The 420,000-nt window shown below is 41.5% G+C and overlaps 3 protein-coding genes, 1 long non-coding RNA gene and 2 other non-coding genes across 12 annotated transcripts in view; 1 reads left to right on the top strand and 5 right to left on the bottom strand.

Annotated features, from left to right (window-relative positions):
• Positions 1–96,728: 96,728 nt before the first annotated feature.
• LOC120795795 (protein kinase C-binding protein NELL1-like) lies at positions 96,729–337,540 on the top strand. The gene is made up of 20 exons (XM_040137971.1): positions 96,729–96,970; positions 97,526–97,654; positions 130,459–130,609; positions 142,076–142,246; positions 167,396–167,492; positions 174,966–175,038; positions 175,621–175,703; positions 180,629–180,763; positions 182,533–182,635; positions 184,721–184,794; positions 189,585–189,684; positions 192,942–193,070; positions 258,569–258,694; positions 278,800–278,922; positions 305,463–305,558; positions 318,416–318,556; positions 328,559–328,752; positions 334,337–334,513; positions 334,918–335,142; positions 337,205–337,540. The coding sequence occupies exons 1-20, from the start codon at positions 96,922–96,924 to the stop codon at positions 337,253–337,255; spliced, it is 2,427 nt and encodes an 808-aa protein (XP_039993905.1). The 5' UTR covers positions 96,729–96,921; the 3' UTR covers positions 337,256–337,540.
• LOC120795805 (piggyBac transposable element-derived protein 4-like) lies at positions 210,631–216,944 on the bottom strand. 2 transcript variants are annotated; one of them, XM_040137983.1, is made up of 2 exons: positions 216,651–216,944; positions 210,631–214,846 (listed from the first exon to the last, which is right to left on the bottom strand). In XM_040137983.1, exon 2 carries the CDS (start codon positions 214,148–214,150, stop codon positions 212,759–212,761), a length of 1,392 nt encoding a protein of 463 aa, XP_039993917.1. In that variant the 5' UTR covers positions 214,151–214,846; positions 216,651–216,944; the 3' UTR covers positions 210,631–212,758. Both variants share the same exon structure in this region, with proteins under 2 accessions (XP_039993917.1, XP_039993926.1).
• A 53,407-nt stretch (positions 337,541–390,947) lies between the features above and the next one.
• On the bottom strand, positions 390,948–396,544 carry LOC120790123. 5 transcript variants are annotated; one of them, XR_005707512.1, is made up of 6 exons: positions 395,936–396,544; positions 394,798–394,911; positions 393,875–394,017; positions 392,526–392,675; positions 391,785–391,901; positions 390,948–391,513 (listed from the first exon to the last, which is right to left on the bottom strand). It is a non-coding gene; the product is annotated as an uncharacterized LOC120790123 (long non-coding RNA). The 5 variants fall into 5 exon arrangements; XR_005707500.1 differs by having other exon boundaries at positions 391,785–391,897; positions 395,936–396,542; XR_005707513.1 differs by having other exon boundaries at positions 391,785–391,897; positions 394,798–394,906; positions 395,936–396,542.
• Positions 394,121–394,233, bottom strand: LOC120796648. The gene has a single exon (XR_005708409.1). It is a non-coding gene; the product is annotated as a small nucleolar RNA SNORD67 (small nucleolar RNA).
• Positions 395,762–395,866, bottom strand: LOC120796641. The gene has a single exon (XR_005708408.1). It is a non-coding gene; the product is annotated as a small nucleolar RNA SNORD67 (small nucleolar RNA).
• A 4,189-nt stretch (positions 396,545–400,733) lies between the features above and the next one.
• Positions 400,734–420,000, bottom strand: part of lrp4 (low density lipoprotein receptor-related protein 4) — a 115,704-nt gene continuing 96,437 nt past the window's right edge. The window contains exons 15-38 of one of the 2 annotated variants that reach the window (XM_040135019.1): positions 417,322–417,498; positions 415,569–415,694; positions 414,430–414,638; positions 413,271–413,352; positions 413,040–413,145; positions 412,744–412,945; positions 412,468–412,657; positions 411,281–411,412; positions 410,497–410,637; positions 410,314–410,400; positions 410,057–410,228; positions 409,551–409,713; positions 408,739–408,964; positions 408,262–408,565; positions 407,635–407,853; positions 407,240–407,374; positions 406,344–406,452; positions 405,854–406,046; positions 405,050–405,163; positions 404,624–404,735; positions 404,185–404,246; positions 403,100–403,187; positions 402,819–402,960; positions 400,734–401,150 (exon numbers count right to left, since the gene is read on the bottom strand). In XM_040135019.1, the coding sequence (XP_039990953.1) occupies positions 400,809–401,150; positions 402,819–402,960; positions 403,100–403,187; positions 404,185–404,246; positions 404,624–404,735; positions 405,050–405,163; positions 405,854–406,046; positions 406,344–406,452; positions 407,240–407,374; positions 407,635–407,853; positions 408,262–408,565; positions 408,739–408,964; positions 409,551–409,713; positions 410,057–410,228; positions 410,314–410,400; positions 410,497–410,637; positions 411,281–411,412; positions 412,468–412,657; positions 412,744–412,945; positions 413,040–413,145; positions 413,271–413,352; positions 414,430–414,638; positions 415,569–415,694; positions 417,322–417,498 (3,833 nt within the window). In that variant the 3' untranslated portion in view covers positions 400,734–400,808. The remainder of the gene's footprint in view (positions 401,151–402,818; positions 402,961–403,099; positions 403,188–404,184; positions 404,247–404,623; positions 404,736–405,049; positions 405,164–405,853; positions 406,047–406,343; positions 406,453–407,239; positions 407,375–407,634; positions 407,854–408,261; positions 408,566–408,738; positions 408,965–409,550; positions 409,714–410,056; positions 410,229–410,313; positions 410,401–410,496; positions 410,638–411,280; positions 411,413–412,467; positions 412,658–412,743; positions 412,946–413,039; positions 413,146–413,270; positions 413,353–414,429; positions 414,639–415,568; positions 415,695–417,321; positions 417,499–420,000) is intronic. The other variant, XM_040135027.1, reaches the window with a different exon arrangement.

Genomic DNA, 420,000 nt, shown 5'->3' with positions numbered 1-420,000 from the left:
ACCACACCCTCTCCTCTCTCGGGGAGGTGTGGCTGCCCAGGTGGAGTCTACTCCTCCACCGCTGCTTCGTACTTGATTAATGGGCTATCATCGCCTCCCAAACATGACCACTGATTACTCCAGAGCCCTTCCCAGGGATCTTTATTCCAAGAGAAAAATTGTGTCATAAAATGACACAGCTCAGACTGCACTTGCAATATTAGACTCAACATAGCTGCTCCTTATGGAGTCGTGTGTGTGTATATGTGTACGTGTGTTTGTGTGTGTGTGTGTGTGTTTGTGTGTGTGTGTGCGCCATCATATTTGTGTGTAGAGATAATGAATCATCCTGTTGAAAGCAGACACAGGAAAACAAAAAGAAAACGGAGTGACAGAGAAACAACAGTTGAACGAGCTCGGTGGGGATCTGTATTTTTTTCCATCTGTGTACAAAATTCCATTGGCAAAACAAATAATATCAACTGCCTTGGAAAACAAGAGAAAAAAAAAACAACCACGGTACGCAATGTGATCACATTTTGTTCCTATCCAGCAGTGTATATGCATATTCACACTGGCTACTGCTCAGTCGCTCTTGGTTTGTCAAAAATAGATTACAAGGTCTGTAATTTGTGCCTCCTACGTCCCAGTAGAGTAGTGAATGCATCCTGATTACCACTTTCAGTAGATACACTTTGGCCTTGGATGACTCTGCAGTACGATAGGGGGCCCGGGTCTATTTTTTTCCCTCTGAACCTGAGGGACCATTTGTGATACCGCCTCTCTCTATTTATTAAGTCGTGTTCCTGCCGTATTATCATAGAATATAAAGTAGCACATTCCTAATGTAGGAAACCGCTAGAGTAGCCTATCCTTTCTTTGCTAGATAACAACGTGGCCATTTAACCTTTTTATGTCTCGGAAACCTGTCCTGATATTCAGTCTGTGGATATATTTTAGATGGTGTATTTGTCACTGTGTGTGCTGTGAACTTGTCAAGCCATCTGTGGAGAGCAATTTTACGACGTACATCACACCATTAGAGTTTCAGTATATATGTATGTATATGTATACATACTGTATATACAATTATATATGTATTGCTTCCAGTAGAGGAGTGAGCTAGCAAGTCAGATACTGAGAGACAGATACTGAGAGAGCGTGTGTGTGTGTGTGTGTGTGTGTGTGTGTGTGTGTGTGTGTGTGTGTGTGTGTGTGTGTGTGTGTGTGTGTGTGTGTGTGTGTGCGTGCTCAATGTCTCTCTAAACCCCGTGTTTCTCTCGCTAGCTGTGTAATATCTTGTACAAAGTGTACACCTCTAGAAAAAAAGCTATCCTCAAGTAGTATGTGTGTGTGTTGTGGCGTTCTCACAATATTAGGAGCAGCTGCTGTTGTGTGAGTAGATGAAGATTAGAGTAGAAAATGGCCGCCTCCCTTCCTGGAAGTGTACTTTGTCTCTTGTTGTTTGTGGTAGAGCTCCGGAGACCTCTTTGCCATTTCGGACTTATGCCTCTTGCTTCTCTGGGTGTCCTCATGAAAACAGGGTCTCAGGTATACTTGATTCCGTCAGACTACTCTGGTAGTTTCAGGAGTAATAGCATTCAGTGCATAGGAAACGGAGAGTAGAGCCATCCTAATGCTAAATTATAATGTTTTTGACTGATGACCTCAATGCAGCTTATCCCTTATTGCTCACCGTTGCTTCAACGCGCCTTGCGTTTATAATACAGGACGTATGAGTGACTTATTTTGAACATCTACCTGCAGTGCTAAATCAAGTATCTTGCTTCTCAGTAGATTTATGACATAATTAGATGGAAAACAACAACTAGTTATGATTAATTTGAAAGAAATCTATTTAGAATCCATTCTAATCAGCTGGAAATTTAAATGGCTTTTTAGCCAGTGTCTTGACCGTCGATACCCTGATCAGTTTTATTTGCATATGCAAATAACCGAGGGCTTTCCGGAACCTTCTGTGCTTACACTGTGATCCTTCAGAATCAGGCAGATTACTGTGACGTAGAACACATTTCCCTTTAAGTTGTGCTGTTAAGACAAGACCAGCACAAATGAGCTACTGCAAGAGTGTTTCTCCAGGGGCATAAAAGTCATCTCCAGATGTAGCCCGAAGGAACACTCCGGTGCGGCTCAGCAGGCGGTCAGACTGGCTTTGCAACCTTTTTAAATTTGACATGACAGGCAGCCAGCCTTTTACTTCGTGGGATGCCAACCAGTCACCTTCAAAGTAACACCGTGTTTTCACTCAGAAGCAACTACTCCTATCCAAGCTTTGGCCAGTCGGATATTCATTTTCATGTTGACAAAAAGCCGTAATTGGCTTTCTTATGCTTTTAACACTGCAGGCGTTTAAATGTTGAATGGCTGAAGTGTTTTTAATGGAGGCTGCAGGTATGGATGCAATAACAAATGCTCAGAGTTTAAGGGGTCTCCCTAGCTATTTCTCTGAGCCTTGTCTTTTCATAATCTTGACATGAAAATAGCACAGAATATGATTTTAGAGGTTGTACGGTTAGAAAACAAAACATAATCAATTCATGAGCACAAATGCCCTGTTATTAAATAGCTCGCTTGCTCCAGAGTGTTGCTTTTGTTAAGACTTAGTGCATTTAGCCCTATTTGTTCAAATGTGATAATAATGTATGTCTGTGTGTGCTTGTGTGTGTGTGTTGTCTCTGTATTAGTTTTACTGAGCTCCACGTAACTGTCAATCAGATGTTTGCATGGCCAGTCTCAGAGTTGATTGCTGAAAGAAGCAGAGGAGATTTACAGGATTTTTTTTCCCCCAGGATTCCTCATCCTGATGCTCCTCTTTATCTTTTGTGATGGACACGAGGATCTTAGACAACCGTTTGTGAACTAGAGCTGGGTAAAACAAACTTTTAACACTGATAAGCTCCAAAAAATTCAATCCCAACGGCACCTGCTCTCAAGTGAGAGCAGGGTTGGCCAAAGGAGCAGGTTAGCATTTTAAAATGTGTTGGATGTTGTCGACCGTTTGCTCCTTGTAGTAAGATTTGAGTGATAGAACCCTTTTACGCACTGAGATTGATTTTAATGAGATTCCTTTAGGATTACAACTAAATAGCTATGAATTTTGTGTTTTGTGTACCTGTGTTTCCATTGCAACTTCTCTGCTTCTCTGCTTTTGTTTTGAGAAAAAAATGGAATTATGGTTCGGTTAAAACCACATTGCTTCATGATATGTAACACTGAAGAGCTTGCATGTGCAGTTTGTGTTGCTGTAACTCAATGTCCATGTATAGTAATCCTTGTCCTTCCTCTCTCAATAGTATAAGTCCATGCATGTTTACTTTAGGGAGCTTTTTGTTCTACATAATGTTAAGGAACAGAGGGTCGCTGTTGTCCTTCTTACAGAGGAGGAAGAAGAAAAAAAAAAAGTAACTGTCAATTCGCTTTGCCTGCAAGTCAAATTTGGGCAGTATAGGTAACCAAAGAAAGAACACTGTAACTAGGGTTGTAGTGAAAACAGAAAACAAACTTTAGAAGAAAAAGGGAACGTGTCATCTGCGTATAGGAGGTTGAGATACTGCCATTCACTTACCATGTAGTGTTCCTTGATGTTTGCCAATACGTTACAGAACATCTTCAGGTAACCATTGGCCTTATAGATGTCCTCTAATGGTAGAATATTGTATGTATTTCAAAAATAACACCACAGAATAGCTTATCGTCTGTCTCATGGTACCAGTATTCCTATTATTATGTCTGTTGTGTCTTTTTGGCACTTTATTGTGTGACCTATGAATGCATAGGTTAAATTTCTAATTACTTGAGTAATGTCATATATTTCTGGGTGTTCTATGTGAGGTACTGCTGCCTATGGATATAGATATGTGCCTCCAACAGCCCATGACATCCTTTGATTTGAAAATAGAGAGTAGTAGATATATAACAAATATGTTTTAAAATATGTGTGAGATGTAAAAAAAAAAAAAAATAAGAAGATATATATCATATATGTGAAATGCATTTATTTATTTTCAATTTCATCAATCTTTGAGGCCCTACCTCAGATTTTGTATTTATGTATAGAAATGCAATTGGATTATAGTATCTTTGCCAATAATAATATATCGCTATTATATCATGAAATGTATAACCTATGAATCAATAAATAAATGTTATTGTTTTCTTTGTTGTCACTGGCTTCTTTCAGACAGGCTTCCTAATGTGATAGCGGAGCCACAAACAATATCGACAAGGAAATTAGGTTAAGACAATAAGTCCCCTCTGTGATTCAACCTGTCAATCAACTTTTATATTCAGCTGCTAAATACTCATACATGTTGTTGGTTGTTTACTGGGAAATCATGATCAAAGAGGAGGAGATTAGATAGGGGGCTGATGAATTGAACTCTCCTCCAGGCATGTTGTTTGCTGGTAGGTACCATGTGCTGCAGAACAAAACTCAATGTGGCAGAGAAGCTTGCATATTTCATGTCAAACTAATTTGCAATTTAAATTCATTTGCATGCAGCACATCGGTTTGTACAGTATATCATATACACACCAGTAAGAAGTCCCTTAACAATGCGGGAAAGCAGAAAGACTGTGGAGGTTTATTGAATTAAATGCCTCAGTGGCATCAGACTTATTGATTTGCTATGAAAAGGCAGGAAAGTTGTAAGTGAGTGCAACTGATTTGAACTTTGTAACAATAATTTGCTAAATTAATTCTAAATATAATTCAATAATATAATTCAATATTGCCAGCACTGATGATAGCACAAACATTGGGAGTGTGGGAGCAAAAAAAAAAAAATGCATGTTTGTTTTTAATTTTAAACACATTTGATTGTTCATTACTTAAAACAAGACTAAGAGTCTACAGCCTTGCAGCTTTGTGAAGCTGTATTTAGGTACAGAGGTGGTTTTTTAGGTAAATGCTAACATGCGGGGATTTAGCAAGTACCTTCCAAGCATGCTAACATGAGCTAATTAGCACCAAACACAAAGCGCAGCTGAGGATCATGGCAACGTCATTACTTTTGGAGGTATCTGATAATGATGACGATGGAGGTAGATGATAAGTCAGAAGATCAACTAAAGTCAGTAGGTGTCATCCTCTGGAGACCACGAACGCCTGTAAGAACTCTCACGGCCGTCCATCCAATAGTTTTTGAGATACGCCAGTCTTGCCCAAAGTGGCGGACCAACTGATGGACAGACATGTTAGTGGCGTGGATCTGTGATTAAAAACAAAAACCTGCAGACTTTCATCACACTGTGGCACACCTGCCTGCATAAAGTAATAGCTGACAGCAAAAAGAGAACGATCACATCTCACAGCCATGTCAGTAAAAACTCAGACCACACTGAAAAATTTAAAATCTTATCTTTGATGCTGGACTCAAACCAACACCAAGCAGAAAATCTTCAACGTTTACCTCCAGAAACGACCAATTGCCACCCTAAAAGAGCAAAGAAACTCTTCCTCAACACACTGTAGGGTGATCAGAGCGTCCTCAGAGAAGAAAATCCCTCTCAATTAAAAAAGTAAATGTTGGACTTCCGAAGTCACGGTGCATTTGTTTTACTAATACTAAAAACTTTGATTTGGCTGCACGAGTACATAATCCATCTGATTAGAGCTATTGTACTCCAAAGGGGTACTCATTCTGGGCAGCTAGATGAACCTTCTGAATTTACACCCAACATGCATCAAGCTCCTGGCACTTCAGCTGCAATTACAACCAACTGTTTGACAGGGTGAACAGTCCAGAAAAAATTTAGCTAAAAGATAAAAAAAAAAAAGCTACAAATCCAAATTACAGAATTTGGACAAAATTTCTGTTGTTTACCTAAATTACACAATTTGCCCAGATTTAACATGGGACTAAAGTCGTCAGATGGTAACAATTTTTACTTTATTTTACAAGGAGACAAAAGATCTGTCTAATATTTCAAACCAGGGGGGAAGTTTCCTTTCTTTGTTTTAAGATAGCATCATAACTGTCTGCTGAAAGCAGTCAGACCTGAAAGTTCTATTGAGGACAAGTGCCGCCATCTTCTCAACCTGCCAATGTACGACCAAAAATGCAGGAGGGAAAAATAAAGTTCGAGTTGTCTCCTTTCTGCAGGTGGTGACCATGTCAGTCCTGCCTCCTCTCTCAGCCTGTTTCTTTACTTCACCATCAGTGAAAAGTTACCGGGCCCTCGGCTTGAAGAAGCAACCCCCAGTTTGCAGTTTCCTGCCCATATTCAACTGACCGGAAACTCCTTCATGACTTGTCTCATCAGCGGATGAGATATGATGGGAATTGAGCTGACACTGAAAAGCAAAAAACTTCACAACTACAGTATTAAAACATGATTATCCGTTTTTAACATACCCATTCAGTGTTACGATAACAAATAGGCATGCTGTCGACACGTACATCCTGATACGATTAAAAGGAACCTGCTTTTTTTCTGTCTCTCATTGTGAACTCTGCTAAAATGTTTTCACGACTGCTGAAATTTAAGTATTTAATTTGGGCTTATTGTCAAAACACAATATGGCAACAATAAAAAAGAGGAAATTCGGTCATTGAAGGCCTCTTATCCGTCCCCTACCACTGTTGTAGATAATGGAAAAGCATTCATCTATGTACTATCATGTTGTTATTTGACTCTCTGCTCCTAAAATATATGAGTTCAGTAATTAAATAGCAATGAGCTAGAAATGCTGCCCTGTCTAAACACTCTTTACAGCCAGTGTTGTGTTAATTGTTTCTCCTTGCGGGCATCATTCACAAAAGACACTCTGGAAACACTGCTTTAATTTGCACCACTGTCAGATTCAGCGACAGGCACATAAACACACCTCCTCTTTCCAGTGTTTCCTGGCTGATTGTATTGTGCAACATGTGAGCCACGAAGACACGGTGTCCAATAACAGACAAAAGGAAAACGAATCCATAATTTTCTTTTATGAGGACACCTTGGACTGTACTATCACACTTGTGGTCCAAATCACAATTCACATTTGACAGCATTCAATTATAGTATAGTATATCATAGTAGTATTATTATCCAGTAACAGAGCATCAAGCACAAGTACTGGGCGCCCTTCGTTTAATATACACTGCACACTGATAACAAACTGTTGAATGCATTTGTGTGTGTGAGGCGTCCTGTTATACAATGTTATGCGATACACAATTTGAATAGTCATCTACCAGTCAATCAAAAAAAGAGCATACAACAGCATAAATACAGTAGCTTTATATCTGCATCGATTTATTGTTTTTTGGCCACTTGGGAGCAGCGGAAACAAGCCGTAAACACAGCGTCGACATATTATCACCTTAAAAAGTTGATATGGGGAAAGTGTTAGCAAACAGTGGCTGTACACGTTGTACAGACACCCAGCAACAGGCATTTGAAGTTATGTTTGTGACTGATGAATGAACTGTTTTGCTGTCCGCTAACTCCCCGAGGGAAATATCTGGCTAATTAGCGGCTAAATGCCCTGCTATATGTTCACTAGCTAGTCGCTAGCTTTTGTCTGTCCCTTGTGTGGTGCTGGGCAGGTAGCGTGCAGTGTGTTTTCAGAGCTTTTAAGATGACCAACAGCTGCAGCTGGAAATGAAAATGATGAGCGCAGCGAGAGCGAACCAGAACAGCGAAGTTGCAGGCCAGGAGATCTAAAAAAAATTAGCCGAAAGATGATAAAATGCTCTGTTAAACTGAGTGGAGCTGCAGAGTTGGTGATAATGCTCCGTAGGTTCACCGTTACGTGAGACCATTTTCAGATTACGCATAGTTACACCTTGATAATGTGAAAATATTGATTATAGCCCTAGAGAGCCTAGTGTATTTTTGTTGTGAGATGACAGTGCTAACTACTGATCCACACTTGCACTCTGATCCTAAAAAGGTGAGTTAGAGTATGGCACTCATTGTTCTTTATGTTTTTGGATAACCAGGGAAGCGCACTGATTCGGTGATTTATGGGTTACAATATGCCCAGACGTCGAGGCATCTCTATTCATTTTCATCGAGAGCCTGGAATTAGATTCACTGCACCCTACAGTTATCCTTTGAGTATATAATTATCAAGGTCTGGAAGAAAATGATTTTACATTTTACTGCACAGATGCTGACTTGAGAAACAGAGGGAAAAATAATGCAACTTACTCATTTTAAAGGATAAAACAGTCTTCGATCCCTGCTATTCTTCCTATGAAAGAAATGTGCTCACATGCAGTTCTGGACTGGACCACCCAGGCATAATGAACTTGAAAGTCAGAGATTCCACTTTAGCATGTTACATCATCACAGCACTTATTCACTTCTTCTGCCAGGAGAGGCATTTTTCAAAAGGCTACCGACTTCTCATGGCATCCTCCAGCCGCCATCTAATCTACCGTACGATCACATTATCTAATGTGTAGCACTGCGGGCATGATAACCTATGCTGTGTTTATCCTGCTAAGGTGTAAAAAGCTTTCCCCGATATTTGCTGACAGTGAAAATGTTGCCGTTCTCACAAGCTAAAGGCAAAATTAAAGCAAAGAGCTGACCGTTATCGGTATCAAAGTAACGTATTTCAGGGAGTCCGCACTCTGCACTCTGCAATGGCAAAAGGTTGCTCTGTTTGCCTCCCAGATACCCACCTGTTTGAACCCCCACATAAATACCATATTTTACACTACAGGGCCAGAAGTATGTGGACAAAAAAACAAACAAAAAAGGATTGCACCCCAAAATCACAGGCTTTAACATGCTGCTATAACAGCCTCCGCTCTTCCAGGGAAAGCTTTTTACACGGGATTTTGGAATCTGGCTGCAGAGATTTTAGCAACAAGTCCCGAGGTCTCCCGCCGATGTCGGGTGATAAAGGCCTGGCTTGCACTCAGTGTTCTAACTCATCCTAAAGGTTTTTGACGGGGTTGAGGCTGGCGCTCTGTGCAGGCCAGTCAAATTCTTCTACACCAAACTGTGAAAACCATTTTTTCAGGAGAGGACCTACCCCAAACTGTAGCCACAAGGTTTGAAACACGCTTTTGTCTAAATTACAATTGTATGCTGTAGATTTTTTCATAGACTTTCCCTAATATTTTCCTTAATTTAACATAAGGAGTCTGGCCTAAACCAAGATAAAAATCACCCGAACAAAACTACACAAAAGGGGCATTTAAGTAAGGGAACACCTGAATGCAATATGCCCCTTTCTTAGGGTTTCTTGAGGCAACGTGTAAATCCACAACTGAAGTATAAGTAGACAGGGTAGATTGAGGGAAAGTGGGTGTAATAGTAAATAGGAACACTCACAAAATCACTCCTAGAATCCAGTAAAAATCACAAACTGAATATAGTAAGAGCATCTGACAGGGGAATTTTTCTTCTAATATCTGTCAATTGACAGAGGGGATGTTCGAGTTCAAATACAAGGGGGGTTATCATGTAGGAGCTGCAGCATAATACAAATTGAAAAAAGTGTAGGACATTTGTTCATCAACTATTCTTTGTAGGTTTCGACCATGAAAAGATCATACTAGTGTTCAAAGGATGACTCATTTAATTAGTGTATCCTCACATCGTTGGTATACAACTGTGAAATTGATGTGTTAAGACTAAATTGCATAAACAATCAAAAAAGATCATCAAAGAAGTTGGCTGTAAGTAAACAGCGTGTTTGGAAAAGTATTTTGTTGAACCAACTTCTCTGTCTCTGAGGGAGCTTATATTTGTTTCTACACAGCTACATAGTTTGCTTCTTTTTAATTATTTACTTATATTTTAAGTTTTTTCCTTCTTACTGTGCCAAAAGGCTGTGAGTATGTGGATGGATTGACTGGTAAAACTTTTTTGTTGTGAGCTTTTATTTTGAAATTTCTGTGGTGGAGGTAGGTCTGGTTGGATAATTGATCAGGCGTCGGCCATTTTGTTTTTGTATATATAGCCGGTGCTTTCAGCTGTTCTGAAAAACAGCCCTACAAAGGCCTTTGGCGGAAATGTGTTGCCTGGCCAAAGTACAGACTCCAGTAATTCAGCTAGTGTTGTGAATCTGTCTTTCATATATATATATATATATATATATATATATATATATATATATATATATTTTTTTTTTTTTTTTTTGTTGGTGTGTTTGTTACTTCACTGGTGAAGCTGTGAGAGTACACTCTTTCTATATGCTTATTCCGGGTAGCCTGAAGCCAAGTCTCAGAAATGTTTTCATCCTCTTGTGTCCGTCCTGGCATCAGCTCCATCATTCAGAGGTACTGTAAACTTTTAAACTGTTTTCTGTTTGAGTCTCTGTGAGGCTGAAGAAGCTAAGAACGGGTCGAGTCCGTCAGTAAATAAATCCGTCACGAGAAAGGAGAAGCTGCGGTGGTAGTAGCTGTCATGCTAGCGTCACCCAGTCCGAGGTTAAAGTGCTATGCACCACAGTTCACGGCAACTTCACATCAGACCCCTCCTAGCTCAGCTGTCTCTTCATCAAGATATAATGACCCCTGCCTACCATACTTTGAAACCGAAAATTGTTTACCTGAGATAATTCAAGCCTACAAGGGATCAAATACATTTGTTGTATCCCAGTATTAAATTTGAATGAGAGCATAAGGAGCCAAGGTTGTGATGCTACCTCCAGGTTAGCTTCTGTTGCACTAGCTTCTGTTGCACTAGCTTCTGTTGCACTAGCTTCTGCAGCTCAGCACAGTCTCTCAAAAGGTGAGTCTGTGGGGTTTGATATTCACCTACCAAGAAAATTGAGTCTTTATAGCATTTGATATCAAAATTTGAACTCTTCATGATTGTACACAATGATTTATATGTGAGCCTTCAAAAAATTGAAGGGGGTTAGAATGGTGTCTTCTTCCTTACTCCATAGCACATTACCATCTCTACTCATTTCACTGTAAGTCTGGCATTAGATTCACTGCGCCGTACGGTAGCACACTAGAGAGGATGCGGTTGCCTCCCCATGGGAAGAGAAGTGCAGGTTTTTCCCATTTTCTGCCGCTTAAGTTTAACTATGTGGAGCTCATGTGGAGCTTCTGAGCCTGCCACTGTGCAATCCTAGTAAGACCCGTGCAAGATTTGGATTTGCCAAGAACAGTGACTACATGGTCTGTTTTATTTTTGTTGCCATGATTTTTTTTATTTTTTTTTATTTTTTTGTCTTCCTTCTTCGATTGCCAGTTTCTATCTCTGACAGTTAAGAGTTTCTGCGAAGTCATCGTCTCTGTTTAGGCACAGATAACTTTCTAATCTACTTTGACTTTGAGTTTCTTCTTTCCAGTGTTCCAGGTTTCTTTTACACTGTCGGAAAAACAGCGTCGTTGTGAGACTGGTCAGAGTCTGTTTGAGAGGGGGCAGTTAGGCCTCAGCACCAACTGACATGGGGGACCCTTTTCTGGGCTCAGCTCTTGGGGTTGGAGGGCTTTGGGATGGAGGGCGTCTGGGGGGGGAGCTGGACTTGGAAAAATGTGAGTGCTCTCTTTTGAATGTTAATTATCAGTGGGTATCTGCTTAATTCTGCTTGGCAGACATTTGATGTTTGTTCTTTGTACGTGTGAAATGTGTCTGCAGGATTCTACATGTAGAGACTCTGTTGGGTGTTTATCCCAGTGGGTATAGCTTTGAGTGGATCCCACACTTTACTGCCATATTGTGCAATGGGCAGGATAACACTATTAAATATATTAAACCAGATTTTTAATTTGAATTTGTAAGTTCTTTAAAATTTTCTCTTGATTTGCATTTAGAGCTTAGAGCTTTTCTTTTTCGGTCTCTGTCTGCTGGGACGCTAATGTAACAAGTGCATTTTAAATGAGCGTGTTACTTGTTGTCTGGATCAGTAATTATCAGGCTGGCGGGACCCACTCTCAAATTACAGAGTTGGTTCAGACCTCATTCAATAGTTAATCAGCCTCACAAACTGGACATCCTGAAACATTTCAGTTTAGCTTAATGGTTCTATGAAGGGAAACATAATTCCCAGATGAGCCACTGCTGGTTGTTGGGGCGGTGTGTCTACAGCTGTGAAAGCAATGGTGTTGTCTGGATTTAGTGGGGCTCCTCCTCCACGCTTCGTTTGTCTTTGTTTAGTTCCTAAGATAACTTAAGATATTTTGACATATTTGAGTCTGATATTTATATCTTTATTCTGCATTTTAGTAATTCATCTAGATCGGAATGCAGCAGGGAAAGCCATAACACCTGGGGGAGAGATGAAAGTTAAATAATACGCCACAATTTAATTATGTGCCTTTTTTCTACTGAGAGATTGTACTGGATAGAGAGAGACTCATTAGAATGCTATTAAGAGATAAAGCAGATAAATTAGTTTTTTTATTATTGAATAATGGAATAAGTTACAGTGAGAGACTGTAACTAAAGTTATACTCTTACATATTTACAACATGGAAGTCCTATGCTGTTACTATGCTGCTGTGGAATATGTTTGTAGCTTGGTTGAACTAATAATTTAACTAAGTGTATGTAATGCATTTTCTGTAGTATATTTAGTTCAACCCCCCCTTTTTTTTTTTTTTTTTTTTCTGTTTTTAATATTTCAAGTTTTTTTTGCTGCGCCCTTAGCACACTCGATTACTCCGGAATTAACGTTCCTGTTTTCAGAGTCTGATGAAATTCACGAGATGACAATTCATTTCTGTGTTCATTATTGACGAGCCCTCTCTATGTGACAGTCGTGGAAGTGGAGAACTGTGCAGACGGTGAGCTGCAAAAACTACATTGAGTATTAAAGCTGCATAACATTGCGTTCTGTTCGATGGAAAATAGTGTGACGACTAGTGCGGGGAAACGGGTTCAACATTACAAAATACCCTTAGGGCTGACTTCCATCATCCATATTTTGTTACACCTGTGAGTTGCTTACAGGGACCTAAAGAAAGCACGGCGCCTCAGATATCTAAAAATATGTTTGCTACCGATTCTACTATACAGACAGTTGAGGTCTGCCTCTGTATGTAACACAGCCCTTCGACAGACTGCACCTGCTCTGCTGACAAGAGGATATTAAATCTCAAATAGATTCCTTTTTAGTAACAAGAACAGAGGGTGCAGATGTGCCCGTCTTGGCATATCGTGTTCGAGCCGCTATGGAGGTCAGTGTTGTCTTCAAGCTGTTGTTGCTTTCTGAACTGTGTGCAGAGATAAAGACGGTCTCTTGTGTCTTAATGCGAGGCAGCTCCAGAAATGTCAGAGCCGGCCACGCGGCTTCTTGCTAACTAATGTATTAGTAGTTTCCGACAATATCTTGAAAATTAAAGAAGGTGTCCTTAATACAAATGCAAATTAAAAGATTTTACGAGACCAAATTATATGATGGTCCTTCCAACCTGAAATTGACTGGCAGAGCTCCAATCATTGTCAATGACACTGAGCAATAGTTCTTGAAATTCACAGATCTAAAGCTTTATTTTTTATTTTTTTTAAATGTTCAGTGTCATCACAAAGGATTGCCATCCTCAGTCTCTGAAATATTAACACTCTTGTAGCCTCAGTCCATGGCATAATGTCTGAGATACTGCACAACTATGACAGCATGAGATGCCTAAAACGGGATGTGCTAATTGGATCAAAATGACACATGTCATTACGTCACCATGAAGTCGGACTAGAAGTTCAGGATCCCGGTGTGACATGATGGCAGCAGAGTCTAGCCTGATAATCACACTGAACTGTCATTTTGTTTCACCTCATTATTCAGTCCTACATCGCTTTTCATATAAAGCTTAATGTTTTTAGTAGAGGTTATTTTGTCCTAACCAGTTTTAAGTAGGTAAGGTTAATTTAATAGTTACATCACACTAGCATCATTGTCAGTCAGCACGGAGGCTGTGGTCATGGTCGTTGGGAACAGTTCATGTTTATTCATGTTGCTCCAGGAAAGGGTTGGTTTAAGAGTTGTCATTGTGCTACGGTGGTTTACTCCTTGTGTAGCTTATTTTTGTGGCATTTCTTTTGTCTGCACATCTCTGGCCCTGGCACAGGGAGACGGTGTCCTCCATTCTTTGTCATGCGTACAAAACTCTGACTGGCTTGGTTGTTTTGCCAACGGGGCAAAGAACCATCAGTGAGTGCAACACCGTACCCATGTGAATTGCTGAGAAAATCTGATGCGGGCAGCGAAACCAGACTAGAATGTCCAGAGAGACGCTGCAGTTACTAATAACAGTGACTTATACTGCACTTACTGTACGGTCAGCAAGCACTTTATTAGGCACACCTTTACACCTCCTTATTCATGCATATCCAATAATCTAATCATGCATGAAATCATGCAGATACAGGTCAGGAGCTTCACTTAATATTCACATCACGCATCAAAATGCCGGGGAAAATGTGATCTCAGTGACTTTGACTTTGGTGGGATTGTTGGTGCCAGACAGGCTGGTTTGAGTATTTCTGAAACTGCTGCTGATCTCCCGGGATATTCACACACAACAGTCCCTAGAGTTTAGTCAGAATGGTGTGGGGGGAAAAAACAAAAAACATCCAGTGAGCGGCAGTCCCGCGGACAGAAACGCCATGTAGATATGAGAGGTCAGAGGAGACTGGCCAGACTGGTGGGCGCTGACAGAGAGGCTGCGGTAACTCAGATAACCACTCTTTACAACTGTGGTGAGGAGGGAAGCATCTCAGGATGAACAACACATCGAACCTTTAGGTGGATGGGCTACAACAGCAGAGGGACTCCACTAGAATAGTAATCTACTTCAATATTTACAGTGTCATTTTGTCGGAGAGGACAAGCTTCTCCTGTGGCTCATGACAGCAGGGGACATTCAATCTCACCCGTATTAATCATAAAGTAATATCGTTAGTACAGGCTGCTGGAAATAATAATAAAGAAAAACCAAAATAAAAACAAACATTGTGCCACCTAAGGTTTTCTCCTTTTGCTGAAAACTCAAATAATTACTATAATAGTCTGTGTGCTTGACACAATGACTTGCAGCACACTATCATTAACAACGAGCATTGCTTATTCAGTATTATTAATTAAAAAAATTATTATTATTTTTTTAAAAACTACTTGAAATTTAGCTGGTCAGATAAATTACAGGCTTGTAAATTCATGTGCTCGTTCCAAGGGAATGATGATTTATAGTTTTACAGCTGAGCCAGGGGTGTTTGGTAAAAAAAAAAAAATATGCCAGTGAAAATAACAATGTTATCCTTTTAATTAGTCTTTCAAAATAAATTGCCTTGGCAAAACGAGAACGTTCCCTCTCTGGAACTGGCAATTGTGTCAGTACTTGAAAAGCCTTGGCAGTGTGCTAGTGCTTGTATTTAAAAGTAAACAACAGTTAATTAATACACAATGGTCTTAATCCTTGGTAGGAAATGACTCAATGACAGTGCCTTGACTATTTATAGCCTGTAGAAGGAGTTAAGAGCAAATAGTTTTAACTTTTAATACTGCAGATCAAAGATGAACTTATACAAGGGTGGAAAAAATGAAAACGTCTCATTTTCTTTATTGGTTAAGACAAATCACTTTTCCCATCCACAGATAAGCCTCGACAAGATGTTGCATTCAAAAGCAGCCGTAAGCATTGTGGTTCCCCTCGATGGAACAGAGACAGGTCTACAAGCAAGCAAACCAGTTTACATTCTTTCAAATGTTTGAAATGTTCACCACTTTTTTTTTTCTTTTTTTTAATGGAAAGCTGTATTGACTGAAGGTAAATCGGGGAAGTCCTTCCTGAAATCAGCAAAATGTCTGTGTTTTAAAAGAATAAATTCTTTGGTGCACAGAAGTAGGGCATAAGGGTTAATTTCTGGCCCACCACCGCAGAGACCCAGGGTTCGATTCCCAGTCGCAGCTCGGTCATGTGGCCCGGAGTTTCCCACTGGTAAAATCACATTCTGTAAAGATGGAGTAGTGTCAATAAATCCAGTTGCATATATCTCAAGATACTATGCTTGATTAAAATTACCAAAAAAATGTCCTTCCTTCGCCATTAATTGAAAAGATTAAATATCTGCTGTATGCTATATGGGTATATTATTAAAACAAAACAACCTAAACAATTAAGAAAAACAAACTTATTATAGTTTATTAGTATCCCCTTTACCACTAGCTCTTTCTGTCTAATATGCTTTTTAGTGTGCTTAATTTCACTTTCCATCTTCTACATCTGCAGTTGTCAAATGGGTTAATTGAACATCCATTAAGGCAAATGTTTGATTCCCGTTGGTAGCCTGGTTGTGCAAAAGGAGAACGATTGGCTGCTGGTCGGGGCAAGTAAAAAAAAAAGCAGCTGGAGACGCCGTGTATCATAAGGAGTTTGTCTGCAGTCCTCCACAGGACACCTACAGAGATATCAGTGACAAGGACTTCAGGGCAGAGGGAAGTGGACATTACAAATTAGGTAGGAGAAAACAATTGCACATACCTACAAAGCAAACACAAACAAAAAATCATATATTCCAAAAATATATATATATTTTTTAAATGCTTTTAATGCTTTACTCTTTACATTTTTTTTTAAAGATTTTTAAAAAATGTTTCTTTATCTACAGCTGATAGGGAAACATAAAGGCTAATAAATTAGTAAACTGTGTTTTATGTGAACTTTAATAATAACAGAAGGTGAGAAAAATGGTAACATCTACGTGTGTGTGTGTGTGTGTGTGTGTGTGTGTGTGTGTGTGTGTGTAAACACTGAGTTGCTCAGCAGCAGGCAATGAGAGGATTCACTGACAGATGAGCTGAGTAACTGTTAGGAAGGCATGCAGCAAACTAATTAGCCCAGCCGAGATCATTACCTCACTTTGTGCTATACGCCATTAACCTCATCGTAGAAAATCACTTGAAAACAAAGTTGTTTTCCTGTTCGAATCAGCTTTTCTTATTTTGATGTTGGACCTTTTCATTAATTTCCAAGCAACCTCACATGTCCCAGCAAGAAAAACACTGTCCCATAAAACTGATGCTCCGTTGGATTAAGAAATACCTAACAGCATACAGTACATTTGCCACAGTTAAAACAATTTTTACTCTTCTTCATTATCGGGGAAATAGTTAGTCACACATTAAAGAAGCATCATTAATGTGATGCTTCATTAATGTGTACATTACAATGTGTACATACAGCAGGCAATATGATGTACACATGTCTTGATTGGAGCTATGTAGCACTTTGCTCTATGGTTACAGCAAAGTGAAAGCTCTTCTGTCACAGTGGGGTCCAGGACTGAGGGAGATAACATCCAATATCCAATTCCCTAAGGCCCAGGGCTGTGTGTGTGTGTGTGTGTGTGTGTGTGTGTGTGTGTGTGTGCGTGTGTGTGTGTGTGTGTGTGTGTGTGTGTGTGCGCGCCTTTCCTTAGAATTAGCACCCGTATATTATGGTCTGGTACTCAGCAGCAGCAACAACAGAGCAGGAGAAATCAATGGCCCTGCCCTCGTGAGAGACGTGGGTGAGCGATGGCATTCATCAGATCAGAGGTGGATCAAATGGAATTACAGCTGTGGCTGCAAACCTGGTGCTTTTCTAGGAGATGCGGTTCGGGCGTAGCAGACTTTTGAACCCAGGGTCATATGTTATTTGTCATCATTTGGTCTCTCACTACTGCCTAATTCAGACAGCAAAGTTTGCTAATATATATTATATATATTTATTTTTTAAACCGTGTATTTTTTTTATACATATACTTCTTTGCCTGTCTTTCTGCCGCTGTTAACACCCAAATTTCCCTGCCTGGGGATCAACAATGTGTTATATTTTCTTTTCTTTGCTAGGCTAGCTGTTTCCCCAGGTTTCCAGTCTTTGTGCTAAGCTAAGTGCGCTGGGCTGCTGGCTGAAGCTTCATATTCGCCTTACAGTAGTGGGAGTGGTGCTGTATTGATCTTCTCATCTCGGTAAAGCGAATAAGGGAATTTCCCAAAATAACGACCCTTTCCTCTTAAGAACACATCCAGGGAGGAAAAGCTGCCGATTCTGTTCTAAAAAACATGGTTTAAAGAAAAATAATTAGAACAACCAACTCTTTCTCATACCAGTTAGAAGTCAGAAACATCATGTTCTGCTAAGAAATACCTTTTTTGACCAGACATGTTTTTTTTTGTTTGTTTTTTTTTTTCTGGTTTGAACACAACTGTGAATGTAAAGCAGAAAGCTGTGATAGCCGATGGTTTAAAAAAAACGAAAACAAAACAAAACTGATTTTTAAGAAAAGTGGCTTGTCTTCTTCCCCCTTGTATCTGCTCCAGCACACAGTTTGAGAAGCACAAGCTCTAAAAGCAGTTGTCAAAACCCAAATCCACCAGATTTGAAAAATGAACTCTCACTCAAAAAATATAGAGACGTTAACCATATTTTCCTAAGTTAAGAAGGCCAAGTTGTACTTTTAGATGTACATAGAATCAGCTGCTCACTTGCAATTCACCAAGAACAGAGGACCTCAGATACAACTGCCAGTTAGTTTTCACCCCAAAGCCCTCTATAGAATTTGGATTATGCATACATTTAATTTGATTGCCGTATCCCTGAAGGGACATTGTAGAAATCAACGTTATGGGTTCTGGGTGTAATGTGTGAAATGTGCTAATTATATTGTAATTTGTAACCTTGTCTGGGAACATTATTTCTTGCCATCACAGACTCAATGTGTGAACGGAATAAAATATTTGTCTGCATTATCACAGAAAGGAGTGTGGGCGAGCAGAGGACAACATCTGTCTGCTGTATTATGGGCTCTTTGATTTGTGCCCGGTCCAGATGGGCCGTCACGCTTCCTGGCTTCACACGGCAAATGCTACAGTAACAAATGACTCAGGCTGTGATCCAATGACAGGGACTTTCACTAGGACAAACAAAAGGCCAGATGAATGGGTGTCTGTGGCTGCAGCTTCCGTGCAGCAGCAGATTGGCCCTCCTGTCCTATGAAGCCTGGTGAAAGGGAAACTTTAAATGTCAGAACATGAAACGGGCAGGTGTATGCTGAGAAATGATGGAGTACTAAATTGCAAGCCCCTGAGTTGCTAGTTATTATTTATAAAGCAATTTTTATAGCTGAATTTTTAGTAAAATAATACAGACTGTACATATTCTGAACCTAAGTTTTCCAACATAATGCCGTAGCTGTTGAAGGAGCTATAAGGGAGCCTGTAAGCTTGTAATAACTGTGGCTCATACCCATTGTTGTTGTTGTTTTTAAAAAAAAAAAATAATTCCCAAGTATATTTGGAGTGTTGCTAAGAGTGTTATCGGTATCCAAAGCCATTTCCCCTGTGAGTTCACTTTGTCTCCTGTTAGTGTTAAAGCTTTGTGGTCCAGCAAACCAGTCTCAGGTCCACCACAAACCATGGTCTGGGAGTCACAGAGAGTGCGCCAAATGTTGAAACCACTTCCTCCATAAACAAATAGTGCTATAGGCGGTAGGAATCATGGCTGAGTGAGAGGTGTTGTCTTCAGATGAGAGACTGTACGGGAAATCTGGAGGGAAAAACATCAATATATACATCTCCAGTAACGATTCCTTTGTCACATGACTGAATAAACTAACCAGGGTACAAAGTCAAGCATCTAGACCTGCAACCTCGACCTGGAGTAAATGATACAAGACTAATAAATTAGGCACAGTATTGATGTACACAGAAGTGTCTACTGTAACAATACAGATAATGTTTGGGGGGGGGGGTCTACCCCATCCCATCGTATCTATCTAGATGTGTGCTCCATGTGATAAATTTAACGTCTGCACTTGTTCACGAATGCAAGTGTCAGTGGTGGAATATAACGAAGTACAGTTACTCAAGTACAATTTTTGTGGTAATTGTACTTGAGTATTTCCATTTTAAGTTACTTTATAGTTCTACCCCTATAGTGAAATATTGCTGCTTTTTGCCTTTTTTTTCAGAGGCAGTGTTTTACATTTATCTACTGCACTAAAGTCACAGCTAGTGGTTGAGACGAAATGTGGATTTGCATCCTGGGTCCTGCGTGTGGTTTTGGTTTAGGCAACCAAAGCATGTTGGTTAAGGTTTGTTAAGGTTAATATGCTGTGTCTTGTGCATCAAGTCACTATGGACTTTTTTCATGATTAAACTTTGACGGCAATCTTACCCCAAATTTAACCCAGTGCTGTGAGTAAGTGCTGAAACATAACCATAAATAAAAGTAAAATTAAAAAATGAAACTGAGTTTTAAGAACATTTAATGCTGTGCTTGATATGAGCAGATTTTTATTTTTTTTTAAATTGCAAAATTGGATATTAGGGAAGAAAACTAGTGAAATACATTGTCGGTGAACGTTTTACAGATGTTCAATATCAACATATCAACGTTTTTGAGACCAAAACATCTCATTATGTTGATTTTTAAGGAAAAAAAAAAAAAAGTCTGGACAGCATTAGTTTTACTGCGAGAATGAATTTGCTTTTACAAAATTAGATGTGTGCATATAAAAGTAATTTCTAGGATACAGGGTTGCACGAGCAATGGGAAATATTAGAGGCATTGGAGCAGGGAGAGTTAAGTGGAAAAAATTGTTTAAATAAAGCTGTATCAATTTTCACACAACTTGTTTTGGATTTGTGGTGTTATCCGTGTAGCCATATTTCTTGGATTGGTGTTCTGATAGGTTTTGGTTACTCTTCACAGCACAGGGGAAGAATAATGAACATCGCATTGCTTTTGGCCACATTTTCTGCTTACTGTGTAGGTGTGATATGTGGGTTCCGGTTTTCTTGTCCCATTGCTACAATAGCTCCTGCTGCGTGGAATTGTTATGGAGTGGGCTGTTTGCTGCAGCCCTCCAGGCCCAGCACCGTATTCAGCCGTGTTCAGCCCACCAGTAGCATTGCAGCCCCAGCTTGATGGTAGCAGGAGGAGGCCTGGAGGAGTTCCTCCGGACGGAGACTCTATGACTCCTCTGTCTGGGACTACTACACGTCCTCAGGCAGGAGAGAGCATCTGATACATTTGTATATTTATTCTAATTATACAAGCTGCAATGTTGTAAGATGGAAAGCAATTTCATCAGTGTCATATTCTGTACAAGATTAAATTCTGCAAAATATGGGGGGCGGGGTGGTCTGCCACTTTAGGAAGGGAGAACATGTTGTCGTCTAAAATTAATTTACTCATGAATGCAGGCAGCTCCGTCATCACACAAAAAAAAATCCCAATCTTTTCCCCATGTTCAGTAGATTATTCCGTCAGACGAAATAATTATCAGTATGAGCAACATCATCTGGTATTATGTTTATTTGAATTTACAGTGTGCAGGGCAGTGCTCTTTATTTTGATATCCTTGTGGATAATCCGCTGAATCCCATTCTAGGACTTTTATTTTATTTATGAGATTTGCTGAATCCATTTGGTGTCTTTCCCTCTGCTGGAGGTTGATCAGTGCCACTGCACATGTAGGCCATTGTCATGTTTCACTCTGCCTGTCATGGCTTTGCTGCAGTGGAGCTCTCTTGAATATTCATCACTTATTTTAACTTCTTCTCGCCTCCCTTTTGTTTCCCCTTCTGATTCTAGGACCTGACTGAGAAGCGTTTCCTGTGATGTTGCTGGATTTTGTAAATCAATTTTTCCTCCATGTATCTAAGAATAATTTTTCCCTTTTCTCTGATTGAGGCTTCTCATACTTCAGGAAATATATCAGCTAAATTAAAAATCCATATATACATAAGTATGGCACACAACACAAACCACATTTCATCAAAACAACTCTTCAAATATAATTTATAGAATGTATTAGATGCCCAGTCTTCTAGACACGTACGCTTTTTAATACATCTTCATTTCACAGTGTAGAAATGAGGGTGGTGTAATTGGAAATGCTCAACAGCTAGAAGAACTTTAAAATATGGAAACTGTGCATCGTCAAGACTGACAAACGCCAATTTAGGTCAAACTTTGATTCTACTTTCTACGTTGTGAGCTTGGGTGGGTTTACCTGCACTTACATTCTTTGTCAGCGCAACTGAAAGTAAAACTAAGAACACAAGGCAAATTATCAGTGTTCCTGGAATTGCTCTTTTTAATATAACGGCTTGAAATAAATCCATATGCATGCATTCCCCAAGATACTGCGCTTGCTGATTACATTTTTTTTTTGGAGAAATATTTCTCTCTTCTAACTAAAAACATTACATACTTGCCGTGTGCCATATGCATTTGTTATTTAGTAAATATTGTTTTATTAAGAACAAATGACTAAAGCACGGTTCATTTTTATTAAAAGAATGTAGCTCTATCCATCAGTTAAATTCATATTTGTTTCAAACAGCGACTGTAGTCAATGAACTCAATTTCAGTTTTTCCAACTTTGAATGCCAAGCTTAAATAGGTTTTGCCTCACTGAGAAAAGTTAACCTCGAAAACTGGTTCGTCTGCAGTTGTCATATGTTCAAAGCCCCCATTTGACCAGTAATTATTCAGCCAAATATTATGATGATGATGATATGATGAAAACGTCTCCTTATGCAACGTTTATCTTTAAGCAGTTCTTTATGCAAATATTTTTGGGGAAATTAGCTTGTGTGCTTTCTTACAGAGTTAGATCAGAAAATCAATCCATTGTATCTTTGTACATTCAGTGCAGAGAGAGGTCCAAGGTGTGTGTTTTTTTTTTTTTTTTTTTAACCTAGCTTAGCACAAACGCAGGAAGGAGGAAACTGCCAGGAGACTCTCAAAGGACAACAATGGTCTGCAGGGAGATGGTCATGTGACAGACAGAGGCAGCTGAGGGTATCGGGCAACATGCGCTGTAAACCTTGTACTGTTCTGACCGCAGTTAAAGGTTCTCTGGAGTTTTTTTTTTTTTTTTTTTTATACCTCTAGCACCTCCATGAAGCAGTTTTTGAGTTTCCACATTCCTGCCAATGGTTTCACACGATTCCGCTGATCAACAGGTGGCTTTGACGCACAAATATGCTGCAATGCGGCAGTAATGGCAGAGAAGACTACTACCCAGTTAACATGGGTGTAAACGTGCATCCAGCACAGTTGTTAGAGCTCAAGGATAAACTGTGTGTTTTGGTGACTAACACTGAATGTAAACATAACTTTTGTTTGTTTTACAAGAAAACTCCATAGGGAACCTTTTTTAAGCCTACTTAAGTTACATTATTTATTTTCTGTTCTATCCGAATTTTCCCCCAGATTCTTTAATATGTGAGGTGCCCAGCAAAAGAGCACAATGTTATCTTAGTAAAAAGGCAACAGATGTAATTTTTGATAATCATTTCACAGTAAACTGCAACCCATTTAACTTTTTTTTTTTTTTTTTAATGTAATAATTACGTCAAATACACAGCCAGTGATAACACTCTAATTAGTTCAGATTAAACGAGCAGATTAGCTTGCTAGCCCCAGTGCTAGCTGGATTTAAGACCTCGGGAATGGTGCCGAGCTGTGAGGTGGTTTTCGTTTTGGGGGCCACACTTCGTAATGCAACATCACATGAAAATAAGATATTTTCATGTTACATCGTATACATGTAGAAACAGAAAATAAACCATTAGCTTGAAAAACTCAGTGACTGCAAATCACATAAGTCCTGTCCTGTTAATGAAGAGGCCGTATTGCACACGTTGATGACTCTGAACAACATGGAGGATGTCTTTTGGGGGGGGACTAGGTGTTTCTCCCTGCTTCCAGTCTTTGTGCCAAGCAAAGCTTAACACATCCTTGACCTTCACCATACAGAACAGAGAGGATAATTCATTAAAATCCCAGTAAGACATGATTATTTCCCAAAATGTCAGAGTATTCATTTAAGGGTTTACTTCTCTCTCCCTTTTGTCTCTCATTACATAGAACCCCAATTTATCAAAATCACTTTCAGTGTGCAGTGTTTGAACAGAAAACAAGTAGGGAAAACAAGAAATCAGTTCTCTGTTGTGTAGCTGTTTCCTTCTTGAGTCCTCAACGCAAATCACACAGAGAGAGGATTATTGGCCAGCTACTTTCCTTAGCTCACAGTGGTGGTGTGAAAGTATTAATACCACGTCAAAACGTACAAAATTGAGCTCTTGATGCAGTGCGGGCCCCGGAGCAGTGAACACAAATGTCAGCTAGATTACCATCCTAATTGGCACGGCGTTAGCCCTGGTTTTTTAAAGCCGAGAGCCAGGCTGAGAGCTGAGGTGCAGCGGCGAGGACGGTAATTCAGAGGACCCGCGTCTAAAGTGAGCAGAGCACTGAGGAGGAGGAGGAGGAGGAATCTCAATTCCTCTTTCCAGGCTCATATTCTTCACATGCAGATGCACACCACTAGCATTCACATGCATGCATAAACAATGACGTACAAAAACACACACAGGATACAAAATTCACATTCAACTGGGCACACACCCTGATAGGTAAGGCCTGATCTGCATGCTCGGTCTCCTGAATTTCATTAAATAAGAAAAAATATTTTAATTGAAAATCTCTGGCGTGTGTGGAATGTAAAAGAGAGGAATGGAAAAAAAACCCACAAACACTTCTAAGGCATTTTGTTCCCAACCTGCTAATGTTCTTTTTTTTTTTTTAAATATATACAGTCCATTAACAATGTAAAGTGAAATGGGACACTTGCATTGATAAAGCCAGAGAATTATCACCAATTCTGCAGCTCTATGGAGATTTTTAGCCTCTTTTTTAGGGCTCTGTTGTGTTTTCACGCAACCTGCCCAGCAACAACTGTCTTGGCAAAGCTTGTGAAGAAAGTGGCGCATTTAGCAGTCAAAGAGCCAGATATTTTTCTCAGGGGTTTGTGGAGATCAAAGTAAAGCTAAAAAGAGAGTGAATATTGGTCTGGCATTCATCAGATGGCCAGAAGCAAGATTGTGAATAGCTGTCTTGCTCCATGTCTGCTGGAATTGTCACTAGGCAGCTCTTTGCTAGCACGTTAGGGCAGTGTGCCCTTTCAGCTTCTTGTGGAGTTCTTCTGAGTCAAGAAGCCAAAATATCAATTTACGGCATTTGCATTGATTTCCCCAAATTTGTTTACACATGTAGCCTTTAGTTTAAATCTTCATGTAATATACATGCAAATGGTGTGTCCAGGTTTTTTTTTTTTTTTTTTTTTTTTTTTTTCCCCCCACATTATATTCACTGAAAGATGCTTTTTGTCCAAAGCAACTTACATTTTACACCCACATACTGTACATACACATTGGGAACAGTTTTGGGTGTGTCTGTGTCTTGTTCAGAAACACGGTTAAACCAGCAAACTTACAATTAATAGACGTGTAGGGGAAATTAGCATCATATATCTACCCAAATTAAGCTAATCTGAACTATCACTTGGAACCACTGCATTTATTCGTCTGGTGGTAAAATCTCAAAGTCGGCATAATAACACTAATACCATTTCTCTTGGTGATCAGTCAAAAGTGTCTATAACATGCAAATTAACTTTGGGAAAGTATTAACTTGTTCTTCGTTAGAACAAGAAACAAATAATCGGGCACATAAAGTGACTAAGTCACGGAAAACAAAGGCAACGACTCTGTATATAAAACATTTATTCTCACTGACGAAGAATAAAACAACAAAATGTCAAGTACACATACAATGATGCTACAGTAAATTAATATATGAATGCAGAACTGGAGTTTGGCAGGGAAAGTATGCAACAGGTGAATAAAACAAATGATGTGACTCTCACTGGAAGCAGCTGGTAAAAGTGGTAAAAGTGGTAAATTTAAAATCACGTTTAGAGAGCCACCTGTAACCTCTGAATTCACCCGTTTAAAAGAAAAGAAGTGTGCTACTTGGGTGTTCGTGGAATGGTAGCAGCTGAGTTGGTGTGGCGGCGTCTGGAGTAGGGAAGATGGTGGTGTAGCCGCAGTGGTGTGGAGGTGACGATTCCTCAGCTTAAGTTGGCCGGGCAACGTAGAGACCAAATGGGGAAAACCTCGCATTGGTAACAAAGAAAATCCGGAGTTGCATTCCAGTGACAGTTTTTTTTTTTTTTTTTTTTTTTTCAAATATGGAAAGTTTGGGAGAGAAATTCAGAAAAGTATCTGACCAATCCACGGATGTGCTCGTCCCCCAGGATGGTGTCAATGTTTATACGCGGACTGAACATGCTGTCAATTGGTGGTCGGAGGCCGCGTGCCTAACTGTCTTGCTTTTAAGACAATTTCCCAAATAACTTTATTTTGTCACTAAATAACTACAATGAATAAAGATCTGATATCCTAATGCCCAGGTGATTACAACAAGACCAAACATCACATGTTTTTATCTCTATGGGTTATTGAGATATTAATACAATATATGATCATACATACAACTTGCAGAATTTAGTTATAAATGATAGCAGATCTGTAATAAAATTCAGAATACCAAGTAACAACTTCAAATAACAAGAAAAGTAAAAAGGTGATGCCATTGTAGAATTTTAGGATCAGAGATCTTTCTTTTGACAAGAGTTCCTTTTGTTTGGAGAGGAGAGAGGATCAGAGGGAAGCTTCCTGGGGTTGAGGGGTGAGTGCCTGTGAAGTTGGTCCTGTCGATCGAACAGTGATTTTTCTTCTTCGGCTTCCTTTTTATTCTTAATCCCATCTCTAGAAGAATACAGAACTCAACTCCTCTGTATAAAGTACCATGCAGATTGAAGGAATAGTTCTAGATGTTAAACATAGTAGGGTTGCAGCTCCCCTGCTGCTAGAGAGGCCTGTGTAATCTCAGACGTGGTCCTCGAGGGCCACCGGCAGACACTCGTTAATCAGGTCCCACGTTCTGCCTCCTCCAAGAGGGTTTGGATTGTCTTGAATGTAAAAAGAAGTCTTTGCTTGTATCTGGTCAGAGCAGCCAGATGGTCTCACAACTACTTTACAACTGTGGGTAAAATTATTATTATTATTTTTTAAAAAAAAGGGGGTTTAACCTTTTGGGCGTAGCATGGAAGGCATCACACTTCAAACGCTGTCTCAGGTGTTTTGGTCAGTTTCTTGTGTTCTGCTTAAAATTATCCTACAGATACCTTGTTCTGCCACACGAGTGATGGCTGCTACTCTGAATTTCAACTCGGCAGGAACAAAATCCTCCCTTTCTAGTGGGCTCATTTCACAAAGTGAGACACTATTGTATTCCTACAACAATCCACTTTGGCAGCCACTGACGGCTGTTGCGACTCAACAAACTGTAAATCCCATCGGTCTGTTTGTTAGCGTGTAATCAAAACAACAGAATTGTCAGGGAAATTTTATTAATGCCATTCAGTTTGCAAATAAACAAACTTGGCGGGGCTAATATGAGGCAGCACACTATAATCCAGAGATGGTCTCCTTGCAAGGCCATGACGCAGATAGAAGTACTGCAAGACTTAGGAAGAAATAGGAAGAATGGGAGCAGGCACATGTTTACACCATATTTTTTTTGGTGGGTGGTTTACTGTGGTGCTCAGCTGCAATGGATCCCCTAGAAGATATTTAAGATAGTCATTAACAGTGACTGGGACTAGTAAATAAAATACTAGTTTTAGCCTCAGTTAAGGTAAAAAAATTCACCTTCTGCATCAAAGCTACTGGGAAAAAAGGCCAAACATTATATTTTTTAAATTATTCTATTTAATGTGTCCTCACAAAGAACTCAAAAAATCCCTTCATTTTGAGATAGTTTAGATATAATTTGGAAAGAACAATAAAATCGGTGTAAGAGAACAAACTCTTCCAAACATGAACTCATGGCACTTACTGTACAGTCAACAAGCACTTTATTAGGCACACCTGTACCCTTCCTTATTCATGCATATCCAATAAGCTAATCATGCATGAAATCATGCAGATACAGGGCAGGAGCTTCAGTTAATCACATCATAGTTCACATCAAAGAGCAGACTGGGGGAAGAAAATGTGATTTCAGTGACTTTGGCTCTGGCGGGATTGTTGGTGCCAGGCAGGCTGGTTTGAGTATTTCTGAAACTGCTGCTAAACTAAAACTAAAAAAAGTGAGCTGCGGTTTTGCGGACAGAAACACCTTGTTGATGAGAGAATGGCCAGATTGGTGGGAGCTGACAGAGAGGCTGCAGTAACTCGGATAACCACTCTTTACAACTGTGGTGAGCAGAAAAACATCTCAGGATGCACAACACGTCCAACCTTGAGGTGGATGGAGCACCACAGCACGTCGGGTTCCACTCCTGTCAGACAAGAACAGAAATCTGAGGATGCAGTGGGTGCAGGTTTACCAAAACAGGAAAGTTGAAAACTGGAAAAAATGTAGCCTGGTCTGATGAATCTCAATTTCCCCCTGAGGCACAAGGATGAATCCATTGACCCAACCTGCCTTTTGTCAACAGTCCAGGCTGCTGGTGGTGGTGTAATGGTGTGGGGAATGTTTTCTTGGCACACTGTGGGCCCCTTACTACCAATAAATCATGGTGTCAATGCCACAGCCCATCTGAGTATTGTTGCTGACCATGTGCTTCCCTTTATGGCCCACGATTTACCATCTTCTCTAATGGCTACTTACAGCATGGTAATGTCACAAAGTAAAAGTCGTCTCAAATTGGTTTTCATGAACATGACAATGAGTTCAGTGGACTTCAGTGGCCTCCCCAATCAACCAGATCTGAATACTTAGTGTAACAATGGATTCTTCATCGCTGAATTTCAGCGCTAAATGGCTGCACTAGCAAAATCGCCCCTCCTACATGTTTACAGAGTCTGTTAAGTTTGCTGAAATATTTTCTGTTATCGACCTCTATGCTGGAAATTACTTATTGTGACAGGTAGACTTTCGCCTTTCAGGTGGTATGACTTACTAGTAGTGTTATCAATGTATCGACATTAGGTTTTGGCAGCACGTCTTCTAGTCAGATCTTGCCAATTTAGGTTTCCAAGTGAGTCAAAAGAAACAAGACAAGACAGACTTTGTACTTTCTAACAATATGGATACAATGAAATAACAACAAAAAAAAGAACTACAGCTCAGATACTCCCAAACAACAAACTTTCATTTGGATCTTGTTTCAAAGTTTATTAAAACAGACTTTTTCTCTACGCCTACTGTTGAAGGGACAGTGTACCATGATCACAAAGATCACAAATTAAATGGAAAATCTAACTGATCGGAGAAACATAACAAATATAGATGCTTTCATACAGGGCAAAATAGGTCACTGATATTGTTTTTGATATGAAAATGATATGAATCATATGCTATGACCATTTGTCACAATATAACACCAAATGTGGGAATATCTTTAGTATGGTCATCCCTCCAGTACAGTCTGTTTCAGAGACTTGGAGAATAAATATCAGGGAGCATTTAAGCTGCTCATGAGGCTCCTGGCGGCACATTATCTTGCTACTTTTTCATTTTAATGTATGTGTGTGTTTGACCGTTTTTATTTATTTATTTTTTTTCCTTACACTTTTTTGAGCAGTAGCGACCTCAAAAAAGCTTTCAGCTACTCTGTGAACATTATAATATTGAACTGTGACCCCCCCCCAGTACTGAACAAAATCATGTACAGATCATATTGTGTCCCTAATATTCGGTTTGTTACTATTCCTGCTCTTGTGTGTAGGTTGATGCCGTCACAATCTGGGAACAGATACAATGTACACTATATAAAACGAAGAATAGAATAGAATAAGAGACAGAAACAGTCTGCACTTTGACATGCTCATTGTTAAGTTACATCCAATATATTTTTGCTACTTGCATACTTTTTATCATCTGCATAACACCCTATTAGATCAGGTATTTTTATTCTCCACGTTTTGTCTTCTTTTGTTTCCTCTCTTTCTGTGTAACCTGTCAGTGGTTAAATAACTCTGTGTGCTCGAGATGATGTTGCAGTGATTATAGATCGCTGTAGGGAAAATTAGGTGATTCTAATGCACTTTGTACTCTCCATTATCTGCCACTTGTGTTGTGGGTCGGTTGGTGCCCTCCGTGTGGAGAAGAGGTCATAGACTCTGACCTCTGTATCAACAGAATCGCCAGGCTGTTCTCAGCACTGCAGAACCGCTCCCCCTCCCGTCCCTTACTCATCTGATTGGGGTTAATTATGAGTTTGGTGTAATCTTCAGAGGTATGAAATCCCAGCGCTTTATCCTCTATTTTTTTTTTTTTTTTTTTTTGTAAAGGTAGTTTTGGACTTACTAAAACCACAGAGCAGTGTTTTTTATCAATCACCATCTTATGGTCTGATTGGATATGTGATGCTGTCAGAGGTTAAACAAGCCTGACATTGTATCTAATATTCATTCTAAATACTAATTCTATACAGTATGTACTATATACTAATTGTCAGAGCGCACTGGTTTTAGCGCTTACTATACAAAATGATCTACATAACCGCTTTGTGGAAATTACGCAAGACGTAAAATGTTAGACTTTCATCAAACTGCGACTATGGACGGCCTCGCAAGTTAAGCTTCACAATTAGAATGCGAGAAGTCTTTTTCTTTTTTTTTTTTTTGAGTTTGATTACTTATTTTTGTTTTCCAAGATCTTCCTGGAGCTGTTTCACCACCATCTGCAATTTATTTAATTTTTTTTTCCCCAGCTGTGAGCATCCCCTCCAATTGCTTTGTGCATTGCCTTGAGTATCCCTAAACAGCATACTCAAAAAACACGGCATCTAGTTATGCATGGTGTCTGATTTGAGTATAATGTATTTTGTCACTTTCCCAGTGTGAACACTATATACTAGAAGCCTCTTATGCACTGTGTATGGATTGGGACACACCAAGCTAGTGGCTCTGTGAGGCTGTACTTAGGGACAGCAGTGCTTATAGCTAAACGCTAATTTTAGCATGCTAACATACTGAAAATGACAATGCTGATGTTTAGCAGGTATAAGGTTTACCATGTTAGTGTGGTAGGTCAATTTAATTTTATTCATAAAGTACCAAATCATAACAGAAGTCATCTCAGGGCCCTTTTTATATAGAGCAGGTCTACACCGTACTCTTCATGATATTTACAGAGACCCAACATTCCCCCATTAGCAAACACTTGGACAGTGGCGAGGGAAAACCCGAATAATTTCTGAGATCTGATTGAAGAGCTATTTTGGTGAGACGAAGACATTAGCAATGGTTTTCAAACAGCTGTCAAACTAGAATTTTTAGTGTGCGTAGCAAGCTCAAGCATAGAAACAGAAAGCTGTCCAGTCTGTACAATTTACTCTGTATTATGACCTGACTGATTATTCCTTCATGGAGCTGGGGAAAAGGAATTTTTGCTCTTGAAATGGCTGAGAGTTTGTAGATCTTTAAGGATCTTACACACCATCTGCGTTGCATATCCTAACGGTGCGCTCATTTGATAGCCATAGCACACGCCGAACGTGCCATAAAAAACAAAAGCAGTACTCAGTGTACAGAAGCCGGGATATGCTGATCCAGGAGAACTTTGATGTGTAAATCTTCTTTGGGTTTACAAATCTTGCAAACTGTGCCCACAGATTGGCAATCCGTGCCCACGGTCCCGTAAACTCTGAAAGCCAACTATGTTGTGGATGAATTGTCTGAACAACTCTGAATTTTCACTCATCAGAAACACATAAAAAAAATAAAAGGACACTGCATATTGAATCTGCTTTCAACCACAGCTGACACTAACTGAAGAAGTATTTGAATGTTTCAGGCTAAGTCATGGAGGTCAGTTTGATGTTTGGGAAACGACAGTACTGTGTTCTGACGCCACTGAAAGGACAGATTTATTGCTAAGATTTTTGAAAGAATGGCAGTGTGAGTCTCTGACAGGAGTGGGCATACGGTATATGATGTGGGTGTTATTTATATGCAGGTACTGCTGTTGGGGATTTGAAATGAAAAGATGATCAGGACAGCATCACTGACCAGACACAACACCTTCAACAGCAGCATACAAATTAATTTTATCATTAATTTTGATACAACCAGCTACTGCTTTCTTCACCATTCTCAGCAGGGACAAAGTCTTGCAGAGAATGCAGAGCAATGCTCAAAGCTAAAACAAACCCAAAAATCATTAGTTATTGATTTTGTTTGAACAAATATATCCTTTAATTGGGTCAATAAAATTTATTTTTATTTATTTAGTACAGATTCTTCATTAAAACGTGTTCTGCATTTGACCAAACATTGTACAAATAGATTAATTTTGCAACAAAAAACCTTCCGGTTGGGTGGAAATGACTTAACAGTCAGTGCACTGGATTTCTGCTTTGCTCTCAGCCTTTTTTTTTTTTTTTTTTAAACAGGTTTCTACTTCTTTTTCCCCACCCTTTTTTTTTTTTTTTTTTTTTTTCATAAAATGGAAAATCCCATAAGTTTTGTAAAATTGGAAAAAATTTAAAATCTTACACACAATTAAAATTCAGTTAGTGAAATTCAGACAGGAAGGAATTCCAAAATTAAGCTCCCTTTCCCCTTGTAATATTTTAAGCTAATGCATTACATTTCCCCTCATCCTTTGCCACAGTACAGTCTGAGACTATAGCATGTTCTTTTTGATATATTAGCTTTGACACCTGGGTCATATTTTCATTAATTAAACATGGCTTTGTAATAATTTCATACTGCTAGAGACCCATTTCACCACAGACTTTGGGCACGCAAGATATGCTTTTGCCACATAACTTAATTAGAAAATGATAAATGCCCTTAGAAGTGTTTCCATACATTTCTCAAAGGTCAGGGCCACCTCTGGCATTACTCCATTTTAATTCATCATGCAGTTGAAGACGAGTTGGTGTCGCCTCCAATCTTACCTGTGTGTGTGCCTTTTTTCAGTTCTGCTACATCTTAAAACATAATAGGAAGCCCTGAATCTGTGTGTGTGTGTGTGTGTGTGTGTGTGTGTGTGTGTGTGTGTGTGTGTGTGTGTGTGTGTGTGTGTGTGTGTGTGTGTGTGTGTTTAATTTAAACTTGAGAAAGTCCCACAGCATCTTGTGAAGCTAAGTATTGCTGCTGAGACTATCAATGTGAGAAAGTAACCTTGGGTCACCATTCATTCCAGACTACAAGAGCTATATGTGGCTGATACAAGACCATCCATTTTATGCAGTGACATGCTTGCAGACAGTGCTTGTTTTGTGCAAATGAGTTTTACAGACTTTCAAGGGCTTGTTTCTTTTTCTTTTTTTAAATTTCCTACAGAACAATGGGTGATGACCTGTTGCCCCACTACATGTCCTAATTTCCTGCTGATTTCCAAAAAAAAAAAAAAAAATCACTAGAGAATTTCAGATTTTAGTCTTGTCCACTCATCAGTTGACAATTTGCGGGTTAGGACCCAGGTAGTCAAACCAGCTTGTCCTAAAATTGGGCTTAAACTGGACTCATGCCACTCATGAGGGCTGCTCATGGAGCTGATACTTCAAAACTGAAATCAGGCACGGTGCACACCCTCAAAACATTGCAAATGCACACCCACCTGCTCACTTTGTCTTCAGGTACAAAAATCACAGTCAATTGTGTACACCACGCCCCCAGGAACAGCACTGGGTTGTGAGGTGGCTTTTGCATCATGGCCATAGTCAGTCATGTGATACAGAGTGGCCCCAGAAAGACTTTTTCCTCAAAGTCATTACAAAAATTGGCTGCAAAACAATGAAAACATTTTTATGAGCTTAACACGCGTACTCTGACATGACTATTTTGTTTATCAGAATGACCCATTAGGTCCCGTAACTTTTAAAGTCTTGAAGAGCCGTGCCAATTAATTATTTCAATGCCATTCAGGCTAGAGAGCCATAGTGCTCGTCAATAAGGTGCTGGTTTGGACCGCAGTATCTACTCAATGGCAATTGGCCCGCCTTGGACCGCTACCTTGGTTGAATGATAGCTTTGTCCACTTTGGGCAGTTTGTAACTGCCCCCCCTTTTTTTTTTTTTTTTTCCTAAACTTACCTTAAACCTTAATCATAGTCATGTCAGATGAGAAAACAGTCGTGTCAATCTTTCTGTAACGCTTTGTAGAAAAGAAGGTACTGATAACAATGTTGCCCATCTGACAGGGGCATCAGATCAGAAAACACTCATGCGTCATTTTCGGAAGGCCATGACAGGCCATGACTCCTTTTTGTCCTTTTAGTGTTGACGAATTGTTGCAGCGTAGAGCGACAGGAAGGAAGGGGGTAATGACATGGACCAAAGGACCTTGTTGGAAATTTGCCTAGAACATCACAGAATGAATAATAGACCATTTCATTTATTGGAGGTCACAGTACGGCTACTTGTAGCAGATTTACTTTGCTGCCATGAGCGAGTCCACTGATTGCAGAAGCAGAATTCTATCACATTACGCTTTCAACTGTTGTCCCCTACTCACTGGACATGCCTTGACAAAACAAAGACAGAATGCCATTAAAAAGCCATAAAAGCTCAGTTGTGAGCCTTATTAGTCCAATTACATCCTATGAAAACCAGAAAGGTCTTCTGGTATTCCCGCACTCACTGGACAAGCCTTGACAAAATAGGTGAACTTAAGCACCAAAATCAAGATAAAGCTGCAGATATACTCATTCATTACTTGTAGCTGATAGAAAAACCGGAGCCGATGCCCTCCAGGTCAGTGAAGCCTGCAGCTACACTGAGAAACCATGACCGCAGTGTTTGCCATTGAGCCAGAGGATTATCAGATTGTTTCTGTACTCAATTTATAATCTCAGAAGCCTGAAACAAACATTTCTCAAGGATTTTTATGTCCCTCTGCCCCTCATTCTTCCTCCTCCTCAGCGAGCATCACATCCTTAAAGCCGAGGAGATAGCAGCCTGCCGAATGCACGATTACAATCTCTACGTTCATGCACCTTGTATAGAAGAAAGCATGACTTATTCTTATAAATTCATGACACACTGTACTTCACACCACTTAAACAAATTCTTCAAAACTTTCATGCGGATTTCTTAAAGGGTACTAAAACTGAAGAATCCTGTCAATTGAGGAATCAAAGCCTGTTTTTAAAGCAATTAACAATTTCTGCGAGTCAGAGTATCATAAATTACATAAATCAGATGGATGTAGATTTTGAGTGTACAAACAGGTTTGCGTCTTGGTATTGTTGCTATTAAAGGTAAGGTAACATAACACTGTCAGAGGACTCTACTTTTCTAGTGGGGTTGCAGGGTCAGTTGGCATAGTGTAAAATAAAGCATGGAACTGCATGAAACAACACAGCACATATTGGACTTTGGGACTCATCTTGCAATAGTTTGCCTTCAAAGTGATTATGAGGAAACAAGGCGGAAAGGTGGAGCATGGTTGCGTTTTCCATAACTTATTGGCTGCCCACTCCATGCTTTTCCTTGGGTACTCAGCTCTAATATAGGGATTAAATGGACTTACTGCGAGTTGTAGTCATGTGTACCAAGAAAAGATTACATACAAGTTGTTGTTGTTGACTTGAATTTACTTCTCACTAAGTATTTGGGCCTGAAAGGCTTTTACCTATTTTTTATTTTATTTTATTTTTTTACCTCCACCAAGCAGGTCACCTTTTGTGTGTATTTATTTGTCAGGAGGATTACCCAAAGTACTGAACCCATTTGCACCAAACTTGGTGGAGGGTTGGGGCATGGGCTAGGGAAGAACCCATTAAATTTTGTGCTGATCTGGTTAAAGGAGCAGATCCAGGAATCACTTGTTTAGTGTTGCCTGCGGTATGAGCTCTACCGACTGCCATTCTAGTTCTTTTGTTGCTTTCCTTCCTTACCTCCTTTTTTTTTCTTTTATTCTTTTTCTTTTCTTTTCTTTTCTTTATTACCTAAAACTGATTTCCCAGAAGCAAAAATGCAGGAAATTTTTGGACAGCTGTCCGCTCTAGTCCTAAACATACAGTACAAACTGTACTTAAGAGTTAGTTCACCCAAGTCATAAAAACATCTTTTCTCATTCATCCCAAGCGATGTCTAGCCTTGCAGATAATTAAACTTTCTTTGTGCATCTCCAGCTCTGAAACGTCTTCCTACACTCAAACAGAATGGATGTTAATGGAATTTTGTTTGGATTTAGGTGAAATTACCATTCGAAAAGTGGGGCTACTCTCCTAAAGGTGTCTCTATAGCCACCAACTTCAAAACTTTGAAAATTAATTAAAAATCCTCTGCACATGCCTTGCGGCCAACATAAGCATGCTGAAATAAGTCGAAACAGTATAGCCTACAGTGCAGCTCTTTGTACGTTTTTATAGGATGGCCATTAAAATAATGAGCTTTGATAGTTTTACTTAGATCCTGACAAATCTGAGAGTCCCCCCCCCCCCCCAAACAAAACATTAGTTTTATTTTTCAGTCTAGTACGTTAATTCCAACTTAGCTTTTTCAAATTGTTCTGGGAAGCCATTACTAGTTTGGATTCGGAAGAGCATAATATTTAAAATAAAAATCCCACTAGGGACAGCAAGGAATTCTAACAGGTTTTTGATAACCACTAACTACAAAATGTCCCCCCTTTATAAAAACTATAAGGGGTACTAACACTTTGAAAAAGGGACAAACCATCCTCACATAGATCTGTAGATGTTTACACAGTAGTTAAAAGCTGTATCTGAGAAAAATGTATGTGTATAGAGGGGCTTTCTGTTTGGTTGTTGGCCGCAAAGCTACACTGAAGTTACCTTTTTAGCATGGGTCATCTCAACAGTGAAATGACATCTGTTTATGAAACCTGTTTGTGACATTTACAAAGAACTGCGAAATGTGTAGGGAGTGCGAGGTGGAGTTGAAGCTTTGTGTTCGGAACAGAGCGGCGACTCTAACCCATCCATCACTGTAAGGGATTGTTGTGTGCATTGACATTTTATATGCTGTGAAGGGAGCAAAGTGGGCTGCTGTTGCCTATGATTCATTTGTTGTTGTTTTTCATTGGGATCCTGCAGAGGAGTGGAGGAGCCAGTGCTTTGTTTGAATGTCAGCAGCTGAGATAGAAAGAGACTGCTGTGCCCACTGAGCTATGTACAGTATGCATCCATGATTATGATGGATTGTCCAGTGTGAGTGCACATTTATGAATGTTAAGAGCACCTTTTTATTCTAAGTGCATGTTCTGAAAGTTGGGCTGTCACGGAGACGGCTGAAATTCTGAAGTATTTCAGTCTTATTCATGAGGAGGAGATGGATGAGAAGACTGTATTTACTACTTCAAACTGTGCCCTCAGCTCAGTCGATCAATCCTACTGATTCAACTCTCACATGAAAGTTTATTTGAAACTTTGAGTCAGTCTCTTTCTAGTCATGCCTTCTTCAGCCCACACCTTGTACAGCTTGACCGTGGAGCCTTTTCGCAGATAACAGCCTTCAGTATATTACAAATTGTGGAACAATCAAAGACAGTTTTTTTTATGTATTTTTTAATGTATTTTTATAAATACAAATATGTATTTTTAATACTTAATAGGTGTTAACGGCACTTCAACTCATAGAAATGCAATCAGCATCTCAAGTGTTTGCTTAATATATTCAAACCTTAATTTCTGAAGTTAATAATTGTTTTGTCAGTGATCAACCAATTTCCAAATATGAACTACTGCTGCTCTTCTGCATTGCCTTTGATGTGTGACTGACAGATTCTTTTGTTTTGCTAGAAAATCTTTAGAGAATGGCAACTTGCTTACTTCCATAGTGTTAAGTAAAGCCTCTTATTTGGCCTAGTTTCTAACCATAAAAAGAATAGAACAAACCTATTCCAAAAGACCAACAGATTATTTATATACATCACGTATCTCAATTAGGACTCGATACCAAAGCTATTCTGCTTCCTGCCATGTCACCTACAGTCCTCACTGTAGGTGACATGGCAGATCCACTGTTGGCACTGTATGAAGCTCAGTGATGAAATGAGTTTCTCTAAATGAAATGTAAACTTGCAGGGCTAATACATGCAAACGCCACACAGAGGGGTCTGGAACCCAGAACCTTCTCGCTGTGAGGCAACAGTGCGAACCACTGTGCAGCCTCCCATTAAAATATCTAGTACCTGATTTATTAAAAAAAAAAACAAATAACAAACATGACCCAGCCCGCAATTACATTTCCTACAAAATGTATTTGTTTTTTGCAGCTTAGTTGTATAGAAACGTGATATGGAGGAGACAGGGTAGCAGCTTCACAGCTGTGTCACAAATCTCCTGGCAACCACAGTGGGAGATCCACCAAGGACTTACCTGTTAATTAACAATGTCTAAATGATCATAATTGAAGAATATAATACAATAATATAATAAAGAGCTAGAGTAGCTATGGAGCCTTGTTTCACTGTGGCTATAAATCCACTCAGGCATAGTAAACTATATTGTTTTCAGCTTTAGCGTTTACCCAGAGAACACTTTTTTTTTTTCTGGGTGAATGTGGCGATGCAAAAACCTGAAACAGTTGGATTTGGTTAAAAAGTTGAAGTTGAAATGTGAGTTTTTCAGAGCCTTGAGTGCAACAAGGTTACATAAATCGCTTCAATATTTCAGATTCATATTTTCACCCCATCAAACAAAGCGTTAGATCTTTTTGTAAAGGGAAAGGGGCCACAAGGTTAAAACTTGGTTGCTGATTAATTGAGTTAAATGAACATTAACAGGAGAACCTGAATCCACGTAAAACCGCATAAACCATGCTAATACACCCATTCAAATAAACGGATCGTGTTTGAGCATCACTCATCGTACTTTTCAGTGTTTGCAGGCGAATGGTGAAATGATTTAGGCTACTGATGCAGCAACTGGTTAGTAAATTAGGATATGATGTATCACAGTTGTAATTTTTAGTGTGAAAATAAGATGCGGTTTAAAAGGCCCCACACAGCTATGGTCCTCCCATACAAGTTCACTTCTTTTGCCTGGTTGGACCTCTTCACAGGACTATGTGGGTGTGAAACGACTGATCGACATCTCCCTCATTTTCTCGTTGGGTTTTTCTATATCTGCTCACAATTTGTATAAAATTTATTCAACTTATTATTTACTGGACTGGTTTGCCTGGTACAAACGACCAACAAACAAAACCTTAGACTTTGAAAAAAACTGACGGTTTTGTATACACCACCATTTTTGACTCCTGATTTGTGGTGGAAAAATGTTTTTATGTTTTGGAAGGAACCAGAGCAATTTAGTATTATTTTATTCTTCCTGTGCAGGAAATATTATATTTGTGGGCCAGAAAATGTTTTAGTGCTCACTTAAATACCACAAACACTGAACACAAAGATTGTTGTTGTTGTTGTTGTTGTTGTTGTTGTTGTTGTTGTTGTTGTTGTTGTTATTTGACTGTGTTGCACTGCCCTCAAATGGGGTTAAAAATATCGGACTCCTGTCCCTCAGTCACATATCTTCTGTCCATCTCTTTGCGTTTTGTTTGAATAAACTTCAACGCAGTTATTAGTATTCTGTTAATATCTTTGCTCTAAATATTGATCTCAGTTTGTACTGAAACACTGATTAAAATAGTGGAGACTACCTACATTGATCGGAAGTTACTAATACAAAACAAGAACCTCGTACTCATTTTTGATACTCTCAAACAGGTTTCCCATCTAATTTGTCCTCATCTCAAATATAAGAAGCCATTAGCCATTTATTAGCAAAATTTCTATCTACCATAATCAGAAAACGTAGTGATTATTTATTAGTCTAGCGGACTGGTTTCAGTCACAAATATCCCTGTGTACATGAATGGGTGAAACCTGGTTCACATTACCATGGAAACTGGCATTTTAAACACCGTACTAAACCTGAATTCCTGGGTAGAGTTGTGTTCATGGCTGAGTGTCCCTACAAATAATGATATAGCTTAGCTGTCTTCTTTAGGTAGCTCAAAATTAAGATAAGGGAGTTGTGAATGCTTTTGTGTGTTTTTTTTTTTTTGTGTGTGTGTTTTTTATCCTTGGGGGGGATGAAGAAGTGCCATCTTGCTGGCTGCCTCTGTCCGCTGCTACTACTGTTAGTGTGGCCGTTATGCTTTGTTTTGTGGAGCCAAAGTACATAAACATCATTATCAGAGGAGCAGTTGGAGGGAGTGTGCCGCTGTCAAACAAACAATGGTCCCGTGGAATTACCTGCTATGGCTCTTACATGTCGGGGAGCCACAATCATACTCATTCAACCGCATTCTGGGAGCCCTCAAGTTTTTTTTTTTTTGTTGTGTTCGTTTGGCTTCTAAGTGATTGAGGATCTCATCATTAAGAATGTTGATTGCAGTAATTTGTAATCATTCTTCCTATAATTTCTGCAGTGTGCATCGGGCACAAGAAGAGGGACATGAACAGTAATAATATGCCATTATTTTTTTGATTAGATATTTATTTACAGTGCAAAAGTACTCAGACCCCTTCACTTCCCTTGTTGCAGCCTTTTGTTAAAATTGTTTAATTCATGTTTTTCCCCTCATCAGTCTACACTCAATACTACATAATTATAAAGCAAAAACAGAATTTCTGAATTTATTAAAAAGGAAAAACAAATTGAAATATCACATTGACATAATTATTCAGACCCTTTGCTATGCCGCTTGAAATTTAGCTCAGGTGCCTCCCATTTCTGTTGATCATCTCTGAGATGTATCTACACCTTGATTGGAGTCCTCCTGTGGTAAATTCAATTGATTGGAATATGGTTCTGAAAGGCACACACCTTTTTCTATGTAAGGTCTCACAGCTTGACAATGCAGATTAGAGCAAAAACCAAAAGGCATTAGGTCAAAGCAACTGCCTGCAGAGCTCAGAGACAGGAATGTGAGGCACAGATCTGAGGAAGGTTACCAAAAAAAAAAATACTGCTGCATTAAAGGTTCCCAAGAGCACTCTGGCCTCCATAATTCCTCAATGGAAGAAGTGTGGAACAACCTGGACAATCAAGGGAGAAGGGCCTTAGTAAGAGAGGGGATCAAGAACCCGATGGTCACTATGGCTGAGCTTCAGAGATACTGTGTGGAGATGGGAGAAACTTCCAGAAGGGCAACCATCACTGCAACACTCCACTCATCTGGGCTTTTATGGGAGAGTGGCCAGAGGGAAGCCTCTCCTCAGTGAAAGACACATGGAAGTCCGCTTGGGCTTTGCAAAAATAGCACCCAAAGAACTCTCTGACTATGACAAAAAAGATTGTCCTGTTTGAAACCAAGATTGAAGTGTTTGGCCTCAACAGAGACTGTTGGAGAAGAGGGGATCTAAGCTGTATCTCCCTTCTATCATCATGGGCAACGTGAGATGACTGGAAAATAAGATGGACGAGCTGGCGGCCCTTGTGAGGAATCGAAGGGACTTCCGTCAGGTTAGTGTTGTGTTTGACAGAGACATAGCTACAGAAAGATACTCCGGATCTCATCGCCATCATCAGTGGCTTTCAGATAGGCCTCCAATCTCTCCAAGATCTTATTCCTGTCCCCCCCGACCTAATTTTATAGGTATTTCTAATAGAATAAGACAAACTGTTTTCTATCCTTTTAAGGTAACTTGAAAACCTGAGCAATGCACTTTTTTTTTTTTTTTTTTTTTAACTCGACGAGAGAGTTTACGAAGAATGGTATGACTTACAGTATCGAAAGAAGATTCCAATAGTGTTTTCCTTTCTATTTTGAGCTTTTATTAATTTAATTAACAAGATAACAGACAGTCATGGTGGTTCTCTCTGAACCCATATTGATGTGTAGATAAAATATTAAGCCTATCCAGACGATTCAACAATCTTTGGTAAACTTTTTTTTTTTTTTTTTTGGTAACGAAAAATTGAGTATGTGAGTTAGATACTTTATCTAAATCAGTTCAGGATCTAATAGACTACCAGGAATATTGTCAAAACCAGAAGATAAATCTTGTAGATTGCATAGGACCTTCAGACCTCAGCTTCTGTAACCAGAGAAAATTTAAATCATCTCATACAGGAGAATTTATAAACTTCAAAGGATCATTTTTACTAGGTGGAGTCTTAGAAGCCATGTTGTCTACTGTTTCAGAAAAGAAATGATTGAATTTATGGGCAATTTCTTGAGACTGCCGAAGTCGTGGTTATCCAGGCAGATCGACGACGAAGGATGAGACCCTGAAACCACCTTCTGATTCAGTGGTGGAGACTCGCTCATCTGTCTCTACTTTTTAATCTTCTGTGTGCATATTCCTGTCCGGATATTGAATACTTTGATTTAATAATACTGATTATTAATTATTGGTGTGCTGTGGGGTTTTATAAAACCCATTAAAGTAAATTTGAGATGGTTTCATCAAACGTTTGGCTGAAGGGTTGCACAGGTTGCATCACTATGCAATCTGTGATCTGAAATGCTGGTTACTCCTTGCATTCAGCCTTTAGGTTTTTTTTTTTTTGTGGTAACGAAAATTGAGTATGTGAGTTAGATACTTTATCTAAATCAGTTCAGGATCTAATAGACTACCAGGAATATTGTCAAAACCAGAAGATAAATCTTGTAGATTGCATAGGACCTTCAGACCTCAGCTTCTGTAACCAGAGAAAATTTAAATCATCTCATACAGGAGAATTTATAAACTTCAAAGGATCATTTTTACTAGGTGGAATCTTAGAAGCCATGTTGTCTACTGTTTCAGAAAAGAAATGATTGAATTTATGGGCAATTTCTTGAGACTGCCGAAGTCGTGGTTATCCAGGCAGATCGACGACGAAGGATGAGACCCTGAAACCACCTTCTGATTCTGTGGTGGAGACTCGCTCATCTGTCTCTACTTTTTAATCTTCTGTGTGCATTTTCCTGTCCGGATATTGAATACTTTGATTTAATAATACTGATTATTAATTATTGGTGTGCTGTGGGGTTTTATAAAACCCATTAAAGTAAATTTGAGATGGTTTCATCAAACGTTTGGCTGAAGGGTTGCACAGGTTGCATCACTATGCAATCTGTGATCTGAAATGCTGGTTACTCCTTGCATTCAGCCTTTAGGTTTTTTTTTTTTTTTTTTTCCATTCTGCAGCTTTTATGTTCAGCTTTTCACTGAAAAAAAAAATCAAAGAGGCAGACGTTCAGTCACATCACTGTCGTAAACTGTAGCAGATCATCTTTGGCTCTTGCTTTTAATCAGAAGCCCCAGCTGCCAGGTTGTGTGGGGCTATTACCTATTCAGCAGGCCGTGCTCAATGGCTTGTTTTATACTGCTATCACTCAAGGTTATGCTGAACCTGATTTGTACTGTCACTACACGGGTTCTGTTGACATTTCAAGTACTTTCAAGCTGAATCATGGGCTTTTCCGTGAAATTGCCCGCCAGTGGACAGAAACTGAAACAATAACTTGAGTGAAGATTACTCTGAGATATCCAGCTTTATGTTTGATAGGGAAAGCTTTAAGATCTATTCTTTAAAACTCTACAGAAAATGTCTCTTTGATCAGTTATTAGTCACAGCTTACAAAGAAATGTTCTCCGTTTTTCATCTGAAATTATGTATTATTTTAACAGCTGTTTCCTGTTCTTGGTAAGAGTTTCCATCTCGTATTTGGGTATGAATTGCCCCGAAGATAATCGACTTGCCCGTTAAGTATTTAAGAGCTCTCTTCCTGCAGCAACCCTCCAGACAGAAACTGTGGAAGTGAGGTTACTGCTGCCCTCAGTTAGCTGGTTTGTGATCTTTTCTTGAATGGAGATGAGGTGGGAACCAAGACTGTGAAATGCTCTCTTCATGTCTGCATACATGAAGCGAGCTAGATACTGGTCACCGAGATGGCATCTTCATTTCAATTAAAGTTGCTAATGCATACATAAAAAGTTAAAAAAATTAAATACACAAAATAAAATAACTGACATTTTTGCAGTTTTGCAACAGCACATGATGGGGACCTACAAAGAATTATTTTTCAGAAGTACTGCAGTTGGCCACAAGAACAAACTAGCAGCAAATCTGGCTCGCCGTGCCGTATCCAGTTCTCTTAATACTTCCATGGGAGACACCTGTCATTCAAGCAAACAAGCCCCAGAATGTATTTCTATTTAAGTACTTATATTTTCTTAATGAAACGATCATCTTTATAATCACTACCGAGACACACCTTTATAAGAAAGGAAATTAGCTGTTTACAGCTTCACTTATTGTGGTTAGATTCCTTTAGAATCAGCGTTTTCCATACAGACACAAAACATGCTGCCCAACATTCATTTTCTGTGTGGAGCGATTAGTATGATGGGATAAACCAATCATCCATGACACCCTCTGCATGTTCACTTTAAATAAATATAAACTGAATGTTTGAGGCCAAAGTATATAAGAATCAGTCATCACTGCATCGGGATTGCCATAATAATGGTCCACCCCCAAGTGACCAATTTTGAGAAGCATCAACAGAGTCTGGCAGTCTGGCTGTTCTGTCACCAATTATAAGAATTGTATCTTAAAGTAATTACATGTTGGTCTTAATATTCTCCTGTAGTGGTGGTTGCTGCTTGTTCTAAACCTACCGTTCACACACATGGACTCAAACACTGAAGACGAGACATAATGCAGTTCACGTTGAAATGAAGCTCAAAAGACCCCCCCCCCATCGCAACTAAAAGACTTAAAAGGCTCCCAGCCGTTTGATTATAGAGAAGCTAAGAGAGGTTCAGCTTTATGCAGATGTCGACTAATGTAAAACTAATGCAACCAATCCTTGTTTTGATTCCTTCGTGGATCAACCTTTAAGTTAGAGGAAAAGCTGAGTCAATGACTTCCCACAATATGACTTTAACCAGGGCGAAAAATGATGGATGGAAACTCATCGCTTGGAAAATTTGCAATCGGGGACGAGTATGTAAATTAGTAAATTCAAACAAGCCTGCGAGCTTCAGACTCATAAAAAGCGAGATAGAGCCTGCCACTTTGAATCCATGTGTGGACAAGGCACAACTCCTTAAAAATGAAATGACATTAACGGTTTTAATTTTCAAGTTTACATCAGCTATTTACATTGAATGAGTAAGAAAAAATGAATGTGCTTTACTTTTCTAAAATTTCAGACTTCAGCAACTACTAATGGTAATATCCAAAATGCAGATATGACCAGCAAACAGAGATGATTGCCTTTTAAAGCAACACATAGACAACACCAAATTTCCCTGGAATTGTCTAATTTTCTACAAACAAAAACGTATGCCATCAGAATATTGTAAAATACAAATATACTAAAAATATATATATAAATACAAATATACTAAACTACTTCTAATACAACAAATCATAATTAGAGGAGGAAAAAGAGGTGGTGCAGCGGTTAACTTTCCTGCCTCACAGCAGGAAAGTTCTGGGTTCAAACCCCAGTTCTGCCTGTCCGAAGACATGCAGGTTAGGTTAACTGGCGACTCTAAATTGCCCGTGCTAGCGCGGTTGTTTGTCACTATACGTCGGCGCTGCGATAGACTTTCCAGGGTGTACCCTGCCCCTTGCCCACTGTGAGCTTGGATTGGCTCCAGCACCCCTGCGACCCTCTAAAGGATAAGCAGTATAAATAATGGATGGATGGAGAAAAATAATACATGTTCTCCATAAGAATTTTACAGTGTTTTTATATACTAAAACTTTCAAACATAAGCAGATCCAGTCTAATAAACACACACAGAAAATAGAACTGAAGTCAAGGAGCAACCAAGCACTGTACAGGACTGTGTAGTGTTAGAGCTGATATTTCTCTTAGCCGGAGGGTGAAGAAATGTTCGCTCAGTGCTTGGGTTGACTAGCTTGGGGGAAATGTGTTTCTTTGTGTATTCCTGGCACCAGCTGAAGGTGAATCTGTGTGTTTGTTTGCGTGTGTGTGTGTGTGTGTGTGTGTGTGTGTCTGTGCGCTGAAATAGAAGTGGTGCGGATGCTGTTCTTCCTTTTTGCTCTGAGATTGGAGCTCCCAACCAGGCCAGTGTGAGCTCCCAGTGCTGCAGCCCTGAATGGGAAGCACCGGCAGCCACTCACTGCGAGGTGCAGACCTGACAAGCCTGCATTGACAGATAAGGCAGAGCAGCTCTGGGTAACACCAGAGCTGTACAATACAAATGCTAATATCCAACTGTAGGGTTGTACCGAGGTGTTTACTACTGAGATTTGATTGAATTCTGCCTCAAGATCTAACCTGGCAAAATCAGATCCCCACTGCTTGTCTGTAAGAGCCTTGCTGATGGTTAAAATAGAAAATGTTTATCACTGTGGCTTTTTTCAGCAGGGGTTTTTCAAGTGTAAAGATGTCCTTCTGGGTCCCTTTGGGGGAACTGGCTGGTCCTATGGGCCATTACTGGCTGTCCTCTCTCTGCTCCCAACATCTTTTTTTTTTTTTGCTGATGAGAAATGTCAATCTTTAAACTCAGTCCTTGATCTTTCTCTGTCTCTCTGTGTGTCTCTCTCTCTCGCTCTCTCTGCCCCCCCCCCCCCCACCTGCGCGCCGTTTAAAACACACTGAAGGTCACTTAAAGGGGTTACCTTAATCAGTCAACCGCAGGTACCTGTGGTTGAGGGTTTTCTATAAAGAGCTGGTGCTGAATGGACGGTCGTTGATCCCATTGGATTGACTGTTTTAACATTGCAGTTTGCCTGTAAAGCCAGAATGCCGCAATTTTCCTTTTCCACTTGAACAAGGAGAACGTGCCCTGTGCACAGCGGTGGACGTCTTCAGCCGTGTGGTGTGGGATTGGGAGTGCGTAACTCATGAAGACGTTCTTCTTTTTGATAAAAGGAAACTGTACAATTGCAAGAAGCAGAGTTTGGTGTGTAAAATGTCCCCCAGTTACTATTTGAGCGAGAGGTAATCTCTTTGAAACCTCCTGATGGGGATTTGCTGCTGTCATATTAACTCCTCAACACAGCTGCAGTTTGCATTTTCAAAGAAATGTCTAATACAATTTTATATTTGCATATTATCAAAAGTTAATATTTTTTTTCCTACCAGCAAGGGATTATGACACCAGCTGCACCAGCTACAAAAGTTTGTATTCATAAAATTTGATAACACATAATTAAAAGTTATTTAATCGATCTCAAATCATGTGTATTGAGTATTGATGTGGTGTAATCTAGTTACAAACATCATATCAGATATCGTAGAATGTTTTTTTGTTTTTCCCCTAACACACATTATAGTACCAGGTTATATACTGCTACAAATGAGAGAGCACATTAATTTTCACAGTTTGTTGGTGTTAAAATGCCAACTCACTGCATCAGTTCGAGCTCTCATTAGAGTAACGGTAATGACTTGTATTGATTCCTACATCATAGCACTGTCTCTGAGCGCTGCTCCAGGCTGTAAAATGTCAGTAACTCAAGAGTCTCAACAGTCCGACTTGGCTTTTGGCATCTGTAATAAACTCGTGCACTGATTTCTTTCAACACTTGCAAAAAGATTTAATTTTGTATTTGGCACAGTATAATATGGACATTAATATGTGGATTCTGTTTCAACAAACTTTGATTAAATCACACTAGTCAGTTTGCCAATAAGAATTTGGTTGCTTACTTAGAGCTATAATGCAAAAGGTTCTTTGCTGGAGTGAGGCCCTCTTTGCTGTGTTGTTTCTGCACAAAACTTGGGATGTCCTGTCAATCAATGTGGGCTGGACTTTTCCCTTGGATTTTCTTCTGAGGAAGTCTGAGTTTCCGTTTGATGTCTCTGGATCGGAGAGGAGTGATTGGGAGCATATGGAATTGCTATGTGCAATGTGAAAGTGGTTGCTTTACAGTGATGAAACGACAGAAACCTATCACTAGACTCTGTAGTTCCCTTCACCTATATGAAGCATTTTGCCAGCAGGGTAGAGACTATAGCACTCCATGCATGTTCTGACGGTGGAAAAGGTTTTATCCTTAATAGATATCAACAGAATAATTGTTTAAAATTTTTTCAAACACAATGTTTTTTTGTTTTTTTTTATGTGTTTTTATGTTTTCACCTGGCCAATAACTGGAATGTAATGGCTGAAAATGAAATCGTAGTGGGTTACAGTAAAAGTAATGTTTACAACCATTTAGTTTAGCAAAAATGTCACATGTTGTTACAGTGTAACACACACACTTTTTGCTTATAAGGTTCTTGCAGCTTGTTGTTGTTGTTTGGTTCATCATTAGAGCAGACGGCCTGTATTTTGGCTTCGTTCAGTGGGTACCCTTGGGGGTGATGGGTTTGAATCCCAATCTCGCCCTGTATATGGATAATTATCCACTCTGCTTGTTATGCTTCAAGCCTCAGTAACAGAGCCAGCTGAAATGGAACAGAGCACAAACATTTAGCTTCACAACATAAACATCAAGCCTCTTGTGTAATCGGGAGTGTCTTGATTCATCTCGAGCAGAGGTTTTACTGAGCTGGAACACAACAGAGTCTAGGCATTGTCACGTTCTGCCCTCCAACATCATGGTTCAGTACTTTATGCATACCTTACCTAACCATAGAACATGGCTAGTTCCTATTAAATGTGTTGTTTTTAGCTATAGTTTTCTTTTAAATCCTAAAATTCAAAATTTTTATAGTGTGATGGTTGCACACTTCTTGACTTCAAATAATTGTCAGGAGCCAGTTACTTGGCCTTAAAAACACTGAGCTCTTTCAGGATACAGGTACTTTATGCTGAAATAAACTGTGGCTTACCACGTATTGACATGAAATGGCTTTTCAGTTTCCAGCCGTACCACTGCGGGCTCTGCACACATGCATCTGCCCACCTGCCAGCCTCCGTGAATCAGGGCTCCCCCAAATCACTAATCCCAGTGTAACCCTTGGCAAAAAGGATGCTTTTATTGCCCTATACCACAAAATGACCACAATACATCAGCAGGAGTTGAAAGGATTTTTGATCAGTCCCAGTGAATCAAAGCTCGCTTCCTCTAGGGCTAAACTTTATTTGTTTTCCTTTACGAAAGAATTGCTTTGACTCAGAAAAACAGGAAAACAGTGCTAGGAGTTGGAGAGCACCGAAAAAAAAAATGTTCTCAAGCCTTAAAAGAACACCTGAGCATTATTATGACAATGAAAGCAGACCATGTCGACGTGCTAACATTTATAACCAGAGAGGCAGGACACGCACTAGGATGAAAAGTACAACCCTAAAATTAGTTCCATTTTGACTACATTTTTATCTTCTGCTATAAGTGAAGATGAAGCAGCAGGTGATTCAATGAATGGGTGAACAAAAGTGGGTATACACTGAAATTACAAATCACAGTGCTGAATCACAAAGTGAAGGCTTGATTGCATTCTGTTCTTACCAGAATAAATTTATCTATTAGGGCAAAGGTGTCCAAGGACACTTTTTTTTTTTTTTTTTAAAGGGTTGAGAGTAACAGTACAAAATCTAAGATTTTCTTTTACCATGTTTGATTAGTTGCACCCTGAATGTTGAACCTACCTGTACTGTGGCAGACACGTACAGAACACGCTTCAGTGAATTATATACCTCAATATGCTGTGAGAGAAAATCCCATCAAAGCGTGGTTGGTTGATTTATTATGGGAAGGTTCTCTATGTGCTGCTGTCTATGAAAAAAACTGACATAATGTTGTTGCACCTGAATATAAAAAACGGGAGAAATACATACTTCATTAGTATTGGATTTAGTTGTATGACGGACTGCATGAATTCAATTGACAGGTTGTTCACACTTCTAATTCAAAATACGTTATAAATACAATATCTATTTCACAATACAGTATATTAGAAAACAATTTTTGAAGCTGCATTAACAAACTTCTGGGTGCTGGGCAGGTAGTATATAAAATTGTTTTCCAAAAATAGCTACTTGCTCCTGGAAACAAGGTCAGAGAGAGCACTGAGACTGAGGCATACAGTCAATTTGCTGTAGAACCAAAACTATGATCCAAAAGAGGCTAAAAAGCTTCCTAAAACTGCAGAGATGGTCATTATTCTCAAACTGGTTCTTTGAGCTAAATGCTAATTTCAACATGCTCACAATGAAAATGGAACATTCTGATGTTTAGCAGGTATAATGTTTACCGCGTTCATGTACACTAGCTTAGTGTAGTGTATTAGCATTTTCACACTCTTTCAGATATTTGGTCACAAACAGTATTGGACAAAATAAAATTTTGATCGGATGATCACGATGGATGAAAAGTAAAGGATCACCAAATCTATTACAGTTCATCTGGAAGGGGATATGGATGTCTGCACCAAATGTCATGACAATCCATCCAGCAGATGTTGGGACATTTCCCACAAAATCACAAATGTGAAGCTTGTGATGGAAATAGAGGAAAAGTAACTAGTACACATTGTCTGGGGACTATAAAGTGAGAACTTTGACCCGAGAAGTCAGCGGGGTCACCAAAGTCACCAAGATTCATCCTCTGGTGAGCACGAATATCTGTACAAAGTTTCATGGAAATCCGTACAAAAGTCGTTGGAATATTTCAGTGTGGACCAAAGAGTTGGACCGTCAGACAGACCAACACTGCCATCCTTTGAGCCCTGCAGCCAGTTTAGCTAATAAAAATGACAGCAATTAAAATCATCTGTCTCGCCTTTGAGCTATAATCCACTTTTATCAGATTGTGAGGATGAGCTTTGATTTTCAACCCACACGTTTGTTTTGTTATGATTAAAAATTTGTTGATAATCAGTGTCCTCTGCATTCTAGCAAACAGCCTGAATCCCATGTAGCTACCTCCTGACGAAATGCTGACAAAACAAGAGAGGACTATGCTATCAATAATAGCAGTGATTCGATCTGTTTCCTTTTTATCTTCTTTTTTATTGTCCTCAGTAGGAACAATCTGATAAGATAAGTCCATCCCCTCAAAAACGTTGACACAAATGTTATTTCCTTAAGGTCATCCTGGGTGTATGGAAACAAACAGTCTTTGTTATTGTAATTTGTGTTTTGCTGACACTCATGTTTTAACTCAGGGAATTACACTGCAAAAAAAAAAAAGAAACGTGCGTTTGTGACAGAAACAGTTTGATTTAACTTCAATCCACAGGAGAGTGTTTTGTGTTTCATATGGAACAATAAGGAACAATGAAACAGGATTAAATGAGGCTGCAAGCTTGGGGGGAGGGGTTCCTGTGATCAATAATGTGTCTGGTTGGTCTGGGGAGAGATTTAAAGAGAAAGGAGTGCTGCGCCTATGCTGGGAGGTGTTTAATCCTCTGAGAAACTATCAAAGTCAAACGACCATTAAGTAATAGTGTAAGACCTTTGAGTTTGCATTGCAATGGAGGCAGTGCTCTCACTGTCAACCTGATGGTTAAAAGCTGGAAACCATTGTTCGGTCACTCACTCACTCACTCACTCACTCACTCACTCAAATATAATTTAATTGATTAAAAACAGTAAAATATAACATATCCTTAACAATTTGTATGCTGTGAACTTTAAAAAAACAACACCTTTATAACAGTATGTGTACAACCCTTGTTACTTTTGTTGACTTTTGGTCTGGGAATTTTGTCATTAAAGAAAATTTTAATAATTAAGGCCCTTAAGAGTTGTAGGTCTCACCGAGATGGAATCTAACTTAGATCATGTACGGGTATTGCATGTTGGAGTTTTGGATAGAAAAAATAATACATTGGTAAGTAATGAAACAAATGTGGAAGAGTAATAATCTTATTAAATTTTAGTGCTTTTGTATGATCCACTTTCCACAGCCGAAGCGGAAGAGTTTTGGTACCATCCAGCCGCCCGAGTGTTACTGGCAGCCCCCCTCTCGCTGCGCTCTCACAGGGCAACACCAAGCCAAACTGACTGAGGTTCTGGCCAGGACAGAGAAGGGATGCCAAACTGGGCACCTGCCATTACAACCCTTATCTCTCTCCGTTGTTCCCTTTTCTTTCAAAGGTCTCTGCCTCTCTTCTCTCACTTTTTTTTTTTTTTCCTAGCTAGGTGTTCTTCGAGATATGTCATTGGTGAAATTGATTCAGCTGTCCAACTGAAAAAGTTGGACAGCTGCAAAGTTTGATAGATTTTTGCCACCAGTCACGAAGGTGTTTTGTACATTTGAAGCATTAAATGTAGTATTTGCTGTTAAACAACTTATGGGAGAAAGCAGTAGATAGTCATTTCTTAAATAACGGATGCAGGCCGGGTATGAACAGTATAAAAGTGACTTTTTAGATGTCCCGACATGTTGTTTGCACAATATCTTTCAATGGCAGTCTGCCAGAAACTTCAAAGCTGCTGTTGTTTCATAGAGTCTGGCAATCAGAATGTGTCCAGTTTTTGTCCAACATGAGCTGACAGCAAGCCAGTAAAAGCAATCTTTGGTTCTTTTTTTTGTTTTGTTTTTTGTTTTGGTTTGGATGCCATTTTGGCTTTTAGGAGCCTTTTTATTTGACCAAATTTACATTTTACATCTGTCCCTGTATAGCCAGGTTATAGTATAGCAGGTTATAATAGCAGTGCTGTCTACTTTACCACCCTTCAGTAAGCATAAATCAACAGTCAAATTACCTGGTTGTTTGACATTTTCATGACAGACCAACAATGCAGCGCAACACGAGATCATCTGCTAAAAGGTATGGATTTCACCTTTTAAAGAGTAACTTGTGTATCTGTGCAAAGTTGGTCAAAATAGCTTCCACTAATATTTCTGACGTGTGAAGTTACTGGCAGAGTACATCTGTCCCCCTTTTCCAATGTCGATGCCCACAAAAGCAGTAATTGCTAAATACTAAATGCATCATGCTAAATATTACCATGTTGTGTTACTCACAAGTTGAATGTTAGTGTGGTACTATGCTAATAGTATGTATATTAACATACTAACCATTATGTGCTACAATAGAAGTTTCTTTGGATAATGTAAACTTGCTAATGCTAACATCCTATACATTACATACAAATGCTAGCTTGTTACACTGCTAATTGTGAGCAGGTAAGCCAAAGGTCATGAATGTTACTGTAAGCTTGCATGACAACATACTAACATTAGCAATTAAGTCACAGTTAAAATGTGTGTTTTTGTGAGTGGGGTAATGCACACACAGAGAGATGTGTGGCACTGGGTGAGGTGAAGCGCTCCGGAGGGGTACTACTGTTCTGAAGAAACTCTTGTTGGCAGGTAATTAAGAATGAGCTGAAATCAAAGCAAACAGGTGGTCAATTGGGGTTATGAGAATTGATGACGCTCATAAACCTGATTATCCTCACAGATTTTTGGACCTTAACGAAGTAGTTATTGTAACCCGAGCGATGGTCATTACTGACCACATGGCTCAATTAATCCAAAAGTGATGCAAACCCAATGGCAGCCTGCGGAGGAGCATGTGGCTCTGTAAATATTACAACGGGTTTCTGTACATGCTCCCCACTTGTGCAGTCAGCATGCTAGTAGATACACATAGTCCGTGTCCATAAAATTTGAGTAGTGACAGTACAACTGCATAAATGTCTCTGCATAATCCTGATAAACATGAGCAGATGATGACATTTACAACAAGTGCACAATTACAGCTAAGCAGATGCAGATGCCTTCATTTTGAGCCTAGAAAGTACTACTTGAGGAGCAGCAACGTTTCAAGGGTCAGGAACTCTGGCCCGGGAGCCAAAGCTCCAAAGCTGTTGAAAGGCAGGCATCAACTTCTGGACAGCTTTCACACGCAGTAAGGTGATAATGAGGTTGAATTTAAATTCCACCATAGGTCCTCTAAAGAGAGCCTCACACTAGCATCTCTGAAATATTCAGCAGCGGAAAATTAATCTAACAGATAATGAGTTGTTAATCACTGCAGCTCTTGGTGTTTAATCTCTCCACAGTAAAGAGACTGTTCACCTGGAGAACCCCAGAGTAAAGGGAGGCTTCTGACAACGGCTTTTTCAGCTGTGGGCGAGTAGCTTATTCTCTGTCCTTCCTCTGAGAAAGCCAGTAGTATACAGGACTCAAAGTATACCAGAATATAAATTTGACCTTTTCTCTTAACCGCTATCTTTGTACAATTCTCAAAAGAAATGCATCTCACCGGAAACCATGTTGCATAGGTACTTTGCTTACCCAAAAACCTCGGTCTTATTAAAGGATGCCTAATTATTTTAGATAACAAGGCAGAATATGCCTGCCATGAGTGACAGTTGATTTTCTGGTGCGATTTGGGGGATGGCAGGGTCTTATCAGGGGGCTACTATTCCCAGTGAGGAAGCAGCATCCATTTAATTACACTTAATTCGGGGGAAAATGTAGCCAGTCATATCACACATCGCATTAGGCAAATAAACATGGTCGTCCTCTCAACAGGAAACACATGGAGAAAGTTGTCAGAAAGGGCTCGTGTTGGAATCCGAGGGTGCGTTTCTTTTTAGACAACTCAGCTGTCAACCTGTTTACCAGAGTTTGATTCACTGTGGATGGAGAGAGACAAAACACATTTTCAGAGAACTGGGTAGAAAGATGGGAAGAGGGGAAATGTACCTGAGAGGAAAGGCAAATTTATCTTTTAATGGGGTGTAGACACATTGGCAGGAATGAGATGCACCATTGAGTGGTTAATGGTAGCGAGGTGACATAACTCAGTGCTTTGAAACTTTATAAAGGAAATTATGAAAAGGGAAAACAAAAAAATTGACAAAATGATGTTTGCATGCAAAACAATGACAGATAGGTAGATAAATATCCTGGCTTCATGCAGGATTAAAGTTTATTTCTGCTTTATGACATCTTGGGTTTTACTTTTGTAAAAAACATGAGCAGTCAGGTGATTAGAGGTTGTAAACAAGCCAACATTTTAGCCAGGATATCTAAACCCCTTTATTCATAAGTAAAGCCAAGTATACCGGAAATGTTGGTAGGAAGTCCTCATTTGCACAGGAAAACCTAGTACTTGCAAAACTACTTTAAGTATGTCAGGGTCAGTGTTTAACCAAGATGTCACCCTGTAAACTGTGATGGATGTTTACAACAGCATAGTTTTGTCACGGCTCAGAAACACACTGGGCCGAGTGCACGACTCTGAGTGTAAAAGTTCAAACACTTCACCTTTTATTCACAATTATGCAGATGAAAGCAGGTAAGATGGGAATGGCATGGGGCGAAGTCAGCAGGCCGGCGAAGGTTGGCAACAGGCAGGATGCAAAAATGGAAACCAGGGCTTGAACGCAATGGCTAGGATGGCACCCAGAAGACCGTCTGGGTGAGTATAAAATGAATCAGTTTATATACTAGTGAGCTAATGAGGGAATGGGGAACAGGTGTGCAGGTGTGCAGGTGGACCTGAGCTATCAGGTGACATTGAAAAGGTGGGAAGGGCTGGGGTTACTGCAGGTGAGGTGGTATTGGCAAGATCTGAAATGACAGAACCCCGTTTCATTTGGGGTTCATTCTTGACCATGGAAACAGTTGTTTGACAAACAAAATTGTAACTCTGTCACCACACAGGAGCTTTTAACCTCAGTGGATCCAATTGCTAAGGAAGACTGTAAGATGTGGTCGAAAGCTCCATAGAGAGTTGGTAAGTGGGCCTTGAATTAAGATTCTTTGTCGTTAATTTTTTTTTACCATTCTTTTTGTCTTTTAAATATGATTGGCTAACCTGGGGATTTGGGACTTCTGCCACATCTCCAGCAGTTAACTTGGTGAGTATGTTATCATCATACTGATCCACATATCATCATTACTGATTACCAGACATATAAATATAAAATCAACTTGTATTAAACCAGAGTTATCTTTTATGAGCTCTTTTTTATAAAAAACAAAAAAACAAACACAAAAAACAAGACAGGATTTGACAAATAATCACTCGTTCCTTGGCCCATGGCCTAACATTCACAATTAATCAAATTTGAATGTTAGGCCATGGGCCAAGGAACGAGTGATTACTTGTCAAATCCTGATTTTTAGATATTTAACTCATTTGCAAGAAAACAAGGTAACCTCCTTGGGAGACGTGTAAATAAAACATCTTAGCTATCAAACCATACATTTTCTGTAGTTAAACCTTCACATTATTCATCATCTTGACTTTATTCAAGGGTAGACAAGACCAGATCTTGTCAGCGTCAGCTTCACTTGACCTCTGGTGTCATTGTTGACTGTCATTGTCTGACTGCATAACTAAGGTGATTTTGTGGAGGTGATGGAAAAACACAGCATCTGTCTTTGTCACATTGCAGATGCATTGGTCTCTTCATTCAAAGACATTGTAGGGAGTAGGAATAATATTTTTGCGAAACGTTTTTAGTAGTGACTTGTAGCGATGTCACCATAGCTGCCTTTGTTAAATGCATAGAGGATAAACATTGACATACAAACACATCTATGTGAGCAAGGAATCAAACAAATAAACCAATCAACTGTGATGAAATCATTTCAGTGCTTTCATGTAGTGCAGGTTATATTTCATGCTGTCAGAAGTTTCCCAAGTCACAGTACTGCCATGTGAAACAGAGCTGTTTTTTATCCAGGAGTACGCGCTCAGTTACTTTAAGTTAGTTGCTTAAAGTTAGGCTTGACCTGTATTCGCCAACCCCTCGCCTCGTAGCAAAAAGATCGTGCCTAATGAATTATGCACAGTGCTTTGGAAGGCTCTACATCTCAGTTTCTACAGTCTTTAGCCAAGAAAATAAAGTTTTTCTTGGCTAAAGATTTAAACCTAGACGCTCATCATGGCACATTCATGGCAAATTAATTTCTCACTGTGACAAAAAATTCAGTTGTTCCACCCTATAGCAGAAATTACAGTCATGGTTGAAATGATTGGCAACCCTGAATTTTAAGTACACAATTTAGAATATCTTCTGAAATAAATGCAAACTAACCAGTTTTGTATAATCAAAATATTTTAATAAAATGTCCAAGGTTACCGAAAAAAAGAAAGTAAAAATTCAAAACTTGCATAATAGTGAAATAATACAAACACAAAATGTACCTACTCTTCCATTGCTAAGAATTCAAGCGCTTTTAAATTTGCGGGAGTCCTTTTGCAATGGCAGATTTCAGCTCTCTTCAAGGGTTTTCAATGGGATTTAGGTCAGGACTTGCTGGTCAGTTTAAAACAGTCCATCCTTTGCTTTTCAACCATTCTTGTGTGCTTTCGGGTCGTTGTCCTGCTGGAAAAACCCAAGACCTTCCTCTCAAACCTACTTTTCTGACACTGCGTGACACATTTCTCTCTGAAATGCCTCGGTAATCTTCTGATTTCATCATTCCTTTGATACATTCAAAGCCTCCAGTACCAGAGTCAGTAAAGCAGCTCCACAGCATGATAGACACTCCTCCATATTTCACTGTAGTAGTGTTCTTTTCCTTATGGGCTTCATTTCATCACATACCTACAAACCGAGGCACTGCATTTCCAAAGAGCTCTGCTTTGGTTTCTTGTGTCTAATAGAAAATCAGACTGTGGCTTACCTATGAAAGTTTTTCCAAACACGTGTGTTGCTTTTTTTGTGCCTTTCTTTCAATTGTGGTGTACTCATTGGCCTTGGCCCATGGAGCCCTATTTGCTTTAGTGTGCGGCATATGGTATGGGCTGAAACCACCACTCCAGATTGCTCCAGGTCAACCTGAAGCTTTTAGATGTCTTGCGTCGTGTTTTTTTTTTTTTTCAACAATCCATGCCAATCTCTGCAGACTTTTCTAATTGAGTTTCTTCTTAGCACCATGTCTTGGAAGCATCCTTGACAGTTTGGACTGTGAAACTTCTTTAACATTACAAACTGTTGAAACAGGGATTTCAAGATCTTTGCCAATTGCCTTGGAGTCTTTGAGGAATTGTTACGTTTTTTGATGATACCATCTCTGATGCTTTCAGGCAGCTCTCTTTTTTTCACCATTATATAAAGAAACTGTAAACAATTAATCCCTTTTTTATTCAGTAAAAACATCATTTATGGTTAATTCAGGTCATATGAACACTAAAAATTAAACACAGGTGAGTCTTGTTTTTTTTTATTTTTATTTTGTTCGAGGAACTAGTTTAATTGTGTTGCACGTATATTTTGTCTAATTTTTATTTCACTATATGAAAGCGTTTTTGTTCAGTAACTTTGGACATGTTAAATATTCTGATTATACAAATTGGTTAATTTGCATTTATTTCTGAAGATATTTTTAAATTCTGTAGATAAAATTCAGTGGTGCCAATAATTTCAACCAGGACTGTAGATACATTTTGTGCAAATTCTTTTTTTTTAGGATTGATTTTTAAAAATATCTTTTCCATCCTAAAAATGACAACGACAACAACAACAACGCCTCCTGATGTCTGCATTTGGGCGGTGGTTAATCAGTGCCTTGACAGATGTCACTGTAGAGATGAATGCCTCCATCAAAGAGAGAGACATGAGGGGCTTTGCTCCTCTCTCTCTCTCTGGATGTCATGGCAATGTAGACAGTGGTGTGTGTGACCTTCCCACCTTCCACACACTCACCAGTTTAACTTCCATGTTGTGTCGCTGCACATGCCTGCCAGTCTGGGCTCGGCTGATACGCCAAATCTGATCGTCTGCTCTGGTAGTGGAAGGACTTTGATCTGCTAGTAGTCAATGATCAGAATCATGTATGCAGTTTGATGCAGTTCAAGGAGGACTTTGAAATCACTAGACGTGTGTGTGTGTGTGTGTGTGTGTGTGTGTGTGTGTGTGTGGGTTCTTCTTTTGAGTTTTACGCATCCAGACTGAAGACAATTTTTGCAAATAATTCCCAGTCCTCACTTCTTCAGCAGTCTTATTTCAGAAATGATTCTCAAACACTGGCAAAACATTGAAACAGATCCCAAAGTAAAGCATATCTTTAAAGATTCCCTACGAGTGGTCTTTAAACAGTTCGCTAATCTCCACAAACTTCTGGTAAAGGCAGATATCTCCATCCCGTGTCTATCCTAATATATAGAAGAACTCCCCCAGCCAGAAATATGTGGTAGCTGTGCCCAGTGTGACTTCACCCATGACAACAAGTCTTTTAGATGGCGCACACACACACACAGTCTGCAATCGATCTACAAATGTCACGATCATCTTTAGTAACACTTTGTCTGGCTTATGTTGGCAAAACATACAGTAAAGGCCAATTTTGAGAGAGCTGTGATGATTGATGGAGAGAAATGTGAGTCATACGTAATAAATAAGGGGTAAGTGACCATTTACCAAACCGTTCCCCTGAACAGTGATCATCCAATTGTGGCTTAACAACCATAACCAGGCACGGCAGGCCTGCAGAGCAGCGATCTCTCTACACGTGTGCATGAGGCTGTAGTAAGAGCAACTCTTTGTTTGTTTAAAGATTTTGGAGGGTGGCATCTTTTGTAATACCAACAACATGAGCAGAAGTGTACGGCATGGCCGGAATAATCTCCTAGGGGGTCCCAGGGCAAACGTTTGTTGTTTGGGCCCCTATTGGCCCCCACTGATTTCCCCAGGCAATCAGAAACCAGCCAGTGCTTTAGAGCAGAAAACTATTAGTTGAATAATTGATTAGTTGTTGACACAGACAAAAACTGCAATTTGATGTTAGTTTATGCTTCAGGGATTAACAATGGGCATCGTTCCGCTGTTCTGGCTTTTTATAGACTAAACAATCAGTCTGAGGTTTTTGTTAAGTTAATTACTTGAAACAGAAAAAAATGGAAAGCAACTTGATAAAACACAACTTTACAACAAATGAGCACCATTTAAACTAAACCAGTTAGTCTTAAACAAGATTTTGATACAGAGTCCCTTTTTATAAGCATGCTACTAGATGGAGGACCTGTCTGAAATGAGTCATAGGTGCTTCTCCTGAAATACTGCCCCTACACCTGTCCTCCTGTTTATTTAAAAAAAAAAACAAAAAAAAAATCCCCCAGCTTATTACAACCAATACTTAAGTTTTATTGTTAGTTGACCTCAAATGCCTGTAGTTGTTATGATGAGAGCAAAGGAGGAAGTTAGTTGGCAGTCCACATTAGGAGGATGTCGGAATGAATGGATGGATGGGTCAACAAAACGCAGGACTTTGACATAGGAGCTGGCTGTTCGTCTCCTGTTTAAAACCAATAGTCATTATTTCTATTAACCATGACAGTTCCTCAACCATAATTATTACTGTAGCCGTGACTATGACGGTCGTCTGGTGCATACTTATTTTAGCCCAAACCACAATCTTTTCTAAATCTAACCAACTACTTTTTGTGCCAAAATGTCACCGAACCGTGACCGTTTCATAAGCTTTAACGGCCAAGCGTAACCATGACGCCACGTCTGAGGGTAGGGACAAATGAACTATATGGTTTTTCAGGTTGGAGGAATTGTTGCATGGTTTTTGCATACCATTCTACTTCAGTGGTAAAAATTTCCAACAAATTTGCCTTTTTTTTTTTTTTTTTTTTTTGGTGGGGACATGAGAGCCCCAGTCTTTAGCACAATATCACATGTAGCCATCATGTACATATATAAGACCCTTTACGGGGTTCTAGTTTTAAAATGAGTCAGTCAGTGTCATTGAAATGTCAGCCAGGCAGCGTTTTCAACCCAACTCATGGAGCTAATGTTAGCTTAATTAGCCATCTAGGTACAGCTGATAAAATCTGCTGCCGACAGCTGTCATTTCGGCCGGCACAATCAACAGCCGCCAGACAGAAATGACAAGCCTGCTTTTTTTTTTTTTTTTTCCTACCTCTGTCTGGAATCAAAGACCCATTGATCAAAAAATTACTATAAAATAACTACAACTGTAACTAAGGGGCGTAGGGCCCTGAGAGCAGGAGGAGAGAGAGAGAAAATGGAGCAGAGTAGGGAAAGAGAGACACAGGGAGAAAGGGAGAGGATGTGGACAGAGGGAGGACACAGTGAGAAATGAATTTGCCTGCTGTGAATTGACAGTTCCAGCTCCGTTCCAAGTCTGCCACAATAACTCTCTCTCTCTCTCTCTCTCACACACACACGGTATGAATAGAAGGCATAGCCAAAAGGAAAATAACATGGAAACTGTGGGTTTAAAAGAAGGAAATCGAAATGTCGTTCATTTTTGAAAGTCAACATTGTTTTCTAAAAATCACCAGACAGTACCCATCCTGTAAACATCTGAAGTCAGACAGTGATTCATCAGGTTTCCATTTATTGATAGTGTGTCATTATGTCATACTAAAAACTTCCATGTCGAACATATCCATACGTAGACACAAGCTATACAATTGCATCCATGTACTGTATTCATGTGACGGGAAATCTTATTTTCCCCCAGGGACGAGCATCTGCATTTTGTACGCTTCAGCACACAGAGGAAGGGTGAGCGTTTTCTCAGGTAGTAGTGGATAACGAAATGTGAATGAGGTCTTACATACTGTGCTTGCTACATAACATGGTCCAAGATAAATCCTGACGCAAACACAGCTTCCTCTTTGCCGTGTGTAGTTAACAGATATTTGTGAGAGTAAAGAAATAAATAGAAATATATCATCTGAGCATCTTGTTTGGAAATGGTACTTATTTTATAGGGTCACTGACAGACAATCATATGGAGCTTTCAAATAATAAAAAAAAAATATATATATTTTGATCAAATAGTGTCGATCCAGGCCTGTCATAATGTACTATGCTTACATTTATGCAATGGTGCTATTACGATTATACCACTCAGGAGTAAAACCTGTTAGAGGAGGAACGTTGAAAATACTGTATTTCACCAGATGGTAGATAATCTTCTTAAAATCTTGTAATGTGGGAAAAACGAGACAGAGGGAAGAAGACATTCATTAACGAACAATGTATAATAAAAGATGGCACAACATTTCTTTCTCAATTAGCGACGTGAACGCTACTGATCAGCAGTGCACTCAGTGCTGCCACTCGTGGCTGGAAGATATTTTGCAGCAAAAGTACTAATTTCTCTCCAGCAGCGATTACTGGTTGATTGCTGACAAAAGATGAACCAAACACATCTCTTCACTTTTTTCTTTATTGGGTTCAGTATCAAGTCTGTGCTCCTGCTTCTGAGAAACGGCATCGCACAAAAGCACTTGCCGACTCCTTCCTACTCAACTTTTGCGATGGAGGCATTACAACCTTAAACTCTGGTACAAAGTCACGTGAGTACTGTGGCAGAGCATAGCATACTTTAAGCAATGCAGGTGGTGACTGACATGTGTTTCCCTTCTCTACTTACAGAGCTGTATGAAATTTGTTGTGGTGTGTGGCACGCGGTCAAGATTGCAACACATTGAAATTGGTTGCTTTTGCAGCTCATTTCCTTCTTTCCATTTTCCTCCTTTCTTTTACAGTTTTGTCATTACACTTTTTTTTTTTTTTTTTAATATATGACAAATCTTCCCTTTTCCTTTTAATTTTCTTCACTTCCCTGGTTAGTTTCTTAAGAGGTATTAAAGCCTCTTCAGAAGTGTATTCCTTAATTAAATTGACAGCACAGCCTGGCTTAAAGGGTACAAAGCTACTTTTACCTTGTAATGAGCAGTTCACCTAAAGATCATGTGTCACCATTAATGCAATAACTGTTATGAAAACATTTTTCCTCTCATGCCCTCTGCTAATTTCATGCATCCATTCATATCAAATAGTCAGCCTAGTGCAGTAAAAACACTCTGAATGTATACATAAGTCATTTGCATTTTTATTACTCTCCTTTATTTCTTTCTTGTCCTTGTTTTATCCATCTCATAATCAAAAACAACTTAGAAGTGCTATATATAGAGATTTCTATGTCTTGAAACTGGAGATTTTTCTCTAATGATCTATTACTGAGGAATATCACTGTAACCATGTACATTAGGGGTATATATTTCCTGAAAAGGAGCAGTGTCAGCTTGAAATCGAGTTGAAATGCAGATATTCTCATTTTCTATTCTGAAGTGGTGCTGGTTTCTGTGGCTATAAAGACGGACTTGTTTTATCTAATGAGCATGGAGCAGTTAATTCTCATCTGCTCCGCGGCTCCTGGCAGGAGACGGTCTTGGAGGACAATTTGTTTACGAGGCAGGAGGTAATTGCTAGGTTCGACCTCTCAGCTCAGCCAAGGAAATATCAAAGCTGGTTTCTGGAATCATTGAGGGGAAGCAGACAATTAGCCACCACTGAAAACACCTCTGGTGATCACACCATGGTTTCTGTCTTCTGAGCTGCACCGCATATCCACAGCTACTTGGAGCCGAGCGGTGAGTAGGTTGGATTTGTCAGGTTTCTGTTGCTCTGGAGAAGAATTCTTAACTAGCTCAGAGCTGGTAGTTGAGCAGGGTTGCCTGTGGACAACTTATCCTTTTTTCCCAGTATAAAATGTCCGGGCTCTGTCGAAGCCGAAGTCACCAAGCAGCATTGTCTTGTCCAGTAACTTTTGCTGGGGCAGATAAGAGCTGTCCTGCCCCATCATCCCTTTCATTGTAGTACCTCAGACCACAATCAAAGACATGAGGCTTGTGGTCTCTAAGAACTGGATTCTTATCTCGTTGACTGTACCTTCTTTTATGGATTTCATCTTCTTTTCTGCTAAACTAATTCATGAATTTTTGTAAAAACAATACCCTTGGTGACCACTTTGTATTTACTTCATATTCCTTTGTGCAAGAATACAAAGGCTGCTCAGCTCTTTGATCAATGTACCATTCTATCGAAGATCGGCATCAGCTTGTGTTCAGTTTGGGAAACAGACTAAGCTGAGCACAAAACGACATTTAGTGGCTTCATGAATGGACATATTTGCTAAAGCTATTTTAAACTTTGGAACATGGTTAATTGTTTTAAACTTAAAATATAAAAAACATAAAGACATCCTTTTTAAAAAAAGTCCTAGGGCATAAAGGGTTTGAATATAAAGTAACCTTGTTCCACTTTTCATCTTTAGGGACATTCATTGATCAAGGATGGAAACGTCATTGCGTTTTCGAGATTGTTATGCATTTTGGAGACACATTTTAGGGAACTTTTTTAAAACCTGAAATTACTTTTTCAGAAAAACCTCTTTCACGCCTCCTCTATTCCAAAGAAAATGCCTGCTGCTAATCTCTACATTTTCAGTCCTGATGATATGCAGCTGTATAGCACACAGAACAGCATCGTCTTACACTAAAATGGGGAGAACTAAGCGAGGGGGTTGAAATAAGCCATTTTATGATGCTATGGAAAAATAAATGTTTTTTTTTTTTTTTCACATAATCAATAATGGGCTTGATTATGAAGCTTTTGAAGGGGACACTGGCGTCTTAACAGCCGCCTTCTTCTGATTGTCACATTATGACAACATAACTTATGACCACTTTTGACATATGGAAGTGATTGCTGCTCCACTTGCAGCAGAATCTGATCATGCTGGATCCAGCTATCTGTACAGATTCAGTATCGGGCCAAAACGCAAGTGAAACACATTGAAAACATGGAGGGTACTCTGCCTCTGCAATCTGCATATATCACTCCATCATTGTTGGTATTTTTGTCATTTATTTCCCCTGACCGTTGTGCATCCCTAGAGTTCCCTGGCACTCTCAGCTTTTACCTCTTTTTTACCTCTTTTCACTTCCTACGAGCAAATTGTTTAGTGCTTGTTTTGCCACTCTGCAATTTCACAACATAACACTTACATAACTCATGTGACTTAACCCTATTTAGAATAAAATGCAAATGTAATTACATTGGGATAAGATAATCGGAATAAGCATGTCAAAAGAGTAATTCCCTTTCTTACTCAACTGATATTTTTGAAAATCTCCGTAGAAAAGCAACTAAAGCCCAGTTATCTTAGGCTACCTTTTTAAAAAGAGAATTATAGCTTCATGCTGTATTCTTTAAAGCCTTAAATTTGCCTATAATGAAACAAACCATCAGAATCTATTTTCATTTAAAACCAACAATTACATAATGAAGTCACCTGACATCTTGTTCTGACCTGGCTTTGTATTTTCCTCCCTGCATGGAACTAAACTACTTTACCTACATTTGAATCACAAGATTAATTGTCAGTACATGCGTTAATACAACCAGTGTCTCATCTTATGCACATGCTCAACCTGACCCCCCCCCCCCCTTTTTTTTCTTAAACTTGCAGATACACACACATCCTAAGAAATCAATGGACCCGTGCACTACTGGGACGCTGCCTCTTGAACTTTTGATAGATTATTTTTGCAGCGATAAGAAATATTCCTCCACTGATCTGACGGCAATCTGTATTCTGAGAGCTGAGTGCAATGACATTCAGCCGACAGCATCCAGCAACAGTTTTTCTATACCACACGAGTGGATCCCTTCAGAGCTGGGATTGATCAGAGAGGCTGGATCTGCCTCAGAGTTGCAGAGTTGAGCCTGACATTGGGAAGTCTGCAGCAGTGACCAAGCAACACGAACTTACCAACCCTTTTAGATTGTCTAGTGTATGAATGCCTCTAGAAGAAGAAACATTTTTCTATGGTGAAAAACTTTTTTATTTGATAGCCGTTTCAATGACGATACCTTCAATATGAGCAGTAAAATAGAATCTTTTTCTGGAGCTGCTTTAAAAAACCAGAGTTAATTGATTTATCCTCCATTTATCTCCATTAATGCACACTTTCCCGTGCAGAAACATTACTCGGAATTTCAAATTGGAATTAAAAATGTCAATTTATCTTATAAAACCCTCTAACCTTACGCTCATTGATCTTGACTGGGTGAAATTATGGCAACAAATACGCCCTTGAAAAATCACCCAGTGAATCCAGTGATTATTCAAATGTTTGCAATCTGCATTGATTTGATAGTGTCGTTGCACATTGCCTATGCATGTCCTCTTCCTCCAGAACTGATTTGCTTGTAAACAGCTTATTAGTGCAAAGATTGCTTCAGGACTCAATAAACTCATCTCATTAGGAGCGAAATGCATAAGTGCTGATTAATATGAAGCTTGAATACTGATGATGCGTCATGCAGCAGCGTTAAGGAGTGTGAGGTTTTCTTCTTCTTCTTCAGAAAAAACCATAATCATCCTTTTTATTTGGTACAAACAAACAATGCATTTTCAGCCTGCGCCGAGCGCCCAAAAGCATGTTAGCATCCATCTCAGCTGTTCAGTCCATCTGTGCTCTCCCTTTGTCTCCGAGAGACACACACAAACACACTCTGCAGTATGCCATTGGGCAGTGCAGGGTTGAGAATGCCATCTGTACTCGCACCATCAGATCCACCCTGGCAGCTGTCCACACCATGCCCTGCTTATTTATCACTGCTTGGCACATGGCAATGAAGGTAATTGTTTTTACCGACGCCACCCCTACCCCAAACTCCTCTGCTTATCCCAACAGAAGCCTCCCGCCACCACATCACAGCACCTTTGGCAACTGTGAGATCTTTTATAGTTTCTCTTTGTGTCAAGGTGACGGGTGGGTGTTATTGTAAATGACGGGTTGTGGAGAAAATACGCTGATAGCAGCGTTGATTGTGTTACCTGTGCAGCGGGGTGTGAGCCATCGGTGCGAGCGGTGTGGTTGTGCATTCAGGCTTGAGGCTCTCTATATCAGAAGAAAAAGGAGGGGGGGGGCGATGGAGAGGAATGACAGCGCCGAGTGCGGCTGCAGTGGGACAGCCATCGCTGGTTCAAGACAAAGGACGGTCAGTGACACTCAATGACTGCCACAGAGGCCTCATGTTTGGGGCCTCATGGAACCTGAGGGGACTTATTAGGAGCCAGGTACACAGAGTGACCGTGTGGTTCCCCTGGCAATTGCCTCCACAAAGCCGACTCTGCTTTATTGGGACTTTGTAAAAAAAAGCGCAGTAAAACGCTCCCTGCTTGCCTGAGTTACAACCATGATTATGTGGTAGATAACAATAAAACAAGACAACATGCAGAATCTTGCTGAACACAAGGCGTGACAGGCAAAGAACCGACCCTCTGTCTTCTGCTGTGCTTGCCTGTGTATTGCAGGAAAATCAACAGCTTCATATCTCAGCTTTGAACAGCCTTAATTCGAAAAATTAAAATAGCCGTCAGGGTTGCAGGAACGTGAACGTCTTCCTCTTTATGTGTGCGTGCGTGCATGTCCACATGCCTGAGTCTGGAAGGCTAAAAACAGTTGCTAACTGCTATAGGAATCTCATTGCACTTACTAGCTCAAAGAACAGATTTACGTCAGATCAACAGGAGAATATTTATTCCTGGCGTCTTACTGCGATACCTTGATAAAGCTATGTGAAAGCCTGATAAAGGCAATCAGCAGACATTGGACTCTGCTGATATTGTCTCTGATTACATCTGACAGAAGGTAACGGTTTTTGTAGACTACTGGAGCTCTAACAGGATAAAAAAACTCTTGCAATGTTCCTTACATTTTCCTGTGTGGATTGATAATCTCTGTCATCAGCAATTAATACACAAAATTGTAAATTTAGATTATAGGTGATTACCGCATCGTCTTACACAATTTTATCTACTGATCTGAAGAAAGCAGTTTTAGCCATTTACCGATAACGAGAGAATCTGCTGTAGCTTATGTCAAGATTACAAAATTTAAAAAAGATAACGTGGCCCTGGTCATCACTATTTGTAGCTATATTTGTTAAGGCAGAAAACCTTAAGAACTTTATTTGTGCCAAAAAAAAAAAAGCCTCAGGTTTGATTTTTATTAAAAATAGGGTACTGAAAAGAATGGAAAACAATGGCTGTTTTTGAACAGCAGGAACAAAAATCATTCAACAATCACCAGACTGTTGCTTCATAAATGTTGGGCAGAAATATAGAATGTGTTTGTCGGACTAAAGATGCAAAACACCAGTTTCTTCTTTTGAGACAAGTAAATGATTTTCTGTGTACTATCATTATGACTTCGAAATGAATAGGTCTACTAAAATAAACAAAAAAAGCCAAAACAAAACAAAACAGAAAAACCCCACATTATTCATATTAGATGCAGGAATATCCCTAAACATGTGTGTGAGGTTCATGCACATGTTTTGTATGCATGTGCATGTCTGACCCCAGGGGTTGTGAGTGAGTGAGAGAGTGAGAGTGTGAGAGAGAGTGAGAAGTGCTGTCATTACCTATCTCAGGGCACACTGCTGGGGAATGAGCCAGGCATTACGATGGGCAGCAGGTGGGAGGCAGGTCCATGGAGAGATCAATGCAATTTGCAAAGTGCCTTCCACACAATTTCAGTGCTGGATTGTCTCCAGGAGTGGGAGCGGGAGGTACACAGCGAAGGATAAAAGTCATGACTCAACTTAACTCCAGCAAAACTCTTTGCCTTTCTACCCTGACTGCCAACCACGACCTGGGCTAACGGAGAGAGAGGCAGTGTAGCAATGCGATCTGCATCTACAGCCTGCCATGCAGGTACACACAGGCAAATGCATCTCCACACGTTGTAGGCAAGCAGGCAACTATCAGGACATTCTGGTACAGCAAGATTGATACTATCACACTTGCTCCACTTTACACCTAAACTGTAAATTATTGCTCTGCTCCTGCTTGGCCCCAAAGTCTTTTTAAAATCTAACTTTGTCCTCTCGTCAGCTGTCAGACGGAACAAGGAATGATCTACAACCATTTCTGGTGCAGCATCCCCATCCAATTCTACTCTGTGACTCTTGATAGAGGAAAGCCTGCAGATTTTATTGTAATGTAAAGGATGAGGTAGATTAAGCCTGTGGCTTATGTTGCATTAATGATCATTGTTTCCTTTTTGAAAATGTTTTTGTTTTTCCCCCTGGCGGTGAGTCTTTGCCTCAAATTCATGTCTGGGAAGAGACTAAATCATTTTGGCTACTGTGATATTGTTATCTCAAAGCACAAGCGTCTATTGATTTTACAATTTGTTTGGCTAGAAAATAAATCTAGTTATCACTCTTAGGTGTATTTCCCTCAGCCCTACTTTGCTTGCACAGGGGCAAAAAAATATCTCATACGACAGACACATACTACCAAGCCAAGTTTATTTATATTAAGCAAATCACACTTGACCCAGCGGAATTACAATCTGCTGCTAATGTACAATCTGTACATCTTGCAAAACCCACTATCATTAGGAAAAACTCCACAAAAAGACTCATTTTGTAGGGATTTTGTCACAACTCTTTTAATACGTTCTAAATATGACGAGACGGTAAAGCTGCAATTTATTTCTGAATTTACAAATTACAGTTCTCTGAATAAACTGAAGGTAATCCTGTATAATTTCAATAACAGTCACATACAGTCGTTCTTGAATTGTAAGCCAAGTTAATAGTAATGATTAAATAAATATACATATTTTCCTGTCATATTATGCTCCAAGAAAGCAAAAATACCACAGCTGACTTTCTTAACCTTGTTGTTGGGAACCATTGTGGATTCATTTGATTTGAAGATAGGGACTTTACTGAATTCTAAGATTAATATTGGTCTGAGCCTTAGTAAAACTAAATGAAATATGCCAGACATATTTGAACTAAGATATAGATTGTCCAAAAGTGCCTAAATGGGCAAGTGGAATCGATTTTGTTCCTTGTTTTTCATGAAAAACATTGTGTTTCAAGGACCTCGGGATGAAAAAATTCCTAAGGTCATTTTTTTTTTTTTACAAATGTAGCACCTAAGTCTCAAACCTGATACCCGAGGCACTGTGGCTTCAGATATTTCCAGGTCAAGAACAGAAACCGAGGCTCCCCTTGCCGGGCTGGATCTTTGCCTCACAGATCTCCAGGGACAGAGACTACAGAAGGATTCTAAAATATGTCTGATGTGCAGCACAATCAGGCCTAGTTTAGCTCTCACGCACCAAACCATGATCAGCAAACAGCATCTAAACACATACAGAAGCCTCCCACTAGTGACTGCTTTCACCAGATCTCATTTATTTTTCATTTTCTTTCCATCTTTCTCTCTTTCTTTTACTGTCACATGCACGGTTTGGGAATAGTTTACTTCATGCATTTAAATTGCATTCCTACCCCACACCTTTTCAGCGTCGGATTGAGAGGGTCTGTGTCCAAACACCAACTTTCCAAAACCGAAAATCTAGATTTTTTTTTTGACGCTGTAGCTAAACTTACTCAAAAGCAGCCACCTCTTAGCTGTTCGGCCTTTACTGCTGATGGATTTTCTCAAATGTTTCTGCAGTAAAATAGATTTGATTACATACAAAATCAGCTCTTCTTCTCCAGCTTCTACTTCAGAACCAGTTGAGCCTTATGTTGAGTCCCAGATAGTTTCTTCTTTGACAAATTTTGAGATTATATCTCTTGAATCGTTTTCTAAGATTCTGTGTTGGCTTCTAAACCCACTACCTGCCTCCTCAACCTTCCGCCAGCTTAACTCACCAAAGATCTCTGGCCAGTTTTGGGACTTACAATCCCGAATATTGTTTATTTATCATTGACTAATAGCAATGTCCCTGATAGCTTTAAAACTGCTGTGGTTAAATCTTTTTTTAAAAAACCACACCTTGATCCAGGGTCTCTAAATAACTATCTGGCAGTTTTGAACCTTATATTCTTTCAAAAGCACTGGAAAGAGTTCTCCCAGCAGCTTTTGGCTCACTTGTCTAACAATAATCTTTTTGAACCTTGAGTCTGCCTTCAGGCCCTGTCAATACACTGAAACAGCCCTTCCTAAAGTGATAAATGACCTTCTGCTTTCTATGGATTCAAATTCCACCTCTGTGCTTCTCTTACTGGATCTAATTGCAACTTTCGATACTATAAATCATTGTATACTCCTAGACCAATTGGAAAACAAATTTGGCGTCTCTGGCCTGGCTCTCACATGGTTAAAATTGTACTTAACTGAAAGAACAATGTGTCTCCTATAATAATACTATGTGAACATATTCTGGTATGAAATATGGAGTACCCCAGGGCTCTGTTGTTTGGCCCTCTGCTTTTGTCTCTTTATAGTGCACCTCTTGGCAAAATTATTCACAATCATGGAACTAAATTTTCACGGCTACGCTGATGATACCCGGCTGTATGTGCATGTGAAGGCTGATGACTATTCTCAATGTATGAAATTAGAGGTCTGTTTTTCTGCTGGGAAAAGCTGGATGTCTTGAAATTTCCTGCTCCTAAACTCAGATAAAACTGAAATGCTGGTTGTTGGCCTGGCCTGACACCGACGCCAGTTTGATCACGCAACAGTAACTCTTGACAGCTGTGTGATTCATCAAAGTATGACAGCCAAAGACCTTTGTGTTATGTTTGATCCTACCCTCTCTCTTGATCAGCACATTAAAGACATCACCTAGACCCCCTTTTTTCACCTACATAACTAGTATTCTGTCTTTTTTTTTTTTTTTTTTTTGTCCATGGCTGAAAATCCATGCTGAAATCCTAATTCACGCTTTTGTTTCATTGAGATTTGATTATTGTAACGTTTTGTTTTCCGGTCTGCAACGTGCTAGCACTAAAAGGCTTCAAATGGTTCAGAATGCTGCAGCAAGAATTTTAATTAAATCCAGAAAATTTGACCACATTTCACCAATTTCAGCTTCCCTTCATTGGCTCCCTATACAAGTCAGACTTTAAGGTGCTTACAGACTACATGACTTACAGAATTCTAAATGCCCCCTCATATCTGTCTGATATCCCTAAACCTTATATTCCATCCTTTGCTCTGCATATCTCAGAATGCACGGCTCCTGTCTGTTTCCAAAATTAAAGTCTGAAGTTTTCTGGCTGCAGGGACTTTTCCCATAGGGCTGCCATCCTCTGGAACACCCTCCCTTCTGACATCAGGCTGTCTGAATCTGTTGAGTCCCTCAAATCCAAATCCAAACTCATTTTTATGCCTTAGTATTCATTTAGCATCTCATTCTTTTATTATTTTCAGACTTTCTACCTGTTACCATTCTACCACCTGTTACCGTTGGTCTCAGTCCCAACTGAATCAGTTAATCCCAGTTTATACAGTTTAGTCCAAGTAGTCCTGCTGTTGTGATTACTGTAAACTTTCTGAACCACTGCATTACTCTAACTTTTTGTTTGCTCCCTCAAGCACATGAGTGTCCAGGCAGTCCCCCCCCAATGGTGTGCTTTGCAGGTATTGCCTCTGGAGCTGAAGAGTCTGGATCTGTGATTGGAAGTCACCTACTGCCCCCATGTTCCAACAGAACAACTGCTTCTAGACTTCTTATTATTATTATTTGTTTTATAATTATTGTTGTTATTTTTGTTACTATTATTGCTAATTTTCTTTTTTACGTACGCTGGTTTGAACCTCCCCATATAGCGCTCTTTTTGCTTTTGTTACTGAACTATTTGTGGCAGTTTCCATGTGAACCATCAAATTCAACACTATCAACGTCCTCCCGGAGAGACTGTCTGACAGCCTGAGCATATTTGAACATTTATAGTGTATTTATCCCAATATTTAAACAATATTTAAATCGCCCCCCCCCCCCTCTGTGACAATCAGCTTTTCACTCTGCCTTTGAGCGTGGCTGTTCGGGACAACTATAAACACTCTAGTATAACCTGGCCCTAAGCTCTGATAGCAGATGAATTGTTGGTTGAGGTGTATGCATTGTACAAAGTTGAATCAGTTTTTATGTAAGCAGAGAGGGCAGCTGAAAAATCAGTTGATCTGTAGGCTCAGAAAGCAGTTGACTTGTAAATGGAAGTCTACACACTGTAAGCAGTCGAACTGTTAGTTGTTGTGTAAAGGCTGAAAGCACTCAAATTATCATTTGAGGCTCTGGACACCGTTGAATGGTAATTTTTGTAAGTGCTGGAATTAGTTAAATTTTCTTTTACAGTGTAAACTCTGATAGTGAGGAATACAGCTGAAATGTCAGTTGAAGTGAAACACTGTAAGGAGCTGAAGTGTCAGTGTGCCTTTACTGTGAGCACAGAACGCCGCTGAAGTGTCATTTGATACGTAAACACTGTATGCAGTTGAATTATCAGTTCAACTTTAAGTGTACGGGGCGACAAGGAGCAGTTTTTACAAAGTTGAATATTTCAAAAATCATAAAAGATATGAGTGTTTTGAATAGAAGCATGTATCATCTCAAGAAGTCGAACATTTTGGAAGTAACATACAGTAGATGAACTGAGTGGCCAGAAAGTGGCCAGAATAATAGGATTGTGTTGAGTGTTAGTGAGCACACTCATAACAGACCAAGCTTATAAAAACATTCCAGGATATCACTGCCATATTCACTGTAATTAAAAAAAAATTAAACTATTAAAAAGTCATGCTGGACCTATACGAAAAGGAACATGTCCATTTCTACCAGAGTTGCGTGATTGGAGAGAGCATGAAGCCCACAAATAGTATCTAATGGATTAGAAACAATGAAAACGTTGGCAGTGAAAGCTCTTTCTCGGTGGTTTTACTTTGCAGAAGACCTGTTGGAGGCAGAGAGAGTTGAGCTGACTACACGTCCCACTGAATAGCCCGGTTCAGCTCAACTACATCAGGAAAAAAATGGCAAGAATGACTTCATATGGACTACTAGAACCAGAGAAGTCAAGAAATCCCCACCTCCACCTAATGTAACATGTAAATGGAACTCTGAGCCCTTTTCTTACCTTGACCCTCCGCAATAGCACAAGCTGTAAGTGATTGAGCTCGGTAAGATTGAGATTCTCTGGGTGAGAAACAGCAGAACGGGTTGTTTGCCTGAGAGGGGAAGAGTGCCGTGTCTTTTCACCTCGTGAAGAAATTGAAAGAGGAAAGACTGGTAGAACTGTTGATGGGAAAACTTCTTCGGTTTCCTTTGTGTTGTCTCTTGTGTTTAAACACATGCACAACATCTTATGTCTACAGCTAATAGAATGAGATACCGTTGTATATCTCAAAGGTTAGAATGTAAGGTAGTGGATGTCACAATGCAACAATAAATACTACTCTCAGGATTTTGAACGTGGGGCCACAAAAAATTATAATTAATCAATGTATCTTAGAATGTACTACAAACCGAAATGAACGGAGCATCATATTGTGCATATCTGATCCCAAAATCTATTGAGTATGAAACACTCAATCCCCGCGGACTCGAAAGGCGACTGTCAAAGGTTTTCACTTTGCTGATCAGTTTGAATTTGCAAAGACTGCAGTAGAATATATTACAATACTGACAAATGAGGCTGAGGTATCACAACATTCATGTGTATTTCTGAAACCGCTTCTGAAGCATGATTCGCTTACATGCCCGATATGTTCCAAAACAATTACTATATATTATCACCAAAATATGCCTATTGTTTCTGTCATAACGGCCGTCATAACTCACTCAGCGGCTAGCCTAATGCGGCGCGTCCTCTTGACAAACCGGAGCAGGGCCGAACAGGAGTCTGATTTACAGGCAGGGCATGAGTGAAGATAAAGAGAAGAGGAGCACTGAATCAGGTGGTAATAACTACCTGTCTTGACTCTGTTGTTCAGTTGAGAGAGGAAGCAAAGGTAACTTTCAACCTTAAATCGACAACAGGAATTCTGACAAATGAACCAGTCAGAAGCAGACAGGGGGCTAAAGCTAAGAAAAAAGGGGTTCTGGCCGAAGGAGGAGAGTAACGAGGCACGCTGACGTGTGCAAAGCTTGCGAGCTTGACAGGATGGTGAGAACTGAGATGGAAGCTGCGAGTCCACTGGAGACCATGGATGTCTGGACAAAATTTCTTGGAAGTCGGGGGAAATGCAGGGAATTTACTTTTGGAGTACTTGGGCTTAGTAACTGAGCAAAATTGTATTCCTACTGATGTGTTACTCTCACTTTATGGGCTGAGGGGCACTTTCAGTAAGAGAGAGGAGAGAGAGAGAGAGGGAGAGTGAGAGAGAGGTACATGACTGGCAGCCATGAGAATGTCATTAGGATTAGCTATAAAAATGTAGGCCATCCTCCATTTTCCTGGTACGGCAGAGCGAGCAGAGGAGAAACACCTTATATGTGCAGTAAAGCAAATATACAGCACAGAGAGGAGCACATATCAAGTAATGCAGTATTTTAAGAGGTTTTGGTGTGGTTTATTACTTCCGGTGTGTTTTTATAGATTTTAATCATCATATATCTTTGGGGGGCAGCTGAGAAAAAAAACATGGTTGGATCCCCTTTAGGATCTTTAGTTTTTTTCAATCACAGGTTAAGTGAATAAAAAAACATTAAAACATTTTGTTTGCGTTTTGTCAGCACTCAAATAAGTCATCAGTAATTTTTTTTCTGTTCCCTGCTGCATGATAGGTTCTTGTTTGGACAAAATCTCCTGTTTTTTTTTTTTTTTCTTGTAGTTATGACTTCCATATTTCATTTATTTCATATTTCAATTATAATTTAGCATATTTTAGTTATGAGAAGACTATTTCAAATAACTGTCTCCTTTTACTTTCTTTGTGAAATTGTGAAATATTTTATCTGACTCCTTGAGTCAGTATCCAGGATGTTAAGATGCTAACATTTAGAATGCAACGTACCATTTGGTGATAATATACTGTATACAAGTAATGTTAGCTTATTAGCTGGCTTGCATGGCTAACTAGCTTACATGTTGATGTTAGCATAAAATGCTATTATAAGCATGTTAAGATACTGTTCTTATTGCAACAGAAGCATGTAAGCCATCAGAGCTGCTGCTGCTGCTGTTGTTCATATAGCATTTCGAAAGCCCTACCTTCAACCACCCATCCACCCGTGGGCTCTCGGTCTATGTTTTCCTGGGGGGGTTATTTATTGTCACTCCCTACTCTCCTGCTGTGCTGAGTTTGGTGCTTCCTTTCGGGGAGTGACAAGGTCAGACCCTTGATGCCAAATAACAATGCTATACATATTCCACATTCACATAATAATCTATTCCACATGAGTTTGTTGAAGTGGTGAACAAGGGGAAATTTTGACCTGTTGGTGGTGCTAGATAAAAAAAAGTCAGACGACCAAGAAAATCATCTGGAGTGTCCCTCTGGGGACCACGAACGTCTGTAGAAAATTTCATGACGATCCATTCATCAGCTGTCAAAAATCTGAACCAACGCATCAGAGAGAAACACACCATTAGCATGGCTCAAATCACATTTTGGATCAGGCACGATGTATATGTGACTTGGCACTTGCATTGCAACACAAACATTAAACACAGTTGATAATGCAGGACACATCGAACTTCTTAAAGCAGGGTGCTGATGAGACCATGTCAGAAATTGACAACTCAAAAAGCCCCTATAGCTCGTGTCGTCCTTGCAAATTTTTTTCAAATCTCAATAGCATCGGGAACCTGTTTGGTATTAATTCCTGACTTTCAAACGTAGCGAATGTTAAGCAGTTGGCAGTTTGATAGTAGATAATGCTCTGCTCAGCCATGCAGAGGAGAGTTCACAGCGTTTTGCTTCACATCCCAATCAGCAGTAGGCCAACAGAGGCACGAAAGCGCATTTGAGTCAAAGAACGGAACGCCAGTGTGGAGGCTGAGAAAATATGCTGATCTCAGTTAGACCTCTGCAAGCCAAAGACATGTAAATTTAAAAACACCAGAATCAGACAGACACTGAGCTACAATATGTAGTGGTTCTGAGTGATACGGAGTTCTGAGAAGAACATTATGACAAGTGGAAAGGGCTCGGGGTTCGTACAGTCTGTTGTTCACTAAATCAGAAGGGAAAATATATATGGAGCTGGATGAGTCGTCTGCTGAGTTAAAAGGTGTTGTTTACTGGAAAATAATACTCTTGTTGTGTCAGTACGGTGCGTTTTTACACGAATAAAGTGTCAAACAAATGGCTGAAGACACTGCGAAACCTCTTCATGTCTAAGGCTTTCTGCAAAACCAAAAAAATACAAAACATGATGAATTTTTAATCCCTCCAGGCTCCTTGGTGATGTGAGGACGCTACCGCCCCTCTACCGCACATGACACCCGTGGTTGAGCTGCTCTTCAGATTTTAGGCTGAACTGGCATCGCTTGTGCTTGAACTGATGCAGTAGATTTGCTCATAACCTCTCCCGCGTTGTTACATTCAAATCCTAAGTTTTAAACCTGACATTAACCAGGTGTTGTCGTCGCTCAATCGCTCTTAGAAAATGTACAGTATTTACTTGAAAATGAATACCACAAGGGAATAAACAGTGGTTTAGAAAATGTAAAAGTACTCCAGTGGAATTAAAAGACCAGCAATCCAAAAAAGTTGATTTATCAACAAAATGTACGTAACTATTAAATCTGAAAGTACTTTCCAAAAATATCTTCTCATAGAATTATCTATGATATATTGACAATCATTATACAATGGCCACAGAGAATTTTTGGTTCTGACTGGCTGGCGGGCGTATGTTAATAGTAACTAGTAACTGAAAAGTATTACTGGAGACCTCTAATGCACTTGTTTATTTGCTAAATTGATGCTCCAGCAATAAACTACTGTTAATAAAGAACAGTAGCGCTTAGGTGTAGCGAAAGAACTTCATGCAAGTGTTATTTGTGTAACTAATTACAAAATGTGATAAATAGCTTCGCAGTGAGAAATATGCATTCAATGTTGGGTGATATTTGCATGAATCTGGAAGTCCGAATCTACAAACACTGGGAGAAGGAAAGAAAGGACTTTTCAAATCGCTCATTTGACAGACAGTTGCAGGGCAAAGGAGAAAAGACGTCGTGTTAGTTACTTTCCATCACTAGCAATAAACCGTTTCAAAGACGGGAAACTTGAATGTTTATACTGGAGAATCTTCTCTGTCAGGATCTGTCTTTGGGCTCCCTTGTTCCCTCCTCTGGGCCTACTATCCCGACTTTTATATCGAATACCAGTCCTGTTTATTTTTGGCCTCAGTCTCCTGCCACTCTCCATCCGCCCACCAGGTGTCCTCACTGTTTTCATCCCTATTGCAGTCACCTGATTGCGAATTCCACCTGCTCCCCGGTTTTCTATTTTCAATCACCTGAGCTCCCGTGCCCACTCACACACCTTTTCCCAGTTTCCTCATTCTGCCAGCCAGCACTTAAACCAGCCATTTCCGCCAGCTCCTTGTCGGATTGTCTGCTTAGATTCCCGTTGGTTTTCTCATGTGCCTGCTACCTGCATATAGTAACCTGTTTTCCGTGCCTGCCTATCTACCTGCTTATCCAACAATCTGTCTTTAAGCTCGGTTCTATTCATTTGATCTATTAAAGTTCCTTCACTGCGCCTGTCTGCCCCCTGTGTCTGTGCTTAGGTCCTCCCTGCCTGTGCCGCTACCACCAGCCTTTAATAGTCCAGAAAAAATAACGACAGCACTGGTCCTTTGTTCAAAACTTGAAGTGTTCTGCCACTTAAAACAGTCCTGACTAGTGACCTTCTGTGGACTTGTGAATAATAACTGCCAAAAATGTAAAAGCAAAGACGTAAGTATTGTGATCCATTATTTAAGACCTGTCTTAAAGTCCCATCTTCTACCACCAGCCAACATTGGTTTTTTGTAACCATGACCATGATCTTTCCCAAAACTTTAGTAAGTATTCGTAGTTGCCTAAATTTGGCAGATCCGGAAAAGCTCATATTACTGTAGTTGTTTTTGTAGTCACGTGTGCTTCGTTTTGCAAGGCCTAGACCTAGTTTGTCATTTACTACAGGTATGAGGAATTGTTGATTAAATTTTTTTTTTTTAGGCAAACCATCCTACTTGGATCTATTAAATTATATGATACATTAAAAAAAGTACAAATCTAACATTATTATTATTATTAGTGATAGTTAGCTCTCTCTACTTTTTGTTTTCAATATAAACCTTTTCTTTGTGTGACAGAGCTGACAGAGACATTCTTACTGCAATTATCCCTCCCCAATTAATTTAGCTGATTACAGCCAGCTGTATGTGTTAATAAGCAAACAGTATAATCCCTTAAGTAAACCTGGTAAAATAAATCTTGTAACAATACAGGTGTATAATCATCCACTATTCATGTTAAAATCACTTGTAGCAGTTTCTAACGGCGGTGTGAAATTTTTTTAACGATTTTTTCTGATAATGTTAACTAATGTAAATACAAATCTGTGCTGTGTCACCCAATGGCAGCACACAATATGTAAAGGATTTTGAGAAATGCATACCAGCAGGAACCCTTAAGTTAATTACTAATTTAACACTTGAAATAAAATCTGTGCATGGAGAGGATCGCTTGGAAGTTTACAATAAAATTTTGACACAGGTTTGGAAAATATAAAAGTTAGCATTAGCCTCTGGGACCCTGTAGCTTCTGTTTCTACAGTACTTCCTTGTCTCCAATACAGTAGGTGAATTGCAGTTTTATTGTAAACTCTGACCTCATTTAATTGACTGATAACTGTGTGACAGAGGTTTGGAATTGCGCATTTTTGATCAGAGAGAATGTGGGAAAAAAATTATGAATTCAAGGTGATTTTAAAAATAGATCCAGTCATCTCTGCCTTTAAATAATCTGCAAGCCTGGAAAAAACTACCACTATTCAGTCACAATGACTCTTTGAGCCTCTATTTACTCTGAACTGTGCTGTTTACTTCCCCTCTGGTATTTTCTTCCCAGGATTGAACCTCATTTCCATTATGAGGATGAATAAAAGCTCGTATTATCTTGGATGCTAATGGGACAATAAATTCACATATTTTATTAAAAATAAACTACTTTTGCCATTGTTTCCTGTCTTGAAACTGTCTCCAAAAAAAAATCCTCTTTAGTGAAGCATTTTTCCACTCCAGAGGACAAGGGTTGAATGAATGTGGATGCTGAAACACAGCGAAAGGATTATAATAGCTTTCTCAACTTTGGATCCCCCAGCACTCTGTTCTCTCAAAGGTCAGCAATGTCAAGATGGTTTGCTATTGGTTAACAGCAAATTTGTGTGTCAGTGTTCACCAGAGTTAAACTCAGTGTGAAAGTTTCACGTTCGTTTACTTTGCCCCCATGAACAAATCCGCCGATCGTGGTGATTACGTTGACATGAATTGATTTTTTTGTTTTTTTGCTGCAAAATTTGGCAGTTTTGAATACTAGTGTGATTTGTGAGTGTGAAGGTCCAATCACATTAATTCTGTCGACCAAACCTGCCCTGCACTCTGCCCAAGACAGGGTGTGTTGCCACGGCTCCAACGTGGGTAATAAATAACTACTGGGCTGAAAGATTACAGGCTGTGTGAGCGATGCTGCAGTTTGTAGTCCGGTAGTGTAATGTGACACTAAACGAAGTGATTGCACACACTAAAATAATGACTTGTCCATTCCCAAACACGGGGCGTCACTGTTTTTATTAGCCATCTGTACACATCTGCACTGTCAAAGTTTAACAAACCTGAACTCTAAAATGAGAGTCTACTGAAGCTAATAATATCATAATGATAAATTTTAATTGCAGAACAATTTCCATGCAAGAAATATAGCTTAGTGTTTTACAATGAAAAATTAAATAAAAATTAAATTGCAATTTAATATGCTCTCCCTTGATTCTTTTGGTTAAAAGTCTAGCAGCACTGTTCAGAATAAATTTAAATTATTCAATTGATTACTTTTATTCGTTTTTAAAAATAAAAAAAAGCATGAATAACTTTTTCAGCATCTTTATGGGATAGGAATGGCTATAATTTGGCAATGTTTCTTAAGTGATAAAAAGCTGTTTTGATCACCTTTTTCTACGTGTGAAGTACAATTTAACTCAGAGTCTAAAATAATGCCCAGGCAAGTTCTTTCAGATTGCGTCTCGGGAGCCAGATGCCCAAGTTTACACGAGAGTGGATTTCTTTTAGCTTGGGGGCCAGCTAGAGGCATTTCAGTTTTATCTTCATTTAGTTTCAATAAGTTATTGGTCATCCAGTTTTTCCAGTGGTCAGGAACATTGAACATTTTTATCATCAGGCACGAATGAAACATACAACTGCGTGTCATTAGGATAACTATGAAAATTAAGTTTATATTGCCCGATGATATCACCTAAAGTCAGCATATACGGTGAAAAAAGGAGCGGCCCAGACAGCTCCCCTGAGCGACACCGAAGGGTAAATCATATTTTCCTGACACATGATCCCCAATAGCAAGAAAGAGTTTCCTCCCGGCGATGTACGACTGGAACAAGTTTTAAACAGTCCCAGAAAGCCCGACCCTGTTCTGAAGGCGATCCATAAACGCTTCCATGGTGATTTGTGTCAAACGCAGCACTTCGGTCCGGAAGAGTCAGAACGGAGACCTTTTTGGCATCACTGTTTATTCTGAGACCCCTGAGAATTTTAACAAGGGCCGTCTCTGTACCGTGGTTAGCCCTGAAACCTGAACTGAAACATTTCTAAAACCTTGTTTTCATTCAGAAAACTTTAAATATGGTTAAAAAAAAACTTTTGAAATATTCGCTATGGGTCTGTAATTAGAACTTCAGTAGACGCCTTCACGGGTCCAAAAATTTGTGCCCGAACCAAAAAAGACTCCGGGGAACCGAACCAGACCATTCTATCACTTGAAACTCCGGACCTGGACCCATGCAGAACCGAGAAATGCCAGGCCCGAACCCAGTTGGGAGACACAGACCCGATTGGAACTGATTTCGAAGCTGATTGCTAGTAACAAGGTAACATTAATTTTACAAATTTTCATGAAACTTTTACTTTTTACTCTTCTCTCCTGCGCCTGGCCGTGATGCATATAGTCCATCGTCCATGCAGAGAAAGTTGTTATTCCTTCCTGCTGATTGAAACTGCATGGCTAATCCACTTGTTGTTTCAGCTGAAGAGGCCACTCGCTGTCTGGGTGACAAATGACAAATTTGACTCATTTAGAATCAGCTTTGTTGCATCTAGCATAATAAAGAAAACGTTGACTGTTTGATTGCTTGTTCGTTGCCATTCTACCATTCTGTGCTCTCTGAGACAAGTCTGACCTCTGCTCTCTGACCTTTCACCTCCTGAGGAGGGGCACTCGCTCAGGGGCACACGCTCAGGTGGTTTGGTACCACCTTGTGGCCACAGATACACTTCCATTATGATCAGCGCTGTCTGATCACGTCTTCTTGGATCCACTCAGGTATTACACATAATCTTAAACAAATGGACCCATTCGAATTTAGGAAACGTGGATCCGAACGCGTACAGGTCCCGGGGCGGGTCCCATTTGACCATTTTCCCACGGGTCCCGGGTCTGTTTAACATTATGTGTAATACCCGAGTGGATCCGAAACAGCATGGCGGCGTGCTGGAGTTGCCGCCACCCGCTGTTATCACCCGGGAGAAATGGCCCTTCAGAGGAGCGCACTGAAAGAAGAGTGGTGCAATCTCCAGATTTATGATTGAATGTATGATTGTGTGGCAGTCGAATGAAGAAGATATATTCAGCAGTGAAATGAAACACTACTCTTACAGCTAGGGAGCATTAGTATAGTACCAGGAGTCCTCAGTGTTTTCAAACAGCGAGAAAAACAATGATTGTGTGATGGTTGCTACACTAAATGGGGAAGGCTACATTACAAAGAGAGCTCATTATTTCCAGTTTTATTAAACAAGGAAAACAAAATGAACAACAGAATTATTAGAAACAGGTTTCGGGGAGTGAAACACTAAGCCCGTCCTCATTTAGTCAGAAATAAAACCAAGGCAATTACTAGAATAATAGCAAGTGCAGTCAGACCAGCAGTGAACACTTTCTTTTATAATTAGCATTGCCACCAAACAATAATTGACTTTAAAAATAATCAAGCCTTCCTTAGCTAAAAGCATTTTTAACTGACGGATGGGCAGCATTACTTTCCCCATGACATTAAATGAGGTTTTCCAAGCCGCCTTTTCTTTTCTGGAGGACATGTATGAGTCAATGTGAATTTGTGCCAATGTATTTTGTGGCGTATGAGAACTCCCTGTCAGTCTTGACTTCCTCTTACAGAGTAGCTGTCTTGTTTTCAAGACGACCCCCCCGACACGCCGTCTTTACAGCTGATGACACTACTGCTGCGTTTGTGATGTGACACTAGAAACACATTTCTTTGATTTCCCACAATAAAACCATTTGCCGATGTTAATGTTGTGGCTGAATGGTGTGTGTGTGTGTGTGTGTGCATGTGTGTATGTATGAATATATGTATATAATGCTGTGGCTGATTGGTGTATTGGAATCTGACAGAAAGCTGCCTGCCAATCGTTTGTGATTCATTTCGCTTCATCTGCTATCACAATACAGCTATTTAAGTATGAGTGTGCTGCGTTGAGGGAGTTGCAGAAACTGACGTCAGCTAAGAAAAAAACCCTTTTAAGAAAACAGATTAGTGGAAGTGTATCCCCCATTGCAAATTTAGAGGTTACGTCAAATCTGAAATAGTAATAGCTTTTCTGCAAAGTCGTAATCTTAGTTTGCTATTTTTTCTTTTCCTCGGATTATTTTTTAAACCCAGAACATGCACTAATTTCAAAGAAACTTATAATAAGATGCAGAAGGGAAAAGGCAATTTATCTCAGTATGGCTTGCTTATATGAAAGAGCGTCTGGCTTCATTGTGAGATCTGAGGTCATTTAGTTTCAGAGCGTCTCTCTGGCCCCTGGGGCTATCTACCTGAATCATCCATTAATCCTCTGCTCTAACAGAGGTTTCTACCGCTTGCTCGTTATGCAAGGGTCCTATTGTCACAATAATATAAAATCCTGTCATTCTACCGGAAAGATGCACTTACTGCTCGGCCTGTAATTGCTGTATCTCTGCGTTCTCTGTCACACACCATAAGCCCCTAATTTGCTTTTGTTGTTGAAAGGTTTGGGTAATGGTGATTTTAAAGAAGAGGTATAAAGTTTCCAGATGATTTATATCAAATAGGACCGGGCTCACAGCATATCCATTGCTCCACAGCTGAACTGAAAGTTTGCCTGAGACAGACGGATTCAGGAAATCCTGTCAGTGTCATTTATGTGCACATTAGTAGTCAAGCCCACTCACACTTCCAGAAGCTAGGCTAGGAGAAAAAAAAAGATGAATGTGTGGCACTCCTCAGGACATCTTAAAAGGATGTCTACCTGGCCATGTATTTTAAAGTAGGTGATGAACTCCTATGTAATTCTGTGAGTTATAGATAAGGGAATTGGAGCCTGAAAGCGAAGCTCTGTATTTACCAGTCACTTTATGTTTATGTTTATATATATATATTTTTTATGTTTATATAAATAATGTAAATATATATGTGTATATGTAAATGCATATGTATCTATATATATGTATGTATGTATATTTATATGTATGTATGTATATTTATATGTATGTATGTATATTTATGTGTATGTATGTATATTTATTTGTGTATATATACGTGTATGTGTATATGTATTTATGTGTATATACGTGTATATGTATGTATGTGTATATACGTGTATATGTATGTATGTATATACGTGTATATGTATGTATGTATATACGTGTATATGTATGTATGTATATACGTGTATATACATGTATGTGTATACGTGTATATACATGTATGTGTATATGTGTATAAATGTGTATATATATGTATATATGTATGTATATGTGTGTATATATATGTGTGGGTGTATGTGTGTGTATATATATGTGTGTATATGTGTGTGCATATATATGTGTGTATATATATATGTGTATATATGTGTATATATGTGTATATGTGTGTGTATGTTTATGTGGAGATATATATATGTATGTTTATGTGTATATATATGTATGTTTATGTATATGTATGTATGTTTATGTATATGTATGTATATGTATGTGTATGTGTATGTATATGTATGTGTATGTATATGTATGTGTATGTATATGTATGTGTATGTATATGAATGTGTATGTATGTGTATGTATGTATATGTATGTGTATGTGTATGTGTTATGTATATATACGTGTATGTATGTATATATGTGTATATATGTATGTGTATATACGTGTATGTATGTGTATATACGTGTATGTATGTGTATATACGTGTATGTATGTGTGTGTATATGTGTACATATATATGTGTATATATGTATGTATGTGTGTGTATATGTGTATATGTATATATGTATATATGTGTGTATACGTATATATGTATATATGTGTGTTTATGTATATATGTATATGTGTGTATGAGAGAGAGATAGATACCGACTGACTGACTGTATCTCTCTCTCTCTTTGTCTGCCACTGTCTTTCATTGTCCCACTACTGTCTGTTTGTAGTCATACATCTTCCACGTGATCTTTTCTTGTGGTGTAAAAACAAATATATTCAATCACCAGCACTGAATCTTTGTTTGAAATGTACAGCTTTACAAACACAACATTTAAGAAACTGAACTGGATGTAACTGGAGCTAGCCACAAATAAGTAAATGTGGGTAAACAGTATGTGCTAATGTGCAGCACTTGACGGATACCACACACTGATAGATTAAAATAGACTGAAAAAACATATTGATGGATGCAAATGGAGATATCTCCATTAGATGTGCTGCATGGCTGCATTTACACTGTAATGTGTTTGATATGTGGCTGCTGCTGTGTGGCCTGAGAGAGAGGACAGCCTCTAAAATGTACTTGTACTCCTGTCGATTGTTCGTATTGTGATTGACTTTGAAGTTTCAGGTGTTGAAAGAGTCATATTGCACTATTCTTATGTTGTAATGCCAATTATCTGTATTATTTTTTTTTAACTGCGCAACTGAGTTAGAAAAATACAAATAAAACCATAAAGAAATTAGGTGATGTAAAAAAAATATTGTACTCTTTGAAGCTTAAAGATACAACACGAGTGTTTTGCCTTCAGGCAGTTAAGTATGTTGTTATTCTTGCCCTCCCCCTGAGTTGGTCAAAATCCAGTTTCAGTACTTGCCACACATCCTGAGGAGCTTTTTACCATAAAATAGCATTCAGCCTTCGGCTGAAGTAAAGCAACTGTCATCCTTAAAGCCACCACTGGCATTGAGGGAGTGGAGGTTGTCCTGTGATGCTCAGCATTTTTTACAAGTCTTGTCTCATGTGTATTGTGCATTTAGTATTGCTGTTCTTTCATGTCTCACTGCTTCTTGTCATTGTTGCTGTGAATCCCATCTGCTGTGGGTGCTAGCTTCACCCCAGGCGCAAATCACAGAGGTGATACTTGCAAGGCATTGCTATGATGTGCAAGTCCAGTCCAGAGTCTCATGACTGACGGAGGCAGCTAAAGGTATCAGTTGGCTATGGTTTTTTTTAGCCTTGCCAGCTATGGTATATGTTATCAATGGACAGGTGGAAAACAAAACTTTGAAGTTAAAAATTAATCACAGCAAAGAGTTTCTTAAAAAACTTTTTCATTACTTCTTCATCTTTTTCCTCTGTTTGCATTCATGTGATTTGAATGTAGCCAATGTAAATTACCAGACATAATAAAAGGCTATGAATGAAACTTAAGAATTGCTCGCTAAGAACAATGTTGGCAAGGAAACAGAAAGACTTTTTGCAGTAGAGGACCATTAGAAAAGAAACAGCTGCGAAACTAAAGAAATTCTTTTTCTGTCCTATCAAGATATCATTTTGATTTCAAGTGTGTGAGCACTTGGCTAGGTAGAGCCACAATTAGAAGAAAGGGGTAGAAATGTCGATTGCTTATGCTCAGGGAGAAGATTTGACTAAAACCAATGATCGCCACCATGGATTCTTTATCCACTGCTTAAGGGTATTGTCCGCGTTTCTAACCATAAATACACTTTTTGTCAAATTCAGCGAATATCTCCTCAGGGTCCGCTACCTCTCCGCTCTGTGTGTGCACTGAAATAAACTCCGGTTTTCCTACACAGCCCTTGCCCTGTAAATGGGAAACTAACAAGGTGGCTCGGTCTGAGCGACTCAACACTATTCCAGCCAATCAGCAACGTGCCCGTGCACAGGACAAGGGTAAAAAGAAAAGGAGGGGATATGGGGGAAATGGGGCAATGCCAGCGAGAGACATTAAATCTGGCACATGCTAACGTGCTGAACTCCACAACATAATCGTATTGTTAAGAAGGAGAGATTGCTGAGAAACTGCCAAAGAGGAGAAGGTCAGAGGAACAAGATTTGAAAAAGTATTATGATCGGGCAAGGGTGAAGAGTCGCATTAACATTGGTGAGTCTTTCCAATGATGGAAAGACCTCCGAGAATTGAAAGGCATGAACATGGATGCGGAGGTTCCTCTGTTTCTGCCTGAGAGGTGTGTAGAACATCAGTTTTGTTATGTTTCATGGAACCAATAGGTCGGTATTGTCTTGTCTCGTTTGCTAATGATTGTGATACCTGATCCCAGCTGGTTCGTTAGCACGCAGGTACCTGTGTCACATATATGTATCCGGTAACGTCAAATTACTTGCCCATGGACATTCGGCTTACTTTCTAGTTTGCCGAGATATGGCGTTGGTGCGATGTAGCCGGTAGCCGGAGTTTTGGGTTTGTTGCCGCCTGCAGCTGGTGTGCTGGCTATGGGAAACCATCTCGTCCTCTCTGCATGTTAAATTTGCAGTAGCAACTGTAGAGACAGTTTGCTAACCCACAACCAAGTTAACATTAGTTAAATTACTTGCTGTCTTGTTGTTCGCTTTATATCATGGTATTTGTCCATACAACGTGTGAAGGGTTTGATGATGTTTTTATTATAGTTTGTTTTGCGTCAGCTATGAGAAAGAGGATCCACTTCCACACTGTATAAGACACTCTGGATTTTGGCACATTTCTCTTTTTTCAGCTAGCGCAGTTGTTTGTGTCATTGCCTCGGCAATGCACATCCATTAATTTGGGGTCGGAGCTTCTGAAGGAGCACTGAAGGGAGAGGTGTATTTGTTTTGCTGTTGAGTTCAAATATCAACAGTCTTTCTCCAGAATCGCTTAGTCCTCCTTCAATACATCCATGGCCGCTACAGCTACGCTACAGCTGGTCCTAGGACTCACCACCAACAAATGATATGCACAATGTAAAGACACAAATTTGACTCTTTACATTGACACAGGCTGATTTAGACAATGACAGAAATAAAAACAACCAAAACAAAACAAATAAATTTTGACACACACAGTCTTCTAAATACTGTGTGTCAAAATGTATGTATTAATGAATACAGTCACTTTATTTCTGTATTCTGAATGCATACTGTATTCATACCCTGTCAATTGAACTGGGGAGATTGTAAGATTAAAAGATCTCATACTGAGCACATTAAAATTAGATTTGTGCCCAACTGTGATTATTGACAGTGTCTGAATAATCAGGATAAAAAGCTAGATCCTTCCCCCGCCAGTGCTGGATATAGGGAGCAACATACACAATTGTTTTATTATCTGTATGTGTTTTACTTGGTTCCCACCTCAGCCACCTCTGCAGGGTGTGAACTTTCTTAATTGGGGGGGGGGTTGGGGAGCCCATATGGTCTGATGAGCGTTATTTTAGCATACGGCACCCTGCTGCCTCTAAGTAGCTAATTTGAAATGTCTGCACTCTGTATTTACTCGAAGCCACTCCTACATTTGTACTTTAATAATTCTGACCAGGAGAACACCATCAAGGCTCAATCAGCTTTAAGAGGACTGTTCTCAATGGCTAATAAAAATATAATGTGCGACAAGTATAATGTTGTGATTTAATGGGCCGTGATGCCAGAGAGGACACATACCACACACTGAACACTCTATATCCACTTCAAAACTGGTATTAGTTATAATGTGTGAAGATGAGTCTTCACATTGCGGATTTCATTATTAGCAGCTGATTAAGTACACAAATTTAGGAAGCAATGTAATGGATCAAAGCAGTGTTATGCAGTTAATGGTTTATTCATGCATTGTGCTCCGGTTTTATGAGTATTTAACATTTCAAAGGTTTTTATTCCTCGTAGTCTTTCAAACTGCAACTTTAATGCCTTGTTTTACATATTACAAAAATCAGTGTTCATAAACTGTCTTACTTTCTTTTCTTTTGTTTCAAGATGATGTGTTTTTGAACAGCCAATATCAGAAGACTGTCTATGAATGTGATAGATCGGAGCCTGGTGTGAATGCTAACAATACAGAAGTGTATGTAGCTGATGGCTAGCACAATGCTAAAGGTTAAACAAGACAACTAGGAGCAGCTTTAGCCTTGAAGCTTGCTTTAACTGTATAATCCATAATAATAATAATATGTATAATAATCCATGTATAATCCCTTAAATCTGCATTCATTTTTGTCAGTTACCTTATCATTGTATGGTAATGCACTTTCACTTTATTTGAAAGGTTTGCACTCTTTAAGAACACAACAGTATAATAATGAATGCGGGAAAAATACATCTAAAAATCTAAAATTGTTTAGCACACATTGAAAAGCATCAGCAAAAATCTCAGGTATCCAATATTTATAGATAAAGAATAAGGCTGGAGTTATGCTATGTCTTTCATACTTTCAGCAAATTCCATGAACACCAAAACCGATATTGCATTAGTGTGTCTTTCCCTACTGTGGCACTCAGCCCCAACTCCATTGTTCCTACTGCAGAAGCAAATCTTTAAAAACAGGTAACATATATAAGTTTCATTTTCAAAAAATGGCAAATTAATTTAAAACAAACTAAAACCACTGGGTAGAATGTTTCTCATACAAGGAGAAATTGTGAATTTGTCATGGACTTTTTTAATGGACATATTAATAAACATTTGGTGCGTTAATGAGTATTTACAGGTATATGACGATGTATGTGGGATTGACTCCAAATAAACTAGTGGCTGTGTTCACGGTAATGATGGAACAAGTCACCCAGGTCCACCACATAAGTCCAGACAGAAATATCTCAACAACTATTAGATGGACTGCTACGACATTCATGGTCCCCAGAGGAATCCTAATGACTTCTGTGGTCCCCTGTATTTTCCTGTACCACCACCATGAGGCTGACATTTTTGGTTTTCAGTGGCATGAATTCATCCCTTTTTTTTTTATTATCAATGTGTGAACAGATTGTAACCTAACTTAAAAGTTGAGACCTTGACCGACTCAGTTGCCTATAACAGCCTTTTGACTAATTTCTATATAAAGAACTTGGGACGAACATGACAATACCTTTAGTTACCTCATCGATCAACATGATGCCATTCAATCACATTCAGTCTCATTTATGTCACCGTTGTGGTCGATGCCAAGGATGCTCGCTCGTGCCTACCATCAGCCTGGTGCTGCAAATTGTGTTATGTGAATGCTGTGCTATTCAAATGTTAGAATGTTAACATGCTAAATTAAAATTGTGAACATGGTAAACGTTATGCCCGCTAAACATCAGCATGCTGGCATTGTCACTCTGAGCATATTCGCATGGGGATCTTAAGTCAGCATAAGTACAGCCTCTATGGCACAGAGGAATAAACTATAGAATAAGCATATGGCTTTGACTACAAAAGCAATGCCTGTTAGCAGTATCAATTCATTGTTGGATTTAATGCAAAGGTTTTCATGGGATTTGCTGACAAAAAGAAAAAAAAAAAGACTTACTCGTATTAGCAAGCTTTTGTCTGCAGCTTGAGAAGTCTGATCTCAGTGATACAGTGATACAGCAGTAAGTTGTCATTCCAATCACACCGCTGCTTTCTGCAGGAGAGATGCTGCTTCTTTCAGTCTAGCAAGTGTGTTTACCTCTGCCTGAAGAAAGTTGAGAGCAAAAGTGGGTCATGCTTGGGATAAGTACTGCTATATTTGTCAAAGGAATCAAACCACCAAACTTGCAGGGACAATTCATGCCCATCATGTCCAGAGCTAAGAGTTTTTCTCTGTGACCCCTGTAATTGCCACCTGGCCACAGTTTTTGAGAACAATGCACAGTGGTGGTGCCCATTTAATCCATCATTTATTCTGCTCTTAAAGCAGGTTAGAGTGAAAGAGAAAATATTCAATCTCACCATTTCCTTCCCTGTTATTAAATGAAGAGAGCCATTTTTAAAATTGTGGTGCAGCTTTTTTTTGTGTGTGTGTGTGCCCAAGTTCCTCCAAAAAACACATTAATCATGTTCCTAGATAAGTGACGGTCAATGAGACTCCGACTGTGGCTGACAAAATAAAGTTAAAACGTTAATTCCCCCGAGCGCCATTAAGGTGTCCCTCTGGAGCTGCCCCTGGCGTCATAAGTCTCTGCAGACTCATAACCCCCCTCCACTCGACCTATTAAAGCCGGGTTGGACCTCAAACTTAGCTGAATGGAACAACACACAGTTTACTGAAGCTTCACCTCCACCTCGCAGTTTTAACCACTTCAGTGGGAAACCAATTTCTTTGTTTCTTCTGAGGACAAAACTGTCTGTGCAGAAAGTCACACCTAAACCACGATACAGCGTAGGCCAGGCCCATACTAATGTGAATTATCTTTCCATTTTGCCTTCAATCCAGAATAAATTTAGACTCTTTGAAAAGCTCATCAGAAGCCGAGCTTTTCAAAAAAAACTCTTCAGTGGATCAAAGAGCAGTTAGCACTGATGCTCACAATGAGAAGGCCCACCAAGGTGGTGCTTTTGTTTATTGGGCTAGCTTGCTTTTTGTTCACCTAACTCCCCAAGCTTCTATTTTTTCACAATGATGCTACTTCTTCAAATGCAATGTTAAAAAGAAAATACATCTCCTTCTGTACCATGCCCCGAGTCTCTTTTAGCCATTTCCCAGTTACCTCCAGCCTTTTCTATTATCACTCATGTTATTTTTTTTGCTAACCCACAAGTATAAAGTATTTTAAAAAGGGGTCAAGATGACCATCAAGCGGTATACAGCCCCTGTCTGGCAGAACGGCCAATTCATTCAACCCCACTTCTCACCAGCTAAAGGCAGTGATGCACAACGGCAGAGATTAACAAAGAAGTGAGACCTCCAAGCCTGATGCATAGAGCAGTGGCACACATGACACCACATCCGCCAGCCTGCTGGAGAACTACAAATTTGGGCATCACGGTGGTGAGCGCACTAACAGTGTGATTAATGGGCAATGATTGGCTTTCAGCAGACACCGAGGGACTCTGTTGCACGGCTGTAATATTCAGGCCAACCACTGCTCATCGGAAGCTTAGTTCTCCAGTATAAAGAGTATACACCTCATTCATGTCTGCCCGGGTTATCGTACGCAAGAAGATTTCATCTCTTGACGGTGGACACAATCAGAACATGAGACACGGACGCTTTTTAATCAGTCTGAGCTGCAATAGCACAAACTCTGTAACTAGAGTCATTTAGCTTGAGCTTTCTGATGTCAGTTCCTCCATGACACAGCAGTATGTCATGATATACTCGCCTCATTGGAATAAATATAGATTTAGGTATCACCGGTTAATTAAACTTGATTAATAAACTCAAAGTAAAAGTTACTGTAAGAAAATGATTAGAAGATAATCACATTTGCCACCTAATAATGATATTTTCCTTATTTTGTGTTGACTTCCTCCACAAGTTTGTTGTTGGTTCTACTGGGACACATGAAAGTGTATCATTGGCCACTTAACCACATGCAAATAAGGCACATAAAACAAAGCAATTGTTGCTGCGGTCACGAGGAGTTTAATATATAGTACACTGCGTGATGATTTAGAATGATGGTTAAACTGTTGGCCTGGACTATGTTTAAAGGTTCCTCGCAGACATTTGCTTGCCAATCACATCAGCCAGCCATTTCGTGGCCACAGTCTAACATTTGTTTGGCAGACGTGGACCGATTCCCTGGTCTGCCCATTTTGAGTTTCTTTGCTAATTGTATTTTATTTAGATATTACTTATTCTGATTAATTTCAGTGCTGTATGGCGCAAATATATGTCTCAAATAGAAACTAATGTTTCATGAGGCTCAATTTACAAAAAACAAAAAATAAGAAAACAAAACAGGCAAAAACTTGGACATCTTAAGTACATCTGTAGTATCTATAGTGCCTCTTTAACACTGCCAGACCTAACATTGTGTCAATCATTACAAAATTTCTAAATAAATTCTAGTTAAAGAGTAACTTGACAACAGGCTTCTAAACAGGCTGTTTCACGGTCCTCCCTGGTGGAACGTTTAAAAGGTGTGTGCTTCACCTCTGACCACACCCAGCATCACTGCAGGTTGTGTGGGTGGGTGTACTCAGAGGTGTGCGCCTGTAACCACACCCAACAGTGATGTCACAGTGTACTGACACACCCTGGAGTCCGCCTCTACATCACTGCAGCAAGATGAGATGTTAAACCGCCGCAAAAACAAGACATTTAAGGGGGGGTTAAGTTACTTTTTAAGATTCAAATTTCCAACGAATACCAAATATATCAGGCTGAAATGGGGGGGAAATTTGAAAAAGAAGGACGCAAGCTACGTGTGAAATATTTTTCATTGGATCAAATTCTGCGGTAAAAAATTATTCGGGACGCTGGACAGCAGTAGTTCACATCCTTATTAGTTTACTTAGTATCGCATACACTATCTTCAATGTAGTGTTATAACAATCCGAGGATGTACCGTGTACGTGATAATGTCATGCAGTGGGGGAAAAAAAAAAAGTTCTTTTGTGTGTGTTCCTTTTTTTTAAATTTGAAAGCACTACATAAGTGCCCGAGTCAGGAAAGTTATACAAAAGAAGGAGATAATGGCTCTGGATTATACCTTGCAGACACAGGAGATGTGTAAAACAACTCCAGTCAGCAGTCTGTCTGGCAGATGTTACAGAATCACCTGCCTGTTTCTGCAGAGAACACTCTGTGCGATCACAGTAGTTTTATAAGATTTGCATTATTACATTTGATGGTTTCCGTTTATCTAATGTGTTCTCAGAGTACATTTGCTTCAGGCTACACCTAAGCACAGGCTGAACTGATACATGACTTTTTGGACATGGTTTAATTGGGAAAAAGCGATTGATTAAGATCAATATTTTACTTCAAAATAGTTGCCATCAGGAGGTAAGAAATGAAGCCATGGATCATCCAAGTTTGAAGGTAATGTATTTGCATCCCTTTGACGCTGCCCGCTGCTGGTTTTGATTCCTAGAAACATCAGGGCATATACTGTAAGCCCTTATTACTTGTCCTGTTTCTATAATAACAAAAATAATATTACCAGGCTGAAGTGTCAGGTGAATACAAAACAAGGTATGTTTGAATATGAGATCCATCATAAAGGCACTGCTAGGTGATATTTATCTCATCAGCGAATGAGCACCATCTCACCGCCTGTGGGTTTAATATTATTGCTGTTCTGCTCAGAGAAATGCTAAACTTTGGCTTCCCTCAGCAGCTAAGACCCACAGCAAGCCTAAAAGCTTTCCGAGTGCCGTTTTTGTGGTAATTTCTGTTTGTGCGCAACTGGGTGTCTGACTTGCCTGTTCCCTGATAAGAAAGGGTCCACTGGCTACACCTCTCCCGAACACCTCACTGCGTATGACCGCGGGACGCTGGCAGGCATTGTGTTGACAAGCGCAGGCTGAAAACATCTGGGCCACACTGCAATCACACAATCTGGAGAGTGGGACTAAATTATAGTGCTAATCCTGTTGACATTCATCTCTCTACCATTGCCAGTCATGCTTTCTCCGTCGCTCTCTGTCTCGCTCTGTCTCTTTCCTTCTCACCGCTTGTTCACTCTAGGTCTGGTTCATCACTGATGCAGAAAGCATGTGTCAACAAATGTGTAAATCAGTGCAGTAGCAGTCCAGCAGGCACTGATTTGCTGATTTTGTAGGTCAAAAGCCATCCTTGACTTGTGTGAAAAAAAAATATTTTCAGATGTCTAGGTTACATACAGATGGGTGACAAATTCTAGGGAAAAAACCCCCCCCCAAAAAAACCAAACATGTTTTAGGAAAGTTTTTTACATCACAAGCCTCCAGAAAAGCTTCAATGCTCCTTGTCATAGACTCTCACAAATCTCAAAAAACTCTCAATGAAGAGATGGTACATCATTTTTCCAAAAGATATTCCATCATTTGGAGATTTGTTGACGGTGGTGGAGAGCTCTGTGCGACATGTCGCTCCAAAAGCTCCCGTTGGCGTTCAACTTGGCTGAGATCTAGCAACTGTGAAGGCCATAGCATAGGATTCACATATACTCCAACCATGCAGCTGTACCTTGTGCCCAGTATGGAAGCATCTGCAACTGTCACATTTCCTCTCTCTTTTCCTCAGGTTTTTCCTTTAAGTTAAAGAGTCTTTGCTGAATAGAGGTCACTGTGAACTGATTGTTTTCTCATTGGGTTGTCCTGAGCCACGTAGGACACATCCCTTGATGGAGCCCAGACATTGGTGAAGCCGTCCGGTGAAGATCAGATGGATGGAGCAGGGCTCCTGAGCTTATTGGATTGACACAAAGCAGTGAAACACTCTGATGAAAACTCCACGAGATGTTATATATTAAAAAAAAAAAGAAAAAAAAGGAGTTATTGCTTTCCAAAAATTACCCATATGATAGGGTAAGCAGATCAGAAAACTATCAGCAGGACAACAACAAAGTCAGACATTTAATGGAACAGCATCAGACTGCTGCCGCCTTTACTTCGGCGAGAGGGATGTTATTTGCCTTGTCAGGAAAATGTACGTACACGCGGGTCTATAACATCCCTTTGCACAAACGACTAATGTTGTAGTTGTTCATCTGAGCATAATCTCAAACTGGAGGTGCAGGGGTGGCGGTGGGTCTCCGACAGAGGCACGGAAAGGGAACGTTTTTAGAATCTGACAGCGACAAGACGACTGCACGGGGGTTGTGGCAAAATCAGATGGGTTCAAGTGAACAGGGAGAACGCCCTCAGTTTCCTGATTGCGTGGGAAATGGGAAAGAAAATGCATAATAGAGAGTAAAGAGACTAGTGCTCCTGACCGAGCTTCTTTAGTAGACTAGATCCCTGTGTCTAGATCACAACTGGTAAATTTTATTGCAAAGTGAATGTTTCTAACATGTCCAGGTTAGAAAAACACACTGTTTCAGCATCCTTAAATAACTATATATAAATGCAAAGAAAGTCAGTCCCCCTGAAATATGTTTGGAAGCTGGACGTTTTAAATACTTTCACATTCCAACCAAAATCGACCCCAGTGTTAACATACACGTCCACATGTCTCGTGAACTACACATGACCCAATCAGCATTACTGCTACTGCCTGCACAGTGTTTGCACAGGTGAAGTGGAGAGAGAAGCTTAAATGCTTCTCTCTTACTTACTAAAAGAGTGAAAGGCAGGAATTATGTCGGCTTTAAATCTCACCTCTTTTCCACAAACAATTTAAATTCCTCTCCCCTCCCTTTCTCCTCACTGCTCTGCAACCTATAATTTCAAATGATCTGGGGTTTTGGTCCCCCCCCCCCCCTCAAGATTTTTCGGTTCCGGATCAGAAGATAGGCTTGCCGAATGCCGCTATTGTTTACAGCCTAATTTGCGAGGGCCGGAACAGTGACCTGCATCCCAAAGCAGACATTATTCCTTCCCTTCTGTAGAACACGCTTGCACGGCCGGAGCAGGTAGTGCACACTGTGCAACTGCCATAATCACCAAGCAGACGCCGCTGTTCTCTCCCTGACCGGCTTGTGTTGGTGCAGGTAACCCAGACAACCTGACGATGTACACAAATTAGAGGCATAGAGGAGAAGGGTATGATTAATGGTTCTCAATAAGGACAGGCCCCAGAGGAAAGGGGACTGTAGCAGCGGTGCTTATAAATCCCAGGGATTCTCTGAGGCAAGGAGCTGGTGGGAGGAAGAGAGTTTCTATCCATGAGCTACGGGAATTGATGGGGGGGGGGGTGCTTTGTGAGGCAGAGGAGATGCTGGACTCCTTTTTTTCTGTCTGTGATATTATACAGAATCCTCATACAGACCGAACCTGCATTCTGGAGGCTACAGTATCTTCATAAAGTTCATAAAATCCGTTTCGCTTGGTCAGCGGCGGCTCTGTTCATTTGCCCCGTGAGACTGGAAACCCTTTGAATAATCTCTGCCACGTCGAGTGACAGCAGCCCACCTTTCTATGACAGAGAATTCCCATATCCTTCGCTCACTGACTTTTCCTTCTGAAAGGCCCTTTTCTCACCTCCAAAATTGGAAGTTTCAGTGGTCTGAACGGGGGGGGGGGGGACATCACAGATTCACGCTTGAGCGTTTCCTCGAATTTTCCGGCTGCAGCCCAGTTTAATAGCTGTCCTGAAAAAACGTGGGCGTCTGCCACCGCGGATGCCGTGCGGCGACGGACTGGACGCATCCGGACGCTCGAAAGTGACCTGATTCTGCGGCGAGGGAACCCCCGCTCGTGTGCTGTGGATCGTTCCTCCGTTCCTCTACATCCAGGCGAGGTGGGAGCGGCGCACAGCGCCAGACGGACCAGAGCGGGTTAGTGTGGATACACAGCGGAGCGCGCAGCTGAGGACTCTGTACAGCGCAACTCCAACACAAATGGATATTTACGTGGCTTTGTTATCCCTCTTCTTTTTTACCAAACCAGGTAGGTACAGCCGCGTGGCACTCTGTGGTCGCAGTGAGGAATTTTGTTACGGGTGACACGAGCTTCTTAACGTTTTTACGCTCCTCAGTTTGCACCTTGCGCGCAAGCATGTCCGATTTTTTTGTTCTTTTCTTTTTTTTTTTGGCGGGGGGGGGGGGCAGTTTCTCTGGACTGCAGCGAATTGCTTTTCAATCACCTGCAGTTTGTAGAGTCAAGATTTTTTTTTTTTAAATGAGCAGGATGCAGTTAAGGTGAACGAGACGCCACCTTTTACCTTGACGTGTGCGCACAGTGCACCCACGGTCCGCGGAGAACACAGGTGACGGCTGCGGGCGCAGCCGGCGCATTCCGGCGGGCAGCGTTAGCGGAGCCCTGCGCGTAGATTAAAACTGCGTGACTTTTTCCACAACCAGCCATTTTTTTAAGCCGTGGAATGCACATAAGCAGTGACCATGTCTGTTTGCAAAAAATGAATTGGGTTTTTAGTTAAAACCCTGTCAGGTTTAGGCCTAATCCTGCGCTTCACACCCTCTAACCTTCATTTCTCTCCACCAGCTCTGGCTTTTGGATCAGATCAAGACTACCAGATCGATATCATCAGTGAACTTGACCTGGCAAACGCCACCTATGGAATTACCCAAGTGGCGGGGCTTCACAACAGCAGCAAAGCCTTCCTTTTCCGAGGTAACGCACGCACGCCGACAATTTCTTCCTCATTAGTCGCGCCACTCAAGTTCAGAAATGTCTTTGTCTTCAGTTTCATGGCTTCGCCCCCCCCCACCCGCGCACGCACGCACGCACACACACACACACACACACACACACACACGCACGCACGCTCTTTGTTTCATTAGTTAGCGTGAGCAAAGCCACACCTTTTGGTGTCCACGGTATCAGCGAGCGATCCGAGACACAACACTCCGGGGAGCGCCCAGCTCACAGTCACTCCACGTTCAGTTTGTCCCGGGCAGCAGGCACCCGGGCTCGAGCGCGCTGCCCGCGCAGGGCTTTCGCCAACACTCCGGCTGCTTCCGGTCACATCCGCCGACGCGTGATCCGAACGACCGGGGGGCTAGTGGATATCAGGTGTGTTACAGCCGTGAGGACCACGAAGGGGCACACGCGCAGCGTGTGACTGGGGACGATCGGGAGCCTCAAAGCGTATCCAGCATTTACACATAAATGCCAAAGCCGCGAGTCCTAATAGGAAGACGACTGATAAAACTACTGACCCGCTGAACCTGTTGAGGGTTGGTGTGACATGTGTTACCGGAGTCAGAAGATAACTTTGCTTTGCTCACTTGCCTCTCTGCTCTCTGGGGAGAAAAAGAAAAGAAAGAGAGGACCGAGAATATCGGGCGCAGCTTGTTCCCTTTTCATGTAGTGCCCCTCAGCTTAACGCAGAGGCTGAACTGCTGAAGTAGAATGAGGAAAGAGTGGGATGGAGAGAGAGAGGGGGGGGATGAGAGTAAGAGAGAGAGAGAGGGGGAAAGAAAGAGGGGGGGGGAGTGAGAGGAAAGAGAGAGAGAGGGAAAGAGAGAGAGGGGGGGTGAGAGTAAGAGAGAGAGAGAGAGAGAGTGAGAGAGGGAGGGGGGGGGTGAGAGAGAGAGGGGGGGTGAGAGGAAGAGAGAGGGAGAGAGAGAGGGGGAAAGAAAGAGGGGGGGGTGAGAGGAAAAGAGAGAGAGGGAGAGGGAGAGAGGGGGTGAGAGAGGGAGAGAGAGAGAGAGGGAAAGAGAGAGAGAGGGGGGGTGAGAGAGAGGGGAAAGAGAGAGAGGGGGGTGAGAGAGGGGGAGAGAGAGAGTGAGAGAGAGGGGGGGTGAGAGTAAGAGAGAGAGAGAGAGAGAGGGGAGAGAGAGAGAGGGGGGGGGGTCTGGGTGAATGCATGAGAGAGAGCTGGATTTGTTTTTGTTTTTTGGTGATTAGTTCGCATTTTCTCTCTGTGTGTGTTTTCCTTCTTGGCTTGGAAATTAAAAAGCCAGGAAAACCTTTATTAATTCAGATGTTTAATGGCATTTTTAAGAGAGCAATATTCAGAGGCAGTAGGTGAGAGTTTCACATTAATGGTCTAATGCTGTTCCAACCTAATGAAAATACAATGTTGGTTTTTTTTTTTTTTTTTTTAAACTCTCTGTTGTGAAAATATTCAAATTCGAAGATACTGGCACAAACACCAGCAGCTTGAATCCAAAAGAAGCAGCAGTGGGTGTTGAGACTCACATCAGCAGAGTGAAAGTGTATTTTGTGTGTGTGTGTGTGTGTGTGTGTGCGTGTGCGTGCGTGCATGCGTGCATGTGGTCTTATTTTCTAGAGTACTTGGCTTGGTGTACCATTGGCTCTGCATGAATGAAGGCAGGGCAGGTTGGCTAACTCTACCGAGGTGGAGTAGTCCAAGATTCAGGGCTGGGGGGCATACAGGATGCACAACTTCACTTTTTCTACTTGATAAACACACACACACACAAGCCACACACTCACACTCCTACACCAAGCTGCTCTCTACTATGGTTTTCAGGCTCCCAGGGGTCGAGGTTCAGCAGCCAGATAGTGTGGGAAAAGGAGGCTAATCCAGTGGGGAAAACTGGACCTGGGAGTGTTGAAGGGGATGCTTCTTCTGTGACCTATTTAACACTTTGCCTATCCTTGCATTGCTTTCATCGCTTTGTAACCCAGATGGCTCCACAAGGCAACTGCACCCAAAGTTGCAGCAACTACCGGGTTCTTTTTAAAAAGAGGAAAGGTTGATTTTTTTTTTAGTAGTTTACAGCAACTTTCAGACCATGATTAACTGCCTGGTAGAAGCTTTGCTGGGGCCACTGTGGCTGATTGGGTCAGTGATTGTTCAAGATGATTTATGTATGCTGTGTGCAATCATGTTGTGCACTGAGCTCCATATCATATTTTATGGGTTTGATTGCATAAATTGTCGAGGAACATATTGTAATACTGTTGAAATGGAAAATGTGGTGTTCCAATTAGCATTGATAGCACTGAGAAAGAAAGGGAGGAGAGAGAGAAGGCTCTGGCAGAGCCATTGGTTGGACACTGGGACCAGCCACGCCAATCTCCCGGTTAGCCACTGATTTACAAACAGCAGATGGCTTGCATTAGAAAATAAATCTCAGCATTTCCTCTCTTAAGTGTTTCGGCAGAATAATGCACCCAATGAAAACTTAATGAAAACCAGTTTAGGAAAGGCAGACGAGTGCAGCCTCCACTAAAAGATCCTTAGTTGGATGTGTAATCCGACCTTGCGATGAAGGGAGAGAAAAATGCTAATAATTCCCCCCTGTGCACTGATAGCAGGGAACAAAGCTCAGCTAATTGCTAAGATATTTCCATATTTGTTATAGTTTGTACTTTTTTTTATTAATGGGACTGCTTACATTGTGGGAACTGTGTTGTACAGTTAGTTTGTCCAGATGAGGGCTGACCTAGTTTCTCATCCTACATTGAAACCCAGATTGTCAACCTCATTACTAAACCCCCCCCCCCCGGTGATTATCAGTTTAGGTGCCCCCCTGTGGAAAAGTGTTGCGTCTGTTGGTCTGTCAGTTTGGTCCAGAAAGAAACATCTTAACTTCAAACAGCTGACACTTCAGTCATACAGAGCTTTCCTCCTCAGACTGTTAAAGGTCGCTCAGTTCTCGGAAATATGACTGTTTATAAACTAGCTGGACAACTATTGGATGTATTACCATGAAATTTGGCGCAAACAGTCTTTTTTCCCCAGAGAATGGACTCTCTGACTTTGCTTATGTTCAGCTCAAGGCATTGAGCCTAAAAGTATGTACAGTACTTCACAAAGTAAAACTTAAACTAGAGGCCTTCAGCGGTCCACTCAGTTCCTAGTATCGGTGACCTGACTCTGGATCTGAGTTGGGATGTATCCAAATTATATTTAGTCTGCTTGGGTCAGCTAGGTTCCTCATTGTATTGCAGCTGGTTTTTGGTCTGTTTGTCAAAATCGTATACAGTAATACCTGAGTGGACCCAAGCAGTACCTGTGAGTTGTGATCTGCTCGGATCATGAGGTACGTCATATTCATCGAAGGAGAAAAATGTGTTCTTTGACCCACGAGCAGAAGTGCGAGCTGTGAACTGAAGGGGGAATGACATGTATTTATACTCGTTTCAACTGTGATTGCTTGTTAACTGGTGCCACATCATTGCTGCTGCAGTGTTGGTGTTCATCTCTGTTTGGGTCGACCAAATTTTGGGGTCTGGGTCTATTTAACTTCTGGTCTCTTTGGACAGAGACCGACTGTCCTTGGGGCCATTTTGGATCAGGTCCCCCTTTATTTGCAGCATTTCAGACAGACCCCTCTAGATTGCACCGGTGAAAGCGGAACAAAACTCTTTGAGCAATCAAGTCTGACAATGTAGAGCTGAGCCAGACTAGCTGAGCCTGAGATGTCCTAAAATGGCCACTGTTCAGAGGATAAACTGTTTTTAATATAGATAACAACATGACTTTTCTACTGAAGGACCAAATTTACATTTTAAATCCCACTGCTGGTAAAGATCTAAGCAAAGCAAAGTTTTCACTTGATTTCTTATACATCCAGTGAATTTGTTTACTAGTATCTCATAATCTTTACAGCTTGGCAGGGCTGCAAACATGGCTATGGACCTTTTGGTCTCTCTATGACAGGGATGGAATACTTAAATATTAAGCTACTGTATTTGCACTGGATGGCATTTTATTGAAATGACTATGCACAATTTGAATAATGGCTGGATGTGCTTAGAAGATCTGGATGGCCTTTAACGTGTTTTAATGTCCTGACATGACATCATATTCTGTATGAAATTTGATTTGGCTATTTGTCACATGGTCAGAATCGACTAATGATAATCAGTTCTCAAGTAATACTCCCTCATTTTTTTCACATCTTATTTTAATGTGAAATTGCTCTTTTTCTTTGTGTCATTACAACATTGGGACAGTTTGAAATAGTTGTTTCATTGTGTAAGATTTCTCTAATTACAGCTAAAAAAAAAAGACCTTAGTGTTTTTTTTGTTTTTGTTTTGTTTTTAATTTACTGGTTATCGAAATTATATAGGCACTGTTAAATTGAACAGATTGCCAAATTCTCACAAAATGTAGGAAACCCAGCTAGCTCTGAATCTATCCAGTCAGTATGGATCCCTCTCTTCTTCATTGGCATTCTTGCTAAAAATCATTAATGTTAAACAGCTAAGTGGTAACAAGTAAGGCAGCCTTGATCCTGATCTCCCTGAGACCCATAAACAGGCCTATCAGCCTTTTCGACCAATTATCCCTAACATATGACAACTCTGCAGTCTAGTTTTAAGACTGAAATGGTCCTTAATTAACGTTTAATCGACCCTGCTGTCGATTCCAATCTTATTTTTTTCCCCCCAATTTAATTTAAAGCAGAAATACACACTGAACTACCTCACTTTTTTTTTTTTAAACAGTTCTGACACTGAACCGATGTTAAACAGGAAAAAAAGCAACAGCTTAATGCTGTCAAAGGCTGTTCTAGGAAATGCTGGAAATCATTCACTAATGTAGAGGTTGCCGACAGATACGAGATGCTTCTCATCTTACTCTTGAAAAGGGAATAAACATATCTCCCACAATGACAAACGAGTCCCTTAATCATACCATTCCTGGAATGCATACTTTGTTGTCGACAATCAAATCTCTAGCTGTTGAGTGAAATTGTTTCCATACACAGCCATTCGCGTTTAAATTATGAAGCGTTGCCATGTGGGTGGGATACCTGCAGTGTGTTCTGCTGTGAGCACAGCTTTCAGAGCCTGTGATGCTGCACTTCTGCGCTAGTGTTACCGCTGTAAAAAAAGTATTGCCTACTGTACCTTGATGGTGTGTCAGGACTTTGAGGTTTGTCCAAACTGCAATAAGCTCTTTTAGCATTCCTCCCACACAAAATGTAAAACTGGCTGAATTAAAAAAAAAAAAAAACCCCACTGAAAAAATGTCCAAATCTAGATGAAGAGCAGCAAATTGGCGCTTGTGCTGAAGCTTGCCCTACGGGGACAATCAAAATACAGTTTGTTAAATCTGGTTCTGGTTCCACTGACTGTCTCCCGTTCACGCATAATGTTGGTGATTATAATCCCAATTATAAAATGAGCGTTCCTGCTCTGGCATCAGTCTCAAAGTCTAAGACCTGGCTCCCGAATTGTGACACCTTTTAACTTTGCTTCTCCCCAGCTGACCCTGGTGGCTGTACAATTTAGTTCAGATTTTGGCGAAAAATTTAAGGCTGGAACTGCTGGAGCATTTCGGATTTTCCACTGCGCCACACAGAGCAGGGTGGTAATAACAGCAGTCATCACAGAGATCTCCTATCCTGCATCCTTTCTGGATCAGTTCACATGTGATCGCAGCTGCCTCTCCTGTTGGGCTGTTGTAGAAACGCTACGCTTGTTGTGAGGGGAAAATAGGTTTTGAGAAAGCTGAAATAAGTGTGTTGTGAACAGCAAAATTGGCGACTCTAAAATCACTCAATTTCTGCAGTTGCTCTTAAATGAAAGGAAAAATTGAATGTCTCTCAAAAAAGGGGCCCACAGTGCAGCCGGCACTTTATTAACAGCGGAAAAAAAAGACAGTAGCCGGCTGCTGTATTACCATTCTACCCACCAAAACCCTGACCCGAACTCCAGGAGGCAGACAATGATAATGTAGACACTCTAAATTTCAATTACCAACACCACCACAAAGCCCAAGCTGCAGGAGCGTCGATCAAACAAACTGAAGAAATTATTTTATATGTTAAAGGGAAAAATGTGACAGTTTGTGCTAAACAGGAAACTGCATCTTGCCTCATACTGAATGAGGGACTGGGCTCACATTTGAGTAGAGTTTATAATGCAGATTATTTTCTTTATTTTGTTATATACTTACAGGGTAAACGATAAAGCTTGTGTTGTTGTTGTTGTTTTTTTTTTCGTATCTTATTGCGAACAAACCCCATGAAAAGACCAAGACCAGCAATGTGTTTAGGATTTTAGTTTCTTAAGCTGGAGGACAATGTGTATTTCGGGGGACTATTTTCAGCCGCCAATTACTGCACATTTAGTGGTCCGGTGAGTACTTACGGCAGCAGCATGGTGTGTGTGGGACTGTGTCAAAATCAACTACAGTGCCCTTGTTTATGGTAATGAAGGAACATGTCCTCCAGTGCAATGGTGTGGTTCTTTATTGTGTTTTTTAGTAGTTTTTGGATAATAATGGTGCTCCATGGCACGGAGGACTACGTTATGGCATGCTCTGGTCTCACAGACAGTACTTTTGTAGTAGGAACAATTCATTGTTGGTTTGGGTCTTTTCATGGGATTTGTTGACAATAAGAAAAATACAGAATATTACCAGCATGTTTACTAGTACTTTGCACATCGCTTCCTTGGCTTATTGTTTAAAAAAAAAAAAAAGCCATCTCAAGCATTTTAACACTTGAATAATATAATTTATTATATTTGTAGCTACAATAGAACCTAATAGCAGAAAATGTTTCAGTCTTTAAGGGTTTATCTAAACCCGGATTTGTTCTCAGTCCTTCTTTTGCACCAATCCTACAGGACAGAAGAAATCAGAGAAGACAAAAACGCCTGAGATGAAATTCTTCTCTCGCAGTATCAGAAAATAGACCCGAAGCCGGGTTGAGTTTTAAGTAAGAGGCAATTTTGACTTTTTCTCAGGGCACTAACGGCGAGATTGCTATCTCTCTCTGCACTTGCACATAAAACCCAGAAGTGAATGCAACAGGTTTTTACCACTTCTCTTTCTCTGCAGTTGTCAAAAGGCAATGTGGGAATGGTGCAGTGGAAATCTCAACATGAAATATAAATAGACGAAGCAGGTTGAGCTAAAGTGTGTACGCTCTAAATTTTAAATCACATGACAGAAGAAGCGGAAAGTAGGACTTTATTGATGCATTTCCTCGTAAAAATAGATCTTTCTAGACTGAAGTAGTGTACAGAATTGTAATAATAATAATGGCATCTAATTGCAGATGGCAAAAATGATTCCCTGAAGTTTTTAAGCATGCACTGACGCAGGGCATGGCGATTACTGCTGATTACAATGATTACTGTCCCTGAATACACTGAATAGAAGGGCTGTTACTTGTCTGCAGTGGTGTACGTTTTCTTCTTTGTCATCTTGCAAACATCGGGGAGTGTGTAGTGACAACGCTGATCTGATACCTCACCAGATGCTGTGTGTGTGTGGAACAGCTCACTGTGCCCAGCTCTCGGGTGCTTTACGGATATTTCATCACAGTTTGAATCTATTAATCCAACACTAATTGGCTCGTAAATTCTATATGTAAACAATTAATCAGCAGGTTACCGATTTAATAGAAGGCAAAACAGTCGCTGCCTCCACTGTATGGCCGTGTATCTGTGAGCTAGATGTGTCAAGAACGGAGAGACTTGGGTGAAAAGTGACATCTCACTCTTGCCTCAAGGATCCATTTTGTTATACACTGTAGCTACGCTGAGGCAGGACTTAGGCTGTTGGTTAGGCATGTTTCCATACCCGGCCGGGGACCCTTGTTGCATGTCATACCACTCTTCCCACATCTCCTGCCTCTATCTACTGGCTGACAAAAAAAAAGAGGCGAAAATGCCAAGAAATCTTACAGGAAATGAGCAAATTGCAGATGCCTAGTTCTGTATAGTTTTTGTACATTTTCAAATTAAAGGTTAACTTCAAACCTTTTAAACAGGGTGCTTTTGGTTTTGTTGTTTTCTGGTGTGTTGTGTTACTTGTCAGTCCATCACATTTCAAATGCCTATCCCAATAAACGTCTTTGGAAACCTTACTATGATTTTTAAACCATAACTTCCTCCCAGCATCTTTTTTTTTTTTTTCCTTTTTGTGTAGAGTTTAATCAGCATAAGTCCAACTGCATTATTAAACATTATGTTTACAGACATTGTGCCTGTATCACCTTCCTTTCAATTCAGCACCAGTTAAACAGAGTATAAGTTCCATTTCACCACCAGTTTTCTCATAATAGATTAAGTAGCGCTTTAACCTCCATCAAATATTCTGCTGACAGGTCCCGTCAACCCAGAGCTACTGTATATAAATCGATATAGTGGCCCATTTCAGTACCAACGGGGGTTTAATCCATTTGCTCGGCAGTAGCGATGGAGTTCGTGATTGAATTGATGGCTAGTTAAACCTGTTTCTTCACAAATAGTTTCTTGACGCTTATTCAAAAGACAAATGCCTTGAACCACAATGTTTGGCCTTTTATGTCTTTTTAGTATTGCAGATTTACCCTTGAGATAACCGAGGAAGGTATAAGGTTAACAAGACAGGCCGATAAATCCACTTCTCGCAGCAGGTTTCCTTTCTTCTGAGCATATCAGTGCTGTGCATGTTACTCCTATTTTAGAAAGTCAAAATATGCCACTCTTTGATGTGCTCCAGTGAAATGTTATCATGTTTGTGTCAGGCAATTGGGCAGGCATAAGGTTTGGCTCCACTCGAGCTTTTCTGTCTGTTCGCTCATGGTGAAACTGAGACTAAACTGCATGTAAGAAAATGGAAAGGTAAAATGGCAAATTAAAGAGCTGGATTTAGCTCACAATTGCAGATGCTGCAGGAGAAATAGGTAATGACACATTTTAGAAATCTTGATACCCAAATAAAGCAGCAGCACAACGTGACCTAAACAAATTCAATATTCAAAGGAATTATTGTTGTTGCAGGTTGTTTCTGCACCATTCCTGCAGGTTCTGAGTGAACTGGCTCGAAACTGAAAAGGTTTCAGTGAGGTCTCATTCTCTCCTGCATCCTTTTGTTGCTATTTATACCCCCCCCAGCCCCCCCCCCCCCAGCCCCCCCGACTGCAGAGCAGAGCCGTGTTGCATGTGGCACAGATATTACAGAGAAAGCCCCATGCAGCCGGGCCCGAGAGGCTGTGGGTACTTCACAGGAGCAGCTAAGCCAGGCTACAACTCTAAAGTCTACGGCGCACAATCCCAGCCGCTGAATCCAATGGAGGCTATCAAACCTTTCATCTTTTATGTATGAGCTTCCTGGCTGTCCTACTGCTGGAGGAGGCGAGACACTGGTCCCACCTCAAAGGAACCTCGGTGGAATTATTCTGTCTGAATTATTCATCGTACATGAGGGCGATATCTTTTAAAGGGACAGACGTGTTTCTATTGCCCCCCTGCTCTCAAATTAAAGGCAGCGTAGAGGAACAAGGGCCAGACACAAGTGCCTTCAGGTACCTGGTACACCCAGACCCTAAAATCTATATAATTGGTACGGGGTATCACGGTCTATTGGGACCAGGATCAATAGCAAGGGTTTACTGCAAAGGATCAATTTCTGGCATTGAAGCCCTACAGCGAAGCTGCCTTCTGCCATTTTGGACCTAAACTGTGGTCTTCTTTCCCCCTGTCACCCTCTGTTGAGGTTTTTAAAGCCCCCAGGTGTTGAATTTCTGTGGCATTATTGTGGCGTCTTTAAGCTTCTTCTGATTGCGTAAGTTTTTGTTTGTAGAAAAATTAGGCAGTACCAGTGAAGTCTTGTGCTGTTTATTTTTTGCTCTGAGTCCACCCATCTCAGTGTTCCAAATATCTTTTTTTGATACCACCACTAGGAGTCAAAGTCAGGAATTTTCAGTTCCTACATACACAGATAGGGGCTTTATCATACTACTATAGATGCTGTTTTATAGTTTAAAAGTTTAATTTTGCCAAATTGTAAAATTTCACAATTTAAATGATTATTTTCAGCCATTTTGGTGGCACACATATATCTATCTATATATATATCTATCTAGATATATCTATATATATATATATATATCTATATATCTATAGCATATATATATGTAAGTAAATCGTTACAGTTTTAGTAAGAGTTCAATATTCTTTTTTTAAGAGCTAGAAAGCCGAGAAACTGTGCTATTTTGTTTGTATTTGCAGTGCCCTCAGATTGTTCTCTTATGAACAATACAAGTTTACAATTGACCATCTGGAAAATAGTTGCAATGCTGCCTTGTAATACACTCAAAGCTCTGCCTGTAAAGCCTGGCTTATTATCGCACATTTTTAAATCTCGTCTGCATAACAGGAAACTGGCACAGAAACCTCAATGCTGAGCAACAATTATTTATCACTGCCTCAAACTATTCGTGGAAGGTGCAAGCGTGAGCCTTCAGCACCTTCCTACCTCCATCAGAAGCCTGATATAATTAGCCCTGCTTTGTCCTGCCCGGAGCCATTGTCTTTGCTTTGATGGTATCTTTAATTGCATTATCTTTCACTCCGTTGGCATTATAACCTATCATAGATTGGACCTGGAATTTATTCTGTTATGACTAATTACAGCTAATGACCTTTTGGTACCACTTGGTCATTAGGTAGAAGATGCATTCTATATCAAGGGCCAAAACTTTATCATCAACAAAAAGAAGCACCATAGAAGGAAGGATGAATATTCATCATACATCATGTACTGTGAAGTATGAATTATTACCTGACCACACATAAAGCAAATATTTGTATTAAATTGGTAATTTTACACTAACAAGATATTTTATATATATATATATATATATATATATATATATATATATATATATATATATATATATATATATATATATATATATATATAATATTTATATAATATAGAATCAGGTCAGGTCTCTCCAGATATGTTCGACTGGGTTCAAGTCAGGGCTCTAGCTGGGAAACTCAAGGACACTCACAGAATTATCCCTAAGCAACTCCTGTGTTGTCTTGGCTGTGTACAGGGTCATTGTCCTGTTGGAAGGTGAACCTTTGTCCCAGTCTGAGGTCCTCAGCGCTTTGGACCAGGTTTTCTTTAAGGATATCCCTGTACTTTGCTCAGTTCAGCTTCCCCTCAACCCTGACCAGTCTCTCTGACCCTGCTGGTAAAAAACAAAAACAAAACACCACCACAGCATGATGCTGTCACCACTGTGCTTCACCGCTGGGATGGTATTAGGCAGGTGATGAGCAGTGCCTGGTTTCTCCCAGAAATTACGCTTAGAATTTAGGCCAAACAGTTCATTTTTGGTTTCATCAGACCAGAGAACCTTTTTTCTCACAGTCTGAGAGTCCTTTAGGTGCTTTTTTTGCAAACTCTAAGCGGCTTTCAAGTGTCTTTCACTAAAGTGAGGCTTCCATCTGGCTAAGCTGCCATAAAACCCAGATCAGTGGAGCGCTGCAGCGATGGTTGTCCTTTTGGAAGTTTCAGCCATCCTACATGGGATCTCTGGAGCTCAGCCACAGTGACCATCAGGCTAATGGCCACCTCCTCTTACCAAGGACCTTCTCCCAAGATTGCTCAGTTTGGCTGGGCGGCCAGCTCTAGGAAGTGTCCTGGTTGTTCCAAACTTCTTCCTTTGAAGAATTATGGAGGCCAATGTGCTCTTGGGAACCTTTTAATGCAGAACAATTTTTTTTTTTTGTAGCCTTCCCCCGATCTGTGCTTCGACACAATCTTGTCTCTGAGCTCTGCGGGCAGTTCCTTCGACCTCATGGCTTGGTTTTTGCTCCTACATGCATTGCCAGCTGTGAGACCTTTTATATAGACAGGTGTGTGCCCTTCCAAATCATGTCCAGTCAATTGAATTTACAACAGGTGGAATCCAATCAAGGTGTAGAAGCATCTTAAAGATGATCAAGAGAAATGGGAGGCACCTGAACTAAGTTTCCAGTGTCATGGCACAGGGTCTGATACTTATGTCAAAGGGATATTTCAATTTTTCCTTATTAATAAACTTGAAAAAAGTTCTAAAACTCTGCTTTCCCTTCTCCAAGCATCTTGGAGAACTTGCCACAGTTCCTCTGTGGATTTAGGCTGTCTCAGTGTCTCCTGTCTCTTCATGTAATCACAGACTTACTGGCCATCCTTTCTTCTAATTAATAACATCCTATCGTGAAAGTAACCACTGTGTTTTAGATAACATAAGACCTCCAGCCAATAGAAAGCAGTTTTTTGGCAACTGTGAGACCCTTAAGATATACTTTGGTTGAGACATCAATGATTTAAACAAATAATTATTATTTAGAAGTAGTTTAGTAGAAGTAATTTACCATACCATAATGGCTTCAAGGCAAAAATATCACTAACAACCTTTAAACTCAAGCTGAAGCCTGTAACCTGCTGGAGCAAACGCTGACGATATCAATTTTGCCATGCGAACACCTTGCCAGACCAATCTGGCTAATTTTCACGTTTAAACTCCAAATGAAACTTCACATGCCTTTGGGGGCTGAAAAAGTTTTACCACTGCTGGGTCTTATGAAACTGTTTCAGACAGGCGGAACATGCTCATTGCTTACACTTCACACTGTTTCTATTACGGTGAGGTTGACAAGTTTGGATTTGTGAGACGCTGGCAAACATTTACTGGCTGTATACTTATGCAGCATCTTTTTATGCATCTTAGTGCCCATGATATTTACGGTGTCACTCTTAGTTTAAAGGGGTGTGTGTGTGTGTGTGCATGCTTATCTATGTGTTTGGTGGTGTGTGCTGTTTAAAAATCATGGGGTGCCATTAAAAAGACTTGGGACACTATTGCCATTACCATAAACAAGAGTAAAAGTCAGTGGGTGCAGTTGTCATGATTTTGTCTTAGTTGGGGTGGGGGGGTGAACAGTGTTGAACTTTAAAAACCCCTGAGTTATAAGGTTTCTTCTATGCAAAGCTGGGATTTTGTCCTGACGGTGGTGCTAGAGAAAAGGGTTCAGCCTCGGGGAAGCACGAATGTGCCCAGTAAATTGACCAATACTGGGTTTCTGAGGCCAATATCAATGTTTGAGAGCAGTACATCAGCCAGTTTTAGTTTCTTTTTTCCAACATAACATAACATAGCATAACATAACAAACAAAACATTTTGTTTCAGATCCCTTGCATTTGCTAATCAATCTACTGTGACCAAGATATGTACTGAGTGGGGAATTTTATAGTGCCGTTGAAAAATAAAGTTGTCAGTGCTCTCTGGTGGTGGCTCTCTATGTAAGGCCATTACAGTTTCTAAATGATCTGAAACATATCTTTGGATTTTATGTACTGCATTTTTTGTGACTTTTTGGTTGATATACCAGCATATACAGTTACATCTATCTAAAATCTACAGATAGTACTGGCCATTACAATTTATCACTCAGTGTAGAAAATTTTATGGCAATCTACGTATTTGATTTTGATATTTTGTGTGTAGAATTTAAAATTTTGACCTGATGGAGGTGCTAAGGGAAAGGTCAGAGGGATTATCAAAAAGATTATGAGCCATCCCCTGGAGACACTGAATATTTTGATAATGTTTCATTGCTCATGCAAGTGTTGAATGTACTGGAGCACGTGCACTTGCCATTCTTCAGCTTTGCTGCTATGGGGGCAACAATGCTGATTTTCTTGTTAATATTATTAGCCCCATTAAACCAGTGGTAGTAAAACGATTTTGTCCTCAAATTAATGTGATAACTACACCAAAATTTAGTTAAAGGATAACCAATGGCTACACAGAAAAATGCTGGATTAACAATCTTACCCTGCATTTTGCTGGAGATGCTGGTTTACACAAAATGATAAGTATTATCTCTGTTTTTTCTATTTGTTTCCCCTCTTCTCTTTTTAACTCAATCATATCAGCAGCTCTCCATACACTGTGTTGTCGGAGACAACATAATCTGTTGTAACACATTGATAATACGACCCATGATAACATTCTGATAAAGGCAAGACTGATACTGTATTTTGGGGCAGCTTGTAGACTAAGCTGTTTGCGAGCAGTAATGCAACATTTGAAGCACACAGACAATGTCTTCATTTAATTTTAACTACACTTTTAGAAACAGTGCAATAGACCAGCAATGTTGATTCACATCCAGACATGTCTAGACCGAAGATGAACTAAGATGATGCCGGAAGTTTAGAAGAAGCATTATTAGAACTACTTTCGTTTCAAATTGAATTTTGAATGTTTTGCATTTTCATCTATCCTTCCATAACTGTGAAGTAATTGCATTTATGGAAGGTCTGCACTTAAAGTGATACTTAACCCAAAATCTAATTTTCTTTATCAAGCGCACACACCCCATTGGTTTGAGAAGTTGGCATTAAAGGTCCCATGGAATATAAGATAGGACCAAGCAGGGTCCTTTTGAAACAGGATGACAATTCCGAACATAACGCAGAGAGGAACAATCAAAAGTGTAAACCTGTGGGATATCAGTTATGGGGAAAAACATGGTCTTATATTTGTGTTGTGATGCTTCACTGATTTTAATTATGCCTGCCAGTGCAAGATTAGGTGTACTGTTTTCTAGGAAGCAGCACTTTCATATGAAGTTCAGGTCCCCATTTCATGAGTTCTTTAAAAACATCTAGTTTTCTCATCCACAGTTTAGAGGGTGTGGTCAGCTTGAATTCACGGCAGTTACAGTGGATTCCAGTGTTGACCAATTTCCACAGCAGATGAGCTGGAGAAGAAAAAATATCTATAGAAATTTCTCAAATTTCTGTAGCATAATCTACCTTTCTACTGTATGTTTCAAACTGCCATACGTTTGCTAAAATATAGATCAATACACTGCTTCTATTTCAAATCTCATACATAAAGCTTTCGAGCAAATACCTACATGTGCAAATACTTCTCTTCTATTAGTCCCAAACTCTTCAACTTTTCGGAGATCATGATCATTCACTAGGTTGTCTTAATCTTTTTTTTTTTTTGGTCATGATACAGATTAATATTGGTTATCTGCTAGTACCAAGTCTGATCCAACACTTACGTATTTTACCAATATTTAGGTAAATGTATCTGATGCATTGGAAAAACAGCTGTAGCCTATTAAATCTGACACACCTGATTTTGCACAAGCTACCTGATCCAAATATTGAAGATACTGCTTCAAAAAGATCAAGTGTTGAAAATTAAATTCAAATAAAAACAATCCGATATAAACCAAAGCTTAACTTGACGTGATGCTAAAGAGAGGACCTATCGCTCTGTTGTTGTTGGAACTGCAAAAACAGTCCGCATGATTATGCAGTGGTGTTATGGAGTGGAGCTTCTACACTCACAGTCTGTTGCGTACAGACACTGGCCGCAGAGAGCACTTTAACCAGACAACAGATAAGTTTAATTTTGGCTTGTCGTCGAGTTACTCTAAACAATAATCATGACAGCTGATATGACCGGCTGTTGGTGACATTTATAATTTTACCCGGTGAAAGCGGCAGTCGATGCCAAATGCTAAAAATGTGTTCCTCGGAAAGTCCTTTGCAAGACAAATGCTGAACAAACCTGAAAGTCCTGCAGGTCAAGCTGATTGGATGAACAGATGTTAGTTATGATGTTCTGTGTGGCTAAATATGAATATGGAAGTGCAGCTGTAAATCTTGGAAACATCAGTCTCTTCTGATGACAGTCAACTAAGACGCATTCTTAATTCCCAAGAAGGAAATCGGTTTACTCCGGAATCCATTCAGTTTTATTCATACGCATTCAACATACTCTCTTTGAACTCAACTCTGTTCATTTACAAAACATCGGTTAAAACGTTGCTTTCATTCTGGGACACAGCATATTTGAAATAATAAAAACTGTGAATTACTGTAATTTAGTTTTACCTGATATGAAGAAATACGCTTTCATGCATCTTGGACATACAGAAACAAGGAGGTTCCAAATTTGTAACTCAGAGAATCTCAGACACGATTGGTGTGACTTTAATAGAAGTTGGATAGATGAGACATTTTGGCACAATAACTGTAATTTCATGTCAAAATTTAGAGCTGAGAAGTGTTGTAGCCACCGGTTAAATTTAGAAGAAATCTCGAAACATGGTGCATTTTGTTGCCGAGTGCCTTTTAGGCCGTGTGCAGCATTTGTGGAGGACAGAGTCTTGTTACTTGTTTAGCGATACGTGAAAGAAGGTCTGAGACTTTATTGGCTGGCCAGAAACACCATAATTGGGTTGTTCATGACAGCATGGATGCTGAACTGTAACTTCCACCGTGTTTGAAGCTTCAGAAGGAGCCAACGCAAAACTCTCCAGTGAAGGATCAAAGGACGCTGGATTTAAAAATAAGAAATGGGAGTGCTGACTGCATCACAAGGCAAGCTGTCATTTTGTTTTAGTCCGGGTTAGAGGAGGAAGACGCATAGCAAAACACAGTTAGAGACGCTGCTGCTCTTCTTGACTGCAGGGTTTTCATGTCTTACGGTTTTGTCTCTGAGGCAAGACAAAGAGCCGAAAAGTGAGTGAGCAAAGGGGCTTTGATGGAAACAATGGAGGCTTATTCAGCCCTGCTGTTGAATGAAATTAGCTTGTCATTTGCTTCTCAAGCAGCATTCACACCAAGAAGAAATGAATATGTAACAGAAGTATATGCTTATTTTTGTTTGACTTGTAAGGTAAAAACACAAGCAGGAAAATGTCTGGTGCCTCATTTGACTGGATGTGATTATTGCGAGATTTACAAGAAGAGATTTTGTTTTTATACTATAGCATCTATAGCTTGGTTGGCATTTTGCAATGCAAATCCTCTCCAACAAAGAAGCAAAATAATATCTGCAGAATTTATAATCTTGGAAAAACGTCCTGGCTGGGTTCTTTCTGTGGAGTTAGGATATTCTTGTTTTACCAGGAGGTTCCTCCAAGAGCCCTGGTTTCTTCCTGCCCAGAAGGGCACCACTGGCCCTAATTATGTTAGCTTACGTTTCATCTCATTGAAAAATACCGTGGATGAGCCATTTGACTATTTCCCATCTGTCCAAATAATTTACGTTAAATAAATTAAACAAAACATATCACAAACGAGTGGTTTCTCCCGTCAAGATCTAGGCGTAGAAATGTATCGTCCCCATACTTGTGGACATCGAATACATGTTGATGCTCACTTGTAAATATAATTACACCCCCATGATAGTGACCCACCTACTCAGCTACAGTGGAGAAGAGTCGAGCTGCAAGGAACAATTATTACCAAATGTCAGAAAATAGTGAAAATGCCCATCACACTGCGACATTTTCCAGTTGATTCATCCAAACAACGGTCCAAAGCCCAGAGTTAGTTCATTTTCATTGATATAAGATGAGATTTTTTTTTTCTCCGGGGGAAAATTTACGTTACAAGTCGCAAGTTAAAAGAAACAAGATGAAGAGGTAGAAAACTTTGTAAAATGAAATCAAATAAAATAAAGAAGACTGAGCAACAGAATCGTGACATTTGAAAAGCTGAAACATATAAATGTTTGATTTCTGTGCTCAGTAAGTGACTTAAATCATTAAAAGTACAGCAATATAACTTTACCATGAACGGGATATGTAGTACCTGTCAGCCTCATACCATCAGTTTATTAACACTAAAGCTTTAACTTTACAGTGCCAAGTGACTGAGGGCTGCTCATGTATCACAGTGACAGTACCTCCAGAGAATGGAAACTGCACCCAACACCGCCTCACGCTCTCTCGCACGCAAGCGGGAGGAAGGCCACGGAGATTTTTCAAGCTCATGTTATGCTCAGCCCGCGTCTCCATGCCTGAGAGGATAGCGTTTGTCATGAAGACAGGGGAAACATCTGGAGCGCCATTTGTTTTAATAATTCATCGTTTCTGAATTCATAATCAACCCCAACACAGCCGAAGTCACTAAAACTCGGTAGCTTCCTCTCCAAACGGAGCCCCCTGTGAATAATCTGTCGCTGACACGTGTTGAGAGTACACACACACAGATATTGCTCCACACGCAGCACCTAGTTTGCATTTTCAGTTGTCTGTATTTGATGAGTTGCCTCCTTTCAGCGTTGCCTCCGTGTAAATGGATGCCCCATTTGCTCCGATAAGAGAGAGTTGGAACTGTTTGTGTTGTTTGTCTTGCCATGTCTTTACTTTTTTTTTTTTTTTTTTTAAGAGAAGTACTAGTGTGCTTGATCACCGGAAGGACTGTAATGGTTTCAGATACTGAGACAGATGCTGTTAGGGCTGCATGATATGGAGAAAATTAGTGACACATTTCCTGCTCGTACGGCCATATGAGATGAGTTTAAAAAAAATAAGAGCTTAGCGTTGAGTTTCTCTGTGTTGAACGCTTATGCATGTTGCAAATTGAACCCTGGAAAAATGTATTTTTAGCATGGCAAGTGCATCAAAATAGTGTAATGAAATAACACCAATAAACAAGGGAATAATTCTACATATCCGATATAACAGTGTTAATTGACTCTTAACTTGTCTCTTGACCTTTTCCTGTACCCAAATGTCATCCTATGTTTGCGTCTTCTCGCACGTCAAAATGTCTTGCTCGGCATTCGTAATACCATCAATAGAGGCAGTCATAGTGCATTTCACTCATCTGTAATTGTCAAACTAGCTCAACAGTTAAAGCTGAAACAATTAATTTATGAATCAGTTAGTTGATTGACAGAATTATTTAGCAACTATTTTGGTAATTTTTTTCTAAAAATGGTTCCAGCTTCACAGTTGTGAAGATTTTCTGCTTTTCTGCGTTTTAAATAACTGAAAACTTTGGGTTTAAGGCAGTTAGTTGGACAAAAGACATTTGAAGTGGTCATCCTTGAATTTAGAATTTGTGACGGGCTTTCTTTCCTCTAGTTTCACACATATTATAGACAAAATGATTCATCAATTTATCAAGGATTTAATAAAAACATATTAACCTAAATAACTGTTTGTTGCAGCCCAATCCACAGTAACACGAACCCCTTGAGTGTTTTTGGTTTTCCCTCCTTTTTATAGCTGTATGGCATAGTCGCTACATGTCTTTCTGTTGCTAGATATTCTATGATTTATGTGCAGTGTATGTTTTTCAGAATAAATGTGTGTGGGGATATTTGCTGAACAGTGTCCTATTCTGCTCTGGTAAGAAAAACTTAAGAATTCAAACTTTTTTTTGAATCAATTAACAGGGTAGCATTTAGCGCTACTCAAACGCTCCTGACTAAATCCTGTGACTGCACCTGCTCCACAGTGACAGCCTTCCAGCAGCACCCGCTGCTTCATATTATTCATATTCTTTCCACATCAGATTTGTTTTCTTTACTGTGAAGCAGCTGCCGGACGGAAATACCGTAAAGGAGGAATTTTCAGTATTTACAGCTCCCATAAAGTACAGAGGAGGGTTACGGATAATGAATCTCGTCGCAGCTCCCGAGCAATGGGTTTAATGGCAAACATGCAAACACGCGTATGGAGCATGTTGCCTATGATTGTTACAGGTATTTGCTGTGGTGCCACTGGGCTGTGACAGAGATGTTTTCTGGGAGAGAAGCGCGGTGCCCTTGGGTGACCTTTGGCTATGTAATCTCTCTGTCTCTCTCCTCCCCGTATGCCCTGTCTTGATCGTATCTCCCAGCCCTGCTCTGCATGCTGCCCACGTTGCACCACTTGTTTGCTCCAATGCCATCGTATTTTTTTTTTTTTTTGGTGTTTTTTTTTCCTCACTTCTCTCTCTCTCTTTCAAAGGATGAAGAAATGCAGCAGTGCTCATGCAGAGGTAAACAGTGTTGCTGCGACTGTCAGCTTGTGGCTGTGAGAAAATGATTAAGGACTCTGCCATAAATATGACTGCGTGATGATGAGGTTATTTACCGTTTTGTTGCTTTATTCGACATTTAACAAGATGGTAGTGGAGAGCTCTCAGGATGATTTATCACAAATACAGAGGGGACAGTACTAAGGGACGCTGTTATCCCATCCTTATCCCGACATCATATTTTTCAAGTATGCAGAGCATGGCTAATTGAGATAGATAGCTGTGTAAGCAGTACCGATGACAGTCTAGAGGCTGGCTGGTTAGTCTGCTGGCTGGTGCTGTCCCATTCTCGGATCCAGCCGATCGCCTGTTTGTCAGGTGGAGCGGTACGAGGAGAGTGAGGAGGTAATTAAGCTTGGCTGAGTTTCGATGGGGGGAGCTTTGTGTTCAAGTTCTCCTGGATCTCTACAGGGGCCCCGGCTGTGTAGTTGCGTGGTCCCTCAGAGTGAGCCCGACTCCCAGCAGTGGGCCTGCTGGAGGCCTGACAGTTACCGATACAGCACCTCCAAAGCACTCAGTGCTCCACTAAATTAGCTCACATCTCAATTCAACGTATTTCCCCTGTGCAGGTTTGTGTTCTTTATGTGTGTGTGTGTGTGTGTGTGGATTCTTGCTGTATGTGTGCAGCGTGTGAGTGGTTTGAAGCACAGAGTGCCAGCTGTGGTGTTAAAACCTGCCCACAGCCGAGGAGGATTGTGTCGAGCTGTGGGGGGTGGAGCAGATTATGGGTAGGATCTCAGCCTAGAGAGTTGTTAACAAAAACACACAAATCCTCACAATATGGAAAGAGATTAGTGCCCACGGAATAAAAGAATATGAATAAAAGAATATGACTGTAATTGCTAAACTCCATTAAGTGTTACTTTCGATAACGACACTGAATCAAGTGATTAAAATAGGATAAAATTGGTTATTATGCCTGGCAGTGTAACAAATGTTAAACCTCTATTGTTGAAGCTCTAATCCTAAATCATGGTCAGTTTCCTTTATAGATACCTCATACTTTATAAAGTTGTATTTGCATCTCTCCTACAAAGAGCACTATGCTTTGCAGTCTTGTCTTTGACTGACGTTCAGTTCTACTGTCTTTTTGGGAGAATATCCAAAAAAAAAAGTATGAACTGAGTTGGCTGTACCTTTTTTTTAATATTCAGCCCTGAGTAGTGTCTAGAGGTGTTCCTCTCAGGTGGTGACATACAGCCCCAGAAGCCTTCACCAACGAGTTAGGGCAGCCTGTATGTCGCCTGAGAGGGGAAAGTTGGCGCAGAAAATTTCTAAATCCTAAACTGTTCTTCAAAGGCGACTCAGGCACGTGCATGAAAGTTTTTATCATCTCAGATCTTCTCTCATCTCAGCTGCGGCGGCGGGAAAGTAAGAGGGCCTGGAACACTAAAAGTGAGGGGGGACAAAATTAGGATTTTGAACACTCAGGGGGGACGTGTCGCCCCTTCCTCAGCGGAAGTGATCCATTCGGGTTCAGTCTCTCAGCCCTCAACGACCCTGTCACATGGAACCATAAAAAGCCATTTCTAGTATACAAGTTGAGTGTACGCTACCTGCTCAGAGAGAGAGGGAAACATCTGGCAGCTGAAGAGCCAGAGTTTTCTCAGGAGTTGGTGGAAACCAAATCCTAGCTTAAAGGAGAGCGAATATTGGACTTACAGACATTAGGCTGACAAATAACGCTCCAAGGCACAAAGTAAACAGGCAGCTGTTTGCTCACATGCAAGCCAAAAAACAAAAAAAACAAAAAAGAAAAGAACCTTGTGTGGCCTGTGTCCCTGTGAGTCATTCTGCCCCTAGTAGGCAGATGAACCACAAAACAGGCTAGCGCTAAAATCTACTGTTTACTGTTCCTTGACAACATACATGACAAGCTGTATGTAACCAATGAACGTCTCGCTGAAGTCTACGTGTCCGGTAAAGCATCATCAAAGTCTGTATTTGCGCAGGAAATCTAAAAATGCACCTTGTTTAGTTTTTAGGGGGAATTACTGTGCATATTGGAGTTATTTCTTGACGGACAGCCTGGCACATCAATACAGCCTTTCTGGCTATAGCGTGGGTTGGCAGCTGTAGTCAGTGCTCAGGTTTCAGTCTCTGTACAGTACCACTCCTGGCAGCCTCTCTGTGATGTCAAGCCTCTGGGATGCTGCACACAGTGACTCAAAGAAATATTTCCAATATGTAACTCCCCCTAAAACCACGAATTGCCATTTTTACTTTTTCTTTTCATGTATAACTAAAGTGAAACAGAGTTCTTTGTAGGCTTATTCTTTCACTCCGGACAGATCCAGGAAAGCTGTTTTTCCCTGTTTCCAGGCTCATATACACAATAATTCCTCCCATGACCAATGGTCGAAAAGAAAGCAAATGCATGTATTTCTCAAAATGTTGAACCTCCCTTTTAAATACAATCATAATTTTGACTTTAAATGAATTGTATTTTTCCGTTGTCCATCTTAATTTTGTTTTTGTTCAATTCAGCCGCTCAATATTAACATGACAAATTCAAATTCATCATCTTTCATGGCGCTAATCTCATTTCATACCACACACACATACTGCGTGCGCACACACACAAAGTTTAACTCTGCAAACAGTTCAGCGCTGGGTTTCGGCGCCTCACCGCGCGTGTGTTTGGTCTGCGATAGGAGCACATGCTAATGCCGGCAGCCCTGGAGGAAATGAAGGGGGAAGTTCATTACCCCAACCGATATCTGGCTGGACTCCGCATCAGGGCTCTGCATTGTTGTTGTTTCGGTGACAGGCGATGACTCCCCCACAGATGGATGGCTTCGTCCTTATTTACTGTAATCAAACTGCGCTCCCTCTGGCGGCTCTCAGGTCTGGCGGAGGCCCCACGAGGTGAATTCGTCCTCTCAGGACGTTGTCTGTGGCCTGTGTCATTAGATACATCACACCACATAACTTACCAGATAGAATTTACAGGGCTTTTAATGTTTTCATTCAGATTATCCGCTCGCAAGGGGAAGGAGAACTTGAACTGAGTCATCAATGTTTTATCAATTCAGAGTTATGAATTTTTCAGCAGCTGAGGAGTTCTTCAAATACAAGCCAAGTCAACTTAAGAGAGGCTTGCTGAGAGCTTGGCTGTGTTTGTAGGCTGCTTGACATGCACTCACTGTCTCTTTCACGTGCATCAGACTCTCCTTTGTTTTTTCTACCAACACTTCTCACTTTCTGTGGCTTTTGCCAGGTTCTAAACCTTATTTGACATACCTTTTTGCTGTAACTGTATCACTTGCCACAACCTGCCCTGCTCAGTTATTTATTTGGTGACTTCTGTTAGCGTCTCTGCTCCCGGATTTCTTTGTTTGTTTGTTCTTTGCATTTTGCTTTTGATCGAAGACTGTACACTGAATTTGCAACATCTCTGCTTCAGCTGTAATCAGTGTGAAGTGCACCAGTGGTTGCTGATGAAATATAGTGTCTGTCCCAAACATTTGTGTTTGTGTTCCATTTCCAGTCATGCCCTAGTCCTTTATCTTCAGTTACAGCCCAGCCCTTGTTCTGCAGTCCAGTATCTCTGCTATTTACTCTCCACTGCAGACCCGCCTTGAGCAGCCGAAAGCAGGCTAGCTCCTCAGGGAAAGTCTGCTGTGTACTGGATGGATGACTGGCTGGCAAGCTTCATGTGTGGATGTACTAGATGACTGGAGGCCTGGAAGTGGGGAAATAAAAGATGACTGGCTTCATGCAGGATCAGAAAGAGAGAGAGAGAGAAAGAAAAATGACAATAAAAGGTTGTAACATGCTATGGAAATTAAGAAGCAACTGGCGTACAATTCAATATTGTTTGTTCATATTTTCTTACTGAGTTGCCAAGTAAGGGTGCATGAAAGCAACTGCTGCCCTGCATGAGCCACCAAAGCTGATCTGTGAGGATATAAGTTCTCATATTCTTCTCAGGATGCGTTGTTTTTCTATTCTTATAAAATCAAAGATCTCCTTCTTTTTTTTTTCTTTTCTTTTTTTTAAAAGATAAATCATAAATGCCGTGATTTCCTGGCACTGACCTTAGCCAGCTCAGGTCCCCGTAGGGGAGAACATGTGTATCTAACGCAGTAGAAAGAAAAATTCAAACCGATAACGAAAGACTTGGCATCGCTTTAGTTGCACCCTAAGTAACTGTCAAGTGTGGACTCGTGTAACCAAGAAGGAACCCCCTATGCCAACACAGAACACACATCCCGAGTGTGTGCCGACTTTCAACCTCAAATGACCCGTCTCAGCCACCTGTAATAGATAACAATAATCGTTACCTCTGCCAAGGAGGTTATGTTTTCCCCCATGTCGGTTTTCTTGGTTGTTTATATATATATTCAGCAGGACGACTTAAAAAGTACTGAACAGATTTGCACCAAACTTTCTTTTACGTTGGTTAGACAGGGCATTTTTTGACATTTTCGTCCATATTTGGCCTTGGTGGGACGTATGCGCTCTGCTGAGCCATTCTAGTTTAATTTTAGAATTAGATTCAGGATCTTTAGATCAAATGCTAAGGCAAAGTTCTTCTGACTGTATCTTTGCTCTGGTAGTGCGGCATGTCGATTTAGTAACAAATTTTAAATCACTACTTAAACATCTTTATTAAGCCTTTCATTAATGTATGAGCCCTAGTTTTTATTTCTTCATTTCTAATATACGTTATATGTATTATATGTTTATTTCCTTTCATATAATCTTTTATTGTATTACAGCTTGCTTCTTTTTTGTGCTTTGAATTCCCTGATTTTATGTGTTGTCATCATTTTTGACACGTACAGTGCCTTGTAACTCTGTTCTGACGTTACTGTATGTTTGAAGTTTTGCTACGATTGGTGATTCACAGATTCAAACTAGAGCGATTCAATCAGCATTCTGGAAGTCCATGTCTTAAAACTACTTCATTGTCTGTCTGCATTATTATTAAGATGAGCCAAAGAAAGAATCCCACCCGCTGGGTAGGTGGGTGGTCTGATGGATGGATGATGGAAAATCTGGGTTCTGTTAGCAGCATCTTCCCTGAGGAAGGAATCACAGAGCTCTGACGGTCAGTGGAAAGCAGTCTCTCCAGACTTTGTGGGTTTAGTTTAATTGGCCGCAACGGAAGCCGGGAAACTTTGATGTGTTATTCCTCTCTTCTCGTACCTTTTTTAATGTCGTTCCTCGTTGTAGCCGGAGCCCAGCCGCTTCTGAGCAGCTGCCAGTGGCGGCGAATGTGTTGCTGTTGGGACTGCAATCATATGACTACGGTCCAACAGAGATAGCCAGGCTAGCACTACGGTGCACCAGGATGCTCTTTGATCTTATGCCTGAGTACAGTGTGTGTTTGTACATCAGCGTACGTGCATGTATCATCTCCTTTTGTCCAGATTAATTTCAGTCTGTAAACTGAAGGTGTACTGATTCAGAGGTTATTGGTATTAATGGTTCAAACTTTGTCATGAGTTCTAGGCCTGCAAACTCAAGTGGTATGAAAAAGATGATGTGTTTTTATATAATTGTAAATTCAATGTTTTGGGGTTTTAAACTTTGGGTTGGACAAAACAAATTATGTGAAGGTGTAACCTTGGGCTCTGCGAAACTGAGGGATAAAGGATCAATTAAACGATGACTGTGAGTTGAAGCCCTAATCATTTTCTGTCTTTACACCTGTACCTGTAAGATTTCAAGTGCTTGTTGTACCTGCTTAAGGGTTGTATGCGACAAAAACTGAGCTTAGCTACTTAGCCGTGTGTGTGTGTGTGTGTGTGTGTGTGTGTGTGTAAACAGAAGCATTAGTTATGGTACAAGGGCTGAGATGTGTCAATCCAGACGACGTGAGGTAAATTTGATGAGTTTTTTTTTTTGGGTTTTGTTTATTTTTTGGGATTAACTTCACTCAAGATGCCGTGTGTGTTCGGGATTTAACATAGGCAACAATAGGCAAGTGTGTTTACACTCGCATCATGGGCTGTTGGTTGCAATGCCCTTTAGAAGTGATTTGTATGCACCACCTAGAAAGTGGTGCTTCACATTGCACCTCTTTCAGAGCTGAAGTTGTCTCTCCACCAACAAAAAAACCCTCTTCAAATCTACACCATCACAAGGGTGCCATTTTTTTTTTTTCATTTAAAACTGCAAATTTTCTCTGAAAGACGGCCAGTTTGCAGCCCTGTAAATCAAGATTTATTTATGTTTCTATGAAAACGTGTTTAATTTTCCTTTTTGACCATAGCACAATTCGGATTATTCTGATACCACTCAACCCTATTAACAGCCAGGTAATATAGCACTCAATATAAATTCAAGCACTGCCCACACAAACACACAAACCGGCAGGTGGCTGTGTACAGTAATGTTCCTGCTAGTGAGCTCACAGAAATGTTCCTACCAGCTGCTGGCCCGCTGGACGCTGGTCTCCTAGAAAACTCTGCTCTGATTTACGTTGTGCCCTTGGCAAAAACTTGAGCATAGTACAGTAATGTGCTTATTTGGCTGTGACACTGTGACATGGGTTTTCCATATCAGGCCAGACAGACGTCCACACAGACTGGACTGGCCGCGCCTTTGAGTGAAGTCTCTCCGGACCCGGGCTGAGCTCCTCTTCCTCACTGCCAGTTGAAGAAGCCATCTGTAAGACTTAGCCGAGCTGGGGGAGACCCGCCAGGCTCCTGATTAAAGTGATGAGCTGTGAAATTGAGAGTGTGTGTGTGTGTGTGGGGGGGTGCAGAGACGGCTGCTGCCCTGATGCACTAAGCTTCGTCTTGTCTGCTGGGAGACAAACCTTCTCGCTCTACCTGTTTCCTCCTGTCACTGTAAATGGGTTTGTTTATGTCTGAGAGCTTGAGATTGCCGTACAGTGGCAACTGTTAGGGTGCACTGCTTTAATTCTGCTCCCATCGTTCCTGCGATCCATCATCATTAGTGGACTGTCGGGGTGTGATCAGTTTGTTTTTACGCCCGCTTGCCAGCAGCAGCTGTGGCCGGAAGCATTATGTTTTCAAATTGTCTGTCTGTACATACATCCGTCCGTACGTCCCGAAGTCCTTGCGTCCTTCCCACTCTAATGATGTCTCAGGAACACCTCGAGGGAATTTCTTCAAATTTGGCACAAACGTTTGACTCAAGGATGAACTCATTAGACTTTGACGGTCAAGGGTCAAGGTCACTGTGACCTCACAAAACACGTTTTGGGCCATAACTCAAGAATTAATTTCCTAATTGTGATAAAATACACTTAATAACTTTTGTATCAAATTCCTTAAAAGTCTTCAGTACATATGAGTCTGGACAGACATGGATGTAAACTGCAACTTCACTGCTTGTCGGTGGCATACCACCACGGGGTGGTAATTATAGTCTTTTGTTTGACGAGTGTAAATTTTGTTTTCACTGGCCGATTACATTGTAAGTGCAGCAGAAATTGTAAGCAAACAGACAGACTTTTGATTAACTATCATCTTGGTATGGTGCATGCGTGCGTGCGTGTCAGCTTTGGCTCTGTAAAGTTTGTGTCTACAAGCCCCTTTGTCAAACAGCATCTGTTAACGTTTATTCTTGTTACAGGACATCTACATGTTAAGATGACTGCAGTTAATCCAAATTATGTTGACAAAGTACAACAGATTTTCAAAAGTAAAAGTATTTATTGGAAGATTATTTAAAAAAAAAAACTTGAATTCGATTCCAGAATGTAAACTATAATTTTCAACACTGTAATTTTCAGTGTCAAATTGAAAACCATCCAACAAATCAGATGTAATGACACTGGCCCACTCAGAAGAGCTGGCCCCTTACACTACAAAGATATAGAAGTCAAGGAAGTCATAATATCTGAAATCTTAACGTCTTTTCCAAGAAAATAATCTTATCAAACCCATTTTGTATGAGATTATTACACTTTTTTTTCCCAAGGCAACTGGTCTTGATTTTTCTTAGATATTCAATTAGGTTTTTTATTTTTCCCTCAGAGTTGAAAAGAAACATGTTGTTGCATGTATTTGCTTACTCAGCCTTGTCTCCAAGAAATTACATTTCTATAAACCTAAACTGCAACAGCAAATACATGTACGCCTCGTAAGAAACGTAATCACCGGCTGAATAATGTTCAGGGGCAACGTTTTTTTTGAATGAGTGAAGTGCTGCATTTATTAACACCAGCAGGGTCTCCATGGGGTTGGTTGGGGTGGATGCCGAGTGTACAGTGTGCACGACCGTTAAGCCAGAGATCGGGGGGTTGGCATCAGTAGTGGCGCCCGTGGTTAGGTTTAGGCAACAAAAGCGCTTTGGTTAAGGTTAGGGAAAGATCGTGGTTTTGGTTAAATGTGTATGAACATATTGTGTCCGAAGTCACTGTGAACTTTTTTCTGTATTACACCAGACCAGGATCTTTCCCTAACCATAACCAAGTGCTTTGAGAGTCTATATACATAACCATTAAAAAGCAGAAAACAAATAAATCGAACATTTTACTGATATGTTCTATACATATGTATTTGCGACACGGCCAATTCGTAACTTAACAACATATCCTAATTATAGTAATAGAAAACGTAATCCAATTGCAATTATGTTTTCGCACAAAACGCACGTTTGTATCGAAACGTAATTTTTAGGAGACAGGGTTGGCTTATTTGAAGAATTGGACCAATCTTCAGGTACAAAGTAGGCAAGATAAATACAACACTCAAGACTTATCGTCTGTATATTGTCTTTACATTTGGAACTGGTGTCCTTTTAAGGTCCTACATTGTTAGAAAAATATACAGCAGCGCAAATTCTTTCATGTACGCTATGAACAAGTAACAGGACATGCTGCCGTGTTTACAGTGCTGTCAGTACTTTTGTATTATTTGCTCTGTATATACATTTAACATATATATCAGCATCCAGCCATTGATCTTCATTTGCATTTAACCTTAGCTCGCTTGTTCAAAGTGACACCTTTTCTTTCTCGATTTAAACATGACTATGGGATTGCGTTGTATGTTTCAGCCCAAAAAAAAATAAATTCAATGAGACTGTTGTCAAAACAAAAAAAACACAGCACTGGTCGTTTGCTTAAAACAACCCAACCTCTGTTTTCCCCAAAAAGTGACGTCTAGTGGTCATGTGCCTCATGACTTTCCTCTCCCATAAGCAAAACCTGGAGCAGTGTGATGATTATAATGTCACGGAAATTTTCAGGAGGAGGAGGAGATCACAATGGATGGTTGGGTTCATAAAGTGTCCAACTTTGGCATAGGAGTCTGGTGGTGACCTGACCACTTTCCTTAACTTTCACCGAGTTCTTACAGTTCCCTGAAGTTGTTCAGGGGTTAACCATGGAGGTGGCAGATCAGAAAACACACACATAAACTGGTAATTTCTGGAACGCAGTGACAAACAACCTAAAGTATTTTTTTTTGTCATTTAGGTGCAAGGACTTATTGGGCATGCTGTCCTGCGAATAGGGACACCAGATCAGAAAATGCTCACATCAGTCATTGTGGAAGTCAACGAAAAACGACCTTTTTGGTTGTTAAGGCAGGAGGACTTGTTGCATTTTAATGTTGCTAGCATATGTACTTAAAATAAAAGAGAAATTCTGGTGTTTATTCTCAGCATCTCAGCCAGTTGAATCATGGATCCTCCAGCCTTGGCACTATAGCGTTTCCCATATTTTGGCTCAACGGGGGCGGCCCGCCCAGGTAGATAAAATCCCTCGGTTTCCACTTACATAAATCTTATATTGAAACCCCTTATTTCAATCTTTTCAAAATAATTAATTTTTGGCCACGCACCTGTCTGAGTTGCGTGCACTGATTGGGGACCAGAGGCTTCTTTGTGTGCAGCCGCCTAGCTAGCATCTACCGATAGCCTGCATGTGAGGGGTTCAGGGAACACCTGTAAATTGTAGCTACAGAAAATAACCTGGCTTACACACTCCGCCTCTAAATTGCATGAGTGAGTTGGGGGTCTGAGTTGTGCGGTTACTAACTGCAGATAAAATTCAACTCCCATTCTCATTTCCAGTCAGGCTCGTATGCTTGAACGAGTCTACTTTGCTTTTGTTTGCTCCATGTTCTGAGCGGGACTCATTGCTACAATTTGTTGGTATCGATCAAAGCTGCGAAGAGTGTGAACTTGACTGTAATAAGCACTTACACAAGGGCCGACAGCTGCAGTTTAAATGGGATTGAATTAATGATGTGGAAACAATTTTTTGACCTTGAGGCGAAACACAACTCCTTTTTTTTTTTTTTTTAAAAATTTTGATTTTTTTTTTTTTTTGCTTGTTGGTGAGGTTATGGTATATTTTAAAAAAACAAAAACAAAAAACCCCACTTGAAATCTCACGTTATCTTCACGTCATTAAAAAGAGGACCGTATCTCTGCAGATTTGAAGTAGTGATCTAATGACAGACTCTGGTCAGCTTCCCCCAGCAACCCCCCGGGAAGCTGGGGGAAGTGGCACTCCATTGACTGGGCTATGGCAGTGGGGAGGCTGAGTGTGAGGGCAGTCAGGCCGCTGTCACCCTGGGGAGATTTAAAAGCCCTGCGCTGAAACAGCCACAGGCTCCGCTTCTTTGGACTGTCTGCCATGTACCGCTCGGAGAGTGGAACCACAGGAGCGCCTTGTTCGGGTCTGTACTCAGCTCTGGTGGCTCAGACACATGCTGACTGTTGCTGTGAGTTTCTCCTACATGTGTGTTCACATAAACGCTTAATGCTTATTTTCCTAGACTTGTGAGTACTGCTGTATATTCATTAGCAAATCCTAGAGACAGCAAAGTTGTGTTGTCTGTCTGAGGGAGCAAAAAACATGCTTACTTTATACATACTTGCTCTTCAGCTTATGACTTTTGTTTGTGTGTGTTACGTTTTATGCGAAAATATACTCATTTTTATTATCCTCTACGTTCCCCATGTTTGCTGGGATTCAGGTTTGGTGGTGGACGTGGGCCTCAGGAAACATGACTAACAGTATAAAGCCAATGCTGTAAGGTTGTACTCACTGTAGAGACAGCGGTGCTTTGAGCTAAATGCTAACTTCACCATGTTTGCAAACTTATGTTTAGTGGGTATAATGTTTACTGTGGTCTCCGTCCCACTTTAGTGTGTTAGCATGCTATCATCTGCTTTTCAGAAATTAAAACAAAGTACATCAGAAGCTGATGGAAGTGTCATACTTTTGCAGGTATTTGGTCAAAAAGAACACTTAAAAAAAAAAAAAGTATATATTTTTTGACCTGATGGAGGTGATAGATGGATGAATGTCTGTACCAAATTTCATGGCAATACCTCCTATAATCCACTAGTTGTTGAGACATTTCAATCACAACACTCAAACTCATGGAGGCCCTAGAGGAGGGCACCAAAGGGGGATCACCAAAGTCAATGGGATTCATCTTCTGGAGACGACGAATGTCTGTATAAAATTTTATGGCAGTCTATCCAATAGTTGTTGAAAGATTTTAGTCTGGATTAAAGTGGTGGACCCACCGACCGGCCATAAAAACAGCTGAGTATACTTAATTGCTGCAGACAATTATCCATAGCGTACCGTGTTCTCTTACCTCCACGGCAGCCACTGGTTTCAATAATTTTCAAACACTCTGAAGTCAACTTCTACTGATTTGTAACTTGCTAGAAATATGAAAACATCTAATCACACCGAGCCTTAAGTTGCCTTTACTGTTTGTGAAAATCGATGGTATTTTATTTAAAAAAAAATGAAGGGGAAAAACTAACTGCACTGCATTTACAAGCAATGTTTTCTGAAGAAACAAACTCTGATTATCTGTTCTAAGTTGTCAGGTATTGGGGTGTCCTTGAAAACATTGATATTTTTTTCCACCGTCACTGGACAATAACTGTCTTTTAAGCCTGTAAGTTTCTTTTCATTGCATGTTGACCTGAATGAAAAACAGTCTCTGTGAAAAGGAAGAAATCAATATTAGAACTCGTCTTAGGCTAGCTGTAATACGAAACGTCTTAAAACAGACAAAGCCACACGTCTTTTTATACTAACACGTGGCTTTTTTTCTAAGACAAATGATCTAATATGTATTTTATTGTCTTGGCACTAGCTAAACTGTCGTCACATTTTCTGGCAGTTTTTTTTTTTTTTTTTTAATTATTTTCTTTCGGACATGTTTTGGCAATGTTGAAGTTGTCCATATCTTACTAATTACTTTGAGTACAAAGTTGTCATAGCGGATAGAAATATGGACCAAACCGACCAACACTGAAATTGTAATACACTGAAATTATCCTTTAAAGGCAAACAAAACAGTCTGCGAGAGCTTTGTCCGGTGAAATCAGTACTTCTGATGATTTTAACATATCTCTCTGTCCTAAAGAGGACACAAAGTCATTTTTAGCGTACACAAACACACAGTTACACAAAATCTACTGTCTAAGCATCAATTTACACGCACTAGATTGGTGCCTGGCGTATGAAGTTTGTTGGCATGGACAGATTTTTCTTTCGAGCACAAACCGCCAGCCAGAACTGGCAGAACCGTGCGATGAGACGTGTGAAGGTGTTCTGTGTTTCAACGTGTGATTAACTAATTTTACTAAAACGTTTGCTCGCACTTTTGGCAAGTGCACACAGAGGGAGCAGACCCGCCTGGTATGGCCAAATGGCGTATGAATAACACTCAGATTTTGTTGAGTCATTTCGCATGTTATCACCAACCATCTGTTGCTTTTTCGCGTGTCATTTCACGCCACGTCTTTCCTCTGCTGACTAACCCCTAGACCGAGCCCTAACCAAAACGGCTCTAAGTGACACACAGGAGCAAGCGCCGTTAAATGACACGTGAAAAGCTTAGTGCTGTTTATAGGCCATCCCACGATATCACATAGGGTTCGACAGCAAATCGCCTCCTGTAAAGAGTTTACACAGGCTCATGGTTTTTTTTCCCCATCTTATTTTGTTCCTTCAGATGTTGGGAGAGCAGTTCACGCCCCGGCACACATCACAGAGAAAGTGGTGCAGCTGTTCAGGAGTAAAAGTGAGTTTACCTTCTTGGCCTCCATCCAGCAGAAGTCCTCCACGTCAGGAGTCATATTCTCCATCCACGAGTCAGAACACAGGTAATCCATCTGAAATCCTCTTGATTTTGGCCTGCAGCTCCTTTTCAGCACAACTTTACCTCCACGGATTACTGAGCTCTCTCGTTTTTAAATTAAACCCGGAAATGAATTGTCATCTTGTTCATAGCTGTTTGCAGCCCTGCTGTCGATGTAGTGTAGTAAAATGAAGATCGGCGTGAGATTTACGCCGCTGCCGGTGCAAGTCAACGGGTGATGGGAGAGCAAGTCGGAGGGTGGAGTAATGCGGCGTTTCCTCCTGTATGCTCGGGGCAAAAAAGATAACCTTCCATGTACTGCATCTGCAAGATGAGTGCGAAGTGCTAAGCCATTGCAAGCATCCTGATAGTGATATGTCCTATCGTAGATTGCTGCATAAGCAGACACACAGCATCTCCGACTGTGGCTGTTGCACTGATAAGTAGAACATATGGCCTTGTATCTGTGCCGCCATTAAGCTGCCAGAGAACAAAAAAAGAGTAGACATCTTTTTCTTTCTCTGGGTAATAATTAGAACATTTTGTAATCTCTTCTTGGCTTTTTTTTAAGGAGCCTTGTTGTTGTTGAACATGTTGCAATTGACTTAACGTTGCTGCAGAATGAGATGGTTGTAGGACCTCAGCAAGTCACAGCAGCAAACTCACTCCCCGCCCCCCCAGAGGAAGCGTACGACTGAACTGTTTTTAAAGGGCAGGCAACATTGATTTTTTTTTTTTTTCCCTCCACTCCTCGGAAGGTAAAAGCTTTCAGTTCTGTAACACATGCAGTCAAAGTGAGCTTCTGAGGGAGTGTGTATGCCGCATGCGTTTGCTGGGAGTCAAGACAAAGGCGAAATCACACACAAGGAAGGAGAGCGAATTAGAGCTCCGCACAACCGAGAGAGCTGCGGAGAGAAAGCTGCTCCTCCAAAATGTAGTAAACAAAACAAGCAGTCACAAAGCCCTGAAAAATAGCTGCAGATTTGACAGAGGTACTAAACCCTGTCTCCTAGAAATTATGTTTTCCATTCAACTAAATGGGTAAAATAAATACGTTTTGTGTTGTGTTACGTTAGATTAGGGGTTTTGTTCAGAAGGCAACATATTTTTTCAATGAATGAAGGGCCGAATTTTTTTTTTTTTTTTTAGCTTTAGATTAACTACACATCCTCTTTGTGTTAATAGAAAATTTGATCCGGTTGCAAATACATCTCCTACGAAAATGTATTTGCTGTTGGAATTTAGTTGTATAGAAACGTCTTTTTTCGTAGACAGGACTGATATACTTTAGCTTCAACTTAGCATGACATACCTTTTGTCTCAGTGATTAAAAAGCTGAAGTACTTCATAAGAGTAGCTATAACAATGAAGCGACTTCGTGACAAAGTATAATTAAAACATTTCAGCTCAAACAGCCAGAAATACAACATTTTATTGCTAAAGACTTTATACTGTAAGCAATTAATAACATATAATACAGACCTTTCTGTACAAAAACTATGATGTGCTTATACTTTTTTAAACTACCCAAGAGTATAGAAGAGTTTGTTTCCACCCTTACCAGCTACCACATTAAAATTCTGCTTACATGTTAATGCATCAGCAATAATAAGCCAAGATTATAATTGTACAGTTGGACTGTTTTGCATCATGAGTACTTTAACTTTTCACACTTTTGAATACATTTTGCTGATGAAGTTTTGAATGCAGGACCGTTAACCTATTATTGAGTATTTCTTCTTTGTGGTATTGCTACTTTTACATACTGTAATTTAACAATCTGAACACCTCTTTCTTGACTGGTGTGTCTGTGCATACCTGTGCACTAATTTTTTTTTTTTTTTAATCCTCTCTTGAGGAGACGTGTTGGCCCATGCTGTGCTTTTTAAGGTGACCTCGAGAGTTTCCTTTTAGTTCCCTCTCTCTCGTTCCCCCTCTCTCTCTCTCTCTCTGTCAGTCTCGCTCTTTTCCTTCCTCACATTACCTGCGGGCATAATTGTCGCACGGCGGGCTGGCGAAACAACAGCGGGCCCGAATCCTTCAGGCACAATCGCATGCACCATGCGGCATATGTAGCGCGGAGGAGTCCTCGGACTAAGCAAATGTTGCATTAAAGGCACTCAGCCGTGCCCAAAACACACCCAGCTGTCAGATACACTGATTCTATGATTCTATTTATGTTGTTCAGAAATAAGTGGCTGGGTAGGGCTGTTGACTTTGAAAGGGTCCCCCAGATTAAAACAATACCCCCATTGGTGTGTAACCCATACACACACTGGTTTTATTTACCCAAATTTTGAGCAACAGGTCCTCCAACTGAAACACCAAAATCCCTGATTTGTCACCGGCTTCAAAAATGACCAAGATGCGCATATTCTGATCTAATGTCTCCTATCCGCAAGAAGACAGTGTTTGTCAGTGCGTTCCAAAACTGTGAAAAAAACGATTCAAGATTTCTGATCTTCCACCACTATGGTTAGCGTTTAGTTACATTTAGGCGCAAAATCGCTTGGTTAAGTTTAGAGAACAAGTGTGGTCGTGGTTAAAAGAAACCAATGTTTACTTTTGGTACAGACCGTGGGATTTGTGCAATTGTCTTCCAGGTCAAAAGTCAGATTTGTTGACCCATCCGTCCACCATAACCTCCTGCCCAGGAGGATTTGTGGCTTTCTGTCTGTTTACAGTGAGATTTGTGGATCATCCAGAGTAATGGGATACCGGTTCTGGAAAGAAACTTCTCTGTTGAGGTGGCAGATGTTACAAATGAGCGTCCCTCAAAATCTCAGCACATAAACACCTATATCGCCGCACACCCCTGGGGGTAAAAGATAAAAATAAACATTCTTTTTTGTAATTTGAGTGAACTGATGTAACATTTTCAGGTGGAATACAGACTGAATATTTTGACACGTACTGTATTTCCTTAAGTGTAACATAAGTCAGTTATTGGATTTTCGAGACCTTTCCCTTTTCTTTAAATATTGCGAATTGTCGAGAATGATAAAGGAGATATTCAGACGCGAAACTAGCTCGGTTTCACAGAAGGCTGCAGATATTTTGTGGCGAGGTGTTGTGTGAGCCTGACTGCCTCACTGTGAGCGTAATTAAAATCGGTGAGATGGACAGAGCCTTGACCGGCTCAGTGCAGACCTGTGCTCCATTGTTACTGAAGATTTGCTCTGAACCTCGGAATCCTCTCTGAAGGCCCTATTAGAGCCCTCGCCAGATGCCCATTCTTTCCCATTATAACACGGGCCTCCCATTCAGCCAGCTAACGGACAAGTAGCTCTACCACTTGACCAAATCCAATCCTACATTCCCTCTCTGTCCCTTCTTTACTTCCTTTTTCTCACAGCGCAATCAAACCATCCTCCCCCCCCTCCCACTCCCTACGCCAGCTCTGCTCTCCCATTATGATAATATCCTTCTCCTCCCTCCTCTCGTCCTCCGCTCTCCTCATCCTCAAAGCTAAAACGTCTCTTCAGTGCAAGCGTTTCTCTGTTCCTGCTGCAAAAGCAGAAGAAGCTTTTTTTTTTTCTCTCCTGCTCGTGCCCAGCACTGGGGAATAGGATGGAAGGTTTATTGCTGCTCCACTAGGCTGAATAGAACAAAAGGAGCCTACTTCTGCCTAGCCAGCAGTTTTCTCGGTCCCAGTAACGCTCATTGTCAGCAAGAGGCTCTGTGATGAACTAACTCAAAGCCCAGTCTCTCCACTGCTCTTCCCACCTGAGCCCTCAAAGACCAAAGATGCTCAACCAGCTCCTCCAGCTGCTCTGTTCATCTGCCTGCCCTTTGTCACTCTCCAGAACTGCCTCTTCCCTCCCTGCCTCAGTTTGTAAGCGCATACAGGTTTTTTCTCTTTTAAGGAAACATGCTGTACTGAAGGTGACATGTGGTGGGACTAACCTTTGTGGTAAAAGTTTGGGAATGTTGGGGAGTGAGCAGGGTTCGAAGTTCGATGCATTCAATATTTGCAGCCATGCGAAATTATTTTTTATACCAACAGTTAGTTGAATACGAGCACAAGAAGAACCCTAGTAGAAAATTGTCATCCAGGTGTAACTCTCACCAATCCAGGAGCCACATGTCAAGAAAAAACTGTCTTTTGCAGTTAAATCAGTAAGCTTAACAGTCAGAACCCACCTTTATGGAATATTTTAAAATTCCTATCTCACAGTGATATCTAGCCTGGCTTGCGCTGTACTTCTTTTGTGCATTGCTTTTGGACAAAAGCATCTGGCAAATGAATACATGTAAATGTAGCCCTGATCCAGGACCTTCACATGGTAACGTGTACAGTATGTCACAGTCCTGGATGGATATCAGAGGGAATTTAAAGATTTCACTCACTCTATAATCTCTACTGTCCTGCCGAGCAAAGTGTTCCTGTTATGGGCAGATCTCTGTTTTGTAGTTTTGGATTCCATCATTCTCCGTTAAAAGAAATCTTTTAATTTGATAAACTGACACACAACATCTGATTCTAACATTTTCTATATAATAGCCCTGAAAAACAGGTGGGGTGACATATTGCTAAAACGTAACGATCATTCTGTGCCAAAATTGTACTTGGCAGTTTTTTGGTTTGTTTATCAGCCTTTGGCAGATGATCTGAAAAATTCTTAAAATGAGAAAGAGAAACTGCGTGGTACTATGCCGGTCTGCCGTGGTGAATCGCTGCTCCCTCTGTTTGTGTCTGTTTATTTTATGGTTAAAATTGATCTGCAGAATTTTTGCAAAATTTGTTTTGCCATCAGATGGGATTTGTGTGTGAATGTTGGAGACAGGAAACCTGCTGGCTTCGACCACGAACTCCTGAACCGCCGCTGTGGACTAGGGGTGAGGGATGAGCCGTGCCCTCTCCCCTCAGAAAGAGAAGTATTTTCTCTACAAAAAAAACCGATGCAGTACAGTATAAATGCTGCCTAAGGATGATTCCTTCTATGAATTTCTGTGAATAATGACGGGCTGACCAAAATGCAGAAATCTGCACATCTTAGCCAGAATTACACTCTCTGTTCTGCAAGTTATTCTAGTTTTTCCTCAGTAACTCTTGCTGGTGTGGGACAACCCTTTTGGCAAAGCTGTATATAATTGCATCCTTGTTAATAGGACAGATAACAGTACTGGAAGCCAGTCTTTTAGTAGCATCTCTGCAGACTTGATTATGAATGTTTTTTTCACTGTATATTGAAGTTCTATTAGTTTACTTTTCATCTCAGTGGCGGGAGAACTCCACAAGAAGGTGAAAAACCCACAGCGGACATATTATGACCTTACAAAGTTTCTAGCAAAGCTGTCTATTTACGCATCCAAAGGTCCCAGAGCAACACATTTTTTAAGATTTAAAACATTTTTTTTTTGTTTTTGGCATATTGCCTTTATTTGGCAACCTAGGGAGAGACAGGGAACAGGGAGAGAGAGAGAGAGAGAGAGAAAGAAAGGGGTGTGATGGGAACTGTGGACATCACGTGGTATGGGCCATTAAACCACCAGTAACCCCAGACATGGAGCAAAACTAGGATTCATTCATTGGGAGTCGAATTTCTGTTCACCAGATAAATGTCTAATTTTCAGTCTCCTTTTTAGCTCTGGCTTGGTTTCTGCAAACTCCTGAGAAAAATGATCTGGCTCTTTAGCTGCTAGATGTTCCTCCTTCGTTGCCAGCTAGTTAGTGTCTGTCTTCTGAGTGTCTGTCTGCCGTTTTGTGCGGCGAAGGTAGCGTTAGACCTCCTTGCTGCTGCTGGAAACAGCGTTAATGAGCGCTGACATTGAAATATACAGTAGATGTGCTGTAAAACCAGAACTATCCTGCCAACTTGCTAATTTGAAAAACAAATTGATAACCAGAGCTTTAAGAAAGGCGTTAAATGTCAGTAACTGGTTAGCTGTGCCTCATAAGAAATAAACTTTGGGGAATAATTGGCGGATTAGGCTTGACAGGACAACCTCGCTGATTAAGAAAATGCAGTTTACAGAAGGATTGCGAAGGCATCCGAACTTGGCCGCATATCAGAGGCTCTTACGTGTTAAAGATAGTTTTGACACCAACATTTGCACAGTCGGTTACTGTCTACATTTCTGTGAGGTAGCCCTCGAAAAAACAAAACACATCATTGGGCCGTGCAGCTCGACATCTGCCGAAGAGGCCTACAGGGAAAGAACCCTGAGGGATATGAAGCCCGCAGGAAAAAAACAAAATGACTCTCGCAGCATGACGAAAGGCTCTGCTTGTTCCGTAGAAACCAAAGAGGCAATCTTAGACTCACCCTGGCCCACACTTCCCTGAAACCTTCACTGTGTATGTTTGAATGACAGGATCCCCCTGACACCACAGACAGATCTCCACCAGATCTCCACCTGTCCAGCAGTCTACAGACCCCAGAGACATTCACCAGCCTCTCAGCTGCCTTCCTCCTCCTCCTCCTCATAAAGGCAAAAGCACGAAACAGCTTTCTGGCAGAAAAAAACATCAGAAACCCCAAACATGTCTTTTAACACTGGGGTGGCTAATACCACTGACCATTTTTCAGTTTGATACTGAGTAATGGCAGCACTGTCCTGATATCAAAACTTCTACAGCCTTTAGTTGTACATTATACCCATATAATGACCTTTTTCAGGTGATTTCTTTCACATGATAGCAATGAGCTACATAAAAATAACCAAACTAAAAAAAACAACAAATTGTGTATCATGACCAACATTTTTTTCTGTCATTACATCAGTTTCTCTGTGTACCCGTGTGTGTGATTGAGGATAGAGGAAGGAAAGAGTCTCTGACAATTACAGTATTTGCTCTGGTTCAGTTTTTCAACATTCAGTTGATCACCTGTTAATCAGTACAATGCAGTAATATAAACGTGCAGGAGTGGTGTCTTATAATTTTTCAGCAGTATGGCAGCAACCGAGAGACTAGCTAGCTTTACTACGGTTTTGCGAGAAGGTTGGGGTTTTAACCCCGTCTCTCCTGGGAAGCAAAGTCTCAGGATCATTAAAAGGGGAAAATGCATCTCTGGGGCATGGTTTCCTAAGTAAGTTAGCTTGCCGTCCTTACAAAATCAGCAATTTTAGGGTAACAAATGCATGGAAAGCTATTCCTGAGCTGTGTCTTGGATTTTTTGGGAGAAGCACCCATGTGGATTTGCTTTATTTTACTCTTCTGCACCCTGTAAACCAGTGCTTCCGCCTCCCGTGGCCTGTCCATCACCTGTTGAAGCCGAACGGCATCACCCTCATCCTTGATGGACCTCATCACCAAGGACCCGAGGTGGTCTGCCTCACACCATGCTTTGCTGCTAATGTCACACCGAAAACACTCCAAACTGTGAAAATGAGAATCGATTTCCTCCTGCTCATCACATTCCGTTTATCCGTATACCGCAAGCTGGGTTAAGTTGTGAAAGTTACACCCATCTGCCATCACCCTCCGTGATGAAAACATCTGCTAAATCCAGAGACTCCCATCAAGGATGGTCTTCCTGTGACGACCGGAGCACAGTGCTTCTCAATCAATCCCGATCACATTTTCCAGGTCAGTAACTGAAGGCCTCGGTGCATTTTTCCTTCATAGTATCTGGTTTACCTCTTTCTCCTTCCATCCCACGGACAAGCTCCAGAAGGTTGACCTCCCTACTGAGCAGATAATTGGCTGTCAGCTGCCCTCCATAAAATAGCTGCATGACAGCGGGGGTGAAGAAAAAGGTCAGAATGATATACAGCCAACCCAGCGTTCTCGGGCAGCCCTTCGTTTCCAAAACTTGTCTCTTACAGAAGACGCTAATGCATTTTGATGAAGACCGCTCGTCAACAACTTCTCCCCAAAGCTCTCACCGCACTCTTGAGACCCCTCCACAGCCCGCAATCTCCATCGAAGGGGAAGCAGCCTGCAGCCCTGCCACTGTGGCTCTTTGTTTATTACTCAGCAGTTTCAATCACCATCTCTCCCGGTCTCAGCACATTTCTGTAATACTGTGGGGGGGGGGAAAAAACGGAAGGAGGCATTAGCATTGGCACTGTTCTGCCTATGTCCCACATTATGAAAATAGTTATGTCATCACTGCCGGTAGCTCATTTTGATCCAATGTATGGTCTGCAGCCGTGAGAAAAACGGCCGTTAGACCTTAAAATACGCCTGCTCGATTAGCTCTGCTTTGTCCAGTTTCACTGAAACTAATTTCTACGTGAAACTAATGTCTCTGTGAAAACTATGGACAGAGTGGGTAAGTTTTGTGAGAGCACCACACTGTCATGGGGGGCTTTCATTTCCTTTTCCCGTTTATTTTTGTTCAGAAAATACATACAAGGCATACACCGTAGTTTAGCTGTCTTACCAAATTTGAACACATTTTTATCATACACCAGTCTCCCTCTGCTAACGATAGCTAAGATTTTTTTTTTTTTTTTTAAATGGATGCTCAAATTTGGGGTCTATCAGAACCATGCAGTTGCCATTAGGAAAAAAAAAAAGTGGCTTTGTAAAATGCTGGTTTTGAAAGGATCAGCAAATGAAAAGACAGCCTTTAAATGGTGATGAGGCTCGTTGTTTATATTTTGTGTGGAGAAGCACCAAAACAGATATGTCATTGTTTGGTGGATGTCAGGCTACACTATTCGTTACAAACGGACTGCCTGCCAATAGATTATTCCCCCTCATTAAATATGCTGTAATGCAGGGATACAATAGCTACAACTAAATGCTTCATAAAATAAACGCTCGCCGTGAAGTGGAGTTAATGCCTTTGATGATTATTTCATGAGTCACATCAGGATAACGGTGTTTCTGCTCATTAAGTGATTCCAGGCCTCTCACAGCCCTGAGGAGGCTTCCATCAGTGGAAGAGGCAAAGCTGGAGAGCTCTCATTCTCCTTTTACTCCTTGCTCGACGCAAATGATTCTTCTCCAGCTGATGAGTATCAGCGGCTCTGCCTGCCGCAGCATGATTGAGACGAGCTGTCAGGTCGGTGCCCGGCGCAGCCCGCCGAGTGATGTATTCGTTTAATTTCAGATTGATGACATGCTGCACAAAGACAGCTGGACTGGCCCCAGCCATGGCCGCACTGGCTGGGCGACGCAGACATTGAAATCACCATAGACATATCGTCAACGTGTTACCTGCGGTTCTGGCCATTCAGTGAACATTTAAAATCTGCAGTGACGCGGAATGTACGATCACAGTGCAGTGTGACGTGACATCTCGTCCCAAGCCGCAGTGCTGTGGTCGGTGTGCCTGCGAAAAGCTGCGTGTGAGCTGATCGCCCCCCGCTGACGAATCATACCGTGACATGTGCTATGCCGCGAAAGTGTGGCGTAACCACGGCAATGGTGTGGCTTTCAGGCAGGTTAGGGTGGGACAATCGCCAAGTACACCGCCGTAGTTGCCATGGTACCATAATTGCGGAGATCTGGGAACGCTGCTGCGTTGGTAAAACGAAGTCTGACAGGTCAAGAAACAAACGTCCATATTAGCCAAACACATAATATACCGAAGAGTGAACCAAGGCGAAAAATAAAATGATCCTAAACCTCATGTTGTACACATCCATCAGTTTACAGACCAACTCCTCCATTCACCTTTGACCGACCGTACAGTGCTTACTAACGCTTTGCACACGGCTTCCCTGTGCAATGAGAGATCATGAACAACACTTTGGTTTTACCTTGAAATTAAGGGGTTTAGATAATCTGGCTAAACTGTTGTTTAGACAGGTTTTAAGCAAACCAAACATCCGACCACTGATGTTCTTTTTTTTGGCGATTGTCGCTGCATTCACAGATCTCAGCAATTACTTTGGTGAATACGATGTGTCCTTCTCTTATATCTCATATGCATATCGTGTCTTTGAGCTGCAGGTAAGGACATCAGTTCTAATGTTCACCTGGTCACTATGAAAATTTTGTCTCGATATTTAATCCTACGGTCTGATGTGTTTGGGGTTTTGAGTTCTTCTCAGTTTCATTCGTTTTCCAAACAGGAAAATGGATAAATCTGCTGCTCCACAGCCTTGATTGATATTCTGTGGAGTGGATCCGCTCTCCCTTTGCATAAATATGCATGAGAGCTGTTGAGCTTTAGTACTGAATGGGCTTGATCCCGGTGTGTGTTTTTGTGTGTGTGTGTGTGTGTGTGTGTGTGTGTGTGTGTGCACTTTTTGTGCCTGGATATATTGGGATAGGCGAAGTTCTAGCTAGGTTCAGGTTGCGTATTAGAGAGCCGTGTTTGCCACGTACGGTATATTTTGTGTGTGTGTGTGTGTGTGTGTGAGGGCCCAGGGGTTCCAGTATTGGGGTCATTTGCAGCTGCAGGGAAGCTGAAATGTCATGACTGGTCGCCTGCGGCTCTCGGGCCGCGGCTGCGGCCGGCTGGCCCTTGGTTCGATGAGGGTGGAGAGTGGAGCGCACATGGTGCCGAGACGAGCTGCGGGTCGAACGCCTTAAACGTGAGGATAGTGGGTGAAACTGAGACGGAAATATCTTCCTTTTTTCCGATTGCTTGGACAAACTCACAGGAATCTTATTACACAAAGCTTCCACTGAGCAATCCCCTCAGTAGTTGTTTGCCAAAGCATCAACTCACTGTCCTTCAGATGTACACATTAGGTTATTATGTTTATTAGCCCGGGTAATGAAATAGCAGTGTGTATATTCAGAGGTTAGGGTGATGGTGGCCTTTTTAATGAATATCTGATAAGCAAATTGTAGCAGTCTGCCAATTTGATTGTGGTTTTTACCAGACCACAGCTACCGAGAGATTGTCTGTGAGACTTAATGACATTTCATTTTCATGGTTTAATAACTAATTTTTTGTTAACACAAACAGCAGTGAAACCCCAGGATGATGATGGGTATTTGGATGGTGTCCAAAAACTTGGTCCAGCTTTACACAAAATTCTGTATCAATATTCATGATCCCCACAGGATAATTCTCCTGGATGATTCCACCTTGGATGCTCTATGAACTTTAATTTAGTGCTGCCTTCAGGTCATAGTGTCAGTTTCTTTTTTATACAAGACATCTTTTAATCCGTGAACGTTTAACATATTTGCTTCACAGATGGCTTAAACCATTGATCGATTATTCAGATAGGGGGATTACTTTTCGAGAAATCAATTAGTCGACTAATTGTTTCAGCACTAGATCAATGATGTTCTAAAAGACACTTCAGAAACTTTCCCATTCATTCTGGAATGAAAATATACTTTAAAATTTATATTCAGAAAGTATTCAGGCCCCTTTCACTTTTTGCACACTTTATTATGTTGCAGATTTAATTTAGATGGATACAATTGACCATCAATCTAGCCAATATATACATAATCTCTAAGGTCTAGAAAATATTTCACTAACCTGCTTTGTACAAGACCTTGTACCCGTAATGTTTTAGTCCCGAGTGTTTTCCATAAGTTTAGACATTTATTTACCCTGAACCGAGACCTTGTCCAGCAGACCGAGGGGTTTTCTTGCCCTTGACCTCCTCTCTTCCTCTGCAGTTACTTTGAGCTGGAGAGCAGCGGGGTGAGAGAGGAGATCCGCTACCACTACCGCTTCAAAGGCAAGCCGCGCTCCGAGTCCTTCCCTTACCGCCTCGCCGATGGACAGTGGCACAAGATCGCCCTCACCATCAGCGCCTCCCACCTACTGCTTCACGTCGACTGTAACAGGTAACACACACACACACACACGAAACACCTTGATAAATTCGTCACAAGTGGCTGTGCCGATCTATTTTTACCGTGCTCTTCTGAAGTGACAAATCTAGTGAGCTGTCTTTGTTTATCAAGGTAAATATTTGTTTGCTACCGTCTCAGTGTGGATGACAGCCTCTTAAATGACAATAAAACATCCACAGACAAATTAATACACACAGTGTCAGAGAGAGGCTGTATCTTTTATATAGCCTAGAGGACGTGCGTTCGGCTTACACCGTTCCATAATGAAGTGGAAGGTAACAATGATATAATTGCCTCATCGATTGGGCAATAAAAATCCTTCTCTAAAGGAGCACTCGGTCAGAGCTAATCCATAAACATGCGACTCAGCTGCGACAGTCCTTCTCAACCCTCACTCTGCCTTCTGAGCCAGGAAGGCATCTCTTGTCCTTTTCGTAATCTAGTTTTTTTGTGGGCAGACACACTGTGAACGAGCTGCGAAAATTTGCGTAGAGGCAGTGCTCTGTCACCTCTCGTGCATTAAAAATTTTACGGTACGGGGCGGCGTTGCGTTGCGTTGCCTTGTGCCGTTGTACTGATTCTGCCCAGACACCTGTTATTCCCGTCAGGCCGGTGGTTTGTCCATTAATTATCACTGCGGTGGCCGTCTGTCAGATGAGACTGTAGTGAAGATAAAAGAGGGCATCAGAGAGTTATTAGGGAGAAAAGATCAGAACATAATGGGATAAAACTGGAATGGTACATACATTTGCCTACATCCAGTTCTTCAGGGGAGCGCTGAGTTAATTGAGAGTGAGTTACATTGAAGGGGGTGGTTTAATGCATTTATCATCTGATGGTGACTGTGAGTGTAATGAAACTGAAGGCTGATACTATTTGAGGGGGAGTTTGCACTGACTCTGTTTTTAAATTCTGCCTTAAAACACATTTATTGAATCACTCCCATGTAGGACCGATACTGTATCTTGTTGCCTGCGTAATACCATCCTGCAATATTACCTCCAGACATATTGCTACTATTTTAGTTTTGTCTTTCATTTCTGCATGTATTATTTTCATTTTTTTTGTCGCTGAATTATTGTTGCTTTTTTTTCTTTGTTTTTCTTTGGTTTTGTGTTGTTTTACTCACTTCATGTTGTTGTCAGTACTGCACATAACGGGGACCGTATCAGACTGCTATATCAGCCACTCAGCCCTTATCCACGACAGTAGCACTGTGGATCAGGGTTCAGCAGCGAGCGTACGAAGCACAGCTTGCACCAAGACAGTAGTTAAACCAACATCACACATTCCCAGACTACATTTTTGAACTTGTGCCCTCTGATAAAACACAGCTGACCACAATCATAATGCTAAAATATCAGCACCTTTTTAATAAATACCAGTAAAACACTCCCCCAATTTGTCGGCTTGCCGTCTTTAAACTTCTCCTCGCTAATAAAGCACTGCCTTTAACATTCAGAATTATTAAAAAAAAACAAAACAAAAAAAACAGCAGCTGGTAAACAAATTAAAGCTTGACTTACCAGTTTGCTGTGATGTGAGAAGAACAGATGACAAAGAGCATAAACGATCCCCAAAACCTCAACAGCATTAAATCTGTACGTAGCAAAAACTCCAAAGCTTCACAAACAACATCCACAAAGAACAGTGAGTCTTAAAACTTTCCCCAGATGTGTTTCATCAGAATAAAAATCCACAGCCTGGGTGTCTTCTTTGCAGTTTTTGGTGCATGAGTGTGGGGGACAGTAAGGACGTACAGGCTTAATAGTGATAGGCCGAGGAAAATATGAATGTGAGACAAAATAACATTACCTGCGGGGATATACTTTATGGCCCAGCCTGATGTTCTTAAAGGACCCTATATGTCCTTATTGCGCTTTATCTTACCTTTCACTGTAAAAGACTTTGTACTCCTCACCGGTAAAGCGCTATGCATATAAAAAATGTTATTTTTTGATATAAGTGTGGGGAAATCTGTAAATAATACTAATAAAAACTATCCCTGCCCTGCTGTTCGGTCTTTTAATATTTAGTATCTGATACCCACGTGTGATGTACTTAGTTGGAGAACGTTTGACTTTTCAGATGCAGTTTTCAACCAACAGTAGCACTTCAGAGGTGTGTTACACCTGAGAAATGTTGCTCAAATTGACATAAAACAGCAGTTTTAGTTTTAACCAGGTCATTCACGAATGCATGCTATCAGTTTTGGGTATCGTTAAATGCTCGTTTTTAATGTGTTGCACAGCAGTTCATTTGCTTGTTTCCAATTGACAAGACATAGAGAGAGGACTTGAAGAGTTTTATGCTGAGCTGCTCTGTGAAGCTTTTCTTTGAGCATCAAAGTGAGACAGGTGAGGGTGTGAACTTCATCGGGATTTGCAGAGTTCCCTTCGCAAGAGATGTACTGTGTCGGATGGAAAGGTCAACCACTCCATCTGTAGCCGCTCTCTGCTCTGATCACGCGTTTACCCGTCTGCGTTTCACCATGAACTGCAGCAGCACCAGCTGACACCACCTGTTCGCAAATCAGCTTTCACATTGGCTTCAAAGTAGCAATCGCAGCTCACAATACCTGTCATCTGAGCAGCAACAAAGCGGCCAGACTGTTTATCTACAGTGTTTACGGTGTCTGGCACTGTCCACCCGGCTCTTCTGCTTTCGACAAGGGCAACGACCTCTGCATCATCGTCTCAGCGTGACCTGTGCTGGGTATTTACAGGAACCCGGGAAGCTTATGCGCAATTGATGCAAAAGGTCTCTCAAATATTCTAGGTTCGACCGCCTAAAGTGCTGAAATGAAAATCCATTGCTGTCATCTGATACCGACTTTTTCAGACTTGTGCATGTTTTTCATCGTTAATTCTACAGCGATGAAGCTTGTAATTAGATGCTTTTGTACAGCTGATAAACAGTGCGGTGAGCAGAATATGTCCGGAATTACCAGAGGTCACTAATGAGGACAGTTTATGAGAACTGGATTTAAGTAAGTTACAGAGATTGGTTTGCATATTGATTATGCAGATGGTTTCAGTGTGACTTGTCTGTATTTTAGTCAAAAAAATAAAAAAGGTTTTTTGTAGAGGACCATTGCTGATGAAGTCATCCGACACAAAAAATTTGAAATAGAAATCCAATGGTTTTCCCTTAGTTTTTCTTTCACACTACTTTGACAGGAACCAAGTAAATTTAGATTTTTGTCAACTTTGCTCAAGGAAAAAAAAAAAAGAAAAACAGAAAAGAAAAAAACAAAAACTCATATCCCTGCTAACATGATCATCTCAGTCCTCTTAAGTGTTGGGAATGATTTTTCCATTATAGAAAATTTGTGGACCCATTAGCCTTGAAATTTAGAATAATGATTGTGCACCAATTGATTTGTGCACCAAACAGCAATTTACTGATTTCAGGACCCATTAAATGGTTTTAAGCATCCGTAAATGGGAGCGAGTGCAGTTTATGTCCACGTCTCCAGGTGAACTTTTACCTCGTAATTTCTTTGGCCTTCACAGCTCTTGCTTTATTGATGCCTGTCTCACACCCAAACTCTGGAACACACAGAAAGATGTTGGGCCCTCTGGGCTCATTTTTAAATGCAAAGTAAACAAGGTGGTTACAATGTAAAGACTGACAGGCTGACAATACCCCACTAGTCAATATTATTATATTGAAGGAATAATTTGACTTTTTGGGAAATATGCTTATTCGCCCTCTTGCCACGCGAGAAGGTCGATACCGCTCCTACATCTGCCTGCTCGATACGAAGCTGGGGCCAGGCGTCTCTTAGCTTAGCATAACAACTCAAAACAAAGACAAAGAGCTAGCCTGTTTCAGCTGCCAGGCCGTCTTGACTTGCAGGCTCGTTCAAGCCAATTTTGTTTGGTATTTCCGGCAGCTTCAATGTGTAGAAGAAAATGTTTGAGCAATCGAAAACATCTTTCCAAAGAAACCTACAAAACCAAACGAGAACACAGACCAGGATTCGGTACAGCTATGATCGAGGTCTGTGAACTCACTTTTTCTCAACTGGAAAAACTTTTACCCACACACGTCAGTCCCCAAGCCACATGCATCTCTAGTTTGGAGGTTACCAAAGGGCATTCTGGGAAATGAATACATCACTCCCCAATGTCACAATTCATTCTCCTGCTTTTGCTGCTATTAACAGCTTTGAAAGAGTCATTCCAGACACAGTAATGAATGAAGTCACTAACGGTTTAAATGTCTTTGACCCATGTTGCTCATCACCATCATCATTATTGAATGAATCGAATGTTCCCTTTATCCCCCATCTATATTTTACAAGTTGCACCTGTCAGTAAAATAGAATTGCTAATCAGGACTTTATTCTTTAAAGACAGCCCTTCATTTATAAAGTCTGATAGGTCTTCAGAGTCTATAGTTTTTTGTCTTTGTATTTTCCATGAATACTTTTTAAAATTTACAGAAAAAAAAAAATAGGTCACATGAATTACTGTAAATGAACAGTTTTTTTTTTTTTTTTTTAACATTTCTACTGTGTTTTGGAGGCAAAGTAATCAATTATTCAACACATTCCATATAAAATACTAATTACTATTTTTAATCGGATAAACTATTGCTGTCACAGTAACAGGATTTCAGATTTGTTGCTGAATGCAAACAAGAAACAGCAACATTATCCTCAACTTGACTGACTTGGTCTGTTTTGCTATCCACGCCGCACCCGCCTGTATTGTCGACGCTGTTGGTTACAAGGAGTAAATCCCCGGCTTTCTGCAGGGCAACGGCTTAAATTCGTACCTGTCATTTTGTTTGACCGCAGCGCGCGAGTCAGTGTGTCTAAGTGAAGGACTTCTACCCTTGGGTTAGGATTTGGGATTAATCTGAAGGTGGATCAGAAACTGGAGAGAGTTCACAGAAATTTCCCCCGTGTCTGTTTCCACATCTGTCCCTGTCAGAGAGCGATGCAGGGAAAAAACAGCAGAGAGGTAAAGACGTGGGCGAGAGGGCTGAGGGAGCACAGAGAGGCAGTGTCGCCTTCAGATGGGATGCGGCTTGTCAATTAACATGGCAGCTTCGTAAAGAGGAAAAGTATTCCTCTCTGCACCAACATGTTATCTCCACATTATAATATGGTAATTCATTGATTACCAATACCATCAACATTGCTACTAATAAGAATGCCAATGCTAATAATAACCATAGAACAACGTAATGGCATTACAAAGTTAAAAATGCTAAATATAGTACATTAAAGTATCTATCCAGAAACAAACCATTTTAAAATGATTCACAAAATTTGTAAAAGAACCAAAAGCTCACAACAAAGATGATAATAGCAAAAAGGCAGAATCCCAGGCTATCTTCAACCCAGTCTCCTAGAAAATTACCTTTCTACAGAACTAAGCTGCAATAGCAAACACGTTTTTGATTATGTTCAGAGGCAGCGTACTGTAATTAATGAATTAATGAAGCCTTACATTTATTAACAGCAGCGGAGTTGCTAAGAGGTTGGATATTTTGGCAGAAAACGAATACGAAGTATGTGAACATTTTGCAGATACACTCAGTATCAACGTACTTTCGACTTGCCAAAAGCGAATTAACAACATATCCTCATAACGTTTATCGAAAATTTAATCCGGTCGGAATTACACGTTCTAAAAAATGTATTAGGTGTTGCAGTTTAGTTGTATAGAAACATAATATCTAGGAGACGAGGCTTCGGAATAACAATGTTCAGACAATAAATATTTAGGTGACAAAACAGTTTCAATTAAAGGTCAATTCAGTAGCTGTTAGGAACTTTCAACCACATAACATGTTCTCCATCAGCAAATAGTTTCCTCAGCTGTCACTGAATCGTAGCTGCTCAAATTTCCACTTTCTTTGATCACTTTATGGACAAAATGTAATTCAGAATGTACATCAGCAATTAGGTACAACACCTTGAGCTCTGGGAACTCACTTGCCTTTTTTTTTTTCTGGTATGTTTACAAACCAGACAATTAGGTAATCAGATTGGTAATGGTTAGATAAATTGATAATGAATAATAGTTGCAGCCTTACTTAGGAAATCAGTTTATACACTACTGCATCAGTTATCGTTCCGACGTTGGAGATGTACTGGGGCTGGAGTAAAAATCCAAAGATTTTTCATCCTGAGTCCTATTGTTGTAGATCAGACCGTTGTCCCATCAGTTCAGCTAGATGGATTCTCTGCTGTTCATCTTGCTGGTCCTGTGCATGACGACTCGCAACACAAGCCTCCACCATGTCCTCTTAACGACCAAATAAATCCTCTGGCACCTCCCTTCCATCATGTGCATAATTTTCCACTTTTGTGGGCTGCTGTCCCAAAGTAATGAGTAAAAAAAAAAAAAAAAAAAAAATCTAGACTCAAGCATGAAATGTTTGTCTCAGAGCTGTAGACTTAAAAAAACCAACAAAAGAGATATATTTGAGTTTGTTGAGACCTCACTCTCTAAAGACAGTAAAAACATTCAGATCTATGTATTGAAAAGACATGGTCTATGTACGAAGCACTAGTTAGTAGAGGCCTGAAAGACTTACAGGTGACTTGCAATTTGTTTATGAAGACTTGTGACTGAACTTGGACTCGCCCTCAAGGACTTTGAAACAGCTGCGGTTGAACCAAGGTTGAAGGATGACACTCAAGACGACAGGAAGTGAGTCCATGGATCACTGCCTCTGTTTTCCACTCTGATCACCGCCTCGTAGTTGCTCAGTAGTAACGTGAAAGTGATTGTTAAACTCGGGAATCCACATTGCTCAGGGAGGAGCCAGTGTTGATGCTGCTTAACCTCATCAATAGTTTCCTAATTTGACAGAGACGCGTCTGGTCTCCTGGACGGCTCCGGCTTCTCATCTTATCTGGCAGTATTCAGTCTGTGTTGGTAATTATGCTTCTTCTGCTCATTGATTAATGTGGTTTGCCTCAAAGCTCATCAGCTCAGCTTATTCATGGGCACAACATCTCTATTTGCTGTCACCCTAATAAATGATCGCGATCCGTTACATGGTTGTATCATGATGACAAATGTCCCCAAATTTATGTTATCATAAGTCTGGCAAAGCTGAGCTCACTTTATTTAAATCTTATAAAGTACAGCAGTCTCTTGGTTTCTTCACTCCAACTTTAAGCACTGGGATGGAAGATATAGAAACACCTTGTAAAGGTCACCAGTCAAAGGAGGATTCATGTATGAACATGCAAACCCGAAAAAAAAAAAAAAAAAGGTAATCTAGACTCAAGCATGAAATGTTTGTCTCAGAGCTGTAGACTTAAAAAAACCAACAAAAGAGATATATTTGAGTTTGTTGAGACCTCACTCTCTAAAGACAGTAAAAACATTCAGATCTATGTATTGAAAAGACATGGTCTATGTACGAAGCACTAGTTAGTAGAGGCCTGAAAGACTTGCAGGTGACTTGCAATTTGTTTATGAAGACTTGTGACTGAACATGGACTCGCCCTCAAGGACTTTGAAACAGCTGCGGTTGAACCAAGGTTGAAGGATGACACTCAAGACGACAGGAAGTGAGTCCATGGATCACTGCCTCTGTTTTCCACTCTGATCACCGCCTCGTAGTTGCTCAGTAGTAACGTGAAAGTGATTGTTAAACTCGGGAATCCACATTGCTCAGGGAGGAGCCAGTGTTGATGCTGCTTAACCTCATCAATAGTTTCCTAATTTGACAGAGACGCGTCTGGTCTCCTGGACGGCTCCGGCTTCTCATCTTATCTGGCAGTATTCAGTCTGTGTTGGTAATTATGCTTCTTCTGCTCATTGATTAATGTGGTTTGCCTCAAAGCTCATCAGCTCAGCTTATTCATGGGCACAACATCTCTATTTGCTGTCACCCTAATAAATGATCGCGATCCGTTACATGGTTGTATCATGATGACAAATGTCCCCAAATTTATGTTATCATAAGTCTGGCAAAGCTGAGCTCACTTTATTTAAATCTTATAAAGTACAGCAGTCTCTTGGTTTCTTCACTCCAACTGTAAGCACTGGGATGGAAGATATAGAAACACCTTGTAAAGGTCACCAGTCAAAGGAGGATTCATGTATGAACATGCAAACCCGAAAAAAAAAAAAAAGTATGAATCCATCTTGATGTGAGGCGACAGCGGTATTAATTAACAAGTCAGGTTCGGATGATACAGTAAACTTAAAAGCTCCACAGACCGTAACATCTAATTATTAAATTAGGTCTTGAATAACAGTTTTTAGAGGCAAACATAAAAAATATCTCCTGGCCAGTGGGAATGTTCATTGCACTGATAAAACTCCATGAAAAACAACAGTGAGCTCTCTAGTTCAAAACATCAGTAGAGTAGCTGAACTTGAGGTTCTTTCATTTATGCAAAAAGTATCTTAGTTGCTAGTGAGATTCTTGAATATTTAGAGATGATTTCTTGCAAAAGCTCGGCACGGAGCTACTTCATTACCCCAAGCAAATACGTCGATCACAGGGATTCGAGTTTCGCTTTTGCACATCCTGGTGTGACCGTGCTCTGGGGTCACAATACCTGGGCTTTGTTTTTTTTCCATTTGTCCACAAATAAATTCTGACCGACAGTCAAAGTCACTGACATCCAGACCAAAAACTGCGCTTCTCTCTGCCTGCGCCTCTGTGGGAGAAACGTTATGACTCACCTGTCTATATGCGATATGAATTTCCTGTTTTGCTTCAGCGGTATTTCAGGTGCATATCACTGACCTGCGGAGACACTGAGGAATAATGACACACATTGAAATACAAAATGTTGTTGCATTCAGATGAGTTCTCACTCCACACATCTGAATGCAACATTGGCTGCAATGTGTTCCCTGATGCAGAGTCAATGACTCCTTCAGCCTTCTGCCTCCTCCACCCGTCACTTTCAGATGCATTTCATGGGAGCACCTTCAGTTACTGCAGGTCATTTCTCTTCCACTCACACATTTTCACTGATATTACCTGTGGAAGTGCCACTGTGGAGCCTAGACAAGGTCAGATGCTTACATAACTGTAGTATGTAATTGCAATCTCCAAATTTTCCTAATTGAATTAGTGGCAGACACCCAGTTCATATGCCCTTGTCACACACTTAGAGCCAGATCTTTGTTTTGGACCTGAATGGCTAATCGCAGTAATGACATTGGCTGTGCTTGTCGCTTACAACCGCACGGTTGTCCCCTGCTCGCAGAAGGTCATTTCCTGTGCAGACTGGCTGGTGTCTCTCAGGGGGCCTCAGCTGCTCTCAGCACCGTTCAGTCCCTGCTGCCAGCTCCTCCGCCTCTCATGTGCGGCTTCTTATTCGGCGCCCGGTTTAGCCGGGGCCCTGCTACACGTGTATTCTTTAGATGTGATATGAAAGCCAACCTTCAAGCAGGCTTGAGTTGAAAGTAGCGGGTTTCTCCTCGTTGGCTCCCTCTTTGGGGATAAAGCACCGAAATGGGCTCCAAATAAAAGCAACCCCCTCTCAAGATCTACTTAACCCCCTCTTTACGTTTTTTGCTCTCTGCCTGCTACCTCTTTCTCCCTCAGTGGACTGCAAACAGGAATTAGTTTTTCACCAAGACTAAAAGCCTAAAGCCCCACCAGCACCCTCAGCACAGAAATACTCAGCAGATTGAACAGCATACTTAAGATTTTGCTCTACTCAGAGCCTTAATAGCAGTATAGCTCTAATATACATTTATAGTGCCAGCGGAAAGGTCGCAGGGTCATGTAAATCAAACCATTCACCACCTCAGGCACTTTTAATGTGCTCGGCAAACTTTGTAATCTGCTAATTGGACATCTAGTGTATAAAGCTGACATTTTGGCCTGACAGTGGCACTGGCCTGACAGAAAAGCTCATAAAACATTCAAAATGGAAAAGGTTCATCCTCTGCGGGGCGTGTAAATCTGTAAAACACAAATTTGTTAATCAATATCTTTCTATTTGCTGAATTTTTGGAAATTTGTAATTTTTTGAACAGGCTAACAGACTGACATCACCATGGATTAACCAGACAACATGTCAGACAAAAACAGTTGGGTAGGGGTGGTAGGGGGGAACCACTTAAACCAAGGTTACTAGTTTCCCCCGAGCTTTAACTTGCGTGTATGTGTTTCCCAGGGAATGGAGTTCCTCAGTTGTCATGGAGACCGCTCTGGACAAAATGGCATCCGGTTATTTAGCTCATCCATAGGTCATGCTTTTGCCCTGATTAGTGAACAGCCACATTCTCTCAGGCAGAAAACATCCAACAGAGATGATGCATTTCATAAACACACAACATAATGTATGTGTTTACAAGATCATTACCGAATCAGAAAAGGGATGCAGGGGTTATTATTATAGAGTTTCTCGTCTTTTGTCTTGGTGTCTCAGTCCCTCAGTATGTTGTCTGTCTCTAATCTGAAGTAGAATTATGCAATTATTTTTAGAGACAGTCCCCGACAAGGAGGAAGAAAAAGCAGGAGTATTAGAAAAAAAGGTCTGAGAAACCAGTGAGGGAAAATAAGGAAAGAGCTCAGTCTAGTTCCGTTAATTTGGCTGAGTATTTTCAGCAAAAATGACAAACACGAGATTGCTCTGCACGTGTGTTGTTGTGTGGATATGTGACAGAGAAGGGTCTTTTTTTTGTTTGTTTTAAAAATCGAATCGTTTCCTTTACTGCATTTTGCAGCAATATTTTACGCATACATATGTTTTTGCTAATTCTAGATTGTTTTTCTTAAATTGTACACGTACAATACACTTTGTCGGTATTGTACCTTGTCAGAATTGTTCGAAATTCAGAGCATATCAACAAAGCTAATTTGAAATTTAGAGAGGTAATTTTTCTGTTATACATCCCCAAGACATTTTGAAGAGATACGCATTAACAACAAACTGCTACGAAAAAATGAAACACGAAATTTGAAATTTTGGTTCATTAGAACCTGGATCTTGTTTTCATATCTTTGGCCATGCTTTTTATCAGATTTATCATGGTAACATTTTACTCACCGGAGTAATTGTTAAGATCAGGGAACACATGCATACCCCTACAAAAGGTCGAATGGGGCAAGACACTCGAGGAGTCAGGTGACGAGACAGGTTATAACGATCCAGATTATCAGAACCACTTCATAGCACTCGGAGGGTCTAATAATCCCTCACTGCACAGATAAACCGCGTGCTACAGATAAACAAGCGTAAGTGATTACATTACGGGCACATTATTTTGTGTGTTTACTACTGTATTCTCTCTGCTGGAGCTTTCTCTTTTGGGAGCGTGTGGGTGTCACCGCAACAGGCTTTGTGCGCTCGTTAGTGACAAGCTTTACTTATGGATAAACTGAATAACTGAATAAAAATTTCACCTCATTTAAAGTTTTTTTTTTTTTTACTGTTTGGTGTCTAGTCAGAGGCTCAGCGAGGCTTTGTGATTAGTTCACTTTAAAGAGGTGACTTCCGACAAGATTTTTTTTATTTCCTTATTATTCAAGGTCAAGGAATTGAAGACACAGATAATACTGATACAGCTCCATTAGCTACGCCGAGGTGTCTGAGTCACTGCATTGACGATTACAGAAAGTCTTCACTTGGCCCGACCTCTGGAGTGAAGCAAGAATAAGATACAAATATCTTGGGAGCTAATCTTAAATTTTTTTTAAAACCTGAGTATTTCCTCTGCTCTGGTTTCCCCCAGAGACATTACGTGGCGATGTGATGATGGTTAGAGTTGTGCTATATCGAAAAAACCCCAGAGAAAATGATGAGTGAGTGATGCAGAGGGCATATGGTACGCTGCAGTTCACTTTCAGTGTAGTCAGTTGGCAGGTCGGTCCGCCTCTTTTGTCCAGGCTGAAATATCTCAACAAGTATTTGATAGATTGCCATGAAAGTGTGTACACACATCCATGGCTTCCAGAGGACATAACCTACTGACTGTGGTGATCCTGGGACTTTTCATCTAGCGCCACCACCAGCTGACACTTGTGGTTTTGAGGGGAATGTCTTGAAAACTATCGAATGTGTTGGACTGAAATTTGGTACGGACATTCTTGCACATTCTTGTTTTTTTTTGGTTTGTTTTGTTTTTTCCCCCCTACTATATCTGGCCATTGCAGCTATAGCATTGGTTAAGGAATAGTTAAGGCTAAGTAACTAAAATTTGGTTAAGATGAAGAAGGATTCTAGTTAGGGTGGAAAAATGCTAACGTTAGCAAAGTGATGTCTCCGATGTGAAGGTTCCCATCCGCCCCCTGACCTCTGTGTCCTTATGTTTGGCTTCAGTACATAAAGGACAAACACCTGCACCTTCTTCGACGGTGAACTTTGGCAATGGACACAAATCTTGTGCTGAAGGCTTGTTCACTATGACATCGAACCAAAGAGTAACAAAAAATTTTGAAACAAATCGGAAGTGATATTTCCTTTGGCAATTTGAAATGGAATGTCTAATTAGACCAATTACCACCAGAAAATGGTGCCAGGTTGCATAATCCCTCCAAGGTCTCCGCTAAATAATTTGTTTAGAATTATTATTGCTGGTTAAGAGTGTCTGCAACCAATCAGACTGCCTGTTTGAAGCTACCTGTTGTATTATGACTGATGGAGGCCAGTGGATGCTTTGTTCAGCCACAGTTAGAGGAGCAGATGCTTGAACAGCATGAAGACATGATAATGAAGAGGCGTTTACGTGGCCTGAATTAACCAGATGCTTGGCTAACAATGTAGTCTGATCTACATTATTCATCTAATTTGGCCCATAAATCATCCGAGGGCATAAATGTTTAAGATGTAGTTAGGGCCTAAATGGTCTGCTGTTGTGGCCGAAAGAGTGGGTATTATTGGTTTCAATAGGAATAAACCGCCACTGGCCAGTGTTTTTAAATTTTTTAAATCTCCAACTCACCACTACTGAAAATGTTTTCACAAAAAACACTGCAGCTGTGTTTTTAGTTATAGTGTTTTAAAAATCTCTTTTAAATTTGGGGTCAATGGCTCAATTAAAGTTTAGCTCTCCCTGTTGCCGCTTTCATCCTCTTTCTCTCTTTTTGTCTCATGATGGTTGTTATTGAATGATATCCTGACTAAGTCTTCAAAACAGCTGACAGTCAGTGTTGATTTCTGTTGCAACACAGAATCTGATAAAATGTTGTGAAATGGGCACAAACTGTTTTACTAATACAAACTGTGTTCCAGATTATGTGGAAAATGTGTGAATTTTACCTGCTAAATGACTGATTTATTTACTGACTTATTTTATCCACCAAAAATAATTTACTACAATTTTAATAATCAATAAATAGTTTGTCTCTTTCAAAACAAAATACCAAACATCCTCTGGTTCTAGGTTCTCTATTGTCAAGGTTTTCCGCTTTTTCTCCATCTTGTATCTCAGTAAACTGAACATCTTTGGGTTTTAGGCTGTTGGTCACAGAAAACGAGCAACGTGGAAACGTCAAACTGGGCTCCGGAAATTTCTGATGGGCGGTTTTCACCATTTTCTCACATTTAAATGTTTGAGATATTAATTGATAATGAAAATAAGCCAAGAAAGCAGTTTGTTAATGATTAAGGTTGGGATTGGGTTTATGAAAATAAACATTTGTTTAAGGTTGCATGAAGGGTAAGTTTTTAGTTATGGTTAAATACTGTCGACCATAGCATTTCAATGCCAGACTCCCTGTTTTAGCCGTCTGCTCCATCTAGTCCATTCATTGCGAGGAACTGCGTTTGTTTTTTTTGCCCTTGCTGCACATTACTTTTTTTTTTTTCCTTTTGTCCATTGTGCTTACCACAGTGTTGTTAATGTGCAAATTCTATGTCAGGAAGTGGGCTGATGGCTTACACTCGGCTAATGAAGGAGGGGAGACATTGGGAGCTCTCCACCTTAAAGATCTCATAATGATATGGCTCATACAGCTTTTGTGACCAGCAGGCAGAAAATGACATTCTGCTTTGCTCATTAAGGAGACCAGTGAGCTGGAGGGTATGTTCTTCTTTTCTTTTTTTTTTTTTTCTTCTTTTTTTTTTCCTTACCTGCTAGGCGGCTCATCAGCCTGGCCAAAACTATCATTAGCACAAGAACAAGGCTGTTAGACATGAATGGAACATTAGATTAATGATAGAGTTGCGATAAAGCTAAACCTCATCTGATAATACTGTTTCTTTCCGTCAATTGTTCTCTCTCTCTCTCTCTCTTAGTCTTTTGTTATTATCCATGTCCCTTTTTTTTTTTTGATATGTAGAGCACAGTTCTTTACCAATGTATCTTAATATTTTAATGTAGAGTATATGTCATAAGATTAGTAGTGATATGCATGGGCAGTTTCAAGTCATAGTTAAGCCATGCATGAAGAACTAAAAATGTTACTCCAAATGAGCAATTCAGGTGTAGCGTTTTAATTTCCTCTGAAGGGCAGTGCCAGCGCTGCTCAGCAGAGCAGCAAGCGTTCATTACTTCATTACCTGATCATTGACGCCCCAGGAAGGAGGAGGGCGCTGCGCAAAGAATGATAATGAGTTAAAATCAGGTTAATACTGCCACATGATGCTGTCTGTAACCTTGAAACCTTTGCTCTGGTTCTTGGCAAGTGGGCTCGAGACACAATTGGTATCTCTGACCAGACAGCTCTTTTGTTTGACTGAGCGGTGGCATTGTCACAGCTGCACAGGGCGCCGAGCACAGTGAAAGCACCGAGGAAATTATATGTGGCCCTTGGGTCTCTAATCAATGGGGCAACTACAGCAGAATAACCAACATTTAGATCAATGGGTGGCTGTAGTTCCAGTGCAGTAGCTCATACAGGCCTCTCCGAGTAATTACTCCTCCAAGCCCTGGGCAGCCTAATGAAGGAATTTTTTAAATGTCAATGAATGGTGGTGGTAAAGTCTTTTTTTCCCAATTGATTTCCTGTAATCTGCTCCCCATGTGAGTTAGGCTGCAAAGACAAACCTCTACCGACTTGGATTTTCAATCAGTGTTTCAGGCCTGTCATTCCATTGATGCAACTGTTAACTCTCATTATATTCCATTTAAGTTGCACTTATCACCTGAAATTTACTTAAGGCGTGAGCTGGTAGACTGTTAATCAAGATGTGAATAAATCTGGTGCTAATCGGCTTGGATTTTTTTTTCTTTGCAATTTATATATCGGTAATATGTTCTTCTTTTTTTTAAATTATTTTTTTGGGGCTCTTTGCCTCTGATAGTATACACAAAAGACAGTCAGGAATCAGGGGGAGACAGATTGGGAGATGCAACTCTATCGCTAGACAGAGTATTAAAATTGGATCATTCAGTAAAACCCTGGATTACATTAAATGACAATGTTTTTTGAACGTTCGGTGGCGGTATGTGTTGGGTTATGAGATGAGACGACCTGGATAATGTTTACTGACTGCTACAAAGAGGGACATTAGCGAAATTTTAGACGGTTGTTTACTGCACAGTATATGTGAAGACGTGTCCAGAAGTTTCTATAGATTAAAAGTACCAATTAAACTTTAATATGACGTGCATGTGGAAATGTAATGATAACAACTAGCTGGCAGACATACAGCCAAACAATGGTAGCTGTAGCATTAATAATAAAAAGAGAGGAACTCAACATCAAAGAGCAACTTAACACCAGACTAAAAAAGTTTCACTGCCCTTATCCGGTTGAACTGAGCATAATTTTCTCCGACTTCTAACAGGAAACTGACATTGTGATGAATTAGTTAGGGGATTTTAAAAAATGCCAACATGGTGCTGGAAATACTTAAGTAACTGGCTTTGTTCTTTACTATATAAAGTCAAGTCTGCAATGACAGATAACATATTGTTACGGTATTCTTTAGGGTGAGCAGTTAGATGCAGTTGAGTCCCTACTGCCTGCTTTGGCACTAAACATTGCCAATGGCTGTGATCTCAGAGAACAGTATAGGGGTACTTGGCCGAGGGATGACATGCAACAAAGATCCCCATCCGGATTCAAACTGGGAACATGGTGGTGTGGTATGTTTCTCAAACCACTTGGACACCAGGATGCCCATTGTTCTGTTCAGTTTCCTTTTTGTTTCTTTAAATTCTTTCTCTACATTATCAAGTTATTACAGTGAGATCCGGTCATCGGAGGCAGTTGCCTAAAGAGCTTGTTGTATGATACATGTTATCTGCATGCCCTGGTCATGATCTGTGAGCCAAACACTGTGTCGTACCTCTGTCATCATTAGCCCTCCCCGAGCCTCCATCATCCTGCTGTTCAAGTACTTTGTTTTAAGGAGCAGGTTTAAAGAGGTTAGTCCTCCCCGGTAGCCTTCTTGGGTCTGGGGTTCACTCTTATCTTGGTGATGGAGTGTGTCATTACTGTAGTCTCCCTGCATCAAGCTCAGCAGGGTCCAACCCACCTCCTGCGGGTGGACGCCCCAGCTCCGGGGCCCTGGTGGCAGTGAGCAGGAAGAGGACAGGAGGACCCCCCTGTGCCAAGGAGACCCAGGGGACACACACACAAGCGTACTTACACTCCTCTGCAGCCTCTCCATCTCCTGTTTCTTTTTGGTTTTTTTAAAATAATAATTCCCCCCCCCGAATGTATCCGCAGCTACAGTAGTCGTGTCTTATCAGAAAAGGACAGAACCTTCTATCAACAGATAAGGTCATTGTTGAGGTGAAGTAATTACAGATACCCGAGACAGGGAGGAAGCAGGTGTACAGTCCCTTTGGGAATTGGGTGACAAAGCCAGATTAGGCTTTATCTTCATCTACATACTGTAGGTAAAACCAGTCTTATCCCCTACGCCACGCTGGGGGGTAAAGGAATTTGGGTCATTTTATCCATTAAACATGATACATCTGCCATCTTATTAGGATATGCTCTAGTTTCAGGCAATAGTTTCCTTGCCTTTTTCAATAGTAGGTTGCTCCAGTTCTTTCCAGTTAGTTTTTTTTTTACATTTTCTGCTTTTGGGATCTTTTGCCTCATGTAGTGTATTTCCAAAATGTTTAAAAAAACACACGTTGTTGACACGAAAATCCCATCTTGCCCATATTTCCTCCATCAGGGATGCTAGGGCCTCTCATTTTCTACTGGAAGACGACCCTGACTGGATTTAACATTAAATGGGAGTATTGACTCCAATTGCAGGCCTGCCACCTCCGGAGCATAATGCCGACATCTTTCAACCACTGTGGGTGGCAGAGCTCCAGTTTGAGTGGAGCTGGTACATTTTGATTCATCCGCAGCACTTAAGAAGTGTGAGAGAGACTGACAGATGCCCTTTTAGGAGTAGATGCCGCGGAGCTGCAGTGACAGCTGTCTGAATATACAGTAGTGCTTCCACTAAAGAGAAGAAAAAGAGTAAGAAAGAACACCAGCACATTATTCCACCTCCAAAACACAGTTCATCATCTTCGTACCACTGAGGAGTAGAGCTGCTAGTTACAATTATTTTTTATCGGTGATTAATCTAGCAATTATGTTCTTGATTAATTGACTTATTAATCAATGAATTAATCGTATATGGAAAAAGAAATCCTGAAAGAATCCTGCACACTGTCTATCTCACTTTATTGACAACATTTTAGTGCTGAGACCTTCATCAGGCAAAGACATTAAAAAATTAGGCTTTCTTTAAACTTAATGAACCATGGGCTTACTGGAAAAAAAAAAAAAGATCACTAGTAATTATGGCATGTACCGTCTGTGGTCATTGAGCTCTTAAAATAAAAAAAAACACGATACTCGGCGAATACTGAAAATCATTGATCACAATTACCTGAAGCCCAAGGTGACGGCGTTGCTTGTTGTTTTTTCGACGGTTTAAAACAGACGGATTCATTTTCTGTCATTTGACCAGCAGACTAATCAACTAACTGTTTCACTTCTATTGAGGAGATTTGCTTCAGCTCCAGCTTGGTTAAGTTAAATAATAATAATGTCTATTGTCAGCACAATGTCTAAGACCCAGTTTCCACAAAAATACCAACAATTCACTTTGCATTGCCCCATTTGAATAAAACTTCCTTTCACCTTTTCTTATGAATTTCAAGGTCAGGAAATAAAAAACTACCCCACAAACAGAGCGTTTAGTCTTTGCCACTTTAAAAGTACATTTTTGTTTGTTTTTCTTTCTTTTTTACAGTCACAAAAACAAAATTAAAAGAGGGTTATACATTGTGCATATAAAAGTCGAGCTTGGAGAATCGAAGTGAGAAAGCTTTTATTTGTGGTTTTTCAAACCTAGGATCACAGAGTGTTTCACAAAATAAATAAAATAGATAAAGGGAACGATTACATATAAAAGCAGAGAAAAATAAAACACAGAATGTACCTGGATTGCAGATGATATCTAATATTTGAAGCACTGTGCACAAAATGTACACTAGGTCCAATCGCTTTTATGTTCCTGCTTGGTGCCTTGACATTTTTATAGCAGTATCTGATATGTACATGTACTTGGGATCTGTGTGTGTATACGTTTGATACACTGAAAACCACCACAATGACATGACGATACACATTGTCTGATGCACTCTAATTCTTCTCAACACTTGAGTAACTATAATGCTTGTAAAGGGCTCCATAGTGCATGACATAACTCTACCGTCGTTGTTTTTGTTTTTCTGTTTTTCGCCACTGCTGTCAGAAGTGTAAGCGAGATGTGATTATACACAGATATTCCCATGTGATGCCGGGCTCACTTACTATCTCTGAGTTGGTTTTTTTTTTACTTGTAAATGGATGAAGCGTCTTCTGTTAAACTGATAAAGCTGCAGTCCCTTGCTTCGCCTTTCACCGAGCTAGGTCAATGCCCACTGTAGTGTAGATGATTCAGGTCTGTTGCAGTCACTTTAACGGTAGGTAGACAGCCCAATTAGAGGAATAACAACGGAATATACGGTGTGTTAACATAAGGAAAGTGCTGATCGGTAGCTTTCTCTGTACAGCAGAGTAGACATTCACATGTAAATGAGCCGGAATTCATATCCAATCTCAGCAAATGGACTGTAACTGAGAATCATCACAATTATTATGAGCACATTAGAATAAGTAGGGCATAATTTGTATTCACAAAGGAAAGGTTGTCTCATGGTAATTTGTGTACATTTTGTTCACAATACATCTTCACTTTATTTCAGTCCACATTTGTATCCAGTGTGGAGTTTTGCGTGCTTTTGGATTATTGAACGACCACATAATGCAGCCATTTACAGGTGATGTTTGTGTTTACAGCTTGATATCACACGGAGCGTCTCAACGGGCTTTGCAGTTCCTGACATAACCTGAACTCTTCAAGATGACTGGAAAAAAAAAAAAAAAAAACTTTCCTCAAAACATCAGGGCATAAGGGAGAATGAAGAAACTTTAAAAGGGCAAATTCAAGCAACGGTGTCTCCTAGAAACGATGTTGATACACTAAATGTTCTTTACTAGTACGTTTTGGAGGACACACAATTCTTGTGGCAATTATGTTCCCTCGCAATGTTTCTTCCACTTCAGAAAATGCCATGCTCTTGTCCGGTTGATGTGGATGCAGCTTTCGTACCGAACGCAGGACCTACGGGGAAAAGATCGAGTTTGGTTAAAGTCAGGAAAAGACTATGGTTGCAGTCATCTTAAAATGAAGACATCCTGTTGAATATTTGAATATTAACCAAGACACTGATCTTTCCGCAGCCTTAACCAGTTGCTTAGACTTGATTATGAAATAGATGTCGTCACATTTGCTGTTCCTAGTAGTATATAAACATAATTTCTAGGAGACAAAGTTGATGACTGATGCCAGCCCCTTGGAAAGACGGAGTACAGTAGGAGCTGACGGTGGGGGAATATTAATTTAATAAAAAGGTCAGTCAGATATTAGTCAGGTTAAATCAATTAATTTATAGAGCACATTAAAAATAGATATTTACATTTTTAAAAATATTGATTAAATGTTTTTTATTAAAATGCAAATAAATAAATACAGAATATAAGTAATGTCATGATAACATTTATGTTAAAAACTCAAAAGCAGTCCTAAAAATCCTGCAAAAATGCAAACTACAAAGGGGATCATAATCAAACATTAACATAATATGTCCAATAGTAATACAGTAAATCCCCTTATCCGAAGACCAAGAAAGGGGTCCACTGAAGACTTGTACGTGTGGTTATTTTCTCTGAGGAAAACCAGTATGCTTGTGGTGCCACCTATGCATGTGTATAGTGTTGGCTTTGAATAGCTGCAGCCCTTTGGATTCGGTTCAAAGTGGATAAAATACGAAGGACTGGTTTAGCCTTGAATCAAAAGAAACACGAAACTTTCAACTATCGAAATAAAACTCTCAAAACATTTTAACAACCTATTTTTAGCATGGAGTCTATTGAATCTTTTAGAAAATATTTGATCTTTCCTCTCCTCTTTTGCACCAAGCAGTAGAGTACAATGCTAAATACAAAACATTCAGGTTTAGTCACATAGCAACTATGTTTTCAATCTAGTCAGATTTGAGGTTTGTCCTTGAATGTCTGTATTTTGAGTCTTAGTTCTTAACTATAATATTTCAGTTCTTAAATATAATGCTACTTAAATCTAAATCAATTTGAGTATGAATTTGAAAGCTTTCAGATATTATAAGCAGATTCTTCACTGGATTCAGATTTGAACACCAACCCCAGTTACACTCCCCTTTTTGGATCATTTTCCGTCATGTGGGACACTCTTTTTAGCTTCCTGCCCAAAATACCACGGCAACCAGTAATCTCCCACCCGCCCTCCGTGACGTGACATCTCCCAGCTTGCTGTTGGCAGAGGATTAATGGCGAGCTTTGAGAATTTTGTCCCACAGTGTGAGGCAAGTGATTCAAAAGGGGCTCTGACTCCCATTTTCTTACTTCACATCTCTGGCAGAGGGAAAAGCACAAACATGACAGAAAATGTCTTAAGCTCAACTAGTGGAAAATTTTTAGTGGTGTGGAGTTTAGTGTGGCCGACAGATATTGGCAGAGCAAATAATGAAGGCTGGGATTGAGATTGTTCTTTTGAAGGGGAGCCATGAAGCTGCCAAAGACCTCAATATTGTGTCTCACTTTTGAAGATGAAAGCCGGTAGTTTTGGAATTTTCTGAACTTGTAATCTTCAAATTAGATGGACATGGCTTTCGATAGTGTTTGTGGCTTTGTTTAGTGTTTATTTAGTCTTTTTATTCGCTGTTATCGGTGGCTTAGGGACAGACTTGGGAAACAGCCGGCAAATGTAGCTGAAATCCTGACTGTCTGGGTAAATCGTCGGAAAGGAGCCGGCCTGGCAACTTATTGATGTGCTATGTGGTAAGACGTGGATTTAGTCTCCGCCGTACGATGTTTCCATATCTGTAACCGGCCATGATGCAGCACTTTCCACGTATCAGGGTTTTCTCTTCGCTTCAGCTCTACCATTCACATGAACGATGACCGGGTCGCTCCACACCTGCCTGACTTTTTCTTCTGAGTCGAGATGTGGCTCTCTCTCTTTCTCACTCACATCCACATGCACACAGACACCGATAAAGGTTAAGAGGAGAAGTGTAAAAGTTGGGCAGTGCTGCCCTATTTTACTGGTTATGGATGAAGTGATGGGTCTGCTTCATCTGGCTCTACGGTATCATGTATTCCCTGCAAGCCACTCCATGTCCAACAAGATTTTATTGATTAGCATTCCCGTTCTAATGTGTAGTAGATACTTACCAGGGAGAGTGACCGGGCTTGGCTCTGTACCACTGCAAGGCTTCAGTCCTGGTTGATTTTGGTGACTCCCGAGATTATCTGGTTGTGACATCAAGTGGGGTTCAATAGAAAAGGTCCCAGAATTCTAAGGACGGCAAACACTCCTTGAGCAGCTGCCTCGTCAGAAATACAACAGGAGAGTAACTGGTCTGCTTACAAAGCAGCCAAACTAATTCATGTTGTGTTAATAGAGAGAGTCAATAATTGGCCTTTTTCCCCTCATACCACGAGAAATCTGATTTCATGCCGCACACAGCACTAGGGCATGGTGGAGTTGGTTACCTCTCTGAGGAATTGCTTGCAGCAACTTTAGTCCCCACATTTTTGATAACGATCGCCGTCAGCGCTAACCTCGGGGACAAATACATTGCGTTTTTTAAGCCGCTGCTTCGCAATAACAGCTCCACCCCATGTTTCCTCAGTTGAATGCTTTTAATGCGAACTAGCCGCGGTAGGAAATATTCAGTTTGCGTTGGCAGAGTACGGCTCTGATATGGTTGTGGGAGGGTGAACCGTTAACAGCGGGGCTGATATCAGCGAGTTTAAATTACGGCCAGTAAGGACGGATTACATGCTGCACCAGTTCCCGTGAATCCCTCATGCATAGGTAGGCCATCTGAAAGCACCTGGGGAATAGCAGACTTAAAAGAGAGGTAATTACAGAATGTAAATATATTGAGTGGCTATTGGCAAAAAAGGGCCAACCATGAATATTATCTAAAATACGGGTAGAATTCTCGACTCATAAATAAAACTGGGCAGTTTACCCAACTTACAAAGAAGAAGAAAAAAAAAGAAACACTTCACTTATCTTTCTTACTTGCCTCTTCTGTGTAGTGCGGGGGAAGCAGAATTCAAAGAGACATATCGCAAAAGCTGGACAAAATAAACCAAAAGTATCTGCGTTTTATGAATTTAAAAAGTTCACTCAAAATTCATTGCATTTTTTCACATTCTCTGTTATTCTCTGGGTTGTAAATTGTAGCTATTGCTCATTGAATCCTGCACCAGGGTGATAGAGGCGCGCTGTTAATCATAGTTTACATTTTGTCGACTGGTATACGTCCTCTATAATTACATGTTGATGGCTGCAGCCTCTGGTGTCAGACTGTGCAAACACGCCCGTTAGCACATCACTGTTCTAATTGGCATCATCGTCAGAGGTTCCCTCTGTGCAACAATCGCTCTTCGCTTCTTATGAGCTGCCGACAAGAGGGGAAGGCAAGGGCAGAAAGGCTGGGGGAAACAAAAAAGAGTACAGTCACGTGACCTCCACGCTCTCTGCTGCAATGACAGCTCGCCCAGCAGGTGGGGAATCGGAGAGGTACAGCATTGAGGCGCTACGGCACTGAGACATCGGAATGAGCGGGCACTAAATCTGTGCACAGAATAACATACGCGCATATTTTTTAAATGGGGGAAAAAAATGTCATTTAAGATTGCAGATTGAAGAATTAAAAGAGCATTATTCAGAAGATGCATGCTAATGAATAAATGACTTATAATTAGTGAGTTGTGGCATCGTTTTTCTCCCTTGTAAGCGTTTACTGACAAATAAGAGACTGACTGTGACTCAGATATTTAGACGACAAAGTTTGCTGCTGTTTTGTAATTGATTAGTTCTCTTCTTGCTGGAGGAAAATTGTTTTTCTTTTTTTTTTTTTTAAGAGTTAAAAGGATCCACCTTGTGCATTTTCTGCACGTTTTTGGTTTGACGTTCACACACGTGTCAGTATACATGCACACAGTGTGTGTGTGCTTGTACTTGACATTTGTGTCGGTCTTCACTGTCTGACACAGCTTCAAAGGGCTGTTTGAGGGTTAAGACTTTGTTTTAGGGTTCGGGTTAGAATTAGGTTTAGGTTAGGGTGAGGGTTGGGGTTAGGCGTTATTTGTGATGGTTAGGGTAAGCTAGAGGAGGCATTATGTCAACCAGTGTCCTCACAAAGATAGAAGTACGTGTGTGTGTGTCTCTTCAAAGTGATGACTCAAAATCCATTTTTTTGTTTATTGATGTTAAATCAGTATACATAAAACATTTAAAGGTGAATTACATTTGCATTAAGTAATGCTTGACTACTTGAAATCAGAAAACACACCCCAGAACTTTAGTGTATATCGTTATCTTAAGACATTATGGCAAAAATGTTCGCAGACACTCACGTATCACACATGCAGCAGGAACGGAGTAAACTTGGCCTCCCAATGGAGCCCACTGACTTTCCGCTAGTGTGAAATGTTAATTGAATATTGACAGCCATTAATAGTCATGATGCGGTAGCCTCTGAGGAAAAACGCTGCTTGTGTTGTTTCCTTGCTATTTGTCTTACCTCCCCATTGCGCAGGCCAAGTAGCTTGTTTGAGCGGCCCGTGGTCTGATATGGGAGGGGGTGGGGGCTCACGGCCTTAGAACCCTATGTACAGGCAATTCAAAAACAAAAGCTGACAGAAACCCTTGAAAGCGTCAGAGCTGCAGGGATTAGCAGCCCTAGCCATCTTTTGACATTACAGCGAGTCGTTTCACTCAATGTTAATAACATTAATAGGCTTAATGGAGCTTTGAGTACAAGCCTAAAGCATAAAAATGACCATGATTTATGTACAGGGGACAGTGATATATCACGACCAATCGCCTGCCCAGCTGCTGACCTTTCTGGCTCACAAATCTCACTTTCTGTCTTGTACTGTTTTGGAAATAGCCCGTGCCACTAATAAAAGGAAGTTTTATTTTACATAATGACTTCTCCTCTTCACTTTGATGACTCCTCGACATAGTGACTCTTACTTTTTTGAAGTAAAGCCTACCATGTTGTTGAAGTCATAGTTGCAATTCCTAAGTCACGGGGCTCAAAACAAGCGCTAAATTACTGTGATGCCCTTTCAATGAAGGGAGACAAAGAGAGAAGTCAGCCTGCCACTATGAGTGCGTCTCTCTGTGTGGGCTCGTAGTTTGCAGAGGACGCCAAAACCTGAAGAATTGTTGTCTCTGGCATCCTCTCAGAGGCTCGTCGGAGCTCGCTGGCATCGTAAAGCCCACCTCAGTGCAGGGAGAAAAAAAAAAAAAGGTGCTGAATTACTCTGAGGATGTTTGCCTTGATAATGCCAAAGCCTGTTTGTGTCTGTGTCAGGAGTCGGACAGTTAATCCAGCCTACATCCCGGGTCCAGATATCAATACCGTGTTAGAGAGCCGTGGGGCGAAACTGGCTGTCATGCTTGAGGAGAGCAGCCTCTGCTCCATACTCTCTGCTCCCCATGAAGGGAGAGGGAGGGTGGGAGGGAGCGGACAGGCACACAGTCTGTTGGCTTTACGCTGGTATTCAGCTGTATTGGATCAGTGTTCCTGCCAGACAGGAGAAAAAGAGAAACGTGTTTGTGTGTGTGTAGTTATCATAACCAAACATTCTCCTCTGATTTGTTGTTGGCAGGATTTATGAGCGGGTGATAGACCCTCCTCAAATGGAGCTCACCCCAGGCAGCGGAGTGTGGCTGGGTCAACACAGCCACAAGCACGGCCTGTTCAAGGTAAGAATCCACAGATAATGCGCCCGCCCGCCCGTGCTCACAGACACACACACACACACACACACACACACTTCCTTCACGTACCTGAACGCGCCTCACATTCAAGATTGCCTGGGATAATTGGCCAGATTTGCAGTAGGCTGTGCGGGGAAGGGAACCGAGTGGAAGACACAACAAAGAAGTACTGAGGACTCACAGAGCAACCGCAAAAAGCTCAGTGTGTGCTTGGAAACATTTTTTCCCAAGCCCATTACGGTGTTGTCGATTTTTAATCACTGCTCATTTTCTCAGGCTCCTGCATGCACTCGCAGCAGGGAGGAGACATAGCGGTGTATCACCAAGACATGTACATGCTCTTGGTATTCCCACCTCTCCTGCCCACCCGCCATGCAATCAATGGGCCTTTTATTTTTTCTATGTAACATATTGATCAGCCACCAGACCCTACCGTGGCGTAAATTATTTCTCCTCCCCATGCTTTGACACTATCGCTGAAGCATATCAGCCCACCGTTCCTCCTCCCTCTGCTTCCTCATCCTTCATTCCCATCACATCAAGGCTTCAAGGAGCTCCTTCTTCTGAAAGAGAGCTCTGGTCTTAATAGACGAGGCTCCATCATCCAGTTCCCCACCCGTAGTCGGCTCAGTGCTCGGAGTCTTTCTACCCTTCATGTGCAGGGAGCGCTCAAGTGTTTGTCAGCAGCAGAGACAGATGGTATGGAAGCGCACGGGCTTGTGTGAAGTGACGGAAGGGAATGAAGAGATTTTCCCTTCAGGTTTGCGCTGGGATGAGTTTGCATGTTGGCTGACAGGTGCACTTGTAACAGCTGGTATCAAGGACCTGTTGCTTAGTGTATCAGAAGGGCCATTGCTACACCTTTTTTTTTTTTTTTTCCCCCAACAGTAACCTAATTATATCCTTCTACTCGTGCATATTTAAGAGCCAAAAATGTTATTTGTAAAAATTTTGTAGCTTTGATTTTTAGATAAGTCTCGCTACAGAGAGATAATAAAAGGCACAGCAGCCTACTAGCATCACACACTAATAGATACAACAAAGAGGTTGGGATAAACTTTGTGATTATAGCATGGCCACAGAAAATACCTCTTTGGTATATGTAAAAATGTAAATGGGATCCCTTCAAACTTCATCCTGGCTGCAGTTGGACCACTGTTCTGAATTAGAGCAAATACTGGTGCTTAACACTGTATTACCAGCTAAATCTGTTGATACTGTCCTCCAACCTAAAGGACCACATACAGAATGCACCAAAACTGAGTACAACCCCTGGCCAGTATCACTAAAATGTTCAGTAAGTCCTGTCCGTTTAATACAGTTTTATTTGTTTTTAGCCGCAGCCCAGGAAGAATGGAGCCAATTAATGTGAAAAACAGAAGTGTTTGAAATGAAACTACAAAGAAACTCCAAGAAAAGACAGTACAACCCTCATTAGTGAGATCCACTCTTTTATTTCTGTAATCCATCGAGAAGTACCTACCAATTTTTTTTTTTTTCAATGCAAGGTTGCGTAAATAGCAAATTGTGCGTGGTGTTTTTTTTTTTTTTTTTTTGGTAATTTTTCAAGATGTCCACTGCACACTCTGCTATTGATAGTATGGTTCTTCCTGTGCCTCCTAAACACCGCTGCAACTGTGTTTCGCTCATGATCAGTACCCCACTGATGCTCTTGTACCCTGTTACATCTTTATGTAACAGGGTACAAGTCTGGTACCCAGTACAAGTCTGGTACCCACAGTCTGGTTTCTTACTTGTTCAGGCAGTTCCTCACCATGTGCAGCCATGATCCATTAGACACAACCCAGGCCAAAACTGAGGAAGCTGTGGAGTGCCAAGGTTATATTATAACCTTGTTCATGCAACTAGCCTTAATTGGAAATCACACAGGACTTTTGTCGCACCGGTCGCACATGTACTCACTTTCATTGCATTGTTTGTTTTTAATTATACACAAGATCAAATACCCTACACTACAACATAAAAATGATAGTTATAGGAAGATTACAGTTTTGAATAATTTAACCTTTTAGTGATATTTGACAGGGGCGTACTCAGTTTTGTTGTATACTGTTGGCTGTTTGTCCCTACTGTCAGATATAACTCATAGGAGTGTATCAGCAGGAGGCGTATCAGATCTTCATCGTCATGGTAACAATAATACGACCCATGGCGGCATACCAACGGCAGGCTACCGGACCGAACATGTGGTTAAAATTATGGAACGGTCACAGTTTTGTTAGATTTAGGCACAAAAACTACCTGGTCAGGTTAAAGAAAAGATCATGGTCTCGGATACAATAAGTACTTTTTTAAGGTTAGAGGACACAGGAAATGAACATCGGCAATCCGTGTATTTGTTATTGATTTATGAATCCAACACAAAAAAACTAATAACAGCTTGTTTTTCGTACTTTTCATTTTATGCTTAAGTCAAAAATAGGAAATGAAAAAACGGACCACAGACCGAATTTGATTTTGATATTTCATCTGTCCGATTTGTGTGACCAGGAAGTTGCTGACTTCTTCTTGTGTTGCACTTCATAAACTTTCAGCAAATACTTGGGTGATGGCTTGAATGTCAAGATAAGTGTTTTTCTTTTCCTGTAACTATTTCTTGGCAAACCCGTAAACCCGTAGCCCAGCGTATTGTGCAGGGGCCTTAAGGGACACATACATAAACAGAGAGACAGAGACGGACTGAGACAGAGACAAAACATATTTTCTAACTTTACAGCAGTACTTCTTTGCAATTTCCATCACCTGCTCCCTTCTTTAACCTGCTCACGACGAGGGGATAAACAGAGCCTAATTACAGCTTCTCATGTCAAAAGCAGAGAAGGGTGAAGAGTTTGTTGGGAAACGGGGGAAAAGAATAAATAGGTAAAAGGCGAACGAAAGGGGAAAAAAAGCCAAAAGCTATAGAAGTTACACTGCAGATGGAGATAGGAGGTGAAATAAAGCAACAGCTGTAATCTATCCCATTCAGGACTCAGGAGTGGGATAATAAGATGAGCTAACTAGGCCTTTAAATAAAACATGTTGAGCCCTCACAGTGGCTCGAGACGCTCCACATCCTCACGCCGCCTCCTCTCGGGGGCCTCTCCATCTGAAGGAGCAACTGTAATAAATTATCTTTATCTAGAATTCATTGTGCCAAGGATGCTGTCTCCTCAGGGACACTGCGGGCTTGTTTGGAACCAGTACTTTTGTGAAACGCTCCATGTTTCAGGCACTATGGGAAAGTAATGAATCTAACATGGACAATGGTGGAAAGCTTGAACACAGTACACAAGGTAGAATGATGGAGGAAAAGCCAAACCTGGGCACCAGCAATTCCAAGCTTAGATCTCTCACTCGTCTGTCTTTTACTTTCCTTGTGTCTGCCTTACAGTCTCCTCTGTTTCCTGGTTGGTTTCCTACTTCTAAAAGTAGAATGGGCAAAAGGAAAATCATTGGACGAACTGGAAAAAAAAATCAACATTTTATGGAATAAATTTCAGCTTTGTCCATCCATCATTCGTCCCATTGTCATGAACGCGATATCTCAGGAACACCTGGAGGGAATTTCTTCAAATTTGGCCCAAACGTTTGCTTGCACTCGAGGATGAACTGATTTGAATTTTGTGATCACTGGTCAAAGGTCGAGGTCACTTTGATCTCACAAAAAACATTTTTTGCTATATCTCAAGAATTCATACGCTAATACAAATATCTAATAGGAAAACGTGAGTGAGAACATTTCATATCCCAAAGGTCAATGTCACTTTGATATCATTATATTCTGCATAAACACTTTCCTGACCATTATTAAATGTCATAACTAAGGAACAGAAGGGGGGAGGATTGTGGCCATATTTCCTGCAACTTGACTGGTTGCAGAGGCATACAACCGCGAGGCAGTAATGTTAGTTTTCCTATTGATGCCGTGAGGCTTCTTATTTTTAGCTGTACGTGAAGAATGGGTTCCATTAATCCCTGAATGCACTATAAGTCTATCAAACAGGGAGGGTTGAAGGACAATGAACAACATGCCCATTGGAGTTTTTGTGCATGGTTTGATAGCCGATACCCCCAAGACATTTGCAGCTAAAATACACTGCAAACCATAGGTTAAAAGCTGAGCAAAATCATAACTTTCCAACAGTGTTTTGATTTAAAACTGTATTGGATGGAATTAGTTGCTGTATGTCAGACTGGAGCAGGATGTAATTCTTTACGGAGATCACCTTCTATCTTTATCTGTTCTCTGTATCTCATTTGTGTCTTCCTACTCGCACTTGTTAATTAGTGTTGTCAATGTTGCTCTGGTCCTGGGAGATGAACTGCAGGTGGAAGTTAAGTCTTCACGCCTTGCTAGAAAAAGGAAAGGTCATGTTGTGCATTATCAAAGTGGGGAAAAAAAAAAAAAAACGGGATAAAGCTTCATCCAAGGACCTCTGCCAATGTTGCCCGAAGGCAAAGCTCTGGCCAATCATGCCTGGCCTATTAATACTATAATAAACAAGCTAACTGGGAATTATGACTGTAAAAGTGTGCAGACAAGTGGAGTGGGGATAATCTTATCAGCAAATTCGATAAGTGAACTCGGGAGTGTTTGGAGAGACAAAGAAAAAAATGATGCATAAACAGCGTGTAGGAACGCACCTCAAACATACACATACATAGATTTGAACTCCTTGTTAGGACCTTAGTTGGATATATACATTCCCTTCCAGCATGAATCATAACCAAACTTTAAACCAACCCAAATTTTAATCTAAACCCTAAACCCAAAGCCAAACCTTAAATTAGTTGTGAGAGCCAAAGACCCATCACTTTGAGGAACTTTTTTCATCTACGTATTTAACAGTATAAAGACGTCTGCTTCCCATTCAAATGCATGAAAACACATGCTCTCAAATTCTACAGTTCTGACTGACTGTAGCTCCGGCGTGTACTACTGGGAATTCGGAATCTGGCCCTGCGTACACTTTTTATACATAGTCCCCCAATTTTTAGGGAAAGATATGTGATTGTAAAGGAACAACATGATCTGTTGGATCTACCATACAATATAACTCACTGGTTGCCTTGTATATGCATGTTTAGGATCATCCTTATTTAGGAGGGACAACATATAAAAAGGCCCAGGATTAACACACACTATATGGATTCGAGCACCTTTGAACATCCTTAAAGACATACCACTTTACTTTTTAGGCCACTTAAAAGCAAAATAAGATGACAAACACACCCCACCCATACTGGCCAAATACAAAGTGACCCTGGTTAACATGTTAACAAAACAATTTCCTAATAACGCATCTAGGAGACAAAGACAAACATGAGCATCCACCTAATGAATGTAATTCCAATACTCACTCTCCTTTTAGCTCTGTTTCGGTCTCCTCCAACTCATGAGAAAAATGAAAAGTCTTTTTAAGCTGCTAGCTTAGCGATGCTAGTTGCTAACTTTTCTCTGCCTGCTGTTTGGTGCTGGGTGGGTAGCGTTACAGTTGGTCTGACAGAAGTTTGCTGAAAACAGCTCCCTTCTGATGCGAGACTGGAACATACAGCAAAATAAATAAATGAACAAAAGACATGAAGTAAAAGAAGCTTTGAAAAAAACCCACAATACAGCTGCAGAGTCCTTCACGTTCATCACTGTTCATCACTGTGTTGACTACTTTCATATCACATGTAGTCCTTAGATTCACTGTTAATATAAAACTATTGATTTTTCAGCTCTAAAGCTGAAAGTCAGCACTTTTACCACATTCATTTCAAATCCAATGCGCATCTGTACAGAGACAAAACAATGGAGAATGTGTCACTGTCATAACACTGAAATAGAGTACTGAAAATAACTCAAAATGCTGCTGTGCTAAGTGGACTCATCTTACCGTGGGGGAATAGATTTTGATTATTTGATTAGTCCTTAACAGTGCCATTCAAACATATCTTCCATAGGCTTCGGCAGAGAGAGAGAGAGTGATTTTATGACCTGTGTTCGAAGTACCTACTGATCATTGAGAGTGATGTGTGGTGAGGGCTCCTATGTAACACCACTGGGACGGACATCCATGATCTACACCTTCATTTTCACTTTGAGTGACACTGACAGCCTCTTCTTTGCCATGAGTGAGTGTGTTTGTTCTGCATGCCTGTTCGCCTCAAGGCACTCTCTCCGTGAAATAGAGGCCGGCGTTGCTTCCAGCCAAATGCGCTGGAAATGAATTTCACGTACACGTGAAGCAGGCATGACTTGATGCCAACTGTGCTTGACGTTGTGAATTCTAATGTCCTTCCAGCATGTTTTCAGTAGTCACTTTAAAAGAATGGTGAAACTACATTACCCCAATTTGTGTGTGTGTGTGTTTGTGGTCACCCTTAGTGTTTCACAAGTTCAGTTTCCCATTAGAGAGGTGCCTTTTTTCCCCCCAACGTTGTCCCCTGTGGTCATCATGAAGCCCTGTATTTACCAGCCCTGCACCTCTGGAGATAGCCCCGTCTTTCAGGGTGACTGACAGTCTGTTAAAGGGAGAGGACTCTATCAGTTATAGGCCATTTACTTCTGCTTATGTGTGAAGTACATTTGCTTCAGTTCAGTTAGGAATGGATGCTGTATGCATAGTGCTGCAATAGCTGCGGCGTTTATTCACCTTTTCCAAAATGCAAGCAATTCCAAACCTATCGTAAAAATCAGTTGCTGTTAGTCAGCTGACATTCCAGTTTTCTAAAATTTAAGATTTCCGAAATATTAGACCAAGTTTAGATTTTGGTGCAGAATCAAGTGTTACATAAATGATTTTAGATGATTGTGGGGCCTTGACATCAGTATACACTCTGAGTGCTTTTTAGCTCAGCTCTGGGGTTGTTCTACTGTTTGTGTTTAATATGCTAGTTTTTACTTTTGCAGTGGCGTGCTAGTGCTAGTGGCATGGTGGCATGGCTCTACCGATGCCGATGATAGCAGTCTGTCAAAGTTTTGACAGAGGGTTAAAGATACTGAAATATCTCTATCTACCGGAGGGATAGGCACATTTTCTACTGACGTTCAAGGTCCTGATGAGACTTTGGAGAGCTTTTGACTTTTCCTCCAGTGGATTGTCATTGAATTTGGTGCGCACAGTATTTTGTCCCCCTCACGATGAATTGTAATAATGTTCATCTAGCACCATCATCAGGTTAAAATTTCACCGGGTTACCGGGGTTAATGACCAAATGCCTACATTCCCATCAGTCTCAACTCATGCTAATATGCTAACTTAAGACATTGGACATGGGGAACATCGTGCCCGCTAAACATCTCTCCGTTAGCATTCTCTGGGCTCATGTTAGCATGCTGATGTTAGCATTTAGCTCAAAGCACTGCTGTACCTAAGTACAGCCTCACAGAGGTTTCTGATGCCACAACATGCAGTATCAATACAGATACATGTATCACTGTCTCTTTCTCTTTTCCCTACACCCCAGGGCATTATCCAGGACGTGAAGCTGATTTTCGCTCCCAACGGCTACATCACACAGTGTCCTAACCTTAACCGCAGTAAGTATTGCGATGACACAGTCGTACAGAGTGTTCAGAACACGCAGTGAGAGCAACGGTAGAAAGAAAAAAGAACCTTATCTATTGCCGTGTGCCATTATAAAATTGGATTGTAATGAGGTATGTGTTATCTGGTAGTGACCTCTCTCCGCTGATCAGAGACAAAGCCACTCTCCATTTTTTCTTCTCCCTCTACTCCAGTAATCTTCGTCTTGCGGTAATTCAGATTCAGTGCAGCCTCCCCTCTCCCCGCCATGTTTTTCCATCTGTTTACTGTCAAACAGATTAAGATACAGGGTCACCGCTGTGCCACTGGCTGTCACTGATCAATAAAGCATGTAATCACACCTTGTTGCTTTATTATTGATACTGTACTAACACCAGCCCACAAGCCTAAGACAAAGAGTAAACAGATGTTTGAGGCTTCCCTTTTGTTTGCGGTTGGCCACCATGAGCTTTGTCCAAATAAATACAGTCAGGTTAATGATTTTCTTTGCTGTATTTTTTCCAATCTAAACACTTCCCTCTTGCTCTTCGTCTCCTTTCCTTCTCTGTTTTGGTGCTTCCTTTTCCTCCGTTGAGCTTGTCCGACCTGCAGCGATTTCCTGAGCCTGGTGCAAGGCATCATGGACCTTCAGGAGCTCCTGGCCAAGATGACCCTCAAGGTAAAGGACAAGGAACAGCTTCCCACACAAAAAAACTACCATTACCAGCTCCTAGGCCTGTATAACAACTTAGGGAAATGTATAACATATACTGCGAAACTAGAATTTACATAGACTTTCCAGATACAAGAAAAACACTGAATATGCAAACCCTGTCAGCGAAAGAAATAAAAGTATCCAGTTAAAATATCCATTGATACCTTCCCCAATTGCACCATGACAAACAAATAAATACATGAATGAAAATGAAGAAATTGCATCCAGAGAAAGCCAAATCCGCTGATTTTGTTGCTGTCTTCATTGAAATGCATTGTTTTTTCTCCTCCAAAGTCAGTATCTCATTTTTTGTTTAATTTCAACAAGATGATGCCCAAAAAAAAAAGATTCATTAGGAAGCAAAAACAAAATGAACATGCACCTTTTATACTGGAGAAAATCAGATTATTCTGTCAGTTATTATAGTTAGCCAGGATTGAAGCAGTTTTATGACACACACACACACACACACACACACACACAAACAACAAAATATATTAATTTGCATGTAAGAGGGAACAGCAGACACACATTTACTTGGTCCCAGAAGGACGAATGAAACAATGGAACAGTTTTCACTCTGAATATACAGTTGCATCATAACAGTAAAGCTTAACATGAATGCAAGCACTATGACTTCTTGAAAGTTTGAGGTACTTGATTATTGAGTGGAAGCACTGACGGGAAAGAAAAAGTAAAGCTTTACCGTGTAAATAACCGTTGCTAAAACAACCTCAGCTCTAGGTCCTCTTAGGCGCCTGTGCCACAGCTTTCGACTGTATTACACGGAACTCATCGGCAGATTGAGTTGGCCTGGTTGCCATGGAATTGTAACCGAAAAGACCTTGAGTTGCAATTAGTTTGCCAAATGAAGAGTAGAGTTTTGTTGTCGGGTGACAACCTTAACCTCAAGTTCTGGTAAGTCTGTGCTTTCATGTCAAAAGGAAGGAAGGAAGAAAGCAGGGAAGGATCAAAGGTTGTACATTTTATCAGCGTTTGTCACATTATTTGAATCAGCAAAGTGACTAATGTGCAAACTCCGGGCGTCAAAATAAATTTAATATAGTAAAAAAAAAAGACAAATTTTCCTCCTGAAATGTGATAGAAGAAAAAAAATCAGTGCTAGATATTTCCTTTCTCGGCTGTCCTCACTTCTCATATGTTTTTCCTGATTATTCAAAGTCTGGTGTGTGGGTTTGGTTGGTTGAACTTCTGATTACATGTCATTTGCTGCTAATTTGAATGATTACAGTATATGGGATTAAGGAACTTTATTTCTAGACAACTGCTATAATTTAGGTCAGTGAGATATTCATAATTATCCTACCTACATACTGACCTTCACGTTTTGAATTCAGGGTAAATGTGACAATTTATCTCAGTATAAATGTTATTGACCAATCCTCCGCAGCAGCTACGTCTTTATATGCATATGCAGGGCTGGGACAATAAGGGATATGACTGCTGTATATATCTTAATAACAGTGTTTGTATTATAATGTTTATTTTCCTACCATGCTGCTACTGACATTTTAAATGATAGAGGTTATGTTTTATGGGTAACACAGACACACACACACACACACACAGGACGGGTACATACAGGGTTCAGAAAGGTGTCAGTGGACTGAATTGTCACAACGGGAGGCTAACAGGCAAAGCGCACTGTGGCCTGGAGTCATGGGGGAGAGCTTGAACCATTTATAAGACTAAATATCTGCATAACTATGTGTGCGAGTGCGTGAGATTGACTTTTTGTGTGTGTGTGTGCATACGCTTCTATGTGCATGAGTGAATGCTATCGGGGGGGAGTGAATGAAGCAAGGACACCTCAGCGGGCGAGTGAGCCATAGAATCGTTTTTGGTGTAAATAAGGGTAAAATGAGGAACATTACCCTACCGCTGTGCCAACGCTTCCCCCTTCCCATGAACACACCTCCACCTATTGCCACCTGACCTCATTGCTGATACCAGTTGCGGCAGGGAGGATGCAGTCATCTCCGGCTCGAAATGGTTCTCTGCCTTTATGCTGTAGAGAATGGAGGTATTCAGCATGCGGGGAATAATTGCTTGGACCTGAATGTGTGATGTGGAGTGTCAAGGCGAGGCGAAATGACAATAAGCCTTGTTGTGTGTGGATTAGCCTGGCAGCCTTTGCATGTTTTATACCTGCGTGTTTGGAAAGAAGAAGCACAAGCATTTTTATGCCAAAACACATTGTAGAAATAGCTCAGTACCACCTTTTATCTGATACCACAGCATGGAGTATCAATACAGATACCAAGCATTATTTTATTTGCTTGGTTTTCACATAGTTTTCAGACAGTTTTTTAAAACTACCCTCTGCCAAAGACTTAGTCCCAATAAAAAACAGTTGACAGCAAGGTCAGAGACAGATGCTTTATCTCAAACTGTCTGTATGGCTAGATACTGCTGGAGGTAAGTGGCTATTATGGGTGAACTGATCCATTAATCTGTGGTCACTGTCCAGCAGGGGCGTGACCCCCCCCCCCCTTTTAATATGATTCCTGTTTGCTGTATTGTCTGGAAGGAGTTATTCAGGATTTGTTGATGTTGATTTCTCACTTTCCTTCACTGCATTTGTATTACAGTATTTAGGCTGAGTTTGGAAAGCCGGGAGAAAGGGATTCCCCTACTTGCTGTAATCCAGAAGCATTAGCACTTGCATTTTAATATGCTGTGATCCGGTTTTGGAGTCTGTCTGTGTTTGTTTCATTGTTACCGCAAAAATGTGATAATTACTTGGTGGCAGACATCCCAGATCTACAAACAAAATCGAATTAATTGCCCGTTGGCCCAAGACTAATTAGTCCCCGGCATTTCATGGAAATTTTAATCATACATGTTTGACATATCCTTCAGACACACAGAGAAACAAGAAAGATTAAAGGTAATAAATGCATCTTTTCCCTTGCCCTCCTTTGTTTGGACATTGTCTTCAGCTATTGTCTTACTATTCACTCGTGTCAACCATAGGAGACAGGTTCCTGTTAGCTTCTGACTTCTTTGTGCAGTTTCACCGTGCCAATTGATGCTCACGATGTACAGGAAAGGTATTCCTCAGTGGTGCCTCTAGGCAGCCTACCAGCCTTTGAAATTGCATCTCAAACATTTTGTTTGGGGCCGAGAGAGGACACATATCTGCTGCTCACAGCTCACGCCGCTCTCCAGCAGCCAGCTGGGACTCCTCTAAATGAAGTAAAAAGCTTCAGTGACATCCAGTATTTATCTTTTTTTATGGAGAAGCCTCTATCATTTTGTGGCAAGTCCTCGCTTTTCTGACACTGTGGCCTGGGCAGGTCTCAGAGGAGCAGAGGGGGCGGAGGCGGAGCGGCAGAACAGTCTTGAGTGTCTGAGGTGGACCTACAATTTCCAAGTTGACCTCTGCTGCTCAGATCATTTGGACCTTTTTAGAACTCCTCCACCTTTGCACCTTTCAAACAGGACTCTGATTATGGGTCAGGCAGTACTTGCGTTTTAGACGGATGTATGAATACGTCAGTTGCTGTTTGTGTGTAACCAGCCGGCTCTTAATCAAAGCCTTAAGTGAGCTTTGATGGATGCAGCGGGCTTCTTGGAACAGAAGAGGAACCCCTTTGATCACAAGTTTGTAGATCGTACAGCAGATACATACAAACTGAACCTTGATATGGATGCTGATTTTCAACAGGGAAAAAAAAAAATGCTATTATTGATTTACATGAAACTGTATGTGGATACTGTGAGGATATCATGGGAACAAACTTTCCAATCACACTGCATTGGACGACTAACTACTACAGACACCACCACAATCCTATAATTGGTATCAAAGTATTACACAAGGATTAATTTAATCTCAGATCAGGCTGATCGTAGTTTATCTGAATTTATGTTAAAATTATTAAAACACCATTATTAAATTAATCCCACCTTTTAATTAAAACCCAGGTCAGTTCAATGATTTAAACCAAACCTGAATATTAGTTTAAATTCCCCATAAACTACAGTAGAGGCCAGGATGAACGGGCCCCAGAGAAGCCCATAAGTAGAACATCATTGATATGTCCACCTGCAGCTACATTTCATTTTATATATATATATATAAACACTAATCAGGAGTAGTGCTTCCTAATTTCGTTGTATCCTGTACAATGACAGTAAAGGTTTTTTATCTATCTGTCTCACTGTCTGAATTTATCAACATTTAACCAAAACCCAGATTTTTTCCTAAGCTTAAACCAACCCTGTTGTCCAGTGTTTTAAGTCCTGCACTTTGTATGCCCTCCCCCCACCCTGACCTCCCCCCCCTATGACTTCTGTGAAGTATACAAACGTAAAACTTCCTTTACTGGAAAAACGCATTGGCTGGGAAGATAATCCAGGTAGCGATAATGCTTCTTACGAAACATATCTGGCATAACAAATTAACAAATGAGCAGTATATACAAAACGGGTAAAGAGACAGGGTTGTTAAATCCTGTTACATAGTTCATCGCCCGCAGTGTCCCGCCCTGTGGCTCTGCCTCATTACATTTGTCAGTCACAGATGCATCACTTCTATCGACAGTTGAGCGCGATGATCCCGAAATAAGCTGAAGAAGAAGGATTTACCAGTGTGTAGGAATAAAAGAGGGGTGTGGCGGGATCTGGTCCGTCAGCCCTGCCTGGCATTTCTCAGTAGATTATAGTCTGAGGTCCGGAGCATGAGCTGAATGATGATCACATATTATTCTGTGTGCTCCTCTAATTAGTGGGCCCCCCAGTGGAGCAGCTATCTGTGAAAACTGACCGGGCCATGCCAGCGGGCGAGGGGTTGGGCTGAGGGTTTAACTTGCGTTCACACTCAGACTATTGATTTAGTCCGGTGATTCTGTGCTCGTCCTCAGCTGAACTACGCCGAGACCAGGCTGACCCAGCTGGAGGGCTGTCACTGCGAGAGGACCTGCAGTGCAAACGGCCTGGTGTACCGGGACAAGGAGCTGTGGGTGGAGCCCGAGAACTGCAGGAACTGTGCATGCAAGGTGAGTGTAACCTTCATCCACAAAAATCAAAGAATGAGGAACCGGCTTTCAACCATCACACCAAAAAAAACCAAACAAACAAACAAAAAATCCATTGTATTGAGTACTTGGATCTATGATTGAGCCCAGAAAATTTTGGTTTTCTTAAAACAAGTGGAAAAAAATAGCACTGCAAGAAGATTATTCAAACCTATTTCCTGAGCAAGTCAACTTCTTGTAAAGAATTCTGTAGAAATTAAGGCAATTTAAGGCTTTATTTATTTAAGCCCTTAACATCAAGTCCCCCTTTTATTTTACCTTAAGTAACTTTTTAAAATTGTTAAAAAACCCTTATTCCACACTATCCGAGAGCATCTTATTCTTTTTCTAAAGTATTTTTGGACGTATTTGCCTTTTCTACTAACAGTAGAGAAATGACAGGAAAATGAAAGATGGGGAATGGCCAGATGTGAACCAGATGTGAACCAAGGATGTTGCGAGTCAGGGTCTGAGGGTCTGAACCCTGAGGCCACTAAGGGTCCCCCAACAGTATCACATCAGCTTGTTTGAGCTCTTCGTTGAAGCTATACGCTGAGTGAACTATTCAAAACCATGACATCGTGTTTCTTAACGAAATCATTTTTCTTTGAAATGCGTTGAAATGATCTCACAGATTTTCAAATTTTTTAAAGGAAAAAAAAAAAGAATTGAGACTCAATAATAGACAAAAATGACCTGATAAGATGGAGATTTTGGAGTGTATCATATGACATTGAAGGAAAAATAGCAGGAATCGAGGGCAGCAACACCAAAAAGACAAATGACAAGATTTTTTAAGAAAATAACCACTTGAACAGCTTCAGCATCACAGTCTGACGATACCACGCTGCAAAATCCTCCACTCTCGGCACTTAGCTTCCTTAACTTGCTTTCCCGTCACATCTCCCTCTTTCCCAGCCCCTGCATCGTCTCTCCCTTCCTCCTGCCCGCCCCCTAATAAGTGCCCCCCTAATAAGCCTCCCAGCCTGTACTCATACATAGGAGCCAGACTTTGAAATGTGTTGAATCAGGCCATCCCGAGCCCTGGGGAATTAGACTTGCTGCATCATTGCACATCAAGCGCAGGGTGGAGTTTAGTCGATCTGATTTCCTCCTGTGGACATACCATTAACTGATAACCGCGGCATCCTGGGGGAACCATTTCTGATGACTCACGAAATGAAGAGGCACGCGCAGAGATATATCAGCCTCAAAAATGAAGGCAGTTCTTCAGGGCCTGAATAACTCCCTGCTATCAGCAGGCTGCTCAATTTCAGGATGGGCCATCCAGGGCTGGATGATGAATCTGTTATCTGACTGTATCACATCATAGTTTTTTTTTTTTTTTAATATGATAGCTTTCAGTTTCATATTGCAGTCCTGAAAGTAGGATTCAGAACAGTTTTTTTTTTTTGTTGGTTTGCATGCTGCGTGTTCATCATTTAGGGTTGGGCTGTACTGTAACCTGCTTTGGATGAAACATTGCACTGCATGTATTATATGTATTTACTGCTGGGTCGGGGAAAAGAGGGTTCTTGCTTCCAGATAATGATAATAAATTCAATGAATTCTTGTGCAAATGTAAACTGAGACATAGAGGGAGGCAGGAGACACATTCAGTGTGGATTTTAAGGCAGTGCCACAGGCAAAAGTTGTATTTGCACACTGAGTGTTGGATTTTAGCTTCTGATATTTGCATGTTTTTGGTGGGGAGAGAAAAAAAAGAAATAAAGAAAATCCTTTTATTGCAGAATGGTGTGGTGGAATGTCGCAGGATTTTCTGTCCTCCGGCAAACTGCTCAGAGGACTCGCTGCCTGTACACATTGATGGGACTTGCTGCAAGAAATGCAGACGTAAGTATCAGCGGCACATATTTAGAACAAGCCGGAAGCAGAGGAACATTTCGCAGCCAAACCTGTGAACATCCTCACTGCTCATGTACAAACATATTTCACACCACAGAGTTTTTATCTTTCCTTTTTTTTTTTCTGGAGAGGACAATCATTATTAGCCCAAATGCAAAAGGTACAGTCATGCAGAAATTCACCGAGGGAGCCGAGTGTTGAACCGATCAGCATGTTCTCCTGTTCTCCTCATGCAGACTCCAATCAGTGTGAACTTTGACCTAAAAAATACCAAGACGCTACAACGTCTAGACAGTTTAAGACGAGGTGGGATCGACCTTACAGATTGTTGATATCTATGTTGACTGGATGGTGGTGACGTGTAAGGAAGAGATTAAACATTGTTCTTACCGCCTCTAATGGAAGCCACAAACATTAGCATCCCGGCTAAGAAGCTTACTACCGTAGGTAGTAACCTCGTGTTACTCCCAGAATTTAGAGTAATGCCAGTGGAAAATGTGAAAAGGTCAGCTGGAGACTGAGTTTTCAATCAAATCATGGAGTTAAAGCGTTGGTATAGGCTTACACTAGCTAGCTACAACTGATAAAAATCTGCTAGCAGTGGCCATCGTTTCAGGCGAAGACTCTGCTTTTGATTACTTCTGTTGTGTGAAACCGAAGACCCGTTGCTTCAAAAATGAACTGCAAAATTTTGAGGGTCCCGTCTTGCCACAACTTTTCGCAGCAGTGTCAACGCATGGTCACATTACGTTTCTGGTATACAAATATTCCCTCCATCTCCCATTCCCAACGACGGACAAATTCCAGTGTGCGTTTCCTGTTTTGCTGCGAGCTCCGGCAGATTCGCAGGTCAGAGTTCACCTTTGTTCAGCTTTGAGAGACGAGACTTTGAGTGACGTTTGCAAATGGAGAAGTTGATATTTGAGCTTGTTTCTTTACCATTTTTTGGCATATTATCACACTACTGGAAACTCTGGCATCGCTCTCATACTCTGTTTATAATTTGTAATTGCTCTGATCAATATTTCCTTATTTCGTCACACCCTTTTTCGGGACCAAGTGCAGGTAAATTTCATAGAACAGAAATGTAATGTGACCAAGCCTTAACTTGTTTCATGCCACTTCTCGGCCTTTGCTGGTGAGAAGAGACACTCACTATTTACACGAACACAAAATTTTGCTTGTCAGGAAAACATAAACGTAGGTTGTGTTATGCATTTGAACAATTTACCAATGATGTCATTCCCAAATACAAGCTTAGCTTGTTGGCTTCACAGTAATTGATGATGTTGAGGGTGCTGGTACAGCCACAGCGACTGCAGCTTTTAACAGCATGCCTTTTGTCTGGGGGCTGATGTTCTGCCGGCACAATGAAACCAGAGTGAAGCACCGGCGAGAACAAAGATCACAGTCGCCTGATTTTCATGGAAGCTGAAATTGAAGCACCATTTCTAGTGTGAAACACACTGCTCACAGAGCCCACGGACACTGTGTCTCTCTTGCTATACTGCCAAAAAAAAAAATCCATAAATCCCTGATGTATAGTCCGTCTTTGAATAATTCCAGCCCTGCTCTGCCTCCCTCCATCCCCGTGCTTACTCCCTCTTCTCCTCTTCCTCCCCTGTGAACATCAGAGCTCTGGCACAGGCGAACGTGGGAGCAGCGCTCCAGAGCTGCGACTGAGCGCTCCGCGGTCTCGCACCCTGGAGAGGAGAAAAGCAGGACTTCATATCATATGCTTCATTTTCTATTTCTGCTTTATTGCCAGAGGAATATGCGGAAGGGTCCTCTCTGTTGTATTCTTAATGCGCAGTTAAATTTTCCTCTCCATCTATGCGCGCTAGCCAAGAACAAGTTTGTTTCCCACAGAATTCAGAACCTCATGCTGAAGTCTTTTTTTTTATAATTTTTTTTTTATTTCCACAGGCAATCTCAAAAGCGTTTTTCACAATTGTTGAAAGTACCCAAGGAGCTGATATTAGCTGAGGAAATATTTCATTTCTGGTATTTCATAGTTACTGTACTTACCTTAACAGTGTGATATTGAAGCAGTTATGTTCTCTCTTTCCATAGCAAAATGTACCTACTTGGGCCAGACCTTTTCCGAAGGCCAGCAGTTCTTATCCAGAAGCTGCAGGGAGTGCAAGGTAACCCTTTCTATGTTTGTACAGCTTTTAGCCTCTGCTCTGCACTCGGATCACCATGCAGCACGTCTTTCAGTGTAGATGTGTAATGATCGTGTGTGTGGTGGACTGCTCGGTGTGTTATTCAATTAGCCAGCAGGCCTTATTAGTTTTCCCTCCCTCTCCCAATCTGTTCAGTCTGCCTTTTTTCTCCTCTCTAATGGCACGATAGCCAGGTAATTAGAATAACTTATGAACACGGCAACACAAAGGCCTGATTTGAATTGGAGTTTGATCACTGCATGGATTATAATTAAAGGCATTATTTCAGTTCAGCATAGAACAGAGGTGAGCTATCTTTACTCAGAGGCCGTTTATCTTTAAAGAGAGAAACCATCTTTTAAGGGGAAAACTAGCATTTTATGCATGTAATTGCTTACAAAGAACCAAACAGTGAATTGCTGGCACATATTATTAGCCCCCAAGAGACCCCAAAACATCATTAAATTGTTTGCGAGCTTTGTTTCAAGCAATTACAGCCATCCTTTATGCTTAGATGTGAAGGCTGCTAAATAATTTGTCAACAAATTATTTTTAGAAGGGACCCAAAAATGTTTTATTTTGAGGCTTTCGGGGGATCTCTAGTGTCAGTGCTTTGGTCCTTGACAGCCCATAAATCTCAGCTCTATGTGTCAGCGTGTGTGTGTGTGTGTGTGTGTGTGTGTGTGTGTAAGTACGCGAACATGACCGTGTGTATTTTGGGGTGGGTTCTGCATGTCCATGGTTAGTCCTGATTTCGATGTCGTAACCTCTCATCTCCTGACCATCTGTCCTCTCACCTCTCGCAGCGGGAGAGGTCTGAAGTGAGAAAAGCAGCAATGAATATATGCATTGACATTCGGAGAGAATAAGCCAGAGAAATAGGAACAGAGAGGGCTACATTAAACTATTTTTAGATGGCATGGTGTGTGAACTGAATCACATCATTTCGGTCCACAGCTAAGCCGTTTGAGTTGATTTTAAAGGTTTGTAATAGTGCTTTTTGCATCTTGTAGGCCACTGACTACAAAACTCTGCGTACGCTGCATTTTTACTTACATTTTCCAGGGCATATTTTAGTTAGCTACCTTCTAGGCAACCATTTGTTTCAGCTCGGAGCCAGGTCCGCTCTGTGGACAAATAACACTCAGCAACTCAAAAATAATACCACCAAAAGCTGGAGAATGTTGTGCTTTTGTACTTACACATAAACTAGAGTTTTCTCCCTGTAAGGTACCGTAGGCTTTAACTCTGAGAACAGACATTCAATAAAAGGATTTTTTTATTTGCTTGTACAGCCTCTGTCTTATTTTACTTCAGAACATCCCAACTTCAGCCTCCAGCAGGAAAGTCAGCCTTCGTTGCACGACTAGCCACTACTCCAGCCTCCACACACTACTTCCCACGTTGGAACAGAACATTTGTGACTGCATGGGCACATTGTTTGCCGTTGAGTCACCTGATACCAACATAAATCCAAGTAACGCTTGAAGACACCGATTCAGATAAGATGGTAAAAATAGCACTTTGTTTAAAACCTGTCCGAACCCTGGTGCTGTTTGTACTAGTGGACACCGAGGTAGAGCTGTGTCTGGCAGAGTGGCTGTATCCCCACATGTCAAACATTAGTCTGAAATTAGAGCGGTGTTTTCATTTATGATTAGGCTGGCTTTTGAAGCTCTTTCAGTAACCTGAACGCCTTATTCTGCAGGCTGCGTTAATGGGCTAATTTCATCAAGTATCAGCAGTTAAGTGGCTGGCTGGCTGGCTGCTGGGCAAATTGCAGCTTGCCGGGGGAAGGTGGAACACTCAGTGGGTTTTTTTTTTTTTTGTCTTCTCAGAATGAAACCATCTCTTGCATACAGATGTGGAATAGCATCTCATCAAGATTACAGTGTTTCAGTGGGATAGTAGGTCCTTTTTAAAAAAAGAAAACATTGTCAAAAAATGAACATGCCCCAAACACAAACGCTAGGTGAAACAGATCTCTCTCCTTTATTCTAGCCAGTTGATTTTCCCCTCGACCTCTGCTGTTGTTGCCTCTCAGATACCCCCGACTGACTGAAACGCTGGAGGTGAATCTGTTGTCAGTCGTCTCTTTGAGAAAAAAAACCAGAGTGTTTCTTTTAACTTGGTGGCAATGATAAGAATTCAAAATGAGGATGGGAAAGAGGATGGCTGCCCACCAGAACTCAGCGAAACGAGTCAGTTCCTCTTCCAGGATTAATGAATGAAAGAATCCTGCAGAGTTATACTCTGCTGTGCAGTGGAGATCTACTTCGCTAATGGCAGCAATGGTCTCATCATGGCTGCCTGACATGACAGAGTAAAAATACTAGTCGGGAAGTGGATTAGTTGATCAAAAGAAAAATTGTTTGTTCGATAAAAGTAGTAGGCAAACATACCATGTATGTACTTCCCAGATGTGAGGACTGCCTGCTTCTTGCTTTTCCTACAATATCTTTAGGTTTTTCGGACAAAACAAGAAATTTGAATACATCACCTTGGGCGCTCGGAACTCGTGATGGGCATTTTAAAGTATTTTTTTTTAGCATTTTTAAAGCTGCCATCAGAAGTACTCTACCAGTGGGGGGCAGCAAAACAACATTCTGACACATCTTCTAATAGAGTTGTCGTGGATAACGTGAGCAAACATTTGTTTATTTACACTCTGAGCAGACGCAGAGCAACGTTAGCCTCCATTCTCCTTTTTAGTGATGATTCGGTCTCCAACAAATCCTGAGAAAAATATCTATACGGCTCTTTCAGACTAGGCAGCTAGGTGCTCTAACTTCGTCTGTCTGCTGTGTAGTGCTGGACAGGTAGCTTAGGTGGGTTTTATCAGAGCTCTTTCATCAGATACACCTGCCTTCTACTGACAGAAGCAGCATTGATGAGAGTGGACTTAGCGGGCCTCTGGGCCAGCCTCGCAAAGGGGGTTGGACCCCAAAGACAGAGGTCACTAAACTTAAACAAAAAACCGCGACAACTGGACTACCAGACCTTCATGCTCAAAAGAAACCAACACGAAAGAAAAGCAAGTAGCTGGAGAGCTGCTTCGTGTAGGAGGGAGCGAGCGCCTTCTCCTTTGACCTACTTTAAGTAGACTATAGTGGGCGGGGCCATACACTCATCACAAACCAGGAATACCTGAAGTAAGAGAAGAGCAAAGGGGAGAGCGTGTAACACACTGTTAGTGTAAAAAAAAAAATTCAGATTAGTGCAGCTTTAGTGAACTAACTGAAAGACTGATTAAATTAAGATGAAAACACTCATTAGTTAATGAGAAAGTGAACGTGACTGATAAAAGGCTCACAGTGCAAAGCATAGTATTAAAAAATGACACGAGGAAGCTGTTAATGTAGTTCCTCGAAAAAGCACAGCATTGAAGGAAGTCGCGAAGGAGGAACTTATCTTTGGGATTGGAGTCGACACTTCGGACTGTGAGAGGCACCGCGGAGACCACTGGAGCTCTGACATACCAGCCAGGCTGGGGGGGCTGCTGCTGCTGCTGCTGCTGCTGCTGCTGCTGCTGCTGCTGCTGTGTGTCTGCTGTTTGTTTCGAGGGCCCAGGGGAAGATGGCACTGAGTGTTATCTACCTTTGTTTCCCTTCTTTTGTGGCGTGTATGTGCACCTTACTTGCTATCTGTATTCATGCCCGCCTTTTGAATGTGAGAAGCACGAACAGCCTTTACATTCCACCTTCTCTGTTGTCATGGCAGCCTCTCTCAGTCTGTACGGAGTATTTTAAAATACCCTGTTTTTTTTTAATATTTGAAAACATTCTTTTAACTGTCAGTGTGATTTAATACATTTCAAAAGCGGTGTCGTTCTCACCTTTTGTGATGTTCAGACTGGCAAAATGTAGCTCTACACGCAGACCTTTATGTGAGGTAAGAGAGCTTTGAAAATATTTGTTAAACCCAAAACATTAAGCAGGGTTACATTTGTCTTGATTTGCGGCGTTGTCAAACACGGAAGTTTGATTATTTCAAACATTTTCCTGAATGCAATTAAAAGACCCTCAAATAACGACTGACTGATTCGTCTCAGCTTTCAGAGACGGGCCATTATGTGACTCGCAGGTGCCACAACGTTCGCTATGTCTAACGCTGAATTTAACCTTATTCTGTTAAAAAAGAGGTAATTTTTTTGCAGTAAAATAGTACTTTTACAGACCACGTCAGTTTATCTAGATAAAACCTTACTCCAACTCCCCGAGATTGAAACGAAGACGGAAAAATAACCCTGTCTCAGCCAGGACATGCCTTAGCGTGGCTAGTTTAGATTAGGTCACATTCAGTACATTAACACCAGTAAGACATTCGTAGAAAGAGAGGTGGATTTTTTTGCTCTCAGACTGATCAGATTTAGGACACGTCGGACCCAACCTGGGTTGGCCTTCAGGTTTTTTGTGCAAACTGCAGGGTCAGTCAAAGACCACTAATGTCAGGTGTGTTTAAACCCTGGGCCGCTCGTATTGCAATGTGTGTAGAAAATGCAAATTCTGCTGTTCTCCATATGTAATGTTTTTTTTTTAACTTTATTAAACATCACATACACATGTTTTCTAATATTTTTTTATAATTCAAAGGGTGAAATGTGCTCAGAATTGTACGGACGTGCATGTGTCCAACATAACATTCACAAATGAATGGTTTGAAAAGATACTATAATTAACCTGTATAGTTTTAAAAAAAACAAACAAATCAAACAAACGCAGAGTATCTCAGCACTGAAACTGTTATGGTTTGCTTCTGTCCTGTCCTTCCAGAATGGCCTGATGGTGAAAGTCACAGAAACTTGTCCAGAGATCAACTGCACCGTTAGTGAACATATCTTACCAGATGGCAGATGCTGCAATGTTTGCAGAGGTATGTCCTCCCCCTGCCATTCATTTTCTGAGCACTAGACACAGCCAGTCTGCCGGATGCTGATTCAGGCTCTGCCTCTGCAATAACTGTTTTTCTCCCTTTCAACCCAGTGTGAATGCTTCTTTGCTGGGATACCTATCAGAGCAGATTGGCCTGTCTGCTGTAAGGCACCTGCTATGCCAATTTGCCTGAACCCTGCTGCTTTGGCAGGGAGGTACTACAGGGTAAATAGCCACCGGTAATTCAGTAAATACGTTGAATAAACAAACCGTAGGAGGCTGACAGCTATAGAGACATAATGAAAGAAACTCGGGGCAGGATCTGAGTGAAGGAAATTGCACTCTCGTTTAGGTAAGATAAGCACCATGCCTTAGATTCACCATATTCAGAGGAGAGGAAGATGAAAAGGGATGGAAAAGACAAGTTTAGAGTAGGGGAAGGGGATGGCGAAAAGAAAAGGTTATGAGCGTAAAGGAGAAGACGGCAAGGAGAGGAGGAGGGAGTGAGAAGGCAAAGAAATAAAGTCTTAGACCTGCTATGTTGAAAAGAAAAGGATAAGGAAGGAGCGAAGGGAGAGGGAATGCAAAGAGTATAAAGCACATGAGAGGAGAGGAGGAGAGGATAAGACTTTTGTTGGGAGAACAGTAAAGGAAAGGAGAAGGATAAAGAGAGGGCAGGAGAGGAAAGGATCATTTTTAAGGAAGAATAAAGCTTAGACTCACTGTGTTGAAAAAAGAAGAGAGGAAAGGAGAAGACGAGATGAAGGTGAGAGAGGGGAGAGGAAGAAAGGTATGGAGTATAAAGGAAAGGACACCAGAAAGAGAAGAGAAGAGTGGGCAAGCAAAGAGTTTAGACTGTAAGAACTAACAAAGATTAGAGTCACAGCTCCTCTTCCCTACAACTCTCTCTCTCTCTCTCTCTCTCTCTCTCTCTCTCTCTCTCTCTCTCTCTCTCTCTCTCTCTCGCTCTCTCTCTCTCTCTCTCTCTCTCTCTCTCTCTCTCTCTCTCTCCTCTCTCTCTTCCCTACAACTCTCTCTCTCGCTCTCTCTCTCTCTCTCTCTCCCTCTCTCTCCTCTCTCTCTCTCTCTCTCTCTCTCTCTCTCTCTCTCTCCCTCTCTCTCTCTCTCTCTCTCTCTCTCTCCCTCTCTCAAAGCCGCTCATTATTTCCAAATCATCTCCAGACCTCTTCTCTACTGTGCGACTCGGTACTTTGCCATCACTCAGAAATTTACTTATGCCTCGCTGTTCAGTCTTCTGAGTCATGCTGGCTTTGTTAAATTGGTAATTACACAATTGTCACAGTGATCGACTCCTCTGTTTCACTGAAGTAGATTTTTTTTTTTGTTATTCTACAATGAGGGACTGATTTCTACGTATTGCCAATCAAAACTCTGACTATGACAAATCACAAACACAACTGGGAGAATATTTTTGCGGTGTCTGCGTTTGGAGCAGGACTGTACTTTACCATAAGCACACTCACATGTGTTTTAACCCTTGTGCAGTCAGACCTTAAACATGTACACACCATTCTGTGGGCTGAGAGGAAGAATAAAGCCGATACAGCTCCTCAGTAATGGCTCCCAGACTCCCCGTCTCTTACGGCTTTTATGTGCAGCCAGTCTGTCACTCATTACAGGACATGATGGGCTACATCAGCACATACGTACTGAGCAGGAGACAAATGTCTCTCCCTGTCTGTCTGTCTACCTTTTTATCTGTCACACTGATTCTCAGTTCACCTGTCTGTCTGTCTGTCTGTCTGTCATGACACATTTCTGTGCACACGCAGGATCTCGGTCTAGCTTAGTTCAAATTTGAGAAAGATTGATGCCGTGGCATCCGGCTGGTGCTGGGGCAAAGTCCCTGTCCAGGACCACGGAGTCTCATGCTTTGATTCCCCGGTAGCGGTACCTGCTGGGTAACAAAAAAAAGTGCGTGAGTTTGAGACCAGAGTCTGGGGACTGAATCTTGAGTCACGTGTGTGCTTACGTCAAGGCAACCAAAAACACTGGGGTCAAGGTTAGGAAAAGATTATGGTTTTGGGTTCAATGTCAGTACACGCATTGTGTCTGTGCGCCAAGTCACTGCGGCCATTTGTCTGCACCAAGACCGTGGTCTTCCCCCAACCAACAGTGTGTGCCTAAACATAACTGGATAAATATTTAATAATTCTCGAGTTGCTAAAGATGGACTTTAAATAACAAGATTGGATATTTCCACTGAAAACAGATGTAATACATTGTCAGTGAACATTTTACTGATATGCTCTGTATCAACATTTTTGCTCCTTGCCTGATTAATTCATTAAAAACATTTCCTCATTTTTTTAAAATAAAAAAATATTTCAGGCGGCATTATATTTATTCCAAAACACATTTTCATTTGGTTAATTTCATTTCATTTGGTTGGTTTATCCATATGTCCACTATGTTCCCCACAATCATGATGTCTCCACATCGGAGCTAGACACACCACTTCCCATACCTCCTCGTAGCTTCAAGGCTCATGCAGAAGTAGTCTTTTTTATATACATTTATACACAATCTTTTTTATTTTTATATACATTTTTTTTTTGTGCCTTTTATTTTGAAATTTCTGTGTTGGAGGTACAGCATCATGCACGGGGCTGGCCGCGTGTGTGTCTAGTCCTCATTGGCTAACTGATAAAGAGTCAGCCATCTTGTGGTCTAAATAAAGGCAGGGCTGTCACCTGTCCTGTAAAACCCCACGATGAAGGTCCGGTGTTGAAATTTGTTGGCTGGCTAAAGTGAGGACTCTTGTAGTGAGTCAGTTAGTGTTGCAGCACCTTGTTTCTACACCACACCTTTAAAATCAGCACCTCGACACACGTTTACTTGAAACGTCAACACCAAATACCAGAGGAACACAATGGGGAATCTTTCACTCTGTTTGGCTGGATGGATGACATCCGCTGAGATGTTGATACATGAGCAACATGTTTTGTGTGTGAATGTGTTTTTTTTCTGTGTGTAATGTTTGTGTGTGCGTATGATTTCATGGGACACACCTTTATAATTCCACCAAACCTACTGCAAACGTAAACTTTATACATCAGACCTCTTGTCATCCACAGTATTGTGGGGTGACAGGAACAAGGCTACGCATTTGTGCATTTGTCTGCTTTTATCTGTGTAAAGTTATGTGTGTGTCTGCTTTTCAGTTTTTCATTGTCTTGAGTGAGCAAATGTTAAGACAAAAGTAAATCAAGGTCTCCCTTTGGTCCTGTCTTTCAGGTTATGACTTCTGCGCAGAGGGACTCATTTGTGGAGAAAACTCTGAGTGTAAAAACCGGAATACTAAAGCAGAGTGTGAATGCAAGAGCGGCTATGCTTCCATCCACGGGGACTCTACCTACTGTGAAGGTAGGACTGTACCTTAACCAGCTCAGTCGGACTCGGGGCTCATGCCACTGACTCATTATATCTGTAAGCCCAGGATATTAAAAGCAGTATGGGTGGCAGTGTGTCAGCGTTAGTTCATTCTTCTTTTCTTAGGATTGCGTAAATGCAGGCTCTGGACCAGAGACTTCTAATGAGCTCATATTAACAAACCGAGTGTACGAGGCGATGATGACCGGCTTGTTCTGCCAAAGCACTGTAGTCAGCTGTGAACCGGGGCCTGAACCTTGTTCATGGCACGGGGGGTTGCACAAAGCATGGGGATTTGTGAATTCTGAGAAAAGAGCAAGATCTGTGAAAGACTTGTGCGAAAATGTTACCAATGGTTAAGGTTGGTAAGAGGTCAGAGTAAGGTTCAGTTAAGGCAACTTAAATAGTTTTGTTGAAGGACTTTAGGACCATTGGTTAAAGGACCTTTGCATATTTAGTCCATTAATGATAATTAACGTTACTGCTGGTTATTTTACAAACAATACCTCAGAGTTTAATATTGATTTTCTACCTCCTGTCAGCCATTTGTTTCATTTAATACCAGTGTGAATATAAAAATTTACACACTCGTCAAAGTTACAATATCAGCTAATGGTAATGCAGTGATGAGCTTTGCCGTAGTGTGATCAGTGAAGCTTGACATAAAGTTCTAGGTCTTGGTCCCTTGAAAGCTGAATGCACTTATTTTAAGCTGCTCCTAAAAAAAAAAAAAAAAAAAAAAAAAAAGGCTGCCAAATAAAAATAATGTGATATAATCGAGAGTTCAGAGGCAGATGCTGAAAAGAATCCCATTCAAGAGCTTTTTTGTTGGAAAGTAAAACATAGAAGAAAAATAATATGCAAATGTGGACCAGAAAAATGGTTTTTTTTTTGCATTAGAAAGAACCCAACTTGCAGCAGAAAAGCTTTTGTTGTATTTGGGAATTGAATCCTGGTCTGTAGAGTGGTCTTCACTTTTCCTGGAAAGCCTATAATCTGAACTTTGAGACATAAAATCTGATCAGGATCCCAGCCTCCTTGGAAAAACTCAGTCACTACTAACAGTCTCACTGAGCTTCTGGTGTGCTGATTGTTGGACTTGACAGAGTAAAAGCCCCAGTCAGTGTGTGCTTGAGAACCGGAGTAATTGTGATAGAGTTAATGGCCTTACTTGATTAAGAGGCTTGGGAGCGGCAGACGGCGGATTGAAGGATTTGCTTGATGCTCGGTGCAGTTGTCTTTGGGTCGCAGCCACAGCAGACTGAATACACCAAACACACTGAAGGCTTGGTTAGCCACAAGCCCTCTGGTCTGTTGCTTCTGTTTGATCTGCATGGTAAAGAGGTTTACCCAGAGCTCCACTCCAATCCACAACAGTCCCACACCATATGAGTTAGGGCTGGGAAACGCTGGTTGTTAGATCAACTTTTTAAATTGTGGAGCCACGGCTCTATTGGCTATAGTGGCATTATCCGTGTTTGGGGTTGCTCCCTTAAGGCAGCTCAAACTTCTTTTGTAAAAGGATTAGCTGGAACCCTGCTGTACAGTATGGTGATATTTGACATGGCTTCACTCTCACCTCCAACTTAAATTGGCTTAGGATAACATGTCTCCCACAGCAGACTGGGGTGATCACGTCTTTGTATGTTGTCATTTGAGTTATAAACAAAGCCCAGCAGTCTGACGGCTGTTGGTATCCCAACAGATGTTTTCCAGAGCAAATTCATTTCGTCCTGTTGTATTTTGTAAACAGGAGATTGAGTCTGGCCTTGTCTCTAAGATTTCATTAAACATGACCATTATATCCTCATAAATGTTTTAATGTGCAGCTGAATGATTGAATGTGAGATTATTTACTTTGAAATCAGAGGTCTGTTTGAGGAGCTACCTGAGGATTTGAAAGAGCCCAGCCTGGGCCTTCTGTCTTGAGTTCAGTCACCTCATGTTGCCATAATTATTCTCTCCCCCTCTTTCAGCTGTATACCTAATTGCAATGGGGTTTTTTTGTTGAGATATTTGCCTCCGTGTGTCCAAATTTTGGATAAGTAACGTAGGAAGTATCTCATCTGTTGTGAGATGTTACATCGATCTTTTTTTCTCCATGTAAGCATAAGTAAGACTTTTGTCCACCCTTGATAGTTTATTTCTGGAGTGTTTTTTTTTACTTGAAAAATCACAGATATCTTAACCTTGGATTAATATATGATTTTTCTAAACCCTAGGCTAATTTTGCTCGGTTTCTACTGTCTTTGTTTACAAATGTATTGCATAGTCACTACATTTGGCATCTTCTTGCATGGAGGATTTCTGAATGGATTTGAACATTTATCCACAACTGAAGGGAGAGAGAGAGAGAGAGAGTTCACTGAGAAGAGTAAGTTGAGTTGATTCCAGCAGTATGTGCACAATGTGTGTGTGTGCTCCTATTTGACTGATTTATGACACTGAGAAGAAGGGGTTCGATTTTTGATGAAAAACGCTTTTCTTGTGCGCTAGAAGTCAATGAATCTGCAGCATATTGTCTGTCTGCTGCAGCATGTATGACAGAGGAGTGATTTCAATACCCAGCAAGAGAATGTGGTGAATGTGTTAATATTCAAAGCCATCTGCCTAATCTCAGAGAAACCAGCAAGCGCATGCATATGCAGAATATGCACACGTGTGGAAACACAAACACGGGCAGACACTAATGATGTTTTTTGCCTCGCTAGCCTGCCCACCAACGCCTGTGTGTTTATTTTCTCCATTAAAGATGTATTACTGCATATAGGCTGACATCTTTCTAGATTTAAGAGATGAGTCCAGTTGGAGGCATCGCTCTGCATACTGGATGTTCAGACAGCTGCTCCTCCTCTCTCGTGCTTGGGAAACACTTTCTTATCCTGGAAGAAGCCTGGGAGAAAGCAGTGATTGAGGTTGTTTGGTCTTGTCAACACTCTACAACTCAAAGGCTCCAACAAAGATAACTGCTGGCTTGCTGGCTCTGCCTCAGCGACAGCATGGAAACATGAAGCACAGTAGGCAAGGCACCAGTCCTTCTGGACTCTGAAATGGCTGTTTGCACCAAAGGTCATGTTCTCCCCACAGTTACCTGAAAGACCTTTAGATTTGCGTCGCCTTCTTTCATATCCATTGGACTCTAGGAACATGATGAATACATTAGACAGAATATACACAGAATAAATATTATAAGAGGCATGTTACTGCAGTGTTGGTGACTGCCGTGTTTTATCTTCAGCTCAAGTATCCCACTTTCTAACCTCAGTTGCTCAAAGCTGTTTCTCTCACTTCCCTGAAAAGTTGTGACTTCATGGATACGACTTCACTGTACTGTAATATATCAGTTTATATATACTGTTTATATAGGAAACGATAAATGTACATTTTACCTTTTGTGAGAGATGTATCTTAATCCGCAGTTAATCGTGCACGATTCAGAGGGAACGCCATGCTGCGAAACGAGATGTCTCGTGTGAGTGATAATACACAACAAGATACCCTGCTGCGAAAATAAACAAATAAAATAATATAGAACAAGGTGGAGGTGAGATGGAGTGGCATTTCCTCAACGGAGTCTGTTATGTTTTATATCAGGACATCTCAGAGTTATCTTATACCTTGGCCCCTTAACACCTAAAATGAAAATAGACTGCATATACGTCTTCATCCATATTTAAAGGCTTTTTTTGTAAGCAGGTGAACTTGTTTAGGTTAGGCTTGTCTCACCAGTGATCTATAACTGGTAAAGTAGCTGGAAGCATCAGCACTGTTGGCATGGTTACCTGCAGTTCTGCTATACACTCAAATGCTGGTTGAGAACACTGGTTAAATGGCTATCCGCCACTACAGTAGGTTTAAGATATTCTGATATATGATTATATTTTAGCCAATAAGAAACAAGTAGTTGCCATGGTAAAAATGATCATATTGTTCACTAAGGTAAACAAATAAAAAACTGAAGGGACATCTGAACTGATTTCATTGTGGTGTAATGTTTTGTCATGGGCCAAGTGTTTTGTTACAGATCACTGAGACTTCCCACTACCTACTTATAGCATATATGTATCTGAGCCCATCTACAGTATTAGTATGTCATGAAACAGAACTATCAGTAGCTTGGGATAAAAGATGAGGCGGCACCACGGTGAACGCTGTGGCACCAGTGTAGCACCAAGTACTAATTACCATTGATTTTAAAAAAGCACTGACTACATCTCAGGGGTTGCGTTCTCCTTCCAGGTCAGTGTCACACCACCTGACCCGGAAAGAGGTCACAGCCCAAAAAAATGTCCTGAACTGTTGAAGCACCGTGGGTTTGAACCCACTCACAATGAAGCTCCAAATGAAGTGCTAGACTTGCTGATGTTGAAAATAGTTGCATCAGCCAAGGACAAACAACATAATTCCCTGTTTCCTAGCTGAGTGCTGCAGGGACCCTCCTCCCAATTGGCCGGTTGTTACAACAGAGGCTGCTCTGTTATCTTTTCCCGTGGTGGGTGAAATCCCAGCATGGGTGTAATGTTGAACCAAAGTGCAACCAAAATAGTGCATATCATTCTTTCATTGCATTTGTTCTCATCTTTATATTGACCTTTTTCTGCAATATAACCAAATGCCCTCCCGCTCTGCAGGAAGCTTTTTTTTTTTTTTTTTTGCCTCTTCTGTGCACCTCCGTCCTCCTCCATGTTTCATATTAAAGGCTCCATCACGGTGGCACGTCCTTGGAAATGTTTATGGGTGAGCACATTAGGGAAGAGTCAGAGCAGTTAGTAAGACCCTCGAGTGGATTCAAGTATTTTCATGTATGCAGAGTTGAAGCCCATTTCCAATGGAATAGCCTCAGGAGGTTGTTGTAGAGAATTCTCCTGCTGTTAAGAACCCTCACTGGTCACTCTACCAACATTAATGGCAGCATTAGATCCTGTTGTGCCCTGTAACTCTTCAGCAGCTGTTATGTGGAATTGATACACTCACTCACTCTTGTTTTAGTTATAAAGCTGGAATTTGTTTTACCACTACACCAGCTGTGTATTTTGTTTGGAGTACAATTGCTAAGTTTAATTTGGGCCCAATTAACATGCATTCAATCAAATTTACGTTATGGCTCCCCATTTACGTCACGTTTCTGTCAATCACCAGCTAGGGCTGCATTCTTCTGCACTTTTATTTGGCCCACCAACCGTTTTTTTTTTTTTTTTCTGCTACGGGTAATAAGATTAGAGCCCAGTGTGAGGCCGACACATCAAAACCTAACTGGGCTATTTCTGTTTGTTCAGCTCGCTTTCATTTAGCTCCGGAGCAGCTGAACTCCCTGGGTTCAGGGACTGACTCTGATGTGTCCCCTTAGCTAACAGGCTCTGGGGAGGCACTTTATGGAGTCCCTGATATCCAGTCAATCTCCGCTGACACCACAGCAGATTTCAGCTCTGCTCCTCTTCTTTGCTCCCTCTCTGTTTGGCTTCTACCACTCCCTGATAAAATTCCATGACTTCGGTGCTAATAGCATCACAGTTATTGCAACTGGAGCCTTTTGAACACACTTCAGACATTGTGGTTGACGCACTGGTAAATTCTGGGTGGTGCATGAGGCAATCAGTCAGTCAAAGTCTTAAAATAAAAATAAAAATAATTAAAAAAAATAAAAAAAATTCTCGATAAAATCACTTCAGAGCCAACTATCAGTGCTACCAATGGATGCAGCCACATCAATCCGCATCCATGCAGTGTTTTACATAAATTCGATAGAGTGGGTATTGGTTTTAATTGCTGCAATCAATGTTTTGTCCGTTGTGCACTTGCTGGTCACAAAAGGCAGACAAGAAAGTGCAAAAATCCCAAACTGAATGCATACAAGTTGTACTACCCTTCACAAAAAAGAAAAAAAAAATTGCAGAACAGTAGCAGATTTCTCTCAGAAATCAAACAAAAAAGTCACATGATAAGATTTCTTTGAACAAGTTCGTAAAATCAAGTGTCACTTTTCACAATACTAGTGCAGCAATATGTCTTAAGCCCAACTTGATTTACAATCTAAATGTAAGATTTTTGCAGTGTTGATTTTATCTTGCCCATATTAAGATTTGTCTGATCCTTAAATAAGCAGTTTACAGTATATAGTTTGCAAGGCAAACCCGATGCAGCCTGTGTCGAAACATCTTGTTGCACTTGTGATTTGAATAATAAGAACTTATGAAGACTTTTGGCACAGGCCTCTGTGTGCGATGATTCACTGATGTTTTTACTGCTGTATGAGTCTTGTTTTTGTTAACCCCTCGAAAGAAATCCCTTTGAATCTACAGTATTTGAAAAACAAAAAGATTGAACATCTTACTAAGAAAAACAAATACCAGTTACTTTGAAACCCTTTTAACATCCTAATTCGTATTGTGCTTGATAAGATTTCATATCTAGGATAAGAAAATATAAGATTTCACCGTCAACTTGTAGATCTTTTGCTCACAATTTGAACACCATGAGATTTGTGTACCTCCACCACAGTAAAATGAAGGTGAATGGACTTTTGTTTGGGATACTGAAAAGCATTGAAGGCTTGTATTTGAAAAGTTCAACAGAAAAATATTTCCAGACACGGTGTCGTGGTCTCTTGATCATACACAGACATCACCGTGGACCTTTTTGACAGGGTTCGTTTCCTCAGTAAAAAAAAAAAGTGAAAACAGTTCATAGCTGAGTCTAGTACTCATTTTTTCAAACCTGTGGGCCCCACAGCTTAAATTCATCTCACCTCCTTTGTATTAGGATGGTGGCAGGCTTCGGTAGCTGTTTCACCAGGTGCTACCGATGCGAGCGCGTCCTGATGTCGTGAGCCCTGTTTGCTGAGATGGCCACAGCCGATGGCATTGTGTCCGTATCCCATATCCCCTGGGACTGATGATTTAGGAAGTCATTTGTGCAGCGTTTTACCCGTCGTGCCTCTCCACGTTGCTGAGACCTATAGATTTGCTGTTATCGCATGTTTGCAAATGAACTAAGACGAGCGGGGCATTTGGCTTCTGGGTGTGAAAGACGGATACACTGAGTGACACACCTACATGGGCCGGGAGATTTATGGTGGTTGGAGGCTGCAGATAAAACGCAGAAAAACAGACGGATCCCTGGGAGTGCAAACCTGCAGGAATCATATCCACAGAGGTTGGAAATGAGCCAATCAAGGGCAGCACATGCCTGCAGAGCTTGCTCAGTAGGGATGAAGGTGTGTGTAATTGCAAGTGTGTTTGTGTGTGTGTTACCCGTCCTGGGTTTTTCTGATAAGCTCAAGAAAACATGATGTGTCTCCACCCGGAGTGCAGCACCTGCCCTTATGCTACAGCTAATCCGCTAAAACTGACAGCTCCTACCTACCTTAGGTACCTCCTACATTAACCACTGAGTCTGGTCACACATAACAACACCAAGAGCCAGAGAAACATGGAAATACACATGTATTTCAAGGTACATGGTACATGTACAAGGTTTTACTAATTCTATATCACTGACCACTTCAGTGTCAGGTCAGTGCTATTAATGGCCTAATGCTGAGAGGCCTAATGCAAAAGAAAGTGACTTATTGATTGGGAGCAGTTTAGATAATCCCCATTTGTCCTTATTCAGTCTGCAATGATGGGAGCACTGGTGTGAGTCTGTCTCTCGTGGCACTGGTTTGTGCTGCTGCCCGAATTGGCCCTCGCTCAGTGGCATTAGAGCAATTGGCCGTGTTTGTACTTCTGTGAATCAATCCAGGTACTCTGTGGGAACTCTGCCCCCGACGTGTTAGAAACAGAGATGTAATGACGGAGAACGCCTGAGCAACAGTGTCTGCTCCTCCTCAGTTCTGAACAGTGTAGAAAGAGGGGGGGTCGAGTCGGGGTTAGCAGCTGGGACCTAAGGCTACAGCTAGCAGCCGCTTGGCGTCAGTTAGCACGAAGACTGGACACGGGGGAAAAGTTCTACCCTGGCTGTGTCAAATGGCAACAAAATATGCAAATTTGATTTGATTTTTAACCTTTATTTGTAACTTTTATTCCGGTCAGTCGCCAGGCAACCAACGAATACTCCGGGAAGTTACTTCTAACCAAAAATTGTTTTTGTTTTTGTTTTTAAGACTTAATCTTTTTTTTTTTTTTTTTGTTTTTAAAACAAATTAGTTGCAGCATGTTCATTTGTGCTTTAGAGGTGCTGGCAGGCACATTTTACCATTTGACAGAGGTAGGCAAACAGTTTCCGCCTGTTTCCGGTTTTAAGCTCACTGGCTTCTGGCCATTTAAAGTACAGAAATGAGTGTGGCATCAATCTTCTTATTTAACTGTCTGCCAGGAAGTTAATAAGTGTATTTCCCAAAATTTTGCGCTGTTCCTTTAAACTTTCAACTTCAACTTTGACTTACTCCACTTAGCAACGTAGCGATGCCACTATTAAACGTTAACTTTTCGAGTATGTTACCAATGGCCAAAATTACAAAAATAAGATCCTAGTTAAAATAAAATGGAACATCATCACAGAAAACCATCTTGCCTACGAATAAAAAAAGTAAACAGACCGACGGGTAAAAAATAACAACAGAACCCTCTTTTCACTGTTCAGACAGAGATAATGAAAGGACAGCAGTGGAAAGAGAGGCAGTGCTGCTAGCCAAGCTCTGTCCATGGTGCTAAAAGTCTAGAGTGTGAGGATAGCTTCTCTGTGGGCAGCGGGTGGATTGACTCGGCCCGCTGTGTAACACTGGCAGAGGTCTGCTGGAGTCACAGTGGGTGAGCACTCTGGTAAAAGGTCAGTGAAAGACCTGTAATGAATTACAGTCATTTTGCTGAGCGACAGTGTACTTTGTGTGTGTGTGTGTGTGTGTGATTGTTTGTGTATACTGCTGCTCTGCTGCTCCTCTGAGTCCCCCCCCCCCTCCCTCCCTGTCCCACTTCTCAAACTCTCTTCTGGGTGGCATCCATCTCTGCCATCTGCACTACACTGACTGCATGTGTTCCAACGCTGCCAACGCTGTCCTTGGCATGGCTCTTTTCCCTTGCCTCAGTCCTCATACGGTTATTTATCCCTGCTTATTCCCGTTCAATTTCCTAACTATTTCTGAGCTGTAGGGGAATGGGGTGGTAATCCTCAAGCCAGAGGGCTTGTTGGCTTGCTGCTCTGCATGGTCTATGGGCTAAAGTGTTTAAATTTCCAGTGGAATTGAGCCTGAAAGCTCCCATGAAAGCCTGAAAAACTTACTTTCTCAAAGTACCCAGTGGGAGTGATTGCAGAAAACCTACAGGCCTCTTTTATTTCATTAACATGGTTCTGTGGTAGGACATTTTACTATTCCTTATTTTCATATTACCTAGATTGTGATAAATCATCAGATTGCCAAAGTGATTTTCAGTAACAGGTAATTACTCAGCTCTCAGACAAGGGAGGACAAAATAGTTTTTCTCTCTATCACATAATAAAGCAGGTTATCGTCCTAATCTGTTATTTATTCATTTATTTTTATCTTGCTGTTGAGAAAAAGTCTTTGTTAATTAAGGCAAAGATCATATCGCTGTAATCTTTTCTTAGAGGAGCTACGTTTCAATAAAACGCAAGATTGTCTGAGCCCTCATCTTTACAAAAACAAACTGTATAAACTCATCTCACAGTTACAGACGTGCTCGTATTTTAAAAAGGACTTAGGGCTTTGACTTTTCAATTGTGCTCTCAGATGCATGGACACACTCTAAACAAGACACTAACGCTCTAATTAGTTGTAAACTCTAGCTGCAGTTGCAGTTTGCGGCTGGATGAGAGAAATGGCTGGTTTCCAAGGACTTACATGACTGCGACCCGACTGACTGGTCCTCCAAATCCTTCCTCAGTGTGACAGTCTAGCCTCACCAAGACCTAAACTTGAGGGTCCCAACCCATAACGGTGTTTTGTGAGTTGGGATCCTCAACAACTCACAAAGATGAGAATTTCAGTTTACCGCCAGGAAGCTGTGCTTGAATTTAAAGAGTTCAAAGTATGAGTTATGATATCTCACTTGGGAGTGTACCAGCTTACTCGTAAAAATACAAATTTAAATAACCTAAGATTAATAGGTGGTTATAGTGAATAACAACATATCCGGAATGCTAACAAGAACAAAGTGTGTGCCTGATTTCCATTATGTAAACTTTGCAGTGGCTTTTATATTGATCCAGTTTATGTGATATATTAACCAGTGACATATTGCTACCTGAACGCAAACACGGGTTGAAATTACTTTGGTTGCCTGATATATTTCCTGACTTTCTGAGTTGACAAAGTGCTTGAAAAAAAAAAACCCATTGAGAAATGTGACTGGTGTGCAGTTGATGTTTGGGATACTGAAAGATCACTTGAGGTCATGTCGTGAGTCTTTTGGCTGAAAGGTGAAGCTATGGCTGCGGTCAAGTCTGCATGCAGGCAGACGCTCCTCCTCAGTCTTCCATTCAGTTAACCCCAATCCATTAATTACAGCAGAGACCGCGGGGACTAATGATCATGTTCCACAGGGTGGTAATGACACAATTATGACTGCGAGGACATCAGTCATCTCCACTTAGCTCAGACATTGTCCTTGGCCTTTTACACACACACACACACACACACACACACACACACACACACACACACACACACACACACACACACACAGACTAGTGAATAAGACAAACTCAGATGACTGACTGTCATTGGACGAAATTACTGTCTTGCACAAAGTTACTGACCTGGCAAGGCTTTTTGAAAGACAAGATTAGTTTCCAATCCAATTTAGAGTGAATGCAATGGCTGTGAGAGAAAGAAGGTATCACTACTGTAAACTACAAAATGTTTCTGTTCTGCCCAAGTATACAGTATATCAACCGATGAATGGATATTTTGGCTCAGTTGTCCCTTTTTTGATGAAATGAGATAGTTTGTATGCCAAGACTCTGAATTTATCCTGAAGTTTAGCTTTCTCCGGGGATTGATTTCGGCTGTCAGAGTTCATGTCAAGGATTTTTCCTTGGAGTGGTGATTTTCTGCTTGGCTCCACAAAGCACGACAGCTCAGAGTGGTTTATGACCAAAACGTTCTGCCAGGCCACCGTACATTCGCACCATATTTAACCACTGGCAATTAAACCCGCCAACAACCTTTTGTCGTATCTGTCACAGCAGTAATTTAATGCTCCAGTGCGACCAAGATGAGCTGTGACTTTATAAGGAAGTAGGGATGATGCCACACTCACATCATGCGTATAAATAAAATACATGCACAGGAGTGAAGGTCAGTTGATCTAACTGAATGTTATCGCAGTGAGTGTCGAGTGTTTTCCTTTGAAAAATGTTTCACTCTTGAAAAACACACTGCAGATTCTTTCCTCATATGTATCATTTAGAGAAGAAAAGAATTCGTCATGCCACCCCTCCATGCAAAAACATTCCCCCAATATAATGGTCTTTTAGCTTTAATATCTCAATAATGAAACGTTTATTCTAAAAATCACTATTAAAACACACATCACAAAAACTGAGGCTGTAATTTCTTGTGAAATTACTTTCTTCTTGCATTTTCAGGAAGAAGTCAGGGCCCTTTTAATGGCTCTTTTGGGATCTGAGATTTTTATGAAGCCAGGATCCTGCAGCTGTAAGAGAGAGTGCAGCTTTGACACATTTCTGCATTAAATTTCAATGGCATTTCGGGAATGTCGTCATGGAAATGCTGAAGAAACAATACTTTAATGTCACTGAGATGACAGAGAAATTTTCCAACCAAACCTAGGCCGGTTTTACTTTGATGTTTAGATGTCTTTTGGTATAAATCACCAAATCCTCAAGATAATGCTTCTTTGTGTACACTGAACTGTATAAGATGTAGATGAACGTTGCTAATTTGTAAGGCAAGCGGAAACCCTACTTTTGCAGAACTAAATGGTCAAAAGGCTGATATCCTTCAGTCTTTCTGTCCCCTGTCTGTCTCCATCTTCTGGATAATGTGTCCTCTTCTGTCAGCAGCTGAAGTGAATATGGGTCCAAGTGCGTTTGTGTGCTTTTGCTTGCCTGTTGTAAGTGCTTCATGTTCTTGTTCCCCTTGCAGCATTCTTGTATTATTCTCATCGTTGACATTGTATAGGTATACAGCTATATGTATCCAGCTTCAAAAGCCTGGCATGTTTTCGTGTCAACAGCACAGAGTGCAAGAAGTTACGAATACAACTTCCAACTCAACTGTGCCTGGCTTCAGAGGGGTTTTCAAAAGTCTCATAGCAACAGCAGGAGCCTCATCTAGTGCTTCCCCCAAAAATATCTGCCAAGCGCTCCCAGCTATAATACAGATGCTCAAAGTACAAAGGGCTTCAGCTTTCTGCACCTGTTGCCCAAAGCACATCAATTGTGGCTGTCTTTGAGGAGTGTATTTTAGCCCGGGTGCAGCAGTTCAGGCTGCCAGCGTGGTGAGGAAGAGCTCATCGATCTATTCAAGGTTTACATCGATCAAAGCTCTGCGAGATGCACTCTTATCATTTACTGTATAATTCAGGGAAATCTGGGTTTCCCTCATTGCATAGCATGAGTCTTGGCCTCTAATGGAGTCCAGAAGAAGCAGGTATATGCAAGTGGAGAACCATCTGCTATTTGGTAGTTCAAAGGAAAATTGGCCGTCTTTGTATTCACGTGTTACGCTTTAGGGGTAAAAGCATCTCTTGAATCAAGGGAGAGCTCTTTGTTTTTGTGATTGTGTGTGTGTATACGAGTGTATGAGAACTGCTGTCTGATAAGGCATGGCCTTAGTCGTATTAATGGCTTACTACTGCTCTAAATAGCATTATTGGAGGCCGGCCTCCTCCTCCTTTACAAATCATGTTAGAAATCCCATCATGCTTTAACGTTTAACATTTTGCAGGCGGTGATGATGTATTAGACTGTATTTAGCTGATAACCTTGGACTCTTAATATTGGAATGACTTTGTTTTCCACCTGTGTTCATGCATTTGTGCAATATCTGGTGGCCTAGTGAGAAATATCACTATCGTCATATACGCCCACTAGCCCTTCTTATATTTACCACCAGGGGGCTAATTAATGAATAGACTCATCATCTAGCCTTCAGCTTGTTTTTCCAATAAATCCAAAATGACAGAACATGGTGTAAATAGAGAGGTTAAGGATGTAATGGCAAGTGTTGAGCTTACTGTGTGAATGTTGTCAGTGGAAGGTTGTCCCAAGTGAAGAAGCACAAACCTGTGTCTTCTGTTTATCTACACAATTCCTCCCAAAAGGCTTTAAACATTCATTTCTTTAGCTGGCAGATGGCGGAACTGAAAGGTTGAGTGCTAATAAAGAGCAGCTGGTGGATTTTGGGTTGACCTTCATGTGATGAACGTCCTGCAGTGAGGGGAGAGGAACTCCCAATGACAAGTGTGTAACTCCTCTGATGGATGATGAGCACACCTAAGAACTGCACAGACCCGCACAACACGCGCACTGGCGTTGCTCATTTTCTGTATTATTTCAATGACATTGCAAAATACGTATACATATTTTTGTACTTATGCCAAATGTCTTCTTCAAGCAAAAGTTGGCTCCACACCCACACAGTTATGCACATTCACCAATGGAAGTTGCGCAGTACATTACATTAATTCTTTTGGCAGACACTTGCTGGATACACTTCCTGTGAACACTTTTGGGTTCAGTCCAGTTTTGCCATACTGTATTTCCAATAGTTTAGATTTAGTGACTCATGGACGCCCCCTCTCAGTAGGTAAATACCACCGGTAGCTGTGACTTTGCCAGTTAATGAGACACATTTCCCAGGTATGCTGTTTATCTTTGTGACCCACACAAATGTAGCAAATCCATATCGTTATGCCCCCCCGTACGACAATGCTGGTGTTATGACTTGCTGAAATGCTACGACGAAGCATAACCAGTGGATATAATGCATTTTACAGTGCTAAATTGGCCATATCCCATATTGCCTTTCTGTCTTCAAAAATCCCTACCTCTTAGTACTTACTCACTTGATATGTCCTTTCTGTCTCGTGGTCCTACTCAAGCTCTTTTTCAAACTTCCTTTACCTGCAAGCTTGGTGGAGCACGGAACTGAGTATCCAGGTGCTTTCTCTCGAAGACTTCGCCTTGATCTACTTTGGCTTGGTTTGTACCTCATTTGTGCTTCGCTTTGGACATAGGCGTCTACCAAATTGATAAATGTTAATGCAAACATAAGGTGAAATGCACTCAGAAAACAAGCTAGCTAGCCATTGTGCTATCATAACTTGTTGGTCTTTTTCAGTGTGCTAGGTCTGAGCTGACCGCGTCGAGCGAACTGCAAGACTGACCAGTGCATGTATTCTGTTCAGTGTTTTCGTAAGTAAAAGTTTTCATGCTAAAGCAAACCATGAGGTAATTAGGTTTTAACCCAAAGAACCTCAATTACATTGGCATTAGGCAGCACGACTAAATATCTGATAAAAAAAAAAAAAAAGCCAATATTGGCATGGAGCTAAATTGCTGTAACCTTAATCAGGACCTCTCCAACATGCGCAGTAACAAGCCGACGTTGCGACTGAGTGTCAGTGTGGCTGCGTGCGGCGGAGGTGAGCGGACGCGCGGACAGATGAGTGACTTGATAATTGAGCCACTGGTTATTCACATGTTAGATCATTTAATGAGTTGGACAGCAGAGAAGGTATCCTCTGCTTGGGAGCTGTTGAATTCATTAAGAGCTGTAATGGTGTGTAATGATGTGACAAAGCTTTAGCCTGTCAGAGTGCAGCAGCAGGGTGTTGACACGCAGCACGATTACCATAATGACAGGGCACATAGCATTGTTAGGGCATATGCTGTCCGTCTGATTGGCCGAGCTTTGGGGTCAGTGATCAGGTTGACACAATGAATAATGTGTTGAGAGGTTTGTGCCACTCGTTGCTCCTGATGAAAAATGTTGCCACACAAGTTTGATAATCTACTTCACTGCTTAACTTGAAATGTCGTAACTTATATGTTACGTTTTGCAGAAAGTACAACGCTGTAAATTGTTTAATTCTAAAATTATTCTATCCGTCCATAAATTTTCTGTACCTTTTTTTTCAGCATTTCAAGGTTATAGGGGGATTAAGCCAGCACCCACTGGGAAAAGTGCCAGCTGCACCTTGAAAAAGTCAATAATTTAGTACAGGGACCTGTTGACCCCAGGAACTTTTTCAGGAATGCAGGAACATTTAGGGACTCAGGAACTTTACCACAGTTTTGTCCAGAGTAAACAGGGAATAACTTGTCCGTGGGCCATAGCTCCTGCTCCACCAAAATGTCCCAAAAATGCTTTATTTGTAGCGTTAATATACTCCAGGAACTCTTGGGGCTGAATTTGCCGTAGGGAGTGTCACTAATTGGCGAAGCATAAACCTTATAACTGCTCCAACATATGAACAGCTTTCATTAAGACTGGTTGGACAGAGCACTGGTTAGTATCAATAGTAGGACTAGAGATTAAAATTTCGCGGGCAGGTTTCTGGCCTTTTTAAGTCTCCTTATCCACCTTTGCATGTCTCCTTTTTAATATCCATTTAAACCACAAATGCAGAACAGTAAATTTTAATAAAACAACAACATGATGGACCTGTGTTGTTGTTGTTGTTGCATAAACAAACCCACTGCTTTTTGATCTGTTATCAGTCCTAAGTCGTGTCAAGTCCTTCTTCCTGTGAGGTGTCAGTGCCACCCATTTATTTTAATGAGGCACAATGGTCACACCTACACCCGCGTGGGTAAAATGACCTTACATCACTTTGCCTGGCTTTCAGATGTAAGTCATTCTTATGCAGTCATTCATTGTCTTTGCCTGCCTACTGTTATTCAGTAGGGTTGAGAGTTTGGAGCCTACCCCAGCATGCGCTAGGCAAAAGGAAGAGATCGAACTTTATGAACCATTAGCCTCTGGGCTTTCAGTGCCACCGCTGAAAATGTTCCATGATATGGAAACGTAAGCAAATAAGTCAAAATGCAGTGAAAAGATTGAATGAGCAATGTGATATTAACACAAAAAACATGGTCTGTTTTGTCTGTGGTCATTAAATTTTCTCAGAGACAGAGCTCACTCTACCTTGCTGAAAATTATTAATCTCCTGTGAAATGGAAACAAAAGTTTGCCTTCCTGGAGCTCCTGCTTTATGGACTGAGATATGAGATTCAGTGCAGCCACCTGCAGAATTGCTCCCAATATATAACGTTCAGAGGAAAACCAAATAATGTCTGTGGTTGTGATTGGCAGAAGTTTAAACACTCTTATCTGCAGACACAGGATATACAGTATAATCACAGAGGGATGCTCAAATCAAATCGCCCCACCCGAGGGGCTGCTCTGCCTGCAAAGCCTCTGCGAAGGGAGTTATCAGGCTATTAATCATAGGAAGAACCTCACCGTAGCTCTACCCGGCTGCTAATGCTTGTGTTCACGTACGGCTTCAATCAGACCAGAGCTGGATCGGTTCAGGGTTCACTCAGCCTTTCGTTTATGCATGGTCCCTGCTTAGCGTTACTTATCCCTGTCCATTTTGCATTTTATTACTAAAGGGAACATGCACACTTTATCTCATTTATGGACAAAATGTCAGGGGCAACATTAATCTACTAAGGCCATTCTGTTTCTACAGTAATTTGGTCTTGAGTGTGTACAGTATACACCAAGACTGACCCTGGCCAATATCGCTACAATGCTAAATAGAGAGGTTGAGAGCAGCCCTCAGTTTCACACTTTTACATGAGAACTCGCGTAGATATCAACACTGACAGAGCAGCAGCAGAATGTATGACAGCCTTCCAGTCCTCTCGTCTTTAACCTCTTGCAAATCATTAAAACGTTTCGTGCAGGCCTGCAAATTTTCTACCGTTTAAACTGTTTATAAGACGGTAAAGAACTGATGATTGTGCATGACATTATAGTCAAGCAAATACTGAAATTTCAAAAAGCATGCTAGTGTGATGCAGTTGAATTGTTGAATAAATAAACAGAAAAGTAGATTTTTAATTTCTTTAGAGTAAATCAGTCATGAAATTGATTAAATTTCACAGGAACATTCCCTGAAAATGTTTAATATCTGTGTACATTTTAGGTTGACAGACAATAGTGGCAATAATTATTTCAGTGAGTTCTGCACCAAAAATCTGAAAAAAGTCTCGAAAATTACCAGATGATGATGAATGTTTTATGATGAAAAATGTCATGTTTTTTTTTTTAACAGTGCCAGTGTGCCACACGGTTATTTGAATCATGTCTACAGAGCACCTTCTCCGAAGTGATAACGAAGTGAAATGTTCAGTAATATGATTATCTTTGACTCTTTCTTCTTAGACAACTCTACGCTTTAAGTTTTTACAAATTTATCCAACACACCAAAACCTACACTATATGTAAATTTGATAAAATATTATTTCAAATAATGTCCTTTATTTAACCACAAATTAAACCAGCACCCCCCCCCCCCCCCCACACACACACACACACACAAACACCATCACCACGACAACATAAAAAACATTATTTTCAGAAGCCTTTTAAAAAAAATTTATTCTATTTTTACAGAACATACAAAAGAACAAGCCCCTCCCCCAACCCGCATACACATACATACAACAGTCAGTTAATCAGAGGTACTAAGACATAACACTACTTTCTTGCTTTCATAGTGTGTCCATACCGTCCAAAATTATGTCCTAAATCATTGTACTGCTTTCTGAGAATGTGGGGGGGGCACACATATGTTCACTTCCAAAACCCTATTGGCTATGAGTACAGGAGAGCGAGACTTTGAGGTCACCGCTACTCATTTTGCAATACATAAAGCTATAATACTGTATTTCTATAAACACAGAGAACGTCTTAAATATGCAGTTGGAATGTTTGTATCCAGTGGAGAAGTAGCTCCTTCTGTCACAGATGTTGTACCAAAAAAATACCGCATTGAAAAACATGTCGGCTGATTCAAGTTTGAATTGATGTAATTTCTCTGAAGTGAGGTAGAGCTGATCAGGTAAACTGCAATGAATTGTTGTAGTTATATGCACCATAGCCCTGGTTTTGAAGTTCGTGTGTGTTAATATATATGTATATATAATATATATGTTAATATTCTAATTTCAGAAATCCTCATTAAAGTCCATACGCTGGTATCACAGCCAGGAGTACCGGGGTAATGTGGAATAAAAGCACCTTATACAGGTTTGTAATTGTCTGCTATCTATGCTGGCGCATCCTCAACTCGAGTCACATTATTATGGTTTCTGGAAGTCACTCTGAAGAAGCCAAATCTGACTGAGCATGTTAAATGCGACCAGAAACCAATGTGGGTTCATCCTCAACTGCTGAGGTAACTGGAAATGTCAAAGATTAGCTGAGATGCAGAAAGCACATGCCTGCGCCCAACCACACAATCCAAAACCTGGATAACGACAGAAACAAAGACCTGAATAACCAGTTACAATATCAAAACCAGGAATATACTCATGATGGTGTACATGTAATAATACTCTGTGGTAGTTTAAAAAACCATTTTCTGCATCAGTTATTACATTCAAGTGCTTACAGCATATAACTTACAGTAATAATTCATGAGGACTACTTTCCTGACATAAATCTTAATGCACGAACGAAGCAACATCACCACATCAGTGAGCACCGTCGGAGTAATTTCAAGTTGCAGGAATGTTGTAAGAAAGGATCTTAGTTGCAGATAATAAAAGAGGATGAGGTATCTATTTTATTCAGCAGTCTTCCAGGCAGAGGTAGGTAGATATGTCTCCAATTTTGTTGCGGACTCTGAGTTACTGGGTATGAAATCACTTCTCATTGATGGTTTAGATGATAGTTTCGGTAGTTTCAGATCGTTTTCAGTCCAAGTTTTCAGTGGACCTTATACCTTATTCGATGAAATGTATTAAAGCATCGTAATCGGTCCCAGTAGAAATGGTTTTGGGGTACGATTTGAAAATAAAATCGCCCGGCACCTTCTCCTTAAGAGCATGTGATCCAGTTTTACTCACCGTCCCTCTCCCACATAATACATTTAAAGCTGGTTAGTCAAAGACCCCCTAACAAAAGCCCTCACAGACTGGGAAGGGACAACTGCAGCACTTGTCACTAAACATTGTTATCCCCGTGAATGGCAACTACAACCCCCCCTCCAGAGTCGCTAGAGCAAAGCTGCTGCAAGGCTCTCACTGAAATGAATCCACCCTGCACTGTAACATGCTGCCTCCTGATTTGTAAGACACTTTACAAGTCCCTATAAAATCTTTGTTTTTAATAGGGGCTTTTGGAGAAACTTTGAGGTTTGTGAATCGGTAATGACAAAAAAAGAGATATTCATAGATATTCATTTTCACAGGTTAATTCAGCCAAACCTCCTTGGATCTACATCCTCATCTTGTTAACTATCCACAGGTTTTTAAGGTTATTATCTATTCTATGTCGATTATCCCAAGACATCGCATACTACTTGGAGACCATTTGAAAAGGCTTCTTAGGTACCCGGAGTAATCATGGTACCTATATACCTGTAGGTGTCCAGGAGAGTTTGGCAAGGAAACCCAAAAGGCAGTAGACATTTGTTCACCATTGGTGATCAAAGGCACATGTTTGTAAAGACGCTAAACAAATTAGTTGACTCCGCCTATCAAAGGCCCTTTATACAGACTATATCAAGTAAGTCTAGCACTTACATACAGATACTGTTGCTTCTGTGCCACTCACTATAGCAGTTTCTTAAAGTAGTAAAACAAAGTGTTTTTTGGCAAGTGCTGCAATAGACTGGCGACTTTCTTTTGCAGACCACACATGCCCTTCTGCCGGCGGTGGCCCGATTTCTCGGGGCCACATTGCTCATTTGTTCTACAAAGTAAGCCGGCAGGTGACCTAAACCTGGAGCATCAGAAGCTGTCGCAGGTGGCACCTCAGCGGACGGCGGAGGAGGAGGTGGCACTGTGGACGGACAGCCGGGGGCTATTTCAGGCGGCGAGGCCGACGGCACGTTGGACAGGGAGGGAGGTGAGGTGGGCGGCACATTGGATGGAGAGGCAGGTGCCACTGTGGACACGGACGGAGTTCTCAGGGAGGCAGGTGGGACTTTGAAAGGAGAGGCAGGCGACATGAAGTTCTGTGGAGCTGACCGACGTGGAGTGGACCCAATCTCGGCCAGGGACAAAATCAGTTGTTCCCTGAAGTTTTTCTGTGTAACTGTTGGCCGATTCTGCAGTTTGCACATTTCTTTGTGAAGGATGAAGGCATTCACAGTGGCTATGTCCACAAAATGATAAAACAGAGTTTTGTACCATTTCTGGGTTTTATGGAGGACATTGTAGTACCCAATAAGCGCATCTGACAAGTCGACACCTCCCATGTGCCGGTTGTAATCTTTGATGCAGCCTGGAATAGGCACCTGCTTCACCACCCACTGTCCATCTGCGTTTTTCACTTTGCGCTTTGCCACGTCATTGCTGTATGCTTTGTGTATAGTGGAGCACATTGTTACTTCGCGGGTGTCCAGCCACTTAACAAACAACAGCTCCCCTTTTCTGATCCACCGGATAGTTCCCCTTGTTGTTTTCTTGGTCATGTCATTACTTTTCGTTCTGGGATAACCTGCTACATTGGAACGAACAGTGCCGCACGCCCAGATTTTTCTCTTAAGGAGGTCAAGGAATAGAGTTGGACTGGTGTAAAAGTTGTCCACATAGAGCTTATATCCTTTGCCTAGAAAGGGGATGTTCAGCAGTCTCATGACAGCATCATAGCTTAGCCCCTTCCCCGTTGGTTCACCTTCTCTTCCCCCATAGACAAAAAAGTTCAGGGTGTAGCCACATATTGAGTCTGCTAAAACAAAAAGCTTAAAGCCCCATTTGGTAGGCTTGTTTCTTATGTACTGCTTAAACCCGATCCTTGCTTTACTCGCCACCATCCGTTCATCTATGGAGATATGCTGGTGGGGATGAAAGAAAGTGTGGCAGGCCTCCAAAATCTGCACATATAGCGGTTTTATCTTGAAAAGTTTGTCATACCCTGATGTCCCTTTCTTCTGGTCATTTGCTGCTTCAACTGCAGGGTCATTCATGTGCAGACTCGGGAAATGGCTAGGAAGCGTCTGCAGGGCATGACAGAGGCAGGAAATGGCAGGCTGAATAGCTTAGATCCTCTCCAGAACTCTTTCAGAGTTTTTAGTGGCACAATACCCATGTAGAGGACAAGGCAGATGAAGGAATACATATCTGCTGCTGTGACAGGCACCCAGCTTTCCCGCTGGCCTTGGTATTTCTTCTTCCCGTAGGCGTTGGTGTTTCTTACCAATGTACTGATGACTGTCGTAGAGAAGAACAGCTGGAACAGTTCCAGTGGGGTGTAATGTGCGGTTCTATTCAGCTGCGGCCCTGTGTCCCTCTCAGGTCTGAACCGTGGTTGAGGAGGCTCGACGTCATCCTCATCAATGTCATACCAGCGGTCTCCAACATCTGCTTTGTCCTCCTCCTCTGTCACAGGCCGTCTTTCTGCTTGCCTCTTTCCACTTTCATTCTTCCCGCGTGGAGCGGAGAGTGACTTGCCAGTACCGGGGGAGGAGGATTCTTTTGTGGGTGTAGATGCATAGTGGATCTTCTTTCTGTGGGGACTCTTTTCCCACTTCTTAGGCGGGGACTTCAGGAACGATGACGCTGGAGAAGCAGAAGCAGCGCGGCAACGCTTCCTGGGAGCTCTTCTCTTTGTGGGCGTATTATCCCACTCTTCGTCTGAGCTGTCCTCATCAGTGAAGTCTTGTCTGTAAATAAAGTAGATAGGGAAGGATTAATGACATAGTGAGTAATGCCTTATATCTGGATATTGTTAACTGCGGATTTCGTGCTTTACTAGTAAGACTAAGGGTGTAAGAAACAATGAATAAAGCAATTCTAAGTTATCTCCAAAAAAGGGGAAAAAAAAACATGGATGCCAGAAGTAATATGAAATGGTTCTCATAGTATAAGTAATACTGAATTCCTACCACTTTAATACATAAGAATGGTAATGATGTAATATTATGAACAAAGAAACGTCAGTAAGTCAGTAGGGATGGCGAGTCCTTGTATTATTTTCACTAAGGTTGGTAGATATGTCAATATATACATTTAGAGACGATATTTTGCTATACGGTCCCTGGTTGTGTTAGGTCATCGTGGGCAAGGTTCCAAATCACTGAGCAGGAGTCATTTGTGGCAATATTGGGTGTTTTATATGAATTTTTGCATCAATGTGATGAAGTACTTTGATTTGTCAGGTGTTTAATTATCCGGATTAGACAAAAACAGACACCACCATCCTTTCCTTAATTGATTTTACAAAAAAAAAACAAACCCAAACAGACCTCGGTAAGACTAATGCAGCCTAATGCAACAGAGAGAGATCATCAAAGAGAGAGATTAAAGAAACAAAATGGTCAAAATCAAAGTAGCAGAGGCCGAGATATCCCGACTTTAACTTCCCAGTATGGCTCAGGCTTCAAAAACACTGGATCCCTCAATGCAGCTCAGTGACATCTGTCGTCAGACCCTCCCAGCCTGGCAAATGGCCAAATCTTTTTAATCTCCACACCTCCAGTTCCTAATGCAGGCTCTCTGTTATGAATATCTACTTGACATTCCTCGATGATTTTATTTTTTTATTTACACACTTGACAAAGCTCCTCCTGAGCCCCGTTAGACATTATTCAGCAGCTTTCACATGCTTAGTTGTACCAGGGAAGAAAAAATGGTGTCTAAAAGCAGCAGACTGCGCCTTTTTCTAAGGCCGGGCACGTCTTGATGATGACACACAGTGTTGGCTTTGTCCAATATCAGATTCTCATCTGTTCCATAGTCTCCTCAAACCGACCCGACGTCTTTCCCTTTTGAACTCGCTGCTTGCCGGTGCGCTAACAACCAGATGACCATGCAGCAATGGGATGTTTCATCCAGATTTGATATCGAGCTGATAGTCAACGGATGCAGTAAATAAAAGACTTGTGGTGCAACATTTGTGCACTACGCACAGGCACGGCAGAGTGGGTTGCCCCGCCACCCTGGCATGGGTCACCCCCTTTTTAAAAATAGATAAATCAATCTATAAAAACTAAAAGAAACAAAAGAAAAGGGCCGAAAAAGCAGAGGGTTGCGTGCGCAGAGTGAAGACACTTTGTAGCGGACTTTGTTAAACAGCACTAAACGGCCAGAAGGGACAAACCCGGCTGGCCTGCCCAACGTGGACTTCCGTGTGCTCGCTGCAGATTTGCACGCCGCCCGAACCTGCTACTTCTCGGTGTGCACCGGCAAAGTTCGGCGAGGGCGCGTGGGCCGCAGCCCGTGCGCACGAACCCTTGACGCCCGCAGTGTGCCGGCGCCACACGAGACCGGTCCGGTCGGCGAGTGTGCCTGTGTGTAGCGCCGTGTCGGTTGTGTCATTCCCGTGTTGTCCCCACCAGACGGGGAGACCACGGGTCTGGTGGCGCTGCTCATCATCTCATCTTAGGACTCCTATGACCTCTGTATGCGTCAGACCCGACACTGGTTTGGACTGAAGCGAACTCGAGAGAGCGTCTGCAGCCTACTCACTGATCCGATCCCGGGGTCAACCCGCCCGGAATGTAGTCCTCCTCCAAACTGCAGTCGCTGCTCGCCGAGTCCAAATCCGTGCGGAGCCGCTCTAATTCATCCTCAGACTCGGAGAGAAACATTTCAGAGAGAGTCCGGCGGGTTGCACGACTTTTCCTCTGTAGAAAGTTTCAGCGGTGCGTTCCCGTGGGTCCTCCCACACTTTCCAAACGCTCTCCTCCACACTATGGGGGGAAAAAAAGGATTCCTTTTACGCGGGTTTCTCTGCCCCGACAGGATGTCCCGTCTCCTACTTTATTGTATACGGCTAGAAAAGGCAGTGTTTTCACAATGCAGCCAATAAATGACACGCATGTAAAGATGCGCTCCTGGGATTGGCTTGGGAAATTAAAAGACCTCTGCCAGTTTAGGCCATTCGGATTGGTTTGTTTTTCTCCTGGGCTTCTGCAAATTTCAGCTGTGGTTAATACTACTGCTCACATCTCTTGCTGTTACCGAAGACTGACTGAATTTTCTCCATGGATGACATACTTTTGGTTATTGATTTATTGTTTGATAGAGGTATTTATGGGAGACTCATTAGATGAGACTCTGTGAAACCTTCAGCTGGCAAGGCAGGAATTGCAACTGTGAGTTGGCTGTTTAATTCAGTATTTATTAAAAAAAAAAAAAAAAAAACCCTGCTGCCTTGCTGTTATCTAAGGCAGTGTATTTGTCAGGTGCGTGGGCACGACATCGTGCACTAATATGCGTTTGAAAGTGCAGGGATCTCATAATTATCGGTGTTATCCGGTGCCAGTCTGACCAGGCGGCTGCCGCTGAACGACCTTGCTTCCCCTTCCCCATTAAAAAAAAAAAAAATCCGAGACAGTGGTGTTAGCCGCAGTTAAGAGGCTGACTATACTCCCACTCACTTTTTATAACCCTAGTTCCTCATAGAGTTCGGAGGAGATGAATGAAGGAGCCGGAGCTATGCTATTTATTCAAAGAGCTTTGGTTAAGGAAGTCAGAGACGCAGGGTTCGGGTCGCCTCCTTTTGCACTCCAAAAAAATAAAAATTAAAAAGCAGGTAAAGGGTCAGTTCACAATCCAGACCCCACTGTAAGCACTTGGGACTGCTTTCTACGGAAGGCGATGAAATCCATGCTGCAGACATGGACATTAAGCTCAGTTTATGTGAGATTTTATGGCCCAGCTTATTCTTTATTTATTTCAGTTAAGGATACAGTATATGACCAAAGCGTCCCCTCTCATTTCACAGCACAACAAAATGTGCAAGAACGACTCAGTCTTTCTGTTTACAGCCGGAGTCAAGAAGAGGTTATGAATTATTCAGTCTGTCATATTCTGTCAAATTCGGGAAAGTTTAAAGGTCCCATTTAACCCACATTTCAGCCTTTTGTGGATTTGTTTTTCATCGCACCGTGTCCCTAGATACTGTAAGTTTACCCCGTTATGTGTTTGTTTATTTATTTATTTTACAAGTTGGCGGAAATTCTGCTGTGCACAAGGTGTACAGAGGGTGCAGTTCCTCCAAGGTGCGAACACCAGTCCCATGAGTTCATCTGAACCGGTAGGTCAATGAACAGAAAAATTAGAATGTGGAGACTGGGTAAACCAAATCCTTCCTGATTTTGACATTATTCCCGGTACACGTGCTGTTCCGTGATCACATTTCCGCATACACAAGTGATAATTGCGATGAAGCAAACACCAAAATCCCAAATAAATCCTCTGTACAGGCTCCCAGAGAGTGAGTGAAATGACTTTTCCAGTCTACACATCGTGGTTTAGTTAGGACACGATGTTCCCAGAAACGGCGATCTTTATGAAAAAAGGTTAATCACCAAAATGTGCAACTGCGCATGAGACTTAGGAGGAAATGAGGATTTAGTGCCAATGTTGGGTGTTAAAACAAAATGAGTGGGTGTGTCTTAGATCTCAATAGTCACAGTAATGTTATTTCAATGCATATAAATGTACAGACTTATACCCATATGTAAGGCCTTCCTGCCAGTCTCCAGCAGTGGAGAATAAGGGAATAGGGAACCAAACTGAGCATTTACAATTTGGTAATGTGTAAATGTGCATTTCGTGTTTTACCAAAATTGGATCAAGGGTAAAAGAATTCTCCCTGCTGCAGAGTAAATCATGGAAATGGTGGACGTAGCCACCAGGCAGGCATCTTAATGATATATGTTATGGATGTCTCTTCTATGCGCTGTGCTTCCAGGACCGTTGACGGGACGGTGTGTGTGTGTGTGTGTGTGCGCGTGGGAAAGGGTGATGATGGTGATGGCACTCGTCACATGCCCTCTGTGGGCGTCTGAGGGGCCGTGGCTGGTCGGAGCTGTGGATGTAGTGAAGCGAGAGGCGTTATTGTGGCCGTCCAGGTTCTGGAAGAAAAAAAAAAAAGGTCCCGGTCATCTTCTAAACAGTGTCAGGTGACTGGCTTCCAAGTGTCAGATGGACGTGAAACTACTCCGGTTGAATCGTCGGTGCAAAAGATGAACACTTGGGCCAGAAAATATATGGATCTTTGATTTGAAAAGTAAACGGTACAGGCCTGTGCACGCAATAAACACTGTGCACTTTGGTAAGAAACGTCCGATCACAGGGTATTAAAATTGTGTTTCCAGCAGCACTAATAGGAAGCCATAACTGAAGATTAAACAGTGTAAAACCCTGTCACATTTGAATCCTGGGTCAACTTTAGATGAATGTGGCAACTACGCTGTGGTGTTCGGTTCGTTATGACAAAAATGTTTTTAAATTTGCACCTCGGGGTTGGCTTCTTCTCCACATCAGGGGCATCTGAGGCTTACGGTTGCTGTAGTACAGGAGAAAAAAAAAAAAAAAAAAAAAACCCCAAGATGTGTCAGAATTGAAGTCGAATTATTTGTAGCCAGTGGCCATAACATAGACATATGTTATTGTTGAATTATCCTGGAGGCGCCAGTGTTGAGGGAAACATTAACTCAAACGTGGAAAATGACATCGCCGCCCCCGGGAAAAATAGCGTCGGTCCTGTGTTCAAATGACTAACACAACTTGGGTTTACCTTTACCTGACTAGGAGCTCTTGGTGGTTGTGCAGATGGCGACTTTTATCAGTCAGAAACAAAGGCAGAGTTAATGTGACATTTGTCACAGCGCCGCAAAGGGACGAGGTTATGGTGGATGGCGGCGCATTAAAAAGCCGCGAGATTGTGACTTTGACGTGACAGACAACTGGTTGCATTTTTTTTGTTTGTTTGTTTTGTTTATATCCTAAACTTAACCAAGTAGTTTTTGTGCCCAAACCTAACCAGACCTTAATCATGGGAGGTCAGAAAACAGTCAACATACAAATCCTTTTTAAGAGGTTATTTGTAATGGATTTGAAAACCGATACGTGATGAAGGGCACCAGGTAAGAAAACGCTCGTACAGTATGGGTTGGTCTGAAAGTCCCTGACCGCAGTTTATTTTATTTTATTTTTTTCATTAAGCAGGGAAAAAAAAATTCTCTCAGAAAGTACAAGGGAAGAAATTGCCTTTTGCTGTTATGCCGCTGGTGTGGACCTTAAGGTGGTCAGAGAGCAGTTTAGATAAATGAGCAGAGCAAACGGAGAGAGAGAGAGAGAGTGGAAGAGGAGAACCGAGTCGTCGTGATCTACTTATGGTGTTGCCCGGAGCTGTGTGGAGCAACAGTAGCATGTCCCATCCCCAATGTGCGTGCAGCTTTTATTACCGTTTCCCCGGATTAAATATATATAGGACATAATGCATATTGCATCAAGTGGATGCTTTACACTGTTTTTTTTTTTTTTTTTTTCTTTTCAACTGCTGTGTAAATACCAGACAGGAACCGGTCACCTTGACTGCATTTCGGAAAACGGTGAGCACTTCAAGCCGAGCCTCTAAAACTTTCATGACCCTCGGTCAGCAGGTGTGTGTGTGTGTGTGTGTGTGTGTGTGTGTGTGTGTGTGTGTATGCAATAGAGAGATAAAGGGTAAAAAGAAACAGATGAGCAAAGAACAGGCGCAGAGTGATATCCTTTACCATCCATCTTCTCTCAGCAGCATTCACATGCTGTTGGGGGGGGGGGGAACGAAAAAAAACCAGCTCCTCTGACACAGCACAGGGCTGATGTTTATTGAGACTGCCATTAAAAACTTTTTCACTAAAGCAGAATGAATGATTCAGACCTCTGCAGCAAAGTCTGCAGCATCCGCCGCTCTCTGGGCTCCCAAGGATTTCTGGTCTCACCGCTGCCTCGCTGTCTGCTCATCTACGCCTCCATCTTTATTTTATTCTACTCCCTTTTTCCATTTTCTCTGCGTCTAACCAGGCAGGTCCTCACACCTCCTACTCCCAGCCCACTCTGCTCCCCGCTCACACACTCCTCTCATGCAGTACATGTGAGGAGTGTGAGGAGCCTTCTCCTGATACCTACCGCCCCCTGATCTGTGTTTAACAAGTTAACTAATTTAACTTTTCGTCTGGGCGTTGATGTTCTAACACGTACTGTGTGTGTGTGTTTGTGTGTGTGTGTGTGTGTGTGTGCTTCTCTGAGTTTTGTTTGGATCATTGGTTTCCATGCACTGTACAGATATGATTATTCCCCTGTTTCAGTACTAATCTGATTTCAGACATACACCTGCAAACACAACATTTTTCAAAGGGATTAAGGTTTTGTTTACACCTGTAGTTTTGCTTGGCTTATTCAGTGCCCACAATTATTTATTGGAAACTAACCAAGAGAGCGAAGCCTGATTATTTGCCCATGTGTAACTTCAGCTTCTTAAAGGTTATGTGCATGTGCATGGCAGAAAAAAAAAAAATCACGTTGTCTACAATGGTGTGCAGAAGGCTGATAAGTGTGAGATCCTTTATAGCAGAGGTAGGAGGTAAATCTTGTTACAGACCAAACCACCAAGCTGTCGTTTTCAGTAGTTTCTGTGACGAAAACCTCGTGTATCCATGGTGGGCTACGCTTAAATAAATGTGGGCATCCATTATTGACAAACAATCAAGGTTTAGCTGTTTTCAGTCCCGTCGGGAATTGGCGATAAGAAGAATTTCACCAGAAGACGTTCCCTTGTTCTCCAGCTCAGAAAGCCTGCATTTTTTTGGTATCAGAAGAATGTGTGTAATGTTTTTACTAATTGTAGCACTTTTCAAAAAAAAAAAAATCCAATCAAGAACCGCAGTTGTTTTGTCCCTGAAGTCTTCTCAGGCGGCTTTGAGGTAGTTGTGTATCACTCCTGATAAGCATAACATTTGATATGGTCGGCCGTATCAAATGTTAGCAAGCAGTCTCTGACCTTCCACCTGAACTGATCCATCAGTAATGTGTATCAAACTAACAAGCCAGTGCAACTTTTGGTCAGTTTTGTGCACAGCAATCTCAAAGAAACCTGCTGGTGAGACTGAATTTTTTTTTACCCATTCTCACATTTTCATTCTTACATTCCCCACAAATATATATTTTTCTTAATTAACTGAAAATGATTTTTAATTAACTGAAACTTTAAACCAATACCATTACTTTAAACCAATACCAGACCTATAGTACATTAGACTATAGAAGTCTATAGTGCATTAGACTTTAAGAAGTCTGACAACTTCTTAAACATTAATTGAGTGACATTTAGCCAGCAGGGGTTTATCAGAGGAATCACGGTGAAGTAACATTACGTAAACACATTTTCTTGCCTTAAGCTGATTACTGAGAGAAATCTTGTTTTTTTTATGAGCACGAAAGTGTTGTGAGTTTGTTTCTGCCTCACCGGCAAAATCGAGCAGCATTTGACGCACCGTGAATGGGGCACTTTGGAAAAATGTCAGAGGATGGGTTATCCAAAGATAACCGACTCCTCTGACCTCTCACGGCCACGGAGCTCATTAAATATCAAGGCTGGCCACTTTGCTGATCATTCCCGTCCTCTGGGCAAAACCTTCAGGCCCCAATACAGACTCAATTCGGGCTATAAACTGATTGCATCCACACCAGGCCCATTGGTAGAAGTTCACATGAACTCTGAAATGCTTTCTCCTTCAGCCTGCTTTATTTGAGTGGATGACAAGAAAGCTACCCCAGGTCAGGTTTCAACAAATCTGCAAAAAAGCGAGCCTGTGTTTGTGAAGAGAGCTCAGCGAGGTTCAGTAGGCCGGAGAATGAATGGCTGTAAGGAGGCAGCCAGCACTGGTAACAGCTCACATTCTATTTAGCTGTTTCTTCATGAGTTCTCGATCGAATTAATGCACCCCCATGATACATCTCTATGGTCCTTGAAAGTTGAATTAAAAAAAAAAACAAAAACATATTAGTACACTTGATCGGTGCATTCCTTGCGATGAGGGGAAGATTGCTGGAGATGAAAAGAAAGCTTGAAGAAAACTTGTTATTACCGGCAAGCAGTGGCTCTCATTAATCAAACTCGGATGAGCTCAAATAAGATCTTACAATAATTGTAAGACAACAGCAGAAACAGAAACAATACCAAATATTGCGATAAAGGTGAGGATATTTTCACACATTGAATCCTGCCATAGAAATGCTAAAACATTCAGGGACTTTAATAATGTACCTGTAACGGGCTGTTACATTCGAATTTGCATTATGCATCGGAAATGATTAGACTTTGAGAATATATACGACCATCTCCAACTTTTGTACCGTACTGCCAAGAGTGCCAGGAAAGGAATAACTCAAGCACCTGGGCAGTCTTGTTACAACCATGGTTACAACAATGACTGGTCATCCAGCTAAGTAGCGAACACTATCCTTGAACTAACACATGGGCGAATTGGATTTACAAACTACAAGCAAGCCTTCTTCCGTTGCCCTAATGAGATATGGCGGAACGCTGGCTGTATAACCCGATAACAACGGCTGTTTTCAGTGCAACTGTAGCTGCCGTTATCGCAGGCGACAGACTCTTCAAGTGGTTATTCTTGCCTGTAGCGCTCATGGCACAGAGATGGGAGTTGTAAACGGGAGAAACATGCTTTTATACCTTCTCAGCATCTGGCTGGAATGTGTCTCATCTCGAGTGCTTCTAGGATTTTGATATCTGATACCTATCTGAGGTCACCGACAAACTACCTATTTTGTCATTTAGATATGGAGACTTGTTGGCACCGACGTGGCTGAGAACAGAAAGGTTGGGGGGGAAACTATCTTAGGAGTTGCCTCATCTAAATTATATGGCCTGTGTCATAAATAATCAGGGACTGGTTCAACATATCCTTCCGTCCATAGGCTGAATCCGACCAATCAGTAATCAAATCGCAGCTCATCTAGATATGGGATAGTGAATCGTGAATCATATGCGGAAGATGTCACTTCTCCTCCAGCACTTGAGCTGCTGCGGCCCCCTTTTGCTGAAGATTTGATAAACGAGGGTCATTGTTGGAAGCAACAAGATGGGTCCCCTGTGACTCTCTTAGCTGCGTCACAGGGGGGAGGAGAAGCGCTACAGTTCACCAACTTTCCCGCGGCAGACGTTCTTCCGTCCCGGAGAGCAGCAGAGGTAATCAGTCCATTCGGTCCTCATTGTCCGACAATGCTAAGTGGATTTGTCAGTAGCCACGGCGCCTAACAGTCACCCAGTGCAGACATGGGCAGACATTTACATTTCGTGTAATGCGAAAGGTACGTTGCAGTGTAAAATTCACATTGGCCCAGTCAAACCACAGTGAAATAGACCTTTAGTTTTAAAAAAGGACATACATTTAGCTTTGATCCCCTTCATTTACAGCATATATGTTTCTGTAACACACACAGTAATTTCCATAATTTCCCTCAATTTGCTGTTTTTTTTTTTTCTTTTTTCTTTTTTGGTCTTCGTTCCAAAACAAACAGATGTAAGTAGTCTTTCCTTGTTGTATATGCATCACATATTACTGGGAGTGCCTTCTGTTTTTAGTTGGTGCTACCTGGTAACCTCTGCTGTGTTTTTTTTTTTTTCATCGTCGCGTAATGAGAATTTTACATGTCATGACACGCTGTGATTTGAAGACGATATGAAATTACTGTGGTTCACAGAGGAGAGGAAGCTGTGAAGTTTTTTATTTTTTTATTTTATTTTGTTTTCTTTTCTTTTCTAACCAAGCGGAAGACTTGAAAAAGTTTTGCTGTTACGCGTTTGAAAAGAGTTCCTCTTTGATCCTGTGATGTTCTGGTGCTCTGACTTACTCAGAGCGGTCGACAGGGGACCGATGCTAGTTTCATGACCCAGTAATGGCATGTGGAATCATCTGAGGGTAGGATACGGAGGGTAAATTGAGGAACAGTTTGTGTTCAGCTGAAGGGGAATGAGTAACTCTGCTATTTTAGGTAGTAACCTACTTAAAATAGTGATTTTTTAAAATAGTTTGTTGTACTGTGCAGTAGATGAGCAGTTGTGTACACGTGTGTGAATGGCACATTTATTGATGATTCTAATGAGGAGCTGTTGGGGCTGAAAGGTTAGGGTCTAATCGTCTCTTCAGAATCCAAGAGAACATTTGATAATGGGGATATATTGCCTTTAATACAATGGAAATGATGGCTGCAGTTTTTTTATCCAAGACTATCTTTGGTTTTTATCAAATCTTAAACCCTAGCCTCTTCTTGCTCTCTTGGTTTTCACTCCCTTTATTAAAAGGCTTATGGCATAGTTCACCTTTATGTCCTGAAGAATTATGTCCATGCTGGATTGGATTTTGCAGCACATAATCTTTGTTCAATGCCAGTGTGTAATGAAAACACAAGAACTACTGTGGCTTTTATGTAACGCAACGAGAAGTTAGTGGAAGTCGGGGTGGCAGTTCAGTCTGCATCCCATCTCAAACCTGCAAATAATGTTTGCCTTTTTGTTCCCCTAACCTTAACCGTAGTTCCTTAGCTTAAACCATTTTAGATCTTTCACTAACATTAAAGTGCCAAGCTCGAAGACTTTAGTCCCGGTTGATTTGGCAACACCTGTAGTTACTGATGGTAACAGCAAATGCGGTTAAAGACTACAGGTCACAAAATTCTGGGGGAAACAAAAAACAAACAATTGTTGTTTCAACAAAGAAGTCAGGCAACGATTGGCCCTTTTCCATCATTCTGTGGGCAGCCATGATCTGATTTTATGCTGCACACGGCATGAGCCTGCGAACAGCAGGGCACAGTGGAAGGAGTTGGTTAACTCGCTGAGAAGTTGGGGGTGTGCAGCCTGTCGCCTCCAGCTCTTCATCTAACAGCTCGCTGTGGCTGCTCCTTCTTCTTCCATTACTCCCTGCAATATTTCAAACTGGGCCGCTCTCCAAAAATGCCCAAAATGACCTTTGTTCTGTAGATGCTTCTTTTATGAATAGAGGAAAGTGACAAAAACACAGCGTTTCCTGTGACTACTTCATAATAAAAGTAAACTCGTGCTTCGCCAGTTAAAAACTTTTAATGTGAAGCTGCAGCTGTAGTAAATGTTTCGATTTGCATCAGCAGTAACTAAATACAGCATTTTGTCCGGGAATGTCACCATAGAAACCAAGTGTGTGTTACTGCAAATATAAGTATTGCAATACTTTCATCAGTGAGCTACAGGCTCAATCACCATTGTGTTACCTCATTTGGTGATAGATACTGACTTAACAGACATTTATTCAAATGAAAATCATCGAGATTGCCACTTTCACCGTAAGTTGCCACATGCAGACACTGTAGAAAGTGACAATTGAAATTGTCTCTCTCAATTGTCACTTTAAGGCAAAGTGAGATGACTACGCCATAATTTGGTGTGTGAGTGGTACTGTACATGTTCTACTGTAAGACACTTCTTTAATGGAAAAAAAAAACCTTTATAAAATTTGAAATTGTTTGTATTATGTAACTCTGTATTGTTGAGTCCATCCTTCAAAACATCAGGGCTCGCACATTCGTTTAGTGAAGTATGCAGGACGCAAAAAGTTAAATTCACATCTATTTATTAAAATACTGCAGAGTCTTAAAGATTGAGGTTGCTCACAGAGCTCTGGACCAGACTGTGCATCCCTGGCAAGCATACAGCATTCACATCAGTTCACCAAGTCTGGGTGTCTGTTCTCTCCCTGGTCCAGCAGATATAAAGGTTTAAACATTGTGAATAACATTGTCGGCACGGTCATCTTCTAATTGGCCGAGACCTCCGTCACTCCTCAGGCATGTGCCTCCCTCGTACGGACATTTCACTCTGAACATGATTGACTCTCCCCATTCAACGACTTATCTGTAGAAAAAGAGGTAGAAAAAGACAAGACACTACACAGCACCCAAGGACGGTTTCTCAAACTGTCATGCCGCCTCCAAATAAGGGGTTGTTTGTCACATATAGACATCCATATATCTTTGGGTGCACTCCTTGCAGAATAACACCTCTGTTTAGTACCAGCACCTGAGTGTAATAAGCACCACAAGCCACTTTCTTTTAGTCTCATAACAAGATAACATATACAAACACATAAAAATAACCCTTCAGTATCTAAAGGATTCAAGGGATTTATCTTATCTGTATATGAATGGTTAGAGGAGAATGTCAGTGTTCCAGAGACACAGTATAAGAACCGTGCAGAAAAGCCAAATTTGTTTTATTACTGTCAAAACTTTTAGTGATGATATAAAGTGAGATGGCAAGTTTCATGGCTTTGGTCGACCTGTTGTTTTCCTTTTGGGACAAACATACGCAGGGTTTTGCAGCTTGAGCTTTCATTGCGCTTCGGGTGATGGAAGTTTAATGTAGCCATCCAGTCAGTAAGCTAGCCACGAGCTACACTTCAGCCTCATTTATTAAGCATGAAGTTGTTTGTATTTTGGCTAATCTGCACCATGGAAAATCGTGCTGAAGGAGTTCCTACTCCAGTTCCTGTTTGAACTGTAACCATGGATGTACCAACTGGAATGTTTTTCATACTGACAAACCAGAATTTGATATGCAGGATTTGATGTTACAAGGAGTGTCCTTTTTTTTTTTGAATGTGATTTTTAAATGGATTTATGGTTGTTTTCTTCAACAGACAGGATAGTGTGCATTCGCCTGATTCGATTTTGTCAGTACGTGTTTTATGTCTCGGCTTTTAAGTTTGACTGACTCATGGCCCCGAGAAGAAGGGCTGTGATTTTTGTGATTTTCTGATCACAGTTGTGTTCTAATACTTTTCACGGGATTCCTCCAGCTTGGATATAGTTTTGGAATTCTAATGCAGAGTGGAGATGAAGGAAGAGGAGACCTGTTTTACAAAATGCTGTGGTGACTGGTGAGAGAAGAAGAAAGGCTTTTGAGAGCGGGGGATTGGGAGAGATCGGTGAGAACACGTATACAAATGAGAGTAATGCAGTGAGAGTCGTGGGCTTTAAGGGTAGCAGCATGCATTTAAGTCCGTCAGTGGGAGGCTGTTGTCTGAAGCTGGTCTAAATGAGGCTGCAGGCTGAGGGGGAACCTCCTGTGATCAATAATGTGTCTGGTTGTTATGGGCCTGGCAGGGGAGAGATTTAAAGACAAAGGAGCGCTCCCCCTCCGCTGGGAGTGGTTTAATCCTCTGAGATGTAGCATCAAAGTCCCGGAGATCATTCTATTAAGGTACGAAACACATACTTGCGCAATGTGGACGCCTGACCTGGTTCAAGAAAAGACCTGAAAGACAGGAGGAAACGCAGTGATCTGATTGGTCAGGATGTTCTTTATTCTTGCCCTTTTCATTTTGTCCTTTGGGGCTGATATGACATAGGCATTTAGTTCAGTGTTAAAAAATACTTTGGCGACTTAATGATACAAGGTGTGTTTTGGTGAGAAATTTCAAATGTATATCAAAACTGAGTGCAATGTGAAATGTATAGTGACTTTGATGGACCATGGAGCTTTGTATCCTCTTTTAGCCCATCGTTTTGGTTTTATGTCTCATTTACAGTACGAGTGAGTCTCAGCACTTTCATCGTCTTTGTATCCAGCAGCAGGGGGCTTCTTTCAGCAAACAAGCTCTGCTAAACTCCTTTTACGCTGCCTGTCCAGCACCGAACAGCAGACAAATTAACAACTAGCTGGTACAGAGAGTGGCACAGCCAGCCGGATATTTTTCTCAGGAGGTAGGGGAGACCAAACACAGTTCGGGTCAGCTGGAGGTACCATTAGGCAACATCTGCTAGCATGTTAGCCATAACAACTTTCTAAGGCGATAATACTGTATATCAGGCTGTAGTTTTGTCAGCTTGTTTTGGACTACTGTTACTGTCAAGTAGCCAAATAAATGAATGAATGTAGCTTTGCAACATAACAGATGCGTTGAATCAATTTCCTACCTTCAAAAAACATTTGCAAAGCCTTTTAATAAAATTTTGATGCTTACTTTTGTTCTTTATCAACCCCTTGCTCCCTTTAACGATTAATTGTTGGCACCAATTGTCGGACATGTGAAACCGCAAGAAACAGATGGACGTGATACAGCTTCCTTCATGTGATAGACATGGACATTTTAAGACCCACTGACAATGTGACATGCAAGCCAAGCTGGTGAGATTCTTCCAGTTGGCAGAGCTGAGTACTTTTAACAAACTATTAAAGGATCACAACCAATAACATCACCGCTTGTTACAGCAGGAATTTAAGACAATGTATTATGAGGAGCTACAGAATATTTTCACAAATAGGTTTTTAACATAAGAACATTTTAAGAATGTGTGACGGGGCACTAAACTGGATGGAGCCAAAGTGGGCTTTCTTTTGGTTTTGAGGAAGTTAATGATGAATTAGTTGATATTCTTCATATGTTTTATTTCTATTTTTACTGGTACCCCTTGTTTGCATAAATAGAAATATAGAGGCAAATAGAGAATTATAGAAAATACCTCGGGATGATACCGTAACCCAGTCTACCATACAGATTATTGGTTTCATTTGACATAATCTAACCCAGGTGTCTACAGCTACAATGCTGTAAAGAAGTTAAAAAAAAAATCTTTTGTACTGGCCTGAAAAAACTTTCTTTCATTATACACACTGAGTAGAAGAAAAAGGAAAGCAAAGCCAAGTGCATCTCCAAGGTTTTTTAACTCTTATCCTCAGATTCTTCACACTTATCACCTTCTCTCTCTCACCTACAATCACCAGAGGCTGGTGTTTTTTTTTTGCTCCAGGTTTTTGTTGTAAAACACTCTAGGCAAGCAAATTTTTATTTGTATAGCACCATTCAGACACAAGGCAATTTAAGGTGCTATACAGAGGCACAGAAATAATAATAAAAAAAAGACATTAAGAAGACACAAAAATTGCATTTAAAAGATAATAAAAACAGAAACAAAGTCAAAAGCAAGCAAAATGCCATTTATGATTATTATTATGTAATGGTAATAATAATGATAAATATAAAAGAAACAAAAAAACAATTTTTTGGAAAGCTGCAGCAAACAATATTTTACGCCCTGATTTAAATGAGCTAACCTCAGGTATTCAGGAAGCTTGTTCCACAGGTGGGGATCATAGAAACCAAAAAATGCTTCACGTTGTTTGGTTTTGATTCTGGTCAGCCATTGCAGTGACTCAGGGGCAGGTGTTATGTGCTCCACTTTCTTATTTTTTGCACTATTCTGGAAGAACTTTTCTGTGTTCAGCTGTAGACAGTTCTGGCACATCCACTCATTGATTTGTTCGATGCACTTATTCAGCAAATGTTAAGGGACTCTAGTCATGTGGTCACACTGTTATGAAGAGTTGTCTGTCATCTCAATAATTATGGTAAGAGACGTTTTAATATTCCATAATCTGAGCAATAGGGAGCATGTAGATGTTGAATAGAAGACGCCCAATAATGGATCCTTGAGGGACTCCACATGTTTTTTGGGGGGTTTTTTTGTTCAAATTCGTAATTACCAGGTAATACAAAAGAGTCCCCATCTTGTAAATATGATTACAATTTAGCACAGTGATAGAAAGTCCCAACCATTTTTTCCAGTCTGTTGAGCAGTATCTTATGGTCAACCGTGTGTCGACTGCAGCACTGATATCCATTAATACAGAAAAACCAAAATGTTTGATGCGTCACTGCAAAAATAAATGTTGTTTACAACTTCAACAAGTGCACTCTCAGTGCTGTGGTGTGGTTGAAAAGAGGAAATTGGTTTGCAATGTTAAGTTACTGAAAAATCCTTTAAAAAAAAAAAAAAAAAAAAAGTAGGTGTGATGGAGGCATCCAGATTAGACTTTGATTAAAGAGAACTTTTAATTATCTGAAGTACATGTGATGCTGTGCAGTTAAAAACATCTTTAAAGAAGCTCATAGGCAGAGTTTCAAGGCAATAGGTAGTAGGCCTAAGGTGCTAAACTATTTCTGTCAAGGCTGTATAATCTATGGGCTGAAAATGTGCCAAATTAATCAGAGTAGTCTTGTATGGAGCCACAGGCAACATTGCTATTTTGCCTGAGATGGAGTTAGACTGTTTGTCTTCTCCTCAGAATTTTAACTGTGAAAAAATATGCAAAGTCATTGCATGACTTGGTGGAAAACAGTCCAGGAGGGACTGATGCTGAGGGGTTTCTCAGTCTGTCACTATCAGTGAATAAAGTGTGTATATTGTTGTTATTTTTTTTATCAATAATCCCAGAGGAAGGACTGCCTTGCCATTTTTACTTTCAAGTTATAGATGGGAAGTCACTCTTTATAGGTGTCATAATGAGCTTGGAGTTTGATTTTTTTTTTTCTTTTTTTTTTTTCTTTTGGCCACCTGCGTTCTACCCGTCTACACTCTCTCTTTCAAGCTTTTACCAGTGTGGTATCCCTCCATGGTGCTTTTTTCTTACCAGACACAGCTTGGGTCTTCGTGTGGGCGACGGCATCAATAACATTCATAACTTTAGAGCTGAAACTGTATACAAGGTCATTGACAGGAACTGAAGGTGGTGCTGGTGTGGGTGTAAAAGCCTGGGTGAATATTGTACAGATGTTTTCATCGATATAACACTTTCTGATTACCTCTGCTTTAGTTCTGCTTGTTTTTCGGTAGCGATAGTCATTTTTAAGAAAAACACAGCAATGATCAGAAAGGGCAACATCAGTCACCTCAACCTCAGAAATATGCAGAACTTTGGAAATAATTAGGTCTTCAATATGCCCATTACTATGTGTCGAATCTGTTACATGCTGGGAAAGTCCAAAGTTATAGAGGATGCAAAAAAGTTATTTAGCACTGCCATCTTTGGGATTATCAATATAAATGTTAAAATCACCCACTATAACAACACAGATTAAAACCATACACATGGCAGAAAGTAGTTCAGCAAAGTCATCACAACATTTTGCACTATATTTTGGGGGCCTGTATGTGGTTACTCATATTGCATGTCAGGAGGATCTCAGCTGAGGTGCAACATATTCAAAACCATATGGCAACTGTTTGCATTAATAATGCAGCCCCCGCAATGCCCAAAGCCGGAGCTCTCGGGGCCGAGCATGTAGTTAGAATAGCGCTCTCGTAAAAAATGCCGGTTGCAAAATGTACGTAGCATTGTGTTGCAACCAAGGGACCTGCTGCCATCTGCAACCACTGCCGAGCCATAAGAGGGTCTGAAGGGACAGAATGCAGTCCACTGATTCTACTGCTGTCAAAAGCTCAAGTCCGAGCCACTGAGCCAAAAATGAAAAATACTAAGTAGAGGGTTAGCTAAAAATAGAGTAAACTCCTGTGAATAAGTCTCGATCAGTACATATTTGAAAATGAGTCCGGGGTCACAGACTCCTCAGACTACTCAGTTGTTGGGGGAGGTTGGCCGCCCACCTCTGATTAGATTATATTTTTTTAATAGAAGTTTCATGATATAAATAAGTCCCAAGCAGTTGACTCCTAAGTCAGCGTTGGCCTAGTCAAGGTTCAGGACGATTTAACAGTAGATGGCGTGTTGAGCCATTTTCAGCCCATGAAAATATCCACACCAGCACTGATGTGTTTCATCACAGTGCAGTCATGTCATTTAGTTTACGGCTCAAACTGCATGTGTAAGCGTGATGTTCCTCTTAAAGAATGACTTGCCAGCCAGTGACCTGATATTTAATAAAGCTAAGCCTGTGTAATCATGTAATATCTGGGCCCCGGGGCGTTCTCTGTAGGAGAGCATGTTACAACTCGCTGAAAAAGAGTTGTATCTTTGTTATTTTCCCATTCCAGGAGGCAGAGGAATTTCGCTCATGTTTGTGTCTGCAGCTCTTCCTCTCCTCCTGCATTCTGGTGTGTGGTCGTTCGCGCACGCATGCAAGCCATCACGCGCGGACACCTTGAAATCCCACAATCCCGTTTGTGTGACTGTGCTGCTGCCAAGGTGCAGCCGCACTCCCACACCTGCTTGCCTGATTCTACCACTGTCGTTATCACACACTGTAACCATATGCTGTGCTGCACACACTCACTCGCAATCACACACAAAACACACTGGTAAAAACACACATCATCATCCTCGTCTTACATGTGTGCACCCTGATATTTGCCTCTGCAGCAGGAGATGGAGCACATCTTAGAGCCTCCTCGCTCGCCCTGCCCCCTCCCCCTGCTCCGCCACTCCTCAGTGGCTCTATAAGATATTTATAAGCATTTTGATAGCTTTCTTCCACTCTCTATCATCCGAGGTGAATGCTGTCATGTCGGATTACTCCAAGAGCCACGCCGCTGCTCTCCTGCTATTCACTGAAGGTACCGTCGCACTGGCACGTTTCTGTTTCGACCCACATAGGGGTTCGTTCTGAATTATTAACCGTAGCCATGTCATTAACCGGCTTGCACAGCCTCCCCAGCCAAGGACTCCTAGTTTGACGTGGAATGGAAACAGCAAGGCACTGATTAGATTCTCAGCAGATGTATCTCAAACCCTCTGCTGCACGCCAGAAATAACTAAATAAATAATTAATTCATTTAAAAACACAGCCCGTTAAAAATGCAACTTAATGACGTCACTAGTACAGTATTACAGCACAACACATTAAACATTATATAAGCGATAACAGCATTCATCACACGGTTTCACATCAGGGTCCTAATTCCTCATCCTGATGGTTATTTTGGGATAATCATCATTGCTATGACTCCTTCTCCCTAAAAGAGTCCATTCATAGACACGTGTGTAGATGGTATCTGCGGCCACAGTGCAGCAGAACGGTAGCCATATATAGCATCCGTGCTTACAGTCTAGCACATCTGTAACCATAGCAACTCGAGTAGCCATAACATCCAAGTTTACACTGTGGCAGTAGCGCAGCCATAGTAATGTCTGTTACCACACAGGCATGTCCTACATTTATTCATTTGGCGGATGCTTTTGTGAAAAGCGGCAAACAAACAAACACGACACCATTCAGGCCACAGAAGATCAAGGAGAAGCCTTAGCGTCCGCGCTTACGCTGTATAAGAACTGGAGACATAGCAGGTCCACTCAGGTTCGGAACAGACTTGTAATATCATTCAGGCCCACAAAGACCAGATACCGCACACATTTCCAACAAAACACACACATTTTTTTTAAAGTCTTGATGATATATCGAACCGATGAGGACAACACACGGGATGAAACGCAGGCTGTGATTAGAGTTATGTCACCATAGGCGACCCCCTAAATACAACACGTCCCCTGTACCAAAACATAGCGTAACATCCGTCTAAAACAGTCTCGCTAATTAACTTCCAATTGGAATGGAATAAGCAAAGGACGGGACGAAAAAGTGTAGTTTGAGATAGTTGAAGGAGAGACGAGGGCGTCGTGGAGTGTAAACTCTACAGAGACATCTGGAGGAGAGAGAGGAATGGATTTAGAAAGCGTGACGTGAACTTCAGGTGAACTGTAGCTCCGAATTGAAACCAATTCACTCCATAAAATTATACAATAATTCTCACTCACTGTTCCCCTTTTTACTGTCTGCATGCTGTATTCTGCCAGTTTTGTTTCATTATGATTTCTCCGCCCCATACACGTATATGATAGCTATGATCCCAATTCCAGGCGTAAAAACTAAACGTAACAGCATCTGAAACTTTCTTGAAGAGAGGAGCAGGCAGGGCCCTGATCAGATGGGCAAACAGTCAGGATCCTTCAGCACCACATAGAGGATGATTCCTTTCCCGACTGCCGGCACCAATAGGCCCGGACTGGAACAGACAGACAAGTGGTCGTGTGCGAATGTAACTGCATGTAGTGAGCTTGGCGCTTTTCTTGTGTACGGGTGTTGCTTCTCTCACACCCCTACATACACGAACACACACGCACGGCACTAGAAAATGGGTTTTTGCCGGTGACAATAAGAGATGAATGGAGAAGTGCTCAGAGTAAATGAGGTGATTTCCATGATGAAATAGAGCGATAAAAAGGCAGAGGAGAGATCGCTTTTCCTCTCCCCTTCTCTCTCTCTCTCTCTCCGCCTCTCCTCCGCTTTGTCGGCCGCCCGTTCATCATGACAGCACAGTGACGGAGAACGCGCGCGCGCATGCGCGCCCACACAGTACATGAACGGGAAACGGGCTGCTGAACCGAAATCATCCAGAGGAAAGCAGGTTGGAGTTCTGTGCCGAAATCTGCCTGATGGTGTGTCCAGCCCGTAGGTGACCTTGAAGTGAAGAGGGTGATGTCACTCTGGAGTGTTGAGCAGCAACCTGGTGTGTCGGCCTGCATGGATAAGAGCTGGCTCTGACCTCCTGAGGATTGAAATAAGCCAGCAGGGAATTATTTGGCGGACAAAGACGGGGGGCAAGGACAGAATCAGGGGGGTAGTCATGTAAATTTACAGCACCTGTAAGAAAGTCATTCTGCCCCGGTAGACAGAGGCGGAAGGACGTCAGTGTCAGTGGGTCGGTCTTTTGCCCAAAGTATCCCAGTCTCAACTACCGGCCAGATAACCCTGGTATTTGTTGTAAATAGATTTTAGATACTGTCACAAAAATGAATACCATATTACGGAAGAAATTTGCAATTGATAATTGACGGTTTGTGGTGACGCCTTGTCCATTCCTCTAGAGCCATCATCTGACCAAAATTCCCACTTGTGCACGAGTACAGATAAAATTTACTGATCTTATTGAAGGACCCCAGGGGATCGGACCTACAGACTGTGGTGACCTCTTGATCTTTCATCTCTTACCATTTTTAAGCCTGCATTGCTGTAAAGTTGGTTTCATTTATTTTAATTCTGAAATTACTCTGCAATTATTGGATTAATTATTCGGTAATTGACAGAAAAATAATTGTGACAATTTGATAATGAACTCGTCAAAATGCTGAACTGATTCTCAGCCTTTAAAATGTAGGATCTGCAGTTTTTTTTCTGTGATATATCTTTGTAAACTAAATAGGTTTGGGTTTTGTGCTGTTGGTCAGACAAAACAAGCAATTTTCAGTACATCGCCTTGGTCTCTGTGGACTTTTGGTGGGTATTTTTCAACGAGCAACAACGAAATTAATAATTAACTGCAACCTTAGTTAATGCCCGCACTCTAGGGGATAACCCCTGTTCATTTTGGTGATCCCCCTAGCCTTTCCACTGCGCTGTTTGCACGCAACTTTCTGAAAATGTAATTGGGCCGAGTGCTATTACAGCACATTCAAGCCCTCCAGAGGAATTCAGTAGATTTAATTCCCCCCAAGCAACAAGGTTCTTAGAAGTGTGTTCCTCATTCAGTTAAATACTTCTGCATTGCAGGTTCTGAACATTGCAGCCTCACGGGGCTCTTTGCCAGGCTTTAATTTTAACCCGACCCCCCACCATCTGACCCCACTGGTCTGTTTCAAGAGCTCCTTACTATTGTTCTAGTTTTTGGTCCCTTACGTCCTTTTGTCAGTAGATGCAGCTGTTTACCTCTGTTGCTAGGAAACGAGATTAGCACCCAGATTGATGTATGCAGGAAAACCAATCTAGAGCCAGGCAGACCCATGTGATTACAACTGAAGGGACCATGGCAACCCAAATGGGCTGCAAAAAATAAAAGTGCCCCTCTTCCACTACCCTGCTGTTTGCTGTAACTGTTTATAACCCTTGAAAACAATGCAAGAATACCTATAATGATTTGAATTTATACTGTTGATACAGATTACTGTACCCATCGACTGGACATGGAACCTACCATGTTCAATTGGAATTCATCTCAGACCACCTCAATTAGGTGGTCTCTTATAATTTCTCTTGGTCCGTACCTCAATTTTGAAAAAGCTTTAAGTTTTTTAGGGACATCTCTCCTTTATTTGGACTGAATTCCAGTGAAAGCAACTTTCATGTAATCTCTCTTTACTATTGTAGCAATTTCATCAGTATTAGCACTGTGGGTGCTCCTCATACACTATAAATTTTGGAGTTCAACGTGTACTTGTGATTTGGTGAAAGTTGAACCCGTAAACGTGTCCTGGTAGCAGCTGTTGAAACTGAAGGATGTGTAAAGAAACAAGGTGCTTGAGGGGATACCGGAGACTTTAGGCATTTAAACTGAAAGTCTTTATTCTGACAAGCAACACTGGCATCTTTGGCAGGTTTATGGTGATGGATGTCAAAAAGCTGTCCCACTCTTTTTCTGATCGAGCAGAACTTAGGGAAGAGATACCTGTGTCATGTAGAAGTTTTTAATTTAACAGTGTGTTCTTTGCCTTCATGAATTTTTAACTGCGGAGTTATGTGATTCCTTTCTCTCCAGCTGTGTGCGTGTTCGTAAAAATCACGATCATCCTACAGTTTCTCCTCTTCTTCAAAGACCTTAGATCACAACATCAAGAGAATTGAATTGAAACAAGAACGTCTGGCTTTGGTTTCAGAACTAAGAAAACCTTAAGTTTCTCAAGACAAAGACTGTAAATTGTAGTGGCATTTATAAAAACCATTTGCCACAAACTCAAGACCTTAGCAGGTTAAATGTCACTAGCTCAAATGGACTAAGGCCAGTTGAGGGGCGACCTATTTGAATGCACAGTAAGGGCCGGATGACGTGGATGTTTTTTAGACGGCACAGATTGCGTCTTAAAGGTTGGGATTAGAAGAGAGTGTCATGGATGCAAATGGGGAAAAGTACAGAGGCTTTGAGAGCTCAACAAACCAAGGAAAACGCACAAATGAGGAAAACATCTCCAGGACTTTGATAACAGTGACATTTCAGGTTATAAAACACGTTTGCCACTTTGATAAAACATGTGCAGCATAAGGAGCCATGCTCCAAATACAGAAAGCTCATACACAACAGTGGAAATAATTTACAACAGTACACAATACATGGTACCGAGAGACACTAAAAAATTTGCCCTTTGTGACATTTAGAGCTAAAAGAGGATCACTAGTAGAAATTTAAATTTTCTGTAACTCAAAGCTAATCTAATAGGTGATGAGTTGGTAATTATGGCACGATGGTACTTTAATTAATCACTGCATCTTGGGGAGCAAAGACTACTTGAAAGGGTAAATTCTACTTCGGCAGGGTCTCTCTCTCTCTCCCTTCCCCCAGCTGTCCATACAATGACAGAACTTCCTTCCCTTAATATTGAAATAGAGTTGTCACCTCCTATCATTAATCTCTGTCAGCCCCACTGAGCTCTGTGCCCTTGTACAAAGGTCCCGCACATGCAAACACACACTCATGCGCACACACGTGCGCGCTACTTCATACGCCTCCCCACCGCCCTCTCAGTCCCGGGTAAAGCGCCGCAGTGTACAAGTTGTGGAACATGAAAAAAGGATGAGCAGAACGGCTGACCTGGCGCTCCGCTGAGTGCACGCTCCCCGTGTCACCCTGTGCGTGTGCAGAGATGACCCCTCCCGTCGCGGGTGACAAGAGTTTACCGCCGGGGCCGAGGCAAAAGGACGGGAAGGGACTGGAGCAGCTAGAAAAACAGAGTCTACAGCCGGTGAATCAGAAACAAGAGCTGAAAAACAAAATCAGGGATGACACTAAATATAACAACTCACAATATCCTAAAAATTTAATTTTTTTACATACGGTCCTGGTTGAAATGTGTGAAATTTACTGGCACCCCTGAAGTTTAAGCACAGAATTTAGATTATCTTCTGAAATGAATGCAAATGAACCAGTTTTGTATAATCAAAATATTCTAAGAAAGGTTACTGAACAAAATAAAATAAAAAAAAACAAACCTGCATAATAGTAAAAATGATACAAACACAAAATTTACGCAGGCACAATTATTGGCACCCTTCACTAATATTTGGTTTCAGAACCTGTGGCAACAATGGCAGCCTCTAAACGTTTCTGGTAGCCATCTAAAGGTTCTTGCACCCGTCTGCTGGTAGTTTCTGCCACTCTTCCATTGCCATGCATTCAAGCTCTTACGTTTGCAGGAGTCCTTTTTAGCAATGGCAGATTTCAGCTCTATCCAAAGGTTTTCCAATGGGATTTAGGTCAGGGCTCATTGCAGGCCAGTTTAAAACAACTCAGAGACCCAAGACCTTGGCCTCAACCTAGTTTTCTGACACGGCGTGACACATTTCTCTCGGTAATACCTCGGTAATCTTCTGATTTCATCATTCCATTGATACATTCAATGCCTCCAGTCCCAGAGTCAGAAAAGCAGCCCCAACCTGCACCATTTTTTACCGTAGGCAGGGTGTTCTTTTCCTCATGGGCTTCATTTCGTCACCTATAAACAAATTGAAGCACTGCATTGCCCAAAGAGCTCTACTTTGGTTACATCTGTCCATAGAACATTATCCCAGCAAGACTCTGGCTTAAGTAATAAAGTTTACAAACATTAGTCTCGCCTTACTTGTGCCTTACTTTCAATAGTGGTGTTCTTTGCCCATGGAGCCCTACTTGGTTTGGTGTGCGGCATATGGTACGGGCAGAAACCGCCGCTCCAGATTGCTCCAGGTCCGCCTGAAGCTTTTAGATGTCTTGCGTGGTGTTTATTCCACAATCTGCACCGATCTTTGCAGACTTCTCTCATCGAGTTTCTTCACAGTTTTGACTGTGAAACTTTTCAATAACACTACGAACTGTTGAAACAGGAGCCTTTTGGAATTGTTACGTTTTTGGATAATAGAGTTTCTGATGCTCTCAGTTAGCTCTCTTGTCTTCACCACTGAAAAAGAGGTTGGAATCAATAAGCCCCTTTTTATGCAGTAAAACCATCATTCATTGGTTAATTCAGGTCATGTGAATGCTGAAAAGTTAGCACAGGTGAGTCTTATGTTCTTTGTCTTATTTTGTTTGAGGAACTAATTTAAATTCATCAAAAGGTGCCAATAATTGTTTCAAGCTTACATTTTATGTCTTTATTTTTTTTTATTTCACTAAACAAAAGCATTTCTGTTGCTGTTGTTGTTGTTGTTCTGTAACTTTGAACATGTTATTAAATATTCTGATAATACAAATGTTTAAATTTATCTTCCTGTTAACAAAAGGATCAATTGAAATACCACAAGATTAAAATTTTCATCCAGGAAAAAAAGTTTGACTTTGTCCTGTAAAATTCCAAAAAGTTAAGGATCGAGCCAGCACTCAGTTGATATTGGTGATTTATGACCAGAAGGACTGAGCTGATTATGGAGACAAATTAGAATCAAAATCGTCACAAATGTGTATTACATGATCTACAAATGAGTAAGAATTACAAATGTTTACAATGAGTTGTGCGTAATTCTGGGTAGTCAAAAATATGTGTTCCAGTCCACACCCGATTACCAAGTAAATTGAACACATGTAGAACAATTTTACAAATCCACACATCATAACCTGAATAAATCCGGATATTTTACGTACAGATTTTTAACATCTACTTCAGGGATCTGATCATTTTCGCTTTCGAAAAGTTTCCTGTGTATTTATTTACAGATTGTCAAATGTGTGCGCACAGTTCACCTGATACACACGCATCGGGTTACATTTGCTCGTGGAGGCTTCCACACTTTCCACACAGATCCACAAACGCCTGCTGCGTTTAAGTGCCGGTGGAAAAGCGGGACGCCTGGGCTTTCGGTGAATTCGTACGTAATTTCAAAGTAAGAAAGACGTCGTCCTAGATAGATAGAATAGCTTGTCTCCCCTCGATTAGAACGCGTTTTTTTGTGAGTACCCAAAATTAAAACACGGGAAATGATCATCTATTGCATATGCTGAAAATGCGTTTGTCATTATCAGGCCTGGGCTTTTAAAATAAGAGGTGTTGACTCTGGAAGTTTACACTGAAGCCTTCGAGTCAGCCATAGTTAAAGACAACCCAAGGTTAGACAATTTGACAGGCGTCCGATGCGTGTCAGTGTCCCCTCACGGTAGAGGAACCATCAGAACACTTTTTTTTCCCCCCCACAAAATGTCATCTGCTTCTTAGTTTGTCCTCATTTCACAAGATCAAGTGAGAAACATCAAACCTGCTGTTACACTCACACACAGCAAATGATAGCTAACTATATAAAGGATGTCACAGCCGATTGAGAGCAAATTTGTTTCCAGACAGACATGCAGCTCATCTCTGTCCCGCCGTCAACTGGCATTTAATTGCACTTGATATTTAAGTGCTGGAGCAGATCACATTACAAGTGGCTCGTCCTCATGTTTGTGCTGGCGGCACATTCCATTATGTGGCGCTCATTTCCCTAGCTGTCCTTCAGACGGCGTTGAATGTCAGCTGCTCGGGGCCTCAAGATTCTGTATCAATTATAGGAGTTGAGGTGGCTACAGTGAATCGGGAGCGAGATAGCATCAGCGCAGGCGGGGAAGCGAAGGGGGGGGCGAGCTCCGCACAGGTAGGCAGAGCCGTGGTCGGGTAGAAGGACACAGGCAGACGAGCCAAAGCAGACCGCAAGTCACCTCAGGATAAACTAGAGGAGATATTGGGAGATTTACAGAGAGGATTTGATGAGAAATTAGATGCAGAAAATACAAGGGTTGGTTCCTGCCCCATTTAAGTTAGTTGAACAGTTGGTATTAATCTATATCTGTAGTATACCAATTATTATATTTGGTGCTTTAGCCTATTAGCTACCCGTGTTGCCAACTTGACGTCACTGCTGAGCCTTTCCTAAAACCTGATATGTTTTTAGATTGCCACCCTTCCGTCCAGGCAGACGTTAGATTAGGTTCATTACATTACAGTAAAAAAAAAAAAAAATCATCAAACTGAGACTGCTAGTGTCAGATTTCCAGTCAGTCGCAGGGGACGTTTTAGGTACCTGTATTTTGTCATCAGAGTTGAGTTAGGGAGGCAGAGATCATTTCTGAAAGCCCTTCTTGGTGGTAGGTTCAAGGACGCTCCGTCGTCTGACATGTTGCGGCAGAAAAAGCATAGTTTCCACGAGCTGTGTCGGGAGAGTCGGACAGGAAAGACCGGCATGTTACGGGTCTGGGGGGTTTTTGAGGAAACTGAGAATTTTCAGCCCTAGGTTTCACAAAAGCATGAGGTCGTGCACATGAATGAAGAGCAGCACAATACAGCAGGATGCTATGGGTCTCTACATCTCAATGTAAATAATGACAACATCAGTTTTATAACCTCGTATCCTTTTCCCCTCTATTCTGCCATGCTTGAGATTTCGAGCCCCGGTAGGAATCGGAGGGAGTTTCATTATTCTGGGAGTTCAGAGATGCACAAACTTCTCCTTCCCCGCCATTTAACCTCTACAGTAAAACTGTAACCGACGTTAGCTCCTGTCCCATCAGTGCCAGAATTACAGTGGACACACATTGTGGAGGTCGGTGTCTTTGGGGCCAAGTTCAATATAGTCGAACTGAAACTTGGCAGAAAATCTTTGTAATGTGCACCCCTGTGGTTCATCACCACTGTCTGAGGGAGCACAACCCCTCTGTTCTTTGAAAATAATTCCCTCTGTGCAATGTCCAACTTGCACTTTTGGTGTCTGCTTGCATACAGCAAAGGTCGTGATTTTTTTTTTTTTTACTTTGATGGATTACCTATCTCTGCAAGTTGACTTTAATACAATACTGAATGAATGGAAATCATGGAAGAACACCACTCTGAGCTTTGAAAAATGGATGGCGTTTAATTCAATGTGTACACAATTTGAAGAGTGCTACACCCTGCAAAGCAGCTGGCGGCCAGTTTCCTGGACGTACGCGCCTCCGTCACCACTCGCATTCATTCAGGAGATTATTGAGAAGATTTTTCCACATAAAAAAGAGTTTAAGGGAGTTAATCAGTGACAGCATAACATGTATGGATGAGTAGAATAACTGTAATAAGGAAACAGGAAATAAGTTTCATAATAATAAAAAAAGAGAAATTTTGACAGTGAATTGAAAGTCTGAATAAAGAAGAGCTTTGTGTAATCAAGTCTTAGGAGTCAAATTATATTGTAAAGTTAGATTCAATTTCAACTTTTACAGCTGACACAGTGAAAATTCATTGACAATTCATGAAAATCCTTACAAAAACTTAACAGCTGGCCATTTCAGAGTTAATGTGTGTGAAAAGACAGTTGTATCACCCTCAGGATGACAACCTGTGACTGTTTTAGCTCTCTTCAGGGAGCCAAAGACGAGACAACTAATACACCGTGATGGATCAAAAGGGGAAACTAAAGTAAAATACAATGAATGTTAAAGGTAATGATGGTTTAAAAAAAAAAAGGAAATGAAAATGGGATTCTACTGTGGCAAGAGACAGGTAAACACTGAGTACAGAATTTTACAATTAAGTGGATGTTGACTTTTTTTTTTTTTTTTTTGGAGGAAAATATGTAATTATGGAAAAAAAAAGAAAAAACCAGTAGAAAGACCAGTGAAATATTTTGTGTTTAGGGAGGATACAGTTGAAACATAAAGGCATTAGAAGCAACAGATCCTCTTTAATTTGTCACCAGGCCCTCTCTCTGTGTGTGTGTGTGTGTGCGTGTGTGTGTTTTTTGCCTTTAACCCCATCAGGTTTAATTTCTGTCCCTCCAAGGAAAAGCGAAATCTATTCAAACTGAAGATACCACACTAAAATATTTAGAGGGTAAACTTAACTGCTTTCATTTACTGGTACTGCTGCACAACATACGGTAGCCTGTGTGGTGACGTGACAGAGAGAGAGAATTCGAATCCGTAAGCCTTAATGTTAAGAAAATAAATAAATACGAAATCTGTGTCTAAAATACTGAGTAGTTATGATGGACTGAGCGCTTTGATGCGGCTATCTGCAGCCATTAAACGACATGTTGTTCATATACGCGGGTCACCAGCAGTTTCCGATGCACTAACTTCCCCGGACTGATTATGATGCATCCTTCGCTCTGTGGTTCTTGAAGTGGGCTGTCTTGCAGCTGGCAGAGCAGCTGACAAGTGTGGATGTTGTCAGAAACAGATGTGGCACCTCCTGCATGGTTGACGGATCACCAAACTTTGCTGTCAGCGTCTTGTCTTGAAGGACCTGCAATGTAGAAAATCAGGAGTGAACGTGCGCCGCTCTTATTTGTCATACTGTCCAGATTGTCTGTAACAGTTGTCGCTTTTGATCCGGTCACAAACCTCAACACAAGCCGTCGGCGTTGCGGTTTAGAATTTTGAATTTGAACTGCGTTTGGGAGAGTGTCTGCGCAGAACAGGCCTAAGGTTAGTGTGTGTGTGTGTGTGTGTGTGTGTGTGTGATGCATTCGAGCACTGAATGAGGAAAATCCTCCCAAGCAGCTCAGTTTGGTCTGTCATCACTTTTTCCTCAGGATTAGGATTAAGATTAGATTTAGGATTAAGTTAGGATGAAAGTTGAGGGATAACTCTGGCTGTTTTGCACCCATTTTTTTCTCCATTATCCACCATACCGACTGAAAAAAATCAAGATAATTCTGCCGCTACTTTAGTTCCTTGCTATGTCCTTACTGAGTCTGGAAATAAGTTTACATTGAAGCAGTTTACACAATTTTGGTCAGAAATTATATATATATATATAATAAATTGAGTATTTACTTGTATATTTCATTACAAGGACTTGCATCATCTGTCAACATGACTGTAAATGTGTTACCCAATAGGCATTGATTTGGTGATTTAAAGGTCTAAATCTTCACCCAGATATCTAGGTCAACACTGGCCTAAATTTGAAAAAAGTAAGGTTTTTAGACGTCTGTATTATATGCTGTTATACCCATTATTTCAACAGCATTTATATAACTCTATCTAACCATGTATTTTCACTTTTCGACCAAACGTAGCCCAGTTTTACACGTCTGATTATAGTTTGACCCTACGAGTGATCAAATCAGTGCTCGGTTAGGAAGCGCTGGCCAAATGGTTAAAACAGCCAATGAAACACTGTGTAGAGTGCAATCTAACTGGTGAGCCCAACACGCCGAGGCTAAAATAAAGCTATCAATACATGACAAGACACTAAACATTGGCTAATGAGGCACAGTCCTGTATCAGTGACACAATGGGACACAAGCAGTTTGATGATAAGTATATTGGCTAAGTTTACATGCACACTAATAAGCTAACCCTTATGCACTGAAGGTGTTTGTACAGTGTGAAGCTCTCCCAATTTATCATTGCATTACTAAAGGACATTTCAGGCTTGTAAACACATTTCAAATATTTTTGCAAAACACACAGCGAATTTCTGATAAGATTTTTCCCTCCCTCCATTTACATTTTTCCAGGGTTTTGTTGAATTAATTTAGAAATGGTGACACATGTTGTGTTGACTGAGAGTTGAGGGTGAGCCGCTGACCATACCGTAGTTTTCCATACGTATCGTAATAGAAACATGTGTTCGTGTGACCTGAGGACATGTATGTTTGTGCTTTGCACATACCGGAACACAAGAGCTGCTCAGCTGCTGTTCATCTGGAGGATTCGACCTCTCCTCCTCTTCCTCTGACCTCCAGCTGCTCTCTTCTGTCAAGTGGAACCAGAGGGGCTGGCCTTAATTACGGGGAAGAGGCTGACTGCGACACTGACGCAGGACGCGGCGATTGCGTCTCCGGGCCGGAGCCGAACAGGGCCCCGCCTCGCTCCCCCTCTTGCCGCGTCCTGAGACAATGAGAGCTATTGCAGACCATCTGCTGCTGCTGCCCTCCCAACAGTCCCGGGCACAGGGACAAATAACTCTGCATGTGTGCGTTTGAAAGCTGCTTCTTTCAGCCTTTCCCCTCAGCCTCTCTGCTGTCACTTTGCTGTTTCTCCCGCTGGGCCCCATGCTGACACTTCTACCTTTCAGGAAAATGGGACACTGCAGCAGTGGGGCATGTAAAAAACATTTACAAACTCAATTAAAAATGTAAGATTCTGTGAAAGATCCTGAGGAAAAAAAAAAAAGGCCCTCAAGTCTCAATTAACGAAATGTATTTTTAGTTTTACTCAAAACCAAAGCATACTGGGATTGTTGACCTGAAGTAAGTCACTAATAGGCCCGATAATAAATTTTTTTTTCTCCCCCCATTATATTAACCACTCTAAGTATGCAGAACTGTGTCTTAGAAAAAAAAAAACATAATGAATGTATGGCATTACCTAATCATGAGTTGACAACATGATGGTTGATTGGATCGGTGAGATTTTGTTGCCACCAAGGAAGGATCCAAATTCCCAAAGCTTTCAAACTTTGTGTTTTTCCCATGAGACCCATTTTTTTTTTTTTTTTTTTTTTTTTTTAAGAGGCTTTACTGGAGTCTCACGGAATGAAGTGAAGACATCTGTCTGTGACTGTCAGTCTAAAACATGGCAACCTTGTTACCAGACAGTTGCCCTTTCAGCTCAGTTCATCTGGCTCTTCGACAGTTAAATGCTCCACTAAATTCACCAGCTATTTACAAACTTTGTCTGCCTGACATCTGTTGCTGGACAGGTAGTGTGTACGGCAGTGAGCTAAAACACACCACGACTCTGTGCAGAGCTGAGGGGAACTGCAGAGTCAGGTGACTGCTCTCTGTGGGTTCCTCACCACAAGCGATGGTCATTTGATCCATTGTTAATATAAACATATTGATTAGAGCGGCTTTAAATCTTTAACATACATTAATTATGGAGCTTAGTTATGTTTTCATTTTTACGTAATGGCATTGTGCCTGGGACATGGTGTCTCTCTTCAGTCTCACCGAGGTGAAATGTGGGGATGATCCACCAGGAACCAGAAGCCCCTCTCACTTCACAACTCTATTGCTCAGGGTGGCAGCTCGCTACCTGTCGGGGCTGTGCTTTTGAAGTCCGTTCGAAACGGAGGCACAGGGTCAGTTTTTGAATTTCATAAGTTCCTAACTCTGGATGCTCCGCCGTCTTTGCTGTAGTTCAAACATCACTTTGATTCCTTCCCCACTTGCCATCAAAAAGCCAACAACATAAAACAACACATAGATTTTAGTCTTTAAATGCAATTAATTGATTTTAATGAATCCCAACACTTACTCATTCGTTGCCGTTTATCTAAAATGTTTGTGATGTAGCGTGACGTGTTCATTCCTATCGTCAGAACACCGCCACAGTTAGTTCCACTCAGGATCCCAAACTTATTATCCATGAAGTTTCTTTTCAGTTTAAAAAAAGTTTAATCATTTTTTTCCCCCCTCTTGCCTCCCACATAAACTCAAACGGATTTGTGAACAACATCAAATAATCTCATCGCTAATCTCCTAACACCCACCGCCGCCGCCGTCACGACCTCCAAATTAAAACTGAAAGTACGAAATTAAAAGTAATATCAAAATGTGTAACATCCACACATATACACATGCGCTCACACACGAGGCATTTAGTCAGCACTTGCTCCAGATAGCAGCTGCCTCTGGATGGGAATAACAGTGAAGCTAATTAAGCGCTTCCACACTGCATTGTCAAATATTTATACCCCGATATCAGTTTCTGCTGTCAAATGATTACAGCCTGTCATCACTGAAGTCACAAGTGCACTGTTTCGTCTTTGATTGCTCACGTGTTCTTTCCGTGTCCTCATCTCGGATTTTCTGTCTCTTCCAGTTTCTGTCCACGTCTCTTTCTGTTTCGGCCTCTTCTCCCATCTCAGTTATTTGTTCTTTGTCTCTGTTTCTATCCTTATTTTCCCCTCAGTCTGTTTCTGTCCCTGTTCGAAGGTGTCAGTCGGTCGGATGTGTAGAGAGTCAGAAAGATGGAACTTTTTTTACTATAGTAACCAAAAACATGGTTGAAACTAACAAGAACAATAACGGCTCCACACCTCCTTGGCTAGCTGGCCATTGCTTTCTTTTTCCTATCAGCTACAAGGTGTGAATGGTGACTGATGGGACGTCAGTTAGATCATGCAGGTTGGTAGCCGTGAGGCATCACCGTTACCTAGCAACTGTTCACCAATGGTTAACTCTGGCCAATAATCTGAAACAATTTCTTAACTGGATTTGCATAATGTAGACGATGTAGATGACCTTCCTGACAAAATTTGTTTTTTTTTGTATTTGTGTTAATGTGTGTCTGTGTGTTGCAGCAACCTGAACAATGAGACCTGAATTTCACTGATACAGCTCACAGAATAGTAATGCTTGCTGGCTATGGCTCGGGGGGGGGCAAAACAAAAAAGTAGATCCGGTGCGAAATCAGTGTGACGGATGTCAACAAAACGCACACGTACAAACACACCCGTACCAGACTGATTTTAACAGGTTAAAATGTGTTTGACTGTGTTTTAGGTGAGATTCTGTTCTTTTAGTATTTATTCAGCTGGTGGAGTTTCGGGGAGCAATTGTCCACTTAAACTCCCAACATCAAGGACAACTGCTGAGACATTTTTGATTTAATGAGCTTTTTTTTTCTGATTAATGGTCGTGATTATTTTAGGCTATGTTTGATCAGTGTGGGGAAGTTAAAAAAAAAAAAAATTGTGAGTGTGATGTTGGCTACCTAATGCTTGGTCTTAATGTTTACAGTCAATTTACTGCTTCATCATGGTGGACAAGCTGTTGCTGAAGTAGAGGAGACGATGTCTTTACTACACTGCTGCACTAAATGCAGTCTCAAACTTGGGCCATTTTCACCAGTATTTAGGTGTTAAGACCATAGGCGCTGACGATGCGGGTGCTTTGGAGACAGGCGGGCGCTGTACTACGACCGTAATATCTTGTGGTGACGTGATGGTCTTTGCACGGTTTTTAGACTTTATATATAGATTTATTTGTTTTAGGCACCCCCAGGAATATATAAATACGTTGTCTATGTTCGGGACAGCACCTCAGCAGAAAAAATAACACCTCCGTGTGCAATTGTAACATTATTTCTTGGCAAGCAACCTCTTGTTGCTGTGTGAATAATGACTCCTCTCTCAGAAGCAAAAATGAAAGTAATATTGCATCACACTTGCCAACAGTTAATGTTAGGTTCTATAGAGGTGGCAGATCTAAAAAGACTCATGAATAATTTTTCGAACAGTCACAAGGGTTGTTTTGAAAAGCACTATCGAACAACCTATTTTGTTATAAAGGTTGGAGGACATGTTGGTGTGTCTGTCTGTGTGTACAAAGACATGATGATTGAATGAACACAGCCGGATCAGGTTTGGCTTGAAGCTTGAGGCCTGTGCAAGACTCGTGGAAGCAGCCTCCTCTGTAGAGCGGGACATCATTGGTTTCTTCCAGCTAGTCTCATGCGCCGCATTTTTCTGATTACAAGGGTTAGTAGTCCACAGGGCTCAAATGGGAGCCAGAAAACAAAGGAAAACGTTCTAATAAATCCCGAGTACCCAGCTCAACCCTACCGCTGGCAGCTTTTGTCACTGCTTTCCTCCTGTCAGCTTCTGTGTTTACCTCTCCGCTTCCAACCCCATCTGCATACACAACAGCATCTGCACCACTTCGCGATTATCTGCCTGTCACTGGGACAACTTAATGTGTGTGTGTGTGTGTGTCTGTGTGTGTCTGCGGGCATACGCCTGCTGGAGGACCCCCATATGTGCATCCCAGCCTGTGCCTGTGATCACTTTGTATGTTTGTAAGAGCCTGCGTTTGCTTGTTTGCTAACCAGTGTCAGGAAAACTGCTCATAGGTGCAAGTAAGGCTGCAACTAGCAGTAACATCAGTATACTTTCGGATATTAGGACGATTAGTTAAGCAATCAGGAGAATAATTTTTATGTGTATGTGTGTGTATATATTTATATTTAAGATTTTAGAATTTTTTATTACCCATTTTCTATCTAAACGTTTTGGAGTACAAAGCTATGATGTTCCCTAAGGACAAAACACATACAATAGAAAAAGCACAAACTTTAAGGGAAACAAATGGGCCTAATCCAGAAATGCAACAAATACAAAAACACATACAAATAGGGAAAACACATGCCCCAGGAATTGCTACACTGGTAGTGCTCTTGGATGTTGGGGGGAGCGATGGGCTTGATTTGGATAAGCAGCGACATAACAGACAGACTTATTTCTAGACAGACTTTTTCGAGGAGAAAAAATTGACTTAGTGAATGAGTGTAGTACAAGATAAACCTGTTATCCAATCTGTAATAAATAAATATCTATCTATCTGTATATATAATATATACGAAATTCAATACAGACCACACGTCCTCTGCTCATTTTTGTTTACATAAATTTATTTCATTGAATTCTGGTGATGCAGTCTATCTGTTCGTACATATAAAACCCCAAGGTCCACAGAGGCAGCAGTGTTGTTAAACTGTCCAATAAAGCATGTATTTATTATGTATTCAGCTTTACCTTCAGACAACTCTTAAATGAAATTTTGTCTTCCAAAAGGAACTGTTACGGACAACAGAGCCAGTGATAAATTACCAAAGGGCTTGTAGAGATAAGACTGTGAACATTGACCAGCCGGTCATCTCGGGAGCATGGACGGTAAACTTTTACTAGTATGTAAGCCGGCAAAGTACCGAAATGTGCCAAACAAGTGAAAATGGTAATTCTGTTTTTACATAATTGTTTATTTTGTGATGGAGGAAGGTAAACCTCAGCTAAATTGCATGAAAACGTTGTGCCGTATGTTGCTTTGTAAGTCTCTCTGGATGAGGTGCGTTTGGTTCCTGTGTAGACTCATTCTCAATGTTTATAATATTTCTTTATAAAACATCAGAGACGGCAACGGTGGACCGTGTGTTTCTTCTGTGATATACGGTTAAGTACATATATATTTGGACAAGGACACAATTTTCATAATTTGGCATCTCTACACTATCACAATGGATTTGAAACAAAGCCATCAAAATGTGATTGCAGTGTAGACTTTCAGGTTTAACTCAAAGGGTTTAACAAAAATATTGCATTAACTGTTAAAGAATTACAGCCGTTTTTATACATAGTCTCTCATTTTCAGAGGCTCAAAAGTAATTGGATAATTGACTGACATTCAGTTTCATGGCCAGTTATGCCCTGTTCCCTCATTATTTCATGACAAATTAAGCAGATAAAAGGTCTGGAGTTGATTCCAAGTGTTGAATTTGCATTTGGTAGCTATTCATGGGAGAACTCTCAGTATGCTGTCCAAAGAGGTGTGGATGCAAATGAAGGAGGCCGTCATTAGGCTGAAAAAAACAAAACAAAACTATCAGACAGATGGCATAGCTTTTAGGAGTGGCCAAATCAACAATTTGGTACATTCTTAAAAAGAAGAAATGTACTGGCGAGCTCAGCAAGAACAAAAGGCCTGGAAGACCACAGAAGACAACTAAAGTGGATGATCTCAGAATTCTTTCCCTGGTGAAGAAAAACCCTTCGAAACATCCAGCGAGGTCAAGAACACTCTCGAGGACGTAGGCAGATCATTGTCAAAGTCTACAATCAAGAGACGCCTTCATGAATGTAAATAATGAGGGTTTACCACAAAGTGCAAACCACTGAAAACACTCAGGAACAGAGAGGCCAGATTAGACTTTGCCAGAAAACATCTAAAAAACCTGCCCAGGTCTGGAACAGTATTCTTTGGACAGATGAAACCAAGATGAACTGTACCAGAATGATGGGTAGAGAAGAATATAGAGAAGGAAAGGAACGGCTAATGATTCAAAGCATAAAACATCATCCGTCATACATGGTGGAGGCAGTGTTATGGCATGGGCATGTATGGCTGGGTCACTGGTGGTCATTCATGACCTGACTGCTGATAGAAGTAGCAGGATGAATTCTGGAGTGTACAGGTCTGTACTATCTGCTCAGATTCAGCCAAAGGCTGCAAAACTGATAGGATAGTGCTTCTCACTACAAATGGATAATGACCAACTGCTAAATCAACCCAAGAGCTTCTCAAGGCAAAGAAATGGAATATTCTTCAATCGCCAGGTCAGTCACCTGACATCAACCAAATTGATCATGCTTTCCACTCACTGAAGACCAAACTGAGGGCAGAAAGACCCACAAACAAGCAGCAACTGAAGGTGGCTGCAGTAAAGGCCTGGCAAAGCATCTCAAGGGAGGAAACTCAGCATTTGGTGATGTCCATGGGTTCCAGACTTCAGGCAGTCATTGACTGTAAAGGATTTTCATCCAAGCATTAGAATAATCCTTATATTTACTGTATAATTATATACATTTGTCTAATTACTTTGAGCCTTTTAAAATGGAGAGACTTCACATGAAAATGTCTGTAATTCCTAAACGGTTAATGCAACATTTTTGTTAAACCCCATGAATTCAAACTGAAAGTCTGTATTTCAACCACATCTTGATGGTCACATTTCAAATCCATTGGGATGGTGTACAGAGGCAAAACTCCTAAAATTGTGTCACTGTTCAAATACTGTACATCTCACTGCTCCGATGGAGCAAATTCAGTTTTATTTTAGGATTTTAATCAGACCTCAGCTGTGCAGTAATCCCTTAAATTGTGAGGGGGGAAAAAAGCAAAACGAAAAACTGCGCCACCTCCTTCTGCCTGATATACGGATTAATTTCAGTTGGTGGGCATCCAGGTGTACTTTTCTAAGCTTTGCAGTCAGTATACCTGTGTGAACATCCTGCACACGCGCACACACATGGCACTGGTCATCTAGGTAAACTGTTCCGCTCTCTCTGACACACGGACTCTGCCACAGTTTGTCTTCCGAGTGTCTGTTGGTGTGCAGCCCAGTGAATGGCAGCTCCTCATTGGAGCTGCAGAGTGACGGAAACATTAGACCACCTTGCTCGCAATGTTTCTTTCTCCCGATAGGGAACCACAACCTCATTCGGTTCTGCTACCCGCGAGCTGTTCTCTGCCAGACAATGCTTGCTGCATGTTCCTTAGCAGGCTCTAATCTGCTCAGCAGAGCACTTCCTGCTCTGTATGTGTCTTCTAGAGGGACAATAATGGTGATAAGTGTTGCTGCACTCTAAAGGCCCTCTAATTAAATGCATCAGTAGTTCTTTTTTTCCCCTCTGGCTCCAAGAGGGGACACACAGCATTTGAGTAGAGTTGTAGTCCTGCGCTGCATGTTGAATGTTGTTTTGGTATTTGATTTGTTTGCGGCACAGAAGGGCCTGTGCCTGCCCTCATTGTGGGGATGAAATTCCCATCATGAAAATCATTTGGCCCTCACCGTGGCCCAGTTCATATTACAGGATAATATCCATTTTCTTTTTAAGTTTGTGCCAGTAGTCTGAGTGCTCGCTGACGAAGGAAGAATGGAGCATAGTGGGAGATATCCAAGCTCAATTTCCTACTTCGCAGGTCGAAGTTGCTGAAAGCAGTGCTTTGTGTGGTGGTTATTTCTTGTCCAACCACTACGGAGGCTGAGCAGAAATGTCTGACTCTCCACATCCAAAATAATCCATGGTCGACAGAAAGATGTGCAAAAGATAAAGCACAATTCATTACAAATGCTAAACGACTACAACGTTCAGAAGTTTAAAATGTATCTGATATTAAGGCTAGCAAAGATAAACTTAGTATTGTCTGAAACAACACAGGAGCAGCGTTTGTCGCCGCCTGGACCTGAGGATGTGAGATCAGAGGCTGTCTCTTGCTGCAGCAAAATAGCATCACAAAGCATCAAAACCTCGATAAGATTTTAGGTTGTGCTGTATTTGCACCAGAAGGACAGGATTCCTGTGGAGAGACTTCGGGGTGGGTGTGAAATCAGCCGATGACAGAGCAAGACTCAATGAAGTGAAGTGTGTCTGTTGGGATTTTTATGAAGATGGATTTAGATGAGTTAGCCCTCTTATGGCCTCACCAGGGAAACATCAGTCTCTTTCTTTGGACAGAACAGCAGCTGATATCAAGCTATTTAACCGATGTGCAAACCTTTGTGCCTGAAGCACACCACATACTGCAAATCAAAGCATTTGGCCATTCCTGGATTTCTCTTGAATTTCAGAAAAACAACACGCTGTTCTGTTTCAAGGTGGGTCGTGATTGGCTAGTCACATTGCTGTCACACAACACCGTGTGGTTTCTTTTCATTTTAAATGGGAGTCTGTTACAGTCGATGTCGTTGATGTACGAGTTGGTGTAGGGTCAAACTGTTAAGGTTATACTTTGAATGTAGATTAAAACCATTAAAAAAAAAAAAAGAGAAAGGCAGTGGTAAACTCTAATTAATGTACTGTGCATTGCAAGATAATTGAGGATCATGTAAGTGCTGTGACATTAACATCAGTGTTTTTGCTTGAGGCCTGAGGGGCAGTATTAGAAAACTGTGTTTGAAGAAAGTACTCACATAACCCATTACTCATGGAAAAGATAATACATTACAATAGTAATTACTCAAGAGCAGAAGTATTTAGTTATATCACTTGTTACATTATCTTCCAAGACTCATTCCAGCTCAATCAAAGCTCCCTCAAGCAAGCAAAGCTGCCACAACTACATGTTACATTATTGTATTTGAGGCATATGTAAATGGAAAACGAAACACTGTGGTTTAGCGGCACTGGAGCTTTTTACTGACCGTCAACGGCCTTAGCCCCGGTGAACACACACACAGCACCCCAGTAGTCCAACTTGGAACAAAATCCAAGCGATTCTTGAATGTAAGAAGACACATTGTACTCTGCCAAGTTTGGAGTTTTTTTTTTTAAGTTGTTTACCTTCTCTTTCAGAGGAGTCAACCCCTGAATAAGCTAACACATCCTAGACAACAGTCTCTGCATCAAATACACAGAGACAAAATTGATCCAGCTCTCATTAAGGCATCAGCAAGCGAGCTGACCCTCCAGACTGCTGGAGTAAAGTAGCATCACTGGGATTGGTAACTGTAATGTGATTACTGAATTTGAAATTGTAAACCTGGCACACACAGTACTGTAACCCAGTAATGCCCAGCATGGTTTGGAGTCTAAACCTGTCCATCAATAAGTTAACTCAAACTGGTGCTGTACTCTTTAATGTTAAAATTTCATTGCAAAGACGCACATATGGACCAAATAATCTGTGTAAAATTATTGGCTGTTATTGGAAAAAAAAGTTTTTCTCACTGACACTGTTTCAGTTGCTTGTTATGTTTCAGTAAAGTCAAATCAGAAAAGAAAAAAAAAGGAATTAACTGTTTACAGTCTTCGTGTGTGTGTGTTTGTGTGTGTGTGCGTGTGTGCGCGTGCGTGCGTGTGCGTGCCAAAATGCTGAAGGCAATGCTCTGTGCAAATCTCAATTATCATAGTGTGTAATTGCTGGGTGAGATTAACTTTTGGTTACATGAAAATAGAGAGAGAGAGAGTGAGAGAGAGGTCAAAAAGGAGGGGAATGCTGATTACTGTATATATATGTGTGTGTGTGTGTGTGTGTGTGTGTGTGTGTGTGTGTGTGTGTGTGTGTGTGTGTGTGTGTGCGTGCGTGTGCGTGAAGGAACATCTGCTGCTGCTGTTGATGAGACCTCTATCCAGAGGGGTGATGATGTGTGGAAGGAGGCAGCTCTGCTGGCCAAGTCCCAAAAAAAATAAAATGCTTTTTCTTTTTTTTTTTTTCTTAACCGGTGCACAGGAATGAATCATTTGTGCTCTTACATTACTGTCAACTGAAGTTACAGGGTGCGCTGGCTGGTCAGTTCAGTGGGTGGGTGGAGCAGTGTTATTTTTTTTTTTTTTTTTGACCCGTATATTATTATATAATTCCTTCCTTCCTTCATATACATTAAATCCACATTTTTGTGTGTCTCCAGGACCATTTTTCAGTACAGTACAGTTGTGACTATATTGGATGTTGTTTCATCAATACTGGTCAGCCTTGGCCGCTTTCAGTTAATGTTTTAAGACATATAAAACACTCTGATAAAGTAATCTTTTGTGTCAAATACGTTTTTTTCCACAAAGAAATTTCAATTATCTCTGGGATCTTACCTTAAAATTACATGTACTCCTTATCCCTCATTGAAAAATCCCAAATCTACGAATATGCAAATATTTTTTATTTAAAAATAAATAACCGCTGGAAACGAGTGGGCTCTATTAGCCTGCATGCGACAGAAGCAACGGCCCAGCCCTCCGTCCACTACAAAGCTGGGAGTACATCAAATTTAACACAGATGCTCATCATAGACAGAAAAATGGAGAATATAAAGTAAACACAGTCCAAACGATATCTTTCGTTATCTTTCGTGCAGAATCTATGACAGAACATAATGATACAGAAGTTCAAATGAGAAAAAACAAACTACGCTTACTGCAATATTTTTGCACCCACGCACTTAATTTGTAAGATAAATTGAGTTTCTGACCCTGTCAACAACCCTGTCAACTTTTAGTAATTGGAATTAAGAGTTTCTGTGCTAACGTTTCTGACTGTCTTAGCTAAGCAATGATCCACGTTTAATGGCAAATACACAAGTGTAAAACCTCAGAGAAACGTGTGCAGCGAGTGTGCGTAAACACACGAATGCAGTCATCTCTGGGTCGCCGCCAAGCGCCAAAGTCTCGTGATTTTGAAGAGCGGAAAGAATCTGGCGAATAGTTTTGAAGTCCAGGTGTGCCGTTCACCTCTGAATTTGTTTCCATAGCGCTCTCACACCGAGGCAGCAGCTTCACCCAGTGGCCTTCCAACGGCCCAAAACACGGAGAGGCTGATCGGCTGCAATGGCTGAGCTCCTGGATGTGCACACACAATCCGGGTTGATTAGAGTAAAGACAATACAGGCGTCTCAGTCAGCAGGAGGCAGCATCGCTGTTGGTTAAGAAGCTGTTTTCATCAACATCTGTACAGTAAGGGGCGATGCAGAAACTAGTGTGTACATATCTACATGCAGGCAACACACACACAAACACATAAACGAATATGGAGACTCTTCTCTCCCTCTCTGCCTCACATTAGCCAAACACACAACATCCAAACACACAGTCTCTCTCTCCCCCAAACACACAAATACACACAGAGTGGTTAGCTAGTGCGTGCACACACATGCACAGAAAGAGTCCTATCCTACCTTATTTATAGCTGCCCCCCCAGCCCCCCACCACCAGTCCTGACCTACATCACAGCATGAATAAAGCAGCAGAGGGATGAAGAAAGTGAGCTCGGGTGGGGGTTGGGGGGGGGGTGAGGTCTGGGGCGGAGGAGAAGGGAGGCGGGGAGAGACAGACAGACAGAGAGAGACACCAGCAAATCCAGAAAAATGAATTCCCCCGTGTGAAATGACAGTTCCAGTTCTGTCAGCAGAACTCACCTGCTACGACTCTCCCACAGGAGGCTGTGGAGGGCGAACACACACTCTCACACACATTCAGACACACACACACACACACACACGGGATACAGAACCTCGGAACAACAGAGATCAGTAAGCCTCATCATGCCTCAGACTTGACAGTAGATGCTTTTCCCACGGTAAATGAAAGCTGACAAAAGCAGCGAGCTCTTGACTTTGAATTATTGAGGCTGTGTGTCGGCGACATCGCAGCCTGGCCATCATCAGGCTTGAACAGTGCCTTTCGCCAATAAAGCGTAATGAAATGAGCAGCTCTCAGGGTTTGAATAGGGCTGCTGGACAGGATGAAAACTGTATTCAGGTAGAGTTTCACAGCCTCAAAGCACTCCATTAAGTTCCATGTTTTTGATCTATCAGATCAATGCTTTCTGTGCTGAAGGCCGGCGAAGCTTTGTACGCCTGAATACAGGATACATCTCTCTTTGATTGTGCAATTCAACAGTCCTACTGTACACTCTCCAAGGATGAAATTTGCAGAGAAAAAAACCTCAGGGTGCTGCATGTAAGTCAATTACATACTTCATACAAATTTATTCTGTTGTAAGGGGAAAGTGTGAGCTGAAAACCTCAAAGCTAGAACGTATTTATCCAAGGAGAGGATATGGAAATACTCTCCTCACTCTCTCTTTCCCTTAAGTGTAGCACACAGAGTCTCTTAAGTGGTGGAAAGGCCTGTTTGCCTCAGGAAGCTGGTTCTCTGCCGCTCAGATCCACATAAATACGCCGTACTGTATACACACACACACACACGCGCATACACGCCCGCAAATGTAGGCCCTTCCGCGTAACGCCTCCCTTGTGTGTTTCCGATCCCATTTCGTCAGCAGTCACCCTGCTCGGCTAATGCCTCCCCGAGCTGTGTGTTTTAATGCTCGCACAATGTCTTTCAAGCTACATTAGGAAGAGAGGGATTCTGTGTATGAGGAGAGCCTGTAATATGTCATGATATTAGTGGAACATGAGTGATGTCAAGAGAAATGCTGCTCTCCTCTCTCCCCTGTCCTCTGCAGTTTGTCTGTCCTCATCAGGCTGCTCCGATCCTTTCCTTGCTTTCTTTAGCTTTCTCCTCATCTTAATTTTTCTTGTCTTTTCCTGCCTAGTACTCTTTTTCTATTGCTTTAACTGACCAACACACTGAAATGTATAAATTCAAGTGGGGAAAAGCCATTCTTTTCTTTGAGAAAGCTGTCCTGTTTGCCTGTGTGGTTGAAGAGTGATGGCAATTTTGGGGACCATTTTTGTGGATGGGCAACACTCTAATTAGCAACTGTAAGCAACAAAGCAATGCCCCAAGACCCCGCTTTTGTAACGTGATTAAAACAACAGCACCGAATCAGTTCAGTGAGCTTCATCCACCTGCCTCATCAGTCGCCTGAGGAGTAACCGTGTGTGTCCTGAGTGTGTCTTTAGAGAACTGTCAGGTAGTTATTAATCCATTGTGTGTGTGCCCTGTTTGCCCTCAGATATCGATGAGTGTGCGACCCAGATGCATTACTGCCAGTCCAACACGGTGTGTGTCAACCTGCCCGGCAGCCATCGCTGTGACTGTCTGCCAGGCTTCATCAGAGTGGATGAATACTCCTGCACCGGTACGTCTGCACGCTCGCAAGCACATAACTGAACCATCACGCACGGACACCAGTCGGTTAAAAGATCATCATCAAAGCTGACTAGTCACATGCTGTTTATTTTAACGTTACCCTCAACTTATTTTAATTAGGAGGGAAGAAAGGAGAGGTTACTGTAGGTGTTACTACAACTTTGTGAGATCAGTTTTAAAACTGCTCTTGCCTCCAAGGGTTCCACAGCATCCTGAATCACCGCCAAACTGTGCTGGTGTTCTGGGTTTCCACCGTAGTTTGGGCAACCTCGACAGCGAACCTGTGGCCGAAAGCTGCGACGCGCTCAGATAGCCAACTCCTGGGCTTCTTTTTTCTGCAGAAGTTAATAAATAACTCTGCTGAGCTGAAAGACGGATGATGTAGCATGGCGCGCGATGGCACTGAAGCCTGTTGGGCGGTTTTCCCAGTGGCTAATGAGCAGGGGAATTTCTCTTGACCCGTAGTGAATGTGTTTCCAGGTGGCTATAGCCCTCCCTCTTCACATTCACTGCACTGTTGTTCTGCAAGACTATTAAACTCCGCTAAGAGTGTGACTTTTGGCATAACAATGTTGGCGGTTCAGAGTGAAATGTCTCAGCAACTAATGGATGGATTTCAAAGAGATTCATCCTATGGGGAATATTAAATCATTCATGAAATGAACTGAATTTGGTGATCCCCTGACTTTCCGTATTGCCTCATCATAACATCAAAATTTCAAATTTGGTTCAAAAACCAGTGGCATTCCCTGTGGCCTATTTTTGAGTTCTTATTAGGAAATGTTACCATGCCAATACGCTAAAAGATGCTGACTATGACTTTTAAGTCATTGCACGGAGAGGGAATTAAACTATGTTTTGTCTCTCTTAAGTGTTGTCAGAGTTAGTTTTATTTGCACCTTTGCACCTGTCAGGGCAGTTAGTTGTGGCAAACATCAGGACACAGTGCCCGCATGCGTCGTGTTTCGGTTTTTATCACATTCATACTCCTTTTTCATGCCGTAATGTGCATGTAAGAAACGGACTAAAAGTAGCAACACCACAATGTAGTAATACTGCACTACAAGTAAAAATCAGCAAAAGTATGAAAACGCAATGTACTTATTATACCACACATTATTTCATTGGATTGTTATTACGGATGCATGAGCGTATATTTATTCATAAAATTTCTACTACTTTTGATACCGTCGGGCATTTTAAACCATTAAAATGCAAGAGATTTTCTGAGATCATATGTTTTTGTATGTAAAAAAATCTGAATCTGCAATGCAAATAACTACAGCTAAGGGAAGTTGAGAACTCTGTGAAAAGACAACTGAGTGGATGAAGAAGTAAATAATGTGGTGCAGTCTTCACACTGGCCCACGCTAGTGAGCAGTGATTTCCTAAACGTGTCGGAAAAAGTTAGCGTCCGTCAACTGTCGGCCACAGGACTCTGCGACCGTGACGCTGTGTCTTTTGTCATCTGAAATTAAGGTGTGCAGAGAACTGAATGCAAGCTGATTTGTGAAAGCCCCAGCATCTTTGGGAGAATCAGCGTGTGATCAAACAAGAGCTTGTGATTGCAGCCATTCAGTTTTTTTTAATGGCTTGTCTACCATAAATATTCTGATCAGAAGGATCCTGTTTCCTCCCCCTTTACCTACGTTTAACAACACAATGCAGATTTTCTGCCAAAGTTTATCTCTGTGGGTCCCAAGCTATTTCTCAGCGCAGAATTCAGTGACACCTGCTCTGGCACCGCTAGCTTACAATGGTTTTTTTTGTTTGGTTTTTTTTCTCTCTAAAGGAGTTTAGAGCAGCATGTTTTCTCAAGAGCGAACAGGATGTGCTTGGTTGCTGCTCAGTGTTTCTCGGGAGAAGTGTTCTTTAATTAGCTCAGAGTTGGCAGCCATGCAGGGACAAGGATACATGGACAATCAATCTATTTTGCAGCTTGTAAACTGTCCAGGCTGCTGACTGGTAGCCCAAGGAGCACTCTCTACATCTGCTGGCAGAGATAAATCCTCTCTCTGTCTCCTTTACCTTCTTCCTGAATCTCCTTCGGCTTCTTCTCACGGGTTTCAGATCCTCTGCATCAATGTAGAACCGAGTTAGCGTTCGCAGCGCAGGGAGGTGAATGCTCATATTTCACAATGCTAACACGATTGCTCATTAGTTCCTTTAATTGGTGCGCTTTGCTCAAATCTGTATTGTTATTCTTCATTGTGTCTGTGGAGCTGGAAAGTTTTTTTTTTTGGTAATTAAATTGTTGTCACCGCATTAAGCAGGACACACACACTCAGTGGAAACCGTTTTGTGATTAAACAAAGAAATTTGCAAGATCGTGGAGCGTTCTATCAAGCAAATAGCAAGGACAATGTTTACTCAGGAACTTCAGTGGCTGTTTGGATTGCATATAGTGAGTGAAAGTAGCTTAGATGAATTAGTAGAGCTCCGATCCCAAGAACCAGTGAAAATTACTATCTTGGAGAAAAGTGAAAGCCAAACAAATATGCCATATAGAGTAACACACATTTAGCGCTCTGTGGAAGTAGAAATGTGGTCAGATATTAAGTTTCCTGACAACTATATATTCTGTATAAGTTATATAGGGTAAATAATGGTACCCTGAAACAGATCCTGAGGGCGTATACTGTAGTTGCCTGATCCTATTATAACCCTTTAACAACCAGTCCCTTTTGGCCTAAATTAAAACTGTTTTCAATCATTTATCCCCCTGAGATGGATTTGGACATGATGTCTTTTTGGGTTATTTTGCTAGACTGCTTCGAAAGTGGGGAGACACAGTTTTAAGGTTTCAGGTGTCTAGCCTGCTTTGCATCGTAGCTGGATTATTTCAATGACGGGGTGCTCTTTTTGAAAATGACGTTTATCTATTACGGGTTTATTTTCCTGTAACTTTCCATTGTACACGAGCAGTCTGTGAAGCAGTCTGCTCTACATGCAGTACATAGTGCTAGCATCCAGCAGGAACAACAGGTTTAAGGTCATAGCAGGTTATTTTCAGCCTGATCAAATCTTCAACGGACTAAGAATTACAGTTAATAAAGAAAAAAAAAATGTTTTCATTACATTCAAAAAAATAGGCTGCTTCAGTACTTTAGTGTCAAAAACACTGAAACTACTCATTTTTGCAAAATGACCCCTTCAGACTGGTATTTGATTGGCTTATTATTATTCATGTGTTAGAGTGTAAACGCCAATTTTTGTAGCCAGTCAAAGTGAACTAAATTCGACCCATTTTAGATAATATTGGGTAGTTAAATTCATGACAATGCATCACGTAATAAGCTGATTAAATATTTTGTATATAAAATCTTTATCCACACGGTAACCACTAACTCAGAGCTGTTTGGTACAGTGCCTTTGTCAGTCTGCACATACTTCTGCTATTTGTGCACAGCAGCTCTGGACAATTTGAGCAGGATTTTGCATGTTTTGTTTTCATGTGAATGCACACCGCAGGTTCTCAATGCTTCATGGCTGCCGCCCCGGAGTCGGTGGCCGCGGGGCGACAGGGTCCTCTGTCAGACGTAAGGAAGTCACCTGAACTGTGACAATCAAGCGGAAGGGCGACGAAACGCAGGGTCGGCGGGAAAATGCGTGCCGGTCCGTTTTCGGCTAGGGTGGGTGCGTGTACTGTCTCTGTGGACATCAGGCAGATCTCGGTAGCTTCATCCGCGAACAAACTTACCTTACATCACCGTGGGCAGCACATAGTCTACAAGTTTACTCTCATATATTACAACTTTAGCAGCTCCAGGAATAGGAATTCAGGGGAGTAAAATGTCACCTATAGCACGTTTACACGACTCATCACGTATCACCTTTTTTTCTTATTTTTTCGTACACTCACAGCCTCATCTCTTTCTCTCCCTCCTTTCTGATGGAGGAGCCTGTCCTTTGTGAAGACAGCGCCCTGTAAACGAAGGGAGGCTGCCATAATTATGGTTCCATTTCATTTCACCTCTGTCGAAACAGGCAATCAGCTCTGTTGGAGCGGGGGACGGACTGAGAGCAGAAGAGGGGCGGCAGAAAGTGTGAGGTTCTACACCTCACCCTCTCAAAATGCCACAGAGCTGTCGTCACATATGCAGCACAAATCAGTTCGGGGCGACTTTATCTGCTGTCTGTACGCTGTTCAAAATAACATTTAAAGGACGTGTGATGTGAAAATGAGTGTGTACATAATACGTAGTATTTTTGTGATTATCTTTAGTGCTCAGCACTCAACATGGCACTTCCCAGAGATCACGTGTCAATCAAATGATGTGAGAAGGACTAGGTCTTTCTCGTTGGACTATTTCATGGACAGATTAACCACCTGTTGGGCCCCGGGGCCGAAAATAGCTGCTGGATCCCTATTAACCCACTGCCCCTACTACTACTCTTGTTTTTCTAAGCAGAAATATGAACTGACCCTGGAATTGCTGTGTGTTATTTTGACACATGAATTCAGGAGTACAGTATGTAGTAGAGTATATATGCACAAAACAAAAATAATAAAGGTTTTAAAGCTAAAACTGAAGGCCCTTATCATGTCAGTTAATACTGTGCCCAGTGATGCATATTCGCAAACAAATTTTTAAATGAGCAAAAACCAGTTCTCACATACACAAAAAAAATAAAAAAAATAAAAAAAACATGCATCACTTCAGAGACAATCCCCACGCTGCCTAAAAAGCGAGAGTGGTGATGCTTTTTTCCAGGGCCGCTCTGCTCACCAGCACTCTGGGGCCACATTCTACCATACGATCTGTGTTCTACGCTGCCAGGTTCCGGTGAACGTCAAACGTAGTAAATTACCGTCAAACAAATCTAAAATTTTTCCTGAAACCTCAAAGCACCCAGTAGAGCTCAGGCTCGACCTGTTTTGCTTGCGTTGTGGTACTGCATTTCCTGTCTGTGAGATCAGATAGCTCCGACTGGTCAGCGCGCAAATCGACTAGAAGAGTGCTCCCAAATGCCTAAAACACATCCAAAATTGATCAAAACCTTTCCTGTCTATCAGAAGATGATTCCTCGTAGCGACCATCCAGACGGTGCGTTTTGAGGGAGAAAAAACGCTTTACTGGCTACAGCGTGAGAAGGAACACAGAAGGAAATTTATAAAATAGACATCTATTTTCAAAATATCTATTTTTAAAGAGATATTTTCAAAAAAAATAAAAATAAAAATTTTTATTACCAGTGGGTTGAGTTTAGACTCCGGTTTGCTAAAGTGTAGATGATATCAGATTTTACCCTCATGCTTAATGGTGCAGTGCAAGCAGAACTCAAGGGTTTTCCCCAGTCGAAGGTCATTATGATCTCTGACTTCATGTGTTTGGTGGATAACAGTCGTCTGCCCCAGCTAATTGTGAAAATAGTTGTGCGACTCCCACTGTGTACTTACAGTATCTTATGACCTCCGGGTTTTATAGGAATTGTTTTCTGCATTAAGCAGACACAGATAATACTTTCAGTTACAGATTAAACTGGCGGAATGAGAGATTTAAGGTCCTTCCTTCCTCTGTAAATAAACTCCAACAGCAGGTTTCGCCTCAGGCCTGGAGATAAAATGTAGCATAGCCATTTTAAAATGAATGTCTCATCTATTAGAGGCTGTAGCTTTGCACACTGTATGACTGGGGGACATTGAAACACTCAGTACATTTACGCTGTTTGAGAGCTCTGTGACGGCTTTTATCCTCCACTTAGTTAACTCAAGACACTGTAGTGTGTCAACTGTTAAAATTTCAACGATATATCACCGGTCAAATATTATTGGCTGATATTAGTCTCTCACAGACACATTAGTGTTGGTAGTTTGAGTACGGGAATGTTCTTTAGGTTGAATTGTTATGTATTGATGACACTTTTTGTAAAAATAAATAAATGAAAAATGTCTTATTTTTTGTTGTTATATTAATACAGAGTTTAAGCCAAATTTGGCTATTTTCATATGATAACACTTTACTCACCACCTCTCTGGTAGAGATTTGGGAAATGTGAAATCTGGCAGGAATGACACTGATTAAGGCAAAGAGGGCGAGTCTCCTTCACCTCTCAACAAACTCACCCCTCAAACTCAAAGTGTATTGTCATATATTTATAACTGTCATTACTGATAGTAAATGTTAATGTTCAACTGTAAAATATCCGGCCTATATATATGTGTGTATGTGTGTATGTATATATGTATGTATATGTATATAAGTATATGTATATATATATATGTATATATGTGTGCGCGTGTATGTGTATATATGTGTATAGATATATATTTGTGTGTGCGTTCGTTTGTGTGTGTATGTATGTATAATGTATGTATACGTGTGTGTGTGTGTGTGTGTGTGTGTGTGTGTGTGTATATATATATGTGTGTGTGTACATACATACACATTCATACGTGTGTATGTGTATATATACAGACATATGTGTATGTATGTGTGTGTATATATAATATTTCAAATTATTTGTCGCAGCTCTGTCGAGAGATCATACACTTTTAAAGTCCCCCTCCACTCAAAAATGTGTTTTGGTCATTGTCACTTGGATGTTTGACCTTCAATGTGTAAAATGATGTGTGTTCAGAGTTTGACACACGAATGCTGTTTTTAAATTCACCTGTTGAAAGGGGGAAACTTTCTCCATGTTAACTCGCAATCTGGCTCTAAGACAGAGTACCTGCTAGCAAGTACCTGCTAGCACGATTTTTTGACACCACAACTAGTTTGGAAGCCAGTCCTGGTCCAATAGACAGCTTACACAACTGTGATGGTGAAACCCGAAGCCTGCATTGCACACACATTGTAAATGGTCTTTTCGTGAATCAGGAGGCATCTTGTATCCACTCAAGTTTGGAAATAAAAAAATACTTCAGTGAAGGGAGGAGGCATTGATTCTTTTTTTAAGAATGTCTAAGCAGGTAATTGAACTTTTTCATTGAAACTCACATCAAACACAAATTACTGTTCAGTGCAGAGTACTTTAATTTATTTTTGAACATGCCTGGAGGGGATCGTTAATTTTTAGCATCTATGTTTAAAAAAAAAAATCATAAAACAACCACTACATAGTTGAATGTTTTTTGTTTTTTTTTAACTTTTGGATATCAATATTCATTTAAAAATCACTTCACTCAAGCCGCCATTAGCCTGTCAACCTGCGACTCCTTTACTGTTCCTTCAACTGACATAAACGCATGGCGGTATTTTAACTGCATTGCTTGAATTGGACAGATTCAAGTGTTTGCATTCCTTTATTCGCGTGGTGCTGCCTTCGATCCTCTGTTGTATTTCTCTGCCAACCTCATCTTCACTCTACTGATCAATGTGTGCTGTTCATAGACAGTATGCTCGGGCTCCTCACTATGGCTGACCAAAAGAAGCTGCCGTTAATTTCATGCATCAGTTGCTACATATATTCTCCAAAATTCTAGCGTTGGAAAAGGCTGCAACACCCCCCCCCCCACAAAAGACACATTATATGTTTAATGAAAATTTAATCAAATCAAATTCCAATTATGCATGTAATGAATGTGGAGCCCAGGTGTGACGAGCCTGGAAACCTTGGCAACCCTCCATGTATACATTAACTCTTCACAAATGGAGGTCACGCCGTCAGGCTGGCTCAGCAACAGCCAATTTAATAAGCCCATCAAACACAGTTTTGGAAGGAGTCAGATAAGTTTTCCTTAGTCCTCACTTTTTTTTCCGGCTGTAATTGACTCGGAGACGCAGATGTTTTTATTTAGCAACCCCATAAAGGTTTGATATAAGGTGTGTTTCTTCCTGCTCCTCAACAGACTGTACAGCCATCTGGAGTGATGTCTTTGCTCACATTACGTCGCTTTCCTTAAAGCATTGTCTCTTCTTCTTTGATGCATGGCCTTCCTGTTCCCCTGGCCGAGTACACATGGAGACGTGTGGAATAACAATGCTCCGTGGCTATGGGATGGATGTTTACTGACAGAGCACATTAATGGAACGCGCTTTCATTAATGTGAATTGCAGCCTAAGCATCTTTACTGCCTTGAGCTGTATATTTCATTGGGTAGTAAATGAATTGCATTATCCCGCTGCTTCTGTGCTGCTGCATACAAAGGATATGAACTGGGTGTTGAGGACTCTATAAAGCGATCCGAACACTAATGCCACTAAGGAAGCAGCTGTATAATCTATGATGTAAATGAACATATTTGCAGCATAATGAGTAGCCATTGTTTGAAAGTGCCAGGTCTTTTAGTGCTTCATGTTATTAGTAACATGTGACTGTAAAACTCATGGTATCTGTGCAAATTTCTCCTCTGGTGCCAATTCTTCTGCCTCTTCCACCCTTTTTCATTGCAAAATGTACTTATTTACATAGTTAAAAGTAATAAAAGTAGTAAAAGTATAGAAACTGTAAAGTCCACCGTATACTATCACTGCTTGTTCAGATGTTACAGCAAGAAACTCTAATTCTTATAAGGTTCTATTACCTGTGAAAGTGTATGTTTTGATGCCTGGGTGAATGAAACGGATGTTGTGAAGCACTTTAGTATATAAGTGCTGCATAAATATAATCTATTTACCATTTTGTGATTTAAAATAAAAGAAAAATCTCTAAATGAAAAAGCCAAAAAAAAAGGGAAATTGTAAATGAGGATGTGGAACCTGGCTTTGATTATTTTTGTTTAATTTTGAATAACATAGTCACAGCATCAGCTTGTTGTACAAAAAAAACCCAGATCTTTTATAAGTGGCTGCTAAAACAACCAAAACAGTGTGACCCCCACAAAAACGACTCATATCCTCCATAGTGTACCTTTATAATTGAAGCATGTATAACTAATATGTTTATATTAACAATGGATAACATGACTGTTGTATGTGAAAGGGGTCATTCATAATATCAAACCCACAGAGCGATACATGCAGTTCCCCTCAGCTCCTCGCATTAGAGCAGATTATTGTTTGGCCCGCGACTTTACTGTTTCGGTTCGCTCTCACCACTCTCTTCAGTCTCTTCAGTTTTATCACTTCCAAATGCAGCAGGCAAAAAAAAAAAAGCTCTACAAACCCATTGTACACTACCTGTCCAGCAACAAACGGCAGACAGACAAAGCAAACAGTTGGTGAACACAGCGAAGCATTTTGGAGATGGTGGAGATCAAAACAGTGCTAAAAGGGCAAGCCTTTCTTCTAGAAATTATGTTTATATGCAGCTAATTTACAACAGCAGACGCGTTTTGAAGGAAATGTAATTGTGAACAAATTACGTTTTCTATGAACATAATTAGGAAATGCTGTTAATTTATGTAACTGGCAAGTCTCAAGTATGTTGATGAATTGAATATTTAAACACAGCCTATTTGTTTTCTGCCAGATGGTCTGATCTTGCATTACAGTATTCATTTGTAGTCATTATAGCATTATTAAACCGTTTTATGGTTGTGCTTAGACACTGACAGCACTTGGTTAAGGTTAGGGGAAGATTGTGGTGCGGTTTAACACAGAAAAAGTTTACAGTGACTTGACACACAATGTGTTTATTAACACCCAAAACCACCATCTTTCCCTAATCTGAACCACAGCACTTTCGCCTCCTGGCGACTCCGCAGCCGTTAATAATTGTGGCGCTTCATTCTTTCGTTGCCTTTGAACACAACCCAGCCAGTGAACACGTTGCCACCGCAGCGTAAGTGGAAAAACATTTAGTAGTCCGTAAACGTAATCTTTAGGAGACACGGTTGTGAAAAGAGAGTGAGGAGAGGACTTGCATTCGTCACTGCTTACGTTGCTCCACATCTGGATGTTAAAACAGGACGCAACTATTTGCTTACAGGTTTTCCTTAACATCTTCATACGGGGATAATGTGTCAATGTTGTGTTTAGCTTGTTTCCACTGCCCGTAAGTGGCCAAGAATTCTGTAAATGGAAGTAAAAGTCTGGTTAGGTTAAGGCAACGTGAAGGTTACGGAAAGACCGTCTTTATGATAAAGAGAATCCACATTAACTGTTGGTGGGAAACGGGATGTGAAGCCCTGATCTCCAATGTCAAAGTCAGACACTCGGCATAACCTGATCCACCCTCTTTAGAATGTTTACGTAACATTAGGAAATGGAAATACATATTAATTAGAATATTGTGACTAGTGGAAATTCTCTTAAAGATTACGTAACATTTAGATAGAAAAATACATCATGCATACGCACCTTACGTCAGTGCCTTGGTTCACTGATGACATAAATTATGATGCAAAAAAACGAGAGACAAAGGGAAACAAAAAGTACATGTGCATGGTGAAAGGACAGGGAAAGTATCGGTTTAAAAAAAAGTCACCAGGACACCATAAAGGTTCCTAATTCTGGACTGCCCCATCCAAGGAGGCTTTTAAGCTCCGTTTTGCTGTAATAAAATATTAATGATAAAATCTTTTTTCTTATCTCACACATGGCTTGTATGCAGTAGTATTGAGCAGCAGGTGTGTAAGTTGGAACTAATTGACCTTGGGATCAAAAGAAAACTGCCTCTTGAACTCCAGGTGGATTATCGGAAAATCGGAAATTTTCTCCAACTAGTTTTATGGAAATCCATGTCCTCCAGGCTAAATGCTATGACAAGCGGTCAGTGTTTTTCCCCCTGTAACTGGGGGCAGATCACTGTTGAGTTCACATCGTGTCAAGGTGAGCAGTCAAGCAGAGGCCAAAAAGTGAGCAGGAAAAAAAAAAAAGATGAAAAAAAAATCCCGCCGTCCTCTGTTCTTTTTTATGGGCTTGTCACTGCTCATTAAATTTCACATTACTGAATGAGACAACGGTAGGCGCTTAGGAGATGAGGACGTGTTTTAGACATTTATTATGCAAAGTAAAAGTGAATCATGAGGTGTTGGTTTTAGTCATAGATCCCCTACTAAACAGAGTCTTGTCTCTTTTCAGTTGAGTTTTGGAGAGACCATTTAGAAAAAAGGCTCTGAGCACTGAAAAAGGAACAGAAGACGGATGAACTGCCAGAAAAAAAAGAAGTCATTTCTGTGAGGCCGACAAGTCTGACTTCAGGTTAGCCTCTCGGTGACATGTCGCCAGTCCAGTTTGAGTGAAATGCGTTTAATCAGAGGACGTAACAGTAAACCGAAAGACTTGCAAAGATAGGCACCAAACAGAAAGGGTATACAAATATGTGCGGAGACACGGCTACTGCAGTATTTACTCCGGGAAGAGAGACGGTTAGTGCGGTGAAAAGAGGCTTTAAAGGCTCTGGACAGATGCTACTCAGTCAGCTGCCTTGATCACAGCAGCCCACCCGCAACATTAGTTAGTCGATGCACACAAAGGAGATTCAATTAACGAGCTGTACATCACAATGCAGACATTACTAAATCTAAATCTGGTCTACATGCATCAGGTCATACTGCAATCATGACTTCGTTTACTCGTCCGACAAGAATAAACAACTGTTGCCTCACTCCAAAGTCCTTTGTGCGGTTTCTGAGATTTCCCTTCTGAAAAGTGACTCTGCTCAAACGTGATGTGACAAGACATTGAAAATGAAGTGTGATGCAGGCTTACACAACTTCACGCCTAAGCTGACTTGTTATCTTGCTGTCCTTCGCACGGAGATACACCGGTTGTGTTACGTCGCTGTCGGACCTGTTCCCAGCCATCTCAACAAAAGTAGTGTCGCTCACATAGCTCGCCAAAAGTCTCTCTCCAGAACCAAATCTGCCCCTTCGAAATGGGCTCCGTCATTAAGGTAGAGTATAAGGCAGTCTATAACTTAGTCTGTCATAGTGCAAGTAGTCTGCACACAAACAAGTTGAATGTAAAAATGTTGTGATCTTGTCTCCAGTTAATGATTATTTTCATAATCGATTAATCTTATAATCAATTAATTGATTAATAAGCCCAAGTATATCCATTCAAATGTCTCGTTTTTGTCTGACCAAGAGTCCTAAACCCAATGGCAGTCAGTTTACTATCATGGGAGACTAACAAGTATTCAAATTGGAGTGGCTGTAAAATTAAAAGATGTAAAATTGGAGGAAGATTTATGGGAAATAATGTTTATCCTAAAGGGACTTAAAAAAAAAAAGAGGCTTTTTTTTCTGACTTTTTTTTCTTAACTTTTTGTCTGCCTGTAGCTGATAACAGCTTCTATCATATTCACTAGCAACAAATCATTCAGTGGTCCAACAATAGTTGGAGCGATTGAGGTTTCTCAACAGTCAGAAGAGAAGACCCCTGCTGTTTCTAATAATGGGCGTTAGCATTAGCGTAAGTGAGATGTGAATAAGGAGAATTTGGTTGTGTTACACTAATTACGATCCCAGTAATGTCTTTTTTTTTTTTGTAATTATCTCTCATTGCACATGCTCAAACATATTGGAATGCACTCTACAAAGTGTCATAAAATTATTAGATTTGTCTTTCACAAAAAAACACAGTGCTGAATTGAACTGAATTTCACACTGGGTTGGAGCAATTTAAGTTACAGCATCAACATATTCACAGTTGAATAAATAGGAGACATTTAGCTGCCAGTCTGATCCAGAACAAACTAAAATGAGAGCGACAGTCCAGGAAGCTTGAATTATAAGACTCTTAGCATGACCAGCAGGTAGATCATACCTGCTGGTCATAAATCACAAACGGCAGTGGAAACGAATGCAAAACGTTGGAAGTGTGGTTAAGACATCAAATATATAAAAGTTGAAAACTGCAAAACAGGTCATCATCGCCTTCAAAAGTAATTCATCGGAGCGTTTTCTGATCTGACCGAAACTGTGACAAAGAATTGTACTCTTAAGACAACTTTGCACTTACTCACACATTTAGTTCCTAATGAGGCAGTGTACGGAATCACTCCCTATGTGTTACCATCAATGTGTAAGCAGCATTTTACTGCCGTCGCTGTTCCAGGTGGAGCTAGTTTTAGCTACTTTACATACAGTTAAGGTAGTTAAGGTTCCCAACACGGGTCACGAGAAAAAGTTGAGGGGTCATGAGATTAAAGAAAGAGGAACATTTTTATTCATTTTTTGGACTTTTCTATGATTTTGATTGTTATTTCTGAAATATTAGATAATTTTACCCGTTGGGTGGTCACAAGTCAAAAATGTTGGAGAGCACTGGTTTAATCTTTGACCGTCACTATATGTCATAAGCTCCCATGATGTCTCTGGTAAAATCTTCATCTGTACAGTATTTCCCTCTGAAATGTAGTGGTGTAGAAGTATAACACAGCAAAAAAAAAAAAAAAAAAAATGGAAATACTCAAAGTGCAGGGACCTCAAAATTGTGCTGAAGGACTGTGCTTGAGTAAATCTCCTTTGTTGCTTTCCATCACTGCCTCCTCACATTTTACAGGCGGCGTGGCTACATACGAACTCAATGGGAAGGCACAAGTGGACACAAATCATTGGCTCCAGGGGAGTGCACATGATGGGCAAATAGTTTTTAAAAACGTTTCAGCTTGAGCGAAAAATTAGCATTAATCCTGAGTCTTCATGGAGCCATTTCACCCACAAAAGCAAAAGGTGAAAGGAGAGACAGTGGAATAATAAACAAACAAAGAAAGAAAATAGTGCAGCAATTTACTGTCGGTGAATAAGACATTTGTGCAAATAAAGTAAATATCGCACCTTTTTTCACTGTCTGGAGTGCAAGTGTACATTGCTGCACTATAACGAAGTGAAAAAAATGTAGTGCCCATAGCATGTACACTACTTGTTGCTAAAAATCCCATAATGCGATGCTTCACCTCTGGTAGATGGGAAAAATCACTGTTATGTGATGCCATGCCTATCAGCGATGATTCGTAAGTGTCCATAATCTAAATGTAGTGCTCACTAAACTACTAACCCTTCAGCGAACAGGAGATGAATGAACAAGGAATGCGAGTTCGGACGCAGCTCCGGATCTGACCTGTCCTCATTAGTGAGAAACATATCGTTCGACCCACTAATTCTGTGAAATGGGAGAATAACCTCAGTGATTCCTCTGATCCTCCTATTACCTTACATTTTCCAGTGGGTTGACAGCGCAGGAGCCACACTGAGTGTATTGGCCGCTGTCCGCGGTACAGTCATTAACCCCCATTACTTTGGGGGGGGGGGGTCACCTCAACATGTCCAGCCTGACACCGCATCACTCTGTAATCATCGCTAATTAGATCAAACCTGGGCAGCGTGCTCAGTAGCGGCTGGTGTTATGTCCAGGAGAATCACCGAGCCACCTAATGTTAGTGTAATAACTTTCCAGTGACACAATCATTCATCACTGGGTTAGCTTATTGTATTATGGGGAAAAAAAACATCCCGCGGATACTCTAAATGGTAGATCTTATCAATCTCTGATGGTTAATACAACACATTAATTGTTCTGCAAGAGCTGTCATTTTGTTTTTCTGTTGATTTTTGACGCCATCTGTAGAAGTACATTAAAAAGCAGCCCCCCTATTAGCCAGTGGTTGTTGGCTAAAAAAAAAAAAAAAGCATTACTATAGAAATACAAACTCCGTGAACTATTACAGTAAAGCCGCATTGAGCATTATTTCTGAAACAAACATTTAATCAAATGACTCACAATATCAAACAGCCCTTTGCCCAATACAGATGATGATAGATTTAACCCATACAGCCGACTATAGGGAATACAGCGGCTTCAGCATTAAAAAATAAATTCATCTGGAAACGCTTTTCGTACAATCAATAGCAGGGTAGAGAACAGTGCAGCCCTCAAACACTAATGAATGTCTTCTATATATTGATTGATTTAAGTTTTCATATCGTTTGTATAATTCCTCATGGTCTTCCTCTCAATGAGCCAGGAAGGCTTGTCAAGTCCTCTGGCATGAGCCTCGTAGTTGCTCTGAGATGCGGGACGAAAAACTTTGACGAGGAAGCTCGTAGCTTTTATCCATCGAGCTGTTGGGTTTGGGTCAGCTAGCATGCTCTCTGCGTGGTGTATTAAATAAGTGATGAACCAAGTTAAAGTTGATGCAACCATCATTACCGATGCCAAGGCCAGCCCTACAGTAAAGACAACACCAGCAGCAGCAGCAGCAGCAGCAGCAGTTTCAGTCCATCAGTTTCATAATAGGTACGGTATGTTCAGCCACGGTGCTGCTGTGCAGTCAGACACGTTTTGGCAGCGCTCACGGCTCAATGTCCAGTCCATCTAGATGTATGTGTGCGTCGGGAGAAAAAGACTTGAAGCCTGAAAAGACCCCACAGGACTCGGGATCATATACAGTATAAACCACGTCTGAATCACAAGAAGAGGATGAAGACAAGAATGAACCAAAAAAATCCAGCCCACTGTCACTTGCAGCCACTCTAGCAATGACGTGTCAGTCCTCAGACTCATGACAAATTTCAGGATGATTTTTGCCTGATGGGGGTCCTCTTCCACAGCCAGATTTTGTGAGCAGTGAACCTGTCTATTGGAATTTCTGGAATGCAGGAATTTTGTATGAACTGTAAAAGTTTTGTTGTTGTACAAAACTTGTTTGTTTTGGTTCACGGCTAGCTGGGAAGAGGTAACTGCTGGTGAGCACAAAGGGTGTAAACATGTGTATCCTGGAAATATATTAATGTGGCATTACACTTTCTACTTCTGGACAGTTATCCCCAATAAAAAAAACTAAATACACCAAACAACTATGCGAACCTGGATATTCAAGGTACAAAAGCAACATAACTACTTTTTAACAGTAATGGCCCTATTTTGATTGCGCAGGCCTAATGACGAGTGCAAAGCGGTCGACCGTGCCGTCGTCTCCAAGGGCAACTGCAATATTCGGTTCCCGTATATGCAGAAAGGTGAAATTGAATACCTGTGGATCGGAGGTTCTGGCGATTTAAAAAGAAAAAAGAAAAAAAAAACACTCAGCCACTCACATCACTGGTCTCATAGCTCTGAAACAGCTGTGACAATCGCAGTGACGCATGCCAACAGCAGCTCAAGAAGTAGAAAGACTCCCTCCGGTAAATCATATTGTTGTCCGGATGGTACAGAGTTGCACCACCTGAACGCTCATGAGCGCAATTCTGCAGCCAGATTTTCAGATTTGAGCCTGTCCCAATGTCGATTGCACTGGCCATAGCACCGCCACAAAATTCGGGCCTATAAGAGTTTTTAGGCGGGACGTCACTTATTCATTATCCATCACATCAGCCACTGCATCTGTCTGTTTATGCTTCGCTATAATTTCAAATTGGCAAGCAGACATTAAACAGCGTTAATAAGCAGCCGTGGTTGTCAGAGTTGTGATTCTTTGGCTCTCCCCTCCATCAACTCACGGCCATTACCATACTGAATATTTTATCATGTAGCTCATCCTCTACTACTCTACCAATAATGTAGCCTGCTCTCATATTCCTTCACATAAACTCTTACACATCCCACCAGCACTGTTGACATACACCTCCACTTTATAGTTCAACATGGGGAAGAAATCCTTGGGTAGAAAGAAGCTAAATAATTTCTCCTAGCTGCTTCGGGGCTTCATGGGCACTGCTCATTAATTAAGGGAAATGTATTAGTCATGACTCCCACTGAAGCTTTTACATATTAATGAGGAGTGTGTTTTAGTGAGTGTGTACCTTGTGAGTTGCGGCAGCCTCGGGCCAGGTCCTGACTGGTACTTAAAGACACAGTTCATGGTCTGACATAAAAAGATACTTAAGCAGTGCGGCTGTGTTGTAAATCCCCACAGCTGCGTTATCAAAGGTTGCATTTTAATGTTTTTTTTAATGTATTGTTTATAATCGTCCAAAATCACGTTCGGGTCTAAATGAAGATGCATTAACCTAAGCTTAACCAGCATGATAACCTCAGCAGCAAGACTTGAATCAATGAGCAAGTTGCCAAAAATGCATAAATCCCATAAAGGTATTTTTAAGCAACAAACAGAGCCATAATTATCATTTCATGTGGTTATAATTATGTTCTTTTCAAACATTTATGAATCAAATTTCCCTTTTTCTCTAATGGCGCATTACCGCTTAAGCAGGGGTTGTGTGGTGGCCTCAGTTCAACTCCAGAACAGCCTCATTAGGACCTTTCACTGTGGGGCCCATTAGTGTCATGTGTAACATGATGATCCTGGCGTGATCTACGTGCTACAGCAGGCTGATGCAGTGCTGAACAGTGGACCTAAGGAACTACGGCTGACAGAAATCAGTCAGTCATTCACTATTGACGAAGTGATAAACCCTCAATAGGACACTTGTTGAATCGCAATTAATCAGTGGTGAAGATGTACTTTACATGTCAGTCATCCCAAGAGCAGAGAATTTTCACATGTCACAGTAAGAAAAGGTCAGGTGTAAAAAAAATAAATAAATTTTTAAAAAATCACTTCCATTTAGCTGCTTCAGTTTCAGGATCCTGTTATTGTGCACGTTGGGTCACTGTCACACTATAATGGCTTAGTGGGACACTTGAACAGAACAGAGCCACTGTTAATGATATTAGTGATTCCTGTGCTTTTCCTACTAACTAAAAATGTCTGCCATGGACAGGGCCTATTGGTGGATTTTCAGGAAAAGGGTAACGGCCCAGGCTATGGATATGTCCTTTCATTGTGGAGATTGTGTGCATACAATTCAGATAAATTGGACTAAACTAAATACAGTGTATGTGCTACGTGGAAAATACCGAGCATTTTAGGGGAGCACAGGCCCTACAGGGGTTAAAGTTCACATCCATCGTTGCAGTTTGACTCCCTGTAACCATGCTTTGGGCTCGGTTTTGGGTTCAAACAAACACAGTTGTCCGTGTCTGCTGGTGGGAAGTTGGTGAGGGATCGTGTCTATGTTGCCGAAGTAGTGACTCCCACTGGTCGGTTGGGGTGTCTGCAAAGTCAAGAGGGGAAATACTTGGAGGCGTCCAATCGAATTAGCCACACCATTAAAACCAGTTACTGGTTTGATGGGTGTAAGCCCTCTTTCACTATTTGTTTGCAGTTTAGATCTTACGCAGATTTCCTGCACAACCTTGGGTCCATTCACCCAATATTTGGAACAGTTAAGGTAAACTTTGAGGCCTCATTTATAAAAGTTCTAGGACTAGGCTGGATTTTTCAAAAAAAACAAACAAATATAAATATTATTTCAGTTGATATTGCTCTTACACTGTGAAATTTAATTGACACATTGCAAACCAGAAAATATTCCAGCGCAAGAGTATTGGCTGGGTTCTGAAGCTAAGGATTCATATTGTATATTGAGCAGTGGGAAACGTGGATTATGCTGCACAAGTAGTTTGAGAAGTTTCTATGGGCATTTGCTTTTTTCCTCTATGCAACGTGAGTCACTGTTGTGATTCGTTGTGAACCCGAAATACAAACTTTTCTGAGCCGCTTTTCAGGCTGCAGGTGGCGAGTATTTGATACTCGAAGCAAAAGAGTTCGGTGGAATATTCCTTAAACGTTCTCCGTGATCCTCAGCAGATGCAGCCAGCTGAAGTCTCAGTAAAGTTGAGGATATATAGTTTTCCTATGTAGCTCCAAGTAAATGTACATGCATACTGCACTGTGTAACCCCATGTTGTTAGTGAGTCAGCTTTTCATGAATGAAATAAAACTGGCCATATTTTCACATTGCTGACTTTCCACTGTTTTCTATAATTAAGCGATCTCTCGTTTTCATGGTCATGGTTTATACAGCCCTTGAAGCACCATGCAACTTTCAATCCACAGACAAGGGGAGAAATGCCAAAAATGCACTTGCAAGCTTTTGACATACCAGCACTCCCAGCTCTCTGCCATCAGCTATAGAGAAACTGGCTGATGAAACGCTTTTTTTTTCGGCAGTGTGATTGGTTCGGTTTGCATTTCCGCAGCCATCTGTTGCCAAAGCCTTTTAAACCGGCAGTCGTGCATTATTAACTGCTGTGATACTCTCAGTGTTACATTGTTTTAATGAGTTATATTAACCGGATAGGGAGCATTAATCATCTTCAATTAATATTTACATATCAAGGGTCAGATATGTGTGAACATGTGAAAAGCATATCTAATATTTTAATGTCATTTTCAGGTCATAGTCACATATTATACTAGTAGAGATCTGATCTGAAATTTTCCCCCCCGCTGGTGCCCCCCAAGTAATAGAGATGGAGAAAGCTGGATTTTATTAGAGGCGTTGTGCCATAGATGCCTACAGCGTATGTTTTGATTTATAGTTAAATGTTAGCACCACTGTAACATTAGACAGATCCATTAGACGTGATCTGGCCCGTGATATAAGCAACATTACACATTGCGATAAAGAGCAGCAGTCACAGTGAGCGGGTTTGCAGTAGAGATGCCTTTGCTAGGTGTGCTACGGACAAGGTCGAGATAACTGAGCCTTTTTTCAAATTACCTCATGTTGTCTTCACGGTAAAAAAAAATAAATCTCTACCTGTATAATCCTGTATGAGAATGCACAAGCAGCCCGTGCTGACCAGTCACAGTTCTTGTGATCCTTACATGGTATGTCCGTAGCTGCAATGGGCCCATACCTTTCGGTACAAACTTGGGGTCCATATTTAACCATTTGCTGATATTATACTGGGACACTGGGAAATTGTTTTCCTTTAGCAGATGTAAACTCTCGGCTTGTTTACACGATTTTGTGAATGTCAAGTGTTGACGTATTTCTCGATGTTGTGTCTCAGAAGTCAGTAGTATTTAAACCAACATCATTAGGCTAATTGATGTTGAACCTGAGCAATCAGTCAGCGCACCTGGCATGCGTCAGCTGTTGTTCCCAACACCTCTACCACCTGATGGTGGTTCTAGAGTAAAGCGGGGGTAGAGAAAGCGGCTATGCCTAAGTCATTGTTTGAGGTAACCTTCCTGTTACAGAATCCCCCTCACATCCATTTTGAAAGTGCCAACCAGAACTGGTGTTTAGAAACATGGATGTTCGGAAAGCTGGCTGTTGACACAAGAGAAGTTCGGCGGTGGCCTCATGTTCTCAGCTTGTTAACTGTCATCTCATCAGTGGAGTTCTGATGGTTGCTAAACTCACAAAGAAAACTTTCCAGTGACCTCTCCATGCTTCACACAGCAAACACACAGATACACGCAGCTATTCTGACTGTGGAGTCTCTCTCACTGTCTCTCCCTCAGAGCATGACGAGTGCACCAGCGGCCAAAATTTGTGTGATGAGAACGCCATCTGCACCAACACCATCAGAGGACACCTGTGTACCTGCAAGCCGGGCTATGTGGGCAACGGCACCGTCTGCAGAGGTAAGTTCCTGTCCTGGAACAGCACTCCGGGCACAAAAAAAAGACACACAGATACAGACTGAAACCCTCATCCACGTCCCCCGATGGTGGCTGACTCTCTGCTCTGTAACATCATGGTTCACTCCTCCTTCACGTCACCTAACCAGGCAGCAGCTGCCACTGAGATGACAAATTAACCACTGAGATCACAAATGAATTCTGGACGAGTTTCAGCCTGTTTTTCCACGCGTGCCTCCTTTCCCGCACCGCTCACCCTGCTCCCTGTTGACCTGTCGGCCTGCCCAGGCGCTTCACCCAGTTGGCCCTGCAGTATCGCACAGACAGCGGGAGGAAGGGAGGAGGAAATGAGAAATTTTGTTTTAAGCAGTGTGTGTGCTTGTGTGTGTTGTACAAACAGAACTAACAGTTGTGACAATATATATATAAAAAAAAGGAAAAAAAAAATCTAATCTCTTTGTAAAAACCTCCATTTATCCTGCTGTATAGACCTTTGGAGTGTGCTTAGTACACTCCAGACTAATAGCTGAAGCACTTGTGGGTTGTATGCTATCATCTTCAGAAAATGAAAACAGGGACAGTCAATGATTAAATCCAAGTGGAAAAGTGCCTCAATAAAAGAAAATTAATAAATGCTTAAATTGGTACTTAACACATCTCAGTAGGTATTAATTTGACCAAAGTTTTTTTAGACATCTAGGTAACATATCCTCTGTTTAAACAGCATTTCAATATATTATATACTATATGATATATTTCAGTGCATGTTTCACCTTCTGAATTATAGCATTTTAATGCCGCTCAAACAAAAGTTATATGTAACCTGGGTATATAAAAAAAAATCTTCCAGTCTTCAAGTGCTTACAGGGAGCCTTTGTACTGTATGTGGCACACATACTGAGTATACAGCCAAGTAAGACCGAGACCATTTTCATTAATTTCCTACACAGTAATTCACAGTACATGCTCACAACTAGAGCTTCAATTTTACCATTTGTTGCTTTTCCGTTGGAATTGAGACTAGCGTACAAAAACCTGCTGTTCAAGCTCTGCGAAGGCAAGGAGTTTTTAAGATTTTGGTTTGGACTTTGTGTGATGTAGTGCTTACTTTTTAAACATTTTTCACTGCATTGTGCCTGAACTGCACTTTTTTATTTTTGATTGTGTGATTTTTCAGTCAATATTGGAAAATATTATGTTTAATAATTTGGTGCTACCTACATTAAAATGAGAATAGGTTATGATCCATTTAAGTAGATCATAATATTTTGTATATCTTTTTCGATCTTGCTTTGTATAGTTTCCCACAGTTTTTTCGTATAACATCCAACCTGTTGTTTCAAGCCACCAGCGAGACTCCAGAGGTGTGAAGCATCAGTGAAATGTCACTAAAATGGATGCAAATTGACCGTTTTTTTTTTTTTTTTTTTAACCCAAAGGCTGTGCTCAACCTGGGGCACAATGGCTTAAAAAACAAAGCCTATCGATTAGAAATTAATTGAGCTTTGTAAAACCCATGCTTATGATTTCATGGTTTCAGCTTTGCGTGCTTTGTCTAAACCCGGTCTGCCGTCATGTAAAGTGAGCTTTGAAAGATTTGAACGTCCTGCTACAACCGTGCAAACTTGACACTTCTTGATTGGTTTTAGTCCCAATCAATACAAATGTCTTGCCAATAAACACTGGCTTTTGGCCAGAACTAGCCAGTTTCACTGGCCTGCCAATGCAGAAATGGTGTCTTTAATAAACTCTGCGAGCAGAAAAGCAGTCCATGCTCCTTATAATAGTGACTCATTGCTGTTTTATTATACTCCCAGCTGGGGGAAGCTGCACTGTGTTTAACAACTCCTTTATTGAACTGAACAATAAAATGAACAATAAAAAAAAAAACCCATTAAATTACATTTGTGGTTGTTTTCCAGTTACATGAAAGGCAAATTCGAGAGCTTGCAGTGGCATTTGTTTCTCTACTGTAGTTCTGTGACCCCCATGGCAGTGCTAATGTGAGTGAATATTTGTGGAGGGCTGTGTAGCTGTTTAAATGCCCCCTGACATTCAGGTGTTTGTGCACGCATGTACACAGGTAACCAGCGGTTTTAGGGCTCGACATTCATGTGTCCACTCAGCCATGAACTGTATGAACTCTATTTGACCCGCATGTTCGCACTGAAGGCTGTCGCAGTGGGACAGTCGCTGCAGGTTCAAGGCAGATGAGGCAGGGCAGTCTAACAGTCTACGTAAGGTCCCTCGAGAAGTTTGAGGACACTTGTTAGAAGGTTAGCAGGGTGAGCAGAGGGGAAGTACACTCTATTTTAAGCTCCGTCTTTGACATCTCTTTGAGATACAAGACATCCTTTACTTGGCCAAAATGGCAGTGTAGGATAGATAACACGGTTGTTAGGGTTATTTTGTGATAACCCAGTTACATTTGGATCTAGCTGGTAAAATACCTGCAACTGTCGTATTGATGGATCAATCATCTGCCTCTTTTTTTAATGGACGAAGAGCAACGTACAAAACATTCAGGCTGCCATTTGGCTAAAAAGCAGAAATGCAATATATGTGGAAGAACATGTTTCTTGGCACATATTATTATTGCATGTAAATCGTTGGTTTTTGATCTGTTTGCCATAGCATATCTTATTTATGACTCGTGTCGCTCAAGTTTTTGAGTGTTAAAATTACTTAAATTCAAGAAAAGATTAAACAGAATTCAAATTGTGCAGATTGGATGGTGGATGCTGATAAAATGCTACTGAACCCTCACAGACATACTACGATAGTTACAAATAAACAGTTACATTCTTATTTAAGCATTTTGTAATGTGTACTTGAAATGCCTAATATGATTGCACTGTTTCTTATGAGTTTTGATACTGATGTGAGTTTTATTTTATTTTTTTTAATTTTCTCTCCAAAAGATAATAAATCAGCAAGACTAAGAAACACACCAAGCAATCAGTGCCGGAATTGAAAAAGCAGAGGTTTATTATGCAGCTCTACTCGTGTTTTGTACTTAATTTGTAAATAAAGAGTTCCCACGAGCTCACACGAAGCCCTTTCATGTAATTTTCATGACTTTGTGCATATGGTTGGCTGCAGTCCAAGAGATGAGTGCATCATTAAGCTTAATTAGGCTTTGATTTTCCAAACGACTTAAACATGATCTCGGTAAACTTCCAGTAAAATATGATCCATCATGGGATATCAGTCACTGTGAAGGGTCCGTCGTCCCCAGATGAGACTAGTCCATACAGTCAATCTCAGTGCTGGTTCCACCCACAGTGAACCACTGTAGCTTGCAGGGCTGCAACCTCTGTAAAATGTCATTTTTTTCTTTTCGTTTGTTTTCCTTTGAATTTCTTAAAACATGGTATATAAATGTAGTTCTATTTACGACCGGCTTAAAAGTACTTGAAATTCCAAATGTAAATTCCAAACAAAAATCTAATCCACCAACTGCTGGGCTGAGTGCCTTTTAAAATATTTTGGTCGTCTTCCGACTTATTTAACAGAGGTCAAATTAAAGCATGGTAAATTTTGCCCCTCCTGCCATGTCCCACGGTGATTTCTCACTCATTAAGTCATGTATCTGTATCTGCACTGCTGCTCATCACCGTGACCACTAATAATGTTGTAATTAGAAGGACAGGACAGAGGAAAGCATGAGAGTCATATCCGTGATTAGCAAGGGAAAGTGTGTCATATGCTGCTGCAGGTGGAAGTGTGTGTGTGTGCGTGCGTGTGTGTGTGTGTGTGTGTTTGTGTGCGCATGTTTGGTGTGTGTGTGTGTGTGTGAGAGAGAGAGAGATAGTGAGTGCACAGGGGAAAGATAGATTTAAGAAAGGCTAACAAACGGAAGAAGACGACATAAGGTAAATGCAGACAAAAGGCAGACAAACAACAGGCAAAGGGAAAAGAAGTAGGTCTGTCCAACTGCACCCACCCCCTCTACCGCTCTGTAACACAGGCATCAGGAGGGTTGGCAGGTGGGAGGCAGGTTTGGGGCGAGATCAGTGCAATTTACAAAGTGCCTTCCGCACAATTTCTGCCTCTGGATTGTCTCCGGCCCAACGCCACATAAACATACGCAGACAATATACAACATGGCTGTAGCACTACCTCCGCAGTCTATATTCACTCATGTAGAACTCATGCACAGTGACCGCAGTCCACTAAACCCCTTGCTCCAGTGGATTAATCAAATCGATTTCTGGACGCGCCAATCTAAAAAATTCCAAAACCAAAGTCATTGTCTTTGGGACAAAAAAGGAAAATGATTGTGTTTGCCCACCTGAGGACTTTATGATACCAGTTCCACTATAAGAAAGGTGGTCATTGTACTAGATTCAGTGTAAGCAGACATATCAAGTCAATTGTGAAGTCAGTCTGTTATCACTTAAGAAAGATTGCCAGAGTCAGAGATCTGAATTCATAAAGAACCGTGTAAAAGCCGATTCACGCTTTTGTTTTTAGCAGATTGGACTAACGTAGCGCCCTGTTCTTGGGTCTCCCGAAGAAAAGTTCAATTACAACACATCCAGAATGCGGGAGCAAGGGTGCTCAATAGAACAAGAATACATCACAGCCATTCATCAATTCTAACACTTCCACTTTGGCTTCCAATCAAGTTCAGAATCCTCTTACTTGTTTTTAAATCAGTCAGCACCTTTGGCCCTTAATACATTTCTCAGTTCCTAATTCCTTACGAACCCGATAGAACCCTCAGATCACCAGGGACTGGGCTGTCCGTTGTCCCTCAGGTTGACACTAAGCGTGGGGGAGCAGCTTTTCATTATCAAGGTGCCTGCTATTGGAATCTGCCTCCTGAAAATTTTAGACCAGTCCCAGCTAACACTGGACTCAAAGCTTACCCGAGGAATAACTCAAACGTTAGCTGTCACCTCAAGTGCCTTTATTACTAGACATGTGTTTTATGTGTTAATATTGCTTTACTTTCTATCATGTGTTTACGTGTGGGTTTATATAGTTTTAATATATAATGAGTTTGACAAGTATTATACATCGATGTTTTTATTTAATCCTTCTTAAGTTGTTGCTTCGAAATTCTTCTGTAAAGTGCTTTGAATTGCCCTGGGTATGAAATGCGGAATATAAATAAAGTTGCCTTGACTTGTCTAGATGTTGCGGTCGATCTGCAAATACTGCAACAGAGCAGCTAGAGAGGCGATGTCTCAAACAATGTTTTGAAAATGAATTATAGAATATAAATACATGGAAATTACTAAATGCGGTGCAAAGACTCCAATAATCTTTATGCTGGAATATACCCTAGAGATACCCAAATGGTAAATGGAGACGAGAACAAAGTATGTGAACGCCCGCACATTACATCATACCGATATGTGATTGTTGAATAAGCCATTCCGAAACCCTGGGCATTAAGCAGCCGCTATAACAGCCTCTACTCCTCATGATAGGCTTTCCTCAGGATGGGGGAACCTGGCTGCTCAGCCACAAGAGCACTGGTGAGGTCGGGCACTGATGTCGGTCAGTGCGATTTTAATTGATCCCAAAGTTGTTGGACTGGCTCTGTGAAGGCCAGTCAAGTTCTTCCACACCAAATTAGGAAAATCAATATCGTTTTATGTGCACGGGGTAAATTTCAAGTTGACTTAGAAAAGGTGCTTTTCCCCAAACTGTTGACGCACAGTGTAATATTAAGATTCCCCCTAAGGGGGTCTAGCTCAAAATCCGGGGTCTAGCTCAAACCATGAAAATCACCCCGAGACTAATACACAGAAAAGTAAATGGACAAGCATGTCCACATTCTTTTGGCCATATTGTGTAGGTAATTTATGATCAGCCGGTATACGGAGACCACGCACGGCAGTGTCAATCCTACTCACCGATGATACTACTCAGAAGCAGGTGATGAAATTCAATACTTTTCAATAATTAAAACCTCCTACAGCTTACCTACCCTGTTCTGGCCAATTAGTGTTATGTGAGCAGGTAGTTGGAGGAATCAGACTCTCTTTTCCCCTCCCCCTGAGATCTCATTACTGTGTGATGGCGACAGTGTTGGCCAGTCGACCTGTGCCGCCCATCTCATTCCCCTCATATATCACCGCAGCCCTCTCAGGGATAAGGGAATTAGTCTGAGTGTGACTACAGCCCCTCAGCCTGTCCCTGCTAATGCTAAGAAGACAAAAAATTGTGTATAGGCAGCCTTGAGCAATGAGTCTACAGCAGATGGCACAAAATCTGGCTTCTGAGCCAAAAGTGTGAGATAATATTGACGCGTTGAGAGCTGAACAGTTGATAAGCGCCCTTGAGTGCCAATGGCTTATTTCCTGTGAAAACAAACATTTTCAAATTCCACTGCTGCACTTGGAATTGGTTTCCTAAGAGAGCATTTTATTTGCAGAGGTATAATCTGACCTTTTGTATTTGTTTTGACTAGGAGGATGACAAGCTATAGATGTGGTCTTGCATGCTCAATGACTTTAAAACTCTTAATCTCTCATTTTGCTTTTTTTGATTAGACCTTAAAGGAAAAACCCTCTCTCAGATCTTTGTCCTCTGATAGATGTCATTAAACAGTATTACAAGAATCGTGTTATTTTGTGATGAAGTGTGGACTCATCGCTCCCCTCTCAGCTTGCCTGAAGACCTTATTTTTTATTTAATGAATACCTTCATTTCCCCGAATGCTTATAAACAACCCCTGTAGAATGAGAATGGACTTTTGTTATTTAGTTGCAATTTAAGTGGAGGAACCTCCTGCATTGGAGTAAGAGTATTCTAATCACTGTTACTGGAAAAAAATAGCACTTCTGCCTGTATTACATTTTGGTCCGTGGTTGTACATTGTAGGTGAAAAATAGCAGTTCTAGTTAGTTTTCCAGATAAGCAACCTTATGTTGTCGTGCAAACAATGGCTGTATTCTCTCCGTAGCAAATGCAGATATGGTGTGATGTTGTTTTGCCACGACAAAAAGTCTTAAAGAGAAGTTCAGGCAGGATGGTTGGGCACCCCCACACACACACTGTGGGGCAGTTAACCACACAGGATCCATTACCATTACAGTAGGCAGTGTGTTTGAAGGGGACCTCCACCAATTTTACACATCAAAGTCTGTTGACGGGACTTGGGGAGTTCCGGTGCAAAAGAGCTGCATAAACCCTTTGGTGTCTCCAGACGGAGTTGTGAATTTACCTCCGGTGATGCCACTTGAGTCAGCTGCTTCTGTCACATGGGGCAGCAGAGCAACCCAGATCACCATATAAAGTTGTTATGGTGAATATGTTAGGAATATGTTATCTAGCAGACAGGGAGCACCATTAGTATTCATTTAGAGTCGTTTTTTTGGTCGCCCAACTAATGTAAAGCCAATTTTCCCCATCCTTCTAGCTTGGTTTTAGTCTCCACATTCTCTTGAGGGAAATATGTAATTGTTTTGCAGCTAAAAGCTCCATTATGTTCACCATCTACTTTGCCTGTCTGCTGTTTGGTGCTGGACAAGTATTGTACGGTGGGTTTATTAGAACTTTCCTCTGAAAACAGCTGCCCACTGCTACACAAACATTGATTGCCGTAGCTTTTAAAAAATTAGTGGTAAAACTCTTTAGGCAGCGGCCTCACTGCTAAATGCTAAACTTTCATGGTCCACCGTGATAAGAATGTCACAAACTATCAAACATGTTTGATCGGAGGCACCCGCTGCAGGCACGGTTGTGTCGCTCAAAGACAGAAGAGCGGAGAGCTTCTCAAAGTGAAGGCATTGGTGCTCGTTCTGACTGTTTGACCAGTCTGCCAATGCGCAGGCACTCTCGGGCACAGAGGCTGGCAGGCCAGACCATCCATCCATTTGGGGTCATTTTGGAAGGCACAAAACAAAAAACAAGACTTGTTTTTGTTGTTTAGCTATGACGACTTGTGTCTTTGAGGTTTTCAAATTGCTGAAACATGCACTGCTATTATTCTTCATTGATATTGCTGGAATATCTGATCATGGCAATCTCTCTACATAACATTGTTATCCAGAGGAATATGGAAAATGCACCAAACAATGAAGTGGAACCCAAACTGCAACAGTGCACTGACATTAGTATTTTCTGTGTGACATTATATTAGCAAATGACTCTTGCTTAGGCCATGATACGGATTCAGTAATCATATATTCTCCACTTTTTCCTTCGTGTCCACACGTGCTCGTCATTGTGATACCCCTTACTCACCGGTAAGGATTTGTTGACTGACACCAGAGGATTACTACCAGGGTGAACCTATTAGATTTCCCCTGATAGGCTCCTGTAACTGATGTGTAATGTGGCTTCAGCGCGGCTCTCCTCCCCTCTCTGGATCTTTGCCTCGGTGATCTCTGGGGAGCTCAGCGAGGACAGACACATTTGCCGCAGTCGGTCAGTCTGCCACGGCCGGCCCACTACTTCTCTCTCACAGAGCGAGCGGTGATTACACCTCTCATCCCTTTTCTATTACAGGAGAGTAATTATGGCTAATATTGTTGCTACAGCAATGCCATGCCCCTTCAATCTATTGTGTCATTAACAATAGATTTGCCTGCCGCTGATATTATGCAAACAGACGGTAGATTGAGAAGTGCTGATATTGTGGAGGCTCTTGCTACTCAGTCTTACCGCAGCTTTGGTTTAAAAACACAAATTTAAGAGCATAATTTAAGATCGACGGTATAATGACATCTCTGCGTGGGAGATTTTCCAATCTAAAATTTCTAACTGGAAAAACCCAGCCGGTTGGCGCTCCAATACGCGGAGCCTTACATTTAACTCCAGATCTGCCAAGTAACCAGCTCCTGGAGGTCTTGCAGCTGGCCCCCCTGCCTGCCTGCTGTGTCTGGGATGATTGCAGGGGCACATAAGGAAAGGCCTCCATCTCAAGAGCCCATTTTACTGCTATTGATTGTCTGGGCTGACTGGAAGTGAGAAGAAATGAGGGGTTAAGACTCCCTCTACCTTTACTTACTCTTTCTTCCTCCCCTTCGTTTCTCTTTCTCTCGTTTTGTGTCGCAATTCTCTTAGGGAGGAAAAAAGGCTACCATTATGTCATCTCCCTCGCAGCACAATAAATGGTCCACGATAGTTCAATCGGAGCACGGCATAAGATTACAGATCAGCATTGTTCCTGTTGCCAGCGTAATGATCAGTAGCCTATTGCAGAGCCTTTGTGGGCAGCAGAATGACTGAGCTAATCTTGTTAATGGTCTATTTCATTCGCTAGGACTGGTTTGTGTAGACAAAGGGCTTTTAAATAGAGGGGATATGAGTAGCAAGTCCAAACAGCAGCGCAGAGGACAAAGGCACTGACTTGTGCTTTTCTCATCTTGCTATCGGAGCTAATCACAGAGGAACCATGTTGCAACCAGCTAACATCGAGCAGTGAAACCCAGGCTAATGTATTCTGAGAGATGGAGGGAAAGGGGGTTGTTTGCTGCAGGGAGAGGAAAAGAGAAATGGGAGAGGGGGGTGTTGGATTCAGCCTTCATTTCTCCTACAAGTCTGAAGCATTTAATTTTCTGTTTACATAATTATTGCTCCCCTTCATCCCTTTTTGATAGGAGAAATACATTTAGCTGTTTCTCTGCTATGTAGTTCTGTGCTAGAGGCCATAGTGTTTTATAGCATTTAATTGGGTGAAAACCACAGTATCTGAAGCTGTGATTAATTGCAAATGTGGAAAAAATGTACCAAGAAAAAAAAAACAAAAAAAAACACACTACTTGTTTTTAGAACTTTGTAGCAATTATCATTTGAGGCAATTATTTTTAGTCTGTGCCCCGCTGTTAGATGTAGCTGCTGTGCAGCAAAGAGAAAAATCCTCTCTTGTGCTCAGCTCTATCAGATCCACTCTTGTAATGTAATTTAATACACCAAACGAAAATCTAGCATGCTGTCCTCATTCTATCCACTCTCTGGTGTTTTTTGGTCTTCAGTCGGCCTCTTCAGTATTAAATCTATACTAAGAACACTCTTTGTTTAACAGGGAGAGGATTTTTAGTGATGTAGTGTGGTAAAAACACGATGGCAAAACCAGAATAGTAACAAACTCTAATACTAGTCTTTGTTGCAAAAGTATTGCTTACATTTATTAATAGTACTTATAGTAATATTTAATGTTAGTACTGTTCAGATCTGTGGACTTGAAATATGGACTCAAGTAGGACTTGAGTCAAAACTAAGGAAATGAGACTTGACTTACTGAGATTTGACTCCCTTAAGACTGATCTTGACTTGAGACTTGAAAACATAAACATTCCAGTTTCAAAATTTCACCTGATAAAAGATAGAAAATGAATATACGAGGCAGCGACAGGCAGGCCAGGCATAGTAGAACAGCTTTAATGTTTAAACCTTTCTGATTTGCTGACTGTTTCTTGCCCCATTGGACTTCTTTTAAGTGATGATGCCCTGTTTTCAAATCTCAGCCACTGACTTGGTGAGTACAATGTGGTTATAACTTGTAGAAATTATACCCAAAACTATGAAAATAAGATCCAAGGTTTAAGATCAAAACTCTAACTGTGCTCTAATGAATTATCAGGCCTGTGTATTGATATGGCATGGTCTCAATGACTATATGTAAAAACAGTGCCAACACTGCCTGAAAAATGTCCAACGCTGTGAAATTGTATTTGTAGACATTCAGAGGCCTGCACGACTTCATGTGCATCGTGACTGCTTCTGAAGACTTACTCTGACGGACTTGACATTTAACTTGGACTGGGGACTTACACTTGGCACAAAAGACCTACAAACGCTCCCGTGCTGCTACTGCTGCTAATATTACAGCTAGGTTTTTCCGAGTCTTAGGCGAGCGGATGTGAATCACTCCATGTGTCCGGCTGCTCAGGAGGGACCGGCGGAGTCCGCTGGGGGAATGTGTTTAAAGACCACTCTGGCTAAGTTAAAATGAACTCTTATCATCCACACTGGATGGTCTTATCAGTGTTTTATGGTTTTACTGCCCTTTTTTTTTTTTTTTTTTTTTTATCTTCCTCTCTGCCTCTCTGTATCCTCTCCTGGTTTTTCCCCACAGTATGAAGGTGAATGTGAGACAGGAGGGGGAGGTGTTTGGACACAGATGGCTGAGTGCAGTAAAGTAGAGACTCCCCACTGTTTTGCAAGTGCACAGGCGAAAACAATAGAACACATATATACAGCAGAAGAGACGGAAAAAATAGACGAAGCATTAGCATATGTACATTAGCGGTTCCCAGCCTTCGTGGCCTGTGACCCCTTAAATTAAAGCTATGTGTAATTCCTCATCGGCCTCGGTGCAGACATGCGTTGAGAGTATTTTAACCAAGGAGGGACTTTTCTTTTCTCAGATGTCGTGTGGGAGCACGTCCTCTGAAACGGCCTTTTCCCACAGAGTTAGAGGAGGATTTGAGAAAGGCAACGTCCAGACAGTTACTCAAAAGACAAACTTACTGTACGTCAACCACTAATGTTTTACCAAAAAACAGTGAAATATTCTATCAAACACCTGGGTATCTCCTGTAAATATCCCTCCATGATGTCATTTATTTTGCGTTTGGAAAATCATCTGCATCAAGGGGAAACACAAACAGCACTACAGTCTCAAAAGCACAACACGTCACACCAGAGGTTTCCTTGTATATTTGGGGGATTTTGTGCTTTTCAATAAATTTAAAATACACACATTGTAGCTATAATTAAAAATGTCAAACCACATCTGTGACATTACAACTACTATGTTGTTGTTCTCAGCCTTTGGTTCTTATTTCCGGAGTACCTAAAATATCATTTACTTACATAATTTTTCAGATAAGATAACAATAGGTTATCTGTTATTGGTTATCGGCACCTTACTGCATTTTCTTGGCACTGCCGTTCAAAATTGAGAAACGAGAAGTGTGTTGTAACACACAAATACATGAAAGAAAACATTAGTTGTACTGATTACACCCTTCATCGGTTTAATTTCTATGCAGTAATCTGCTTCCCATTTTCAAGTAATTTAATAGCTTCAAGGTAGGCTCCCTTGACTTAAAAAGTCTCCATATACTGTTAAAGTAATTACAACGAAGTGATAATTTTCACCTGATGAATTTTTTATTTGCCTTAATAGGAACAAGTGTGCAATAATGGATATGTGTGTAGACGATGATAATGCATTGGTTTAACTGTTGATCAAGTTATGCTTATCATCTTTAATTTCTGGAGATGCCTTTTCCCCTGACCAATCAACTGCAGAAGCAAACAAATTATGCTCCGAACCAGATTTTGTCTTTCTCTGACTTATAGTGAATTTAATTTGCAAACCGCACTAATAGCCTGAAGGAATTCCTAGCTGCGGTGTTAAAAAAAAATAAATAAATAAAAAATGCCTTTTTTCAAACACAGATGGGATTTCGAATGAGACTGAAAAGCACAAAGCCCAGAGGCTCCGGGCTCCAAAACACTTTAGTTCAGATCTATGGCCTCTGACTAATTTATGGCAGGCTGCATACAAACAGACACACACACACACAAATAAGGGGTAGAAAGGTAGAGGAAATACGTGACTAAGAAAACACATTGAAACTTAGGCTGGTTTAGTCCAATAATGATTACTCACAGCCAGTGCTGGGGATTTTACTTTAAAAATCCATTAGTAATCATTTATCACTCCTTAAAATTGTGATGGAACTTGTAGAGATTAAAGTATTCACGCTGCATTTATTTTAAGTTACTTTATAAGTGAAAAGATTGAGACTCGAGACTTAAAACCTGGACTTGATTCAGATTTAAGTAAGAAAAATGAGAACTTGACTTGGGGCTTTACTGCTTTGAAACTGGACTTTACTCGAGACTTGAGATCAAAAATCTCAAGCTCCAATTAGCCTCAAAAATTGCTGCCCTCCTGAGTCATAACTCAAGGTTCCTCCTCCAGCAGTTCAATGCACCGGATCAATATTTTTGATCAGGTGCTTTCATAGGTCACTTGTGTATTTTATTACCTTCCTCCTCTTTTGCATTCTGACAGCAAAAAAGTCAATGAGCCAAAGCATAATAATTATCCCTGATATATATTGACAAAGTTTGCATTCAGTCAACTGAAGGAGAAATCTGCCGAAATTTAATATGTAATGCAGGAACACTGCTTCCATCCGGCCGGTAACTGTAATGTAATTACTGAAAGAAATGATGAGTTGTCTGCGTATGAGTTGAAAAGTGTGTGTAACTGTGATTACGATCAGTTAATCGATGACTCCAGCCCTCAACTCATGCCCTGATGGACAAACACATAGAGATATGGATCAGGTGTCGTTTAATAATTTAGTCTATAGACAGTTATCGACCTTGTGTTTGTTGTTTTTAATGCCATGTTGCCCAAGCTGCTGTCACAGTCAGGATATGAGCTGTGATTTTATTTATTATCTCTGCTTCCATATCACTAAAGAACCCTTGAACAGGGAGAAAGACAGGCACACGATCACATCGTCATAGCAGATGATGGGATCTGCTGTATATATAGATCCAGCATGTGTGTGTGTGTGTGTGTGTGTGTGTGTGTGTGTGGTCTGGCAAGGTGTTTTGTGTGTTTGTGTGCATGTTTGTTAGAATCTGATATCCAGGGTTCTTCAGCTAATTAGTACAATATTGCTGCCAAGCAGGAAATTTGGAGAGAGAGAGAGAGCTCATCTGAGGAAGAGCCAGAGACATCAATTTACTACAAAGAAAGCAGCCAGAAATATGAGGGGACAGAAACTGATCCAAAAAAAAAATAAAACTATCATTAGAATATAAAACACAGTGCATTGCTATACAGTAAATTAATTCACCCAACAGTGTATCCATTTAGTAAAATGTGTTCTGCTGCAGCCAGCTACAACATTAAAATATATATATTATATGATACTTCATCAATAACATTAATCCAGTGGTACAATAATGTAACACTGACAGAGCCCATTTGGCTGCGTAGTGAATACTTTTATACTTTAAGTATATATAATTTTACCTACATGCTTCTACTTGAATACGATATTGAATACAGGATTTTTGATGATGAATGCCTCTTAAAAAGTAATTGTGCCAATTCATAGTAGATGTTGAGATATTTCACCTTGACCTGCTGGTGGTGCTAGTTAAAAATTGGCCTGTTAGGATACGTCCCCTAGGGACTATGAATATCTGTACAATATGACAAATGCCAAACCATCAAGCGTTTGTCGATACATTTCAGTCTGGACCAAAGTGGTGGACCGACTAACCGCGCCCTCCCTAGAGCCCTGACACTAGCGTGAATAAAAAGGTTAAACCGAAGGTCACGGAGGCAGAAACACGGGTTGGTGCCTGCACAAAGTGAGAGAAATGAAGCAGCAGCCATCTCCCGGGAGGATGATGTGATGGTTTCCGAGCTGCTGCTCCGCCTGATGGGGCTTCCACCTGCATGAGGCGCACACTCAAACACATCCAAATCCACTATACAGCCCTGTCTCATCCACCGCCTCTTTTAATGCAGATTTCTCATCTGTCACTTCCATCATCTTCACTCCCTTTTTTTTGCCTTATCATAAATCTGTTCCCCACCTCTCATCCCTCCTCCGTCTCTTCCATTTGCTTGTCTGTCGAGGCGTCAGGGACAGGTCTAGTATTCGGAGTCATATTTTTAAAGACTTTTTTTGTTTGCTATTTATTTACGGTTTGGACAATGATTAATGTTCTCCTTGCTCTTACAATCTGTCTAATTGTGTGATGAAGTTATTTTTAAATTTGGATTCTAACAGCATCACGTTATCCCAGCATCTGTACAGTTAAAGCAACCGGAAAGCATTCGCCATTGCAGTGATTATGATTATCCACATTTGGGGACATTGATTCTTGAAAGACCTTTTTTGCTTCTGAATCAAACTAGATTCCCTTTTTCTCCACTGAATCGGGGTGGAGGCCGAAGTCTCATATCTTAAACTGAATGGCTAGATAGTATTTTTGTTCATTTGTGTTTGGTGAACTGACTCTTTTGCGTGAACCGGCGCTTTAGAAGAATGTAAACAAAAAGGCTGTAAGTGGCAGACCTGAATGTAATGGAAAACCGGAGGAGAAAAAAAAAATACCACTCCGGACCGACAAGTGACATCTTTTCAACACAATCTTCCTCATAAAATCGTATTCACATCATGGCGTGATGTGATGCATATCCCTCCTTCAGATTCCAGTGGCATGGGTCATGGGTAATTCCACCAGTGCATCTCGCCTCTCAGCAGTAAACCTCGACTTATCAGTGAAACAGCAGAGGTTGGAGAAAACAGTAGAGTCAGCTGCCTACCTGTTTTTGTCTCAGTAATTGATTCAGATAGAGGGAGTCATTCGTCCCGCACCACCCTCCGTTATGAAAGCTACTCACATCCAGCGGCTGCACCCCCCCCCCAACCATCACCACCACTACTCTGATAGGGCCATGCCCCCACGACTCTTCCATAGATGAAAATAGATAAAATCATCCAGACGTGGCGTGAGCTGGCAGTTAATTTTTGCCACACACTGATTCAGATGGAAAAAGGCAATGAGAATACTATTTTTTTTATGTTTGTTTTTTATGCAGTTGTTATTCAACATTTGAGTTTTTTTTTTTTTTCTCCCCTATACATAAAAAAATACCAAACACACAAAACTCCCACAACAAAGAGAACTGTTTTGGCTTGGGGTCATTTTATTTAGATTTATTCACAGCGTCTTGCCAGAGGTGTTTTTTTGTAAACTCACAGTATATTCTCCCCCTATCGCTTTTCATATTCATACTTAACTTGTACTTCGGCTGTGCAAGATTTCAAACACAAAAATGCATCTGTGAACCTACACACACCCAGTATGAATTTGAGCCCGTGCAGAGTAAGTTTTTCGACGCCAAGATAAGAATATAAACCATATAAATTAAAACTTTAAACCTGCAGTGATTAATTTTTTGGGGGGAAATTTTGGGGGATTTTGAAACAAAATAGAAACACAACAATAACATACTGTCACCTTTTAAGTTATTACGGGAAAAACTGGTGGCAAACAGTTGATCTTTACACATCTGGCGGACACAGAACAACATTAAAATCCATCTACTGTTGTCACTGGGTCCACCTGATGAATGTAAGTCCAATAGTCGCTCTCCTTGCAGCTCTGTTTTTGCTCTCGACCGACTCGTGAGGGAAGTACCTGGCTCTTTGGCTGCTAAATGCCTCACTATGTTCACCTGATAGTCGCTAACTGCGTCCGTCTGCTGTTCTGTGCTGGGGAGGTAGTGTACGGTGGGTTTTTCCGAAACTTTTCACAAAAAAAAAAGATGTCTGCTGTGTCTGGAAATGTCACTGACAAGAGAGGTGAGAGTGAACCAAAACAGTGAAACTGCGGGGCCATAAAAGCAAAACAATACTCTGAAAGACACCGAACTGCAGAGTCAAGACAAGCTAACAACAACCACACACATGAATGTTCTCTGATCTGGCACCTCGGTCACCAGGAGAGCATTGTTGCTCAGTGCCTTCTACAATTGTTTCAGATAACCGTTTGAAAATGTTTCCTATCACAGTTTTCTGATCTGCCACCTCTGCGCTTCCGATTTGCTTAGGCTTAGGTAACGAAAGCTACTTGATCGAGGTGCCAGTGTCAAAGCCGCATTCCATTTTTTGTTTATAAAATGTATCTGAGTCAATGTATCACATTTGATCTCAAATGTAAAACCAGACCAGATCCCAAAACTGGCTAACTCTTGATACCCAGTGGGTAAATGCTGAAGACTGCCTTTTTTGTATGGGCTTGTGTGTGACTTGCTTTTTTTTGTCGCGGACCCTATCGGTGCCACCTTTTCTGCTGGACTCAGCTCTCCTTTATGAAGGAGACCAATGCTGCTACCGCTGTTGCCAGTGAGGATGGTCTCATCTCGTGAGTCTGAGGACAAACGGAAACACCACCTACCGTTCATTCCGCATGCCAGGGCCACAAGAGCACAGGCGTTGTTCAAATGGCATGTGCTTCCATGTTCCCAGTTCAGTTAGCAGCCGGTATGATGATGGGTGGAACCATGTTAATTCAACGCGGGACTGATACTTGAGGTTTAATTAATGTCTTTTAACTGATACCCTACTTTGCTTGTACCCATCTTTAATCACGTCTTCTCACTTAGCCGTGCTGCAATCTGTCCCCTCCATCACTTGAACCGGGTCTAAGTTCATGACATGCTTCTTAAGTATTAGCCAGTCTGAGTACAAAAACTCGAAGGATCATCTTGTATTTGAAGCCAAGCAGGACCACAAGATTGAGCATTAGCGATTCTTTTTAAGGCAGCTTCCTACTTGTGGATATTTATGAAACTGTGACTTTGGATTAGGATTATAGAACATGCTTTTAAGAGATCAGTCTAACTCTCAAGACAGCGATCTACTGATTTTAAAGTGGCATTAAGCAGGGCTGTGTGGTAACAGATAAGTACGAACATAAGAACCTGGGGTTGTATTTTGCTGCCTAAAATGTAATGGCTAGAGGAAAAAAAAATTGGAATGCTTTTAAAGTGAGAGCAAGACTCTCAGAGGGCCATTTAAACATTGACAGCTGTTTAACGTCTAGAAAATGTGGCACAGAAAAAAATCTGTTTGTCAGTTTGCTTTTATTTTTCAGTCTAACTGTCTAACCTAAACTAATGGCCACGTCAGTGTTAGCTCTTCTGCTGCCATCTGGTTACGGGTCAGCATTTTCAAACTGTCTCTCTGCTCGCACTGTAGCTACAGGGGCAATGAATTGTGGCCACTGTAGTTCAAAGGTAGGCTTAGTTTAAATATCACATCAGCAAAGGGCCGACAGCCTGTCGTCCTGTGGAAAAAAACAAAACAAAAAAACAAAAACAAACCCACCTCATTGGTCGCCTGTGCAAGCAGCTTATTACAACCCATAGTTCAGTTTTGTTGCTAGGCGAAGTCTAGTGGACGTACGACGGAAGCGAAGGAAGTAGTCGGGTGAGGTAGTACAAGGAGCGACAAAGCCCGCTCCAGCATTAGGGGTGGATCGATGGGTCCACAACGGCCGACTGCTCTTCTTTTCCCATTCGAAGCAAATAGTCAATGTTGTTTTGGTCCATCCATGAGTGGTCCGCAACCTTAACTGCATATTTATTTATGGTAACCGCGACGACGAAGGCCCAGCATGCCCGCCGCCGCAGGGCAGTATTTAGAGGAGACGCTCCTGTGAGTTGTACCGGAGGGTAGGGGGAACTGTGGTATGTGGTCACTTCAGGTCGGAGGACTTGCTGAAAATGAATTCTGCAGAATTACGCCACACAAGTGTTATTGAATACATTATCGGCTAAAACTATTTACCTGAAGCTTTTCAATTTTTCCCTTTTTCTTCCTCTCTATGGTGGTACTCTCAGCAAAGTGATTTAAGAGTAATTGAAGGCAAACAGAATTCCTCCCACTTGCAGTGTTTAATGAAATACACTCCATGTGTAACCCAGCAGTAGCAACAATTTATGGAACAGCTTAGAGTGGCCTTTAATAGGAGTAAAAACATAAATTAAGGGAACGATAAAGAGGTCTTAGTATGTCACCATACTTATTCCTGGAATTGATTTTTTTTTTTTCTTTTAGTTCTACCTCAAAATGCAAATGAGTCTCTCTACTGGTTGCTCGCTCGCAGCTCTCCCGCCCTTCATTCTTGAGCAGTTTAAAACGTGTGGAGCTGAATTCCAGAGCGAGAAACCTCATAAAGCACCTGGTGGAATTAATTGTCATGTCAGCGGTATTGATCAACTACCCTTTCAACCCTCTGCAGATACATTATGGCAGTAAAAATCTTCCTTAATGCTTCTTTAATCCATGCCGACCGCCTGGCCTGAGTCCTTATGGTCTTGTAAGTGCAGTCATTATCTGTGATGTTCAGTAAATGCCGAACAGAGAGTACAGCCAGGGGTGAACTGCTTCTACCCTGATGCATTACAAAGTGAGGCTGATTTGTATGAGTAAATGACTTGGCCTTAATTCTTTCTTTGCTGAGTTTCTGGTTTTGTCAGCTCTTCCGTGCAAGCTGACGTTGGACTTCTACCTCTGCATTCAGGCCTGCTGTTGTGCAGTCATTAGCAGGGAAGTTATGCAGATTTCATACAGATTCATTGCGGAGAGAGAGGGGAGAGAGGAGGCCTCTTCCTTCCTCTGAGATCAGGTTTGTTGGAGAGAGAGAGAGAAAGAGGAAGAAGGAGTTTAGAGTCCATTATCTAGACCTCTGTTCTTCTGTCAGAACCACCGATAGTGTATTCTGTTGGAAGACATGCTTATGTTTAAAAGCTGCATTCATTGATTTTCGGCCACTAGGCCACACTAAACTGACATATTATCACAGTTAGACATTGTTATGGTCAACTTTTTAGCAAGCAGTTGCTTATTTGCACATCCAGCGGACACTGAGTAACATTATCATTCATTTGAAATGATGTCTCTGACCACCCGATGAACCGAATGTAAATGCAATATTTCCTCTCGTATTTGCTCTGCTTTAGTCACCAACTCCTGAGGAAAGTAGCTGGAGAAAACTATGACGTTTTACCAATGTTATATTTTCTTCATCAGCCCCCTTCTCTAGCTTAGTCTGCCGTGTGGTGGTGGGCAGGTAGGGCAGGTAATACTTCATATTTAGACGACATGTGGAAAGTAGGAGATTTTTGTGATGTTATTGGCTTCTTGTGGACATTGTCTAATTAGGCATGCGAGACAAAACCAAATAAGACTTGGAGCTTAAGGAGATCGCATTTGTCTGACTTGAGTCTCCAGGATTTTGAGTGAAGTGATAGATTTGCTGAAACAGAAATACCTGTGTTAGACATCTAAAAAAAAAGAAATGCTCCAGCGGCTTGAATTCCTGTGAGACTGACCCACTCCACTCAATACATGTGGCAGGACACTGAGCTCTGAGTCAGGTAGTAATTCTCTGTAGGTTTGTCACGATGAGTGACCTAGTCCCAGTTTGTGCCTCTCAACGATTAGTATTACTTCTGACTCACAGTGGTAAGCAGCTGTTTACCTGAAAGTTAAATACCCGTCAATGTTTGGAAAACCTTACGGTTCATAACCGCCATTCTCAAGATATTTCCGGAATCCTCAGAGAGTCATGGCTATCTCAGTGTTTGCGACGCTGGGTAATTAATCTTTTCAGAGAAACAGGTGCTTACCACTGTGACCCGAAGGTTGAGCTATTACATGTGAGGCACAAATTGGGACTAGGAGGGGGCCCCTTTCATATTATTTGCAGTCATTTGATTCAATGTTAGGGTCAAGATTAAAAATATTGAAAAATGCAGTTTTAAATTTCAGGGATTTGAACTTTCAGTTGGAGATGAGATCATTATCAGGAGGCTAACACTGTCTTAATGCAGCACATTACTGAGCTGTGCTGTACTCCATGTGACGCTAATTATTCGCTTAATTCTATTCTATCGTACAATTAGAAAGCTCTTTTTTTTTTTCTCCTTTCATACCTACTTGAATTTGTGGAATATCCATTGTCTTTCTCCGTGATATTCCTGCTACTAATTCTGAGATGCATCCTTGGATACGCAACGACCGTGAATGTGGCTGTTAGCCACGGCACAGAGTGGAATGATTCCATTCCCACCACCCACTGGAAAGCAATCTAGGCCCCATAATGAAACTCAAATAGCAAATCTATGGGTATAAGCATGTCTCAAGAAGTCACGAGTCAGCAACAGGCTCAGTTAAGCAGTGAGATAGTTTAGCCAGAGGTCAAGGGATAACGATAAAGAAGGGCAGTCTCCTCCTCATAGCCCCAGCACGGGCTATTTGTCGCTGTAGCGAGGAACCTGGTAATGTAATGTGGAGGGGGAGTGGAGGGAGGAGCGCTAGAGGAGAAATGGGAAAAAAAATATTTTGAATAGGAGTCGATGCGAGGCACACACAGAGGAGTGGAAGATGAGGGAAGGAGTTCTCGCAAAGCTTTGTATAAGTCAGTGGTGAGATTACAGTGGAGTTTGTGGAGGCTTGAGATATTTCCAGCAACAATGGCACATGTTACTGATCTGTAGCATCAATGGTAAACATCAGCCTTTGGTGTCAGAAGGGGAAACGTAGAGATCAGTTTCTAAAACCCAGGAGAAGCCAATGCAACAGAATACAATGCAGCCATACCTCTAGTTTTTTCTGAGTGTGTGTTGTGTACTGTATAGGATGCGAGATACCACTCCTCTTCAGTGGTATGGGATGCTCTCAGCTGCGCTTGTTGGACAGCAGCACTACATTTTATTTTTTCTCTTGTTAATATTATTTGGGAATGGAAAAACCATCAGTATAATACTTTCTTTGTACAGGTTCTTTACAAAAAAAACTTACATCTGTAAACAACCCCTGTGAAAGGCGTTTTTGAAAATATAGAAAGTCCTCAGAGAGCACATGATGTACAATACATCCACCAAACTGAACATCTAGCAAAGCAAATTCAAGTGCAACTCTTCGTGTTACCATTTGCCACTCTTTATCATAAATTGCATGAAAGAACGTAAACACATAATCACACTCATAATCACGTATAGAATAACCTCACACTACCTGCACACATTTGTGGCTGAAGAATCACTGCAAACTGCAAGTAAAAGTGTTCAAACATCACAGAATTTCAGTTTTTTTTTGTTTTTCTTGCAGGGTGGGCCATGATTGCAATGCAAAAAAAAAGGCCACAAGTAGTAACACAAGTCAAAGTGACTGCAGTTTTTAAGGAAAAATTTGCTCAGATGGCAAGCGTGTTGTTTATTTTATTAGATTTTAGTTTTTCCAATGGGGGTCAATGTCAGCTGATGCACTACAAGCTACAAGTTAAAGCATTTCAGCCCAGAATGTCTGCACCGAGGGTGAAAAAGCATCTTTCCAACAATCAATAGGTTGTGTTCTACACTGAATTGTAAGTCACATCATGAGCTGTCTGCACTAGAGTAGGGCTGCAAGGAAACCTTGATGGTGACGTACAAATCTAGCTTGAAATGAACTGGTGTTATTCTACGTTATTATTCAAAATTCAAAATAACATCTGTAAAACAGTATAATAACTCACTAACATAAATAAAAAATGACCTGTGTGAAAGCGTCTGAAAGGGAAGTTTAATTTTAGCTAATTTTAATCCAACAATTTGACTGGATTCTGTGCGAGGGGGGCATTCATTTGGTGTACACTTGGCAGCAGCATTATTACTGGTAGTATTATTGGTGACAGGATACCAGTGGTCTACATTTATGCTGTCCATGGGCAAGAATATGGTTGCCAGCAGCTTTGTTTGAAAAAAAAAAAAAAAACCCCAAAAAAACCGGGGTCTTAAAAGATACACACCACACCGACCTCCAGTGAAGCCCCCTCATCTTTGGAAGTCATTAGTTCGACAGGCGGGCAGCATTATGCTGATGGTGGTGAAATGATAATTATAGCTGGAGATAGATTGAGTCAATATAAGTGTAATTAATTTTTAAGTGTGAGGTTTATTAGTACAGAGGCAATCAGGCTCCTAATGAGTGCCTGGTAGAACGTCTTAAATAGTGAAACCAGTCAAATTAATAGCTCCAATAGCTTCTATCATGGTACTCTGCTTTTATTTATTGCGCTTATGCATTCGTTTGTATATTTAGCACTTTTTTTTTTTTTCGCCAAGAAACCAGTGTGATAATTTACTCGGATAAATTATGTTTGTTTGGATTCTGAAAGCAAAGGGAGACAAGCTGTTGCGCATACACGCCACACACACAGAGATAATACACTCACACACCCTATGCATGCGACTAAAGATTTTTCAGCTCATTAAGGCTCATCTTTCAAATCTTGTCATTAATTAAGCTTAGAAATACTAAAGTAATTTCTCTTTAATGAACTTGCTCAATTAAGTCTGCCCTCTTTTTGGCTTAATCCTCCTCGCTTTAAGCACTGACTAACTACTCTTTCTCTCTGACTCCCCCCACACTCGCTCTTCCTTTTGTTTCGTGGAGTACATTTCTCTGCCAGCTCTCCTCATCCTGCCTCTTCTGCTTCCTGTGTTTGTCTCAGACAGGTTTGATGCACGACACCCCGTGCGCTCCCAGAACAAATCAAAGTCGTTTGCACCGCCAGCCTGCTTCAAGCAAAAGGCAGTGAGACAGTTGCGCGAGCGGGCTCGCACGAATGCCCGCACACACAGCGATATGATTTTCAAATAACTACAAAATAGGCGGGCGAAATGTCACCTTGTGAATGGCGCAGGTATCTCTGTAAGTGCTCAGTAACAAAAGGCATCCACATACCAAATTTAATCTAAATCTGACTGGTGGTGGAGCAATGTCAAAGTTCGAAATTTTGACCTTAGAGTAAATTATTACCCCCATTAGAGCAGGTTTGACCTCTATTTATGGACTGTGGGTTTTTAGTCCTGTTTCTGAGACTCAACAATATTTCCAGACAAGTGACCACTAAGTGGTGGGGCAAATGATAAATGTCCTCTGTCAGTAGCTAAGGCCAAAATAACATAGCTGTATAATGCTGATGAAGACTCACCAAGCAGTTTATTAGGAACACCTTTACACCGGCTTATTTATGCAATTCTCCAGGCAGCCAATCGCGTGGCAGCAGTTGAATGCATAAAATCCGGCAGATACAGGTCAGGAGCTCCAGTTAATGTTCACATCAAACATCAGAATGGGGGGAAAAAATGTGATCACAGTGACTTTGATCATGGCACGATTGTTGGTGTAGGGTCAGTCAGCAACAGCATGAATCCATAGACGCACCCTGCCTTGAGTCAACAGTCCAGGCTGGTGGTGGTGGTTTAATGGTGCGGGGAATGTTTTCTTGGCTCCACTTTGGGGCCCCTTAATACCAATCAATCATGGCTTCAATGCCACAGCCGATCTGAGTATCGTTGACCATGTGCATCCCTTTATGACCACAATTAACCATCTTCTAAAGGCTACTTCCATGATAATGCACCGTGTCACAAAGCAAAAGTCGTCACAAACTGGTTTCATGAACATGACCGTGAGTTTTGTGTACTTCCGCGGCCTCCCCAGTCAGCAGATCTGAATCCAGTTGAACACCTTTGGGATGTGATAGAATGAGAAATTCGCAGCATGAATATGCAGCTGATAAATCTGCAGAAATTAGGTGTCGCAATCATGTCAACATGGACCCGGAATCTCAAAGGAATATTTCTCAAAGGTTGAACTGAGGATTTTTTTTGAGAGCTAAGGGAAGCCACGTCAAGTATTAGTATAGTGTTCCAAATAAAGTGCTTAGTGAATGTATATAACCTCTCAGGCTCTGGTCACACCAGCGCTTACAACAGAAAAGGATTTGACAAGAATCAAATCATTGTTTGCAAGGACACACAACTAAATTTCACCGTGGAACCTCTTGAAATCACCAGGCACTTACCGTAGGCAGGAGGTAGACGGTCAAGTGTGGAGACTACAGTTTGTTTCCCATCTACCATTAACACCAGTTTATTTAGGCCATGAAGGTGACCTTTCCCTAATTAAAATTCAAGTAGTTTAAGTAGTATTTAAATTAGTTTTAATTGCCTAAACCAAACCAGACTTTGAGTAAAGTGCTGGCAGGTCAGAAAATGCTAATGAGTCATTTTGGAAGGCACTGACTAATGATCAGTTTTGTTATGCAGGTGTAAGGAGCCCCCCCTCCACTTTTTTTTTTCCTTCTTTTTTTTTTTTTTGGTTCGTTTCTATGATTGGTGCCATGGCCCTCTTAGCAGCAATACTAGGCCCTTAGAAAATACATACTGCAACTGCAAGAGAAAGTTTAAGGAAGCAAATCCATGCTGGCTAGGATTTTATCACGTTTCTCTCAAGCGTGGCACAACGGTGGCTCAGGTGGAGCAGATCATCCTTGACACTGACCGTCAGCTCCGCTCCTGACGTTCAGGTTAGCTCCTTGCATGGCTGCTTAGCCACAATCAGTGCGTGAATGTGTGTGCTTTGGTGAATGAGAGAGGCTTTGCAAAGTGCTTGCACTGTTCTCAGGATAAAGGTGCTATATAAACCAGTCCACTCACCTTGGAGCCAAGCTCCGAGTATCCACAATAAATTGACATCCTTGTGCTAAACCAAAACCGAGCTTTTAGAATAAAACCACTAAAAAAAAAACAGAAATAATATTCAGTTTTGTAGCATAAGCATCAAGTGACGGGAGGTTCACAACTGTTAATTGTAACCAATGCTTCCAATAGAAAAAATAAAACCTTGTCTCGCTCTTCAAACAGCTGATTTAACATGGTTTCACTTGTATTATAAGTTTAAAAATATGAAGTCACAGCAGTTTTGTGTTTTTGATGTAGCTCTATGACAACGTTGCCTGCACATAACAGAAAGAAATATTTGCCCTGCTGCATTCTGTCCTGCTCCTGGTGTAGCTCTACAGTTTAAGTCATTAAAAGGACATTTCATCCATTGAACAGTACATTGGAATTCTTCATGCCACCAGTCTTTAAATTGACTGGTTCTTTTAAACCTTCAACAACACAACACTGGCATATTATCATTCATTTGGATTTGTTTTTCTGTCATGTGATTAGTTTAAGTCCAATATTCAATCTCCTATGAGTTCTGAATTGGTCTAAGGGAAATGTCCCGCTCCTCAGCTTATAAGTACTCTTTAGTTTCTTCCCCAGCTGCTCGATAAATTTGTCTGTCTGCCATTTGGTGCTGGACAGAGAGTACAGTGGGGTTTTTCGGAGCTTGTTTGCAAATAACAGCTGCTCACCGCTACAGGAGGCGAAGTTGATCAGAGTGTTGAGTCTGAACCATACAGTCAATGCGCCGTAAAGCCGAAACAATGAGCTAAAAGAGCTGAAAAGCTCAGTAGAGTTGAGGAGTTGGGATAAACCCACAGCAATGATTCTCAGTGGGTTTGTCACTGTGATTGACACCTTTCACATTACGAAGAGTGATTTGACCCATTGTTAATTTAAAGATATTTATTAGTGCAACTTTAAAAAGGACAGCACTATTGCCAGCGTCCCTCCAAGTCATATTTTACCTGTTTTTACTTTCTGTCTCCATCGCTTAACTCTGATACATTTACGGCCACACGGGGTAGGTGACCTCCTAGATGTTAACAAGAGATTTGGCATCAGACACTTTCAACGAACCAAAAATACATTTTAAGGAGGACAGGCTACAGTAATGAGCTGTGTATGAGGTGATGTCAGGTTATAAAAACTGTAGCAGAACAGCCTCTTTCAGATGCGCAACGCTGCCATTATAGATGCCGTGATAATATTTTTTTTCAGGTGGCTTCATGGCACTCCACATCCTCAGCACGCACACGTGCACAGACACGCGCTCACACTTCCAAACATAAAAACACCATTTATTAAACCCATGTGAATGGGGGGGGGGAAAGAGTGCCTCCCAGAACTGTTACACTGCTTTTAAAAATAGTCAGGTCATAGTCACTTTGCACCTCGAAATGCCTTGTCGAATCCCTAAATGGCAGGAATTCAAAGCGTTTTTTTGCACTGCTGTGATGTGTAGTACATGCAAACAATCTGAGCCAACAAATTTCTCTTTTTCTCTTTCTAGCCTTCTGTGAAGAGGGATGTAGGAGCGGAGGGACCTGTGTGTCTCCCAACGCATGCGTCTGTCCCTCAGGATTTACAGGTCGCCGCTGTGAGACAGGTAAGACCCGAGGACCCCGGCCGACCTCTCTCACGTCCAGCTTGTTCAGCTGTCCCTCGTCATTAAAAGCTCAGCTGGAGCATCATATTGTTTTCATGGAGTTTCAGAAGTGACCATCAGAGGGCTGGTTCATCAGGTCGGTCTTAGGGCTCGGTGGCTGCCCTTTGTTTCTTTCTCTGTTTCCTTTCTCTCCCTCTCTCCCACTCACTCTGTCTCCTGCACACACACACACACACACACACACACACACACACACATATGCACGCACACTCTTTCTGCTCCAACCCTAAAGCCCTGTGTTTAAATTGGACACTGCAGAGATTAAGGATCCCAGGAGAGCTGTAGAAAGGGACAGCTAATTCTTCTCTACTCGCCTCCTCCCTTCTCCCTCCCTCCTCCCTCTCATTTCCTCCTCCATTTTCCTTCTCACCCCCCTTTCTTTTCTTTCTTTTGTCTTCCCTTCCCATTTCCTCCCTTCCCTCCTCTTATCTCTTCTCTTTTTCTTCCTACTGTCTTCCTCTCTTCTCCTATCTTTTCCTTTCTTTTTTACTTCTCTTCTCATCCCTTTTTGTCCTCTTGTCCCCTTCCCCTCTCTGCTCTCGTCTGCCTCCTTTTTCCCTCCCTCATTTCCACCTCCCTACGCGTTCTTTTTCCTGCTCCTCTTCCCTCCCTCGTTCTGCCTCCCCCTTCCTGTCATCCTGTCTCATTTGTCTCTCCTCGTTCATTCATCTCTTCTCCTTTCCTTTCCTACTCTCCTTTCCTCTTCCCATTCCTTTCCCGCACCACTGCCTCTGCTTCTACCTTTTCTACCACTCCCTCTTCTCATCTTTGTCTGCTCATTGAACATCTCTTTTCATCCCCCATTTCGCTCCTCTCCTCTCCTCTGTTATTAAACCTTCTGTCTCTGCGGTCTCATTTTACAGAGGTGATTAACCAGCTCTCACAGAGCACACCATACACAGGTCAGCTATTCACAGCATGTTGCCATGGTTTCCCTTTAGATACCAGATTACACATACATGTGCACAGTATTGGTGACATAAGCTTTACATGCGGCTACAACCACTAATACCTCAGGTATTGCTGTCAGTCCTAATAGAATCTGTTAACGCGTAGAGCAGAGGATTAATTGTACAAGTCTGTTTGCTGTTAGTCCCCCCGGGATACATTTCCTGTCTTCATCACGTCTGTGTTGTCTGTGGATAAAACTCTATGAAAAGCACCAGTCAGTAGGGAGCAGGTGATATCAAGCGTAAAAACTACACAAATGCCTTTGTGTGTGTGTGTGTGTGTGTGTGTGTGCATGTGTGTGTGATAATTCTTTGTTGATTTTACAAAGGGATAATAAAGAACTGTGGTCCCCGCCCACTCCCCCCCCACAAGATTACACATTGTATATGGGTAAACCGCGGCCCAGCTCACACCGTTATATAGCACATCTTAAGTAAAAAGAAACGCACAGCTCTTTATGTATAAGAATATTAAATTTAATGAAGAAAGTTTAATGTTTTTCTTATAGTAGTGATGATAAAGCACTTTCTGAAATAGGATTTTTTTTTTTTTCTACATACAGTTGGTTTGAGTTTCTCACGCGTTTGGGTCTGAATTCTGAATTCTGCTGAAGTTCCTTCAGGTTAGTGAAGTGGAGAGAGCTGCCCTGAAATTTCGGAGCTGTGTGTGCGTGTGCCTCCGTCAGTGCATTTAGGGGAAATACATAAATTCCAGCTGCTTTTAATTGTTGACCAGTAACTATAAGTTGAAAGTTGACAGTTAATTACAGGAGAGCTGTGAATATTCATCCTTCAAATTTTAGGAGACACAGAGAATTTTTATTCACTCTGTAGTTACTTAGTGACTCCTTTTCTTTCACAACACTTTTAACTTTGTTGTGAAGAAAATACTGACAAAACGTATTCAGAAATATGCTCAGGTCTGAGTATCTGAACCTCTGAGAGGTAATCAGTGGCACTCGACAAATGCGGAGCACATTTTAGGAAAGCTGGGAAAATCGACCAAGGGCTAACCAACCTCACAACGCACAGCATCAAATACCCATCAGTTAATTAACATGGCAAGCTAAACTGTCAGGTGCTGTTCTCTGAAAATGAAATGTTACATAAAAACGGTAACGTTTCACCGTCGCGGCTTGACACAGACTTTACATCTCTGCTTGTGAATTGAATTTTGATGACTAACCAGATGCAAGATTGGTTTGAAAAAGGACTACATTGCATCTGCAAAATGATCCTGTCGCCTCTCTTTGAAACCCCTTTAGAGGGGGGTGAGAAGAGGACAAGGTTATGCAAAGAAGAAACTGAAGTGCTGAAGTGGGGAGCAGATGAGGTGCAGAAAGCAGCCCTCCCCTCTTATCTACTAAAAGGCACCAAAATATGAACTAACACATCATCCTGCTAATGAGGGTCCTCCCTATTGCCCTCTGGCTGCTGCCTGAGGGTGTTACAGATATGATGCAGTGTAAAACCCCTCTGTCCCTCTACATCAAAATTTTTGTCTGTCTCTGGTTGTCAAACTTGTTTTTCTCTGTATATCCCATTCGCAGTAATTATAGAAGAACAGCGTTGGACATCTATTCACTGTGAGCTTACATGACTGTGAGCCACCGACGCCTCTATGGTTTAACTTTGACAATATTTTTAGATTTTGTAGTTTTCTAGAAGCGGATGAGGGATAATTAAGATAAACATGAACAAAATCCTGAACATTTTGAGGGGTCGTATCTTTATATCAAACTAGAAATGGGTAAATCTCTGAAGAAAAGCACGTGCTCGATTTTGCTGAAAAAGTGCACTGAAATATTGAAAGCAAAGCAAATGTCTTATTATATTAATGAATTTATAATGTAAATATACAATGAAATATTATGATTATTGGGTGCTTCTGAAATCTAATTTTACGAGAATAACATTTCAAACTGGCTGAAGTTGAATCACTGAAAGAGGTTGAAGTTGCATTTGAAGAGAAAGTGCTGAAAGGAATTAAAGTGTCAGTTCAAACGTCACAGTGAGCTCAGATTAAGAGCATAAATCATATTGTTCAAGTATCACTTGTGACTGGATTTGGATCTCACCTCCCCGCTCTATATGCAAATAAACACATAAATCAATTCCGCTGGCAAAAAAGAGCAAACGTGTTGTTTGTTTTTTTTAACTGGTGGGAGACAGCAATGCACTTCCCGTGCCTGGTCTGTCGAAAATTAAAAGGAGAAGAAGAAATCAAATCAAAACAATACAGGCTGGGTCTGTTCCTTCGCGTGGTCCAGACAAACTGAATTATCCAAGATGATTGACACACTCGTAATATATCTCTCTGGGCTTTTCGACATTTTCAGACGTTGTGGACAAAGCCAGCTTATGCGATTTGTGCGACTTTATTTATTTGTTTGCGAATGAGTACGTACTTCCATTTACCCAAAGGACGTCGGTTGAGTAGACGGTCCTTCGGTGTGGCCCAGGACACATTTGTGTACACACTGCTAAAAGAATGTGGCCATATGCTGCCCAGACTACTTGTGATCGGATCACCCAAGACGCATGTTAATGCCAGGTGTGAACAGGGTCTATGTTTCTATTACCCAGTAAGATCTATAATTATTTAACAGAATACATATTTGAAATAACCATTTTCCCTTAAGAGTTGCCATACTTTTTGTTTGACTCTAAACATGTCACATCTACAACTGTCTTATAAATTTTAAGCAAGTACAGCCATAACAAAAAAACATGTAGCATCATACAGTGTGTTATTATAGTGTTATGGAAGTAAAATACTTCCATGTCCTTAAAGTGCTGTCGGGATGGTGGAGTTTCCCTGGACGACTGAGGTCTGGATGGTGGAGTTTCCCTGGACGACTTGCCATAGGCAACTTGTACAAGCTGTACAGCAGATTCTTGTTTTAACTCCATGCACAGCATGTTCTCTGTGTCTGTCTCTGTGTTTAACTCTCAACCTGTCTCTACCGGAGAGTATCTGTAATACCCTCTGTCTGTATGTCTCCCGTGTACATCTGTGTCTATCTTCTTTCTCCACTTCCATCTCCATCTCCCTCTCCCTCTCTGCCGCCCTTCCCTCCTGTGTAATAAAACAGATCACTGCTCCACTGACTTCTCTCCTCTGTGGTGTATACTGTGGCTCAGTGGGAGGTTGAGGGCATCTAGTTATAAAAAAACATGGGAAATGAGTTGATCTTTTCACTGATCTTTCCATCTTCTCCCACGTTGAGTTATTCCTCAGGGTTGCCTGTCTTTCTCCAGTTTATGAAGCCACCACAGATCCACTGTTGGATCCTTGTGATTTATTTTATGAAAGGTTTTACTCCACAGGCTCAAAAGCTGAACAGCTCCCGATGAACGACGGACTCCCAGTTCACACATTGTGAAATATATACTACTACTTTGCCAAAACAGCCAATGCAATGCAGGTGCTGTATTGCAGAGTATGTGGTTACGTTAGAGTTGACCCATTCTGTAAAAAACATTGTGCTACAAGTTGACTTCAGTGTGACCATTGAGGATATGAGTTATGAAGAACTTCTTCACTCCAGACTTCAAACTGTAAACCTGACAAACTAGATGTTAAAAATATCCAATTGTGAAGATAGATCAACCTCTAAGCAACATTAAAGGATATGTTAAGGATAGACTGTTTCAAATCTATCTTAAACCAATACTCAAATATGCATATTGAGAGAGAGAGCACCCAATAATATTTTCGACTGCCTGTGATGGAGATCTCCTCCTAGGGTGACTCCAGTGGAAGACATGGGGAACAAAATCTACAAGCCTAGTTCTGTACACAAATGCATTCTAAAGTTAAGACAAAGCTAAGATGAGGCTTCAGCAGTCTCACTCAGACAAATCAATTGGGTAACCAATTTTACCCGATTTTACCCCATTTTACATCAGAATTTACACTCTTTTTAGTGTGACATTTCCGCTTTATGTTTTGTTGGACCTTTATTTGCTTGCTGAGCTGCTGCATAATAAAGTAACTGTAACTTTGGAAGATAACCACTCAGACTGCCGGAGCCTGAAAATACCATCAGCTAAACTTAATAAGGCATTTTTGCCCCGAACAAGGACTGCATTTTTTAACCCCCATCACTTACATTCTTCTCCTATTCATTAGCATCACTTCGACCCTATGACAGGTGGAGTACAACTGTGAAACTACTGTGCAACTGTATTTTCACTTTCTGGATGATAGTTCCATGTTGGTCCGACATCACTCAGCAATGACGTGTGGTCTTTGGTGGTTTGCAGGTAAAAAGATGTTGTCTACTGAGATAGGGCATGGTTGAAACACAGAAATAGTCATTTGGACACTGGTGAAACAACACCAGCATTTATATGTAACCTAGATGTCCAAAAAAAACCTACTTATACATGAAACCCTTAAATACTGAATCATGTCGGTAACAATTTAGTGTAGCAAGTAGACATTTTGTGACATGCAAGTACAAGAGGTAAATTAAATTGAGCGTTGATACCAGTAGTAGTATAGAGCAGCGTATCATCCCCTCATTATTGCCTGGCTGTGGCTTGTGGTCACTGTAACTGCTCCTGCCGTTCATTTTCTGAGCATTTACTGGTCACAGGTTTGTCAGGTGGCAACAAACGCAAGCCCTGGTCACTCTTCCTGCCTGAAGACACGCTACTGTAAATGTGACATTTTCTGTGATGCTGTTTCAGTAGGTTAGTAGGGCTGAGAAAAGTTTAATTATGTAAACCACAGTAGTGCAGAGGATTCTCTGGAGAGTTTGGGGATTATTTTAACTGTGTGTGGATTATTTCCCATTTCCTCGCTCAGCTAAAACTCACAGTCTGGGCTGTCACAACGTCCTCACGTATCCCCGTTGGGAGAAATTCACAGACGGGGCAGAAGTTAAGCCTGGCAGAAAGTACTAAGTGCTCTTGTTTACATTGTAATGGAAGGAAACAGAGAGAAATGTGAAATGCTGTCTGACTGCTTTCCTTCCTGTGGCTGTAACAAAGATGGATGGTGTGTGTGTGTGTGTGTGTGTGTCTGTGTGTGTGTGTGTGTGTGTGTGTGTGTGTGTGTGTGTCTACTCTAGCATATTGTACCTCATACCACAGGAAGGTCACCTGTCCACTTCAATACCACAGACAAAGAGAATGAATGGCTGTTCACACACACAAAACACACACTTGTACATGCACAACAGTTAACAAATATATTTATGTGGAGCAACAGTAATTATTGACTGTGTGTGAATGAAGTGAGCTTTTATTACGATTAATAAAAAGGTTTTGCTAGGAGGGCGATGGAGGGCATTTTAAATAATGTGCTCTCCAATAAAAGGAGAGTCAGAAACCTTGTGGAATTAGGTCATTCTGTGCTTACACTTTAAGGTAAGACTTAACTGAGTTTATTGTAGTTTTCCTCACCACCCACAGTGTTAACAAGAAGAATAAACACAACAACATCGTCATCCCATACGGGTCTGGACTTTGTGAGAAACTCAGGAGGATCTTCAATAAGCACGGCATCCCTGTATTTTTCAAGAAAGGCAATCTAGTGTGTGCAGTCCAACGCAGGGAGGAATGCACAGACTTATATGTTGGTGGAATTAAACAACCACGGAACAAACACATGGCTCAACACAAGAGGGACACCACCTCAGGTCAAGACTCAGCAGCTTACCTACACCCCAAGGAGAAGGGATTCTCCTTCGAGGACAGCAACATATATATTTTGGATAGGCAGGACAGGTGGTCTGAAAGAGGAGTAAAGGAAGCAATCTACGTTAAAGCAGAAGAACTCAACTCAACGTCACTCAACGTCACTCAGCAGAGGAGGGGGGCCTCTCAGCCCTTCCCAGGAGATTTAACAACCATTCACACTGGGCCTCGTGTGACTCCAGCGACTCTAATGACTGTGGACAACAGCCAGCAAGCACTAACAAACCAGGTGACATCTCTGGCCTTGATAACGGCCCCACAGAGGTTAAATACCTGGGACCTCCCCATCAGTCAGTAAGAACTGAAGAAGCCTCTCGAAGGAGAGGTGAAAGGTCTTCAAGGGATAAGACCAAGTCCATTTGCCCTCGATTCAACTCTTCTTGGATAACCATGACCTGGATGACTCAGAATCTTCACAGACATACTGTATATACACACACCGTTCAGTCACAACATTAAAACCGGTAACTGGTTTTAATGTTGGGGCTGATCGGTGTACAGTGCCGTTTTTGTTTTCTTTTTTAATAACCTACCTTCTCCTGTTTCATGGAATTGAAAAATCAAATTTGATGCACCAACACCTTAGTAATCTAGGAATCTACCTCCTCAAAAATCAAGCGTGAAGAGTTGACTAACTGACTGACTGTCATAGAGCATTTAATGTTGTTCACACAGCACACGGGAACAAAATAATTGTGCATAATCTACGGGGGAATTGTTATTGTTCCATTTGTGTTCCTCTCATCCGTACACCTTCATTTAGAGAGGCTCCTTGCCACATAAAGTTGCTAAATATGGAAGGTAATGAGTTTCCTGTAGTTGATGAAAAATGGTACACAATAGAGGAGCGCGTGTGTGTTATGTGTGTCTGCGTGTGGGCGCCAAGTGGAGCAATGGCTTACAGACAAGGTCTGTAAGCCATTGCGCTGAACAATAGATGCGCTGAACAATAGATGATGAAAAACAGCTGGATTACAGGTGGAAAGGTTTTTCTACTTTTAAAGCAGAATGTGTTTCAATTCTAATACAGATGTGAAGCTTGCAGAGGTCATGTAGTTGATGCAGTGCAGTCAGAACTAAGATTTTTGTTCTGATCAATGTGTATTGCAGTGTCAATGAAACAACTGATGATGAAGAGTGAGGGAATTGTGTTTTTTCACAGTTGCCCAGTTTTAGGGGACCAACACTAAAAGGACAAATTAAGACGAACTTAAAGATAAACTTGATAAAGGTAACATACTTAAAATTGTGTTGCAGATCCTTTACAGTCAGCGACTATCTGAAGTAATTTGTTATCTTCCCTGCTGGAGCTTCATTTCCTCCTTGTTTCAGGGACAGTTTGGGTTCAAATCTTTGTCACAGCAGTATTATTAAGTGAAGTTTCGCATAAAACTCTCGTCAGTTGAATGGAATCGCTGGGATTGGTGAGTTTGCTCACCAGGAAAAACGTAAACGTCGTGTGCACCACATGTAGAGTTCGACTTTTAGGGAACTTTGAGACGCAAATGCATGCCATTTACCAATTGCAAACCAAGTGCCGACTTTTAATGGAAGAGAGTGAACCTTAGAGTCCACAGTGGAGGATGCTCCCATATTAACTGGGCTGCACTGTCCGAGTTTTTAACTTTTTTCTGCCAGATGAGAAACAATACCAGTAGAGCTTTTCTTTTCACATTCGTTTTGCCATGGACGAAACAGTGGCTACCACTGGTTGTTCGCCACTGTGTGACCTACAAGCATCACCAAATTCCCAGTACCTCCTATTTCGCACGGACGCACAAATTAAATTTCTTCAGCAAATGGAACAGATGATCAGCTATTGGGCTCAGGTGACTTTCTTCGCTAGTCAAGAGCATTGCACTGTTTGGCCCTGGGGAAAAAAGAAAAAAAAACTTAACTGCCTTAACTGTATTTTAGGCTCGTAGCTCTGATCTACCGTTCTAAAACTGACTGTTCCAGCGCTGTTCACCCAATATAGATTTAAACACCCTGACACACCCTTGAAGCGGAAAGTAGACGGTTTAATTTTATAATCGTTGTACACCTAATTTTCAGAGACAAGAAAAGGAGAAGATGAGAGAAAAAGTTACACCTCATGTACTATATAATTAAAGCAGCAGTGAAAAACATTGTACAAAGAGACACTTTTCACAATTTATAGACCAATGCTGAGAGGGAGGCAGGATTATTTTCATTGGGAAGGCAGGCAGCTCTGCCGCCTGTTTGTTTACTGTAGATGTTCAAACTGGTCGTTATTGCTTTTCTTTTACAAATCTTTCTCAACATGTGCATAAACAGGCGTATTTGCTGATACAAGAGAAGTGTTGAGCCGACTGAAGGTACAGTACGTGGAGGGCAACACCGCGGAAGCTTAAAAGTATGCGCGTTGACAAATTCCTAATGAATGGATGAATGAATGAATGAGAAATCTTGCTTCTTGATTAAATCACAGTGCCCTGATCCTAATCTGCACTGACCATTGTACATTATTTGCAACTGTGACAACAAATAATTTGAATAGTTATAGCGACAGCAAGATTTGCAGCAGACATGCAGTGTACTGTAAGTTCATTAATCAGACTGTCTGCTGTATAAAGTGATATGTGGTCTGACTGTGCTGTATATTAGAGCCGCTGGCAGCCTTCTCTGTGCAGCCATAGTGACTGATGACTGCTGCATTCTGTCGCATGGCTAAATAAAGCCACTCAGCTCTCTGGCTGTCTGCATTACAACCTCAAAAGCTTTGCAATCGTGAGCCGCTAAATAAATATAGTATGACAAAGGTAACACGATTATTTTGCCGGTGTTTTAATTTTTGTCCCTTGCACTTTTTTCAAAATGCTGTACGTATTTTTATTCCCCGTGCAACTCTCTGAACCCCTTCACTCCCTATGAATATGAATTTGACGCTAACAGAGGAGACTGAGGCCAAACAGACACAAAACAAATTCCACATATTATTTGATCTGATCAGATCCAAGGGCCACTTTATTGTCCTCTTGTTGTATATTGTTTATTCTCCTTCCTGTTTTCCCAAGGGCCAAGAAGTATCTTTAAGTTATTTGTCATGTTTTAATGTTATGTCATTGTCTGGGTTTGTGCCTCAATAATTTTGCTTTTTCATAAAAATATGTTTAAAAAAATTGGCCATGATACAATAAAGTACAAACCTGGACAGATATTCCACGCTGTCAGACTTTATCTCACTGGCATAGTTGCTTAAAGAACAAAACAATTAAAAGAAAAAATGTTTCCTCTGTAGCACAGGGGCAAAACTCTTTCCCACTACTGTAAAGATCAGGGGTTCAGTTACCAACAACGGTATCTCTGATTTGGTTATTTGTTGCGATGAATAGACTTGGCAGTGTTCGTGGGTGGAAGCACGTTGAGGGATCATGCCCCTGTTGCTGGTATGAACACCCACACAGAAAAACATACATTCATTGCAGTGCATCAACTGGAGGGTTGAGAGAACAACAGCTTCAATTCACGAAGTTTTATTCTTGATGGTGTCTTTACTAACGGCTTTGATGACTTTTTACCATTAAAAAATTAATCCTGTTAAACCAAATCAAGGTCACATTTGACACTTGATGCGGAACTGAATCGGCACTGAGGGAATCTAAGCGCTACTGGATTAAACCGCTACTGCGTGCCGCAACTTCAGCACGCACTGTAATACAGCCCAAGCACGTGGACATTCTGCCCTCTCAATGCACCTGCTCAGCACTGCTCTTTTGTCGAAGGGTCAGCCTCTCTCAGCCACCAGTCGCCTCTAATCTCGCTATCTTTCAGTGGGATGTCAGAGAGGGAATCTTTTGGTGGGTCTCTGACTGGATCTCTGACCTGAGAGGCTGACAGAGGGCAGCCCTCCCTGCAGCTGTCACGTCTTATTACCTACAAGCGCACCAGCCCAATGGCACAAGCGCTGCACGCACCGCTAAACGAGTCGCCCTTTTATCTGTGCAAAAAATAAATATGTGTGTGTTTGTGTGTGTGTGTGTGTGTGTGTGTGTGTGTGTGTGTGTGTGTGTGTGTGTGTGTGTGTGTGTGTGTGTGTGTGTGCTCTTAAGACCGGGGCGAAGGTATCACTTGTGGCTTTCACAAAAGGGCTGCAGCAACACAAATGTTCTCATAACTCAAGATCAGAAGGCGACTTTGGTTATTTATTTTTTGTTTTTTTTATGGATGGAGAAACTGTAGGTACGCGCTGATGCCAAATGGAACTGCTCTCACGGTGTTTTTTCTCTATACAACAATATAGAATGTGGTGGGGACAGCTGCAGTGGGTTTTGGCTTCAATGTAGGTCGATCTAAATTAAACAAGTTACACAACTCTTCAAAGCCGAGTTTATTGCTATGGTACCTAACAACAAGGTACTATATATGAGTGCTATATATTAGAATTAAATATATATTCTCCAAGATGCAGTACTTTATTCCTCCACATACATCTAACTTTCATCAGGGTGGTATCTGCGTTTGTTACTAAAGTCATGTAACTTTACAGTATAAAAACTAAGTATACAATATAACAATTTGATAAAAAATTACAGAATAATCTTTTCAGAAATATTTTTATGAAATGGAATATTTACTTAAGCCGTCAATAGATAAATGATCATTAACACGAGACAAACAACATTACAGTCAACTTTTTAATCATTTATTTTTTCAAAATGTCCTGTTACATCTTAACCCACTAATGGGAAAAAGGTTTGAATCTTTATACTTCTGCATAGCCCTTCGAAGTTAATCTACAGTGACCTCAACACTTCCCTCCTTGTTTTGATGGACACAAACTGGTCTGCATCTGATTGTGTGTGTGTGTGTGTGTGTGCGTGTGTGCATGTGTGTGCGTGCTTGCGTACGTGCATGCACATAAATATCAAATTGTTGGAGATCACGCGTATTTACATTTAATACGCGTGAATGCACGTAAAGTTTTTGTGGAAAAACTTTAGGACGAGCTAGTCCTGTTTTTATGTTATATCCTGTTAGCTAGCAAGCTAACCACAACACATCCAAGTAGAAGGCATATAAATAACTAGACATGAAACTGATGTTGATATTCTCATTCAACTCCAGGTTAAAAAACATTACTACTGTAATGATACAGCTGCAGTAAGTAAGATTTGGTAGAATATGAGTAGCTTTTGAAGCTACTGAATCTCAACTCCATCTGTGAGCAAGATGTCACTTCACTTGTGTCTTTGTTTATACTGCCTTCATAACAAGCGTATGAATTTTAAACACTTACAGTCAGCTTGGGAAATAAGTCTGTCAGTGGTGGATGTCGCAAAAAAAAAAATAGTTTGGTCTCTTTTCATGTTTTTACTGAATTTGACAGAGGACGTGGTTAGTTTATAATCTGATAAGACTCTGCGACCCCTCGCTGGCATATAAAAACCCTCTTACAAACCGTAACGTTAAAAGAAAAAACCTGCTGGTCAAGCTACAGACTACTGCACTTTCTCTTGATGATATGCTTGCGATACGGCATGTTCCTCCCTCGGCGACAACACGAGATACACACACAGACATGACCGTTAATGAGCATCCCCTCGCTACCTTTCCCTGTTTGCTATGGCTGGCGTTTACGGTAGGTGATTGAAGGTGTGACTGATGGCCGAGCTTTAACCGTCAGGGTGTGTGCGCGGGTCAGGTCTTACAGCCAGGAGTGAGAGAGCCTCAGATGAGAGAGATGCAGGGGCTCACACCATACATAATGGATGAGAGAGATTTGAGAGAGCAAAGACCTAACGCCTCTGGGCTAGGTATGTGTATGCACAGCACATGCCAGACACAAAGCAAGCTTTGTAGAAATGGCAGAATGAGCGGGAAGAAGAAATAGACAAGTGCAAGAAGGAAACAACTCCGCTGGCAAATGGTGTGATTTCTAAAAGACTTTGATCCCTGCTGTGGCAGACAGACTGCGGAGATGTTGGCTGTCTAGTGTGGGCAGTTTGCTCTGATTGGTTCAACCTCCGCCGTTGCAACTGGCGCAGTTCAAAGAAAAGGCAAAAAGAAATAATAAGAAAATGACACCACTGAGCTGAAGTTTCAGGTTCATGTTCATTGCCAGGAGAAAATAATTTAGGCTGATACTGATGCCACTATGTGCGTTTGTGTCCTCAGATATCGATGAGTGTGCAGAGGGCCTGATTGAGTGCCACAACCACTCCCGCTGTGTCAACCTGCCCGGCTGGTACCACTGTGAATGCAGAAGTGGTTTCCATGACAATGGCTCTTACCTGCTCGATGGGAGCTCCTGCATCGGTGAGCATACACTGAATTGAAAACATCCTTATCACTGCTTGAAATACCAGTTCCTCAGCCTCTGTATGCCCATTGCCTAGCTACTAGAAACCCCCCCCTCTCTCTCTTTCTCTGCTCAAGTACTCAGGAAGTCTGTATACTGTCGCTGCCTGGCTTCCCTCTTGAAGACTTTTTCAACTCTGGTCTCCTACACGATTCCTTAATTGTTATTGTTTGTCCCATTTATCCTGTTTGAAAATCGAGCGTGTAAGACGTAGGCACGGGCTGTGGTGGGTTGCATCTGCGTTTGCAGCTAATCAGAGGTCTTCTCACCTTCACAGCTCGAGATCTAACCACTCAGAGTGAAACCCACACGCAGCCCTTAATGGGATATTCATGAGGAGCGCACATCAGCCTCGTGCCGCTGTTAGATGTTTGTGTCGTGTGCCCTCCCCCCACGTGTAAACCCGAAAGGATGGAGAGGCAGAGTTAAAGACGAAAATAGAGGAACACCAGGCTTGTGTGTTTCCTGTGTCAAAACAGTGTTGCGGGTGCAAAGAGCGGAAGTGTACAGTGAAAGGTCTAACTTTAATATCAATTAGCAACTTCCTATATCTGCTCTGTTTGAATGGATAACCACGCATTCACACTGAAAGCAACTCTGTTACTAATTTGCAATATTTTCAGCGACTGGGGGCATTTCATAATGCTATTGAATGTTAAAGGGCTCATGCAGTAACAAAGTTTTAAAAAGACCATGTATTTCAATTCAATTCAATTCAGTTTTATTTATATAGCCCCAAATCATAACAGGGGTTATCTCAGGGCACTTTTCATGTAGAGCAGGTTCTAGACCGTACTATTTATCATATTATTTACAGAGACCTAACATTCCCCCGTGAGCAAGCACTTGGCGATAACTGCGAGGAAAAACTCCCTCTTAACAGGTAGAAAACCTTGAACAGAATCCGGCTCATGGTGGGCTGCCGTCAGCCCCTACCGGCTGGGTTGAGAGATCATGGGGGGGGCAGTAGGCGGTTTTCCTCGGAGCTCGGTGCATCATGGGAAGTCCCCCGGCAGTCTAGGCCCATAGCAGCATAACTAGGGGGTGGTTCAAGCCAAGCCTGAGCCGGCCCTGACTATAAGCTTCATCAAAGAGGAAGGTTTTTTAAGCCTGTTCATAAACGTGGAGAGGTTGTCTGCCTCCCGGACCAAAACTGCAAGATGGTTTCCCATAGAAGAGCCTGATAACTGAAGGCTCTGCCTCCCGTTCTACTTTTGGAGACTCTAGGAACCACAAGAAAGTACAGTATTTCCACTGCTTTTATTTTTCCTCGTATATCATGGCATGATTTTGATGATTTATTATGCCATTGCTCACAAGTAAGAACCCATTTCATAGCAAAATTTAAAAACAAGGAAAAAGAAAAATCGGTAATGTTTCAGCAGTGACTCCAGCATGGTTGCTGCTACTGTCATTCCCACAACCAGACATTGGTTCTGCTGCTCTGTCGTATAAAACATTTTAGGAGGCTATGAATAGATGAAATCAACTTCAAGTGCTTCTTACACTTTCCATGTGGACCTTTTTTAAAAATTGTTTGATAGGCCTATTTGATCTGATTTAAGCGCTTTGTTAATCCATGTCTTGTCCTAACCGGTGTAACCGTTCTACTGCCGATATCCGATTTTACGAAGTGTCCTTTTAAGTCATTGATGTCATAAACTTTCCTCTGATGAATATTTCACACCAAAATCAGATTTTTTTTTCTTTTCTTTTTTAATTTAAATTCGACACGAGAGAGAAGCGCCTGTTACAAACTGAGGACGCTCCAGTGTCCAAATCTTTTTGCAGCTCTGTGACTCTTTGATTTCTTTGGTCCTAGTGTGAAGGCATGGTTAGGAAACAGAGAGAAAGAAACCGACTTTCATAGCAACGTTTTTTGGATGATCGCTATGGTTGTAAATCTCTTAATTAGACTTAAGTGTCAAGTAAACACTTATATGTTGATTTGCAGATGAAAAGATGTTTCATCAGCATTTAAATGGCTGTACTTTAACACGTAGTTATCACCTGCTTCACACTGACAAAACTGACATTTAGATGTTGTTAGAAAAAACAATGACATTTTAAAGCAAGACTAAGAGTCTATGGCCATGCTAGCGGCTCTCTGAGGCTAATGTGCAGCGGTGCTTTGAGATAAATGCTGGCTTCAACAGGCTAACAAGCTCACAAAGACAACCCTAACATCCTAATCTTTAGCCGGTATCATACTTAACATGGTCACCATCTTACTTAAGTGCGGTGGTGTGGGAATATTTGCTGATAACAAAAAAAACAGAGCTTCTTACCGATTCCTGGCACTGACGTTACCTGAATATCACGATTTTACGATGGTTCAGCATATTACACATGACGTTCTGCCTGCGTGAGAACAATCGCTCGGAATATCTAAATATCCCTTCAACCAAGACACTGCTGTAATTTCTGCCTATGCACTAGTATAAGGTTGTAATGGATCCAGCAAACAGGAGCGCTTGGCTGAGCGAAGTGCTTTTGCTTTCACTCAACCCTTTAAGTCTAAATTCGACATCAGCAGTCTGGCTTGATTCACTTAGTCTGGGGGGAGAGGTGTGATTTCAGCACATTCCCCCAGGGAGTGGTTTCACTCAAACTCACTCCTTGAGGAAGGTGATAGACAGATGTACCGCCTTTGTCTGACTTCACTTTACAGCAGCTTCTCGTCATATTGTTACACGGATTGAACACCATCCAGAACATCTGTAGAGGCAGAGTCACCAGTCAAAAATGTTTTGCTCTTGTGATTTCCTTTTCTCTCTCAAAGTACTGTGTGCTCATCATCCAATTAGACATTTAAATCTTTTAAATTAGATTCAACCCATAGGCCATCACAGCCTCTACTGCAAAATATAATTAATGTTTTTTCTATTAATAAACCTCTTACACGCATGACTTAGTGGAGATGAACTATATAATGGTTCCGAGTCAAATCTTTACCACAAATCCATCAATAGAAAAGAGAAAACACAGACAGCAATTATCAGGTCTTCAGGAGCCGAAAATAAGCCAGATACAAAATTATTGAGGAATATCAACAACAGTAGCTTTGAACATCTAAATGTAAAACTAGACACCAAAGTTTTTGATCTCACGAGGTTGTCAAAAGTATTCAGGGCAACGAGGCGTGTTGAGAGGGAGGGGCTCAGTAGAAATAAAAATGGAATGTACTGAACTACACCAGTTTAAGTGGATTTCCCTTAGTGGTAATATTCAAGTAATACTCTACCAAAAAGCTATCTGCTGCATATCAAAAACCCCGGCTTCCGAATGTGTATATGAAAGGCTTGCGGCCTGCGCCTATGTGGATGGTGGGAGCTATAGTCAGCCTGGATTTAAGTAGTTAAAAATTGGACTCCAGTGGTAAAAATATAGTATCAAAACTTCCACGGATAATCATTCCCGCAGCATAATCCACTTCTCTGCTGTGGTCCGCATGTTCAGTCTCTTTTTAACATTCATAGTTTCTACACAACGGAGGTTAATACACTACTTCTGTGTCATATTATAGCCCCTAAGCTCCACCAGAAGTAGCGTATTTAGCTAATTACCGGGGAAGCATCTAATTCTTGGAGCATACTTAGTGTAAAAATCAATGGCAGAGAGGTGGATTATGCTGCAGAAGCGGTCTGAGAAGTGTCTATGGACAATTTGATTTGAGATGTTTTTTTTTTTGTTGGGCCACCATTTGAATCAAATGTAACAGTGAATCCAAGCTGACTGTAACTTCCGCCTTCCAGTAAAGAGAAAGCTACAAACTTTTCAGCACCAACTTCCAAGCATAAACGGGTGAAGTGTTTGATACCCAAAAGATGCTGTTTCGGTTCATCGAAATATACAGCTGGTGGTGCCTCTTCTCCAGTGCCATTAAACCATTGCAGAAAAGAAAGGCCAGAACAGGATGACGCAGTTAAAAGGGCACCAGTCAAACCTCAGATGAATGAAAACATGATGGAAATATGACATTTATGTTTGTTTCATTTATTAATTTGTGGAAGGTTACAGTCTACTCATTGGTCCGCACAGACGTGATGTTTTCGCCTGCTGCCAATCGTTCGCCTTTGAGGTCATGAGAAATGTTTACCTCATATAACTCGTTTATTTGCTACGTCCGTTTCCATTGCACTTAAATACATTTTGCTTCTGTCCATACACCCACTTTTATTAACTCGGTTAATTGTCTAAACCTTTTTAGCAATATTTCAGCTTTTTTTTTTTTTTTTTTAATTTAAATTTAAACCATTTCCACGGGCTAATTAAAAAAAACTGCATAAAAAAAGGTGGATGGAAAATGCCCTTTCGAGTGGCAGGCAGACTGCACCAGTTTTCACTCGGGTTGTCTCATTTCTTACAAACAAAAATGTACGCCATCAGAATGATTTAAAAGATGGTATCATAACATTAAAAAAGATCAACACATAACTCACATCTTCAGCAAATGACAGACATTACTCACATCAGTCAAGACTAATTGGACCATAACTTGCTTTCTTGTGCTCTGTGATCAAAGGCTTTCAACAAACATATTCTGACTAGATGTATGATTTATACTATGTGATTAGTGGAAGCAGTTATTTGTGTGTCATTAAGAGATGCCATTAATGACATTGCTTTTCTAGACTTTACGGCATAAATACAAGTGTGAATCATAATGTGAATATGTGTGTGTTGTGTACCGTATGTGCGCCGCTCCTTAACCAGACAAGTGTTTGTAGCAGTGACAGCACATCCACCAGCTTTTTCTCCTCCCTCTATGCAGTGTTAGGCTGGAAGCCAGCAGGGGAAGTAAGTACAAATGACAGTTTAACAGCATTTTTTTCCCCCTCCACAATATCCAACCGGCAGCCTCTCATGAGTCAGCCAAACAGAAAGTAGCATTTTGTAACAAGAGAGCCACCTCGAAGCAGAGAGTTGTGGCACTGGTCGGTTAAACACACCAATACGTCGGCCAAGAGCAGGTGGCGGGCATGCAGGAGATAGTAGAGAGCACCTTGGACGAGAATTGTGAGACACAAGAGGATAATTTGAAAAAGCAGAAAGTCTGTGTATGTCTCTAATTACGTACATAATCACATCTGGCAAAGAGCTTAGGTGGTTGTTTTCTGTTTGCTTTGGCTTTTCTGCGACAAGGACATTTCAAAAATCTATGCACAGTTTCAGATGCAAATCAACAGCCCAAAAGCATCACTTTAACATACAATTTTTTGTAAAAACCGAAGATTTGATTTAAAAATCCTAAGGGTATGGTAAAGGGTTGATGAAAACAACAAACTTTTTAAAGTCAAGTGTTAATATCCTGTGTTTTGCCACAAAAGCAAATTGGGGAATTATTCCGTGTCGGTGGAAATGTGCCTTGTGAAAACGGCCTTCCACTAAAAGCATTTGTTGTGTTTTTCAAATGAAGTGCTTCATTGTAGTGTTTGGTGCCTATTTACGGTGGGTACATGGACTCAACTGGCTGTGCTGCTATCAGGGCATCCTGCCGCTTGACACGTGACTCTGATCGTCTTTTATCTAAGTGCACTCTCCCAGTTTGGACATGAGAGGGCTATTCCGAACGTCCGATCATATGGACACTTCACTTCACGTCCATAAAGTCCATTATTGTTTGTTTTTCTCCTCCCTACATGTAGAATATATGTACAGATAAGCAGTGTAGTCAGCAGACAGGGGTAAAAATTAGACACTAGAAACTCCGGTAAATGTGCTTTTCCATAAACCTGCATTCCATCCATCCATCCATCCATCCATCTATTCATTCAACCATTCATCCATCATCCATCTATCCATCTATCCATCTATCATCCATCTATATATCTATCCATCTATCCATCTAGCCATCTATCCTACCATCCATCCATCCATCCATCTATCCAACCATCCAACCATCCATCCATCCATCTATCCATCCATCTATATATCTATCCATCTAGCCATCCATCCATCCATCCATCCATCCATCTATTCATCCAACCATTCATCCAGCATCCATCTATCCATCTATCCATCTATCATCCATCTATATATCTATCCATCTATCCATCTAGCCATCCATCCATCCATCCATCCATCCATCCATCCATCCAACCATCCATCCATGCATCCATCCATCCATCCATATATCCATCCATCCATCCATCCATCCATCCATCCAGCCATCGTAGTTTTATTGTCTAGCATTCTATTCTCTTGAAGGAGCTTAGTTCAGGTTCAGAAATTGAACCAGTGGGACGTGCACGAGTAAAAAACCTTGCAGTTGAAGTACACAGTAGAAAGATTTTTTTTTAAATTTAAGCTAGATTGCATAATAGTGTGTTTTGTTCTCATCTTGTCCTTTTTTGTGTCTTCTGTTGTGCAGTGCTGTGTGTAGGTGTGTGCGTGTGTGCGTGTGTGTGTGTGTGTTGCCCTGAATTTTGGTTTGTGGTTTCTTTCTGTGTTACAATGCATTGTTGCAATATGTCAGCATTATAATGGGACACATTAAGACTCTTACAGTAACTTGTGTTACAATACATCACGTCATAACATTCCAGGATGGTACATTGGAACATTAAAGTGTTACAACAGATTACAGTAGGTTGTGCTCAGTTGTCACAATATGCTGTGTTGTTTTAGGTTACTTTGTGTTTTCTCATGTCGGATTTCGTCGTGTTCTAAGTTCTGTCTCGCTGCGGTGCAATGCGTTGAGTCAGCTATGCTGCCATGCAATACGCTTCATTACACTGTATTTTGTTGCACTGTGTTGCATTGCATATTGTTCTGGTGAAGACCTGAGCAGCTGCAAGCAGCCGTCCATTTTCTTTATTGCTTTGACTGAGGGGCTGCATGGTCTGCATCTTAAAACAGGTTTATTATGCCTAATGCTTTAGGGAGAGACAGGTGGCTTTAATAAACAGATGTGCCTAAAGATGAGGATAATACACCAGAAACTCCCACTGTCTCCCTGCATGACAGTGCTTATGGATCATTTTTTTCTTTCTCTGTGATGTACATGACCTCTCCATATGGGCCGCCTGGAGACATACCGAAGAAATACAATTTAAATACACAAAATACTGAGCTTTCTGATGCCTCCTAATTGCCAACAGCTGTTATAGAGATTTATTTTTTTTCATGTGCCCGTGTGTATGTGTCTATGCCTGCGTGAATGTGAATTGTCATGTACATACACTGCAGGATTAGTGCTTTGTTTAACAGCACATGTAGGTGTGAGTCTAAGTTTTTCATGTGGTTGGCTTTGCTCAGCTGGATTCCGCCGGAGCTTTTGTGTCCTCGCTGTAAGACAATCTTTCACAGCCTACATGTAACAGCACGCTTCATCTGCGAGCGGCAGCTTGTGGCAGTGTTGAACGTAGCATGAAGAACATTAATCCTTCAGCAGCAAAAGTACAGTATGTCTGACTGGCTGATGGGGATTTCATTTAGTGTATGCAAATAGCCTGTCGCAGGCACAATAAATTCCCGGCTGAGCAGTTTTCCTCTCTCTGTATCCAGCAAACTTGATGCTGCAACCAGTTCGAGTGTGTTTTCAGCACTGTCACAGTGTATTGTTGTGCCTGGCCGGGCCACAGCATTGACCAAAGCTTCATGTCCACCCCGAGTATGGTCTGCCTGCTGAGCACCACTCATCAACAAAAATTGATGTTGCACGGATGTTCACAGTGTGAGTAACTCGGGCCAGAGGCTCAAGCAAGCCAGCGTGGGTACCTACGTCATCTTAACTTGGTTTCGTCCATTCCTGTAAAATTTACCAGCACTCTTTTTTTTTTTTTTTAAAGCTTCTGAGCTGGAATCTCTGCTGTCTAAAAACTTCAGTCCACCCTTGATGTTAGTACAGACATGTCTGAAAGAACCGTCTCCCCTCAGCCGGACTCACCTGCTTTATTGAGCCATGACGTTTATCCCCGGATGGTCTAGGTCTTATGGGAAATGGGGCTCGTCGAGATATTGAATAAACAATGATATTAGATTTTTTATTTTTTTTTAAATTACCGTTCTTATCTAAACACATGAACTAAGCCACAAGACACAATTTTCAGAAAAGCTCTGTTCCAAGCCAGAATGTTTAGTAGCTTGTGTTATTACAAACGTCAAAAGGAGTTTGAATTAAGTTTTCTTACTTCTGGAACAGAACCCTGAAGTTCAGGTTTCACTCTCTACAGCATAACTTCACACATGCAATTTGAAAACCTGTCGCACACACTGGCTGTGCTCCGGCAGACAGAAGTAGTCAAAGTACAGCAGCTATGTGACAATCCGAGGATCAAATTCGAACATGTGGGGAAACTGCTGTTTTTGTGGAGTATCAACGTAGGGACGTAGGATGGTGGCGTGCCCCGTGATGTGCAGCGCATCAACTGATGCTGACGTGCGTTTCGCCATCACTTACGAGCGGGCTCACATAGAAAACAGTAGGTTGAACGCCCACGGGCGTTTTTCCTTTGAGCATTTTAACTTGCTACGTTAGCATTAAGCTCAGAGTACACCTGAGAGTGGCAAAGTACAGCTTAGAAATATGACAGCTGAGCCAAGTCTGATCATGCACACCTGAGTCTGACATGTCCTAAAAAGCCTTATGTGAATGTTGTTCAGTGAAAGTCAAACATAATGCACCAGCAGGGAAACGGGGAGCTGTCGAAATCATACTTTTTACACCTGCTGCCGGTCTCAACAGTGTCCCATCTCAGTCAGCTGTGTATAAAGTAAATGGACCTGTTGACCACGTTGCTCACAGTGAGAGCATGGTTAGAGTTAAACTCACAAACAAAAACAGGCGCAACGGACTCGTTCGTGCAACACTAGTAGCAGAGCTACTGTTTAGGGGACTTTTAAGGGACTTTGGACTTTGCTCTCAGAACAGCTCCCATTTCGTGAGGATAAAGAGAGTTAAATGTCATGGCTTGATAAAAAAGCTAGTGACAGACCTTTGGCAACCCGGTTCCCTGTGCTAAGCTGATAAAGGAAAGCCAGTATGCAAGGTATGATCTTTGTGTATGCAGGGTATGGGTGTAATATATGACCTAATTTCTTCCCTCAAATTATAAATTAAATAATTTGTTTGACTTAATTATGACACACACAAAAAAAACAATCTACTTGACCTTAACTGTAATATCTGTATGGGATGAGAAAGACAATGCCATGTTTTGATTAACAGTCAAAACCCGAAACAGGCATTATATCCACATATGTCACATGATCAGTGTTTATTTTGCACTCCATTACATAGCAGCATGAGTGTAATACAGTGCACAGAAGGAAATCTACACTATTAATTTGATTAAATAAATTGAAGAAACATCTATAATAAAACACAGCTGCAAGCCGGCTCCTAACACACTCAACTTGGGGGCCTGAAATATTTATTTGAACACATCACAAATTATTACAGATATTATGCTCGATACCTGCCGGGCTCCCTAATAATGTGATGACATAGAAGATTTAAAAGTAGATGTTCACCATATCTACCACAGAGTTAGTAACGATGTACACCGCATCCTGTGATGTAGTACATGTGTTTTGTCAAACACTGCAGCTCTGAATGAAGAATGACATAATTCCTTGGGAATTAAATGAATTGCCAGGGAACATACTGTAAGACATGAATTATGACTCTTCCAAAGTCTATTTGGAAAGCAAATGAGTAGTATATGGTATGAATTTCTTTAGGAAGACAGGGTTGTGTATTAAGATTTGCATAAATGTAAATATGCTGTTGCAGTCTGTGTTTGCTTGTTTTCAGATGCTGTATGTTGAAACTTCCGCCTCTCATTGATCGTAGTTTTCCGCAGAAAAATTCATTGGGCCCTGCCTTGTACTGTGTGTCCAGAAGACTGACAGGACTGCGATACACACACTTGCACATACACAAAACTCGATTCCCACGTTTGTACGGCGAATGACGAGTTGTCGTTTACCAGGGCTTACTCTTTGTCTTCCAGACATCGACGAGTGCAGTTTGCAGACGCACACCTGCTGGAACGACAGTGTGTGCGTCAACCTCCCGGGAGGCTACGACTGCGTGTGTACATCTGGTCCGGGCTGCAGCGGCGACTGCCCACAGGAAGACGGCATCAGACGCAACGGGGAAGACTGGAAGCTCAGCTTTGACCGCTGCGCTATATGCTCCTGCAAGGTACAGAAGAGGAGCCATCCACTCATAAATCCACTACACTGAGTCGTACTGGTGCTCACAACCTGATGGAGGCTCTTAACTTAGGGTTTTCATCGTGGCTGTGATCTAAAACTCTATCTCACGTCCATGACCTGCTGTAATTAAGCTGTTAATATATAGTTATAGTGAAGGAAATAGACTACCAAGGACATGTGTACGTACATGTTGCAAAGAATACGTATGAAGTATGGATTCAACAATGTTTGATTCATCTTTATATGTGAAAATCTCTCAAAATACAAACCTTAAACTGCCACTTTCAAGTCTGCAAACCGTTTGATACTCAAAAGACAGATTTTAGGTGGAATATCACCAATACATGATACGCAAAATATCTATTAAATTCCTTGACAGTCTCTGATTTTTACAGAAATTATATCAGTTTACTTTACTTTACCTGTATGAAATACATTCGATATTCCGGGAAACCAGTTAGCGATGAGGAGCCAGCTGACTTTATGGCTTCCAATATAGTCACTGTTTGAACACTACACGCACGAAGACACGCACCCGCAAATGTAATTGACTGTATGGGGTTGATTTGGCAAACATCTGCATGAATATTGATGAAACAAACACAAAAGTATCAGACGTTTCTGATCATCCCGACCTCAGGGGAGCAAAAATAAGCATCGTACGGGGTCGACTCAAGGAAGAAAACACCTCAGTTTGTCATTAGAATGCATTACGTTCTGACAAATGCTTGTGGCACTTTAACAACTCATTTCTATGCTCAGGAGTAAGAATGAGGCATTGCATTGTGGCTGCAGGAAAGTGAGATATTGATCAGATTTGTCTTTGCGAAGGTGAGCCTCAGTGAGTGAGATTAATACAAAATAGATACAGAGGGTTATTTGGAATAAAATGACGGAGTTAACCGCCAGGACGTTTCATATGAACTGCCCTAGTAAATACGAAGGGTGAACTAAGACGAATTCTACTATATTTCTGCATCATGAGCTATGACATTTACAACAACACTTTACAACACTTGTTAGTGAACACAGCCAAATCACTTGCATTCCTCTGCCATAATGTGTGTAAACTGTGTGTAAACTGTGTTGCCAACATGCTGGTTCAGGGACTTCCATTATTCACATCCTGCAGCGGCTCCCTCTGCACGATGCTTCATCTGCAAGGAGTCCATATGTTGCATGCCCTGAACTTTGGTCCAGTTCATGTGACAGATAACCATCTGAATGTGCACATCCTCTGCTGCATTGCTTCTCGGTTCACGGCTCCGCCATGGATCATTTGTCCACTGGATGCGTTTTAGAAGCAGAGCGTTTTCAAGCAGTCTGTCCTTCAGCAGCCGTATTTCCACTATAGTTTACAGCTGTTTTGCTGACATTTTGTCTACACCGATCAGCCACAACATTAAAAACACCTGCCTAATATTGTGTAGGTCACCCCTTGTGCTGTTAAAACAGCTCTGACCCATCAGGGAGTGGATTCGACAAGACTTCTGAAGGTGTCCTGTGGTATCAGGCACCAAGATGTTAACATCAGATCCTTCAAGTCCCGTGAGTTGCGAGGTGGGGCGTCCTTGTTTTTCCAGCAAATCCCACGGATGCTTGATCGGAATGAGATCTGGGGAATTTGGAGGCCAAGTCAAAACCTTGAACCATTCCTCAAGCCATTCCTGACCAATTTTTGCAGTGTGGCAGGGAGCGTTATCCTGCCGAAAGAGGCCACTGCCATCAGGGAATACCGTTGCCATGAAGGGGCTGTACTTGGTCTGAAACAATGTTTAGGTACGTGGTACATGTCAAAGTAACATCAATCTGAATGCCAGGACCCAAAGTGCATCCTGCTGCCATATCTTCCCCGGGTGAATGACGCACATACGACCCAAAAAAAGAAAAACGTGACTCAGCAGACCAGGCCAACTTCCTCCGTTGCTCCATGGTCCAGTTCTGACACTCATTTGTCTATTGTAGGCGCGTTCGGCAAGTGGACAGGGGTCAGCATTGGCCCTCCGACCGGCCTGTGGGTACGCAGCCCCATACACAGCAAGCTCTGATGCACTGTGTGTTATGACAGCTTTCTATCATAGCCAGCATTACGATTTTCAGCAATTTGCTCTGTAGTAGCTCTTCTGTGAAGTTAAACCACTCGGGCCAACCTGCGCTCCCCACGCGCAGTGAGCCTTGGGCGCCAATGACCTGCTGGCTCACAGGTTGCCCTTCCTCGGACCACTTGTGGTAGGTATTAACCACTGCATACTGGGAACACCCCACAAGACCTGTCGTTTCGGAGATGCTCTGACCCAGTTGTCTAGTAATCACAATTTGGCCCTTGTCAAAGTCACTCGGGTCCTTAAACTTGCTCGTTTTTCCTGCTTCCGACACATCAACTTCAAGAACTGACTGTTCACCTGCTGCATAATGTATCCCACCCCTTGACAGGTGCCACTGTAATAAGATAATCAATGTTATACACTTCACCTGTCAGTGGTTTTACCTTTGTGTATTTTACAAACATAATAAGTACATGTCTGCAGCTCTTTTATGATGTGTTAACAGATACTTTGTGGCTGAACTCATTTTAATCAGTGTATGCAGTGTGTCTACTATCTTATCTTCATTTTGTATCTCTAGTATTCCCTCTTATGCTTCACAGACTTTTTCGCAGAAGTGACATAAACAAACAGGAAAAACTGGCTTTGCCACAAGTTAATAAATGGGATGAAGCACTAAATATTTGTTTCATGTCAGCTGCCGATAAACATAGGAATTTATATACACTGAAAAGGGAATTTCCCAATTCAGAGACAAGAGCTTTTGCCGGGTCTGGCAACAGCAGACCCATTGCGTAAAGATAGCTGAGCTTAGAAAAGAGACATAATTGAGAATGAGATGTTTTAGGTTTGATGTGCTTCTTCTAACTAATTTAAATTCTGATTGGTGGGAAAAAAAGCACAAAAAAAAAGAACTGTGGGGTCACTAAATGTATGGAGATGATCTGAGTTAAGGTGACATGTTCCTGACCATGATCTGCATATTTTGTTCTTTTTAGAATAAATATGCCTTACATCATCTGCGACAGTCAGGTTCTCAGATGTTTTTGTATTCATCGTGGAAGAGTGAGATGCTCCGCTCACAGTGGGGATCAGTGCTCAGGATACCTTGAGGATCCACAACCCTGCTGCTTTTCATTCTAGCCGTTGAATCATGAGTCGAGTCAGGTGTGAGATGCACACTGAATGTAAACAGGTGGTGATCGGGGCTCTCGGGACCAACACTGAAAACCGCTGACCTGGGGGTTGTGAGAAAGCCGGAACATTATTGTAGTTCGTGATGAGGGAGAGAGAAATCAAAGCTCCCCTGGTCAGATATTATAGGGACTCAAGAAAATGAAAAAAATATTTTTCATGAGCAAACTATACTCAAACTGTCAATTACTTTGAAGATGAGATGGAGGTTGATTGGTTTGATATGTTTGAAAATTGTAAATAAGAGGCTAAAGCTAGACAGGGCAAGTGAAAAAGATAGAGGTGGGCAGCGAGGGAAAGAGTTTGTAGAAACGCTAGCATATGAAACAAAAGCTGGAAACTTGAGAGAAAACATCGTCCCTTTTCAACTTTCACAAAAGAAACATGTAAAGGAGACTGAAAACTGAAAATTCAGTTCAATAGTAGAATTAGTTTTAGCATTCTGCAAAAGTGACCCCAAAGGGACCAAGGGCTCCGGAATTAAATTACTCAAAAAAACCCTATTCTGGAGAGGAATAACTCTTCCAAGGACTGTGCTAAAAAAAAAAAAAGTCACACCTAATGATAAAAATTATAATGATAATAATAATCCGCAGTCATCAAAGTCACCATAAAACTGTTCTCATCAAAGTTGCCATAACAAAGCAGTAATGATGTCGTTTCGGATCGCACAACAGTGCGGCACTGGCACGCAGGCCCGGTCTTATTTCTGGAATTTCAAATGAACAGTCTGTCTTCATATATCCTGCCAGCAGGATGCAATTGGCAGTAATTTCCCAGCAAGTCCAGGGCCGTAACTGTAAAGACCAAGACCATTGATACTGGCACCCTGGGACTCAGCAGTTACTGTAGCAGGACAATATGCATCGATAAAACATTGGCTCTGTATTGCCCTTTTAATGGTATGCGGAATGATTTTATGACCCCCATACATTTTCTAACGGCCATTTTATGTAACATTTTTACATCTCCATTACCCTGTCGTTCCCAGGCCAGACAGTGCTGGCTGTGCCGAGTAAAATGGCCCATAAAGATTTCAGCGGGTGGAGCCGGAGAGCCAGGGGCACGGTGGCTGGAGAGACTTGCAGATCCGGCAGATTCTGTTGCATTTGACTTTGTATTCCAGCCCACAACGCCAAACTTCTAATACTTTATTGCTTCGTTCACCGTTCTAATAAACTGGAGATTTGAGACTTGCTACAACACATTAAAATCCTCCTCAAGTATACTCGTCTTGAATAGTCAGCCTAATTGATCCAACATGCAAAATTGTTAACTAGCTCTCCCTAATTGTGTCTGAGAGAGATTTCAGACATGCACCTTGATCTTCTCCCATTGTCTCGGATTTGTCTAATAGGGGTCTTTAAATCCTGATACTGATATGCTTTCTGATTATAACTGGGTTTCAACATTTGCACCACTTTCCTGGCTGAAAAATGCCAAGCATTCAGCCCTCTCTCCAGGATTGTGTGGTTTTCCGCGATGGAAAGGCTCTTAAACAACATCCGGGGCATTAGGAGACCCCTTGAATGCTTCACTGTAACCGACCGATGAAAGCAGATGAAAGCTTTCAGTTTGAGCAACAGTCGACCACAGGGTGAGCACACTTTTCAATGATGAGGAAAATCTTCAGCATTTTTTTGACCCCTGCCTTTTGTTTTCCAATTTTTCTTTTTCACAAGCAAGCAGTGAGAATCCCCTCTCACACAGGTGAAGAACGCAGGTGCACGTCAGTGGCCAGCTGGCCATTGGCTGAAGTCTTTGTGGCGTGTGCGAGTGCGACTTTTAACATTAGGCACGTCATTTATACTAATGGGCAGGATCCACGGCGAGACAGGGTTCTCAAATACAACCAGTAATGTTATTTTAAGCAGTCTGGCACCCCTCTAGCAGCATCTTGGTCATTTCTGTGAATACATGAGGCTGTACTTTTGTTGCCAAATGGTACTGACTGGAATTTTCCCCTGTTTGTCAGAGACAGTGAGGCACAGTGTGGGCAACAAAGGGAAAATTTCACTCAGGAAAGATTTCAAGCTATATTTGTGCACATCAGTGTTGTGTCTTTATAAGCTCCTTATTTCATTTTTATATATATATATTTTTTTTTTTTTTGTATTTTGTTTTATTTTGTATTGTTGAAAGGTGGGGCACTTTGGAGGCCTTCCTCCTCGTGGAGGCTATGGGGATGTACTTTACAGCCCAGGATATGAAGCAATGTGGGGCTGAAAGTCTTTATCGGCACCATTTCTATGAAGTCACCCAGACATGTCGCGGACGCCATCATAACCTAAGTCTGTTTGCTTCCTGACCGCTGTGACCTTTGTTGTGCAGGACGGGCAGACTTACTGCAGGAGGAGACCCTGTGATTGTGGAGACCCGGACGAGGATCTGCTCTGCTGTCCCGGCTGCGACAACAGGCCCAGCAGCCAGTGTCTGGACCAGAGTGGCCGCACACTCTACCGCAGCGGGGCGTCCTGGCTGTACGGCTGCCAGCAGTGCCGCTGCATGGTCCGTACACAGCAACACACGTTCACACGGCGCTGCATGTGTTTTGCCGGCAGAAACGAGAGCTGAACTTCCTCTTAAATCCCTGAGGGTGGTGAAACAGGTTTCCTAGAAGAAACACATGACATAAATGAAGACAAACAAAATCTCCTCATTAACATGAAGCTCAGAGCTGGGCTTTGTTTAATACCTGGCCCTAATCTGCTGCTCTGCGGTGTGTGTGGAGGGCTCAGATAATTGCCACCTCTCTAATTAGAGATGTGGCAACAAATCAGTGTGTGAGCTGTAACTGCAGTCGCCAGATCATCTGATTCACATGCAAAAACCAATACACCCAGTAACAATTCTTTCACCTTTCGTTTTTTTTTTTTTTTTTTACCTCTCTCTCTCTCCTTGTGCCTCTGCAGGAGGGGGAGGTGGACTGCTGGCCTCTGGTTTGCCCCGTGCTGATGTGCGAGTACACGGCGGTGGCGGAGGGTGAGTGTTGCCCGCGCTGCGTCAAAGACCCCTGCCTGGCCGACAACCTGTCGTATGACATCCGGCAGACGTGCCGGGACCCTGTAGGCGTCGCCCGCCTCAGTGGAGATACATGGCATATGCCCAGCTCACCCTGCACCACCTGCAAGTGTAAGGTAGGCCAAAGAAAGGTTTGCTTTACTGTGCAGCATCCATGTTTGATTTCAAACTGCTGTGGCTATTTAAGTGCCCGACCACAAATTCACAAAATTATGAATTTTTTTTTTTTTTGTACTTGTTTTACTTCAGTATTATAAGAAATAATTCATGCTAAGCCTGTTTTGGAGCTGCGATAGTGCTTTTACCTCATCTGTTCTTTGTCCATCCCTGCAACTAGACCGGTGCACATGTAGTTTTGGAATGTAAAAATATCACGCAGTTGCAGAGGCTTGATTCAGTTCATATTTATGTCAGTTTTAAATTCCTCGATGCCTTCACAGTGTTACCTGGAGGCATTACAGGCTATTGTTACTGCAGAAAATTCTTGGAGGTGGAAACTGGAGTACAGCAGGTTTAGCTAATGTGTGCTGGAGGATATGTAACATCTGTTTGTCTGCCTTCCACGATGAATACAAAAAAAAAATCTGAAAACCTGACTGTCACAGATGATGTAAGGCATATTTATTCTTAAAAGAACAAAATATGCAGATCACTGTGTCTGGAACATGTCACCTTAACTCAGATCATCTCCATACATTTAGTAAAAATAATCTGTTGACCCCACACTTCTTTTTTCTTTTCTCTGCTTTTTTTTTTTTTTAGCAATCAGAATTTAAATTAGCTAGAAGAAGCACATAGAACAGATGCACCCAAAACATAATCAAAATCGCATTTGATTATTTTCTGCAGCGGTTACGTAAACTGTATCAGTAGACGTTGTGGGCATTTGCAACATTTTTTTTAGCTCAACATAACGTAGTAGCCAACTACAGCAACAGGTACACTCACATGCTCTGCAGTCATAGCAAGTGGCTGTAGCTATTGTCGGAGCTCAAGCCTGCTGTGCTTGTACTTGTCTACTGCTCTGTGATTGGTTGGTCACTTCAAAAACTTTGGATTAACTTAAAAGATAAGGCTTTAAAAACAGGTCACAAATATATACTTTTTTTTTTTTTTTAAGTTATTTCCCTAAAACTGTGGGACACTGCGGTTTTTCGCAAATGTTACTGTGACAAGAATTAACAGTGTATTTGTTCAGCAACTGATTAATCCGCATTTTGTACTCTAGTGAGTATTTAAAGCAGGAGGACAGTTTATGTGGGGTCAACTCAAAATAAACTACAGCGCCCATGTTCATGGTAATGAAGGAACATGTCACTTGGTGCAATGGTGTTGCTCACTTTGTGTTTTTATGTGGTTTTTGGACAATAGTTTTGGAACAGCGGAATAACACGTCCGGCTTTGGATACGTAGATAACAACAGACATACTCGTGAATACGATTATTTCATTGCTAGTTTGGTCTTTTCATGGGATTTGTAGACTACGAGAAAAGTTTAGAATATCATCAGACCTATCAGCTGTAAGGACAATGCGAGCCTCTCGCACGTCAGAGGGCACAAACCCCATGACCCTGGTCAGTGATCTATCCTCCTTCCTGATAACCAAAGTATCGAGCCATGCAGATAGTTTCTGTGCAAAGCTTTTGAGGTGCTGGCCCCTGAAACGCTTTTTATGGGGGACTATTTTTCAGTAGAAAGCAGTTCCGATGCAAAGTGTGACCCTGTGACAGACAGGCCTGCTGATTATCCAGAGTAACTGAGACCTTGTCTGCGGAAAGACATATTGCTGTTCAATTTCTCAAATTTGTAGTCGCTTGGAGCCACACATCCTAAATTCTGTTCGCTTCCAATGCACTAGAGTGGCAGCATAAATCTCGGAGGTGGATCTCTCAAAAGCATGGCAGATAATCCTGAAAATGAATGACTGGTAGTGGTACGGGGAAAAAACAGTGTGTTCTTCTGTAATTTGTGTAAAACTGACCTTTTACTGATATTGCAGAGATCATGTTAACATCACAAGTTCCCTCTGCATTACGGCTCTATATTTTGACGGATTATAGCCAGCAAGGCTCTGAATTGTGTTGTTACATTCAATATTTACAGCATATTATGATAGACTACAGTATATTTAATACGTTATACACTTCTTTCCTGTCCTTTCATGCTGCGCCGCTCAGAACGGGAATGTTTGCTGCTCGGTGGATCTCGACTGCCTTCAGAACAACTAAAGCTCTCCTCCTCCTGCCCTCCTCCTCCTACCGTCCTCCTCCTTCACCACGGGACTGCCACACCCCCTCCTCCATCTGACGACTCGCCCCTGGGATTCATAAGACGGACTCACGCACACACGAGCATGCCAGTGTGCGCACGGAAAAAAACAAACACACACTGGACAGACTGGGGTGTTGAGGCTGTGCTTCAATGCCGTGACTCTGTCAAAAAACAGTGAGAGTGTGTGTGTGTGTGTGTGTGTGTGTGTGTGTGTGTGTGTGTGTGTGTGTGTGGGTGTGGGTGTGTGTGTGTGTGTGTGTGTGTGGGTGTGTGAGGGTGTGTGGCTCAGGAGGAGACTGAGGCCACAACAGTCATTGTGTTGTGTATATGTCTTTGTGTTGTTTCCATTCACAACTGGGCAGATGTTGTGGTGCTCTAGCAGTCTCTGTTGCCTTAACACAGGCTCGCTATTGCTTGGTAATCCCATAGGAAGTGGTCACAAACATCCATTGTTGTGGTAATCAGAAGTGACGCATCCTCTTTTAGTGCAATGTTCTGTTACTGAAACAGGAGGTACTTTAATGTTGAACCAAAACCTTGGAAAGTAAAGAAAATTACCTTAAACACAGATGTTGTGGGGTTCCGTTTCCATCTCAGCGCCAAGTTCCCTCGTGGGAGTGGCATTTTTCATCTCCTTTCACCAAATATTTTTCATATTTTTACCCTGGCAAAAACCTTACCCTTAGCTTACCCATGATGACACCATTATGGTGTCATAGTGTGGTGACGTCAAATCCTGGTGTCCGCATGATTTCCCTTATTGATATTTTTCAAATAGCTGTGTAATAAATTCTTTTCGGACTAATTCAGAAATCAAGTCTGTGGGAAACGGGTGAAAAATCGAACTCTTAATTTAAAGTTACTCCGCTGCACCAATAGATTTATGGTTCTCTGGCCAAACATGCAAAGGTATGAAACAAATCAACAGTGCATAACTTGAAAAAAATTAATACAACATGCCATTGCTCTTTGCTGCTCCCAGTTCAGAAACTACATCAGGCTACAGGCTTGTCCTTTTTTAATGGATCTGACAACGTGGCTTTGAAATGCATCGTCCTTTGGTGGTGAACTTGTAAGTTACTGATATAAAAATAAGGGTTCTGACTGATGTAGTCTGGCCTGTGGGCCTTGCCAAAGTCAAAGCCATAGGCTGAAATGTGTTAGTTTCATAATTAAGTTGTTCTCAATACTACAAGTGTAGCTGAAGTTTTGATTTTTTTTTTTTTGTGATTAACACCTGAACGCACCATCAGTTTTAGTCTCTGTGAGGCTAGACCATGTCATTTGGAAAAGGAGGTGCAGCCTTGATGTGTCAGAGTGTTTTGAACCAAGGGCTTGCTGGACCATCAAACAGCATCTGAAATCCTCTCGTGGCGTTGCCGGGGCAGCATCAAACATTTTTGTAACTCTCCGAGACAGACAATCTCACGTCGAGCAGTGATTTGGCCGGGTGTTTAAGAACAGGTACAATCACTGCCTTCATACGCAGTGGGATGACACTTTCTACAAAGTAGTTCATTTCAAGCATACCCTAGTTTTCAGTCTTTTAAATGACCCACCTTCGTAAGCCACATCCTTCAGAGGAGGCAGGCTCTGAACTGGGACTTAGCTGTCGTCTGCCCTGCTGAGCCATTAAAGCCTCCGTCTCCAACACTTCCCCTCAGCCGCAGTGTCTCCTCTCTGACAGGGCTGACTGCCAGGTAGTTGTGTGTACCAACAACAGTCGCGACATGAAAAGCACGTGGAAGCAGTGTGGCGGCGCACGACGGAACCCTGCGGGCCAGAACAAGCGCCAGGCCTAAGCTGGTGATCAAACGGGCAGAGCTCGCGCCGGGCTTGACTCCTCTGGCGTCTCCCGGGGTTCCTCAGCCCTGAAACCGTAAGGCGCACGCAGAGTGCGGCAGCGAGACGTGAAACGAGAGAAAAATAGAGACCGTGGATAATTAAAGCCAAGTCGCAGAGACCCGGATTTGAGTATGCCGGGAGGTCACCAAGTGTCAAATCTGTTTACAGACTGCCAGGCTTATTAAGGCAGGAGAGCTCTGGTGCTTTTCCCGCTGCAGTTCGTACGTTCACAGCTGTGACGCTGCCCTGCCCTCCTGTCCTTTTTTCTATTTCCCTGACCTCTCCTCTAAACCTCTTTACATTTTCCCCCAACTTGTCGCACTAACGTTTCCCTCAAGTGTCGTTGTCATCGCCCCGTGTGTCCACCACTGTTGTTCTCTTTTTAGGTCCTTTTCTTTTTTTACCTACAAGAAATTTGAGGGAATCTCTAATATGGTGTCAAAATTTTACTGAGTGGGCACAGACTCTGAAAAGTGAACTTACGTGTTGTGGCCATGAATTATGCTTCGACCATGAAAGGATTTCCTGATAACAGTAAAAATCTGTTATGCCAGGTTCACATTCTGGTGAGGTGAAAGAGTTATTCAGTAAACTCTTGTTATAAAACCACTCAACAATCAGTTGATTTGAAGTAGAGGTAAAATGATTTCTGTAGAAGAATAATTGGTGTTTCTTTACAAAGCTGGTTCTGATCCTCTCTACGCTTTCAACCTTCGTCTCTGGTTTTTATTCACCATGAGCATCGCCCAAGATATCAGGACTCACCTTCCTTCTTCAGAAGAATCCATTTGCTGCCTCAGAATGAAAAACAGCGTCCAGAGATTGAGATAGTCCTTCACGGTGAAAATAAACCCTTCATTTGGTTTTGTCAAAGTTTTGTTTTGTTTTTTAACTTGAAGAGATCTAAATCAGTTGGAACCCTAAAAGACAGGGCTATTCAGGGAGGTTTTCCTCACCAAGGTCAGGATTGACTAAAAAGCTAAAGCCTGGTCCAAATGACATGACTTTCTGTTCTTAGACAAAAACCTTAGTCTTTGTCATGAGCAGCAGCATATTTCTATCATAGCCAAAAACAAGATGCGCTCGTAGTGCAACTTGGAGACAAGTCTGACGCAAGAGATGAACAGGGTCCAATGACAACACAACTTACAGGAAGGCAGGATCAGGGGGAAGCAGGAGACGTGCGTCAGTCACTTCTCCTGTGCTTTTGTTTTAATATTACGATCATTCACTCCGAGTTGAGGTTTAGTACACCTCATCTTCCTTTGTGCAGCCCCATGACAATATGACAACAGTCTGTAAAATGTCTTGTACTGAGAGCAATGCAACAGTTGTGAGATTTTGAAAGTGTCGTAGTCTGCAAAAGCTAAAATGGGAAAAACCTGATACATTTATATGGAACCGGCGTCAGGGGTGACCTTGGTCTTTGGAGTTGAAATTAAATATCTCCGCCATTCCCCTCCCGTTGACCTTCTGTTATTTAATGTCAAACTAGTTCTTGTTTCTATTTGTGTTTGTGATCCCTCACAGAAACAGTACAGAGAGACTTTTACTACTCTGTCATCCGCGGAGCGCATTGCTTGGTGGTCATTTCATAAACTCTGGGGAAAGGGGATGCCGGTTGTTTAGCCTCTGGAGGGGGCCGGTGGCGCGCGGCGAGGTGTGCTGCCGCTCTGACCTCTGGGCCACAATGTCCTCGTGTCGACACTCGTCGCCACCGCATCTGCTCGTGTCTCGTCTCAACGTTTCTCTGTGTTCGCTCCTGCATTGTCACAATGCCTCTCGCAAAACTAAAACTGGCAACTGTGCACAAGGTTAACACGCACGCATGCACGCGCACACGCGCACACACGCACGCACGCACACACAAAATGATGTAAATGGTATCTGTACCCATCAAAGTTTAACACAGCAATCGAAAGCAGATATTTGTACAAAGGATAATTAAAGCAAGGTTTTCAGATTGCTCTGTTGATTGATTTGATATGAAATATAATGACTGCTGTAAACACTACTTGCAAGTCTGTGTGTAAATGTTTTTACATACTGACGATATGATACAAATTATACAGTTTTTTAATTATCATTGTGTTCATGAATAATGTGTTAATTTTAGTGGACTTACTTTTCTTTTTGTGGGATAGGTTCTATTTTGCTGTATATACTGTGTAAAGTGAAGGGTTCTGTAAAGAGAGCAAGACTATGTGAATAATTCTCACTACCACAGCTTCTTAGGAAATGAGTGTTTTAAGTCGAGTATGAGAGAGATGCAACATTTCTATTGTTTTTACTATTTCTTTATTTTTCTATTCTTGCCTTAACCCTTTTAGTGTCTGTCATAGCTTAATGTCTTTTCACTGTTTTAGGACGGCATTATCGATTTTGACTAGCCTGTGTGTATGTACAGATCTCTGGTCAGTGTCCCTCACTAGAAAGCGTCAACAGAAGCGGATTTCGGGAATCAGAATGAGCGATAACCCAAGCGTCTTTGCCAACAGACGAGGAGCTTGGACAGACTATTCACTGCACCGACAAGCCATTTTTTTTCCCCCTCCGACACATGTCAGTCATGTACGAACTGAAAAAATCTCCTCACGAGAACCAGACAAAATAGAACTATGTACACATGTAAAAAAAAAAAAAAAAAAAAAATCTAATGTTGGAAATGACAATGTTGTTCTTGATTCAGTTCCTACTAAAAATAGCAGGCCATTGTGTTTCTCCTTTAATGTCTGACTTTTTGAAAAGCAGCAATTTTGGACCTTCTAGATCCTGATGTGCTTGTTCATGTTTTTGATAGAGGACCGTGGCCGGGGAACCCCGCAGGTCTGTTCATTGTTTCTTCTTCAGATCAGAGTGGCCCACTTAATTGTCCTCAAAGGGTTAAGTGTCATTTGACTTGAAGACTGTGTCGTGATAAGAGTTTGCTGTAAAAAAAAAAAATAATAATAATAATAATTCTTCAGTTAATAAATATTTTAGTTGTTTACTTTATTTGCTGTGAGTATTTGGCTTCAAAATGTGATGACTGGCAGTTGAACTTTTTGGGCTGCCGGTGGACAAGTCGTGCTTTCAGGGTAATGGCACAAACAGAAGACAGCTGTAGTATATGACACAATTATGAAAAACTGCTTGCCATCACGCCAACCAACGGCAGCTTAAATGAAAGCAACGCCTGAGAAACGCCTGAGAAAAGAAAGTCGATCCCAGCATCAGGATACAATCCTGGAAAAGTCTTTCATGTTCCTTCTTTTTATCAATACTCGTGGTTTTCCATTTCCCTCAGGAAATGTATGAAAGGCCGTGTTGCAGTAAAGATAAGTACATGCGCTTGAAGCTTTAATGGAGCAACACTGTGCTGCTAACAGGAGCAGGTACAGCAACTCTTTTGAAGCTAACTTGTGTGGAAAAAGTGAAAACTTAAAGGCGCGCAACGCGGAACCTGATGTTTTATGTTTCCCTGCAGCACCACAATCCATGAACACACACACACACACACACACACACACACACACACACACACACACACACACACAGAGCACCTGAAATGATACAAAATACATACATTTACTGTAATGCAGGTATTCCCAAAACAGTAGGAAGTTACTCTTAATTACGTACAACTATGATTTTTCCACCGCATTCAATTAGTGATTTGTTTGTTTGTAAACACAAACCTTGATTTTTTTTTTTTTTTCAAATCCCTCACATCCTACCTTTAAAGGAAAACTACGTAACTTTTGAAAGAAGAAATAACACAATCTTCCTCTTACAAAAACCTGAATTCATGAGTAGTAAAACCCACATTTGCCAACTCAGTCCCCTAAGGGGTTTAACGAATACCGCCATACTTGGTCAATAGCTTATGACAGATAATGTTAGATGCTATTAGCCAACTTCAGATACTAGGTCCTACGTCCTCTGTACACAGAGACATTTAGCATGTGTAATGTTTACCCTGTTCATCATCTTACGTTTGCATGCTAACATTAGCCAATTAGCGCTAAACACCAGTACAGCTCGGGCTCATGAGAATGTCGTAAAAACCAAACTATCTGACCGCGTAAATGTGTGACCTGATGATGGCGGCAGTGGAAACATTTAGGGATCACCGAAGTTACTACTCTTCATCCTGAGGGGACACGAATGTCTGTACCACATTTCATGACATCGAATCGAATAGCGGTTGAGACATGCCTCTCAAATCCACAAATGTCCAGCTCACGGCGGTGGCACTAGATGAAAAGTCTGCAGGATTCATCCTCTGGGGACCATAGATGATCCGTGTGAAACTTCATGACAAGCGAAAAGTGCAAGATGAAAAGTCAGGGAATCACCAAAGTCGGTCAGCTTCATCCTCTGAAGTGTGGCTAAAACAGCTGTGGATGTTGTGGTGGGTACAACGCCCATTAACATGCAATTCAGTCTGCCTGGGTAAAACTTCTTTGCTCATTCAGCTTTTAGTGTTTTGAGCTTAAGTGGTGCGTGTGGGACGCAGGATGCAAATATCTGTGGGTTTTAATAATACTCAGCAATATGGTAAGCAAGATATAAATGTTTTTTTCAGTTAAAAGAATGTCTAAAAGTCTGATATCTACTACGGGTTTGTTTTTGGTGAGATAAACAACTGATTCTCCACAATTAATCTTAGGACAAACAAACTAGAAAGTACACACTGCTAATATTATGCAGGAGCTATTATTTAATCAGTCCCAGTGGGTTTCCATGAACATCTGCATGCCACAGATCGGTGGCATGAACGTCTTTATCTTAGATGTTGAAGTGAGATCCCTCTGGGTTCGGGGGCGCACTCCAGTGAACTGTACTAGGGAGGGTACGGTCAATTAACCTGCTGTCAGTTAGCTGTAAAGCGAGTGCTTTTTCTCGCCACTCTGTCCGTCGCAGTCAGGGTGAGCGCTGCCCATGTGCTGCCTGTCCGATCTGGCTCCCGCCCCCCTCAGCCGAGGGGCGGCTCCACCCAAAGGTGCTTGCCATTCATAGGCTGGAACCGTGGAGGTCGCCACAGAAGTGATGGAGTTGCTCCCTCAGCAACAACTCTCATCTAATGTATAGATGCAGAGGTGGAGGATGGGGGGGGGGGGGTAGATACAGATGCCTGAATGGACTGACTTAACACCACACAATTGAAAATTGCTTTTTCAATCACTTCTAATTTAACTTTAAAAGATGCCTTACTCTTCCTGATAGATTTGTTAGTTTAGAACAACAGAAGAGAGAAAGCAGTTTGAGATCAGTTCAGCAAAACAGAAAGTTACTTCAGCCGCCGCCCCCCCCGCCATCAGCGATCAAATCCTCTCTCTATTGACATTTCATGAAAATCCAGGGCGGCCGGATTGAAATGCAAGAGGCAACAAATACCGGTTAAGAATTAATACATAAAATATGTGCACGTTGCTCATGTTAATACAGCAGGGTTTAAGCTGCTTAAATGCTGTATCGACATCCGGACCAATCAATGGGTGTATAATTAAAGAGTGCAGCTGAGCCAGTGATAAGGCGAACCGCAACACCACTATCGACCTTTGGTCCGATGGAGCAGCTAAGTGTTTGTTTAAACCAGTGTCATGGTCCATGTGTGTAAGCACATGTGTGTATACACTATGTAATGTATTTACATGACCTGGCGACCCTTCCTGCTCGTCGATTTTGGTTAGATTTGATTGAAATTCATGCATTATTTTTAAATGTCACACCATAGTTAAGGCAGGAAGAATGACCAGCAATCAGTACCGGAAATTACAAATACGAATTACCTTATTTCATGTTCAGGTAACTGTGAAATTTGGAAGCTATGTAGAGAGACTAACAGCAACAGCAATATTGTGTTCTGCTAATGGCAAAAGGCTAGTTGGCATAGCTGAAGGTGTTTGATGTATTGATGTTCCTGGTCTGCTGTGGGAGCAGCCTGTGCCAGCATGCAAATGAGTTGCCTACTTGGACCTTTTAGTCCACCACTTATAGAACTTTCCTTTGCTCTCTGTAAAGTGCAGATTCGGATCTAAAGAGGTAGTCTGAATACACCAATAGTTGTGAAAAAGGAATGACTTCTTTTAAATATGAGTGGGCAGTTTGCCATCCCCGTGGCATGAATTTTTCATGGAGCTCTTGAAAGAATGAATAAGGTGGAGAAAGATGAGGCAGAGCTGGGAGATCTAATTAAGATAAACAGAGAAACGTAAGGCAGCGTGTGCATTAACAGACAAGTGGCAATGTTTGAGCCTGCCTACAATCACCTTATTGTTTGCTATGTATTTTCATTTCTCCAGTTGCTAAATGGACAAATCGAGTGACAAACCATGTCATGCTGTCATGTCACTTCATGTTGAGATATTTCCTGCTTGATGGCCGATTGTAATAACAACCATACTGTGCTGTATATAGTACTTTTCTAAAACTGCTTACAAATGCTTTAAATGTCGTCTCAAAGCAATAAAAAAGCATTTATAAAAGCACATTAATCCCCTATGGAACCACAACTAGTCAGTTTTACGCTTTGGTTGGTATAACGTGTTAATTAATGAACTTTAAAAGTGCTAGTGGGTAGACTTTTGATATGTTTGGACAGATCCAGACGAGCTGCCCCCCCCCCTCGTTCTTTGTGCTAAGCTAAGGTAACTGCCCCCCTTCTGTAGCTTTATGGTTAACTGACAGATAAGGACAGTGGTATCAATCTTTTCATCTTGCAAGAAAGCAAATAAGTGATGTATATTTACCAAAACGTTTGAACAGTTGCCTGTTTACAATTCCGGCAAACACAGTGAGCAACATTAGCATTCATTTTGAGTCATGTCTCTGTTCAACCAACAAATGTAAGCGTTGGTTGGGGTCTGTTAGAATCCATGTTCATAGCCAGATAACAGTGGCTCCAGACCTGGATGCGCTGACGTTATACTGAAGGCTACATGCAACGTGATCTGAACTAACACGGGAAAAAAAACATTTCCTTGTTTACAGAAAAATGAACCGACAGACTAACTCCACAAACTGTGGAGGCATTGATCTTAACCATCGCTGGGCGTGAAGTATTTGCAGCGTAATCTGCAAGGGGTTGAAAGACTGAGCACGGGGGACTGAGCGTTACAATGGAGACGGCATCGTGCACAAAAACTTGTCTTAATAATTTCTCCAATCTCCTTGGCCAAGCTTCAATAAATATTCTCAGCATAAGACATCTTGGGCTCCTGAACGCTTTCTTCACTGACAAGTTGAGCAATAATGAGCAAAATCTCCAGCTCTGGTCTGGTCTCCAGCTCCTGAGTATAATACAGCCTCTTTAGCTGCTAGATCTCCCGCTCTCTTCTGTTTTGATAACTCGGTCTGTCCGCAGTTTCCCACGCTATTGCTATAGCTCTCTCCACATGCACTCCTAAATGCGAAAAACACACACCTGAACACAAGTTCACGACCCTCCTCCAGGGTTTGCTAAAATGCATTCTGGGTAGGGCGGGGAAATCAATAAAACTCACCAAATTGCAGCGCCTCATCACAAAGTAACCCTTGCAATCCTGGAACGTCAGATAACTGACACCACATATAACGCTATAAGTGTATCCAGGGAAGGCTTTTCTCATTAATATTGTAAATCTAAAGGCAGCAGGCCAGTCTCGGGTCATTTTGATGGACTGGATTGACGTGGCAGTAAGTGTGCCAGCACTGGCCATCAGGGTGATTTTAGGATGCTGTGCCTGGCTGGAAACAACTCGGGAGCCGGGTAAAAACCAATTAAACCATCAACCGTCCACCACGACCTTCACACACGCACTCTGACCGGTGCTATTAATTTTCTGTCACAACTTATTAAGTGATAACATTTGTCAATTAGGCAAACAGATTTTAATTGGAGAGGGCGCGCAGCCCAGAGGCACAGCAATCCACAGGTGCCAGGCCCATTTAGAAAAAAACACTAGACATAAATGAATTCTTGAAAAGACCTTGTATATTAGGAGGTGTCAGCAGATACGCTGGTCTTTAACGTGCTTGTTTATCATTACGTAAGTCAAGCAGGCAGCTGGCCTTTATTAAAAAAACATGCATTCACAATCAGCTGTTCAACAGCTTGAGGTGCCATTATCCCCTCAGAGGCTGGTTATGAGAAAAGACAGGTTCCGACAGAAAAATCCGTTTTTTTAATTTCCCGCTTTATCACATGCAAAACAGAAAAGAGTTTCATTTGAAAACGACACATCGAGCATCTTCCACCATAAATATAAAGTAGAAGTGTCCTGTCCAGTTCCTGAGTCTAAGTTTAGATTTGAGTAGAACGCTGAAGTTAAAATATGTAGTATTATGTAAATGTATACGTAAATAGATGCTGTTTCTTACTCAAACATTAAGCTCATGTTACACCAGTACGACACAGACACACAGCTCCTTGAAATAACTAAAAAAAAACAAAAAAGAAAAGATTGCATAACTCTGAATAATTACATCTAATTATACATTTGCCCAACTCCCCGTGTCCCACTATTTCTCTGTTTTTTTGTGTTTCATTTTCCATCGACGGTGCCGTGAAATCCTTAATCTGGGCAGATGAGTGAAACTGGGCCAGATGTGGATGATCAATGGACTTTCTATGATAACCTGACAGTTTCTTATTAGACGTGACGGGCTGCAGCCTCCAGCCCTGCCATCATATTCATCTGTGCTCACACTGACTGACTTTGAATATTTGGATGTGAGCAAAGCAGACTGTGACGGCATCCAGCCTGAACCACCTGACTGCCGAAGTCTTCATTTCCGTAAGGGACTAATGTTTTACAATGTGTTGGCATTAGAAAGAGGAGATGAAGAGTCATGTTCTACTAAATGAAGAGAGGCCTACAACGTACAGTTGAAAAAAGAAACCGTTGTTAAGGACTAAGGACGGCTTTACAGACAAAGATTTCTTTGAAAATAAACTTAAATAATACTTAAATAACAATGAAACGTAAATAATTCATAAGAATTATATATTTAAATTTGCTATTGTCGGTTTTCTTATTAAGTATATTCATATAAAGTGTTTTGAGACACCTGTGATTATGCACTTCCAATGAACTTTGAATTATCCATTAATAGATTTTTTTTTTAATTATAGTGTAGTTTATTAGATGGTGTTGATGATGTGAAGAGGATGAAGGAGACGCCGCTGACACTGTCTCGATTGCATAAAAGGTTTATTACAAAGAAGAACAGCGTCAAGTCAAGCATCTGCAGATCTGCTTGTGAGAGGGTGTGAAGCCGATGAACCACTCTGAAAATCAGCCGTGGTCACCAACTCTTAAATAAGGCGGTTGTTTTTTCCTGAAAAACATCACTAACATATGGCTTTACGTCCAAAGCATTTCCTCCTATTCAAACTGCAAGGCCCCCTCTGAGGACCTTTGACCTAGGGGCCTTTGTGAAAACACACGACTTCAGCTCTACATATATAAACATACACCTCAATAGATATGAGAAAAAAAGTAAATCATTAATCCAGATTCTTTAAAATACAAAGCTTGGTGGATATTACTGTATTTACATATAGTATGTATGTCTGTGTGGTCTCATGGACAAACGCACATACTGAGTAGTCATTACAAGAGCCGATATCAGGATTATGCCGCTAACAAACACGACAGCCACGTGTGTATGTGTGGGCTTCTGAGAAGGCAAAGGTCTGCTCAGTTAATATGACTAGAACAGATAACACCAATCTCACTGGGTAATGAGACAGGAAGAATTGTTAAGGGAGCCCTGGGAGAGACATGTAATAAAGCATTGTTTGTGGGATGAGAAAACACACACGCACACACACACACACACACAGAGGTACACACAGGTACAGGTAATGAAGCATTGTAGGAGGTTGAGCCTGGCTGAGGCTGATAACATCCCATTGTGCCTGATAGAGGACAATGGGCCGTAGAAATGGAACCACGCCGTCTGTGCACCAAACTCTACCATCATTATCCCCCCACACACACACATACACACACAGATGGATGGATGTTCCTTAAAGTGGGACTGAAAGATAACAGGGAGGCTTGATGGGGAAAAGAGGTCTGAAAACAACGCATCGTCCTCATTGTGCCAGCTCTGCTCCTCAGCCAACACAGATCATCACCGGCGTCAACCCCTGAGCCCAATGCATCCCACCAACTAGTTTAATTAAAAGACACATTTTCATAAGAGGAGAGCCGGGGGACCTCAGTGGAAACTCTTACATATGGACGCCCTCCAGAAAAAATGTTATGGTAGCTTAGAAAATTTCCCATGGCAGCACTGCTTAGATGGCTGAATGATTTCTCTTCCTTTTCGTTATCGTCTCTCAGTTTCTGTTTGCCAAAAGATTAGAGCACTGTCTTCACAATATTTACCGCAGTGCCTGTACTTTACTGGTGTTCTGGAGGTGTACTTGATGCGAGTAGTTAATTATTTGGTGAGTGGCTTAGCCAAGGCAGACTGGTAAAGCTCCCCGTGGGCTTTTGTTTCCAGCGTCCTGTTTTCTTCTGTGCTTCTTGTAGCTCTCACACAGGCAGAGCAGAATGCGAGTGCAGCTCCACTTGCACCGCAAATGAAATTGAATGTTTTATCTGGGTGAGCAGATGGAGAACACCCCCTGAAAGTGATGGCACCTCGGTGCGCACTGTAGTCTAGTCAGAGTTCTTACCAGCAGCAAAGGTTCAGAAATTAATATGTGGTTTGTTATGTCTGAAACAGCTGTTTTGTTTGCTGGAATAATGAAGTGATATTGATACGGCTCAGGCTACAGAGAAATATGAGTACTGGAAATGGATTCTAAGAGTCAATTAACCCCTGGATAGATGGAGGTTGCAATGTACTTGCTTCCCGAAGCCAGTCTTGAATTTTGGATCTCATGCAAAGAAAGCCTGAGGAAGAATGTCAGCTTTCTGTCGTCCGCTTATGACAAGGCTGGCAAGCATTTTCCTGAGATAATTTCAATAACATGAAATAAGCAAGGAATTTTGCATTAAAAATGAGTCTCGGATACGGCGGAGTTAAGAATAAAACTTGCAGCAGGAGGAAGAGTAGAGAGAGTAGATGATACATTTGAGTCTATTTGTGCTTGCTTTATCACTGTACACTATATGCTGTAACCTGACAAACAGCCTGCTCAAATTGAAAGGGTTTTTTCTGTCATAACCCGGACAGCCTGCTTCATGCTTGTATATAGTATAGTCAGTCACAAACTGCACAAAGCACTGTTGTGTCGTGTTATTCTTCCTGTCGCTCAGCGCTCTTCTGTTCCTTAAGAGACATGTAGGACGACACTGTAACTCTTCAAGCCGTCCCATACTGTTCAACAACCCATCCGTACCGGTACTCCTGGCACCCTCCCGCATACACCCACAGCAATCTGGGGCTGTCTTCCCTCCACCCTGTTGCCAAATGCTGTGGCCTGGTTTACAGACAATGTGCTACCCAGCAGGAGTGGAGCGGGAGGCGGTGTGAAGAGCGAGGCAGAGTCCCTAGGAGGCTGACCTACAGGGAACAAACTGCAGCTCTCAGGCTGAATTCCAGTCTGCTCTCATATCTAGATGGTTGTCATAGTTACAGAAAGTAGGTTAATACATCCAAATTTTCTAAGCTATTCAAAAAATGAATGGAAAAGAAGGTACATAAAAAAAAAACCTATTATTAAGTCAAGTGGTCTGTCTAACCCATACTGATACCGATACACCTTTTTTGCCCCGCTAATAAAAGGCCTCAAGGACGGGGAGATCGGGTAGTCGGTGGCTTAATCCGTTACACACTTTCAACCAGAACAAGACAATCCAATATCTCATGGCCAGATTTCCAATAAATCTGCTACAGGATATTCTTGGTCCCCAGAATTTAATCATCAGGTTATTGATGAGCTTCTGACCTTTCCTCTCATGCAGCTTACTGCACACATACAAGCTTTTAAATCTGATGCCCCAATGGCATTCTTCTAATTTCTAATGTTGGAAAAAACTTAAATTTTTAGCCCCACTTCTTCCTTGGAAGTAACATCATTTATACAGTATATCACAATCTAAAGTCATCTAAAGTTGTGTTATTTTAGGAGAAATCCAATGAAAACAAAAGCATATCAAGACGCTTCTTAAAAAATATACATTGTCCAAGACTTAAAATGAGGCTGAGCCAAAGCTGTGGAGCCACCAAGGTGTGATCAGCTTAGGAAAAGCTCTAAGAATAGAAAAGTTTCAGTATGTATTTAGCATGTTTAGCTACAGTGTGTTGGCATTATTTCAAAGGTTGACAGGAAAAACGTCATTAGTTTAAGAGATATTCATGCACTTAAGTTTTGAGCCAGTGCTGGTGGTGTTGGCTGAAACCAACAGTCAGTAGGATTCGTCCTGATGGATGATGAGAGTCTGCACCAAATTTAATGGATATCTATCCAATAGTTGTTAAGACATCTCACCAAAGCCTAAACCAACACAACATCGACCCCAGTTTGAGCCGTGCGCCGCTGATGTAGCTAAAAACAAGACATAAACATCTGTGGCATCAGACACAGGTTAATGAAGAGGTATGCTGAAGCTTGATTTAGTAACCAGAGGCAGACAATTCTATTTTGGGAGATACTGATGAACCTGGGTGGAGCTGAAGAGGTATGCATAAGCATTAATCACTGCAGCGAAGTGTGATAGCCTAAGGCACTGTTGCTACTTGCTGTTTCATCCCGCTACGTATGTATGTGTGAATAAGTATGTTAGCTCACACTGCCACTGTGCAGCACTGTTTGGATGTGGTGTGATCGTTGCATGACTTCAGTCAGCATGAAACATTCAGAGGTCGCTGCAGGGGCTCAGGATCTGAGTGAAGAAAGGGAAGAGGGAGTCAGACCACAGCATTTGACATTTACTGGCTTTTGGCTGTATTGTCAGACACTCTGCAGGAGAGACCACTGAAGACAGAACATGAAGGAAATCCTTACACTCAAACAGATTTGAAAGAATAAATCCTAACATTTGGTTGAAGCTTAACATGTGGTGGACAACGGACATGTCTGCATTATATTTTTCCACCGTAAAGAATTATGTGATCAAACAGGAAGTGAAAACTGTATCTTTACCTGTTTGTCTTGTGAGGTTAGATAATGAACAATTGATTAATCAATTCATCAAATAAACAAATTAAGCGCAAGACTAAACTAAAAAAAAATTCCTCAATAACAGTTACTGGTTTCTTTGTACAACAACAAGCTATTATTTACATAGGAAGATCAATAATATTAATATCACAAAAACATACAGTGGGGTCCAGAAGTCTGAGACCACTTTCCCTATCAAGTGAATGGGGAAGTGGTCTCAGACTTTTGGAAACTAACTCTACATACAAAAATTGCATCAAGCCCTCATAAATAGCTGCAATGTTGTAAAACCACTGCTGTTGTATAAAAGCAACAGCAGTTATAAAGTTTTGTTAAATGTACCACTGGTGTTTTACCATTTTCGACCTCCTACATTACATTTAAAATGTTGTGACAGTAGATGCATATCCCCGTAAGCATAAGGCAATTTGTGGTAGCTAAGCTAGGAGCGTTAGCAGTACCTGGCTAAATGACTCCTGCGCTAGCCACTAGGATCTGTTGGCACTGTCCAGCAGTTCAGCTGCTTTAATATTGAAGTGCTTTTACTGCCGGACTCTTCCTTTCATCTACTCTCAACTCACAAGGTCAACACACAATACAAGGTTTCGGTACGACAGTAATAATGTCCAAACATTTCTTCACTGTATAATGGTTCTGTCTTGCTTCAATGTTATTTGCATGAACTGTGATGGTGAACTGTTTCTGTGTCAGACTACTCACTGCTCCTACTTATGTCTCCAAACAATAAATTATCTCGCTTTTCTCTGCATGTACTCAAAGCCAAACAATCTTTCCCTCCTATAGCACTGCTGCGTGTCGCCCCACAGAGTCGGGGACTTCTTGTCCTCTGGTTCTGCCTCTCTGTCGGCATGTGGTTCAGATTGGAGCCATTTCCATCTCCGCCCTCGGCACTGATTCAGTAAATACCGTGGCCCCCTCTGTGGGCTAAATTCCTCTTAATACCCTGCAATCCTTAACAGCAGTGGACAGAGACGCACGAACAGAAGATTGGCCCTCTATTTTGAAGGGATGATGCTTCATGGGGTGCCAGAGCAGCCGCAGATTATGTTGGTCATCTTCACTAAGGATTTGGAGACAGAATGAGGTCTGGCCTCTAAAAGATGGCTATCACATCCTTGTCTTTTAAGTACAAAGGCGAGAAGAAGGAGTCAGTGTCGTCTTTTACATTTTCTCAGTAGAAATGACCCACACAACATGTAGGGTCTGAATTAACATCTGGAAAGCACAGACAGTGTTGAAACTTAACCGAGAAGGGTTGAATCGAGGGATACTGGACCTGGCTGTAGTTACTTGAAGATGTTTCACCTCCCAATCCAAGAGGCTGCTTCAGTTCTGGTTTCATTAGTGCTCCTGGCTGTTGTAACGACAGTCGTCCGAGGCACTGGAGTCACCTGAGGCCAAATGTAAACAACAGTCGCAGGCAATTTTGGAGTCATATGAGGCCAAGTGTGAATGGTTGTTAAATCTCCTGGGAAGGGGTGAAAGGATAGCATCGTAGGTGGGGGATAAGTAGTGTCGTAGACCTCCTCCACTGTTGAGGAACGGTTTTCTCTAATTTAACTTAGATAGCCTCCTTCACTCCTCTTTCAAACCACCTGTCCTGCCTATCCAAAATATGTACGTTGTTGTCCTCGAAGCAGTGTCCCTTATCCTTTGTCGACAGTCAAACTGCAGAAGCCCCTTGGATGAGAGGTGAAACATCTCCAAGGCTCTACAGCCGAGTCCAGTTGTCCTCAGGTCAGCCCTTCTTGGATAACCATGACCTGGATGACTGAGTATCTTCACAGACAATGGTGAAAGTTGTGTTGGATAAATCGTGGATAAATCAACAAGGATAGGATGTGACGTATTAACAGTTTCACCCAAAAATGTGCGTATTCAGACCATGAGCCGATAAATCTGGCTGCCTGTTACAAAGCTCTGCACAAGGCATTATCTTGTTACATATATGAAACAAACAAGCCTAATGATAACTTTCAGATCTTCTGCTTTTATCTGCATTTTGTAAAAAGATTAAAATGTTTTTTTTCATCTTGTCAGAGGTGGAAAACTTGGAGCCCGGATAATGAGATGATGTAATAAAGGTAACGGAAACAAATACTTTAAATTATGTTGCTGCTAGTTCGTAATGTTCTCATTTAATTTCTGGCAGTGTAGATGCAGCATCAGTGCTTTATTTAATAGATGTGGATAGAGGTAACAAATTAATTTATTGATGAAATACAGTACTATGATTATAGCTCATCTTTGTTTATTTTTAACTTATATGTGAACGCAAATGTCCGAATCAGTTGGCCCTGGACATCAGACAGACTTTACCCTGCCAGCTCCCTATTACAAAGTCCATGTAATGTCCGATTGAGCCGATGTGTGAATGGAGCGGGTAGTTGTCTGGAGAATTCACAGCGAATGCTTGCGTTGATGACGTTTCTATCGCGCCTCCAGCACGCTCTACCAAGGCGCCACTTTTCGCCTGAACCAAAGGGAGTATTTCCGGTGGGCGAGAGCGTGTCTGACACGGACAGTCTCCTGTCGTGGGCTACATTACATGTGTGAAAGGGTGGCTCCGGACAAATTCCGGACCTGACTCTCCAGACAATGTCTGGAGTTCACATGAGAAGAGGGCTTTAGAGCAAAAGGGAGTGAAACAGGACCAGCACCACTGTCAGCCACCATGAGTAATAGGTCACAAATAATGCTGTTAATATGTTAATAATCTCGTGACACCCTGTTTTATTATAAACTGCTGTGAAGTTGTGGAAATTACTTTTGATATAACCAAAATAATAATAACACCAAATAATGAAGAATATACTCTATGTTTTGTAAATATACAGACGTTACGTCAATTTTATCTAAGCCTGTGTGTATCCTAAGCAACACTGATACAACATAAATGACCTTTTCTTTAGGAAATGCCAGCCCCTGCTGCTCATGAGAATCGTGGGTCACTGTCCAACAGAAAGGTCTTCCCTGATATAAAGAGGTTAAATGTAGCATGGGGCTGCACCCTGCCATGTTCACCTGCCTCAGGATTCACTCCACTGAGCAGTAACAAGAACGGAGAAATAACAAAAGGTGATGGAAATTTGCCTTTCACATGGCTCATTAAAAAAAAAAAAAAAGAAGAAGAAACACTACAAGTGGGCAGAAGAACACATTAAATGGAAAAATAATGCAACATTAGGCTTTTGACAGGGAAATCCTTCGTGGCCTAAATCTACAGTCAAAACAAATACTTTTACATCCACAGAACAACAGACAAAATAAATAATTGACTAGATACGATATTTTCCTACCACCACCATGTGATACAGCTGCTCGTGGCCATGTCTTGGTTCTCAGGTATTACAGAAACTTCCCACTTTCTTTCCTGTGCAGTTCAACTTGTGCTTTCAAAATTTCAAAAGGCATTTGTAGTGAGCAGTCTTTATCTTGGACAGCCAGACTTTTCCAGTCAGCTTCAACACAAACACTTTTCTGTGCTGTCAGTGAGCACGTCGTCAATCACCACATATATCCAACCTGCTCTAAAAATGCACATTCCTATTCCTGTTCAGCATTCCTATTTTTAGAGGAAGGAAAAACACCCCCCATAATTCCCCAGAATCCGAGCTGACGTCTTTAAATCACTTGTTTCCTCCAACTTATGGTTGAAAACCCAACGGAATTCAAAATTCCTAAAGTTTTAGGTCGATAAATGGCTTAAAGACATGACTGACTGGCTGATTCATTTAATTTCAAAAGAGTTGTTGATTAATTGTCTTTTGATTTCCTTATAGGATTATTATTTAAGCACTAAATTACTGATAATTAGAACTATGCTTTGTTACACTACTGCTTTTCTGAGAAAAGCAACATGTTTACAGTAAGTGGCTAATGCATGACTGTTATCAACGAGTTACCCCGAGTCAGTTCTCATGGCCTGAGGGCTACTTTTTTTAGTTTTTTTTAGACTGCAACTTCTACTTATAATATTTGATTCAACGTTTCCATTTATAGAGACTACTGAGAAAAATATGAATAAACAATTCCAACATTTTTCCTTCATAAAGCTTTGGAGTTGGAAGTTGATTTTTTTTCATTTTATTTATTTTTTTGGATGAAGCTATGCTAAGTGTGTTCCTCTAAAGGCCCAATAAGTAACACACAACACACATTACAAGTATATTCACACAGATAGTATGGAACAAACCTGAGTACACCCCTGGCCAGTATCACTGAAATGTTAGGTAATTACATATCCTTTCCATTTAATATGATTTTATTTGTTTTTGGCCAAAGCCCAAGAAGTATGAAGCCAATTCATTTGAAAAACAGGAACGTTTGACTAATTTAACTACAATGAAGGGGTCAATATTAAAGAACTACAAAAAAAGTCAGAACACTGTTCATTGGCGAGATTCCATTCTTGCGCACCTTTATTTTAGGTGATAGATTTGATCCTCCCGGGCATGGATGATTCCAGTCTTGCACAAATCTGTGGAGAGATGTTCCACCATTCTTCACAGATGATTCTTCTCAGCTGCTCTTTGTTGGAGGGTGTTTGTTGGTCTACCTTCCACTTTAAACCATACTTGGCCCCTTTAAACCATACTTTAAAGACATACTTGGCCAGGTCACAGTTTTCACAGTTTTTCCTCTTTAGAAACTCCTGTGGGATTTTTTGCAGTGTCTGGGATCATTGTCATGTTGGAAAATGCCTCTCCTGCTAAGCTTCTTGAGACTGGGAGTCGTCTTTTCATTCAGTATGTGGGTATACGAACTTGCTTTCGCAGTGCCATCTTTAAATGCCATCTCCTCTACGTCTTTTGCACTCATGCGGTCCCGTATCCGCACACTCCCTCCTCCATGTTTCACAGCCAACACTGTGCAGTCACTGTGGTAGTTTTGGCCACGTCCACGCCAAACGTGCTGAACCCCATTTGATCCAGACAAATTTATTTTGGTTTCATCTGACCAAAGTGTGTGCTGCTAATACTCACGAGGCATCTTTTCGTGTTCTTTGGTAAAGTTTAATCTTGTGGTCTTGTGCCATTTTGTGAGCGATGGTTTTCTTCTGGGAGGCCGTCCCCCCGACTTCATGCAATGTCCTTCGCACTGTCTGATCAGTCACCGAAACACCAATTTCCACAGATAATCCTTGTGCCAAGTCATAAGCCCTTGTCTGTTTTTCAATTCAAAGGTGCGTAGTGAATTGTGCATGGTGGAAATCCACTGCACCTTCTGTCCTCGTTAGTATGGCTCTTCCTGTGCCTCCGCACCATTGCTGCAGCTCTTGTTTCGGCTCATGATCAGTACCCCACTGATGCTCTTGTGCCCACTTTCATCTTTATGAAGTCTGACAATCTGGCTTCGTACTTGTTCAGGCAGTTCCTCACCATGTGCATCCACGTTGCATTTGACACAAGTCAGGCCAAAACTGAGGACGCTGTGGAGTTCACAGGTTCTTTTCTAACCTTGTTCATGCAGTTAGGCTTAATTGGAAATCACAGGTGTAATCACTTTTCTTGTAGTGAGGTTGGACTTTGGGGCCTGTATTTTCAAATTCAGTCTGTCTAACTTGTTTTGTTTTTAATTATACATAAGATCAAATACCCTACACTCGAATATAAAAAAAATATATAATTGTTGTGAGATGCTGCAGTTTTGGATCGTCTAACATTTGAGTGACACTGCACAATGGTGTACTTATTTTTGTTGTATATTGTAAAGTTGTAAACTGATAACTAGAATTTTTAGCCCCTATTTAATGCTGTCTTTACAAAAAATAATGATGCAAACAAAGCTTCAGAACATAACAATATATTAATACCTGAGTTTTTGTTGTTGTTGTTTAGTGTTAGTTCCTATATTTTAGAACCCGTGAATCACTCTTGGAGAGAAATCAGTCTTGTCTTGAATTATGGGGGTGGGCAAACACCTTTGCTTATACTTCAGTATTGGATTGGGCCTTTTAAAGGGTAACACACACCAGCAGCGCATGGTGTGAGTTGACGTACATCAGCACATCAGGATACCCCACAGTTCAGTCTGGTCTTTACAAACCTCTTACAAACTGTTTTTAAAATCAAAGCAAATTTCAAAACAAAGTCCAGCAGCTTCCCAATTTATTCATGAACAAATGGCATTAAAAACACTTCTATCCAGGGCAAAATGATTCACTGAGCATATTTTGCCTGTTTTCATAATCAGTTCTCTACTGTGTGTTTTCTGCCACACTCTTGTAAGTTTAGTATAAAATCTGTCTCCATAGGACCATGACTCGGAACATGGAATCTGATGTTATTGTAAGTTGTACAAAGCTTGGGGCTTCCTGATGCGAGGCTGAAACCCAATTAAAAATGTGTCAAATAGATTTCTCAAATCACTGCCTGATGTCTATAGAAATGACCCAGGCACTGTAACACATGCACACATGGACATAAAGAAATCATCTTTAAAAGAAAAGTCTCTAGGGACTCAAATCCCAAACCTCATCATGGACTCCTGGACGCTACTTTCTAATGTGCAATAAGAGAAAAATAACTCAAAAACTATAATCAAATCATGGGGGTCCGTACTGACCAAGACCACGGGCTGTGTCTGGAGTTTAAAAAGCCAGAACATCCAAAAGCCAAAAAATGATGTATAACAGGATGAGCAGATTCGCGGGAAGAAAGAAATCAAAGAGAGAAGTTACAGCTCAGTGACTGGTGACCGTCATGGCTGTAGATGGTAAAAACAAGAAGTGGGAAATGAAGCAGGAAAGATACAATTTTATGAAAAACTGAGGTCTGCCTGTACACCGACAAGCCATTGCTAAATCTGCCTGAGGGGGAGAGCAGGAATCAAATCTACCACATTTGTGGGGAATCTGGAAATTATCCATATTCATGATGGTGGGAAAAAAAGACGCCTGTCTCTGTGCGACTATGCGTGCAGGACACGCAATGTGGCTCTCCTCCTGATACAATGGTGACATTTTGGTCATCAACAGGAGGGAGGATAAGAGTGAAGAGAGGGCAGTGATGCCCCGGACGGTGTGACAGCTTTCTGCTTGAGTGCAAAAAGCTTTGCATAATAACAAGAACAACAAGTGTGCATCTTTCTCTCTGACAGTGTTGGAAGGAGTCTGCAAAACTCAAGGCAAAAAAGGCACGTAGGTACTTTCCTTTGAGGGAGGTTTTTACCACATTTCGTAACGTTTGCTGGCTGAAAAAACCACTGCATGTTTGTGTGTGGGTGAATATGTGGATGTACATTTGTGGGTGGCTGTGAAAGTTTTTTTTTTTTTTTTTTTTCCATGTCTTTTGTTCTCTCTTTTCCCCTACTGCTGCTATCATCCTTAAGGAACACGGAAAGAAAGACAAGGCAGAAATGTAGAAAGAAGCCAGCCAAAAAAGAAAACAGAAGCAAACAACAACAACAAAAAAAGTAAATAAAACTGTGGGCAGAGAGAATTTGTTGTGTCACATTGTTTAAAATAAATACTATAGAAGACTTCAGTCTAAAACTGACTGACTTGCATGGCTGGACTAAGTCAATTAACTTTAAAATCTTGGCCTATTACCATTTAAGATTTAATTCAACCTTAGGTGCCTGCAGAAAAGAATGAGCATACGAACATATTAACTTTAAGTGATCAACAACGGGCTTCCAGGATGCACTGCCGTGTGGGAGGCGCAGAGCGCAGCTCGCCCAGGTCAACAGCAGCCTCTCTACGCCGGTGCAATGTGTCCTGCCTTTTCAAAGACGGGAATACATATTTTGCATGCACAGCAGACGGAATTAGATGACAAATAACTGGACTGGAATAACAAACTGCCCTGCTGTGCTGCTGAGAGAAAGAATAAAGAAACAAAGAAAGAGAAGCAGCCAGACACATAATAGATCTAATTCTTGACACCGATCTAAAGAGGAGAAGAGCAGGAGAATGAGTGATTCATCTGCTGGGTGTCTTATAGGAAATTGAAGGTGAAATGTCCAAACCCCTTCAGCAGCAGAAGAGTAATAGAGACAGCCAAATCCAACATCTTCATCCGAGATCAATGCTTTCTAATCCAGGGCACAAGCACGAATTAATGATCTCTAACCTCTCACACCTTTTTCTTCCGCCCCCGTCCTCTTAATCTCTGACCTCGTCATCCCCTCAACTCCGTTTGCTGAACCTCTGAGGTCCCCAAATCCCAATATCACCATCCGTGTGGAAAAACACGAGTTGGCAACCAGCGATTTAAGAAAAACGGCCACCCACCGTAAAGTTTTCTCATCTCCACAGAGGCACTCTCCTTTTGATAAATATCTCACCGTTTAATGACGCAATTTTGCTGAACAGTTCGAGAGCGTTGCCAACCAGAAAGTGAGAGGTGCATACGTTACCAGCCACTAAAAACAATGAGACTGCCAATTCGCCAATGAAAAATATGGCCAAGCTTGATATAAAGATTGTTGTATATTTATGGGAGCCTATTTGCTGCAGCTGTTATTTGTAACTAGGAATGGGTAGCGGAGTGTGTTGTAGCTAAAATGAAATATGAAACCTGTAAAGCAAAAACAGTGGTTATTTGGGGAAAGTCATCCAGGAGTCTCCCATGCAGGAAATTAGGTAGAAACTTGAGGTCACTTCATCCACTGTGAGAAGATTAAAATTTTTGTTCAAAAACCATTTATCATGGCAGAACTCCACTGGAGACAGAAACGTCTTCATTGATTAAGTTAGCTAAGAGCAAATATGTATTGTACATTGTCAAAAACAAAAATGTGCCCACCCAACATCTGGTACCAGAACGCAAAAAACCACTTGCAATAAACTGCACTGCTCCATTCTCAACATGCATCACACATCATATTTCCGTAACATCAAGCTAAACCTCCAGTTCACAGGTGAATAGGAAAATGACGGTAAGCTACTGTTGCTAAACACCTACAGTACGTTCACATAAAGGCTGTAGCGAGCATGAAGACCACAGCGTACGGGAAACCCACTCCCACAGAGCGATACCTCAGGCTTCACTCTAATCAACACCTACAACATAAAACATCGGCTGTGGGGACCCTCCCGCACGGAGCAGAATGATATCTTAGCGAAGAGGACGATAGAGAGAGGGTGGTGCAGCATGCAAGCATCTACATTAACAAGGACTCAGATGACAAAGTATAATATGAAAGGGGTTGCTCTTGGCGCTGAACCCACAGAGAATGAGCCCCTAACTCTGCAGCATCCATTAACTCGATGGAGAGTTGTGCATATTTGAGGTCACGGCTTTGGTTTTATGGTCCGCAAATTCCCAGCTTGGTCCATTCTCACTACTCCCATCGGCGACATTTACAGACACAACAGGCGGCTGATTTCACTACCTGCCCACCACCAAACGGCATATGACTAGCAACTAGTGGGTGAAAACACCGGAGCATTTAGCAGCTAAAGAACCAGAATTTCCCTCAAGAGTTGGTGAGGACCAAAAGAGAACTCAAAGGAAAGCGACTATTGGACTTTTAGTCCTCGGGTCGCCTGAAACATGGCTCCAAAGGCATGCCGATGTTGCACTGAGCAGGCAATGCTAGAGATTCCCAAAGTCCAGAATCGATTACTTTTGATTCAGTTCAATCCGATTCTATTCTCGATGCTTCAGCTATTACATCAGTTCAATATCAATGCCGCGTAAAGGGCTTTTCAGAATCCATCCTTGGAACTTAAATTTCTGCTACAAGTAAAACTGTTCCTTGAATATTAAATTTTGTGAAGTGCACATTATAGGCTAACTTGTAAATATATTTCCTGGTTATAAAATTCTGGATCAATGATTTATTTTCCTTGGCAAATGCAAAACAACCAAAACATGACACATCTGTATATTTAGGCCTGCGCGTGCAATATAGTTGAGCAAGAATAATAAAAAAAAACCTGCACAAAGAAACAAGGGTTTCATGATTGTGCATTTAAAAATAAAATAAATGCTACCCCATACAGCTATGCATGAACTGTAGCAGAAGTTTCAACTGAGTACAGGCATCCACTTCAGTTGCCGCTTTGAAGACAGGGTGGAAAATGAAAGTCTGCCCACTAATTAATCTGCACTGTTTATGTTGACGAGATTTCAGCCCGATAACTGATATCAGTTGATAATAAAAGTAGAATCCACACACTGCTCACTCCATTTCCACAGCCTCACATCTCGCAGGCAGAGACAATATCTTTTCAACGAACACAAACTGAGAGCTCGGACCAGTGGGCAGTCTTTTTTCAGCCTGTCCCTCTCGTGGATGCAATCTCTGGATCTGCTCTGAGATCGGCCAGAGTCGGCTAACCACCCTGAGTCGCAACAGTCCTGTAAAAATGCAGCGGGTCCACGTAGACTGTAGCTATTTATGTAACATATAATGGGATCGTCATGACTCAAGGTGGCTGACATAGTGAGCCATCATCTATGTTACTTTTTAACTTAAAGATGTTTGTGCATGTCGCACCAACTCGATTTCCATAAGGTAAACATTTTACACATCATGCAGCCCTAACTGAACCACTTACAAGTAACTATGTACATTTTTACTGAGAAAAGGCACAAATGCAAAGATCAGTCTTGGGATTATAAGAATCAATACTGGATCCTTCAAATAAAAATGGGAATCAATCAGAAATTTGATTTTTTTTTTTTTTTTCAATCAAACCCTTGGTAATGCCCACAATTGAGCCTCTCCTATTCTACATTAGGTTTAAGGTTGGGCCACTTATACTGAGGGCATCTGCATTTACCAATACTATCAGGGAAGCAAACAATTATCATTGCTTCATCACTGTTCATCGTTGAACAATGAGTGCCATTTCAAAATAATAACGCAATGAAATATATAAAATAGCCCTTCGGCAAAATGTCAAAGGAAGGGGGAAAAAGAAAAGCTAGCCTACAAATTGCTATTCAGAAATCATTAGAAAGTATATAAGAAACAATTACAAACAGCTCTTGTGAATTAATGGAATGGTGAAATTAGATATGTAACCACCGCATTCATCTAATAAAGCTGGAACTGAGTTTTAAAATGAAACAGATTAATCTCTCTCAGTGGATACTGATTTATTTTCCGTGCATCCATTAGCTATACCACTCGAACTTTGACATTGCCGCACTCACAATCAAGTTGCCAATTAACCTAAGCCACGGGTGTTTGGACTGTGGGAGGAAGCCAGAGTACCCAGAGCCGGCAGGCACGGGGGAAAAACATACAAACTCCACACAGAAGTGCCCCGGCCGACCGGGGTAGGAACCCAGAACCGTCTCGCTGTGGGGCGACAGTGCTAACCGCTGCACCCCCATGTTGTCTGGACTCATTTTATGTTTATTAATGTAATTATCTACTTATTCATTTACCATGGTAGATAGTTATATTTTTCATTTTACATATTTTATTACAACTTTTATTTTACATTATTTATTTATTTTTACATTTTAAATTAATTTTTTTCATTTTTTATCAGTAAATTGTATCATTTATTTCACTTTCCATTTCTCAGAACAGTTTTTGATGTAATCCATCCTATGTATTATTATCATTACTAGTCTCATTTGTTCTGATGTTTTTTTTTTCCACAGGTAGATTATTTCTCACAACACTAAGGATACTAAGACTTTTGTTTGTTTGTACGTATATAATTAGTATGGTATAGTTTTGTTATTTTTCACTTATTCAGTTATATGTTTTAGAAAGAAAGTAAGAAAACTGTCATAAGAGGCCCATTGTCTTTAGGTAAAAGTTAATCATAACAGTGTTGGGTGTGGTTTTATGTAAGCAGTGCATTTTGTGTGTTAGTGTGTGTGTGTGTGTGTGTGTGTGTGTGTATGTGTGTGTGTTTGTGTGTGTGCGTGTGTGTGTGTGTGTGTGTGTGTCTTTGTGCACGAAGCCTTGGAACTCTAACACAAATAGCAAGGACTCATATGAAATAGAACCTGCAGCCAAATTGTCACTGTCTGGTTTTGTACAGTGATAAAGGTGTTGCTGTTGATTTAAATTCAGTTTTCCCACTAAGAAAGCACAGGCAATAAGTGTAGTTTGTTGTTCGTAAAGACCAGAGGCTGTGTTCTTGCTGTTTGCACTCCTCTGACTCTCTCCACGGCCCAGTACGCTCTGACAAAGAAAGGCTGCCCAGCTTTTAATAACACACAAAGAGCTCTCCCATCAACAGCCCCCAGCCCTGATACACACGATACTAAGATGGATGGGACACTTCCCGTGACGCCAAGGGCCTGCACAGCCTCGAATTTACCTGATTTCCCACCATGCAAAAGCACGGTATATCCTTTTCAATTACAACGGCACATTCTCTAATTAGATTCCCAGTGATACGATCTGAGACAGAGGGAGATTTGTTTTTAGGCTCTCTGGCAACTCATGGGAGGACTAAGATATTCACATCCTTTTGATCACCAGACAACAGAATTTGGTTTCAGTGATAATTATGCGTTACTATAAAATCCCATTTAGAAGAGTGACTCTCCAAATGTAGGACATCTCATATCCTTTGGATATGCTGTATCTGACATGAAACGTTTCAAAAATGGGTCTTGTTTATAATTTTCATACAGAATTATATTAATAGGAATATCAATTAGATAATGCCAAAAAACTCAATTTCCATTTTAATCACCAATTCACTACACTATAAACAATGCGTACATTATATTTCAAAATTGACTCATTTTCATTTCGTGAAATCAGACATCAACTGCCAACACACCTACTTCCCATTTAGCAAAATCATTTGTTTCTCTGTCCACCAAGCTTACCCAGAAATGAGCTGTATAAAAAAAACCAAAAAAACAAAACACAATATTTGTGAGTTAATGCACGATATGTCCCTTTTGCGATTTAATGTGCCTGAATTCTAAGAATAAAACTTATGCACTGACTTGCCCTTAAAATTTCTGATGGTGTAATGAAAATGTATTGTCGAAGGCTTGTAATGAAACCACAAAAACTATGGCCAAAGGGCAGACCGCAATCATGCATATATAGAGACTATTTAAAAATAAAATAAGTTGTCAGTAGTCTATATTTGTGAGATTGTGAGTTATTGGTTTTAGGGCCAATTTAGCCACATGATGTGGTTTGCACAAGCTTTTAAAACCACCTATATGGGCAGGAACCGACACAGGAGAAAGAATAATAAAGCTGAATGCAAGTAGTGCGGCTGCCATTGACAAGGTGACCTGACAGACTGTACGGTATATACTTCACAGTATACTTGCAGAATGGCAACATTTTCAGCAATTAAAGAAAAAGACACAAAGAAAAGGCAATTACCTTTCAAGAGAAGCAATTAATTGGATGTAGTGGCAGTGCTCTTGTAAGCCATCTGACAGGTCTCTTATTGACTGCCGGCTTTGAGATGATTGACTGGGGACCTGGCTGATAGATAATAATACTGTTGAAGAGAACACACGTGTCTTTTACTCGTTTTTCTCGGTGTGACACCGCTGCTGCTTACCTCTGATAAAAAACCGACACTCACAAAAAATGTACACTCTCCATTTCATCTCAAAAAACGTGTTTTTCTCCTGAGATGATCATGACGCTCCCCAAGATAAGGAGGATTTTGCTCAGATGCCCTCGGGTTCCAGGTCGGGTCTCAGTCACGAGGAATCAAGTGGACCTGTGAGCACCTCTACTATGCAAAACTGAAGAGAGCTCAACTACCTCTTCCACGACCAAGCTGCAAAGAAGTACACTCACTGAGCACTTTATTAGGAACACCATACGAATACTTTTTAGGGCCTCCCTTTGCTTTAAATTCTTTGTGGCATGAATTCCACAAGATGTTGGAAACATTCCTGTGAGAGTCTGGTCCATTGCCTCACATCATTTCTGCAGATTTGTCTGCTGCATATTCATGCTGCGAATTTCTCATTCTAACACATCCCCAAGGTGTCCAAGTGAATTCACATCTGGGGACTGGGAAGGCCATTGAGGTACACTGAACTCATCATCATGTTCGTGAATCCAGTTTGAGACGACTTTTGCTTTGTGAGATTGTGCATTATTATGGAAGTAGCTGTAAATTGTGGCCATAAAAGGAAGCACATGGTCAGTAACAATACGCAGATAGGAGGTAGCATTCAAACCATGATTTATTGGTATTAAGGGGCCCAAAGTGAGCCAAGAAAACATGCGCCACACCATTACAACACCACCAGCAGCCTGGGCTGTTGACACAAGACAGGTCGGGTCAGTGGATTCTGGCGAAGGAGAATTTGAGATTCATCAGACCAGGCCTTGTTTTTCCAGTCTTCACCTGTCCAGTTTGGGTGAGCCTGTGCCCACTGCAGCCTTGGATTTCAGCTCTTGGCTGACAGGAGCATAACCAGACGTGGTTTTCTGCAGTTGTAGCCCATCCACCTAAAGGTTCGATGTGTTGTACATTCTGAGATGCTTTTCCGCTCACCACAGTTGTAAAGAGTGCTTATCTGATATACCGAGGCCTTTCTGACGGTTCCAACCAGTCTGGCCATATCCTCTGAGCCTCTCTCATCAATAAGGTATTTCAGTCTGCAGCGCTGCCGCTCACTGGATGTTTTTGGTTTTTCACAAAAGCTGAGTGAACCTTAGCAACTGTTGTGTGTGGAAATCCCAGGAGAGCAGCAGTTTTAGAAAAAAAATTTCATGGCATCACGTTGGGTTTGAATATTATACTTTGCTCATGCATCATGGACCATTATCACTCTATCTCCCTAGTTTTCTTGCTAACAGTCCACGAATGCCATTAATGATGCAGATGAAATGTATCGCAGTTCGACTGGAACCAGTCTTAGACCACCTCATTCAGGTGGACTGTCAGGTCATATCACCAAATATTTAGGTAAACTATTCCCAGATTTGGATGGAACGGCGGTGACAGTGTTTTGATGCCCTACGTTGCCCATAAATGTGAATGTAAATGTGTCTGTCCACTTGCGTTACCCCTGTGACAGAGTGCTGACCTGGGCCAGACGGTATCCCGCCTCGCACCCAATGCATGCTGGGATAGACTCCAGCCTCCCTCAACCCTGACAAGTATAGGCAGTGGATGGATAGATATCTTCACCATCAGCGTCCAGAGGATGCTTTTTCCAATTCAGAGTCGATCAGGGAGAAAATGAAAATCTCACTGGGCTGTATTATTTATACACAGACCCCGCTTTCTTCATGCTGTGATCAGCATTCTGCCCTCATTATGCACACACGTAAACACACACAAAAACATTCACACATGCACGCTAAGACCAAGCCACACATGTCATGCATTCATGTGTTATTGGATATATGGCAGACAGGATTTTCTATCACACTCCTACTACGGTGTAACCCTGCAATATCGCCGCTATCCTGTGAAACCCTTTCACGAGCTATGGTTTGTGGAGTCTTTTATTTGAAAAAAAAAAACACAGTTTAAGGGAACCTGGTTTGTTTGGATTAGGTAAAATGTTGAAGTGGCATTTTAATGGGCATGTTTTGTTTTTTTTGCCGAGATTTACGGAAAGAATGTGGCAGCTAAGAGAGTTTACCACGGTACACTGATGATCCACTACATTGAATGTTAATACCGTCCAACTGGATGATTGAAGCAAAAACTGAGAAAATGATTCTTCACGAATTTCCCTGGTATGATGCAGAAATCTGTAACATTCTCAAAATAGCAAAGATATTACATTTTACAGTGCATTCAGAAAGTATTCGGACCCCTGCACTTTTTCTTCTTTACACATATTTAGTAGTATCTACGAAGCTGATATTTTTTGGTTTTATTTGTCGAGTTCTTGAGACGTCTGTGTCTGGGATTTGCTGCTTTACCATTACAATGAACTCTGGCTGAGTCAAAGATGTCCCTGTTAACGATTTCCATAGGGACTACTGTATTTCTTCAATAGAAAGTAGCTTCAATGAAAACTGTTGATAGTGAGGTCTGTGGATCATCCAGAGTAACTAGGAGACTGCCCAGACATGCTGCTCTATTGATTTTTTTTTTAAAATATCTCATCCTGTGAATACCTCAAATGAAATTCCATTCACAGTCCATTGTATTTGGACAAAGGCAGAAATCTCAGAAGCAGATCAAAATCAAAATCTAGGCAAATAAAACCAAAGCTATCATCCTTAAAATAGATACAACAAAAGGTAAATAAGAAAAAAAAAAATCATTATTTGGGTGAACTGACGTTTAAATGAAGTCAGTTCAGTTTGTTCCACTGCAGCACATACATCTTTGTTTACTGAGTTCCTGGCTTGAATTTCTGCCAGTTGGCATAAAAAAAACTGATTAATAACTGATTAACCAATTTGTTGTCCTTAAAAGTCAAAAAAATATTTTGTAGACAGTGCCACTGGATAAAAAAAACTTTTGTGAAAAGTTATCGAACTGATGCTTTCACCTGCTGTGCGGTGACAGCAATTAAATTCACGAATCTGTGTTTCTGCCACATTAACTGGGGATTAAAGAACAAAGGGAGGAACAAAAGAAAATGAGTGAAGAGTTAAGAGGACAACATCTCACGGCAGTGGGGTCTTATATTCTGACAAGGAGGAGGATGTGACAGAAATCATCTTCCTGACACTACAGCGGTTTAATTACATCTCATTGTTTCACACATCAACGCTCCCTACTCCAGATTAGATAAATTACTTCTTTCGATAAAGCCTTTCTATGAGTTTGCAGACTCTCAGAGGAAATCAGGATCTACGGCTTCTCAGACTTCAGCGATGTCAAATATCTACATAAGTCCCTTACCAATAACACATTGGGCTACTACCTTGTTGGTCACAGAAGGTCACCGCACTGACACCTGTGACTGTTTTCCGCTAAATGAAGCTGGAGGTAGAAGATGACTCCGTCAGCTCAGTGGCCCCTCAGATGGTATGAAGTCACCAGCCCGATCTGCTGTACCTTTAGGCAAAACCATGGGCACAGCCAGCAGTTCAGATAGTCGCGGTAGTGATCCAGTCAGGTGCTTTCAAACAGAGGTCCTGCGTAAATTAAAAACATTTGAATTTGAAGAATTTCTTCTCTGAATATCTTTCAAGCACAGCTAACTAAGGCTGTGGGGATAAATGTGAAAACACTGTATTATAGGCTTTTGATCCCTGCATTTTCAGATTGCCTTTTGAATATTCAATGTCCGCAATAAAACACCAAAATTAAATTGCAAAGCAAGTGCCACTTAACTGTAAAATAAGTAGTGCAAACATAATCAAAAATGTATTTTTCTTTCAATGTCTTGTCATACAAAGGGTATCAGTGAGAGCTCTCATTTCACTGTAGCCTGTCCTTTTCTTTCATCTCCACCCCAGCTCTCTCTAATGATTGGCCATGGACACCTAGAAGATATCCTTGCTACTGAGTTACAGTCCATCCATCTGCCGACTTTTCTAAGCATGTCCACCGTCGGATAGTGGCGGCAGCAGGTTCAGCAAAGTAGTCCAGATGTTCTTTGTTTAAGTCACAACCTACACAATTTTCCCAGGGGACCCTGAGCCATTCCTTGGACAGATGGTTATACATAATCCCAGTGCGTTTTGGTTCTGCTCCAGGGTCTCCGACTAGTGCCTGGAATACCCCAGGGAGATGTCCAGGAGACATGAGCAGATGCCCAAATCACCTCAATCAGGTCCATTAAGTGCAGATGAGCAGCAGGTCCACTCGGAGGTCCTTATCCTATCCCTAAGGGTGAGCCCACACAACTTGCGAAGGAAACTCATTTTGGCCTGTTGCATTTTCAATTTCACTCTCTTAGTTACTACCCAGAGCTTGTGGCCCCAGATGAGGACAGGATTGTAGACTGATAAATTGAAATACAGCTCTAAATTGACAAACACAATCTGGTACGACACATTCAGCACTGCAGACACTGTAACAAGTGTTTTGTGACAGTAATTTTTTCAAAACAAGGTAGAACAAGAGCTGTTGAACTTCTAGTGGGCCTTCACTTTGGACACTGGTGCGACAGTTTGCTCTATTTCTGAAATAACTGATGGCCCAGTCAATATTCTTCCTATCTGGGGTTTGGAAATGTCAAGCCTGCAAGTCATAAGTTTGAGTTTCAAGCGAAGTGAAAATGAAGTTGTAATGAAGTTGTATGAAACTCATATCTGACCTAAGTCTGGACCAATGCCCTGAGCTGAGGCATTTTCAGCGCATTAAATTCCCGCAGACACGTCTCTCTGCCCTGAGTTGCTCTCCATAAAGCAAATCCATTACTGATTGCCTCCAGTTGCATCTTTGCCACTCTCCAATTCAGACATAACCGATGGCCCGATGGCACGGGGCCAGTACAAGTTGATTGACCAGTGCACGGTCTGTCTGGGCCAGTGACTGGTCCACTCATGAAAAGAGGACCACTCTTCTTTAAGAATGAAGCGGACATGGGATCCCAGTATATCACAGATGTGGTATGTTGAGGGTAAATTAAAGTTCAGAACTACTGCACATCTTCTCATTGTAGTGTTTTGACCCAAAAGGTGAATGTTATTGAGGGTGTCATCTCATATAGCTGTCTAACGTTAGCCCTATTATGAGAGACTTTGCTGAGGTACTTGTGGCCAGCTAGCCACGTAGCCAGCTGCGTTGAGCTAAACAGCCATGGTAACTTCTGAGACTGTTTAAAGTTTCGTGCCCAGTACTAACGTTAATATAAAGTTCTGAAAATACTGTCATGATCATACACTCGTCCTTTCTCCCCGTAGCCTTTGCTACTGTGTGACTGTTTTTTATAATCCACTATGAGATTTGTTTACAACAAGAAAACACATCTACTAATGCTAGGTCAACACAATAGACGGGGCTGCTTAGAAATTGCTTATCACGGGTTCCAGTGTGTTTGTGCCCAGCACAGACTTTTCTGTTTCAGCTGCTCACTGCTCAGTGACTGTACTGAGGTAACACTAAGGCTGGCTAATGTCAAACTTTTGCCGTAGCTGACTGTCTAATGTCAAGCGCTGGGGGCTTTCAGCAGGCAGTCGTTTCTTGCACAAATCTCCCAAGTAGAAACAATAATAAGTCATGATGTTTCATGGTGTTAGGTTTTATTCAGGCAACAGGCGGAACAAGTAATGTATGCACCGCTGCTGTTATGGTAATGTGATGTTACACCATGCGTCATCTAACGTCGCTATTCAGCCGTTGTATATTTTCTGATTTCTGTAACGGCCATGTATGAGTGAGTAAAGGGCTTTAAGTAACGTTACAGACTGTTGTTACAGTCTGTAAATTGCTTCAAATATTTTCCCTGCTGATGCAAAAATACACGTGCCGTATTACTCCAGTGATGAAATAAATCCATGTCATACCCTTCTCAAGTTTTGAATCAAGTTCTTCAGTAAAAATCCTGATTCTCCAGTTACGGGAAAGGGTCGCTATGACACACAGTGATTAACTTAATCTGATCTCACTTACCAGTTAATTAGGTACACTTAGTTAAAACTAATGCAGTGTAATATAACAAGCCTGCAATAAATCCTCCCTTCCTGAGGATTATAATGTTCAGTTTTTATTGAATGTTTAAGAGGATGTTGATGTAATGTAATATTCATTTTGGAGGCTTATACTGAGTGGTGTTCCTAATATTTTGTTCCATCTTATTTGTATGAATTAAGGTTGACAAAATATTAGGGAACACCTCTGAGTATTATCCAGTACAGTTCAACAGCAGCACAAAGTAGAGCCTCCAAAATGACCATTAAAATAAAGCAACGCCGCTTTGAAACTGATTCGATAAAAAACGGAACATTATAATCCTCATGAAGGGAGGATTTATTGCAGACCTGATGTATTATACTGCACTAGTTTTATGTACGGTTACTTATGAAACTGGTAAGTGAGTGAATGTGTCACAGCAGTCCTTTTGAATTGGTGGTCCAGTATTTTCTGATCAGGTGTCTGACAAATAGGGTCTATTATTATAATTAATAGACCAACACAGCAGCGACGTGGAAATTACATGATGAGGATTAGATGAATAAAATATTGAACTATTACTGACATAACAAGCATGTTTTGAACGTTTTGCACTATTGATAATAATAATAATAATAATAATAATAATAATAATAATAACAGCATCCCTGCAATGTACTGTACTGTATTCTTTATGTAAATTATGTAAATATTTACCTAATGTCTCATAGTATAAGGGAATGATAATAATGACAATAAAGGGCACCTATAATTATTAAATTAATAAATTATGGGGGGGGGTTGTTATTTAAATTATTTGGCTGTCAGGCCAACGAAAATATAAAGGATAAAAGGGATCAGTAAAACTCTGATCTACTGCCCAAGTGGGCCAGTGGGGAAAAAAGAAACCTTACGTTGGACGGAAATGTACATTACGCTGAATTTAACATTCAAGCCGTTGCATCCGTCGTGTTTTTCTCTCCAGAAACACATTTTCGATGAGGGAAAATGGTCATCCCTAAGGAAACTGGAAACCACCTCAGACGACACCCTAATGAAGGCAAGGTGGCGTATTAAGGAGCAATGCCTTGTTTTAATTTTGCAGAACTTGTATATGCAGGGATTCTGTCTCTGTCCCCCACGGGGAGAGGTTAGACAAGATGAAGGGGAGTGTGAGAAGCGAGCTACACATCACTGTTGCCGTGTAAGAAACAAGCAAGTGTAAATAATTCACAGGTTTTATCACTGGTAGACATGGAGGGGACGATGGATGAGACACTTTGGGCTATTCAACACAACTTCGTTACAGTATGCTTATTCTCTCTGAGGCAGTCAAGATAAACAATACTCCTCATGCTTAACTGTAATTCCATGCTAATTAATTAGGCTTCCGGGGCCTCAGTGGGGCCAGTAAAATGTAGATTTTAATTAAAAGCTGAGGCTGCAAGGTTTTAGTGGTTTTTCAAATTATTTGGACTAGCAATTCCTTCATTTATTTAGAAAGTACCATTCTGACTGCTGGACAGCGTCTCATAAAGGCCATCGTGCAGAAAAAAGTTCATCTGTCATGTAAGGTCCTGTTCCTAAGAAAACAAAATATTCTGGCAGTTCTGAGAGCTAATGCAAAATGTTTCCATTGTTTCATTGTTTAAGTTTTTTAAATAACAATTATTGATATTTGTCAGTGCCACGTAACAGGGAAATTTGACTCGTTCTTCAACCAAGATGAGCTGCACTGGGGAAAAAGCGAGTATGATACGAGAAGTTTGTTGTAAAAAGTTGATGATATGATGTATTCTTAAAGCCATAGAAAATCAATATGGTGTAGTGTCGAATCCACAGAGACTGCAAACTTCCCTTCAGTTCTGCGGCGTGTTCTCGCATCTTTTAGCTCATTATTTGTGGTACTGCAGTTCAGTACAGGCTGAGACTTTGCTGCTTTCGGTTGACTCTCAGGTCTCTCGGTTTTCAGCAAAGTGCTCTGATAAAATCTGTAGGCTACCTACCCAGTAACTAAAGACAGACTAAATTAGGAGCCATCTTGTGATGGAAATGGAATATTAAGCAGCTAAAGAGCTAAGGCAAAAACGCAACTAAAATAAGAGTACATATTTGATCTCTCTATCTGGACCAGTGAACTGTCCAACTACATTCAGACTGCTGCCAACTGCTGCCTTCATGGATGAAGGTGATGCTCTCCTTCTCTCTGATATTGAGATGAGAGAAGGGTTCAGCTGCTCAGAAAGCACAAGGGGGAAAAGTACTCTCTTCAAGTTCACCGTCACAGCTATCGCAGCTCTCATTTTCGTCACAGAGGCCTTGAGCTGATCGCCATAAGATGATACAACGTTACCTTTGTGACAGGCCTCCTCAACATCAGGAGACAAGTCGGGGCCGGCCCAGGTATTTTGGGGGTGGCCTACTCTGTCCCCTTTCTCAATCCCCAACCTCCCCTCACTCCCCTGGTGTCTCAGCCAGTTTAAAGTGGGAAACTTACAGCAATACGTCACCAAAAATATAGATTTTTGAGTATCAAAACACTCACCTTGTCGTTCTCTGAATGCTTGTAAACTTGCACCTTTGCAGGGGACAGCCAGCTGCCTTTAGCTTGAATTCGATAACCCAGTTTACTGCGCAATAAAAGAATCAAAATGTTAACTGAAATTTCTGAAATTACTACTGCAACAAAATCGACTACTTCACTGTCCATCCCTTCGCTCAGTGTGATCCAAACATTTTCATTTTAAAAAATGATTTGAAAAGTTCCCTCCCATTTGAAAAAAACGGCACCTGTAACATGATTTTCTTTTTTTCCATGCACAAACATAAACAGCATTACCAAATAATAAAAAAAAACTAATGAAGAATCTCAATCGTCTTTTTTAACACTGTAGCTTTGACAATAAGTTAGACACAATGCTCTTTTTGAGCATTTTTCAGTGATAGTAAGTCCGACAATCAGCATTTCCATATGAGAGCTTTCACAGCAGCATGGGACAATTTACAGTGTCCCACTGAGTGCCGCTCAAACCCACACATTCACGTTTAACACGCAGGAGTAGAAAGTATTGTTTCTGTATGCTCACAGTATTTGCCGAGCCCAGCTGCTGGCCCATCACCCCCACTGTCGAAAGCAAGCTCTTTTTTTTTCTTTTTTTTTTCCCCAAGAACCACATGTACTGTCATGCTCAAGTGTTATTATTCAAACAGGCAATAAGCCATGAATAACAATGCTACAGCTATTTGTCACCATCAGTATAAAAGGCAAGTTATGACAGCCGTTAGAAGCGAAGTCCTTCTGTATTTCTAGTCCGAGTCCATCCATACTTCTGAACACAAAGTCATTTACGAACTGAAACGAATCCTGACAGCTCTTTCTGTATACGCCCGCACGTACGGGAAGGACAAGTTGCCGTACGTCAAGGCTAAGATCATGATCATGAAAAACGTCACCTGCAAAACACGTTAACATGTGAGCACGTTGGCATGACAACCACTACCAATTTTACATTCACTTCGCCGCGTCCATCTTACAATTTCTTGGTTTTTTTTCTTCTTCTTTTTCGGTTTTACAATGAGCATCAGCCTCACAGAGCCGCTAGCACGCTAGCTCACGCAGGCATTCCTCCCTTTTGCTTTTAGACACAAATCAGACTGAACCCTGAGAACAAGGCTTGGGACACATTGGCAATGTAAGATACACGTGTTTTCATATGCACCAATTGTTCACTCAGTGGGGGAAAAAAAAAAAAAAACACCTTCATGTGTGGCTCTGAACCTGAAACTGTATTGTTGCAGCATTAACGGAAATGGTTTCTGTTGCCAGAGAGCTTAAAAGAGTGACCATAACATAATAGTTTTTTGTTTCAGAATATATATGAAATCAAATATACGTATTCAAACCCTAGATCAAACCCTAGATTTTTTATTCAGGCCTCACATCTTAAACAAATAGAACTTGAGTAAAACTGCATAGTATAGTTTTTTTGTTTTCTTTTGTTTTTTCTCCCCATAAAATTGAAATTAAATCCAGGAGTTCCGGCAGAGCCCCCAGACAGCCCATCTGAAACCAACAACGGCTTCACTACTGTTCCTGAACAGACCGAGCCAGACGGGACGACATGAACAAAATATCCGACCGGAGGACAAACGGCCAGCGAGACTGACACAGGGGTGAAGGCAGGGAAACAGGGTTAATACCAAACCAGGATGGTGACGGGAATAAGTGTCGGCAGGTCGCGTTTGACGGTCTTATTTGGCCGGACGTTTGCCAGAACAGTCATTATGGGTCTACAAGGTGGGTGATGGCCTTTAGATCACGATGGTTTCCACCAGAAAAACCTGCGATTAATCATAACCACCTACAACTGAGGGAAAAAAATGGCTTCAAATGATTTGCTGTTTATCTGTATAATGCATCTATGTTTTTTTTCTTTTATTGCCTTCAGCGCATGTACAACGTCGTATGTCCATGAGCCTGATTTTACGTTGTAGACACCGGCCTTTGCGGAATGGTTTTACAGAAGCGTCCATTTAAACACATTAGCCTGACACGTGAGCGGACCTGGCTGTGTATCAATGCAGCAGATCACGGCAGGCAGCCGAAGGCCAGCGTCTAGTGAACCATTCTGGGGCAAATACAGCTGGACGGCGTGAGATCCATCTGGGAATTACAGGGACTAACCTCCAGTGAATATACTTAAAGAGGGTCTATAAGCTGTAATATTATAAATGTGAACAGACGTGTGACATGTCAGATACACCACTGCGCCGATTTTTACAAAACACAAGAGAAATTAGTCGGGAAAAATCAAACAAACGCACAATACAATAAACACCTTCGTACCACAGCCACAGTTGCTCACAAACGATCACATTACGTGAACATAGTAGACAGGTGTTGATATTAGCAGCTGTTTGTGCCAGAAGCATTGCACCTTCTTAAAATAGAGTCAGCACTGACAACGGTGAAAGTCCTCCACCGTTTTTTTTTAATACAGTTTCGATCACCTTAACTCCTGTCTACCAAGGTGTGCTTTAGAGTATAACCCTGTTCATCCGCAGCCTTGCACTCCAACGTTTGTGCACAAATTGTCACCGGCACAATAATTGTGTCACTGCTTATGAACCTGCCGTTGGCTCAAACACCGGCGGATTATTCCAGCTCACTGCCCACCCGCGAGAGACAATGCAAGGCAATTTGCTATTTTACAGTGGAGCCTCTTCCCAGTCTATTTATCTGAATTTAACAGGCGGGGAAGAAAAAAAGAATAAGTGCAGCAGGCACATTGCTAAACTCCCACAGTTCATTTCTTCTCTGCAGCTGACTGTGCTAGCACAAGTGCTACTCCTTCATGCGGCTGAAGGAGTAGCACTTGCGTAGGAGCAGCAGTAGTTTGTGTTGATGATGATTATAGAGTTTCTGTCATAATTATTTCGACGCCGGCAGCGTACACCATTTGTCAGACACCCATGCCTACGGTGCAGGTGGAAATATGGCCGTGTTGGAAACAGCCGCCTGCTGCTGCTGCTGCTGCTGCCGCTGGAAATGGCACATGATTTGTGGGGTGAGATCGAATCAAAACAGTTCCTTTGTGAGCTGTTAAATCAAAACAACGAGCTGAAGGGTGTTAAAATGGTCTTCATCGCTACGAGCAACCCATTTCACTACGTGTAGTTATTTGGTGCAATGTTAATATAAAATGATTGATGAGAGCAGCTTTAGGTTTTTGAAATTAGGTCCAAGACAACGATACATAAATGATTCATAAATTATAATATTCACAGCACTGTGGCGGCTTCAGTGTTCATTTATCAGGTGGGATGAAACTGCTTGGCCACGGTATACAATCAGATGAAATGCATATCTGTATCTTTCAGACAGTTTGACTGGTTAGAGGGGAAGGACAATTTTCAAAGGAGGGACAGCAAGTCGAGGACACAGGTGGACAGCTCTGGTGTGTTTCGATGAGTAGGGTAACGGGAGCAGATATGACACTCGGTGTGAACTTCTACCCAGATGCAAAATTAATATTCCCCATATGTGTGGGCTTGAAATGGATATTATACAAAGGACTTCATCTTAGATTTACTCTCTCGGTTGAGTTGTTTTCTTTCATTTGAAGTTTGAAGATGCAGACGGTGAGTGATTGGAAAGTAATGAGCTTAAATTGCTGGTGTCTCTGGTTTCTCTTCTTACCTCTTGTTTAAAATCCTTTGGGGACCCTGCAGCCCTCCCTCTCTTCTTTAAAAGCGCCACAACCAGATGAATCATCACTTCATAAGTGAGGATTATCTCTCCGAGTCACCGGTGTTGTTAATACCACACCTACTTGGGGCACCTATAGCTCAATAAAGGCAGTGTAAGAAAGTGTGCGCCATATTTTCCCCTGAACAAAAAAGGGGTGATTTAAGGACAAAAGTCAAAGTTGAGATAATATAGCCATTTTTTCTTAAGGTATCGGTGGTGAGGATGTGTCGGTTTTTTTTCATGAAAGCAGAAATCTCGCAAGTCTGCGTAATAAAAGATGGAATTAGTTCTGTGTTTGGACAAAAGAAGAATTCTGGAGGATTCTTCTCTGAAAATAGCCATTGTGAGACTAAAGAGGGCACGACAGCTCTCGGTGGGTACATTCTTATTTCCGCTGACCACAGTGGCGATAACTTACAGAATTGCTTAGTATAAAGTCTACTCTCCTTTGTTCAGGCTGGATGTGAGAGTGGAACATTCCTGCCCTTCACCCTCAGTCGAGAATACAGAGCAGGTTGTTGTGAGTCAGCAGGGGGACGCAGGTAACTTTTTAGTGTCCAGAGAAAGACTGAGAGAGGGGGGGCTGTGGCTCCCCCCCGCACGGCAGGCAGCTGCAACATTAAAGTGAATGATGACTTTAAGAGGTATATTTGATGCCATCTGTGCTGCATTGCTGATCACGGCGGTGTGATGTGCTCAGGCGCGGCTGCCCTGACTGTCAATGAGAGGCTCGTCGGGCCCCTCCGCTCGAGACGCCGGGCCTTCAAAGAAGCTTGAAGAGGTAGAAGAGTTCGACGGCAAAAACAGATATTTACAGTTTACTCAGATGGCACGCGGAGAATTATATACTCTTGCCTCAGACACAAGATTCAGTCATTTGTTGCCAAGTAAACAGTTGCTAGTAATTAGTTGCACTGTGCCATATAAACAAGAATATACAACCATAAGACATGGCAGAGGACCACACTACAGAATTCAGATACGAGGGCAGTTTTAAAAGCTGGCTGTAAAGTGTTTTTCTTCATTAGAGGAAAGGCTCACCATTCTTTTGCCACTGACAAAATGAAGTACACTACATGGCCAAAATTATGTGGACGTCCGTTGCACCCACTTACGTTTGCCGAACATTTAATTCCAAAGCCAAGGGCCTTCGTGTCCTGCTGTAATAGCTTCCTCTCCTCTTTGAAGGCTTTCCACAACATTTTTAATCCTGGCTGCAGGGATTTGCTCCCACCCACCTGTAAGAGAATTACTGAGGTCCGACACTGATGTTGGGAGATAAGGCCTGGCTCAAAGCCCTGGGTTCATCCCAAAGGTGCTGGATGGGGTTGAGGTCAGGGCTCAGTGCAGGCTGCTCACGTGCTTCCGCAACAAGCGCAGTTTCTTGATGGGCCTGGCTCGGTGCGCGGGTGCACGGTCATGTTGAAACAGGTGGTTGCCATCGGTTTGGGAGCAAGCTGTTGACTAAAATATCATTGTATGCCCAAACCAGCCCCACACATGCACAAATGTATTACAAACACAGTTATGTCTGGCCATAAGGTGTATATTAAAGAAACCCTTGGGTGTTTTACTGCGAACAAACACGGTTATGTTTAGATTCAGTTGCATTGTGTGTATTCTTGAGTCCTAACGAGCATATTAATTGCATTTCTTTCCCCGTGAAACATCTGCGAAGTTTAATGCTTCGAAGCATACAGTGTTTACACCCATGTCTGCCAGCTAGCTGTCGCCTTCCTCTCCACCTGTCTTTGGCTCGCCAGGCTTTCTAAAGTCAATCCGGATACAATCTGGATACAACAAAAAAAACCAGATCTGGGCTGGCAGTCTCACCAAAGCCTACAAGGCAACACACAACCAGCAGAGTGTACAGTGCCACAAAACACCCAGCCTGATTGTTTTCTGTGTTAGCCCACACGCCGGCGGAATAACAGCTTGTCAGAATGCACCGCTGCCCCCACTGTCTAACTCTCTAGGTACATTGAAATGTTATCACACTCACTCCCGAGATAACCAGGATGACTCATCCTGGCCATGACAAATTACAGGACTTTGTCTTGTGGAAAATTACTGTATGAAAAAACAAAAAAAAAAACGGTCTCTGTTGACACTCTCGCACTCCGCTTGCAGAGTGACACATTAAAGCAGTTTGACTCCGCAGGACGTCACAGGTGAACATCTGGTTACAGGGTTTATTTTAATTGGTTAGAAATCAAAATAGAGAGGAAACCAGGCAGTGAGAGATAAGCAGCGGGACAACTACAGATTTGTCGCTAGGGAAGCTTTGTGAGACGACAAACCTGTTAAATGTGTGTAACGATTTGTAAAAGAGGTAAAACAGCTGAAGTTGCTTTGCAGATAGTAAAATCAACGGAATTAGCTTTTCCCGTGCATTTAAGCTGAGGTGACGTGAATCAGTGAACCCATTTTCCTGAAATGAGTGCACTTTGAAAGAGGAATCAACCCTGGCTTTCATTTTTTCCGCTCTGTGAAAAGAGACTGAGGAAATGTCATTTCTCCTCCGGACGTCTCTGGTTCAATTTCCCAATCCAGCTTCACAGCGAAATAAATTATGAGAGAGAGAGAGAGAGTGAACTGAGAGTGAACTCTGTGTGTTGCGTAACCTGTAAAAGCAGTCTGACAGCAAAGTAATAATTGAGGCCAACTTCGGACGCTTAATTCAAATTTCTGTATCTGGCCTTTTCAGGATTGTATAAACACTGTATATACAACAAAAGAGGCCCATTTTTATGTTTAGCTCAGGGGAGAAACATTTTTCAACAGAACTCCTACAGAGAATAAATTAACCTAGTTAGGAGTGCAGTCAGTATGTTGTCAGCTGATGCAATGAATCTGTGATTTATGGTCAATTTTTACATTGCTCTTCCCCCGAAGCCCTTCCTTACAAGCCGCCCTCGGTCTTCAGCGGCTCTCCAAAATAAAAGATGTGTGTCATTTTAAAACAATTCAGCTCTGGAATGGGGTATCGCTGGTCTTGTATATATTACCAGACACCAACAGTTAGGAAGAGACAGATGATACGGTGACATATGTCCACTGGAAACGGGTGCTATCCTGAAAGACCGTATCGGGTTGTCTTAAAACATTTGCGGTAAAGGGTCTCAGGAGAGCGTTGGGAAAACCTCACCCGCCGCTGTCCCGCAGTTACCATTTGTGGCTGCTCTTTAGCAGAAGTCAGTTCCGTAGAGTTAACCTGGCTTTAATTGACAGAAAATGCCAATGTCATAGTGCCGGCAACATCTGGGAGGTGCAGTGTCAACACCATCGCAGAAACACATGTATACCACCAGAAATGAGGGACGGGCCTTTTAAATGAAATCTGTCTGAATTGCCAATCTATACAATAAACTTTTACCTCAAGCAGAGCATAGTTTGCCTCGGCTCTCAACCTTGATCCTGACCACATCCTCGGCTGCAGAGTTTGACTTACATGGCTGGACGTTTCCCAGGTTGCAATTCTGGCATGAAAGGGCTGTGGGATCACAAGCAGTCTGAGCGCAGGGCTCCCACTGCTGCTGTCTGTGTCAGGACTCACCTTGAGACGGCAAGGACAGAAAAAAAAAAAACAATTGGTCGAGGACAGAAAGCAGAGCAGTGAGTAAGGGAAAGAAATAGAGACCGTGAGACTCTGTTGGAATGTCAAATAAGCATCACAACAGGACGGTGGTGCAGTGTCGGGACTTTGACAATACGGCGTCCCTGCGTGGGTCTCACATGAGCAGCGATCGGGGGCGAGGAGGAGGGGCAGTTGGTTGAAGAAGTCTGTGATACTCAAAGAAGCCCAGACAATGCTTATACATTCCCTTGAATAACCTTTTGTGCCTCAAAAGGCTCGGCTGAATCCGACAGCGCGGCTTGGAGGACACCATTCATCTCGGGCCGTGTCGGCACGCAGTTTCTCACCGCGGGTGATAATCTGAGATAAAGACGGGCGACAAATCCAGTGAAAAACCGGAATAAATGGGTGGGAGTCCTTACAGGAGTCACTGACTGATCGGACTCCACAGTCACCGGATCTCAACCCGGCTGAAGACTCAACGGAGGTTTTGAAGTGGCCTGTCAGGCAGCGCTCTCCACCGCCACATCCTTATCATCTAAGAACCAAATGAGGGAACATCTCTTGGAAGATTCCTGTTCATCCCTCAGTGGAGTTCCGCAGACTTGGAGAATCTATGAGAAGGAGGCTTGTGGTGCTTTAACATCTTAAACACTTTTTGTTGGTTTTTTTTGTCACCCATCCTATTAGCGAGTATTCATGACTTTAAAATACCTTATAGCCGAGGATGAGCATAATGGTCCTCATCATGTGTGCATATACTAAAGGTACATGCACACGGCCTTTCTCCCTCTCCCTCTCCGGCCTGGTCTCCCAGCGCAGCTGAGGCCGATAATAAGCCGTGGTCACACCGTACGGTCAGCTCTCCATCTGCTCTCAGACGCCACGGTGGAGGGAGGACGACGAGGGGGGAGGAGAGGAAGGTGAGTTGAGAGGGGCAGGGGGAAATGTGGGTCACACTTGAAGCCATAATGACGGCGTAATGCACCAGCACCATCCCTGCTGCGGCACCGAATAAATCATAAATGCAGCACCCTTCACAGATAATAACTAATGGCTCCTCTCGACACCCCGAGTCCTTGCACAAAATGAACCCGCACCCAACAAGTTAGACAAATGAATCCGATATGTGACATTGAATACCCTCAACCACACACATACACACGCCCTCACCTCTCAAACCGCAGCCGGTGACATTTCGCAACTACCCCCGAGGCACACAAACAAAGATTGATCAGAGCGAAAGGCATCAAGCAGCAGATTACGGGAACAAGTTCACCGAGTTTCCATTACCAGCCTCCTAATCCGTGTATAAGGATATGTTCTTAATGGGCACGGGCAGTGAGATCTGTGTGTATTGTGTGTGCGAGGGAGAGGTCATCCATCATGGGCGGACCTCTGAGGAGGCGAGGGGAAGGCAGGGAAGGTTAATGTCGCCCTGGATCTGACTGAAGCCCACATCTATTCAGCGTCCAAATCTCCGGTGACAACGCCGAGCGATATAGCCGCTTCCTTTTTTTTTCGGCTCTTGTCCACATGTGCCAGATAAGCCCGGTTACGCCACCTGACATGCTGCACAACAGTATCAACGCACGACATCATCGTATCCCCCAAAAGCTGTGAAAAATCCTACCGTTATAACGTTCGGATGAGACACTTCCACCTTCGGCTGCAACTTCATCGGCTGTAGGAAAATAATTTAAAGGTGAAATCTATATCATAATATCAGGAAGTATTGCCAATCACTGTCACTTTTGCTGAGGTTCCAAGCTTCCTAAACGGGCAGAGCTGACCTGGCTCTGTGTATTTTGTGGTTGTGCTCCAATCTCCAATGGCCCCCTCGGCTACCCACTGGCTGCGTGTACTTGCTGTGACTGCTTCACACTCACAGGCCTCTGCACTATTCACTGGCTCCGTGTGTTTTCCAGATACACAACTGCCTACCGCGTCTGCGCATTTGCGGGGAACGCTCTCGTTCCCCAGGTCGCCCAGACCACCCTCCGACTCCGTGCATTGTCTGTGCGTGCTCCATATGGGCAGCCGCCTGAACGACTCAAGGACTCTGTATTTCCCTTGGAAGGCTCTGTAATGTCAATCCACCTGAACTACTCTTCTCCTGTATATTAGTGGAAATACCCAAATCTTGCAGGTCCCTGAACTACCCACTGGCTCTGTGTATTTTCTAGAAATTCTCTAATCTCCAAGACCACCTCAACAACCCTCTACTTAGGTGCATTTGCTACAAATGTCCTCTTAACCCCTGTGTCTCTTGGTCGTGTGTCGCTGGTTTGGAGCTCCGAGTCGACTCGTTCGCGGGTGCTCCCCTACGTACACACACACAGGGAACCTTTGAGCGGTGGGCGAGGTGGAGAAACCCGATGGGCTCACTGGCACACGCGCAGCGATTTTTCACACCCGGGGGAGAAATTTTGAATTGATTAGAATTCTCCTTTGAAATTATTTTGGTAGCTGCATGTCTGCTACACGTGCAGCCTGTTGCATATTTAATCGGACAAGTTCCTGCTCTCTTTCTGATGTCTTGGGAGAAGAGGTTCAACTCCCCATTCTGGTATGGATAAGACAGACTGACTGCAGGAGTAAAAGAGTAAAAAATTTCAGAGCAGAGAGGTGCTGCAATATATCTGAAAGCCTTCTCTATGGTATCAGAACGTGCACTCATGGCCTCGATTTGCCCAAAGATATAAGCTTTATGAAAATAAACGGCGTGTCTCTGAGCCGGAATCACGGCAGGATGAAGTCTACCGAACACCAGCCTGCTACGGTCGTATTTTGCTGAGGTGAAACAAACAACCACATGCTAGTCACATGCGGTTTTCCCCAACTACACACTGCTCTTAATGGGCAAGCAGGACCTCAGCCAAAGGCATTAGCTGTTACTAATTATTAGAAACCGTTTCCAGTTTTTAACCGTTTTCCGCTTAACCTCGTGATGACTCATATTCAAATAAACAGCAGCCAGAGAAGCCCCCGGTCTGGCCTTGTATGTATGTGTCTCAACATAAGAATTAATGTATCAGTCACACTTTTCTGATGATGCAAAACAGGTTTTCAATGAAATTCATCAGAGTATTTTTATGTGACAGCCGTCGTTCCTGAGCAAATACAAAGAAAGCGCACAGGGATGCAAAGCCACGAGTGAAACAGTGATGAACGCTTAGGCGCATCGGCGTTTCAATCTGTTCTTGTCTATTTTATTTTTAGACATTTAGATGTGTATAGAGAAATGTTGGCGGGTATGCCCTCTTGTGGGAGTCTCCCAGGAGTCTGCACAACCACAGCGGTGTTATATCAGATACAGACTGAAACTCGGGATGAGATGTGGGGAGAGATGCTTCCGGTGACAATGAAAAGTTTTAAAGTGCACCTTATCTAAAATCCACAGTGTTACACAAAGACGCAGTGGCTTAAAAATAAGGGCCGGCCGCAAACTGAATTCTGGACATATTCTCAAATGGTGTGAAGCGGGAGGGGCTATTTTCAGGTGTCTGGGGATCCGGAGTCAGAAAATCACATTCACTTCCTGCCCAGACAACGTCAGGTGACTGACAGTCGAAGTCTCGGTTGTATCACTGGTGCAAAAGACAAGCGACTGGTTTAGAAAATATTTAGTTCTTTCAGAAAACTCAGAGGGTGGAAGCCCGAGTGCATAGATAAACTCAAGTAGAAAAGTTTACCAATCCAAAACGGAAACATCCAGTCGCTCGGCTCGAAGGCCACTCAGGCTAAGATTTGGGCTTCGTAGTGGGCTGATAAAACACTCAGAAGTTCACTGTTAGATGAATTCAGGAAGTACAGAAATGCAACAACAACAACAACAAACCAAATTCCGCTGCGTCTCTGAATCACCTCTCTGACTGGCTTCTCCACAGCATCTGACAGAAAAAAAAAAGAAGCATGTTTTCTATTATTAGAACTGGTGCCCGTAACATTAATTTATGGAACTGTTAAATGATCTGTGGTGTTGCTACAGGAATACTTTTTTTGGAAAAAGTATCGGAAAATACTTGGAATTTGCGAAAACAGGTTACGAACCAGACCGCCAATTTTAGAGGCTCGTTTGCTTATGAAGCCAAGGCAAAGACGTGCGCTGACGTGAACTCTAACTGCGCGGGGACAAACAGAGACAAGCGCTCGGCACAAAGCTGGGAATGTTGCGGTGATACCCTGCAGTAGATCTGAAATGGAGCTATTAACATCACACCTTCATCATGGCTTGATGAGGCCCTCCAAGGCAAAATACTACACAAAAAAAAGTCTCCCCAGGACACCAGGGGGGGAATTATGGCTTGATGAGGCCCTCCAAGGCAAAATACTACACAAACAAAGTTTCTGGCCCAGGACCAACGGGGACTAATTATTTTTCTGCATAGCGGTTTATTAACTGACACCGAGCTGCCGCTCACCGTTAACATGTTTCGGCGAAAACATCTGACCGGTGCGCCGGGGTTACCTCCCTGATGGACGATACGGCAGGAAGGCTATTTTAGCTGCTGATATGAAACCCTCCCTTGATCGCCGTCTGCACAGCGACCTGCACAAGCGTGTTCAGAGCACCACGAAGAGTTCCCCCTGGACCTGCACATTCGCAGGACGGCACCACGAAGAGTTCCCCCTGGACCTGCACATTCGCAGGACGGCCTCCGCAGGCTGCACAAACATTCTTATCTCTTTTAAAGAGACGCCCCATCCCAGCGTTCAGGAAACATCTGCGGGCAGCTGGATGTTCCCCAGCTCGCCGGTGAGATCAGTTAAGAGCAAAACAAGAGCTGCCTCCGCTCAATAAGTCTAGTCGATCAGTTCTCTATGATCAATGTCTGCACCCCTGTCAATCACAGCCCTGAGTCACGGTTTTTTCTGCAGGAACAGAGCAGGACATGACAAGGACCCCCCCCTGTCAATCACAGCCCTGAGTCACGGTTTTTTCTGCAGGAACAGAGCAGGACATGAGACAAAGGACAGCAGGAAAAAAAAAAAAATCCCTCGTGGGCATGTGTGAAAGCAACTGTGAATGTTTTTTCTACTTGTTAAGTGACATTAAATGGACGTATTCAGATGAGCAACTCCGCCAGCAGCCGATGTAAAATAAAACACAGCCAGATGAGCAACAACAAAAATCTCAAGTGTGAAAACCCACTGAGCCTTTTCAGCTACTAAGCTGTCAGATTCTGTGGGTCTAAGTACAAAAAAAAAAAAAAAAATTGCATTGAATTCAGCTCATTTCAGTGGGAAAAAAAAATTGTCATAGGAGGCTTCACCGTAATCTGTGAGGCTTTTGTGTCAACTTCAGACTCCGTCAACTTTTACCTTTGATGTTGCGCCGTTGACCAACGAAGAAGAAGAAAAAAAAAAAAAAACGCCTCTTAAAAGTTGCAAATCAACTCTGAGGGACTGTTCTGGAGTTCAAAACGGAGGGAGCTATCTTTTTTTAGCTAATCCCATCTCATACTCCACTTCTCTGGTACATTAAAAATGACCCCGTGGCGTGTTCCGATGTCGGTCGAGGTACTTGACACCACTTCATGGTGTTATGCGCTTGAACGGGCTTTGTTTTTAATTTGGCAAGCTTGCCAGCGGCTTCGGCTTATGCTACCACTTTAATAGCCGCTTTATGGTACGGCGCGGTAGCGGGGATGACTCCTTCACAAAAAGTATTTGCTGCCACTTTCAGGCACCTTTTCGGTTCAGTACCTTATACACAAATGAAACAAACGAAGAAGGTTTTTTTTTAAAATATTCTCAAATTACACTCCATTTTTCAGGTTAAATTCTCATAACTTCAACGATGTGGTAAGCAGTATATTTTTAGCGGTTACAACACGCTGAACACGCGTACTTATGAATTAAACCTCCAGCCAGGATTATCTGACATGCTCTGTCCAATGTCCATAAAGTTGGCGCATATTGTAGCACACACCATCAGTGGGCTGGAATTGGGCGATTTTATGGCCCGTAGATGACGAAAGCTTTAACATTCGCCATCAGGAATGTCGATTACAGGACTAAATTGCAAGGCCTTGCTGTCTAATGTCAAATCTGCTCTTGAAGTTTTTTTGGGGGGGGGGGGAAATGCATACAAATGATGTGCAGGTTGGAGTTGAACTGTAAGCAGGGCTCGAGGGTATTCAGTACCCCCATGTGGAAGTGTTCAAACCCACAACATCGATTACTGACATTTTCATGACCTCATTATTTGGAATATCCTCTCCATCCTCTCCAGGCAGCTGCTCTGCTTTTAACCCAGCACCACATCGGAAATATCGACATTTGTTAACATTGAGCTCAAAACTGAATCATGCATTTAGACAAACCTCAGAGTTTAGATGGCTGTATTGGATTCATGAATGCCAACATTGGGCTCCCTCCACACCTCTGAAACCCAGGTACTCACAGTCCTTCTGGGCCAGAAACGTGAAGTGAAATTATTTTCAGACTCAACGAGTCACTTCGACAAGGGGCTCGGAAGAAACATTTTTTGATCCAACGTCTTAAATTCACCAGGAAAAGTAACTAAATACATATATTCAGGTACTGTACTGTACTTTTAAAGGGTCGACAGTACCTCAGATTTGACCTTAAATGTTTCCCGGTTGGGAGACTTTACACTTCATCCAACATCTCAGTGGGACATATTGTACTTTATTTTAACCACACTACATTTATGTGCTGGATAAAATGACCAATTATGTTGCATGTCTAGGTTTTATATTCAACGTGAGATAAACTAATTTCGCATCATTCCCCCCGTCCCTCCCTTCGTTCTTCAACTGACCCGGTGAAAAGAGTGAAAACCCTGTAAAACGAAAGACGTACACGGAAACCCAGCTCTCTTACAGACTGTTAGCACTGCAACAAGTAGTTGGTAAATCAGTCGGGCGATTGACGAAAAAATTGTCAATGCCGATGACTGATGAATCATCTACGTCATTTTTCAAACAAAAGTTCAGAAAATTCTCTGGCTTGTTTCTGTTTTATATCACTGTAAATTGAATACATTTGGGTTTTAAAATAAGTCGTTTAAATGTCAGCTACAGCTCTGGGAAATTGTTGGGCACCTTTCAACAATCTCTGTTCGACAAGGAAAATAATCGGTAGTTTCAGCCCTTTGCACTATCGGCATTTTTACGTTGATTCTTAAGAACATCTTACACTTGTTTCCTTTCACTTAAGCAAAACTTATTATTACCACTAATGGAGTATTTTTGCAATGCTGTACTGCAATTTTAAAAGATTTCAGAACTTTGTTCAGCAATAAATTACGCTACAGTCCATTTAGTTTACAAAGCATAATGATGTCTCGTTCCCGACTATAGTAGATCTGAAAAACAAAAGGATGGAAACCGGAAATAATTAGCTTGTTGTTCCCAGAGAATCAAACATGCTGCGAAGTGAATGAGAACATCTGTCTCAACTGCAGCGGGAAGAAAGAAGAGGAAAATGTAAAGAGCAGAAGGAGAGAAGAGAGGAGGACTGCTATCCTCTGATAGCCAGAGGGAAGACAGGACTGAAACGATAACACCTCAGTGAACAGACCATACATCACATCATAGCCCAATTTTCACCCAGTACGAAAGACTGAAAACATCTTTGAACAAAACATTTCACCACGGCCAACATAACCACCTCCTCCTGTCAGGAAAAGGCACACGGTGCGGCCTCCCGCTCTCCGGTTGCCATAGCAGTGGCGTCAGGCTGCAGTCTGGCACAGTCGGGTTAAGTCGGACGGAAAAGGTGCCCAGACGGAGGGCGGTGTTCAGCTCTGTGACACAGCCTGACAGACAGCTTGGCTGATGTAGACCGGGTTCGGGTGGAGAAAAAAAACAAACAAGCACAACAACTGGATGGACGTTAGCTGGCGCTGAAAGTGCTCTGAGACGTCTAGAGTCAATGACAGTGGTCTGCCGTACACAAGACTACGCAACCTTTGAGGCGCTGCTCTTAAAAAGAAATCTGGTGTCAGTGCACAATTACTGAGATGAATAATTGATTCGTCTCTTGTTCTACATCAAATGAAGTCACTTGAGTGCCCTTCACTGCAGACTTTCACTACACTGCAGGCATGTTAATGTTGAACACCAGAATAACGTCTTCAGTCCCAAACTTTGGGGGGGGGGGGGCGTATGCACGCAGATCAACAAACTCTCACGCGGCGCTCAGACCTTTGAGGTCAAAGGAAATGTTGCTGCTGTCTCCTGGCAAAACTGTCGCCCAGGTATTAAAATACCCACACGGTAAAATCTGAGCTTCAGCTTTAACACACTGTCCGTTCGGGGTAGGTCTGCATCAGTCCTGGCTGGGAAGAGCCGCTGAAAACGGTAGGAACGAAGAGGAAAGAACTAAACCCTGAGCTCGCCGAGGATCATTTGAGAACTATATATTTGACCCATCATCGCAGGGGATCTACAGTTAACTAGGACGATGGAGTCGTACGCCACCTGAACAGCATGACTAAGCTATTACGTCCTCTAACTCAAAAGATTTGTGCATAACTTAAATCATCTAAATTACCTATAGGTTTAGACAAAGTCTGGAGTATGTTGAATGTTCTTTGAAAATTAGGAAAGACGAACATTTTTTTTCTTATCTAGAATTGAATTGCGTGGAATATTGTTTCTATCTTGTTTGTATTTGATCTGTGCGAGTGCACAGAAACAAACAAACAAACAAACTTATCCACACAGACCTTTGTGTCCATCCAGAATGAGTACCAAAGGACATTCGAGCAGAGATGTGTTGATGTGGAATACTTAGAAAAAGACCTTTGGTTTTGAGAACCTCTTAAATATATGCTAATGTGGGAGAAAAACATGAATATTCAAAATGGGGATTTTTGAATTTGGTGAATCAAAATCAAGATTTGTGTGTGAATCTGCCCCCAAGACAAAGATTTCCTTCGCAGTTGTAGCATTATCAGCCACGTTTCCTCCATACATTTTTTTGTGTGGAGCCTTCAAGCACTCATGTATTTCTGTAACAGAACAAATCCAGTAAAATGTGTTGCCTTATTACACGTGTGACTGAGACGGCTTTAAGCCAAATGTGTGTGTCCACGGGCTGAAGGAATGCTGATGTTCAACTGCCTCCTGGTGGTTAAAAGACAGACTGTACGGCAGAGATGGACAGCTATGGAAGGTGGCTGTTGGTGTTATCTTGTTGCATTTGGTAATAAAAAGCAGTTCTAATCGTCCAAAGCAATTACGTCCACCAGAAGAAGAAAAAAAAAACAATTAAAATAAAACTTTGAAAAAAAATTAATTTTATTCAGTGAAATGACAGAAGCACAAACAGTGATTTACAAAGGTTTACAGATTCTTTATGATCCAGTCATGTCTGGTCAATGGCCAATCGGTTTAATAAGGTCAGAACTGGTGCCAATCCCATGGTTCACGCCAGCGATTGTCTTTCAATGGGTTTTTTTTTTTTCCATAAAAATATCGTTGTCTTTATTATCTTTATTATTACTTAAGTAAATGACAAATCATATGGATTTCATGTCACATTACCCAGCACCAGCTTTAACCAAATGCAGGCACTATCAAGCCCGGGGCCCATTTCCGACTGACAAAACCACAGAGAATATGAAGACAGTTATGATGAGCTGTCGCCTCTGATGATGCAAGGAAATCACAAAAACGGCAAATCCTTCCCAGGAATCCACAGACACTATCAACCCAGTCCAGTTAAAACTGCTAGACTCAAAGGATTACTGAACAGTTAGAGGCTATGACAAGGATGTTAGAAATATATATGACAGAGTTTTTGCACATTTACTACAGATGTGGTCCAGTCCATGTTTTTTTATAGTAAAGCCAAAGTTTATTTGAAAATAAATGTGGAAAGACTGAACTTCCCACTGTTGCTCACCAGCAAAAAGCCCACAATACAGCTGTAGAGCTTCGAACTTCTCAAGTTACACAATGGTCATCAGTGTTCAAGCTGTGAATGATGTGCAGCTACAACAATGCTGATGGTGTTTACCATCAACGTCTGACATGCTACTCTGGTCCAACACTGTGTCCATCTATACAGCAAAAGAGAAGAGACAGATGGGTCTTTCTTCAGAGTAACAGTCACAAGACTGAGCAGAAATGGAAACATTCCTCAGAATTAAAAATTGTTTCTAGTTGTTTAAGCAGAAAATATTTTCTTATGACGAAACTGACAGGAAAAACAAGTACAGATCAATATTCAATGTGTTTTTTTCCCCCCACTTCATTTGTTAAATAAGCATCCTCCATTTTTCACCCTAAATAAAAATGCATCAAAATGATTAAAAGGAAATGTGCCTTCACCTGTGTAAGAACCTGCATGCTGGGTTTTCAGGTCCCCAGACAGAATCCGGGATCTCAGCATAACAGTGGCAGGATTTGGGTCATGATGATGAGCAGTAGGAAGCAGTCACAGCCTATCTAAAGAGAAAAAGTCAACAACAAACATCATCTCTGATGGTAGTTTTTACATTGCAGGTAACCTTCCTGGCATCATTACTTGTTTAGTAAAACTACAACCTGATTTAAAATCAGAGGGCATCTGCAGAGCTTTATTAACTTTTCAATTTTTACACTGAAAAAAAAAAAAAAAACCAAACATCTGTTAAGGAATTGCACATTGGTTGTTCCCGCATTTCAGTTAGTTACGATATCTTGCATTTCCTCCTGTTTCCAGGACTGTTAAAAGTTTAATCATGACTTTTAGTTGGACAATCCAATGTTGATTCTTATCAGACTGATTCTCTCAGTTTGTACCTCTTCATGGTAAATGGGATCCACAGTGGCTCAATAGTTCGACACTGAGCCACTGAACTACTAGAGAAAGTCAGACCAATATCAATATATAACCGAAGGATGCCTTAAACCCACTTGTACTACCTACTATCTCTCTGCTGAATCTTCATAAATTCACAACTCAATTCTTCATTTTTTTTTTTTTTTTTTTTAAATAAAATCAGGGGTTCAGTGCCAGCAGCCAGCCCTACTACTAGTTAAAATGAAGGGTTAGGACCTTATAAAATCCTTCAGCGCAAACACACATACTGAAGTTGTAGTTGTCTGCATCCGATCGGGGTCACTTCAGGTCGCACTGCAGCAGCTCAGGGATCAAGGACAGGAGATATGTGCAGCAGGCGGAGGTCCAGGCTGAACTTTGGTTGTGACCTCGAAGGGGTTTTCAGGGTGTGAGGCTGTCTGCGGGGACAAAGAGGGCGATGAGGGAGACAGAAAGAGGACACGGGAAATTGAAAAGCAGAGTCGATGATTAAGCTAAAAAAGTAATCTGGCCAAAACACACACAAAAAAAGAGGGAAACATTATGAAAAATACTATTGTTGGCGGTTAAAAATCCCAAATCCAACTATCCGGTGGGCCCTTGATCAAAGCTGGCCTACATTTTAACTGGGTCATTAGTGACCAACAGAGCAACTGCCTTCTCATGGAAGCTGTTAAATGAGAAACAGAAATGCACTAAGTTTTTAACACAGTAAGAAACAACTGAATGTGCAGGACAGACAGCAGAGTCTGTGCCGCCTCAGTGACAAACGCCTTCACACATTGTATAGTACCAATGCCAAGAGGTCACTGAGCATCTCTGCCATCAAGCACACTGAACACGATTGCTGTGAATAACAGCTATGATGTATTTTCACGATTTGGCCAGATTACGTAGCCAATAACTGCCCAAAACCTGTTACCTGCACCGATAAACTCACTGCTGTCCAACTCTACGTGGATTGTTATACGATGTAAAATTCGACTGGTTCAACCGTCTTTCTACATTTCTCGTCTTGAATTTTTGCATTTTAGGGACTTCCGTGCTCGTACTCTTTGGGCCCAACGCAGAGGACTCAACTTTTTTTGGTGTATGTGATCAGTCAGCAACTTTATTGTATTGAGTGGGGCTCCATCTTGGACGGATCAGTTTGTGGAGAAAGGCCGGCGCAGACCCGGAAAGACAAAGCTATGGCCATTTTCTTCTCTGTTTAAGGTGTGTAGCCTCACTCATGGCTGAATGCGCTAGCATGCTCCGATTGCGCCGACTTCTGCCATGAGGCCATTGGGGGGGCAGAAGGGTACCAACTTCCGCCAGTAGGAAGGATTTTGTAAAAAGCAACAAGGAACTAGTGAAGCTATTACATTACATTACATTAAAGTTATTACAAAATTATGAGAGACTTTGGTTCACTAGTGTGAATTATGAAAGCTGCATACATTTCCAATTGTCAGAAATCAATATGGAAAGCTTTTAAACTTCAGGCAATGAGAAGAGTTTAAAGCTTTGAGCTGTGACTTTTTAAATAAGAATCATAAAAGAGGACAAACTGGGGAGAGAAAAGAGGAGGACGTCATAACAAGAGTACAGTTAATTGAATTAGGCTGTTTTTCCTCACCAGCTCTCAGACTTGAGTTAATAGACTTTATTCCACCCATTATGAAGGGAAAACATTTGCTGGCAGGATACATTTTGTTCAACATGTTCACAATGGCTCCAACATCCTGCGTAACCTAGTCCTTAAAGTCACCTATGTTCAGGCTGGGAAGAGAAGAGAGCAGAACAAAAACACAGAATGGTCAGGAAATGACAGAAGAAAACCTTTAAGCAGTGGCCTGCTTTTTTCTCTCAGGTGGGGGGGGGGGGTGACTCAGATGGCCCCTGTGCACAATGGGTGTCACCACAGGTTGTCAGGACAGGCCTGCTGTGCCACTGCAATCAGCAACCTGACTAATAGTGCAACTCATCACTGTCACGCCCCGGTGGCTCTCTGAAACACTATAAAGAGGTATAGCAGGACTCCGTTTTGGAGAGGAATGACATCTCAATTTGTGCAACGCAGTGTGACCCTGGTTTCCCTGGTTGAAACGCAGGTTTAGCCCCCAACTTCCCAAAGAGGTTCCTGGCAAACACACTTTTGTTATCTGTCATTACTTACAACGTAGAGGAGTGTCAGCAACTGTATCTGACTGCCGTAACGAATATGCTCAGCCGTCCAAATTTCCACAATAAGTCACAGTTTTTCCTGCAGCAATACGTTAACTGAGAAGTGTGGTGATACACATGCTGTTTGTAAAATCAAATGGATCCAAAACGAACTGGTGGATTGAGGCTAATCATCGGCTGATTAAGGTATATAATGGATATTTTTAACTATTTGTAGCAGATGTTATGTTCCATGGAAAACATGACTGCTTGAGGCACAATCATCAAAAGCACTGGAGGTGACTAATTAAAAACAAATTAAGAAAACCATTTGGTATAAGGACAATAAACAATTCTCCTATAGTTGGTTAGATAGTAGCACATCCAAAAACAGACCTTGAGAAATTAAAGAGCTGGCATCCAGGTCAGTAAGCACATAGTCCTGCTTGAGGGGGGGTGAGGGCTTGGGAAACTCCACAGCACAACGTCCTTCCACTTGAAGATGCTGGACTTATCAGAAACAGGGAGAGAAATTAAACAGGTGCTATTAGTACAGATTCAGGGGAACAAAAAAACAGAAAACAGGGATGAGTGCTAATTTGGTAGTATTGTTTTCAGTGGACTCATACTATGATGATATAATTTCATATAATTATGTTATAATGAATAATTTTACATTTTAACAACCTAACACAAAATGGGTTCATTAATGAAGAGCTGTTTGCACACACAGCTTTGTTATGCGAAATGCAAAAGTGGAATATAATATACTAGTCAGCATCAGGCAATGGCCAAGTGCACACAACAGCTTACGGCAAACTTTAAACTGCATATTAACTGTATATGGAAAGTTTGGTTGTTGAAACAACCTTTTTTGGCAAATTAAATAATTTAGTCTCACGTTACCTACACATACTCCTGTGGCGTGTCCATGCACTAAAGCTTTCAGTTAGAGAGGTACACCCAGCTGGAACCAATGCAGCCTAATACAACAGTCCTGCAACAAATCCTCCTTCACAATAAGGTTATAATGTTCGGGTTTTATTTAAACTGTTCCAGGGAGGTGTCGATTCAGGAAGTGGTTTGTGGTGCTGCTGAACTGTACCACATGGTGCGGAGGCATTCCTGTTATTTACCCGACCTTCACTGAAATAAAAAGGGGTGGACAAAACAAACACCTGTCCATATAACACAGTTCAACGGCACCACAAACTACAACCTCCGAAATAACCACATAACTGAATCACCACCTCTCTGAAACAGTTTCCACACAAACACAAACAGAACTCTGATATAGTTTTGAAGGGAGGATTGACTGTGTCCATCTTATGCAGAACACAGTTATAAAAGGAGGTGGGGGGGTGAGTCAGATGGCCCCTGTGCACTCTTGTGTGTCCTCAGGTCGGGGTGTTGATGCCACTGCAGCAGACGCCCCGACCGATTAGTGCAACTCATCACTCTCACAACCCGCCACCCCTCCCGACTTTCCAGATGTGTCGGAGACACTGGCGTGCCGGCGCGGTTTGCGGTTTACCTCGTCTTCCCACGTCTGGCCCACAGGCAGCGTCGCCCGGTCTGTGTCGCCCGCCATGACTCGCCGATCCGGGTCTCACCGCAACGTGGGAGAGCTCGTGGCCGCTAGCAACGCCCGCGTGCGACCCCCGAGCCACGCAAAAACAGGCATGTCGCGCGCGCGAAACGTGGCCAAGCTCGATTATTCGACCCATCGTGGTAAAAAAAACTATTCACTTAAAAAAGTACTGGCCGACGTGACACTGGAGGAGAGCGCCGCGGTTGGCTACTCGTAATCTTTGTCCTTCAACGTTACAAACAAACGTAACGCCGGTTAAAGCAAAAGGCCAATCATGACTCGCTGTTAGCTGGTTAGCTATGCTAGCGTCCTACATTCGATTCAGATTCTCATACCTGTCAGAGTGTTCGTCCTAAAACAAAACTGTCGACCGAAAGCGCCTAAAACAAACTTACAAAACAACCGAGTAGGTGTCTGGGTTATTATTATTATTTATTTTTTTTTTTAATAGCCGTTTTAGCTTGTGTCTCTTGCTCGTCGCGTCTAAACGTCGCAGCCTTCTCAACAAGTCTTTTTCCTTTTTTTTTCCCCCCTCTGGTTTTGAACAAGGGTGTCGGGTAGAGTTCTTCGCTGATTGGCTCACACGCCGGGACGGAGGACGTTTATTGGACAGTTGAGAGGTTAATTTTTTCCCCCCACCAATGACAAGTTGCATACCTGTCACGTGCAAGAGCAACAAAATTGATGGAATCCCTGCAGTTCTTCGGCTGAGAAAAATTCACATTAACTCATTTTAAAAGTTGTTTGTAACCTACTTTTACATTAATTTACATTTATTTTAACGTAACCCTCATTTTAAGTATTTCTATTTGAGAATTTCTCACTCTCTGTCATTATGTTTTGCAGAATATGAAGCACATATTGATGAGAAAAATACGGCATTGTGATATTTCCTACTTTTTTTCTCTTTGTGTAGACACCCAGTACCTTACCCTGAGACTAAACTGTAACCCCCTGGATGTGGCAGTCTAGCAGGTTACCAGACCCCTATGGTACTACTCACCACAACCGTCCAAATTTCACAATGGCCGCTGTCACACAGTGCTACTGAGTGATACTGGTATCAAATGGTCTGCATTTATTTGCCCACTAGGCCATTAAAGCAATTAAATGTTGCTGTCTTCCTAATGAGGTCACAATGGAGCATATCAACAAGGGCTTACGGGGTCGGTGTGGTAGTGTCCATATGGTAACCACTATAATCCAGCCGTGTAGATTCACGGTGTTGGTGTATTTTTAGGTATTTGTGTATCTTTTATTATAAGGTCTGAACACGAGATACCAACTGATTCTAAGTTACTGACTTTATCTGGTGCCGGCTAAAGCTGGTTTTTCAGTAAACAGATGGATACTTTCAAAGTATGATACAGTACAGATGGTACAAACTGCTTTGCGTACATCATCCTCATCCTCTTTTGGCATCTCGTCTCTTCTCCCCCCGTGTGAATGGGATCATTGTGTTTTGCCTTTTTGTGTTTGTGAAGCCTGCCCTTTTCCCCGGTCTCTGTGGTGATGGGTAGGGTTTGTGGTCCGGGTTGTACCAGCTCTTGGGCGGGACCTGGAAGTTGCTTTACACATTCTGATTCACATTCTTCATTCCGGACATTTCAACAGTCTGCCTGAAACTCTTTAACCTTCTACACTTAACATTTACTTGCTATTAAAGGCCACCAACTTCACTCATTTTGCCGTTTTATAACGTCATTCTAGTGCTGGTTTGTCTGCTCTCTATATACTACATCTGGATTTCCTTTATTGCTATATGATCATTGCATGTGATGAGGAAGACATTTGTCTGAGGGCAGTGAGTGCACAGATGAATGAGCCGAAAGTTTGATTGAAATGCAAATGCAATTTTATATTAAAAGATAGCAAAGGGATAATTCACTATATCACACAACACAGCTTGTTAGTACTGCCATGGAAATACATATACAGTCTTTTCATATTTACACATCAAGTGACAACCAAACAGAAATCATAAATACCTCTTTTTGTTAACTTTACAACAGCTATACGCGACCAGAATTTCATAAGATAAAAGAGCACTATTAAATAACTGGCATTTTCCCTATCATTTACAAGGCTTGGAAACACAGTGGTTAAAATAATCCAGCAAAAACAAAAACAAAACAAAAAAAAAATGTTCTTCTCCAGTGAGTAAAATTAATACAAGTCTAAAAACGGTCTTGAAATCCCTTTGTACAAAAGACTATACAACTTAATCAATGCAATATCTTCAACAGAAATGTTTGCTTATATCGGCACGATAAAATCTGTACAGTTTTAGCATTCCTGCAGCAGAGTTGGAGGGACTGTGAGCCGGGATGATTGGTTACTGGGTCGCTGTGATGCTCTGTAGGCCTACTGTCAACCAACCGTCAGAGACCGTAGTTATGTAGCTGCCAAGACCCTCTTTCATTGGCCTCAGTGCTTCATCTAGCAGCAAATCAGCAAGTTGCTGAGCTTGTAGCAGATACTTCAAAATACATGGTTCTACAAAGTCTAACCGATATATTTGTCAATATAACAATATAGTATTTCCTTGTACCATATTTTAACAACAGACAGAATTGTACTCTAAAGTTAAAGCAATGCATAATATCTTTACTTGTATTAAATTCATTTTTCAGTAAGTTGTCAGTGATATATCTCTAAACTATAACCCTCACTGTCTGAAGGGGTCAGACATGCACAGTGTTCCTAAGTTACACATTTGCTATACTGTACTGTGGCAGATACTGCGAGTGCACCTTTGCATTACAGATTTAGAGTTGATGGATCAAAACTCAAATTATGAAACGAACAAATATTCTCATTTACCTCTAATAGTGTTTGGTCACGCACATGCTTGTGGTTTTTTTCCGTGCCCAGTTTTTGATGTATTCGCCTCTGAAACTCGCTGCTACGCCGAAACAATAGAGAGCCAAAGTGAAACTGGAACTATTGTGCTTATGTTCCAGAAGTAAAGAAAGGACACACCTAAGACCACCGTGGGTAAAAATGGCGAGCTATATGAAGGGACAGGGAGGGCGAAATGGTTTTTAGATAGGTGAGATTGGAGAGAATAAAATGACATTAGTGGAGAATGTGGGTGGATATCATGGATAAGGGACCACTGTTGACGGCAGTGTGTAACACATGCACTCCAGCGCTGAAAAATTTCAGGGAAACGTTTTTTTTTTGTTTTTTTTTAATAGCTTAAAAAAGAACTGTTGTTGAACGTGATAAAATTAACATCAAAGAGCTTCAAATCGTAATAGTAAGTGCTCATAGAAAATCATTTATCTTGATAGCAAACCCCAGGAACCTGAACCACATTTTATTTTTTGGAAAGACCAATGAAAGAAACGTTCAAGGGGAGATCGCACTGACAAAGTAGTTCCACAGTAAACCCCAGTGTTTTTTGGGCAGGAGAAAATTCCAGACGTATATCTTTCAGCTGGCTAAATAAAACCACAACTATGTGCATGGCTGAATAGCAGTAGTAGTAAGTGAGAAGATGTGTTTTTCTGTGATTTGGGTGACCAAACCCAAGTAAAAAGAATGTCACGTACATTTTAAAACCTCTGAGAAAAATAAATATACAGCTGAAGGAGGAGAAAGAACGAAATGTTTGGCACTTAGGCTGTTACTTCATCGCGGCGTCCTCTGCTATGCCCGAGGATCAATAATGGTTGAAACACAACTAAAAAAAAAAAAAAACCCAAACAAAAAAAAAACAACAACACACACACACACACACACACACGCACACACACACACACACACACACACAAAAAGACTCCTTTCAGTTTACTTTGCAGAGGATGAATGGACTTCTGCAACCAGCTTAGAATACCAGCTACAGCAAGTCCTTGAATGACCCGTTGGAGGCTGTAAAATAAGAAATCAGAAGCAGATGTGATCGCTGAGGTCTGGCACCACTGAGGGCAAGTCAGTAAAGTCAAAGGAAACAAACAATCCGTAATTAAGATACATTTCTATTGAAGTGTAAATGCAGAAAGAAGCATGGAGACTCTGTGAAGCCCCACCCTTTGGCACTGTCATAAATACAACTCTTGAATACCCAGGTCCTGCAACACGAAGTTCTAACGAAACACTCCCACCGTTCTCTGAAAGTCAGCAAACCCACTCTACAAGTACAAAAAACGTCCATAAATAGAGTTCATAAAGACATGAGTGGTATTAGAGAGAGCATCATGGTTACATCGTCCAGGGGGTATATCATTTTAGCTTTATCAAACAAAAAAACAAACAAAACAAAAAAAAAACAGTTCACAAAAAATAAAGGTGAAGTTGTACATAGAGAAGCGTTTGTCGCATTGAAAGTCTGCATCCTTCAAAAAGGCTCCAGATAACGCTTTGTGTCTCTCTGTTCACTTCCTCCCCAGAGTTATTTGCTTTCTTATTCCAGCATGCTCATTAGTTTATCATTTTGTCAAAAGGCAGTAGCACTGAGGATACTGTTGAAGGACTGTACTGTCTGTCTGTGTGTGTGTGTTCGTGTGTGTGTGTGTGTGTGTGTGTGTGTGTGTGTGCACGCACGCACAAGAAGGACGGAGCCCCATTTTCATAGATAGGAGTTGCGACAATGGGAGCTTTGTTGAGTCTAACCGGGTTCATATGTACCGCTACTCTACATATGCAGCTGTTACTGTGTTTGTACCTATTTACCTTAGTGTGTTTGTAACAGCTATAAATACAGTTGTGTGTGTGTGTGTGTGTGTGTGTGTGTGTGTGTGTGTGTGTGTGTGTGTGTGTGTGTATTAGGTAATAGAGGTTGAGATAAAGTACAGAGGGCAGGGGGCCTCCCTCACACTTCGCTCTCGGTGGAGGGCTTGCGCGTGGAGGTCCAGCCGGTGTCGGGCAGGCTGTGCTGGGCGTGGCGCTGCGGGGTGATGGCTGAAGGAGTCAGGGTGGTTATGGAGGAGCATTCGGACACCTCCTCCTGGAGGAGCTGCTCCGTCTCGCCGTCATCTAGCGAAGCACTGCTGGCCTGCAGGGACACGGTATCTGTACGCATGCAGGTGTGCAGGCCGCCTCGGGACGGCTTGATCTGTTTTAGGTCATCCCAGTAAAGCTCCTCATTGGACAGGAGACACACTCCCTCCACAATGCGGATCTTTTCCTTGGTGTAGCCTCCGTCCACTCCCCCCTGGACAACGAGACACGATTAGTTCAGTCAGAGTCACGGGTTCTACGCACGTCAGCAGTTTAAAGGAAAAATCCACCCTCGGGTTCAATCCGTTTAACTAAACAATTCCTAGGAGTCGACTTGAGATTAAATGTCATTTGTTTTCGATGTACTCATCCTGGACGAGCCACCGAGGTGCGATAGACGACCTGGCTCTCCTTGATTTCTGTGTTACATGCTCGTCTCTTTCTTTCTCTCTCTTCCTTCCCTCCTTAACCCTAAACCTTCACTCCTCTTTAAAGAACAATTACAGTTTACCGATGTTAACGCCGATCGGAAAAACATCGCAGAGATTTTATAAGTTCAACCTGTCAAAGGTGGATTTCCCTTTAAGGATTAATCAGCGACGGACTGCACAACACTCCAGAACAAGATATCACATTCAATCATAACATGCACAGCAAGTTGGTTCCTTTTAGTAATGCTGTGCTTTCCTCTGGAGTTAGTTTTCATTTCCAGATTAAGGTGCTACAGGTATATGTGTAATCCGCAGTGAAATCCACTGGATTGCTCTAGAGACAGAAAAACGGGGAGATGGTGTCATTCTTCCAGAGCAAACGGAGCTATGCTATAGCGCTGCATATAACAGTCATGGAAATCATTCAGTCTGCGCTCGCAGGAATATTTTGGACGGTGTTTCTTCATGAAAAAATAAATAAAGCAGTTCAGCTCACATCACTCAGCATCAGTGTGGTTGCCTTTTTTTTTTTTTTTTTTTTTTTAACAAGCAGACCCAGAGTTATAGTGGCAGCTGCTGAAAGGGGGTGCGATAAACAGGGAACTGGAAAAGGATTGGGCTTTGATGAATTAAAAAAAAAAAAAAAAAAAAAAAAAAAAAAAAATCAGGCATCCTTTACTTCTATCACTCTTTTCTCACAAATGCATGCTGCAGTAGGAACTAGCAGGGTTTGGGTGACATAGAGCCCGACAACTGTCTGCGATGTGCTCTCAGTTCTTTACGATTACTTCAAGGCTTTACTACTGATTTGAGAATTACATAACGACGTTGATGATACATGTAGCACCTTTAACAAAATCTATCCATACATTTGGATTCCTTGCCTGTTAAAATGTCATTTTCACTAAAAAAAAAACTAACATAAATATACTATGTTAATACATAGTACAAACACTGACATGCTACTGATCACAGATCTGAGAAACTGCACCACAGAGAGAAATGATTAATTTTGGTTAGCAGAGTGCATGCAGTGAAAGACAGAAGAAATGAGGGAAAACAAAGAAACAGCAGAGGACAAGTCAGCGAAAACACAACTGGGAAGGACATGACTCCTCCATGCTGCGTAACTACCTCTCCACGGGACAAGTGGGTCAAAAGATAAAGGGAGAGAGGGAGTTGTAGGGATGAGAAAGCTGCAGTGAGGGAGATAGAGGGGGAGGAGAAGATGAGCACCGGCGCCTGTGACCTGCCCTTGTCACACGCTACAATATTTCAACACAGTCAATATGAGACAAACAGTAAAGTCATTTGTCTCTGTGGTTTCCCACCATTCCCCTACACAGTCTATGATCATTCTGAGAAAATGTCATGGGTTCAGCTTTAATCCATTCATCTATCAAACGATAAAGGTCTATCACTTTCACTTCAGTATCCGGACTGTTGGTTACCTCTTTCTTATATCGAAGCTGGTTGTATATCGGGGGCTTCTGCGACGCCTCGATCTTGACCTCTTGCGTGGACGTCCGGTACGAGGGGTTACTGTAGGTCAGGTTGCTCACTCCCGGGTCTGCAAACTTTGACTTTTTATGTCTGTTGTTTCAAATCAGAGAGGAAACAGCCCACGGCTTACACACTGAACCATCTGCTGTTTACTGAATGTGGGTAATGACACCCTCTGTTTAAAACCAGGGAATAAGTAAATGAAGAGGTGTCACGCAGGGGGACTGACCTGTAAATTATAAAAGCCGCGATGAGGATCAGAATAGCCAGGATGGTCAGGACTCCACCAATCACGTAGCTGATATGAAGGCCTTCTCCTACAACAGATGGCAGAGATATTAAAGACTGGTGTGTTTACAGAGCTTTGGCTTGACAGACTATTACAGGTTGTTTTGGAAAACACACTTGTTTGCTGCCTTACCCACGTTCAGTTTGAGCTCAGCACTGAGAGTTTTTGGCCTAGCTTTTGTTGCGTTTATTGCCTGTGGGATGAAGGTAGCACCGGGAAAGGTTCCCATGTTTACAACCTATCCGTTTTCACGTCATCAGAAACGCAAGCTGACGGCTGCAGGTCTCACTGTGTTCCTCCCAAAACCCCTTTAACACTGAATGAACAACCTCCTCAAACTCTGAGTTGCATTTGTATGACTGCAGATTTGGTCCTGTGAGGATTAAAAATACGTACTTTTTGGAATGATAGCATCACAAAACTAACCGTCTCATTGTAGCTTTTGATATATTTGTCGTTTTGATTTAGTTTTATCTGTTGAGTTTGTATGTTGTTTTCGACTTGTCTTCTTACTAAGCTTTCTGTGGCTGTGTTTTTGAAAAGGAAAATATAATTATAGTTTTAATATTATAGTTATTCATCATTTAATCGCTTTTTCTGGCTTTAGCATCCATATTTGTTTCCTTTGTCTGGCACCTCCATATTAATTGTGCCAAGGCAGATATATCAGAGCTTTCAGGAGAGAAAAAAAAAAAAACAGTTCCTCATACGTAATTGCTTGATGGTTGATGCGAATGCGATGACACAAGTTGGAAACTAGAAATTTCTGAACGTCCCACATGACATAATTTATATTTTCATAGAGCTAGGCTAGCAGTCTCTCCTTTGCTTCCAGTCTTTGAGCTAAACAAGGCTAAACAGATCTGTATCTCTGTACTTGACACACGTGGATTCAATTAATATACGGCTTTTGCCTTTAACTGTGGGTACGATGGTAAACGTGAATTTCCCCAATGCCAGACCTGAGTTTCCGACCGTTTCTTTGAGTGCAAACTAAAGAGAAGAGAACTATTTCGTATACTGACCATGAGGAGCCGTCACCACATTGCTCGAGCAGCCTTCGACGTTTGGGTTCTTGTCAGTGCAGCTGTAAAAATAAGACAGCAAGAACTTGAAAGATCCGAGATTATTTTTTGATCAGCGACAAGCAGCTTCACCTTTCCAATTACTGCTATTCCTTACGAGTAGTTCTTTAAATTAGTCGAACAACGAAAAGATGTACTCAAAACAGAAAATCCCTTAGCTTCTCGTACAGACAACATGCTGCTCATGCATGACATTTTACAGCAATGATGCCGTCACACTTGTTAGAAGGACAAGTATACTACTGTGTTAGTAGGATGATATGAAAGTACTCAGATACATTAAGCTATTAATTACGTTTAGTTCTTTAGTTACATTTCGAAGCAAGTGAAGCAACGGATCACTTCAAAATGGAGCTTTCAAATGGATTAACAGACGTACTTGACCATTGAGGGTCCTCTGTGTGGAGTGTCTGTTGGAGCTTTGGGGATCTTGTTGGGGACAGGGGTGCTGCTGGTTCCTCTGGCAGGAGAGGTAGGGATGTAACCTGAAACTGATCAACACAAGCAGATCAGAACCGGAGTGTACTGGAACAAACCAGCGGTTTTGTTGATTTTTTTGGTTATTTAGATGCGTTCTCATGCTGTGTAAAGATTTCACCTATATTTCTTTGTCATTACATTTTCTTTTAACCTGGAATAACTGTGGCCGAGATAAAACTACTATGAACATTTCTTAAAAGGGCAAGAATATGGGATTTGGGCTAAAACACGCAGACGTGTTCGCAAGGTTCCTTTTACTCGAACATCAAAAAGTCAGCACAAACAACAGTCGGGTACAGTCTGCACAAGCACAGTGGTCACTCACTGGTGGAGCAGGGTCGCCCGCCTGGTTCATCAGGGCAGGCGCACACAAAGCTGTTGGTCTTTGCGAAGCAGAGGTGAGTGCAGCCGCCATTATTTACCCCGCAGAGGTTGGTGCCTAAATGAGAGGATAGGGGACATTCACAACTGGCACCAAACGGTCCGATCGGTACATCTAAAATCCGGATGTTTCCTCAGCTGGCATCCAGTCACAGCACTGTGCCACTGGAAAATTACGGTCCCAGCCTTCTCAAAGAGTGTGATGCGGCTCGATACAATTTGAAATGCAATTCAAACTAATTACCAGAGGCTACCTCAAGTAAAATATTTTTTCCATTAATGAATGTAAGATTATGGCCGATTAACAAGTTTCTTGCAAATCCATTTCACTTTTAATTAAAAGCGTTGGCAAGACAAAGAAACATGAACAAATGTGATTAGGCAAAATGTTTTCTTTTGATTTTGTTGAGACTGTAAGAGACACTGATATCATTTGATGTGCATTTTTGAGGACGTAGTTTGTGATGTTATGAAAAAAGCCTGTTAACAATCACAAAACTTTTTTTTTGTTACAAGGACTGACAGAAATCATTCAGTCTAATGTATAGAAGAGTCGCAGATATTCATGAATCCCACAGGCTGCAAAGCAACACCTGATGCTTGTGCATAATCACACTAATGTCAAGCTTTACAATGTAACCAAGGAGATAGGACAAACATTTTTCTAACCAGTCAGTAGTGGTTATACTGACAGACCAATCAGATAAATGCATAGTGGGAGCGGGTGCCAGAAGAAAAGCCTCCTTACCTGTCTGTCTGTGAGGCGATACCACTATAATGTCCATGAGGCCCTCCACGTTGGCCAGCACGGTTTCCTTGTTACGGCCGCTGTGCTTGTCCACCCGCTGGATGGACTTAGTCTGCCAGTCCGTCCAGTAGATCCAGCGGTCTTGCTGCGAGAGTCGGGAGAAAGGAGTTAGAGGGGAGGACACCGGCTTCAACTGGGGAAACGAGGGAAAAGAAGAGAGGAGAGGAAAAACACAGACAAGGAGCAGGGGGACGGGAGGAAGAAAGGGAAGGGAAAGGGGAGGGAGAGAGGAGGAAGAAAAATGAGGGTCAGAGTGGAAGGGAAGTAGAAGAAATGGTTAAGTCGAATGGGTTCAGTATGAGTTGGAGGACGGAGAGACAAGCAGTGAGAGTCACACGGTGAGTCGATGAGTGAAAGAGAGCAGGTGAGTGGAGGAAGGAGGGTCAGCCCAATGATTGACAGCTGAGGGTGAGGAAGGGGTGGGGGCTACCTGTGTGAGCGCGAACGGGTGGGACACGGGGCTGACGAGGACCTGACGCAGTTTCCCGTTCAGGTCTGAACTCTCGATCCTGTCCAGGTGGGCGTCTACCCAGAAGATCCTGCAGACAACACCACAGATTCATAAACACCCTTTTGTCTGTAAATACACTTTACATGACTTTCGACTTTCATCAGGCTAAGCCGGACTCCTCGGTTGCTCTCGCTATAACGGCATGTCGGCATAATTACAGATATCATGTTGACGTACTAACATTTAGCATGTTAGAATTGCAGAGGCCCAGGTTAGCTTTGAGCTCTAAGTACAACTAGCTAAGCTAACATTAGCTTGTTAACATGATAACTGACTGGCATGTAACACAAGACAATATAAAGCAATTCAGTACAGAGGCTGTGTGTTAAACACTGTCATCGTGAAGCTTATGATGGTCATTTCTATTAGACTGTCGATTTTTAGGTCATAATATGTGTTGCTGCTTTAAATTACATTTTATCAAACATGTTTAGTGTATCCAACTCCTGTATTTGCATACCCTGGCTTATTAGTGCATATACTGTATGCTCTTCTACTATTGCACCCAATTACGTAAAAACTTAATGTGCAGATACACCTTTTTTTTTTTTGTACACACACCCCAGTTTGTCCAAATATACAGAATTCTTTCATGAAGTGCATTAATCTCAGTATGTTCAGTATTTACACAATAATTGGCCGTTGTTTAATCTTCAGGAATCTCTTCTTGTAGACAGAATTTCTGATCACCCCGCCAGGATTATTAGATCATCAGCTTTCCTAAAATCCCATCTCATTTAATTCACAAGGCTCCTTTGTGGGAAAAAAAGGCCATACAGGTAGCTCCCCCTACAGGTGTGACTTGTCTCTCTGACCTTCGTGTGTCGTAGTCTAGCGTGAGTCCATTGGGCCAGCCTAGGTCGGTGTTGATCAGGACCTTTCGGTCTGAGCCGTCCAAGTGAGATCGCTCAATCTTTGCAATGTGACCCCAGTCAGTCCAGAACAGGAACCTGCGGAGCAAAGGCGGAACTGATGAGGAGACTTCCTATTGCAAAAACAAACTTGAACAAAGATCTGCAACCAGGTGACTCTTAAAATGTTTGCTTTCTTTCGGCCAATATCCGGCTTTTTCTTTAATTCATTATCTGGCTTCGAGACATCTTGTAACAGTCCCATTACAGATAAAAAGCAATTAAGAAATTCCTGTTAACAGCATGTGTAGCAAAACCCAAATTTGAATTTGAGGGTGAAGCCTTCGCTCCCGTCTTACCCTTTGCTCGGGAAAACTGCGATGGCTCTGGGTTCATCCAGGCTGTTGTTGACCAGGACCTTGCGGCTCGTTCCGTCCAGGCGGGCCACCTCGATGGTGTTGCGCCCAGTGTCGGTCCAGTACATGTTCCTGGCCACCCAGTCTACAGCCAGCCCATCTGTGGTCTTCAGGCCCTGGCTGATCACCGTCTCCATGTCACTGCCGTCTAGGTTTGCACGCCTAAGTAAAGGGGGGACATTATATGACATAGGGCTACTTGATTAGAGCAAATAAAATATTTTAAATAAATTAAATATTTTATTCTGTTGTGTCTCTATGTTGGAAAAAATCTCAGTTTAAAGATTTTTTTTTATGATTGGTTTTGTTATTCCGCACTATCCCGACTATAACATTTTAAATTTCACTTTTTGGAGCGTATTTTCTATCTCACTGTCTTACTCTTGTTTTTTTTTTCTTTCTCTACAAAATTCCAATAACAAATGACACTTATTTCAACTTCATCCAGAATCTGTACTTTGTTTAGACTGTTTAGACAATACAGTTAATCATAAAATCCTCATTACTAGAATGCAAGCTAAGCCATAAATGGCAAAAGAGTTTGCATGCAGATGCTGCTTGTGTTCGCACCTTATAACATCTAGGGTGACATCGGTGTAGTAGAGTTTTCCGTCCACGCTGTCGTAGTCCAGTGAGATGACATTGTGCAGCTCCGGCACCTGAACGTGCACATCGGTGTGGTCGTTGGTGTCCAGGGAGATTCTGCGAACGCTGACGCGGTTGGAGAAGAGCAGGTACGTCTCTGGGGAGTCGTCACATGACCTGCCGTCTCCTTTGAGCAAGATGCCGGTGGGACAGGCACAGGAAGTGCCATTGGGACGAGGCAGGCACAGGTGGGTGCAGCCCCCGTTCCTCCTGCCGCACTTATTAAAACCTGAAGAGGCCAGAGACAGGACGATTGATGCAAAGAGACAGAGGTGCGCTTAAAATAAAACAGAACGTCCAAAAAATACTGGATCCTACACTTCCCATAATACAACTCAACAAACAGCGACGTCTTCCAAGAATCCCACAGCTCAAAGCTCAACTTGCCGTCCTCAGACTCACCCAGTGGCCTCTCCCTGTCCACAGCCTGGATGTCCATCAGGCCTGGCAGGTTGGCTCGCACCGTGATAGTGTTTGCCCCGGTGTTCTTGTCAGCTCGCTGGATGCTGCGGCTCTGCCAGTCGGTCCAGTAGATATGGGACCCCAGCAGGGTTAAACCGTACGGGTGCTGGACTGGAGTCACGAGGGTGCGGCGATTCTGCCCGTTCAGGTCGGACGCCTCGATACGCTGGAGAGAAACCGAGAGATGGGAGGGATTATCACCATGTCTCCGTAATGTCTGATGCTTTTTGCCTTAATGCATTTACATTTTTACAATTGGCATTTGGCCATTTAACCTTTTAATCTCTACTAATTTTCCACTGACTTGCATTTCTGCAGTTATATATTGATCGTTGTGCTATTTTAATTAATTGGATACATCTTTATGGATCAAACAACTCTTTCTCTGTATCATCCAATATAATTATATTATTCTGGGTTGTTCGTTTACGTCATTATGTTGTTGTTCTTTTCGGACTGTGAAAGACTTGTAACATTGTTTTGAAAAGTGCTGTATAAATAAAGTTTAGTTATAAATAATATAAACTACACAGATATACAGTAGCTTATTATTATTATTATATTAGTTCCTCTGATCCAGAGTGACTAGAAATGAGTGCAACAGCAGAATAAACTCAAAATCATGGAGAATCAACATGAAGTCCTTAAAAAAAAAAAAAGAGACCAGGGCTTTAGTGCTTTTACAATGTATAATTTACGAGGTTAAATTAAATAAATAATTCATGTTAGTGTCATGAGGAGTCACTACTCACCTCCGTGTGAGCGTCAGCCCACAGCAACTGTGAGCCAGCCATGTCGATGGCCAGGCCGTTGGGCCACCCCAGGTTGTTACTAATGAGGACCACACGGTCTGATCCATCCATCGCCGAACGCTCTAGCTTAGCGTGTTCTCCCCAGTCCGTCCAGTACATATAACTGGAGAACAGAGAGGGAGACAGAGAAAGGACACAGATGTCAATGGTCAAACAGTATGGGAAGACTGAAAGTAGGACAGGGATTAGATGATGAGGACATGCTGGGTCACGACACCAGCAAATATATTGACCGTTCGGCCACCAGGAAAGCAAACAAGCCCATTTCCAATATGCTGACCCAGAGCTAGCACTGACGATTACAAGTCTCTTCAATGTCCATTTCTCAGTGAAAGCTACAGTGAAAATCACTGTGTAGGATCCATTTACACCTTTGACAGTATATAATCAGAGGTTTGCACCGAATGCTCTGAAAGTAAAAAGCTACTGCGCTCTAGCAGCCTCACCCCATCTCATGGTAGAGAGCGATGGCTCGGGGGCTGTCCAGGTTTTGCCACACGAGAACTTTCCTCATGGAGCCATCCAGGTTGGCAACCTCAATGCGGTTGGTTCCCGTGTCTGTCCAGTAGATCTTCCTGCCGCGAGCGTCCACCGCTAGACCATCGGTTGTCACCAAGCCTACAGAGAGAGACAAAGATGGACTCGTGACACTACAACTGAGGTGGAGTTAAACAGTATCATACATGCAAGTCACCCTCCTCACCTGTAGATATGATGTCTTCATGTGCTGTTCCGTTGATGTTGGCTCTGCTGATTTTCTTCAGCGTACTATCGGACCAATAGACTTTTGCTGCGGGAGGCGACACATTCACACGTAAGGACACCATTTCTACATCACTTGCCCTTTTGAGACAAGCATTTTAAAACTTCGAGGAGGCATTCGAACCTTCTTTGGGGTCGACACTGATGGCGATGGTGTTTTTCATCGAGCTATTGACGGCCAGAACCACATCGGCGAAGTAGGGAATATCCAGAGAAACCATCCTGATGTCCGTCCTCCGTGCAAAGATCAGGAAGCTGTTCATTCCTGCGCACACACACAGTCACACACAGACACACACACAGTGCCACGCACCCATGACAACAACACATGTCAGCGCACATCACAGCACCTTTCTGCCAGAACACAAAGGGGGCTGACGTGATTTTATCTTCCTAGGAGCCACAGTTTGTGACAGTAACCCATTGAACTCAACACTTTTCTCTCCTTTTATCTGCAGACTTATGAACAATATTTTTCAAGGATTTTGTCACTACTATTGAACTACTATTCCCATCAGGCCTTTTTTGATGCAGAAATTAAGAATAATTTTGCGTTGAAGGTTACAGTAGATATGGGATCCACCAGCGACCCATTTTTTAGCCTTTATTTCTTTGCATTTTGGTTCATTTCCACCATGAAAAGTCATACTGCATTAGCTACAAGCAGTTGCCATTTGCACTGTAAACACAGACTTAAAGACAACAATTAACTGGGTCATTTTTGACACATAACATAAGATCTCACCTCATAATCAGACTTCTAAGGAGCATCTTCTTAATATGTTTTCTGAACATACTTTTGGACGTTCATCCTCAACTGACATTGTGGAAACTGCTGTGTGACGACCCCTACATTTTAATTATTTGGGTCAAATCTTTCTGAAATGCAAACAGAGGCTGTTTCATACCAGGAGTGCAGGTCTTTCCATCTGTCTGCAGGTTGATCCCAGTGGGACAGGCACAGCTGGAGGCTTTGGGAGCAGGAGCCAGGAGACAAAGGTGGCTGCAGCCTCCATTATTCACAGCACAAGGGTTACGCACTACAGATGGAGACATGCAAACAGACTCAGCTCATCCACCATCCTACTTTCCTGGGCAGCTTAGAGGCAAGGAACGGAAGAAAATGGGCTAAACAAAAAGGACACACACGACGTTGCAGATACAGACAGTAAAACCCTTCAGAAAACACAGGAAAGCTCCCACGCATCAGTGAGATCAGTGAGGTTTCAGTTTCATGAGCCCCTGAGGGTCTCTGCCCTCAGAGCCAATGATCTGGGTTCAGTTTCCCTGTAATCCTCCCAGTGTCAGCAGAGACACTGGATCTGAGCTGAGAAACGGCGGCAAAAATCAGAAAAGCAGAAAGTGATTTTTTAAAATCTTTGTAACAAGAGACTACACAAGTCCAGGACAGGACAGAACACGTGTGGTCCATAAGTACGAGGACTGTGACACGTTTTTCATTTGCACATTTCATATCTCTGTACTGCAGCACGTTTGAGTTTTAAGAGTGTGAAGTGAACTGAACTAAAGTGCTTTTGAAGGTGTTCAGATCCATTCTGGATGAACAGTGTAGGGCTCAATGTCCTTTTTATACACATTTTATACATATGTCCCACAACGCAGCAGGACAATGATCCTAAACATACAAGTTAACTAGAGCTGTTAAAATGTATTGAAAACCTTTAAATTTTCTCACCAACAGTGCAATATAAATTGGGAGAGTTTCTACACTCCCATTTCTACACGGGAAAAAGTCTGATGAGGTTTTGAAACCTGCTTTGCACTTTGGCCACTTAAGCTTGTGCTAACAGGACTGGCTGTTCCGTAACTCAGAATCCTGGAGGCCCATTAGCCGGGAGTTCCCATGATATTCATCTGATGTGGATGTTAACATCCTCAAATCGCAGCTGCAAGTCCGAACTTAAATCTGGCAATCTGGCTTAAATCTGAAACTAAGTGGTTTCATTAGTTTCACATCTAATGTGTTGTAGAGACAAAAGGATGAAAATGAAAAATGTGTCACTGTCCTGCTACTTCCTGACTACACTGTACATGGATGCTCCGGTCTTGATCTAGCACGTGGACGCACGCAGACCTGTCTCGCGGTGTCGGTGGAACATGTGAATGTCCATGAGGTTCTCCAGGTTTTCCGCCAGCGTGTGCCGTCCCAAGCCGGTGAGCTTGTCAGCGCTCTGGATGCTCTTGGACTGCCAGTCTGTCCAGTACAGCTTGTCCTCGTGTACGGTCAGGCCAAAGGGGTGAGGCAGCTGGCTGCCGATCAAAACCTGTGCGCAAAAACATTAGTAGAGGTCTGGTGAAAACTGTACGCCTTCCTAAATAATAAGGATGATAACTTAAAAACGCTCTTTACCTGGCGATCGGAACCATCAAAGTTGCCGAATTCAATGGTCTTCATGCCAGCGTCGGCCCAGTACAGGCGTTTGGTCTCGTAGTCAATGGCGAGCCCGTTGGGCCAAGTCAGATTGGATGAGATGATGACGATGCGACTGGAGGCGTCCATTCCTGCACGCTCGATCTTCGGGTTTGTACCCCAGTCGGTCCAGTACATGAAACTACGGAGAAACAATAAAACAAATGAGAAATAATGAGAATGCCATTCAAAGTTCAGGCTCACACGTTGCTTTTTAAATCTTTTTAATATCTCACCCTCCGATCGGGTCGACGACAATGTCCCTGGGCCGGTCCAGGTTCTCCCATATCAGGACAGTCCGCATGCTCCCATCGGCATTAGAAACTTCGATACGATCCGTACCTGGGAATCCCAAGACATGACATGACTGGTGGAAAACCGAGAGCAAATGCTCTCATGCAAGTGATTGTACCCGATGCAACAGAAATATGATTTTATGTCAGGATATGTGAAATTAGGCTTTTTACCAGCATCAGTCCAGTAGAGCTTGTTGGTCACCCAGTCAATCGCCAAACCTGCTGGGCTCTCCAGACTGGTGTCCACCACCACCTGGAAAAACGGGGACAACAACGATCTGATTTCTCCCATTCTAGGTTCCGCGTTGCCTCAAATTACATCTTGAACCTTTGAGCCTTTGGATGTGAGAGATCCGTGCTCACAAATACAGATACATAGATAGTTTCTTCGTGGTGGGATAGACAACAACAACCACAACAACGAAAAGATGAATCAAGAGTATAAATAGAAAGCCACAATTTTCACTTTACTATAATATTATTATTCCAGTTTACTGTTCAAATTGCTGTCGGCTTCCATTTTATTCTTCTGTTTTGAACTGACTCAATGAATCCTTGTTTGTGAACATAACAGTCGTATCAGTCAATATTTATACTGTTCTTAACGGGACATGTTTTTTTTCTGTGTGAATTTCACAAAGTGAACCGAATCTCTCTAACACAGATCAACTAAACTCTACACCTTCTATATTTTCTACCAAGCATGTATTGCAGTTGCACTTTCACATCAGCCCCAGTAGATGGCGGCATTGCACATGGATTAAATCCTTCTGTATTCTGCTACCGTTGATGGGAAATGTTGGGATTTCAGTGTTGAGCTTAGTCAGAGTATAGATGTGTGAGGTTTTGAAACCTGCTTCGCGCTTTGGCCACTTCAGCTAGTGCTAACGGGACTGGCTGCTCCATAACCCAGAATCCTGGAGGCCCATTTGCCAGGCTCGTGCAAATTACAGTTATTAGCGCCTAAAAAAAATGGCTAGAGTTCCTACACTGTTCATCTGATGTGGACGTTAACATCCTCCAATCGCAGCCGCAAGTCCGCACTTAAATCCGGCAGTCATGGTTTCATTACTTTCACATCCAATGTGCCGTAGAGACAAAACGTCCTGCTACTTCCTGACTGCGCTGTACATGCATGGACCGGTCTCGATCTAGCACGTGGACGCACGCAGACCTGTCTCGCGGTGTCGCTGGAACATGTGAATGGCGGTATCGCACCAAGATGATATCCTTCTGTATTCTGCTGCTGCTTCCCTCAGTTAAGTCTAAAACAGATTGGAAATGATGGGATTTCAGTGTGGAGTTCGGTCAGGGTACAGATGTCACTGACCTCTTGCACGGTGCCGTTCCACAGCGCTCTGTTGATAGAGTCGGTGGTGACGTCCGTCCAGTAGATGTAGCCGTCTTTGGCATCCCAGTCCAGCGCCACGGCATTGCGCACGTCAGCCAGGGGGATGACGTCATCGGACATGTCCTCTGTGTCAAAGCTGATTCGTCGGATGTCCGTCCTTCGGGCAAAAAGCAGGAACTTGTCAAGACCTGATTAAAGACCAAAGGTCTTCTGTCAGTCTTCTAGGTTTAACAGTGGGGGTCAACAGTAAACACAGCAAAACAGCACTACCACACAGACAACTAGTAGCCCTTAAAGGGAAAATCCAACCAAACTGATTATTTATCATCCTAACCCTCTCCCTAACATATTTATTTAGAATGATGATGGTAAAATGTAGATATTTTTATAACTATAGGATGTTGTAGGTGTCAAATAATTCTCTTTCAACAAGGGCAACTGTCAAAAAACTAAAAAAAGAAAAAAAATGTAATGAATAAAGTCCATTTTAGTTCAGCGCTACGTTAACTGCATTGGACCATAACATGTAATTTAGTTAGTCTTAAATTTTCATTGGTTGAAATTTCGCTTGTAATGTCTTGTAATCCTCCGCCTTTTTTTCCTCTAAAATTTTGGGTCCTCTGACAACCGCCGCCTCCACTCTCCACTCTGATCAGGAAGATTAAGTGCGCGTTATAAGATTATCATTCCTCATTTAGCTTTTAAACACTGACTGACTGTCAAAATCAGTAAAACCTTGCAGGGATCTCTCAAACTACTGCTGAGGATTTGCCTTTAAACTTTCATGGTTTTTGCTCTTTATCAGCAACAGGAAAGATAGAGATCCTCTGGCAGAAGGCAGAAGACGACAGTTCAGAAGTTAAACAAAAATGTTTTCTTGATAATCTCAATCTTCTAATTCCAGATTCTAATTTATTCCATTTACCAAAAATGAACCCGGGGCACAAACATAGACCACTACATAAAAATATTAAAAGTATTTCAATGCATTCAATAATAGTCGAGTGCTAACTTGCTAAAATTGTTGTTGTTGGTAGTTATTGTTATATTAATAAATAAACATATAACACACATTCAATGATGACGCATATCAAAGTTCTAGGTGTTTGGGGACTCACCGTTGGCGCAGTTGTAGTGGTCCACCTTCTTGAAGCCGGTGGGACAGTCACAGGTGTACGTCTTGTTGCTTGGGAGACAAAGGTGGCTGCAGCCGCCATTGTTGGTGCCACAGCGGTTCCTGCCACCTACGGAGAAAGACAAGAGACTCACAGCTCAGCATAGGAGGATTCATGTGGTCAGACATTGTTCACAGAGTCCATCTTTTATACTAGTGTTGCGTGTGTGCAGTTGCATGTCATCTTCTCTCTCTCTGTTTTACTGTCTGCTTCTCTACTGTGTGCTGCCAAATTAAAGCAACATGCACAACATGGGTCTTGTTTACATGGTTTTATAAATCCTATTTTCTATGGTGACATTTTGCTCAGTTGTTTCATTGTTGAAATTTGAGGATGCAGTGATACCCATTTCATACATGGCAAATTTCTCCAATTAAAGTTGTAAAAAAAAACTGAGTATAACTGATGTTTTCAGGCAACACCAAAAAAAAAAAAAGAATTTTCATTTAGAATTTAATTTAAAGTGAATTAAGAGATATGTTGTTTCTTTTCAGGTAAATGTATTGAAAGGAACACTTCAGCCCTTTTGGGAATATGCTTATTCGCTTTCTGCGGTTATTTGTTCACAAAAGCACAACTTGTATTTCTGTTTGTTTATGCTTTAAACAAACAAGGTATAACATGTTAACAAGCGAGCTGCAATGCTGGATGTTTGTGGTGGGATTTTTTCTTTTTTTTGGATGTTTTACCTCTTGACGGAAAGCGAGGCTCGCTGTTTCCCCCTGCTTCCAGTCCTAATGCTAAGCAAAGCAAATCCTCTCTTCTGACGGTAGCTCCATATTTAGCATACAGGCATGAGAGTGGTACTGATCTTCCCATCTATTTCCTGGCATTAAAGCAAAGAAGCCCTTTTCCCAAAATGTTGGAAAAAAGGAGGCAATACAGTAGATACCGTATGCATTTCATATTGAAAATAAAGGCATTTGTGTCTTTAAGATGTTTCTATTTTAAAAATATTATGCAGAGCTTTCGTGTTAAGCTCTTCTTAACCTCACAGTGTGCATCTGGATTCCACTTGAGTTTGGAAGCCTCTGTGCTTTCTTTAATTGATGCAGAGTTTAAATCTGTTCGTGATATGAACTAACATGACTCACCGAGTCTCAAACAAAACAAGAAGAAAAGTGACAGACCTCCCCCTGCCAACACAGAGGCAGCTCACAGTTCATATTAGTGTCGGGCTGTTTACAGAATTTTATCAGCGTGATAACCAAAACTTTCTCCTGGCCTGAGCGCAAGTTCAACATGGTTTGTTAGCAGAGAACACAAGTCTTTGCTATCATGCTGATACAACACCTCAACTGGCCATTTCAACACAGGATCTAACACTAGTGCAACATTTCATTCTATCATCCCAGGGTTTAGCACTGTGTGAGAAAAGTTTTCACTTCTGTGTGCAATGATAACCTTAAAGAAGGTTCCTATTTTCCCGGTCTGCCCTCAACAGGCTCATCTTTCACACTCTAACGTTGAGTTTTTTGTTTGATGTTTTGCTGTTCAGCATTTTATTCTTCCGCCTGCTGCACGACAACATCTTCTTCTGCTTCAGGCCGCAAACTCGGAAACTCTGGACTGATTCAACCCATAATCATTTACAGTGAAAAAATGTGAAAATGGTGTCAAAAAGTCTGTGACATTTCAGGGATATCTAGCAAACTTTAAACTCAGCCTTTCGCTTCTGAGCCAGCTGTGCACCGACCTGCGGGCTGCCTCTGGGGGTGCAGGGTGTGGATGTCCATGGGGAAGTGCAGCTTGTTGCGAATTATCTCCTGGTTCTTGCCAGTGAATTTGTTGGCGCTGTTGATGCTCTTGGTGTGCCAGTCGGTCCAGTAGAGGCTGTCCTCAAACACTGTGATGGCAAATGGGTGGGGCAGGCCTAAAGAGAGAGAGAGAGAGAGAGACAGAGTTCAGACAGACTGACGGAAGCTAACTGAAGCACTGGATTAAACTGCCAACAGGCCAAAGAGATTTTTTCATGACAGAATGAGCTGTTTTTTGAGGGAAGTTAATCATCAAATAGAACTACTACAGGCGTCGAGTTTAACACCCTAAAGATAAGCAAAAATATTGATTCTGGAAGGTTCCATTTGGAGATTTGAAGCCTCTTTCCAAACACAAGAAAACTCTCCAAACATCCTCCCATTCAGCACTGTGGGCTTGGCTGATGTCATATCGTCCCCGTTTAGAGCTGCTTTCAATTACGCTGCCTCTCGTCGGCCTGTAGCCGGTTTAGTTGTGGCCAGGGTGTCCAAAAGCAGAGGCGCTCCGTCGGTTTCCTTAAGTAATCTAACTTCCACGTCCAGAATCTGAACCCAAGGGCTGATTCTGGACAGACATCTTCCAGCTCTCGTCTCAGTATACGACGACTTATGATTTACTTTGGAGATTTTAATCATTTTAACAGGAGATTTTAATATGAAGGACAGTATTATAGCCCAGATTCGCCCTGTCACTTCCAAGCTGTGTATACAGTGTGTGTGTTCTAATCCAAAAACAGTCACATAAATTCAGGTTTAAATGGAGAGTTTTAGTGTCTGTTGGTGGTCTAAATGTTCTTTATGAGGTTTTTTTGAGCTTAACAAGAGAAACACCTGTATGCAAGTATTTGGGATTGTTTCATTTCCCCAGTTGTCCTGAAACACTTTTTTTTTCCATATCTTGGGTATAAGATATCTCCTAAACATTTGTGACTTAATGAGCAATAATCAAAGTTAAAAATAGAAAAGCATGGCTGATGTTACTTTGTCCAACTGAGCCCCCACCCACCTCAAACAAGTGAGAAGAACACAGCGAAAACACAAGTACAAGATTTCAGTCATGTCATGCGTCGTTCTAACTTTAGCAGATAATAATGTGCTCATGTAAAACCCCATCACTTACAGTAAGTAGTAAGTTTTCCCGGCCTTTGAAAAAAAGTTGGCTGCATCAGAACTTTGCATTGACGCTTTGAGTCTGCGACTACGTTTGTCTTTGTATAAACTGTTGATGGCTCGTGCTGATAACTGTCATTCTCAGTGTTCACAGCTCATATCGGTTGGAACCCTGGCCTTAAAAAATAACATGTGTAACAGGGAAGTCCTTGCAGACTTGTCTCCAGCGGGAACATCTGCTCAGACCCCTCCACACTCGTCCAAACTAACATTGTCTTTCTTTCTCCTGCTCTGTCCTCCTGCAGTGAAGTGGCTGCGCAGCCAGTTCGATCAGTGCTGATCTCTGCTGTGATTTTTCTGCTTCTACATAGTGACGTAGTGGTGGTGGTTGTGTTGGTGGTGGTGGTGTGGTGAGTGTGCCGGTGCAGGGCTTTTAAAAACAGGGCTGCTCATTTAATGAGAGTGTTTTACAGCACAGCATAAATATTAGGTGGTAAATGGCTAAAACTGGAGCGAGACCAGAATGATAATGAGCCATGAGGATCAGAGTAATTGTGTGTGTGCTCGAGTGTAAGCTCAACGAGAGAAAAGTTTTATCATTTTAATCTATTCGTGTGTTTTACAAGCAACAACCTGTTGCCCCTGTGGTCCAGGTGAAAGCATTAGTGTGTGTGAACAATGAACGTATTTTACTTCAGTTTGCCTCCGGGAAACGTTGCCTAATGCCGCAAATCTTTGCTACAAATTAGAAGCAGATTGCATCTTATTGTAGGTATGTCGTATCAGCAAGCGTTGGCTGATAAGTAACAAGAAACTGCAGTACAGAACTAACAAAGAGATGCAGACCCGCTGTGGCCATAACATAGTTTGTCCACCAGAGGGCATTAACAAATTTTTATTTTTCAACTATAAAATGTCCTGTTCAGTGCATATCTTGCTCAAAGCTCTTAAGTGATTCTTAAATAACTAATTTCCATGGTAAACTCTTAGCATCTTCTTTTCTCCACATTACAAACTACAAAAAACACCTTAACAATGTGTCCTGAGGAGGACTGGGTATTTTCTAGGTCTGATACAATACCAGAGTTTCTGTACCAATCCCAAACCCTTTTTTTTTTTACTTGACAAAAGGAAGTCAAAGTTCTCAAATGTTAAATTAAATCTAGATACAAGCAGCCATTTAAGAACTTAATTAACAGTCTAAAAATTGGCAAAATTATGATTCAACTCAGGAACTGTACAGTCAAAAGATATATAAAGAATTCTCCCTCCTCTTCAGACAGGTCCAGGTGTGTGTGAGGTGATACTGGCTGACTGTGTGTGCTTTCTGATCTTATCCTAACATGGGGGAGACAACAGTACACCCCCTTCCCTCGCCCTGACTCATCAACACCTACAGAGGCGCCTGGTTTTGATATGGTCACCTTCTTCCTTGTCGTCTCTGCACCCCCATCCCATCCCACCCCTCCCGCTCCTTCTTTCCGGGACAGCTGGAGGAGCAGCTGCAG

Source organism: Xiphias gladius, chromosome 1 (genome assembly GCF_016859285.1).
Source record: "Xiphias gladius isolate SHS-SW01 ecotype Sanya breed wild chromosome 1, ASM1685928v1, whole genome shotgun sequence".
Taxonomy (NCBI): Eukaryota; Metazoa; Chordata; class Actinopteri; order Istiophoriformes; family Xiphiidae; genus Xiphias; species Xiphias gladius.
The sequence above is the reverse complement of the archived record's forward strand: the minus strand, read 5'-3'. Positions and strand labels throughout refer to the sequence as shown.

Excerpts from the sequence above, each read along its gene's own strand:
- LOC120795805 (XM_040137983.1), bottom strand. The coding sequence starts at position 214,150 with ATGAATGACCCTGCAGTTGAAGCAGCAAATGACCAGAAGAAAGGGACA.
- LOC120795795 (XM_040137971.1), top strand. The coding sequence starts at position 96,922 with ATGGATATTTACGTGGCTTTGTTATCCCTCTTCTTTTTTACCAAACCA. Across the intron at positions 142,247-167,395 it reads CTTCACGTCGACTGTAACAG|GATTTATGAGCGGGTGATAG; the intron begins GTAACACACACA and ends TGTTGTTGGCAG. Across the intron at positions 189,685-192,941 it reads ATGCTGCAATGTTTGCAGAG|GTTATGACTTCTGCGCAGAG; the intron begins GTATGTCCTCCC and ends CCTGTCTTTCAG.